Here is a 552980-nt window from a genome sequence, read left to right as displayed (position 1 = left end):
GACCACATTCCTGGGGATGTGCCCTAGGATTTATGCACCTCTGAGACTTTTTCCCAGCTCCTCACTCCTCTTCTCCAGGAAGTGGCCATTTCCCCCACCTTCCTGGTGATGTTCTTCAGAAATGAATATGGCTCTGGGGGATTTCACCTGCAGAAACTTAAAAGGGAGTCTGTGTGACCACATGGAGTTATCAACATAGAATTAAATGTTCTATTAGAATTACGGCCGTAGAACTTAATGGGACTGAGGGAGGAAACCCATATTTCACAGTAGGGGATATGTCTGCCTGGGAGCCTCATTTGTTGTTCAGTCGCTCGGTTGTGTCCAGCTCTTTGCAACCCCATGGACTGAAGCACACCAGGCTTCCCTGTCCTTCACTATCTCCAGGAGTGTGCTTAAACTCATGTCCATTGAGTCTGTGATGCCATCCAACCATCTCATCCTCTGTCGCCCCCTTCTTCTCCTGCCCTCAATCTTTCCCAGCATCAGGCTCTTTCCCAATGAGTATACTCTTTGCATCAGGTGGCCAAAGTATTAGAGCTTCAGCTTCACCATCAGTCCTTCCAATGAATAATCAGGGTTGATTTCCTTTAGGATTGACTGGATTGATCTCCTTGCTGTCCAAGGGACTCTTAAGAGTCTTCTCCAGCACCACAGTTCAAAAGCATCAATTCTTTGGCACTCAGCTGCTTTGGGCCTCATTTAACCTCATTTAATCCCTTGCAAGTCCTCTGGATAATATCTAGACCATTACCTCCTATCCCCCTAGACCTCTCCTTGAACACACAATTATTTACTAAACTGGATGACAACCTGCCAGGCTCTGCTCTCAGTATTGGGAGTCGTAGGTATCCTTGCATTCCTGATGCTTAAAGTCTACTGGATAATCACATGTTTAATTTTCTTGATTCTAATGCACCACCAATTGAAGAGTGGCCTTTTGGTGGTAGGAGGAAAGGAATAAGTGAAGAAGAAAGAAAGGAAGAAAGATAATTGATATTAAATGTATATATTTGAGATAAGTTTCAGAAACATGGAAATTTGATAAACTTTGATATTTGGCGGTAAGAGGTGCTGAAAAAATATGCCTATAGTTGCGAAAATGCAACTTATTCAGTAAGCACATCCCCAAAGTCCAGTAGATGGGGCTTCATGAAAGTAGGTGTATTATGTTGCTTGGGCTGTCATAACAAAGTACAACAAAGTGGATGGCTTAAAACGAGAGAAATGTATTGTCTCACGTGTGTTTCTGGAGGTTGGAGGTCTGAGATCAAGGTGTCTGCAGAACCACGCTCCCCCTGAAAACTAGCAGAATCCTTCCTTCACTCTTCCTAGCTTCTGTTGGTTGCTAACAATATTTGACTTTCCTTGGTTTGTAGCTGTATAACCCCAGTCTCTGCCTTGTCATCACATGGCACTCTCCCCGTGTCTGTATCTGTGACCAGCTTTCCTTCATCTTGTAAGTACACCAGTCATATTGGATTAGGGGCTTGACCTACGCCAGTAGGACTTTATATTAACTGATGATGTCTGCAGTGACCCTGTTTCCAAGTAAGGTCATATTCAGAGGTACTGCAGATTAGGATTTCAACATATCTTTTTGGGGAGCTTCCTAGGTGGCTCAATGGGTAAAGAATCTTCCTGCAATGCAGGAGGTGTGGGTTCAATTCCTGAATTGGGAAGATTCCCTGGAGGAGGGTATGGCAACCCACACCAGTATTCCTGCCTGGAGAATTGCTTAGACAAGAGGAGCCTAGCAGGCTACAGTCCATAGGGTTACAAAGAGTCAGACTCAAGTGAGCATGCATGCATATCTTTTTTGGAGAGATGGGGAACATAGTTCAGTCCCCATAACCATAGGTAGCTACTGTACTCCGTTCTTATTTTGTTTGTGATGGTAGCTCTCTGTTTCTATCTTCCCTGTTTATTTTTAAAAAATATTTATTTATTTATTTGACTGTGCTGTGTCTTTGTTGTGGCTTCTCTCTAGCTGTGGCATGTGAGCTCAGCAGTTGGGGTGCACGGGCTTAGTTGCCCAGAGGCATGTAGGACCTTAGCTTCCTGACCAGGGATCAAACCCGTGTCCCCTGCATTGGAGGGTAGATTCTTAACCACTGGACCACCAGGGAAGTCCTTCTGTCTTCTCTCTTTACATGTCTCCCTGCATGAGTGTGGGCTTTCCTGGTTGTTCAGATGGTAAAGAATCTGCCTACAATGCAGAAGACCCAGGTTTGATCCCTGGGTCAGAAAGATCCCCTGGAGAAGGAAATGGCTACTCACTCCAGTATTCTTGCCTGGAGAATCCCATGGACAGAGGAGCCTGGCAGGCTTACAGTCCACAGGGTCACAAAGAATCAGTCGCAACTGAGCAACTAACATTTTCATGCTTCATTTGCAGGAGTGTATTACAGACCTGATATCTTTTTATTTGCTATTTTGTAAAGTGCAGCTTTACCTTTAAGATTCCCATTGTATTATTTTCCTATGGCTGCTGTAAGAAGTTAGCACAAACTTGGTGCCTTGAAACCACAAATTTATTAATAGTTCCAGTCAGAAGTCCAAAATGGGCCTCATGGGGCTAAAATCACTGCTAAATAACATAGCAGTGCTGTGTTCCTTCTGGAGGCCTTGGGGTAGAATCTGTTTCCTCATCTTCTCCAGATTCTAGAGGCTTCCTGTATTCCCTGGCTCACAGCCCCTTCCTCCATCTTCAAGTGCAGCATCCCAACCTCTGCCTCCTTCATCCCATCTCCTTTTTTTCTAGCCTTTCCCCCTTCCTCTTATGGATAATCCAGACTAATCTCCACACCTCAAGATCCTTACTTAACTACATTTGCTAAATCCCTTTGCCATGTAAAGTGATATATGGACAGGTTCTGGGGATTAGGATGTGAGCATCTTGGAGGGGGGCATTACTCTGTTACCATGGGGAAAGATCCCCTGGAGAAGGGAATGGCAACCCTCCATGGTGTCCATGGGGTCACAAAGAGTTGGGACATGGCTGAAGGAACTTAGCATATTTGCATGGGGGCACCACACCCAGGATGAAAAAAAATTTTTTTTTCTACACGTACTCGAAAGATTTCTCACTGGAGAGGCAGTTCTCTCATACAAAAGATGGGATCAGAATCAGAATCAATACTTAACTAGGAGTTGGGATCAGTTCAGTTCAGTTCATTCGCTCAGTTGTGTCTGACTCTTTGTGACCCCATGGACTGCAGCACGCCAGGTTTCCCTGTCCATCACCAACTCATGGAACTTACTCAAACTCATGTCCATCGAGTCGGTGATGCCATCCAACTGTTTCATCCTCTGTCATCCCCTTCTTCTCCTGCCTTCAATCTTTCCCAGCATCAGGGTCTTTTCCAATGAGTCAGTTCTTTGCCAAAGTATTGGAGTTTCAGCTTCGGCAGCAGTCCTTCCAATGAATATTCAGGACTGATTTCCTTTAGGATGGACTGGTTGGATCTCCTTGCTGTCCGAGGGACTGTCAAGAGTCTCCTCCAACACCACAGTTCAAAAGCATCAATTCTTTGGTGCTCAGATTTCTTTATAGTCAAACTCTCACATCCATACATGACTACTGGAAAAAAAACACAGCTTTGACTGGGCCTACCTGTAATTGTTAAGGGACTGTGGATTGCGAACCAAGAATCGGGGCCTAAAGTCTAACAACAGAAAATTGCTTTCAAAATAGTAAGGCCCTCAAATGTGTAGAACATCTGGCCACCATCGCCCCTACGTTCAGCTACATCTTGTCCATTCTTTCTTTAGGCATTTTCCAACTTGACCACTTCTTTCCATCCCTATGGCTGCCCACCTGTCCACTCTCCTGTTGAGCCTCACCCGGATGACTCCAGTGTTCTCCTAACAGGTGTCTGCAGCCCCCCAGCAGGCTGAGGGGTCTTTCTTAAGCACACACTGCTCAAGTTAGCTACCTGCCAACAGTCTCCAACAGGGCTTCTTTGCGGTCTCAGGATGCTGTTCAAGCACGGCCCCCAGACTCCCACGTGATCTGGCTTCTATCCTAAGTCTTCTCTGCTGCCACTGTCCCTGCCAGCAGCTTCTCCTGCTGACCCCTATCTCCAGTCCCTCTGTCCTTCCCCATTGCTTTCTGTTCCAGACACTATTGGGCTAAACCCTTTCTCTTCAAGGATGCCTTCCTTGACCCCCAGAGAGGTTCTGCCTATCACAGCACAGACTCAGCTTGCTGTTGATTGCTCTTTTCAGTCTGTCCACCTCGCTGGGCTTTAAGCTCCATGAGGGCAAGCCTTGTCTCTAGTGCCTAGTTCAGTGCCTGACATATAGCAAACCCTCAACACACAGTCACTGAATATGAGACCAGTGAGTCCTGTCTTTGGCTAATTGTGTGACTTAGAGCAAGTTTTATTCACCCTCTAGGAACTTGAGCTGCATCATCCAGAATAGTGGGTATTGAGGTATGTTTTACATTCATCACTGGTATTTTCAGTTTTTCTCTTCATCTATCTCCCATCTATCACTCTACCTATCTCTATCTCATCTATCTCTGTCCTCTCTCTCATCTATCAATCTATCTCCATCCATCCATCACTGAGAATCACGGGTAAATGGATTGTTTGAGAGGCAGTTGTAGAAGGAAAGAATTCAGAAGTCAGAGAGACCTTGAACCTTGATTCTGCTGTTTTGTTCTGTGTGACGTTGGGGTAGGTACTTAACCTGTCTGAGCCTCACTTTACTCATCTGTAAAAGTGGTGATGCTTCTAGTACCAGCAGAGTTAAATGGAATGTGCATGTAAAAGGCAGAGCCAGAACCGAGTAGCTGCTTTAAAAATGGTAGCAATCCATATGTGCTGTGCTTAGTCGCTCAGTTGTGTCCAATTCTTTGTGAGTTCGTGGACTGCAGCCTGCCAGGCTCCTCTGTCCATGGGGATTCTCCAGGCAAGAATACTGGAGTGGGTTGCCATTCTCTCCTTCAGGGAATCTTCCCAACCCAGGGATCAAACCCAAGTCTCCTGCATTGCAGGCAGATTCTTTATCAACTGAGCTACCAGGGAAGCCCAGCAATCCATATAGCTCCTATTAAAAACATTTGACATGATAAAGTCCATTACAAATATTTTTTAGAGACCTGTTGGTGGGCCAAGCAATGTGGTTCACTTCCTGTTACGCAAAACTCCATCTCTCCATCAGTTCCCTATTCCTCAGCACTTGTTCTGTTCCGGAAACTTGGCAGGTAGTGTGTGCAGTTATTTTCAGAGGAACGAGTGGGTAAAATCGGCAGCATTTCCCCCGGAGTGTCTGTGCCCGGGGTGTATGAGTTTATGGTGCATCTGCTTTGTGTATAAAAGCCTTGTCCTCCCCCAGCACCCCCTTTTCCCTCAGAAACAGAGCAAGTGGGCACCCAGGCTCCTTCCTGTATTCCCATCGCCTACTAGGGGAGGGCTTACTGACCAGCCTGCATAGTTGGAGGTAGGGAAACATTAAGGATGGCTTTGCTTCCAGGTAAAGAGGTCACCGCTGCGGAGGGTCAGAGGCTTTGGAGAGGTTGAGAACAGAACTCAAGAGATTCTTCCAACTTGTGATGATGATGAAAATGATAATGATGATGACATTGGACACTAATAAGGTGATGCTAGTGGTGAATAACCCACCTGCCAATGCAGGAGACTTAAGAGACTCAGGTTCCATTCCTGGGTTGGGAAGATCCCCTGGAGTAGGAAATAGCAATTCACTCTAGTATTCTTGCCTAGAGAATCCCATGGAAAGAGGAGCCTGGCAGGCTACAGTCCATAGGGTCGCAAAGAGTCAGACATGCCTGAAGTGACTTAGCACAGCGCACAGCTCAGTGGGGCAGTGTGGTATCCACTCCTACTGACTCAGCTCAGGATACCTGAGTGGGATCACTGTAGCGCATCATACATGGGTGGAGGAAGGGAATGTCTTCCTTGCTGCCTTGCTCAGTGTGCAGAGGTTGCCCTGGGTCTTATGGTTGTCAGGTGCTGGGGAGGTGGTGCACTTGCAGTACCTATGCTTGGCAGGAAGGAAGACCTTGACCATGGGCAGATGCCTCTCCCATCCTAAAGCATCATCTGAGGAGGAGTGGTCAGCAGGAGAGCCTCCAGACTAGCAGAGGTTGTTGGCATCCAGGGGGGGTCTCTCTTGACCACTCTGATATTGGTCCCACTCAAAACCATGCCGGGTTCAGAGCCCCTGATATTGGATCCCCTCTCTCCTCTCTGCCTCTCCTTCCTGCCACACCCCTTTTGCCTCCACACCCTAGTCCTGCCTGCCTCCTCGTTTCTCATAATAGCCTTACCAGGTGGTGCTAGTGGTAAAGAATCCTCCTGCCAATGCAGGAGACGCAAGAGATGTGGGTTCGAGCCCTGGGTTGGGAAGATCCCCTGGAGAAGGGAATGGCAACCCAACTTCAGTATTCTTGACTGGAGAATTCCACAGACAGAGGAGCCTGGCAGGATATATAGTCCATGGGGTCACAAAGAAATGGACATGACTGAACGACTGAGCACACACACACGGCAGATCAGGAGAATCCTCTCTGACCATTAAGAGCAGAGCCCATATATTATTAGCCACAGGAAGTCAGTTTCTCTTTCCTTAAGTGCAGGGAGGTCTCAGTCTTCACAAAACACAAATCTTTTAATTTCTACTTTCTGAACTCCAGAGTTGAGCTTTTGTAATGAAACAAACAGGTCGAATCATCACCTGAAGCTTTATTCTAGTCTCTTTCTTCGTTTTGCAAGAGAGAAATCCAAGGCTCAGAGGGAGACTTAACTTGTCCAAGCTGTCAAGCGATTACTAACCAGCAGAGCCAGGATCTGAACGTTGGCAGTTGGACACCAAAGCCTTTGGTTTAATCCCTGCACTTTCCTGCTTTCTTTGTGGCCTTGGGCAAATATCAGCCTCTCTAAGCCAGTGGTTGGCCCACTGTTGTGTGGAGATAAGATTTGTCTTGCAGGGCTGTAAGAATAGCAATGGCTGTAGCAGTGATGAGGATGGTAAGGCTGACCAGTACATACTGTTGCCTACTTGCCCACTTCTAAGCATATTTTGAGCTTCCCTGATAGCTCAGCAGTAAAGAATCTGCCTGAAATGCAGCAGGCACATAAGAGACTTGGATTTGATCCCTGGGTCAGGAAGATCCCCTGGAGGAGGGCATGGCAATCCACTCCAGTATTCTTGCCTGGAGAATCTCATGAACAGAGGAGCTTGGTGGGTTACAGTCTGTAGGATCACATAGAGTTGGACATGACTGAAGTGACTTAGCATGCACACACAAGCATCTTTTATATGCTAACAACCGTCCTCTGCAAGGGAGCCCCGATTGCAGGATTATGGATGATGAATACAAAACACTTAGAACAGTGCCCAACACAATGGGCTACCTGGTGGATCTTCTTACTGTAATTATCAATAGAGACGTGACATGAAACTGGCCTTGGGTCTGAGAGTCCTCGTGAAATCATGGCCTTAACCCCAGCTCCTATGTTTCAGAAGCTTTTCGAGCATATTCTCTCCTGTTTGTCTGCTGCATTCTCCTGGCACCTTCCAACACAGGCATTCCCAGTGAGCAGTGAGACATTACCTTTCTCTTCAAAGAATTCCACTTCTTCCCTTTGGCCACCATTTCCCTCCCGGAACTGGGGAACGGAGCCTCGGTGGACAGCATGAATCTGGGGCAGGGCCAAAGGATGACTGCTTCCTGGGTGCTTCTTGACCGAAGAACCCGGAGAAACGAACCCCCGGGAGAGAAGGAGCAGCCTGTGAGTGGTCCAGCCTGTCACGCCGGGTCCCGTGGCGGGGATCAGGACAGAGCACCTGCCTCTTTCCCTGGGAGCTGCCACGGCCCCCCGTGGCGAGGTGCAGGCCCCCTTCTGCAGGGGAGAAATCTGGCGTTGGGGAGGTGGCAGCCCACTGCTCCCTGGGAGCCAGCTGGTGCATTGGGACCAGCTGCAGAACTGAGTTCTGTTCCCTCAGGCTCAGGTGGGAGGGAATCTGGGCCTCCAAAGGCGATGGGAATAATAATAGTGATGTTGACAAGGACAACGGTAACAGCAGCAGCAACAACCATTTAATGAGTGGCAGACTACTTGTCAGGCACTGTACGTTCATGGTCAGATTTAACCCGTAAAACAACCCCATAAGGTGGGCCTGCTTCCCCCGTTTTACAGATGGGGAAACAGAAGCTTACAGGGCTTAACAGACTTTGCACCGGAAATCAGACAGACACCAAGTAGCCTCAGGTTCAACAGTGACAAACTGGGGTCCTCACTGTTCAACTCCATGGGTGTAGAGGGCACAGAGCCTACCCACCGCCCCCCTCCCCCCTGCTGATATATAGCAGCTGCTAAGCGCATGAGCTCTGCTTCCTACCCCCTGGATCCAAATCAGGTTTCTCCCATTTTTTGGCTGTGTCACTCAGAGCGGTGTGTGTAGCTGAGCCTCAGTTTCCCCATTTGGAAAATGGGGCAGTAACAGTAATATTAATAACAGTGCCTCACTCGTAAATAATCATCGTGAGACTAAATGAGACCTTCCTTGCAGTTCTCGTTGTCTTGGAACATTTCCAGTTTCTCTGCCTCGACACTGTTGACATCTTGGACCAGATCATTCTTCACTGTGGGGAGCGGGGCCGTCCTGTGTGTGTAGATGTCGAGCAGCGTCTCTGGTCTCCACCCGCTAGATGCCAGCGGCGCCTTCCACTCCCAGCTGTGACAACTCACACCATCACCAGACCCTGATGGGTGTCCACAGTGCAGGGGCGGGGTGGGGGTGGAAATGCCCTCATTAGAGAATCACTGGCGTTTATTAATATACAGCTTCCCAGGTGGTGCTAGTGGTAAAGAACCCACCTGCCAATGCAGGAAACATACAGAGATGCGGGTTCGATTCTTGGGTCTGGAACATCCCCTGGAGGAGGGCATGGCAATCCACTCCAGTATTCTTGCCTGGAAAATTACACACAGAGAAGCCTGGCGGGCTACAGTCCATGGGGTCGCAAAGACACGACTGAAACAACTTAGTGCGTGTGCACACACACACACACACACACACACACATAGACCCACACATGCACACATAGACACACACATACACACACATAGACACACACATACGCACATATAGATACACACATACACACACACACATACACATACACACACACACACACTACATGATAGACATTTGGTGATTATTATTCTGACTAAACCACAGACTACTGCAAAGCTGGTCTGCTGGAGAGGTCCTTAACTATTTTCAGAGCCAAGGAAGCGGCTTCTTGAGGAAATTTGGAGTTGCTCCCTAGTTGAGAGTCTGAAGGAAAACCCAGACAAAAAGCTATGCTTTCTCTTTGATAATAATAAGCAACTTTTGCTTCCAGTTCCTTTGGGGGGCAACTATTTAAAAGTACCTGGGTCTTCTTTAGCACCATAATGACCCATGGGGACTTCCTTTAAAGTAGTTTGGGTCTCCTATCTTGTCGTTCAATTGCTATGCTAAGTCGTGTCTGACTCTTTGTGACCCCATGGACTGCAGCACACCAGGCTTCCCTGTCCTTCACCATCTCTCAGAGTTTGCTCAAACTCATGTCCATTGAGGCTATCTAACCATCTCATCCTGTCGCCCCCTTCTCCTCCTGCCCTCAATCTTTCCCAGCATCAGAGTCTTTTCCAATGAGTCGGTTCTTCGCATCAGGTGGCCAAAGTATTGGAGCTTCAGCTTCAGCATCAGTCCTCCCAATGAATATTTGGAGTTTCTTAGGATTGACTGGTTTTAGGCAGCAATAAATGGACACCTCTTATATGCCAGACTCCTGTAATTTAAAGAGGACCAGCTAATACTTAGTAGGCTGTTAAACTGTGCCAAGCACTGCTAAGTTTCCTGCGTGTGTTGTCACAGTTCATCCTGTAACACACCTATTATTATCCTCATCTTGCTGTTGAGAAAAATGAGACACAGACAAGCTAAAGCATCTTGTCTGTGATTACACAGCCAGCAAGTGACTGAACAGCAGTTTACACTCTGGTGGCTCTGCCTTCGGGGCCACCTTAATCATCTGAATTGGACAAAATGCCCTATTCTGAGGGAGCTGCCAGCCTGGAAGGGAAGCCAGACAGTGGAGCAGAGGGGCAAGGATAAAGCAAACCCAGGGTACAGTGGAGGCCTGAGGATAGAGAGAAATACCTCAGTCCCTGTGGTCCAGAGAAGCATCCTCTGACTCGCAGGCAGGGTTTCAGCCTCAGGAGGCCAGGTGGTGAGTGGGACAAAAACATTCTAGCTGCAGAGAGAGAAAGTCCAAAAGTCCCCACGTCCAGAGACATGGAATGGCATGACACGTGTGGTGAATGGCAAACGTGCTGGAGCTGAGAGTGTGAGGCAGTGGGCGTTGGCAGACGAGATGGTCCAGAGCCAGAGGGCATCGAGCGGGGGAACTAGAATATCGATGGAGCCCGTTACTCTCTGAAAAATATCTGAGATCAACTGGGTGTTCAGAAACGGCTTAAAGGAAAAGGACAACAGGGACATGTTGGTTAGATGGAAAGGAAGAAAGAAGCCAACGTTAAAAATGCTGACCAAAAAAATAGCACAGAGAGTGTTATACTGAGTCCCCAGGCATGAGTGATCTAGGTCACTGGATCAAGACTGCAGGATCACACAACTCCAGGGGGCGCCGCCACCACATCGCAGTCCATGTTGTTGGTGTCCTCTGAGTAACACTTGCACACCCACACTTTCCACACCAAAGGAGCTGTTCTGGGTACCGCCCACTATGGAAGCCACTTACCTGTGAAACGCGGCTCACGTGACTGTGAAGGTTGCGGTGTGAATTGCTTTTCATTTTAATGACCTTTTAATTAATTAAAAGTTAAATTTCATTAGTGGCTTCCATTTGGGCAGCACAGCAGCAGTCTCGCAAGGCCCTGCCTGTGTGGCTGTAACGCATGGCTTTGATTTATTTGTTTCCTGGGCAAACCACTTGCCTTTCAGAACACTGTTATTTTCCTTTCTGTCATCAGGAATGCTACAGTAAAATATGCGATGGGACAAATTAATAGGCATCTCAGAGATAATTAATGGGTTGAGTGATATAAAAAAAAGCCCAAACAAAACAACAAAATCAAACAAACAAACTCAAATGGCTGGCCATCCAGAAACACGGCACGCTTGATATCCATGGAACAAGAAGTGTTGTCTGGAAGGCATTGGTAGAGGAGGAGGTGGTGGAGGAGTGGGGATCTGTCACTTTCCACAAAGGATGACCTGCTAAGTCATGGTCTCCAGCTCAGACCAACTGCAAGCATCTGTCAACTAGGGTCGACTGTTGGAAATGAAATTAATGGCCTAATCCTTCACAATCTGTGATGTGTGCCTTTGCATCCCTTCCCACTGAAGAAGCGGGATTGCTCCTTGATGTGGGGTTTGGTCAGGTGATTCTCTTTAGACGTGTGTGATGCTGGCAGAGTACTTGCATCATGGGACTCATCATCTCGCACCTCTCTCTTCACCACGAGAAGAAGAAGTCGAATGGGCCCTCAGCTACCAGAGAGAATGAGAAGCAAGTGGGACGGACTGACTGCAGCTACCCAAGCCCAGCTTAGCCCAGAGCTACACAAGTGAACTCAGCCTGGCTCAGCCAACCTCAGACAACTCACAGGCTCTGTGAGTTAAATGAATGACTTTTGTCATATGTCACCAAGGTTTTGAAGGTGTTAGGTGACACAGTTTAACTGGTATGTGGCTGTTAATGATTTGATTTGAAATGCCCTCATTCTCCCTGAGTATTTGAAATTCCAGTATTTAAAGGTCTATATTACCATTTTCTCTACTCTTTGACACTCAGGTTCGTCTCGCTGGTATTATAAGTTAAATGTTTCTTTTTGGACTTTAAGAGCAATACACACTCATTTCTGGAAATGGTATGAGAAGAGAGTTTAAAAATTATGTGTAATATCAGCTTCTAGAGATAACCACTGTTAACATGTTGCTGTATGTCCTTTCAGATAGGCACAGAGATACATAGCTGTACATGCATATATAAACACACACACACAAATGCATGGCATAATATTATACAAAGATCTGTATTCTGCACTGTTTTATTTAGTTCAGCATTTAGATACATCAGCATTTCCCCATGTCCTTAAATACTTCCAGGAACACGATTCCTAGCAGCTGCATCTTAATATGCTATAGCGTGGCCGTATCGTATATTATTTAACCGTTCCCTACTTTGGGACATTTCGATTCTTTTCAATTTTTCACTATTACAAATGATGCTGCAACATTCATCTTTGTACATAAATCTCAGTGTTTTTCAATGATCGTTCCTTGAGGCTGTGTTCCTAGAAGTGAAATTCCTTGGTGAAAGGATCTGAACAATTTTGTAAGGAATTGCCAAGTTGTCTTCCAGAAAGGGCAATTTATAGCCCCACCAGCAGAATAGGAGAAGGGTCGGTATTTGTGATTTATAAGGGTGCATTGGAGAAATTTCAAAGCAGACAGATTGCAACTGGGAGCTCTTTGTTTATGGCTTGCACAGGGCTATCAACTGGGACTCACATGGAACCCCATTATATTGACATGGAGGGAACCCCAACACTCTTGACCCAATGGCCTCTGGCTGTGTGATTTCTGGCTGAACTTAGGTAGTACTGCTTGAGAAAGATAGATGCATCTGAATGTGTAAAGTGCAGGGCATGGGTCCAGCAAATGGCCTCTCTGGAACATCCCTATTGCCTGAGGGAAAACTCCAGCTCCTTCACTTTGTAACTTGGCCACTCTCAGTCTACTTCCTCTCTTGAAGCCCAGGTTTCCTCATCAGTAAAATGAAAGTAAAGCTGTAATTTAAACTGGCAAATCATCTAGCAAAGGGATTGATACAGAGAAGATACTTGACACATATTAGTTTTGTCCTTTTTTTTTTTTTCCCCTAAAGAGGAACCAGGACTGAGGTGAGGTGGGAAGTGGTTACAAATTCAGAGTCATTCCCAACTGGTTCTTTGACTCTTGTATATCCCAGATGAAGTTTTCACAGTGTGTGATTAAATGAAAAACAATGTATAAGCATATCTGTGTGTGTGTGTGTGTGTGTGCGCATGCACAAGCTACTCAGTCGTGTCCAACTCTTTGTGACCCTATGGACTGTAGCCCGCCAGGCTTCTCTGTCCATGGGATTTCCCAGGCAAGAATATTAGAGTGGGTTTCCATTTCCTGCTCCAGGGATCTTTCTGACCCTGGGATGGAAAGTTGAATGGAACCCACATTTCTTGTATCTTCTACATTGGCAGGTGGATTCTTTTCACTAGCGCCCCTTGGGAAGCCCCATGTATGTGTATGTGTGTATATATATATATATATATATACACACACACACACACATACACACACACACAAAAAACATATATATGTTTTGTATTTATTATTTATTTATGATTTTTTAGAGCTTAAAATCCTTTCTTAGGTGAAATATGGAATTTTTCTCTGATAATGGCAAAGTAAGTGCTGGTTGAACTGATCTTGACACAGATAACAAATTTAAGCTCTGGAGAACAATTAAAAACCGAACTGCCTGCAGGGTGAATGGTGTTGGTTAAAACCCCAATAGAAAACCTGCACCCAAAGATGCAGAGGAAGAGTTATGGACAATTGCTGTCATAGAAAAACAGTCAGAGATGGGGCGCCTCCGATCTATGGATAAATTCCACCCAAATCTCTGGCTGACTTTTGAAGCATCTTTGCACACAGCTAACCATAAGCATCCCAGATGAGGCTAAAAGAGGTGATCTGAGAACTGAGCTGCTGCCCAACTGGTAGAACTTGCAGTTTGGGTCCAACCAAGTTAATTACTTCCTAAAACAAATTTAAACAAAATCAACACTCCTTAGGGGGGAAATAGAATGCAGAGTCTCCATAACATTCAAAACTTTTAGGATACAATCCAAAAATTACTTGAAATGCACACAGATAGTAAAATGTGATCCATTCTCAAAAGAAAAGGCCATCTGTTGGAGGCTGAGTCCAAGATGACCCGGATGTTGGAAATAGCAGACAAGGATTTTTAGAGTAACTGTTGTAACTATGCTCCATGATGTAAAGGAAAATCTGCTCAGGGTAAATGAAACAATACAAAATCTCAGCTCAAAATAGAAAAGATAAGAAAGAAACAAATGGAGATTCTAGATCTAAAATAAGCAATATCCAAAATAAAACAAGCAAGCAAGGGGTTCACAGCAAGAGGTTAACAGAATAATGATGACAGAGGAAGGAGTCAGTGAGTTTTAAAATTGATCAGTAGCATTTTAAAATCTTAATTGATATACTTCCTCTTCATTTTCCATTCTTTCTCCATGCCTCTTCCACCCCCAACAGATGGATAAGCTATTACCCAGGGGGAGGGAGAAAAATATATATGGGATAGTATAAAGAAGAAATGGAGAGGGAAGTGGCAACCCATTTCTGGAGAATGGCAACAACCCATTCTTACCCGGAGAGTCCCATGGACAGAGGAGCTTGGTGGGCTACAGTCCACTGGGTTGCAAAAGAGTCAGACACGACTTAGTGACTGAACAAAGAAAATAAAGAAGAAATCTACAAGTGCTTGACTTTAATGTTCAAATGTCTCAGCTTCTAGGATAATTAAGATTCAGAAGAATTTCCAAGTGGTTGGAGTTTAAAAATCGTGCGTCTTTTCCCTAAATTGAGGGGAGGGAAGAGGAGAGAAGAGGGAAGTTAAACAGACATAATGGTGCATTCTAGATAAAGACTGGGGTAAAAAGAGATAAGGAATGTCGTTCATTGTCATTTATATGCCCCAGTTGAGAAGTGACACACATCACTCATCTCACGCTCCTTGTGTGGAGCTAGTAACATGGCCCGACTCAGCCACAAAAAGCCCAGATAGTATTACCCACCATCAGCCAGGAAGGCAGAAACTGAAAATATCTGATGGAACAGTGCTGATGGTCACCCCAGTAGGCATCTTGGGATCCAAATTTACTCCCACTGGAGGTACTATAAATACACAAATAAAAAACACATAAATCTCCTTGCTCAAGAATCTCCTGACTTTCAAATATTTTCCATCCAATCATCTTTCCCCAATACAGTCTGACTATTTCAGAAAGCTATTATCACGGGAGTAAACTAGATAATTCAAAGTGACTCAAGTTGACCTAAACTTGTTTGGGCTTTGTTTGGCTCTCTCCTTCCAAGGCGAGTGTGTTGCCTGATCTTGCCGGTCCAGAGCCATGGAGACCTGCAGTTGATCAGGGTGGCTAGCTGTTCCCTCTTTCTGTATTGTTTTCCTTCTTGGCTCATGGAAGTTTTCTCATAAGCTTCTTCCCTTATGTTAAGAGACCTTGGGAAGCAAACCCACTCTCTCCTTCATCACTTAAAGAGGCAGATGGGACAGTAATTGTAGGGACCTGTCTAGCTGGCAGGGAAAACAGCGGTGATGGAAAATCCCATCCCATCTCCCTGCTTCTTTTATCCTCTCCCATGCTTTTTTTCCCCAATGCACATTATTCTCTTGGCACATTGAATGACATATGCCTTCCGAAATGCACTAAGACTTACTGACTTTGCATAGGCTCCTAGTTTTTCTGGGAATGTCCTTCTCCCCTCTGTTCCATGTGGGCTCCCACTGACTTACTCATCAACAAAGACGGAGTGAATGCCTACTATGTGCTAGGCAGCACCCTGGGTGTTGAGGATACAACAATGAAGAAGACACAGTACTTCGCTCAGGAGCTGATAGTCTAGTGGGAAGAGCTGGACATGAAACAGAGACTATTCAGAGAGCAAGTGCTAAGAATGATGAAAACAGGATGCTTGAAGAGAGGACTGATTTGGATGACAGTGTGTCAAGAAATGAATGCTTGGCTGAGCAAGCTGAAACCTGCACTGTTTACAAAAGCCAAGATATAGAAGCAACCTAAATGTCCATCAACAGAGGAATGGACGAAGAGGTGGTACATATACACGATGGAATATTACTCAGCTATTAAAAAGAATGAAATAACACCATTTGCAGCAACATGGGTGGACCTAGAGATGGTCATACTGAGTGAGGTAAGTCAGATGGAGAAGGGAAATACCGTCTGACATCTCTCAGATGAGATGAAGGAGAAATATCACATGATATCCCTTATATAAAGAATGTAAAAAGAAATGATACAAACGAACTTATCTACAAAACAGAAACAGACTCACAGACTTAAAAAATGAACTTATGGTTGCCAGGGGGAAAGGATAGGGGAAGGGCTAGTTAGGGATATGGAGATGGACGTGAACACACTGCTGTACTTAAAATGGATAACCAACAAGATCCTACTGTTCTACTGCAGAGCACAGGGCACTCTGCTCAGTATTATGTGGCAGCCTGGGTGGGAGGGAAGCTTGGGAGCATGGATACATGTATATGTATGGTTGAGTTCCTGTGCTGTCCACTGGAGACTATCACAACATTCTTAATTGGCTATACTCCAATATAAAATAAAAAGTTTAAAATACAGTCTTCCCAGGTGGCACTAGTAGTAAGGAATTCACCTACCAATGCCCAAGATATAAGAAACACGGGTTCAATCCCTGGTTTGGGAAGATCCCTGGAGAAGGAAATGGCACCTCACTCTGGGATTCTTGCTGGGAGAATCCCATAGACAGAGGAGCCTAGCAGGCTACAGTCCATGGGGTCCCAAAGAGTTGGACATGACTGAGCATCTGAGCACATGCTGTCCAAATGCCAGTTGGAACCCCCTTGTCCCTTAAGAGCTCATGTTGTCAGTCAACAAATATTTATTGAGCATCTGCTAGGTGCTGGACTCTGTGGACACATTACTAAATAAGATAAGATCCCTGCATTCATGAGGCTTATGTTCTGGGGACAGAGAGATACTAAACAATTGATTGCATGAACCAACAGTGTAAGTTCAGAGGGTGGTAAGTGTTCTGAGGAAAGTGATACAGAACTGTGTGGTAAAGATTGTGGGGAAGGTATTAACATACACAGAATGGTAAGGAAAGACTTGAATGAGGAGGTGATAATTGAACTGAAATGAAATTAAAGTTACTTACTCCTTGGAAGAAAAGCTATGACAAACCTAGACAATGTATTAAAAAGCAGAGACATCACTTTGCCTACAAAGGTATTAACCTATGGTTTTTCCAGTAGTCATATATGGATGTGAGAGTTAGACCATAAAGAAGGCTAAGCGCTGAAGAATTGATGCTTTTGAACTATGGTGCTGGAGAAGGCTCTTGAGAGTCCCCTGGACAGCAAGGAGATCAAACCAGTCAATCCTAAAGGAAATCAACCCTGAATATTCATTGGAAGGACTGATGCTGAAGCTCTAATACTTTGGCCACTTGATGTGAAGGGCCAACTCACTGGAAAAGACCCTGATGCTGGGATAGATTGAGGACAGGAGGATAAGCGGGTGACAGAGGATGAGATGGTTGGATGGCATCATCAACTCAACTCAACTCCTTGAGCAAAGTCCTGGAGATGGTGAAGGACAGGGAATCCTGGTGTGCTTCAGGCCATGGGGTCACAAAGAGTTGGACACAACCAAGCCACTGAACAACAATGAACAACAAGCTGAGCTGAGAACTGAATGATGAGAAGCACCCAACTCTGGGAAGATCTAGGGGTTGAGAGAGTGGTATAGGCAGAGCAGTAACCAGTGCAAATGCCCTGGGGCAGTTGGCAAGATGGATCTGCCCAAGGAACAGAAATAAGGATATTACAGGGTTATGAACACCAGGATAAGAACTCTGGATTTTTTTTCCCTAAAGGCAATGGGAAGCAATCAGAGAGTTTTATACAGAGGCATGACGTGACCTGGATCAGAGACTTTATAAATTTAGATGTCAAGACCTACTTGCAGTTTCGAAGCTCATTCTGGCTGCCGGCGGGGAACTGGCAATGTGGGAGAGGGCAGACATAGAAGCAGGAGACCACATAGAAGGCTGCTGCCCTTGTCCTGCTGGGCACTGGTGGCAGCTTTCAAACTTGCCCCAAATGTCCCTGATTCCATGGCCTGAGATGGTCCAAAGCCCTCCCCATGGTTTCTCAAGGGCTTAGCTCCTGGTGGTTTCCTCCATTCCCAGCCCCTGGTCCTGCACACTGGGTTGCTGACTTGTTGAAGATGAGAGGCATCATATAACACATCATGTTGCACCTGGCCTCCCCTCCGTTCCTGGCCCGCGCCTTCATCTTCTGCTCTAGGGAACAAACACATCCCTCTTCATGGCTCCATGCAGAGCAATTTCATCCTCTTCTCTTGAAGCCTTGGCATCAGCAGTACTCATGCCCATAGGTAATCAATTTTGCCCCCGGTGATTTTATTAAGACATATTTCCAAACAAATATAGCACTGGTTTTCTTTTTTTTCAAAAGGAGTCCTGGCAAATCAAGTGTTTTCCCGTTTGTGGTTTGTCAGTCTCTCCAGTTAGGCAGAGAGCTCCTTGAGGGCAGGGGCTGAGTAAGAATAATGTTTGTGTCCTTGGTCAAGGTCTCCCAGAATCACACCCTGGGGGGAGGACTCATTGCACATGGTTTATTAGGAATGTACTCCCAGGACACAACTGACAGTAAGTGGGCGGGGAAGCAAGACTGGGCAAGGAATGTAGTCACGCGAGCATGAGTCTGGCCACAGCCGGGTCCTGGAGGGGGCTCTGGAGAGTAACTAGCATCTTAGAGTCTGACCCACCTCGAGTCAAGGGGAGATGGGCTTGTCCACTCATGCCCCCATTAGTCTTTGCAGGTGTCAACTCACAGGCATTTCCACAACTCTGAGATATGAGTGATGGAACTCCTGCAGCTCAAAGGCTCAGCCTCCGACAAAGGTTCAGCTACCGTGGAGAACAGTACAGAGGTTCCTTAAAAAACTAAAAGTAGAACTACCATATGACCCAGCAATCCCACTCGTGGGCATATACGCTGAGAAAACCATAACTCAAAAAGACACATGTACTCCAATGTTCCTTGCAGCACTATTTACAATAGCCAGGACTTGGAAACAACCTCCATGTCTGACAGATGAATGATTACAGAAGATGTGGTACAGATACACAATGGAATCTCACTCAGCCATAAAATGGAACAAAATTAGGTCATTTGCAGAGAGGTGGATGGACCTAGAGTCTGTCATACAAAGTGAAGTAAATCAGAAAGAGAAAAGCAAATATCGTGTATTAATGCATATACGGGGGATCTAGAAAAATGGTACTGATGAGCCAGTTAGTAGGGCAGGAATAGAGACACAGATGCAGAGAATGGACATGTGCACACAATTTAGGGGAAGGGGAGAGTGGGATGAATTAGGAGATAGCATTGATGTATATGTGTTAGTTGCTTAGTCGTGTCTGACTCTTTGCAACCCCATAGACTGCAGCCCACCAGGCCCCTCCATCCATGGGATTCTCCAGGCAAGAACACTGGAGTGGGTTGCCATTTCCTCCTCCAATTGATGTATATAAATGACATCATTTACATACATCATACATTTACATCTATACGTAAAATAGACAGCTAGTGGGAACGTGCTGCATAGCACAGGGACCTCAACTAGATGCTCTGTTGATGACCTACGTGGGTGGGATGGGGTGGGTGGGGAGGGAGATCCAAGAGGGAGGGGATATTTGTATACATGTAGCTGATTCGTTTCCTTGTACACCAGAAACTAACATAACACTGTAAGGCAGTTATACCAACTTAAAAAAAAATTAAAATAACTATGATCTAAAAAATAAAGGTAGTGGGAGTGAGCTGGACATGCAGAAGCTGGGGTATGAGCACAAGGAGAACTGGTAGAAGGGGTGGGCAGGGCACTGACACTGTCCACTACACTCTGTAGCTTCAGTTTCCAGAACCTGATGCAAGATGGGTGTTCCACGGTGTTTGTTGAATGAATAAGTAAATCAGTGTCTAGGATTTCAGATGGGTATGGATTGCAGTGGGTACAAGGAGATTGGAAAGTCAGGAAACTCTTGGTGAAGAAGGTTCTTCCAAGCTTCAGGGACAGGATGTGGACCAGCAGGGTTTGGAACCCCAGTGACAATGGCTGGTAAAGTTCAGATGCCATCATGATGGTTGCTGCTGCTACTGCTGCTAAGTTGCTTCAGTCGTGTCTGACTCTGTGCGACCCCACAGACAGCAGCCCACCAGGCTCCCCCATCCCTGGGATTCTCCAGGCAAGAACACTGGAGTGGGTTGCCATTTCCTTCTCCAATGCATGAAAATGAAAAGTGAAAGTGAAGTCGCTCAGTCATGTCCGACTCTTAGCGACCCCTTGGACTATGGCTCACCAGGCTCCTCCATCCATGGGATTTTTCAGGCAAGAGTACTGGAGTGGGGTGCCATCATGATGGTTAGCCATGCCCTATTCTCTGAGAATGTCTCAGTGGCAATCATTATGCTCATGTGTTGTTCTGACATTTATAACTTGCTTTTCCATTTAATTTTCTCGTTGGGTCCTTAAAACATGCCCATGATAGAGATGCTGCATTTTGGATGAGACAGCGGAGGCTCAGAGAACTCACTAAATTTCATATAGTGGAGGAGTGGCAGAACTGGGACTTGAACTTGTCCCTAGAGGTGTTGACAATGACTAGGTTCCTACGGATGCTTAAGACGATCATTTAATGAAGCTGCTCTTTGCTCTGGGGCAGTGCAGTGTGAGATAGAGTTTGCAAAATTGGTGACCCACTTGCTGAAGCTCCAATACTTTGACCACCTGATGCGAAGAACTGACTCATGAGAAAAGACCCTGATGCTGGGAAAGATTGAAGGCAAGAGGAGAAGGGGACGACAGAGGATGAGATGGTTGGATGGCATCACTGACTCAATGGACATGAGTTTGAGCAAGCTCTGGGAGTTGGTGATGGCCAGGGAAGCCTGGCGTGCTACAGTCCATGGGGTCACAAAGAGTTGGACATGACTGAGTGACTGAACTGAACTGAACTGTGCTAATTCTCTGATGTGTTTTGGGTGGCACGATGCTATGGTCTTAACCCTTTTGGTTGGGACTTGGGTGTTGTCCCCTGTAGATGGGTCACCCCATCTCCAGTCTTTAAACTTTGCACACCACTCCCTATAGCTGCACTGTCCAATAAGGTAGCCACTGGCCGCCTGTGGCTACGGAGCACTTGCTAGGTGACTAGTCCAAATTGAGACGTCCTCTTGAAAATCTGCAATTGCAAATCTGCCTCCCATTGGACTGGTACTGGACAGTGCTGGCCTAGAGTCTCCCACATCAGGCCAGCATCTTGCCTTTCTGCTGCCCGCCTGACCCTGTAGGCACATCAATTTGCAGTTCCTGCTGAACGAGAAGGAAGTATAAGCTGGAGTGAGGAGACTAGAGTTCAAGTCTGGCTCTGACACTTGCTGTGTGACATTGGGAAATCACCTCCCCTCTCAGTGCTTGGTCTCATTTCATGATGAAGACTTTGGACTTAATCTCTAACTTTCCACAGTTGAAACTTCCTCTCCCACACACCTCTGAATTTACCCTTTTGTGGTGGGATGCTGCCTGCCAGCTTTGAGCTAAGTGTTCCCTGCTGCCAGCCCCTCCTCTTGCCCTGATTCCCAGCATTCCAGCTGCTTCTGCATCTTTAGGGGGCCCGGTTTCCATCAGGGGCCTCCCTCCCCACTCCACAGGGGGTTGAATCCTGGCTCATTCCGCTTGGCTTGTTGTTTACAAAATGAGAGGTTGACCATGTTTCTCTTTTTTGGCTAATATCTGCAATTTGCCCTCATTTAACTCACATATCTCAGCTATTAGTTTGCTCACCTTCAACAATTATTGTCATGCACCCTTGGGCTCATAAACCATTGTTCCAAGTGGTGTGTCGCCATTTTAAGAACTTAATTTGTTTGTAATGTGCACATCAGCTGCATGATTTGTTTCTTGCTTGTAATTAACTTTTAAGCTGATGACATTCCCCCACCAAAACTGAAAATCAAGGTAAAGTTGGTAAGATTAATCATGTTGGCTGCATCCAAATCTTCCAACATCTTCATTGGACTCAGCAAGTTTGGGGGGAATGATATTTTTTTCCCTCCACTCCCATCTGTTACCCTGCCGATCTTGGAGCCAATCCATCCATTAGCGAGCTTGAGTGTTGGGAGTTGGAATCTAACACTCTCCAGTGTCTCCAGTGCCTGTACCAGGATAAGCAAACTTTCCCCCCAAACCCCCTTAACCCTGGAACTTGAATGCATCTCTTCCTTCCTGAGAGGGTCCCTGGACTCAAGGATGAATCATGAAACCCCTTACTAAGTTGTATAATACCTCTCCGCTTTCCCTAGTTGTGATTGCTGATTTCCATGGTCTTCTGCACTGATGTATTCAGTAATGCCTTGGATTCATAATCTGCACTGTTGGGGGCAGTGATTGGGTTGGACAGAGCCAGCTTTATTAATCTTTCCATTTAATAACATGACACCCTATCTGTGGCTCATGTGTGAAATCTAAATTCCAGGCAGCTTTCCTCTGTGACTGAGCAAATTGAGAAATTAGGCTGTACTAGATCCATGCTTCTCAAACCTTAGTGTACATGTGAGTCGCTGAGAGATCTTGCTAAAATACAGATTGTGATTTAGTAGGTCTAGAATGGGCCCTGAGCACGAGTGTGCTCAATTGTGTCTGACTCTTCGCGACCCCATGGGTGTAGCCCACCAGGCTCCTTTGTCCATGGAAATTTTCAGGAAAGAATACTAGAGTGGGTTGCCATTTCCTATTATAGGGGATCTTCCCAACCCAGGGATTGAACCTACGTCCCTTGCGTCTCCTGCAGTGACAAATGGGCCCTAAGAAACTGCATTTTAGCAAGCTCCCGCAGAAGCCAATGCTGCTAGTCTAGGACCACACTTTGAGGTGTGGGTACTAGACCGCATGCCTCACGAAGACTGGAACTGTATCACTGGCACATGAACGCTCTCAAGGATCTGCAGACTGAATGAGTGAATGAATGAATGAAGGAAGGAAGGAACTATACTCAGGAATACAGATCACACTCTACCAGATCGATCTAATTGGAATGAAATGTGTTCCTTATTCCCACACTAGCCAAAAAAAAAAAAAAGTAGTAATTTTATATATTTCCCAATTTAGGAAGGGCTAAATGTCATATGCCGATTTATCTCCTCCCTATATATGGTATTTATGTGTGTGCACACACATATGTTTGGCTTTTGGAAATGAATTTATAGTAACAGAACTGCTCTTCGCCATGCGTCTCTTTCTAAGTATAGCCTGCCTGCCTTCCTCCGAAAGGGCCAGCTTCCAGAAGAGCCCTGCAAACAGAAATCCTTGTTCCCGTTTTTAAGATTCTTCGGAGAGCTGCCTGGTTCTCCCTCTGAAACCCTGGCTTTTCCAGCGTTCTTCCAGGTCTCTCATGACATCAACGGAGGAGCTTCAATTAAGTGCTGACTCTCTGTAATCCCTCTCTCGAACCTCCTGAAGCGTCTATTATTTTTTTAGCTACTACGGATGCTTTGTTCATTTTTTTTCACGAGGCAAGGATTGTAAATCCATTTATACACACACCGAGACTATTTCTTCTGAGGCTGGAAGTCAGGATGTAGGATGGGATGAGGGTGTTCATTTAAAGAGACAGAGGGGCAGAATGCTTTAAATGCTTTTAATGCACCCGATTTTATATTTGGAATTTCGTCTTCATTTTCTTCAGGAGGTCCTCCAAAATGTTTCAGGATCCACCTGAATCTCTTCCTCCAAGACAGGCTGTGGGTTCTCCTGGATTTTCCCACCAGGCCCCTGGTTTCCTGGCTCAAGCCTTCCCCGTGGGGTACGGGAGAAAGTCAAAAGGAGGAGCCCAGAGGTTGCCATTTGCCGAAGCCTGGTAGCTATGAGGTGGTGAGGATGCTCCACAGACTCAGGCACTCTGACCCAGAGCCGGCAACCTTTCCTCTTATGCTGCACGGTCGTGCTTCTCACACTTTTGTCAAGGACTCCGTGGGGACCTTATTATTATAAAATGCAAGGCCTGGACTTCCCTCATGGCACAGTTTATAGGAATCCACTGGCTAAAGCAGGGGACACTGGTTCGACCCCTGGTCTGGGACGATCCCAACTATGCCCAAGTGCCACAGCTATAGAGTCTGAGCTCTAGAGCCCATGCTCTGCAGCAAGAGAAGCCAATGCAATGAGAGGCCCATGCACCACGACTAGAGAGGAGCCCCTGCTCGTGGTGACTAGAGAAAACCCATGGGCAGCAACAAAGACCCAGCACAACCAAAAAAAAAAAAAAGTTTAGTTACTAATTCGTGCCTGATTCTTTGCGACCCCATGGACTGTAGCCTGCCAGGCTCCTCTGCACATGGGATTTCCCAGGCAAGAACACTGGAGCGGGTTGTCATTACCTTCTCCAGGGGATCTTCCCAACCCAGGGTTGGAACCCACATCTCCTGCATTGCAGGTGGATTCTTTATTGCTGAGCCACCGGGGAAGTATACGCACACACACACACACACACACACACACACACACACACGTACACACACACACACACACACAAAATTATTTTTAAAAATGAAGGGTCTGATTTAACAGCTCTGGGGTAGGGCCTGAGAGTGTACAGTCCTAGCAAGCTCCCAGGTGATACTGATGCTGTTGATCTGTGATCCACACTCTGAGAACCACTGATCTAGCTGGTCTTATCACCCCTTGAATACACATTGAGATTTTTAAAAAAGACCACCTTGGCCCCACCCCAGAAATTCTGATTTAATTGGTTTTGGGTGCAGCAGTCTGAACATGATGAGTTTAAAAACATTCCCTGGGTGAATCTAATGTGTAGCAGAGCTGAGAACCACTGTTCCGGTGCCTTTTGTTGAGACTTCATCAGTTCCAGGACCACCCCCCAGCCCCCAAGACTCCCACCCATCTGCTCTCCTCCAGAACAGTGCAACCCCCCATGTCTGGGAGATGGGAGACCAGACTCAGGGTCTCCTCTTCACCCCCTGTCCCACCCTGGGCTGGTTGGTTGGACTGGAGGTGCTCTGGGTACCAAGGCAGAGGGGAGCAGGCAGGTGTTAGGCTAAATCTGTCCAGGTACACCACAGGGAGAGGAACAGGGGTCTCTCCTGGAGGGGCCAGGACATGCTTCCAAGCTGCTCTTTGCTGAAATGTTCAGCTGCTGAGCTGAAAATAGCTTCCTTGTTGCTGTCCAGGATGTGTCAGCAAGCCCCGGGATGCTGAGTGCCCAGGAGACAGCTGTGTGGAGACTTAGGGCGTGTCAGCCCCATCGTGGGTCTAGGTGATGAAGGTCATCTAGTCCAGCTGTTTCTTAGTGATCTGGATCTAGGAGACTCATCACAGCAGGTATCAGTTTCCTATGACCATTGTAACGAATTAACTCAAACTGAGTGGCTTACAATAAACACAAATTTATCGTACAATCCTGGAGGTCAGAAGTCTGAGTGAGTGAGTCAGCTAAAAATCAAGATGTTCTCTTTGGAACTTCAGGGGAGATTCTGTTTCCCCATCCTGTCAGATTCTAGAGGCTGCCTGCACTCCTTGGCTCACGGCCCCTGCCTGTGTCTTCAATGCTAGCAATAGCCGGTTGAGTTCTTCACACACATCATCACTCTGACCTCTTGTGCCTCCCTTTTTCCACTTTTAAGGATGCTTCTGATTAAGAAGTCCAGACTCCTCTCCCTATTTTAAGGTTAGCTAACTAACAACGTTTACTTTCATCTGAAATCTTGGTTCCCCATTGCCATGTGATAGAACACATCCTCAGGTTCTGGGGACTAGGATATAATATCTTTGGGGGGGCATGATTCTGCCTAACAGAGGTTCGGGGGTGAGTCTGAGATCCCTGTTTCCAATCTCTCACTTCAACCAGAGCAGTTCTGTTAAATGTGTTTCCATGCAAACTTTTCTTTGAAGAGAGTATTCCAAGGCTAACAGTTTTTCCACCAGAGGTCAGGTCTCTTCCTGCTCCAAACAGGATCCCTGGATCAGCAGCATGGGCATCACGTGGTAGCTTGTTAGAAATTTGGAACCTCAAGCCCCTCTCCAGAGCTGAGTCTACATTTTCACCCAGACCTCGGGCAATGTGTCTGCACACTAAAGTTAGAAAAGGCCTGGGTTAGACCCCTGTGACTGCGGCTGCTCATGGAAACAACCTAGAGAGTTTTAAATCACACTGATGCCTGATTCGTGGCCTGGGGTGTGACCTGGCCATTGGAATTTTTCAAATCTTCTGTGCTCAGTCGTGTCCTGCTCTTTGCAATCCCATGGACTATAACCTGCCAGGCTTCTCTGTCCTTGGGCTTCTCCAGACAAGAGAACTGAAGTGGGTTGCCATGCCCTTCTCCCAGGAATCTTCCCAACCCAGGGATTGAACCTGAGTCTCTTACATCTCCTGAATTGGCAGGTGGGTTTTTGTTGTTGTTGTTATTTTAACCACTAATGCCACCTGGGAAGCTCAGGGCCTGAGATTCTGCTCATCCAACTTGGGAATGATGGGCTAGACCAGCTTCCTCCTAATGCGTAAGAGGTCATCTCTTAGACAGGGAAAGTGACTTGCCCAGGGTCACTGCCCACCCAGGATCACTGCCCGGTAAGGGTCACTGCCCCTCCCAGGAGAGGACTCACACTCTTGACTTTATGGGTTGAGAATTTCTGCCCCTACTCAGAAAGCAAAAACAGGAGCAACAATATCAACGTCAATTTGAGTGGAGGATGGGAAGGGAGGAGGATCTTTTTTTTTCTTTCTGCCTATATCCTTCTTTAAGGGTTTGAATTATTTTTAATGTCAAGCATGCTGTAGTTTTAATATATATAAAACTGGTTAAGGTTGGATAAGACACAAATCAGAATGAAACCCCAGGGTTCTAATGATGATGACCATTTTTTGGAAAACCCACCATGTACTTGTACACGTTTCTTCATTCAGTCCTCACTGCGTCTTGACAGAGTGGGAGGTAATTGCCTCATTTTGCACATTTCTCGGTGACCTCTCGAGTTTTGTCAGCTAGGCACTGAAAGCCAGGAGACAGCTGACCTCTTGAATGACCTGCCATTGGCTCTTGGCTTGGCCCCTGGTACAAGGCAGGAAGTCTGGGTGTGCAGCAGCCCCCAAAAGTCTTGTCCCAATTTCCTGTCTCAGGAAGTCCTTCCAACTCATCTGTCACATGCTTTGTGGGTCACTGTTCTCTGACCATCAGCACAGGACTGGAAGTAAGATGCTGTGTGTCCTCTGCCCATCTCCTTTTTATTTTTCTTTTTCCTCTGTCTTAGTAAAGGCATCAAGAAACCACCTGCCTTTGCCTTTATTAATTTGGTTCCCAAATAGCCCCATGACACAACCATACACTATAGAAGAAACACTTGGAAATCTTGTTGTTACAAGAAGAAACACTTGGAAATGGTTGTTATTATGAACTTTTTGAAGTTCAAACCCAATGCATATCATTTACCTGCTTTATCAAATTAGTCATGAGGATGGAAAAACATGGTAAACATAATAGCTAATATTTAGTGAGGTTTAATCCTTGCCAAATTCTATCCTTTACCTGTTTGAATTCATTTAAATCTCACAAGCCCAGGAGACAGTACAATCATAGCCCCATTTTACAGATGACAATATCAAGGCTCAGAGGAAATGGGCAGATGCTAGGAAATGGCCTGGTCTGTGCTGTGCTGTGCTTAGTCACTCAGTCATGTCCAGCTCTTTGCGACCCCATGGACTGTACCCCGCCAGGCTCCTCTGGCCACGGGCAAATGTGCAGTCATGGGTTTCCTCTCCCTCCTCCCTCTGTCCTTCTCTCTTTCTTTCTCTCTCACTCCCCACCCTTGACAGCTGTCTGGTCAAATCCCAGACCTTTCCTAGAGGACACCCCGCCAGTCCTCCTCGGCTGAGGGTCCTTAACTCTGGGGGATGTCAGCCCCTCTCTCCACCTCAGTTTCTCTTCCTAGGCTCTGCCTTTCTCTCCGAGGTGCTGGGAGGATTCTCTAAATAGTTCCCTCGAGGTGCTGGAAGCACTGGGTGGAGAAACTCACTATAAATACCCAGCATTTATAATTAGTCTTCGTGGCGGCACAGTTCTGCGTGTGGGGGAGGCAAACACCTGCAGGGGCAGAAAGTCAAAACGCAGGGCCTGGGGGCTCTCGAGGGCTGGCTCCCTGGTGCCTCCTGCGCTGGAGAGAACCCGTGGGGCAAGGGCACAGTGGCAGGCCCCCCTATCCCCACCAACCCTGTCTCACTGCAACCCCAGGCAAGAACAGTGGGGCCTGCTAAGGGCACCCAGCTCCATCACGCCCTGTCTATGGGACCTCCTGCTAATTACTTTGCTGGCCTGAGACTCAGTTTCCACATCTGTAAGATGGGAATGATTATTCCTATTGGGAAGAGTTAAAGATAATGTGTATAAAGCTCCCAGCACTGGCGCATGCAGTAGGTGCTTATTGCATGTCAGATTCTTCTTGTTCCATTGTGTGCACAGCTAGGCAGACACTCTCTCATTGGCATATCAGATGGGCCTCTTCTGCTTAAAGACTTTCTGAAACTCCCCATCGGCTGCAGGGTTTCCACCATGCCTGCATCTTATCCGGATGGTCCTCCTCAGAGCTGAGATTCACTTGCTCACAGCTATACATTCCAGGAGAGTGTGTCTATCATCTTCTGCCTTCTTCCCTGAGGCCTTTTCAGATATTCCCAGAACCTGCCAGAACTTGCTCAACTATTCTGCTCAAAAGTGCAGAGTAAAGAGCAGGGGGAGCAACCATCAACCAACAGGGAATGGAGCTGGTGAATAAAAGTGCTAGCCTCCCTCCATCAGTAGGACATTTCTGGGAGACTTCCTTCTTGCCTCTCAGAAGTCCTGGCAGCATCAAGGACCCCCAGCAGTTGTCTTGATGGTGAACATGTATATGACTTTCCTTCCCAGATCTTCCCATAACCTTCTTCCTATTTCTTGAAGTCATCTCCCATATAAACCACCTGTCTCAGGCTCTGTTTTGGGAGAACCCAGTTCATGACAGCATCACATCTGAAATAAGATCCAGACTCCTCACTGTGACTGCAGAGTCCAGCGTTTTCATCATTTCTTCCTCATCTCCCATCTCCCGCCTGCTTCCAGCCTTGCCAGCCTCCTGTCTTCTTCTAACTTACCAAGCATCCCCTCTGCAGGGTCTTTGCATATGCTGTTCCCTCTGGCTGGAATGCTCTTCCCCTGGCTCTTTATCTGTGTCAGTCCTTCAGGTTTCAGATTAAGCCTCAGTCCCTGAGAGAGCACCTCCCTCTTGGCCTCATCTCCTGTAGGTTCCAACCCCTTTCATTCTCTTTCATGACAGTCTGTTTCCGTTCACACATATAGATTTGAAATAGTATATTATTCGAATATTAACTGTTACCTGTCTCCCCCCAAACTGTGGTGGTTTAGTGGCTAAGTCGTGTCCAACTCTTGCAACCCCATGGACTGTAGCCCGCCAGGCTCCTCTGTCCATGGGATTCTCCAGGCAAGAATACTAGAGTGGGTTGCCATTTCCTTCTCTAGGGGATCTTCCCAACCAAGGAATCAAACCCAGGTCTCCTGCATTGCAGGCAAATTCTTTACTGATTGAGCTACAAGGGAAGCTACCTCTCGACTATAAACCCCATTAAATAGGGACAGCCTCTGCCTAGTCCATGGACTCTATAGCATCCGGCACAGCTTTTGACACACAGGGTATAGTTAACAAATATTTATTGAATGAAGATGGGATGCAGATTGGTCAGTTCCCCCTCCATCCCAAGCTTTCTCTATCTGCCAGACGACAGGATGTCAGCAGAGGACTTTTATGGGGGGTGGCGAGGAAGCAGGAGAATACAGTCTCAATCCTTACCTCCCTTGCTCCCACTTTGCCGGCATCAGAGGATCAGTGAAAGAGACTCTCCAGTCTGGAGCAGGGCCCCAGGAGGACATATCCACGTGCTTCCTCTATGAGCAGGAGATTTCTTCCACACCTGGCTCTGTTATCCGGAGCATGCTCAGTGTGACTTCAGGGGGCTCAGGAAACATGATCTTCACCGTGGGCCTCTGTAAGGAGAGGGCCAACTCGCAGCTGGTCTGTGTGACCCTGCTTATCTCCAGAGACATCGGAACCATAGACTTGGCCAAGAAGGGATGGGATGCTATTAATCCATGATGTATAGTATGCTGTCCGAGGTCCAAAACCACCTGGAGGTGCCGTGTACCAACTCGCTGCACAGTTTACTGGAAACATGTAGATGAATGGTGTGCACCTGGTTTCAGTTATTATGCCAGTTGCTCAACCCCCTTTTGGCTGCGTGACCAGGGGGAGACAAAAACGAACAAATGTCTCGGGGAAACTTATGCCTTGGCATACCTGAGACTGAGATCTCCCACATACTGTTGGGCGGCTCGTGTTCCGGAGACCAGGCTTGTTCTGTGTGACCGAGAGGGGCCCTGAGCAACTGCTCATGGGTGTTATGGATCTTCCTAAAGTTGCTCTGTGGAGAAGGCAATGGCACCCCACTCCAGTACTCTTGCCTGGAGAATCCCATGGATGGAGGAGCCTGGTGGGCTGCAGTCCATGGGGTCGCTAAGAGTCGGACACGACTGAGCAACTTTACTTTCACTTCTCACTTTCATGCATTGGAGAAGGAAATGGCAACCCAGTCCAATGTTCTTGCCTGGAGAATCCCAGGGACGGGGGAGCCTGGTGGGCTACCGTCTATGGGGTCCCACAGAGTCGGACACAACTGAAGCGACTTAGCAGCAGCAAAGTTGCTCTGAGTTCCTTTTGCGGCATCCTTTGCCTGTAACAAAATCTTCCACGACTCCTGCCTGTCGGAGTCTTGCGAGTCCTCTCGGTGGTCCGACCCAACATGGCTGTGCAGCTTGTCTCCTATGCGCTGTGAGTGCTCAGTCGCTTCAGTCGTGTCCGATTCTTTGCGACCCCTTGGACTGTAGCCTGCCAGGCTGCTCTGTCTGTGGAATTCTCCAGGTAACAATACTGGAGTGGGTTGCCTTTTCCTCCTCCAGGGGATCGTCCCGAACCAGGGATCGAACTGGAGTCTCTTGCCTTGGCAGGTGGATTCTTTACCACTAGTGCCACCTGGGAAGCCCTTGGTTTCTGGCAGTTTCCTCTCTTAACACTGAAATTGTAGAATCCTAGATGTTTCATTTAGGGGGCCCTCGGGGCTCTGGGCTCTGGTATCCGCTTCTTATGGATGAGAAGATGGAACCATGGAGAGCCAACCTGCATCTCACAGAGGAGAAGAGAGAGCAGCGGAAACCCAGCATGAAGGTGTGAATTGCCCATTATCACTAAGCAAGTTATACTCAGAGGAAAGAAATGTTACCTATTATCTCATCATCCAGAGACAACAGTGGCTAACATTTTAATACATTACCATTTGGTCTTTTTTCCCCTTCACATATATATTTAAGCATAATTGGCATATATTGAATAAACCATTTTATGTTCTACTCTTTGCCTCAGTCTTACATTATGAACATGAGTCGACGATCGTATAAAAGACTCAATTTCTTCATTTGTAAAATGGGGATAACAATAATAATAATAATAATACCTGTACCTATATTATACGGTTGTTGTGGGGATTAAATGAGAACATGCATGTAAAAGCTTTTAGCCCAGTATGTGGTATATACTAAGCGCTCAGCAAAAATCTTTATTACAATGAAATATTTAAAATCATAAATGGCCACACAAGAGTCTATTGAGTGAGTATGTCATTATTATGTAGCTGTTCCATTATTGAACCCACAGGTAATAGTTAGGAATCAGGTAATCAAGTTAATTCTCAACTCTTTTTCTCTACACAGCACTGTATTACCTTCCATGTGTGTATGTTTGTTAGTTGCTCAGTAGTGTCTGACTCTTTGCGACCCCATGGACTGTAGTCTGCTAGGCTCCTCTGTCCATGGAATTCTCTAGGCAAAAAAACTGGAGTGGGTTGCCATTCCCTTCTCCAGGGGATCTTTCTGACCCAGGGATCGAACCTGGGTCTCCCGCATTGCGGGCAGATTCTGAGCCACCAGAAAAGCAAAATGTGAATGCAGAGGACACGGGAGCCCCTGTGTTGTTGATAATGATGATCACAGCCCTGATGAAATAAGGGGTGCCCTGAGCCACTAGACCCTCTGATGACCAGGAGACTGTCTCAGCCTGGAGGCATCTTGGAGCTTAGTGGAGAGCAAGCTCCCCAACTCCCTGTGACAGTGGGGTGGGAAGGGGTGGACCGTGCACATGCCCCACAGATGTCAGACGAAAGAGGAGACCCAGGGCCTGGGGGAGGGGTCAGCAAGGGTGTCCTGGAGCAGGTACAGCGGCGATGTCACTATAGATTCGTGTTCTACTGAAGCTCCTCTGAAAGCTCAACCTGAGACAGGGACGTGGGTACAGGTGTTTTATTTGGGAGGGGACCCGGGAGGCAGGGGAGATGGGGGTGGTGTGTCCTGGGAGGAAGGAAGCCAATAAAAGGTGTGTTAATGAATTATGGACGCCTGGTCCTTGGGGCCTCTGGGACCCTCAGAGGCGCCACTGGAATGTCCTTCAGAACTGTCTGTCCAGAACACAGGCTCGTGAGCATTGATCCATGATGGCTGATGGTTGCCTCTGGGTATAACTCCTCTGCGATTCCAGGCTGCTTCGGGTGTGGAGACACAAGAGAGTGAGCTTCTGTAGTTCTGCGGAAAGCCCCGAGACAGGAACACGGAGGGACGTGGGAGCCTGGGAGGAACGGTGTCGGGTGCATGGGATCCAGACAGGCAGCCGCCTCCGAAGCTGGGGGAGTGTCCAGGGAAGCTAGAGGGGACGAGGGATTTGCTTCAGAAACAAGGATGACATGGTGCTTCAGTGCCCTCATCCAGCAATGCCATGCCTTCCCCTACAGTCAGGAAATCCTCCCCTATGTCCGCCGTGAATCGCTCTTGCTGTGGTTTCTTCCTGTTTCCCTTTGTTTTAAGCCTAAAAGGAGATGCAGAGCAGCTGGCCGTTGTCAGATGGAAATGCTTGAAAAGATACAGATTCTTGGCAGCCGACCCCTCCAGGTTCATTTCAGGCTAGACCCGTGCCCCCAGAGGACCCCTCTCTCCTTTCCTGATGTTATATCTTTCTTAATCCACTTACACCAGATGTGAGCACCGAGCGGACTGATGATCTGCTCCATCAGGTGGTCCAGATGATAAAGTCTCCCTTTTAATGACAGCTACAGGTGACGTCAGTCATTTAATGTGAACCAGGCCCTTGAATTGGAGAAGGAAATGGCAACCCACTCCAGTGTTCTTGCCTGGAGAATCCCAGGGATGGGGGAGCCTGGTAGGCTGCCGTCCATGGGGTCACACAGAGTTGGACACGACTGAAGTGACTTAGCAGTAGCAGCAGGCCCTTGAGGCTCAGCTGGTAAAGAATCCGCCTGCAATGCGGGAGACCTGGGTTTGATCCCTGGGTTGGGAAGATCCCCTGGAGAAGGGAAAGGCTACCCATTCCAGTATTCTGGCCTGGAGAATTTCATGGACTAGAGTTGGACACGACTGAGCGACTTTCACACACACACACACACACACACACATACAGACAGGCCCTGTGTTGGGTGCTTGACTCATTTCAACTCTGAACCGCTCCTGTGCTAGGTTCTTTTAAGACCCATCGTACGGATAAGGAGACTGAGGCTCAGAGAGGTAGATGTTTCAAACATGAGGTAAAACAGGGCTTCGAGCCATTACCAAGTCATCTGCTCCCCTCCCTTCAAGCAGGTGTGTGTTCACCTCTTTGTAACACACTGTGTGCTCAGATGCTCAAGGGGGTGCCTTGGAGTTTCACTAGATATTGTCCTCTGGGGGCCCTTTGCATACCTTCCTGGTCTTGAGTAGGAAATAGCTGTTAACATTTGGGAAGATGATCATCAAAGTAACAGTAAAGTTACTGTACAGCGAGTAACACATGCCTATTAACCTCTGTACCTGTCCAGTCCCCAGTGGACAGATGAGGAGACTGAAGCTCTGGGAACTGGGGAGTTACTCAAGCCACATGGGGGTAAGAATGGGAGCCAGGTTTCAAACTCAGCTTGTTTGATTGCAAAGCCAGTGAGGTTCCACACTAGCATTTACAGGATGCCTTCTTTAGGGCTGCCATAAAGTCCACAGATAAAGGTAAGGATGCACAATTAATGACTTATTGATACTACAACACATGGCCAAATAATCTCCTGGTGCCAGTCCTTATGGACTCCTTGTAAGTGCCTGGTGGGGGAGGGATTGATAATGACTAAGGGCGCTGGGTAACTCTGACATAAGCACTGGGTGGTGGAAACGACGTTCAGGGGCCGAGGAAGCCTGCACCAAAGAGCCAGCTGGCTCCAAGCTGAGAGAGAGGGTGGGGGTGGATGGAGGGTGATGCAAACGTGTTTCCTTTACAACAAGAAACGTGCCAGTTAGCGAACACTTGGCACAGAGGACCTGAAATGATCTGGCTCCTCCGGCACTTCAGGATGGAGCACCTGGCTCTAAGACCCGACAGCTTCTCAGGGCCACACCCCCCGAAGCCTGGCTCTCAGGGCGCATGCGCACCACGCTGCAGGCGTCCCACCTCCCGGATCAGCTGAGGCTGTGAGGGGATCCCTGGTGACCTTCCCTCCATGGCTTCCCTGCCCCACCCCAGGGCTGCAGCCTCCTCCTGCTCCTTCCTCCTTCAATCTGACTAAGAGAACCCTTGAGCCCCGCCCCGCCCTCCTGCTTCTGCCAACCCCCAACCACCCCCTCTCCTCTGGAGCCCCCCAGGCCCTGAGCCGTGGCTCCATGGAGAAGCAGGTCCGTGGGCGGGGCGAGCGGGATAATTATAATCTTGGAAGATTTAAATCTCAGGCGGAGAAGCAGGAGGCAGTTCTTCCTGCCCGGTTTGGGAGCTGGGTCTGAGTCAGAAACCGTCTCCCACAGCCCAGCCCCTTTCGCGGATGATGCCACCTTGCCCTCCACCTTGGAGCCCGACCTTGAGTCAATCCATTCTTTTATGCGTGCGTTCATTCGTTTAGGAAATGCTGGTTGTGTACTCGTGTATGCCTTGCCCTGCATGGAGCCTGGGCACCCAGATTGGAAGGGGTCAGGGGCATGTGGCCTGTGTTACCAGCGTGCGGTCTCGCAGATGCCACAGTTTCCAGTGTTGCCTTCTCCATTTAGTAGCAGCAGATTTTTTTGATTGTTAAAGCCCTCCCCTGCCTTACTCTCCACATCTGAGAAATGGGTATTAGAAATATCTGCTCTATAAGGATTAAAGGAGAGAGTACCACTGAGCAGAGTGCCTGAGCATGTTAAAAGTGTGAAAGTGAAAGTCTGCTCTGTTGTGTCCGACTCTTGGTGACCCAATGGACTATACAGTCCATGGAATTCTCCCGGCCAGAACACTGGACTGGGTAGCCTTTCCCTTCTCCAGGGGATCTTCCCAACCCAGGGATTGAACCCAGGTCTTCCACATTGCGAGCAGACTCTTTACCAGATGAGCCACTGGGAAGGCCCAAGAATACTGGAGCGGGTAGCCTATCCCTTCTCCAGGGGATCTTCCCGGCTCAGGAATCAACCTGGGGTCTCCTGCACTGCAGGCAGATTCTTTACCATCTGAGCTAACAGGGACGCCCTAAAAGCATACAGAATGTTATTAATAGTTGTTGTTGCTGATATTATTTTATAATTTTTTATTAAAGAGCTGAATAACGAGTAGTTCCTATCCTGGAAAAACTCATAGTCTAGAGTAGAGACGGCAAAGAGGCTTTATGTCATCTCGCATGTCAATTCTGATGGATTGATAGAGGGTGCTTGGAATACTGTGTTAAAGATTTTGAGGATCAGTTGGCACCCATCAGAAGAAAAGAGCATGATTGATTACCAACATCTACAGCAGGTTTAAGGTGAGGGAGAGATGGCCCATGTGTCTTGTGTCAGCTATCTCTGTTACTGAGTTAGTCCTGGAGAGAAGATGGAACGGGAATGATATGGGTAGTAAGAAATTTAGAGGAGTGTACAGTGAGGCCTTCCCAGGCATTTGCAACAAATGTTGGAGGGGTCAGGGCTGCCTGAGAGCGGTTCCTGGATAGACAGTCCTGATCATCCATAAGAGATATGGATTCTTCCTACTGCCGTGTGCCAAGAGCTTTTGGTCACAATATCCAGGTTTGAGTTCTGGCTCTGGTACTCAGAGGCTATGTGGCTTTTAACAAGGATGGGATCTATTCTGAGTTTCAGCTTCCCCATCTGGAAAATGGGGAAATTGACCCACCCCCTCACCACCCTCCCTGGATTTTGTTGTTGTAGTTCAGATGCTAAGTCATGTCTGACTCTTTGCAACCCCACAGACTGCAGCATACCGTGCTTCCCTGTCCTCCACTATCTCCTGGAGTTTGTTAAAATTCATGTCTATTGGGTCGGATTTGGGTGAGGATTAAATGAGGTAATACGTGTTAAGGATTTAGAGCAGTGCTTGACACATAGTAGACACTCAAAACCCTGGTGCTTGAGCCATCAATATTTTGTCTGCCTTAAACAACTGGGTGGTAGGGAGGAGCTTTCTTTCCTTTATAATCCATTATCAGTCAAATAGTTCTACTTTAAGTGCTGGAAACAAGGATTAGTTGAAACAGTCAAATTGTTTAAAAATAGAAGATTACTAGGAAGAAGTTGAACACTTCAAACAATGGGTGCATTGTTCAAATAAATTATGGTAGGTTATACAGCATTATATAAAATATGATTCCATTTTAATGAAAAAATTCATTTCTAACCAGAAAAAGATTTGGAAATTTGAACACCATAGTTATTAGCAAGTATCCCCAAGTAGCTAGACTGTAGGTGTTGATGGAAAAGTGAATTGATAGTTGTGCTAAAGAAGAAATAGAGAATTTTATCCATGCCAACCTGAGTGTTATAACCTGGGAGAGTGGCTTTCAGAAAATTCCGGACGGTTTCCCTTGTTAGAAGTCATTATGTAAGTTTCACAGTTTATACATTTTCAAGACAAAGGACATCAAAATGATACACTGAAATTTTACATAAAATTCACCAAAGGTACATGGTCCAAATAAGCATGTTTAAAAGGAGCAGCTGGTCACCATGACCCCTTACAGGATTGGTAAAGGAATGTTACCTCCTAAGGAGTTATATTGCTGGCATGTGAAGAAAGGTAACATTGATCTTTATGGTTGAGCAGGCATTCCTGCCTTGAGAAGGTCTGGTTAATATGTAATTCAGATGCACAATGCACATTTGGAGGCCGAGTAGGGGCAGGGAGTATGCTATGCTTAAATTTTCTCATCTTGCCTCAAAACATAGATTTTATTCTATCATAGGTGTACCCATTAGAGTTCTTAATGGAGCCAACCTGGGCTACATGAGAAGAAAAGGAGCTTGTTACAAGTATGTTGGGAGCCCCAGTCCTTAGGTGAACATCTTGACTTTCAGGAGCTTGTCTGGAGCTTGAACTTGTCTGGTTGGCTTGCCCAGAGCACTGGGCAAGTTCCTGTATAGCAGGAACTTGACCCTGCAACCACTATGATTCCTGAGTGTAATTAAATCAACTCTGAACCCTGGAGTTGGCCAAAAATAGTTATCCTTGAGATAGATGGTTATTAGCCCAGAAGAATGTACAAAGTCCTTCCTGTCAACTCTTGAGTCTTACCTTCCAACGTATGGAGTCCACAGGTAGGCAGTTCCTCAATCTAGTTCACTTGGTCCTTGCTCCCTGGTGGAGAGATCGTCTAGTTAAATTTCTATGCCTTCCCAGTCTCTTTATAATCATGAAGGAACAAAGTCCTGCAGCCCTTAATCACCCCTTTAGACCTTTTCCCTCTTCTCTTTGGAATAGGACATTTGTCTTTCACACCCAATGAATATCAAGACCATCAGAGCCTTCTCCTATGATGTAGCAGTTTTCAGCAGGAGAGGATTCTGTGGAGAGGGTTTATGGGAGAAATGGCCATTGCAGGTCATGGAGGATCCGTCCTCGTGGAGGAGGAGGCTTCTGAAATGAACCTCAGAGGATAGCTATGATTTTCCAGACAGAGATGGGGTGGAGAGAGGGCAGTGCAGGCCCGAAGAGGGAAAGCATGTAATTTGGGGAAAAGAGATTTTGTTGAAAACAGCTTGGTCAACACAACTGTTGATCTTGTTTTCTGTTCTTTCAGTAATGCCCAAGCATATTGCTTGACACTCAGTAGCAATTTCATGAGCATTAGATAAAGTAATGAATGAAGGAAGTAAATCAATGACTATCCAGTCACAGAGATGAAGGACAAGAAGATATAAAGCCCAGCTGGGTCGTCATGACTTAAATTCCCGAGGTGGACTGCTGTTGACTTTGGGCAACAACATGGTTTTAATTCCCCAGCTGAGTCCTAAGTGACCGTAGCTCTTAGCAGTGGGAAGAAGAGGAGAAAGGAGAGATCCTTCTTTTGCCATATCCAAGGCCACAGTGAGAGGTCTCCCAACCGGCTAGTCTTTCTCTCTAATACTTGCTTTTATTTACTCATTTGACTGCTCTGGGTCTTAGTTACAGTGCATGGGATCTTCAATTTGTGTTGCGGCACGTGGGATCTTCAGCTGTGGCATGTGGGATCTAGTTCCCCAACCAGGGATTGAAGCCAGGCCCCCTATGTTGGGAACAGGGTGGAGTCTTAACCACTGGACCACCAAGGAAGTCCCAAGTCCTTGTCTCTTTAACAGCCTGCAGGAGGCCAGGGCCTGCTGCATAGGCCCTGGGGCAACTGACTCTTGCCTCCCTCTCCAGGTTTACCTTCCTTTGTTCTTTACCGTGAACCTTTCTGAGAAAGACAAAAGCAGCCCCTTATACCCAAGAGCTGACCTGGTATTATTGTCCTGTGGAGCAGAAATGATTGCGCAGACTACCAACACCGGACAAGGCCACACTTGGCCGTGATGGTTCTAGACCACTCTGCAGTTATGTCTTAACCACAAAAGTAACCAAACAGCCCCCATCCTGGCTAATATGAGTGACTGCTGCGTCTTCATCAGTTACAGTTGTAGCCTTCCTTCCCTGCTTTCTGGATAACATTAAGATACCCAATTATATATACAGTATTCCCCTACATACAAATGAGTTCCATTTCAAGAGCATGTTCAGTCTTCAAGTGCAATCTGTAAGTTCAACAAAGTTAGCCTAGGTACCCAGCTAACACAATCGGCTACACAGTACTGAACTGTAATAGGTTTATGATACTTTTCACACAAATAATACATAAAAACAAACAAAAAAATAAAGAAAACATTTAAAAATCTTACAGTATAGTACCTTGAAAAGTACAGTAGTCCAGTACAACAGCTGGCATACGGGGGCTGGCATCGAGTGAACAGGCACAACTGGAGGAGGGAGAGGAGCTGGGAGGCGGTAGAGCTGAAGGACCACCAGCAATAGGAGACGGAGGGCGAGCTGCAGTTTCACTCACTTCTGACGTTGATGGCACAGGTTCTGGTTCCCTGCTGGATTCAGTTCTATCTACCCTCTTGGAAAAGTGATCCAGTGAAGTCTAGGCAGTGGCTCTTTTGTCCTCATCATAGATGACACGGTAGCACCAGACTGCGTTCTGAACGGCTGCCGCAACCTTCACGCACCGTTCTACATTCAGGTCCTGTGCCTCAAAAATGAGCAGCGCCTCCTCGAATAAAGAAAATCCCCTCACCGCTTCCTGCCTCGTGAATCTCCTCGGTTCTTCTTCTTCCCCTTGTCTCTCTCCATCCTTTCTCTGGGCCTCCAATTCCATCAGGTCTTCAGCACACGTGTCTTCTGCATCAGCAGTGGGGTTCTTCACCTCTAGTGCCACCTGGGAAACCGGTGGTGACTTGCTTCTAAACAGTAGAACATGGTATAGCGCATTCTATACCATGTGCTGGTATGTTCTGCCTATTCTAACACATGTGTAAGCTTCGTGTGTTGCACAGCAGCAGTGTTGTAAAGTACACAAAAGCACAACCACTTATAGAGGCTGCATCCATGTGACAGTGTCCACCAGACACGTGACCTAAATTACATGAGTGGACATGCAAATGCACATTTGCATCTTTGAATGTTCACATCTTAAAGGTTCATCCATAAGGGACTTGCTATACCATATTCTGTTGTTTATAAGCAAGTCACCAACGGTTTCCCAGGTGGCACTAGTGGCCAATGCAGGAGACATAAGATGGGTTCGATCCCTGAGTCGGGAAGATGCCCTGGGCATGGCAGTCCACTCCATTATTCTTGCCTGGAGAATCCCCATGGACAGAGGAGCCTGTAGGTGGGCTATAGTCCATGGGATCGCAGAGTCGGACCGGGCTGTACCGACAACACACTGGTGGCTCAGTGGTAAAGAATCTGCCTGCCAATGCAGGAGACACAGGTTCGATCCCTGGGTCAGGAAGATCCCGTGGAGAAGGAAACGGCAATCCACTCCGGTATTCTTGCCTGGGAAATCCTGTGGACAGAGGAGCCTGATGGGCTACAGTCCATGGAGTTGCAAAAGAGTCTTGACTTACTAGACTAAATAACAACAACACTTTATTTAACCTTCGTTACAACCCATATCATGTGTCCATTCTACAGATGAGGAAACTGAGGCATGGAGAGTTAGTAACTCCCTTGGTTACAGAGCTGTTAAGTAGCAGGTTTAGAAATCCAACTCAGGTGGTCTGGTGGCAGGATGTGGTATTACTAGCCACATGTGTTCTATGCCATGCTGCTTCTCAATCAAAATGTTTATTTCATGTCTTTTTACCAGTCCTATTCCTATTAATATACTGTTATATTTCTCTGCCAAGCCTTTCATTAAAAAAAAAAAACCAACAGATCGTTTGTCTGGTTTATTGAATACTTTAGCTTTTACTGCCATGTTTGAAAGAAATATTTCAAAAGATTGAAACCAATAACTGTCTGAAAAGGGTGTGGGTAATTTAGCTATTTGAGAATGGATTCTCTGTATGTATGTGTCAGGTCTTTCTTCATATATTTACATAGTATATTTCTTTTCGGGACTGGTATAGCTTCCCTGTTTATCATGTCTTTCTCACTGGGCTGAGAGTGTCCTGTGTCAGTTACAATAGGCTAGGTTTTGCTGCAGTAACAAATGACTCCCAAAGTTCAGCAGCCTCCCGCTGAAAAGGCTTATTTCCTTCTCCCATTGCCTGTCCATTGTAGGTTGGCAGTGACTCTGCTCCAGGCCATCTTCACTCTGGGACCTGGCAGATGGAAGAAACTGTGTGGAACAGCGCCAGGCTCATGGCAGAGGGACAGAAAAGACATAGTGAATAATGTGTTGGCTGTTAAATCTGCTGGGAAGTGACACGTGTCAATTCCATCTGCATATGGGTGGCCAAAACCAGCCACAGAGTCATTATGGAGTTTGATAGGATGGGAATGTAAACATTTTCTTGTGCGAAATAATCCTGAATCTTTGCCAAATAGTGTTAAAATCCACTGTGTAAATCTTTTTGTTTGTTTGTTTGTTTTAAGAGCTTTCATTTATTTATTTTTTTGGCCACACTGCTTGGCACATGGGATTTTAATTCCCCAACCAGGGATCAAATGCATGCCCCCTCCGTGGAAGCATGGAGTCTTAACCACTGGACCACCAGGGAAGTCCTTCCTGTGTGTAAATCTTATACAATTAATTTTATGAAAAATATCAATACTTATAGCAGTAAAGTACTGGGTGCAGTTCCAAGTTCTTTACATAAATTAAGCCATTTAACCCTCATAACAACCCTGTGAGGAAGGGAATATTATTATTCCCATTTTACAGATGGGGAAAGTGAGTCACTGAGCAGTTAAAAGTCCCATGTCCAAGGTCGCAGAGCTGGGTGCTGCCTTCAGTACGGGGCAGGGAATTCCCTCCAGGCTGGGAGCTGAGTGGAGAACTGGGAAGGAGGCTTGAGACAGAATTTCCAGATCCAGCTGGGAAAAAACGTGGGGCTCCTTCCTCCTCTGGCTGCTTCTCAGTGATCTCCTTTTGCCCCGGGCTCCATGGGGCCCCATCACTTCCCGTGGCTCATTTTCAGCTCCCCAGCTGAAATTCTGTGCTTAGGGCCTGCTGAACCCTGTAAAAATGTCAATTAGGTTGATTTAAAAATGCTCCCAGTCTCATTAACAACAAAACTGTTAGTGTTGGTGCGGGCAGGCAGGGCTAAGAATAAATAATGTGAATATTAAAAGGTTTCTGGTGTTGTTAATTATCAATAATAAATTATGCCCCACCCCACCCTCTCTTTGGCTGCCAGCGATCCCAGGAAGAGTTATTACTAGAAGTGTGACATGTGGCTTATTCGTCCACTGTGGAGAAGAAATGCAGGCACTGAAGACTCAGGCCCCAGGAATCACAGCTCTTGTGACCTCTAGTCTGATGAATTTAAATCGTTAGCGGTCCTGCAGGATACCATACTCACAGTGTGGACCATAAGCCAGCTCTCACCCCAGGCAGGTGCCCTTTCAATGTCTGGTGAATGAATAAATGAGCTAAATTAGTTTTGAGCTCATAGTTGTACCTCTGAGCATGAGTCTGCACCCTGCTCCGTCCTGACTGTGTGAACCTGCATGAGTCACTTAACTTCTCTGTGTGTTTCTTCTGCTGTGAAATAGAGTTGATAATATTAGGAGCTACTTCACATGTCATGAAGATGAAAGCAGAGGCTGCATGTGAAAGCTCCAGGCACATAATAAGTGCTCAATGAATATTAGCCATCATCATCATCTTCAATTGTCGTCATCATCATCATTAAAAAAATTTTTTTTTGCTTATTTACTTCGTTGTATCATGCAGGATCTTTCATGGCTGTGTGTGGACTCAGTAGCTGTGGTGTGGCCCGAGTTGCTCAACCAGGGATCGAACTTACATCCCCTGCATTAGCAAGGTCGATTCTCAACCACTGGACCACCAGGGAAGTTCCTGATATCACTGTTTTAATTGTAATTTTAACTCTGTGCTGCTGCTGCTGCTAAGTCACTTCAGTTGTGTCCGACTCTGTGCGACCCCATAGACGGAAGCCCACCAGGCTCTCCTGCCCCTGGGATTCTCCAGGCAAGAACACTGGAGTGGGTTGCCATTTCCTTCTCCAATGCATGAAAGTGAAAAAGTGAAAGTGAAGTTGCTCAGTCGTGTCTGACTCTTAGCGACCCCATGGACTGCAGCCTACCAGGCTCCTCCATCCATGGGATTTTCCAGGCAAGAGTACTGGAGTGGGGTGCCAACTCTGTGCTAGAGGAACTTAAAGGTTTCTTGGTTCATCCTCTCTAAGGAATAAAAAGGATGCAGACAATAAAAATGTTTAAAAGACATTTTAACAAAAGGAAAACATGCTTATGTTAAGTTTAAAGAAGCAGACTGCAGAATTTTATATGCTTTGTTATTGCAGTGATTTTAAACACAGACAAAAATGGGGTAGAGTTACATCCAAATGTTATTGGTGATGTTTTTCTGTGTAGTGGGTCTAGGTGGTTATTTTATTTTCTTCAGTATATTTTACGTAGCTTTTAATTTTTTTTTTTACAATAAGTGTGTTCTGTTTATTATGAAAATCCCCTCACCCAACATACATAAAAATTAACTAATATTATGGACATCCATAGACCCACCACTGAGATTTACTAATTGTTAACATTTTGCCATATTTACTTAGTCTTTTTTGTTTGTTTGTTTTGGGTGAAATATTTTAAAGTTATTGACATCATGATATTTTATCCCTAAATATTTTTGTGTATCTCTAAAATATTTTCCTACCTAACCACAAAATTAGGGACAATTTTTTCATGTTGGCTAATACAGGCCTACCTTATTTCATTGCACTTCATATCATTGTGCTTTGCAGATACTGTGTTTTTTACAAACTGAAGGTTTGTGGTTACCCAAGGTCCGTCTAGTCAAGGCTATGGTTTTTCTTGTGGTCATGTATGGATGTGAGAGTTGGACTGTGAAGAAAGCTGAGCGCCGAAGAATTCCTGCTTTTGAACTGTGGTGTTGAAGAAGACTCTTGAGAGTCCCTTGGACTCCAGGGAGATCCAACCAGTCCATTCTGAAGGAGATCAGCCCTGGGAGTTCTTTGGAAGGAATGATGCTAAAGCTGAAACTCCAGTACTTTGGCCACCTCATGCGAAGAGTTGACTCATTGGAAAAGACTCTGATGCTGGGAGGGATTGGGGGCAGGAGGAGAAGGGAACCACAGAGGATGAGATGGCTGGATGGCATCATCGACTCAATGGATGTGAGTCTGAGTGAACTCCGGGAGTTGGTGATGGACAGGGAGGCCTGGCATGCTGCGATTCATCGGGTTGCAAAGAGTCGGACACGACTGAGCGACTGAACTGAACTGAGTCTAGCAAGTCTATTTTTGTTTATTTATGTTTGGCTGTGCTGGGTCTCCACTGCTGGGTGGGCTTTTCTCTAGTTGCGGAGGGCGGGAGCTACTCTCCCTGAGTTGCGGTGCCTGGGCTTCTCGTCTCCGTGGCTTCTCTTGCTGCGGAGCACAGGCTCTAGGCTCAGGCTTCACTAGTTGCAGCACGCGGGCTCAGTAATTGCAGCTCCCAGGCTCTGAGCACAGGCTCAATGATTGTGGTGCATGCACTTAGTTGCTCCAAGGCATGTGGGATCTTCCTGGATCAGGGATTGAACTTGTGTCTCCTGCTTTGGCAGGCGTATTCTTTACTACTGAGCCACCAGGGAAGCTCCAGCAAGTCTGTTGGCATCATTTCTCCAACAGTTTTTGCTCCCTGCATGTCTCTATGTCATATTGTGATAATTCTCACAATATTTCAAACTTTTTCATTATTTTCATATTTGTTATGGAGATCTTTGATGTTTCTACTATGACCCGCTGAAGGCTCAGATAATGGCTAGGGTATTTCAGCAATGAAGTAATTTCTAGTTATATGTACGTTGTTTTTTTAGACATCATGCTATTGCTCACTTAATAGATTACATTATAGTGTAAACATACCTCTTATATGTACTGGGAAAGCAAAAAATTAGAGTGACTCACTTTATTTCAATGGAACTGAACTAGCAATATCTCTGAGGTCTGCCTGTATATAATCCATATGCAAATTCTACCAATTGGTCTTCAAAAAATTTTTTAATAGATTTGCTTAAATCAGGGTCCAATTAAGGACCATACATTACATTTGGTTATCATGTCCCTTATTTCTCTGTAAATGAAGAGTAACATAGCCCGGCCTTTGTATGCATCACATTGACTTGCTGAGCCAGACCAAGTCAGTTACTCTGTTGAAGGTCCAACTTCTGTATTTGCCTTTTCTTTGTGGTTGTGCTGCTTTTTTAATGAAAACAATGTGATAAAAAAAATTACTCCCCTCTGTAGTTTCTAGCCACACTCCCAACTGTGTTGTAAGCAGTAACTCCCATGTGCCAGGCATGGTGTGTGTGTGCTGTGTGCTCAGTCGCTCAGTCATGTCCGACTCTCTGCAACCCCATGGACTGTAGCCCGCCAAGCTCCTCTGCCCATGGGATTCTCCAGGCAAGAACACTGGAGTGGGTTGCCGTTCCCTTCTCCAGGGGATCTTCCCAACCCAGGGATCGAACATGGATTTCCTGCATTGCAGGCAAATTCTTTACCATCTGAGCCACCAGGGAAGCCCCACCAAGCATGGTACTCAGCACTTTATTTATGCTATCTTATTTTTAATTATCATAATAAACACATGACACAAATACTCTTTATCAATCCCTTTATATAAATGATGAAAATGAGGCACACAAGTAAAATAACTTGCCAAGGCTCAATCGTTGAGCAGACCAGCTCTCAAGCCAGCAAGCTGAACTGCCACGCAGTATTGAAAGAACTGAAAGAGATGCTGCAAACTAAGAAGGAAGGTAGAGAGACCAGTTTTGCCTCCCCTGGGGTTGCTACATGACAACCAGCAGGCAGATTTCCCATGATGCTCAGGGGGAGGTCTGCAGGGAGGGATGGGGTAGGGTCTGCAGTGATTAAATCTGTTCTTCTTTCAGAGCTTGGAGCTGTTCTGGGCATCTCTCGGGTTTCCTTCTGCTTCCTTTTCTCCCATTCTTGGAATGGTGCTTTTCCTTTTCTGGGCTTGAGAGTCCCCAAGTCTGCTATTTATAGGCAAGGTGACATCAGACCCAGAAAGCAGCCCTCAAGGGAGCCTCCAAGCTGCCAGGGTAAAGGACTTGTGGGATTCACTAGCTATTGAATTCCTGGGTCTTCATTCATGAGCATTCTGGAAAAGGCAGGCAAAGGACACAGTACATTTTAGGAAAGAACACCGGAATGGGACGTTCACACCTAGGTCCTTAGCAAGATTTGCCTCTGTCCTGGGCAGGCTGTGTGTCTTTGTCTGTGGCATCCAGCTTCCATGAGCCCAAGTGTCCTGTATTATATGTGATTTAAATCTGCCAGTTGGATCTCCATTGTGAGGTTGTTATAAGGACTATGTGAGGGTAAGAGTGGGAGTGGGCTTCCCAGATAGCTCAGTGGGCAGAGAATCCCCCTGCAATGCAGGAGACCCGGGTTCGATCCCTGGGTCGGGAAGGAGGGCATGGCAACCCACTCCAGTATTCTTGCCTGCAGAATCCCATGGGCAATGGAGCCTGGAGGGCTAAAGTCCATAGAGTCACAGAGTCAGACACGACTGAAGCGAATGGGCGCACACACACGCACACAAGAGTGGGAGTAACTATGGAGCTATAAGAACTCCTCTTCAGTATGTCCTGCAGTTGCAAATTCATATGTGTACTTGGGATAGGTGGGTAGCATGTGGTTCCCGGGAGAGCTGTCATGTTCCAACAGGACCACATAGCCATGGCTGATTGATTAGTCAAGGCCTTGGCAGTGGATCTAGCTTCCCCAGGATGCTTGGGCTTAGGAAGGAAGGGTGGTCAGTCACTCTTTCCCATGGGTTTAGGTCCAGACTGGAAAAGAGAGCATTGACATGAATGCTTCCTCACTATGAGGAAGACAGTTCAGTGAGGAAGGTGAATACAGCGAGCAAGTGGAAGGGAGAGAGACACATGAGATCCAGGTTCCAGCTGTTCCTGGGATCTGACTGTATCCCTGAGGTTTGCCTGTTCAACTCATGTTTGGCTTCTCTGAGCCAACCATTCCTTTTTTTTTTTTTTTTTTTTTTTTTTGGTTTAATGGCTTTTGAGATTATTTCAAAGGAGAAAGCTAGAGTGTACTACAAGAGCTTGGAGACCACCTCCTAGTCTCTCCACCTCATTTTGCAGCTAACGTCCAGTGTCGTTAACCACCTTGTGAGTGGCAAAACCTACACGAGAGTCCAGGTCTCCTGAATCCCATCCCCGGGCCTCCCCCACCTCTCCAATATGCCTCTTTTCTATCTGGGCAGCGCATCATAATGGCACATGTTAAAAAACAGTAGCTCTTACTATTTACTGAGTATATACTAAGTTCTTCCCTGTACTCAGTGATTCTCATGCAATATCTCAATAGTGCATGCATGCTAAGTTGCTCCAGTTGTGTCTGACTCTTTGTGACCCCATGGACTATAGCCCACCAGGCTCCTCTGTCCTTGGGATTCTCAGGCAATAGTACTGGAGTAGGTTGCCACGCCCTCCTCCAGGGGATCTTCCCGACTCAGAGATCGAACCTGTGTCTCTTACGTCTCCTGCATTGGCAGGCGAGTTCTTTACCACTGGCAAAGCCTGGTGCAAACATATGTGTGTGCAAAAGAGGCCCAGGTTTTGCTCATCAACCCTGTGGTAGAGAAGGGAATTCTGGACGTCTCCCCACTAAAAGTGGCTTTGCCTTGTCAACAGAAGGATGCCCTGTGGTGAACAGGGATGGCTCACTAAGGTACGTTTCAGGTTCATAGAGATGACAAAGGGCAATCTGTCTCAAAGTGTCAACTTCTTCTTTTTTAAAAAGGCATTTATTTAATTATATTTTTGGTAGCACTGGTTTTTTGTTGCTGCTCGAGAGCTTTCTCTAGTTGCGGCAAGCAGGGGCTACTCATTGCAGTGACTTCTCTTGTTGCAGAGCACAAACTCTAGGCACATGGGCTTCTGTAGTTGTGGTGTGCAGGGCTAGTTGCTCCCATGCATGTGGGATCTTCCCGGACCAGGGATAGAACCTGTATCCCCTGCATTGGTAGGCGGATTCTTAACCACTGGGACCCCCAGGGAAGTCCCTCAGAGTGTCAACTTCTGATCTTCAAGAACCACTTGGGAGGCTTGTTAGAAATGCAGTGTATCAGTTATCTATTGCTGTGTAACACACTGCCCCAGATCTTAGTGGCTTAAAACAACAGATCTAGTTTGCGGAGGAATCTGCAGTGAGGGCAGGATTCGGCAGTCATGGCTTGTCTTTGCTTGGGCAGCTCAGTTTGGGGACTGGAGGATGCACTTTCAACATGACTCATGTGCCCAACTTGGCACGGTATGCTCGTTGACAGAAAATCCTGCCAGCGTCGTGGGCTGTGGGCCGTGGTTCCTCTCTGTGTCAGGCTCTCTCTTGTATATATGGGCTTCCTCACAGCATGGTGGCCGGGTTCCCAGAGAGAACATCCCAAGAGAACAAGATGGAATTACATTGCATTTTTATCTCGCCTCAGAAGTCTCTCCTGTGCTGTATTGTTGATCAAGGGAGTAAAAAAGGCTCATTTAGTTTCAATGGTTCGTAAACTCAACCTCTTGATGGGGAAGTGACAGTAGGAGGCAGAGAAAAGATGGAGAGGAGAAAGGGACAGTAGAGAGAGACTGGTGAGAGAGGGCAGGGCACGTCATATTGCAGGGCCTGAGCTGTTTTTGGCAAGTAGATCACCTTTTTAAAAAAAAATTTATCTATTTTTAATTGGAGGAAAATTGCTTTACAATATTGTGTTGGTTTCTGCCATACAGCAACATGAATCAGCTACAGGTATTCATATGTCCCCTCCCTCTGGAACCTCCCTCCCACCTCCCACCCCATCCACCCCTCCAGGTTGTCACAGAGCACCGGGTTTGAGCTCCCTGCATCGTACAGCAGATTCCCACCTGCCATCTATTTTACACACGGTCGTGTGTATGTTTCCATGCTGCTCTCTCGATCCGTCCCACCCTCTCCTTCCCGCACTGCGCCCACCAGTCTGTCGTCTACGTCTGCGTCTCCACTCCAAATGGGTTCATCAGTACCATCTTTCTAGATTCCACATATATGTGGTAATACACGATATTTGTTTTTCTCTTTCTGACTTCCTTCACTCTGTGCAATAGGCTCTAGGATCATCCAGCTCATTAGAATGGACTCAAAATGTGTTTACAGGATGAATCAAAGTACCGAGGTGGCAGGGAGCAGTGGGTGGGTCTGTTGCTGTGGGAGCCTGAGTGTTTCTGTGCTCAGTCTGGGCAGGTATGGGCGACACAGTTAAATCAACTCCAATGGGAAGCAAAGGAGAGGATTCCTCCCTGGCCAGGTGTGCCAGTGCCCTTGGTCCCAGAGGTACACTCTGCCTGAGCTGGTCCATCTCGTCAAACAGAAAGAGATTCAGCTGTCCCCGGGGGACTGCAGACACCCCCCCCCGCCCCCACCACTGACAGCAGAAACCCATCCATAGGCAGAAATCACCCTTCACTCTTTCACTAAGAGCAAAACAAAGTAAAACTCCCAACAGGCAAACAGAACAAAAACAAAACCCCCAACCCTACAGAAAACCTCACTGAAGAAAGAAACCTGGGAAGCATATATATGCATGAATGCTTAGTCGCTCTTATTCTACTCTTTGCAACCCCAGGGACTGTAGCCCACCAGGCTCCTCTGTCCAAGGGATACTCCAGGCAAAAACACTGGAGCGAGTTACCATTAGCTTCTCCAGGGATCTTCCTGACCCAGGGATCAAACCCAGGTCTCCTGCCTTAGCAGGTGGATTCTTTACCGTCTGAGCCAACAGGGAAGCCCTGGGAATTATATGTAATGCCTATTTATTGAAGACCCCACGTGTGCCATCTGCTTTACTTAATTTAATTCTCACACGACCATGGTTTCGCAGACGAGGAAAGAAACTGAGGCTCTGGCAGGCAGTGACTTGCCTGCGTGCACACACTAGAAGCAGGTGCATGCGTGTGGTTCCTGCCAGCTCCCTTGGCTCCCGGGTCCGGTTGATGAGCATCAGTCTTTTCTCCACTCCCTGTAGGCTGGGTCCTTGGGCAGCTTTGCCTAATGAAGAGAAACGTTCTTTATGCAATTTGGATCTGACCGCTCGACTTGGCGACAATTTGTTTTGTGACTTCCCAGTTAAAATGGAATTCTTTTTTTAGGAATAGTGACTCTTGGAGGGCAGAGCCAGGAATTTTAATTGGGTGAGAGGCAGCAGCGGGTGTTGGAGTGGGGAGTCTGGAAGCACCTACTCCACTCCTGATTGTGTGACCTTGGGCAGCAATACTAATGCTCATTAATAATAATACCCTCCACTTATTGATCTCTTATTATGTACCAGGTGTTGTACTGAGCAATTCATGTGCATCATCTGATTTAATCTTCTCAGCTGTCCTGGCAGGGAGGGAGGTACAAATAGCATCCCCATTTCATAGATGAGAAAACTGAGGCTTTGGACATTGTGCAAGTTGCCCAAGGCCACTCAAATAGATAGGGTTACAGCTGAGACTTGGGCCTGGGCACAGGGCTTCCAAAGCCTGTGCTTTTACTATCATGCTGTCATCATATTGACAGACGTGTGAACACAATACAAACACTGACATTTATTGAACGTCTCACATTATATACACTGCTCCAGTCACTGTATGCAATGTATCATTTAATCCCCAAAAGAACTCTGTGAAGTCAAAATTATTATCATCTCCATTTTTTCCCATGAATGAATTGCCTTCTTGTTTAGTCGCTAAGTCGTGTCCGACTCTTTGCGACCCCATGGACTGTAGCCTGCCAGGCTCCTCTGTCCATAGCATTCTCCAGGCAAGAATACTGGAGTGTGTTTTCATTTCCTTCTCCAGGGCAATCTTCTGGACTCAGGGACTGAACTCTCATCTCCTGGATTAGCAGGTGGATTCTTTATGACTGAGCCACCAGGGAAGCCCTCTCTCATGTTTCAATTCAGTTCAGTTCAGTCACTCAGTCTTGTTTGACTCTTTGCGACCCCATGGACTGCAGCATGCCAGGCCTCCCTGTCCATCACCAACTCCCAGAGTTTACTCAGACTCATGTCCATTGAGTCAGTGATGCCATCCAATCGTCTCATTCTCTGTCATCCCCTTCTCCTGCCTTCAATCTTTCTCAGCATCAGGGTCTTTTCCAGTGAGTTAGTTCTTTGTATCAGGTGGCCAACGTACTGGAGTTTCAGCTTCAGCATCAGTCCTTCCAATGAATATTCAGGACTGATTTCCTTTAGGATGGACTGGTTGGATCTCCTTTCAGTCCAAGGGACTCTCAAGAGTCTTCTCCAACACCTCAGTTCAAAAGCAGCAATTCTTCAGCTCTCAGCTTTCTTTATGGTCCAGCTCTTACATCTGTACATGACTACTGGAAAAACCGTATCTTTGACTAGACAGATCTTTGTTGGCAAAGTAATGTCTCTGCTTTTTAATATGCTGTCTAGGTTGGTCATAGCTTTTCTTCCAAGGAGCAAGCATCTTTTAATTTCATGGCTGCAGTCACCATCTGCAGTGATTTTGGAGCCCAAGAAAAGTCTCTCACTGTTTCCCCATCTATTTGCCATGAAGTGATGGGACCAGATGCCATGATTTTAGTTTTCTGAATGTTGAGTTTTAAGTCAAAAATTTCACTCTCCTCTTTCACTTTCATCAAGAGGCTCTTTAGTTCTTTGCTTTTTGCCATAAGGCAAAATCTCAGATCTGCATATCTGAGATTACTGATATTTCTCCCAGCAATCTTGATTCCAGCTTGTGCTTCATCAATCCCGGGATTTCGCATGATGTACTCTGCATACAAGTTAAATAAGCAGAGTGACAATATATAGCCTTGACATACTCCTTTCCTGATTTGGAACCAGTCTGTTGTTCCATGTCCAGTTCTAACAGTTACTATCTGACCTGCACACAGATTTCTCAGGAGGCAGGTCAGGTGGTCTGGTATTCCCATGTCTTTAAGAATTTTCCATAGTTTGTTATGATCCACACAGTCAAAAGCTTTGGCTCACACGTTTGGTGAGGGGTTTGTTCTCCTTCTGCTGCATGGATGTTTTCTAAGAGCTGTTGCTTTCAGAAAAAGGGTTAAGCCAGGCATGGGCTCCGGTCCTGTAAGGGTGAGTGCTGGCCTTTGATGAAGCCCCTCCCTTTCGCTCTCAGAGAGAAGCTGTGGGGGTGGGGGGTGTGCAGAAGAGTTTGGGGTGCGGGTGTGCTGCTGGACACATGCCTGGACAAATCACCTGTACCTTCTCCGGAGGCTGGAGGCACAGGCCGCTCCCTGGGGCTCTCCCAGCCTGGCTCCATCAGCCCGGGCTGGGCAGCCGGCCTCCTTGGCACAGCGGGCCCCAGCCTGAGGCTCCCGGGCCCCGCGTGGCTCGGTGAACTGTGCAAGGAAAGGAGGACCTGCCAGCGCGTCACCGGCCAGCTCCCCGCCGGGCACCATCTGGGACGCGCTGAGCTGGAGGGCGGGGCGGCCAACGGCAGCCTCCCCCGCCCCGCGGGCCGCACCTCCCTGAGCGCCGCCCAGGGACCGCGTCAGGACGCCCGGAGACCGAGCATCCCGGGAGACCTCTTCTCAGGTAGCCCCAGAGGGCCCCGTCCGACATGATAAACGACTGTGTGTCAGACCTCGCTGTGGCTGCCACTGTGCTGAGTGCTTCGTGTGTGTTGTCTCATTTAATTTACTCTTCCCATACTCCCATATATTATCCACATTTTATATTACTAGATGAAGCTAGACACAGAGAGTCCAGGGACCTACCCAGCGTCACACAGCTGGTAAGCTTCAAAGCCAGGGGTCAGATTGTCTTTTTTTTTTTCCTTTTCTTTTGAATTTATCCCTACCTACTGGTGGCTCAGACGGTAAAGAATCTGCTGGTGATGCGTTGTAGAGCCTCCTTTCTTTGCACAGTTTACCGAGCCACGAGGGGCCCGCGGTGCCAAGGAGGCCGGCTGCCCAGCCCAGACTGATGGAGCCAGGCTGTGTGAGCCCCGGGGAGCAGTCTGTGCCTCCAGCCTCTGGAGAAGGTGATTTGTCCAGGCATGTGTCCAGCAGCACACCCGCACCCCAAACTCTCCTACCTACAATGCAGGAGACCCGAGTTTGATTCCTGGGATCAGGAAGATCCCCTGGAGAAGGAAATGGCAACCCAGTCCAATATTCTTGCCTGGAAAATCCCATGGACACAGAAACCTGGAGGGCTACAGATCACGCAGTCAAAGAGTCTGAAAAACTGAGCGACTCACAGTTTCATTTTCACATATATTGTCTGTTCAGAACAACCTCCCCCACACCAAAACACACACACACACACCCCTACTTTAGTTGAAATTGCTCCGAGAAAATATGTAGCTCATCTGAGTTAAAACCAACCATCTCAGATGAGAAAGGTTTCTCTTTTCCATTCTTATTTTCTCTCTTTCAGTTCCATATTTCCCCCTCTCAGTTTTATTGAGAAATAATTGACATCACTGTATAAATTTAAGGTGTACAGCATGATGGTTTGATTTACATGTATTGTGAAATGATTACTACAATCGATTAACATCCATCATCTCATACAGATACAATAAAAAGAAAAAAAAAAGACTTCTCTTTGTGATGAGAACTCTTAGGATCTACTCTCTTATCACCTTTGCTGTAGCTCATCAGCAGTCACCATGTTGTACATCACAGTCTATTTATGAGAGCCTGCCTGGCTCCTGAGTCTTAGATTCTAATTTTTGCTCAGTCTCTTGAAAGTGAAAGTCACTTAGTCGTGTCTGACTCTTTGCGACCCCATGGACTCTATAGTCCATGGAATTCTCCAGGCCAGAATACTGGAGTGGGTAGCCTTTCCCTTCTCCAGGGGATCTTCCCAACTCAGAGATCAAACCCAGCTCTCCCGTATCACAGGCAGATTCTTTACCAGCTGAGCCACCAGGGAAGCCCTTACTTTTGAGCAGTTCTATCCGGTTCCCTGCTCCCTATGAGTCTTCAGCTTCTCTGGGCTGTAGGTGTTGGACTCTGTTTTCAGGCTGTGTTCATCAGAGTCGCAGAGTTCTGTTGGGGGCTATGGTGTGGGTGTGGGTGGGGTTGGGGAAGGGGTGAGGAGAAACTGAGGCTGAGCATCAGACCCCCAGCCCGAGAACTGCTTTTAACCTGAGAACAAATGCCTCTATTCACTGGTCCCTCTTGTGTGTGACAGGTGGCTTACAGGAGGGATTACGGTAAGTTTCAAGACCAGCAATTGCTGATCTGACATTCTTGTGCCCCAAAAGAGGAGGGAAATAAACCTCAGAGAGGGAAAGAGACCCGTCTAAAGAGGCCCAGCAAACTAGTGACTTGGGAGCATAATGTACTTGTTGAAAGTGCAGGTTCTGGAGCCAGACATGAATGCTTCAAGCCCTAGCTCTGCCTAAAACTGGTGGTGTCCTTGGGCAGAGTGGTTCTTGACTGCTAGACAATCCCCGTCTTACTATCCCTAAGTGCTCCAAGTGGGGTGGTTGAGGCTCCAAGTTACCTCACTAAATATGGAAGAACTCAACAACTGATTCAGCTCTTCACCCTCAACACCAACTCCTAACTCAAAGGGCCCATGGTGCCCCCATGCCTTTGGAGCTGACCATTTATGATGCGCATTCAGGGCTACTCAGGCTTCCCTGGTGGCTCAGATGGTAAAGAATATGCCTGCAATGTGGGAGACCCAGGTTTGATTCCTGGGTCAGGAAGATCCCCTGGAGAAGGGAATGGCAACCCACTCCTGTATTCTTGCCTGGAGAATCCCATGGACAGAGGGCTACAGTCCACAAGGTTGGAAAGAGCTGGACGCAACTGAGCAACTAACACACACACACGCACACACACAGGGGTACCCAAGGACTACCCTCCTTGCCCCCTCCACAAAGAAATAATTTGTAGTGACTTTCCATCTGGCAACCTCCACTGGGATTCACACCCAGCAGAGTTCATGCACAGGGAAAGGGCCGGGCTTGGGACAAGAGGACGTCATGAGAGACTGCGTGTGACCTTAGTAAGCACGTGACCTTCATTGCCTTCCCCCACATCTCCGAGCCTCTGCATCTTCATCGTCAAAGAGCGAGGCTGGAGGTTTGATGCCTTCCTTGGGCCTCTGCAGCTTCATGACTGCATGCTCCCATGAGTCCAGATGCCAGGAAATACCACCCCTCTCCCCCGGATCCAGACATTTCCCTGAGAAGTGTCCTCCCTAAGTGCAGACTCATGAATCGGACCAAGTCCTAACTGACCGAGCCTTCTTCTCTGTGCCATGAGTGATGAGACTTTTGAGTTCCCCTGGCCTTGGGAAACTGGCCTCATGTGGTCTGGGTGCAGGGCTTTCGAAGCACTGTCCTAAGGGACAGCTCTGACCCAGCCACAGCCAAGCGAGAGAGCTTGAGGTCAGGCCAGGTCTCTGCACAATGAAGTCCGAGCCCACAAGGGAAGAGTTTTCTGAAGGAGAGGACTGCCTTCCTCTGGGCACAGAAGCTGCCAGACACAGGCAAGTGTGAGATGGGGCATTGCAGCGTGGCCACGCCAGGAGCTTTGCCCTGCTCTTCCTCCTGGAGGGGGAGTTGCTGACCCGGTTGGTCAGATTTCTGAATACTCATAGAGATGTGCTTCCTAGAGGGCAGGGTGACTGGCTGATAAAAAGTGGCATGCGCTTTCTGCTTCCTTCTTGCTGCGGCCTGAGTAGTGAAAGGCTCAGGCTCCTTTCACAGGAGACGCTTGGCCATCTCTTGCCCTCTGTCCCTTCCCTTCAGCCCCACACAGTTCAGTGCCTTCACTTGATCCAGACCTTTCTGGTTGGCTAGGCAGCCTGGTGGACACCCTGCTCACATCTCCTTGGGCCACCCTGTCTACAAGATTACCTGTGAAACATTCATCCTGATGGCTTTGTGAAATGGAGTATTTCCCGCCATATTGGTAAACAGGATGCCACAGCCCTCAGGGATTCCAGCCTTCCAGGTATAAATGTCCGAGCCTGTGAAAGGAATGATTGCAATGAGCCCAGACGCTTGCATCTTCCCATACATAGACAAGCACTAAGTTCCTTAATTTGAGATAACTGGTTTTCCTTAATTACCAGTAATCTTTTGATATTCAGACTACCTGCTCCTTGCTGCAAACTTCTATATAACCTGACTCCTCGCCCGCCACTCCCCTACCCCCCCAGGCTCCCAGAAACGGTTCTTTCAGGGTCACCTGAGACGCTGTCTCTGGGGCTTGAAGTCCTAACAATTCCCAGAGAATAAACATAACTCTCAACTTTCAGGTTGCATGTATTCTCTCTCTCTCTCTCTCTTTTTTTTTTTTTTTTTTTTGGCAGTCAACAGCTTCCTGTATTTCTCTGGGCACAGGGTGGACTGGAAGGGTGGGGAGTGTAATGCCCCAGGAGTGACCTTCATCCAGTGAAAGATGTGGGAGTGGATAAATCCCCCCATTGCTTGCCATCAAGGGAGGTAATTCGGGGTTGTACTCTTCACCATCTCTCAGCCGGTCTTCAGCTAGGTTGGGACTTGGTAGTGCCCAGTTACCGCCCTGACACTGACATGTCTTTGATTGGCTTCTTTTCTTCCCTCTTCCCCTTGGGCTTCCTGGATCTCCTCCCTCCCAAATAGGCCAAGGTTCTTAGCTTCTATCTCAGGGTCTGCTTGTGATGTTGTGATTTATAATATGACATATATATTTGGTCCTTGTTTCTGGCACAGAGCTCCTAAAATCCTGGGAGTTTCCTAAGCAACTGGAGCACAAAGGTATCTTTTGTTATGTTAATGAGGTGACTTTTAAAAAGAGCCTAAGAATGGGGCTGGTTGCCTGCCAGTGGAGCCAACCACATCCTTAGAGGATTGGAAGTCAGGGCAGGGCAGAGGGCCTGGAGATTGAATTCAGTCACCAATGGGCAGTTATTTAATCAGAGTTTCCCAGGTGGCTCACCTGCCAATGAAGGAGACACAGGGTACCTGGGTTTGATCCCTGGGGCAGGAAGATCCCCTGGAGGAGGGCATGGCAACTCACTCCAGCATTCTTGCTTGGAGAATTCCATGGACAGAGGAGCCTGGCGGGCTACAGTCCATGGGGTCACAAAAAGTCAGACACAACTGAGTGACTGACCATACACACTCCTCTGTAATGAAGGTCCCATAAAATTCCAAAGGGACAGCTACTAGGTTGGTGAGCATGTGAAAGTGTGGGGAGAGCAGTGTGCCTGGAGAGGGCATAGAAACTCCATGCTTTTCCCCCAAACCTTGGCCTATATATCTTTCCATCTGGTTGTTGATTCATACCCTTAAACATTCCTTGTAATTAATGAGTAAATATACTGAGTAAACTAGTTTTTTGAGTTTTGTGAGACACTCCAGTGAATTAGCCATGCCGAAGGAGGGGGTCCTGAGAACCTCTGATGCATAGATAGTTGGTCTGAAGCACAGATAACAGCCTGGACTTGCCATTGGTGTCTAAAGAAGAGGGCAGTCTTGTGGGACTCAGCCCTTCACCTGTGGAGACTTAATTCTGTCTCCACCTAGATACTGTCAGAATTGATTTGAATTGACAGCTGATGCTCTTGGAGAGATCTACATTAAGACATATCCTTTCACAAACTTCACTGCAGTGCTGGGAGAGGCATGGTGATTTTACTCCCATTTTATTGATAAACAAACTGAAGCCTGGAGAGGTTAATGACTTTTCCCTAAATGGTAGATTGTAGGACTCCAACTCAGTATCCTTTTCTCAGTGGTACACTTTGGTGTCTTCTAGGCATCTCTGATGTAAGGGAGGATGCTGGGTTGCTTTGGGTGAAGATTGGCAAGGAATGGAGTCTTTTGCTGCTGTCTTTATTTTTATTCTCAAGACCAACAGTGGATTTGTTTAGAAAAAGACTTGCCTTTTGATTTAAGGGCTTCCCTTGTGGCTCAGCTGGGAAAGAATCTGCCTGTAATGTTGGAGACCTGGGTTCAATCCCTGGGTTGGGAAGATCCCCTGGAGAAGGGAAAAGCTACCCATTCCAGTATGCCTGGAAAATTCCATGGGGTTGCAAAGAGTCAGACATGACTGAGTGACTTTCATTTCACTTTGATTTGAACTATTGATACCTTAATGGGTTATGAGAGCAGAGAGGGATATTTAGCCTTTTGGTTAAAATAGTATGGGAGGGTTAACTAGTGCCTTGGTTGATCCCAGGGTTGAGACCTTCAAGAAACGTCACAGGATCATAGGGGCCATAAGCCAGATTTGGGCTTCCCTGGTGGCTCAGTGGTAAAGAATCCCCGTGCAATGCAGGAGATAAGGGTTCTATCTCTGGGTCAGAAAGATCCCTTGGAGAAGGAAATGGCAACCCACTCCAGTATTATTGCCTGGAGAATCCCATGGACAGAGGAACCTTGTGGGCTACAGTCCATGGGGTCGCAAAGAATCGGACATGACTGAAGAGACAGAGCATGTATGCAAGGCAGTTTGAGATCTCCTTGTCTAGTCTATGCCTTTCTTTTACAGAGAAACTGAAGTCGAAAAAGGAGAAAGTCCTTAGGGTCACTAGGTAACATGGAGATTAGGGTCTGAAAGAAAGTAAAAGAAATAAATACAGGTAATCGGAGATTGTGCTAAAATCAGGAATCTTGGCATTTGCTAAGTTATTCCGTGGCTGGGGTTATCCAGAACACCTGGAACTGAGCAAGTATGCAAAGATCTATCTAAACTTTGAGAGAACCACTTCAGGAATGGATTAGTGATGTCTGCCTTGGCACTCCAGTAAAGATAAGGTCAGGAAGGCTGGAATTGTGGATAGCTCAAGTGTTGGTACCCTCAGGCTGGAATTTGGAGGGACAGTGAAGGAAGATCACCAGTGATGAAACAAGGAAGTGGCTGATTTGGGGTTTAGGTTACCCGCTCCACCACCCCAGATTACTTTTTTGCTCTATCCTTCTTTCTCAGAATTCTATCATACCACTTTGGAATCCCCATAACCTAGTAGAATGCACACACACTTTATTTTACACAGCAGACAATTAAAGCAAGCATTCTGGATCTTGCTCCAAATTTTGCCTTTAGCATCTTGTCTCTTTAGTCCCACTTGAGTCTCTCTCTTTCCCCATATGCAAAATAAAAGTGTTGGGCCAGCTCACTAATTCTCAAAAAACATTCAAAGGAACAATAGTCCTACAGGATGGTAGCAGCTATTATATGGAATAGCTTTCCATGATTAATAGTTTTGGAATATTGCTGGACTGATAAAAAACATTTTTTAAACTGCAAGGCATCTTAGATCTTTACTAAGAACCCACCTTCAAGTTAGTCAGGTAGGCAGATTTCCCCAGGCTTATTTGGAAACAGAAAATATGTCATACGTGATAGTCTTTAAAGGTCTTTCAGCTTCAGAATGCTGTAATTTTTACCAATTTCCTTTAAGATGCATAATCAGTGATTGACTCACTTTAGATCTCTCCTGCAGATATGATATGGTGGTTGATTTTTAACCACAGTGTTTAAGTGGCTCAAAGCAAATGGCAACCCTGGGGGTCATTTCTTTAGTTGAGCATTTGAAGATAAATCAATTGAACTGAGAACAATTGAAACAATTTGTTCTTTTAAGAGCAGACTAGGTTATTTCAATTACATTAATGATGTAAATAATGTGATAAAACCAACAGGCAGAACTGACTGCAGAGGCTAGGGGGCCTTTTGGGGGGGCATACATAGCTTTTGTCAGCATAGTTACTATGAAGGTTTTCTGTCTGAACATTTCAAGTAGCAAAATCCTACTCAGCGACACCCCCAGCCCCCCACCCCCCGGCCCCAACACACACTGTTACAGTCTCCATCCACGTGTGGTGGAATTCTAGGTGCCTGACCCTCAGTGGTTCTCCACACTGGGGAGATGTGCAGGCTGGGGCAGCCTGTGTCTACCATAGAGACAGACTGTTCCTTCAGATGAAGGGCCATCTTCTTTCCCTAATCAAAAGAGGTCACACTTGTTTGATCTACCTTTCTGCAAGTCTGGTCATGAATAACTTCAAACTCTTCATATGAATAGTTTTCGCCAAGACTATTTCAGCATCAGCATTAATATAAAGGGATGAAAAGCACAGTGGGTACTAACCAGGGATTCATTAGCATCACCTATGGAATTAAAGGGCTTCCCAGATGATGCTTGTGGTAGAGAACCCACCTGCCAATGCAGGAGATGTAAAACATGTGGGTTCAATTCCTGGGTCGAGAAGATCTGCTGGAGGAGGGCATGGCAACCCATGTCAGTATTCTTACCTGGAAAATCCCTATGGACAGAGGAGCCTGGCAGCCTATAGTCCATGGGGTTGCAAAGAGTGGGACATGACTGAAGTGACTTAGCAACCTGATGCAAAGAACCGACTAACTAGAAAAGACCCTGATTCTGGGAAAGATTGAAGGCAGGAGAAGAAGGGGACAACAGAAGATGAGACGGTTGGATGACATCACCAACTCAATGGACATGAGTTTGAGTAAGCTCTGGGAGTTGGTGATGGACAGGGCAGCCCGGCATGCTGCAGTTCATGGGGTCACAAAGAGTCGGACATGACTGAGTGAATGAATTGAAACATGCTTGGCCTCACTACTGAAGATTTTGATGGTGGTGATCTAAAGTGGGGGCAGGCATTAGTATTTTAAAAAGCTCCACATATAACAACCCACCTGTCTGATAGGAGACTGGATACATGAAATGTGGTGTATTCATTCAAAGGAAAGCTACTCAGTAATAAAAAGAAAAAAATGTTGTTACATGCAGCAACATGGACATTAGGTTAAGTCAGTCACCAAATAATATATACAATGTAGAATTACCTTTTAAATGACATTTGAAAGTAAGCAAAGCTTAAAACTCAACATTCAAAAAAATGAAGATCATGGCATCTGGTCCCATCGCTTCATGGCAAATAGGTGGGGAAACAAGGGAAACAGTGACAAACTTTATTTTCTTGGACTCCAAAATCACTGCAGATGGTGACTGTGACCATGAAATTAAAATACACTTGCTCCTTGGAAGACAAGTTATGGCCAACCTAGACAGCATATCAAAAAGCAGAGACATAACTTTGCCAACAAAGGCCCGTCTAGTCAAAGCTGTGGTTTTTCCAGTAGTCATGTATGGATGTGAAGAGTTGGACTATAAAGAAAGCTGAGCACTGAAGAATTAATGCTTTTGAACTGTGGTGTTGGAGAAGACTCTTGAGAGTCCCTTGGACTGCAAGCAGATCCAACCAGTCCATCCTAAAGGAAATCAATCAATCAATGAATATTCAATATTCATTGGAAGGACTGATGTTGAAGTTGAAACTCCAATACTTTGGCCACCTGATGAGAAGAACTGACTCATTGGAAAAGACCTTGATTCTGGGAATGATTGAAGGTGGGAGGAGAAGGGGATGACAGAGGATGAGATGGTTGGATGGCATCACAGACTCTTTGGACATGAGTTTGAGCAAGCTCTGGGAGTTGGTGATGGCCAGGGAAGCCTGGTGTGCTGCAGTCCATGGGGTTGCAAAGAATCGGACATGACTGATAGACTGAACTGAACTGAATACGTTGTATAAGAAAACATAACTGGTTTCTACTAGGAAGTAGTGGCATCAATAACAAAGGGACACAAGGGCATTTTCTAGGGGTGAGGAAAATATTCTGTTCCTTGTTTTGGGTGGTGCATCTACACAGATGCCTATCACTTTGAAACTTAAACTGAATCCTTCAAAGATGCATTTTATTTTATATAATTTATGTCCCATTTCAATAGAAAAAAAGCCACACCTCTCCAAATTAGGGTCCTGTAACCTGCACTAAAGTCCAAGAAATGATCATCTCCACCTAAGAGATGGGTCCAATCCAGCTCAGCCAAGTTACAGCTTCAGGAACGGAACACTTCCCAGTTTTCTGCCTTATATCACACCACTCCACAATCTTACCCTCCAGAATTTCTCCCATCCTTTCTCTGTGGGTGATAAAACTCTGGAGAACTCAGCATACAGCCACCAACTTAATAATAAACAAATAGGTGTCCATGAGCTGTGGTTCCATTCCTGTCTCCATTTCAGTGGCCACATCTGCACTGCTGGAAGGGGTCCCTTCTCTCCCAGGTCCCCTTGTGGCTTATTGAGCACCTACTATGTGCTGGATCTTGGGGGCTCTTTTACCAAGGAGTTTCCTCATTTTCAAAATAACCCTGAGAAGTTGATTTTTTTTTTTTTTTTTACTGTCTTCCCCATTTTTCTGACTAGCAAATCGACTAAGAAGATGAATAATGGGCCTGGAGGTGGCACCAGGCCGGTTAAATGGAGAACTCAGGGTTAGAACAGTGATTGCAAAACTCCTTACACTTTAAGGTCTCCTTTCTTCCAGGGCCTGAGGGGAAAAAAGCAGTGTTGGAAGGAGTGTAAAGGGGGCAAATGTCCTAACGGCAATGCTTTTCAAGCCCAGTTACCAGAATCCAAGTCAGTCAGGCCCCACACACCCAGGAGTCCCATGCTCTCTGGCTTGACCCTGCTGGTAGCTTAGAAGTGACAGCTTCAGGACGACTTTTGTTTGGTATAACTTAGAAAACAAGAAAGAAGCAAGTGGAGGGTGTCCAGACGTGTTTAGTTTTAGGTTTGTGGCTCCCTGAGATCAGAGGAGTGGGTTCCTCTTTGGGGGTGGCGAGGTACAGAGGGAGGCATTGGAACAGATTCTGTGGCGTGTGTGTGTGTGTGTGTGCGCGCGCGCGTGTGTGTGTTGGCGCGCCTGTGCGTGGAAGGGGGATTGCTGTACCCAGCGCGAGGCACTGGGGGAGGAGGAAACGGTAGCAGAGATCTGAATAATTGATTCCTCAGCCGCACCAGACGCCTGGGAGCGGGCGGAGATCGTGGTTTCAGCACCACGGACAGCGGCGCGCCCGCCTCAGGCGCGCCCGCCTCAGGCGCCCCCGCCGCCAGCCAGCCTCCTATCCCGGCCTTACCGCCGCCGTGCGCTCCGGGAGCTGGTGGCCGCGGTGTGCGCCGCCGCCGAGGGACTGCGGGGTCTGCCTCGGCCCGCCTCCGGGGAGGGCGGCTGCGGACGGGAGACTCTCTCGCCCGCCGGAGCTCCAAACCTTTTCGGCTTTCGCGGGGGCTGCAGCGTCTCGCCGACTGAGAATAAGTCCCCAAGTTGGCGTGGGGGGCGCCCCTGCCTTCCTCCTCCTCTTCCTGCGAGGCGACCGCAGCAGAAGCACGCCTCGGGAGCCCGGTTGAGCCAGTTCTGTGAACCAGGGTGGCCGGGAGCTCTCCGGACTCCCGCCGGGAAGTGGGGAGCTGAACGCCTGGCGTGGAGCTGGCCACGCAGCTAAGGGCTTAGAGGGAGCTGCCTGTCCCCCGCGCCCGCGCCTCTCTCGGCCGGGGACCGCGGGGATCCCCGGCCACACGCGCGCGCGCGCTCCCACATCCACTCACACACACACTCGCCCTCACACATCCACCAGCCCGGAGCCGGGGCTGCGGAGACGGCTCTCGCGCGCGCTCGGAGGACCGGGGCAGCGACTGTCCGGAGTGGGGCAGGAAGCCCAGCTCGGGCTGTTGGAGGGAGGCGCCGAGGGCTTAGCCGGAGCATGGGTCCCGCTGAGCGCTGAGTCGCGGCCGCAGCCATCAGCCCTGGAGATGACCAGGGGCGGCCACTGCTGAGAACTATGTGGAGAGAGGCTGCGGTGAGTGCCGGAGCGGGACGCGGGGCCTCGGTAGCCCCTTTGGGAAGAGGACGGTGGGAGGCTTTCATAGGAGGGGCGACAGGACTGCAGGAGGGTCGTTGCGTGGGAAACATCGCACCTCCCTTGGGGGTCCGGGGCTGAGGGAGCCGGAGTCCTTCCTTCCCCCTCTCCTCCTGCCGGCACATCGCAAACTCAGCCCGCCCCCTCCCCCCACCTCAGCCCCCATTCCCTCCTCTTTGTCTCCCTACCCCCCTCCTTGCTCAGAAGCTCCTGGCCGCACTACTCCTGGCTGCCGGCGCCGGGGAGGCGGCAGGGGGTGAGAGCCGAGGTGCCTTGTTAGCTTCTCGAGGGTGGCCAACCCGGGTCTCCGGTTCTCCTGTGCGCCCCGGGAGTGAAGCTCTCTATTTCGGCCACACGGTTTTAGGAGCCGCACTGGGGGACGTCTCGGGCACGGAGCTTCAGCTTTCCAGCTCGGGCCGAGCCCCCACTGTGCGCGCAGGGGGCGGGGGTGGGGTGGGGGGGCTGTGTGAGCATTGCAGACTGCAGTCAGTTCCCCCCGTCCCTCCGCCTCCCCTCCCCCCGCCCGTGGGCTGACCCTGTCTCTCCGTCTCTTTCTCCGCCTCGGTAGAGCCCTGCTGCAGAGCCTCCGGCTGGGATAGCCGCCCCCCGTGGGGGCGATGCGGACTGCGCGGGACGGCCAGGGGAGCGCGCGGGGGCCGCAGCATGCGGGAACCCGCTAAACCCGGTGGCTGCTGAGGCGGCCGAGATGCTCGTGCGCGCAGCGCGCCCCACCGCATCCTCGACCTTCTCTGGCTACAGGTACGTCCCAACGGGAAATCTGGGCCCCGCCGGGGTTCCGGGAGAAGGAACAGTCGGCCGGAGGAAGAGCGGGAGAAGAAGGATCCGGGGAGAGGGAGCGAGAGAGAGAAAGCGGGAGAGGGCTCAGCAGGAGCGAGGCGCCGGAGGAGCACCAGGGGGCGCTGCGGCTCCGCGCTCGCGGGGCTCCGCTGAAGAGCGCCGAGGCCCGCGCGAGTTCGCCCCAACTTCCCCCCGGCGGCAGGCAGCGCCTGGCCCGAGGGGCGCGCGCCTGAGCACGCGTGCCCGACGACGCTGGTATCTGCTGGCAGGCGCGGCCGTGCACCTGGCGCGGTCCATGTGTGGGCACTGGCGGAGGACGTGTGTGGACACCGATGGCCTTGGGCCCCTCTACTGCGGGCTTGCGGAGGTGCGCAGAAATGCACGCGTGCCTGTGAGGGTGCGCGGCCCACTGCCCACGTGCACATAAGACTTGGTAACAGAATCTAAAGTGGGAAAGCCTGGGGTGGGGGGTGGGCCAGTGCTGCACAGTTCACGTCCGTCGGAGAGCTTCTAGGGAGCCAACCCACCCCACCCAGCCCCACGCACGTTCTTTGCCAGCTCCCACGCGTCGGCCCGCGGGGGGACGTGCCTCCCCTCCAGAATTCTGCATTGCACACGCGTGCGTGAGAGATTGTGTGTATGTGTGTGTCTGAGCCTGTGTGTGCCCGCGTGCGTGTAGGGGGCGGGTCCTGGGGCTGCTTCCTGGCCCCTCTGCGCAAGGTGGGGCGGACCTTAAGTTTCCTCCAGGCACCCTGGATTCTCGGGCGCACGAGCGAGCGTCCTCAATTCTATGCGCTTGGGGCGGTCCCTGCTCGAGAGGTGCGGGGTCTGCCGTGGGTGCCGAGTGGCGCCAGGTGGGTGATGAACCCCCCGTGGGTTCGCAGGGGGCGGGGTCAGTCAACTAGCCTTGCGCCGTCGCTCGGCCGCCTCCGCACGCTGGGGCTGGTAGGTAGTTTGCGCCGGGTTCGCAGGGGGCGGGGTCGGTAACTTGGACTCGCGGGGGTGGGAGAGGGGTGGGTGGAGGGTTTGCTCCGTGCGCCTACGTCAGGGGCAGTCGCCAAGTGGTCCCACTTGGGGAGTGCGGTGGGAGATGTGGGTTGAGTCGAGGAGAGAGAGGAGGCTGAATGCGAAGGTGGGTTTGAGGACAGTTACGGAGAATCAGCTCGGATTGGAGTTGTGGGCTGAGTTGCAGATGGGTCGAGGGACGTGGATGGCCAGGGGACGGGGAATGGAGTCAGAGACTCCAAGAGCTCTCCCTGGGGTGGTTTCCGTACCTGGCTCCCAGAGCAAGGGGCTGGGTGGGTAAACCCCCTCCTCTAGAACCCTCGCGCACCGCCCCGGCGCTGACTGTTCCTCTCCACCTTGCAGGGACCGTAAGTGGCGACTATGGGCAGACTGGGCTACTGGACCTTGCTGGTGCTGCCGACCCTTCTGGTCTGGCGCGGTCCGGCGCAGAGCGCGGCGGCGGAGAAGGGTCCCCCGGCGCTGAACATCGCAGTGCTGCTGGGTCACAGCCACGACGTGACGGAGCGTGAACTGCGAAACCTGTGGGGCCCCGAGCAGGCAGCCGGGCTGCCCCTGGACGTGAACGTGGTGGCGCTGCTGATGAATCGCACGGATCCCAAGAGCCTCATCACGCACGTGTGTGACCTCATGTCAGGGGCGCGCATCCACGGCCTGGTGTTCGGGGACGACACCGACCAGGAGGCAGTGGCCCAGATGCTGGATTTTATCTCCTCACAGACTTTCATTCCCATCCTGGGCATCCACGGGGGCGCATCTATGATCATGGCTGACAAGGTAAGGCCGGGAGGCGATGGGCTGTCAGGACCCCAGCGCGTGCCAGGTGTATGGCGGCCACTGCAAATTTTCGGGAGCCCCTGGCGTCCGTCTTAATCTGAAAGGGGGTTGTGGCCACCGGCCCTGGGGAGAGCCAGGTCCTGCTTCTCCAACCTGGAATCGAATGGAAACGCTTTTTGCTTTGGTTATGAAAGTGGGGGTACTCGGAGGCACCTTGGGTGTGCCAGGAAGAACTCAGTAAATGCAGAAGTAAATGGGGTGGTGGAATGCTTAGAGATGGCTGGGTGGGGCACGGAGGTGAGCCTGGGGGCAACTTGAAACAATAAGGTTTATATTCCTCCAGTATCAGCTTTACCTGATTGTGTTGTGGCAAATGTCTATCTTTTCCCCTACTAAAAGCCACGGAAACTATTTTTAAAGGATCAAACGTGGGAATATTGTGGAATAAAATGCAAAGTTTTAGGTAAAGCAGAAAAAGGCAGAAAAATGTCATGTTTCCACAGACTCTCTACAATTAGAGGAAGTGGGGGGAAGTCTGAGGAGCCCTGGCTAATGGCACACAGGTCTGTGTTTCTCCAAGAGAGTGGCTGTGAGTGGAGAGAAGGGACTGCTGACCCAGAGCATGGTGGCGCTGGGTGTTCCTACTTGTTACCTGGGTGGGACTGCCCGGGGCTCCGAGGCCCTCAGATGGAGGGGTTGGCTCCCAAGGATGGGTTTTGATAAGGGTAGTTGGAGGGTGTCCCAGTGAAGGAAAGGTGTCCAGATCTCTTGGCTTAGAGTGGGAGGGGGATCTTTCTGTGGATCACCTGGGGGTGTTGGTGTGGAGAAGAGGGGTCTGGAGATTTGAGTGAGATGTTCTGAGGGCCTGGTTTGAGAACTGTGCTGAAGTGCAGGTGGAAAAGAAGCAAGGTGAAGAATGAGAAAGAAGGGGAGGGTTGGTGTTTGTGGGTGCCCTGTGCTTCTATCTAAGCCCTGGAAGAGAAGGAGGGGGATGTCAGGAAGGGAAGTGTGAATGTACTTGTGCGCTGTGGGTGCCCCCAGCCCCAAGACCTTTTTGGAGCGTGTTCCTTAGATAGCAGGAGACATCCTAATGGAACCAGCAGACGTTTATCATAGCACTTTGCCTCTGATGCTCTCAAAGCACTTTTACATTCATCAAATCAAATACTACTTCTGCCTCAGCAATTCCCACAAGCTCCTTTGGGAACCGTATTAATTCTTTCAGGTCTCCTGGGCTGCAGCACATTCTGTTGAAATACACAACTGATGCAGTATCTTATTAAACATTCCTTTTAAATGGTTGCAACCTAGCAGAATTCCTGTGTGGTTGAGTATTTTCCCAGCCACCTCTCAGTTTTGGGGGGGGTTCCTTTCTGGGATGAAAAAAGTAGGGAACAGCTGTGTCTTGCCACTGATATGTGGCCATTGTAGAACTGGCAAAGGTCTTAGAGTCTATTAGAGCATCCTGTAACTTTCAGGTGAAGAGATTGAGGCTCAGGGCAATTAAAGACTTAGCTAAGACCACACGATACGTGATGGAACTAGATCTCTGGTTTTCTGGTCCTCTGGTTTCTGACGAATGCACAAAGGAGGAGAAGAACAGCATTTCCCAGCAGGGTTTTGAAGTGTGATTTGGGCTTTAAATATCACCACTGATTCCTTCTCCCTCCTGAAGTTTTGACGGAGCAACATGCACTTAAACAGGAGCCATATTGAAAGTGAAATTTCTGTATCGACTAGGGCCCAGCACAATCAGTGGAGAAATAACAGTAAAAGCTGAATAGGAGAAGTGTTGCCAGGTGTGGGGTCCGGACTCTTATCTGACTTACCCATCTGACTATAGGCAAAGAAGCAGGAACAGAAATGGGCTTATAGTTAGCATCCCCTTCATATGCAGTGACCCGTCCATGTCCGGCTCTGACTTACTAGACCTCTAAGAGGGTATTAGGAAGGGAGTTTTGAGAAGTCTGGAGGATATGGGTGGAAGCATCTTCTCTTGTGGAATTAAACTGCCTTATGGGGATTGGACATGAGTGTGACCCCACTTAAAGAAGAGAAAGGACCTCAGGAAAGGGCGAGAGGAAAATGAGAAAGGATGTTTTCAGAGATGTAAAGATGGAAACTGATTTAAGAGGGGGTGGAGAGGAGAGGAATAAAATGGTGCCTTGGCTCAAAAATGGTGAAAGGAGTTGGATGGTCTTCATTACTGTTGGGGCTTTCCAAGTTGGTCTTGATGGCAGGAAATCAAAGAAGCCGTGGGATAAGATTAGGGTATATGTTGGGTCCCCTATGTGGGCTGTGCAAGTGATGTTAAGAGGAGTGGGGTTGAGGAGTGGGATTTCGGGAAACCTGATTGGTTAAAGGAAAGCGCTCGTCTGGGATGTGAACAGCCCTTCCTTCCATTAGTAACACGTTGAGTTGGCTTGTGTCTTTGCCGCCTGTTTCTGTGGAGTTGCAGTCTGGCTCTGAAGAAGCAGTCATGGACATCGCTTTGTTCGGTTGGGTGTGCCCTTGGTCTTGTGGCCACGGAATCCGAGTCTCCCCAAACCACTGAGACCTCTCTGTCCCCCCTTAAGATGACATCATTTGGTAAAGCCCAGCACATACCTGTGTTGTTTGCACTTCTAAATTGGTAACATGATCCAGTCTCGGTGAATAAGAATGGCAGTTAATTTGACTATCAATTAAATTGAGCCTCTCTCCCCAGTTCTTAACCTTTTCCCCAATCTTCTGTACCCTTGGTGGGGGGTGGGGGGAGGAAAGAACAGAGCTTTGTAATAATTGAAATGTGCAAAGTGGCAGATTTTTGTGGTTTAACTTAATTTACAATGGAGATATTAATTTTTTGCTTCTATCACTGGGTGGTCTTGAAATATAATTAATTTAGAGGTGAAAATAATGCTGAACGTTGATAGAGTTCTAACCTTATCTTGGTCTGGCCATTTTGTTCCCATGCACATGAAATCCACTCTGGCTTTAGTAATAGCCCTAGTAAATCAAGCATAGACACTGGACTTTTATGTCGCTGCTCAATGTCCTCACCTCCTCCCCTTCCCCCCTTATTCCTAACTGCTCCACGGGAGGGGAAAGGCAAGGCTTACAATTTAGCTACATCCATCCATGTCAGTTACTGCGTGGGTTTTGCTTTATATATTATTTCTATATATACTTTTTAATCTCCTCTACTGGAGTGTAAGTTCCTTGAGGACAGATTTTTTTTTTTTCTCAAAGTGTTTATGTGTATATGTATATTTGAAATAATGATATTCCTCCTCCACAGACAGTTTATAAAAATAATGTCTTTTCATTACAGAGCACTTAGAAAGTGTATTAAAGTTTAAAGAAGAAAATAAAAATCTCCCTTTAAATCTTATCGCCAGGGGTAACCACTGTGGACTCTTGGATCTATTTAGTTTTAAGCTCTATGTATTTAGTTATAAGGGCTTCCCTCATAGCTCAGTTGGTAAAGAATCTGCCTGCAGTGCAGGAGACCCGGGTTCCATTCCTGGGTTGGGAAGATCCCTCGGAGAAGGAAATGGCAACCCACTCCAGTATTCTTACCTGGAGAATCCCACGGACAGAAGAGCCTGGTGGGCTACAGTCCACGGAGTCACAAGAGTCGGACACGACTTAGAAACTAAACCATTACCACTATTTAGTTATAAGTTCAGGATTATATTGTGTGTGTGTATTGTTTTGTTTATTGTACTTTGCATCCTGTGGACTTTCTTAGAAGATCCAGGGTTTTTGTTTACCCTGGAAGAATCTCAGCCAACCTTCTCTTTCTCTTGTAGTTAGTCTCTCAATAATTTCTCTGTGTATCCTAAACATTGTTTTTAAGTTCTCTGTCTCTGTGTGCTGTGTTTGTACAGCGTTTCCTCAATTCTTTATTCTAGTTAACCAGCTCTTTTCATTTGTGTCTGGTCTATTTTTTTCCCTATCTGTGGAGTCTTAAATTTCAACACTGATTCATTTTATTTCTAAGATACACAGCGGTTTTCTGCTTTTGTTTTATTGAAACAATACCTTCTCATGCCATCCTGCTTTTGTTTTATTGAAACCTCTTCTCACTTTGTGGATGTAAATCTCTTCTGTTCCTCCGAGGATTTAAAAAACACTTCTTATGAAGTCCTTCTCTGGTTGCTCTAACATCTTTTCTTCTTCCCATGTGAATTCTTCCGTTTTGTCGAGTTTGATCATTGGATATCCTCATATGTTCTCGAATTTTTGTTTGTGAACTTATTGTCAAGGCAGTTTTATGGTCTGCCCTGTAGCTATAAGCTGGTGTATTTTTTAACCAGAGCTCTTGTCAACAGCTCAGCTCAGAGCTCTTTTCCTGCTCTGTACACTCTGCGGTGCAGGCTTGGGTCCTGGTCTCCTGTAGGCACTCTCATTCTGGCCCTGTTACACATGCAGGGACGCTCTTGTGGCTGTGACTCATGGTGGATGGTGCAGGCACTTTGTCCCCATTCACGGTTAGCTGCATGGTTTGGGTCCAGTCCTGCCCCTTGTCCCCTTGGTAGATCTTGGGACCTCTGCTCCCATGGCTCATATCAGACTTACTCCCCCATGCACTTTGATTTCTCCTGAAATTGTAGAGTCTCATCTTTTGATTCATTTATTTTTAGGGAGCGCCTTCTATTTCTGTGATTCCCTTATTTTCAAGCAGCATTTTATAAATTTTGAGATATCTAAAGTTTGATCTATAAATTCTGTGTCTTAGGAGCAGAAGAGGGAGGCAGCTGAATGTGTTCTTTCTGATTTTGACCCAGTTATATTTCACAACCTGCTTTTATTTCTTTCAGACTTGATTGTGTAGTCTTGGAATTTTTCCTTATCATTAAATCGACTTCTCAAACATGATTTTAAATGGTGCAGAATGTTCTGTGTATACCACAATGATTTAAACTTTTATTCTGTTTTTTCCCACCTTTAGTAAGGTTGGTTTCTGGCCCACATGCGTGTTCTTTTGGGCACCTTGCACTGATCTTTGCTTTTTGCCTTTGTTTCTGGGTACATATATGGCGACTGAGTGAATCAAGTCACTGGTTTGGATGCCAGCTTGCTGCAGTTTCTGGAAGAACTTACCATGCTGTGGGTCAGGGTTTTCCACCCAGTGTTTGTTCCCAAATGCTGACTGATTTCATGGGTGTGTGCCAAGTCTCCTCTTCTATCTAGTGGGCAGATAATCACTAGCCATCCTGAGGATTAACAGACGTTGGGGGCTTCCATATGAAAGGCCTCTGTAGCTCTGCTGAGGAACAGCTCACCTGTAGGAGGCTGCTGCACTCGTAACCCGGCAGCTCCGAGTTTGGGTGGGAGTGATGAGCCTGCCCATTAAACTCAGAAAGCTCCTGGAAAGGGCAGACATGCACATCAGAAGGTCGACGGAGCCCACTCAGATCCTGCTGTAGAGGCATCAGGTGGTTCCTGGGAGAGTGAGTGGGGAGGCCTATTTTTAGCCTTTTCCATGAGGCACGTCAGATGCAGTCATCACTCCTCCTCACAGAAGTCATGGAGAACCACCACCCTGAGAGGCACAGTGACCTTTCCGTGGGGCCCTGGGGGTCCCTGCTCATCACCTGGACCCTTGATAGATGTGGTCTGGCGGTGTTGGGGGAGTGTTCATCTTCTCTTTGGTAGCCTCACATGGAAAATGCTTATCTAGGTAGAGTGAGGAGAAGGCAATGGCACCCCACTCCAGTACTCTTGCCTGGCAAATCCCATGGACGGAGGAACCTGGTGGGCTGCAGTCCATGGGGTTGCTAAGAGTCGGACACGACTGAGCGACTTCACTTTCACTTTTCACTTTCATGCATTGGAGAAGGAAATGGCAACCCACTCCAGTGTTCTTGCCTGGAGAATCCCAGGGACGGGGGAGCCTGGTGGGCTGCTGTCTATGGGGTCGCACAGAGTTGGACACGACTGAAGTGACTTAACAGGTAGAGTGAAGGGGAGATGGAAAGATAATGACAGAGAGAAAGAGAGTGTGGAAAATCTCGGATTTGTAACAGGGGCTTGGTGGCTTCTGATAAGGCCATCATGAAAAGGAATGGTTATAAGGTTACTAACTACTATGGTTTGTTCTACGCTGCCCCTTAATTATTTAAATTTGAATTACTTGCCAACGTTTTAAAGTTAGGCGGTATCACATTTATTATTTTTTTTTAAACCCAAATTTCATGCTTCTTTGGGAAAATCAGAAGGCCTGGTAACACTAGCCTTGCTTCTCCCCATAGTGACAGGTGGCTGGAGATGAATAATGCCCCTCTCCCCCTTAAATTGGAAAAGGAAATGGCAACCTACTCCAGTATTCTTGCCTGGAGAATCCCCATGGACAGAGGAGCCTGGCAGGCTACAGTCCATGGGGTTGCAAAGAGTTGGACATGACTGAAGCAACTGAGCACCCCCTTAAATGGGCCTGAAGCTTGTCTTGCCTTCAGACTCCATTTTGCCCACTTCACTCACTCATGTTACAGAGCTGGTCCTGAAGGCACTGGGGTTGGTGACCCCTGATATGATAAAGGAAGAAGCTGGCCTTTGTTAAGAGGGTCGCTTTCCTTCTCTCCCAGACTGCTCCTTGAGAGGTGGAACACTGGAGGTGTGCACGCAGCCACGTTGCTACGTTCACAGCTGCCACCCCTAATCCACTGTGGCATTTTATCCTTTTTGACCACAAGCCCTAAAGTCTTCTAACATGGTCCTCCAGGAAGCCACTACCAAGTTAGTTAGCTTCAGTTCGCTAACTACCAAGTTAGTGAACTTGAGTCAGAAGACCCCAGAATACCCTAGACAAACAGTCTGAGCACCTACATTCCATTTCCAAATAGCAGTGTGACTTTGAGACAGTCTCTTCAGCTTTCTCTACCTCAGTTTCTCCTTCTGTAAAATGAAAGTTTAGGGAGATAATATCTTTTAAAACCTCTTTCCAGCTCTGAAAATTTTATTGCCTTCGAGAAAAGGCTGTGAAGAAACATAACAAAATGTGAGCTGTGATTATCTTTGAGTGGTTTGTTCATGGGTGTTTTCTTTTTTTAAAAAATATCATTACAGCAAGGCTAATAAGTTGAACCTTGAATTGGATTGTCTGTGTTTAAATTCAGGTTCTGGGTGATCATGGGGAAGTTGCTTCATGTCTCTGAGCCTTAGTGTCTTCATCTTTAGGATGAGAACAGTAATAGTACCTGCTTCCTAGAGTTGTGAGATTTAAATGAGATAATAGATATAAAGTATGTAGCTTAGTGCTTGGCTCTTAATATATACTTCTTATAGGAATGTTACTGTTACTGTGTCTATATTTTGTGGTTTTTATTTTTCTCCAAAGTACATGTGTGTGCTTAGTCGCTCAGTCGTGTCTGACTCTTTGCAACCCCATGGACTGCAGCCCGCCAGGCTCCTCTGTCCTTGGGGGTTCTCCAGGCAAGAATACTGGACTGGGTTGCTAGGCCCTCCTCCAGGGGATCTTCCCAACCCAGGGATTGAACCCATTGCAGGCAGATTCTTTACCGATTAAACCACCAGGGAAGCCCGTAGTACATGTGCTTTTTAATAACCAGAAGGGTTATTATATTAAAATTATAATAATATTATAACAACCTGAAGGATAATGTGATATGAGGCTATTCCCTGGGATAAACTGGAAATGAGTCTCATAGAACTCTTAGATGGGAGAGTCCAACATGAAGCGACTCATAATTTCTGAACTGGGACAACCAGAAGCTTTCTTTGAGTTTTTAGGTTGCTATGAGCTTTATCTTAGCAAACTGAAGATTAAATGTGGCCAGTGTGAAAGTGACTGTTAGAGGTGACCTTTATGGTAAATAACTCCACCAATTGGAATACATGTTTGCACTGGGCTTAGGGCTTTGGGTCTAGACATATATGTGTGTGTGTTAGTCACTCAGTCATGTTCAACTCTTTGCAACCCCATGGACTGTAGCCCACCAGGCTCCTCTGTCCATGGAATTCTCCAGGCAAGAATACTGCAGTGGGTAGCCATTCCTTCCTCCAGGGGATGGTCCCGACCCAGGGATTGAACCTGGGTCTTCTGCATTGTGCAGGCGGATTCTTTATTATCTGAGCCACCAGGGAAGCCCGTGGACATATATAGTTTCTCATTTTCTTTCTGCCAAGGATTAAGTGTCTCTGAGACAGCCTGAGGCCACCTGGCAGCCCCAAAGATATTTGACTGAAGAATCCTTGTGATCTTATTCTTTTCCTCTTATTTTATTATTCTTTTAAGTTAATGATTGTAAATCCAGTTGGTTTAGGGAAGGGGCTTAGATTCAAGAGGGAATATAGATTTTGATGTTAATAATCTGGTTCCTTTAATTGAAATGATTTAAGATGTTAGATGATGGAAGTAAAATTCAAAATGGTCTTTCCAGATTGAAATGATGAACCCATACTACAGACTGCACTGAAGGGTTTAAGGATATACATTCTTGCAGGAAGAGGGAGATGTGACTTTCCAATTCACTTGAAATTGATTTTTGTAAGAGTCATGAACCAGTGGACTGCCTCCTGATCTGGCTCATGGATGCATTAGTATTTTATTTTACCAGCATAGTATTTTTAAATGCTTGAATTTTAATGTCTTTGGACAAGGCATTCATTTTTAGGTTCCCTACAGCCCTCCTCGCTCCCTGTTACCTCACATGTAATCAGATTCACACATTTATGTTAACTGCATGATCTCTGCAAGCATTTGAAATTGTGATCCTCAATCACAGGATTTTTGTTTATTTCCTCATTTGTTTTGCATTGACCAAGATACTCAGTGGGTCCCAAGAAGTGATAGGGTTCTTAAAAAAGTAAAGCCCACATCTCTAGAAATATAATGTTTAAATCAAGAGAGGTGATATTTCTATTATACCTTTTCTGTTGTTAGGAGTCCCTTCCACTCCAAGTCGCAGAATATTTGACCAGCATGGGCTTAAACCATTAGGACATTTGGTTTTATTGTTGAACAAGGTGCCCTAGGTCTGCTTTAGTATCCCGTAGCCCGTCGAGGGCTCAGGTCCTTTCCATTCCTCTGTCTTGCCTTCCTCAGATGCTGGTTCACCTTGGTCACAGTATGGCTGCTCTGTTTCAGCTGTCACATCTTCACCTGCCAGCGTTCATAAAAGGAAGAAAAGGGAGAGACGTGAGACTTCATTCTTGGCCCTCCCTCTATCCTTTAAATAGAGCAGACTTCCTGTTACATTTCATTGGCCAAAACTGAGTCGTATACCATCTCTTGAACGTTGCTGATTGAAATTAATAATCAAAATTTTTCTCCAAGAGTGGATAATTGCCACTGGAGCAAAATTTTCTTCATAGGAGCAGTGGCTAGTTGGTCCACCCGATGCTGTCTCCAGCAAGACTAATGCATCTGGAGACTTGACTTAGTTGTGGGGGGTAATATTTGAAGATGAATGTTGAAAAACTTCAGTATGTCCAGAGGAAGAGCCTCCAGGATTATGTAGTATCTAAATAATGTATGATGAGAGTCTCAGAATAAATATTTAGGAAAATTCAGCCTGGAGAAGATAAATCTCAGAGATGATAAGAGATATGTTCAAATACCCCATGGGCTCTTACAGGGTAGAAAGTTAAGTCTTAATTTTGTTGTTGTTGTTCTGGGGACAGAACTGAGACCAGAGGGTGAAATTATAAGGTTGTTATGAAGAATAAGCTTTGGCAATTAGGTCTCTAATAGAAGACTGTGATATTTCATAGAATAATGTGTCTGTTGGACCTGACTGAGCCCAGAGTGACTACCATCTGTCAGGGACACAACAGAGAGTCAGACTCACACTGGCAAGCTTGGACTGGGTCACCTCCGGGGTCCTTTCTAACTCCAAGACTCTGTACCTCTCAAGTTCTTGAATTTCTAAAAATCCCCACATCCTGATACTTTAGGCCCTTGGGTTTGGCTGAAAACCAACATCCTCACTTTCTGTAAGTGGGTGAGTAATTCAGTATAAATTTGCCTGGCATGGGGGAGGAATTTATGAACCCTGCATCATCACCCTAAATCCCCAGAGGACTTTACATCATTCTGAAGGGTAGGTAATATTTGAAAAGCATAAAACCTATGTATATATCAACTCACACACACACACACATAAATATGAACATAAGTAGGTCAGCTGGCATCATATTTACTAGTGGAAATGTTTTTGGCTGAGAAGTGCATCTACAGAAGACGACATTTAGAGTAATTGCCAATGATCTCAAAAAGAGAAGTTTTTTTGCAGTTCAATTAATCATCAGTACTTATTAAAGTATATTCCTGTTTGTGCGCATATTACTTTGGTAATACTTTTGTATATCCTGAAGAGACAGCCAGGCCCCTTTCTGATGTTTCAGCTAGGAGATTACCCTTTTCTGTCTGTTGTACTCCCCTGTGTTTTGGACATTTGTTTATGGCAGAAACTGCTCTGCGTACTATTCCATTGTTTATCTCTCTCTCTGTTTCCCCTCATACCTCCCAAGGAGCAAACACAGCCCGATTGCTTCCAAATGCTTTGCCTTTCCATTCAAATTTTACGACTTTGCATATGATGGAAACGGGTATGGTTTTTTTTGTAATTATTCATTTATTAGAAATAGGTATGCAGGAGCAGAGTAAAAAAAAAAAAATCCAGAAAATACAGTGCAGCAGAGAAAGAATGTTTGCTTAATTAATGCACGATGCCTGGTTCTCTCCGTGGAGGTGACCCTGTTACCTATTCAAAGAGAAAAAATGTTAATTGGGATGGTAGTTTGTTTCCCTTTGTGATTTTTGCTGAAGTTGGTATGTTACAAGGATCTTTTTCCTGTTTTAAAATCTCACGGACTTGAAAGAGGTTAATCGTTTTCCATTGGTCCCCAACTGTGTCTGTTTTTTTCCCAAGCAAAATAAAAGCTCACGCTCGAATACAAGCTGAAAATCACTGGCACCTCAAAGCTAGGCCTACCTACTCATCCAAGGGATTTAAGATCCTTCGGGGTGATCGGGGAGAGGAGGAGTCAGGATCACTTTACAGGCTAATGAGAGCTATGGGCCCTTCCCCAGAGGAATATTCAGGAGCCTACATCTGATACCATGTCAATTTCAGGGGCACACAGACCCTCTGAAACCCATTCATAGCCTCCTTGGAATTGATTTATTCTTACTGGTTTATGAATATGTTCATTCTTCACTGAGCCTGTAAAACCTGGGCCCAAATGTTCTATAGATATATCTGTGATCAAATTATTTGCTTCCTTGCTATATAGCACAGAGAGCTCAGCTCAGTGCTCTGTGATGACCTAGAGGGGTGGGATGATGGAGTGAGAGGGGGGTCCAAAAGGTGGGGGATACATATCACTGATTCACTTTGTTGCACAGCAGAAATGAATACAACATTGTAAAGCTACTATCTCCAATAAAAAGAATGCAGGTGTGTGCATGCACGCGTGCACACACACACACACGCAGAAAAAAAGTTATTTGCTTCCATGTAACTCAGAATCTAGTTGGAGGAGACGTGCAGTTAACGCCCTGAGTGATGCATCAATGATTTGGGGGCTATGAGACTAAAGAAAGGAGCACCTCTTTCAGAGGTCTGAGGGTGGGGGATAAAAGCCAGGGAGGATGCCCTAGGGTCAAAGTCAAGAACTCTGGATCCGGGAACAGGCCACCACCCACGTGCCTGCCTGTAGGTCATCATCCAGCACAGTGGCCAGAGGAGTAGCCTCAGCATGGAGGGGGCCACATCACCCCCCGCCCCAACCTGTCCCTCGAGGCTGTCAGGCTCCAGGGACGCCTTGACAGCTCCTGGATTTTCCTCTGAATGGCAGTTCTCGAAATCAAAACACTGAATTTTTTGCCGATTTCTAGTCTGTTGTCACAATGGCGGGATGTCTCCTGCTTTATCTTGTCTCTTCCATGTTAGGAAATTCTTACCAGAAGGAGTGAATGCCATTCGAGATCCCTATTGTCTTGTATGTCTATAGTCCTCGGACTGAAAAAAAAAAAAAAAACGAACACAAAACCCCTTATTTTCTAAGTGAATTGTTGTAAAGCTAAGATATTTGTGGGGCTGAGGAAGTGTCGTGTTGACTGACGAGTGGACAGAGCCACTATGGGAAGGCACTGGGAGCTGTAGAGAAGGATGTGCGCGCAGAGGCTCTAGCGCCAGCTGAGGGGCGTGGCTTCCGCCTACGGAATTCTGAAGATGGCAGGCCCGGGTGAAGACCCGAGCTTTATGGTCAGATTGCCCTTTAGTTAATTACTGTTGGTTTTCACCTTGGTTAATTGGTATTCATTTTTTCCTTCCCCTTGTTTACTCTTCTTTTTTTTTTTTTTAAATTGAAGCATAACTGAAATAACATTATGTTAGTTTCAGGTAAACGATGCAACGATTTGATATTTGTATATATTGCAAAATGAACACCGCAATAAGTCCAGTTAACATTCATCACCATGCATGCTTACAACCTATTTTTCTTGCAAGGCTGTTCCCCAAGGTGTTTTTTTTTTTTTTTTAAATTAGATAATTGCTTTACAATATTATGTTGATTTCTGCCATTCATCAACATGGATCAGCCACAGGTATACATATGTCCCCTCCCTCCTGAGCTCCCCTCCCATCTCCCACCCCATCCCACCCCTCCAGGCTGTCGCAGAGCACTGGGTTAAGCTCCCTGTGTCACGCAGCAAAGTTCCACTTGCTATCTATCTTATGTACAATAATGTATTGTTTCCATACTATTCTTTTCTCCATTTGTCCCACCCTCTCCTCCCCCCGCTGTGCCCACCGAGGTGTTTTTTTATTTGAAGTGTTGTGTTTAATAGCAACAAATATGAAGAAATTGAAATTATCAAGTAAATTTTGATATCCATAGACTGGAAAATGTAGCAGATAAAAATGCTTATAAATAAGTTGTATTGATAATTACATATGAATTACATGATACAATATACAGTAAATTAAAAGCTATATATGAAGTTACATAATCAATATGTATATTTTATATATGTGTTTATATATAAGATATAGACAAAAAGACTAGAAGGATATATATCCAACCATTAATAGTAGCTGTTTGCAGATGAGATCAAAGGTGGTTTTTATTTTCTTTATACATCTCTGAATCTCACAAATCCTCTAAAGCTGTGCATTTATTAGATTATTTTTATGTTAACTGTGGCTGTTCTTTAACAGTCCTTTACTGCTAATTGGCTTCCAGAAAGATTGGACCACTGGATATTTCTAATAGCTATGATAAAGTACCTCTGTAGTCTAACTATGGCCAGCACTTGCAACAAAAATTTTTCTAATTGACTTGGTGAAAATGTTATCTCATTGTTTTAGTTTGCATCTCTTTTATGGCATCTGCTGTGGAATATATTTAATTTAGTCACACCACACTTTTATATTCCCTGGGTGCTGTGCATCTTAACCTCTTTGATATTTCTCATTGTGTAAATGGAAAACCTCAGAAAATGATGGATCCCAGTATAAAGTACAGTGAAATAATTTGAATTTCTAAAAGAATAATAAATATTTTGAAGCCTGGCAGGGAGTTCTATGATTGTTCATTCTTAGTCACCCGGCATTGCTCAGCCAGTGTGTCTGTATCAGTGTTGTTTCAAGAATTGCTTTAACATGTAAAATTTCCCAGTGGAAAATCATCTTGTGGGACTTGACTATTAAGATTTGCCAGGAGGTGTGGGACAGAACCATGTCCTAGTTGGCTGGAGGTTGGCTCCTGCCACAGGCTTTGTGGTGAACGGTGGGGATGCAAAGGTTTGTTCTTTTCTTCAGAAAAGTGAAGGCAGGATAAGGATGTGACGGTCACTGCCCTGCCACCTGAAAGGGATATTGCCTGGATGGCAGGGACTGACCTCTGTTTCTGTGGCAGGAGTAGGTGCAGTAAAATGAATTGTAAGTGAAAGTAAGAGGGATTTAGGCTGATATTAAGAGGTGTAGGGGGAGCTTCAAAATATTTAACCACTAATAAAGCATGATCATTGTTATAAATGGTTTACGACCTTCCAAAATTCATATGTTGAAACCCAACCCCCATGTACCAGGGGGTAAAGCCTTTGGGAGGTGATTAGGTCATAAGGGTGGAACCCTTATAAAAAGAGACCTTGAAGAGTTGATGCTTGCAAAGTATGGAGAAGACTCTTGAAAGTCTCTTGGACAGCAAGGAGATCAAAGTCAGTCTTAAAGGACTACTCATTGGAAGGACTGAAGCTGAAGCCGAAGTTCCAATACTTTGGCCACCTGATGTGAATGGCTGACTCATTGGAAAAGACCCTGATGCTGGGAAAGATTGAGGGCAGGAGGAGAAGAGGGCGGCAGAGGATGAGATGGTTGGATGGCATCACTGATTCAGTGGACATGAACGTGGGCAAACTCCGGGAGATGGTGAGGGACAGGGAAGCCTGGCTGGTGCTGCAGTCCACCAGGTTGGGAAGAGTCGGACATGACTTGGCAGCTGAAGTGCAACAACAAAAGAGACTCCAGAGAGTTCCCTCGCCCCTTTCTGCCATGTGAGGACACAGTGAGAAGAGCTACTTTTTTGAACCAAGAAGCAGGTCCTCACTAGACTGTGAATCTCCTGGTGCCCTGATCTTGGACCTCCAGCCTTCAGAACTGTGAGAAAGAAATATCTGTTGTATATAAACCACTCAGTCTCTGGTTCCTTGTTATACAGCAATCCGAAGGGACTAGGACAGTCAGTGATGAGTCAGAGCACAGACCCTCTTTGTAAGATCCTGGAGCTCCCATTGTGTTGGGCACTAGTCCTTTCGTGACTGATTATGAGAAGGTGGAGGGGGGAGGTTACTGAGGTAGGGACTGAATGGCAGAGGGACTTGAAGGCCCTGAAGGTGTGGCAATTGAAACCCAGGCATTTCAGTGTCTTAATAATCAGCTCGGTTGTACCCGTTTGTATCAGCTGGCTATCACACTACAGTATTAGTGAGATCTCTCATGTCTTTCATGCCAAGGTGTGTGCAGTGGTTTTCCAGGGCAGGAAAGCAGATGGTTGTCTCCTCTGTCCTATGTCAGCCATGCCCTGAAATGGGGCTGAAAACCTTCTGGAGTTCCCTTTTCTAAAATATGGAATAGAAATGTGCTTTCTTCTTCCTCTGAGCCCAGCGCTTTCCCCTTCTCTCCTGTGAGTTAATTCTCCACCTGCATGCCACATGCATGCCCCCTCCCATGATACGAGGCAGACAAGAGTTGAAGCCAGCTTTGCTTTCACTGCCCACCTTCCACCCCCTGGCTCCTTGTCTTCCAGGGCAAGACCTTCCCATGCAACTCCTGTTTCATTGGCATTGAATGAAAGGGTCTGTTTCAGTCTCTAGTTTTGGGGGTGTGATGTGGTCACCGGCAGAAGCACAAAAATAATGTCGTAACCTGCTTGGAATACTCCAAGCCTAAATGAGCTTCGTTCAAGACCCAGCTTTCCAAAGGATGTGCCTCAGTGGGATCATATGCTTGATTTGCATGTAGAGTCTATGCTTTTCCTCCCTCCTATAGAGTGGGAAATTCTCCTTCCCCATCCTGGTGCCTGCTGCTGCTGCTGCTAAGTCGCCTCAGTCGTGTCCGACTCTGTGTGACCCCATAGACGGCAGCCCACCAGGTTTTCAAATCCTAATGGTTTCCAGGGAAGAGAGGCATGTCTCTGGCTTCACCTGAGAATAGGAGGAGCCTGGTATATCTTGGAGTTTATTGTTTGAGAGTGTCACAGGCTCAACTGTGTCCCCCTAAAAACTATGTTGAAGCCCTAGCCCTGGGGCACTCAGAATGTGACTGTGTTTGGAGATGGGGTGTTTACAGAGGTTACTAAGGTACAGTGAGGTCATACTTTAGGTTAAAATGGGTCCCAATACAATGTGACTTGTGTCGTTATAAACAGAGGAGATGAGGACACAGTCATGCACGGAAGGAAGACTGTGCGTAGATACAGGGAGAAGATGGCCATCGGCAAGGCAAGGAGCGAGGCCTCAGGAGCCAACCCTGCTGATACCTTGCTCTCAGACTTGTAGCCTCCACAACCAAGAGGCTAAATTTCTCTTAAATCACCTAGTCTATTGTTAAGCCTCCACAACCAAGAGGCTAAATTTCTCTTAAATCACTTAGTCTATTGTTAAGCACTTTGGTATGGTGGCCCTAGCAAACCAATATGGAGAGGTGGGGTTGTGCTTCAAACTTAAATCCAAGCTTTCTTAATGCTCTAATTCTCCTCCCCAACTGGGAGGGAGTTAAGATGCTCCAGCTCAGAACCCAGACCCCCATCTTCCTGAAGACTGACTTTGTTCTTCTCATGGTAATAAGGTTTCTGTTTTGGCTGATGGGCTCCTGCATTGAGGAGTTGAGTCCTCGTCTTGGAATCCTTCCTAGAACACTTCTAGGACTTCAGTGCCTCCTAAATAGTTTTACTCCAATAGCCTTAGGGAGTGTGGTAGACAGAATAATCGTCCTCCACAGATGTTCTAATGCCCGGAATCCATGATACGTTGCCTTTTAGAGCAAAAGGGACGCTGTAAGTATGATTAAGTTAAGGATCTTCGAGTGGGGATACTAACACGCTTCATTCATGCAACAGCATGATGAGGTAGGCTGCATTATCATCCCCAGTTTACAGATGAAGAAACAGGCTCATAGAGCCTTAAGGCATGTGTCTGAATTCACACAGGTGGCAAGTGGTAGGGCCAGGATTTGAACCTCGTTCTAGTTTGGCTCTTGGACAGGGCTTCCCAGCTTCAGCACCTTTGTTGTGGGGGTGGGGACAGTGTTCTGTGCACCATATAACATCTAGCGGCATCCCTGGCCTCTCCCCTGGTTCTAGTAGTGGAATCCTGAAGCCCTAGCTGTGACGAGCCAAAATGTCTCCAGATCTGCTAGACGTTGCCTGGATGAGAACCCTGGCTCTGGGTTTTGAGGTTTGCTCATGGCCCAGCACCATCTATACTGTGCTGTTCTGTTCTTAGTCGCTCAGTTCTATTCTTAGTCACTCAGTTGTGTCCGACTCTTTTGCAACCCCATGGACTGTAGCCCGCCAGGCTCCTCAGTCCATGGGATTCTCCAGGCAAGGATACTGGAGCGGGTTGCCATTTCCTCCTTCAGGGGATCTTCCCAACCCAGGGATTGAACCCTCATCTCTTGCATCTCCTGTATTGGCAGGCAGATTCTTTACCACTGAGCCACCCGGGAAGCCCCACCATACTGTAGGTGCTTAATAAGTGACATCTTCGTTACACTTTGAGCCTCGCATTTCACAAAACCTTCGAAGCTCTCAGTAGGCAAGTGTCAGTTGATGTTCCTGCCTCTTTGTCTCAGCAGCATCCAGTGGAATCTGTTCTCCTGTTTGGGGGTTGGTGTCAAGCCCGGGCAGAACTCTGTGTGCGAGGATGTTAATCCTTTCCATCGGCTTCCCTGGCAGCTGAGGAGTGCTGTGGCAGATTGAGTAAGGGCACCGAGCAGATTGCAAAAGGCACAGACACTTGTGCACATAGGCGCTTAATATCCTTTCCAGAGGGGTGATTCATGTAGCTCGCACATGGCCTTGTGGGGAGTTGTCTGAACGATTAACGTGCTTCCACCAAAGTCTTTGAAAACAGAGTTTCCCCGTCACTCTTGGACCTTGATGGGGAAAAAAAGAGTCAAGAAATTCGGGATACTTGGGTAAGAGGAAAGAGCAAGAGTAAATTAATGATAAGCTCTCTGTTAATTTGAGCATTTCTCCAAAAAACAGCGAGATCAAGTTATATCTCGTAAATGAATCTATTAACTTTTATGGTTGATTTGGGTTAGGGCAATTGGTTGGAAGAATTCATTAAAGCTGCCAAAATCTATGGTTCAGCTGCATGTAGGGATGTTTCTGTTCCCCAAGCATACCTACCTCTGCCTCTAAGCAGTGGTATCAAAACTACAAGTTGTCAGTCGCAACATGAGATCAGTTCATCCACTTTGTAGCACGTTATTGATGCTTTATTCCCTTTTATGTCTGAATAATATTGCATTGTGGATAAACACACTTTGCTTACCCCGTCATCCTCTGATGGACATTTGTGTTGTCTCCAGCTTTTGACTATTGGGAACAGTGATGCTATGAACATTTGTGCACATTTTTTTTTGTTGTTGTTGAGCACCTGTTTTCAATTCTTTTGGGTGTATGCCCCACCAGAATTCTGGGTCATATGGTAATGCCACATTTAACTGATTGACGATTGACTTTTCTTCCCCCACAGTGCTTTTCTTTACATCTTTAAAAGAAAATACATTTTAAAAGGAAATGCTATATCACTACCAAAAATAGAAACTGGTTTCCCTTGCCATAAATAGATGGCAACAGTAAACTAACATGCAAAATCACACACACACACAAACTTAAAAGGAAAATTATTAAAATAAGGAAACACAACACAGAGCTATTAAATATAACTGGGTGCTATTTTCTACTAAGGCTTAGCATATCACACTCTCTTTTAAAGGGACATTAAAAAGTGTCAAAAAGGTGTTGAAGATCTATTAGCACCAAATGGAGACTTTCTCATCAACTAATTAGAAGAACCGAAAGCAAATCAGCGCTTTATCGCACATGCTTGATTGCTGTTTGGTGCCTTGCTCGTGTAAGACAGAACCATCTCTGGCTCCACGTTGAGTCCTCTGGATCTGCCCATTCTTTAACCGCCTGATTCTGGGTGACTGCCTTCCTCTCTGTGTCACTGGGTCCCTGTCACCTTTCATTTGGACTCTGACTCCAGTCTTCCTGCCCACATGTTCACCATCAGCCACTGCTCACACCACCAAAGGGGAGCTTTGAGCATATTAATCTCCACTCTTGAAGCTTTGGTGATATCCCCAGGGCAAAATTCCTTATTTCTACTATTGCCTTTTAAGTTTCTTCTTCTTCTTTATCCAGGGTAAAGTGTAAACTCTTATCCAGGCACCCAAGAGTCCCTGCAGTCTGCTCTCTGTCTCCTCCCACTCTTTCTGTCTCCCATACTGTAGTGGACTCAAGACTCCTGCCCTTCCGTCTACATGCCCCATCGTTCTGACCCTGTCACGGCGTGCCTCACCTGTGTTGATCATCACCTTGGTTGGCGTACCTCTCAGAGTTCTTTTGAAGATCAAATAAGACATATGGAGACCCTGAAAACTTTAAAGAGAAATACAGGTGCAAAGAGAGCCCTGCCTTGTCTGATGCCCTTGAAGTTTCCATGTCAAAGTACCTTTTCGCCTCTTAGGTTAGAAGCAGTTGCCTTCCACTGCTTCTTGCGCTCTCAGTATCTTTCTTGCCACACGACAGACCGACTGGTCTCCCACGTGAATGAATTTGTTTCTCTTCTTTATCCTTGCTGTCACCCTTCTCATCTTCCCTCCCGCCCCAGCCCCTGCAGCCCTCCCCAGTGCCTGGTGGATGTAGTTTGAAACAGCAAATCCCTGTCTTAACCTGCCCAAGAGGCTGTCTTGCCATCGTAGACCGGGAATGGAAAAGCTGTCGCTGCACTGGTTCCATCAAATATATTTTCTTTCCTTGTTTCTCTTCCCCTATTAGTTGCATCTTTGAATGTTCTTCCTCTAATGGGAAGTGACAGTTTAATTGTTTGGGTTTCTTAAATTTATTTTCTGCTACACAGCTGACCACACGTGATAAGGCAGGCAGCCCTGCTTCATGCCATAATCCCCTCCCTCTTACTCTTCGCATGAGACGATTCAGCTGGAGCCATGAAGCAGCTAATTCTGTGAGTGACAAGAGTGTTGAAGATCACTGTTGGGGACCGGCGCTTCCCTGGGGAGGAAGGAGACAGGTGTGTGTAGGAACCGGAAAGCTGACAGTTCTCCTGGCCTCAAGGTTACACCATTCTTTCATTGTCCAGGGTCCCTTCCGCCACTTACAATGGATTTCTGCATGATTATTCACTGTTTTTTGAAAACTTTTGAGCCTTTGGAAATGTGATACCTTAGACATCCAACATCATAATTGTTGATGGTATCGAAGTCACCTTATTGAACAAAATAGTTGACTGAGACCACAGAAAGGAGGTACTTAACTTAAGCCATTAAGTAGATGTGGAAGATGGGGTTCACAGTGATACAAGGACTTGCTAAAGGCACCTTATTTCCTGACTCCCTGTCCATGGATCTCCTGGCCCATCAAATGGTGCTGTAGAAAGGACCTGCGAGGACATCCTTTTTCTGTGATGTGTGTGCGTGTGTGTGTGTGCGCGCACGCACTCAGTTATGTCTCTTTGAGACCCCATGGACTGTAGCCCACCAGGCTTCTCTGTCCATAGGATTTCCCAGGCAAGAATTCTGGAGTTGGTCGCCATTTCCTACTCCAGGGGATATTCCTGAACCAGGGATTGAATTGGAGTCTCTTGCATCTACCAGCATTGGTAGGCTGATTCTTTACCAACTGCACCACCTGCTAAGTCGCTTCAGTCGTGTCCAACTTTGTGTGACCCCAGAGATGGCAGCCCACGAGGCCCCTCCCGTTCCTGGGATTCTCCAGGCAAGAACACTGGAGTGGGTTGCCATTTCCTTCTCCAACTGTACCACCTGGAAAGCCATTTTCTCTATGGGGGATCCTCAATGCAGACTTCATAGCCTTCAGATGAAATGTAAAACTACTGGTCATTCAAACCCTCTTACCCTGATTTCTGACCTCTGGCCACCTTTCTAACCTCCAGCCTCCATTCTCTCCCCTCTCTTTTCAATTTCTTCTAGTTCTGCCTTCCCCAAAGAGAATTCCAAGGAATATTAGTCCCAAGAGGTTTTCCCTCCAGAGAAGAGTTTAAGCCAAAGTAAGTTTAGAAGATGTTCAGAATTAGGAAACCCTGAACACCAGGAAACCCTCGAATATTTACAACACGTTGTCCCATTTGAGGCTTTGAGAAGTCCTGCCCTGCAGACCTCTTTTAAAGTGTATTTAGTTTCCTAAATGGCTTCTATTGTGAAGCTCCCCTTTTGTTTTTTGTACAACGCTTGTCCTTGTTGGCTTGATTAAACATAACAAAAAGTACTGCTCCGGTGTTTCTGCACACCTAGCTGCTTGCCTGTGCTTCTGCTCTGCCTCTCTCTGCAACCCTTCGGGACTCATCTCAGAAGTCATCGCTCTGGGAGAACTTGCATCACTGCCCTCCCAGGAGTTAGATGCCTTTCCTGTGGCTTTTGCAGCTCCTGCATTCTGAAGCCGAGGATATGTTTTGTTGAGGATGGGAACCATTCTTTCTCACCGACCTCTATCTGTGTGTGTGTTCAGCCATTCCACAAGTACGTCTGGTGCCTCCCGTGTCCAGGCATACTTTAGAAGGCCCCAGGGACCTTCAATGACTGGAACAAGCCCCTGCCTGCAGGGGGCTTACATTCAAGGGATGGGAACAAAATATGAACTTGTGACAAATATGCAATGTTAGATTGTGGCAAGAGCTAGGATAAAAGCAGGATTAAGAGACGGCGAGTGTTGGGAGAGGCCCTTCACCATAGGGTTTTCAGAAAAGCTGAATCAGCTAGGATGGGTTTGCTTATGCTGCATAAACAATAACCCCTGTATCTTAATGGCCTGTAACAATGGGGGTTTATTTCTCATTCATGCAGCATGCCTGTCCAAGGGTCAGCTGGGAACTCCATTCCACATCCCTCCACTTGGAGAGCCAGATGGGCAGGCTCTGTGCCACGTGGAGTTTGACTGGCTGTAATGGGTAGGGGAGAAGGGGTGTGAGGAGTCAGGTACTGCCTCTTAGAGCCTTTAGCACACATTTGGTTGGCTACAGCTGACTCAAGAGCAGAGGCAGATGCTCCCCTGCCTTGTGCCTGCAGAGCGGGGAACTGGAGTGACTGATAGCATGAGTGAATACACGGAATCTCTGATAGGAGGACGCGTGAGCAGACACTTTAATGAGAGAGGAAAGGAGCCACGTGGACGCAGGGGAAGGTACTTCCGGTGGATGAGACAGCACATACAAAGACCCTTCAGCACTCAATGCAGGGTTTTGCATTGAGTAGGTTATGAGGCTGTGTTTGTTGAATGAATTCTTGAATTTCAGGCCGCTGTGCATTCGTGAGACCTTTCTATTCCAGTTGCCCAAGTGGCAGACTTAGGTGAGTGCACATTTATAAGGACCAGAACATATCTAACTAGCCCAAATAAGGGTTGTTTGATATTGGAGTCTCTCAGTTAAAGGACTTAGAATCAGTTTACTGAACTTATCTCTGGCTATATGATTTATTTTGACCTGCCCTTTGATTGAGGGTTTTTCCATCAAGGATCTTATGTTGCAGACACAAAACAAGTAGTCACTCTAACCATGTAATGTTTATATAATTCATATAAAGAATAAAACCAGTGTTTACTCATGTGTGTGCCTGATGGCTTTATCATACTTGAAATGATTGTTTTCACTGTCCTGACTCCCTGGTGCACTCCAAGAAGTCTGGGGCGTCTGTCTCCTTTACTGAGTACCCCCAGCACCTGGAATAGTTCCTGGGAAGTGATGGATGACTGGTACATCCAATACTTGTGGACTGGTTGGCCAAGGAAAGGGAAGGCTATGCATCTTTTAGAGTTCTGCGAAGAGAGTTCTGACTTCAGTGCCATTGCCTGTCAAGAAGATGAAATGGATTTAACCAGAGGAAGAGTGAGTTTATCTGGTAAAGGCAGTGGGGAACTGAACTCCCAGTCAAGAAGGATGATAAGGTAGAGAACAGTTTGCTTGAGACCACAGGGAAATGAATTAGATCAGAGCAAGCACAGGTGGGGAGGAAGAACAGGCTTGATGGATGAGTAGAATTTCAACTGTGGAGCTGGGGGAAAGATTGCCACATGGGATCCATGGCGTTTCACCATAATTTTGTCCATATTAAATGCTAACTTTGGCAAAAATAAGCAATCTGCCTGGGCTTATCCAGCCAGAGAGAACAGCATGAATAAAGATGTAGGCGGCCAAGTACATGGTGTGTATGAGGAACCATATGTAGATGGTGTGGTTGGAGCATGAGGTGTTTGCATTTAACCCTAACTCTTCTTGACTTTGATGCTAATTTGGGGCAAATAGAAATGGGACCAGCCATGTCCTTGGGTCTGCCAGGTGTTTTGATTTTCCAGTAACAGCTTGCTCAGTCCTGAGGTCCTCCCTGCTCAAACCACCATTGTCCCAGCTCCCCTGGTGTCCACTGCCAGGAGACGATGTCTGAGATGGGCTGGCTCTGGCTCACTGCAGCTCCTCGGGATGAGTGACGAGTTCAGCATCTCTGTTGGCATGATGCTAAGTCAGCAGAAGTTTCCAAGTGTGCAGGCTCAGCATTTATCTTCTCTTACTGTTGGTTTGAATGAACATCTTACCTGCAGCTGCCTTGAGAAAAACTGCAGTGTTCAGTGAGAAGGATCAGGGGTCAGTAGAGGTTGGACGGTCTTGATGACTCTTGAGTGGGATTTTTGTTTGTTTGTTTTTTAACAGGCTGGTATTTCCACCTGAAGAACCTTTAGTGCCTTGAACTCAGAGGCTTTGGGGGGAGCCTGTATGTTAATGTTCCTTGACAAGCTGAAGTTACTGGACAAACGCAAGACGGTAATGGCTGTGATAGTAATTATGATAAAGGAAGGAGGAAACTTTCAGTTGGCTCACCTGATTTCATTTTAAGGAAGCAAAAATGGAGGCTGATGATGTTGGCCAAACATCAATATCTTGCAAAAAATGCCCTGTTTTGTTATAAAGAAGAGATGCTCCAGGAAAATAGCTCTGCAGTTTTTCAACTTGAGTCCCTAGGGAGTCCCAGGGGATAGTATGTCTGTATACCTTGAAGGAACATTTGCTATTCATACCTTATCATTTCCTTTTGTGTTGTGCTTCCGTGCAAGTTGTTACCTGCAGCTAGAAGGCCCCTCCCCATCCACTGGCAAAGCCAGAAGCAGTTATTCACTTAAAAGCACCAGGCACATTCTCTGGGCAGGAAAAGAGAGGGGGGCAGCTGATAAGATTGAGAATCCAAAGGGGCAGGGTCAAGGCAGAGCCTGGAGTTAGGGGAAGAGAAACTGTTCAGGGTTTCTTGGCAGGGTTTGGGGGACATGCTTTTCAAAATCAAAAAAGCCTGTAGGACCCACTCTGCATCCTGTGTCTCAGATCTTGATCAGAGAAACACATCTAATAGATTTACCGCGATAGCAGATGGCATCAAGGACCTACTGTATAGCACAGGGAGTACATAGCACTAGTCAGTATTCTGTAATAACCTATATGAGAAAAAAATCTGAAAAAGAATGACCATATGTCCATGTATAACAATAACTTCACTGTACATCTGAAACTAACACGACATTGTGAATCAACTATACTCCAATATTTAAAAAAATGAAAAAAAGATGATGGATGGCAAGAGTGAGGACTCCCCAAAGGTATTTATGGTAGAGGTGGTTACTGTGCCACCAAGGAGATTGAACATATGTATAGTCCATGCCTCAGCTCAATGATCACTTCCTCTTGGAAGCTTTCTTTGACTTGTTGGTTCACTCAACATACAACATTCAACAGATATTTGAACGCCTACCATGTACTGGGCATGTTCAAGGCAAACAGGTGCAGTGATAAACAAGGTAGATAAAATCCCTTACTTTCTAGTGGGGATGACATAATAAAAGAATGAATCACCAATAAAATAAATACGGGTAGGCAAGGAGATACAGCAGAGTAGGTGAGAGACCCACTGGATGAGGCTGCGTGTTTGAGACAGACTGACCAGGGGAGGTCTTTCTGAGGAGGTGACGTTTGAGCGGAGCCCTGAGTTAAGTAAGGGAGTCAGCTGCTGGGGGGATGGGCAGAGGGTGACAGCAAGTGCCTGGCCCCTGGGGTAGGGGTGGGTGGGCTTGGCATGTTCAGGGAACAGACTAGGGTGGCTAGAGGAGAGCGATCAGATGGGAAGTGGGAAGAGACAGTTTCTGAGAGGTGGGCAGATGCAGCTCCCATAGGATTTGTGGGCTATGAAAAGAAGTTTGGATTTTATTCCAAAATGTGATGGGAAATTGTTGGAGGGATTTAAACAAAGAAGTGATATAACCTTATGCATGTTTAAAAAAAATTACAGAGGCTGCTGCATTGATAAAGAAGGGGATAAGAGGGCATCTGGGATGCTTCATTGCAGTAATCCAGCTGGGAGACAAGCCAGGAGAGCTTCCTGGGCTAGGAGGTGTTGGTGGAAGCTGTGAGAATGATCAGGTTTGGGATGTGCCTGGAAGGTGGACTTTTACTTTTAAAGCACTTTTACTTGCTGTGGAGCGAGAGAAAGAGAAGTCCAGAATGAGAGAGAAAGAGTGCCTCCTGGAGTTAGTTTTGATAAACTAAACTTTATCAGAAGTTTAGTTGATAAACTTTTGAATTTGGGGATAATTTTAGATTTACAGAAAAGTCTCAAAGAGAATACAGGGAATTTCAGTGCATTTTTCACCCAGTTTGCACAAACAGGTAAAACCCTAGAGTTCTAATGTGGTTAACGTGGTAGATGGAAGTTGCTATTTGTTGAGATGGGGAAGATATGGTGGTGGGAGGGAAGGATGCCTCCTCCAGCTCTGCTTGGGCCACATTAATATGTTCTTGTACATCCAAGTGAAGACAGATGTCAAGTAAGTTGGCTGGATAAGCGAATCTGGAGCTCACGGTGGGGGCCTGGGTTATCCATGCTGCTCCCTGAATTTGCGTGGCATTTAATGTCATAAGACTTGGCATGGCTGAGCTCTAATGAAACTTTATTTATAAAAACTGGGTAGTGGGCTGGATCTGGCCCACATGCTAAACGCTGCCAGGTCAGGAGGATGAGGAGGCATCAGCAAGGAGGCTGAGGGGGGCAAGCCAGCAGGGTAGAAGGAAAACCAGGTGATGTGGCACCTAGGAAGGCAGGTCAAGGAAAGGAGGCATGTGCCATGCCTGATGTTGAGTAAGATGAGGACTGAGAATTGGCCAGTGGATCTGCCAACATGGAGGGACCTTCACAAAGTTCACAGCAGTGTGGTGGTGACCACGCACCTGCCTGGAGTTAGTAGAGGAGGGGATGGTAAATGAAGAAGTGGAGGTGGCCGTTGTAGATGACTCTTGGGATCATTCTTGTTGTTAAAGGGAACAAAGAAATGGAGAATTATCTAGAGGAGCCATGGGGGTCAAATAAGAATTTTTACTTCTGCTTTTAAGGCCGGAGCTGTGCTTATGTTTCAGAGCAGATCCCTTCCTTTTGCAGCTGTTGTACTTGCGCACAATTCTATAACTGCACCTTTCGCATGGTCATTTGTTTAAAATCTGTGTCTTCTGGGAGAGCAGCATTTCTCAAGTTTGGCACACTTATATTTGGGGCTGGATATTTCTTTTCTGTAGGGGGGGGGCATCTGTATACTGTAGAATGTTTGGAAGCATCTTTGGCCTTTACTCACTAGACGTCAGTAGCATCCCTTCCCTTGGTTGGGATAACCACACGTGTCTCCAGACATGGTCATGTATCTTCCAGGAATATCATTGCTCCTAATTGAGAACCACTGACGTACAATGTGAGCTCCTAGAGGGCAGGGACCAAATGGACTCGTCTCAGTCTCTCTGGTTCCTAATACTATGCCTGGTGCAGATTAAGGGTTTAATAAGTGTTTTGTTGAGTGAGAGGTATTTTAATTATTTAATGGCAAAGTCACGTCACACCTGGATGATCCAATGGAGAGAGAGGGGAAGTGTCCAAGGAAGAGTTCAGCATGTCTGATCTTTGTGAGGGTGTCTAGGGATCGCCTTTGAGAGAGTTTTGTGGTTGTCATCATTGAGGATGACCACATACTGCTGTCACTTCTTCTTTTTAAAAAATATTTATTTATTTGGCTGGGCCAAGTCTTAGTTGTGACACTTGGGACCTTCGATCATTTTTGCTGGGCCAAGTCTTAGTTGTGACGCTCGGGACCTTTGATCATTTTTGCAGCATATGAGACCTTTAGTTGTGGCATGCGAACTCTCAGTTGCAGCATGCGGGATCTAGCTCCCTGGCCAGGAATCGAACCCAGGCCCCCTGCATTGGGAGTGTGGTGTCTCAGTCACTGGACCACCTGGGAAGTCCCACGGCTGCCATTCCTCACGCAGTCTCTGGACTGTCATGGTCTCTCCCCTCTTGCCTCCATCATCACCTTGGGAATGTCACTGTCACGTTGTTTCTCCAAAAGGAAGTGGACACCAGAAATGGGGAAGGTCTTTATCTCAAGTGTGATTATGAGCTGGACTCTTGAGCTGGACTCTAGGATTCAGGCTAGTGCCTAGAAACCCCTGGCATCACCTCCTCAGCTCCTGTCAATCATTTCTAGACAGAAACCCAAAGGTAAGAGGACTTCCGGAGTCAGAACAATAGTAACACGAATAACCCTCACTCAGAAATAGCCCTGCGAATGCACACTCTGTCGGGGAGCCTTCATTCTCCCTCTGGTTAGACACTGGCATCTGTGTGTGAGCTGCTCTCAGCAGGAGCTGCAGGTGACCAGAAATAGATTCAGGCCCCACCCCTCGCACCCTGCCCCCCACCATGCCGGCTGACGTGATGTTCACTTCCTGTGGATCTGATAAAATGTCTTGAATGGATGGAAGAGTGATATGCTTTTCTGCTCCCACCTTGTCCCTGAGATCCTTGTTTCTGTGTCTCTGTTTCGTCCCTTATTATTAACACCACCACAAGGGGTGGGCTTATTTACAATGGCTCAGTGGGTAAAGAATCCACCTACAATGCATGAGAGACACAGGAGAGGCAGGTTTGATCCCTGGGTCAGGAAGATCCATCCCCTGGAGAAGGAGGGAAATGGCAATCCACTCCAGTATTCTTGCCTGGGAAACCCCATGGACAGAGGAGCCTGGTGGGCTACAGTCCATGGGGTTGCAAAGAGTCAGACACGACTGAGCAAGTATGCAGCGACTGCAAGGGAAGGAAGTCCCAAGGTTGCAAGAGTTGAGTACTTCTCTCCCTCTTACATTTTTTTCTATTCTGCCTTCTCCTGGCTTTTGCCTTATCAGTGTATTACCTACCTGATGGGTCTACAAACTATATAACCCATCCCCTGATTTTGTAAATAAAGCTTTATTGAAACACAGTGCTCCCATTCACGTATGTACTGTCCGTGGCTGCTTTCCTGTTACATCAGCAGAGTTGAGCGGTTGTCACAGAGATCACAGGACCCTGAAGCCTAACGTATTTACCAGCGGGTCCTTTACAGAAAAGTACGCTGACTCCCTTACCTACGTTATTATTCAACCAACTGTTTCCTTAAATTGACTCAATTTTGAAGTTATTATGATTAAAATTATCAGACATACAAAGTAGAGAGAAAACGTAATGAACCCTCGTGTACCCTTAATCCAGCTTCAACTCATAGAAAATGACTCTCTGAAAACAACTTCGATCTTGTTTTCTTAATACTCTCTCCTCTTTCATATGCACCACCTCAATTATTTTAAAATGTGTTTCAGGGATTGCATCATTTTACAATAAAATTTCAGTACGTATCTTAAAAGAGATTCCATTTGTTGAACTTAAACATAATTTTGCTACCGCATTTAAAACGGTAATGAGTCTTTCACGTCATCATTTGCCCATCAATTGCTCAGTGTTTTTTAAACATAAGTACCTGCTTAGATTTCATTCCAGGCAACAATTTGAAATTATGGTTTGGAAATGTTACTTATATTTTTTTCTCATAGGCATTCGAATAACTACTGAATTATTAAAACCTTTGAAGGAAAATGTATCCATTTACCCTCACCTTGGAACACACCGTGTTAAAGAGGCCCTCGGCAAAGTTCTGACGGCTTTTCCTCCCTGTTCGCGGGAAGGGTCTTAGCGTGCCCTCATTTTACCGCACCAGCAGAGCCGGTTAGAGCCCGGAGCAAATGCCGGGGACACGCCAACCAACCATGAAATCTGAAGGAACAGCAGCTTTGTAGTCACCTTCACCAGCTCAACACAATTTATAATACAATTAAGACCGACAGATATAATTGAATAAACAGAAAATAGAATTAAGGTAATCTATCCTCAGTGTACCAAATTCCTGTAATGAGTTGCTTTCAGCAGTTGTGGAAACATATAATTACCAAACAAATTACATGTTATTTTTATCCAAGAAGCTAATTAAGTGTTCTGTGTAAATTATTATGTGGTGGCACAAGGATCCGAGTTGTATTAAGTACCTAATTGGAAAAGGGACGGGACCCGAGAATTTTACACAGGAATACGGTTGAGTGGGATCACAGGGAGGGTGCCTGATTGCAAGGCACGGGTTGTGTGAAGACGGGAGGGAGGGACCGGGAAAGTGATTGGACGCCTACGTTTTGTTGAGCTGATTGAACGTGAGCCTGCGTGGCTGAAGTAAGTCACGGCTCTTTGCCTTAAGTGAGTCCTGGATCCTTGTTATTTGTTTTTAAAAATTAATTTGTTTTAATTGGGGAATAATTGCTTTGCAATATTGTGATGGTTTTTGCCATACGTTGACATGAATCAGCCACGTGTGCACATGCGTCCCCCATCCTGAACCCCCCTCCCACCTCCCTCCCCACCCCATCCCTCTGGGTTGTCCCAGAGCACCAGCTTTGAGTGCCCTGCTTCAGGCATCGAACTTGCACTGCTCATCTATTTTATATTTTTGTTTGTTTTAAAAGCTTACTCTCCTTTCTAAACTTGAGCAGTAGAGCTCTCTTCGTTCCAGCTTCACTGGGACCCTGGGCTCTGCCTTCTTTGTAGCACTTTGCTCTCATTGCTTTGAGATTCAGTAACTTTTCCAATAGCTCCCTGTGGGACTTGTGCCCTTTTTGTTGTTGTTACTATTATTCAGTTGCTAAGTCGTGCCCGACTCTTGGCCACACCATGGGCCAAAGTGTGCCACGCTCCTCTGTTCTCTGCTATCTCCCAGAGTTTGCTCAAATTCATGTCCATTCAGTTGGTGATGGTATCTAATCATCCATCTTATCCTCTGCCACCCCCTTCTCCTTTTGCCTTTAGTCTTTCCCAGCATCAGTTGTTTTTTTTTTTTTTTTTTTTCCCAATGAATTGGCTCTTCACATTAGAAGAGGCCAAAGTATTGGAGCTTCAGCTTCAACATCAGTCCTTCCAATGAGTATTCAGCGTTGATTTCCTTTAGGATTGACTGGTTTGCTCTCCTTGCTGTCTAAGGGACTCTGAAGAGTCTTCTCCAGCACCACAGTTTGAAAGCATCAGTTCTTTGGTGTTCAGTCTTTTTGCTTTCTGGAATGTGAGGAAATGGATATTAGGGGATGTACACTGATTCTTTCCCATATCTGAGAACAAGTAGTCTAGAAGAATTCTCCAGTGGACTCGGAGCTGGACTCAGCCTCCTGAGCACATCCCTGTCGAGTGTTATAGGAGAAAAGGGTGTGCCTAGATGGAGGCAGGGGAGGAGCAGGTGGAAACTCCTCTGAACTGGAGTCATAAGATGAAATTTATCATCCCTGTCCTTCTGTTGGCGAGCTCTGTGACCTTCTCCAAGGCGTCACTCCCCTCTGAGCCCTGGTATCTCATCTGTAAAGTGTAGAAAATAGCTAGTGGTCTGTTTATCCATAGAGGTGCTTTGAGAATGACATCAGTTCAGTTCAGTTGCTCAGTCGTGTCCAACTCTTTGCGACCCCATGAATCACAGCATGCCAGGCCTCCCTGTCCATCACCAACTCCCAGAGTTCACTCAAACTCATGTCCATCGAGTTGGTGATGCCATCCAGCCATCTCATCCTCTGTCATCCCCTTTTCCTCCTGCCCCCAGTCCCTCCCAGCATCAGAGTCTTTTCCAATGAGTCAACTCTTCGCATGAGGTGGCCAAAGTACTGGAGTTTCAGCTTCAGCATCAGTCTTTCCAATGAATGCTTAGGACTGATTTCCTTTAGGATGGACTGGTTGGATCTCCTTGCAGTCCAAGGAACTCTCAAGAGTCTTCTCCAACACCACAGATCAAAAACATCAATTCTTTGATGCTCAGCTTTCTTTACAGTCCAACTCTCACATCCATACATGACTACTGGAAAAACCATAGCCTTGACTAGACGGACCTTTGTTGGCAAAGTAATGTGTCTGCTTTTGAATATGCTATCTAGGTTGGTCATAACTTTCCTTCCAAGGAGTAAGTGTCTTTTAATTTCATGGCTGCAATCACCATCTGCAGTGATTTTGGAGCGCCCCAAAATAAAGTCTGACACTGTTTCCATTGTTTTCCCATCTATTTCCCATGAACTGATGGGACCAGAGGCTCTGATCTTAGTTTTCTGAGTGTTGAGCTTTAAGCCAACTTTTTCACTCTCCTGTTCACTTTCATTAAGAGGCTTTTTAGTTCCTCTTCACTTTCTGCCATAAGGGTGGTGCCATCTGCATATCTGAGATTATTGATATTTCTCCCGGCAATCTTGATTCCAGCTTGTGCTTCTTCCGGCCCAGCGTTTCTCATGATGTACTCTGCATAGAAGTTAAATAAGCAGGGTGACAATATACAGCTTTGACGTACTCCTTTTCCTATTTGGAACCAGTCTGTTGTTCCATGTCCAGTTCTAACTGTTGCTTCCTGACCTGCATATAGGTTTCTCCAGAGGCAGCTCAGGTGGTCTGGTATTCCCATCTCTTTCAGAATTTTCCACAGTTTATTGTGATCCACACAGTCAAAGGCTTTGGCATAGTCAATAAAGCAGAAATAGATGTTTTTCTGGAACTCTCTTGCTTTTTCAGTGATCCAGCGGATGTTGGCAATTTGATCTCTGGTTCCTCTGCCTTTTCTAAAACCAGCTTGAACATCTGGAAGTTCATGGTTCATGTATTGCTGAAGCCTGGCTTGGAGAATTTTGAACATTACTTTACTAGCGTGTGAGATGAGTGCAATTGTGTGGTAGTTTGAGCATTCTTTGGCATTGCCTTTCTTTGGGATTGGAATGAAAACAGACCTTTTCCAGTCCTGTGGCCACTGCTGAGTTTTCCAAATGTGCTGGCATATTGAGTGCAGCACTTTCACAGCATCATCTTCCAGGATTTGAATTAGCTCCACTGGAATTCCATCACCTCCACTAGCTTTGTTCATAGTGATGCTTCCTAAGGCCCACTTGACTTCACATTCCAGGATGTCTGGCTCTAGGTGAGTGATCACACCATCGTGATTATCTTGGTCGTGAAGATCTTTTTTGTACAGTTCTTCTGTGTATTCTTGCCACCTCTTCTTAATATCTTCTGCTTCTGTTAGGTCCATACCATTTCTGTCCTTTATCCAGCCCATCTTTGCATGAAATGTTCCCTTGGTATCTCTAATTTTCTTGAAGAGATCTCTAGTCTTTCCCATTCTGTTGTTTTCCTCTATTTCTTTGCATTGATCGCTGAGGAAGGCTTTCTTATCTCTCCTTGCTATTCTTTGGAACTCTGCATTCAGATGCTTATATCTTTCCTTTTCTCCTTTGCCTTTTGCTTCTCTTCTTTTCACAGCTATTTGTAAGGCCTCCCCAGACAGCCATTTTGCTTTTTTGCATTTCTTTTCCATAGGGCTGGTCTTGATCCCTCTCTCCTGTACAATGTCACGAACCTCCGTCCATAGTTCATCAGGCACTCTATCGTTCAAGGTCAGGAGGGGTGGCCATGAGGAGATACCCCTCCTCCAAGGTAAGGAGCAGTGGCTGCACTTTGCTGGTGCAGCCGTGAAGAGATACCCCACATCCAAGGTAAGAGAAACCCAACTAAGATGGTAGGTGTTGCAAGAGGGTATCAGAGGGCAGACACACTGAAACCATAATCATGGAAAACTAGTCAATCTGATCACATGGACCACAGCCTTGTCTAATTCGATGAAACTAAGCCATGCTATGTGGGGCCACCCAAGATGGGTGGGTCATGGTGGAGAGGTCTGACAGAATGTGGTCCACTGGAGAAGGGAATGGCAAACTACTTCAGTATTCTTGCATTGAGAACCCCATGAGCAGTATGAAAAGGCAAAATGATAGGATACTGGAAGAGGAACTCCTCAGTTCAGTAAGTGCCCAATATGCTACTAGAGATCAGTGGAGAAATAACTCCAGAAAGAATGAAGGGATGGAGCCAAAGCAAAAACAATACCCAGCTGTGGATGTGACTGGTGATAGAAGCAAGGTCCAATGCTGTAAAGAGCAATATTGCATAGGAACCTGGAATGTCAGGTCCATGAATCAAGGCAAATTGGAAGTGGTCAAACAGGAGATGGCAAGATTGAACATCAACATTCTAGGAATCAGTGAACTAAAATGGACTGGAATGAGTGAATTTAACTCAGATGACCATTATATCTACTACTGCAGGCAGGAATCCCTTAGAAGAAATGGAGTAGCCATCATGGTCAACAAAAGAGTCCGAAATGCAGTACTTGGATGCAATCTCAAAAATGACAGAATGATCTCTGTTCGTTTCCAAGGCAAACCATTCAATATCACAGTAATCCAAGTCTATGCCCCAACCAGTAACACTGAAGAAGCTGAAGTTGTACGGTTCTATGAAGACCTACAAGACCTTTTAGAACTAACACCCAAAAAAGATGTCCTTTTCATTATAGGGGACTGGAATGCAAAAGTGGGAAGTCAAGAAACACCTGGAGTGACAGGCAAACTTGGCCTTGGAATATGGAATGAAGCAGGGCAAAGGCTCATAGAGTTTTGCCAGGAGAACACACTGGTCATAGCAAACACCCTATTCAAACAACACAAAAGAAGACTCGATATACATGGGCATCACCAGATGGTCAACACCGAAATCAGATTGATTATTCTTTGCAGCCAAAGATGGAGAAGCTCTATACAGTCAGCAAAAACAAGACTGGGAGCTGACTGTGGCTCAGGTCATGAACTCCTTATTGCCAAATTCAGACTTAAATTGAAGAAAGTAGGGAAAACCACTAGACCATTCAGATATGACCTAAATCAAATCCCTTATGATTATATAGTGGAAGTGAGAAATAGATTTAAGGAACTAGATCTGATAGATTGAGTGCCTGTGAGAATAACATACTGTAATGCAAATGAACATTATTTGTAAAGTCTAAATCTCTGCCCAAAAAGAACTGGTTTGTGGTTATTATTAACCAATGTGGGCTTCCCTGGTGGCTCAGACAATAAAGAATCTGCCTGCAAAGCAGGAGACCTGGGTTTGATCCCTGGGCTGGGAAGATCCCCTGGAGAAGGGAATGGCTATCCACTCCAGTATTCTGATGTGGAAAATCCCATGAACAGAGGAGCCTGGTGGGCTTCAATCCACAGAGTCACAGAAAGTTGGAAACTACTAACACTTTCACTTTCACTTTTTTTTTTTTCCATTAACCAAGGACAGTTCTACCAAGTCACACAAGGTGGGTGATGTAACTTTTAATACCAGGAATCGTCTTTGAATCTGACTAGATCCAAGAGTCATTGGTCTCTTCCATTTCTCAGCTTGTTTTTTTTTTTTTTCTGTGTATTAAATTCATTTTCAGAAAATAGCCTCTCATCCAATTCCCAGGGGGCCAGATGGCCACCAGAAGCTCTGGTCCTTCTCTCTTCTACCTACCTTACATGACTCAAAGAAACTGGAAAAAGTGCGGAGCTTCCTTCATGGTAGTTTCATCAAAAGTCCCAGGGCTCACCCTGATTGGACTCCTCTGGATCATGTGCCCATAACTGAGCCAATCACTGTGGCTGAGGGATGGCATGATGGAATGCTGATTGGCTGGGTCTGCCTGATTACAGTTCAAGTTCTGCCAGGGCTTTTGAAATGAATAAACAGCAGCCATGGATCCCTATTTCTCATCTACTGGACCCCCGGAGGTTACAAATAGCTGCCTGTAGATAGGTTTTTTGTTGTTGTTGTTGTTCTTGCTGGAACCTTAAAAACATTAAGATAGTTCATTGAAAAGTTTGTATCTGGAGTTTCTGCTAAAAAAAAATAAAAACAAAACTAGAAACACTAGAATTCCCTTAGGGCAACCTTTGATTTGAGCAGAAAAGTGACTGCTCCCTTTCACTGAAGCATGCCATTCCAAGTTTACTATCGTCACCACCACTCCCTAATTGTTACCCGGATCGTTTAGATCACTCACATCACCTGTCTGGGTTCTGGGGTGTTTGAATTTGCCATACCTGACACAAACCAAATCGGTGTTTTCTAAACCTCCCCCATGTTAAAAATAACCAGGGATGCTTCTTAGGTATCCCTTTGACCTCCCATAACTGTCACTTATTTTGATTCAGTAGTGTGCATGAGGCTGGATATTTGCCTTTTTTAACAAGATGCGTGTGTGCGTGCGTACTAAATCGCTTTGGGGGTGTCTGACTCTTTGTTGACCCCATGGACTGTAGCCCATCTGGCTCCTCTGTCCATGGGATTCCCCAGGCAAGAATACTGGAGTGGGTTGCCATGCTGTCCTCCAGGGGATCTTCCCCACCCAGGGATCAAACCCGACTCTTTTTTGTCTTCTGCATTGGCAGGTGACTTCTTTACCATTAGCACCACCCAGATAGCCCTTTTAACAAGGTACTCTCAGGTGATTCTGGTAAGGGCAGTTTGGAAATACTAGATTGATGTCTAAGCTTTGGAATTCAAAGTGTGGCCAATGGACCAGCAGGGTCTGTATTTCCCGGGGTATCTTGTTTGAATGGCAAATGTCAGCCCTGCCCCAGACAGACAACCAGAATCTGCGAACAATATATCAGCCTGGCTTTTGATTTGACCTCTTTTCTGTTTTCATTTTAGTAAGCTTTCTCACCTGCCCTCCTTGCCTCAGGGTTCTTCAGGACAGCCAGTGTCCCCTGCTCCTCCCTGCCTGGGAGAACGTTGCAGGGACCTGTCCCCTCGCTGGGAGATGCCCACCTCGCCCTCCCATCACTGAGAGATGACAGGGGAAGATGCTCTGCGAATCTAAAGAGAAGTCTCAGCAGCTGGAGACCTTGCTTCCTGAAAGCAAGTGGCCTGGACACCCAGGTCCACTGGCCTCAGCAGTTTCCAGGCCCCCAGGCCTGTCTCATGATCTCAGTTTTGACTAGGGCTGATCTGTTTTCTCCATCAAGTGTTCTGAGGTATTTCACACACGACTGGGCTGAGACAATTTAGCCAAGCCTGTTCTGTTCCCTTTCAGTGGTCTTGATTGAGAGGCTTTTTGTTCCCCAGTGCAAAACTTCCATGTGAACAATTCTGAAATCCAGATACTGCCAGGTCTTTGCTGATGATGGTCTTATCCCAGTACATTAATTCATTCATTCAGCAAACTGTCCTTAAGCATATTCAAAGGATTCTGATAATGATGGCATATTAGACATAATGATGATAGTTGGCATGTACTGAAAGTTTATTATGTGCTAGGCATCGTGCCAAGTACTTTAAATATCTCTTTTAATCCTCTCACTAACTCTGTGATGCTTTGGGTATTCTTAGCCCCATTTGGCAAATGAGAAGACTGAGGCTTGTCAAAGTGAAACAAAGTACCCAAACAGAATCAAAAGTCAATTTGATATATTATTCAAAGGCAGATTCTGATTGTCTGGGCTGGGATTGACATTTGCCTTTTAAACAAGATACTCTAGGAAATGCAGACTCTGCTGGATTCAAATCCAGCTCTCTGTGACTTCTGAACATGTTTTATTGACCATGGTGAGTCCAGCTAACATGAGTTAGACTTGATGAAAGGAACCCATTGTTAATGAAATGTTATCTACAGAGTCTTTAATTTGTATTATTGCTGTGAGGAATGGGCTGTGTCCATTTGCTGATGACAAAACTGAGATCTGTAAATAGATTGGTCAGCAATTGGCAGAGACCAGATTTGGGCTCTGGCTTGAAAACTGCTTTAAATCAAAGGCTCTCCCACCACCTCAGGCTGTACAGGCCACAGTCTCCAGGAGCTGGCCCCTCAGAGCAGGGAGGTCCTGTCTAGTACCTGGGAGTCTGTGACAAGTACTGTGTGTCTCTGACAGGCAGATCCCAGGCTCTGAGGATGAGACAATGACTTGGGTTGAGCTATGATGATAATCCAAGTTTGCATTGATTCGACAAGTACCTCATGCTAGGCACAAAACTCTCTCAGTTAATCTTTTCAACAATCCTCTGATTATCCCCATTTTATAGAGGAGGAAGCCAAGGGGAACGTAGTTATCTCACACAGAATAAACTAGAGGCTCTTCTGTAGGTCTTTTCTAGATAATTCTCTCTGTCCCCGGCATCTGCTTACCAGAGGCTGGGGGTGAGCTGGAGGAAAAGGAGAGATACTGATCTTTTAGTTTAGAAGATGAATACATTCTTGAGATCTGATGTGCAGAATGGTGACTGTAGTTAATGACAATGTATTATAGAATTGAAATTTGGTAAGAGAGTAAGATCGCAAGTGTTCTCAAGCCCCCCACCCCCACACAAAGAGTAACTATGTGAGATGATGGATAGAGTAATTTGTTTGATTGTGGTAATCATTTCATAATGTATATGTTTATCAAAACACCACACTGTGTGATATGTAATTTTTATTTGTCAAAAATAAAGAGACACCAATAAAAGAAAAGAAATGCCTCATTTTCCCTTCTCCCCAGCCCCTGACAACCACTCTTCTATTCTTCAATTCTATGAACTTGACTATTTTAGATTTATCATAGAAGTGGAATCATGCAGTACTTGTCCTTCTGTGACTGGCTTATTTCACTTACTGTAACACCCTCTAGGTTCAGTCATGTTGTCACATATTGCAGAATTTCCTTTTTTTTTTTTTTAGAGCTGAGTAGTATCCTGCTGTATGTATATACCACAGTTTCTTTATTCATTGATCGATAGACATTTATGTTGCTTTCATGACTTGGCTGTTGTGAATAAGCTTCAATGAGTGTAGGAGTGCCAATATCTCTAAGATCCCAATTTTCATTCTTTTGGGTAAATACCTAGAAATGCGATTGCTGAATCACATGATAGTTTTATTTTTAATTTTTAAAGAAACCTTTGGTAGCTCAGCTGGTAAAGTATCCGCCTACAGTGTAGGAGACCCCAGTTTGATTCCTGGGTTGGGAAGATCCTCTAGAGAAGGGATAGGCTACACACTCCAGTATTCTTGGGCTTCCCTAGTGGCTCAGCTGGTAAAGAATCTGCCTGCAATGTGGGAGACCTGGGTTCCATCCCTGGGTTGGGAAGATCTCCTGGAGAAGGGAACGGCTACCCACTCCAGTATTCTGGCCTAGAGAATTCCAAGGGGGTCTCAAAGAGTCAGACACAACTGAGCGACTTTCACTTTCGTTCTGTTCCATGGCGGTTGCACTCTTCTGCCTTGCCATGAATGGTAAGCAACTCTTCTAGTGCCGTCATATCCTCGCCAACACTTGTTGTCTTTCGTTTTTAGATAATCGCCATCTTGGCAGGAGTGAGGTGGTATCTCACTGTGGTTTTGACTTGCATTTCCCTGATTATTAGTGATGCTAAGCATTTTTCACATACCTGTTGGCAACTTGTATGTCTTCTTTCCAGAGAGACCTGATTTTCATCGAGCTCCTTCATTTCTGTAAGTAACTTTATCCTCTTTGAGCCTGTTTTTCCCCCTAAAATGGGACTAATACAGCTTACTTATTAGGGCTGAGTAGTGCGTACTGCTGGTGCCCGGCTATATGCCCCAGTCGTCATGTCTGTGTACCACAGGCTGTTGACTATGAATGCATGTGACTATCTGTGAGGTCTTTTCTGACTCTGGAAGCAGCTTCAACATACTTGCAGGGTGAGTGAAGGTGCTGGAAGCAGCCAGTGATGAGTGAGGAGTTGTGGGTCAACACCCTGGTCTCTTGCCTTTTAGGTGCAACAACCCTAATGCAGATATTTTATGCTGGGTTCCTGATGGATGATGGAGTTCAGTTGCCCACAGTTGCAACTTGCTTAGAAATGCACAATTTACTGTTTTCTTTTCCTTCCCTGTCTGATTTCTCTTTTTCCCTACTAGTGTTTCCTGGGATCTTTTCTCCAACAGATGACTAGAACTTTGAATCTTTGTCTCCTACTGGTTCCACTCAAAGTTGAACTCAAACTCAAAGGTTGTCATCATGATCTAATTAAATACTATATGTAAAGTGTTTAGCTCAATCACCTAGCTCAAGGTAAGTCCCGGTAAAGGACAGCTACTATCATCATAATCACCATCATCATTCTGAAGGTAGAATGCGCCCATTCTTTCAAGACATTTACTGGCAGATAAGTTCATCCAAAATTATGAAGAAAAATGTGAAAGAAAAGGTCGCTTGGAATCTGTGCCCCAAAAGTATTGAAATAGTTTCTTTTTTTAAGGAGATAGTTTGTTAATTATTAATCAATATTTTAAACCTTCAAACCTTGTCTAACAGCATGGATAACAGGTCTACAGTTTCATGAAGTACCTCTTGCATCATAATTTGGTTATTCTGAGTTATCCATTTTGATTTTCTTGGAAGAAGTACTGTTTTCATTAGCATCTAGTTGCAACTGAACCTTACCTTTGAAGTTTTTTGTTGACGTTTGAGCTTGCTTTCCTTGTGGTGGGCTGGAGAGAGAATTATTCTTGAGTTGGTGACTCAGATGGTAAAGAATCTGCCTGCAATTCCGGAGACCTGGGTTCTGTCTCTGAGTTGGGAAGATCCCCTGGAGAAGGGAATGGCTACCTACTCCAGTATTCTGGCCTGGAGAATCTCATGAACAGAGGAGCCTGGCAAACAATAGTCCACGGGGTCGCAAAGAGGTGGACACAACTGAGCGACTACGCACACGTGCGTGCATGTCTTATTGTTTTAGCCTTCATCTGTTGAAGAGGTGGGGCCTATAGGGTCTGTGCTGTGGATTATTATGCTCCAATGTTTACACTATTGGCTTCCCAGAGTAGTAAATGATGGACTTGCTAAAGCGAAGGACAACAGAGAGCCTTCAGAATCAGTGGGGTTGGGTAGACAGGAACAAGAGGGGAAAAGGGGAGAGAGATGAAAAGATGAGCCCACTTGCCTGTAAACTTTCTCATTTGACTTGTGCGTGCTCACTCTGGACCTGGGACCTAGGGGAAGGGATATTGAAATGCTTGAGAGACTATCCTGAGTGTTAGGGACATAGCATGCTATGTATTATATCATACTTGTATTATAGTCAGTTTCATGTCTCAGTTTAGCTAGGTTTCACTTGCCAGTTTTCAATCAAATGCTAATCCAAGTGGGGTTGTGAAGTTGTTTTGTAAATGTGATTAAAGTCTGTTATCAGCTGACTTTATGGGAGATTATCCTAGATAATCTGAGTGGGCTTGGTCAGTTGGTTGAAGGTCCTAAGAGTGCAGCTGAGGGACTTCCCTGGTGGTCCGGAGGTTAAGAATCCACCTTCCAATGCAGGGCACACAGGTTTGATCTCTGAGCTGGAAAGATTCCACATGCTCCGGGGCAGCTAAACCGGTGAGCCACAGCTACTGAAGTCTGTGTACCCTAGACGCATGCTCTGTAACGAGAGAGGCCGTGGCAATGAGAAGCCCACTCATTGCAACTAGAGAAAGCCCACATGCAGCAATAAAGAGTCAGTACAGCCAAAAATAAACAGATAGTGCAGCTGAGACTTCCATAAGGAGAAAGTCCACCTGAGGCTGGAGGCTTTGGCCCACGCCTAAGAATTCCAGCCTGTTCTACAGATATCAGACATGTCTAGCTATTCCCCACAGTTATGTAAGCAAAGTCCTTGTAATGAGTTTCTCAATACAGATCTCCTACTGATCTATTTCTCTGATTGAACCCTGACTTACACGGATTTTGATGCCAAGAGTGGGGTGCTGCCATAACAAATACCTACAAGAGTAGAAGTAGCCTTGGAATTGGGCAGTGGGCAAAGCTTGGAAGAATTTTGAGACATATCACAGAACAAGGTTAGACTTTCTTGAACCCATTATTAGTAGAAATATGAATTTCTACCGAACAGCTCTGCTATTGTGGACTTGGAGGAAATGATGAACATCTTAGGGAAAACATGTATCATCTTAGAGAATACCTGAATTATCACTCACTGACTGTTGGCAGAAACGTCAATGTTAAAAGTATTAGCGGGGTCAGTCAGTCAGTTCAGTCGCTCAGTCCTGTCCGACTGTGACCTCATGGACTGCAGCTCGCCAGGCTTCCCTGTCCATCACCAACTCCCGGAGCTTGCTCAAACTCATGTCCGTTGAGTCAGTGATGCCACTGCCAGTGAGGATTAGTTAAGATGGGAATGAGGAATATGTTATTAGGAACTAGAGAAAGGGAATTCTTGTCATAATGTGGCAGAAAGTTTAGCTGAATTGTTTCCAACCATTATGTGGAAATCTGAAGTTGTAAGTGGTGAGCTCAACTAATTAGCTGAGGAAATTTCCAAGCAAAATGTTGAAAGTGCAGCTTGGTTTGTTCTTTCTCCTTTAGTAAAATGTGAGAGGAAAAAAGATAGATTGAGGGAAGAATTGTTAAGTCAAAAGGATGATTTGGGAAATTCTCAGCCTATCCAAATTGTAAAAGATACTCCAAATAGGAGACTCACTCTCAGGAAAGCTGCTCTGGAGAGAAAGCCAAGGATGTGACAGGATAATCTTTTATTAGTGCCTGGAAAGAATCAAAATGTCACAGCATTTGATCATACTATGGGATCTTTAAATAGATGAGGTGTGTGACTCATGGACCCCTCAGCCATCTAAGCAGAAGCCTAGGGATAGAGAGGATTATTTAGAAACGTTCTGTGGAAGAGCCTCTTGTCTAATGAAATGAATTCCTGTGAAATACATAGTCCCACAGGTTTCTTGAAATTTCATACTCGTGGGAGCATTGGCAACTTGGACTGAAGCAAACACAGAGGATGAAACGGAAGGTCATTACACTCCCAAAATTCTACAGGCAAGAAACATACTGCTAAACTCCTAGGCTGCAAACACTCGCTACCTCTTGTGAAAAAGAAAGGCTTACTCTGAAGCCAGAGTCATGAAGCGCAGAGAATTATTTTCATGCCTTGAAACCTAATGTTTGCCTAGCTGGATTTCAGAATTCTTGGATGTGATTTTTTTTTTTCTTTCCATGATTTGTTTCCCTTTTAGATCAGGAATGGATATAACTGTGATATTCAATGCCTGTCCCACAACTGTATTTTGGGAGCAGATAATTTTTTTTAATTAATTCCTTTGGTTGTGTAGGGTCTCTGTTGGGGCATGTGATCTTCTTCGCATCATATGAGCTCTCTAGTTGTGGTGCATGGCCTCAGTTGTGGCTTAGTTCCCCAACCAGGGATCAAACCCTAGTCCCCTGCATTGCAAGACAGATTCTTAACCATTGGGCCACCAGGGAAGTCCCTTGTTTCCTAGTTTTATAAGACCACAGATGGAGACAGATTTTGCCCCTGGATGGATCATACCTGATTGAGATGATTAGGATTTGGGACTTTTGAGCTGATGAGATTTAGATGAGATTTTTGGATTTTGTGTTGAAACTGTAACAGGTTGAAGCTTTGGGAGATGCAACGACTCTACTTTGCACATGGAGCTGATGTGAATCTTTGGGGGGCAGAGAGTAGACTATGTATGCTAGGCAGAATAAAGTTCCAGCAAAGATGTTCACCTTCTAACCTCTGAAACCTGAGAATAAGTTATCTTTTGGGGCAAAGGGACTTTGTGATTAAGTTACAACTCTTCCCATCTTGAAATGGGAAGCTTATCTTGGATTATTTGAGTGGGCACCCCACTCCAGTACTCTTGCCTGGAAAGTCCCATGGACGGAGGAGTCTGGTGGGCTGCAGTCCACGGGGTTGCAAAGAGTCGGACACGACTGAGCGACTTCACTTTCACTTTTCACTTTCATGCATTGGAGAAGGAAATGGCAACCCACTCCAGTGTTCTTGCCTGGAGAATCCCAGGGACGGGGGAGCCTGGTGGGCTGCCGTCTATGGGGTCGCACAGAGTCGGACACGACTGAAGCGACTTAGCAGCAGCAGCAGCAGCAATGTAACCACAAGGGTTAGAGGGAAACAGGAGTATGAGTCAAAGAAGGAGATGTGATACTAGAAACCAGAGTTGAGGGTGATGTGGTTATGAGCCAAGGGATGTAGGCAACCTCTGGAAGTTGTAAAAGCCAACATTCTCCCCAGCCCTCAAAAGGAAGGTCTAGGAAACCCTAGATGCTGACCCATTTTAGACTTCTGATCTCCAGAACTAAGATGATACATTTACATCATTTCAAGCCACTATGTTTGTGTAACTTGTTACAGCGGCCATCAAAAACTAGGCCAGGCCTTCTACTAAACTCTTTAAATATATTATCTTTAATTTTTTTCAGCAGTTCCCCATGTTGTGACTGTGAAAACTGAGGCATTGAAAGTTCAGGTAGCTTGCTGAAAATGATACAGCTAATAAGTGGTAGGTCTGGAATTTACCACCATGTCCAGCTGGTTCCAATGTTTGTGGACTAGGTCTTGAATGATAACTGCTGAAGAACATGATGTAGACAAATGGGTAAGCTGGAAATCCAGGAATACATAGTTCAATGTCAAGCTTTACACATGGCGTGGGTGATGACCTGGTGGAAAGTGATGTAGCAGATGTTTAGGAGGTGTTATAGCAGATGGTCTCGAATCTGAGTTTGCTGCATTTACTGGTTATGTGACTGTGGGCAAGTTATTTCACCTCTCTGGACCCTAGTTTCCTCACCTATAAATAGGATCATAGTGGCATCTTTCTTATAGGGACGTGGGGTTAAAAAGAGAATAATGTGGGTGAACACTCACCATGGTGTCTTGCACAGGTTGTTGTTCAGTCGCTAAATTGTGTCCGACTCTGTGACCCCATGGACTGCAGCACACAAGGCTTCCCTGTCCTTCACTGTCTCCCAGAGTTTGCTCAAACTCATGTTCATTGAGTTGGTGATGCCGTACAACCATCTCATCTTCTGTTATCCCCTTCTCTTCCTGCCTTCATTCCTTCCCAGCATCAGGGTCTTTTCCAATGAGTTAGCTCTTTGCATCAGATGGCCAAAGAATTGGAACTTCAGCATCAGTATCAGTCCTTCCGAAGAATACTCAGGGTTGATTTCCTTGAGGATAGACTGGTTTGATATCCTTGCAGTCCAAGGGACTCTCAAGAGTCTTTTCCAGCACCACAATTCAAAAGCATCAATTCTTCAGTGCTCAGCCTTCTTTATGGTCCATCTCTCACATCTGTACATGACTACTGGAAAAATCATAGCTTGACTAGACAGACCTGTAGTAAGTGCACATAAATAAAATAACAGTAACAGTAGTAGTAACAGCAAAACATCAAAATACTAATAGCAATGATGAGTTACACTTCCTGTTATGGAACTCTAGGCAAGAGAGTATCAGGGGAAGGAACACGGGGTCCGTGGCAGGTAAGGGGTGCAAGCATGTTACAAGCAAAGAGAAGAGGAGACTCTCCCAGCCTTCGCATATGCCATGTTCCCCGTGGGGACCTCTCTTCTGCACCTCTTAAACTGGCCACTCTCTTGGGGTCCTCAATTTCTCTTTCAAAAGCCACTTCTCCCAAGAAGTCTTCCCTGATCTCGACTGAAACGGATGCTCTTCCTCTGTGGGTTTATAATGTGATGTCCTTTCCTGCTCCAGTATCTTTGTTGCCCACCTAGGAACCTGGGAACTTCCTGAGGGTAGAAGTACCCTCAGTCTCTTATTTATTGCTCTGTCCTGGGGATTTCTTTCCTTTTTTTCTTTTTTGATTGAATGAGTCACCATTCAGGATGAGACTAGAGCAGCAGACCTGAACCATGCCAGGGAGGGCTTTCTCAGCTTCCAACATCCCCATGAATTTCCCCTGAGTTTCTTTGCTTTCTTTTTGTAGCTGAGAACATCCCAGGGAGAGCTGAGGACATGGGGCCCACAGAGATGAGGCTGGTTGCCTAGCATCTCTATGGCCCTTCACCACGACAGCCCACTCTAGACACCGTTTCTGGTCTCATTAAAACCTGTTCTCCACCAGCCTCAGTGTTTAATATTTATTGATCTCCCACAGCATGCAAGCTGGTCAATAAGTGTATTCGGGAGCCTCACTCTATGCCTTCTTGATCGGCTCCAGCTGCTTCTTCCATCATCCCAGCTCTTGTAATCATGTAGTCGTGACTTAATTTTTAATCAGCACCTTTCTAACAAAGGTCCCAGCTTCAGAGATGCCGAAGCTGAAGTTCATTTCATGTGCCTCCCCACCCTTCAGGGCACTGGTTTCTAGAAAGCTGCCTCCTTCCTTCTTAGTCTTTAGTGCCCGCACCTCTTCTCAGGATTGCTGAAGGGGAGGAAGAGCCCGTGATTGGCTCTGGATTCCAGCTCCAGGTAGCTGTGCCAGTATTAACAGCATCTCTATTAGCATAATCCTTTAGACTCCCGCAGCTGTTTGCTTTCTTGGGGATCTGCCTGAGCCACGCCAGCCAGCCATTTCTGAACTTCCTTAATGAAGATAGGACAGTGGGTGGCTGGAGACAGGAAGCTGGAGGAGAAGGGGAGAGTCCCTTGGGTTATCTCCTTGTTACTCAACGTTGTTGAATTGGATCCTCAACATGCCGTCACGTGATATTTGGATGCTGGGAGGGGAGTTAAATATAGAATTCCTCCTTTTGGCATTTCGGAAGGTTTATATAATGTCCTGTTCCTTTTGACAGCAGGGAGGAAGCGGATAGGATGGTTTGGACAATGGGTCTGTGTCCAGAGCTCCATTCAAAGCAAAGGCTACTCAGCAGCCTGACCCATCTGCCTACTCAGGGCATGTTCTGGGAATTATGTTTGCAAAGATGCAGGTGTCCTTTTGAGTCTAAGGATCTGCTTAGCTCAAAAATGCTATTAATTCTATGATTCTACAAGTAGCCTTCACAAGAGTGGATGCTGAAAATAGATCAGTTGTGTGGCATGCCCTGAATTTGCCTGGGGCTGATGGTGATTTGTTGTTGTTGTTGTTCAACTCCTCTCTCAACCTGGCTTGGAAATTCGGTTGGCTTGCCACTTGGAGTCCTGGAGAACAGCATTCAAACCTTGCCTCCACCATGTCCCAGCTGTGTGGCTCTTCTGAGTCATATTTTCTCACATGTCCCCAAACCTGTGCCTCCCTCTACCTTCCCTTAGTAAATGACCCTGCTTTCTTTGTTGTTGTTGTTAAGTATTTATTTATTTTTGGCTGTGCTGGGTCTTTGTTGCTGCGTGTGGGCTTTCTCTAGTTGCAGTGCATTGGCTTCTCATTGCGGTGGCTTCTCTTGTTGCACGGTGCAGGCTCTAGGCCTGTGGACTTAGTTGCCCGGGGGTATGTGGGCTTTTCCCAAAGCAGGGATCCAACTGGTGTCCCCTACATTGCAAGGAGAATTCTTAACCCCCGGACCTCCAGGGTAGCCCAACCCCACTTTCCATTTAGCTGTTCAAACTACAAACCTAGGAGTCATCTGCGATTTCTCCCTTTCTCTTAACTTCTATGTCCAAATCATCAGCATGGGCCACCAGGCCTACCTTCAAAACAGCCATAAAATGGTTCTCCATCTCCACCGTGACTCCCTGCATGGGCCACTGTCAGAGACAACAGCAACATCTTCCTAAGTGGTCTCTGCTTCCAGCCTTGACACCCTACAGTCAGTGCATGACCTAGCTAGGTCATGGCTGAGTGATTATAACAACAAAAATAACCCCATAAATCAAATTATATTCATCTTTACTAAAACCTTCTTACAGCTTTCCATGTTACCAAGAATTAAAATCAGTTCCTTGTCATGGCCTAAAAGGCTTGTGCACATCTCCTGATCACAGACAAAACCCTGTTCTTTTCCTTGCTTCCGTCTTTCTCTTCCTGGAAAATTCTACAGCACCCACCTCAGGGCCTTTGCACATCCTGTTGCCTCGGTCAGAATTTTCTTCCCTTAGATCTTCCAGTGGTTGGCTTCCTCTCATGACTCAAGTTTTATCTCAAATGTTGCTGCCTCTCACAAGCCTTTCTTTCTTTTTCTTTTTTTAAGTTTTTTTTTTTTTTTTTAAATTTATTGCTTACTTGTTTATTTGGCTGTGCCAGTTCTTAGTGGCAGCACCTTCAATCTCCATTGTGGCATGTGGGATCTTTAGTTGTGGTATGTGGGATCTAGTTCCCTGACTACCAGGGATTGAACCTGGGCCCCCTGCATTGGGAGCATAGAATTTTAGCTAATGGACTACCAGGGAAGTCCCAAGCTTTTCTTGATCACTCAGTTCAAGTGGCCTCCATGCTCATTATTACTATATTTTCAGCTTGATTTTCTTCTGTTGTATATATATATATATATATATATATATATATATATGTTGTATGCTCAGTCATGTCCAATTCTTTGCAGCCCCACGGACTGTATGTAGCCCGCCAGTCTCCTCTTTCCGTGCAGTTCTCCAGGCAAGAATACTGGAGTGAGTTGCCATTTCCTACTCCACTTCTGTAACATATGTCTATTTAAACAGTGCGCTATGAAAGTGCTGCACTCAATATGCCAGCAAATTTGGAAAACTCAGCAGTGGCCACAGGACTGGAAAATGTCAGTTTTCATTCCAATCCCAAAGAAAGGCAATGCCAAAGAATGCTCAAACTACTGCACAGTTGCACTCATCTCACATGCTAGTAAAGTAATGCTCAAAATTCTCCAAGCCAGGCTTCAGCAATACATGAACTGTGAACTTCCTGATGTTCAAGCTGGTTTTAGAAATGGCAGAGGAACCAGAGATCAAATTGCCAACATCTGCTGGATAATGGAAAAAGCAAGAGAGTTCCAGAAAAACATCTATTTCTGCTTTATTGACTATGCCAAAGCCTTTGACTGTGTGGATCACAATAAACTGTGAAAAATTTTGAAAGAGATGGGAATCCCAGACCACCTGACCTGCCTCTTGAGAAATCTGTATGCAGGTCAGGAAGCAACAGTTAGAACTGGACATGGAACAACAGACTGGTTCCAAATAGGAAAAGGAGTACGTCAAGGCTGTATATTATCACCCTGCTTATTTAACTTCTATGCAGAGTACATCATGAGAAACGCTGGACTGGAAGAAACACAAGCTGGAATCAAGATTGCTGGGAGAAATATCAATAACCTCAGATATGCAGATGACACCACCCTTATGGCAGAAAGTGAAGAGGAACTAAAAAGCCTCTTGATGAAGGTGAAAGAGGAGAGTGGAAAAGTTGGCTTAAAGCTCAACATTCAGAAAACAAAGATCATGGCATCCAGTCCCATCACTTCATGGGAAATAGATGGGGAAACAGTGGAAACAGTTTCAGACTTTATTTTTTGGGGCTCCAAAATCACTGCAGATGGTGACTGCAGCCATGAAATTAAAAGACACTTACTCCTTGGAAGGAAAGTTATGACCAACCTAGATAGCATATTGAAAAGCAGAGACATTACTTTGCCAACAAAGGTCCATCTAGTCAAGGCTATGATTTTTCCAGTGGTCATGTATGGATGTGAGAGTTGGACTGTGAAGAAGGCTGGCACCAAAGAATTGATGCTTTTGAACTGTGCTGCTGGAGAAGACACTTGAGAGTCCCTTGGACTGCAAGGAGATCAAACCAGTCCATTCTGAAGGAGATCAGCCCTGGGATTTCTTTGGAGGGAATGATGCTAAAGCTGAAACTCCAGTACTTTGGCCACCTCATGCGAAGAGTTGACTCATTGGAAAAGACTCTGATGCTGGGAGGGATTGGGGGCAGGAGGCGAAGGGGACGACAGAGGATGAGATAGCTGGATGGCTTCACTGACTCGATGGACGTGAGTCTGCGTGAACTCCGGGAGTTGGTGATGGACAGGGAGGCCTGGCGTGCTGCGATTCATGGGGTCGTGAAGAGTTGGACACAACTGAGCGACTGAACTGAACTGAACTGAAACAGTGCTTTGTTTGTTTTGGGCTTCCCTTGTGGCTCAGATGATAAAGAATCTGCCTGCAATGCAGGAGTCCTGGGTTTGATCCATGTGTTAGGAAGATGCCCTGGAGAAGGGCATGGCAACCCACTCCAGTATTCTTGCCTGGAGAATCCCATGGACAGAGGAGCCTGGCAGGCTACAGTCCATGGGGCCACAGTGTCGGACACAGCTGAGAAACGAACACTCAGTTTATGTTTTATCTGACTCCTTCCATTGGAATTTCAGAGCAGGGAGCTTGCTAGTCTTGGTTACCCCTGTATCTTGTGAAGAGATTTGTGCACAGAGTAGGTGCTTAATAAATACTGAATGAATGGATAAAGAGTAGCCATGGAATGAACACACATACACTTACATGTGCTTTGAAACTGACATGATGAGAAATGCTGTTAGTAGCTACAAGCCAGGCTTTCCATAGATCTCCTGTTGCCTTGGGTTGCCTTGATCATATTTATGCTCCCAAGAAACTTTTCCTGCCTCATTGAATAAAGATTCTTTAACTTCTCGGCTACCTCATGGGCCTTTGCATCTGTTCTGCATCTGTTTCTTAGCAGACTAGCTTGGCACATGGTGCTTTTTAGAGACATTTAACATGTAAAGATATTTATAAAGAAGGAATTCTCTTCTATTTTTGCCTAGTCATCTGTCGGAGGGAGAGGGGTGGGAGAGCAGCAAGCAGGCAGTCATGATTCATTCTCTTGCCTGGAGAGACTGCCCGTTTCCATCCGGGAGGGCTGGAGAGGAAGGAGAAGGCTGCCTTTAATGAATGAGGTGTCCACGATGGTGGCTTTGCCAGTCTCAACATTCCATAGCCAGGTCTGTTGTTTATGCCTCATTTTTTCCAGATGAATATTTTTTTTTAATAAATATTATTTATTTATTTGGCTGCACTGGGTCTTAGTTGTAGCCCTTGAGATCTTCAGTCTTCGTTGCAGCATGCAGGATCTTTTAATTGCGGCATGTGGGATCTAGTTCCTTCTCCAGGAATCTAACCTGGGCCTCTGTATTGGGAGCGTGGAGTCGTAGCCACTGGACCACCAGGGAAGTCCCTCGAGATGAGTTGTTATTATTATAGCCACTGCCCTCCGCTTGTCCTGAAGAGTGGGACTGCAAAGCTAAGGGAGCACAGTCCACCAAGCCACCCTTGAATCTGGTACTATTGCCAAGTGTCGGGTTCCCTAAGACTACCTTTAGTGTTGGTTATTCACTAGAAACTTACAGAATTCCCTTAAGGTTATAGCTTATTGTAGTGAGGGGTACAGACTAAAAGCACCCAAGGAAAGCACACAGGGCATGGTCTGGGAAAGTTCCAAAGGTGGAAACTTCCAGGTGTCCTCTTCCCACGGAGTCATGGCCACTGCTGTTTTCCTAGCAGCAATGCAAGACAACAGCTTGCAGTCTTGGCAACTGGGGGAGCTTATCTGCTCCTTGATGCCCCAGGTACTGGGGTCTGTGGTGGACTGCCCACATGGCTGATTTCAGTCTCCAGTTGAGCTGATAAATGTAACTCAAAGCCCCCACCTTAAACCCCATTGTTAGACTATCCAGTGTGAGTCGAGGCTCCCAGGCAAACAAAACATCTTAAGGGCTCATTGAGAAGTCATGTTAAAAGACCAGCCCTCATTTTTCTTCACTGTGTAAGAGCTGAACTTGATATCCTGGTCTGGACTTTTCCAGGTAGCAATGGGGCTAACCCTTTTCTTATTCTAACACTTGAAATGATCCATTGATTCCACAAATTTATATGGATCGTGAGTCATGAGCCTGGCTCTATACTCATTGCTGGAAATACAGCAGCAAAAGGCACTGCTGTTCAAGCCTTCAAGACCTGGAGAAACAGGTAAACAGACAGTTATGTGTAATTATGCAGTTATGGTGTTAGACATAATAGTAGGGGTTCTTGATGGCTGGCTGGGTGTCTATTCCAACCTCATTGCTGGTGAAGAGGGGGTGACGGTTAAGCTGAGATTGGAAAGATGATTAGGATTGGCCAACCTGGGTGGGGTATGGGGGTGGGGAGGTGGTGTTTAGTTAGAGGAAGGTCGCCTGCAAAAGTGGGGGGATTAGAAAGCATGTGATGAGCAAGAAGAGCTCTCTGCTCTTTTGGATGCCAGAGCTGGTTCACACTGAGTGTACAGTCAGTGGACACCATCAAGGATTCCTCCAACTTGTCCCAGTGTAGTTAGGTTTCGAAATGAAGTTTCTTTGAGGGATTCTTGGCACCTGTTGCGGTCAGAAAGTCTTTTAGACAAAAGGGAATGGAGGCGGATGGAAGTGGGTGAGGGGGGTGGACAAGTGTGAGCTTTGGTGTTGAGTGACAGAGGGCATCTCCAAGTCACCGAGAGACTGTCCTTTGTGTACGGTGACCTCTGGACTTCAGGAGGCTTCCCAGGTGGCTCAGTGGTAAAGGGTCTGCCTGCCAATGCAGGAGACGAAAGTTGGATCCCTCTGCTGGGAAGATCTTCTGGAAAAGGGAATGGCACTAACTCACTCCAGTATTCTTGCCTGGAAATTCCATGGACAGAGTATCCTGGTGGGCTACAATCCATGGGGGTCCCAAAAGCATCAGACATGGCTTAGCAACTAAAAAACAGCAATAGCAGGACTACAGAGTGTGACGCAGTCTTGTCATGGCCTCTGCAGAGGCAGGAAGAGAGCAGATTGGTGCTTTAGGTTTGGCTTATAAATTGGGTAGTTTATAGACACTAAGGATTTCTGAGACATTTTGGGCATGTGAGCAGATAATTCATGGAGATTCTAGAAACCCTATTTCAAAGACAGAGAATATTTTTTGGCAGAATTAGATGGCTGCTTTGTGGTCCTTTCAGAGAGTTCAAGAAATGCAATAAAAATGGATAGAAACCAGCCACGAGGAGGGAAAAGAGTTGGCAATATTTTTCAGAGGGTTAACATCGTTCATATGAAAAGATTACTTACAAATTAAGAAATATGCAAATATGCCAAAAGAAAAACTGACCGGGAAGATGAACAAGTGGTTAGAAACCCCCTAAGAAGATGTTAAAACTCACTAATAATGCAAAGTATTAAAAATGAAATGAGCAAGACAATCAGAGGACTCAGAAGTATTAAGCGGGACTTTGAATTACTTTTTTTAAAAAATTAATTTATTTTCAGCCGTGCTGAGTCTTTGCTGCTGTGCGGGCTTTTCTGTGGTTGTGGAGAGTTGGGGCTACTCTAGTTGTGGTGTGTGGGCTTCCACTGCGGTGGCCTCGCGTTGCAGAGCACAGGCTCTAGGAGCTCCGCTTCCGTAGTGGCAGCACATGGGCTCCGGGGTTGCGGCTCCCAGGCTCTAGAGCATGGGCTCAATAGTTGTGGTGCACGGGCTTAGCTGCCCCATGGCATGCTGAATCTTTCCAGACCAGGGATCGACCCTGCATCTCCTGCATTGGCAGGTGGAATCTTTACCACTGAGGCACCAGGGAAGCCCTGAATTAACTTTTTAAGTAAGGGAAGCAAAACCACAGTTAAGGAGGCCAGACAGGGCACTTGGTAGGGCCTTCCTCAGAGCCTCCCTACTTCATTTTAGCAGGACTCCTGGGGGAGGAAAGAGAGGTCCGGGTTCCTCCCTTCTGCGATCTGGCTGCTCCCGAGTCCTTATTTTGTCCCCACCCCAGCTTCCCTGCAGGTGTGAATGTGTCAGACCTCCTCTGTTCTGAGTAGGAGAGAACTCGCTGTATCTAGTGAGCTGAGGACAGGGGAAGACTTGCCTCAAGCACCCTCCTACTACATCTCCTGCCCCCTCCTGCAAGATGCTGAGACTCCTGGCAGAGGAAGGAGGTGCCCTCCTTCTCCCTTCCTGGATTACCCGGATCATCACTGTGGTGGGTAAGGCGGCTCCCTTGCTCTCAGCCACCCAGCCTTGTGTAGACAGACTTGGCTAAGCATTTGGGGATCAGGGGACTCGGGGAGCCCTGCTTCCTTCTGGCTGCTCTTGGCGTGGGGATTATATTTTAGCTCTCTCGCTTTGCTCTTGGCTTTCAGAGTCACTGGAGGAGAATTTCTGCCGCTCCCTGTCACGTCTTGGATTTGTGTAATTGAAGGAGGCTGCCGGGGGCAATTTACGTCTGGGATTTATTTATTCTTTAGGAGTGCAGAGCTCGCCGTGGACGGACAGGCTGGTCAATAGTGTGTTTACTCAGCACTGTCTCTGGAGGTTCTGACTCCTCCTAACGAGGGTTTGCGGTGGCTTTATCCAGCGCCTCCTGGGACTTCCAGTAAAGCCGAATGTTCTCTGGCTCCTCTGCACTTTTGATGCTGAGTCCAGAAGGCTTTAAGGAATTCCTCACTTGGGGTGGTGTCCCCAGGGTCAAAGACCTTCCGTAGGAAGCAGAAGGCATTCAGAAGTCAGGTCCTGACCCGTGGTCCCAAGCTGCCTTGGGACTCAGTTTGTGCAGTGTTCAGTCTTTGGTTTTGTAGACAGATGGGTGGCACTCTCCTGTTCATTGGATCCCACAGTCTTCGGGATGCAATCCTGGATCTTTACTGCAAGATCCTGTATCCTTTGTCTGCTGCCTGCCTTTCTACCTTCATTTTCTACTGTCTCCTTTTTCTTGTTTCTAACCCCAGGACCTTGGCATCACGGTTCCCTGTGCCTAGAATGCTCTTCCTGTGCTCTGCACCTGATTGCCTCCTTCTTATCTTTCAAGACTCAATTTAAATATCTTTTCTGGGAGTGAGGCCTTCTGTGACAATCCTGTTAATTGTTCCCTTAGATGCCTTCTCTTCCGGAACTCTTTGTTTAGTCACATAGTCGTGTCCAGTTCTGTGTGACTCCATAGACTTGTAGCCACACCAGCCTTTTCTGTCCATGGGATTCTCCAGGCTAGAATACTGGAGTGGGTTGCCATTTCTTTCTCCAGGGGATCTTCCTGACCAGGGACCAAACCCGAGTCTCTTATGTCTCCTGCACTGGCAGGTGGATTTTTTACCACTGAGCCACCAGGGAAACCCGACACAGCTCTCATTAATGAATATCTGTTCGTTTATGTGGTTCTGTCTCCTCCATGAGGTGGGCACTCCTTGAAGATGGGGCCTTTGGGTCACCACTGAATGTCTAGTAGAGCCGCTGACACATGGGCCAACTTCACACACGGTGATCCACGTGGAAAAACCTCTTGCATCCAGTAATGTCAATCTCTTGTATCTGAGACCACAGAAAAGTTGTACACCCAAGCGCTGAGCCATCCTGTCCTCATTTGTCATCCTTTTCGGGTTGGCTCTGTCCTCCTGATGAGCAGAGCATCACCCAGGCTGAGTTGCCGCTTTTCTTGGTCTCCTCTCCTGCTTGTCGTTGTGAATGTGGAATTCTGATGGCAGCATCATAACAGCCTCCGTTTACTGAGTGCCTTCTGCACGAGGGGCCAGCCCTTGACATTCATTATCACTAATCCTCACGGCATCCCTGCATGGTAGGTTTTATTATCCCCTTTGACAGGTGAGTAAATACAGGCTTTCAGAGGCGAATTTGCAAACAGTGTTACCTGATTCCAAAACCCACGTTCTTTTTCCATCGTACAACACGGGTTGGCTTTGGGAACACAGCGCATGCACAGCCCTTCTCAAATAACGATGGTAGAATGAGCTGGCCAGACCTTACTTGTTAAAAAGTCTAAGCTGCTGGGTTGTGTTGTGAGGGTCAGAAACTTTCCATTTCACTTCCTGTGTCTCTGGGGACTCTCCTGGGCTTCCTCTGGCCGGGAGAGAGGTGGACCCAGGTAGGAGGAAGCCAGAGCAGCGACAGCTCATGTCTTGGATGTTTATTATGTTTATTTATTTGGATAAATATTTGGATATTATGTTGTCCTGTGTTGCTGTGTTGAGTGCCTTCCACCTATGGCTGCATTTACTCCTCACGGCAACTCTAGTTTGTGCTGTTATTTTGAGCACCGTTCTGGAGATGAGGAATCTCAGACACAAGGAAAGTTAGAAAGAGTAAATAGCAGAGGCAGGATGTAAACCCAAGTAATATGACTTCAGAGCTTAAGGGCTCAACCACCGTGTGTGTGCGTGCTCAGCCGTGTCTGACTCTTTGCTACCTGTGGACTGTAGCCCGCCAGGCTCCTCTGTCCATGGAATCTTCTAGGCAAGAATACTGGAGTGGGTTGCCATTTCCTCCTACAGAGGATCTTCCCAGATCAGGGATTGAACCTGTGTTCCCTGCATTGACAGGCGGATTCTTTACCCCTGGGCCACCTTGGAAGCCCCAACCACTGTATACCTACCAGCTAGTTAAGTAAAGCTTCCCCCGGCTGTCACTATTCAAGGTGCCGCCCTGGAACCAGCAGTTTCAGCGGCCCCTGGGACTGTGTTAGAGATACCCAACCTCAGGCCCTCACTCCAGACTGATGGGGTCAGAATCTACATTATAACAAAGTCTCCCAGTGGGAAAGCCCCAGAAGCCGTGTGGATATGAAACAAGTGTGACTTTCCTGAAGTCAGAAGCTGGAGATTAAGGGCATGTGGGTTCTTGGAGACAACCTGCGATTTCAATATCTTACAAATGATGGCATTAACGAGCCGTTGCCTCCTTCGCCAGCGGGATGAGTGATGACAAATTCATTTAGTGCCTTCAACAAAAATAAAAGCAAGTTGAGCTCGCAAAATTGATCCAGGGCTTAAAAAAAAAAAAAAAAGAAGCTGCTGCTGTCTACAGGACACAGTTGTCATAGAATTACATTGAAGTGACCAGGGAGCTGAGCTTGGGCTGAAGCTATCCAGGCTGCAGGTGGAGTTTCGGCAAGTAGCATCTCCATGGATGGGGAGGTGATGACTGCTCTAGGCCTGCTTGTGACTCACACATCTAAATGTGGTGAGGACAAAAGGGGCCTTTGATCCAAGAGAAACTGGTTCCATATCTTATTGTGTCAGGGGAAATATTTTGATTTCCTCCTTTGATTCGAAACACTGGCATTGTGAGCTATATATATGTTTAATCATCGTCACTGGACCATTATTCGGCTCTGCTTCTTTATTTCACTGGGTCCTTGTAGATACACCACCCTTAGACACCTGAATCCTTAACAGACGAGGAGAGGTTTTTTGTTTTTTGTGTTTTTTTTTTTTTTTAACTGTTTGGGATCCATAAATGCTCCAAAGGCCACAAGAAACTCACATGGACTTTACCAATGATGTATGTGGTCGTGTTCACGTCAACAGATATAGAAGGTGATTGACGTCAGGTACCTCTGAGCTGCCTCATCTTCAGAGGGAGAGGATATACTGACCATGCACCATTTATCCAGCAGGGGACTCCAAGAAGGCCAGGGCCATTTTCCTCTTTGCTGTTTCCTTTCATCTGGCCAAGCTACATTTAGCAGGTTATTCATCTAATTCTTTAAAAAAAAAAATTGTAATGCTCTTCATTTTTTCTTTTAAGGGACGAAAAGAGCCTTTTAGGAAATGAGCATCAGGAAACTAATCAAAGCAGAAACTTTCTGGGAGGAATCTGACAGCAGCATGTCTTTAATGACCTTCAAGAAGATCACATGCTCCAGGCAATTATAGGATTTGGGAGAAAATAGCTCATTCTGAATAGCCTAACCTGCAGCAGTGTTTCTGCACTTTTCAGCCATCCCCTCCCACCCCACCCCCCTCGTAGCTTCCTTACTAAGGGCCTTCTGGACAAGATTTCACTTGGATTAATACTCCTTCAGCTTTAACAAACTGCAAAGGGGACAGCTGATGCTAAAAAGGGACCTTTCCCATGGTGCCAAGGTTTCTTCTGAGTTTTTTGGCTCTGGCTATAGAAGGTGCATAATGCATTCTGACTTGGGGCCAGTTATTATTAGGGGATTTTGCCGCTTAAGCTCTTGGGTATGGGTGCAGCTGGAAAAAATAACATATTTGTCAATAGGTTACCCATTTCACAGCTTTCACTTTCATGCATTGGAGAAGGAAATGGCAACCCACTCCAGTGTTCTTGCCTGGAGAATCCCAGGGACGGGGGAGCCTGGTGGGCTGGCGTCTATGGGGTTGCACAGAGTCGGACACGACTGAAGTGACTTAGCAGCAGCAGCAGCAGCATCCAAAAGGGGCTTCTCAGGTGGAGCTAGTGGTAAAGGGTCCACCTGCCAATGCAGGAGATGTAAGAGAGGAGGGTTCCATCTCTGGGTCTGGAAGATCCCTTGGAGAAGGGAACAGCAACCCACTCCAGTATTCTTGCCTGGAGAGTCCCATGGACAGAGGAGCCTGGTGGGCTATGATCCATAGGGTCGTACAGAGTCAGACATTACTGAAGTGACTTAGCACAGCACAGCACAGCAGTGTCCAAAAGAAAGGGCACTGAATGAACACCAGCTGGACTGGACTGAGGCTGGTCTAACACGAAGGTTTTCTGAAAAGGATTTCCAGGAGCTTAGAAGTGACCTTTCTGTGTGTGCGCGTCTGTGCGTGCGTGCTAAGTTGCTTCAGTCGTGTCTGACTTTTTGCAACCCTACGGACTGTAGTCCACCAGGCTTCTCTGCTTGTGGAATTCTCAGGCAAGAATAGTGGAGTGGGTTGCCATGCCCTCCTCCAGGGAATCTTCCCCACCCAGGGATCGAGCCTGAGTGTCTCTGATGCCTCCTGAATTGGCAGGCGCGTTCCTTACCACTAGCGCCACCTGGGAAACTCTGTAACCTTTTTACTTTATTTTAATTAAACCACTTTTCCTTCTTGTTTTTAGGGCTATGTGAGATGTTAGGCACACCCTGATTCTTTCCCCCTCTTTTTGCCTGACGGCGTTTCCATTATTTGACATCTTTCCTACTGAGTAAATTCGTCAAGGCCTGTGCTATATTAAAGTGTCAAAAGTTTTAGCATTTGCTCACCCTCCTTTCCCAGGGAGAACAGGTTTCTCATCTTGTTTGCCTGTGTGCTCGGCTATGACTCACAGTTTAGAGAAACCCCCATGTTCCTCTGCAGTGAAAAAAACAGCATGACGATTTCAACTCAGGCAGAGTGGCCTGGAAACATGCGAAGTGTGGCTGGACCCAGCCCCTGACTGTGCTTGCTTTCGAAACCTCCTGCATTGATGTTATGGAAATGGATGAGCTGTGCCTTGTGTTCCTGGGTTTCTTGACAGCTGCCTGATTTCCATGGTCACAGGGGGGCCAGAACATGACACGTGGGCCCTAGCTTCTGCTGGATGCCAGCATTGTGAGCAATTCCAGGGGAGGAAGCTGTCTATGGGGTAAAGTGAGTGAAAGTCTATCAGTCATGTATGACTCTTTGTGACCCCATGGACTATATAGTCCATGGAATTCTGTCAGCCAGAATACTGGAGTGGGTAACCATAACCCTTCTCCAGGGAATCTTCCCAACCCAGGGATCGAACCCAGGACTCCCGAAAAGCCCCATTGCCTTCCCATTCACAGCTGCTGAGACAGCTTAAAAAAAAATATTCCCTGACAAGGTTGGGCAACTGTCCCCCAGGGGTGCAAGCTGACAGAAGAGGCAAAATGATCAGGTAGCCTCCTGATGCCTTGGAGGTAGTTTCATCCTTCTGGTAGCTCAGTTTAACTCCGTGGTTGTCATCACTTGGGATGAAGGACGGGAGCATATGAGAGAGGCAGTGTACCAAGGAGGCCGGTTGTCATGGTTGCCAGCTCACAGCCCCTGCGTCCTGAGGCTCCACCCCTTCTTCCTGGGCAGGGCTGTTTGACCAGGGTATTGCACTATTGAAAGTGCAGTCGATCCACAGACTGTCTGATGACTGATGACTTTTGTGACTGGGCTCGAAAAGATGACCTTGAGTGCGGGGCTGTGTATTAGAAATCAGATAGGATTTTCCAGTTAGCCTCATGGATATGGGAGCTGAAAAGGTGTCGTGAGAAGCTGACCAAATGAAGTGTGTGGGTGGGGACATTCAGGTGAAGACTCTAGAGGGAGGCAGAAATAAGAGACTATGGAGAGACAGGGGCAGAGAGAGACAGAGAGAGCATAAGAATATGAAGGCTTTCCAGTGGTAATCTATATGTGTCTTTACAATAAGCAGGTTTTTTTCTTTTTCTTGAACTAAGTGGGATAGGTCTCTTTTCTTGGTAACCCCAAATACCTGCATAGAAAGAGAGAGGAACAAAAGAGCAAGATCATGAGTGTATTTCAGACAGGAGATCTATTTTCCCGTGTGTTTAAATGTGGACTCTTTTTGGTCGGCTCACCGCCCACAAACCCACCCACCTGCATACGCACACACTCTCTCTCACTTAATGAATTTTAAAAAAGAGAGAGAGAGAGAACTTTAATCAGGAGGCAAAATGCTAAGACATACCCAGAAAATTGATGTGTCTTGAATTAGGAAACTGAGAAAATTGTCTCCTGGCAGTAGGACCCAGCAGCGTTCAGTAAGAGAAGGAGGCCTGAAAAAGTGAGAAGTGATTCACTGGAGAGGTAACCTCAGGTTACACCGGGGCTTCTCACCCTCAGTACAGTGAACATTTTGAGCAGGAAATTCTGAGTTATGGGGGCTGTACCATGTATTGTAGGAGGCTTTCAGCATCTCTGGCCTCCTCCCCAGCTGTGACAACCAAAAATGTCCCCAGGCATTGCCAAATGTCCTCTGTGGGTGAAATGGCCCCCAGCACTGGGTTAGACAAAAAGGAAAGCCTGCCTTTCTTGAACAAGTTATGTCCTTTCTGGTTAAATCTACTATTTGTGAAATGTGTAGAAGCGACAAAAATGATTTTAAGGCACAGACTCTGACCTGTATGCACTAACAGATTCCTGGAAAATATTAATGAAACCATCTTATCAAATAAAGCAGGAAAATAGTTTTCTCTTGGTTTTGAAGACCAGCAAAAATACCCATCTGTGTGGAATGGGTGAATCACATTCTAATTCAAAGTATGTAAAGATAATGGTCGATGCTGTGATAAACAAGCCCCAGAGTTTCAGTGGTTTAACACAGTGGAAGTTTGTTTCTTGTTCATGCAACAGGGTTCCTGGTTGGTGAACAGCTTTCCTCCACATGGTAATTCAGGGACCCAGGCTTCTGCCACATTGTGGCTCTTCAGTCCCCAAGATCTCACTGTCCTCTGTTTCCAATCAGCAGAAGAAAGAATAAGGAGAAGGCATATCCTCTTCTTGGGGTTCCCTGGTGGCTCAGCAATAAAGAATTCACATGCAGTGCAGGAGCCTCAGTAGACATGGGTTTGATCCCTGGATTGGGAAGATCCCCTGAGGAGGACATGGCAAACTATTCCAGTATTTTTGCCTGGAGCATCCCATAGACAGAGGAGCCTGGAAGGCTACAGTCCACAGGGTTGCAAAGAGTTCGACAAAACTGAAGCAACTTAGCATGCACATATCCTCTTCTTAGGAGTCTTAGCCTGGATATCACTTTCTTTATGCTTACTTTCCATTGAAAATTAGACTCCTGATGACTTCTGATCAGATAGAATGAATTGAAACTGGATTGCTCATCGCAACTCAAACTCTGTGACATTCTCTGGCCACAATAATTCCCCAGGAGCCTGTAGATATGGAGTGCTTTCTTCAATATGGGGAGACTTTTGCCTGCTGCTGCTGCTAAGTCACTTCAGTCGTGTCCGACTCTGTGTGACCCCAGAGACAGCAGCCCACCAGGCTCCCCCATCCCTGGGATTCTCCAGGCAAGAACACTGGAGTGGGTTGCCATTTCCTTCTCCAATGCATGAAAGTGAAAAGTGAAAGTGAAGTCACTCAGTCGTGTCTGACTCCTAGCGACCCCATGGACTGCAGACTACCAGGCTCCTCCGTCCATGGGATTTTCCAGGCAAGAGTACTGGAATGGGGTGCCATTGCCTTCTCTGGATTTTGCCTAGAGTTCTCCTATATGTGAGTGGGAGCTGGGGTGAGAATCCAGGTCTCCGTGTTCAGCAGTCTCTCTCTTTGTATCTCGTCTCTCCTCTACCAGGATTGGAGACATGGATGGTGCATAGTTCATTTCTCTATTCCCAGTACCTAGCACATGGTGGGCACGAATAAGGCATTCGGTAAATGTCTGCAGAGGGCATGAATGGATGAGCAGTATTGTTCACACCTTCAAAAGCATGCACTCAAGGAAAGTTTCACTTGTTGACTGAAAATTACCACATATGTGCTCGTAGACCTGTACCCCCAGCTCTACAGAGTTGTCAGGGCAGAATGAACTCCAAGTTCTGTATTGGGGGTGATCATACTTCCCTTTGTTAGCCAGGGATCTAGGTGTCAGATGTGGAACTCAGAAAGCTTTAAGCTAAAAATGGTTATTCATTTGATCATATAACTTAAAAAGTTCAGGGTTTTTGGTTTCCAGCAGGGCCAGGTGCAGATGCTGGACAATGTGATCTTTAATTTCTTTCTCTCGGTTTCTTGGTACTGCTTTCCTCTATGTCAGACTCATCATTTGGCAGTCTCTCTTCAAGGAATGCCAGAGATGTCACGGCGGGGCAGACATTCATCCCTCAGCTGAGCCGTCTCAGGGGAAAGTCTCCAGAAATGTCCCAGGGTGGAGTTTCATTGGCCAGTCTGGGGTCATGTGCACGTCCTTACACCAATCACCACAGCCTGCCTCTCATTGGCTGAACCAGGTCACATGTGTGCTGCAGAACAAGGGGGTCCCAGTGGGCATGGATTGAGAAGTAGAGAGGGACAGTTCTTTAAGGAAAACCTGGAAGGCATTTTCAAAAGTATGAGGATGGGGTGCTGGATGGGCAGAGACACCTGATGTCAACTTTATTTTCCATCTCTTTATATGGCTGAACTCGTACATTTTGTACCTCACACTCTTGAACGTCCTTCTGGTAGTTGTATCTGATTAACCTCTTTTAAGGCCCTTCCCTGCTGTGGCCCTTGAGCTTCTTGTGGAGGTTTCTCCCCATTCAGAAGTGGCACATACAGCTCAGGCCTGGGCCATTGGGGTGATTATGTTCCCCTGGTCTCAGTGAGTAGTCCAGGGATGGTTAAGTGACCCAGGAAAAGCTGATGAGATGAAATCAGACTTTTGCTCAAACTGGAGTGAAAGAAATCCTTTTTTTCAAAATTAACTTTTTATCATGAAAACTTCTTTCCAGCACACCCAGAAATAGAAGTAACAGTAAAATAACACTCAGAGGTAACCCTCATGTACCCACCATCCAGTTTCAGCATTTATTATTAACTCATGGACAGTAGTAGTATATTACTAGCCACAGTGAATTATTTTGGAGCGGATTCTCAACATTGTATCACTTCATCTATCTGTTTTTCATTAAGTCTCTAAAGATAAGAGCTCTTGGGGGAAAAAAGATATTTCCAACTAATAAGGAAATCTGAGAAGATGTAGGGGATAAAGTTGCTGCCGCCATCTTGCTTCCACTTAGGGGGCAGTGATTGGAGCCAATCAGATGAGGACAGAGCAGGAAGGAGGAGAGGACCTAAGTCTTGATGACACATTTTGGGTCCTGAATTCAGCTGTGCATGGAGTCAGCTTTTTTCAGTTGAGTGAGCCAGAATATCCCTTTTAACTCTGTTGGTGTCTTGCCCATGACCTCTTGGCCTACTCTGAAGGTCAGCTTCAAGCTTAGGTGGACAGTTCCCAACACAATGAAAGCTCCTCATCCCAGACATGGGTACCTCTCTGCCTAAGGGCTTTCTCTGGCCATAGGATTGTGCTTGGCTCCTGCATATGGCAGACCAGAAGTAGAAGGGCCTAAATGCATCCCATAGCCACCCTCAACCATGAGGGGCAGAAGTTGGTGGATAAATACCTTGGCTTCCTTGTGGCTCAGAGACAACACTGAGACATGTTCTCCACTGAGTGTCAGAAGGTCCCTGTGAGACTGAGTCTGAGTTGCCCCAGTATTCAGCCTCCCATTAATGTACCTGTGCTTGGCTTCCCTCCCCTTCCTGTCTTACTTACCTGTTCCATCACCTTGCTAACTGTGATCACCTCCCAACTAAAAGATGTTTTCCTGATTTCTTGTCTCTGGGTCTGCTGTAGAGAAAACCTAAATTGAGGCATCCCCCTCTCCTCCAGCCATTCTAAAAAAACCCCACAAAACAAACAAAAAACAGTGCTATGTATTTATTTCTCACCCTCAATATTTGTGTGGACCATGAAATGATGGTTACTTTTGGGAAGCTGTGTCTCCCCCCAACCCTCATACCCTAATATTCACGTAAGATGTTTCCAGTTTGAGGATCCAGTTGCAGAAGTCAGGCCTCAGGAATACCTGGTCTGCAGTGAATTTCACCTGCAGCCTAATAAAATCCAGGTGCTGTTGACATGGGCACAGCTGCTGGACTGTGTATGGCAGCTGGTCTGGATGGGCCAGCAGCCTTGCGTGATGGAGCCATCACGGGCGTGCACACGGCAGGATGCTCTGTTCATCTTTATTACGACGAATTTCTGGCATCTAAGACAAAGAAGGTGGGGAACACAAAGAAGAACACAGCCTCTGTGAGATTTTCAAGTGTCTTTCCTACTGTCTACAAATGAAAATACATAGGCAAGCAAACACTAGGTTGGTAATGAAACAAGTAGCTTCAGTAAAGAGACTTAGCGGTGTTTCTGGAGACCAGTGGTCCAGCATCTTGAACCCATAGGAAATCACAAAGTAAGCTGAGAAAAAAAAAATCTTAGATCATCCAAACAACAGTCTCAAAGTCTATGTGCTTTATATCAAAGGAAAGTCCTCTTTGACTCTCACTCAGTTCAGTTCAGTCGCTCAGTTGTGTCCGACTCTTTGCGACCCCATGAATTGCAGCACGCCAGGCCACCCTGTCCATCACCAATCTGGAGTTCACTTAAACTCATGTCCATCGAGTCAGTGATGCCATCCAGCCATCTCATCCTCTGTCGTCCCCCTCTCCTCCTGCCCCCAATCCCTCCCAGCATCAGAGTCTTTTCCAATGGGTCAACTCTCTCCATGAAGTGGCCAAAGTATTGGAGTTTCAGCTTTAGCATCATTCCTTCCAAAGAAATCCCAGGGCTGATCTCCTTCAGAATGGACTGGTTGGATCTCCTTGCAGTCCAAGGGACTCTCAAGCATCTTCTCCAACACCACAGTTCAAAAGCATCAATTCTTCGGCACTCAGCTGTCTTCTCAATCCAACTCTGACATCCATACATGACCACTGGAAAAACCATAGCCTCGACTAGACGGACCTTTGTTGGCAAAGTAATGTCTCTGCTTTTGAATATGCTATCTAGGTTGGTCATCACTTTTCTTCCAAGGAGTAAGTGTCTTTTAATTTCATGGCTGCAGTCACCATCTGCAGTGATTTCGGAGCCCCAAAAAATAAAGTCTGACACTGTTTCCCCCTCTATTTCCCATGAAGTGATGGGACACGATGCCATGATCTTCGTTTTCTGAAGGTTGAGCTTTAAGACAACTTTTTCACTCTCCTGTTTCACTTTCATCATGAGGCTTTTAGTTCCTCTTCACTTTCTGCCATAAGGGTGGTGTCATCTGCATACCTGAGGTTATTGATATTTCTCCCGGCAATCTTGATTCCAGCTTGTGCTTCCTCCAGCCCAGCGTTTCTCATGATGTACTCTGCATATAAGTTAAATAAGCAGGGTGACAATATACAGCCTTGACGTACTCCTTTTCCCATTTGGAACCAGTCTGTTGTTCCATATCCAGTTCTAACTGTTGCTTCCTGACCTGCATATAGGTTTCTCCAGAGGCAGGTCAGGTGGTCTGGGATTCCCATCCCTTTCAGAATTTTCCACAGTTTATTGTGATCCACACAGTCAAAGGCTTTGGCATGGTCAATAAAGCAGAAATAGATGTTTTTCTGGAACTCTCTTGTTTTTCCATGATCCAGTGGATGTTGGCAATTTGATCTTTGGTTCCTCTGCCTTTTCTAAAACCAGCTTGAACATCTGGAGGTTCACAGTTCACGTATTGCTGAAGCCTGGCTTGGAGAATTTTGAGCATTACTTTACTAGCATGTGAGATGAGTGCAATTGTGCGGTAGTTTGAGCATTCTTTGGCATTGCCTTTCTTTGGGATTGGAATGAAAACTGACGTTTTCCAGTCCTGTGGCCACTGCTGAGTTTTCCAAATGTGCTGGCATATTGAGTGCAGCACTTTCACAGCATCATCTTTCAGGATTTGAAATAGTTCAAGTGGAATTCCATCACCTCCACTAGCTTTGTTCGTAGTAATGCTTTCTAAGGCCCACTTGACTTCACATTCCAGGATATCTGGCTCTAGTTGAGTGATCACACCATCGTGATTATCTTGGTCATGAAGATCTTTTTTGTACAGTTCTTCTGTGTATTCTTGCCACCTCTTCTTAATATCTTCTGCTTCTGTTAGGTCCATACCATTTCTTTCCTTTATCGAGCCCATCTTGCATGAAGTGTTCCTTTGGTATCTCTAATTTTCTTGAAGAGATCTCTAGTCTTTCCCATTCTGTTGTTTTCCTCTATTTCTTTGCATTGATCACTGAGGAAGGCTTTCTTATCTCTCCTTGCTATTCTTTGGAACTCTGCATTCAGATAGCTTTCCTTTTCTCCTTTGCTTTTTGCTTCTCTTCTTTTCACAGCTATTTATAAGGCTTCCCCAGACAGCCATTTTTCTTTTCTGCATTTCTTTTCCATGGGGATGGTCTTGATCCCTGTCTCCTGTACAATGTCATGAACCTCCATCCATAGTTCATCAGGTACTCTATCTATCAGATCTAGTCCCTTAAATCTATTTCTCACTTCCACTGTATAATCATAAGGGATTTGATTTAGGTCGTACCTGAATAGTCTAGTGGTTTTCCCTACTTTCTTCAATTTCAGTCTGAATGTGGCAATAAGAGTTCATGATCTGAGCCACAGTCAGCTCCTGGTCTTGATTTTGCTGGCTGTATAGAGCTTCTCCATCTTTGGCTGCAAAGAATATAATCAATCTGATTTCGGTGTAGACCATCTGGTGATGCCCATGTGTAGAGTCTTCGCTTGTGTTGTTGGAAGAGGGTGTTTGCTATGACCAGTGCGTTCTCTTGGCAAAACTCTATTAGCCTTTGCCCTGCTTCATTCCGTATTCCAAGGCCAAATTTACCTGTTACTCAGGGCTAGATTACTCTTACTTTGCACACAATTCCAATAGAGGGTTGGAAGACCCACATTTTAAGCAGAAGGGAACATCACTAGTAGGTGCTGCAAATTCAAAAATTTAAAGGAATCAGGTGAGAACTACAAATAAATGAAAAAGGGCATGTGAACTATGATTCCTGTGGAAGTGTGGGTCAATTGCTGTCAGCTTGCCCAATTTTTCAGGAAACAACTGAAAATTGGAATTTTTACAGTGTGTATGTGTGTGTGTGTGGGGGGGGGAGAAAACCTTTTATATAAGAAATATTTAAAGAAAAAAGCTTTAAAAACAACGTGCAGGTTTGATACCTGGGGTGGGGCAGGGAGCTGACTTTGCCCCATCAAATGAAGTGTGAATTCTCTATTTTGCCGCTGCTGCTTCTTGGCTCCTTTAGTTTGTGACTCCTGTAGAGTTGTGAGCGCCAGGTCTGGATTAGGTTTTGGAAATACTTGCTGGAGGAATCAGTGGGTGTGTAGCTGTCTGCAGAGGTCACTCTTAATTTGGTTGAGTGGGCAGTGTTCTTAACTCCCCAGAACACACCAGCTGTGGACATCCTGGGTGCCAAGTGGCAGGCTCCTGGGGACTGCTGGGAACTCAGGATGCCTCTTCCTCCTCCCTTCCTGTGTTTACACAATTGGCTTTCAAAGATCATGATTCCTCTGTGGGCGACGGGCCGGCAGCCTCCGCTCTCAGCTTGGCTTGATTCAGGTCATTACATCCAGGCTGGAACCTCAGTGTCTGGAGTTCTCTAGGCTTTGCACAGCCATACCTCGTTGAGCAGATTGAAAACAACCCCTTCAAGTTGCTCTCAAGGAGCCAAGCGGTTATTGCATGGGGCTTTCCTGAGAGCATATTTCAGCATCGACTTTGCAGAGCACAGCCCCAGGAAGTCCTGGGGTGTGGTTTGATGAAGGATTGAACCAATTCTCCTTCTTAAGATGGTCTTCACTCTATAAGACTCTACTCTTCAAGGTCATGAGATGGTCTTTTAAACATTTAAAAATACTCTTTGGTATATTTATTATTTTCATCAGTTCCCAAGACTGTTATATGCCCACTGTTTTGGGAATATAGAATAAAATTAACATTGTCAATAATCCTGTCACATGTATTAAACACAGAAATGTCTGTCTCTGTCTGTTTAGTCGCTCAGTCGTGTCTGACTCTTTGCAACCTTGTCCATGGGATTTTTCAGGCAAGAATACTGGAGTGGGTTGCCATTTCTTCCTCAAAGGAATCTTCCCAACTCAGAGATCTAACCCAAGTCTCCTGTGTCTCCTGCATTGCAGGTGGATTCTTTACCAGCTGAGCCATCAGGGAAGCCAGATAAACACAAAACTATTTTTCTTTTTTGTATGTGTGCAGTGGTGTGTGTGTGTGTGTATGTATTTTCTTCTGTTCCAGCTGCTGTAACAGAATTACCATAAACTGCCTGACTTATAAACAACAAACGTTTATTTCTCTCAGTTCTGGTGACTGGGAAGTCCAGGGTCATAGCACCAGTAGATCTGGTGTCTGGTGAAGGCAAGCCTCCTCATGCATGACCCTCTATTCCCTCTGTCCTCTCATGACAGAAGGGGGAGGGATCTCTCTGGGTCTCTTTTATAAGGGCACTCATCCCATTCATGAGGGTTCTATGCCTATGACCTCATCACCTCCGAAAGGCCCCACCTCCTAATGCCATTACCTTGTTTGTTAGGTTTTCAGCTCATGAATTCTGGAAAGAGAGGAACTTTCAGTCCATAGCAATGTGTATATATATATGTATGCATATGTATGTGTTTACACATGTGTACATATGTGTATATGTGTACACACGTGTGCATTTATGCATATGTGTACACATGCACACATAAACATATACATATGTAAATGTATATTAATAATGGAAAAGCATTTAAACATGAAGTTTGTATCTGCTTTTTAATAACGTATTAACAAATTCTCTGCACGCATCATTTTTAATGCCTGCATAAGATTATATCATGATGGTCCTTATTTAACCACTTATCCAGTGTTGAATATCTTATTTTTTTTTTCATGGAAACCTTACCAGTGTAAATAACTTGGTGATAAACAGCTCTATGAACTTCCCAGGTGGCTCTAATGGTAAAGAACTCGTCTGCCAAGGCAGGAGATGTAAGAGACACAGGTTTGATCCCTGGGTTGGGAATATCTCCTGGAGAAGGGCATTGCCTGGAAAGTCTCTTGGACAGAGGATCCTGGCAGGCTACAGTCCATAGGGTGGCAAAGAGTCAGACACAACTGAAGCGACTTAGCACACACGCACGTGTGCGAACATCTCTGTGGGTTTTTCAGGTGGCTCAGTGGTAAAGAATTCATCTGCCAATACAGGAGATGCAGGTTCGATCCCTGGGTCGGGAGGATCTCCTGGAGTAGGAAATGGCAACTCACTCCATTATTCTTGCCTGGGAAATTCCATGGACAGAGGAGCCTGGTGGGCTACAATCCTTGGGCTCACGAAAGAGTCAGACATGACTGAGCAGCTAAACAACATGAAAACATCTCTGTGCATAAATCTTTGTTTCTCATTATTTTCTCATCATAGATTGCTCATTGAGAGCCCACAAGCTGGCTAATTTCTAATACATTTAATTAATTCTTGTAAAAGCTGAAGTAAGAGTACTCTTATTTCTACTTAATTGGTCAAGCCAATAAAGAGCTTTTCTTGATTTCTTCCTGGATTAAAAGGTTGAGAATAATTACTATAATATACAAACCCTCACGTATCAGGGACTCAATGCACTAGAAATTTATGTCTAATGTGGAAGCTTGAGTTCAGAGGGGAGTTTTTTGCCAAGTGGCAATTTAGAGATTTGGTTTATCTTTGGATTCTGCCATCGTCAACAGGGGGCCTCTAAGGCCACTGGAATGTCTGCATCAGGCTGTGGAAGGGGAGGGGCCTAGGAGATGTTGTACAAACCAAATGTGCCTCAGAAGAAAATGGAGTGGGCTTAGCGAGCACTTATCCAGACCCCGCTACATCATTTCCCGTAACTTCATATATCTAGTCCCTCTGCAGATCCTGTGGGTTTTGTCTTCACAATATTCCTTGATTCGTCCACCTCAGCCTACATTCATGGCATTGACCCGCTCAGTTGTGATGCATTGCCATTTGACATAGTTTTAGGTTTGATCTGCTAATATTTTGCAGGGCATTTTTACATCATGAAGATACTGGTTTATGGTTTTCTTATGATGGCTTTGTCTGGCTTTGGATTCAGGGTAATACTAGCCTCATAAAATGAGTTGGGAAGTGTTCTCTCCTCATCTGGTCTATGAAATAATTTCTGTGCTGTGTGTGATCAATCTCTCAGTCGTGTCCGATTCTTTGTGACCTGAGGGATTGTAGCTCAAGAGGCTCCTCTGTCCATGGGATTTCCCAGGCAAGAATACTGGAGTGGGTTATCATTTCCTGCTCTAGGGGATCTGCCCTACTCAGGGATTGAACCCACATCTCCTGCATTGGCAGGTGGATTCTCTACCACTGAGCCACCTGGGAAGCCCCAAATAAGTTGTACAGAATTGCTTTTTAATCTTTCTTTAAATGTTTGATAAAATTCATCAGAGAAGACATCTGGAATTGAGGTTTTCTTTATGGGAAGGTTTTAAATTATGAATTCAATTTCTTTAACGGATACTGGACTGTTCAGGTTTGTGATTTCTTCTTTCTTCTATTACTTTTGGTAATTTGTGTCTTTGATACTATGATTTACGATGAGAGATATATAACTGATTTTTCCACTTTAGGGCATAGAGCTCATAAAATCCTAGGCATTTCCTAAATGTTGAGAGTGATAAAGGTAAGTTTTCTGATGTTAATGAAGCAACTTTGGAAAGTACTTAAGAATAGGTTGGGTGCCAGTGGAGCCAACCATACGAGTTGAGGGTTGGAACTCTCTTTCTCAGCCACAGACCTCCAATAAGGGGAGAGGGGCTGGAGGTTGAACCAGTTGCCAGTGGCTACTGATGTAATCCATTTTGCCTATGTAATGAAAGTTGTATTAAAAACCCAAAGCATGGGGTTTAGACAGCTCCTGTGTGGAGAGTGGTGGGCTTGGAGAGGGCATGGAAGCTCTGGACCACTTTGCCATACGCTGCCCTGTGCATATCTTCCACCTGGCTGTCCCGCGTTATCTTCTTTGATAATCTAGTAACTGAAGGGTTTCTCTGTGTTCTATGAGCAGCTCTAGCAAATTAATGGAACCCGAGGAAGAGAGAAGGTTGTGGGCACCTCTGATTTATTAGCTAGTCAGTCAGAAGTACAGGTCACAACCTGATCATGTTCATAATATTCCTTTACTATTTTTTAATATCTGAAAGGTCTGTAGTGATGCCCTCTATTTTATTTCTGCTATTGTCTCCTCTCTTTCTTGACTACTCTGTCTAAATTTATCAGTTTCACTGATATTTTTTTCAAAGAGCCATCTTTGGGTTTTATTGTTTTTTTAATTAATTTATTTTACTTGGAGGCTAATTACAATATTGTGGTGGTTTTTGCCATACATTGACATGAATCAATGAGTCACTCTTTTATCATTTTCCAGTTAGTTCTCAGCCTACATGTCTTCTCAGGAGGATGTTTCCATGCTAGCTAAAGTGGCTTCCCCTTTCTCTTGCTCCCCATTATTTATTTTCTATTTCACCCCTACATGTAATTATTTTAGTTATTATTTGCTCATTATTTGTTTGTCATGTGCCTCCTTTGCTGTTATATAATTTTCAGATATTGGTGATCAATAATTAGTCTATCCAATATGCTAATGTGTTTTGCAGATTTCCAGGAAGGACACATATGGCAGTTTCTAATGTTGGAATAGTATTAATAATATCTATAGTGGTCAGTGGGCTTCCTGATGGCTCAGATGGTAAAGAATCTGTCTGCCAAGGCAGGAAACCCGGATTCGATCCTTGGATTGGGAAGATCCCCTGGAGAAGGGAATGTCTATCCACTCCAGTATTCTTGCATGGGAAATCCCACAGACAGAGGAGCCTGGTAGGCTGCAGTCCACAGGGTTTCAAAGAGTAGGACACAACTGAATAACTTTCACTTTCATTTTCTTCACAGTGGTTACTTGGGCAGACTCTAGAGTTGGCCAGTTTGAATTCAGGTCCCATCATTCAGTAGTTGTGTGACTCTGGACAAGTTTGTCAACCTCATTGGGCCTCAGTTTTTGTATCTGTAAAATGGAAACATAATGGTGCTTATCTTCTCTCTCAGTTAAGATGTGTAAAGTGTTCAGCACGGTGCCTAGTACCCAATAAGAGCTTAATAAATGCAAGCTGCCGTCTTTTTTGCTTCTTCTTAAAGCTCTTTGAGAAGCATCTTGCAGAATAAAATTCTATGGAGAACATTTTGAAAAACTGATTTATGCACTGGACATTTACAATTTTGACATAAATGGCATGGAATCATCTGAACCATTGCTGATAAGAGTTTGTGAGTGAGGGAGCACAGCTGAGCACCCACAGCATGCCAGCTTGGTGTGCTTTGGCGACATCATGTGATTCCCCTGACAAGCCACAGGTGTTTATCCCCAACTTATTGAATGCTGATGCCAACCCTTCCATGCTACGATGAGGGTCACAGTATCATGAATCACAAAGTCCTCTCTCAGATGAATGCTGATCCTTTCAGAAGTGAGGGCCGTACACGCAGTGGCCAGGAGTATAGGCTCTGTAATCTGGAGGCCTGGGTTTTAGTTCTGACTCTGTCACTAGCCAGCTCTGTGCTGGTGGATGGATTGGATGAGGCATGCATGAAAAGGACCCAACCTAGATCTGTCCATTGCACTTGGAGAACTCTCCTGAAACTCTAGTATTGTCCCCAAGAACATCATTTACCTTCTTCCCACAGAAGGTAAACGTTACCACGGCAGGCACTCTGTGTTTTATTCACCTATATCCTCGCCACCTAGACCAGTGTGGTCAGATAGCAGGCCCTTCAGAATACTTGTGAAACTGATTCTTCTTCTTCTTGTTTATTATATCTGTGCCTCTGACTTCAGTGCCCTGAAGCTCAGCAGGAAAACAGTATCCTCAGCCATCTAGCCCTTGGTTATCTCAGCCGGCACCTGCTCATCTCAGGTGAGCTGCTAATTTTCCTCTTAAGAATCTTCTAGACTGCCAGGATCCCCTGGGAGGGACAGGACCTTCAGATATCTTGTGAACTCCAAAAAAGCAAAAACAAAAACAGCAAATCTTGTTCATAAAAGCATGTCCACTGTTCTTCAGCCCTGGTTTGCAAATTCTAGACATGGTGGAGTGCTGCTGGCTCACCTGGGCTGGCAGGAGTGTGGACACATAGTCAGAGGGTACAGGACCCGGGCAGACTCAGCAGGACCCCGTAATACTCCCCACAGCTAATTTAATATTGGCCTACGGTGGTTTCCATACCAGAGCTGCAGGAAAGAGGTTGTCGTGTTCCCTGGGGGCTGCTTGTGTTGTTTATGCCCCTCCGTTCCCTTTGGTGCAGGCAGATCCGTCCTGTTTTTCCTTTTCCATCTTCCAGCACTAACCTATCCTGTTTTGTAGTGATGAAGCATGGGATGGAAACAGCTGAGATTTTCTACCTGGCTCTTCTCAGTGCAGAGAGAACTTTGCTCTGTGTGGTTAGGAGTGAAGTATGCAGGCTCGTAGGACTTCCCTGGTGGTTCAGTGGTAAAGAATCCGCCTGCCAATGCAGGAGACACAGTTTTGATCCTTGATCCAGGAAGATCCCCTAGAGAAGGAAAGGACAACCCACTCCAGTATTCTTGCCTGGAGAACCCCACCAACAGAGGAGCCTGGCGGGCTGTAGTCCGTGGGATTGCAAAGAGTTGGACATGACTTAATGGCTGAGCAACAATAAATGCAGGCTTGTAAACACAAAATCCCTTCAATGGGAGAGTCTGATCTCTACCTCTTGCCACCCCACACCATGCTTTCTAGCTTCTTAGGTCCCTTTAGAGGTAGAGTTTTCTGAATTTGAAGCTAGTGAAATTAAAAGACTACTCCTTGGAAGGAAAGTTATGAGCAATCTAGATAGCATATTAAAAAGCAGAGGTATTACTTTACCAACAAAGGTCCGTCTAGTCAAGGCTATGGTTTTTCCAGTGGTCATGTATGGATGTGAGAGTTGGACTGTGAAGAAAGCTGAGCGCCAAAGAATTGATGCTTTTGAACTGTGGTTTTGGAGAAGACTCTTGAGAGTCCCTTGGACTGCAAGGAGATCCAACCAGTCCATCCTAAAGGAGACTAGTCCTGGGTGTTCCGTGGAAGGATAGGTGCTGAGGCTAAAACTCCAATACTTTGGCCACCTCATGTGAAGAGTTGACTCATTGGAAAAGACCCTGGTGCTGGGAGGGATGGGGGGCAGGAGGAGAAGGGGACGACAGAGGATGAGATGGCTGATGGCATCACTGACTTGATGCACATGAGTTTGGGTGAACTCCGGGAGTTGGTCAGGGAGGCCTGGCGTGCTGTGATTCACGGGGTCGCAAAGAGTTGGACATGACTGAATGACTGAACTGAACTGAAGCTGGATTCAGATCTCCACAAGTCCATTTGTGAATGCTGTTTTTTTTTTTTTTTTTCCCAGTCCAGTTCCTTTGTCTTAGTTTTGTTACTTGAAAGTGGAAATAAAGTCATTGTCTACTTTGGGAGGTCCTGAGGAGTAAAGAGTGATGCACGCATTTAGCTGTGTTTGTTTTTTTTTTAATTAATTAATTTATTTGACTGTGTCGAGTCTTAGTTGTGGCTCTTGGGATCTTTGTCGCATCATGTGAGATCTCAAGAAAGCACAGGCTCTCTCCCTGTGGGCCCAGTTGCCCCATGTGCTTAGTCGCTCAGTTGTGTCTGACTCATTGCGACCCCATGAACTATAGCATGCTAAGCTCCTCTGTCCATGAGATTCTCCAGGCAAGAATACTGGAGTGGGTTGCCATGCACTCTTCAACGGGATCTTCCCAACCTAGGGATCGAACCCAGGTCATTCACACTGCAGGTGGATTCTTTACCATCTGAGTCACCAGGGAAGCCCACGAATACTGGAGTGGGTAGCCTATCCCTTCTCCCGGGGATCTTTCTGACCCAGGAATCGAACCGGGGTCTCCTGCATTGCAGGCGGATTCTTTACCAGCTGAGCTACCAGGGAAGTACCTGCTATCTGACCTTGGCATGTGGGATCCCAGTTTCCCAACCAGGGATGGAACCTACATCCCCTGCATTGCAAAGTGGATGCTTAACCACTGGACCACCCAGGTTTACCTGTCTTTACACAGCCTGCCTTTCCTGTCTTCCTACCCTCCCTTCACGACTCCTCCCATCTCCCACTCTGCCCTTTGCATCGCTGTTCACAAGAGTATTTTGAAGTCCTGCCTCATTCTCGTCTTCTCTCCAGAAGTGAAGGCTCTGACTTCTCAATATTTCTTGGAGTGCCCTTTTACTTTGTTAAAAGATCCCACTTCCTCTTGTACCTTCAAATCTGTTCATCCAGCAAACATCACGTGAGTACATTCTAGGTGTCAGGCTGCTTCCAGGCACCAGAAAATAGTCCTTCCGTTTGCCCTCATGAAACTTGGCATCAGCCGCAGAGCAGGAGGCTGTAGCAGTGTGCTGGTGGGTCAGCATAATGGTGTTCAGGTGCTGGTATTTAGAAGCTCTTTCTTATTTTTAAATAAAAAATTGTTTTAACAGGAAAATTTTTTTAGTTAAAAAAGGTTTTAAAAAGCTGCTAAAAAAACCACAAAAACCACTTCCATTAATTCCTTTCCCTAGGATGTTCATCAGGACTTCCAGGTGGTGCTAGTGTTAACCTGCCAACTCAGGAGATATAAGAGATATAGGTTCTATCCCTGGGTCGGGAAGATCCCCTGGGGGAGGGCATGGCAACTCACTCCAGTATTATTACCTGAAGAATCCCATGGACAGAGGAGCATGGTGGGCTACAGTCCGTAGCATCACAAAGAGTAAGAAACTACTGGAGAGACTTAGCACACACACATGCAAGATGTTCATCATCTTGCGTATTTCAGATAGGGGTGTATGCATGCCCCATTTTATCAATGCTTTCTAGAGAGCTTAGGGGGGCAAGTCTTTTTCCATACATACTTCTATCTATAATAGGTGTCAAAAATTTTAACATAGTGGCTGGCTGTTTTGCTTTACTTATTTATGTCATAAGGAATTCCTGGGTCTTCCCTGGTGGCTCAGACAGTAAAGAATCTGCCTGCAATGCAGGAGACCTGGGTCCGATCCCTGGGTTAGGAAGATCCCCTGGAGAAGGGAATGGCTACCCACTCCAGTATTCTTGCCTGGAGAATCCCATGGACAGAGGAGCCTGGTGGGCTACAGTTGCAAAGAGTTGAAAACGACCGAGCAACACACACACACACACAAGGAATTCCTGTCATTAAGACTTTATGTTTGTGCCATGTAGCAACTAGCCTATGCACCACAACTACTGAGCCTTAGCTCTGGAGCTGGTGAGCCGCACCTACTGAATGCATGTGCTCCAGCTACTGAAGCCCTCGCTTCTAAGCTCTGTGCTCTGCAGCAAGAGAAGCCACCACCACGAGAAGCCTGTGCACCACAAGGAAGGGTAGCCCCCGCTTGCTGCAACTAGAGAAAGCCCGAGCAAAGCAACAAAGACCCATCACGGCCCAAAATTTAAAAACAAATGAGTTTTTAAAAAATATATAAAAAGGATTATGTTTATAATGGCTGCCGATACTCTATCATGCAGCTTGTTTCACATGCATGAAACAAGCTCCCACTGTAATTTTCAAATGTGGTTCCCTTATGTTTGTGTATTTTTAATATCTCTATTAATGTTGGGTCAGATAGTCTGACTGCCCAGGCTAGAAACCTCTCCTGGCCCTTGATACGACCTTTAGATTTCCCCTTCTCATTTTTCTGTCTTCAGAAAGACACAGTACAAACCGTTAACTTTGGAGGTTTTTGGCAGCTTCGCTAAAGGGCGAGGCTTTTTTTCTCTGGGGAATTGGCTTCAAGCTTTAACTGCCGTGGTCAGCGTTGCTGGGTAAAGACCCTTAGGCCTTTTGTCAGAGTTTCAGAACCTTCTTACTTCTGCTGAACTCCTCCGGGCTCCCATCCATGGAAAAGGTTCGGGATGAACTCTGCCTCCTTTACAACCATGACTGCACGCTCCAGATGCAGAGCATCACTGTCTTAATCTTGGCAAAGAAGATGAAGACTTTTTTTGGCAAGTGATTAAAAGTTTATTTCAGGCTTCTTTTATTTTATGCCTCCTTATGCCCCCATTAACACTTAGCAGGTGCCTCTGTTATATCGTTTATCACATTGTGTTGCCGTTTTATCTTATTTTGACTTGCCCATCAATTTTGCTTATAAACTCTGAGCACATGAAGAATGTGGAAACCTGACCTGTTTCCCTTCCTGGCACCTACCGGAGTCCCTGCATATACAGTAGTGTCTAAAATGTTGACCTAATGGGAACCAAGAAATCATTGTATTGATTTTTAAGGCTGGGTGTTCTTTGCACTTTTCCACTCAGGACTGACTCAGTGTAGAAACTTGGCATTCTCATGCTGGTGACCCAAAGAATCCAGTTGTTGGGAAAAAAAAATATGATACCATTCCTCCCTATATTTTGGTAAAATCTCACTCATGTAAGCTCCCCAAACAAAAGAAGGCATTCAACCAAATGGAAAGCAAGTGTCAGAGGAGAGTTCATGTAAGTTACATATTTATTACTTAATCACTTCATCAGATCATTTATTCCAATAGTTATTTATTGGATTCCCGCGAACTCTGGGGACACAAAGTTGAAAAGATTTTGTTCTCATCCTTGTGCACATGGATGCGATTTCCTCACATTGGAAATCATTCATTTAGCAAATACTTATTGAGTATCATCTACTGTTTGAGGTGCTAGGGGATACCACAGTAAACAAAATAGACAAGAATATTGTCTCGTCTGCAATGGGGTTGCAGAACGGTGAAGGCATGAGTGGGACTGTCAGCCAGGCGCCTGGCAAACGAACAAAACGAAACACAAAGCCTTCAAACGAAATCCAAGGAAACGTGGTATCGTGGGTTCTCCTCCCACTCTGCCCTTTCTTCTGCTTCCTTTCTTACCCATCTTCTACCCTCTTTCTTTCTGGGGGTTGGAAGAGGATGGGGCAAGGGTTTCTTTAGGAGCTCTAATAAATGCACATCTTATTTGGTGTGATTCCTTTGACAGTCTAAAGTTGAAATATAAATAGTTCGCAGCATGTCTGAATCACTAATCAAGGTTGTGTCTGTCTCTGTACATAAGCTGGTTAAAAGGAAAAGATGAACTCAAACTCAGTTTTTGTACTACAGCAGAATCATTTTTTCTTCCAGTTGTATTGATATATAATTGAGATCTATAGCACTATGTAAGTTTAAGGTGGTTTGGTCTACATACATTGTGATAATCACATTAAGTTTAATGAACATCCATTATTTCATAATCAACCCTGAATATTCACTGGAAGGACTGATGCTGAAGCTGAAGCTCCAATACTTTGGCCACCTGATGCAAAGAGCCAACTCATTGGAAAATACACTGATGCTGGGAAAGATTGAAGGCAGGGAGAGAAGGGGGTGGCAGAGGATGAGATGGTTAGATGGCATCACTGACTCAATGGACACAAGTTTGAGCAAATTCTGGGAGATAGTGAAGGACAGGGAAGCCTGGTGTGCTGCAGTTCATGGGGTAACAAAAAGGCTGACATGACTGAGTGACCGAACAACAACAATAACGACAACAACATTAAAGGAATAGAAACATTTTTTTTTTCTTTTCTTGTGATGAGAACACTTAGGATTTACTCTCTTAATAACTTTCATTTATAACATACAGAAGTGCTAATTATATTTGTCATTATGTTATATCCTTAGTGTTTATTTATAAGTGGAAGTTTGTACATTTTCCAGGCAGAACCATTTTTGATGGAGTTCAATCACACTTTTTTCCCCGTGTCCACATCTGCCATATAGTTTAGCCATGTCTGTATTTTCTGACTCTGCATCCCTAGTTATCCTTTTATTCATCACTTGTTTTATACAGTACAAGATGCTCACCATGAGGGATATGTAGGAATGCAAGACAGATACAGTCTCAAGCTAAAGTTATAGTCTCATTGGACAAAAACACCAAATAATGAATCAGGCATCAAATTATTTAGTTATGATTGCCGAAATTGCAATGACTGGGAATGACAGGCTGCTATGAGAGGGCCCCTCAGGGTGAAGGGCAGTGCCTAAGGAATGTTTCTCTAAGGTGGTGATGTTTGAATCACTTCTGAAGGGTAATGAAGAATTAGCTAGGTGAAGGTGGGCCTGAAGGAGAGAGTAGCTGAGAAGGAGAGCATTCCAGCATGTGCAAAGGCCCTGCAGTTGGAAGGACTATGGCCTCTTTAAAGAACTGGAGAAAGGCCAGAATGATTACACACTGCAGATCCAGGAGTGGGGGTGGAGGAATGGAGTGATGGTGGTGTCAGAAGAGGCCAGGCCACGCAGAGGTGAATGGGCTACTCTGGGCAGATCCATGAAGGGTTTTATTTAGGAAATAGACATGATCAGGTTTCTCTCTCTTTTTTTTAATTTAATTTAATTTTTTAAAGTTTTGTTTATTTATTTGGCTGCGCTGGGTCTTAGTTGCGTCATGCGGGATCTCTCATGCGGCGCATGGACTCTTTAGGTGTGGCTTGCAGGCTTAGTTGCTTCATGGCACGTGGAACCTTAGCTCCCTGACAACCCTGCATTGCAAGGCAGACTCTTAACCATTGGAACACCAGGCAACTCCCCAGGTTTTTTTAAAGAGAGCTCTCTGGCTGCTGAATGGGGAATGAATTGTAGGAGGCAAAAATGGAAGGAGGAAAAAAGTTTTTCAACTTGTCATTGAACTTGTCCAGGTAAGAGGTCACAGACAGTCAGGCCAGGAGAGAAAAGAGAAGAGTAGATGGATGGAGACAAATAGTGTATCAGAGGGAGAGTGACCAGACACAGGGCTTGAGGGGAAGGGAGGTGGAAAAAGTTCTAGAATTTCAGCCTGAATGTCTGGGAGGATGGTGCTGCCGTACTGAAGGGGAGGGTTAGTCTGAAGAGGGAAAAGTGATGAGTTGTTTTTTTCCTAAACACGTTGGATTGGAGGAGGCTGCAGGTCATCGTGATGGAAATGTCAGGGCAACAACCTGGAGCTGAGTGGCAGTTGAGCTTCAGCCGGGAAGAAAGATAAGATCACCCTGGGAGGGGAAAAAAGGTGGGAGGAGAAGAGGGCTGTGGAGTGAGTCTCAAGTGATCAATAAAGGGTAAGAAGTGATTTTATCTATCATTATATGTCCGCTTCCCTGGTAGCTCAGTGGTAAAGAATCTGCCTGCAGTGCAGGAGCCACAGGAGATGCCGGTTCGATCTCTTGGTTGGGAAAATTCTCTGGAATAGGAAATGGCAACCCAGTCCAGTATTCTTGCCTGGAGAATTCCACAGACAGTGGATTCTGGCAGGCTGCAGTCTACGGGGTCCCAAAGACTCGGACACTACTGCATACATACGAACATCATTATATGCCCAGCTCTTCTCATAGGCTATAGTTTTAGAATCAGCACAGATCTGTAAACTTCATGCATAAATGAATGAATAAATGTAATAGTTTTTTCAAACTGTTTTGTATTAAGAAAACTGTAGTTTGTAATTTGCCTGGTCCCAGAAAGGGAGAAAATTCCTTTACTTCTGCCTAATATAGTATGATTTTTTAAAGCTCTTTCACAAAGGTTTATATCTTTGGCTACATTCATTCCTGGGTTCCATATTTTAAGAAGGATGTGGATAAACTGGACTTGTTAAGAGGAAGATGCCCAGAGGAGGTACAGGCAACTGGAAATTGTTCACTAAGAGTATCAATGGAAGGGTAAGTGTGTGTGTTTCTGGGAGTAGAGAAAAATAAGGAAGGGAGAGGACTTGGTAGCTTGCTGTATACAGTAATCTGGAGGGTTTCCATATTGAATGTGGAGCAAATATGTTCCAAGTTGCTCTGGAATCTAAAGAAAGAGGTAACCCAGGGGAGATAGAATCTGGCTCTGGGAAGAATAAGCAAGAACACTGGGTGGACTCAGAGTTCTTTGTCATTGGAGGGTCATCAGGCAGCATAAGCACGTGTCACAGAGAATCCAGCAGGAATTCTGGCACTAGGCTGGATGGCTGTGTTTGAACTTTCTTGTCCTTCAGATTCTGTGAGGTTATTAGGACTTCTGGCGATAGTCCATGATATAGGTAGGTACTGGGCTTCACAGGTGGACTAGTGGTAAAGAAACCACCTGCCAATGCAGGGAACCTAAGAGATTCGGGTTTGATCCCTGGGTCAGGAAGATCCCCTGGAGGAGGGATGGCAACCCACTCCAGTATTCTTGCCTGGAGAATCCCATGGACAGAGGAGCCTGGCGGTCTATGATCCATAGGGTTGCAAAGAGCTGGACATGCAGGTATTGCTTCAGCTGCCCAAATAAGCATCTCCTTATATCCTCTCCGAATTCTAGAACCATGGGCATCGAATTGTAAGAAGAAATATTCTGAGGTTAGTACCCTTGACTGTCAGGATTCTGTGCGGTCGTGATTCTCTTTGTATCTATTCTGGTCTCACGATGGCTGAAATGATTGATCACTGCCCTCCAGACACTCATGCATTCTCTGCTCTAAAAAATGTCTGCAAATTGCATCCTGATTGGTGTAAGGAGAGGCCCACCTCCATCCCCAAGCATGCTGTTTCTTTCAGCTGTGCTGATTCAGAGCCTGTGATATATTGGCTTACCTGGTTTGAGTTTTAGCTTTGTTATAACTAGATGTGTGTCTTCGGACAAGTCTACATTCTCCTGTCTTCAGTTTCATCTTTAAAAAAAAGTCTCTGTCTCTGCTGATGGTATCTATATCCTCGGAGCTGAGAGTTTATTTCCCTTTTGAGGGGCTTCCCAAGTAACACTGGTGGTAAAGAACCCACCTACCAATGCAGGAGACATAAGAGATGCTGGTTCAATCCCTGGGTCAGGAATATCCCCTGGAGGAGGGCATGGCAACCCACTCCAGTATTCTTGGACAGAGGAGCCTGTCGGGCTATGGTCCATGGGGTCGCAAAGAGTCAGACATGACTGAAGTGACTTAGCACGTACACATGCTCTTTTATGAGAGAGAACATAAGAGACATTGCCCTATATTATCTCCTCAACTAGTCTGTGAGCCTCTTGACGTCAGGGATCATCCATTCCTTTCTTTCCAGCATCCAGCACAGGGTTTGGCTCAGATTAGACAAGGAATGCTTGTTAAATGATGCTGCAACCCGGGGCATGTCTGTGGGTAGGTGAGTCTCGGACAATGAATGTCCAGGGAAAGAGTGTTTGAGGACTGTGGAGAAAGCATGATAAATGTAGTCTTTAATTCTGGAGAGACATAAGTTTGAATCCCAGCTCTGCCACTTACTACCTCTGTGACCTCCAACAAGTTACTGATCCTCTCTGAGCCTTTCTGTCCTCATTGAAAAAGAATGGGTGATCACATCACCAATGTCAGTGAATTCCTGGGATGACCAGATGAGATAATTATGTGAAAATCCTCACCCAGTGCTAGAAGCATACTGGTTGCTATTGTATTGGACTTCCCTGATAGGTCAGTTGGTAAAGAATCCACCTGCAGTGCAGGAGACCCTGGTTGGATTCCTGGATTGGGAAGATCCGCTGGAGCAGCACTAGGCTACCCACTCCAGTGTTCTTGGGCTTCCCTGGTGGCTCAGCTGGTAAAGAATCTGCCTGCAATGAGGGAGACCTGGGTTCCTTCCCTGAGTTGGGAAGATCCCCCGGAGAAGGGAAAGGCTACCCACTCCAGTATTCCGGCCTGGAGAATTCCATGGACCGTATAGTCCATGGGGTTGCAAAGAGTAGGACACGACTGAGCGACTTCCACTTTAAGATGATCACTGTGTTGTGAGTTTTTCCTGTCATCTTTGCCTTCACAATGGTGGGTTGATGTCCTTGAAACTGAGACTAGACTAAACCTTGAGTGGATTTTCCCCCAAACCTTCTAAACTGTCCCTCAAATGTAAGCAACAACAGTTCTCTCATATAGTGGTGCTGTCTCTCCAACAAAAGCTTTAAATGTTCTATTAGGGCTTGGGGGTATTTTATGTATATGTCTGTGTTTTCTTATCTCCATTTGATTTCTTTTTGCCTGAGACCCCACACTGATTTTCACGGAAAGGAGAGGTAAAGTGGACTGACATCCCTGGGCTTTTCTTGCTGGAAGATTAGGCACATGTGCTAGGTTTATAATTAGCATCCAGAAAAATGGATTGAGAGGTATCAGCCAGAAGGAGAGAAGACCTGGGTAAATCGCAGGCCCGAATGACCCCTGGGATTCTGGCCAAAACCAGGGAGCAATCTTTCCTGGAACCCCAACATCTGCTATTAATCAGAAAGTTTCCTGGTAATTTGAGTCAACTTAATTAATTAGCGCATCCTCTTTTATAGCTCTTGGAGCTTTAATCCTTTGAGACAGTGAACAGCTCTGAGTTGCTTAACTTACCTAGATGCTTCTTTTATCTGCCACTTCATGTGGTAGTTTTTAGTTCCTCTTCTCTCCAAGGTGTGCCCACTGGACCCTCCAGGGAGCAAAGGCTGATCTGGAGAGAGTCAGGAGTGGAGGTTTATAGGAGGTGGGGAGAGGGTGTGTAAATGCCTCTGAAAAATAAAATGAGAGTGGGAAGAAGCAGGATCGAGCAAGTGACAGGCTCAGACCACAATGCACAGATAGTGGAATGCCACTTTGGGCAGAAACAATGAGGCCCTGGTAACCCCACCGTGCTCAGTTACTGGCTAGGGAGTGCCTGGGGAAAGCATGGCCTCAGCTCCAAAGCTGAACCAGATCCCGAAGGCTGTAGGTGGAGGCTGACAATGAACTGCGCTCTCAGTGGCTGAACAATTTGCTCTTTCTTGAAGGCAGATTCCATGGAGTGGTACTTCCTGGAAATCAGCATGTCTGTGATGGATAAACTCAAATGATTAGGGAGCCTGGCTGAGTGCCATCAGCTGGACCGTTCAAGTCCAATCCCTCCACAAATATTAATTTACACTTTCTGGATGCTTGTCACCCTGTTTAGCACTCTACTTTGCAGCGTGGTGAATCCAGCAGGGACTATCCCTTCAAAGAACAGAAAGCCTTGCTTTAATGCTTTAATGAAATAAGAAGTGTGGACATACAACCATTTCAAGGAACATAAATGGACAAGGGTCTTATGAGCAGCGCCAAGAGGATCATCATTATAACAATAGCTGTTGTTACTGAATTCTCGACAGGACAGGTGCTCGTCATGTGTCATCTCATTTCATTAAGAGGTGTGGGCATTATTATTCCCATTTTGCAGATGAGGAAATGGAGGTCCAGAGAGGAGAAGTGACTTGGCTGACATTGTACAACCAGTAGAAACCCTTCTACTCCACTCTCCCCTCTGTGCCCAGTGTTCAGCATCTCTTGCCAGGACAACTGCAGGGTCCTCAGGTTGCTCTCCCGCATGCATCTCGCCTCCTCTCTCAAACCTGTTCTCTCCACTCAATCCTGTGGGTTCTTACAAAATACAGTCCATGTCTGTCCCCTGCTGAAACCCCTTTGCTGGCTTCCTTTGCTATAGTGGTTCGAATAAAAAATTGTCTCTGTGATCTTCGAGATACTACTTGCCTGACCTCAGTTACTTCTCCGGCCACATCTCTCGCCTGCCGGATCTCTGCTCATGGGCCTTCATAGTCCTATGGGCCTTCTTGTGGTTCCCCTCATGCTCGCTTGCTTCTTTCTGACCCAGGCCCTTTGCATCTGCTGTTCCTTCCATGGTCACTCCTTGACTAGTAAATTCTTTTCATGTGCTTGAATAGCACACTACGATTTGTGATGTTCTATTTGCTTCTTTGATTATTTGACTAGCTCCTGTCTCCAAGCTCTGTAAGGGTAGAGAATCACCCATGTGTCTTCACCACTGTCTCTCCAACTCCTCGAACAGTGTCTTATCCCACAGTAGGTGTGCAAGGACTTGGTTGAAAGAGCAGATGTTGTTCTTGTGCTGATATTTGATCTGAGAACATTCTGACTTCACTGTTGTGGGCAAGCAGAGTTCTTCTAACCTGTAGTGGGGGAGGGTCCCCAAGGCATCCTGGAGGAAGGGGCATTGCAATCAGCCTTTGAAGCAAGTTCCTGCTCTTCTATCTCTTGGCCCCAATAAAGTGAAAGTTGCTCAGTCGTGTCCCACTCTCTGCGATCCCATGGACTCTAGCCCTCCAGGCTCCTCCGTCCATGGAATTCTCCAGACAAGAATACTGGAGTGGGTAGCCGTTCCCTTCTCCAGGGAATCTTCCCAACCCCGGGATCAAACCCAGGTCTCTTGCGTTGCAGGCAGATTCTTTACTGTCTGAGTCACCGGAGAAGCCTTGGTAAACCAGCCAGCAAATCAAAACCCTGGAGATAGCAGGACTGGGTCAGCAAACAGATCTCTTCTGCTCCATCCTGCTCTTGGGAAAATGCAGCCGCAAGCAGGATCAACCTTGGGAAAGAGTACCCACTTCCACATTTCTCTGAGCCAGGGGGGCCTTGATTATCTGAGGAGGTTGGAGGGGAGGGAGAACTGCATCCCATTGCCTTTTGAGTTATTTGTCTCCCCTGGTACTGAAACTAGGCACTGGGGAGACAGGCCCCTGAATTTGGAGCTCTGGTGATTTGCATTTAATTACTGAGAATGTTCCTCTCTTTTAAAATTGTAATGCTGCTTGCAACAGTAAAAGAAGTTCCTATTGAAATGAAAACACCAAAAGCTTTAGAGTAAGTATCTTTTCTATTGAATAGGTGGAGTTGGAGCCATCTCAAAATAGGTAATTGATTTTTGTAATGGTTTTGCAATTACCTGTAATGAGGCCCTTTATAACTCTTTAAGGTCAGGGAGGAAATCTTTGGTCCAGTAGCACAAGGTATGGAGAATTTTAGAAGCCTCTTTGCTTTGATCCAGGGCTTTCCTGGTGGCTCAGACGGTAAAGAATATGCCTGTGATGCAGGAGACCCTGGTTCAGTCCCTGGGTAGGGGAGGTCCTCTGGAGAAGGGAATGTGAACCCACTCTAGTTTTCTTGCCTGGAGAATCCCATGGACAGAGAGGCCTGGAGGGCTGCAGTCTACGGGATTGCAAAGAGTCAGATACGACTGAGTGACTAACACTTGCTTTGATCCAAATTTCCATAAATGGGGGCAATTAAGAAGGAAAGGGCAGCTTGAGGATCTGAGCACACTGACCACTCATCTGTTGTCTCCAGTGGTCCCCAGGTTTGGCTCCATAGAACCCAGGATCTTCCTACAGTGGCAGACTTGGTCAGTCCCTGTCCAGGCCCTGAATTTCAGGAAAGATTTCGTGGACCAGAAGGAAGGACAGAAGTTGGCTCTGCTGGCCCCTCTCTTGGCACTGCAGTTCCAGTTTGGCTGGAGGCTGCGTCCCCTCCCTGGTCCCTCACAGATGTGATCACAGTGGGTGCAGTCTCCAAGGCACCCAGATGCTGTATGTGGTACGGGTTTCTCGGGAAGTGGCCCGAGTCCTCCTCCTCTAAGATTTCCAACTTCAAACGTCTCCTCGACAATTATTTATTTAATGTGTGTTTTTAAATCACTCCCTTTTAAATTTAAGTACATTTGTTTTAAAAAAAGCAACTTGGCATCAGAACCATAAATGGAAAACCAGTATCACTTCCCACAAATAGAAAGTAAGCGCAAAAATAAATACGACAAAGACCAAACCGTGCTTTTTTATTTCTAGCTGGAGCCTGCTGCCTGCCTAAAGGCTCTGAGCCTGAAGCCTGAACTCTGTTAAAACGGGAGATTAGCCAGTGTCGTAGAGTGTTCGGGACTCTGTGTGTGTGTGTGACGTTTTCAGGAAGGGTTGAAACAGACTTGCAAGGGAGCCACTTTTTTATCATGTGATATGATGTTATTTAATTTTGTATTCTTGTACCAACCACCTAAAAATCATCGCAGTTAACATCACTACTACAGTGTCACATGTGGGAAAGAGTTCTAGTCTTTTCTAGTAGATGCCCTTGCATTTTGTAGATTGGTTCTTTGTTTCCAGACTGAGTGGGCCTGGCATGAGAGTGATGTACGGGAGAAGTTAGTTCAAGGGTTAGTAGTGGTTGTAGCAGGACTGTGCATGGGGTGCAGACCTGTAGGGGAAGGAAAAGAGATATGGGATATTTGGCAAGGAGAGAATATAGTGGGCATGGGTTGGAATAGTAGAGGTAAAATGCACTATTTCACTGTTGTTCCTGGACTTCGTCCTTTGGGGGCCATTTAGGGAAAGTGATCTGGGTCTTGATTTAAAATTTTTCTGAGTTCCTTTTTGTCCTCTCATTGGATCTAGACCTTTTGGGCTTCCCAGGTGGCGCTAGTGGTAAAGAATTCGCCTGCAGGTGCAGGAGACACAGGAGACATGGGTTTGATCCCTGGATCAGGAATATCCCCTGGAGAAGGAAGTGACAACCCACTCCAGTTTTCTTGCCTGGAAAATGCTATGGACAGAGGAGCCTGCAGACTACAGTCCATAGGATCACAAAGAGTCAGGCACGGCTGAGTAACTGACACATTCACAAACACGACACCTTTGTTATTCAAAATGTGGTCTGCAGCTCAGCATCTACATCACCTTGGAGCTTGTTAGAAATGCAGAATCTGGGAGAAGCCCACCAAGACCCCCCGAATCATAATCTATTTTAACACTATTCATAGGTGATTTGTATCCATAGTAAAATTGACGTTGCACACTCAGGAAATATAAGAGATGCAGGTTCGATCCCTGGGTCCGGCAGATCCTCTGGAAAAGGCAATGACAACCTACTCCAGTATTCTTTCCTGGAGAAGCCTATGAACAGAGGAGACTGGCAGGCTACAGTCCATGGGGTCGCAAAGAGTCAAACACGACTGAATCGACTTAACACACACGCACATAGGTGATTTGTATCCATAGTAAAGTTGAGGTTGCACACTCAGGATCACGGCAACATTATTCACAATACTCAAGAGGTGGAAACAACCGAAGTGTCCATCTGTGGATTACCAAAATGTGGTATATACACACAATAGAGTATTATTCAGCCTTAAAAAAGGAAGGAAATGCTGTCACATGCTACAACATGGATAAACCTTAAGGACATTATTTTATGTGAAATAATCCAGACACACAAAGGCACATACTGTATGATCCCACATGTGTGAGGTATCAAAAGTCATCAGGTTCATGGAAACAGAAAGTAGAAAGGTGGTTGCCAGGGGCTGCAGGGAGGGAGAGACAGGAAGTTGTCTAATGGGTACAGTTTCCATTTTGCAAGATGAAAATGGAGATCCGCTGCAGCAATGTTAAATATACTTAGCACTACTGAATTGTACATTTAAAAATGGTTAAGATAGTACATTTTATGTTATGTGTTTTTTTAATTTTATTTTACTGAAATATAGTGGTTTTTATTTAGAATTTCATGTTAATTTCTGCTGTACAGCAAAGCAATTCAGTTATTCATATATATATATATATATATTCTTTTTTACATCCTTTTGCATTATAGCTTATCACAGGATATTGAATATCGTTCCTGTGCTCTATAGTAGGACCTTGTTGTTTATCCATCCTATACGTAATAGTTTACATCTGCTAGTCCTACCGGAGAAGGAAATGGCAACCCACTCTGGTGTTCTTGCCTGGAGAATCCCAGGGACGGAGGAGCTTGGTGGGCTGCTGTCTATGGGGCCACACAGAGTTGGACACGACTGAAGCGATGCAGCAGCAGCAGCAGCAGCAGCCCTGCACTCCCAGTCCTTCCCTACCCCAAGCCCCTCTCCCTTGGCAGCCACCTCTCTGTTCTCTCTGTCTGTGAGTCTGTTTCTGTTTTGTAGATAGGTTCATTTGTGTCACATTTTGTTATGGATTTCACATGTAAGTGATAAATGGTATTTATCGTTCTGATTTACTTCACTTAGTATGATAATCTCTAGGTCCATTCACATGGCTGCAAGTGGCATTATTTCATTCTTTTTTACGGCTCAGTAATATTCCATTGTATATATGTACCACATCTTCTTTATCCGCTCATCTGTCAATGGACTTTTTATTTTAACCACAATTAAAAATAAACTGGAAAGGGAAAGAAGAACATTATTTCACCTTAAAATAATTGAGAAGCAGTGTAGACTGTGGTTCTCAAACTTTAGTGGGCATAACAGCCCGCTTGAAGGCTTGTTAGAACACCGTTGCTGGCTTTCGTCCTCCATGGTGTCTGCTTCATTATGTCTGGATGAAACCCAAGGATTTCTGTTTCTAACAAGTTCCCGGGCAATGCTGCTGCTGCTTGGGGATGTATTGTGAGCCATTCTACACTGCACCATCCACCCTGGTGCTCACTAGCCCAGAAAATGTCAGGATGAAATTTTCCTCTAAGACCCATAGGAGTTCTCTACCCAAAGAAGCACATTAGAATCACCCAAGGGGCTTAAATAACCACAAAAAACAACTATGTGGATGCCTGGACCCCACACCTAGTGAATCTGGTTTTATCAGTCTGAAATGGGGCCTAGACCCATTATTATTATTATTATTTTTTAAACTGGGTATTTTGATGTACAAGTTACAGAGAATCACATAGCAGGTGAGTGGCAGGACTGAGCCTATGACCCTTACTTCCTGGCTCCCCGTTCTGTGCTTTTTTAAACCCCAATCCTGCTATCCTCAAGCTGTTTTGTGTGTTAGTGTCTCGTTGTTTCCGGGGTATGACTCATCCACCCCATCACAAGTGAATGTGGCAAGGGCTGTGGGGGAGATAGTGATGAAGAGCATGGCTGGCTGAGTCCCTGAGTATAATGTGCCTCCCCTCCCCTGTTCCACTTGTCACCATGCTGAGCAGAGAGCAGCCTCTCATTATGGGCTGAAGCCTGCCATCTCCAAGTTCATATGCTGAAATCCTAACCTCCAGGACTTCAGAATGTAACTGCTTTTGGAGGTAGGGCTTTTAAAGAGGTGATTAAGTTCAAATAAAAGCCATCAGAATTGGCCTTTATTTCATCTGACTGGTATCCTTGGAAGAGAGGATTAGGACACAGAGGACCGTGTGAGCACACAGCAGGCAGGCAGCCGTCTGCGAGTCAGGGAGAGAGGCCTCAGAATAAAGGAAGCTGATCGGCACACCTTGATCTCAGACTTTGAGCCTCCACGACTGTAAGGAAAGAAATTTCTATTGTTTACAGATGTAGAGAGCAAATGTATGGATCCCAAGGAGGAAAGGTAGGGGGTGGGATGGATTAGGAGTTTGGGATTGACATATATACACTACTTTAGACAATAGTAACTAATGAGAGCCTGCTGTATAGCACAGGGAACTCTGCTCAATGCTCTGTGATGACCTAAATGGGTAGGAAATCCAAGGAAGAGGGGATGTTTGTATACGCATAGCTTATTCACTTTGCTGTACAGCAGAAACTAGCACAACATTGTAAAGCAACGATACAATAATTATTATAAATAATATAATGAAAAATAAATATTAAAATATTTAATTAAATTAATTAAAACGAATAATATTAAAAATAAATATATTAACAATAAAACTTAATGAGGAAAAAGAAATTTTGGTTGTTTAGACAGCTCAGGCAAACTAACACACTCCTGAATAAAACACCGAGTTTTCAAATTATTTGACAGACATCTGGGTCTCAAATCTTGGGAACCGGGGTAGGAAGAGGAGATTTAGGTTTCCACCACCCCTCGAGCACTCGCTCACTGGGGCAGCACATCCGTCTTCCTCTGTGGCCCACACTCTCATGTGTAAAAGGAGAGAAACCGACCTAGGTGAGGTCTGTGATAGCGGGCCCCAGGACGGTCACCTCCCTGGAGTCTTGGGCCCCCTAGGAAAAAGTGTTAGTCGCTCAGTCGCGTCCAACTCTTTGCAACCCCATGGACTGTAGCCCATCAGGGTCCCCTGTCCCTGGGATTCTCCAGGGAGGAAGACTGGAGTGGGCTGCCATTTCTTCCTTCAGGGCATCTTCCTGACCCAGGGATCGAACCCACGTCTCTTGCATCTCCTGCGTTGGCAGGCAGGTTCTTTACCACCAGTGCCACCTGGGAAGCCCTCTGCTTGCAGTGGGAAGAAACTGTAACTCTTAGCTACCAGGTGGGAGGTAGCATTAAAATTTACTTCTCTTTCCCCCAAACCTTCTATTTAGTGCCTTTGAGTACAAGAGGAAGAAGGGACTCCAAGTTTATCTGCTTGATTTGCATCCTGCCTCCCTTCTGTTGACTTGCTGTGGGCTCTTGGGCAAGCCGCTTAACCTCTCTATGGATCCTCATCTATGGATCTCCAGGGAATCTTCCCCACCCAGGAATCAAAGCTGCGTCTCCTGCATCGGCAGGCAGATTCTTTACCACTGAGCCACTTGGGAAGCCCCTTCCTCGTCTCTAAAAGGGGAATAAAGAAGAATTGACCTCATAGGGTGGTGATGAGCATTAAACTAGTTAAGACACAAGCACTTAGAACAGTGCCTGGCACATCCTAAATTAGTTAATATTGAAGGCCAAATAGTTAAACATTGCCCATTTCTACTTCTTCCTTTGGAACTGGGAAGCTATTATATTCTCAGACAAAGGAGAGTTCCTTGTGCTTTGACGTTCTAGAGAAGTAAAGATACGGCAGTCTCCGTCTATTGCTGCCTCATTTCCCTGGAGGTGCGGGAGGCATTGCTGTCCCAGGTGGCTCAGGTCGGAAGGTCTCACGGGACAGTGACTTTCTGCTGAGATGCTAACTTAACTATTCAGCGCTAATGACCAATTTTCCTTGGACTGTCACAAGATTCCCTTTCTAGAATGGAAGAGATTTAAAATATATGCATGTAGATATTGTGCTGACACGATTGTACTGTTTGTATCACTTAAAAAAAAAAGAAAAACTCTTCCTAAATATTGCTGGGGCAGGATTATTCAGAGAGGTAGAACGTCTCCAACTTCAAACATCACTCCTCTAACCAAACTCTTCTACCTCTTGATTTTTCTTTTTTATTCTCTTTAAAAAAAAATTGTATATTTTTGGCTGTGTTGGGTCTGTGTTGCTGCATGGGGCCTTTCTCCAGTTGCAGAGAGCAAGGGCTACTCTCGAGCTCTGATGCTTGGGCTTCTCACTGCAATGGCTTCACTTGTGGAGCTTGGGCTCCAGGGTGTCATGGGCTTCAGTAGTTGTGACTCGTGGGCTTAGTTGGCCCCGTGGCATACAGGACCTTCCCTGCATTGGCAGGCAGACTCCCAACTACTGGACCACCAGGGAAGTCCTACCTCCTGTTGAAAGGTCTAGTTTGGTGGTACAGGAGACCACAGAGATGAGCAGACTATTGGGTGGACTGGCCAGAATTGCTTTATTTTTACGGCTTTATTGGTCCATAATTGACAAATCATATATCTACTCATAAATTCAATTATTTTTAGTGAATATACAGATTTTTACCACCATCCCCACAAGACAGTTTTCAAGTGTTTTTATCACTCCTGCAAAAATTCCCTCAAACCTGTTTGTATCAATCATCTTTTCCACTCCCAACTCCAGGCAACCATGGATCTGCCTTCTCTGTAGATTTGCTTTTTCTGGACATTTCACATAAATGAGGCCATACAATATGTGGTCTTTTGAATCTGACTTCATTCACGTAGCATAATGTTTTTGAGGTTAACCCATGTTGGAGTGTGTATCAGCGTTTCAGATCATTTCAGATCAGGCACTCAGTCGTGCCCGACTCTTTGCAACTCCATGAATCGCAGCACGCCAGGCCTCCCTGTCCATCACCAACTCCCGGAGTTCACCCAGACTCACGTCCATCGAGTCAGTGATGCCATCTAGCCATCTCATCCTCTGTCATCCCCTTCTCTTCCTGCCCCCAATCCCTCCCAGCATCAGAGTCTTTTCCAATGAGTCAACTCTTCGCATGAGGTGGCCAAAGTACTGGAGTTTCAGCTTTAGCATCATTCCTTCCAAAGAAATCCCAGGGCTGATCTCCTTCAGAATGGACTGGTTGGATCTCCTTGCAGTCCAAGAGACTCTCAAGAGTCTTCTCCAACACCACAGTTCAAAAGCATCAATTCTTCGGTGCTCAGCCTTTTTCACAGTCCAACTCACACATCCATACATGACCACAGGAAAAACCATAGCCTTGACTAGACGAACCTTTGTTGGCAAAGTAATGTCTCTGCTTTTGAATATGCTATCTAGGTTGGTCATAACTTTCCTTCCAAGGAGTAAGCGTCTTTTTATTTCATGGCCGCAGTCACCATCTGTAGTGATTTTGGAGCCCAGAAAATAAAGTCTGACACTGTTTCCACTGTTTCCCCATCTATTTCCCATGAAGTGGTGGGACCGGATGCCATGACCTTCATTTTCTGAATGTTGAGCTTTAAGCCAACTTTTTCACTCTCCACTTTACCTTTTCTATTGGCAAATACTATCCCATTGTTTGGATATACAGTGTACCATTCACAAGCTGATGGATATTTGAGTTGCTTCCAACTTTTTGTGTCATAAACACTATTCCTGTGAACATCCATGTGCAAGAATTTGTGTGGACATATATTTTACTTTTTCTTGGGTAGATACCTACAAGTAGGAGTAGTCAGACTGTCTTCCATAGTGGCTGTTACCATTTCACATTTCCATCGCAGCAATGTATGAGAATTTCAGTGTTTCTATATCCTTGCCAGTACTTTTTAAGTCATTCTAGTATGTAAGTGATATATCATTGTTCTAATTTTGATTTCTCTAATGACTAGTGATAAGCACCTTTTCATTTGCTTATTAGCCATTTGTAGGTCATATTAGTGAAATATCAATTCAGCCTTTAACTATCCTTTGAGTTATTTGTTTTAGTATAGAGTTGTAAGAGTTTTTATATATTCTTGATATATATCCTTTATCATGTAGATGATTTGAAAATATTTTCTCACAGTGGCTTATCTTTTCAGTGTATTTTGGAGTGCAAAAGCTTTTACCCATTTTCCCATCTAGGGCTCATAAAAATGGTGCTGTGTCTAAGAACTCTTTGCCTAACCAAAGGTCAGGAGATTTTTCTCTAATATGTTTTTCTAAAAGATTTATAGTTTCAGCACTTAAGTTTTGAGTTAGTATTTGTGTGTGTGTTGAGATAAGAATATGAGTTCACTTCTTTACTTATGGATTTAAAATATTCCCAGCATCATTGGTTGAAAAGACTAACCTTTCCCTGTTGAATTGTCTTGGCATGTTTATCAGAAATTAAGTGACATAAATATAAGGGATTATTTCTGATTTTTTAGTTACATTCCATTGATCTGTGTGTCTCTTCTTACTTTAATACCTCACTATTGATTACTGTAGCTTTATAATAAGTTTGAAATTGGGTAGTGTAAATCTTCCAACATTGTTATTCTATTTCAAATTTATTTTGGCTACTTCATATCCTTTGTATTTATATTTCCCCAGGACCAAATTTTAGAATAAGTTTGTCAAGTTTTACAAAAAAACCTTGCTGCTGGAATGTTGATGGAGATTTATTGAATCTAATGGTCTTCCAATCCATAAACATGGAATGTCTCTCATTTTATTTAGATTTTCTTTAATTCTTTTGGAGACTGCTTTGTGTTGTCAGGGTATAAATCTTTTGCTTCTTCTGTACATTAGTTCCTAAATATTTTATCCTTTTGATGCTAATGTATAGGGACGTCTTTTCTCTTGCTTTTAATATTTATTCATTAGTTTAGTTAGTATTTTGCGGATTCTCTAGGATTTTCCACATATATCATAGGATTATGTGACCTATGAATAAATATTTACTTCCTTTCCCACCTGGACTGGATAGCTTTAGTTAATAAACTAATTAACAAAGTCATCTGTATTTACTAAACTTCACTGACTAGAATCTCTAGCACAATATTGAATACAAATGGTAAAAGTGACACCCTTGCTTTGTTCCTGGTCTTTGGGGAAGAACATTATCTTTTACTCATGAGTGTGATGTTAGCTGGGGGTTTTTGATAGAAGCCATGTATCAGGTTGAGGATATTTCCATCTCTTTAAAACTGCAATAGCGTTTTTCACAGAAATGAAAAAAACCTAAAATTTGTATGGAACCACATTATCTAATCTGAGCCTCAAGTTTCTGCTACAGAGTAAAGGTGACTTCCTGGTGCTCCAGGGGCTCTTCCGTCTCATTGAGCCGATGGTGTTCCCTACCTACCCGTCTTTATCCGAATGCATCCCCTGCTATCTGCTTGCATCTTACTTGTCCCAGATATTGGAGACCGTTCTCCCCAGTGTCTGTGGAGGGCTGGGGTTGGGTGTGGGTAAAGTGGGGTACAGTGGTACTTGACGTGATCCCAGAGAGTCTATGGTGGCAGTTTCCATGCTGCAGCTTAGGGAACCTGCTTTAGGGTCGTAAGATGAGTTTCTCAACCTGGGCACCTCTGCCAGGGGCTCCGAGCCTCGGAGGTGTGAACTGCCGTAGGTGGGTGCGTAGTTGTGTCTGTATATACAGACATTTCCTTGCATTCCTTGTATATCCTTGCATTTCTCAAGGGAGAGGGTGGAAGTGTTCGTTAGTTCCTCAGCAAGATACGTGATGTCTCCAAACAGGGTGAGACCCTGTGATGATGATATTAGTAATAATAGGTACATTCTATTGCACACTTAGAAAATGCTAGATGTGTGTTAAGTGTATTATATAGATGAGTTCATCTAGTCCTTGTATCAGTTGGTGTTTAAGCTTTTTTATACTGCCGTAACAAGCCACCCCCAAATCTCAAAGGTTTACAAAGCAAAGGTTTATTTCTTGCTCATAGCTTATGCCAGCTTAGCTGTGGCTCTGCTTCATCTCTGAGAGGCTGAAGGAGCAGCCCCTAGCTGGGTCATGGCTAGTCTCATGGCAGAGGTAAAAGAGAAAGAGATAAAAGGGAAAAGTATAGACCATGGGACGGGTCTTAAGGTTCTTCTAGGAAGCGGCACACGTCACTTCCACTCACATTCCACTGACTCTGAGCCTCCCTTCGGTGGGGATTCCAGTTGCCCCATGGGGAGAAATCCTACAGAGAGGGGCAGGGAATACTTGAGCAATAACGTAATCCCTGGTAGCTCAGATGGTAATAAGAGTCTGTCTACAGTGCAGGAGACCTGGGTTCGATCTCTGCATTAGGAAGATCCCTTGCAGGAGGGAATGGCAACCCACTGCAGTATTCTTGCCTGGAGAATCCCATGGACAGAGGAGCCTGGTGGGCTATAGTCCATGGGGTTGCAAAGAGTCAGACACCACTGAGTGACTAAACACATAATCTACTAAAAATTCTGTAAAAACCAATAAGGTCATTGGTGGTGATTATTATTACTGTTCCTTTATTACAGGTGAAGAAACTGAGGCTCAGAGAGATTTCATTTTCCCCTAGTGCTGCATGATTGTTAAGTAGTGGATCCAGGATTTTTAAGTGGACTCAATCTGGTGCCAGAGCTTATGACTTTAAGCCCTACGTTACCCTGCACTCCAGGGCTATAGCTGCAGTGTCTTCTCTCTTCTCTCCTCCCTCTCCACCCTCAATCCCTGGCAATCCAAACATACCAACCTCTTAAACCTTCATTGCTCTCTGACAGTGCTCAAGAGAAAACCACTTCCCTCCCTGGGTTTCCATGTTTTCCTAGTCCACAGCCTTGGGATTCATTCTGGAGCGTCCAGCTAGGCATTCATTTGGCACCATTCCTGTCCGCTAAGAGCTCACCGTCCGTGCCATGTTGGGAATGTGCTGGTATTTTTAGAGCCCAGCAGTCTTGCAGCGCTCCCTGCTCCTCCCCGCGGCCCATGGATTAACCCAGGCGTGGCATATGCCCACATTTGCAGGCCTCGTCCTGGTCCACGGTCCTCTGTGGCTGTTGAGAAAACAGATTGTCCCAGGTAGATACACAGCCAGATTTTTTTCCCCCACTGCTTCCCTCCTCTTCCAAGCCGCTCCTCCCCTTTGTATGGCGTAGCTTCTCTTGGGGACCCACTGTGATTTGGCAGCTGCTCCTGAGCCAGCAAAGATGGTGGGATTTGCTCTCTTGCAGTGAAGTCTGGCCAGGAAGCTGCTGGTTCTTGCTGCAGATGTCTTACGTGTTTGCAGCTTTGCCTGTCCTCCTGGGCAGCGGGATGAGAGGGTTCAGAAGGCTCAAGAAGCAGTGATTTCTTTCAGTATCACTGTTTCTCCAAACACTTATGGCCCAGAAACTGGTGGCAGGGCCACTGTGGGGCATGGTGGCTTTGGTTTGCTTATTGTCAGAGCTCCAGGTAAGGGTTAGTTAGCAACGTTGCAATTTGTTGCAGAGCTGTTATGAATCTTCATGGGAAGGAAGGCTGGGGATTTGCATGAAATGTTACTTAGAATACCCAGAAACACTAACTCCGGTGTGATTCAGTTGAGCAAATGTTTCCTGAGCGCCTACTGTGTGCAAAGCATAGAATTTTGCTTCACGTAGAGGTTACAGCATTTCAGAACGTGCCTGGAGAGCAGATGAGCACAGCTCCCAGTATAACCCCAGATATGATATTGATAGGACATTCTCATTTTTCATTCATCTGTTCGTTTGTTCCTTCATTCTAGTGTTGTGCTTAAAAGCATTAATTTTGGAGCTGAGGGACTGAGTTTGAGTCTTTACTCTCAGCTCACTGGCTGTATGACAGGACAAGTAACTGAAATGCTCCGTAAGTCAGCTTGTTCCTTCCTAATATGGGATTAATGACAGTCCCTAACTCACAGAGTGGTATGGGTTGAATGAGTCACTATACGTAAGGCACTCAGCATGGGTCCCGGTACATAGAAGCACTGCCAAAGCGCTGGTTACTCCTCCTCCCCTCATTCATTCACCAGATATATATATATTTTTTTTCAGTTTTAATTTTTTTCCTATTTTTTTATTGGCTGCACTTGGCATGCAGGATCTTAGTTCCCTGACCAGGGATCAAAACTGACCCCCCTGCAATGGAAGCATACTGTCTTAACCACTGGACCACAAGGAAAGTCCAACAGATGTTTACTGAGTATCTGCTATGTGCCAAGGACTGACTTAGGTGCTAGTTACAGAGCAGTGAGCCAAATCCAAACCCTTTCCCTTGTAGAGCTTATGTTTCAGAGGAGGGAGACATTAATAAGGGAATAAATATATCATGTATTAGGTGGTGCTGGAGGCTTGGGAGAAAAGCACCCAAGATTCAGACTCTGGAGAAGTCAGATGTGGAGAGATTAATTCCTAATAAGCAGAGATTATGAAAACCCCCCTGGAAGAGGTAACATCTGCTGAGATAAAGATGTGGTTGCCCGAAGCATGCACACGACATCCAGTCCCCAAAGAAGATGTTGCTGGGATATTGAAATAGTCTCCTCAGAAGGCATATTTGTCATATCTCTCTCTTTTTCTTGGGCTTCCCTGGTGGCTCAGATGGTAAAGAACCTGCCTGCAATGCAGGAGACCCACGTTCGATCCCTGGGTCAGGAAGAGCCCTTGGAGAAGGGAATGACAACCCACTCTAATAGTCTTGCCTGGAGAATTCCATGGACAGAGGAGCCTGGTGAGCTACAGTCCATGGGGTTGCAAAGAGTTGGACACGACTTGCATCCTTCAAATAGAGATTCCAAGGGACGTCAGAAGCCAGGACTTGGTTCTGGTCTAAATGGCCTCGGTGTTAGCATCAGGGTTCCAGGAAGGGTTTTGTCCAACTGACATTCCAGGAGTGGACTCATTTCCTTGCTGCTGCTGCTGCTGCTAAGTCGCTTCAGTCGTGTCTGACTCTGTGCGACTCCATAGATGGCAGCCCACCAGGCTCCCCCGTCCCTGGGATTCTCCAGGCAAGAACACTGGAGTGGGTTGCCATTTCCTTCTCCAATGCATGAAAGTGAAAAGCGAAAGTGAAGTCGCTCAGTCGCGTCTGACTCTTCGCGACCCCATGGACTGCAGCCTACCAGGCTCCTCCATCCATGGTATTTTCCAGGCAAGAGTACTGGAGTAGGGTGCCACTGCCTTCTCCTTGTTTCCTTGCTAGACTGATACAAAGAGGGGCTTGCTCTATAGGAGGGATTGTACCAAGGCCCACAGGTAAGGTTCTAGGAAGAACGGCAGAGTCTTGCCTGTCTTGCATTCTGTCTGCCCACACAACTTTTGGTACTGAGTAGGTGATCAGTAAACAATAGAAATATTCACTGGGTGCTTATTACGTGTTGATGACATGTCAGTTTCTAAGCACTTGATGTGTGTTAACTTATTTAGTTTTTACAACCACAGTGCTATTTTTATCCCTGTTGAACAGATTAAAAACAACAACAACAACAACAACAACAACCTGAGCTCAGGCTATCTCTGGAGAAGGAAATGGCAGCCCACTCCAGGAATCTTGCCTGGAAAATTCCACGGACAGAGGAGCCTGGCCGGCTATAAGTCCATGGGGTTGCAAAAGAGAAACGACTTAGCGACTAAACAACAACACGCTATCTTAGGATCTCTAACACACCTTAGGAGGAATCAGAGAAGGCTCCCTGGAGGTGGTGACTTTGAAGTACGTCTTGGAAGATTAACAGTAGCCATCATTGTAAGATAAGGCAGGCAGAGAAGCAGCCCAGTGAGAGAGCAGTGTGTTTGGCGAGTCTGCAGTGAAGAATACTGGGAAGTCGTGAAAGATGAAGATGGAGAGGAGGGCAGGGCGGACCGCATGAGGGGCCTTGTAGACCTTGTTCGGTAATTTTATCTTAATGACGTTGGGTAACCATGCGCGTCATTTCTGAAAGGGAAGTGTCCCATTAGACTGGCTTCCTATAAAGGTTACCACTTAAACCCAGCAACCAGTGGTTTAGCACTTAATTAAATACTGTCTCGCAACATTTAATCCTGCCTGGAAGCAGCCAGGCACCTCTGCTCATTCTCACATGTGCTAGCACCTGTCTGGTGTCCAGGATGGTGGGAATTAACGTGGGGATTGTTGCGTCTTGCACACCTGTCAGAGATTTGCACACCCAGAACAAACTCCCGTTTGCATCATCTCTCCTCCAGTTCTCCAAATGCCAGATAGTGGGAGTTTCTTCTTGGCTGAAGTTGTTGTTTTTTTGGGGTTGAGACGCAAACGTTTCCTTTGAAAAGATTTTTTTTTTCTTTCTCATAGAGCAACTTGTTCCTCCTATGCTGCCAGAGGCCTCTTTTCCTTAGCACTTGGAAGCTTATCTAACCATGCTGTGATCAAGTCAACCCTGGGTGCCCGTGGAAGCCTTTAATTTTCAAAAAGAGAATGACAGGTAAAGGAAATGGGCCAGTTAGGTTTTGAAGTCTTTTCTGTTTTATTATTATTGAAGGAGGCCCACGTGCAGAAATGTCTAGTGCCAGCTCCTCGTTTGAGTAGCACTGACATCATTCCCACCTTGACCTCTTTAGAAATTTGTTGGTTCTTGGCTTGTATATTAGCTGTGTAATGAATTGCCCCGGATGAGTGACTAACACCTATTTATTATTTCACAGATTCTGTGGCTCAGGATTCCAGGTGAAGCTTAGCTGCATTCTTGGCTCAGGGTCTCACAAGGCCGCCATTCAGGTGTCAGCTGGGGTGGGGTCTCATCAAGTCTCAGGGTCTCTTCCTGAGATCATATGGTTATTGACAGGACTCATGTCCTTGATGGAGAAGGCAAAGGCACCCCACTCCAGTACTCTTGCCTGGAAAATCCCATGGATGGAGGAGCCTGGAAGGTGCAGTCCATGGGGTCGCTGAGGGTTGGACACGACTGAGTGACTTCACTTTCACTTTTCACTTTCATGCATTGGAGAAGGAAATGGCAACCCACTCCAGTGTTCTTGCCTGGAGAATCCCAGGGACGGGGGAGCCTGGTGGGCTGCCATCTATGGAGTCGCACAGAGTCGGACACAACTGAAGTGACTTAGCAGCATGTCCTTGAAGCTGTGGACCTCATAGAGCTTTCCTTGTTCAAAACCAGCAGTGGAGGGAGAGGTAGGGAGAGGGAGAAAGAGGCTGACTCTTTCTGTTACTTCCAGTCCCTGAGCCCAGGGAAAGCCTAAGCCCGCTTTTAGAGCTCTTACCTGATGAGGTCAGGCCCACCCAGGATAATCTTCCTTTTACTTAACTCAAAATCGACTGATTAGGGACCTCAATGACACCTGAAAACCTCTTTGCCTTTATCACATGATGTAACATAATCACAGGAGTGTTGCCCTGAGATCATACAAGGGTCTAGATCATTGGTGGTCATCTTAGAATTCTGTCTGCCATGGCTGATGAGCCAGATCCAAGAGAGAGACTCTGCTCTTCGTCCTGATCTTTGGATTCAGCCGGTGGGCTTGAGAACAGCTGTTTTCCAAAGGCCTCTTATACTTTCATTGTAAGACGGGGTGGGTGTGACTGTATGACATTTTGGATGTTTCAATTCTGGGTGAGATGGAACCACTGGATACAGGAGAAACATCTCTTGTTTGCAGAGCCAGGTGAAAGTCTCCTGTTTCTAGGTGGGCTTTGTTAGAACTGATTGCTCTGCAGCATAGAACAGACCAGCAGATTCGTAGCCCTGCGGAAAATGAAGTTTCTGGAAGTCGACACGTTCTGGAAGTGATAAACCTTAGACCTCCTGACTCCAGGCCTCTTCTTTCATTTTCTTTCTTTCTTTTTTCCCTTTTAGTTTTAATGAGATACTTGACACACAGCAATGTGTAAGTTTAAGGTGTACAGTATAATGATTTGACTTACATCCATCAGAAAGTGATTACCACCATTAGTTGACATTTGTCATCTCACAGAGATACCGAAAAAAAAAAAAGAAAAAAATTTTTTCCCTTGTGATGAGAACTTTTAGGGTTTCCTGTCTTAGCAGCTTTCCAGTATACCACCTAGTAGCGGTAGCTAGTTATTCTGCTGTCTGTTACACCCCCAGTGCATCTTTGTCTTTAGCTGGAATTTTGTACCTTTTTAACCACCTTCCTGCAGTTTCCTCCCACCTCTGGTAACCACAAATCTTATTCATTTTTCTATGACTTCAGGTTTCCTCCTTTTTTTAAGATTCCACCTATAAGTGAGATCATGTCGTATTTGTCTTTCTCTGGCTTATCTCACTGGGCGTAATGCCGTCAAGGTCCATCCACGTTGTTGCAAATGCCCAGGTTTTAGTCTGCGAGACGGCTTGAGCTTGCTATTTTCTGTCCACAGGTCTTCGCTTCCCAATCTGAGGGTCAGAGAGCCTCTGAGGTCCCTACTCGTTTTAGTATCAGTTGCACAGTCTGACTCATACATGGAACACGTGCATTTAAGAAACAGGCAGGCATGGGGAGAGATCCCTAAGCACTTTTGTCCCTCTTCCACAATAACCGGTTCCGGCTAGACGCTTTGTCTTCATGAAGGCAGAGAATCCTTCCGGGCAGAGAAGTTCTATTTGTATTTACAGCTGTCCTCAGTTGTATTTGAAAATGGAAGACTGTGTAGCTTAGGGCCCCCCTGGGTTCACGGTGCTTACTTTTCCTTAATGCCTCAATTGTACTTTTAATCAGAACAAACTTCGAGCATTAATCCTCTGTGGTTGTGCCTGCCATTTCCAGCCACTCAACACTTTTTTCATAAACAAAGTGACAGTTTGATTGAATGTGGTTTTTTAATTAACTTGCCTTCACTTGGAGCAACTTTGGGAGCATATGTAGGGAGCAGAACTTCAGAAGTGGGAGCTCAGGCTGACTTCTGAGAAACATCTCCAGGCAGTTCGAGGAGAACAAAGGAAACCAGACAAGTGGAATTAACCAGGTGCCAGGAACAGGGCGACAGCCCCGACTCCGTCCCCGCTCCCCATCCCCTATAATAAGTGTGCAAAGGCTCAGCAGTTGGTCCAGTCACCTCATGGTGAACTCAGAGCATATGAAATCTGAGAAAATTGCCCCCCAGTGGCTATTTACATGGTTGGCATTTAAACTGTTTCTGGCATGTCACTCTCTTTCACAGTTGGGACTTCGCAAAAACAAAATGAAATGAGACCACTGTTATTCTGCCTGCAGGCACAACTCAGAGTTTTATGAGCAAGGGTGGCAATACAAGATCTTCCAAGATCTTAGATGTAACGGGGGAGACAAAGAAATTCGTGGGGATGGTTCCATACGAGATGGGAAGTGACGAGTGTGCAGTCCCAGCTTGGAAGGTGGAGCTGGAGCTGGAAACTACATTACAGGCTCTTCAGAGGGCTGTTGGAATATAACAGGGGACAGTATGTCAGAGGACAGCATTTGACCTCCTTGAAGTGGGAGTTTCCATGGTGAGAGGGTCCCAGCGTTATTGTCTGGGTACCATGCAAGGCTGCAGGTGGAGGTGATGGTTTTAAGTGGCATTAGCTGAGAAGCCCGTCCCCCCCTCCGTGTTCTGGTATTCTGTGGTCTAGAGATCTACCCTGATAAATAGCTCTGCCGCGGAGAAATCCATCACATCTTCGCATGACTCATCTCGCTGTGGCAGGCATGGCGCTCGGCTTCCAAGAATAGCCTAGCCTGAGGGATCCAAGCTCGGAATCCCTTCCAACTTTCAGGGCTCTGAAGTTCGGCGCCCACAGAGGTCTGTGCTTAGGTAATGGGGGTGCAGATGGCTTGGCGTTTGCAGAGACAGCAGTTAATAACCATCTCCCTTCCACCTTTCCTTTCTGCAAAATTCCAGGAACACAAAATTCCAGGCTGGATCATGTTGCTCTTACCCAGGAAGCCTAATGCTAAGGAGGCCTGAAGGTGTACTTCAGTGGCTCAGAGGTGAGGGAGGCAGGAAGCCCACTATTCATTTATTTGTTCATTCAGCAAATATTTGCCGACCGCCTCTGGAGGGAGAACCCCAGCAAGAAGTGTAGCAGAGGGGTCTTGCCGAGGGGACTCCGACTTAAAGGCTCAGCCCTGAAAGTACCCTTCAGCACTGGATCCTGGCAGGCAGGCAGGGGAGTGACAAAAATAATTGTGGATGTTTATTGAGCACTTACTATATGCTGTGTCTCAGCACTTCCCACAAATCAACTAGATGAATCTTCCCAATCATTCCCCTGGTTAGTTTTCATTATCATCCTCACCGGTGAACAATATGGCACAGAGGGCTGCTTCCTCAAGCTCATACAAGCTGCCGGTAGCTGTGTAAGGAGCTGAACCCAGGGTTCTCTTATACGAAACACTTCATCATCACAATGCTACCAGTGACCCTCCTCCCAGAATGTGCTGAGCTCCTTCTCCCTTGTGGGCTTTGCACTTCCCTCTGCCCGAAACACGACTGATTGCCTTGGCTCTTCCTCATCCTTCAGGTGTCACCTCAACGACCAGGTCTCTACGAGGCCTGTGCTGTCAACCCAGTAAGTACTTCCCTCTTATTCTCTAGCCCAGAGCTTCATATCCTTCATGATCGTATTGTGACATGAGCACGTCTGTCTCTGTGCTTTTGGCCCTCATGCCCCTCCGCACCAATCCCCTCTAGACTTGACGCTCCCGAAGCTAAGGACCTGTGTGTCTTATTTGCCTCCATCTCTGCATCCTTAAGCAGCAACCCACTCCGGTATTCCTGTCTGGGGAATCCCATGGACGGAGGAGCCTGGCAGGCTACGGTCCATAGGATCACAAAGAATTGGACACGACTGAAGCGACCGAGCACACACAGATATACACGTGCACTGTAGCCCTAAGATGGAGCTGGGCACCCGGCAAGCCCTCCGTGGATATTTGCTGGGTGGTCAGAGGAGGGACACAGGTGCAGAGGCTCCGCAGTGCCTCCCTGTTGGAATGGATGAAGCCATGGGTTCAGGGCTGTGTACCTATTGTTATTACTGCCATTAGTGTGGCTGCTGAAGAGGAAAGACACCGGGGATACAGAACACAGAACACTCGTGCTCGCAGGGCACCCGCCACCCAAGAGCCCCTCAACGCTCGTCCCTTCCTGGGGGCTCAGTCCACGGAGCTGTGCCGGGAGGTTTCTGCACAGCAGCCCACTCCAGGATTCTTGCCTGGGAAATCCCATGGGCAGAGGAGCCTGGTGGGCTACGATCCATGGGGTCGCAAAGAGCTGGACACACGGCTGAGTGACTAAACAACAATGGAGGAGGCATCAGCTACTGGACAGTTGCCCTCGCCCGTCCCACTCCCCTCTGTAGACTGAAGAGAGCTGCACCCTGTGTACCCCGCAGCTGCTAGAGGCAGAGAAAGGGAGCAGACCCGGGCCCGGGGGGTCCCCCCATAGGGCGGCAGTCACCGAGCGGAGAGTCGAGGATGCAGGCTGCATCCTCCTCGGGCGCATCGCTGTGGCCCAGCATCCCTTCCGCCCTCACAGGACCTCCTTCTGCCCGCACCCCCCGCCCCCCATTTGCTTTGTTTCTCCTCCTCTGCTTGGCTTCACTTGCCACTAGCGCATGCTCATTCCAGAACATTCTAAGTATGTGGCCCCTGCATCTCACTTTGTTCCCATGTGAGACTGGGTGACACTGACCAACAGGGTGGTCATAAGGATTAAGTGGGGCTGCCATTGGCCCAGCACAGTTCCCCAGCACTTGACGAGTGAACCTGTGCTGTGCTGGTCCCATCCCAGTAATGACAATAAACCAAAAATATCTTACACTTAATGAAGATGATTCAGGCATTAGACTAAGCACTTTATAATTATTATTGTCATTATTATTATTACTGTTAAAATGTGCCTTTTTACAGCTTTATTGAGGCATAATTGGCATTGCAATAAACCGCACTTAAGTATTGACATATGTGTACACTGATGAAACCATCACCGAGTTTTATTCAGTTCTTACCACATCCCTAAGGAGGGCTTAAATCCCATGGACGGAGGATCCTGGTAGGCTGCAGTCCATGGGGTTGCTAGGAGTTGGACACGACTCAGCGACTTCACTTTCACTTTTCACTTTTATGCACTGGGGAAGGAAATGGCAACCCACTCCAGTATTCTTGCCTGGAGAATCCCAGGGATGGGGGAGCCTGGTGGGCTGCCGTCTATGGGGTCACACAGAGTCAGACACGACTGAAGCGACTTAGCAGCAGTAGCAGCAGCAAGGAGGGCTTCCCAGGTGGTGCTAGTGGTAAAGAACCTGCCTGCCAATCAGAAGATGTGAGAGATGTGGGTTTGATCCCTGAGTCGGGAAGATCCCCTGGAGGAGGGCATGGCAACCCACTCCAGTATTCTTGTCTGGAGAAACCCACGAACAGAGGAGCCTGGTGGGCTACAGTCCATAGAGTTGCAAAGAGTCAGACATGACTGAAGTGACTGAGCATGCGTGCAGCACATTCCTTTTTAAAGATGAGGACACAGAGGCTTAGAGACATGAATACCTTATCCTGGATCACAAGGACAGCCCAAGGCAATGCTGTCTGATCTGGGCCTGAGCCTCCAGCTCTGTGCTGCCTCCCTCTGCAGGAACGTTTCCTGGCTCCAGGATGAGGAAGCCTGGCTGTTCACGCTTGGGAGGTTTGCAACCCCATGGATTATAGCCCACCAGGCTCCTCTGTCCATGGAATTCTCCAGGCAAGAATACTATAGTGGGTTTGCCATGCCCTCCTCCAGGGGATCTTCCCAACCCAGGGATCGAACCCATGTCTTCCACATTGCAGGCAGATTCTTTACCATCGGAGCCACTGGGGAAGCCCTTGTAGAGCTAAGGAGCCAAACAACTTGAGCTGTTAACTGGTCAGCTCACCCACAGCAAAACTTTTGCTCTGCTTTGTCTACATGTGAAGCTGTATCACGGAGCTTGCTTGACAACAGGACGGGCAGCTTTGCAAGGGTAGATGGCAGCTCACCAAGATGGACAGTGTTCCTTTTTCCAGAGGGTGATCCATGATGCGTCCACAGCCTGAAGCCCATCCCCTCGACTCAGGGCTACATGGGAACGTTTTGGAAACTCTCATTGATGTTACTAGATACAGTGTCCCAGTTTCCAGAGACTCGGAATGCTGGACACGGGTGGGGGTCCCAGAAGCTGCAAAGGTGTACGACCTGGTCCCCATCCACGGTTATCTCCTGCGTGTACTTCGGGGCCTTCAAACCCTAGCTAGTTTGTGCAGGTTTTCCTTAGACTCTATGTGTTTGCTTAGACTCTTCACCACACCTTTTCTCCATCTCCTCGACCTGGCTCATCCATGGAGTCAAGATGCCTGGTTTAATGCCCTATCTGCTGCTTACCCACTGCATGATCTTGGACAAGTTACCTAATCTCCCAGCATTTCATCCACCAGGTGTGTGTGTTACATGCATTAAACAAGGCCTAGGAGGGTGCCAAGGCCAGCGCCAAGCACCCAGAGATGCTGCTGCTGTCTGTGGTGGTGGTGGTTTTTCTTATTAACATTGCCCTTTGCCTAGATTGGTAAAGAATCCACCTGCAATGCAGGAGACCCTGGTTTGATTCCTGGGTTGGGAAGATCCGCTGGGGAAGGGATAGACTACCCACTCCAGTATTCTTGGGCTTCACTTGTGGCTCAGCTGGTAAAGAATCTGCCTCCAATGTGGGAGACCTGGGTTTGATCCCTGGGTTGGGAAGATCCCTGGAGAAGGGAAGGGCTACCCACTCCATTATTCTGGCCTGGAGAATTCCTTGGACTGTATAGCCCCTGGAGTTGCAAAGAATCAGATACGACTTTCCCTTTCACTTTGCCTAGATGGTCCCTTGTCTCGAACTAACCTGTCCTTTTGTCTTCTCTTCCTCCTCCTCCATATGATCATTTTATTACTTGCCCTGCAAGGTATTACCTACTACAAAACCTTTCTGATATTGTTGCAGGAAAGGGGACCCCTTCCAGGGCCTGAGAGGGGGCTCTTGTCTAACACTTGGAAATGAACTGTCCGAGGAGATGCACGTGCTGATGAAGCGAGAGACTTTATGGGGAAGGAGCACTTGGGTGGAGAGGAGAGCAGGAGGGTCAGGGAACCCAGGAGAACTGCTCTGCCACATGGCTCACAGTCTCAGGTTTTATGATGATGGGATTCGTTTTCCGGTTGTCTCTGGCCAATCCCTCTGACTCAGGGTCCTTCCTGGTGGTGAGCCTGTTGCTTAGTCAAAATGGATTCAAGCAAGAAGGATTCCGGGAGGTTGGTAGGGCTTATGGGCTGGAGTCTCCTCTCTCTTGACCTTTCCTGAATTCTTCTGGTTGGTGGTAGCTTGTTAGTTCTGAGTTCCTTACCAGGACCTCCTGTTGTAAGATAACTCATGCAGGTGGTTACTCTCAGGCCTGGCCAGGGCAGGTGGTTTGGGTCGGTGTTTTCCCTAACAATATGACCCACCCTTTGAGTTAAGACCTCTTCTGAGGCCTAGTTATTCCTTCTGGCAACAGATATTTATTGAGTAGCTAATATGTGATGGGGAAATGAACAAAGGAGACAGAAATCCCTTCTGACATGACACTTCATTTCTTGAGTAGGAGGAGGGGAAGAGGCAGACGATACACGAGATGAATAAGTAAAATATGCTGTTTAAAAGTAGCAGGTCTGGTGGAGAAAAAGAAATCAGGGAGGAGGGCTTGGGATCTGTCCTCGTCTAAGTCTCTTGTTTCAGGATAATGCCTGATAGTTTCAAAACCATCTCAGTTTGGACAATACTGTGTTCACCTTGGAGACAAGGATTGCTAAGGATGACATTGTAGCTTTAAATCTGACGTCAAGGAAGGCTTCAGTGATGAGGTGATATCTGAATAAAGGCTGAAACAGGGGAGGGAGTGGACCATTCTTGTGCAGAGGCCCTGAGGTGGGGACGTTTGGGGCGTGTTTGAGGAAAACTGAATAGGTAAGGGGAACTTCCCTGGTGGCTCAGCGGTTAAGAGTCTGCCTGCAGAGCAGGAGACCCAGGTTCAGCCCCTGGGTTGGGAAGATCCCCTGGAGAAGGGAATGGCAACCCACTCCAGTATTCTTGCCTGGAGCATACCATAGACAGAGGAGCCTGGCGGGCTACAGTCCAAGGGGTCGCAAAGAGTCAGACATGACCTAGCGACTAAACAGCAGCAGAGAGGCAAGGACAGCTTGGGAAGGGAAGGAGCTGCTGGCAGGAAGGGGACTGGAGCCTGGCTGGCCTGTGGAGGGCCTTGCGGGATGAAGTGAGGTCTTGGCCAGGAAGTCATTGCAGGGTTTGGGGTATGTAAGGAAGGTGGACTGACTGATGCTGCTGCTGTGTTGGCTTTGTGTTGATACTGAATGGTAAGGAGGCACAAGCGGAACCGGAGACAGTCATCCAGGGGAGAGGTGACGGTGACGTGGACAGGCTGCTGGTGGTGATGGCGAGAGCGGAGAGGATTTGCTGATGGCTGGGATTCGAGGGGTGAGAGGAAGAGAAGAGTCAGAGATGCCTCCACAGGGCCTGGCCTGGAACTTCCCTGGTGGTCCAGTAGTTAAAACTCCATACTTCCAATGCAGGGGGCATGGGTTCAGGCCCTGGTCGGGTAAGTAAGATCCCACATGCTGCACCCTATGGCCAAAAATAAAACTAAAGTAATGAATAAAATATAAATTAATGGAGTGTCTGGCCTGAGCAACTGGACCCTATTGACCGAGACTAATGGTACATTTGAGATGCTCCTCAGATGTTGTATTAGTTTTCTATTGCTGCCCCAACAAATCCCCATAACCTCAGTAGCCTGAAACATCTCATTTCTTATTTTCTAGTTCTGGAGGCCAGAAGTCTGACACAGGTCTCGTTGGGCTAAAGTCAGGGTGTCAGCAGCGCTGGGTTCCTTCTGGATGCTCCAGAGAAGGGTGTGTCTGCTGCCTTTTCCAGCCTTTAGAGGTTGACCACCTCCTTTGACTCCTTCCTCTGTCTCCAAAGCCAACAACGTTGCATCTCTTTGTAGCTTTCTTTGGTGAAAAGATGTCCCCCCTCCAACCAAGCTGGGAAGGGCCCTCTGCTTGTAGGAACCCTTTGCTTGTGGTTGTATCAGGCCCATCAGAATCATCCAGGGTTAGTTTCCCATCTTACGAGCGTTAGCTTAATCAAAGCTGCAAATTCCCCTTTGCCATGTAAGGTAGGAAACTCCAGGTTCCAAGGATCAGGGCCTGTTTGGGGGGCATTCCTCTGCCAGCCAGCACAATAGATCTAGTTGGAGATGCTAGGTGGGGGGACAGTGGGGTATTCAAATCTGGATTTAGGGGAGAGTCCACAGTCCTCTCGATCCTCCAGACTTACACTTTGTGTCTGTTCAGTCCCATGGCTCTTTCTCCTCCAGACTCCAAGCTGTGTGAGGCCAGAGCCTGTGTCTTTTTCCTCTGTGTGTTTCTCAGAGCCCAACCCCGAAGAGTTCCAGATGGTCTGTGATGTGAAAATAGTTTGAAACCAAATTTAAACCAAACTCATCTCTTATTCAAGGACCATGACGTAGGTCCTTGGTCTCAGGACAGCTACTGAAGCCTCTGTTCTCCGCCTTGCCGTGCGCTGATGGCTGGCCTTGTAAGAACCGAATGTAGACTGTGGACCCCCCAAACTCCAGTTGCTGCTTTCAGGTCCCCCACCTCTGTCACTCTGGGCATGAACTCGGTACATGGTTCCAGGTTTTGGGCGGTGGATGCAGCAGATGTTGCTACACTGAACACTCACCTATGGATGGTTTTTGGGTCAAGGCCCTGTTCCGCTGGATCCCATCGTGAGTCAGTTTGCAAAGCTTAGCAGTGCCTAACTCAGCAGAGAGGGAAATAAGCGCAGGCCGCAAGGAGAGACTTCCTACCTGTGTGGTGGGGTCCTCCCGCCACTTTGCTTACTCACATCTCAGGGCTTCCCAGGTGGCTCCAGGGGCAAATAATCCACCTGCCAATGCAGGAGATGCGGGTTCTATCCCCAGGTCGGGAAAATCCCCTGGAGGAGGAAATGGTAACTTACTCCGGTATTCTTGCCTGGGAAATCACATGGACAGAGGAGCCTGGTAAACTACAGTCCATGGCATCACAGAGAGTCAGACACGACTGAGCGACTTAGCAGCACACTCACATCCCAGGTGCAGGGCCGGGAGAAAGGTCTGTTCAGTTCTGTGTTTGAACACGAGCAACCGCCTAGTGTTTTGTGCCTTCTCATGGCCAGTTCAATTACGCAGATGGGTCTCAGAATGAACTTCTTTGGAACAAAAGTGGGAAAAGGGATGGTTTCAATTTCCTCACTGTCTTTATAGGAGCCTAGGGACTTCATCTGGTTCAGAACCCAGACCCAGGACCTTAGACAGGTCATCTCTCTGGGTCTCAGTTTCCTAATCGGATTGAGTGTGATTGTGAAAATAACAGCCAACATCCTGCGTGTTTACTATGTTTCACTCTTGAGATATTACTATTTTCCTCAATATACAGAAAAGGAAACTGATGTACAGAGACGTGAAATGACTGATATAAAGCCCCCTGGGCTTTATAGGCGGAGAACAGAGGCTTCAGTGGCCATCCTGAGACCAATGTCAAGACTGAAATTTATTTTTGGCCATTTTTTTATTGAGGTAAAATACACGTAACGTAAAATTTACCATGTTAACCACTTTTTAAGTATATGTGTGCTCACTTGCTTCAGTCGTGTCCGACTCTTTGCAACTCCTTAGCTCACCAGGCTCCTCCGTCCATGGGGATTCTCCAGGCAAGAATACTGGAGTGGGTTGCTATGCCCTCTTCCAGGGGCTCTTCCTGACCTGGGGATCGAACTCACATCTACCTGCATCTCCTGCATTTCAGGCGGATTCTTTACCCACTGAGCCACCTGTGAAGCCCTTTTAAGTATATAGTTCAGTGTATTTAGGGCTTCCCTGGTGGCTCAGCTGGTAAAGAATCCGCCTGCAATGAGGGAGACCTGGGTTCGATCCCTGGGTTGGGAAGATCCCCTGGAGAAGGAAAAGGCTATCCACTCCCGTATTCTGGCCTAGAGAATCCCATGGAGCGTATAGTCCATGGGGTCACAAAGAGTGAATTTCACTTCACTTCACTTCACTTCAGTGTAATTAAGTACCTTCATCTTGCTGTACAGCCATTACCACCATCCATCCACAGAACTCTTCTGTTCTTGCAAAATGGAAACTCTGTACCCATTAGACACTAACTCCCCATGAGTCCCTCCCCCTATCCCTGGCAACTACCATTTTTAATTTCTTCTTTTTTAAAAAATCTTCCCTTTTCTCTCACACCCTAGCCTCTGGTAGCCACCACTCTACTCTCTATTGCTGTCTGTTTGCCTTTTGTTATTATTAATATTTTTTTAGATTCTACATGTAAGTGAGAGCATGAAATATGTGTCCCTCTCTGTCTGGCTTATTTCACTCAGCATAATGTCTTCCAGGTTCATCTAAGTTGTCACAAATGGCAGGACTTCCTTCTTTTTTAGGCTGAATAGTATATCATTTTTAATCCATTCATCTGTCGGTGGACATTTTGATTGCTTCCGTATCTTGGCTGTTGGGAAGGAGTGCTGAAGTGAACATGGGGTTGTGGATATCTCTGCAAGATGCTGATTTTATGAGATTTTAACCCAGGCGATCTGGCTCCAGAGCCTTGTCTTCAGCTTCTATACTATGCAGTCTCTCAGCAATAATACTTCAGAGGGCTCTTTTAAGCATGCTGCTGCTGCTGCTAAGTCACTTCAGTTGTGTCCGACTCTGTGCGACCCCATAGACAGCAGCCCACCAGGCTCCCCCGTCCCTGGGATTCTCCAGGCAAGAACACTGGAGTGGGTTGCCATTTCCTTCTCCAATGCATGAAAGTGAAAAGTGAAAGTGAAGTCACTCAGTCGTGTCCGACTCTTAGCGACCCCATGGACTGCAGCCCACCAGGCTCCTCCGTCCATGGGATTTTCCAGGCAAGAGTACTGGAGTGGGGTGCCATTGCTTTTAAGCATAAAACATGCGATTTGATATATATGTATATGCATGTGTATCAAATATACATATATATAGCTATAGCACTTAGCTCAGAAGGGAGGAATTGTTTGTTAAATGATACCTGGTTTTTTTAAAAAGTTTTAAAAAGTATTCCTAAAAATCTTCAATCAAGGCATATGTAATTTCCATGACATAAAGTATACTATTTTAAAGTTTATAATCCAATGGTTTGTAGCATATTCACCAGGGACTTCCATGGCTGTCCAGAGGTTAAGGCTTCACCTCCCAATGCAAGGGGTGTGGGTTTGATCCCTGGTCAGGGATCTAAGACCCCACATGTTGTTGTTGTTTGTTTCTAAGTTGTGTCCGACTCTTTGAGATCTCATGGACTGCAGCACACTAGGCTCCCCTGTCCTTCACTATCTCCCAGAGTTTGCTCAAATTCATGTCTGTTAAGTTGGTGAAGCTGTCCAACCATCTCATCCTCTGTTGTCCCCTTCTCCTCCTGCCTTCAATCTTTCCCAGCATCAGGGTCTTTTCCAATGAGTCGGCTCTTCACACCAAGTAGCCAAAGTATTGGAGCTTCAGCTTTGGCATCGGTCCTTCCAATGAATATTCAGGGTTGATTTCCTTTAGAATTGACTGGTTTGATCTCCTTGCAGTCCAAGGGACTCTCAAGAGTCTTCTTCAGCACTGCAATTCAAAAGCATCTCAGCCTTCTTTATGGTCCAGCTCTCACATCTGTACATTACTACTGCCTCACGTTCAAAAAAACAAAAGACAGAATCAGAAGCAATATGTTAACAAATTCCAATAAACACTTTAAAAAATGGCCCATACAGAAAAATCTTAAAAAAAGTATATTCACCATATTGTGCAACTATTCCTGCTATCTAATTCCAGACCGTTTCCAAAAACCCCACAAAGAAACTTTGTACCTATTAGCATGCACTTCCCATTCCACCACCACCCCCCCCATGCCTCTGTCTCCACCTCTGGAACTCTACTCTACTTTCTGTCTCTTGGATTTTTCTGTTCTGGAAATTTCGTACAAACGGATTCATACATTATGCAGATTTCTTTCACGCAGCGTATCTTCAAGCTCCATCTACCTTGTAGCCTGTATTACTACTTCACTCCTTTTTATGGGCTAAGAATACTCCGTTATCTGGATAGAACCCCTTTTGTTTATCTGTTCATCATATATTCGTGAGCTGATGGACAGTTGGGTTGCTTTCACCTTTTGGCTGTTGTGAATAATGCTGCTATAAACCACATGTGCAAGTTTTTGTGTGGACACAGTTTTTCATTCTTTCAGATGTATAGCTAGGAGTGGGATCTCTAGTGCCAAGTCACTTCAGTCGTGTCCGACTCCTTGCGACCCCATGGACTGTAGCCCGCCAGGCTCCTCTGTCCATGGGATTCTCCAAACAAGAATACTGGAGTGGGAGGCCATTCCCTCCTCCAGGGGATCTTCCCAACCCAGGGACCAACCCTCACGTCTCCTGCATTGCCAGGTGGGTTCCTTAACACTAGCACCACCTGGGAAGCCCAGGATTGCTAGTTCCTTTAATAATTCAGGCTCAGACAGTAAAGAATCCGCCTGCAATGCGGGAGAACTGGGTTCAATCCCTGGGTCGGGAAGATCCCCTGAAGAAGGGAACGGCTTCCCACTCCAGTACAGTATTCTTGCCTGGAGAATCCCATGGACAGAGGAGCCTGGCGGGCTCCAGTCCATGAGGCTGCAAAGAATCAGACAGGACTGAGTGACTTTCACTTTCTTTCATAATAATTCTATGTTTAGCTTTTTGAGGAACTGCCAGAAAGTTTTCCACATCAGTTGCACCATTTTATATTCACACCAGCACTGCACAAAGGTTCTTTTTTCTCCACATCCTCATGAACACGTGTTATTTCCCATTCTGTTAATTTTACCTATTCTAGTGTGTGTGAAGTGACACTGTGGTTTTGATCTGAATTTCCCTAATCACCAGTGATGTTGAATATCTTTTCAAGTGCTTAATGGCTATTCATATGTCATCCTTTGAGAGAGGTCTATTGAAGTCCTTTGCCTATTGTTTCATTGGGTTATTTGTCTTTTCATTGTTGAGTTCTAAGAGTTCTTTATATGTCCTGGAAGTATGTTAGTTGCTCACTCGTGTCTGACTCTGCGACCCCGTGGACTGTAGCCCACCAGGCTCTTCTGTCCATGGAATTCTCCAGGCAAGAATACCGGAGAGGGTTGCCATTCCCTTCTCCAGGGGATCTTCCCAATTCAGGGATCGAACATGGGTCTCCTGAATTGCAGGCAGATTCTTCACCATGTGAGTCGCTAGGGAAGCCCATGTCCTAGATAGTAGACTCTTATCAGATATAGTTTTCAAATATGTTCTTCCATTCTGTGGGTTGTCTTTTCACTTCTTAAGAGTGGTCTTTGATGCATAAAATTTTTAATTCTGATGAAGCTTGCCTAGCATCCTTGTTTATGATCCATTTCCCCCTTTAGTCCACTTTATTAATCCTCAGCCATCACAGTGGCTTAGGAATTTGTTTGTGCTGTGCTGGTTCTTTGGGTGGGGAAGAACAGACCAGTCCTCTGTACCTTGTCAGACCCCAGACTCAGGGTGAGAGAGGAGGAGAGACGAGGTCCGTCAGTCAGTCGAGGTTGGTACCCAGTGGTCACCACCACTGCCCTGGCTTCAGAATCCCTTTCCTGGACCAAACCTGCCTGACATCAGCCTGTGATGAAACAGCCCTTTGGAATCTTCAGAGGCAACAGTCTATAAATGTTTTTCCTGTCTCCCCTGGGCTTTGCCTACAAGAACCTTTCATTTCTCTCTAGGTGTCAGGAAAACTCAAGGATTATGGGGCCTTGTCCTCGAGTTTTCTCAGCCTCCACCTCTGTCTCAGCTCATTTTTCCTCTTCCTCCTCCACAGCCACCTGGTTGAAAACCAGTTGCAGTTTGTTGATGCCCAGTTCCTCAATTCTGAAGGGTCTGAAACTTCAGGGTGTGTCAGGACCACCCAGAAAGTGTGCTATTCAGCATGCAGATATCTAGGCCATTCCCCCAGGAATGCTGAATTCGAATTTCTGGAGGATGGGACCCAGGGGTGTGCACGTTTAACCAGATCCCCAGGTGATTCAGATATCGAGGATCCATAGGCCACATCTGGAGAGGTGCTGCCCTATTCTACAAGCCCTTCCACCCAAATCTGAGATCCCCATGGTTCTCAAACTTGAGTGCGTATTAGAATCACCTGGTGAAAAGCTGAACCCTCTGGACAACCAGGTCACACCATGGACCAGTCAAATCAGCATCCCTGAGCCTGGCCCAGGCATTGGTAGTATTTAAAGCGCCCTATGTGGTTCCCAGGTGCAGCTAAGATTGAGATCGAGAGGTTATATAACCGCCTGGGGCTGGAGGCTAGCACGTTGCATGTGCTGTTTCCTTTTGCTAAGCCCTCTCACCCACTCAGCAGCTGGATTCGGGCTTTATCTCTTCTCTTTCACCCATGCTGCAATCCGTTTTTATTCTCTTGCTGCAAACTGAGGGTGCAGAATTGGAAGAGGAGGAAAATGTACGCATGTCTCCGAGTTCGCTACAGCAGGGGTTGGCTGAGCACACCGGACACTGCGCAAGGCCGCTTTGCTCAGTCTCATGACGACACTACATTGCCCTGGACTTAATGAGGGAGCCACTGACGTCCCAAGCTCCCCGATAAAGGGAGCGTCACCTTCTGACCCTGAACCGTGGTACCAGAGTCTTTCTGGAGAAGGTTGTTCTACAAAGTAGTCAGGCGTGTGGGCTTTGAAGTCAGGCTGCGTGGTTTAAATTTTAGCTCCATCACTTGTGTGGGCAAACTACTGGTCCTCCCTAAGCCTCTGTTTTCTCCTCAGTGCAATGGGAATACATAAAAGTACTAAGGAATTATTTTAAGCAAATGAATGGGTAAAGAAAATGTGATGTATACACTCAGTGGGGTACTATTCAGCTTTAACAGAAGAAGGAAATTTTGCAAAATGAGACAACATGGATGAACCCGGAGGATGTTATGCTAAAAGTGAAATAAGCCAGACACAGAAGTACAAATAATGCTTGATTCCACTTACGTGAGGAATCTAAAACAGTCAGATTCTTATCATCTCAGAGTGAGAGCGTGGTTGCTGGGCACTGGAGGAGGGGAAATGGGGAGCCATTTGTCAACAGGCATAATGTTTTAATCAAACAAGAGGAGTAAGCTCTGGAAACCTGCTTGTATCCACAGTCAACAGTCCTGTATTTTGCATTTAAAAATATCTTAAGAGGGTAGATCTCAAGTGAAGTGTTCTTTCCACAATAAGATAAACATAAATAAATAAATGCGATTGAACTTTCAGAAAGGAAGACATTTGTGTGAAGGATTAAGACAGAGGACTTCTCTGGTGGTCCAGTGGTTAACACTCTGTACTTCTACTGCAAGATGCATGGATTCAATCCCTGGTCAGAGAACTAAAATCCCATATGCCTCAAGGCTCGGCCAAATAAATAAATTAAAATAACCTATTCCCAGGCTCTCTTAAAAAAAGCAGTTGGAAAAAGAATTAAGATGATCTGTGTAGGATGTTTAAAGCCCCTTGGCTGGCGTGAGCTTGTCTCCCTTCTCCTGTAGGATTCTCCTACCAAGCAGCAAGGATGACAGGAGGGCAAGTGCCTGGGACCATGCCGGCCACAGAAACGGTGGCCAGGTGCCTTGTCCCAAAGGCTTCCACGTGCACAGGCTCAGCCCCGCCCCATCCTTTTCTGCTCCAGCCCTGCCTGTGCATGCATGCCTGCTCAGTCGCTTCGGTTGTGTCTGACTCTTTGCAACCCTGTGGACTATAGCCCGCCAGGCTCCTCTGTCCATGGGGATTCTCCAGGCAAGAAGACTGGAGTGGGTTGCCATGCTCTCTTCCAGGCCGTCTCCCTGGCCCAGGGATGGAATCCATGTCTCCTGCGTCTCCTGAATCGCAGGCAGACAACTAACTGCTGAGCCACTGGGGAAGCCCTGCCTGTGCAGACCTCACCATTTGTTCTCTACACAGCACCTTCCCAGACTCCCCGCCGCTTCCTCTCTGAAGGCACAGCTGTGATCACACCCTGGAACCCCATCCCTGTCATTTCACACACTCGAAGTTTGCTCAATTTAACCTCTCCGTGGGCAGAGGGGCCTTCACGTCAAGGCACAGAAAGAGATACATGTCCATCATCTTAGTGAGACCCATGCCTCACCCGGTAAGAGATCGACTCTCCCACTTGAGTCTCTTGTTGCACTTGTAGAGTGTAGACTTTTTTTTTAAAGATTAATTTTTAGTATAGTTGATTGACAGTGTTGTGTTAATTTCTACTGTACAGCAAAGTGAATCAGCCACATGTATACTATGAAAGCGGAAGTTTAGTCGTTCAGTCACATCTGACTCTTTGTGACACCATGGACTGTAGCCCACCAGGCTCCTCTGACCATGGAATTCTCCGGGTAAGACTACTGGAATGGGTCACCATTCCCTTCTCCAGGGGATCTTCCCGACCCAGGGATCAAGCCCAGGTCTCCTGACCTGCAGGCAGATTCTTTACCATCTGAGCCACCAAGGAAGCCAGTACATATACATATATCTCCTCCCTTCTGGACTTCCTTCCCATTGAGGTCTGTATGGATAAGAAGAGTGTAGACTCTCTCCTCTTCCCCTTTGATCTTGAAAGGGTTTATATCCACATGACAGTGATATGTCCTCAAGTCCATATATTACATTGCCTTTCTACTGACATCATTCTTAGAATATTTCGAAGTTTATAATTTTCCAGCTCTGTATGATGGGACTGCAAAACATCTGACCACGCTCTCCAAGTTCTCATTCAACAGTATCCAGTGTTCAACCATGTGTGAGGTGTGGTGGTTTTATGGATGTACTACCCGAGATTTTCCCTTCTGATCAATGCCACCTGTGGCCTGGCCAGGAAAGTGCTGGATAGATGACAGTCATTGCTCCAGGAGGACGCAGAGTCCCTGTGGTCCCCAAGGCAGGACTCTCACGTAGTTGCTATGTGGATGCTAACTGCTCTCCCAAACAGAGGAGTGGGGAGAAAAAAGAAACCAGAGCAAAGGGAGCTGACTCTTTGGAGGGGAAAGTGCCCCTGAGAAAAACAGGAGAAGGAAGTGGGGATGCTTGGAACACATCTCTTCTAAAAAGCATCAGGTCCAATGGCCTGTGTAGGAGGTGGCCTGCGAGCTGGTTAACCCTACCACCCAACAATTTATAGCTGGTTCACAAAATCTCAGAGGAGTCACAGAAGTCCAGACAGGAGTATAGATAGACGGAAAAGAAGGGCTTACCTAAAATTTACTACCTGGAAAATCTGATGAATGGTGATCATGGAGCACGAAGGCGAGAAGTTCATAAATATCTCAGTGTCTTCAGGATCTCGGGCCCCTGGGTGGTGCGTGAGGTTTAGGAACAAGTCATCTCAGGCCACAGCGGTAGCATTTTTACCATAATTACAAGCAGTTGCCAGACAGGAATGTTATGGCTCACTGAGCTGCAGACTAGCATTTCTCAAACTTTCATGCGCGTACACATCATCTGGGCTCCGATTCAAGTGCAGATTCTGGTTCCACAGAGCAAAGGGGCAGCCTGAGACTCTGCATTTCTAAGAAGCTCCCGGGAGATGCTTATGCCTCTGGTGGTGGACCACATGGTGCATGGTGAGTGGTGGGGCTAGCAGAAGGCTTGTTCCCAGGTGGCCTGGTAGGGCTGCCAGCCTTTCTGGGGCTGTGTCCAGGGAAGGACTTGGGGCTCCCCCTAAGTTGATGGGGGAGAGTCAACCTTTCTGTCTGCTTCTCAGATAGAGAAGAGAAAGATCACAATCTTGAAACTTGTCATGGAGTTTAGAAAAAGGGAGGAGGCGGGTTGCAGGGTGGACAGACAGGAGGAAACCCACAGGTATTCTTTAGTATTTCTTGACTGTTTTTCCTCTGCTTCCCGCCCCCACCTGTCTCTTCCCTAGTCTTTCTCTCCTTAATAATTGCACCCACCATCCACCCAACTGCTTAAGCCAAAGACCTGGGGGCTGTCCTTGGATTTTTTCCTTCTTGGGAAAAGGCGGTTGTGTGCAGCTTGCATGGCTGCTTAAGGGAAGGCTTGGGTCTGGAATGTTTTCTTGCAAAGAGATAACGAGCCATCACAGCCTGGGTTGGATGCATCTCTTGCCTGGGTGTGTCTTTTCCTGCTCTGGGCTTGATGTGAACTGCCTTGCTCTGCTTAAGCCTGTGTGCTGTGTTAACGCCTGCCCCCACCCCCTGGGCCCCCACCGCTGCTCTATCTGTTCCTGGTGGGATGGGGTTAGGGTCCATCCACTGAAAAATGAAGTGGGGTTCATGTGGCCATAGCACTGCGTGGACCACAGGGTGCATCTCGGACCATGGGGCACCGACATACTTTGAGGGACGGGATCTGGTATGTTCTCATTTGTCTTGCTGCACACAAGCGCTGGACCCCACGAGCTTGGTGTGTGTGTGTTGTCTATTCCCACTGACCTTGAATCATGCACAGATCTCTTCCCTGGGTGTCACTTACCTGTCTTTTAACCTTGACCCTACTGCCTTACACCACCATGGAGCGGTGGACCATTCCTTTCTCGATTCCCCCATACTCAGTCTAGTGCAATTTATAATCATTCTCCTTCAAACGTGTGCCTCAAATGCTTCCTTACCTCCACTTCCACCCACCCATCTCCCCCATGGACCTCTGGATTAGCCTTCTCTCTCCCTGCTTCCACCTTCACCCCCCTCCAATCCATCCTTCCCACTGTAGCCAGGTCAGTCTTCTCTTTGAAAGCTGTCAAGAGCTTCTCGTGGCATCTCAGCCAGAGTCCACGTACCTTCTCAGGATCTGCATGGCCCTGCCTTTCTCATCCCTCTCCCCTCTGCCAGATGAGTGGCCATTCTGAACACACCCTGCGTGTTCCGAGTCTTTGCATATTCTGTTCCCTCTGCCTGGAACCAGCAACTCTTCCCCCACCTGGAGTAAACCCTCCAATTTCACCATTGCCTCCTGCCAATCACTGGGTGTCTGCTCCCCTGTCCCATCCTCAGAGAGGCCTTCCCTGACCGCCTTGGGGGTGGTGAGTCTCCAGCACCTGTGCTTTACCTTCCTGGCACTGACCAGGAGTCTGGTTTGTATATTATGGATTGCCTGCACCTCCTGCTTGGCTGTGGGCACCACTAGGGCAGGGGTCTTGCCTTTTTTCTGTGCTGCTCAATACCCATTGCCCAGATCCAGGGTCATAGCAGACACTCAATACATATTCGTTCAAGGATCGAGTAAATTAGAGACAAAATAAGCTTTGGGAACACAGAGAACAGAGAGGAGTGTGTACAAGAGGCTGACGTTCACTGAAGCACCTATTGTGTGCCTCTCATTTACTCTCGCCCACGGATGGCTATCAAATTCATCTCACAGCCCAGAGAAATGTGATTCCCCTGCTCCAGGTACACAGTAGCAAGTTTGCACCCTGCTCAAGCTTAGCCTAGGGTTTCTTGACCTTGGCCTTATGACGTTTGGGTCAAAATAATTTTTCGTTGTGTGATGGAGGGGAAGGCTGTCTTGTAGCCTTGGTGGGCATTTAGCAATACCCCTGGCCTCTACCCTCTCAATGCTAGGAGCAGCCTCCCCAACTTACGACAACCAGAATGTGTCCAGACATTGTCAACTGTTTCTTGGGGGCCAGGCCAGCCTCCACTTGAAAACCACCAGTTTAGCCTCCCCTGTGCTCCTCCACGCCTGTCCCCACCATCCCCGTCCTCTCTGAGAGCTGCTGTTTCTTGTGGACTTTCCCTAACCCCCTCTTTTCTGACACTCCTCCCTGTGTATCCCTCTGGGAATGCCTCAAACGGATGGTGAGGTTCTGCGTGTTGCAACAAACATTTGCTTTTCTGGTTTATTTAGCGTCAGCCCCAAGTTCAGACGCTTGTATCAGTGGCGTGGATGCTCACAGGCTGTCTAGAAAGTGTGCAGCATATTTTCCCCTTTGTCTACATCACACATCTGAATGTTTAGCGTGAGATAAACCAGTATGTTTATGAGGAGATAACTTGTCAAAACAGACTCGTGGCTTCACCGCTGGCACAGCCTGGCCTCCTAGCCTTTCTTCATTCAGAGACAGAGTGCGAATGTTTCTTGGGTGTTTTATGTGGATTTAAAGTAAAAATTTATTTCCTGCCTTTTTTGATGGAGAAAAAAGCCCTAAATACAAGTTCTTTTTTTTTTTTTTTAACAAAAGGGACGAAGAGAGAAAAAGGTATAGAAAAGAGGCATGTGTTCATTAGAGAAAGAATCCGAGTGAGTTCCTAGTCAAGGGATCCAGTTAGAGGTAGGGCTCCCTTTTTGGTTCATTCATCCGCCCATCCATCCCCTCATCCACCCAACCATACCTTCCATTCATCCATTTATCCACTCGTCCATCTACTCATCCACCTGCCCATCCATGCATCCATCCATCTACCCATTCACCCATCTACTCATCTATCCATCCATCAGTTCACCCACCCACCCACCCATCCATCTACCTACCCATCTACCCATCCACCCATCCATTTACCCATCTGCTCATCCACCTACCCATCCATCCATCTACCCATTCACCCATCCACTCATCTATCCATCAATTAGTTCAATCACCAACCCATCTACTAATCCACCCATCTGTCCTCCAAACGTCGTCCATCTGTCCTTGTATCCAATAGATTAGGAGCTGGATGTGTGCTGGTGCCAGGGGCTGGGTACAGATTTGTTTCCCCTCTCTAGGTGTTTTGTGGAAGATACATAAATCAACAATCATGTGACAACACTGTGTGTCAAGTGCTGGGACAGAGGGAAACACAGGGACTGGAGTAGCCAGAGGAAGACCCCTTGGTCCCGTATTGTGGAGGGCTGCTAGTCAGGGAGAGCTTCCTGGAAGGGGTGAGCCCTTCCTTCTAGCCACAGCAATGCATCTGAGTGCAGAGTTGCTCCCTTCCAGCAGGTAGCTTACAAGAGGGCAGAGGGAGAGCTGTGTGTGCTTACTTACACCCGCTGCGGGTTTCTGTAGAGCTTCCCATGTGCTCTGCCTGCTCACGGGTGGAATCATTTGGCCATCACAGCTGCCCCGTGAGATTGACACTGTTGTCAGAGGAAGCTGAGGCCCAGAGAGGTGAGGGTAGCCGTGCTTACCTTTCAGGTTGTTGTAATAATTGGGGGTAATGTATTTGAAGTTTCTGGTACCTGGTACCTGCTCTGTATTACTGTTACCCAGAGATCTCTCCTGCTAACCTAGGGATTTTTCATTGGCTTTTTCATTTTGTAACTGGTTTATTTTACCTAGCATGGTCATCCATGTTGTAGCATATGGCTGGATTTCTTTCCTTTTTAAGGCTGAATAATAACCCAGCTCTTGATGAAAGTGAAAGAGGAGAGTGAAAAAGTTGGCTTAAAGATCAACATTCAGAAAACTAATATCATGGGATGTGATCCCATCACTTCATGGCAAATAGATGGGGAAACAGTGACAAACTTTATTTTTGGGGGCTCCAAAATCACTGCAGATGGTGACTGCAGCCATGAAATTAAAAGATGCTTGCTCCTTGGAAGAAAAGCTATGACCAACTTAGGCAGCATATTAAAAAACAGAAACATTACTTTGCCAACAAAGGTCTGTCTAGTCAAAGCTCTGGCTTTTCCAGCAATCATGTATGGATGTGAGAGTTGGACTATAAAGAAAGCTGAGCACTGAAGAATGAGGCTTTTGAACTGTGGTGTCAGAGAAAACTCTTGAGAGTCCCTTGGACTGCAAGGCAATCCAACCAGTCCATCCTAAAGGAAATCAGTCCTGAATATTCATTGGAAGGACTGAAGTTGAAGCTGAAGCTCCAATACTTTAGCCCCCTGATGCAAAGAACTGACTCATTGGAAAAGACCCTGATGCTGGGAATGATTGAAGGCTGGAGGAGAAGGGGATGGCAGAGGATGAGATGGTTGGATGATATCACCAACTCAATGGACATGAGTTTGAGTTAGCTCTGGGAGTTGGTGATGAACAGGGAAGCCTGGCGTGCTGCAGTCCATGTGGTCGCAAAGTGTTAGATATGACTGAGCAACTGAACTGAACTGAGCTTTCAATGTACTATATCAGTTTGGTTTTGGTTTGGAGTGGGGTTTGAGTAAGGGATGGCTCCATCCTTCTTCCAGGTTAGCATTCTGCTTGGTGGTCAATGAGATCTTCCATAATTGTTAACACTATGAAAAACACACTACATTCTGAGCTTCGTGCTGAGTGTTTTATATCCACGCCCTCACTGAATCCTTTTAAAACCCTATAAGGCGTAGGGGCTATTATTAGCGCCTCTTTACAGATGGGGAAACTGAGATTAAGTAACTTGCCCAAGGTCACACAGGGAGCATATGACAGCAATCTAAACAGAGATAAATGCTCTCTGGAGATGGGTGACTCCTTGAGGCACCTTGGACAGATGGATTCTGATCAGCCGGAAGTAAAGAGACCTCTGTGACGTTCATATTGAATTGTCATAGATGGAGAAAGAAAACTCTGGTTTTAACAACGAGCCCTAAATAGAAAGGATAGATACTTTGAGTTGCAGGTGCGTTATTTTGGTAACAAGTTTTTTCTCATGTGGATGCTGCCATGCGGTGGGTAGCATAAGGGACATGTTTATATAATGATGTTAATAATTCTCCAAACTAATGCCAGGCAGGTGTGTTACATTAGAGTGAAGCACAGAACTCATTGCATCTATGAATTCACACTTGTACCACATATTTATTAAATTTTTACTTTGCACTAAATGCAAAGTATGAGATGCTATGTGGAGAGCCTTATGTTGTCACCAGACGTTGCTGAATTTCCATGTATTTTTTTTTTGCATGGTCTCAGCCCTTCTCTTTCAGTTAAATTATTATGGAATTTCTAATTTATGTTACCTTCTGGATGCTGTGGGTGATAGTCAAAAAGTGTAACAACTGGTTAGTTGTAGGTATTGGTCAGGTTGAATGGATGGATGCATTGACCAGCTGAATGGATGCCAATCATTGCCTGCTGGCTGGATATCAGTCATGCTCTGAGGTATTGAAGGTTTCCCCCTAGTTTAGTCCAAGGAATCAAAGAGTAATTTGTGTTTCACCAAAGTGTGTGAGATCCAAACAGAGACTGAACCAGCAAGAGTCAGAGATGAGCACGCAAAGCAAAGGTTTCCATTTGCGACTTGTGCGTGTAGTCTTCCTGGAGCAGTGACAGCAGGCACTGTTGAACAGTGTCATGACTTGATATGTTTTAGCCACAATATTAACTCATCTTGAAATTTCAAATACTGTTAGAGAAACATGCAAGTTTAAAAATGTGGTATCAAGATAAATGGGTAATAAAAAAGCAGTGTATACACACCATGGAATTTTATTCAGCCCTAGAAAAGAAGGAAATCCTGTCATTGGTGACAATACAGATGAACTTGGAGGACACCATGCTCAGTGAAGTAAACCAGTCACAGAATACTGGATGACCCCACTTATGCAAGGCACCTGAAACTGTCAGGCTCATGGAAGCAGGGAAGAGAGCCATGATTGCCAGGGGCCAAGAGGAGGGGGAAATTGGACTTGCTTAGTTGGTATAGTTTTGGTTGCATAAGACGAATTCATTCTAGAAGTCTGATGTGTAGGATTGTGCCTCTAGTCAACAACTCTGTATTATGCTAAACATTTAAGAGAGTATTAAGCAAATACTGAAACAAAACAAAACAAAGCAACATGCACACAAACCCACAAAGGGACACGAGGAAGCTTTTGCAGGCGACAGACCTGTGTGTTCCCTTGATATTGTGATAATGACATCATGAGTGTGTGCATATTTCCAAACTTATTAAATTGTATACTTTCAGTGGTGATGCGCGTGTGCTCAGTCGTGTCTGACTCTGCGACCCCATGGGCTATAGCCTGCCAGGCTCCTCTGTCTGTGGAATTCTCCAGGCAACAATACTAGAGTGCGTTACCATTTCCTACTCCAGGGGATGTTCCCGACCCAGGGATCAAACCCGAATTTCTTGTGTCTCCCGCATTGGCAGGTGGATTCTTTACTGCTGCGCCACCTGATAATGCGGTTTATTGTATGTCACTTATATCTCAGTAACCTGAGATATAAAAATGTTTAAAAATGTTTATCAAAGGGTCATGAGTGATAAAAGCTTAAGAAAGACTAATGAAAGCATGAGCAGAAGTAAGCATTGGTTCAATGTAGCTTTGGGGGCATTATGGAGCAAAACGGTTTATCTTTCTCAGATTGATTAAAAAAAAAAAAAAAAAAAAAAGATCCTCACTGAAAATGTTTGAGGATCTCTGTTTCTGGGCTTGGGGAATCAGGGAAGCTCTCAATGTCCAGAAAGTGAGCAGAGGCCAAGGCCAGTGCTGCTCTGAGGCATCAAAGCATCTTCACCCCCACCTCTGGGTGGAGATGGGGACGTGCCTGGGATGCACTCAGCTGTGTTCACAGAGTGCTTGCTGGTGCACAGTTCTGCACATTGTTGGCACTAGTGGGGGGTTGTTTGGAAAATAGGAAAGTCAGTCCCAGCTTCTCAGGGCATTTCTGTTCTGGCAGGAGAAACAAAACACTTACCAGTGAAGTCAGCTCAATTCCACAGGTATTGATTGAGTGCTGACCATGGGTAAGAAAACACTCTGCCTGAGAAGTAACTGGAGAATCACTGCAAAGTGACAGATCAGTGTGAATCGAATAAAGCAGGACAGAACAATCCTGTGCATGCTGCTGTGAGATACAAACCTGCAGAGCACTGGGCGTGCTCTGATTAGAAAAGTCTTCGAGGACGAGGTGACTGTGGCCTCATGGATACGGTGGCTACCTCCTAAGGGAACATGAAGAAAAGGCTTTTGCTCCATTACCAGCTTGGCTCTGAGCAATGCGAGAAATGAAGGTTACCATGTGCAGAGAAGTTTCTAATGTTTTCGCCACCTAATGTGGTTCTTTTTATTATGTCAGTCCCTGAGGACACTGTTTTTGGAAGGATTGTTTATACTAATCAAATGTACCTGTAACTTGAGACCCAGATCATCTTCTTTGCTTGCGATTGATTTATTCATTTAACCAATGTTTACTGGATACTGAACCAGCTGATTTAGGTTTGGTGGTTTATGACAGAAAACTCAAATGAACAACGGATTAAGTGAGACAGAATTTTATTGCACTGTCATATAAAAGAAGCCTGGCAGTGGAGCACTCAATGCCTGTAAGGTGGCTACACAATAAGGGCACAATTTTCTTCTATCCTGTTCCTTACTGGGTGGCTTCTATGTCCCCCAAGGTCACCTCATGGTTCAGGATGGCTGCTGGAGCTCCAGTCATTGTGTCTACATTTCAGATAACTGGATAGGGAAAAGGGGTGAAAGAGGCAATCAGCTGTCTTTTAAAAGAGTTCCCCAGGAGCTGCCACATATACTTTCCTACATCTCACTGGTCAAAATTTAGTTACATGGCAAAACCTAGCTGCAAGTGAGCCTGAAAAGCATAGAAATGTAAACTTTGATTGTAAGCTGAGACTTGGGATTGGAGAATAAAGAAGAACAAGAGAACAGATTTTGGGTGGGAAGCTAGTGGTTTCTGTCACAGGCACCTACTAGGAGCCGCACCCCAGACCATGTGCTAGAAGTGGTCATGTGAGATGGCAATTTGCTGTGTTTCTAGCTTGATGGTTTTTGAACTTTAGTGTATGTCAGAATCACCTGGAAGTTCTGTGGAAATAGAATTCTAGATGTCACCCATGGAATTTCTGATTCATTCGGTTTGGAGGTGGAAGGTTAAAAATTTGCATTTCTAGAACATTCTAGATACTGCTGGCATTGCTGGTCTGGGAACCACATGAATATAGTGCCTTAGGTAAAGAGGCAGCAACTCACAGCCCATGGGTCAAATTCAGTTGAGTAGTTTCCAAAGATGCCGTGAAGCCTGCAAACCGACAGTGTTTATTATCTGACCTTTTACAGAAAAGTTTACCAACCCCCGCCTTAGATAAAAGGTGATTCTAAACAATCCCTAAGGAAGTATGTAGAGAGCAGAAGTGGAAGTGTTAGTCGCTCAATCCTGTCCAACTCTTTGAGACTCTACAGACTACAGCTTCTCTGTCCATGGGATTCTCCAGGCAAGGATACTGGAGTGGGTAGCCATTCCCTTCTTCAGGGGATCTTCATGACCTAGAGATCGAACCCAAGTCTTCTGCATTGCAGGCAAATTTTTTACCACCTGAGCTACCAGGAAAGCCTATGTGTAGAGAAGTCAGTAAGTATGGGACCCAGATTCCCATCGCATCCCTACCACTAATGTCCACATGCCTTTGGGAATCAGCTTCCATTACCCTGAGACTCAAGTGCCTCACTTATATAAGGGGGCATTGAACAAATGATTTCAAAAGCACCTTCCAGCACTTCTCCGATATCAGCAGAGTTGATTTTACAGCTTCACAAAATGCCAGACGCTGGCTGAATACGTTCCATTTTGCTGCCGAGCTGCAGCCACCTTTGTTGCTGTTTGTGAAGGTGTCCCCCACTACTCTTGGAGGGAACACCTTCCTTTCTGCACCTTTGATTGACAGCTGACATTTGTCGGCTCTGACATTCATTAGTTCCTACTTTCCCCTGCCAGTTTCCACCGTGTTCTGTTCATCACCATGACTTTTTGGTGCCTCTGTGACTGCTGACCTTCTCAGAGTCAGAAAAGAGGCACTTAGAGTTTATAATGACATATAATATCAGACTACCCTTCTCTACCCCAGAGTTAGTTCACTGTGGATTTGAGAGTTTTTTTTTCAGGAGCAACAAAGGAGAAAAATCTCCTTTTTTTCCTAGAAACTTGCTGAGACTTTTTTTTTTTTTTTTTTGGCTGTGCCATATAACATGTGAGATGCAGGGTCTTAGTTCCCTGACTGGGTTCTGTGTCCTGAGCAGTGGATGTACAGAGCCTTAACCACTGGACAGCCAGGGAAGACCTAGAACAGTCTCCTTTTGATGGCACCTAGCCAACCAAAGCGAGATGCACAGTTGACTATATTTAAATGGAAATGAATGAGTGGAAAAAGTACGTCAAGGAATCTCAATTCATTTGGCTTTTTAGTAAGAATTATGGGCAGGTTTCTGCATTGTTTAGGAATTGTGTTTGTCAGTAGACGGGTCTGGAAATGAGTTGCTAAAACAGAATAGAAGTTCATTTCCTCCTGGGTTAAAGCAGCCTGGAGGTGGGTGGTTCAGGCTGGCGTGGTGGCTTCTTGGTGTCATAATAGCTCTAGGTTGCTCTGTACACTGCTCTGTTTCTAAACACATGGTTTACATCATTGAAGTTGCTTCGTTTTCCAGAAGGGCTACTGGAGCTCGGTAGCCTTTTGTCAGGACAGTGTATGAAATGTTATGTAATCATGTGCCTCTTCATTAGCTACAGGAGAAAGTCAGAAATTCTTTCTCTGTTATTCAAGACCCTCCCTGGTGGTTGCATAAGCTCCTTTCTCAACCTATTACTCACGACTGAACTGCAAACATTCTTAGAATAAATGTTTTTTTCCGTCTTGCCCATTATCTCCAAAAACTATCTTCATGCTGCCCGGGTCTTTCTATCTCCGCCAGCACCGCAAGCTGGGAAGTGAGTGCTTTCTTAAAGCTTGTGTCCTAAATGCCTTACTTGCCTTGCCCTAAGCCAAATTTGGGTGGATGCTGTAGCATCTAAGCTTGTTGCCTCTGCCAACAGTCTTCCACTATAATCCATTCTCCACTCAGCAGCCAAAGAAACCTTTTAAAACAATGTAATCAGATGCTTTTATTTCCCTGCTTAAGCCACCTCTCCGTGCTGGATTTAAAGTGCGACCCCAACCCGTCCCCCAGGTCTATGAGGTCCAGCATCATCACCTGGCAGCTACTCCCCCTTTCCTGTCCTCTTCTGCCTCTCCAGTTGTTGTCCCCACTCCAGCTGCACGAGCCGTCTTCCTGTTTCTCAGTTACCCAAGCTCCGCTCCCGTCATAGGGTCCCCGTGTTCTGAATTTTCTGCATTGTGGTTCCCTGGGCTCTTGCTTCCTCCATGGATTGTCATGCCAAGAGTACCTCTGCTCTCCCCACCAAGGTTTAACTGTACCGTATAGCTCTGAGGATTCACTACCCGGCGGGTGTCTCAGTCTGTAATTGTCATGTTATTTGCCTGCTTCTTGACTATTCCCGCCCACTAGAAGATAAGCTCACGAGGGCAGAAACCACATCTATCTTTTCATCCCAAAGTGTTCCTAGCACTTACCACATTGTCAAGCATGTCATAAGCACCTAGGATTTTTTGGAAATGAATGAGTGAATAAATGGATGAATCAGTGCATAAATACTTTAACACATAAATTTGGAGTTCCTGTCCTGGGGTCCATGGGCCCCCAGGGGGGTCTGTGAAAAGAATTCCGTGGTCTATAAACTTGAATGTAGGAAAAATTACCTATTTTTACTCACCTGTAACTGAAAATTTTATTTCCTTTCATTTTGAATGCTAGCAATGAACCACACTAATAGGAGCAGTTCTGTTTTCACTAATAAAAATCACTTGTATTTTCATATCACATTGCCATGGTTGCAGATATCTTAGAATTATTGTTTACTTTCATCAAATTACTTTGAAATGACAGTAGTTATTAAATATAGTATAAATCTTACTATTTAACACTTTAATATGAATATATATATATATCACACATTAATATAAAATATATTGCTACGATTGTATTTTGATAGAATTGGTTCCCTTCATCACTTGGCATATTTTCAGTCATTTAACAGCTGTGTTCTGGGGAGGAATCTGAAGTCTCCACCAGCCTGCCAAAGCAGTCCTTGGCACAAAAAGTCAGGATCTCTTGGGTGAATGAATGACTTCTGTACTTTTTTTTAATTGAGGACCATTCTAAATAGATAGCAATCACCAACTCAAGGAATGTGAATTTCCTTGAGCAAACTCCAGGAGATAGTGGAGGACAGGGAAGCCAGGCGTGCTGCAGTCTGTGGGGTCACAAAGAGTCAGACATGACTTAGCCACTGAACAATAACAAATTCTAGATGAAGTCCCCCGCCCCCTGCAAGCACCAGTTAGTTAAATCCTAACAACCCTTCAGAGTCTAGGTAGATCCTTCTCCAAGAAGACTTTGCAGCCTGCCCTAGGCTCCTACTGTTCTGAAAGTGTGTAGCGTTTACTCACTTTGGCAGATCCCATAGAACCCCCATCCTGCCTTAAGCCCATGTAGGGGTGAAGGTTCACTTCTTATGAGTTTGTTCTTGTTTTCCCAACTCCCGGAGGCCTTCCCAACCGTAACTGGTGTCCTGGCCCCTGCGGTGTTAGTGTCTTCTTCATAGAACCGAGTTCTTCCCTTCATGGAATTTAGCACAACTTATAAATACTAAGTCCCCTACGTATGAACCTTCAAGTTTTGAACTTTCAGAGGTGCATGTGTGTTTGCAAGTCCAGATCATGTAAACTAGTTCATGTGTGGGACATACATTGTCACGTGCATACGTCCTCTACAAGGGGTTGTGCTTTTGTGTACAATGCTGAGTACAGTTGTACAGTATCTTTATCTCAAGCCCAGCAGGACTGGAAGCAAGCATAAAAGCAACAGTGTATGACCAGTTGTCCCAGTGGGGTACCTAGGCTAACTTGGGTTGGGCTTACAAACCAATTGGACTTATCAGTGCGCTCGAAGAACAGAACTTGTTGATATGTAGGGGACTTCTTGTATTTATTTGTATGATTCTTTGTTTAATACCATATATCCATCAGGGAAGAGACTGCTCATCACCTAGTGAAGGCTTTAGAACTTTTATATTGGAAGGTGGGGCAGGGGTTCAGCACTTTTATATTGGAAGGGCCTGAGTGCCACCAATAGGTGGCGAACATAACTGGGGAACTTGCCTTGAAGCTCGGTTTTCTTTACAAGATCATTGTGTTTATTTAGCTTATATTTATACTTGGAGTCTGGTGATGTTAACGGGGATATTAGCATGCATGGGAGGCAAAACCCATGACATTTTGCTACTGTCATTGTTTCTGTTGTATACTTAGCACTCAGAACAATGTCTGGCACATAGACTGTAAATAAACCACGGATGGATGGAATGAGTGGTTAATGAGGTGGATGGGTGAAGGGGTATGGAAGGTTTACCTACAGGTTGGAGATTGGAGAGGTGGTGAGGAGTAGTTGGTAGAATGGTGTATTAGTTTCATAAGTCGGCCAAAACTTAGTACTGCAAATTTGGTGGCTTAAAACAAAATTTTATTGTTCCAGAGTTCTGGAGGGAAGGGGCTTCCCTGGTAGCTCAGCTGGTAAAGAATCTGCCTGCAGTGTGGGAGACCTGGGTTTGATTCCTGAGTTGGGAAGGTACCCTGGAGAAGGGAACGGCTACCCTCTACCAGTATTCTTGGCTGGAGAGTTCCATAGACAGAGGAGCCTGGCAGACTAGAAAATTCTTGGCAGAAGAATTCCATGGACATGGGGTCACAAAGAGTGGGACAGGACTGAGTGACTTTCACTTTCACTGTCTTTCTGGAGGGAAGTGATCCAACATCAAGGTGTTGTCAGGACTGTGTGTTTGCTAAGGCCTTAACAGGAGAGAGGATCGTTCCTTGCCTCTTCCAGCTTCTGGTGAAAGAAAGTGAAAGTGTTAGTTGCTCAGCTGTGTCCGACTCTTTGTGACCCCATGGACTGTAACCCGCCAGGTTCCTCTGTCCTCAGGCGAGAATATGGAAGCGAGTTGCCATTTCTTCCTTCAGGGGATCTTTCTGACCCAGGAATTGAACCCAAGTCTCCTTCATTGCAAGTAGATTCTTTACCATCTAAGCCACCAGGGAAGCCTGAAGAATACAGGGGTGGGTTGCCATTTCCTTCTCCAGGGGATCTTCCAGACTCAGGGATTGAACCCATGCCTGTGTCTCCTGCATTTACAGGCAGATTCTTTACCACTAGCACCATCTGGGAAGCCCCTAGCTTCTGGTGGTTGCCAGCAATTTTTGGTCTTCCTTGACCTGTAGATGCTTCATTCTAATCTCTGACGTTGTTAGGTGGCATCCTCCTGTGTCTCCTTGTCTCTATTTTCTCCTCTTATGAGGGCAGTAGTCATTGGAATGAGGCCCACTCTAATCCACTATGACCTCATCTTAACTAATTACATCTGCAAAGATTCTATTTCCAAATAAACAGGTCATATTCTGAGGTTTTAGGTGGACATGAATTTTGGTGGGGGGACACTATTCAGTGCAGTAGAGGTCATTAGTGAGTTGGAGAGATGGATGTGTGGAGCTGTAAAAGGTAATTGAGTAGGTGAATGGAGAGTTGGAAGGGAGGATCAAGGTCATTGGAAGTGTGGAAGGATGGATGGGTGGAGGGTTATTGTAAGGATGAGTGGAAAGATGTAGGATTCAGGGTGAAAAGTTAGATGGGAAGAAGGGCGAGTGGAGGGATGGATGACTGACTGGTTGGATAAATGTATGAGTGAATTAATTGGATTATAAACATCATAGTAGAATTCATTACATATGTATTTATCTTCTCTTTATTACTTAGTATGGCACTTTGCATTTAGGAAGTGCTTATTAAATATTCATTATCTGTTTTTCTCTGTACAGATCTTTTGTTCATTGGACTGACTCCTGGCAGCTCTCTTTGGCTATGAACTTGCAGGGGAAGAGAGTATATATATAAATTAACCTGATGCAACATTCAGTCTGGATCTATGTCCAGCCTGGAATGTAATTCTGGTGCTTGAAAGGACTAAGAAAGAAATAACGTGTTGGGTATAATTTTCACTGTTCAGGAATAAAAAATATATAAATACCACTATTTCATATCTTGGCATATTTAAAATCTTTAACAACATATCAGATAAATGTGCCTTCAGGCATGCACAATTGCTTTCATTTTTTTCAGATTGGAAGGGTTAATGTTGTAGTGTTGGTGATTCTGAAGTTTGGGTATTGATTTATGTTTGAAGGTTTTACTTTATTTGTCTAGGGAAGGGCTTAGTTGAATTGGAAAGCAATTGATTCTGGTGTTGTCCATTTAAGTGATAGAGTTTGCCACTGCTCTTTTAATAGGAGGTTAGCAGGTTGGTCCCAGATGGATTCACTTCATCAGATGCCAGAGATCTTCCTGATGCTTCATCTGCTCAGAGCATCCATGAGCATTGGTCTAGACATCTCTGATGAACTCAGAAGTCTCAGAGAAGTGGTCATATCATTGTGTTTGAAAACTTTTCTTTGTTCTTTAAAAGAAAAGTCTATAAATGCTAGGATATTTCAGACATACACAGAAGCAAAGAAAATAAAATAACAAACACCCATAGTACCAACCATTCAGGTTTAACAAATGTCAAGACTTTTATCATGTGTGTTTTAGAATTTTAAAATATAAATAAAGATCTCATCAAATCCTGTTGGCTTTTCCCCATTCCCTTCTCTTACTCATCAGAGGAAACCGCTAACCTGAAGCTAACAAAGGTGTTTTTCCATGCTATGCTAAGTCACTTCAGTCATGTCTGATTCTGTGCGACCCCATAGACGGCAGCCCACCAGGCTCCCCTGTTCCTGGGATTCTCCAGGCAAGAACACTGGAGTGGGTTGCCATTTCCTTCTCCAATGCACGAAAGTGAAAAGTGAAAGTGAAGTCGTTCAGTCATGCCCGACTCTTCTCGACCCCATGGATTGCAGCCTAACAGGCTCCTCTGTCCATGGGATTTTCCAAGCAAGAGTACTGGGGTGGGGTGCCATTGCCTTAAAGTGTATGGTAGTCGTGTTTTCAAGCTCTTTATAAATAATACTACATTGTATATATTCTTCTGCACTTTTTTTTTATAGTATCTTACTGAGATTCATCTATGTTTAAACATGAGCTCTGGTTTATAGCATGCATTGTACAGATGTATGCAATTTTTTTTTACCTACGTTTAAACTAAATGTTGGGTAGTCGGGTACCTTTTTTTTTTTTAAACTAGAAACAGTGAACATCTTTACATCTTAAGAGATTTTCTTAAGAATATATACCTGTAAGTAGAGTTTCTGAGTCATAGGATGTGGGCATTTTCCATACCACTAGAGACTGCCAATTTGTTCAGCAAAATGACTGAGCCAGCTTATGCTTCCATAGCCAAGAAGGAAAGACACAACTTTCTCATATTTTTTTCAAATCTTGGTATTATTAGTCTTGTTCGTTTTTGTTTATATGATAGGTGTGAAATAAAATCTTATTATTGTTTTCAGTTTTTCTTTATCTTGTTACTAGGGAAGTTGAGCATATTTTCTTGTCTGTTGTCCATTTGGGTTTTTGTTTCTACTTGGATAATAATTTTTTCTATGATTAATGTATATATTTATTTATCATATATGCTAGTTTTTTAATCTATTGTAGACTTAAAAAAAAAACCCTCATCTTTCAGTTTGTCTCCTAATTTTATGTATTGGGTCTCATAATTTAAAAGATGACAAATTTTAACACAAGAATTTATAAAACTTTTTCTTAATGGGTTTTGCTTTTTGCATCTTAAAAATATGATACTCCTTAACCCAATGGCATAAAGATAGGCCCTTTAAAATGTAAAGCTTTGCCTTTTACATTCAAATATTTATTCCACCTAGAATATGTTTTCTATGTGACATGAAATAGCAATTTAATTTTATTCTTATATGGAGAGCCAATTACTTCAGCACTGTTTGTGGAATATCTCACCATTTTCTCCCAAATTTGCAATGATTCTTCAGTGATATAATTCTTTCTGGATTCTCTGCTTTGTTCCATTGGATTGTTTATCCTCATACGTTTTTCATAATGGTTGGGTTTTTTTTTTTTTTTTTTTTTTTGCATTAATGTAGCTTTATAATACGGAGAAGGCAATGGCAACCCACTCCAGTACTCTTGCCTGGAAAATCCCATAGACGGAGGAGCCTGGTGGGCTGCAGTCCATGGGGTCGTGAAGAGTCAGACTCAACTGAGCGACTTCACTTTCACTTTTCACTTTCATGCATTGGAGAAGGAAATGGCGACCCACTCCAGTACTCTTGCCTGGAAAATCCCAGGGACGGGGGAGCCTGGTGGGCTGCCGTCTATGGGGTTGCACAGAGTCGGACATGACTGAAGCGACTTAGCAGCAGCAGCAGTTTTATAATAAGATTTGGTTTCTGAGAGGGTAAGTCCTTCAGTCTTGTTTGTTTTAATCATAATTTTCTTATGTTTTCATAGGCCTTTACCTTTAGCTATAAATTTTGCACTCAGCTTGTCATAGTCTATTAAAAATTCTATTGATTGCATTCATTATTTAAAGTGGTATTACAGTTATAGATTAATATAAAGCAAATCAGAGAAGGCAGTGGCAACCCATTCCAGTACTCTTGCCTGGAAAATCCCATGGACGGAGGAGCCTGGTAGGCTGCAGTCCATAGGGTGGCTAAGAGTCAGACTCAACTGAGCGACTTCACTTTCACTTTTCACTTTCATGCATCGGAGAAGGAAATGGCAACCCACTCCAGTGTTCTTGCCTGGAGAATCCCAGGGACAGGGGAGTCTGGTGGGCTGCTGTCTCTGGGGTCACACAGATTGGGACATGACTGAAGCGACTTAGCAGCAGCATAGAGCAAATCAACATTCGATAAGGTCTTCTTATTCATGTACATGGTATAGCCTTTTCACTTATTTGGGACATATTTTAAGCCATTTATTGAAAATTTAAAACATTTTCATAACTGTCTCACATATTTTTGACATTCTTGAAAGTGAAAGTCGCTCAGTTGTGTCTGACTCTTTGTGATCCCATGGACTATACAGTCCATGGAATTCTCCAGGCCAGAATACTGGAGTGAGTAGCCTTTCCCTTCTCCAGGGCATCTTCCCAGCCCAGGAATCGAACCCAGGTCTCCCACATTGCAGGCAGATTCTTTACCAGCTGAGCCACCAAGGGAAGCCCAAGAATATTGGAGTGGGATGCCATGCCCTCCTCTAGGGGATCTTCCCAACCCAGGAATCCAACTGGGGTCTCCAACTGAGCTATCAGAGAAGCCTCGTTGACATTCCTGAGTGCTTTATAATTTAAAAAAAAATTCAGTGGGATAGATAGCTCTGCTGCTGCTGCTGCTGCTAAGTCGCTTCAGTCGTGTCCGACTCTGTGCAACCCCATAGATAGCAGCCCACCAGGCTCCCCCGTCCCTGGAATTCTCCAGGCAAGAACACTGGAGTGGGTTGCTATTTCCTTCTCCAATGCATGAAAGTGAAAAGTGAAAGTGAAGTTGCTCAGTTGTGTCTGACTCCTAGCGACCCCATGGACTGCAGCCTACCAGGCTCCTCCATCCATGGGATTTTCCAGGCAAGAGTACTGGAGTGGGGTGCCATCGCCTTCTACGATAGATAGCTCTAGCCATAGATAAAACATTTTCTACTTGATACTTACTTGTGTGGAGGGACATTATTGTTTTCAGCATATTGATGTCGTTTTAAAAATATTCTGAATTTATTATTCTCATTATTTACCTATATATGATCCTAGATATTTTCATAAGGCAATCATATTGTCTGTGAATGTTAATAAATATTTTCTTATCTTTCTAATGCTCTTATTTTTAAAATAATCTTCCTTGACTTATTACACAGACAAGATTGCCATTTCAGTGCAAAGCAGAAGTAAACTATAAGGACTTTATATGCATCATCTAATTTAATCCTCACTGCTGTCCTATGGGGTGTGTCCATTTTACAGGTGGGATAAATGAGACTTGGACTGATTATGTGAAGAGCCCAAGATTGCCCAAATAATAAGTAGGCTTTTTAACTCAGGAAGCCTACCTTCTAACTACTATGTAACACTGCTTAAAAAAAAAAGCTTTATTTATAAACTCAAAATGGATTAACAATCTAAATGTAAGACCAGAAACTATAAAACTCCTAGAGGAAAACATAGGCAGAACTCTCTCTGACATAAATGACAGCAAGATCCTGTATGACCCACCTCCCAGAGTAATGGAAATAAAAGCAAAAATAAACAAATGGGACCTAATTAAAATTAAAAGCTTTTGCACAAAGAAAGAGACTATAAGCAAGGTGAAAAACAGCCTTCAGAATGGGAGAAAATAAGAGCATACAAAGCAACTGACAAAGAATTAATCTCCAAAATATACAAGCAGCTCATGCAGCTCAATACCAGAAAAATAAATGACCCAATCAAAAAATGGGCCAAAGAACTAAATAGACATTTCTCCAAAAAAGACATACACATGGCTAACAAACATGAAAAGATGCTCAATATCACTCATTATCAGAGAAATGCAAATCAAAACCACAACGAGGTACCATTTCACGCTGGTCAGAATGGCTGCTATCAAAAAGTCTACAAACAGTAAATGCTGGAGAGGGTACGGAGAAAAAGGAACTCTCTTACTCTGTTGGTGGAAATGCAAACTAGTACAGCCACTGTGGAGAACAGTGTGGAGAGATTCCTTAAAAAACTGGAAATAGAACTGCCTTATGATCCAGCAATCCCACTGCTGGGCATACACACTGAGGAAACCAGAATTGAAAGAGACACGTGTACCCCAGTGTTCATCACAGGAATGTTTATAATAGCCAGGATATGGAAGCAACCTAGATGTCCATCAGCAGACGAATGGATAAGAAAGCTGTGGTACATATACACAATGGAGTATTACTCAGCTATTAAAATGAACGCATTTGAGTCAGTTCTTATGAGGTGGATGAAACTGGAGCCTATTATACAGAGTGAAGTAAGTCAGAAAAAAAAACACCAACACAGTAAATTAACACATATGTATGGAATTTAGGAAGATGGTAACGACGACCCTATATGCCAGACAGCAAAAAAGACACAAATGTAAAGAACAGACTTTTGGACTCTGTGGGAGAAGGCGAGGGTGGGATGATTTGAGAGAATAGCATTGAAACATGTATATTACTGTATGTGAAATCGATGACCAGTCCAAGTTCGATGCATGAAGCAGGGCACTCAAAGCTGGTGCACTGGGACAACCCTGAGGGATGGGATGGGGAGGGAGGTGGGAGGGGGGTTGGGGATGGGGTGGGGGGTCACATGTACACCCGTGGCTGATTCGTGTCAATATATGGCAAAACCCACCACAGTATTGTAAAGTAATTAGCCTCCAATTAAAATAAATAAATTTTTAAAAAGCTAAATTTAAGTGTAATTTATAAATAAAACTGTACATATTTAATGCATACAATTTGATGAGTTTAGAACTATGGCATACAACTGTGAAATCACTACCACAATCAAGGTAATAAATATACCCATCACCTCCAAAAGTATCCCTGTGCCTCCCTTTTTTATGTGCAGCATTCCCTTATAATCTTCTCTTTGGTACCCTTGGTACCCTAACCCTGAGCAGCAGGCTGACCCCAGAGGTAAGAGCTCAAGCCATCGTGGCGAAGAGGGTTAGGAGATCTTGGGTTATTTCCATGTCACAGAGCCAAGGCCTTTTGTCATTTGACCACTTTGGACTCAGTTTCCTCCTCAGTTACCAAACGTGTAAGAAAATCCTTGCCCTTTGCACTTGAGTCTCAGCTCTGCCTGCAGAACTGGTCTGTGGCTCTTCATCCCCACTGCCAGCTGCCCTTCACTCTGCTGCCATCGGTGCCCACCTGACTGCCACCCGGTTTCCTTGCTTTCTTCTCTCTGCTCATCTCAAATTCATTCTCCACCCCTGCTGGAGGGAACACAAAGCTTTTCTCAGACAGTTTCATGAAGGGACTCTGTAATCAGGCCCCTCATCTCTCCACTCCTGTGTTCAGAGGTTGCTATATAAGCATTTTGGGTTTCTTTAGAATTCTCTGTGATGCAAAGACTAGCATAACATACAGGCAAACAGGTGAACTGGAAAGAGCTTAGATGAAAACATCGTTTGTCTTCTAAGAACTGAGGTTGAGCTTTATACCTGGAACTCTTTGAGGGGACCTCTTGCTCCCCCACTTCCTGGTCCTGATCATTTACAAGGGCTCCTTAACTATAGGAGGAACAGTTTAGATGAGGCGAAGAGGTCTAATTGTGGCTCCATGTTCTCCCCAGGCCAGCCCAACTTAATGGAAGTTTTGACCTCTTAAAATTCTCCATGAACTTGTTGCTTTGTCTCCTCCAAAGGCATCAGCAACTCTGTTCTGTTTGTGACTTACAGTCCATAGGAGAGATGAGACATAGCAGGAGGAATCTGGGCCTTAGACATACATTCAGGCCCCAATCCCCATTCTTCTCTTACTACTTGTCTGATTCTGAGCAAATTAAGTTAAAATGGGACGTCCTTATAGGATTTTTGTGAATATTGAACAAATTGACACATGCAAAATGACTAGAGAGTCTGATATGCAGTGGATGTTCAATCAATATACAGTAACTTTCGTTTTAGCCTGACATTTAGAGTCCTGTGGATCAAACAACCTCATCACTGATATCCTCTGCTGCTGCTTCTGCTGCTAAATTGCTTCAGTCATGTCCAACTCTGTGTGACCCCATAGACGGTAGCCCATGAGGCTCCCCCATCCCTGGGATTCCCAGGCAAGAACACTGGAGTGGGTTGCCATTTCCTTCTCCAATGCATGAAAGTGAAAAGTGAAAGTGAAGTCGCTGAGTCTTGTCTGACTCTTAGCGACCCCATGGACTGCGGCCCACCTGGCTCCTCCGTCCATGAGATTTTCCAGGCAAGAGTACTGGAGTGGGGTGCCACTGCCTTCTCCGCTACTCATCTACAGAAACCACCTGTCTCAGTCCATCTGATTTTCTTGAATCTGAGCTTCCTTGAATTTGGAAAGTTCTGGGTGAAGTGCCTCCACTCCACCTGTCCCTGTCTAACTCTTTCTCCAAGCATGGCCCTGGACCTGCATCAGAATTACCTGTGGGATTGTTCAACATGCAGACTCTCAGCTTTCACCCAAACTCACTGTCTGATTTTACTGGGAGTGGGACCCAATGTCTGCATTTAATAGAGGCTCCCAGGCAGAGATTTGCTGCCTTGACAAATCCATCTTTATGTTTAGCATGTGACCCACGTCTTCCAAGAGGTCTTCCCCACAAGCCGGCCCTGGGTGAGCTTGCCCTCCCTCCAACTGTGAAATAGTCTGTGTCTTTGTCCACTCCTCTCCCAGGTGAGCCAGTGTTATTCCTGTCCCCTCGGGCAGACGGGAGCCCCTTGCTGACAAGGCTGGTGTCTCATTTGTAACTTGACTCTTCCCGTTGGAAGCTCACAGTAGACAGTAAGTAGAACTTAGCAAGAGCATGGCAGGGAGCCCAGGCTTGATCCTTATCCAGGATCAAATTCCAGCTCTGGCTCAACCTCCTGTCTGATTACTGAAGTTTATTTTTGTTGAGAAATAATGAATATGACATTTTTTTTGGTAAGTTTAATGTATACAGGCTGTTTATTTGCTACCTTATATATTAGAATATGGTTATTACTGTGATATGAGCTAACACTTCTGTTGCCTCATGTAATTATCATTTCTTTTCTGTGGTGGGAACAATAAGATCTAGTCTCTTAGCAACTTAGAAGTTTATAATACAGTATTATTGTCTGTGGACTTTCCTGGTGGCTTAGTGATAAAGAACCCGCCTGCCAATGCAGGAGATGCAGGTTTGATCCCTGGGTCAGGAAGATCCCCTGGAGGGGAAAATGGCAGTATTCTTGCCTGGAGAATCCCATGGACAGGGGAGCCTGGTGGGCTACAATCCACAGGGTGACAGAAGAGTCATACACGACCTGGGGACTAAACAACAACAGCAACAACATTGGTGTCCATAATCATATGCTGTGCGTTAAATCTCCAGGACTTATTTGTCTACTGGTTCCAAGTTTGTATCCTTAAACAACATCTCCCCAATTTCCACCCTCCTCTGGCTTCTGGTAATCACAATTCTATTGTTTTTATAGTTTGACTTTTTTAGATTGCACATATAAATGATATACAGTATTTGTCTTTCACTGACTGACTGAGTGGCCTCACTTATTATCATGCCCTCAGGGTCTATCCAGGCTTCTCTGGTAGCTCAGCTGGTAAAGAATGCAGGAGACCCTGGTTTGATTCCTGGGTTGGGAAGTTCTCCTGGAGAAGGGCATGGCAATCCACTCCAGTATTCTTTCCTGGAGAATCTCCATGGACAGAGGAGCCTGGTGGGCTACAGTCCATGGGGTCACAAAGAGTCGGACATGACTGAGTGACTAAGTACAGCACAGCAAAGTCTATCCATGTTGCAGCAAATGGCAGGGTTTCCTTTTTCTCATGGCTGAATAGTAGTCCCCTGTATGGATAAACCACATTCTGTGTAGCCATTTCTCTGCTGATGGACACAGCTTGTTTCTGTATCTTGGCTATTGTAAATAACGCTGTAATAAGCATGGGAGTGCAAGTATCTCTTCAATACCTTGTTTTCATTTCCTTTGGATAGAAACCCAGAATTGAGATTGCTGGGTGATATAGTAATTTTTTTATTTTTCTGTTTTTAATTTTTTGAGGAGCCTCCATAGTGATTTCCATAGTGGATCCTTAGTCTCGTCTTTAAAGTTGTGTTAGCTTTGTCCACCTCTCAGGTCTTGTGTGCCAAGTCGCTTCAGTTGTGTCCATCTGGGTCTTTGTGACCCTATAGACTATAGCCCACCAGGCTCTGTCCATGGGATTCTCTAGGCAAGAATACTGGAGTGGGTTGCCATGCCTTCCTCCAGGGGATCTTCCCAACCCAGGGACTGAACCCACATCTCTCGTGTCTCCTGCGTTGGCAGGTGGGTTCTTTACCACTAGCGCCTCCTGGGAAGCCCCTCGCAGGTCTGGAGGGGAAGATTAAATGTAATAGGCTCTTTGAAAAGTAGTTTCCTTTTCTCCACTATTCCGAACGGGGAATACATCTGTCATTAGGATTATTTCTGTGTTGTTTTCCTCCACAGTAAGATTTAATAGCCTCACGAATTTCCTGACAACATTGTTTTTGGTGTGCATGATGTTGTCTTCCGGCCTCAATTCTTGTCCTTTGGGGACTTCTCTTTTCAGGCCATTATGATTCTGCAGTTTTCCTACTGAAGTCATCAGTAAAACAGGTAGCTTGGGATCTCTCAGCGCAAATGAAAGAGGTTTTTGGAGTTTGTTTTTCTTTTTTTTTTTTTTTAACATTTGACGGTGATCTGAGAAATGAAACTGCATCATTATGAGGTTCCCACTGGTGCAAATGCAGTCTTTATAAATGCCAATCTAATCATGACACCCCTCTGTGACAAGCGTTGTTGACAGGTTTTGGGAAACAAAAACCTTAGAGGTTAGAGTGGAGAAAGAAAAAGCCTTTATGGATTAAGATATATTAAGCCACTTAGAGTATCAGCTCAAGGGGGATAGACTGTTGCTTGCCCATTTCCAGGGAATGCTCATGTCTGCATGGCCCAGTGCTGGGGTATGTCAGCATCTGGGGACACTGATAGCTGTCTGTCTGTTACCCAGGACAGAGGGACTATTCGGCAGACACAGATCTATCCAGGTACATTTCTTAAGTGTTAATTCAAATTCAGAAAATCAATGAGTTTGCAAGAAACACATTCACACATATCCGAATGAAGTCTGGTATTGTGCTTGGGACAGGTGGGAGAAGCTTCCTTCTTGCTGTTGTTGACTGTGTTTGGAACTGGTGGACCACTTGAATGGATTCCATTTCATGGCAGAAGTGGTAAAAAATCCACCTGCCAATTCAGGAGACACAAGAGACGTGGGTTCAATCCCTGGGTTGGGAAGATCCCCTGGAGTAGGAAATGGCAACCCACTCCAGTATTTTTTGCCTGGAAAATTCCATGGACAGAGAAACCTGGTGGGTGACAGTCCAGGGGGTTGCAAAAAGTCAGACACGACTGAGCACACACTCATACACATAGTTGCTTTACAATGTTATGTTAATTTCTGCTGTATAGCAAAGTGAATCTGCTCTACATATACACATATCCCCTCTTTTTTTGGAGTTCTGTCTCATTTAGGTCACCACAGAGCCCTGAGAAGGGCTTTCTGAGTTATACAGTGAAAAGTCTCTTAGTCCCGTCTGACTCTTTGTGCTCCCATGGACTGTAGCCCGCCAGGCTCGTCTGTCCGTGAAATTCTCCAGGCCAGATTACTTGAGTGGGTAGCTGTTCCCTTCTCCAGAGGGTCTTCCCGACACAGAGATCGAACCCAGTTCTCTCCTGCATTGCTGGCAGGTTCTTTACCGTCAGGGAAGCCTGAGCTATTCAGTAGGTTCTCATTAATCGTCTGTTTTATACATGATGCCTATAGTGTATGTATGTGAATCCCATTCTCCCAGTTCATCCTATCATCTCCCCTTTTCTCCCATGGTGTCCATATGTTTGTTCTCTATGAAATGTATTCCTGCAAGGAAATTCTAGGAATCAATGCAGAATCCGTGCCTGATAATTATCCTTACCAAGGAATGAGGCAGCTGGGCTATTTATACTCCCATGCCTATTAGTCATCAGTTAAAGGCTGTTCCAGGGTGCAGTATGCTTGGTGGATCGGCTCCAGGCAACAAGGGGGTCAACATCTGCAGACTTGCTCTCCCACAAAGATGCAGGTGTTGCTTATTGGAAGTCACATGGGTCTTACTGAAATGGTAAGGAGATCTGAGGGCATTTCAGTGCAGAACCAATAGCGTCTGTATCAGCTATGGGACTCGAGTCTATAAAACCATGGAACAAAGTGAGGAAAGCTACTATGAGTTCAGAGCAGTGGTTCTTCCCGTCATCTTCCAAGGACAATGTCTGGAGATATTTTTGGTTGTCACAACCAGGTTGTGTACACTGTAGATGTTGCTACCAGTAGCTAGCATGTAGGGCCTGAGGATACTGCAAAATATCCTACAATGCACAGGAGAGTCCCCACAGCAAAGAATTATCTGGTTCAAAATATCGGTGGGTACGGAGATTGAGAAGCCTAGCGTAGGGCAGAAGGATTTATTCCTGAGCTTCATGGAGGAGGGTAGACACCTGGACAGAATGGAGGGCCCATCAATACGGGGAATGGGTGGGGGTGCTCATGGCAGTTAGCTGGGCCACAGGGATGATCTACTGCAGAGGGGCTTTGCACATTTTTTATGACTGACTTCATTGGAGGCACGTGCAGCTCTTTCCTACAAAATGTCTCTGGATGCCTCTGCCAGACAGTGCTGTGGCCTGAACGGGCCATTGGTCTGACCCAGTCTGGCATTTCTTATCTCCATCAGGCTAGCTGCCAAACCCTGAGGATAGGACGTCACCTCTGGCAGGAGATCTAGTCAGGATGAATTGATGGTGAAGCTGTGTCCCACTTTGAACCTTTCTCTTCTGCAGCCTGAGCTGTACAGACCAGTTTCCAAGAGGCCTGAGATGAAGCCTGTGATGCTCAACAGTATGAACTAGCCAGAGACCCCTGGTGAACATAGGGGAAAGGAGAACATTTTGAGTGGAAGGAAACAATAATTTTCTGGGAGAGGGTATCTATATTATTGTTATTACTATTATAGGTTGTCTGCATTTTTTAAAATGCCACTTTGTCATATTGAACTCCCAGGATACATCTTCATAGGCCATACCTTATCAGAAATCCTGGAGTCAGGTCTGCAGCCTTACACTGCAAGTCACCAAGGAAAGCTTTGGCCACTTGACAAGGAGCTGTTGCCAACTTGAAGAAGACTAGGACATCAACTAATGGTCCCAAACAATGTTTTTCAAAAGTTATTTTTGTACCATTTTCTGCCAGGTGATTATGTATAGTAAATGTTTAATTCAAGAGCAATTTCTTTGCATTGCTCAATAATTCATTGGCAGTTGATTGGGGAATGGGTTACCCAAGTAATGCTTAACTAAACAGATGACAGTTGTCACACATATAGGTACAAATATTTAAATGCTTGCTTTGATGTTAGAGACAGTGGTGAAAAGGATCCATTCCTTGCTCTCGGAAACTCACAGTCCAAAAGAGAAGACAGTTTCAAACACACTGTTGCACTGTAGTGTGCCAAGAACTGTGATAACCATTACAGGAACACAGTAGACATTGGGTGCCATTTGAATTGTAAATGTGTTTATCCATTGCCTCGGGGTTTATTGAGCTTCTACTAATTCCAGCCATTGGTACTTGGGGAGTTGAAAGTATGTGTTTTTACATATCTGATTCTCAAAGAGATTTTCAAGAGCAGATAATCATAAAGCAATAAATTTCTTGTTTTATTAAAGATATGTGCAGAAAGATATATACTTCATTGTGTTCTGAAGCAGAGTGACTTAATTTAGGGGTTGGGAGATATTGTTAAGAAAGACTGAGCAAAGGCATGAGGAAAGAAGAGGTATAAAAGAGGGCAGGCAGGTCAAATTTATCAATGCAGCAAAAAACAATATAGACATGATTGCAAAGATATTATTGCAGCCCTTCTGTTGACCAGACAATCTGAAACTGTATGTTAGGGACTCACGTTATGCCTACTATTTTGATATCTAGATTCAGGAGCTGTACCAGAGAAGAATTTGGCATCAGAATTTGATCTTAATAAGCAGACAGTGGGGCTGGTAGGGGCAGGTTAGGATGCTTGAATCAATTTGAAAACCCTTAGCACTAACCTGTGTGGTTCCGGTTGTCATTGCAGTGGGGGTTCAGAGCAGGGAGCCTACACTGAGGGCTAGATGGTTGCAGAAGCATTTCCTGCTGAGATAATTGAAGGTTGGTGGTGCCTTTGTAGAGTATTGAGAAATAACAGCTTCTACAGTGAGAAGTGGAAAATCACATCAAGACCTGTCCAGCCTGGGAAGGCTGCACGGCAGAGGGCGACGTTTGGCTCTATCCAAAGCTGAGGAGTTAGCATTTAAGGTTTGGACTTGCTGTTGCTGTAGTCCAGACCGCCTTCCTGAATGAATCTGGGGGGGGGAGGTGCTATCTCAGCATGACATTTTCCTTATCAATGTGATGTGTTTGAAAGAATGTGAACTTAAGAGTTCAACAGTCATATACTGAATCCAAGCTGTGTCTCTCATTAGCTGTGTGACCTGGGACAATCTATTCAACCACTTTGAGTTTCAATTTCTGCGTCTTTAAAAGAGGGATGATAAGGACTTCCCTGGTGGTCCAGTGTTTGAGACTTTGCTTTCCAGTACAGGGAGTGTGGGTTTAATCCCTAATCAGGGAGCTAAGACCCCCACATGTCTTGTGGCCAAAAAACCAAAACTTTAAAGAGAAGGAATACTATAACAAATTCAATAAAGATTTTTAAAATGGCCCACATCAAAAAAATCTTAAAAAAATAAGGATGATAATATCTGAATTGTTGGACCCGGAGAGATTAGAAATCATCTGTAGGAAGTGGCATAGATAGTGCCTGATGTAAAATACAGGATGCCCATTAAATGTAACCCTTTGAATGAGCTGGGATGTGTTTAGCTACAGGTAAGAGAACTTTGACTCAAAATAGCTTATACAATGGAGGAGTTTATTATTTCGCATGACCAGAAACCCTGAAGTAGATCAGGCTTTGGGACCGGTAGATTCAGTGCTTCTGTGTCATCATCAAGAACACAACTTTTGGGGACTTCCTTCACTGTCCAACAGTTAAGACTCCATGTGCCCAGTGCAGAGGGCATGAGTTCAATTCCTGGTTAGGGAACTAAGATTCCACATGCTGCAAGTCTTGGCCTAAAAAAAAAAACCCACAAAACAAATTAAAAAGGAACACAGGTTCTTACTTTCTCTACCCTACTGTCCTTGCAGCTGCCTTCACTCATAGACTGGTTCCAAAATGTTTGGGGTATCATATCTAGGCAAACTGCCTTGTAGCACAAGAGAGACTTTGTCTTCCTTACGGTCCCCTTAGGAGTGAGTAAGTAAGCCTTCCTCAGAACCCACGTCTCCCTTAGCAGCTTCCTCTCACTGTACTGCTTTCCAGGATTGGTTCAAATTCCTGAACCATGTGCTGATGGAATGTATTAGTCAGCTATTGGTGCATAATAAATTATCCCCAGACTTAGCGGTTTGAAAACACACACCTTTTTCTCACAGATTCTGTGGGTCAGGAATTCAGGAGCAACTTAGTTGGCAGATTCTAGTTTACGGTCTTTCATGTGGCCATAGTTGAGTAAAGGCTGGACTGAGGCTGGAAGAGCTGTGGCCAAGATGGCTGTGGGCAGGAGGCTTCATTTATTCTCTTTGAGAACTTCTCCATGGGGCTACTTGAATGTTCCTGCCAGCCGATGCTTCCAGACTGAGTGATCCAAGACAGAGAGGTGGAAGCCACAATGGTTTTGTTGATTTCATCTCAGAAACCACCAACTATCACTTCTGCCTTATTCCATTCATTGCAAGCGAACCACTGAGGGCACCGGAGGGAATCAGGCCCCACCTTTTGAAAGGGGGAGACATGTATAAAAAAATTGTGGACTCATTTAAAAACTACCGATTGAGTGATGCAGCAGAAATGCCGTATTGTCTGAGAACAGTTTTCTCAGGTCGGTGTGGAGTGCATGATGGGGAACCAACCACAGGTTTGCCATGCTGTTACCGTAACTGACATAAACTGAGGAGCACCCGCTGAGTGCATCTCAGTCTTCTGGGTGCTGAGAGGCCCACGCGGATGAGTTAGATGTGGACCCTGGTAATTACGGTAGAGAGGGAGTATAAGCTGTGTTGGAGATGACATTACAATACAGAATGCTAAATGGGCCCCAGGAGAGGGACAAAGTGCTGGAAGGTGGGCGTAGATCACAGGTGGAAATGGTTTACTTCCATTGCACACTCACAGAGAGACTTCATGGAAGAGATGGGGTTTGAACTGGGCTCCATGGAAAAGGTTAGATTTATTCATTCAGAGATGGGGATTGGGCTTGGGAAGAACACGAGCATACCAAAGGTGTCAGCTAGCATTAATTGAATACCTATATGTACCACACAGCTTCCCAGGTGGCTCAGTGGCAAAGAATCCACCTGCCAATGCAGGAGCTGCATGAGACACGGGTTTGATCCCTGGGCTGGGAACATCCCCTGGAGGAGCTCACTCCAGTATTCTTGCTTGGGGTTAACCATCTGTCCATAGGTTTAACAGAGGAGCCTGGTGGGCTATAATCCACAGGGTCACAAAGAGTCGGACACGACTGAGCTACAGAGTGTGAGCTCGACATACCACACACTGTGTATATGCATATATATATATATATATATGAAAAGTGAAAGTGTGAGTCGCTCAGTCATGTCTGACTCTTTGTGACCCCATGGACTGTGGCCTGCCAGGCTCCCCAGTCCATGGAATTCTCCAGGCAAGAATACTGGAGTGGCAACTTCTCCAGAGTATCGTCCCAACCCAGGAATTGAACCTGGGTCTCCTGTATTGCAGGTGGATCCTTTATCTTCTGAGCTACCAAGGAATCCTGTGCATATATATATATATGTGTGAATATATATGTATGTATATACTTATACCTCCTTATAGCACTCCTAGGAGGCAGACAGTATTATCTCCATTTTACAGATGAAGAAACAAGCTCAGTGACTTTCCTGGTGGTCCAGTGGCTAAAGACTCTGCAATTCCAATGCAGGGAGTCTGGGTTCCATCCCCAGTGGTCAGGGAACTAGAACCCACATGCTGTGCAATCAAGAGTCTGCCTGCCACAACTAAGAGCTGGTGCAGCCAAATAAATAAAGAAATAAAAATAGACATTTAAAAAAGTGATCTCCCAGAGGACTTGTAGCTAGTAAGAGGCCCCACCCAGATGCTTGCCTAAGGGATACTCCTGTTTCAAAGCACTTGGGGGACAGTGTCTTGCCTTAAGAAACCTGGTTAGCTTGTTCAAAGCTATATGATAATGTAGCTTTAGGGAGTAGGTACAGCAGAGTGAGTAATCTCTTTACAAAAGAATTTGTCATTTTATTGAACCTTTACTGAAGCTTCTCCCTAATTATCAAGCCCACACCCCATCCAGTACATTGAAAATATGATTCAAAATTTATTAAGATTAACTTTGCATACCTCTCCTCCTGGAATTCCTACTCCGCATCATACCTTTTGTAGGCTGGGATGTTGGAATAATTAGCTTATATAAAAGAATCGCTTGTAACACTGGGATGGTCTCGCAGAGGAAGCGAGGTCTTGAAAATTAAATTCACTTTTTTTTTTTACTATAAAGGTGATAAGTTTTATTAAAGTAAAAAAAAGTAATTATTGTTAATTAACACCTGGAACTCCACCCACTCAGATAATCACTGTGTATGGGAAGTGAGTCAACCGTGGTTACTTTGTCAAGACAGTTTAGTGTCAGGAGGAGGCTGGGAAGGGCTTACAGGAAGCACAGAGAAAACTCCCCTCCCCAACCTGAGACACAGGGAAAGTTAAGGTTGAGATCACTCTTGTCTCTGGAGCACCGTGGGACCTCCCAGCCCTCTCCCCAACATCTGCATCTCAGTCTCCAGAATGGCTCTTTAAGGGTCACAGGCAGATGTAAGAAGAATTAGAGGCACTAATGTATGTATGAGTGGAAAAAGGTGGCTTAAAACTCAACATTCAGAAAAATAAGATCATGGCATCTGGTCCCATCACTTCATGGCAAATAGATGGGGAAACAGTGATAAACTTTATCTTCTGGGGGCTCCAAAATCACTGCAGATGGTGACTGCAGCCATGAAATTAAAAGACGCTTCCTCCTTGGAAGAAAAGTTATGACCAACCTAGACAGCATATTAAAAAGCAGAGACATTACTTTACCAACAAAGGTCTGTCTAGTCAAAGCTATGGTTTTTCCAGTAGTCATGTATGGATGTGAGAGTTGGACTATAAAGAAAGCTGAGCACTGAAGAATGGATGCTTTTAAACTGTGGTGTTGGAGAAGACTCTTGAGAGTCCCTTGGACTGCAAGGAGATCCAACAAGTCCATCATAAAGGAAATCAGCCCTGAATATTCATTGGAAGGACTGATGCTGAAGCTGAAACTCCAATACTTTGGCCACCTGATGCGAAGAACTGAGTCATTGGAAAAGACCCTGATGCTGGGAATGATTGAAGGCTGGAGGAGAAGGGGACGACTGAGGATGAGATGGTTGGATGGCATCACCGACTCAATGGACATGAGTTTGAGTAGGTTCTGGGAGTTGGTGATGGACAGGGAAGCCAAGAGTCAGACATGACTGACTGAACTGAACTGGTATGAGTGTGTGTGTCATGGTTTGCTGGTGTTTTGTGTTTATATATGTGTAATGTGTGTGGTGTGAATGTGTGTATTTGTGTGCATGTCTGTGTATTTGCAAGTCAGTGAGTTTGTGTGTGAGCTGTGTGAAGGGTTGTGTGTTTGTGTGTGGAGTGTGAGACATACAGTTTGTCTGAGGTATGTGTGTCTGTATGTGTAGTGGGGATGTGTGTAGTGGGGATGTATGAGTCTGTGAGTTTGTGTATGAGGCGTGTGTAGGGTTTGTGTGTGGAGTGTGAGATGTTTGCCCTCGGTGTGTGTGTGTATGTGTATTTGGTATGTGTGTGATGTAAATGGGTATGTGTGGGTATGTGTGGGTATGTGTGGGTATGTGTGCTGTGAGTGGGTAGGGTTGTGAGTATGTATGTGTGTGGAGTGTGGAGAAAGGACTTCTGTCTCCTTCAGCCCAAATCCTTCACAGCTGAGAGAGGGGACAGATTTCTGCCTGGTGCCCTTGGGAGGGACAGTCTGCGCCCAAGGGCAGAGGAGCCTGGAGCTGCCCCCGGGCCGACCCCGCCCTTCTTCCGGAGCTGCCCCGCCCCCTCCCTCCAGGCTCCTCCCTCCGCTGCGCTTGGTATTGGGTGCAGCACTGCTCTGTAGGTGGCAGCGTTGTAAGCCTGGTTCCCATCCATGCGATTAGCTTTAGCAAACGTTTTTAAGACTTAAGCTTCTTGGAGGAAAAGAAAAAAAAAAAAAAAAAAGCACCTTTATCTTTAAAAGAGAACTCTGCGACTTTGGTTTTAACAAAACGACATTAACCTGAGACCCAGGGGATAGAGAGCCGGTTTGGTACCCGGCTGGGGTGCGAGTCATATATACTGCTTCCACGCTTCTACATTCTTACTCGCCTTTGAGTGGTGTGCATGAGAAAGGCTGAGAAAACACGCTGGACACAGAGAAACCTCTTTAAATCCGGGCACCAGGGGGCAGGACCACCCTCCTTCTTTCTCTTTTCCACTCGCTTGCCTTTTCAGCCGCTCGATCCACAATGGGAGCCCTATTCCTTAGGCAGGCCCCGCGCTAGCACCCCAGGCACATAATAGGAGCAGACGTGGTCCTGGCTAACAGGAGGAAGACCAAAGGAAACGCACAATGAACCTGCACGGTGAGAGATGTGGTTAAAAGTGGGACATGGCGGGCTGGAGAGCTTCCTGGAGGAGGTGGCTCTGCGCTGAGTTTTAAAGAGCCAGTTGGAATTATCTGGGCATGGGTACATTTGGCAATATCTAGGAAGATCCTCCGGGGCTTCCCAGGTGGTACTAGTGGTAAAGAACCTCCCTGCCAGTGCAGGAGACACTGATTCAATCTGTAAACTGGAAAGATCTCCTGGAGAGGGAGATGGCTACCCACTCCAGTATTCTTGCCTGGAGAACCCCACGGACAGAGCAGGCTGGCGGGCTACAGTCCATGGGGTTGCAAAGAGTTGGACATGACTGAAGCGACTTAGCATGCACGCCCAGGAAGACTTTTGGTTGTCAAAACTGGAGGTGCGGAGGAGTTGCTACTAACATCTAGAGGGCAGAGGCCAGGGAGGCTGCTGATAGCCCCGCAGTGTACAGACAGCGGCGCACGAGGCAGGATTATCCGTACCCCGAACGCCAGTGGTGCCGTGGTCCAGGCGAGCAAGAAGCAGGACATTCCAGGGAGCGTGATGGGGCCCAAGAGAAGCTGAAGGACGCTGCACTTGCCTGGAAGGACTGCCAGGTAGGGGGTGAGCTTAGAAACAGGAGTCGAGACGCTGTCACATGCAGAATATTGAAGACCCTCGAATGCCTGCTAAGGAGTTTAGATCAGGAGGGCCCTTAAAGCGGTTTAAGCTGGGGATGCCATGGTGAGATAAGCTTTTTAGAAAGACTGTGCTGTCTGCTGAGAGGCAGATGAGATGGAAGGGGGCAGGGCTGGGCCTGTGGGGGGCAGGGAGTGGGTGCTGTTAACGCAGCCAGTGGAGAGGCCATCAGCGCGCGTCCATGGAAGGGCTTCGAATCCTGTTAGTTAACTCAGTGCAGTGGAATGTGGTTATATAACAGGGTCGCTTTTATATTTCATGAAGAAAAGCATTGGTGAGATGGGTAGCCAGTGTTTCTCCTGGCTACTGGTGCCCTTTCATTTAAATTGCCAGTCAGGTCAGCACGTTGCATAATGACATGAGCAATCCACTTTTGCTCACACGAGCAGAATTCTCCAGGAGCCCAGATTCTGATGCTCGGACTGGGGACGAGGGATGTCTGTGAGCTGATGTGTCGTCAAGGCAAGTGAGTTGTTTTTCTCCACAGTGTGGATCCTCCAGGGATCAGAGGTATTTTTTTCACCTGACAAGGTGTTATGAGCCTAACTGTGTCCCCCTCCCAACTCTATGGAGAGTTCCTTAACCCCCTCCTTAACCCCCAGGACCTCGGAATGTGACCTCATAAGGAGACAGCATCTTTACAGAAGTGATCAAGTTCAAACGGGGTCATCAGGATGGACCCTAATCCAAAATGACTGGTGTTCTTATAAAAAGGGGAAACTTGGAGACAGAGTCAGATTCATACACAGAGAAGATAATGAGGAGACACATATAATTTTTTAAAAGTAGTACAAACTAATATTTTTGTTCCTGTTGTCGTTTAGTCACTAAGTCATGTCTGACTCTGTTGCGACCTTCTGGACCGCAGCCCACCAGGCTCCTCTGTCCATTGGATTTTCCAGGCAAGAATCTTGGAGTGGGTTGCCCTTTCTTCTCCCAGGGGATCTTTCTAGTCCAGGGATTGAACCCATGTCTCCTGCATCTCCTGCATTGGCAGGCAGATTCTTTACGGAGCCACCTGGCAAGCCCACTAATACTTTTATTATGGCATGAATGGGAGAGTGTCATCTATAAGCCAAGGGACACCTGAGGCTACCAGAAGCTAGGAGAGAGGTGTGAAGAAATTTTTTTTTTGTCCTAGCTCTCAGAAGGAACCTGCCTACACGGTGACTTTGGGGCTATTCACCTCTAGAGCTCTGAGAGAATGAATTCCTATTGTTTAAGCCACTCGGTCTATGGTCCTTTGCCACATCAGTCCTACCAATTAATACAGTCAGAGTAAACAGGATGATTAAAAAGGGGGAGGTCCTCGTGTATTTCAGAGAGACCCCTTGATCTCAGTAACACAGGGGTTACTGTGTTACTGAGGGGTTATTAGCGGGTGATTTAACAACCCTCAGTCACCATTTGCACCTGAAGCAGGAGGCAGAAAGAAAATCAAATTCCACAGAAATATGTTAATTGTCTAGTGCAGTCATTCTCCAAGTGTGGTCCCCAGACCAGCAGCATCAGCATCATCTGGCAATACAAACTCTTGGGCTTCTACGCAGAGAACCGCCCTCCCCGCCAAATCAGAAACCCTCTGGTGGTGTTGATGGACACTCATATTTGAGAGCCACTGGCTTAGATGTGGAAGACAGCGGAGAAGTCAGGGCATGCTGCATGGTGGAGACAGCACCCGAGATGGGCCTTGAAGCATGGGTGAGCCTTCAGCAGGGAGGGACATTTCAGATGGAGCAGAGGCAGGGAGGGATGGAAGCCTGAGGCTTATTTAAGGGAAATGGAGCAATCCGGTTTACCCAGAGGGTAGAGTATGTGTTGGAAGAGGAGTGGGAGAAAAAGTAAGTACAGACACACAGTGGGAAGTGAGGATGAAGCCAAAGATGTTCTGTTGTGAGGGATTTGAAAGCCAGGATGAGTTTATGCCTAACGGGGAGACCTGGCAGGAGTTTCAGGACAGTTACTATAGATGATGCATCCATGTGTGATTTGTATGCGTGACACTCAAATTGGCTGAACCTGGTAGGATGCTCTCAGCCAACAAATCACTGAACACTCAATAGTGTTTCTCAAAATCTGGGCTGCACACTGGTGCTTCTTGAGATGCCAGAGGGGTCACACCAACACCAGGTTAAATTGACTGAATCACAGTCCCCCTTTGTACTTCTTCTCCGGCTTTCCAGATTATGTCAAGGTAAAGTCTTAGCTGGAGGTATCATTTCTCCAGCTCTAGCTTTTCTCCATTTTTAACAAAATGTCATAGGACTCTGGTTGAAGATTTTCATCAGACTCCTGTTACTACTAGAATTCACCAGCATTATTTTGTAATTCATTTGTGTTTACATTTGTAGCTGACTTTATGTCATGATGAATGATACTGTTTTTACACTTATAGTGCTACAAATAAAATTGTATTTCAAAATAAATTGATTTAAGTGGAGACTAACTTAATTTGCTAATAACATAGGTGGCTTGCAGATAAGGCAAAAATCCCAAAGGTGATTTTGGAATGATGGAAGCTGGGAAAACACCAGTGTAGAATATGCAAAGAAAAGTGCAAGTATTGAAGAAGGGCCTTGTTGTATGTGAGGAGGGTGAGTTTCCAATGTAGGGATCTTAGGCCCGAATTGGTTTATTCCTCATGAGAACCACTGACAATTTTTTTAGAGTAAACGTGATGTAGTATTAGCTGTACATACGTGCATTTGTGTGTCTGGATGTACATTCATGTATGTCTGTCTCTACACAAATATGTGTAAATGTCTCTCTTTGTATTTATACATCTGTATATCTTTCTATATTTATTGATACATGATTGCATGTGTCTACATAAGTCTGTTATATAGTATACATGTATATATACATACATTTGTGTCTGTGTATATATGCACATCTGGATGTGTAACTATACATGTGTAAATGCATGCATATATATGTGCCTATGTACATATATACATATAAAAAATATGTGTGTATATACATATGGTAGGGGCTTCGCTGATGACTCAGAGGTAAAGAATCTGCTGCCAATGCAGGAGATGAAGGTTCAATCCCTAGGCTGGGAAGAGCCCCTCGAGAAGGAAATGGCAACCCACTTTGGTATTCTTGTCCAGGAAATCCCATGGACAGAGGAGCCTGGTGGGCTGTAGTCCATGGGGTCGCAAAAGAGTTGGACACAACTTAGCAACTAGACAACAGGAACAACATGCATATGGGGAGGGGGGGACCTGCTGGGGGCACCTTGAATTTGAAGCTCTTTAAGAATGCCAAGGGCAACAAACCTCCTCTACAGATATTCTAGTTTTCTCTCACGTGAAGCTATTAAAAGGCAAGTGACTCCTTTATGTCCTGACCTTGCCCATTAGCCAGCAAGTTATGATTCTTCTCCCCACTACATCTGAGCCAGTTTTGCCTCAAGTTGCTAAGCTCCCCTGATTGCAAGTGCCACCTGAAAGCAGAGAGTGATGGGCAGTTGTCTCTGGGAGCAACATGATTTGGTCAGATAGAGTGTGGATCTGCCTGCCCTTTACTCAGCTAATCTTGGCTCCCACGGCTGCCTGGCTTCGGAGGACATCCATCTATGCCAGGGTTCTGGCCCGTCCTGAGAGTTCTTCTAGCACATGTTTCTGGTTGGTTGTTGGGCCTGGGGCAAAAGGAAAAAATTTTAAAAAGAGGCAGAGGGGGGGCCCATCTGCCTCTGTCTCCTCTTTGCTCAGTGACCCGGTGAGGTAGGAGGAGGAAGGTGCCTCCCGCCTGCCTTTCTCATGGTTGGCCGCTGGGCTGGACAGCCTGCAAGAAGCGCCCATCTCAGTGGGCAGTGAGCAAGCGTGGATTCTGTGCAGCAAGGCTGCATCAGGAGGAAGGCAGTGAAGAGGCAAAGGCAGATTGTGTGGGGTCTTCAAGGCCACGCTGAGAATTCAGGTTTTATTCAGAGAGTGAGACAGGAGGCCATTGGAGGCTTGAGAGCTGGGAAGTAACGGGAACTGAGTGGCAGAAGGAATTGCTGTTGTTCAGACAGTGAATCATGTCTGACTCTGAATCCATGGACTGCAGCGCACCAGGCTTCCCTGTCCTTCACTGTCTCCTGGAGTTTGCTCAAACTCATGTCCATTGAGTCCGTGATGCTATCTAATCATCTCGTCCTCTGTTGTCCCCTTCTCCTCTTGCCCTCAGTATTTCCCAGTATCAGGGTCTTTTCTAAATGAGTCAGTTCTTCACATCAGGTGGCCAAAGTAGTGGAGCTCCAGCTTCAACATCAGTCCTTCCAATGAAGATTCAGGGTTGATTTCCTTTAGGATTGACTGGTTTGATCTCCTTGCTGTCCAAGGGACTCTCAAGAGTCTTTTCCAGCACCACAGTTTGAAAGCATCAATTCTTTGATGCTCAGCCTTCTCTTTATGGTCCAGCTCTCACATACATTCATGACTACTGGAAAAAGCATAACTTTGACTATATGGACCTCTGTCGACAGTGATGTCTCTGCTTTTTAATATGCTGTCTAGGTTTGTCATAGCTTTCCTGTCAAGGAGCAGAAGGAATATTTTTCTCTAATTCCAGGTACCCAAACCACCTTCCCAAGTTCAGATGTCTCCTCGGCCTCATGAATGTTAGCGTATTTTTATGTCGGCAGCCACTGTAGCAGAACCCACCCCAGAGCAGAGCATGAGACAGAAAACCAAAGAGGCGGACTCCACGCTTCCAAGATTCCATGTGTCCCAAGGTGTGGCCAAAATAAAGAAATAAAATTAAATTAATTAAATAAAACCAAAAAGGCTGACTCCATGCTTACAGTGCATGGGAGTGTACTTTTGATTCCCTGGTCTGGGAACTAAGATGCCGTGTGCCCTGAAGTGTGGCCAGAATAAATAAATAAAACCAAAGAGGCTTTACTTAAGAAAAGAAATTGGTGACAAACTATAAACATGTTTACCATCTTTCCCACGAGACTGTAGGTACCTTGACAGCAGCAAGTGTGTTTTGCTCATGGCTATGACTCTTGAAGCTTAAACAGTATCTGAGATTGTAGATGTCAATGACAGCTTGCTGGGTTAATAGATGATCACCCTGCACCTAGTTTCCAAGTAATGTCTCTTGGCCTGAGAGCAGAAATTCAGCCAGGAAAGAGGAGGGGGAGGGCTTGAAGGAAGAGAAAGGTGGGAGAGGCCCTTTAGGAATTCATCAATGGAAAAGCCCAAAGGAAAACACATCGTGTGCTTACGATAGATTGCAGGTAGAAAGTAATCCATGACCAAAACCTTTCTTTCTAAAAAGGCCAGGTCCTGTGTAGGACTTCTCAGGATGCCTGGATTTCCAGGTGCCAGCTCAGTCACCTACCGGAGGAGAAAGTGCAGGCAGGAGACTGGAACTAATACCTTCTGGGTTTCACGCTCGGCTCCCCGTGGCTATGGCGGGGTCTGAGCAGGGCAGCGCTGGAGAGAGCAGCGGCCACACCCCTTCAGTGCCTCCCAAGGAGGCAGCATCTCTGCTGTGAAGATGCTGCTAATGCAGCCACATCAGCGTCTGGAGCAGAGAAGGGGGATGGAAACCCAGGATGCATGTGTCTGTCACATTTTCTGCCAGAACTGACAGTAATATTGAGTGACAAGTGAAACCCCATTGTACAGTATTTAATGGTTAAAAAAATTTCACCCAAGAGTGTGAAGATGTGGAAGGTGTCTGGAATGGTTTCCTCGTGTCCGGCATAGCACCTTGCCTGCCATCGGTTTCCACCACCAGCAGTAAACTCCCAGGACCCTGCAGCCTCCATGGAATTTCTGTTTTCACTGACTGCGTTATGCAAAAAGCCATTGCATGAACAAGGCAGGCCCCCTTTTAATCACAGCTGAGGTTAGACATACGCTTCATCCCCCCAAATAAATGTTGGGGCATTAACTTTTAAGTGCTACATCGGGTTTATCTATTTAATGTTTTATTCAGCATTTCTGTCCTCTTTTCAAAATGCTGTTTTTCATTTGACTCTACAAGATGGCAGCCTTTGGGAAGAAGTGCGATTAGGCTGGGAAATGTCCCCTTTGGGGACTCCCCCTTCTGATTTTCCACCGACAGTGAAGCCTGAGGCCTGGATTCATGGCCCGCTCAGGCTTCAGGGAAGGAAGATGGGGTTGGGCCTGGGAGATCCCTTCCTGTGTGTACAGTCATGGATGATCAGGAGACCGGTGAGGACTGTTCGTGATAGCTCCTCTCCTCTCCTCAACGTTACTTGATTAACATTAGCTACCATGACAGATAACTCAACCGCCCTCAGTTTCAACGGGTTTGCCAAACTACAGCTGAGGGCCAAGTCTGGCTGTCTGTTTTATTTGTAAATAAAGTTTTATTGGGAACACAGCTACAATCATTTGTTTACAGATTGCCAAAGGAAGCTTTCATGCTGCAAAGGGAGTTGGGTCGCTGTGACAGAAACTGTATGGACTGTAAACCTGAACACATTTGCTGCCTAGCTCTTTATATAAAAAAGTTTGCTGATCTCTGACTTCCTAGTAAAGCTCATTTCTCACTCATGCAATGGTCTAGTGCAGGTCAGTAAGCAGTTTTTTTTTCTGGGGCAATGAAAGACCCAGTTCCTACCATCTGTGGCCCTGTCCTTCTCCAGAGTTTTCCAAGGTCAGCCAGGGGAGGCAGAGGTGGGAAGGTGGGGAGGAGACTTCTCACCTCTTAAAAAATGCTGGCTTGTGTCCTATTGGTTAGAACTAGTCATGTGGCCACACCCAACAAGGGATGCTGGGAAATGTAGTCTCTGGCTAGGCAGCTTCCTCCCATAGTGACCACACCCCACACTATTTACCTAAAGGGGAGCACACATTTTGGACAGCTAGCCATCATCTCTTTTCCCTCTATGCTGAATCTATCTTTGAATCATCATTCTGCCACTTACTGACTATGAAACTTTGAGGAGTTCAATTAAAGACCCAGAATGTGGATGCCTCAATCTTCTCATCTCTGAAGTGGGTATAACAACAGTGCCTACCTCGCAAAGTTGTTGTGAAGAGTGAGTGATACTGTGTGCTATCGTCCATAGAACGTGTGGCATGGGGCATTTAGAGAACAAGTGCCAGTCACCAGTGATGACGATGGCTTTCCAGCAACTCCACAGAAAAACAGAAAGCCAGCAACATCCTCTAGTCATAGTCCTGAACCCCCTGGTCTTCTGTTGGGGGAGCTGAGTGTATGTGAAAAGGGATGCTTTCCAGATCCAGAGAGATGTGTCCAGGCCAAGGCCGTGGGGACAGACAGAAGGTGGAAAGGGCCCTCTCATCAAGACACAGAATGCCTGGGAGGAAGGAGAAGAAAGCAAGCAGAGAGCCTGGTTCACGGGTGCAGCAGCATCTCTGGCTCTGTCCTTTACAGGAGACAGCATCCCTGGCTTGTCTGAATGGGAAGACACAGAGGCACTGGGCCAGCCTCTCTGGAACTTAAATACTTCCAGTAACATCCCACAAGAGCCCCTCCTGCCTCACCAGGTACCCCTTTCGCCACAGAAGACAAAACATTCTACTTATACTCAGAGCAACTGGTTGGTGGTAAGGATTTATCATTCTACTTCACAAATGGCAAGATGGAATCACTGGCAGACACGCCAGCCTCACACAGCTGGTCAGTGCAGACCAAGCCAGGCTCCTACCCTGCTCTTGGGATCATAGAGGTTGTGACCAAGACAAGCCAAGACAAACATTCCTTGGAGAGGAAGCCCATTACACTTCTACCATTGATATTCAAATACTGGTGTTCTTGCCAGCTAAACTGCTAAACTGTTCTGTGAGGTCTTAGACAAGCCCCTTCTCCCTGTGTCCCAGTTTTCTCATCTGTGATACGTTCAACTTCTTTTTAAGGCCCCTTACACCTTCATGCATATGTCTTGGGTTGAGGGGAAACTATTAATGACTCATTCTTTCATGCAACAAATAATATTTGAGAGACTTCTATAGGCTGTGAATGCTGTGGATATACAGCAGCCAAAAAAACAGGCCAAACCTTGCGTCTTCTTTGTGGCAATGATGTAGTGTGTGTGTGAAGCGGGGAGACAAAGTATGAAACATGTCAGTTGGTGATAAGCACTAGGGAAAAAATGGAGCAGGGAAGGGCAAAAGAAGGGTCAGGGTAGTGGTGCGATGGGGATTCAGTTTTAACTAGAGCCATCAGAGGGCTTTGCTGAGAAGGAGCCATTTGAGAACAGACAGAGCCTGTAGGAGAGGGTGTAATTCCTGCCAGAAACTTCAGGAAGAGCTTCCATAAGTGAGGGAATGGCATGTTCAAAGGCCTGGAGGTTCCTCCAGCTGATACAAAGAATCTGAAAGCACCTGCTTTCATGGTTTACCTTTTTTTTTTTTTTTTTGGTGGGGGGAGGGAAGAGAAAGAAAAGTAGGTGTGGTTCTTGTTTGACCTGCCTCTAATTGAGTAGAGCTGGTGATTTTCCCTGGGGTCGAGGTTTAAGAGCTGTCACGGCCCCTGTCTGCTGAGGGTGCTCTGCTCTCCGCGTTCTCTGTAGCTCCTCCTGGCTTGCCTGTGCGGCTGAGAGGAGCATCTCCAGGTTCTTCGGTTGATGGAAAGGGAGAGTCAGAGATTGGTCCTAATGCTCTTTTTGGATCAGGGGACAAAGTGATCTGAAGATTGAATTTAGGAAGGACTTTTTTTTTTCCTTTTTCTTCCCCAAACCTTTTGTGTATGTTGGGTACATTGCATGGACTTCCCTGATGGCTCAGCAGTAAAGAATCCACCTGTAATGCAGGAGAATTTGGGTTCAATCCCTGGGTTAGGAAGATCCCCTGAAGAAAGAATTGGCAATGCACTCCAGTGTTCTTGCCTGAGAAATCCCATGGACAGAGGAGCCTGGTGGGCTACAGTCCATGGGGTCATAAAAGAGTCAGACATGACTAAGCGACTAAGCACACACTTTGCATCAACCACACTGAAATGCAGAGAAAAAGAGACTCCACCCAAATAACAATAATAAATAACAATAGCAATAGCTTCCTGTCCATGGTGGACAGTGCCTTGAGGATTTTATTTTTTGACATTTTGTCACTTCTGTCATGCCGATGAGGTGCAGAAAGCTGAAGTGATTCGCCCCACATCATTCACGTAGTGAGAACCTAGGTCTGGATTTGAACCCTGCTCTCAATCGCTAAGCAGTCGTGAATCTTGCCACCAAGCGGGAGGATTCTGAAGGTCTTCTTTGCTTCCTCCTGCCTTTGTGTGTTTTTTCCTATGGTGAGCATACAGAGCTTCTATAACCAGGAAGAAGGTTGGACTGAAAACAGAGAAAATGTGGAGCCAGACAGTGTCATGTGAGTCGGAGAGCCTGCCGGGCTTGACTCCAGGACTTGGCTGCCAGCTTGCTTTGCCTCACTTGCTTAAGCCACTTGCCCACCTTTCTCCTCTGGAGGAAACTTCCACTGCCTCGGATACATAACGTCATTGCAACTCTGTCCAAAGCTTTGTGTGGAAGTCTCCAGGGTTTGCAGCAAAATTCCTCTGAAGCATGGGGGAAGCTGTATCTTCCCCCATGAACCTTGGCATCCCCTCACCTGCCTCTCACACAGGGGACACACTCGGGGCAGGGTGGCTCTGATCAATGCCCTTGGGTGGACCCTTCCCAAGACGCTGCTCTTGCGCGTTTGTTTTCCCTCCCGGGGCAAATTGTTTTCCTGGAGTCAAATTAGAAGGTTCGCTGGCCTCCTTACTTTAACACATTCCAGGAGTCCTGCTGCTTCCCCAATCTGGCAAGTTTGAGACACAACACCTTTCTTTAAACTCTGGAGTCATGAGTTTCCTATAAACATGAAAGTGTTATGATTCAGCTGCGGTTGAAAAAGCCACTAACAGTTGCTTTTCCTTCTTAGCCTGTCTAACCTCTCTGTGTGTCTCTCAGTTTCCTCCTCTGCTCTTGCCCCTTCTCTCCATCTCCTTCCATTCTCTCTCTATTCCTTTCTTCTATTCATTCCGTCTTCCTCCCCTCTGATCCTTCTCCAGCCACGTCCCTCAGCCACCCCAGCCTCTCTCCGCTTCAACCATCTCATTCACTCTTGGATCATTTTGTGGGAGACTGTGCTTGAATTAAAAGCTCATTTCATTTCTTCAAAGAATGAGCAACCAACCAACAACCAAATAGCTATTCTGTGTCCATAGGTGGTCTCTCAAGTCACTCAGCTTCCTTGACACAAAATCCTTGCTGAGCCGGGGGAGAGCTTTTGTGCCTGCCTTCAGCGAGCGAGGAGTCAGGGGTTATGCTTGAACATGGGTCTTTCCGCCCGTGCTTAGTACTCTCGTCTGGATATCACTCTGACTCTGTGGCTTCAGTGGGACTGCAGAATGAGAGTCTGAAAGCCAGGCCCACCGTGGGCTATTGTGTCGTTTCCAACAGGCAACACGAGGCAGAGACGAGGCAGTAAGGACATGGGCTGTCTGAGTCTGAAGCATATCTTTGTCTAGAACTCTGTATGGCATCGATAAAGTCTTCATAAGACTCTAGCATGAGCCACAAATCTGATGAATGGGCAGGTATCTGATGGGAATCTGATGGGCTTAATGTGAGCCCTTGTCTGTCCTGGAGAGAATCTGGATGCCGTGGTAGTTGAGGGCAAGTCTTTGGGTTCAAATTCTGGCCCTGATGACCATCCATCTAACCTTGGATGAGTCATTTAATCTCTCTGGGCCCTAACTCGCTCTTCTGAACAATGGACACCATGACAGCTTCACATGTAATGTGCAAAGTTCCTGGCATAGAGCCCATGTTTAATAAACATTTCTCATCAGTCTTTTCACTGTTTGGGGATCTCATTTTCTTTGTAAGTAAAATGTTACCAGTACCCACCTCCCAGGGCTGTTGGAAGATTAACTGAGACACCATATGTTGATGACTTCTTTGGAGGGCCTATGGAAATGAGTGGGTCTGTTATCACTCATATTATTTCTGTCTGCAGGTACAACTAGCCAGACAAGAATGCCCATTTATATCCAATACACTGAAAACTTTCATCTCATAAGAAGTCATTGAACCAGGACATAGGGAAATACCAGAATGCTCTTTCTGGACCTTTAATTCTGCCATACCTATTTCTTTCATCAATAGGTATTGAGAAGTTCTCAGTTCTCACCATCAGTTGCAATAGTAGAAAAATAGACTCATGTTGGTGTTCAGATCCTGGTCTGCCGCCTGACTGGTTTTAAGATTTGTGCCATATTTCTAAGTAAATCTCAGCCTAAGTTTCTCATCTATAAAGCTGTAATCATAATACTGACTTTGAAGAGTCGTTGTGAAAACCGTACTTGTCTGCACCCAGATATATACAAGACACAAGTACTATAGAAAATCACCAGTAGATCATGTGGTGTCTGTCCAAAATATTCTATTTGGCTTCTTCTGGTGCTTATAGAGCCAGTGCCTTCGTTGGCTCAATTATTCCTGATTTGGAAATACCTCATTCTCGAGCTTTGAAATGCAACTGGAATACCAGGAGCAGCTGGTGGTCATCATTTTGTTTGTTTACGAATTGGTATATGGTTAGCCTGGGAGAACTCAGTTGGAATCTACCTCCTCAGCCTCTGCAGCGGATTGCTGCGGTGAGAATCCTGGCTTCTCCTCTTACCGGCTGCTGAGATGTTGGGCCAGCCTTTTGGATTTCACTTTCCTTTTCTCTAAAATGGGTTTAATAATAGATCTACCCTTAGAGGGTGATCCAGAGGGGCTTCTAGGAGGGCAGAGCCTACATATAATAGGTGCTCAGTATTGTTTTAATGAGTGTATGCACTTGCCTTTTGGAGTACCTCCTCCACAAGATTAAGCTCGGTGAGGGCTGGCTCCATCACCTATGACAGTGCCTGCAATATGGTAGGTGTTCAGTAAATATGTGTTGAATGGATCCATGCTGGATCCATCTGTTGATGTCATCCGTCTTTCAGTGCCTAATGTACCTGAGAGCCGGGAAGGCACAGGTTTCTTAGAGGACCCAACTCTGGTCTCCCTTCTCCCACCCACTCAGTGTCTGGTCCCCAAAGTCCTTGGGAATGCTTCTCTGGGGGTTCTGGCAACCACCTGCCCCTTGGAAGGACTTCTCCCAGAGCCGGATCCATTGAATCTCAGCCAACGAAGACTGCTTAGTTGTTAACGAGTCTGAAGCTGCTTGGTGAGCAGTTTAGCACGGTGCTCAGAGGTAAGAGGGAGAAGCCCACGGGATGCAGTGGCATCGTGCACATTATGTACGGTTTCCATAAAGGCTCTTCAAAGTCAGTATTATGATTTACAGCTTTATAGATGAGAAACTAAGGCTGAGATTTGCTCAGAAAAGTTTCACGGATCTTAAAACCAGGTTTCAGAAGTGCAGGGGCCTGACCGAGACCCTGCACAACTCAGTGACGTGTCCAGACTCGGCACCTGTGGTCCTCTGTGCTGGGGCTGGCATGGATAGGATCCCTACTACACCTGGCAGGAGAGTATCAAGGATCATGATGGTGATTATTATGAGAGGACAATAATGCTATTCACTGAATGCTTAATAGGGGCCAAGCACTTTGCATGGTGCTTTATATGTACTTAATTTTATTTCATCCTTACAACATCATGGGTTACACTGTAATTATTTACCCTCATTTTGCAACTGAGTATTGAAATACTTAATTAATTGGCCTTATCTCAAATAACTAGTGAGCACATTTGATCTCTTGCCTCCAGAGTCCACGTTCTCCTTGGCTGTTCAGAAACTCAGTAGTTAAAACTCTAATTTTATATTATCGAGCATCCACTGTGTGCCCCATGCATTAACCTCCTACGTTGTACTGTAATCATAATATGCAGACCTTCAGTTTTATATTTATTGGTTTACCTACACCATGGAAGGTGTTTTCTACATAATAGGTTTCTGGACTTGCTGGAAAAATAGTGCAGGGCGGGTATGAGAATTCCCATTTTCCAGATGAGGAAACTGAACCCAAAGAGCTACAGTGAGCATGGAGGTGCATGCAGGGAATGAAGGATAGAGGCCAGGTCTTGATGGACAGTCACCTGACTTCAAGGTTGGTCCTGCTTCCCTACACCAGCGCTTCTAAAAACAACAGTGATGATGGGATCCACTTCTTAAAAATTGAGTTTTTATTGTCAGATACTTTTCTAAAATACAATAAAAAATGATTACTGGACAAATGATCTTACATTTGGACATTGCAGCAGTGCCAAATTGCTGAAAGTGTGTCTAGACACTGAACTCTCAGTTTCTGTTGCTGTTGTCCTGAAACCATAACAACCAGGTCCATGGACCGCACTCTGAGTCGCTAACATTCCTTGAGACGCACACACTGCTTCTCCACTACATCCTCTTTCTCTTGCCCTGCATCTCCCACCTCTGCACATACATTGCATCACCAGACAGTGAAATTCACTCAGTCGTGTCCGACTCTTTGCAAGTCGGGCTGTAGCCCACCAGGCTCCTCTGTCCATGGAATTCTCCAGGCCAGAATACTGGAGTGGGTTGCTGTTCCCTTCTCCAGGGATCAAACTCAGGTCTCCTGCATTGAAGGTAGGTTCTTTTACCATCTGAGCCACCAGGGAAGCCCACATAACCAGAAGGTTGTCTCTATTAATTGTCCTGAGATGGAGCCTGAGCATCTGAATTTCCAAAATGTACCCTACATGGTGCTCATGTGTAGCCAAGGTTGAGTGTCTGTGTCCATTATTTCACTTGCAACTGTCCTTTAAAGGATTCAAGTGGGATGATGTTCCTTATCTTTGTCGTTTCTTACTGATGGAGAGCTGAAGGTCAGAGAGACGGGGTTCACCACGGAGCCAGATCTAGTTTGCAGTCCTAGCTCAGGGCTCTTGCTGCTCTTCTGGTACCCTAGAGAAAGTCCCTGCCTTTCTACAAGACCCTGGAACCCCTCTGCTCAAGGCCTAATTAGTGGAAGTCCTCAGGCACTCCCTAGCTGGATGGTGAGGAAGGGAAAGGAATGAGGAAGTTGGTACCTGGGCAGGAAGGGAAGCTCAGAGCAGCTCCTGGAGGCTGAAGCTGCATCCGAAATTGCAGGGACCTGTATGTGTGCATCTTCAGTGACTGACAGAGAAGCAGGGCTTGGACCAACCAGCCTCCTGAGGGCTTTGTGATTCCAGCGATACTGAGCTCAGTGGCCTGACTGGCACGAGTCTGCTTCTCTCTTTTCCTCTTTATTTACAACACTACCATGAACCTGTAGAAAAATACAGAGAGCTGTTTTACAACACCAGCCAGCCTATCTCCTAAGACTGAATGTTTACCCGAGCTTCTGGCCCAAAGTGGAGTCTATTAAAAAGTTGACCAAGATTAGAGACTAAATGTTCAGAACCAGCTACCCCTGGGGAAACGTGCTTTCAGATCAAGAGTCCAGAGCTTCAGGAGCTTTTCATTTCTGCAGGATAATTTCTCCTTCAGCCTGGAAGTCACTGTGGGGTGAATCCAGGAGCCACCACTTCTGATGTCTGTGGTTCTGAATCCTTTCTGACCTGTGGGCTGAAGCTGTGATTGTTGTTCATTTGCTCAGTTGTGTCGACTCTTTGCAGCCCCAAGGACTGCAGCACACCAGGCTTCCTTGTCCTTCACTATCTCCTGGAGTTTGCTCAGACTCATGTCCATTGAATTAGTGATGCTAACCATCTCATCCTCTGTCGTCCTCTTTTCCTCCTGCCCTCAATCTTTCCCAGCATCAGGGTCTTTTCCAATGAAAAGACCAATGGAAAAGACCTTTGGAAAAGAGCTTTTCCAATGAAAAGCTCTTCAAGTCAGGTGGCCAAAGAATTAGAGTTTCAGCTTCAGCATCAGTCCTTCCAATGAATATTCAGGACTGATTTCCTTGAGGATTGACTGGTTGGATCTCCTTGCAGTCCAAGGGACTCTCAAGAATCTTTTCCAACACCACAGTCAAAAGCATCAATTCTTTGGCGCTCAGCTTTCTTTATGGTCCAATGCTCATATCCATACATGACTACTGGATAAACCATGGCCTTGACTAGACGGACCTTTGTTGGCAAAGTAATGTCTCTGCTTTTTAATATGCTGTTTAGGTTTGTCATAGCTTTCCTTCTGAGGAGCAAGCGTCTTTTAATTTCATGGCTGCAGTCACCATCCATGGTGATTTTCGAGCCCAAGAAAATAAAATTTGTCACTTCTTTCATTTTTTTACCATCTCCCCAGGAGCCACCACTCCTGATGCCTGTGGTTCTGAATCTTTTCTGACCTGGGCTGAAGCTAACCTGGCTACAATCTCAGAAAAAACATTTGCTGAACAAATGAGTAGCAAAAAAGGAAATTGGGGCATGGGGTGGGGGTGGTTTAATCCACTTGAGAGCAAACTGTTTTCATGCTTTGGGTGGATAAATTGTTTATATGCAAATAATGCTAATTAGAAATGCCTTTTATCTTTACATTAAAGTGTGCCCACGGATGTCTGCTTAGAAATACTATTTTCGCTTTCCTCTTTGAAATGCCTTGGAGAGTTTGCCATTTTCTCTCTGCCATCCTTTTGACAATACCTACCATTTATTGTGCTCCTGCCGCATGCCAGACTGTGATGGATGCTTTACATGCATGATCTAATTCTAATCCTTACAACCTAATAATAACAATAATCACGTCAGCAATGATTATAAAACGATAACAAACAATAACTCTCATGCATTGAACACTTGTCACATGCCAGGCATTGTGCTGAATGCTTGCTTTAACTGCACCATCTCATTTTATTCTTACACCTGCCACGCAGGAAAGGACTGTTTGTCTGCCCATTTTACCAGTAACGAATCAGCAGTGGGAGTGATTCCCCGCTTCTTTTATTGTTGGGGCAACTGAGACACAGATCTGGCAGTTTGTTCAAGATCACAAGCTGAAATTGGGATCTGAGTTTCTCAGAGATCCCTGTTTCCCTGAACTTGTCAGAAAATGGATCATCTCACTGTTGGACATCTCAGTTGTGTCTGACCCTTTTGTGACCACATAGACTGTATAGACCGCCAGGCTCCTCTATCCATGGGACCTTCCAGGCAAGAATACTGAAGTGGGTTGCAATTTCCTCCTCCAAGGGATCTTCCTCACCCAGGGATCAAACCCACATCTCCCATATTGGCAGGCAAATTCTTTACCACTGAGCCACCAGGGAGGCCCTTCATCTCATTGAAAGTGAAAGTTGCTCAGTCGTGTCCAACTCTTTGCGACCCCATGGACTATACAGTTCATGGAATTCTCCAGGCCAGAATAATGGAGTTGGGAAGCCTTTCCCTTCTCCAGGGGATCTTCCCAACCCAGGGATCAAACCCAGATCTCCAGCATTGCAGGCAAATTCTTTACCAGCTGAGCCACCAGGGAAGCCCAAGATTACTGGAGTGGGTAGCCTATCCCTTCTCCAGGGGATCTTCCCAACCCAGGAATCAAACCGGGTCTCCTGCATTGCAGGCAGATTCTCTACCAACTGAGCTATCGGGGAAGCCCAGCTTTAGGGCATCATCTCATTGGGTCTTGTTAAAAACATATTTTCTTAAAGTTGTTTTCTTGGGGCTTAGAGGGATTTGGGGGAAACCCAGCAAATTTGGAAAACTCAGCAGTGGCCACAGGACTGGAAAGGTCAGTTTTAATTCCAATCCCAAAGAAAGACAATGCCAAAGAATGCTCAAACTACTGCACAGTTGCACTCATCTCACACGCTAGTAAAGTAATGCTCAAAATTCTCCAAGCCAGGCTTCAGCAATACATGAACCGTGAACTTCCTGATGTTCAAGCTGGTTTTAGAAAAGGCAGAGGAACCGGAGATCAAATTGCCGATATCCGCTGGATCATGGAAAAAGCAAGAGAGTTCCAGAAAAACATCTATTTCTGCTTTATTGACTATGCCAAAGCCTTTGACTGGGTAGATCACAATAAACTGTGGAAAATTCTGAAAGAGATGGGAATACCAGACCACCTGACCTGCCTCTTGAGAAATCTGTATGCAGGTCAGGAAGCAACAGTTAGAACTGGACATGGAACAACAGACTGGTTCCAAATAGGAAAAGGAGTACGTCAAGGCTGTATAGTCACCCTGCTTATTTAACTTATATGCAGAGTACATCATGAGAAACGCTGGACTGGAAGAAACACAAGCTGGAATCAAGATTGCCGGGAGAAATATCAATAACCTCAGATATGCAGATGACACCACCCTTATGGCAGAAAGTGAAGAGGAACTAAAAAGCCCCTTGATGAAAGTGAAAGTGGAGAGTGAAAAATTTGGCTTAAAGCTCAACATTCAGAAAACGAAGATCATGGACTCTGGTCCCATCAGTTCATGGGAAATAGATGGGGAAACAGTGGAAACAGTGTCAGACTTTCTTTTTTTGGGCTCCAAAATCACTGCAGATGGTGACTGCAGCCATGAAATTAAAAGACGCTTACTCCTTGGAAGGAAAGTTATGACCAACCTAGATAGCATATTCAAAAGCAGAGACATTACTTTGCCAACAAAGTTTTGTCTAATCAAGGCTATGGTTTTTCCAGTGGTCATGTATGGATGTGAGAGTTGGACTGTGAAGAAGGCTGAGCACCGAAGAATTGATGCCTTTGAACTGTGGTGTCAGAGAAGACTCTTGAGAGTCCCTTGGACTGCAAGGAGATCTAACCAGTCCATTCTGAAGGAGATCAGCCCTGGGATTACTTTGGAAGGAATGATGCTAAAGCTGAAACTCCAGTACTTTGGCCACCTCATGCGAAGAGTTGACTCATTGGAAAAGACTCTGATGCTGGAGGGATTGGGGGCAGGAGGAGAAGGGGACGACAGAGGATGAGATGGCTGGATGGCATCACTGACTCAATGGACGTGAGTCTGGGTGAACTCCGGGAGTTGGTGATGGACAGGGAGGCCTGGCGTGCTGCGATTCATGGGGTTGCAAAGAGTCGGACACGACTGAGCGACTGAAATGAACTGAACTGAACTGATCTGAGCCATGGTTTAGTCCACAATCATTGAATGCAACCCCAGCCTGTGCTGAGATGGAACGTTTAGAGCTGTATCCCTGGGTTTATTATCAGAATGTCCAAAATGTGGACTGCCTCTGAGTCTGGGATCTGGGCAGTCAGAGCAGCCTTGCGATGAGAAGCGAATTTCCTTCCCGCTCACCTTCACAGTACAGCGTGAGGCTGAGTGTGCTGCATCAGGTTGAAGGTGGGGACAGGCCAGCTAAGGACAGTGACCTCCTTGGTCGAGATCCCCACATGCAGCCTCAGCGCTAGCTGGATCGGAGGCCCCCCGCCCTTCTGTGCAAGCGTCTCCCAGGTGGGCAGCCTGAATAGCCTCCAGGACCTCTCGCCTGTTTGCATGCAGGTCTGGCTGCAGAGTGGAGTTGAGGCCTGGACCACACGGTGCAGGACGTGTAGGTGAGCTGTCCTCCAGGGGCTGGAAGGCATGTCAGCTGTGATGGGGCTGCTCCCCGCGTGCCTCCTTCTGGCACTACCTCCCAAAACCCACCTCTTCCTAGTAAACACCAGCCTCCCTTTTTCTCCTCTTGATCGGAATTCTTATAACACCCACCAATGTTTCACTTATCAGGTATTTATCGTCTCCCATTTTGGTTTTGTATTTGAAGTGGCCCACATGTTTTGCTTTGCCTCTCAAGCTGGACTAAGTGCCTCCTGATCAAGCCTCCTTTTAATAATTCTTCTCTTTAAAATTGTGATCTTAACCCTTTTCTCTAGTTATAAACATGGCATATATTCATAAAAAATTTGAAAGAATGCCTCAGAGTCAAGACTCGGTGACCTAATGAAGCAATGGCTTTGGGAACAGAATTCAAGGAGGGGGGTGCCAAAAACTGATATCAAGATAGATGCTGCTTTAATGCAATACTTAGAAGGACAGAAATTAATGTACAGAATTCTATGATGAACAAAGTATTGAACTTTTAAATAAAAAGAGAATCTGACAGGAGTAGGACTCGGTATCAACCAGGTGGATCAGACAAGTGCAGGGTCACACCCTGTCTTTATTTCAAATTCTGGTATTTCTTTCATCATGGATTTTTCTTGCATTTATTTTGATTTGTAAAAGTGTGGCATTCAACTCTTCTCTTTATTGCTGAGTCTTTTGACACCTTCTTAAATTCTGTACCCAAAGCAAACATCTCATTCACTTTGCCCAGGTCCCAGCCCTGATAATAATTAATGACCAATGTTTATTGAGCACTCACTGGGTTCCAGGCTTGTTCTCATGCTTTTTAAAAAATGTAATTTTTAATTTAATTTTAAAATTTAATTTATTTTAATTGTATAATATTGTATTTGTTTCTATCAAACATCAACATGAATCAGCCATAGGTTTCCCTATGTTGTCTCCCACTTGAACATCTCCCCATCCCACCCCTCTAGGTTATTACTGAGCCCCGGTTTGAGTTCCCTGAGTCATAAAGCAATTTCCTTACTGGTTGTCTACTTTACATATGACAATGTAATTTTAAAAATTTATTTATTTGGCTGTGCCAGGTCTTAGTTGGGACACGTGGGGTCTTCAGTCTTTGTTGTGGCATGTGGGTTCTTTAGTTGGGGCATGTGGGATTTAGTTCCCTGACCAGGGATTGAACCTGGATCCCCTGCTTTGGGAGTGAGGAGTCTTAACCACTGGACCACCAGGGAAGTCCCTGGTTTTCATGCCTTTTATGTGTACAGTCCACACAGCAACCTCATGAACTAGGAATTGATATTGTTCACATTTCTCAGAGTGGTTTTCATAACTTTCTACTAATGCAGCTTGAATGAGGCCAAACCAAGATGCTGAGCTAGGCTGTTTGGCTCTAGACCAGCCACTGGGGTGACCACACTGTGCAGAAGTAATTTCCAGTCCTGCCTTCCGTCATCGTCTTCCCCGGGTAGCCTTCTCTGACCGCCAGACTCATCAGCTGCCCCATGACGGCACTGTCACAGCGTTATTTACTTGTCTGTCTTCCTCCCCAGCCTCTTAAAAATAGCCATTTCTTCATCTTCCCATGGTTATCTTGTGGCCTATAGGGGGGAGGTTCACCCTCTGCTTTGGGCTCATGATGGGCTCTGGACTCAACCTCATTTGCCCCATTGAAATACCTCAGAGAGAACAGAAAGAGGCATCTTACCTCTTCGTTGATAAACACAGCTATTCCCAGCTTTTGTGTTCATCCATCATGGCCCATTAAGCAGCAATGGCTTGGGGCTATTTTCCATTATGACTGATGACATTTGAAAAATCAGCAAAGAAGGTGTGGAGGCTCCATCCTGCCCGGCCTGTGTGAGGAACAGTGGTGGGGTCAGGGGCAGTTCTGGTCCAGTTAGAGATGCAGAAGCCCCCACTGCCCCTTGCAAGGGAGCAACATCGTCACTGAAAGTGGGAGAGGAACTATTGCAACCCTGCAACCAACTAAACACCCAGCCTCTCAGTTATCCGTTCGTCTCAGAGTCACTATGCCAGACACTTTGGCCGCAGCAGGGATCGGGGAAGACAGGGCTCGCTGCCTTCATCAGGCGCATGATTTGTTGAGCGCCATCTGCGTTGTACACAGAAATGGGTTTATGGTTGTGTTGTAGAAACCAGTACTCGAGAAGCCAAGCACCACACTCGGAGAATCAGAGAACTCAGGTTTATTATGCCAGCGGGCCCAGAGGAGTTAACTCTCCAAGCTCTGAGCCCTGAACAAAGGGGTTACAGTTTTTATACACAGACAGGCATGATTAAGCAGGTTTGCAGGGGCTGGGCGATTGCAAAGAGCAGGAGAAGGGTGTGTGAGATAAGCTCCAGTTCCTAGTATTGAGAGTCCCCACTTTCTGAGACCTACATGATCTAGACTTTGCAAGGAGCAAGGTGAGTTTCAGAGGCAGAAGGAGCAGGAGGTTATATAACAATTTTAACTTTTCCTCTTCAGTTGGAGCGCAGCGGCAGCCCCTTACAAACACTGGGTACAGCGTCCTGTGCTTCCCGGTGTGGAAAGTGGGGGTCTGAACCTGACCTGTCCACACTGTGTACTGAGGGTTGCCTAGGGTGAGGGAGGGAACACTCACTGTTCAGTTGAGAATTGAGCAACTTTCTAATATCCAAGGTGCCTTTCTAATATCCAAGGTGCCTGTTCCCTACCCCAACATAGGCTGGGTTGCTGCTGCTGCTGCTAAGTCGCTTCAGTCATGTCCCTATGACCCTCGCCAGCTTCCTTTGCTCAGGGCAAGCCCTCCGTGTTACTGAATGAGGGTCTGCCATCCGTCCGTGGGAACGGCAAACGTTCGGATAGGACTGAGCGACTAACTCTACTGCCTGGGGTGCTCATTTCCTGGACCGACCACGAGCTTTCTCAGAGCAGAGACTGATTTGTTTTCCCTCCTGTCCCTGCAGTTGCTGTGGGCCTGGTAAATAGTACCTGCTCAGCAAACGTTTATTGAAGGAGTGTGGTGAATGGATGATTGAGCAGCTGAAAACGCTTGGGAGCAAGCTTGTGCTGCAATGTTAAGTGCATGCAAATTAATCTAGTGCAAACTGCCTATGTAAGGGCAAAGCAGCTTTCCAAATATAAGTATTCTCAAAATCTGAAGTGCTTTCAGAATCAGCAGGAAGTCTTTTTTTTTGCTTAAGTAAGCTAGTCATTGTGTCGCTATCAATTTGAAGTAAGTCATCTTAGAAGCAGTCTCTGGTGGTGTGCCACAGGTCCCTGTACTTGGGTTTGTTTGATAAACACTGTGGGTCTTTCGGGTCTGTGGCTTCCTCTCCATCTTTCCTCCTGTTTTATAAGACTCCAATTATTTCTCATTTGGGCCATCATAACAACCTTCTAAATGCCCTCTTACCCTTCTATCTGTCCGTCTTCACATAGACACTAGAAAAAAAAAAACAAAGTTTTTTTCTGAAATGCAAATGTCATGTTCCTATTAATAAGCCATTCCTTGTGGATAAAATCCATGTCACTTCACCTCCTGCCTAAGTCCCTCCATTCATAGCTTTCCAGGCTTGTCTCTCTTCACTTTCACCTGTGTTTCAACCACTTAAAATACTTGTCACTTCCTGAGACACCTCCATGCTTTTGTAAGGCTTTTCCATTTGTCTGGGGCTCCTGTTCCATTCTCACCTGTTAACCCCCGCCGTTCCCACAGAACCCAGCTTTTTCTAATAATAGCACTTAGTTACACGGCCATCTATTTATGTCTCTGTCCCTCTTACTTGGTTGTGAGCATTCTGAAGTCGGGGTCATGCTTTCTTCATCTATTTATCTTCAGCTGCCCTTTGGGTTCGGCTCATAGTAGCCGCTCAGGCTGTGTTTGTTGACTGAATGAAGATCCAAGGTTTTCTTAACCAGTCAGTAAATGGCAAAGCTAGGAGGAAGGAACGCAGAAAGGTGAGTGAAATCAAGCTTCAAATATGGGTCACTGAACTGGAATGTGGAATAAAGTTGTCACTCAAGTGACACAAGTATTGAAGTCTGGCATTTCATTTACAGAATTTATTCTGCAAGTGCCTGGTTGAAAGGTGGTGTTATTCATCCATGAAAAAAAAAGACCAGACGATGTTAGTAGGGTGAAATTTCCATTTGTGTTAGTAATAAGGCAGAATAATGACAAGTGAGATGCTCCCACACATTCACCGACCTACCCATCTATTAGCTAGACTAGGTGCCAGGGAGGGTGGTGAGCAATCACAGATTTAGGCCCTATTCCCACGAAGTTTATAGTCTAGTGGAGGTCACAGACATTAAACAGCCAGCCGTGGGAACGGTGTCTACTTATGGAGAGAGTGTTATAAAGGAAAAGGACACTCACTGGAGGAGTTTGATCCAGTTTTGTAGCTGGTCAGGGAGGGCTTCTTTTCTTTTGAAAATATATTTATTTATTTATTTATTTTTGGCTGTGCTGGGTCTTCGTTGCTGCAGGCGGGCTTTCTCTAGTTATGGTGAATCGGAGCTACTCATCGTTGCTGTGTGTGGGCTTCTCATTGCCGTGGCTCCTCTTGTTGCAGCGCACGGGCTCTAGGCACATGGGCTTCAGTGGTTGTGGCTCCCACTCTAGGGCACAGGCTCAGTAGTTACGGTGCAGGGGCTTCATTGCCCCTCAGCATGTGGGATCTTCCCAGACCAGGGATCGAACCTGTGTCCCCTGCATTGACAGTTGGATTCTTAACCACTGAGCCACCAGGGAAGCCCAGGAAGGTCTTCTTTGAGGAAGACTTAAGAGCTGAGTAGAAGTTGACTCAAGAGCTTGATGATTTCCAGGAAGGGAGAGGAGGTTGGAGGGAGTGAAATGTCAAACTACAAAGAGGTCACTTGGAGTGATTTCCTCTTTGCTGGAGAAAATGTCTTTACCTGGGAAAAGATTAAATAATTTTAAGCATAGTTTATATTATCTGCCTTTGAGAAGATACAGAACTGAAGTTACCATGGTTTGCTGTCCTTGGTCCTGAAGCAGGGGTATGCGGGTTGATGCCAGTCACTTCATTTAAGAAGGGCATGAGAAAATTCAGAATGTGATCAGAGAGGACTGTGATTCCAGGAAAGGTCTCAGGAAGAATGGCAGAGGCCACGTGAAAGCAGTCATCAAACATCTAAAGGACTCTTCTGTGGGAGAGAGGCAGCAGAACTTCTGAAAAATCAAAGCTCTTGGGTATGAGGATGACGCTTGTGAAAATGGTCAGCTCCCATCATGTGACATGTTTAGGCAGAAGCAGGATGGCCCTTCCCTGTGATAACACAAAGAGAATACTTTCATGGAAGTAGAGAAGAGGTTGAAGAGGCAGCCTGTGAGCTGAATCCAGCCCACAGTTATGCTCTGGGCCTCAGAGTGTTAAAAAATCAAATCAATTCTCAGTGAACTAGACTTGAGCTGCCTTTGACAAGGCAGAAGAGCTGGCAAATTCCAGAACTGCAACAGCTGTTTGCAACTGATACTTGGGTGTATTGGTTTCCTATTTTTCTAACAAATTACCATCCAGTTAGTGGCTTGAAGGGCTTCCCAGGTGGCTCAGTAGGTAAAGAGCCAATGCAGGAGATTTGGGTTCGCTCCCTGGGTTGGGAAGATCCCCTGGAAAAGGAAATGGCAACTCACTCCAGTATTCTTGCCTAGAGAATCCCATGGACAGAGGGGTCTGGTGGGCTACAATCCAAAGGGTAACCCAAAGAATGATTCAGTGGTAAAGAATCTGCTCCCACTTCAGGAGACACAGGTTCAATCCCTGCTCTGGGAAGATCCCACAGGCCACAGAGCAACAAAGCTTGTGTGCCACAACTATTGAGCCTGTTTTTTAGAGCCTGGGAGTTGCAACCACTGAGCCTGTGCACCCTAGAGGCCATGCTCCCTAAAAAGAGAAGCCAATGCAAAGAGAAACCCAAGTACCACAGGACGAGTAGCCCCCGCTCACCTTACCGCAATTAGAGAAAGCCCATGTGCAGCAATGAAGACCCAGCACAGCCAAAAATAAATGAATAAATTTAAAAAATTAGATAAAGAAAAGATCCTTACCTTAATCACATCTGCAAAGTACCCTTTGCCATGTATGGCAACATATTCACAAGTTCCAAGGATTAGGGTGTGAACCTAATTGTTTGGGGACCGTTATTCTGCCCACCCCCATGGCCACCCTTTTAGAGTCTACTGAATGGGCTTTATGTAGTTTGTCTAACTGTCTCTTCACTGTAGATATTTGCATGTGTGACACCTGAATTAAAAGGTTTGGCCAGTTGACTAGTTGGCCTACAATTATTCTGTAACTAGAAATGAGTTTAGCATATGAATGAGGGTTAGCTCTATTAATGAAAGCTTTCTTTCTTGGGGGACCAGAACCAAGAGAAAAGGAGGTGAGGGAGAATTTGAAAGGTTTTTTTTAAAAGTATCAATTGCATTGCTTGCACGATGTCACATAATCAGTTCATTTCAACTTATTACCGAGCGTGCACTTTCTTCCTTACAGGACTAGAAAATATGGAAGACAAAGCATAAAATGGAAATCTCTTTCATTTCTTTCCCACTCAGGGAAACATTTCAGAACGCAGGTGCTCAAGAATGACGTGATTACAGGAATGACTTTGAATGTGCTGTAATTTACCAAAAAGCCAAAATCATTTACAAATGCCGCCGTTTGAACTGGGATTCTGATAAACTGGTGGCATCACGCCTCATAGCTGACCACTTGGTCCACTGGGAGGCAGGATCTCTTATCTGTGATCGGGTCTCTGGCCTTCAGGAAAATAAGTGTTACAGTGAAGCTCAGAGCAGTGTATAGCCTTGTGTGTGGTTGAATACTTATGCGCATGGTCCAGACAGTGGGTGCTAAGTGGCTCTGGATGACATCATGGTGAGCCAGCTCTGAAGGATGCTTGGTGGATATCACCCCATCAGATAGCAGGTTCCTGCCCTCTGGTTCTGCAGTTAAGAGCAGGAAGAAGAAACCAACTCAGGGTAACTTACATTAAAAAATATTTCAATGGTAGGTTTCAGGGATGCTCTGGAGAAGCATGTCTCTGCCAGAACAGGAAAAAGGGTCTCTCTGGGGACCTAGGAAGCAGGGCCTGATGGGCAGTTACCTCAGCACACAGCCCAAGGTGAATCAGCTCTGACCATGTGTCTTTCCCCTGGAAATTCAAATGATTGGAGGGAATTAATTTGATTGGTTAATCTGGATCTCACTTTGACTGGAGAGGGCAGGTAATGATGCCCAAAGGAAAATCTGAAGTTGCTACTCGCAGAAGAAGGAATGGTTAGTGAAGTCAGCTGTATTGTTTTACCTGAAATAATTATCACAGTCATCGTTGTTGTTGTTCAGTCGCTAAGTCGTGTTTGACTCGGTGACCCCATGGACTGCATCACACCAGGCTCCTCTGTCTTCCACTGTCTCCTGCGGTTTGTTCAGATTCATGTCGATTGAGTCAGTGGTGCTGTCAAACTTTCTCATTCTCTGCTGCCCTCTTCTCCTTTTGCCTTCAATCAGGGTCTTTTGCAATGAGATGGCTCTTTGCATCAGATGGCCAAAGTATTGAAGCTTCGGTTTCAGCAACTCTCCTTCCAGTGAATATTCAGGGTTGATGTCCTTTAGGATTGACTGGTTTGATCTCATTGCAGTTTAAAGGAATCTCAAGAGTCTTCTCCAGCACCACAATTTGAAAGCCTCAATTCTTCAATGCTCATCCTTCCTTATGGTCCACCTCTCACATCCATACATGGCTAATGGAAAACCTTAGCTTTGACCCCATGGACAGTATCATAGTTGAGGTCCAGGTGATTCCATAGGTCCCCTGGAATCTTGCTAAGTACTTAAGGTGAGAGCTGTACATGAGCTGAACCAACTTGGTTGAGTCCATTTTCCTTTCTGGGATTCAGTTTCTCCTCTTAAAACAGATGGGGGAGGCTTAGAGCATCTCTAAGTTCCCTCTCACCTCCAAATCTAGGATTCTATCTAGCGTAAGTCCCCGGGCAAATAACTTTAGCAGTGATTAAGTTAGTTTAACATTTACCTGCAATTAATGATAGGAAGCATCTTCAAAGCAAAGGCACACATATTTCTCTACAGTCCTAACTGATTCATGAATCAGAAAAAGTGGGGAGAGGGATGTGGGCATCTCCCTAGTTGCTTGTGGAGGTGGTAGCTGCCAAGGGAGAGTGTGGTACTGATGGTTGGGTGCACTGGTCATGAAGAGGTGGGGTGGGTACCATGGAAACACTGCTACAGTGATAACCCAGCAGACTGAAACTTTAGCACATGGGGTCTGCCATGATTTCTCAACTCCAGATTCCTGAGGGAGATGATGCTCATGGATGATGATATAAATGCTGCCCCCTGCAGTTGTGCAAAGTGGCAGTCCTGGATGAGAGATCAGCACAGTGTAAACACACATCATCCCTGGGGACCAAGGTTAGACCTCTAGAGAGGCACGATAAGACCCTTTACCACTTAGGTGCCTGAGGTTCAAGGTCTGCCCTTGCACTGAGTCATCACTTGCTAATACTGCATATCCATGGTCTTCATGGATGGATAATAATGATGGGAAGCATTGGACTTCCCTGGTGGTCCAGTGGTTAAGACGCTGTGCTTCTAATGCAGGGGCCACAGGTTCACTCCCTAGTGGGGTAGCTAAGATCCCACATGCTGTGTGGTGTGGCCAAAAAAAAGGGGGGGCAGGTGAAGCATTTATCAAGAACCTACTAAGTGCTAGAAACTGTGTTAAATGCTCCCTATACATGAGCACATTTAATTTTACAATAATTTTCAGAGGTAGGCACTGTTGTTAATCTTCTTAAGACTGAACACTCTCTTGCCACTGGAACAAGCTCCAATCTTGAAAGTTCTGGAGGACTCATAAAAATACAGATGTGTGAATTGCCCTCTGTGGGACTTATTCTTGCCCAAGTGCATAGGGTAATAAACAACTAGATAATTAATAAAATAAGGACACTCACCTTAAGGTAGGCATTGTCTTATCTGCCTGGAGGATGGGGACACTCTCATCAGGGTGCCCAAGGGCACAAAGCTAGGATGTAGGAGCAGGAATTCGAACTGAGTTCAAAATTATATGTGTGCTCAGAGGGGACACTCAGAGAGTGCAGGGGACTGGGCCTGGGTCTGGCCCTAAGAAAGTGGCCGCTCCACGCCAGGCCAGCATCGTTAGAAAGCTCAGGTCCAGCCTCTGTGTGCTGGCTGTCTCTTGCTCATCTCTGTCCCATATGATCTCTCCCTGTGGGGTTTGCCTCTGGCCATGTGACCTGGCTCCTCTGTTCTGTGCTGGAATGATACAGTAATGTTCATTTCCCACAGGAAAGATGAGGTTGGCAGGCTTTGCTCATTTGAGAGAGACAGTGAGAACATGGAGGGTAGAGACAGGAAGTGAGTGGCCTTTTGCAATCTATGCTTTATCAGTGAATTGAGTGCAGGTAAAACACGACTGAGTGACTAAGTACAGCACAAGAAAGACCCACGAGAATCACAGGTTGGTTTAGTCGTTAAGTTGTGTCTGATACTTGCAACCCCATGGACTGTAGCCTGCCAGGCTCCTCTGCCCATGGGATTCTCCAGGTAAGAATAGGGAGTGGGTTGTCATTGCCTTCTCCAGGGGATCTTCCTGACCTAGCAATTGAACCCAGGTCTCCTGCATGGCAGGCAGATTCTTTACCGACTGAGCTTCCCAGGTGAGGGAAGCCCCACCTGGGGCAGGTATGCTGGTAAATTGAGGCACAGATTCCACTGCACCCCATCCCATCCAGGTCTCTCCCCAGTTACTACTGGCCTCTCCTGATCCGTGTCTAGGTATTGCTCTGTCCTTGGGGATTGAGTTGACTCTAAATAAAAGGCCACTTATGGCTTTGGGTTGAGCATACTTTTGAGCAAACCCCCTACAGAATGCCATTCTCACTGTCTACCTCAGCATTAAAAAAAAAATCCACCTCCTCTTTGCTTTTAATCCACACTCCATCCTTAATCTACCTTTTGCCTCTCTCAGTGTACCAACTCTATTATGCTCTTATGGTTATATATTTTAAAATATTTGTTTTGAATAAGCAGTACATGCATGTGGTAAAAAAAAAAATTAATCAGCCCACCATGGATAGAGCAAACATTCTCCTCCGTAATCTCCCTTCCTGAGGGAACCACTGGCTGTGTCTGTATTAAGTTAGACCGCGTGAAATTACCTTGTTTAGAGGTTACAATGGCTGCATATTGGCAATTTCACGTGCTTCAGCCAAACTCAAGCATTAATGTGGGACCTATATCTTATCACGACCTGGTATATAACCTGTTTTCACGTGTACTGTCTGTGTTTCTCCATTATCTTGCAAACGCCATGGTGCTGGTACTCGTTTGGTTCACTGCTGCATCCCACGTCCCTGGTACAGAAAGTGTTCTCAACAATAAATGAATATACCACTCACTCTCTTTTCACAAATGGTGGCCATCTCCATATACTGTTGTGCGTCTTGTCTTCCTCACTCAACACTGTGTATTTCAAACTGTTCTTTGTAAGTACACTTGCCCCTTGAACAAAGCCAGAGTTAGGGGTGCTGACCCGCATGCAGTCGAAAACCTGAGTGTTGCTCTCTCTGCCTCAAAAGCGAAGGCGTTGATAAATGATTCACCCAAGGGCAGGAATCTGAGACAGACTGGGTAGAATCAGGACTCAAACCCTAGGTCTTTAGTTCCCACTAATTGAGAGTCCCTTGGATTGCAAGGAGATACGACCAGTCCACTCTAAAGAAGATCAGTCCTGGGTGTTCTTTGGAAGGACTGATGCTAAAGCTGAAACTCCAATACTTTGGCCACCTCATGCGAAGAGTTGACTCATTGGAAAAGACTCGGATGCTGGGAGGGATTGGGGGCAGGAGGAGAAGGGGATGACAGAGGATGAGATGGCTGGATGGCATCACCGACTCGATGGACGTGAGTCTGAGTGAACTCCGGGAGTTGGTGATGGACAGGGAGGCCTGGCGTACTGCAATTCATGGGGTTGCAAAGAGTCGGACACGACTGAGTGACTGAACTGAACTGAATTGAAGTTGTGTTACTATCTTAAGTAGATTGTTGTTGTTTAGTTGCTCAATCATGTCCAGCTCTTTTGCGACCCCGTGGACTATAGCCCACCAGGCTGCTTGTCCATGGGATTTGCCAGGACAGAGTACTGGAATGGTTTTCCATTTCCTTATTCAGGGAATTTTCCTGACCCAGGATCGGAACCTGCGTCTCATGCCTTGTCAGGCTGCTGAGCTGCCAGGGAAGCCCTGTTCTGAGTAGATGTTGCCTGATTGTTTCCTTGGATGCCTAGAGAGAAATCACCATTCTCATGGGCCTGGGGTTTGATCTTTTGGTTGTTACTGCTGCAAACAACACACGCACCTTCTTGGCTCCCACGAGAATGCGGGGGAGGTGGTGGTGGCTACACACTGTTCACACTTCTAGAATTCTGTCTTACTAACCCCGTGGTCACCAGTAGTCCGTTCCTTGTGTGCTAACCTGTTCCATTTGTATTAGAAGACGGATTTCTCAGAATGACACAGCCAAATTTGTTCTGTTGGAAGCTGCCATAGGATGCTAGTTGGGGCAGAGCTGCAGCAAGGCCAGGAGACATCAAAACTTGGGAAGGGGGTCATGGCTATGAAATCACAGTCTCTCTTAGGAGCGAGAGCTGTCAGGGTGCAAGACAGCAGTTTTCCTCCATGGACTGCAGCCCCTGCCTCCTCTCTAGAGTTATTATGACCTGGCTCCAATCTTTTTGCCTTCAGCTCCCTTTCAGAGTGCCTGCTGTATGCCAGATGCTTCTGCCCGAGATCCAGTTGAACTTTCTAAGAATCCAAGGACACTAGCTGCATTTCAGAGAGGATATAACAGAGGCTCAAAGAGATAGACTGACTTGGAGAATAAGCGTTTTAAAAATGTGATATCACCACATACCAGTCAGAATGCATGCATGCATACCTGCTAAGTCACTTCAGTTATGTCCAACTCTTTCTGACCCCGTGGACTATAGCCTGCCAAGGCTCCACTGTCCATGGGATTCTCCAGTCAAGAATACTGGAATGGGTTGCCATGTCCTCCTCCAGGGGATCTCCCCGACCCAGGGATTGAACCCGCATCTCCTGTACTACAGGTGGATTCTTTACTGTCGAGCTCCTGGGGAAGCCAGTCACAATCGCCATCATCAAAGAATCTACAAATAATAAATGCTGGAGAAGCTGTGGAGTAAAGGGAGTCCTCTTTCACTGTTGGTGGGAATGTAAACTGATACATCCACTGTGGAGAACAGTATGGAGATTCATTAAAAAAAAATGGAATAAAACTACCATATGACCCAATAGTCTCACCGCAGGGCATATACCCTGAGGAAACCATAATAGAAAAGGACACATGTACCCCAATGTTCATAGCAGGACTATTTATAATAACTAAGGTATGGAAGCAACCTAGATGTCCATGGATACAGAAATTGTGGTACATATATACAATGGAATATTACTCAGCTGTAAGAAGGAACAAGTCTGAGTCAGTTCTAGTGAGGTGGACGAACCTAGAGCTTGTTATACAGAGTGAAGTCAAAGAGAGAAAAGCAAATATCATATATTAACATGTATATATGGAATCTAGAAAAAAGGTACTGATGAATTTATTTGCAGGGAAGGAATGGGAATGTAGATATAAAGAATGGACTTGTGGACACTGTGGGAGAAGGAGAGAGTGGGACAAACAGAGAAAGCAGCCTTGACATATGTACACTGCAGTGTGTAAAATAGATAGCCGGTAAGAAGTTGCTATATAACACAGGGAGCCCAGCCTGGTGCTCTGGGATGACTACCAGAGGGGGGATGCGGGGAGGGGAGGGCTCAAAAGGGAGATGATATATGTGTGATTATGGCTGACTTGCCTTGTTGTACAGCAGAAACCGATACAGTATTGTAAAGCAATTTTCCTCCAATTAAAAAATAAAATAAAAAAATGTAAATAAGACTTCCAGTTTAAGACCTTCTAACTGAAAGCCTACTCATAATTCTCACCCAGCCTCTGCCAATAATTCCGATTCAACGTTACTCCTCATCTCTTCTTCTCACATCTTGATCCAGGAACCATAAGCTTCTATTTGCCCTTTAAATGTACAGGCTCCTTCCTACCCCCGGGCCTTGGTGTTTCTACTTCCCTGTGCTGAGAACATTCAGCCCCTAAGTGACAAGCAGTTGGTCTCTTCCGGTCGCAGTGGGGATGTCACCTCTTCAGGATGCCACATCTTTCTCGTCTCTTGCTTTCATCACACTCCCTCTCGTGGCCCTGTTTTTTTTTTTTTTTTTTTTCCCTTGCACACAGATCTTCCCACAATCTGAAAATATGGTTTTTGTTGTTCACATGTTTTATTTATTGATATGGCCTTTGGGGTTGCTTTTTTAAAAAGTGTGTTGTAGGGAGAATGGATATGTGTATATGTATGGCTGAGCCTCTTTGCTGTCCACCCGAAACTATCACAACATTATTGGTCAGCTATATTCCGATACAAAATAAAAAGTTAAAAAAATTAATAAAAATTGTGTTTTCAGATCTGGGTAAAATGCTTGTTTGTAATTCCGTTCCAATTTTGACCTTGCTAGGAGGATGTGACCTCTCTGGCTGCAGTTGGGATTGGTGTCCAAGGTTCCTGGGACCATTTTACTTAGATTGATCAACGAGACTGGTTAAACTGCATTGGGGGGTGGGGCTTGTGTTCTCTCATATAAAAGAGGTAATTATTCCAACTCTCATCCCTGCATAGATCTTCACTGAAGGAAAACAGTTATTGGTTGATGCTGGCCAAAGCTGTAAGATGAGGTTCAAAGCTACCCTTTAAGAACTTATGGTTTTAAAAATAATTAGGTTTGTGTAGGTGTGTGTACTGGAGAAGGAAATGGCAACCCACTCTAGTATTCTTGCCTGAAGAATCCCAGGGACAGAGGAGCCTGGTGGGCTGCCGTCTATGTGGTCATACAGAGTCGGACACTACTGAAGTGATTTAGCAGCAGCAGCAGGTGTGTGTATGTAGGTGTGCACAGGCAAAAGAAATAAATTCTATATGAATATGACCATACCATGCCACTGAGTGAGACCCTCCCCCTTTTGTCTTCAGGTTCGAAACTCAAAAGCACTGAGTGGAACTTAACGATAGAGTTTGCAAGGTGTCAAGTCATAGGTTGCCTAAGTCTTGACTTAACAGTTTTCAAGACATTTGGCCTGCGTGGTGTTCTGACTTAGCCTCCAACATTCTAAAACCCAGAAATATTACATCAAATTCTGGGTTTTTGGCTTATCTTGAAAGTTTTAACACTCTGCTGATGCTGCCTTTGAAACAGCAGTAATGAAACAGGTGTAAATAGTGGCTTCTTTGTCTAGAAAGGGCCCGCGCCCGCAAGGTTGCCTGCGCCTTTCTCATCTGGACCGCTTCACTCACTCGTGTCACATCCTTGGCCCCGTCAGCATTTGATTTTGTGACTTCCATTCTGAAATTTCTCATCCATTTCCCTTTAGCACGGGAAATAGCAAGTAATATGAGTAATAAAAGATGATATATTCATCTTTGTTTGTTAATTGGTGTAATTGCCCAAGTTTACCAATACAAATAGCAGATGTGTGTGTGTGAGAGAGAGAGAGGGAAGGTGAGGAATCAACATTTAAGATTACAGTGGCTCAGAATAGCAGTAGCTTTTGTTATCTGATCTTCCTTGCTACTTTAAGCATCAATATTTATTTAAAATAAGCTCTGAGTATGTACGTATGGCTGAGTCCTTTTGCTGTTCAGCTGAAACTATCGTAATGGCTCAGTTGGTAGAGAATCTGCCTGCAATGTAAGAGACCTGGGTTCAATCCCTGGGTTGGGAAGATCCCCTGGAGAAGGAAAGACAACCCACTCCAGTAATCTTGCCTGGGGAATCCCATGTACAGAGGAGCCTGGCAGGCTACAGTCCATGGGGTCACACGAGTTGGACACGACTTAGTGACTAAACTATCACCACCAACGTTGTTAATTGGCTATACCCCAATATGAAATAAAAAGTTTAAAAAACTAAAATAAGTGCTGACAAAGAAGTCATTACTTGAAATGATTACTTTAAGAGATGCATGGTGCTGGTTGTGATTTTTTTTCAGATGATTATTTTCATTGGTTAATGCTTGTAATCTACATATTGGGCAGTGCCCCTTTTGGTCCAGTCTCAGAATTGTGTCAAATTCAGAGAAATACAGTTGAAAGTGAAAGCGTTAGTCACTCAGTTGCATCTGACTCTGCAACCCATGGACTGTAGCCCACCAAATTCCTCTGTCCACGGAATTTTCCAGGCAAGAATACTGGAGTGTGTTGCCATTTCCTTCTCCAGGGGATCTTCCCGATCCAGGGATTGAACCCGTGTCTCCTGCATTGCAGGCAGTTTCTTTACCATTTGAGCCACCAAAGAAGTCCATAGGCTGGATATAAACTGCTAAGATGTCCATGTCATAATGCCTGGACTCTGTAAATATGTGAATATGTTACCTTATATGGCAAAAGGGACTTCGCACATTGACTAAACCGAGGATCTTTAGATAGAAAGATTATCCTGGATTATTCATATGGACTCAATGATATAGTCACAAATATTCTTATGAGGAAGACAGAGGGAGATTGTACTAGAGGAGATGTTGAAGTCATTAGATGGCTGAAGAAAAATGCTATGCCATGGCCACGCTTCTCCCTTGAAGATGGAGTAAGAGGCCATGAGCCAAGAAATGCAGGGACTGCAGCTCTAGGAGCCAGAGAAGGCCAGGGACTGGATTTCCCTCCCCCCAGAGCCTCCGGAGAGATTATACCCCTGCTGACACCTTAATTTCAGCTCAGGACTTTGCCTGAGGACTTGCCTTAGGACTTCTGACATCCAACTGTAAGTGAATAGATACGTGTTATTTTAAGCCATAAAGTCTGTGGTAATTTGTTACAGTGGCTAGCAGAAACTAATACATCCCAGAACCGGTCTCTTGCTTTGCGGCTGGTGGGTGACAGTGAGACAGCATGCACAGGGAACCAGGAAAGGAAGCCACCTTCTTTCCCCATCCCATGATTTCTTCCCAGGAAAGACAAGGGAAAATGGATGAGAGGAGGCAGTGGAGCTGTGTGACTATGTGATCTGTTATCCACAATGACTTGACCAAAATCAATGCAAGAACTGACAAGTCAGTAGAACTAAGAGTCTTTCTCAAGTATTGATCCCTTTTTTAAAATAACTCATATTCCTAATTCATTAGAACTTCCTTGGTAGCTCAGATGGTAAAGAGTCTGCCTGCAATGCAGGAGGTGAGGGTTCAATCCCTGAGTCGGGAAGATCCCCTGGAGAAGGAAATAGGAACCCACTCCAGTATTCTTGCCTGGGAAATCCCAGAGAGAGAGAAACCTGGTGGGCTAAAATCCTGGGGGTCGCAAAGAATTGGACATGACTTAACGATTAAACAACAACGACTAATTCATTACTCAGTTTCTTCGCTATAATGACCTCATTCATTGCTGCATAAGCCCACCTAAACCATCCGCTAGACTTTCCTCTGACATGGGCTTACCTAGACTACATATGGCTCTGCCTCTAATGACTGTGTGCTTCATTTGCATGGGTTTTACTTATTCTGATGTCATTAGTATAAAGTAGGAGTCTCATTGCCAAGCAACCAGAAGTGGGAGCTTGTATGATTTCAGCCTTGTCCAAGGACTCAGATCTGCTTGGTACATTCCCACTGTCTTCTTGGTTCTCCTGTCTTCCTTTGCCAAAATAATGTAAACCATTCCATGGTCATTCCTGTTCATTCTTCCTCTTTTTGTTAATGGTTGAGAAAGTCTATATACAGTCTTTCCTGAGTTCCCTAACTTAGTTCTATAATTTCTTATAGCTAATGCTGATGTCTTTTCCTTTTCCCGTGTAACTGGATTTCCTATCTGAAATCCCTCTGTGATAATTATTACCATCCACACCTTCCACAGAGTTACCTGGTGGCTCAGACAGTAAAGAATCTGCCTACAATGCGGGAGACCTAGCTTCAATCCCTGGGTCAGGAAGACCCCCCTAGAGAGGAGAATGGCAACCCACTCCAGTCTTCTTGCCTGGAGAATCCCATGGACAGAGGAGCCTGGTGGTCTACTGTTCTTGGGGTCGCACAGAGTCAGACACGACTGAACGACTAACACTTTCACTCTTTCCACCTTCCACGTGGGCTTTTCTCTTTCTTCCACTCTACTCCTGACCACTCCATGCTTCCTCATCATTGAAATTAGAAGCCAGAATCTCTGTTTTTGTCTTTTTTTCTTTTTAAGTTTAATTTTTCTTTTATATTAGAATGGATTTACAGTGTTGTGTCTGTTTCAATGTACCGCAATGTGATTCAGTTATATTTGTACATATATCTGTTCTTGTGTGGATTCTAGTCCCACACAGGCATTACAGAGTGCTGAGTAGATGTCCCTGTGTTAGACAGTAGGTCCTTGCTGATTCACTTTTCATATTTATTACTGGGTATACGTTAAGATCAGCCTTCTAATTTGTGCCACCCACTCCATCTTTTATTTTTGGTGACCATAATTTTGTTTTCTAAGTACTTGAGTCTGTTTTTGCTGTGAAAATGAGTTCACTTGCATTGTTTTTTAGATTCTACCCATAAGTGATATCCTAGGCTCTTTGTTGTTCTCTGTCTGACTTCCTTCACTCAGTATGATCATCTCCAAGTCCATCCATTTTGCTGGAAAAAGGCGTTTTTTTATGGCTGAGCAATACTGCATTGTATGTATGTATGTGTGTGTGTATATATATATATTTGTAAGACACCTTTAACCATTTATCTGACGGTGCACATTTTGGCTGCTTCCGCACCTTGGCTACAGTAAAGCGTGCTGCAGTGAACACTGAGGTGCCTGTGTCTTTGGGGTTCATCTCCGCATGAAGGCCCACAGCAGCACTGCTGGACCATGCAGTAGCTGTCTGTTCAGTTGTCTCAGGAACCTCCAGCTGTCCTCCAGTCTGGCTGTTACCACTTTGCATTCCCCAGAGCAGTGTAGGGGGGTTCCTTTTTCTCCATCCCCTCTCTGGCATTGATTGTTTCTAGACTTTCGGATGATGTTTGCCCTGCATCTTGACTGGACCACTCAAAAATGGATGGAAGATCAGGGACTCCATATTCTCTGTACAGAAAGACAGAGGAAGGCCTCCAGGAAATGAGGTCCTCATTTTACTTGACTGCTTTATATTGTCTTTCCGCTTAAATGGGCACCAAGAGCTGTTCGGAGTCCTAATGTCTGTAATTATTAGTCTCTGCAGCTAGTCACACTCACTCAGTAGCAATATGCCAGATATTTCTGGTAGTTAATGCATAAAAGTTTATTTACACTACATTTTTACATTTTATTTATATTTTACATTTTATTTACAGAATGTTGGTGAATTTTGACATAAATAAAAGGCCTTCCAGGGTTATGTAGGGAAATTACCTTTCTCAGAGAGGCCATAAGATGGGGGGTCCATTAGGAAATTGTAGTTCACAAATGGATTCTCTTTGACCTTCATGAAATCTTAAATGTGAGTGAGTTTGCAACTTTTAAAATAGGAATACTTCACACAAAATCTGATTTCTGGATTATCTTGAAATATGGAAAGAGTTAACAGCATTGTTTTGTTTCTTATGGCCATAGAGAGCTAGAGTCAAATAGTTGCTTATCTTGGGGACGACATGGCAACTTTGATTCATCTAGGTCTGGTATTTGTTTTATTTTATTAATATTTATTTATTTGACTGTGCTGGACCTTTGTTGCAGCATGTGGGGTGTTTTTGGTTGTGGTATGTGGGATCTAGACCTAGTTCACGACCAGGGATGGAACCTGGGACCCCTGCATTGGAAGCGTGGAGTCTTAACCACTGGAGCACCAGGGAAGTCCCCTGCTCTGGTGTTTAAATCAACATTGTGCATGCTCAGTCTCTTCAGTCATGTCCTGCTCTTTGTGACCCCATGGACTGTAGCCCACCAGGCCCCTCTGTCCACGGGATTCTCCAGGCAAGAACACTGGAGTGGATTGCCATTTCCTCCTCCTGGGGATCTTCCAGACCCAGGGATCCAACCCACATCTCCTGCGTTGCAGGTGGATTCTTTACTGCTGGGTCACTGGGGAAGCCCTTAAATCAACCCTACTTTGCTCAGTTTTGTTAACTGCCTGATTTCTGGTAGGCATCTGAGTTTACAACTTCTCTCATGGAGTTCCAGACTCGCAAGAAGAAGGTGACATATAGATGGCTATACCTCCCTCATCTGCCTGATCTGGGAATGTCTCTTTGCTATGTCTTGACACTGGTTATTTGGTCTCCAGAAATGAAATGTTCATTGCCTTCCCATGTAACTATTCCTTCTGTAATCAGTTCTCCCTGCAAGAAAAGTTCTTCCGTAGACTGAAGGAATGTTTTCATTTTAGTCTTCCCACCCCTTGGTTGGAGTTGTACTTGGGGTGCATCCATTTGGATTATTCTGCCCCACCCCCAAAACTTGGTTTCCACTGCATTCCCAAGGGCTTGACCCACTAAAGGCTGTCAGTTCAACGTTTGTCCTGTGCTGCTTGTAATGCTCCGGGGACCCTGGTACCTCCTCTTCTAGTGATTCTCTTTATCTGGTTATTTTATGTCATTGGAAAGCTCATCTGAAACGTGATGCCATCTGAGAGATTGCTCAAGGCTTGCTTGGGAAGACCCAAAGGAAAGGATATTAATTTTATAGTGATAATGATGTTGATAACAATGTTGATCATAGTAGCTACCTTTTACTGGAAAACTGCTGCCAGGGTAAACCACATGCCAGGATACATGATAAATAAGCATGGTTATATCTACTACCTAATTAAAGGTAATCCTAATCCTAATTAAAGGCTGCCTAATTAAAGGTAGGAATTATCCTAGATTATAGATGAGTAAACTGAGGCTCAGAGAAGTTAAATATATTCTCAAAGCCATTGAGGTGGACATTGTATTGTCTCCCTGAAATTCATTCCTCTGTCTTTTGGTAATTGCAAGAGTTTTTCTCTGGATTTCCACTCCTGCCTCATGCGGGTCTTGTTCTTTGGGAAGACAGGCCCTATAAATTAGGCTTATATCAATCAGCACCAATTCCCTTTCACTGGCCACAGTAATGGTTTGTTGGTAAGTAGGAGCACAGTTAAGACCAATGGGACTGGAGACTGTTTGGTTGGGGGAGCTTCTGAGAACCTTCTGAAGAGACTCTCTTCGTATTACCCAGGACACAGAAGAGCATGCATGTTGCTCTTGGAATGCTTGATGTGTTCCTGTCTTGTGTCCAAAGGATGGTTTTAACAGGGAATGCAGACCAAAATGGTAGAAAGAACAAAATCCTGATGGTATCACTGGTCCAACAACTTAAAGGTATCCTGAAGTCATCTTTGTCACTGGTCATTCTAGTCACATGAGCTGGTAATGTTTTCTTTTTAATTTTTTTTTAATTTAAATTTAATTTTTATTTTAAAATTAATTTTGTTGAATTATAGTTGGTTTACAATGTTGTGTTAATTTCTGCTGTACAGCAAAGTGATTCATATATATATTATATATAATATATATATATATATACTCTTTCATATTCTTCCCATTATGACTTATCACAGGATATCAAATATAGTTCTCTGTGCTATACAGTAGACTTTGTTTATCCATTCCATATACAATAGTTCGCATCTGCTGCTGCTGCTAAGTCACTTCAGTCATGTGCGACTCTGTGTGAGTTGCCATAGATGGCAACCCACCAGGCTCCTCCGTCCATGGGATTTTCCAGGCAAGAGTACTGGAGTGGGGTGCCATTGCCTTCTCCATCGCATCTGCTAATTCCAGATAATATCTTCTTTATTGTTTAAGATGGTTTGAAATTTCTGTCACTTGCAACCAGGTTAATCCTAACTGGTGGATATACTCAGTTACTAAGTAATGAGGTCATGATTCAAACCCAGGACTTTCTGGTTCCAAAATCCATGCCATTTCTACTCTTCTGAGCTTGGTTTAGACAGACCTTCTTTTGATAGAAGCACAGAATCTCAGAGCTGGAAGAGAGAGACCTATGAGACTGTAACACTCATCTGATCTTACAGACAAGGAAATTGAGGCCAAGAAAGGAAAAGTAACTTGTCCAAGTAAGGTGAAGTTCAAAACTGAGGGGGGCTGACCCCAGGGCACTGCTTTTCACATCACAGCAACTCTATTCCCGTTTCTGTTAAATGGATTTTTCTCTCAAGGATTCAGATCCCTTGCCAACAGATCGTGGATCAGTGGGTGATGGGACAAACTTCCTGGGGTCAGCAGGGGCCAGGCGGTCATGTGTGAAGTCTGCTTTTTATGTCGCCACTAAGACTAGGATCAAAGCAACAGGGATGGAAAGCTGACAATACCCAGTACTGCATCCATTCCTAGAGAAGGAGAGAGAAGGGAGTGAGTGAGGACAGTAGGGAAGAGAAAGAGGAGAACAAGGAGAGAAAAAGAGGAAAAAGGTGCTCGTGAGATGCTGTCCAAAGCAAAGGAAGCATGACGGATAAAGGAGAATAACCTTTGCCTTTCTCCTCCCTCAATACAATGAAATCTGTAGATCAGATTGGCCGCTGTACCCAGAATGCTGCTTCTCTCTTCCATGCATTTAGCTATTCCATGCCAAAGTAGCTTCAAGGACTTCAGGGCCACATGATAAAGTTTTAGAACATAACTTAGCTCTTGATACTTCAAACAAGCAGCTCATGGGTGAAAAAGGAAAGAGATGTTGTAAGTAATTTTATTTTATTTTTTTTTCCTTTTTTCTTTTTTTTCTTCTTTTTTTATTTTTTTAATTTTATTTTATTTTTAAACTTTACATAATTGTATTAGTTTTGCCAAATATCAAAATGAATCCATAAGTAATTTTAGAGGAATTCTAAGAAAAGGATATAGGACTTTTACTCTCTCTCTCTTGAGCCACGGACGCTTCTCATTTTCCTTTTAAAGGACAAGATGTTGTCTTTTTCTGTACTAGTAGGAGTAGCAAAAAAGAAGTAGCAGGTAACATTTGAGTCTCACCACACATGGCTGGCAGAAGAATGACTTTCCAAAGATGTCCATATCCTAGTCCTCAGAATCTGTACACGTGTTACCACACTTGGCAAAAGAAACTTGGAAGATGTGATTGAGGATCTTAGGGACGTCTCTGGCAGTTCAGTGGTTAGGACTTCGCCGTTCAATGCAGGGGTTGCAGATTTGATCCCTGGTCGGGGAGCATCGATCCCTGGAGCAATGATCCCACATGCCTCGTGGCCAAAAAGTTAACACATAAAACACAAGCAATATTGTAGCAAATCCAATAAAGACTTTAAACGTGTTCTGCATCAAAAAATAAAAAAAAAAGAATTAAGCATCTTAAGGTGGAAAAATGATCCTGGATTCTTCAGGGGGACCCAGTGTCATCAAAAGGTCCTCAGAAGTGAAGGAAGGAGGTGGCAGGGTCAGAGACAGAGGAGATGTGACAGTAGAAGCAGAAGGGGCAGAGGGCAGAGTATTGAGATTGTCAGCAGAGGAAAGACCCAAAGAATGTGGTCAACCCTAGAAGTTGGAGACGATCAAGGAAATTATTTCCCCTAGAGCATCCAGATTGGAGAAGGCAATGGCACCCCACCCAGTACTCTTGCCTGGAAAATCCCATGGACGGAGGAGTCTGGTGGGCTGCAGTCCATGGGGTTGCTACAAGTCAGACACGACTGAGCAACTTCCCTTCCACTTTTCACTTTCATGCATTGGAGGAGGAAATGGCAACCCACTCCAGTGTTCTTGCCTAGAGAATCCCAGGGACAGGGGAGCCTGGTGGGCTGCCATCTATCGGGTCGCACAGAGTCAGACATGACTGAAGCAACTTAGCAGCAGCAGCAGCAGCAGCAGAGCATCCTGATGAGCACAGCCCTATGGACACTTTGATTTTAGCACAGTGAAGCCCAGTTAGAACCTATGGCTTCCACAATTGTAGGGTGATAAACGTGTGTTGTCTTAAGCCACTAACCTTGCGATAGTTTGTTACAGCACCAAGTGGAAGGTGATACATCTTGTGACGGAACTTGCACTCATTGTATTGCATGCATTCTTGCTTAATTTTGATCAGCGCTTCATTAGGGTGCTTCCCCAGTGACTCAGACAGGAAAGAATCTGCCTGCAACGCAGGAGACCTGGATTCCATCCCTGGGTCGGGAAGATCCCCTGGAGAAGGAAATGGCAACCCACTCCAGTATTCTTGCCTGAAGAATCCCACGGACAGAGGACCCTGACAGGCTACAGTCCATGGGGTCGCAAAGAGTTGGAGATGACTGAGCAACAAACACTTTCACTTCCTTCACTGTATGTAAAGTTGATAAAATATTGCTCTGCGAGCTAAGTTAATTATACGTAGGGTCACTGCATTAATTAAGCGGTTGGGTCAGCCTCTGAACCCAGGGGTCTGATACCCGCACCTAGATCCTTGACTGTTGCTCTCTGCTGCCTCCCTGATTGGACTGGGAAGTCATAGACATAAAAATATCCTTCCTGGCCCTGGGAAGCTGTCTTAAGTGTAAAGATCTGAGTCGTCCTGAGGGAAGTACTCCGCTTGTCTAATAGGAGTTGCGATGCCCTGGAATCTCTATCTTTGGTTGTTCTGTGGATGTAGTGCTTCCACTGGCTTTGACCTGACTGCAAGGATAAGAATTCCAGGAATCCTTATGCCCACCCTCCCCACCTCCCCTCTCCCCCCACCCCCCAGCATATTTATGCTCCTCATGTGGCCATCCAGAAAGCCAGCCCTGAGTGGCAGGACGGGAGAAGCCATGCATGTCATTGGAACTGATACATCACCTGAATTTTGGGTGGGAGTTGGGGGAGCATTGGCGACTATGGTCAGAACCATTTGTAGAATTGGAGAGGAAGGTCGGAAGAGGTTCCCCACAATCCTGAAAAGGAAATAGAGCTTTGAGAGGGCAGGAGGGGAGCAAAAGAGAGAGGAGGAGGAGAGAGAAAGAGAGGAGGGAGACACAGATACTGAAATAAATTGAGGATGAGACATAGAAAGAGGTAGACTACACAGAGAACAGAAGTAAGATTTTACAGGGCCATTTGCTGATCTTTAAAACACAGAATCTGTGATTTAACAAGTTTACATTTGTTTTAGGTCAGTAAAATACCCATGATAACAATTTTTCAAGACACTAAGTACATTTACAACACCACTATCTAGTTCCAGAACTTTTTTTATCACCCAAATGGAAACCCCATACTTATCAAGCAGACACTCAACATTCCCCTCTCCCCCAGCCCCTGTGCGTGCTTAGTCACTTCAGTTGCGTCTGACTCTTTTGCAACCCTGTGGACTGTAGCTGCCAGGCTTCTCAGTCCATGGGACTTCCCAGGCAAGAATACTGGGGTGGGTTGCCATGCCCTCCTCCAGGGGATCTTCCCGACCCAGGGATGGAACCCTTGGCTCCTGCACTGCAGGCAGATTCTTTACCATGGAGTCACCGGGGAAGCCCCACCCCACCCCCAGCCCCGAGCAGCCATCAGTCTGCATTCTGTCTGTGTGGGTTTACCCATTCTGGACATTTCACAAATGGAATCACTCAATACTGTGGATGGCTTCCTTAGCATGTTTTCAAGGTTCATCCAGAGTGTGGCGTGTAGCGATGGCAACAAAAATAACCAGACATGGACTAAATGTTGATTGTAGGTCTATGACTCATCTGTACCATGGGAAAAAAGAATTTGATAGAATGAAATGGAATCTTAAACTGATACCACTGTCTTCCTGGTCTCTAAGACATTGTTTTGCATGAAAGCAGCAAGTTATGGAACAAAAACCCTATTCGATTATTTAGGTAGAAAGTTATGAGAGAGGTTGATACAATTCTCTATATAAATATAGGCTCACAATGCACAGGCAAAGGCTTGGAACCCGGCAAATTTATCACACGACAGCGGTTGCTGTGGGATTAGGGGTGATGCTCAAGGGATCAAGAGGTCAAGGTCAAGATATCAGTGTTTAGATTTGCCAAAGGAGACTATGTTCATATACTGAATGAGTACACACGAGTGACTGGAATTGAGAGAAAGCAAGAAAAAGCGTGAAAGAGACCAGCGATGCTGAGGAACAGGCACGGAGAGCAGCTCGCAGCGAGGCAGAGAGGCCCTGGGGTGGAATTCAGTGAAATTGTTCATCACACCATGACTCTGCCCTTTGGAGCGTTCCTTAGGGCGTGCGTGGGGTGTGTTGAACGTTGTGAGCTTTCAGTTTCTGGCTTTGCCCCACTGTGATAAACTGAATTTAATTACAGCATCTCAAACACTGGTGATTATTGGTTTGTGCCAGTGTTAGAAAGTCTTAGAGGCCAGTTCCGGCCGAACCTGCTGTGTTAAGTCTTACTCCGCAGTCAGTATTTCGATTTTAGAGGAAAGTTTTCTGAGCTGAAGTTTTTCTTCCTTTGTTGTCAGGATGATAAATTCCAAAGATGGTGATGATAAAAAAAAATCGTGATTTGCTTAAAAGAATGCAAGAACATAGCTTAAGGAATTGCGTAAAAGATTGGTGTCTTTTGCTTAAAACTTCATGTGTGTATGTTGTGTGTGTGTGTGTGTGTGTGTGTTGCTTCGGTTGTGTCCGACTCTTTGTGACCCTGTGGACTGTACCCCACCAGGCTCCTCTGTCCATGGAATTTCCCAGGCAGGAATACTGGAGTGGGTTGTCATTTCCTTCTCCAGGGGATCTTCTCAATCCAGGGATTGAACCTGGGTCTCCTGCTTTGCAGGCAGATTCTTTACCATCTGAGCCACTGTTTGAAACTTCATAGCAGTTGGCCATTCAGTGTGTGAGTAATAATTTTATGATGTTAAAAATAACCTCGTGGAGGAATTAGATAAGAAAAAAATAAGCAGTATTGTCTTCCTTGTTAAGAACTGTGAGTTCTGCTTTGGGATCCCCACCCCTATTCCTTTATCCATTCTTACCAATCAAAAAAGAATTATGATTATTTTTATTGATGTACAATTGAATATTGTATTTGTTTCAAGTGTATGGCAAAATGATTCAGTGATACATGTGTATATATATCGGAGAAGACAATGGCACCCCACTCCAGTACTCTTGCCTGGAAAACCCCATGGACAGAAGAGCCTGGTGGGCTGCAGTCCATGGGGCCGCTAAGAGTCGGACACGACTGAGCGACTTCAGTTTCACTTTTCACTTTTATGCATTGGAGAAGGAAATGGCAACCCACTCCAGTGTTCTTGCCTGGAGAATCCCAGGGACGGGGGAGCCTGGTGGGCTGCCATCTATGGGGTCGCACAGAGTCAGACACGACTGAAGTGACTTAGCAGCAGCAGCAGCAACATGTATATATATGTATATTTCAGATTATTTTCAATTATAAGTTATAATAAGATATTGAATATAATTCCCTGTTACAGTAAATCCTTGTTGCTTATCTATTTATGTATTGTACTTTGTATCTGTTAATCCCATACTTTTAATTTATTCCTCCCCCCACCTCTTTCCCCTTTGGTAACAATAAGTTTTTTTTCCCCCTATATCTGTGAGTCTGTTTCTATTTTGTATACAGATTCATTTGTATTAATCTTTAGGCTCCATATGTGATATCATATAATATTTGTCTTTCTCTGCTTCACTTACTTTACTCACTATGATATTCTCTAGGTCTATTCATCAGAATTATTTAATGAGTGGTTACTATGAACCAAATGCTAGGGAATTAAAGAATACTCATGGCCTGTTTTCATGGATGGAGTTTATATTGCACTTGGGGAGTCAGATACTCAACAACCACCACAATTATGTATGTGTGAGGACAGATGCTGACAAGGGGTTTCTGCATAGACAAGTGAATTTGGAAAATTACTTCCAGGTGTGCCCACCAAGATCTGCTCAGGGACTGATCACCTGGGAAAACATGTCTAGTTGCATTTCTGCACTCTGGCCTCAGGCAATTAGTTTTCTCTCTTAATGAGTATGGTAATGGGTAGGAGCAGGTCTTCTAGAGTTCAGTTTGCATTTAGTTGAACTCAATTTCCTTGTGTGCCTGAATCTGAAAGAATCGTTAGTTGGGAGAGCCCAGGGAGGTTGCTTCATGGCAGTGGAAGCAGAAGTGCTTTTACCTGGTGCAACGTTGCAGAAGAGGCCGAGGCTTGCCCCTTCTGCACCCGAGTCATCAAGGCAGAAAGAAGCGAATGATGATGTAACTGTTGGAGAGGACCCTCCGTCTTGCAATCACTCTGCCATTTTCTTGGTCATCTTGCTTCTTAACCCTTCCTGGCATCCCTGTCTTCCATCTGTTTATTGCTTTATTTCCACATTCGTTTCTCCTTTTTTCCTTTCCAAACCCTCCTTTTTCATTCCGTTTCCTCCCTTGTCTCCTCCCACTTACACCTTGCTCTCTTTGGGTCCCTCCTACTAGCCTATTGGGTTTCCACCTTCGTCTGTTATTTCACCTCTTCGTTCTCTCTTGTTCAATGTGCTTCCAACTTCCCTTGATTCTTTTATTTCTCTCCCTCCCTACAAGTCCCTTCCCCATTATATCTTAGATTCACAAGAATTCTACACACATCACTCCCTTATCCCTCTGGCGTGACAATTAGGGTCGTAGGGACCACTTACCCCTTGCACTGAAAAGGCATTCTGAGGATATAGGATTGGGAGACCCACTGAGACTGGGGTATGTAAAATGCGAGAATTAGTAACTTTATAATCACAGTGTATGTCGTGTGTATGTGTGTGTGCCTGTATGTTGGAGATGGGGAGATGAGGCGAAGGGAAGTGTTGATATCAGATGACCAACATCTTGGGTGCATTTACCTTTGGGGAGATTTCAGCCTGGGTCAGACTGGTTTGAAGCCCTGCTTCATTTGCTTACATCATTGTAAGTCTTTCCCTCCTTGAATTGGTACCAATGTGTCTGCAAAGAGTGAGATTTCCTCATGCTATCTCAGCCAAAACAACGTTAACGAAATTCTAGTCTTCCTTGAACCTCCTGAAAGGTGAAAACCTGCAAAGTCTTCTTAAAATCCTAGTTCTTCATTTCCCCTCCGTGAACCTGCTTAAAAATTTCTTGTCTTTGGTTTGTTCCCCAAACTCTATCACCTACATCAGCTTAGCTTTACTTTTCCCTTGTCCCGTCCTCCACCCTCCCCAAGTCTTCACATGCCCGGTTTTGTTCTTGCCATTTGGATCCTCAGAGTGGCCTTGTCTGACCTTCTGTAACATGGTAAAAGATACCTTGGAGGATTTGCCAAAAACAGAGGACACTCTTCCCAGGCTGCTGCTAAGTCACTTCAGTCGTGTCCGACTCTGCGCAACCCCATAGATGGCAGCCCACCAGGCTCCCCTGTCCCTGGGATTCTCATGCACTTAAGTCTAGTAGTTTTCATTTTCTCCAATTTCGGGACATTTCTCAGCTCCCCTGAAGCCCATCTCTCTGGACCTTTGGGCATCTGTTCTGCCATCTCAGTCCCCTCCCTCATTACACCCTAGCACATCAGCTTGCGTTTATTTGCTCCTTATAAAGCTAGCTGAAATTAGGCTGTTTTCTTGCTTATTTGTGGTCATCAACCTCTTGACCAAGAACACCTCCATTACCATAGCAACTGGAAGCAATGGGAAACATTTTCAGAAAAAGGCAATCCAATGACATGAAGACGTCAAGCCTAGAATGTTGCTTAATGTTTTTTCATGCTGTGGTAATGCAGGTACCCGTGGCCTGAAACTTCATAGAGAAAAACTCTCAGTTATAGCTGGTGGTTTCCATTTGTACATGAATCCTTCGCTGTCTATGGTCTTCTCTTCTATTTGCTCTGTCTCTTTTTGATAGAAATCAATAGTTCCCTCATCTCACCCCTGCATTTAGAAAAGGGAATTGACTCTGCAGTCTGCCCACTCCTTTGACGAACAAAGATTAGCATCTGGGGGAGGTCAATCCTTGGGACAGAACTTAGTTAAGAGGATGTTTTCTTCCTAATTGATTGGATCCTGTTGCTGAGACCGTCTCATTCCCCCTTTCACCTGGGGATGCGAAGGGCTCCACCATCTCCGGAACACTGACATTTTGCTTGATTGCCTGGAAGAGAAGGAGATAGAAAGCTTGGACACAGGTGGTATGAGAACGGGTAACCCAAGTCACCTCTTCAAATCATGGAAAGAAACTCTCCAGGAGCAGATAAATGGGTTTTGTAGCGAGACAAGTGCAAGACCCTCTTCAGCAGTTTGCCTTGGGAATTGGAAGAAAATGAATCTTGTCGTTGAAGATGGAGAGTTTTCGTTTTTTTAGGTGGGGAAGGGGGAATTCTACAGCATTACCCTCATTGCTGAGCATTTGTGTCAAAGACATGAGATAATAGCATGCAGGGTGGTATTTCATGTGATGAATGTCTTCTTCTCTTGCCCCGGAATGTTCAAGAATAAGTATGCATCTGCAATTCCTGTAAGAGAGCAAATGGCTCTTCAAAAGTGAGTTGACATGGGCATACAGCAAAACACAGAGAGATTGCAACAGTGATAGAATAAAGGGATAAAGTAGCTGATTAAATAGTTAATCCCACTGGGGATTGTAAGGGCTCCCCAGGTGGCGCTAGTGGTAAAGAACCCGCCTGCCAATAAGATACAAGAAGTGCCAGGTTTGATCCTAGGGTTGGGAAGATCCCCTGGAGGAGGACATGGCAACCCACTCCAGTATTCTTGCCTGGAGAAGTCCATAGACAGAGGAGCCTGGCAGGCTACGGTCCATAAGGAAGCAAAGAGTTAGACACAACTGAAGCGACTTAGCAGAGCCCACACAGGGGATTGTAAGTAGAAAAAATATGGGAGACCCCTGCAAGTTAATAATCACTTAAAAAAGCAGGTTTGCTTAGCAACAAAACCATGCAATGTAAGCTTGAGCCATGCCCCCAAACAATAAAACCATGGTGGCATGAGACCCACATGCTGCCCAGTGAGCTCAGTAAATTAGTGATCCCTAGGACATGCTCTGCACAAATAAAGACAATAATTTATGGGAAGGTGCTCATTGTACAGAGACCAGAAATAATTTTTACAGCCCTGGCTTGACCATGTAGGGACCAAAAAAAAAACACCTCTGCCCAACCTGGAGGAGGAGCTCATGGTGGATGCATGCCATCTACTCAAGAGTGAAGAAGAAAGTTGTTTTTTTCCCCACTCCACACTTCCTTTGATGGTAAAGCTGTAGCCCACTAACTTCTCAGGGCGTGGCACCCTCTCTCCCACCTGCTTGTAAGTCTCACCAGCGTCTGACTCTAATAAATCACTTCTTATCAATCACTTTGCCTCTTGTTGAATTCTTTCTGTGCTGAGACATGAAGGACTGGAGCTCTTTGGAGCTGAAAGTGTTAGTGAGCACCAGGACTGAACCTTTTCCTTCCACAAGCATCTTACACTCACTTGTGATACACCTTGCCATTTCTTGCCCCTGTTAACTTGGTACCTGGGGTCTTTACCAGGGGGTGAGGGTGGAGATAGGGCAGATTTAGGCTTTGGTTTTAGTTCTCCCTTTTGACAGGGTGAGTGGGCACCTTTGGGGATGTCACCCAATTACTCTGTGTCTTTGTTTCCCCACCTTTGATACAGGATGGAGGCGTATCTCATGCACAGGAGAAATTTGAAATGCAAGAGTCTCAATTCCTAAGGAAAACAGAATTGTTTGTTTAAACTATGAGAGTTTATCGCCATTACTTACTGAAGGAAATTGCAGTGTTGCACACAAGATTGAAAGGCGACGGGGCCTGAGAATGGCTCCTGGTGCATGTCTTGTCATGTACTCTAGCCTCTCTGTCTCAGATTTGTCCTGTATCAACATCTCCCTGTGAACTGCATTTCACATGCTTGCTTTGATTCCTCTTCGGCCTGATTTATTAGCCCTGGTTGATGCCAAGCGAACCTCTGTATGCAATCAAGAACCATTTATAACCTGCCTTGTCAGCAAATATCCAGAATGTTATTCACCAGAAATGAGTTAGTTGGTCCTGTTCTCTGCCCCTGGTTGAAGAGGTGAAAACAGGGCAAATTATTTTAGCCACAGATGCCATCTCCTTAACTTCAGGAACTGAGAAATATATTGGCCTGTTTCTTACCTTTGATGGCTCAAAGAAATAGGACACAAATAGTTTGCAGTTAACTGGTAGAGTGCAGCTGGCCCTTTTTCTGCTGAGCAAATAGAATAGCTCATCCCTATTGCATCTTCACGTGGGAACATAAACTCCCAGAGCTTCCAGACAGATAAATCCTTGTCTTCACTTCTTCCAGCTTTCTTTCTAAGCTATCTTATCATCTGAGAGGCCTCCACATTACGAACCATGATTGAAATTGGAAACCGCGTCCTTTATTTTACCGAATGGACCATTTAGTAATTCAGAGCTAGACTTTGGGGTCAGATGACCAAGATTCAATTGTTTTTCCATCTTGGGGACATTGTTTCCTCTTTGAGTCCTGTCTTCCTAATCTGCAAACTGAGGTAATAGCATCTGATATTAGATTGTTGGGCGCATTAAATCTGATAACTCTAGTAATATGCTGACCACAGTGCCTCATTAAGAAATGCCAGGCGTTTGCTTTTTTTCCTATTTTCTTTTTAATGAGAACATTGGCATATTATAAATATCAGGTCATTTGTTAAAACAGGAAAGCTGTATTATTCAAAGGCTAACTTACAAGCTCTGCTAGCCAAAACTTCTCTTATACTTGACCTTTATGAGAAAGAGGCATGTTAAAAGAAGTACCTGAAGTATTTTTCAAAATTCTCCTTCTAGGCAGAATCTAGGATCATAATTCATTTTTACCCTATAATTTTGGTCCCTGGGCAAAGATTATTGATGTTCAGGGTGACAATACCAAAATCCTGCCAGGGTCAGCTTCACATATCAAGATTCAACACTCACCAAGATTTCATCTCCTTATTAAGGCAGAGAAATGGACCAATGTATTAAGCTTTCAACATTGACTTGAAGGGAACATAAGGATTAATTATAGGATGAACACTATTAGCTAGGTAGGTCTATTGATTGCACCTTTCTTCCTTCTCATCTTTCTAACTGAAAACGTTGGATTCTTGGGGAGCTTGGGCTACATTATATCAAAAGTAGGAGTACCAGGGGACTCTGTGGTATTACATAAAGTGTTCTTTGTCCTTGTTAAAAATGTGTGTGTGTGAGAGAGAAGGGGGTGGGTACTTAGAGGAGAACCATTAGGGGCAGTGGGGCTTCACTTGTGGCTCAGCGGTAAAGAAGCCACCTGTCAATGCAGGAGATGCAGGTTCAATCCCTGGGTTGGGAAGATCCCCTGGAGAAGGAAATGGCAAATGGAAAATCCCGCTTGCCTGGAAAATCCCATGGACAGAGGAGCCTGGTGGGCTATAGTCCATGAGGTTGAGAAAACGAGTCAGACACGACTTAGTGACTGAGGAGGAGGAGTAGCTAGACTTGGAGGGGGCTGGAAGAAGGTTTCAAGTGATGTTCTGTATCTCGATTTGGGAAGTGGTTACATGGGTGTGGTCAGATCATAAAAAAATTGAGTGGTATTCCATAATGATTCATTCACTGTTCTTATGTATTAAAATTTTACAAAAATGTGTCTGTGAGACATGCATGCCTACAAACACATATTTATAACAAGGTCCTCGTTCTTCCCATGTCCAGGGGAGACACAATCCCATATCTTGGTGTCTCCTTCCTTCCATGTTGGTTATTGCCGCTGACATCAGATGTGATTTTGGCCTGTATGTCTATTTGAACCAGGTATTCTTCTATTGCCTCTATTAGATGGTAGGTTGGTGTAGTGGGAATCATGTGGACTTTGGAAGCAGAGAAATTAGGGTTTGAGAAGAGAAACCAGGGTCTTGGGTTTACTTTTCTACAAGCCTCAGATTTCTTGTCTGCAAAATGGTTTCTATAAAGATTAGAGATGATTCAGGTAGATCATTCTGAGTATTAGCATTGCACTTTTTGGATTCATCTCTTGGGCAGACACAATTCCTTGCCCCTAGTCTGGAAAGATGCTGATTTCTGTAGAGTAGCTTTTCTGATAGTCAAGAAACTGACTCATGCCTGAGGATTTCTCCCTTCTGGAGTGGGTATATCTATCCAACCTAGATCTGAGTTCACTGGGATTTTCCTAGAAGTGTTTAAGACCATTACTTCTGGACTGGGCAAGCAGAGGGAGCGGTTCTCATGTAAGTGAGAAATTCTCTTTCTTTGCTTTTATTTAAGCTGGATGTGTACACCTTAAGTGTCTAGTCATTTGCTTCTATTTGGGGTCATTGGTTTTATTTTCTCAGTTTAGCTCAAGGCAGAGGTGACTAGATATTTTTAGCATGCCACATTTTCAACATGGGTGGGCATATTTGTTTACTTTTCTTTGTAGTCATTTATTTTTACTGCATTTGGATTGGGCGTAAAGTAGCCTTTATCAAGTGGATGCTATTCTTAGTGAAGAGGTGGAATTCCATAGGGGCATCTAGTGGTAGACAAAACGATGTTATTTTAGTTGCTTTTTTACTTCTCCTTCAGTTTCTGAATTACAGATGGACGTGAATAGGCTATGATATGCAACCACATAATTAATGTTTTTAAAAAAGAAAGAAGTAGCCCAAGTTTGGGTCATCTTTGTTGATCAGTCACCAGAATCAGTTTAGAGAGCTCTGGGACAAGCCATGGCTCTTTTGTCTTAATTAGTAACCTGTTTAAATTTTTTAATTTAAAAGTCACTCAGTCGTTTCCAACTCCTTGTGACCCCATGGACTATATAGTTCATGGACTTCTCCAGGCCAGAATACTGGAGTGGGTAGCCTTTCCCTTCTCCACAGGATCTTCCCAACCCGGGAATTGAACCGGGGTCTCCTGCAGTAACCTGTGGCAGGCAGCAAACTACATGCCCAGTGAAGACTTGAGTCCCTAATACGATGTCTATAAGTGGGTCCATGGAACACTTATACCAATGACACCATATATGCTGGTTCGAAATCCAGATTCCTGGGTACCATATCCAGAGATTCTGATATAGTGAGGCTGGAGTGGAACTCCTTTACATGCCTTTAAAAAACTGCGTTGTATGCTCAGTCGCTTAGTCATGTCCAACTCTTTGTGTCCCCATTGACTGTAGCCCACCAGGTTCTTCTGTTTATGGACTTCTCCAGGCAAGAATACTGGAGTGGGTTGCCATTTCCTTCTCCAGGGGATCTTCCCAACCCAGGGATTGAACCAGCATCTCCCGTGTCTCTTGCATTGGCAGGTGAATTCTTTTACGACTCCTGAGACTCCTGGAAAGCCAGGTGATTCTGATGGTCACCAAATTACTGAATTACTGCCTCCTGCATTCTAAGGGTTTGGAGGATGGAAAATCCCTTTGTGAGGTGGTAGGCATTCTGGGAGAGGGAGAGTGATATCTAGATCTTGAAAGCTGACAAAACATTGACAAAATTAGCATATTTTATTTCTGAAGAAGTCTTTTGGTTATTATAATAAGTGCATGTTGTTTAAAATAGAAGGAACTATGAAATTTAATAGAAAAAGCACTTGTAATACCATCACTACTGTAATATTTTGATATAGTTTTCAATGTTTATTCTTTATTTGAAGTATCTTTTGAGATAATCCTGTGCTTATTTGTGTTTGCTTTTGGTAACCCAATATTATAGCTTAAGCATTCCCCTTGTTATTACAGCCTCTCAATACACTCTTCTCTCCTTGATCATAGAATTCCTTTTTTATTTGGTGTAGAACATTCTATCAGGTGTATTTCCTTTCCTATCAGTGTATCTTGGTACACAGGCAGGAAGGACAGTGGTGATGATGGTTTCTGCTTTCAAAGGAAGATGAATTCTGCTATTTTCCCTTCAGAGTTGTTATTCTAGCCAATTGATTAAGAATCCTCCATTTGCTAGAATCAAGATGACTGTGATTACCTATGGGTTTGGCCAGATAATAACCTCATACCCATGTATCTTCCTTTTAAAACACTGACAAATCATCACTTCTGATCATGAAGACAGATAGGAACCAGAAGTATACATTGAAGTTTCTTCCCATCCCATACAGAAAGCCATGTAGAAATGAACATGTGAATTAGCTGTCCCCATAGCAGGAAGTTGCGGTAACACCATTTGGTTTATTCTTATTGATGGCAAGGGAATTGATCCCTCCCATGTAACTGAGGAGCATTCTCAGAGCTGGGCAAACCAGGCAACTTCTGTCAATAATTGAATTTTAGGCAGAACCTCAGAGAGAGTCAGGCTGCTCTTTAGAGTGTGTGTGCATGTACCTGGATCATATGTACATGTGAAGGAAGGTGCACGTACTGGTGTGTGTGTGTGTGTGTATGTGTGTGTGTGTGCATGTATCTGGAGCATATGTACATGTGAGGGAAGGTGCATGAACTGGTGTGTGTGTGTGTGTGTGTGTGTGTGTGTGTGTATTTGTAGGTGAAAGAGTGTCACAGCAAGAATAAGCCTATCCAGAAATCCAGGTGCTCCTTGGCTTGTGGAAGCATCACTTGAGGTGTCTCCTCCTTCATCTTCACATGATGCTCTCCCTGTGTGTGTGTGTCTGTTTCCAAGCATCTTTTCATAAGAACGTAGCCATATTGGATTAGGGTCCCCTAATGACCTCACTTTAACTTGATCACCTCTGTAAATACCCTGTCTCCAAGTACACTCACATTCTGAAGGCAATAGGGATTAGGACTAAACACATAGATTCTGGGGGTGTGGTGGGGGACACAGGTCAACCTTTAGCAGATATTGTTTAAAAATAACCCTCAAAATATAAAGATAAATCTTCCTACATGGGAAAATATGCACTGAATAATGATACTGAAAAATAAGACAATTACATAGTGAAAGAGTCTTTACCTGCCTATCTATCTATATAATCTGTCTATCTGGGGCTTCCCTGGTAGCTCAGAGTTAAAGAATCTGCCTAGAATGCAGAAGACATAGATTTGATCCCTGGGTCAGGAAGATCCCATGGAGAAGGGCACAGCAACCCACTCCAGTATTCTTGCCTGGAGAATCCCATGAACAGAGGAGACTGGCAGGCTACAGTCTGTGGGGTCGCAAAGAGTTGGACATGACTGAAGCGACTGAGCACACGTGTGTGCATTCTATCTAAACACACATACATACACATATGTATGTATAATACAAGGGTTGGCTATGAAGGGAATAGAAGCTAGATGTCTTTGACTATATACTATTTTTATAGATTTGATTTTAGAGACATTTTGGTATTTTATCTCATTATGAAAAATGAAATTAAAAAGCAACTCCTAAGTTCTAAAAGGAAAGTAAAACAAGTAAATCTAATTTTTGCAATAACCACACAGAAAGGAGCTATTCCAAGGGACTTTATTTTATTTATTTATTCATTTTTGGCTGTGCTGGGCCTCGCTGTGAGGGCTTTTTCTCTAGTTGCAGTGAGCAGGGCTACTCCCTGGTTGTGGAACATGGATTTCTCACTGCGTTGTGGAGCACCAGCTCTAGGCGCACGGGCTGAAGTAGTTGCGGCATGTGGGCTCACTAGCAGTCGCTCCGGGGCTCTGGAGCACTGCACTCAGTAGTTGTAGCACGCGGGCTTAGTTGCTCCACAGCATGTGGGATCTTCCTGGACCAGACATCAAAGTGGTGTCCCGTGCATTGACTGGAAGATTCCCAACCACTAGACCACCAGGGAAGCCCACAAGTGTCTTTAAAACAGAACTTTGTATATTCCAGGTAGAATGCATCCTTAAGGACAAAAGGAATAGCAAGAAATCTTGTTTTCAGTATTTTCAGGAATAATATTAATAATATTGTTTTATTTTGAGGCTTGTACATGTATAGTGCGGGATAAAGAAAATTAGTAATTATGTCGATGACATGGAGAATGAGTCTTTTGCCCTAAGAGAAAGAAGAGATCTGTGAGATCGAATCCTGAACTTAAATTAAGAGTATTGGGATGAATGTATGATGTATTTTAACTTAAAATATCTGTACATGTACTCTAGGATAGTAGCCAACTTAGTAGCAATATGCACCTCTAGAATCAGATCTTGGTTTATAAATACTGTTTGGCTCTGAGAGAAACCACTGGAAAACTGGCTCTTTCACAGTGTGGGGCTGATCCTTCCAAGAGCATCATTTCAGAGTAGAGAACAAAGCAGTTGCAAAGACTGCAGGTCAAAAAGCCCAGAAGCCAACCTGAAGTCCCTATTGGCCAGGAATGGAACAACTTGAGCATTAATAAGTATGTGTGTGTTAAGTCACTTCAGTCGTGTCTGACTCTTTGAGACCCTGTGGACGGTAGCTGCCAGGCTCCGCTGTCCATGGGATTCCCCAGGCAAGAATACTGGAATGGGTTGCCATGCCCTCTTCCAGGGGATCTTCCCGACCCAGGGATCAAACCCGTGTCTGTTGTGTCTCCTACTTTGGCAGTCGGGTTCTTTACCATTAGCACCACTGGAGAAACCCATCAATAAGTATACTAACTGCAATATCAGATTTCGCTTTCTATGTGGGTGTGTATGTGTGTGCATATAAACAGGTACATGCATATATGTATATCAAATGTATTCTTTACGTATAGAGGAATTTATAGTTCCCATGTGTCTGAGTACATTTCTTCATTCAGGGAGTATTTATTGACTGCTTAGATGGCTGACCCTGCACTGGATGAGGCTGTATTGTGACACACATACACAGGTGAAAAACAAATCGTAGATTTTGAAAAGTACTCTGGAGGAAGGAAAAAACAGAAAACCACGGTAAAAACGAATGGACAAAGACTGTCCTGTAGAAAAGGAAGATGTCTCAGTGTGGGTGACATGTAAGCTGAAATCTGAAGGATGAAAAGAAGCCAGTAAGGATGGACGAGTCAGGGGAAAAGCATTCCAGGTTGAAGGAACAGCCAGTGCAAAGATGCTGAGATGTAGTGACAGTGAAGTAGCTCAGTTGTGTCCGGCTCTTTGCGGCCCCGTGTGCTGCAGCCCACCAGGCTCCTCTGTCCATGGGATTCTCCAGGCAGGAGTACTGGAGTGGGTTGCCATTGCCTTCTCCAGGGGATCTTCCCAACCCAGAAATCGAACCCAGGTCTCTCGCATTGCAGGCAGACGCTTTACCATCTGAGCCACCAGGGAAGTCCTAATGGTGGCAGAGATCACTATTATTGTTGACAGACAGATCAACTATTGTCAGGGTGCAGAGGCAGAAAGGTGAGGTGCTGAACACAAAGAACGAGGGAGGATTTGGGGTGAAGGAAATAGACGTAAATATTTTCTGTTACGACTGCTGTCATGATACTGTATGAATTTGTCAAACTTTATGAAACTGTGTGCCTAAAGTTGGTAAGTCTGTCCATGGGATTCTCCAGGCAAGAATACGGGAGTGGGTTGCCACAATCTTCTCCAGGGGATCTTCCCAACCCAGGGATCAAACGTGCATCTCTTATGTCTCCTGCATTGGTAGGCGAGTTCTCTACCACTAGTTCCCCCTGGGAAGCCACTGTATATAAAGTATATCATAATAAAGCTGATGAAAGAAAAAAAAAATCAAAGAAGAAAAAAACAAAAACACAAACAAAGATCCTGAGGCCAGAAAAAGCTGATCATGGTCTGGAAACTGTCGAGGTCTGTTGTGATTGGCGAACAGTAAGTGAGAAGGAGAGAGGCCCAAGATATTTGATCTAATTTGGTTTTCAGAGTAGCCATGTGGACTGTCCTTATTGGTCCTCTCATTTCATAGATGGGAGGAGCAAAGCAGTCCTCTGGTGTCATTACCAGTAAGTCACAGAACAGGCTCTCAGATCCTTTTTATAAGACTGGTCCTTCCCCAGGCAAATAAACTAAAACCTGTCATAGTCTCCTCTTGCCTCACTCTTCTCACAACCAGAGAGGTCCGTTTACGCCGTGCACAGCAGGACCACAGGGAGGGACTGGGTTTGAAAAGAAAGGCGAGATCCCACATGCTCCTCAAGCTGACATCAGGGTTTCTTCACAGGTTTTGCTGTAGGAGTAGGAAATGTGGGTACAACTTTTTAATGTCTTACAAGCATCTGTGGGTACATAGCAGAATTTGCTGTCACATCCATCTGCTGCTCTCCCTCTGTCTCGCTGAGTAACCTGCCATTTGAGGCGGGGAACTAGAGCCGCATCGTGTCATCAAAGCAAAGATGAAGACATCCCCGGTTCCGGTGCGGCATTGGCTCAGCAGCTCGGAGTAGGAAGCAACTTGCTTTCATCCTCTGAGAGACGCCTACCGCTGATTGCCCCGTCTTCTCTTCTCCGAAGAGAAAAGTAATGAAAAGCCTTCTGGGGTATGTTCCTATTGCTCACAATTGTTTTCATGGTGAGCTTGACCCGGGTCGCTGAGTGGGAGAAATCTGAGGTTGACACTGAGTATAGACCTTTTCTGTAGGAGGAGAAAGAGAAGGACAGGGAGGAGGGGAAGACAACCTGTGGAGCACTTCACATACTCATGATGACCATTACAAAAGCCCAGCCAGGCTAGGAGTTATAATCACCTTTCTACAGATAAGCTCAATGTAGCTAAGAAAGGTTAGGAGACCTGCCCAAGTTCCCACAGACAAGAAGAAGCTGAACCAGGCCCACGCAGCTCCATTCCCTGAAACACACAGTTTCTCCATGGATGCTCTGAAATGTGAGCAGCTGGTGCTTTACGGATACTGTAGCATCTTAGCGTCCTAGAAACGTAGCATCTAAGAAACGGAGCATCCAGTTGTTTCATGTTGCACAGAAGAGGCTCAGGAAGGTGAAGAATGTGTCCAAACTCCCCCAGCTAAGAAGCAGCAGAGCCTGGATCCAAGTTCTAACTCCAAGTCCACTGCTTTCTTCTCAAACCATCGCTGCCTTGTTCTTGCCGGAGCTCTTTTTTCCTTAATTACTGTGGTCAAGGTCCAGGGTCAGCATAATTGAGAATGTCCTTGTTTTGTGAATTAGAAAGGATTTTCAGTTTACTTAGAGTTGGGATTGAGGTTAAGAGAGGAGTATATTCACCAAAGTCTACTTCCCTAGGGAAAGCCAATAGACTGAACTCCAGTGTGTGTGTGTGTGTGTGTGCACGCGTGCGTGTGCTCGCTCATTTAATGAGGGGCAGAGGGGGGACTGGGCACATTTGCATATGTGCTACTGTTAGGGGAAAAAAATTCTGCTGTATTCTTTCCAGTTTCTTCTGGTTGGTCTGAAGATCAAATGACATGAGACACATTAACAAGAGAAAACCAAATTTACTTACTTTTGTACGGGGAAGGGTAGCGGGCTCCATAAGAATAAAGGACCTAGTTAGGTAGTTGAGGCTTATGTGTTATTTGAGAGAGGAAAAGGGTAGGGGTTTGGGACTTCAAAGTGGAGGAATGCAATTTACAGGAAGATCCAAAAGAATCAATGTTTGGGAAACAAATGTTTGCTGGGCCATCTGGAGACACAGAAAGTACTTTGATCAAACTGGCCTTCAGGGATATATATCCATATAGCGGATTCACTTTGCTGTGTAGCAGAAACTAACATGATATTGTAAAGCAACTATACTCCAATAAACATTTTTTTAAAAACACTATATGTGAAAATGATAGTTTAAACTTTGAAAGAACACAAAGATATAAATGCTTAAGAAACTCGCCTTTCTGTGTTCCATTGACATTTGAAATCTTTCCTCCTTTTGTGTTTATTTAGATTTGGTTTTGGCATAAATTTGAATTCCCTTTTGTATCTAGTATACAATTTTTAAAAGTTAAAAAAATAATGGTCTCGTTAGATTCTGCCTGTCTGCTACACCGAGTTCATAAACTGTCATACACCAAGTATGTGGTTATCTGTGATGATAATTCTTTCTGGAACTGGTCCTCTATCTAAATCCTTTTAGCAGTTAGAAAGTAGAAATGTTGGTCACTGAGTTGTGTCAAATTCTTTGCAATCCCATGGACTGTAGCCCGCTGGACTCCTCTGTCCATGGGATTCTGCAGGCAGATTCTTTACCATCTGAGCCACCAAGAAAGTGCCAAAGTGTTAGTCGCTCAGTCATGTCCAACTCTTTGCAACCCCATGGACCGTAGCCCACCAGGCTCCTCTGTCCATGGAATTCTCCAGGCAAGAATACTGGAGTAGGCAGCAGGTGCCATTCCCTTCTCCAGGGGATCTTCCTGACCCACCGTTCTAACCCGGGTCTCCTGCATTGTAGGCAGCTTCTTTACCATTTAAGCCACCACAGAAGCCCCTGCAAGGCAGTTAGGGTGAAGGTCAAACGTTCTTCCTGAGTCTTTGGAGCTTGATTGTTTTAGCTGGAAGCAATTTGCATGCCGAAGGGGCACATATTGAGGTGGCAAATTCTGCTTAGCTAGGCTAGTTAAAATTCACTGACAGAGCTGCCTAAAAATGTGCTTGAGATCTGCCTTCAACTCAGCCCTGCAGTGGGCAGTGTCCTATATTCTGAGCACCTAAATGTGCACACAGCCTGTGTACCTGCGCCAGGACACAGAAGGGGCTTCGTGCATTACCTGGCAGATGGTCTGCAATGCTGTCTCCTGCAGTTTGCTCAAATCCATGTCCATGTTGGCGATGCTATCTCACTGTCTCATCCTCTGCCTCCCCTTCTTTTGCCTTCAGTCTTTCCCAGCATCAGGGTTTTTCCAATGAGCAAATAACATACCCAGGGCTCAAATCCACATCTGTTTAACTTTTGAAACTGGGGTCTTGCAGGCCAGCTTCACACTGAATGGGGACCATGTAACCAATTGGTCGATTAGGGATTAGTCACTGTGATCAATTAAGGAATGCAGAAAGTTAACTTCTTAGCTGTTGGAAGCAGAGGCGAAATTGGACAAAGTTCATTCACAACAGTGAGCGGAGCCTAGGCAAGACAAACTGTTTTGTATTCCACGACTGTGGCAGCCTTTCCCTGATAACACATGGATTCCGAGATCTCATTCCTCACCCAGTGTGGTGCCAGGCTGGCCAACTGATGGATAGTGGCTTTCCTCCCAGGGGTGAATTTACAAGGCACGCCAGCTGAGCCACTTCAGAGGACCTGCATCCTTTCCGAGGCTCCTGCAGGGTGGGCGTGGGGGCGCCTGCCTGCAATTCCATTACTGGGATTGACGCGCTCCCTCCTGGTTTTCTGTAACTCTCGCTGATGACGTGAGTCTTGTTGGACAAACAGACGTGGCTCTGAATATTCCCGGGTGCTGACTGCTCCCAGCACACTGGTCTGGGTCTTAATTTATAAAGGTGACTGACAGACGACATGAGGATGCTGGTGCCATTGAAAGAAAGCTTTCATGTTACTCATGGTTCCCTTGAAACAAGAGACAGAGCAGGTCCAACAGAGGACAGCCACCGGGTTTGGGTCAGGAAGCAGAAGCTGGGAGGAGCAAAAAGCATAAGGCAGATGATTTATTGGGGTTTCCAAGGAAAGGCAGAACAGGGTAAAACAGTTTGGGCTTAGCTAATTTGAATAATTTCAGCGGGCTCTAAACTATAGGGATGGTGTGCAGCTGCCTGGCACCTGGTCCTTGGATGATTCTGGTAAAGGAATATTGCCTCTGGGGGTTTATGGGCCCAAGAGAGGTTGTGTGGTTCTGGACTGGTTTGTTTGCATCAAACAAACCAAGTTTGATGTTCCCGAGTCCTTGCCATATCTAAGAATTGGATACTACCAGAAGGTGCAATCGCTCCCATAAAAAGTCAGAAAGGCTTTTTAAGATACCAAAACATCATAATACCCAGAAAATTTAATATATGTATAATATATACACCCGGGCTTTCCAGGTGGCATGGTAGTAAAGAATCTGCCTGCCAAGGCAGGAGACCCAAGAGATGCATGCAGGTTGGATCCCTGGGTTGGGAAAATCCCATGGAGGAGGAAATGGCAACTCACTGCAGTATTCTTGTCTGGGAAATCCTATGGATGGAGGAGCCTGGCGGGCTGCAATCCATGGGGTCCCGAAGAGTCAGGCACGACTGAGCGACTGAGCACTCACACATACACACCTAACTCTCTGAATTGGTTTGGGATTTTGGACCTTTGGGTTCTAGCAAAGAATCAGAAGATGAGTGGGTCTGCAGTCCCTTCTTTTGCGACACGAGACCAGTTAGACTCCTCCTTTGCATATGTGAGAGCTGGGTTGCATCAGTGTTTCCCAGGATTCAGGATGCGACAGGTGAATGAGATGGTTTGGCCTCAGCCTGAGAGAATGTGGACTCACAGAGCAGGCATGCACCAAGGCTGGGATTTCAGAATATGGTTTGTTTTATTTTTGTGGTGATAATTTATGTAAGTGACATATGCTAGCTATAAAATCTCCCTTAAAAAAGCTTAATTACATTTTTGAAATTTATTTATTTTTAATTGAAGGCTTAATTACATTTTAAAAGTTGAGTTGATTTATAGGCAAATAAGTAACCGCAAGTATCTGTTATTGAAGAGAAACTGTGATTATGGAGGTATCTGTTTCTCCCTTTAGTACTATCATATATTTGGGGATTCTACTATTAAGTGCATACATGTTCATGAATGTTCTATCTTCCTGATGAATTGACCCTTTTATCATTATGAAATGTCCCTGTGGTAAATACTCTTTTGTCTTGAAGTCTGTTTTATCTGATGCTATTACAGATGCTCCAGCCTCCTAATGCTTACTGGCCGTATGGTATGTCTTTCTCCATTAACTTACTTTCAATTTGTCTGCATCTTTATATTTAAAGTGCATCTCTTAAAGAGAGCAAATAGTTGGTCTTGCTCTTTTTAATCCATTCTGATAATCTTTGCGTTTTAGTCCAGTCCTGATAAATGTGATTATGGATGTGTGTAGATTAGGTATATCGTTTTATTGTCCTTTGCTTTCTATTCTTCTCTCTTATGTATTGGTTTTCTTTTTTTAAATTAATTTTTATTGGAGTATAGTTGCTTTATGTGGGCTTCCCAGGTGGCTCCGTGCTAAAGAATCCACCTGCCAATGCAGGAGACATGGGTTCAGTCCCAGGGTCTGGGAGACCCCCTGGAGGAGGAAATGGCACCCCACTCCAGTCTTCTTGCCTGGGAAAGCCCATGGACAGAGGAGCGGGGGGCTACAGTCAGTGGGGTTGCAAAGAGTCTCGTACGACTTAGTGACTAAACAACAACAGATAGCTGTTTTACAGTGTTATGTTAGTTTCTGCTGTACAGCAAAGTCAATCAGCCCATCCTTATACACATACATGCGCCCTTTTGGTCTTCCATCCTGCTCAGGTCACCATAGTGCATTAAGCAGAGTTCTCTGTGCTGTGCAGTAGGTTCTCATTAGTTATCTATTATCTATTGTTGCTGTAACAAATGACCACAGACTTCAGGGTTGCAAGACTGAAGTTTGCATTTCCTTACTGTCTCTGGGTTGGGGTTTGGTTCCCAGCAACGGCTGGTCCTTCCCTCTCAGCCTTAGACTATGACTCTCTGACTCCTCTGCCACCCCTCTCCGATTTCAGCCAGAGAAAGTTCTTTGATTTTAAGGATATGTGATACACTGGGCTCAGTGGGTTCCTCCCCTATTTTAATGTCCTTAACTACTTCTGCAATCTTTTTATTTTTTTAATGTAAAGACATATTCATAGGATCTAGAGATTAGAGCACAGGTATCTATCTTTGGGGAGCATTCTGCCTGCCATAACTACCTTAAAAATATTTTTGGATATTTTAGAATTCAATTTTAACTTACTTATTGGTTTCAGCTTGCCTTTTTAAAGTGCTTGCCTTGGGAATTACATGAAACATCCTTAGCTTTTCACAAGTTATGTAGGTTTAATATTGTACCATTTCACATAAAATGTAGAATCATTTCACTGGATATGCCCATTTACCATCCTTCAGCATTCTTTAGGCTGTGGTGTGATATCCACTGAATCTACATTCATTAAAACTGCAGGAGACAATGTAAGAATTCTTGCTTCAAACAGTCACATGCATATGTATTTTTTAAATTAAGAGGGAAAATAATCTTTTATGCTTATCCAGATGTTTACCATTTCAATTTATCATTTCTAATGCTCTTTATTTGCTCCTGAAAGAATCTGGGTTTCCCTCTGATATTATTTCCCTTCAGTGTGAAGAACTTCCTTCAGTATTTCTTGAAGTACTGGTCTATTGGCAATGAATTCTCTTTGTTTTCTTTTATTTGAAAAGTCTTTAACTTGCTTTCATTCTTTATTTTTCAAAACCCAGGACTCATTTTTATTTATTTTAAAAATTTTATTGGAGTATAATTGATTTAGAATGTTGCATTTGTTTCTGCTGTATAGCAAAGTGGATCAGTTATACATTATAGATATATCCACTCTTTTTACTTATTAATACTTTCATTCTCCAGAGGCCTTTTCTCCCAATACAGAATTCAGGAATTTTCTTTTGGCACTTTGAGGATGTTATTCCACAGTGTCCTGGACTTTATCAACTGTAGTTTGTTAAGCCTGTGAATCATCGTTTTGTGTCCATAATGTATCTTTTTTTCCCGCTAATTTCAAGATTTTGTCTTCCAATTTTCATTAGTTTGACTATGATGTATCTCGCTTGGTGTTCTTCATATATATTCTGTCTAGGGTTTGCTGAGCTTTTTGAATTGTAAATTTAGGTCTTTTGCCAAATTTGGGAAGTTTTTAGCCATCATTCTTCAATATTTTTTCTATCTCATTTCTTTCTCTTTCAGAGACTTGACTTTGCTAATTTTTTAAGTGTCTTTCTGTCATAGTGAGTCATTTCTTTCACTTGAAATTGTTTGACTCTTTCTTACGTCATCTGCGTTCTCGTTTTAAGTTCACCAGTAAATTCTTTATTTCAGGTACTCTCTTCTGACTGCACAGTCACAGGGCCAACTTGATCCAAGAGAAGGAGAAAGGACCCATCTGGCAGTGGGGAGGATGGCAAGAGATGTGGAGCCACCTTGAATTCATCCCCCTTGGTCCCGCCTGCCCCCTCTATCTTTACCACCCTGCCGTTTGTTCATGCCCTCAGCATCTCGTTGTAGGACCCCTGAAATAGCTTCTAACTTGTCCCCTCCCTTCTCAAATTTCCCTTCAGTCTTGCCTCTCTCAAATACCTACCTACTCAACCCCTTGACTTCTTGAGAAAGTCTTCCTCTCTCTCCCAGAAGGAATGACCTTTCCATGTGCTCACTTGGCCGTGTCTGACTCTCTGCCACCCCATGGACTGTAGCCTGCCAGGCTCCTCTGTCCGTGGGATTTCTGAAGCAAAAATTCTGGAGTGGGTTGCCATTTCCTTCTCCAGGGGATCTTCCTGACCCAGGGATGGAACCCCCGGCTCCTGCATTGGCAGGCGTCTTCTTTACCAATGAGCTACCTAGAAAGCTGACCTTTCCATGTCCACACTTAGTATTTACCACTTTGTCCTGCAATGATAAGGTCTGTTTGTCTTCCTCACCAACTAGTCTCAGCTTCCTAGGGGAAGGGAACATATTTGATAACATCCGTTTTTTCTCCCAACAAGAGCTCAGTGGCTGTGATCTCTCTGTGCAGGCTGGAGACCTTGATTGCTTTATCATGTCCCCAGAGTCTAGCCTCATGCCTGGCTCATCAGAGATGCTTAATAAATATTTCTTGAACTGGAAAGATTTAAGAATAAAAAATTCACACAGTCAGTTAAGGCAAAACCACAACTGGATTCCAGATTTGTTTTCCTCTCAATTAATTCTTTCTAGGCCTCTCCAGCAGCTGAGTGAGACTCAGTCATCCTCAAGGCTTCTTTTCCTTAGAATATTCAGCTTATATATTTTATCCACATATCTCAAGAGCACTTTCTTTCATGTTTTAAAACATAAACCAAGTTTAGCAGGGTGAAAAGAGTTGAGGATTTTTCCGCATTGGTCTCTGCTCCAGCCTCTCTAATGAGCGATGCACCAAGCACTGCTATAGGTCCTGGTTTAAGACTTGGAAAGAATCCATCCAAACTCCAGGACCAGGAAGCATTTTGTGTATGACATACTTGTTGCTTTGGACCATGAACATTATAGGTTCATTTCTTCTGGAATTGTGTGCTAGAGGAGAGAAAAGACTTAAGTGATTGACCTGGGGGCCCAGGAGGTTGCATCCTGAAGACTGAACTCAAAGTACTCACCCAGACTGTGAACTTCCTTTTCTGTATCAACTCTTCTGTTGCTTGACAGAGAACAAGAGCTCAATGGATGTCTTTGATATTAAAGTCGTCTCCACCTAAAGCAATGACTCTCAAACTTTAATCTGCATAACAATCACCTGTAGAGCTTGTTAAAACACTGATTCTGGGCCTTGCTTCAGAGATTCTTGTTCAGTAGCAACTGCACATTGAAATGATAATGTTTTGGATCTATTGGGTTGAATAAGATACATTATTAAAATTGATTCTACATGTTTGTAAGGTAAGATATGAAATTACATATGTGGCATGCATTGAATTTTTAAAATATTTGTTTATGTTGTTGCTGTTCAGTCACTCAGTCGTGTCCACCTCTGAGACGTGCAGCACGCCAGACTTTCCTGTCCTTCACCATCTCCCGGAGTTTGCCCAAACTTATGTCCGTTGAGTCGGTGATGCCATCCAACCATCTCATCCTCGGTCGTTCACTTCTCTTCCTGCCTTCAATCTTTCCCAGCATCAGGGTATTTTGTAATGAGTCAGCTCTTCACATCAGGTGGCCAAAGTGTTGGAGCTTCAGCATCAGCCCTTCCAATGAGTATTCAGGATTGATTTCCTTTAGGATTGACAGGTCTGATCTCCTTGCAGTCCAAGGTGCTCTCAAGAGTCTTATCCAGCACCACAGTTCAAAAGCATCAATTCTTGGGCGCACAGCCTTCTTTATGGTCCAGCTCTCACATCCATACATGACTACTGGAAAAACCATAGCTTTGACTATACGGATCTTTGTTGACAAAGTAATGCCTCTGCTTTTTAATATACTTTTAGGTTTGTCATAGCTTTTCTTTTGTTTATAAATTACTGTTTGTAAATTATTTGTAAATACATTTATATAAATAAATATTTTAAAATAAGTTTATTTATTTAAATAAATGAATAAAATAAATGTCTTTTATATTAAAAAAAATATATAAAACAGTAGCTCTTACTTGTGGCATGTAGGATCCAGTTCCCTGACCAGGGATTGTACCCAGGCCCTCTGCATTGGGAGCATGAAGTCTTAGTCACTGACCCACCAGGGAAGTCTCTGCATATTTTGTTGGCCAGTGCTGCCTAGAACAGTTTCCATGGAGGGATGAGGACTAAGACCAGCTGATAGCTGAGGAGTGAGCAGGAGGTGAGGGTGTAGACCTGGAGAGTGGATGGCTCTTTGGGCAAGAGGGAGGGTGAGCAGTCCCATTGGCCAATGTGGATTGCTTGCTCTTTGGCAGAAAAAGGGAAGGTGAGTGATGGCATTGTTATCTAGAAGACGAATCAGTGTCTCCAAGGAAGGGTGTATTTTCAGGAAGAGAGAGACTTGGACATGTTTGAGGCCAAATGTGAAAGAGTCAACAGAGAAGAATAGGTGGTAGCTAAGGAGAGAAGAAAGAACAAAGCAAGTTGAGGATTAGGGAGACTGTCCTTACAGCTGGGTGGAGGGGAGGGAAGAACTCATCTTTGTCTGTAACCCCTCTGAGCCTTATTCTCTTAAAAACTGGGGGCAAGGATCATGTTGTAATGGTAATGCTTCCCCACAAGGCTGTTCTGGGGTGTAAATGAGATAGTAGATGGGGGATCAACTTGGTAGGTGATGGAACACCATATAAGCGGGGGTCTCCAACCTCCGGGATCCAATGCCTGATGATCTGAGGTGGAGCTGATGTAATAATAACAGAAATAAAGTGCACAATAAATGTAACACACTTGAATCATCCCCAAACCATTGCCCTTTCTCTGGTCTGTGGAAAATTTGTCTTCCACCAACCGGTCTCTAGTACCAAGAAGGCTGGGGACCGCTGAAAATACTCTAGCCACAGTCACCTTCTTTCCAACAGTTTGCTGCCTTGGACTTCTAATACACTCACAGTTTATATTCTTTATTGCCAGAGTGTTGCAGGAAGAATTCAGTCCAAATTTCCAAATGTGGAACCTTCTCTACCCAGAATCCACTGCTAACATGCGCAATGGGAGTGATTTCTGAACAGTGAGAGCCATTGGGTAACCCTTGTGCAGTGGTTCACAAAGTGTGTTCCCTGGACCAGCAAAAATCAGCGTCTCTTGGGGAAATGCCTAGAAAGTGGGCATTCTCAGCTCTACTGAATCAGAAACTCTGGGGGCAGGCCCTGACAACCTATATTTTAACAAGCCTTTTGGGTGATTCTGGTTCAATCTAAATGTTTAGAACACTGCCCTAGTGAAGTCAAGTCACTATCCTTTCAGTGCAAGGATCCTCAAACTTTGGGAAACTGGTTAAAATTCAGATTCTGGGCCTATGAAACTGCATAGAAAAGGTCCCAGGATTATTCAGATGAGCCACCGTAATATATTGTAAAGTAGGGGTCAGTGAACATTTTCTGTAAAAGGCCAGAAAATAAATATCTCAGGCTTGGCCGACAAAGAGGCCGCCTGCTTGGCTCTTGTAGCAGAAAAACAGCCACAGGCCATGCTTTAAGGAAAGAGTGTGGCTGTGTTTCTGGGGCCAAATGACATGGGATGCATGGTGGGTTTGGCCAGTGAGCCATTCCAGCTTCACCCTTGGTTTGTGATACAGGTTGTTTTATCTTCCCATCCATCATTCTCTTTCATTTCACTCATTCATTCATCCATTCGCTCTTTAATACTTCTTACTAGATCTGAGCTTCCCAGGTGGCACTCTTGGTAGAGAACTTGCCTGCCAATGCGGGAGATATAAGGGAGATGTGGGTTCGATCTCTGGGATTGTGAAGACCCCCTGGAGGAGGATGTGGCAACCCACTCCGGTATTCTTGCCTGGAGAATCCCATGGACAGCTCATTGGGTCGCAGAGAGTCAGCCACGACTGAAACAACTTAGCTCAGCACAGCCCTAGATCCTGACTGTGGGCCAGACACTTACGTAGGCATGGGAGACTGACACTGATTTTTTGGAGAGGTTCTTGCTGTCAAGGAGATGGCAGTCTCACCCAGTGTGTGGGTGGTTGCCGGGGGTGGGGGGGGGAGGGGGATGTTAAACTGTATCAAAATCTATTGCAATGTCTGGTTAAAATGGGGGAGAACGTTTACTAGCCCTCCAAAGAACTTGTATTCCATAGCCGAGCCCAGTATACTCTGTGTTCAATTTTCTGGCTTCCTAGCTACCCAAGTGTTAATATAGTTGGGCCAACCTTTGGGAAACCTTTTTGATTCCACCCCACCAGTTCCCAGGAGTTCTCTGCAAGTGATTTACAGAACACTCATCACCCACCACCGGTTAGGAGCCAGACTAGACCAGCTGGTTGATACGGTGCAGAGGGTTAGGAGAGGGATCTGTTGTAGCTGTTGGTATGGAGATGCTGATACACCAGGCAGTGTTTGTTCTGCCAGCCTACGAGGATGCAACAGATAGTGTTTATGAGAAAGTTTTTCTTAGGAACTTTTGTCCAAATGGGAACTCTAGATGTGTGTATCTTTTGGAGCAGTTCCTTAAGACCTGAGCATCCTCAGGATTTACAACAGATTGGTGTGCCTCCTGGTCCCAGAGGCTCTGGCATTTTCTTCTCAGACTCCTTTGAATCTGCTGTAATAATAACGATAGTAATATCTTAGTATGTAACCATTCCCAGGCACCTATTGTACAAGCCAGGCATGGTGCCAAGTACCAGTGTGTATGGTGGGCAGAAAATTGGCTCAGCAAAGATGCCCATGTCTTAACATCTGTGAATATGTTACTTTAATGGCAAAAGGAACTTGGCAGTTGTGAATCAGGGTAAGGACCTTGAGATGGAGAGATTATTCTGGATTATGCAGATAGGCTCAATTTAAACACATGAATCTTTAAAAGCGGGGGAGCTTTCCCAGCTGTGGTCAAATGTGAAGACAGAAGAATCATCAGAGAGATGGTAGCCTGCTGGTTTGAAGGTGGAGGAAGGAGCCGTGAGGCAAGGAATGCAAAAAGCCTCTAGAAGCTTAGAAATTGGAAAAGGGAGGGATTTTCTCCTGGAGCCTCCAGAAAAGAATGCAGCCCTGCCAGCACTTTGAGTTTAGTTCCGTGAGACTCTTTTTTGGGCTTCCCTGGTGGCTCAGATGGTAAAGAATCTGCCTGCAATGCAAAAGACCTAGGTTTGATCCCTGAGTTGGGAAGATCCCCTGAAGATCTTCCCACTCTAGTATTCTTGCCTGGGGAATTCCATGGACAGAGGAGCCTGGTGGGCTATATTATAGTCCACGCGCTTGCAAAGAGTCTGCCACGACTGAGCGATGAACACTTGCAGACTCTTTTTTTCGACCCTGACTTTCAAAACTCTAAGCATAATAAACTTGTATCATTTAAGCCGCCAAGTTTGTGGTAATTCATTAAAGCACCAAGAGAAAGTTAATATACCATGATCTCGTTAAATCCTCAAAAGAACCCTTTTTGTTTAACTACTAAGAATTCCCTGGAGAAGGAAATGGCAGCCTACTTCAACAGTCTTGCCTGGAGAATCCCATGGCCAGAGGAGCCTGGAGGGCTACAGTCCATAGCGTCGCCCAGAGTCAGACATGACTGAAGCAGCTTAGCACACACGCGTGCAATAAACACAGAGATGGAGAGTTAACAGACATGTAGTAGTTGTTTAAGAGCCTTTTTATTTTTTCAACAGTACTTTACAGAGGTATAATTTACATGTAATATAATGCAAAAATCTTACATGTATGCTCAATGAATTTTTTAATTTAATTTTTTATTTTTCAATTTATTTTTAATTGGAGAATAATTGCTTTACAATGTTGTGCTAGCTTCTGCCAGGCAACAATGTGAATAAGCTATAAGTATACATGTATCCCCTCCCTCCTGAGCTTCCCTCCTACTCCCCATATCACCCCTCTAGGTTATCACGCAGCGCTGAGCTGAGTGCTATATAGCAGCTCCTCGATAGCTGTCTCTTTTCCACATGGTTGTGTGTATATGTCAAGGCCACTCTCTCAGTTTGTCCTACCCTCTCCTTTCCCCACTACACTCAGTGATTTTTCACATGTGTTTCTGTGAAATCACCACACAGGATCAAGATGTGGAACACTTCCAGTGCCCCAGAAATTCCACTTTTGCTCCCTGCCCATCAACCCCAACATAACTTCTACTCTGAATTCAATCACCGTAGATTAGCTTTGACTGTTCTTGAACTTTCTATAAAATTTCTGCTCTGTTACATTGTTATAAGAGGGATTACATAGTTGTGTGTTCTTCTATGGCTAGCTTCTTTCACTTAGCATAATGTTTTTGAGATTCATCCGTAATGTTGAGAATAGAAAGCTCTTTACCACTGCGGTTCACCCGTGCCTCTCGTATCATCAGATGAGTTCCCAGCCTGGAGGGTGGACCTCCAATGGATGACACTTCCTTTTTGGCATCTGAATGGTTCCTGGTGATTCGGGTTTGGAATGTCTTCCTCATGGGCTACAGCTTCAGTGAGAAAGTGGTTCTTGTTACTGAGTAGAGACTTAATGCAGGACCATGAATAAATGCATACATGACAAGTGTTTCTCCACCTAAAATCTGTTGGGGGGTTACTATGATAGCAAGCACTATAGAGCTGAGCATTTTGCGTTCACTCTCTCATGTAAACAACAACAATGACTTACTTGAATGGTATATATTATTATCCCTAGTATATAAAGCCTAAAATTGAGACCAAGCCATAATGAGCCCAAGCCACACAGTTAAAAAGTGACACATTGGTTGATTCCAACAAATATTAATACAGTCCCCTCATCTGTCTGGACTATATTTTAAGTTAACTGATTTTTCCTTTATAAAGTAAACACAGAAGTTAACTATAGAAAATTTGAGAAATACAGAAAATCTAATGGAAGAAAAAATAATGGTATTAATGTGCCACCACCCCAGGACAATCACTATTAATATGTTGCTGCATATTGTCTTCTTGCATTATTTTCTATGTAGAATGTATTATTTGTTGGTTTAATAAGCTATGATTGCCGTTGTTGTTGTTCAGTCACTAAGTTGTGTCTAACTCTTTGTAACCCCATGGACTCCAGCATACCAAGCTCCCCTGTCCTTCACTATCTCCCAGAGTTTGCTCCCATTCATGTCCATTGAGTCAGTGATGTTATCTAACCATCTCACTGTCTGTTGCCCCCCTCTCCTCCTGCCTTCAATCTTTCCTAGCATCAGGGTCTTTTCCAAGGAGTCCGCTCTTAGCATCAGGTGGCCAAAGTATTGAAGTTCAGCCTTAGCATCAGTCCTTCCAGTGAAGATTCAGGGTTGATTTCCTTTAGGATTGACTGGTTTGACCATGGTACACCTACAAAATTATACCTTACTTTTTCATGTACCTTTTTTTCTGGGTTGTGTAAACTCAGTGGTTGTGATGATTGCATTCAGTTGATGTTTATGGATTACTTGCTGTGTGACATTATTTGTTGAGCCCCTCCTTTGTGTGGGGTACTCTGAGGCTTGTGTTCCTTACTTGTAGGATTGGCTGTCTTCTATTTGAGCCAAGTTAGTTGGGTCCCAACCAGAAAGTCACACCGTCTCCCCCTTAGAGCATTGACATTGCTGGGTGATGTGCCTTTAATGGATGACTCCTAGGTTTGCGGCTGCTTTTCTAATTAATAAAAGAAGAAAACCACAAGAACAGCATCCGTGTTTCCCTGCAGCCTCCCAGGGCTCCATGCTTTTAGCACAGCAGGAATTCTGTGTAACAAATTGGAGCAGGGACTTCTGGGATACATCGTCCCAGGTGAGGAGTTCAGATCTCACACGCTAAGAGCGCTGGTTGCATACTTAAATACCAAAGAGGCTTGCTCTGCAAATAGATTGAAGGAATTCCAGAACCTGAGTGCCACAACTTGATTTTCAGAATTAGCCAGAAGCTGCAAGCCTGTTAAGAGCTCTTACTGGGGCATGTGCAGGGCGTGAGGAATTGAAATAGGAGGAGATGCAGTGTCAGGTAATTCCACCCTAGATTCAGGATGAGAGCTGGGGGCATGGATCAGGGATGGGCAAATGAAGCTAGCCTGTGTATCTCCTGGGAGGTTGGACAAGATGTTTTCTAGAGGGCTGCGAATTATTTGAAGCAGATTTCAGAGCACTGCAGCAGATGAATGCAAATCCAGCCTATTTCTCTGGTCCAGATGGTTACTTATCCTTGGGATACTCAAAATCAAACATTTGAATGGAAACAGCACTTACAGGGTGGAATAGAGCCAGACTGCACTGCTCCTAGCAGTGTTTCAGCAGCTTAGAAAGATAGTTATGCATGCTGAGGGCACAGGTTGAACATTTGTCTGTATGAACATAAATTAGCACTGATTCTTTCCTCTTTATATCTTTTCAATACCAACTCCTCTATGTTCATTCATTCATTCAGCAAAATCTGTTTAAAGTTTTCTGTATGTCCACGCAGGTGATACAACAGTGAGCAAGGCCATTCCTGGGTGGATTTGGTGGTCTGTTGTGGGAGGGGAGGTTACACTTTAGATATTCACTGAGTACCTACTATATGAGGCTGGGGAAGAGATGGTATTATGAGCTATTCAAGTTTTAGGTTCTGCCCTCACATAGCTTGAAATGTGACACAAAAGTTAAGATATGCAACTGATACCTGAGACATAGCAAATATTCTTCCTCCAATGCACTGTAATTCTCCATAATTCATTTTGGCAAAATACTTACATCCTATAGGTCTGTCCTAGGGCCAATTTGAGGACCAGGTGACTGAGAATCTGCTTTAAAAACAGATTCCTGTGCCACAGCTCAGGCAGTGATGCTAGAGGGTGGGAAGATTTGGGAGAATGGCATTGAAACATGTAAAATATCATGTATGAAACGAGTTGCCAGTCCAGGTTCGATGCACGATACTGGATGCTTGGGGCTAGTGCACTGGGACGACCCAGAGGGATGGTATGGGGAGGGAGGAGGGAGGAGGGTTCAGGATGGGGAACACATGTATACCTGTAGCAGATTCATTTTGATATTTGGCAAAACTAATACAATTATGTAAAGTTTAAAAATAAAATAAAATTAAAAAAAAAAAAAGAGCTCAGCCCTACCAAAAAAAAAAAAAAAAAAAAAAATCTATGGGAATAAGACCCTGAAGACCATGAGTAAATGCATGGAGGCAGAGGGCTGGATTTGTGTGTTTGTGTGTGCATGTGGTCTTTGATAGGCGTGATGGATCATCAATAATTAGTTTGGCAACTTGCCTTCTAGTTTGCCAACAAAAATAGGTTTAGAAGCCCAACATGGCCCAGTTTGGCAAAGGTAAGCCATGGCCCTGTGGCAAGCCAACTTGCAGACAAGATGGGTTTGGTAGTGAGTTCAGGGTGGACTGGATGCCATAGAATGGCAATTACAGTAACAACTAAATGTATTGGGAGTTCACTGAATGCCGGGTGCTTTTACATCATCACCACCTTTAATCCTCTTAGTCTTTTATGCAGATGGTTATCCTTTATGCAGTTGTTATCCTCACTACCAGAGGAAATCAAGGCACGACAGAGGTTAAGCAACTTGCCCAAAGTCACCCAGCTTGGAGTTGCAGAGTTGGAATCCTAATGTAGTTTATTATCGTCCTTCCTTCCCAATAAAGCTGAGAGGAAAGACTAGACAAGAAGCTCGCATCATCAGTATGAAAAAATGAGCCAACCTGGCCTTTGGGGAGGACCTTCATTTCCTTGGCAGATGTTGGTCGTGAGAGTGACCCATGTCACACTCTGGAACCCAAGAATGTGGTTGCTGGCCCCTCCAGGAAGAGCCTCAGGTGATAGTCTCTGGCATAGCTCTGCAGGCAGTTCTCAGATGAGGTTCAAAGAGGCCCAGCAACTACCTCTCTGAGCCACCTAGCCCTTCAGAGTTGCCATGGGTCATCTTTGGGTTGTTAAATCATCCAGTTAAGGAGTCGGGGTTGCCCCCTCCCTTGCCCCCTTCCCTGTTGTTGAGAATTCTGGTCCCATCTCTTGGTATGACATGATTGTATCATTCTAGTAATCTCCTTTCTTCTAGGAACTATTCTCAGGATTTTTATTTGCCTCATTTCTGCTATTCTGGCTGCCCAGTTTAAGCAGAGTGCAGCTGTGGGTTGCAATTTTGTTCCTGATAACGTCTCAAGAGGTGATTTGGGGTTTCACAAGTGGAGGCGTGAAAAAGAAGGTTCCTTATAGGAGACCACAGTGTCTGGAACCAAATGCTAAGGCATGCTTTTAGAAGTAAAAGACCTTCTTCCTCCTTGGGTGCCCCATGGGGCAAGTGGTGGCCTTGTCATGTGGCAAAGCAACCCCGGGTTTGCAGTTCAATCCTGGATCCACCATTTGTGAGCTGACCCTGAGCAGTCCCTTTAACTCAGCTCCCCCAGGAGTAAAACAAGGGTTTAGTGCCAGGTCGTGCTGGTCCCCTGAGCTTAGAACAGGCCAAGGCAGGGAACAGACAGGGCCAGAGTGACAAGCCAGGGGTATTCCCAGGGTGGAGAAAGTTAAGAGCGCTTTGTGATCACAGAGAAGCAGAGGAGCGCTAATAAGGTAATTAACACCTTTCCTCTGATGAGCAGCCAGGGAATTATTGAAAGAGATTAAATAGAAACTGTGAAAAGATCCCTGGGTAACTGAGAAGTAAGAGAACGGTAATATCCTGTTATCTATGCATAAAGGAATAAATATATGTTTTATAAGCAGAGAAGGGGTCTTTGTCACCCTTGTTCAGATGTCTTCTTTTCAGACCTTCACACTTGCTTTCTACCATGGAGCATTTGCACCTGAAGCTCCCTCTTCATGAGAGGCACTCTTTGTTCTACTCTTCATTTGTATTTGTTTTGTTTTGACCACACCCCAAGGCATGCAGGATCAAAGTTCCCGGAGCAGGGATTGAACCTTTGTCTCCTGCAATGGAAGTGAGGGTTCTTTACCACTGGACTGCCAGGGAAGTCTCTCTTCTCCTCTTTGCTTAGGTCACTTGTACTCCTGCATCCCTTCCTCAGGGATATCTCTGACCATCTAGATTGTTCAGTTCCTTCATTGTGGCTTCCTAAAGCACCATAAACTTTCCCTTCAAATCTCAAATGTCAGCAGCAATTTTATATTCACGTAACAGTTTGATTTCTGCTTGTCTCCCACCTGGACCATAAGCTCTATAGGTGTAGGTTCCTTGGCTGTTTTTATTCACCATTGGATCCCCATTCTTCAGCAAGGTGCATGGCACAGAGATGAATAAACAGTAGGATGAATGAATGAAAGATATACTTGGCATCGGGTCCTTTGTACAGTTCTAGAAAGTTGGTAAAGCTGGAGTTATTTGTCATTCCCATGAAGAAACCGAAGATCAGTGAAATAAAGGGACTTTACCAAAACACACACCCTAGAAACCAGAACTCGTATAGAACCCTTGAGAATCTGAAACTTGATTCATCTTGGCTTTAAGTATGGGTATCATGTCGCTTATTGCTAAAAGTAGTTTTAAAAATTCAGAAAGTAAAATGAGCAAAAATCAATAACAACAAAAAAACGAAAGACAGACAACAAAGGACCGTGGATTCTGCCCCAGTTCCTCACTTCAGCGTCAGCCACGTTTGAAGAATGCCCACCTGTTGCACTTAACTTGCCTGGCACACACCTCTGCATTCACCTTATTCCAACCCCTGGAAATAGTTCTGTATCTTGATCACTAGTGGGAGCGAGGAAACCTTCAGCCTTCCTAGGATGACACGGACAACGTTAGGGAAAGATGTGGGAACCACGGTGGGAACGAGCACTTCGTGCCTGTCTGAGACTTGTCGGCATGATGCCCAAGCCGCCTGGCATCGCTGCCCAAAGGTCATGCAGCCTACTAAGCTTCCTGGCTTGTTGAAGTTGGAGGTAGAGATGGAATCTGAATCAGAAGCATCTTCCTTAGTTCTGTGTGACCCAGGGACCTAATTCACATGGACACACGCGGGCAAGACCCCTAATCCCATTCAAAAGAAGCCAGTAAACCAAAGCACACGGTTAGGACATGTCATCACAGGTGTCAGCTCCTTGCAGATGGACAATTCCGGAATCTTAAACTCCAGCCCCGACCTCTTTCTTGTCTTCAGACCTGCGTATCCCAGTGCCTGTTAGGCTCCCCTACACAGAAGCTCACGAACAGCCCATCGTAGCTGCATCCTGTGTGTGTTTCCTGCTTCTCCTCCCAGCACCTGCTCCCCCACCTTGCTCACTCATTCATTCAACAAACGTTTACTGAGCCACTGCTCTGTCTTAGGAACAGCGCTAGGTGGCAGGGATACACCTGGGAGGAAGAAAGCAAGGGTCCCCCCCGTTCTCCATCTTTATAAGTGACATGCCATCCACCGGGCCAGCCTCCTCAAGTCCTCCTTCTCCTCCACACCCCCAACCTGCCAGTCCAATCAGTTGGTTGCCAAATGCAGTAGAATCTGTCTCCTAAACATCTCTTGAATCTTTGTCCTCCTTTTTTATCTCCATTGCCACCATCCAAGTTTGGGTCTTTCCCTCTTTTTCTGGGATTGCATCTGTGGCTGCTTAACGTGCTCTTTCTGCCTCGATTCTTGCCCCCTCCCACCCCAAGCTGTTCTTCAAGCTTTAGCTAGGGTGGTCCTTTCAGAAGACAAAAATCTGATCGTGTCATATCTCTGCTAAAAATCCTTCAGTGGATTCTTCTTATCAGCTGTAAAGAAAAAGGCCAGTCCAGAGTGAAGAACTGAGGACCCCCATTCATCAGCATGATGGGGGTCTATTACCAAGTATGGCTTCCTCTCTGGGCGAGTCGAGGAAGCCAATAGCCCCCCACCCTCCATCCCCAATTTTCTCATGTATAAAATGGGAAGGAAGAGAGCTGTCTTCTGATTTCTCGTGGTTTCCACAGAGGTTGCAGTAAGTATGGAATACACGGGGGTGAAGGGTACTGATGGGGACTGGAAGGCCAGTGGGCGATGTGTGCTAGGGCTCCTCCTGCCTCTGGCACCCAGAAGCCGGAGTCTCTTATATGTTCAGTGACCCTGAAGAGGACACACCTCCCTAAGCCTACTGAGCCCGCACCAAGTGTATCTGTAGCGGGGAAGCCCTGGGACTGAGCAGACATACAAATGGATCATCATCAATTTTGTTTTTCTCCTTTCAGATAGCAATCTGGAACCCTTTTCAGAGGCTGACATTCAATTTTCCCTTTTATGTCACTTCTCCAGAAAACATTCAAACCATCAATTTTTCTGTTAAAATCTCTCCCTCGTCACCCCTCCCTTTTTATGTCCCTAATTCCTTTTGTGCTTGGAGTTCAAATGTGGTGATGAACTCCGGTCCCAATTAATTCATCCCCTTTTTATTTTGAGCTTCAAGTGGATCTTGGCTTAGCCCTTGTCAGAGGGAACAAACAAATGTTCACTTTTTGTTGTGTGCCCATACACAAACGAGCTGGGAGAATTGAGCGTTGCCCTGGGAAAGGGGCCACTGGGATTCTGTGTTCGGTCCATGGGTCTCCAAGGCCATGAGAGATGGATAAGTCTGATGCTCTTCAGATGCCTAGTGCTGCATACGTTCCAGGAAGCTCTGTATTCTGTTCGTGTCACAGGGAAGTGATTAGTAAGCAGGGAATTATGCCCAACTAAATGGGGCAGGTGCGCGTGTGGTGCCAAGGCTCATGAGTCATGTCTGACTCTTTGCGACCCCATGGGCTGTAGCCCTCCAGGTCCCTCTGTCCATGGGACTCTCCAGGCAAGAAAATGGAGCAGGTAGGGATTCTAAATCAGTTGGCATCAGTTCAGGACTCATCCTCGCGCTGTAGAAGCATCACTCATAGAAGAGGCAGCCAGCCCTGTGCTGAGAAGGGGCGATCTTTAGGCAATATTTGAATATATGCCTCAGGAGCCTGCCTTGGGCTGAGGAAAGAATGCAAAAGTGACGAAGAGGAGGGCACACGTTGCTGGCGGTGGAGAGCGAGGGCTTTGGAATCCAACAGAATTCAAATGAACTCACTTTGACATTAATACTGCCAACTCCACGGGCTTGTGCTAATGATTAAATCAGATAATGCGGGATAAGGGACTAGCTTGGAATGAATAACCGGTAGCTAGCCTCCACGTGTGGGTCAGGCGCTATGCTGGCTGCTCTGCGTGCCTGACCTCATCTAGTCCACCAGGGAGATGGCGATTGCTTTTCCTGTCTCACAGCAGAGGATGCGGAGGCTTACCGATGCTGAGTCGGAGTTTCGGGGCCCCAGAGCTGGTCGGCTGCAGAACAGAGGTTTGAATTCAGATGTGTCTCCCGCCCCAAACCTGTGTGCCATCCACCGCAGTGGGTCACCATCACCACCTGAGATTCTGCCAGGTCTGTACCTGTGCAGAGCAGTTACACCGTCCTGCTTGAGTGTGTTAAAGAACGGGAAGAACCAAGCTAGCTTGGCAGCCCTGTTGAGAGAAGGATGTCATCACAGCCTCTCAAATATACATTCTGTGAGGTCAGGGGTGACTGGTGACCACGAGGCTGCTGGAGAACCTCAGATACCCAGGGAGAGCAGGAACACTTGGATGGTCACCTGTGCCCTTCTGGACTCCCCGGAGGTCCTTTCTTTCAGCTGGGCCAGCACCTCAAGTGACTGTGAGGTCTGAGGACCCCCTATCACACCAGCTGAAAGACTGAAGGGACCTAGAAGAAGCAGCCAGCCTCAGCTGCTGGCCCCGCTTGCTTACTTTATTTATTTGTATCGCTATTTTTTAAATTGTGATAAAATACAGGTAGCTTAGGATTTAAATGCACATTAAAATGCACAGTTCTGTGACACCTACCCAGCGTTATACGACCACTATCCAACCACTATCCACTTCCAGAACCTTCGTCACCCATCAGCAGCCCCTCTCTCCCGTCCCCAGCTCCTGGCAACTGCTCACCTTGCTCTCTGTGTGTGGATTTCCCAGCTGTGGACGAGCCGCATAAATGGAGCCAGACAGCAGGTGGTCCTTGACTCCTGGCTTCTTTTGCTGAAGTTCTGTGATGGCAGTGCGGGGGGTGCACAGAACAGGGGAGTTGGGAGTGAGATTGGCATTGGGAAAGGAAAGGCTGTGTTCCTGGGTTTGGATACAGGGGCTTAGTTGTCATTTTGTCTGGATCTGTTTGGTTCCTGAGTTCTGCCAAGCAAGTAGCTGGTGTGCAGACATGGAACACCAGCCCAATCCCTGCGTGCCCCTGCTACCCTGTTTGCTTTCTGCCTTCGGATCATGAGAGTTTGGATAGCAGAGGCTTGATTCCTGTGCTCCAGACACTCAGATTTGTTTCCCAGCTCCCTCGTCTCACACCCCCACGCCCACAGCACCCACTTAACCCCCATCTCCCAACTCCGTGGACACGCCCATGACTCAACCACTCTTTCTCACTGAATGTTCTTTCATTCCTTTCCTTTCTCTTACACTTTCATTCACTCATTCCCTGTCTCACCCACACCCCTTCCATCCATTCATTCATTCGCTCTCTTTCCCACAACCCCCTTCATTCATTCCTTCCTTCCCACTCTCGCCCACACCCCACTTCATTCAGTCACTCTCTTACCCACAGCCCCCTTCATTCATTCCTTCCTTCCTTCCCACTCTCACCCACACCCCACTTCATCCATTCATTCTTTCATTCTCTCTTTTACCCACAACTTCCTTCCTCCTTTCTTTCCTACCTTCCTTCCTTCCCTCCTTCCCTCCCTCCCTCCCTTACTTACACCTTCAGCTAACGTGTTGTGTTGTTAGCCCCACCAGGTACAAGAGCTGGCCTGGGTGCTGCTCTGCAGAGAGGAATTTACATTAATCTAGTTGCATGGAAGCAGATATGTACATTAGACAGTCTGAATATCTGGTGATGAGATCAAGAGTCGAGACCTGGACCGCATGTTCTGGGAGCTCACGGGGGTGGAGGAGGAGGAGGGGAGTGAGGAGGCAGCAGTGGCCGGCTCTGTGGCCATGGGTGGCACACCTGTCCCTGTTCCACAGTTCACAGGGCACATCACCACACCACAGGTGGCTGGGCATCCCGCCAGGGAAGCAGAGCCCCACTGGGTCCATTTTACAGATGGTAACAGAGAGGCTCAGAGGGATTCAGCCACCCACTCTCATGTGAGACCAGCAGGGCTAGCCTGTGGGGGTGGGGAGGTGGCTGACTTCCCAGAGAAGTCACGCCCGCACTGGCAGGTGGGTGTGGGCACTGCCTGGGTGATGGCAACTTCGCTGTACTCCCCTGGCTTTGGGTGGCCTCACGCTCCCGGGAGGGGGCGGTTCCTTGGGGCAGGCCCCTCTGCCTCCTTCCCTCCAGTGCAGTTAAGTTCTGACTCACAGCCTCTCCCTGCAAGCACTTTGTCGGATAAGATGATGGAAGCGACAAGCTGTGACATGTGGCTGTCTCAGCCAGGAGGCTGATGGAAACACACAGGGGCCAGGAAGTCAGACAACTGACGCCCTCCCCTCCCTTCCCTGGAAGACAGAGTCTGCCCAGCATCACAGCTGAAGGCTCCTGTGCGGTCAGCCTGGAGGTCTGAACCTCTGTTCTGCCAGACACTGGGCGACCTTGGGCATGGGGCCAGCGGCCGCAGGGTTGCTGCTCAAAGCTTAGTCTGCTGACCAGCAGCATCAGTGCCACCTGGGAGCTTGTTAGCAATGCCCGAGTCCACACCCACAGAGTGAGTCTGCAGCGAAATAAGAGCCCCCCATGGTTCCAATGCTCATTAAAATAAAGAAGCATATTTCTCTATATCCTCAACTTCCTGCACTGTTAAATGGGAACAGAAATACGTTTCCTGAAAGGTTAGTGTGACAATTAAATGCTCTTAGACCTCTCTGCTTGGCTGAGGAGGTCACCCTGATTTGCCCAGCACTTAAGGGGCTCCAGGGACGCAGGCCTTGCCATCTGAACACTGGGATGAGTTGTCACCTGTGCTCAGCTGGTGCCTGGCACACAGTAAGAGCTCCTTTGAAGTGATGGTGTCATGTTAGGACATTTAGGAAGCATGTAGAGGGGAGCCCCAAGGGAACTGTCTGTATTTTCATTAATGCTGCGCTGGTGGGTTGGAGTGTTTTGGGCTTCATTGTTGTCATTGTGGTTCATTCTTTCCTGATGAGCAGCCACGGTGTTCCCAGCTCTCATTAATCAAGCTCTCGGTACGTGCCGAGAACTGTTTGTGTATCATCTCATCACCACAACCTCGAAAGCAGGGACTGAAATTCCCTCCCTTTTAAAAATGAGAAAATGCAGCCTCCAAGAGAAGACGGATGTTGCCCAAGACCCTGACATTAGCAAGACGGAGAGCTGAGACTTGAACCCTCCGTCTATTTGGCATCAGCGGCTGTGCCAGATAGCTTCCCCAAACACCCAGACTCCCAAATGGAGAAGCGATTTCCCCCAAAGGCTTGGGTTCCAGAGCTGTTCATGGATATTTCTTAGGGAACATCAGGGCATTTTGAAGAAGACGTTTCTACTAAAATGTTTACCGCCAGAGCCTACCCCTTCCAAGTATCATAGGAAAGCCTGGGATTCTCCTTTTTCCAAAATAAAACTGCCTACTTCAGTGCCCCGGCAGCCCCTCTGTGTGTGACAGCCAGAGATGGGAACTTGATGAATGGGACCTGTTTGCTTTTCCTCCTTGCTGAAACAGTTTAATGACAAGTGATTATTATTGGTGGCAACTTGTCACGTCTTTCCTCTGGGTCACGACAGCGCGGCTGTCAGACTGACTGAGAGGAAGCCAAGCTCAGTGGCATGTGAAAGAAAAACAAAACAAAATACCCCCCATAATCAAGAAAGGATGAAGAGCTCATGCAAGGAAGAGAGATATATGTGGAGAGAGGCGGCTGCCCCTGGGGGAAGAAGCAAGGATCAGAAAAGGGAAGGATGGCAAAGGGACATGCTCTACTCTGTAGCCCAGATTCTTCTGATCCAAGTTCGGAAGACGAGTGAAGAATGAGCCATGCTATTCTCCATTTTTTTCCCTTCCCTAAAGTGATCAGGAATCTTTGGTTGCCAGTGACAGAAAAGCTAATTCAAATTGGCTTAAGTGAAATGAAGTCACTAATTGGTGATTAACTGGGACATACAAGGACAACATCCTAATTCTTTCATCTTCTCTTACCTAGAGAGACAGTGACATTGTTAACTGTGACATCTGCTTTGGGTATTAAGGAGAATACTACAATTAAAAGACCAGAATAGCGTAACTATTGTTCAGACGTCCAAGGAAATAATTAGCTGACACTATGGGTGTAGCTCAGCTGGTAAAGAATCTGCCTGCAATGCAGGGGACCCTGGTTTGATTCCTGGGTTGGAAAGATTCCCCTGGAGGAGGGCATGGCAGCTCACTCCAGTATTCTTGCCTGGAGAATCCCCATGGACAGAGGAGCCTGGTGGGCTACAGTCCATGTGGTCACAAAGAGTTGGACACAACTGAGCAACTAAGCACAACACAGTGACAAGGCTTCAGGGCTGGCTTGAACAAGGTGCTCAACAGGACTTGGTAACTCCAAGTCGCCCATCTCCATCTTGTCCTAACCCTAATTTTTTCCTTTGACTCTGATGACTTCCTTCTCAAAATACTGTGTCTTGGATGTGGCAGGATGGTTGCCAGAAATTCTGGCTGAATGTACTTACAGGTTTAAGTCTAATAGTAAGAGAAGCTCTTTCTAATCACTCTCCCACAAATCCCAAGAGTCACCCTGATTATACTGCTTAGGATGTGTTCCTACCCCTGAATTAATTGCTGGCCCTAAGGGAATTGGGTGGGCCAATTGGTTTGACTGAGAAAGGGGAAATGATGGCTCCCTGTGGAAATTCACAATGACCAGTAAAGGAGAAGAGATGCTCAGTGGTCTGAATGGCAAATACCCATGATGTGGCTCAGGGAGGCTTGTGCTTCTTTAAGAAAAGGAATGTGAAATAACAATGGCTTTAGGTGCACAGAGAAAGGTCAGTAGCCCAGTTACACTTGGGACCTCCAAAAAAAGATGCTCTCGTTATCAGCTCTTTAGAGACCTAACTCAGTAATCTGATCAGGTAGAATTTCCCTCTGGCTTTCTCTGTGAGAATGGGTAGACCTAGCCTCAGACAATCTATAATCGCTAACAACCCTGTTTGGAAGGCTTGAGTCAGATGGTCACCCGCAGGTTGACAGAGCACCAGATGAAGCCAGCTTGGGCCTTCGCTGCGTCCTTGCATAGAAATAAAGGCCTGAATCTCAGCAGGTGTCTGTTCTTGGCCAGCCTTGCTAATGATCTGGAGAGCAGGACTGGTTTAAGAGTGAGGATGTGGTTCTGAGGAACTTGGGGGATGCTGGACTGCCCTGAGCTAATTGCAGCTGGAAGCAAGGCATACATCTCTCCATGCCTCTGTGAAGTCTCTCCTCTGGCACTGTGGTATCTGTTAGAGGGAGGGCTTGACTCCGGATGGTGAACTGGGATGAGCTCTGAAAGGCCCCAGCAGACGTGGTTGTCCTTGCCACACTATTCAAGGTTAGGGCACCAGGTGACTGAACAATGTAGCAAACAGTTACATGGCTTCCTGCATCTTCAAGGGATGCTCCCCTCTTGGCACAGGTTGGAATTCCAAAGAGAAACATGGGGCTGGCTCACATGAAATGCCAACATCCCCAAAGTTCCAGATCCTCTCCCAAGCTAGGAGATACTACTGGTGCCTTTAGTAGAGGAATTCTTTGGAATAAAATGGACCTAGGAATTAAATCCAGCCCCCTTGCCATGATCTTCAGAGCTCTCACTGTATCACGTGGGCTCTGCTGCCTGTCCTAACTTTTCTCACCAACCTCTCCTTGGTGGATTCAACTGCAACTGTTCTGATCTTCCTTCTGTTCCCTGACCTTCCAGGCCTTTTCTTACCTTTGTACATGTGGCTCCTTCTGCTTGGAAGGCTCTCCTTACCCCCAGCCCACTCCACAGCTTTGCCTGGCTGACAACTCCTCTTTCATTTTCTTTCGACCTGCTCCAGGGTAACAGACCAGATGATCAAAAAAGGCACTCCCCCTCTCCTCCCTGAACTGCTGCCTCATCTGATTTCCTTCTTCCTTGTCTATCTCCTCCCATGTGCTGTGCTTAGTTGCTCAGTCATGTCCGACTCTTTGCAACCCCCCAAAGGACTGTAGCCTGTCAGGCTCCTCTGTCCATGGGGATTCTCCAGGCAAGAATACTATAGTGATTTGTCATGCCCTCCTCCAGGGGATCTTCCCATCCCAGGGATCAAACCCAGGTCTCCTGCATTGCAGGCAGAGTCTTTAGCAACCAAGCTACCAGGGAAGCCCATCTCCTCCCATAAGAATGTAAAGTTCATAAGAGTGGGGATCTTTGCTTTGGAAGCCTCCTTCCCTTGATTCCCTTCCCTAGAACAATGCTGGCCACTAGTGGGAGTTTGTTAATAGTCACCCACCGAATGAATGAGAGGCGATTCTAGATGAACGTCTCTTCCTAGAGTAGTAGACCCGGCAGCTTCACTCAAGTACATAAAGCACTAGTTCTCCTTCCATCTCTGCTCCCTTTCAGCCTTGCACGCTCAGAACATTACTCCCCGTTTCATTCCCAGAGTCGTGACCCAGTACCAAGCAAGGGTTTGATGAGGACTCAGAAGGGCGTGGGCTCCTGTCCTTGAGAATTCTAGTCTGAAGGACAGGCGAGATGCGTGCTTCTCAGCACCCAGGCAACCACACAGAGGGCTGAGGGGTGGGCTGGAAAGATCATGGTGCTGGAAACTCAGAAGGGGGGGGGGGTAGGGATATGTAGGAAGCGGGGCAGTAAGGAGGCCATGGTGGACCTGAGATGAGGCTTCATGGTCAAGGTTACCATCTGTCCACCTCTACTAACTCCAAGTCGACTTGACTGAGCCCCTCCAATGTGCCAAGCGCTTTATGCACTTTGTTGTTCGGTCGCTAAGTGGTGTCTGCCTCTTTGCGACTCCATGGACTACAGCATGCCAGGCTCCTCTGTCTTGCACCATCTCCCGCAGTTTGCTCACATTTGTGTCCATTGAGTCGACAATGCCATCCAGCCGTCTCATCCTCTGCCACCCCCTTCTCCTTTACCTCTTAAAATACACACAGCAACCCTTTATGGTGGTGACTATTATTACCATTCCCATTTTTCAGATGGGGAAATCGAGACTTAGGTTAAAAAAAAAACAAAACACCTCACTTCCAGTAAGAAGCAGATGGCAGGCAGGCTGTCAGCAAAGCTGTGTGCCTGCTACATGTGCCCCTTTCCTTGTGGGCTCTCTCTGCAGGAAACACTTCACTTGATAACATCGTAACACAGCAGAGAGATGCTGAGTGAGGAGGCAAGAGACCCTGCCCTGCCTGTGTCTGTCCCTGTTGTCCCACTGGTTTATGCGAGGTTTGTCACAAATCATCCAAGATTCTGGAACCCCCATTTCCTCACCTTGAAAATAGGGAAGTTGGACTTGGCAGTACCAAGTCTTCCTGTCCATCAACTTTGTTCGTTGATTGTCCAGTTGCTAAGTCGTGTCTGACTCTTTGTGACCTCATGGACAGCAGCACGCCAGGCTTTCCTGTCCTTCACCATCTCTCAGAGTTTGCTCAAACTCATGTCCATTGAGTCAGTGATGCCATCCAGCCATCTCATCCTCTGCCGCCCCCCTTTCCTTTTGCCTCCAATCTTTCCCAGCATCAGGGTCTTTTCCTATGAGTTGGCTCTTTGCATCAGGTGGCCAAAGGATTAGCATATTTAGGGGTAAATATATATCCTAGGATTCCTCTAGGTGAGATGCTGATTCAGTGGAGATGGGATGGAGCCTGGAAATCTGAAGGTATAAAACCTTATCCCAGGTGAGCAGATACATAACTATAGGGTTGGATGCTGAAGGCTTGGGTTAGTGTTTTCAATCTCGGCTGCACATTAGACTTACCCAAGGGAATTAGATATAGTCTGAACCCCATCCCAGACCAAATGATTTGGCATCTTTTGGGGTGGGACTGGTAGGGGTGGGAGAGCATCAGCTTTGAAGATTTTGAGCCTCTTAAAATGTGGTTAGTGACTGAGAAACCAAATATTTTATTGTACTTCATATTTTAAGAATCAGTGGAAATAGTCATGTGTGGTCAGTACATACTAAGTTGCTTCAGTTGTGTCTGAGTCTTTGCTACTCTGTGGACCATAGCCCACCAGGCTTCTCTGTCCAGGGGATCCTCCAGGCTGGAATACTGGAATGAGCTGCCTTTTCCTCCTCCAGGGGACTTCCCAACCCAGGGATTGAACCTGCATCTCTTATATCTCCTGCATCAGCAGACAGGTTCTTTATAGTAGCGCCACCTGGGAAGCCCGTGGTCAGTAGGTGCTCTATTGGAAAGCCAGGCCAGAAGACAGTTGAAGGCTTAGTCGCTTTGTGTGGCCCCTTCCTTGCCCCACCCCAAGTCACAGTGCTCTTCTTCGTAGTTATCTTGCCCAACACCCATCCTTCCTGCTTTAGTCTGAGAGGCTAGTGCACAGATTCAAGTGTTCCTCTCCTGGTCTCTGAATCAAAATTCTTCAGCTACCTTGGACACAGCTACCCAAGCTGGGAACCCAACAGTCACTAGAAACTTAAGACTAAGCTTCTAATTTGAAGAGAGGAGAGGAAAGAGCTGAGAAAGGTTTTGTTAGGTTATTTTTGACAAATGCTGGTGGACTGGCTCCTGACAAAAGGAAAATGGGAGATAGAGCAAAAATCTTAAAATGGTCCACTGAGGTTGCTTGGAGTGGAATTCTGTGTCTGTGGGGAATGGGGCTGGTGTGTTTTGGGGACATGATGGACCAGGGAATGTATGAAGACTTCCTTTGGGTTTCTTTACAAGCACTCATTACTTAGCTTAGTTAGCTCTCTCAGTAATTCAGCTTATCATGTGTTCATGGAGTCCTGACCTCTCACAGGTACTGATGGAGATCCTGAGTCCCAAACACTTGAGTCCAGACTGTGATGGGGTTGGTGTGTGTTTCCACTTTATCCTGAAGGCTGTTGGAGCTGCTGAAAAATGTAAAGAGGAGGGCCCTGTGGTCCAGCTTGAACTTTAGAGAGACAGATCCAGCAGCAGTGTGGAGGGTGGGCAGGGGAAGGGGGAGATCGCGGTAGGCACTCCAGACAAGAGGCTCCTTCTGTATAGTTAGAGAGAGAACTGCCAGTCTGAACAGGAGCAGGTGCGACAGGGAAAAGAAAATGAAATAAAACCATTGGGTGATAAAGATGATGTGGATGTAGCTTGGCTTGAGAAGTGTGAAGTGAAGTGAAGTGAAGTCGTTCAGTCGTGTCCGACTCTTTGTGACCCCATGGACTGTAGCCTACCAGGCTCCTCCGTCCATGGAATTTTCCAGGCAAGAGTACTGGAGTGGGTTGCCATTTGAGAAGTGTGAACTACAGCCATAAATGAGGGAACAACCTGTCTGTGTCTTCTGAGAGGAGCCAAGTGAGGGACGGAACACAGATCACAGAATGGTCCAATGGGTGGAGGCTGCCTGGAGTGGAATATCGTGTTTGTGGGTGGTGGAGCTGGTGTGCTTTGGGGAAACGGCCCCTGCGTGTGACTTCCCCGCTCAGTTCCGCTCTCCTGCATACCCTGATTGGCACCTGAAGTGAGGTCATTGCTACTGGCTGCCCATTTCTGAGGGATTTTCTTTTTGCAGTTGGATGCCTCAAGAAAGTTTAGTGGTGGCATTCACCACACACACACACACACACACACACCTGCCTTTGTCCTGTTCTGCATATCTGAGATCAGTGTTTCCTGGTAGCTAAGCAACCAGATTTTGGATTTGGATCCCCTAGCCTTGAATCCCGGAGAAAGCAATGGCACCCCACTCCATTACTCTTGCCTGGAAAATCCCATGGATGGAGGGCCTGGTGGGCTGTAGTCCAGGGGGTCGCTAAGAGTCAGACACGACTGAGCGACTTCACTTTCACTTTTCACTTTCATACATTGGAGAAGGAAATGGCAACCCACTCCAGTGTTCTTGCCTGGAGAATCCCAGAGATGGGGGAGCCTCGTGGGCGGCAGTCTATGGGGTCGCACAGAGTCAGACATGACTGAAGCGACTTAGCAGCAGCCTTGAATCCTGCCTCTGCCATGTACTGGTTGTGTGGGTTTGGGCAAGTTACATTCTCTGAGCCAGTGTTTTTAACCTTTAAAAATAATACTTCCTACTATGTGTCACATTGTATTATATATAGAGGGGCTTCCCAGGTGACTCAGCAGTAAAGAACCCACCTGCCAATTCAGGAGACACAGGTTTGATCCCTCAGTTAAGATCCCCTGGAGAAGGAAATGGCAACCCACTCCAGTATTCTTGCCTGGAGAATCCCATGGACAGAGGAGCCTGGCGGGCTATAGTCCATGGGGTCGCAAAAGAGTCAGACGTGACTTAGCGACTACACAAGAACAACTGCATATAGAATAAATATTGGTTGTGGTGATGACCTTGATGACGGTGGTGACGAAGGTGTGGATGGATGGATGGTACTGCTGAAGAAGGTGGTGATGGCGGTGATATTGATGATGATGATGGAGGAGGTAGTGGACAGATGATGCGAGGAATAGAGATCCTCTAGTGAAACAGATCCAGCTTACATGTATGTGAGCATTCTATTCATCTGAATCCTCAGGCTCCTCAAGCTTGACATTTCTACTTTTCCTCTCATCCATTAAAAATGAAATAAAATATGCTTACTAGCTCAGTTGATACACAACAAGAGGAGCAGAAAGTACATCAGGGCTTAGCCAGGCGGAAAGCAAATTCCCAAGGAGTCCTTCAAGATCTTTGTTGGGTCTTTTGCAAGATTATGCTTTTTTGTTTTGGTGCCCACATGGCAGGCAGAGGAAAATAAGCTATGGAAATGGGTTCAGGGTTAACAACAGCAGCCAGTTCTCTCTTGCTTCCTGGGGATGAGTTTCCTGCTCATTTATTTTTCTCACCAAATATTTACTGGGCCCCTACTGTGTGTCGGACATGGCGCTAGGCTTTGAAGATACTAACGGGAGCAATGCTCACCCTGCTGCTGAGAGAAGGTAGAGGAAAAACAAATATGTCAGCTTTGCCGTTCATATACTCAGGTCACAGAAATTCAGTTTCAGGTAGACTGGCATGGAGCATGAACACTGGTATTTTTTTTTTTAAACTCTCCAAGTGATTCTCTTGTGCAGCCAGCAGTGAAAGCCACTGGTGTGTGTAAAGAAACACTGGATGACATCTTGCAATAAGTGAGCTGTTGTCAGCGTGGGGCCATGTGGATTTTAGGGAAATCATTTACCCTTCTTCCTGTGTCTTTATGAGAAATGCCATCCACGAGGGTTATAACCACTGGCAGCACTGAATAGTTAGAATCAAAGAGATAATGGCGTGAGTGTCCTTTATAGCCTCTAAATGGGTACGTGTAATGAAAGTTGGTTTTAGACTCTATTAAACATCAGACCTTGATCCCCATGGAGTCAGGTCTCACCCTGGGAACTCAGCGAGGTCTGGAACATTCTAGAATGACAGTCACGGCAGGACTGGAACGCAGAGGAGAAAGCAGACACCCATAATCCCACACTTCCCTGCCCCTCGACTCTGTGTTTGAAATGGTTTGTTCTGCTTCTGCGGAGCCATGAGCTTGGGGAGGGAACCGCTTTTGCTCCAGAACCGAAGTGGGTGTCTGAAATCTGTTCCTCTCCCCCGGCGGCATGCTGCCGAGGGAGCCGGTGCCAGCGTTGGTCAGACTGATCTGTGGGGCCCGAAAGGGGCATGCTGAGTGATAGTGGGAGGAGGGATGTGCAGAGGGGTCAGCCTTTGCTGTCCAGGTGGGAATCAGAAAGAACATGCAGCGGGGGCCTTGAAACAAAGGACCATTTAGCACACCCATCAGATGCTAGGTCCCGGGCGTGTGGCCAGACTCCCCCATCACCTCCTGCCTGTCCATAGAACCACCTTTGAAAATCCCAAAGCTAAACATGAGCCTTGTCAGTACCTCGTTGTGCAATTATGCTTTTTAAAAAAATTATTTAATTTAATTGGAGGATAATTACTTTAAAATATTGTGATGGTTTTTGCCATACATCAGTATGAATCGGCCACAGGTACACACGTGTGCTCTCTCCCTCGGGAACCCCCCTCCCACCTCCCTCCCCACCCCATCCGTCCAGGTTGTCACAGAGCCCTGGCTTGGGGTGCCCTGCATCATACATCAAACTCACACTGGTTATCTATTTTAATCTGGTCATGTAGATGTTTCAATGCTATGCTCTCAAATCATCCCATCTTCTTCTCCCACTGAGTCCGAAAGTCTGTTCTTTACATCTGTGTCTCCTTTTGCAAATAACTTCTGGCTTTCATCCCTCCAGAGGTATACAGTGCCTTTGGTCCGCCGTGGTTTTGGAAGTTTAAGTTTCAGACGCCAATGGAAATGGCAGTGGTGCCTGAGGTCCATAAAGGACGTTAGCCACGGTTTCTCTCCAAAGCGTCATTCATCTCTTCCTTCTCTTCGTGCAGCCCCTTGGGCTCAGGATGAACGGGCTGGATGATCGGTTTTGGATGGAGGAGGGAACGCAAAACCAGCATGTCAGTAGACCTGGAGATAGCATTTTTACTTAGAATAAGGATCTGACCCACTTAGGTTTCAGGCAGTGTCCATGTGGTCTATCAGGAGTAGGGGTCCCCAGTCTCTGGAATCTAAATGCCTGATGGTCTGAGGTGGAGCTGACGTAATAATAATAGAAATACAGTGCATAATAAATGTAATGCACTTGAATCATCCCCAAATCATGCCCACTGTCCTTAGTCCATGGGGAAATTGTCTTCCACGAAACTGGTTCCTGGTGCCAAAAGGGTTGGGGACCACTGGGAGAACAGAGGATGAGGAGGGGAGCCCCTGAACCATGGGGCTCAGACATGGATTAAATGAGCCTTTTACTCCTGCTGGTTCATCTTATCCTCACAGCAGCCCTGTGGGATGGTGCTCACAATGACCATTTCATAGGCAAAGAAACTCAGATCCAGGAAATTTAGGTAGTTACCCATGGGCGCATGGCTAGTTGGGCTTCCCCCGTGGCTCAGCGAGTAAAGAATCCACCTGCTGGTGCAGGACATGTGGGTTCGATCCCTGGGTCTGGAAGATCCCCTGGAGAAGGAAATGCCAACCCACTCCAGTATTCTTGCCTGGAAAATGTCATGGACAGAGGAGCCAAGTGGGCTACAGTCCAAAGGATCACAACTGATGACTGGCCACATGGCAGTTAATGCAGAGCCAGGACTTGAACTCAGGTCTGATAGACCCCAGAGCCCGTGCTATTTCAACTATAAAGTTTGACTGGTGTGCATGAAGGGGTAGAGGAGAGGGTCTAAATTGAATGTAATAGGTCTACGGGAGCCATCGATGACTACAGAGGAGAGGAGAGGTGTATGTTACAGCAGTGTTTTAGAAATTTCAACCGGGCAGCCATGAACAAGGCAAATTGTTGAGCTGCTCAAGTCAGGAGTGAATTACCAGGATTTCTCTGGTGGTCCAGTGGTTGGAAATCCACCTTGCAATGCAGAGACATGTGTTTGGTCCTCAGTCAGGGCACTAAGATCCCACATGTCCAACTCTCTGTGGTCCCATGGACTGTAGCCCGCCAGGCTCCTCCAACCATGGAATTTCCAGGGCAAGCTTACTGGAGTGAGTTTCCATTTCCTTCTCCAGGAGAGCCTTCCGACCCATGATGCTCGAGAGTCACACCAAGTGCAGGCTTGGATACTGAATTCTCCCCTTTCACGCTGTGTCTAAATCAAGGACATTTCTCTTAGGCTGCATTCACACATCTGTCCCCTCACGCACTCCCTCACTCTCCATTTACTGATGGGTCATGTGCCAGGGCTTCTGCCAGGTTTTGGGGACACGGATGAGGAGAGCAATCTCTGCCCTTAAGCAGTTTGCAACCTTGTTGAGGCATGATTTAAAGTGATTAGTCAATCCAAGAATATTGGATTTCTCCAAAAGCTACTGTAGGGAAAAAGATAATTATCCAAAGTCTTTAAATCTGTTACCCAATTTAATTGATTTAATTAGGTAAAATTCATAGAACTGTAATGTTGAAAGGGACCCAGAAGGTATTTATTTCTGTTTTTTCTCTCTGCCTTCAGGCCACGCTGCCCTCAATTTATCCCCCCAAACACCATGCACTTTAGGAAAAGGGGGATATTTCTAAGAACTGTAGCTTTTAGCCTTTTTGGATAAAATTTTCTATTCAGTGAGCATCCTCAGGGAAAATTATGCAGACTTATTGAAAGACTTGACATGCATAGCTACAAAGTATTGCTCTGAAGACATGAATGGAATCATCTACTCACGACACACACATGCACACATGCATGAAGTGGAATTGCCATATTCGTACAACTGAGGATGTGTTACACATACATGGTAAATACAGAATGCAAAATGCAAGCATGGCTACAATATGATAAGTGAAAGCAAAGTCGCTCAGTCGTGTCTGACTCTTTGAGACCCGTGGACTGTAGCCCACCAAGCTCCTCTGTCCATGGGATTCTCCAGGCAAGAATACTGGAGTGGGTTGCCATTTCCTTCTCCTCTAAAAATTCTTTCAGTTCCCAGAAAGAAAAAATGCATCTCAACAATTGTCAGACCCTGTTTTGCTATAATACAGATTGATACTTTCTGTTTAGTCGTCATTTTCACACCATGCCAGTGGGTCCATGACATGGTTTAAGCACCTACTTTATGCACATCTTCAGTGATCCCAGTGGTGGTATTTTGGGAGGAGGGCAGGAAGTTGAACCAAAACCTGAGTTTGGGTGCTGACTCGCCATGGAGTATCCTGAGGCTCATTTGCCACTGCCAACACTTGTTGTCGTCATTCAGTCGCTCAGTCCTGTCCGACTCTTTGGACCCCATGGACTGCAGCACTCCAGGCTTCCCTGTCCTTCACCATCTCTCGGAATTTGCTCAAACTCATGTCCATTGAGTCGGTGATGCCATACAACCATCTCATCCTCTGTTGCCCCCTTCTCCTCCTGCCCTCAATCTTTCCCAGCATCAGGGTCTTTTCCAGTGAGTTGGCTTTTCAAATCAGATAGTCAAAGTATTTGGAGCTTCAGCATCCAGACCTTCCAATCACAGTACCAGCCTCACAGGATCATCACAGAAATCTGACGAGTTAAGGGTTTGGAAATGGCACAAATGTGTGCATCACTTGTTCTTTATCTAAATGGATATTTGCTCTCATGATCAGGGTCATGACTTGGGGAGATGTTAGGACTATGAGGGACCCTTTAACCCAACACAAGTAACCATGTCACTTTCCAGGGTAAGCATTCAGGCACTCACCCTTATGCTCAGAATAAGATCTAACACGGCTCCTGAGGCTGTATGTGATAGGGTTTCTGCCAAGCTATTCAACATCATCTCATCCCCCTACATCACAGGCCATCACCCATTTATCTCCAGCTCCTGAAACAGTCAAGATGTATCCCCAGGGCTCCTCTGACTACACTGTCCACGGGCTTCCCTCTTTTGAAACTTCAATGTCTCCTTATGCCTCTCTTAGCAATCAGTTCATTGAAGTTACTCTTCCTCACTTTTATTCCATGTCTATGAAGGCAGAGACCATGTGTGTCAAGCGCAAACATGCTGTTGCCATGTAATTAGGTGATCAGCAAATATTTATTGATTGAACAGAGAGATGTCCACCTGGTGTTTATCACAGTCCATATTTCACGGGAATCTAAAGTTCAAGTGACTGAAACCTTGCTCAGATTAGTTTAAGTGTGGCTTACATAACCAGCAGGTCTATATTAATTGGCTCCAGACATGACGGACTCCAGGTGCTCCAAGTCTGTCATCACAAAGCTCCCCCCATCTCCTGATGTTGTTTTACTTCTACCAGCTTCATTTTCCAGTCCTGAGTCTGGGGGTCAGGCAGTGTTTGGGGACCCAAAGGGTTGGTGGTGTGATGAACTGGTAGACAGTGAAGCTGGCAAATTCACAGATGTCCTTCACTGTTACAGGCTCTGGGCTCCAAATTCAGGGACCTCCTTCATCTCTGCGTTTCCAGTATCTATTCCAGAGCTTGGCCTATAGTCGGTGAACAGGAATGTTTGCGAATGAACAGGCATGTGATTTCCCATCACTTCTAGGAAGGAGCTACGAAGACAGATGGTCATATGTAAGCTGCCTTCTGCCTCATCTGCTGTTTTGCTTTCTTTTCACCCCTTGGCAGGATCCGACGTCTACCTTCTTCCAATTTGGAGCGTCCATCCAGCAGCAAGCCACGGTCATGCTGAAGATCATGCAGGATTACGACTGGCATGTCTTCTCCCTGGTGACCACCATCTTCCCTGGCTACAGGGACTTCATCAGCTTCATCAAGACCACGGTGGACAACAGCTTTGTGGGCTGGGACATGCAGAACGTGATCACGTTGGACACGTCCTTCGAGGACGCAAAGACGCAAGTCCAGCTGAAGAAGATCCACTCTTCCGTCATCTTGCTCTACTGTTCCAAAGACGAGGCTGTTCTCATCCTGAGCGAGGCCCGCTCCCTCGGCCTCACTGGGTACGATTTCTTCTGGATTGTCCCCAGCTTGGTCTCCGGGAACACGGAGCTCATCCCCAAAGAGTTTCCATCGGGACTCATTTCCGTCTCCTACGACGACTGGGACTACAGCCTGGAGGCGAGGGTGCGAGATGGGCTGGGCATCCTGACCACGGCCGCGTCTTCCATGTTGGACAAGTTCTCCTACATCCCCGAGGCCAAGGCCAGCTGCTACGGGCAGACGGAGAAGCCGGAGGCCCCCCTGCACACGCTGCACCAGTAAGAGGGGCTCTTTGCTTGTCCCCCAAAGTGGGACCAGAGTTTTGCCGTGGTTGTTTGTTTCAGTACTAACAGTCATACACGCTCATTGCTGAACTGTGCAGATAGTAGAGAATGTTGTATGTCCGCCAGTGGGATCTGTTGGCTTGTTTGTTCGTTCTCCTCTCCCCTCTTCCTCTCTTCTCATGTCCTTTTATTTTTAAGTAACAGCATCCTTCCTTGGTTTTCTGCAACTTGCTTTTTTAACTCAACAATATACCTTGGAAACCTACGCTTGAGATCTATATATCTGCCTATCTATCTATCCACTGTCTATAGTTATATCTTAAGTATGAATGTGTTTATATGTGTGTATCAGTGTGTATGTCCACACGTGTACATAAACATGTGAATATATGTAGATGTATGTATTGACTGAGTGACTACAGTCACTCTTTGTGTCTGTTCTTTGTGTCTGACTCTGTGACCCCATGGACTGTACAGGCCCCTCTGTCCATGGGATTCTCCAGGCAAGAATACTGGAGTGGGTAGCCATTCCCTTCTCCAGGGGATCTTCCCCACCCGGGGCTTGAACCCGGGTCTCCTGTATTGCAGGCAGATTCTTTACCATCTGAGCCATCAAGGAAACCCAGATGTATGTAACCATACATATGAATTCATACATGTGCAGATGCATGTGAACAGATCTATATGGGTATGCATGTGTATATGTAAATATATAGGTATAGGAATATTTACGTTTCTTGTAACCTACATACTGCATTCCTCAATAGGGCTATCCCATGGTTTATTTATCCAGTCTTCATAATAATAGAAATTTATGTTGTTTCAGATTTTTTCCATTAGAAACTAAACTTCAGTGATGATCATCCTGACCTGACTCTTCATATACATGTATGAGTATCTTTCTAGAGTTGTTTCTAAGAGTTAGACTTTTGGGGTCATGGAACATGTGCATTTTAAATTTTAAGTGTCTATTGTCAAATTGTCCCACCCAGTAACTGTATAACTTATGTTCACTCTAGCAGCGTGTGAAATCACTCATCTTCCCACGTCCTCACCAGCATGTTACTGTTTGGGGAAAGTGCCCACACTGGCCCTCCTGGTCTTGGAGTTTGTATGTGAGTTTCTTCCCTTCGTACGTCCTAAGCATTTTTGTAAGTTGTTGGAAATCTTGGCAAGCATCACTTTTAAAGCTGCACTGTATTCCATCATGTGGCTGTGTCATAATTTAGTTAACTACTCCCATCTTCGTAGACATTTAAGTTAAATTTTATGTTTCTGAGAAGCATTGTTTATCTTTGCAGGCTGTCGTTATGGCTCAGCTGTTAAGATTTGGAAGGATCACTCCTACGCTCATTGTGCTTGTTTTTGCCTGATGTTGACTGATTTAATCCATGCTCATTTCTTAGACAATGAGCAGGATAGCACTGTGATGAAGGGACTGGGCTATGGAGTTAGACTTGTTGGCTTTCGATTCTTGTCGTATCCACTTTCCATGTAACTCGGACAGTCATTTTACCTTTCTGGGCCTCCATTGTTCATTGCAAAGTGGTAATAATAACACTACTTTCTAGGCGGTGATTCTCACACTTCAACGTGCATCAGAGTCACAGGGCGGGCTTGTTAAAACAAGACGCTCTCAGAGTGTCTAGTTTCTGATGGAAAAAATCTGACACAGCGTAAACTTCTATTATTGTGAAGATTGGATAAATAAAGCATGGGATAGCCCTATTGAGGGCCCCGTGCTCAGAGTGTCTAACTCAGTAGCTCTGGACTAGGTGCCAAGAATTTGCAGTTCCAGCAAGTTCCTGGTGATGCTGATGTTGTCGATCTGGAGAACATGCCTTGAGAACCAATGTTCTAGGGGTTGTCATGAGTATTACATGAGGTGATGCATGAAAAGTGCTGCTTAGCACAAATGCTGAGCGCCTGGCAATTACTTAATGATTGTCAGAGTGAGCAGTGAAATTGTTTTGGTCATTAGAAATTACAGTCCACAGATCCCGTGAGTTTATTACCCAAAGAATAACACATCTCTCTAAAATGTCTCAGGCTTCCCTGGTGGTTCAGATGGTAAAGAATCTGCCTGAAATGTGGGAGATCCAGGTTTGATCCCTGGGTCAGGAAGATCCCTTGGAGATGGAAATCGCTACCTACTCCAGTATTCTTGCCTATAGAATTCCATGGACCAAAGAGCCTGGCAGGCTACACAGTCCATGGGATTGCAAAGAGTCAGGCTCAATGGAGAGAGTAACACTAAAATGTCTCTGGAAGGTTTTAGGACTTTAAATCTGCTACAGTCCAGAGATAACTTCTGGTCTGGGGCTAGATGTGCGCGTGTGTGTGTGTGTGATGGTTTAAAGATTTTACCTGAAATTGACATTTACCTGAAAAGCAAACTCTTGGGTTAAGAAATCATGGTCCTTTGAAGTTTTCCCTTCCCCTATCTTCTTTCCCTCTTTAACGATCTTGCTTCTACATTGCTACTTTCAGCATTTTAAATAATTGCCCAGGTATCAGGAAGGAACTCAGATAAATTGGTGTGAAGCATAGGAGCATGTTACAGAGTCAGGATTGCTGCTAGCCCAAGACAAGGGCTGCGCTAATGAATTCTTACTTTCCATCATAAGTGCCCTGCAGCTGGAATATTTGTATGATTCTGATGAAAACATAACTCAATTGTAGGGCAATTGAAATGTAACATATACAGGAAAAGGAATTTGAGAAGGATAATTGGCAAGACAGTCAAATACTCTCTCCAGTGACCACCCTGAATTCCATTCCTTAAAAAAAAAAATCCTACTGCTCTGAAATGCTGGCCTGCTATTTCCAGGAGTCATGCTTTGAATGCAGCAATGTTGTAGGTGGTATTTCAGCCCCTGAGAAGTAATGCATTTAGTGCAGTGAGCCGTCATCCACAGACTGGTGTTTAATAAAACATCTCTCTACCCGAGGAGTGCCAGAGGGTTCAGTTCACGTGCAGCGCTCAGGCAAATGTTTGGGGTCCTCGTTACACTTCCTGACTAGCCCAGCATTTATTAAACCTATCCCAGAAAGAGTGGGACCTTTCCAGGCAAGGCAAGGACTAGCAGCTGGAGAGAGTCCCAAGAAGGTGGTTTTAGGGAAGGGGTTAAGGGCACTATATTTCTGTCTTCCATCCATCACTCCTTCTATCCAGAGAACCATGTGTTAGCCTCCAGAATCATACATGAATTAGCATACAGCTTAAAGAATGTACAGTCTGATGAAGGTGGAGAAATTTGTCTAAAGACAGCCTCAGGTAACAAGTTAAAGTGGAAGTGTTAGTCACTCAGTTGTGTCCAACTCTTTGCAACCCCATGGACTGTAGCCTGCCAGGCTCCTCTGTCCATGGGATTCTCCAGGCAAGACTACTAGAGTGGGTAGCCATTCCCTTCTCCAAGGGACCTTCCCCATCCAGGGTTGGAACCTGAGTCTCCTACATTGCAAGCAGACTCTACCATCTGAGCCACCAAGCCCAGGGTTAGGTAACATGGACTCTTTTTTTTTTTTTTTTTTTGTTTTTTTAAAGGCGAGAACAGTATCAAAAAGTAGAGTCTGATGAAACACCTACCCCCATACTCGAGCCAGAGAAGGAAGTGAACATGTCATATCTGTTTCAAGTGTTTAAAAGAAATAACACAGTACTGATCAGGTAGAAGTCCTGCTTATACCTTTCTCCCTTTCTCGCCATGGGAGAGAAAAACAGAAAAACACCAGAATGAATCTGGCATGTAACCAAATCCATGCCCATGTTTTGAAATTTTGATGTAGACGTATGTACGACCTTAGACCCAATGTATGTGTGCACTCAGTTGCTCAGTCATGTCCGACTCTTTGCGACCCCATGGACTGGAGCCTGCCAGGCTCCTCTTGTCCATGGAATTTTTCAGACAAGAATACTGGAGTGGGTTTCCATTTCCTCCTCCAGGGAATCTTCCTAACCCAGGGATTGAACTTGTATCTCCTGCATTGGCAAGTAGATTCTTTACCACGAGCACCACCTGGGAAGCCTTAGACCTGATGGATAGCTCTTTTTAATATATATAAGTGGTATCTGATACGTTGGAATTTCCTTTACCTCCACCTTATGGCTCAAGCATGGTCTGTGAGGACACATAGAATTCTAGCATATTCATCTTTGTTGCTTTTTTTGTATTCTGTTTTATGTGTTCCATCTTTAAGTTAATCATCCCCCTTTGATGGACATTTGGGTTGTTGACAGTAAGGAATCTTCAGTCTGGGTAACAGAGAACACGGGCTTCCCTGGTGGCTCAGACAGTAAAGAATCCGCCTGCAATTCAGGAGACCTGGGTTTGATCCCTGGGTTGGGAAGATCCTGTGGAGAAGGGAATTGCTGGAGAATCCCATGGACAGAGGAGCCTGGCAGGACTACAGTCCATGGGGCCGTAAAGAGTCGGACACAACTGAGTGACTTTCACTTTTAGCAGAGAACACATGTGTCTGCATCCTGATTCAGACCCATCACCGTGTTCAGTGCAAGCCCATGACTCCAGATTTAGGAGTTCTCACTTCGGGCTTTGAAAGTTAAATTTTCAACTAGAGGAAAAAAGCTTAGTTTGCAAAGCAACTGTAAACAAATAGCTCTCAACACTACCACTCCTTAGTGAGGAGAAGGCAAACTAGCTTCTGAAGAGGTTCAGGTAAAGTCATCCATGATGGTTTCATGGTGAGGTGCTGAGGGACTGGGGGTCCTGCTTTGACTGGTTGAGCTGGACACCTTGGGTCTAATCAGGCACGTCTTCTGGTGGCCCTCACGGACATTGCTGGTGGTCTGACGCACAGAGTTTGGGTCGTTAGGATACTGTGCAGTTGTTCACTGCTGACGGTGCTGGCCCAGGTATAGAAGACTGCTTGCTGGGTTAATGACCCCACTGTGGACCTGTGTCTGTTCTGGTTTCAGGAAAAAAATAGTGGGGAAAAGGGGAACTGTTCCTGATGTTTAATATTCCTGGTTTTAGAGATGGCACTTGGAAAAGAACAGTCAGCATTTTCCAAAGTTCAAAAATAGCTCCGCCATGTTACGTAACCTGCACCTTGCTGCTGCAAAGTTGCTAAACATCTGTTCCTTCGCCAAGCACAGAGCACATTGCTGGCAACTCCTGGAACTATGAAGGTAAACCGTTACCTGTTTCATGGGCACAGAACCTAGGCTGCTCTGTCCTGTCCTGTCCCGAGAATGTCTCTGGTTTGCTAGTGGGTGGGGCCCCGGGAAAGGGCACGAGATCACAGTTAAGAGTGTGGGCGCCGGAGCCAGGCTGCCTGTGTATGGATCTCTGATCTGAACTCTCCTGGATCAGAGACTCTGAGCAGGTCGCTCGATTCCTCCAAGTCTGCTCCCTCAGATGTAACACGGGGATAAGAAAAGTTTTGTTTCTTAACCTAGAGCCTGGCATATGGAAAGCGATCTGTAAATGGTTCTGTGTGTGTGTGGGCTCAGTTGTGTCCAACTCTTTGTGACCCCATGGACTGTAGCCCGTCAGGCTCCTCTGTCCTTGGGATTCTCCAGGCAAGAATACTGGAGTGGGTTGCCATTTCCCACTCCCGGGATAAAAGATTACTACTATTGATTCAGTGTGTGCACATTTGTGTGTTTCCTCATCCATTTCGGAGGGGACACATTTTACATTTATTGAGGAGGAGGTCATAGAAGGGAGATGGAGGGTGTTTTTAAGACCTGAGTGCTCTTGCCAGAGGATTACCTTGGGAGGAATGCTGTGAAGAACACCACTAGTGGGAAGAAGGGTAGTGTGGAGGAGAGAAAAATTCATGAGAAGGATAATTGCCAGCTTGGTTTTGAATTAGCCACATATTTACCAAGTATTAGTTACTAAGTGCTCTGAAAGTGAAAGTGAAGTCGCTCAGTCGTGTCCGACTCTTTGCGACCCCGTGGACTGTAGCCCACCAGGCTCCTCCATCCATGGGATTTTCCAGGCAAGAATACTGGAGTGGGTTGCCATTTCCTTCTCCAGGGGATCTTCCTGACCCAGGGATCAAACCCAGGTCTCCTGCATTGCAGGCAGACACTTTTAACCTCTGAGCCACCAGGGAAGCCTAAGTGCTCTGAACTCAGGTTTTTAAAAAAAAAAGCCTCTGTGTGTGTGCGAGGTGGTGGGGGGAGTCATTTCTTTGTATTGTAGTAGAATTAAATGAAAGTATATATGTAAAGCACTCATCATTGTGCCTGGCATGTAGTAGTAGTCGTTATTCAGTCGCTAAGTCATGCCTGACCCTTTGTGACACCATAGACTGTAGCCCCTCAGGCTCCTGTGTCCATGGGATTTCCCAGGCAAGCATAAAGAGTGGTTGCCATTTCCTGCTCCAGGGGATCATTCTGACCCAGGGATAGAACCTGCATCTCCTGCATTGGCAGGCAGATTCTTTTACCACTGAGCTACCAGGGAAGCCCCATATGTAGGTGGTACTTCACAAATAACTGTAAAGTCATTGTTGTCTTCTTCTTATGACAATGATGATCATTGTTATTACTTTAACTTTTGCTTATTATACTGCAAGCTGTACACAGACAGGAAAGAGAGAAATGGAGGTATATTTCAATCTCGTTTCTTGCCCATCGAGTTATGCCTCTGTGTCCTAGGGCTCCCATTTCAGTTAGGGGAGGAGGATGTGGAGACGTTACTACACTGAAAGTCAAATAGAACTGCTCAGGTAGATCTATAGCTCAAACCAAGGCAACAAAAAATCTTCTCTTGGGCGAGTTATGAATTAGTATTGAAGGGAAGTTATTTGGCTTTAATTAATGATACTTGGCTTGACCACTTATGTGTTTTTCATTGACTTCCTGATTTATGAAGTCCAGTTTCTGCTTTAAGAAGCAACAAGATTGTAAATTATCACCCTGACAGGAAGGGAAATGGAAGAAAGATATATAAGGGAGAGTGAGTTTAACTCATATCCAAGTTACATTTGATACTTTTTCCAATCTTCCTTTCTAAAATAACCATAGGAAAAGCTGCTGGTTTAATGACCCATTAAGAGACTGAGCTGAACCTGGTTGGCATATTTTTATTTGATAATCAGAATTATCACTGTTGGTTTCTTTTTTAAATGCCAATAAAGGAGCCTGCTCAGTTAATTCTCTGAGCTTGACCGGAGTTATAACTTCCCTGGGCGAATGTGATAACTCTCTGCAAATATTTATCTGTGGGATCACTGTATGCTCAACAAACATTTCTGGCAGTGACACCAGGCACCCAGGAGACCAGACCATCCTCTGGGCCTGTGCTGTAAATCTGACTGGGAGTCTGGATTCAGGGATGGGGAAAAAAGCTGAGCCTCAAAGAGATATGCAGTGAGAGAATCCTGCAGCCATGTGCCAAATTGAGAACCCAAAGCATATTCCACAAGGCTATGTGACTTTGCAGGCTTCCCAGATAGCGCTAGTAGTAAAGAACCTGCCTGCCAATGCAGCAGACATAAGAGATGCAGGTTCGATCCATGGGTCAGGAAGATCCCCTGAAGGAGGGCATGGCAACCCACTCCACTATTCTTACCTGGAGAATCCCATGGACAGAGGAGCCTGGTGGGCTGCAGTCCACAGGGTAGCAAAGAGAAGGATGTGACTGAAGCGGCTTAGCACACACAGACACATGACTTTGTGGAATGTGGTTCTGGATAGTGTTTTGTTCAAACCATTTCCTGGACTCAGAGAAGGTTGTCCCTGGCAAGTTACTTAACATCTTTGAGCCTCCATTTCCCTGAGTATATACAGAGATGATTCCAACCACAGAGGATTAAGGTAACATTTAAATCCATGTAATATATTTAGCCAAGCACCTAGGATGGAGTTGGCACCATGCAGATGTTAATTTTCCTCCTTCTCCAGGGCCAAATGCACAGCTTGATCTAACACCTCTTGTGGCCTGATGGACCCACAGGAGATGGGCTGTGCCCCCTGGGCATTCAGTCAGAGAGCGAAGTCAACAGCCTCTCTTCAGCATCATCTGTTTGTGGCATCTCTCCTGGAACATGGCCCTCTCTGTTTTCTGGCTGGAAGTCAAGAGTGCCGTATGCCAGCCCTGCAGTGCAAGTCAATCATTTCCAATTGGCATCCAATGAATAGCTCAACAAATGGTGGAAGCCTGATGCTGGCAGCTAGAAAGGATCAGAAATCGTCCGTAACTTTACCTTGAGGGAAAGGTGGTTTGAAATGTTTTGGGGTCACACATAAAGCATAAATATTGTTCAAATTTGCCTTATATCAGATGCAAATTTTTAGATTCTGGAACCAGGCTGCCAACACAATATATATATATTGATCTTTTTCCTCCAAGGTTGAATACTAGGGAAGGTTTCGTTTTGAAACTTGTTAATTTGGTGACGTATACTAATGATTTGCTGCAGCTCTCTTCTGTGAAAAGATAATGCAAAGAAAAGCACCATCTTCAATACTCTGGTGCCTGATGACAGAGAGTATGTTGGGGGCAAGGGGTCTTGATGTGTAAGCACAGGGACCAGTTATGAGACCGTAACGTGAATCTCTGTAAGTCTGTGGGTTCAGAGACAAGTGGGTGGGGTTATGCCTGTTTTGGAAGTAAAATTAACAAAACATGATGGATGACTATGAAGTGGTAGAAGAGCTACAATATTATTTTTTCACTTGTACCGCTGAATAGATGGCGGTACCTTTTACAAAATTGGAGAAGAAATAAGTTGGGGGAGAGTGAGCCAGGAATGGCATCTAATTTCAAACACGTTCAGTTGAACATACCTTGGAGACATCCAGATGGCAATCTCAAGCAGGCAATTGGAGAGACAAGTCTGAGTTCAGGCTGTAAATACAACACAGAGGTTTTGAGCTTACTGACGGCGGTTAAAGCCCCAGAATTGGGTGACATCACCTAGGGGGAAGTGAAGACTCAGAGGTGGGAGCAGGTTCCAACATTAATTGGTAAATCATCCCCTAAGGAAGGAGAACCCTGGAGAAAACAAATTGAGCTGTGAATTCCAGCTGCCGTCCACCTTTGGAGACTCTATTTCCAGCCTTGATTTTGTTGTGTAGCCTGGTGGGTGTCTGTATACTGCTGCTGCTGCTAAGTTGCATCAGTCGTGTCCGACTCTGTGCGACCCCATAGATGGCAGCCCACCAGGCTCCCCCGTCCCTGGAATTCTCCAGGCAAGAACACTGGAGTGGGGTGCCATTGTATCTGCTATATGCTTTGTTGTTGTTCAGTCATTCAGTCATGTCCAACTCTTAGACATGGCTATAGGAGCCACAGACCTTCCAAAGATCTATAGTCTATAGCCATTTCTAGTCTACCTGGGCTCAGCACAACCTGGAGGGTTAAATAATCATACCAATAGTTTTGGCTTCCCAGGTGGCACTAGTGGTAAAGAACTCACCTGCCAATGCAGGAGACATAAGAGACTCCAGTTTGATCCCTGGGTGGGGAAGATCCCCTGGAGGAGGGCATGGCAACCCACTCTAGTATTCTTGCCTAGAGGATCCCATGGACAGAGGAGCCTGGCAGGCTACAGTCCATGGGGTCGCAAAGAGTTGGACACGACTGAAGCGACTTAGCACGCGCACACACACACCAATAGTTTTAATCGATACATGGAAGAAGTAAAATTTATCTCATAATGAACTGCCTGGGAGATCATCATAGCAGGAAATGCTTTCAGTTAAAGGGAACCAGGACTGGACTAGGCTGGAACCATGACACAGATGGTGGGCCAAGCTTTTGGATCCGGAGCAATGAGGAGGTCACACTCAGGAAGAGGCTGGGAAAAACCTCTGCTTTTGTTTCATTCTTGACATGATCTGGAAAACATCCGATGCCACACAAAACGAGTTAAAAATCCTGTCCACCACCAGGGAGGAGCATATGGTGCAGTGTGAAGGGCCAGTCCATTTATAAGCTGTTCTTTGCTTTCTTTCCTGGAGGGGTGTCTGTCTCTGCACCTCCTCCTGGTATGTAGGGCAGAAGCCCACCCAGTCACTCCTTCCAGGTGGGAGCTAGACAGCCAGAACAGACCTCTCCCCCTGTCCTCTGCCTCCCCCTTCTATTGCCTCCGTGTGGACGCTGCCTGCCTGCAGGTGTGACTGAGCTCCCGTGCAGACTCTTGGTACCTCCAAGTGTGGCATGGATCCCAGGGATGAAGGAGTCACTGTCAGCTTGGTGATGCTCGCTAGCTTCTGTGTGGGTGGGGAGGCCAGCCACATTTCCTCACAGGCCCCAAAGTTTGGTGAATGAACTGGCTGATCTGCTTATGGTCTGGTGTTCTCTCGGCCAGATCCCCGTAGCCAGTTCTTACAGGTTTGCTTTGTCTGATTAAATTCTATTGAAACACAGGAATAAACATATATCACGCAGTTTCCTACATGGTTGGAGGACCCCTCTCCTGAGACTCAAGCTCATTTCCTTTTCATGCCATCCCTATTATAAAAGAACTCCTTCACAGTTTTATTAATACATTGCTATATGTTGAGGGGGGAGAAAAGGGGAACTTCAAGTTTCATTAAGTTACATTATGGAGGCATATATATATTTATTGAAATAGAGTTGATTTATGATGTGTTAGGGGCTTCCCATGTGGCTCAGCTGATAAAGAACCTGCCTACAATGCAGGAGACCTGGGTTTGATTCCTGGGTTGGGAAGATCCCCTGGAGAAGGGAAAGGCTACCCACTCCAGTATTCCGGCCTGGAGAATGCCATGGACTGTATAGTCCATGGGGTCACAATGAGTTGGACATGACTGAGCAACTTTCACTTTCACTATGATGTATTAATTTCTGGTGTATAGCACAGTGATTCAGTTATATGTATATATTCCTTTCAGATTCCTTTCCATTATAGGCTATTACAAGATGTTGAATATAGTTTCCTGTGCTATGCAATAGGACCTTTTTGTTCAATCTGCAGCAACATGGAAAGACCCAGAGATTACCACACTAAGTGATATAAATGAGGCAGAGAAAGATAAATATGATATCAAATGTAAAATCTAAAAAGGTGATACAAAGTGAGACCCACAAGCATAGAAAACAAACTTATGGTTACTAAAGGTGACGTGGGGAGGCGTAAGGTGGAAGCATATATATTTTAAAATCAGATATAATGGAAATGTTGAAATACTCTAATGATAAAACCTCTCATGTATTCAGTGCCTCCTATGTGCCAGTCACTTTAAATGCATTATCTTTAATCCGTAGGTGTGACCAGTCACTTCAAATACATTATCTTTAATCCTTAGGTGTGAGCTAGGATGCTTTTGCAGCATTAGTTATGTGATTAGTTATGTGATTGAGTTATTTGATTAGAATCCCAGAGACAGGATGGACTTCAGGTGCAGAATGGTCAAGGTTCTGGTTCTTTCCCCTATGATCTCCTGACTGCTCTTTGAGGTGTATAGTCCTTGATCTCAGACTGCCTCCTTCATGACCTTAAGTTTGCTGTCAGAAGCACCTTGGATGACTTCCTTGTTCATGACTGCATTAGGTCTTGTGGCCACCTTTAATAGCCATTTTCAAAATGCTGTATACTGACCAGGTTAATTCTGGACTGCTGACCCAGTCCCTGAGAGGTCAAATAGGATTCAGTTCAGTCACTCAGTCATGTCTGACTCTTTGTGACCCCATGGACTGCAGCACGCCAGGCTTCTTTGTCCATCACAAACTCCTGGAACTTGCTCAAACTCATGTCCATTGAGTTAGTGAAGCCATCCAACCATCTTATCCTCTGTCATCCCCTTCTCCTGCCTTCAATCTTTCCCAGCATCAGGGTCCTTTCCAACGAGTCAGTTCTTCACATCAGGTGGCCAAAGTACTGGAGCTTCAACTTCAGCATCAGTCCTTCCAATGAATATTCAGGACTGATTTCCTTTAGGATGGACTTGTTGGATCTCCTAGTAGTCCAAGGGACTCTCAAGAGTCTTCTCCAACACCACAGTTCAAAAGCATCCATTCTTCAGTGCTCAGCTTTCTTTATGGTCCAACTCTCACATCCATACATGACTACTGGAAAAACCATACCTTTGACTAGATGGACCTTTGTCGGCCTAGTGATGTCTCTGCTTTTTAATATGCTGTCTAGGTTTGTCATAGCTTTTCTTCCAAGGAGTATGCGTCTTTTAATTTCATGGGTGCAGTCACCATCTGCAGGGATTTTGGAGCCCCCAAAAATAAAGTCTCTCACTGTTTCCATTGTTTCCCCATCTATTTGCCATAAAGTAATGAGACTAGATGCCATGATCTTAGTTTTTTGAAAGTTGAGTTTTAAGCCACTTTTTCACTCTCCTTTTTCACTTTCATCAAGAGGCTCTTTAGTTCTTCTTCATTTAGGTCACACCAAACCAGACCTACTCTTAGAACTAAGATAGGGTAAGCTTCCATTCCTGCAAGTTCCATGGATTCTTACAGGAAACATGAAGTCTCAACAAATGTGATTTCTCATTGAAAAAGACTGATGTAGGGAAAGATTGAGGGCAGAAGGAGAAGGGCGTAACAGAAGATGAGGGGGTTGCATGGCATCACTGACTCAATGGACATGTGTTTGAGCAAACTCCAGGAGATGGTGAAGGACCCGGGAAGCCTGGCATCTTGCAGTCTTTGCAGTCACAAAGAGTTGGACACAACTTAGTGACTGAACAACAGCAACATTTAAGAATGAGGAAAAGGCAAACGGATGTTGGATAGATTACCAGCTGGTCAATTATAAATCATAACTCATATTACAGATAAGGAAACAGGGGATCAGATAAGTTATGGTCCCCAGAGACCAAGGTCACATAGTTAATATGAAATGAAGTCAAAATTCAAATCTATTTTTTTTCTTATCTGAACTCCATTTTACTCCTTTATTTTTTATTTTTTGGCATGGCATGTGGGATCTTAGTTCCTTGACCAGGGATCGAACCTGCACCCCCTGCATTGGAAGCATAGAGTCTTAACCACTGGACCACCAGAGAAGTCTGTGGCTACTACTTTAAAAGGTTGCAAATTAACTTGAAGTTGTGCTATTTCTTTTTTGACTTGAATGTCTTTACTCTTTTCAAAAGTTGAATAAATCCCAACATTTTAAACCTGTAAGACTTCACAAAAAAATTATATTTTTAGCTAGTCTTGAAAACTATGAAAAGCTGATAATGATAATCCCACATTCCTATCTGGAAGTCTTAAAAGTTGGGGCTTTAGATGTTGGGCTTCCAAACCATTCACTCTTCAGGGAGAAGCTGGAATCTGCTTTCTTGACTGTGTATTACTGTGCTGTGGGTGGAGTATATGACAAGAGAGTATCTCAGCCTTTTGTACCCATTTGGATGTGGAGTGGGTATTTTCTTATTCGGGCTTCCCAGGTGGTGCTAGTGGTAAAGAAGCCGCCTGCCAATGCAGGAGACATAAGAAATGCGAGTTCAATCCCTGGGTCAGGTAGATCCCCTGGAGGAGGGCATGGCAACTCACTCCAATATTCTTGCCTGGAGAAAACCATGGACAGAGGGGCCTGGTGGGCTGTAGTCCACGTGGTCACAAAGAGTTGGACATGACTGAAGCAACTTAGCACACACGCATTTTCTTATTCACTTGATGTATAGGAGTTGCTCAGCTGGTTTCTGGATTTCTTTCAGAAAGAATTGCTACATAACTGTAGACTTAAAGTATCCATGGGTGAAAGTGTTTCAAGAAAGCCGCCACCCTCTTGTACCAGAACCTTCTTCTTATTTGGAGATGGTAAACTGGACACAAGATCTGACCTTTAGATCAAGAAGGGCCTGCCCAATTCATCTTAGGCCCCACCTGGACTACTTATTCATATCACCTCCATAGTTTCTTTAAGTGTTTTATTTTATCATAAGATATCATATATTTATTTTATTAATTTTTATCATAATCATCATTATTTATAAACATTGCCAAACAAGACCTTGAGGAACCTTAAGACTGGCAGATATTCAAATGAGTGATGATAAAAAGTTTGCAGTTCTAATGAGGTGGATGAAACTGGAGCCTATTATACAGAGTGAAGTAAGCCAGAAAGAAAAACACCAATACAGTATACTAACGCATATATATGGAATTTAGAAAGATGGTAACAATAACCCTGTGTACGAGACAGCAAAAGAGACACTGATGTATAGAAGTCTTATGGACTCTGTGGGAGAGGGAGAGGGTGGGAAGATTTGGGAGAATGGCATTGAAACATGTAAAATATCATGTATGAAATGAGTTGCCAGTCCAGGTTCGATGCACGATACTGGATGCTTGGGGCTGGTGCACTGGGACGACCCAGAGGGATGGAATGGGGAGGGAGGAGGGAGGAGGGTTCAGGATGGGGAACACATGTAAACCTGTGGCGGATTCATTTTGATATTTGGCAAATCTAATACAGTTATGTAAAGTTTAAAAATAAAATAAAATTAAAAAACAAAAAAAAAACAAAAAAAAAAAAATAAATAAATAAATAAAATGAAAGTATAAAAAGAAAGCATAGACAACAAGGTGAGTGACACAGAAATAACACAAAAACAAGACTCACAGAAGAAGCTGACTAGTGCACATCAAAATGAAAAACTATACAGCAAAGACACTATAAACAGAAACGTTCAAATGCTGGATGGGAGAAACTATTTGTCACCTGTATGATCAATACTCCTGATACATTAAAAGCTGAGATATATTGATAAGCAAAATATAAAAATGAGCAAAAGGTATGCAATACAAATAATGACTAAGCCTACAAAAAAATGCTCAGTGTTACTCTAGTTTGGGAGATTAAAAACAACAACAACAACAACAATAAGATGAGACTTTTTACAAGGAAAAAAAAGCAAATTATGGCTTTTTACTTTTTAGTATAATATTTTTTCAAGAAAGGAAGGAAGAAAGGTCCAATCTATAGGCATAAATATATTTTGAAGGATAAGGATACTGAGGAAATACTGAACCAAAAGACAAGAGATTTGATTTTTCTGTTCATGTATCTTTGCAGTGTTTTACTTATACTGATGAGGACATTACTTTTGTGATTTAAAAAAGTCCAACAATGAAGCATTGTCTTAAAATTAACTGTTTAAATGAATTAGGACAAATAAAGAGTCAAGAAAAATTTCTAGACTCTGGTCTGGCCAATTGATCCACTATGTTGTAACTTTCGTTGACATAAAGACATTTTCAGTGACAATAAATAAACATTTCCACATAATAAAAAAAAAAAAAAAAAAAAAAAAAAAAAGTTTTCAACTCCAATACTCATGCCTGGAAAATCCCATGGACAGAGGGACCTGGCAGGTACAGTCCTTGGGGTTGCCAAAAAAAAAAAAAAGTTTTCATATCTCACTTAGAAGAATCACCTCTGGTACTAAGTGGTCATTTTATATGGCCGTAGGTCATAAACCTACTTCTCTGTTCAACTTACAGGTGAGAATTTGAGTTGTTTCTGCCAAGTGGCTTTCCCAAGACTAGAACTTACTGAATTATCCAAGGAGAGTTCCACTCATCTGATGGGACCAATTTGTAGATGTTCCTCTAAAACTTGAAGAAAATATTTTTCTGGTAGGGGTGTGGGGTAGGTTTCCTGCTCTTCTACAATCTGCTGAAATTTGTCAAATAAACAGCAAACGAGGGAATCTGATGGAACTCATGCCAGTTCTTAAGGATCATTGCTGAAAATATCAGTTTATTATCTAAATCTCGTAAAGTCTATGGTTCGAACCTGATTTTTCTTCTTTATGGCTCAGATTCATAAAATATATGATTAGTTGTAACAAATTATTTTCAACTGGTGTTACAACATTAAAATTATAAATTACTTCTCTAGGCTTTATTACAGATGAGGAAAGTGAGGCTTGGAAGACTCAGGGTTCATTTTTTCACTATTGAGAGGCTGGCTTAATGGCAAGGACATGCTGAGCCTGAATTTTCTTTCTCTCAGACCCAGATGTGTTGCTCCAAAGAATCAGTCGTCTTTCCTTACAGGTCCTTTATGATTAATAATAGTCATGTGCTGGTAATGATGATGGTAATGATGGTTATGATGATGATGATCGTGGTGATGATGATGGTGGTGATGATGATGGTGATGGTGATGATATGGTGATGATGGTGATGATGGTTATGATGGTGGTTATGATGATGATGATTGTGGTGATGATGGTGGTGGTGGTAATGATGGTGATGGTGATGATATGGTGATGATGGTTATGATGGTGGTTATGATGATGATCGTGGTGATGATGGTGGTGGTGATAATGATGGTGGTGGTGATGGGGTGATGGTGGTTATGATGGTGGTGATAATGATGGTGATGGTGATGATATGCTGCTGATGATGGTGGTGACCATGAACTCCAGGGACCTTGTCCGTTATATCTGCATGCCCCAGTACTCAGCATACTGCAGACACTTAAATATGTGTTGAATGAGTGAATCATGCAATTGTAATACAGTGCTTGACCGGATCTAAGGATTTTTACATACATTATCCTATCTTATTCTCACAACAACTCTGTGAAATAAGTGGTATTATTATTTCCATTTGTGTGTGAGAAAAAAAAATCTCAGAGAGAAGAATGGCTTTTCCAGGGTCACTTAATAGTAGAATCAGGATCAAGATTGCCTCTTTGACTTCAGCATCGAATCCTCTGATTCTCTGGCCTCTCAGGGTAAGAAGACATCCTGGGTGTGTTTTCATGAGGCCGTAGAGGTCTTCCAGTGCCCTCAAGCTCATTCAAAGATTCTCCCATTGTGTATAGGAGTCATTTTGCTTGTCTTGCTGCTGCATCGCTTCAGTCGTGTCCGACTCTGTGCGACCCCATAGATGGCAGCCCACCAGGCTCCTCCGTCCCTGGGAGTCTCCAGGCAAGAACACTGGAGTGGGTTGCCATTTCCTCCTCCAATGCATGAAAGTGAAAAGTGAAAGTGAAGTCGCTCAGTCGTCCCCGACTCTGCAGCCCACCAGGCTCCTCCGTCCATGGATTTTCCAGGCGAGAGTACTGGAGTGGGGTGCCATTGCCTTCTCCGTTGCTTGTCTTAGAGGTTAGTTTATCACAAAAATGCAATGTATGGGATTTCATTTTGTAAACCACAAAACCTTCCTGAAAATGTTAATAACATCCTCACCATCAATATCAGTTATTATTGTTGTCATTATCGTAGAGACTGATGTTTGGCATTGCCAAGAATAAAGCAAGTGGAGAACAAAGGGAAGAAGCTAATCTTTCGTGGGAGAATTTTTATGAGAATAAGTCAAAAGCTCAGTTGCAGAGTAATCAATTCCCTTTAAATTAGTTCTAGAATGAGTCCCTTCAGAATTTGTGCCTCCCTGAGGAATGCCAGTAAATATTAATTGGAAGCAAAGAATTGAGCAAAGACGTCATCAAGGAAGTCTCAGTAATTCTGACTAGGCAGAAAGAAGGAAGTAAAAGGTAGAAAGGAAGAGGGAAGCCAGTATTTAATTTTGACACTGGGTGCATGCCAGGTCATAATGGGGTTGTCTGCCTTGATTTTAAAAGTGTTCTATTCACATATATTCAGGAATGCTAAACTATTGGCAAACTCAGTATAGGGAGGAAGCCATCATCCATACCTCTAAACCATTTACAGATCTTGAGTTTAATAAATCTTCTGCTTTCAAAACAGAGCATTTCTTAAATAAGACTCTGAGCTCTGAACACAGGACTGGGAGAAAGTGTTTGTTTTCAGCTGGCTAAGTGAAAACCAAACAAAACAAACAGAATAAAAACAGTCCCCTGACATCTGTTACCCATATTCATCTATTGATTGCCTGGATCTCATTCTTCCATTTGTTCATTCATTCATTCATGCATACATGTATTTGTTTTCATCCATGTATTGTCTCACGTAGTCAACACGTAGCATGTGTCTGATAGGCTTTGCTGGTGGCTCAGATGGTAATCGGAGGAGGCGATGGCACCCCACTCCAGTACTCTTGCCTGGAAAATCCCATGGATGGAGGAGCCTGGTAGGCTGCAGTCCATGGGGTCGCTAAGAGTTGGACCTGACTGAGCATCTTCACTTTCACTTTTCACTTTCATGCATTGGAGAAGGAAATGGCAACCCACTCCAGTGTTCTTGCCTGGAGAGTTCCAGGGGTGGTGGAGCCTGGTGGGCTGCCGTCTATGGGGTCACACAGAGTCAGACACGACTGAAGTGACTTAGCAGCAGCAGTAGCAGCAGATGGTAATGAATCTGCCTACAGTGGGGGAGACTCGGGTTTGATCCCTGGGTCAGGAAGATCCCCTGAAGAAGGGAATGGCTACCCACTCCAGTATTCTCACCTGGAGAATTCCATGGACAGAGGAGCCTGGCAGGCTACAGTTCATGGGGTCACAAAGAGTTGGACACAACCGAGTGACTAACACTTTTTCATGTGTCTTATACCCATAGTATGTGTCACATACCCACTATAGGTATGAGATGTGTGCAGTGATGAACCAAACAGACAAGGACTCCCCACCTAAACCTCCTGTTCTAGAGAGGACACCAAAAATAAGTAAATAGACACATAATGTCAAGTCAGTGTTGACATGAGATGGGAAGAAAATTGGGCAAACCAAGCTCCATAAGAGCTTAAAGGCCATGGTGAAGGTTTGGGATTTCTTTTAAAAGTTATGGGAAACCATTGGAGAGTTTTAGCAGGGGAGTGAGATAGATGGCTACAGAGAACCCTGAACTTGCACAGGGTATTTCTGGAGCCTCATTTGCTTTTTCTTTGTCCTGTGCCATTTCATTTCCTATTGGAAACAAGCTTTGCTTAGTGTGGAACATAAGGTTCCATTTTTCTCCTTCCCCATTATGTAGGCTGTGGTTGATGGGCCCAATTTGGCCACAGCTATTTAAAAATAATCCCATCCATCTCGCTATAGCAATTGGTTCAGGAATGAACATGTGATCTAAATTGGTCTAACAGAGAGAAGTTCAGGACTATTTGATATATGGCAAGTGTGCAGATGTAAGGCCTGGAATTTCTGCTGCTGGTTTTTTGTTTGTTTGTTTTACTATGGAAGAAATCAGGTAGAGGATAATGATAACTCACACATAGGCCAGAACAAGAGAAGTGGAGTACAGAGAACAAGCCAGAGAATGATCAAACTATGCCTGAAGTTCATTCTATCATCAGTATTTTCAGATATTAATCACCAGACTTCCTTAGTGGTTTAAGTTGGTTCAAGTTGGTTTCTGCTGCTGCTGCTGCTGCTAAGTTGCTTCAGTCATGTCCAACTCTGTGCGACCCCATAGACGGAAGCCCACCAGGCTCCCCCATCCCTGGGATTCTCCAGGCAAGAACACTGGAGTGGGTTGCCATTTCCTTCTCCAATGCACGAAAGTGAAAAGTGAAAGGGAAGTCGCTCAGTTGTGTCTGACTCTTAGCGACCCCATGGATTGCAGCCCACCAGGCTCCTCCAACCATGGGATTTTCCAGGCAAGAGTACTGGAGTAGGGTGCCATTGACTTCTCCGTGGTTTCTGCTAATTACAACCAAAAGAACTTTGATAAATATTCATATTTGGCAGCTAATGTGTAATATTATGCTAAATAGTTGATGTATCATGTCCTTTAATGCGGTTGCCTTTAATAAAGCTGAATTTGAACAACCAGGAGATATTATAATTAAAAATCTTAGATTGTTTTACCGAGACAACTGTGACTCTACTTCCAGGCAGAAAACTCCTTAATGGGCATAATCTGTGCTTTGTTATGGCACCCACTCCAGTATTCTTGCCTGGAAAATCCCATAGACAGAGGAGCCTGGCAGGCTACAGTTTTTGGGGTCACAAAGAGTCAGACAGGACTGAGCAACTGAGCACATAATGTTTGTAGCCTTTGGAGGATTCCAACCTAATAAATCCCACAGACCTTGAAATCAAATTCTAGCTTTTTCTGCCACTCATTAGCCGTGGAACATTGAGCAGGTAACTAAAGTACATCTGGATCTCATTTTTGTCATCTGTAACATGGAGATGATGCTCCTTCCCATGCAGAGTGGGGAGTTTTTGAGAATTATACAAGGCATGGAAAGCACTGGGCTCAATGTCTGATACATGCTAAGTGACCTATGCATGTTAGTCCTTGTACAATAATATAATGCTCAGAATGACCAAGAAAAAAGTGTAACAAAAATGCCACCTAGATGGCAGGGTTGCTCTGCATATATTAATTAAGTGAGTTTCATTATTCTAACTCCCTGGGGCTTTTGAAAGAAAAATAGACTTTTAAAAATTTAGAAAGGCATTCTCATTAACTAAGAGAGTGGGGAGGAGCAGTCCGTAGGGAGTAAATGAGAAGGAGGAAGTGGTGAAATTGTGGAGTGGAATACGTTAGTATTGATGCTAACTTGCTCCTAAACAGTAAATAGACAAAGAAAACCACATAACCATGTTTTTTCCAGAGGATTTTTTTCAGTGTTAAGAAGAGCTTGAGTTCTACATAAGAATCAAATGTCACCATACTGTATGTAATCTAAGACTCCAACAATTGTAAAAATAATCTTTATTCCAAAAATGATATAATGTACAAATTGGGCATCTGAAAATTGATCCAGAAGAGTAACAGTGCCTCCCACGCCCAGTGCTCTAAGTACTTAAAAAGTAATCAATATCTTCATTTTATATATGAGAAAATTGAGATTCAGGAAATTTAAGTGACCTTTTCAGAGTCATACCATTAATTGCCAAGAGTCACCGTTGCATTCATTCATTCACTGGAAGAGTTTATCTAGGGTTCGGTGTCAGCCCTGCACGGGATGCGCCAGTGAATACAAGAGTATGCCCAGTCTTCAGGAGGTTGCAGTCTACTAGGGAGTGCAGACAACAATGAGAAGGGAGTCAAATAAAGAAAATCATTACACATCTCTGTGGCTGCTGAGGAAAGACAGGAGGCACTGAGATTCAGAGCATCAAGGCTGGGAACTGCACTTCTCTATGCAGCATGCAGAGAGAATGCCACTTCATGGAGGATGAAGGACTAGACGTGCAGAGAACCAGGGGAAGCCATGCCGGGCAAAGGGAACAGAGCTTGAAAAGTCCCTGAGACGGGAAAGACTTTGGTGTTCATATGGAAATGAGAAAACAGATGTTATCCTGGTGGGCCTCAGTTTCATATCTTTCTGACCACTAGGTCACACCCTTTTGAAGAAAGGGGCCATCATTGAGTGTTCAAAGGGTGAGAAAGGCCATGGAGCAGTGGTTGTCCAAAGCGGGGTGGTCACTGCCTCACATCAGCGACTTAATCCTCCAGAAGAGAAGTCCTCTGGGATATCATCTAACTAACCCTGTCCTTGTCCTGTTAAAGCTGGAGGAGATATTTGAAGGTTTCCATATGAGGCATGTGGGGGAGTGGCCTACATGAAATTGCCAAAGGGAGGCTGATGGAACAAGAGCTGGCGGTGGACAGTGCTTGTTGACCTGAGCCATCCCCTGTCAGCGCTGGCTCCCCCTGGAGCACGAGGTGCCTGCTAATCCCACACAGCGGAAGGCATGTGGCTCTTATCTTGCCATGGCCCCAGCTGTTCAAGTTGTGCCTCTTCATCCTGAATGGCTTCACCTTAGAACCTTCTTTTCCACCAGGAGGTGTTGAAAATAAGGAAGAATGAGAAGACCTCAATTCACAAATGTCTGCAAAGTCAAGGTGTAGGAGAATCTCCCACTCTTAGCCTCTCGGCCTGCATGAGAAGCTAGATGACACTTTGATGTAACGTACTCTTGGACTTCCCTGGTGGCTCAGATGGTGAAAATCCACCTGCAATGCAGGAGAACCCAGTTCAATTCCTGGGTGGGGAAGATCCACTGGAGAAGGGATAGGCTACCCACTCCAGTACTCTTTGACTTCCCTGGTGGCTCAGTGGTGAAGAATCCACCTGCAATGCGGGAGATCCAGGTTCAATCCCTGGGTCAGGAAGATTCTCCTGGAGATGGGAATGGCAACCCACTCCAGTGTTCTTGCCTGGAGAATTCCATGGACAGAGGAACCTGGCGGGCAACAGTCCACGGGGTCGCAATGAGTCAGGCACAACTGAGCAACTATCAGCTTCACTTTCACTTGCACCCTTTGACTTTTCCCAGGGACTAGCCATGAAGCTTGGGCTCTGTGGGAGGCTCTGTGGCTAACAGGACCATCATTTGGTATGGTTCCCCTTCCACATAACAGCATGATGGATAGTTATTATTGATACAATAGTATTGTATAGAGCTTTTTGGATTCAAATACAGAATGGCCTTGAATCCTCATAATGACCCTGAGTCAAGTGAGATTATTCTCCTTTAAGACATAAAGATAATAATGTTCATAGAGGTGATATGATATAGTCAAATCACACAAAGATATTGACTCAATGCTTAGGCCTCCAGCCTCAGAAGATAAAGGTTGCTGAAGGTTGGGAGACGTGATATTCTATGTGTCTCTCAAGAATCTCAGGGAGGAAGTGAAGAATTGAATAATAACTAGTTCAACAATCATAAACATCCATCACGTGCCTGGGGCTTGCCTGGCACATTGTGCTCCATTCTTTCCATTTATCAATCAATTGAACCCTCACGACAACTCCATGAAGTAGGCTCTACCGTTGTCTCCATTTAGCAGATGAGGAAGGTGAGGCTCAAAGAGGTGAAGTAACCACTTACCCTGGTTTAGCTAACCAGCAAGTTTCACCAAGAAAGAGTTCACAAACCCTAACAGTTTGACTCCAAATCCAGTGTTTGTCATCCCCACTTAACTTGCATTATGTAGGAGTCACACTCGTTCACTGCATTGAACACACTTCTAATTGTGACTCTCCTCTCTTACTCTTGGTTAAAAAAAAAAAAAGAAATAAGAAGTTTTAGGAACAGGATACCATTATATTCTTACCACATAGGCATAGGGAAGCAAATAATTGGAGCACTTGCTTTGATAATAAATAATCAGACTGCAGAGCTGCCGGCCTAGTAGAAACACACGTTCGTGTGTATTTTCTATTTTATCAGAATGTTTGGATGGTTGCCTGGGTCCATGCCATTCTTCTTAAGGCAGGGGTTTGCTGTCATTAAGGGCAGTAGACTCAATTCCAGCTTCCCAATTTTGATGTGTTCCTTAACCGGTCAATTCCTATTTTCCTGACTTGTGCTTTGCTGTTAGCTTCAGCATCTTCCACTGGCCTTATTAAGAATTTTGCATAGTCAATAGGATGCAAATAAATGGAAACATATGCACCTCCCTGCATGTGGGAAGCGTCACTGTTGGCCGTCCTGCCGCTTAGCTGCCTTTGCTGTGTGATGCTCTAGCTTCCGATTGAGGCTTCGCATCTTTGGGGGCTGCTCTGACTGCTACTGACACATCCAGATGATGGAGCTAATCCGACACTGGTGGCAAGTTCAGTTCACTGACTCCTCCCTCAGTTTGGATCTGAAAGGCCCTTCTGGGTCGCTTTGTGCATCTTCGTGAACCTAACTTCTATGCCACTGTGATCATATGCACTGGAGCTGGTTCCTGAACTTGGACTTGGGGAGAATGTTCCACTGTGCTTTACCACGGTGGGAACTGGGGCAGCCCATGCTGTTCAGAAGCCAGATCTGATATCCAAGGCAGGTGCAGACCTGTCAGCCACACAGCTGGTTGAGTTAGCTCTAGCAGACAGGGTTGGACATTCCTGGTGGTGGCAGGCTGTCCATTTGCCAAATGGTACCCCTGTCGGGCTGGCTTAGGTCTGCCTCTCTTGTTGGTGCATCTGCTGGGTTTGGCTGCCAACATGTTGGAAACTGGCAGTTCTCTAAAGTTTTACTGCCTTTCTAGGTGTTTCTGTCAAGAAGAGAAATACTTAAACTTGCCATTTAAAAAAAATAATTTATTTTTTATTGAATGATAATTGCTTTACAGAATTTTGCTATTTTCTGTCAAACCACAACATGAATCAGTCACAGGTGTATATATATCCCCTCCCTTTTGAAACTCCCTCCCATCTCCCTCCCCATCCTACCCCCAAATTTGCCGTTTGTTAATGATGACTTGGCATTTTTGATTCCTGGCTCTACTTCCATGGGAAGAAATTAGCCTCTCATTTTATGTTAATGTCAGAAGTGCGTTATCTTTTGGACTAAGAATGACTTTCTACTTTTCTTATAAATCATAGGTTCTCAGGAGCCACTGTTCTAAATTCTTTCCAAACACTTGGTTCCACTGCCCCCCAAAGAATGGATTTTTGTAATTTTTTCCCTTTTTCTTTTTCTTTTGAAAATCAGCCGCAAGTAGAAAGAACCCCAATGGATGAAATGCAATAGCCCTCCCAGAGAAGAGATGGAGGCAGTGTTTACTCAGACTTCAAGCCTGCACCGATGTGATCTGCCTTCCATATGCTTGGCAGGCTTTGAGGACTGAGATGGGAAATGCAAACGTAACTTCTTAGTTAAAGGCAAAGCTTTAAAACAGGTGGGAGGGGGGACTTGTTCATCAAATAGCTCTTACCAAAGGGCTGTTTTTTTATGAGTGAAGTGCAAGTGAAGCGTAAAATAGAGCTGCTTTCCGGGATATGAGACCCAATTTCTGAAACATGCGAACACTCTCTCAATTGATTGTATTAGCTGCTTCATTGCAAATCGGCTGGGGTATGAAATTCAGTGACTTACATTCAGCACCCAGCACTGTGCCTGGCATGTGTCGAACCCCCAGTTGAATATCATCAACAAGGATTCCTATGTAAAGGGGAAACATAAAGACACTGGGTTTGATGACTTCTTTGACATGAAATACAGGTTTGCCTACCTTGTTGTAGATGAATGCCTGTCAGTCAATCTTTACATAAGTGTTCCTGGAATAAGATTTCATTCTGATCATATTCTGAAAATCCCACATTCTGTCTGGGGAAAAGCCAGAAGAATCTACAGGTGTGCTTTGGAATGGAAAGAGTATTCATATCTAATATACATGAGCAATGGCTAGAGAATCCCACAGAAGGGACTTCCAAGAGAGATACAGTACTTGTCTTCAGAGTTTTAAAGTTTTGTGGTCTCCTTTGCTTACAGTGGGGAGGTAGAGCCAGCAGGTTGAAGTTTCAAGGAAATAATTCTGGCTCTGTGGAAGGAAGACTTTGCTAAACTCTTAGAGCTGTCAGTGAAAGGGACCCTCCTAGGAAGTGGGGAGATGGCACTAGACAGTGACTGGCACCTCCCAAGAGATGGGCAGCTGTCTGTCAGGAAGGGGTTCTGCGGTGTGTGCTGGGGTCAAGTGTGGAGGGAGGCAGTTCTATCAGTTTAGATAAATAACCTTAAAACCCTTCTATGTGGAGACTGTTTGGGTCCGTTGATTTCTTTGCCTTAGAATCTTCCATCCACTTGTGCTGAAGAGCACAGCCACTGCTGCCCTCTAGATGTGGAGTTCAGTAGCCTTGGTCCTTGGCTCAGATCCTCCCCTTAACTGTGCCTCTTAAAACCTAGACAGCGTATTAAAAAGCAGAGATATAACTTTACCAACAAAGATCCATCTAGTCAAAGCTATGGTTTTTCCAGTAGTCATGTATGGATGTGAGAGGTAGACCATAAAGAAAACTGAGCATGCTTTTGAACTGTGGTGTTGGAGAAGACTCTTGAGATTCCCCTTGAACTGCAAGGAGATCAGGCCATCCTAAAGGAAATCAGTTCTGAATATTCATTGGAAGGACTGATGCTGAAGCTAAAACTCCAATACTTTGGCCATCTGATGCTAAGAACCGACTCATTGGAAAAGACCCTGATGCTGGGAAAGATTGAAGGCAGGAGGAGAAGGGGATGACAGAGGATGAGATGGTTGGATGGCATCACCAACTCAATGGAGATGAGTTTGAGTAAACTCTGGAAGTTGGTGATGGACAAGGAAGCCTGGCATGCTGCAGTCTATGGGACCACAGAGTTGGACATGGCTAAGTGACTGAACTGAAGTGAACTGAATGGCTCAGATAGTAAAGAATCTGCTTGCAATGCAGGAGACCAGGGTTTGATCCCTGGGTCAGGAAGATTCCCTGGAGAATGGAATGGCAACCCACTGTTTCTTATGAATGTATTCTTATCTGGAGAATTCAATGGACAGAAGAGCCTGGCGAGCTGCAGTCCATGGGGTCATAGTGAGTCAGACACAACTGAGCAACTCACAATTTCACTTTTCACATACCAGTGATAACTAATGTTTATTCTTCAGTTATTATGTTCCAGGATCTGCATAAAGTGATTTCTGTGTATTGTTCTTTTAATACAGCAGCCGTATGTGATGAGTATTTTAATTGAGATATAATTGATATATATTAGCTTCAGGTGTACAACGAAATGATCTGATATTGTATATATTGCAAAATGATCATCATAATAAGTCTAGTTAAGATCCATCACCATACATAGTGATGAGAATGCTTAGGTTTATGTCTTAGCAACTTTCAGATAGCACATTATTAACTATAATCACCATGCTATACATCACATTTGCCTGACTTATTTGTTTGATAACTGGAAATCTGTAATTTTGACCCCCCTTCATCCATTTTGCCCCACTCCCCACCCCCTGCCTTGACAATGACCAATCTGTTCTCTGTAATCTATGGGCTTGGTTTTTGTTTTTTTAGATGCCATATGTAAAGTGAGGTCATATGGTATTTGTCTTTGTCTGACTTAATTCACTTAGCACAATGCTCTCAAGGTCCATCCATTTTTTTCACCAGTGGAAGAGTTTTCTTTTTTATGACTGATTAATATTCCACTGTGTGTGTGTCACATTTTTTAATCCACACATCTGTAGATGAATTGTTGTTGTTGTTCATTCGCTAAGTCATGTCCGACTGTGCGTGACCCCATCAACTGCAGCATGCCAGGCTCCCCTGTCCTTCACTATCTCCTGGAGTTTGCTCAAACTCATGTGCATTGAGTCGGTGATGCCATCCAGCCATCTCACTTTCTGTCATCTCCTTTTCCTCTTGCCCTCAATCTTTCCCAGCCTCAGATGGGTACTGAGGTTGTTTCTGTCTTGGCTGTTGTGAATGATGCTGCAGTGAACGCGAGAGTGAAGATACCCCATTCCAGATCCTCTTTCCTTAGAATTTAACCTGGAAGTGGGATTACTGTTGAACCACTTCACATTCCCACAAAGAATGTGAATTCCCAAGGTTCCCCTTTCTCCACGTTCTTGCCAACAGTTGTTATCGCTTGTCTTTTTATCTTTTTGATAAGAACCATTCTAAAAGGTATGAGGTGATGTCTCACTGTGGTTTTGATTTACATTTCCCTGATGATTAGTGGTGTTGAGCATCTTTGCATGTACCTGTTGACTATCTTCTTTGGAAAAATATCTATTCAAGTCCTTTGCTCATTTAAAAACCAGATTATTAGTCTTTGCCCTGTTGAGCTGTGTGAATTTCTTGTATTTTTTCTATCAGATCAGATCAGTCGCTCAGTCGTGTCTGACTCTTTGCAACCCCATGAATCGCAGCACACCAGGCCTCCCTGTCCATCACCAACTCCCGGAGTTCACTCAGACTCATGTCCATCGAGTCAGTGATGCCATCCAGCCATCTCATCCTCTGTTGTCCCCTTCTCCTCTTGCCCCCAATCCCTCCCAGCATCAGAGTCTTTTCCAATGAGTCAACTCTTCGAATGAGGTGGCCAAAGTACTGGAGTTTCAGCTTTAGCATCATTCCTTCCAAAGAAATCCCAGGGCTGATCTCCTTCAGAATGGACTGGTTGGATCTCCTTGCAGTCCAAGGGACTCTCAAGAGTCTTCTCTGACACCACAGTTCAAAAGCATCAATTCTTCTGTGCTCAGCCTTCTTCACAGTCCAACTCTCACATCCATACATGACCACAGGAAAAACCATAGCCCTGACTAGACGAACCTTTGTTGGCAAAGTAATGTGTCTGGTTTTGAATATGCTATCTAGGTTGGTCATAACTTTCCTTCCAAGGAGTAAGTGTCTTTTAATTTCATGGGTGCAGTCACTATCTGCAGTGATTTTGGAGCCCAGAAAAATAAAGTCTGACCCTGTTTCCACTGTTTCCCCATCTATTTCCCATGAAGTGATGGGACTGGATGCCATGATCTTCGTTTTCTGAATGTTGAGCTTTAAGCCAACTTTGTCACTCTCCACTTTCACTTTCATCAAGAGGCTTTTGAGTTCCTCTTCACTTTCTGCCATAAGGGTGGTGTCATCTGCATATCTGAGGTTATTGAGATTTCTCCTGGCAATCTTGATTCCAGCTTGTGTTTCTTCCAGTCCAGCGTTTCTCATGATGTACTCTGCATATAAGTTAAATAAACAGGGTGACAATATTCAGCCTTGACGAACTCCTTTTCCTATTTGGGACCAGTTTGTTGTTCCATGTCCAGTTCTAACTGTTGCTTCCTGACCTGCATACAGGTTTCTCAAGAGGCAGATCAGGTGGTCTGGTATTCCCATCTCTTTCAGAATTTTCCACAGTTTATTGTGATCCACACAGTCAAAGGCTTTGGCATAGTCAATAAAGCAGAAATAGATGTTTTTCTGGAACTCTCTTGCTTTTTCCATGATCCAGCAGATGTTGGCAATTTGATTCTGGTTCCTCTGCCTTTTCTAAAACCAGCTTGAACATCAGGAAGTTCATGGTTCACGTATTGCTGAAGCCTGGCTTGGAGAATTTTAAGCATTACCTTACTAGTGTGTGAGATGAGTGCAATTGTGCGGGAGTTTGAGCATTCTTTGGCATTGCCTTTCTTTGGGATTGGAATGAAAACTGACCTTTTCCAGTCCTGTGGCCACTGCTGAGTTTTCCAAATGTGCTGGCATATTGAGTGCAGCACTTTCACAGCATCATCTTTCAGGACCTGGAACAGCTCAACTGGAATTCCATCACCTCCACTAGCTTTGTTCGTAGTAATGCTTTCTAAGGCCCACTTGACTTCACATTCTTATATGGTATATAGTTTTCAAAGATTTTTCTCCCTTTCCTTAGGTTATCTCTTATTTTTTTTAAATTTTTTGCTGTGAAGAAGCTTTTTGTTTGATGTAGTGCCACTTGTTTATTTGGGCTTCCCTGGTAGCTCAGTTGGTAAGGAATCCACCTGCAATGTGGGAGACGCCATTCTGATTCCTAGATCGGGACGATCCCCTGGAGAAGGATAGGCTACCCACTCCAGTGTTCTTGCCTGGAGAATCCCATGAACGCAGGAGCCCGGCGGGCTGCAGTCCATGGAGTTGCATAGAGTCAGATGTGACTGAGCGAGTAAGCACAGCACCTGTTTACTCTTGGGCCCTTTGTGTCTAGGCTGACCTTTCTATCAGAGAGGTCATAGAAATGATTCTTGGAGAGAAGTTTAGATCAAAAAAACTCTGGGATCCCTGATAAACCTCATATCCCATGGTGTTTTGAGTCTTTATTGAATTCATTACAATATTTTTTTCCGTTCTGTTTTGGCCCCTTGACCACAAGGCATGTGGGATCTTAGGTCCCTGAATAGGGACAGAACCCGCACCCCCTGCATTGGAAGGCAAAGTGTTAACCACTGGACCACCAGGGTAGTCCCTCTTTGTTATTTTTTAAAAATGGGTTTTTAAAATAATATTAAAATACATATAAAATTTATATAATATAGCATACAATTTATATTTATAAAATTTATATAACATATAACATAAAATTGATCATCTTAACCATTTTAAACTATATAATTCGGCACTGATAAGTACATTCAAAGTGTTTTCAGACATCATGACTCTCTAGTACCAGATAGTGATTCCACAGATCAGTAGTTCCTGTCTTTTGCATTACCCCAGACAATTGCTCTCCTAGTTATGTACCCCTAAAGAATTTAAAACAATATTAAAAAAAAAATTTTACCTGAACGTTCATAGCATTAGTACTCACAGTAACCAAAAGGTGTGAACAAATGTCCATCAATAGAGGGATGGATAAGCTTAATATTTATGTCCATACAATGGAATATTATTCAGCCAGAAAGGAATGAATACTGATGAAAGCTACATCAAGGATGAACCTTAAAGACAGGATGCTAAGAGAAAGAAGCCAGACATGGAAAGGTCACACACTGTATGATTCCATTTATATGAATATGTTTATTACCTTTTTCATATCTCTAAGCCCTCTGTGATATTTTTCACATAGTACTTCTTATTCACATCGATTTGCTTTTTTAGAGATAAAATGTCACTGCAGTTTCTGCCTAAGCAATGATATCTATGAAATAAGGGGTCTGAGGTGCTAGTTCCACTTTCAAATATATATTAAAATAAACAAATTTGATTCTACAAATAAAGTCATCCTATGCACTTATCAAAATGCATCTGTGTGCCACCTGAAGTGTACACTTAGGGCGTTTGGGAAAACAGCCTCCTGGTTTCTCTTAGCCATCAATTCGTTCCTCAATGATTCACACGGCTTCCAGACTCGAGCTGTCCAACACTGGCAGATGCGGGCTGCATGTGGCTATTTAAATTTAAGCTAATTAAAATAAAGTAAAACGGAAAATTCAGTTCCCCAGTCACACTGTCCACATTTCAAGCGCTCAGTAGTGCCAGGTGACGAGCAGCTGCAGCCACGCACATCACAGATGTATGAATTTCCATCCTGGGGGGAAGGTCTATTGGGCACAGCAGGTCCAGAACTGGCTTTCATTCTTCCTGTTATCCCAGGGAGGCACCCCATCTCACGGGTCCTGTGGGTAGGTCAGTGTCTCACTCAGCACCCTTGCTTCCCACCACTTGTTCCTGGCTGACCATTCATCCCCTGGCCAGGTCTGAAATTGACCTACTTTTCCGATGTCACCAGGGAAGGCGTGGTGCCAAGGCACAGCATGGGGCCCCTTCCTGCTTCCTGTGCACCAGCTCCGGAGTCCGTCCATCTTCTTTTTTCTTTTTCTTTACATTGGAGTATAGAAGTTTCTGCTGTGTGACAAAGTGAATCAGCTCTATGTATGCATATATCACCTTTTTAAAAGATTTCCTTCCCACTGAGGTCATCACGGAGCATTGAGTAGAGTTCCCTGTGCTACTGTGGGTTCTCTTTTTACCTCTCTCTCTTCCTCCCACACCGCCCTTTCCAGCTTTCCTGAAGAGCCCTGCTCTGCTTCAAACTCCATTTCATTTTATTATTCAAGTGGGAGAGAACACCCCCTCCTTTTCCCAGGCTTCTCTGTCCACTCTCTTATTTCTCTGCCTTTCTCTACCTTCCCCATGCCTTTTCTTCTCTCTAACTTCTCTTCCTTCATTTTCCCCTTCCTACTCTTAGGTTTCCTCTTCTTCTTTTTACTCTCCCCACAATCATCTCCCTGGGGTTGTAAAATGAATCCTTTAAAACAATATGGAAAACGAATAGGAAGAGGAGCTATAGAAAGAAAGAGCTGTATTCTATTATTTATAGGAAAAAACAAAAAAAACCCAGCCACCGTTGAAACAGCAATTCTTCTTTGCTCTTTAGGAGGTAAATACATGATTTTCTTCCCCACCAAGAAAGTGATGTAGCATTTACGGATGAAAATATGACTATCGGGGCAGGACAGGACTGTGGAGATGAGTTTACCAGGGGGCACATTTCCACACCAGAAATTCATGGCAAGATGTGAAACATTATTACTGCTGGATTTACACAGGGCTGTCAAGTTTCATTATGAGATGAGGCAGCCTTTAGACCGCTATTTAGGCCAGGACGTATTTAACTCTGTCCTGATGGGCGTGAGGTGTCACCCAGCTCACCGGGACATTCTCTGTGCTACTGAGGGCTCCAGCTCTGGCCAGATGAAAACCTGGTCCTGTTCAGTCAGCAAATGGTCACTGATCACCTACCATACTCTGCAGACTGTGCTCAGGGTGCACGGCGTGCAGCAGCGACTCAGACAGGGCCCCTGGTCCCCAGGAATTTACCCTCCAGCCAAGGATGGATGGATGGATGTGGAATGTGCACAGTAGGATGATGCATATGTATGTGGAAAGCTCTGCAAACACCAAGGTGGAGAAGGGAGCTGCGGAGGAAGTGATGGGAGTTCTGAGGAGGGTGTAGGGGACCCTCCTACAGAATCAGTGAACATTTTGAGAAGAGGTGAACTCTGTGCTGTTTTTTTGGAGGGGTCTGAATATGTGAATCTTTGTACTCATTGAGACTTTTATGAATTTAAATGATAGAAAACCAATTCTCATTAAGCTCAGAAAAAATAGAATAGGAATTTCTCTCACATTCCAGTGATTAAGACTCTATGCTTCCAATGCAGAGGGCACGGGTTCAATCCCTGGTCAGAGAACTGGATCCTGCATGCAGTGCAGAATGACCAAAAATTTTTTTAAATAAATGAATTTACTTATTAAATTTATTCATAAATAAATATATAGATTAATTTTATTCCTAAATAATTGATTTAAAATAAATTTAATGAATATTAATTAATAAAATACATATAATTGATTAAAATTTATTAATTCAAATTAATTTTTTTATAAAATAAAATAAATTTAATTAAACAAGATGAATTGGTCTTTTCAACTGGAAAGAATATGGGGTGTATGTCTTACCTGCCAAATCTTGATCTAGGCTCAAATGATGTCTTCAGATCTCTGTCAGTCTGTCTCTTTCGCTCTCATTCTTCTCCTCTTTCTCTCTCCTTTTTCTCTGTTATGGCTCACTATTTCATCCCAATAAGATGGGGAAGAGCATCATTTAAATAGGTATGGGTTCACATACTTTTGTCACTGTATCTCCTTAAGTCAAAAGGGTGGATATTTTCTCTAGTTTCAACAGAAAATTCCCAGAGAAAGATTCTGATTGGATGAGCTTGAGTCACGTGCCAATCCCTGACCCAATCACTGTGGCCAGAGATACTCTTATTGGTCAGGTAGGGGAAGAGATATTATCAAGAAACAGCCAGAAATAACAGTTTTTACTGTTTTCTCAGTAAAAGAAAATGTAGGAATAATAACCAAGGAGTGGAAATTCACAAGGACACCACCAGTCATTTGAGTCTGCTCCAAAGCAGGGTTGGTAAAGAACAGTTTTTGGGAAGGAAGGTTGAAAGCTAAAGTTGACTAAGGAGCGTGCATTTTAGTTTTGGACATTAGGGAGCCATTTCAAGCTTTTATGCAGAGGTACATATAACAGAAACTGAAATTTCAGAGCATTCATCTGGCAGGTAGGCTTACTATGAGTGCAAGGGATGATATACAGGGAGTCAGGAGACCAAGTAAGATCTTTCAATAGCCCAGGTAGGAGCAGAATATTTATTTAAAGTGTTTAAGTAATAAGTAACAGAAATTAATTCTGACTAGCTTAATTTACTGGAGAAGGCAATGGCAACCCACTCCAGGCCCCTTGCCTGGGAACTCCCATGGGTGGAGGAGCCTGGTAGGCTGCAGTCCATGGGGTCGTGAAGAGTCAGACACAACTGAGCAACTTCACTTTCACTTTTCACTTTCATGCATTGGAGAAGGAAATGGCAACCCACTCCAGCGTTCTTGCCTGCAGAATCCCAGGGACGGAGGAGCCTGGTAGGCTGCCGTCTATGGGGTCACACGGAGTCGGACATGACTGAAGTGACTTAGCAGCAGCAGCTTAATTTAAACAAAATAAGATAATGAATGATCGAAAATCTATTGGGGATCCATTGGGACTTTACTGGAGTTTCTTGAAAAATCAAGGTAAATGTTGAGAAGCCAAGGTTTGGAAAGGTCAGGAGGTGAGCCTACATTTACTGATGAAACAAAGTTACTATCACCTTGGACCAGATTGAAAAATTTCTGGTCTCTGTCTCAGCTATAAATTTTCAGATTCCTAGGTGAGAGGATCTGAGGGTTCCAGCTTGGATCAGGTGCACAACCCTCTCCCACCAGATCTATTTTTTTATGGTCAAAGGAGAGGAGAAGAATAAATGTTCTGGTGTATATAGTGGTGGGGGCGGGGGTTAGTGTTTTTCAAAATAAGGGGGCTCTTTGTGTGTCGGTAAGCCACCCTCCAAAGGATGCAATCTTGTGAGCTGTACTGGCATAGAAGGAAGCAGGGTTTTTGCTAGAGGAAGGAATATGAATATTCATAAGTTTACATTTAGAACAGAGAGTTCAAATGAATGGTTAGTAGATTGCTATATTTCATTTATAATATTATTTTTAAAATAATTTGTTGAATGCCTTTAGCTGGGATTTTCACCATTCTCAATAATCTTGCATCTAGTCCATTTTAGTCCTTGATGTTACCTATCCAATTTTATATACCTGGAAAGCATGAGAGTTTCCCCGCCCCCCCACCCCGGCAAATAATTGCTTTACAATGCTATGCTACTTTCTGCTGTACAAGAACATGAATCAGCTATGTGTATACATATATCCTCTCTCAACTCCCCTACCCCTCTAGGTCATCACAGAGCACCAAGTCAAGCTCCCCTGCTATACCTTATGTTCTTACTAGCTATCTATTTTACACATGGTAGTGTATATATGTTGATGGAAAGCATGAGAATTTTTTAGTCTTTCAGAGAACTTAACTTGGTGTTTTCACTGAAAAAAAAAAAGCAAGTAGAAATGGAATAATGGAAGAATAATCAGTATTCTGAGAGATTAGATCCCCTGTTAATGTTCCTACAGCATCAGGTACTTTAGTTGCGGGTATATTACCATTTATTGGAATTATTGTATACTACCTGCTTTTTCACTAAACTCTTAAGTAACTTCATGGGAAGGACCACATGTTTTTTACTTACTATTTTATCTCCTGCATGTTGCTGGCATATAGTGGTTACTCAATATTTGTTTAAATTGACTATGTATTTGATAAATGAATTTGAAACCTTTCTATAGACGTGCTTTAGAGGTGTTGCTTACCGGACCAAACTCTCAATTTTTGATCCATAACTTGAGGTCCTGGTTTTAGCACTGAATGGCCCCTCTCCCAGGAAATCTCTCAGTTCTGGGAAAACTGGCATAGTTGTTGATACCATTTATGAACAACAAACGGTTTACGTCATACCATTTATGAACAACAAACATCTACGGTGACCTAAACGGTTACGTGTAAGTCAATCCTACCTCTTAGCCCCACCACCATGAAACTTCTCATTAACTTTGTGTAATTGCTTTGCACTGAATGTTTGCATTCTCCCAAAATTCACATGCTGAAGTTATGATGAACTCCAGTGTGATGTTATTTTGAGGTGGAGCTTTTGGGAAGAAATTCGGGTTAGATGAGGTAGTGAGGGTGGGGCCCTCATGATGGAATTAGTGTCCTGAAAAAAGAGGAGGAGACAAGAGATCCAACTCTTGGGCCATGTGAAGACACCACAAAGTAGTATGTAAACTGGGAAGAGGATCCTCATCAGGACCTGTATCTGTCCGGGCTTGACTTTGAACTTGCAGTCTCCAGAGCCATGAGAAATAAGTGCTTGTGGTTTGAGGCACCCAGTGTATGGTGTTACAGCAGTGTGAGCAGACTAAGACAGCAGTGGTTTCCCCATTGACACAGGAGTGAGGGGAAACTCACTCCTGGGAGCTGGATGATTTGCTTGAAGGTACAGCATCAATCATGGTGGATTTAAAAACTCAACTGCAGCTTGCAAATCCCTAATCTGCTCTTCCCTCTACATGACAATGTTCCTAGAGTTCAAAGTACTGAGTTATGAACTCTTGTCCTCAAGGACTTTGTAGCCCAAAGATAAAGTTGTGCACGTGATGAGTAACACGGGGGCCCTTTTTGCATCACATTTATCACAGATTTATGTTTTATTTTCACAGTTCTTCTGGCAGATGGTAGTATCGGGTTGTATTAGTCAGGGTTCTCCAGAGAAACAGAACTAGCAAGATATTTATATAGAGAAAGACATTTACTACGAGAGATGGGCTCACAAGATGATGGAGGCTCAGAAGCCCCACAATCTGACCCCACCGTTCTCCTCTGCCTTTGTTACCTCATCGACTTTTCCTTCCCTCATTAATATGTACTGAGCAGCTTCTCCATGCCAGCCACTGTTCCGGGTTCTGGAAGGAGGATACAGCAGAGAACAAAAGAGAAAATTCCCCTCTTCTCACGGGGCCTAGGTTCTAGGATGGGGGATACCCAGAGATTCTTGGATAAATTCACACTTTGAATTGATCCATTCTGCATATTTGGGGAAGATGAGGAGTCATTGTGCATGTACATCTGCCTGTTTGAGATCCTGAATAATCTGACAGCAGAGACACAGGTGATCTAGGAAGCTTATAGAAACTGCTTGTCACGTGGCCTACTTTTGTCTGGCTCTCTTGGAATAGATGCTCATGGCAAGGACTGGATCCACTGACCCCGTGCCAGTGAGTTCCAAATGCTTAGATGAGGCAGAGTCATGAGGGGTTCATGGTGACATATTCAGTACTATTTTGATAGTGTTGCAAAATACTATCCAGAATTTCAAGAACTTCCACATCCTCCACCAGGTTCCTGAAAGAACTACACATATAAGGAGCAAGAGATCCCGAGAACAGCTTTATTAATGGACCTTCAGTCTTCCAATAACTCCTGATAAAGTAGAGTTAGAGTATACATATTAGATCCTAAGTATTGGAGCTTCAGCTTCAGTACCAGTCCTTCCAGTGAACATTCAGGGTTGACTTCCTTTAGGATTTACTGCTTTGATCTTCTAGCAGAAGCTCCAGTACTTTGGCCACCTGATGCGAAGACCCGACTCTTTGGAAGAGACCCTGATGCTAGAGAAGATGGAAGGTAAAAGGAGAAGCGGGTGTCAGAGGATGAGATGGTTAGCATCACCGACTCAACGGACATGAATGGAGCAAACTCCAGGAGATAGTGGAGGACAGAGGAGCCTGGTTGTGCTGCAGTCCATGGGGTCACAAAGAGTTGGGCAGCCCTAAGCGATTGAACAACGTTAGATCCTACGCCATAGATCCTGTTCCCACTGCAGACTTTTAGCCAGATGGGTCAGGAATGTTGTGTCATGACGGGATGAATAGAATAGTCACACTTATAGAGAAAGCTTTACCCTAACTTACTCCCTGTTTTAGACTTTGAAGTTATATTCAAAAGACAGTAGGTGGGGCATGTCCTCAAAAATCACCTTTGGCTCAGGTATGTTCACCAAGCAGAGACAGGAAGCCCAAGAGATATGAAGGGCAGGCTGACATCTGGGTCAGCATCCTTGCACCATAGTCCAGTCCAGGGGTACCTGGAGCTCTGAGCAATCAGATTAGCCTGGGGTAGGGACCTGGAGGGTTCATTGCCTCCCTTCAGAAACCGGGATTAGCAGCCCAGATGATCCTCCAGCATCTCAGAGAAGGCCCTTTAATTTCAAAATTTAGAAGGAGAGAAGATAATTATGTGAAACCATGACAACTACTGCTACCCCCGCTGTCATCATTTACCAGACACCATTATGTGCCAAACACTCTGCTGGTCACATTACATACCTTCTCTCGTTAAATTTCATCTAATGTAAGCCCTGTGATTACACGGAGATGTGGCCATTATAATTTCACTTTTACAGAAGAGGAAATGGATGCTCTGAGAATTTAGGAGACTTACCTGGGATTGGAAGCCACAGAACTGCATTCTAAGCCCGAGCTTTCTGATTCCCAAACTAAGCAGTCGTCTTGCAGAATTGCCTCTCTACAGTTGCACAGAAAATAAACATTGAATGAACACGATCTCAGTGGCCTATGGCCACTCGTTCATTTGTTCCTTTATTCAACAAATACGATTACGCTTGTACTGCAAGGCACTCTAAAGTGTTTTAGAATTTCAGTGATCAAAAGAAATATCCTTGCCTTTTTGGAGCTTGCCACTCCTGTTCTAATTTTTTAAAAATTAGTATTGCTTAGCTGACAATTTGGAGAAGGCAATGGCACTCCTCTCCAGTACTCTTGCCTGGAAAATCCCATGGACGGAGGAGCCTGGTAGGCTGCAGTCCATGGGGTCGCTAGGAGTCGGACACGACTGAACGACTTCACTTTCTCTTTTCACTGTCATGTATTGGAGAAGGAAATGGCAACCCACTCCAGTGTTCTTGCCTGGAGAATCCCAGAGATGGGGGAGCCTGGTGGGCTGCCGTCTTTGGGGTCGCACAGAGTCGGACACGACTGAAGCGACTTAGCAGTAGCAGGAGCTGACAATTAACATTAATATGTTGTTTTTTTTCTTTTGTAATTTGGCCACAATGGAATTTGAGAAAGAGTAAATACTCATTCTCTTTTTTTAACCCAGTTTTTTATTTTATTCTTTTTTTTTTTTTTTTTTTTTTGCTTTTTCATAATGCTGTCATTTCAGAGCCCGTTTTGAATGCCTTGCTGGCCTGGATTATGCAGATCTGTGTGTTGGAGTTATTATATTTCAGTCCTGACATTTAAGTTTCGGCTCTGTGGTCATGCCTTTGGTAATCATTCAAGGGAAACCGGAAACCACCAATGAGTATATGAGACTGAGCATGGGGCAAAGAGGAAAGTACACTCATCAAGAGCCTCGCTGAAAGGAGACAGTGTGAGGATGTATTTGGGGAAGATGTGGGGCAGGAGTTGGGAATTAAAAGTGATAAAAGCTCCATAACTTTGCTCTAAAGATAGGATTCATGCCCATAAGGGAAGGGTTAATGGAGGATAAGAAGGTGCTGAGAAAGGCATCCAAGTGGAAGGGATTTCAAACCACCAGGAGGACGTTGGAAAGAGCCACAACATTTTGTAAAAATGAGAGTGTCTTGAGAACTGAAAAAAGGTTAAAGAAAACAGTGACTCTGTTTTCCAAAACATGTAAATTAGCTGACAAATGAAAAAAATGGTGACACCCAAAGCAGTCTGAGTAGGCATTTAAGGGATAGTGTGAGTCAGGGAAAGGCCTGGGGAACAAGGGAAATAGCAAAGCAGATGGAAAATTAACTGAAAATTGAGACACACTGAATGGGTTATGGTGGCATTTATGAAACTGTAAGGAATTAAAGTCTGAAGGGAAATAGTGAATAATAAATATGTCTAGAGAACATTGCAAACAATCAGATTTGGGAAGTTAAAGGAGAGTTACGAGGCAAAAGAGAGAAAATAGAAATCTGGAGGAAGGAGACATTTTAAGTAATAGTTAAAAGCTTATGCAGCACATATTTGGATGGCTTATTTTTTCTTTCTTTCTTTTTTTTTTTAAATTGGCCTTTTCAGGTGGTACTAGTGGTAAAGAACTTGCCTGTTAATGTAGGAGACATAAGAGACTCGGGTTAGACCCCTGGGTCAGGAAGATCCCCTGGAGGAGGAAATGGCAACCCACTCCAGTATTCTTGCCTGGAGAATCCCATGGATAGAGGACCTTGGTGGGCTACAGTCCGTGGGGTCACAAAGAGTTGGACACGATGCAGACCATATATGGATGACTTTTTTTTTTCTTTCTTTCTTTTTATTGGGGTATAATTGCTTTACAATGTTGTGTTAGTTTCTGCTGGACAAAGATGTGAATCAACTGTAAGTGTACATATGTCCCCTCCGTCTTGGACCTCCTTCCTGCCCAGCCACCCCCATCCCACCCTCTCGGTCATCACAGAGCACCGAGCTGAGCGCCCTGTGCTGGACAGAAGCTCCCCACCAGCTATCTGTTTTTCACGTGGTAGTGTATATATGTTAACCCGTCTCCCACTCCATCCCACCCTCTCCTTCCCCCGCTGGAGTCTGTTCTCTACATCTGTGTCTCTACTCCTGCCCTGGAAATATGTTCGTCTGTACCATTTTTCTAGATTCCACATATATGCCTTAATATGTGGATGGACCAAGAATCTGTCATACAGGGTGAAGTAAGTCAGAAAGAGAAAAGCAGATATCGTATGGTTGGCTTTTGACAAAAAGAAAGCACTCTGGCAATGAGGGAATGGAATGGTAGCAATAAGCATGGCTTTACAGGGACTAACAAGGCTGTGTTTGGGGCAGTGTGTTAGGAAATATGTCAGAGTAGAAAACTGTTTTACAAAATGCATGGAAGCTTTATGTAAAGGCTTAGCAACATCTGTGTACAAGAAATTGGACTGGATGTTTTCATAAACTATTGCTAATCCCACTCACAAAACCTGGAAGTTAGGGATCTGTTAGGTTAAACCACACAAAGCCATCACGGTTAGTTCATATGGTTTAACCTGATCCCTTTTTACAAAGAATGAAATTGGAAGCTCAGAGAATTTTAAATGTACAACCCTAAGAGACAAAGCTGGGGAGCAGCAGAGGCAGGGTTTGATCCCAGCAGTTGCTAGATAGCAATTCATTCTTTTGTTCATTCTGCACCTGTTTGTCTTAGCACCTCCTATGAGCCAGGCGCTCTGTTCAGCACTAGCAATAAAATACAAAACAAGGCAGGAGAGGTCCCTGCCTTCATGATGGATCTGCTGGTTAAGAAAACAAGGCAAAACACCAAAGACAGTCCTGAATAGCTGTCCGATAGAAATATAATGTAAGCCATTTATCATCTTAAATTATCTGGTAGCACTTAGAATAAGTAAAAAGAAGATGAAATTAATTTTAATGATGTATCTTATTGCAATCAACGTGTCTAAAGTATTGCAACATGAAATCAATATAAATTTATTCATGAGATTTTACACTTTTCTTTTTTTCATACAAAGTCTTCCAAATCCAGTTTCATCATGCCCTTTTGGCACATTTCTATTCACACTAACCACATTTCAAATGCTCCATAGCCACCTGTAGTTGGTGACTGCTGTTTAAAGCAGATCTTGATAAGATCTTGAAAGATCCTGAAAGAACTTGATAATTCTGACCCAATTTTTTTTGGTGGTGATAATGTAGGAAAAACAGTCCACCATGTTTTTCCATGTTATTTCTGACCTATATACGCCAACCATTCATAGGGCACAAAATACAAGGGACAGAAATGTTTCTTTCACCTGAGACTTCAGCTTCATACGCCTGAGGCTGTAGGTACCAAAGGAAACTTGGATGTATGTGCATCACATAATTTACATATTTTCTGTTACTGATTAAAAACAGCTTGGTACTTCACAATCAACGGACAAAAATAATACAAAAATGAATCCTCTGCAAGCCACCAGAGCCTTCCCCACATCCACATTTTGCCAGCATGCCCTCGTGTGTTTATTGCTGACGGAAATATCGAGGATGTAATTCGAAGCTTAGCAGCAGCCAGAATTTCTGATACTTTATCTGGTCACTAAAAGTTTGTAATCAATTTTCGAGAGATAAAACAGTGATAAGATTTTACTGTTTAATACAAGTGCCCAGCAGGTGTTAATGGGGACCAAGCAGTGGGGTGTAGAATGGTTTTTCCCTGGGTAAAGAATTTTTCTCTAGAGTAAGTTTAAGTGGGAAGAAAGCCTGCAGAAATATGGATTGTCCTTCCTAGAAATTGGATGGTGGAATTGAAGGTAATAGGTACTTGTTCCCTGCCAACTTCATAATGAAATTACTGTTGAGCAAAAGAAATTCTGTTAGAGGGCTTTTTTTTCTCCCAAGGGACAGAAGACTCTTAATAGGAAGAAAGCTAGAAAGAAAGGAAGGAAGGTAGAGAATATAAACACTGAGTATATGAACTCATTGGCCCAGAATATTGAATCTTAAAGGAACACAGAACAGTTGGAGTTATCAGAATTTCCTTACAGTTGTTTCCATATAATCTGAAGAAGAGAAATGACATCTAAATAATGTCCCTGCTAATTCCATCTGATTTCACTACAAAATGGGAGGCAAGGGAAAGAGTGGGGGGAACAGAAGTGGGGAATGAAAAAAGAGAGAGATTTAAGTACATTCAACTGGCAAATCGGAAGAAGAGCAGGTGCTCAACAGGGCATGCCAGCTCCTAGATTAAAGCAGTGACAGGGACATCCATTCACACAGCATAACCCTGTGAATGGCTCTCCTCTGGGCCAGGTGTCCAAGTCAAACCCAAAGGATTCGTCCGCTGGTCCGCCTTTTCCAAACATATAATGAGCCGGGTATTTCCAAAGCTCTTGTGGATGGACTAAATTTCTCAGTTTCACTTACATTTGGGGCATTAGGTAGACTGAACCTGAGCTCTAGTTACCTCAAGTTATTGTACAATCAAAACTTGGCTTGAGAGCTTATTGGATTACATTTAAAACAAGCAAAACCCCTCAGTGAATCAGCTGGCCTAACTGTGAGTTTTAGACTGCAGATACGGAGTGACTTGGTGAGGGATTTTTTTTTGCCAGCCCAGATAAAGTCCACTGGTGGGCTTTGTCTGTAGTTTTTATGCTGAAACTCCATGGGCAGTGTCCCATCGTGATGTTTCATGGGTCTACGCCCTTGGCTTTGCAGTTTCCTATGTGCAGTGAGTCACTCCTCCCCTCAAAACCTTCCATGATCCTCACGTCCTTCTGATCAAAATCCAGATGCTTAAGGCCCCTATGATCTGGCTTCAGAGATGCTCTGTGGATGCATCCCACTGCCTGTTGTTCTTACTAAGCTATTTCCTACATCCCATAGCACATGTCACTTCCTTTGCTGACTCTCTTTTGTTGAAGATGACTCCTCTGCTCCGAATATTCTTCCCCACCTCTTGTCAACCCCTTTGCTCCTGAAGATTCCCCTGGAAGCCCTCCCTATGTCACGGAGCTCACACTAGGGACCTTCCCTCTACGTTCTCACGACTTCTCCTATTTACAGAGCACCAGGACACGAGTGGCCTTCTACGTGCTAGCAACATTTGCGTGTCTATGTCACTGAATTGTGAGAATGGAAGGGGTGGGATGCACACTGTGTTTTCTGTTTCTGTATTTATAGGACTCGCTGTAAGGCCTGGCACATAATAGACATCCAGTAAATAGTTGTTGAATCCATAAATTATCTTCCTAGGAAATGATCAGATGTACCAAATAGGATAGTGATTGCTCTTTGCCTCTTCCAGAATAGCAGTGTTTGATTTTTTTTTCTGTGTTTAAACAAAGAGTATCTTTGTTAAAAATAAAAAGTATTTGCAGAAAATTTCAAGAGTACAAAGATAACACAAAAGAAAATAGAAAGTACCTGGAATCTTTCCATGCATAGACAAACCCTATTTTTATCTTCTTTTCTGCTTGTTTAACAGTACGTAGTGAGAATTATCTTCATGCCATTAACTTTTCTTGAAAAACATGATTTTTTAAGGACTCAAAGAGGCCATTGAATGGATACACAGAAATGTTCTTTGCCTTTCCCCCACTTTCTTCACCTTAGAGACCTGATTCTTTCCCCAGAGGACAAGTCAGGTCTTGTGTGCTGTGGCTGCCCGGGGGCAGACATGTGATCAATCAGGCCAGTCACATGGAATTGTTGTTATATTCTAGTCCTCTTCCTTAGTATTTTACTTCTTTAGCTGCTTTTGTTGTTAAGGGAATATAAAGCAAGAAAATGCTCCAGCTTTGAGATACCCTGCCTTTCTGGAGGTGTTTGATTGCTTTTAACCACCATACTGCATTTGCTGACTATCTGCTAAGTGCTACGTTTTCTGGACATCTTTAACAGCGTCACAGTTTTCTCAAGCTGAAAAGGAAATGTGAATCCCTGAGAACCTTCCCTCCCAAATCCTGTCTTGTTTCATGTCAGCACTGAGCCTGGCTACAGGCAAGTGGTTTTGAGAAGGGAGGGTTGGAGATGGAGTATTGTGAGACAGACAAGCATCCCTTGTGATAAAGATAACTGATGGATGTTGTACAGGGCAGACACTGAAGACCCATTCATGATGCTTCTCTCCTCCACCCTCACATCTAACCTGTCCCTAAATACCTGCTAAAAACTTCTCCACTTGATCCTGTGTGTTGGGGCTCCTGCTCTTCCTTCTCCTCCTCTTTTGGGGTCAAAGCCAGCATCATCTCTAACCTGGATTAATAAGAGCACTGTAACCAGTCCCCCATACTCACTGTGGTCCTCTGCAAGCCTGTTCTCTACACAACCTTCAAGTCTGATTATATCACTGGTTAAAATCTTCAATGTCCTTCTATTGTTTTAAAGCAAAGACAGGACTCCCTAAATGGCCTGAAAAGCTTTGCACTGTCTGCCCCATTCACATTCTCACCCACACCACAGCCCACAGCCCCTTGGCTCTCTCTGCTCCAGCCGCACTGGTTTGCACTCAGGCCTTGGTAAGCACTACCACAGGACCTTTGCCCATGCTGCCCCCTTTGCTTGAGTGTGCTTGTGTCTTTTCTTATCTAGTTAATGCTGCCTCATCCTTCAGGTCAGGCTGCACTTCCTTATAGAAGCCTGGCCTGACCCCCATTTCACTTTCACGGAGCACATACACCCCCACCCCTGCCATCCTGACACTTGTCATCTGTTGTTGTTGAGTCACAAAGTCATGTCTGAATCTTTGCGGCCCCATGGTCTGTAGCCCACCAGGCTCCTCTGTCCATGGGATTTCCCAGGCGAAAATACTAGAGTGGGTTGCCATTTCCTTCTTCAGGGGATCTTCCTGACTCGGGGATCAAACCTACATGTCCTGCATTGCAGATAGAGTCTTTACCACTGAGCCACCTGGGAAGCCCAACACTTGTCATATATCTGTAATTAACCAATTAATACCTGTCCTCTCTCTTAGACTATAAGCTTCTGGAGAGCAGGATCATGTCTATTTTCTTGTTTATCCCCAGTCAACTAGCTGATTACTGGCATGTAGCAAATATTTAATAAATATTAGGTGAACAAATAATGAATTAATGGGATATCATTTCTTTGATGTTGTATACCATGTGGCTTGTGAGCAAGCAGTTTCCTTTAGAGTAGTTTATTAAAACATGCTTTCAGATCCTCTTGTTAGAAGATCATTGAACAAAGGTCTGTAGTCTGACAGGACAAAAATGTTCCAACTCATCTGTTAATTGCAACCAGTTACGGGAGTCTGGGAGTGATTACAGGCTCATGGAAAAGAGTGCATGGAGATGAGCAGAGCCTGCACAGGTACTGATGCTTCCACAGGTAGAGGCTGCTGGCAATGAGTTTACACCTTCTCAGCGTTACACGGATGGTGGCGTCCGCTCATTTGTCTGAAACCTCTTAGATTTTTCCCTAAACATTTGTCTTTCTCTCTTCCTTTCTCCAGATTCATGGTCAATGTGACGTGGGATGGCAAAGACTTGTCCTTCACCGAGGAAGGCTACCAGGTGCATCCCAGACTCGTGGTCATCGTGCTGAACAAGGACCGTGAGTGGGAAAAGGTGAGCATCCTTCCATGTGCCAAATACAGGGGAGGCAGGAGGGGATGGGCAGAAGCGGGCTCAAACTCCTCCTTTCCCCAAAGCATTTCCCCCTGAGCGGCTGCAGATGCCATCTCAGGGCCCCGCTGGGAACAAGACAGACAGATACTGTCAGGCGTGATGGAGGTGCTTTCCCTGGGTGGACTCAGGCTGTTGTGTGTTGCTTTCTGCATTGGGTTCACAGATCTGAGTAGGGAGCATCCTGGAAGGACTTGGAATAATTTAAAAGTCAGTGAAGTTTGGTTCACATCATTACAGTAGCAAGTACTGACTCTATGGCAGTGATCACACCGGTTTGTCTAAGCCTCATAACTTGGTATCATAGTCACACATTTGGCCCTTGAGTGAACCCCCTATATCTTCATTTGTTTGGTCTTTTGCTTTGAGTCCAGTCAATTCCAAAACTTAAATGTATCCATTCTTCAAGTCATGGGTTGGAGACGGATGTTCTGTTTCTTGTAAAGCACATTTTCCAGCACATGTATGTTAACTATTAAGAAATATAAAAACTCAGTGTACAGGAAAAGCTTATCTGACATACCACACAAGCTGTGTCCTGAGTCAGAGAGGAGAGACTTCACAGGGAGATGGAGATGATCCTGTGAGTATAGTGGCAACATCTGGCCCAGCGACATTCTTCCTCCCCCATAACCAACTCTCAGCTCTCAGTTCAGTTCAGTTCAGTTCAGTCGCTCAGTCGTGTCTGACTCTTTGCAACCCCATGAATCACAGCATGCCAGACCTCCCTGCCATCACCAACTTCCAGAGTTCACTCAAACTCACGTCCATCGAGTAGGTGATGCCATCCAGCCATCTCATCCTTTGTCGTCCCCTTCTCCTCCTGCCCCCAATCCCTCCCAGAATCAGGGTCTTTTCCAATGAGTCAACTCTCCCCATGAAGTGGCCAAAGTATTGGAGTTTCAGCTTCAGCATCACTCCTTCCAGTGAACATCCAGGACTGATCTCCTTTAGGATGGACTGGTTGGATCTCCTTGCAGTCCAAGGGACTCTCAAGAGTCTCCTCCAACACCACAGTTCAAAAGCATCAATTCCTCAGTGCTCAGCTTTCTTCACAGTCCAACTCTCACATCCATACATGACCACTGGAAAAACCATAGCCTTGACTAGACAGACCTTTGTTGGCAACATAATATCTCTGCTTTTCAATATACTATATAGGTTGGTCATAACTTTCCTTCCAAGGAGTAAGCGTCTTTTAATTTCATGGCTGCAATCACCATCTGCAGTGATTTTGGAGCCCCCCCAAAAGAAAGTCTGACATTGTTTCCACTGTTTCCCCATCTATTTTCCATGAAGTGATGGGACCAGATGCTGTGATCTTAGTTTTCTGGATGTTGAGCTTTAAGCCAACTTTTTCACTCTCCACTTTCACTTTCATCAAGAGGCTTTTAGTTCCTCTTCACTTTCTGTCATAAGGGTGGTGTCATCTGCATATCTGAGGTTATTGATATTTCTCCTGGCAATCTTGATTTCAGCTTGTGCTTCTTCCAGCCCAGCGTTTCTCATGATGTACTCTGCATATAAGTTAAATAAGCAGGGTGACAATATACAGCCTTGACATACACCTTTTCCTATTTGGAACCAGTCTGTTGTTCCATGTCCAGTTCTAACTGTTGCTTCCTGACCTGCATATAGGTTTCTCCAGAGGCAGGTCAGATGGTCTGGTATTCCCATCTCTTTCAGAATTTTCCACAGTTTGTTGTGATCCACACAGTCAAAGGCTTTGGCATAGTCAATAAAGCAGAAACAGATGTTTTTCTGGAACTCTCTTGCTTTTTTGATGATCCAGCAGATGTAGGCAATTTGATCTCTGGTTCCTCTGCCTTTTCTAAAACCAGCTGGAACATCTGGAAGTTCACGGTTCACATATTGCTGAAGCCTGGCTTGGGGAATTTTGAGCGTTACTTTACTAGCATGTAAGATGAGTGCAATTGTGTGGTAGTTTGAGCATTCTTTGGCATTGTCTTTCTTTGGGATTGGAATGAAAACTGACCTTTTCCAGTCCTGTGGCCACTGCTGAGTTTTCCAAATGTGCTGGCAGATTGAGTGCAGCACTTTCACAGCATCACCTTTCAGGATTTGAAATAGCTCCACTGGAATTCCATCACCTCCATTAGCTTTGTTCGTAGTGATGCTTTCTAAGGCCCACTTGACTTCACATTCCAGGATGTCTGGCTCTTGATGAGTGATCACACCATCATGATTATCTGGGTTGTGAAGATCTTTTCTGCACAGTTCTTCTGTGTATTCTTGCCACCTCTTAATATCATCTGCTTCTGTTAGGTCCCTACCATTTCTGTCCTTTATTGAGCCCATCTTTGCATGAAATGTTCCCTTATTATCTCTAATTTTCTTGAAAAGATCTCTAGTCTTTCCCATTCTGTTGTTTTCCTCCATTTCTTTGCATTAATTGCTGAGGAAGGCTTTCTTATCTCTCCTTGCTATTCTTTGGAACTCTGCATCCAGATGCTTATATCTTTCCTTTTCTCCTTTGCTTTTCACTTCTCTTCTTTTCACAGCTATTTGTAAGGCCTCCTCAGACAGCCATTTTGCTTTTTGGCCTTTCTTTTCCATGGGGATGGTCTTGATCCCTGTCTCCTATACAATGTCATGAACCTCCATCCATAGTTCATCAGGCACTCTGTCTATCAGATCTAGTCCCTTAAATCTATTTCTCACTTCCACTGTATAATCATAAGGGATATAATTTAGGTCATACCTGAATGGTCTAGTGGTTTTCCCTACTTTCTTCAATTTAAGTCTGAATTTGGCAGTAAGGAGTTCATGATCTGAGCCAAATTAGTCATCACAATATCGCGTGGAAAGCAGAATAAAAGATAATGAAAAGGAAAAAGGGTTATATTGTTATCACATCTTTTTGGACAAGCAGTGCCACGTCTCTGAACCACTTTAGCAGCCCCAGATTTGTCTTCACTTGGCACATCAGACCTAGGGGTAGGAAGACATGGGATATAGTGTGGAAGTCATATTATACTTTACTAGGATCAGAAAACAAGACTGTGCACACAGAAGCATTGCCTTTGGGGTAGGGGGCCAGTGAGAGATTCCTGCTAGGGGATGATGAAGAGGAAGTTTCAGAGTTTGTTCTGCTACATCCAGTAGCTACAAAGCTCACATTCCTTCCAGTGCACTTGAAACAGTGACCACAGCCGACTATATGCTGGAGCCTAAAATAAGTCTATTTAAAAGGATTAAAATATGCCCAGTGCGTTCTTTGACCATAGCAGCATTGAAATAAAAATTAATGATAAGAAGATATGCAGGAGACACAGGTCCGATTCTTGGGTCGGGAAGACCGCCTGAAGAAAGAAATGGCAAGTCGCTCTAGTACTCTTGCCTGGGTGATCCCATGGACAGAGGAGCCTGGTGGCCTACAGCACATGGAGTCACAAAAGAGTTGGACATGACTTAGCAACTAAACCACAGCAGTGAAAGCACAGCATATCAAAATTTGAAGAATAATGTTGGTGACTTGCTAATAGGGAAATCCATAGGTTTCAATGCTTATAATTTTATAAAAAGGAAATTGTAAAGTCAATGATTTAAGCTTCTACATTAAGGCACTAGGTAAAAAATAGAGCAAACGAAACCCAAATGAAGTAGAGGAAGAATATGATAAGCATAAAAATCAACAAAGTAGAACATAAAGTATAAAGAAAATCAACAAAGCCAATAGACAATCTGAATAGTTCCTGAGAAACTTGATTCAAAAGTAAAACCCTTCCCATTAAAAAAAAAAAAAAACTTGAGGCCTAAATGGCTTCACTGGAAATTCTATCTATCAAATATTTTAAAAAGAAATAATGCAAATCTACACAGAGATTTTCAGTATTTTAGTAATCATAGTTCAGCAATATATTGGAAAAGGAAACTACATTATGGATAAGTGGGGTTTATTCTAGGAATGCAAAATTGGTTTAACATCAAAAAATAAATCAATATAATTTGCCATATTGACATAATAAGGAGAAAATTATATAATCATCTCAATAGATGCAGACAAAGCATTTGACAAAATCCAATATCCATTTTTTTTTTTTTTACTGGAATATAATTGCTTTAGAATGCTGTGTTGGTTTCTTTGTACAACATCATGGACCAGCCATATGTGTACATATATCCCTTCCTCAGGAGCCTCCCTCCCACCCCCTCATCCCACCCCTCTAGGTCATCAGCGGGCCCCAAGCTGAGCTCCCTCTGCTGTACTTCCCACTAGCTATCTGTGTTACACGTGGTCGTGTATGTACCAATATCCATTCTTGACAAACAAGGACCATTCCTCAATCTGATAAAAGTTATCTATGGAAATTCTATAGCTAATATCTTGTATAATGATGAGATAATGAAAATAGGTTCATAAATATATATTAGAATGATTTTTGATGAATAATTATAACAATGGGAGAAAGGAAAGCCTTTTCAATAAGTGCTGCTAGGTCAACTGGATAGTCTTAGTGAGGGAAAAAAAAATGCAAAACAAACAGAAAGCAACCTTGACTCAGTTCATACTATACACAAAACCTTAAAAACAGACTTAAATGTAAAATTTCTATAAGAAAAAATTAGGAGGATATTTTTGAGCTATAAGAAAGCATACTGTAAAAGTAATAAACTGAACTCCATCAAAATTTAAATCTTTTGCCCATGTATAGACACTGTTAGAAAATGAAAAAGTCAAGCCACACATTCAGAAAAAAAAAATTTTTTTTAATTATCTGAATAAAAGGACTCATATCCAGAATATATAAAGAACTCCTATAAATCAATAATAAAAAGAAAATAAAAAAAGAAAATCAACACAATTAAAATGGGAGATTGACTTAGGAATTTTACCCAAAAATTTAGTCAAATGGCCATTAAATACATGAAAACATGCTTACTATCCGTGATAGTCAGAAACATGCAAATTAAAACCACCGTGAGCTACCACTTCATCCCCCTGCTTGGCTAAAATAAAAAGGACCAACAGCACCAAGTGTTGTTAAGAACATGTGGCGGTTTGGTCACTCAGTCGTGTCTGACTCTTTGTGACCCCATGGACTGAAGCCCACCAGGCTCCTCTGTCCATGGGGATTCTCCAGCCAAGAATCCTGGAGTGGGTTGCCGTGCACTCCTCCAGGGGATCTTCCCAACCAGGTATTAAACCCAGGTCTCTTGCATTGCCGGTGGATTCTTTACCATCTGAGCCACCAGGGAAGCCCTTATGATCCAGCAATTTCACTCCAGCAATTCACTCCAGCAACTCACTTTAGTGTTTTTGCCTGGAGAATTCCACGGACAGAGGAGCCTGGTGGGATACAGTCCATGGGGTCACAAAGAGCTGGACATGACTGAGTGACTAACAGTATGATCCAGCACTCCTAGGTATGATCCAGCAATTCCACTCCTAGGTATTTACTGCAAAGGCATGTAAACATATACCCCAAAAGTAATATTTGTGAAAGACATTCATAATAGCAAAACATCAGGAAGAAATCAAAGATTCATCAACAAGGATATAGGTAAATACATTATATATACATATTCATAAAATGGATTGAAAATGAAAGTTGCTCAGTCCATGGAATTCTCCAGGCCATAATACTCGAGTGGGTAGCCTTTCCCATCTCCAGGGAATCTTCCCAACCCAGGGATCAAACCCAGGTCTCCCACACTGCAGGCGGATTCTTTACCAGCTGAGCCACAAGGGAAGCCCAAGAATACTGGAGTGGATACCCTATCCCTTCTCCAGCAGATCTTCCTGACCCAGGAATTGAACCAGAGTCTCCTGCATTGCAGGCAGATTCTTTACCAACCGAGCTGTCAGGGAAACCCATAAAGTGGATTGCTACACTTGAATAAGTTGTGAGCTTGTAATACCCACAACAATGTGGATGAATTGCAGAAGCATTATGTTGAACAAAAGAAACCAGACACAGAAGATACTGTATGTCATCTTCCATTTGTATGAAGTTCAAGGAGAGACAACACTAGTCTGTGGGGTCACATATCAGAATGATGCCTGGAGGAGGGCATGGCAACCCACTTCAGGATTCTTGCCTGGAGAATCCCATGGACCGAGGAGCCTGGTGGGCTATAGTCCATAGGATCACTCAGAGTCAGACACAACTGAAGCGAATTAGCTTGCACACATGAGAATGATGGTTGCTTTTGTGGAGGAGAAAATTAATAGGAAAAATGCACAGGGAACTTTCTAGTGTTATGACAATATTCCCTGTCGCGAACATTTGTCAAAATCCATCAAGCCACCACAAAAGATTTGATTATTTTACTGCATGCCATTGTATCTTAATTAAAAGATATGTTTTGAAGCCATTCAAACTGAGATACCCTGTACGATTAATTACCAACGTTTACTGAATTTTCATACTTAGCTCCATGACATGAGTACTATTGATGATAACAATAACCATTGTTAATTGAACACTTGCACGATATTTCCTTTAGGTGGTACACCCAAGCTCTGAGTGACAACTTGCTTTGTTCATCCCTTCCACAAATGTTTATTCAGGGCCTGGTATGTGCCAGGTGCCATTCTTGGTGCTTGGAATCTGTCAGTGAACAGAAGAGACAAAAAAGCAATTTCTGATTCACTGAACTTAGATTCTGGTGTATGTGGAGAGGGATGGGGTGGGGCTTTGTGCATTTTGGTGATGCTTCAGGAAAGCGTCGGGTTCTGTCCCCAGGAGTTAGCTCCACTCTTCCCTCTGATGTACCCTGTAGCCCACCTTCCTAAGTGGCGCACATCTCCATGTCTGAGCTGGTTCCTTTATGCATCTGAGAGCTTGAACATGCTTTTTATTTTTCTTTCCTGTAATGCTTTCCTGTATCCTCACTTTCTTTTATTCATCCCTCAAATTCTGCCTTCTCTTTTCTCTTGCTAATGGGAGGTAGAGAACTCAAGCCTGTTTGTCTGCCTTTGGTGGTTACACTTGGGGGTTATTTTTCCACCTTTTGAAGTTACACAATCAGAGGATCTCTCTTGGAGCTGTAAAATCATTCTCGTTGGTCAGATTTCACCAGTCCTGGGTCAGGCTCGGCTCACACCTGTGAATTCTCCTTGCTGCCTTTGGACCTGGCTCGTTTGCCAGGAAGCGTGTTTACAAGGGAGGTCACTGCAGTGCAGTTGATAACACTGCATAAAAGAAGGCTGCCCTTGATAGACTCCATTTCCATCTACAGAAAAAAATACCTTTTTAATAGTTTGCATGTCCTCCTTCAAATTTCTATTGAAATACAGCACTTTCCCCCAAAAAAAGGCAGCTCAGGGAATTGCTGCTGAGTCGAGCTTAGAATGTACAAATGCTTCCTGTAGTTGCTCTGTTCTCTTGGTGCTCAGGGGATCCAGTGCTTCAGAAATAGCTCCTTGTGCTTCTGTCTTGAAGAAAGAGGAAGCCAATGGAGCAGGTAAATACCCATCATGTTATCCTGCAAGCCGCCCCCCCCCCACCCCCCAGCAGCATAATCTGATAAGGCAGGTCAGCAGAGGGGAAGGCATGCGGAAAGGGGGAGCTGTTAGTCTGGGACTCAGGAGATTTCTTTTCATCTCCGAGATCATCCAGTAGCGTCCCTGGAAGCAGCAGCGTGTAATGAGGGTGTCTTGGAAAGCATGACAAGCCCTTAGAGGGACACTGTCTTTCTGCTGGGCCTTGTATGCAGCAGGTGCAGACGGTTCCAATGCCATGCACAGCCTGCTTGTGTTCAGCAGCCACGGAGCTCAGGGGTGAGCAGGCTTCCCTCCAGCTCACTGGAACCTCCACGCCCTTTGCTTCTCTCCTCCTTTCCAGTGGCTTTGCTCTGCATTGGAACATAATCAGTCCAAGCCTTCCCAGTGGTTGTTCAGTCGCTCAGTTGTGTCCGACTCTGTGACCCCATAGACTGCAGCATGCCAGGCTTCCCTGTCCTTCACTAGCTCCTGGAGTTTCCTCAAGCTCCTGTTTATTGAGTCGGTGATGCCATCCCACCAATCTCGTCCTCTGTGGTCCCCTTCTCCTCCTGCTCTCAATCTCTCGTAGCATCAGGGTCTTTTCCAACGAGTTGGTTCTTCACATCAGGTGGCCAAAGTATTGGAGCCCAGAGGTGCTTGAAAATAATATCCTGGATACAAGCCAATTGGCAGCCTGGGCCAATACAGTCAGTACCCTCTGTGGGCCAACTTGGTGGCCAACATTTCATCTGCACTGGGGCGGGGCACAAAGATAGGTAGGAAACCATCCCCTCTCCCCAAGTAGCTCATGACTGAGCCATCTCTAGGGAGAGAGCGGTGGACTTGACTTGGTTAGTTGGGGAAGTCTTCTTGAGGGTGGGGACATTGAGTAATAGATTAGATTTCTCCACATTGAATCACTTTCTTAGGAACTACTTGAAAAAACCCTTTGGAAATAATTCCGTTTACCATTTTAGGGTTATACCAGATTTAAAATGAAAACATGTGTGCATACCAATGTAACATACATACAGACAAGCTTTGTGTGTGTGTATACTCCATTCGTGTATGACTCTTTGCGACCCCACAGACTATAGTCCACCAGGCTTCTCTGTCCATGGGATTTCTCAGGCAAGAATACTGAAATGGGTAGCCATTCCCTTCTTCAGGGCATCTTCCTGACCCAGAGATCAAACCCTGGTCTCCTGCACTGAAGGCAGATTCTTTACCATCTGAGCCACCAGGGAAGCTAATTGAGGACAATAGAGATGCCCCAGAAGACAGAAGGGAGACCCATGATTACCTCTTCTTAAACTGAGGGTCCCTCTCCCATCTCTCACGCATCCACTGCCCCCTTTAATCTGACCACTCTGTTTGCATTCTTTTTGGTGCCCTTGGTCTCAGCTGCTTTCCTCACTGTGATGACTCCCAGGTCCTTGTCTCCAGCCCAGATCTCCTGGTCTACCAGACTTGCCACCCGGACACCCTAACATGGACAGCCCATAGCCCTCCAACTTTTATCTTGTTCAAAACCAAAGTCATCATCTTCCTCTCCCAAATATGGTTATTCTCCTAGGTCCCATCACAGAAAGCTTCCTTCTTATCCTCCTAAGATCTCCCAAGCCCTTATATTTGCTTGTCACCTGCTCATTCTCTGTCTCAGATCCTATCTATTTGAACATTTCCCTCTTTTTGCCAAGGACACCCCTTCTGGATAATCCAAAGTGAGTTGAGTCCTTTCCACTTTGTACTAACCTATATAGTAGCCCCTAAGAGTGTTAACAGCTTACATTGTAATTGTTTGCTCGCACATTCATCTTTGCCTGGACTGTGAGCTCCACCAGGGAAAGGTCTGTTCCCTCCACGTGTTTCTTCAGTTGGACCACAAGGCACTGTTTCAGTGCCTACAAGGGCGTCTCTACAATCTGCTGAGAATGCCGACTTCAGCCAGTATTTGCTAAGATCTACTCTATATCAAGAACTGTGCTGAGCAGTTTGTATCCATGATCTCATTTAGTCATTTCAACACCTCATCTATAGTAGGTATTCTTTCTCTTGCCTCATAAATGGAAATTCAGGTTCAGGGAGGCCAGGGACTAGGTTCAAATCCTGCGTGTGATGGAAGCAGGATGTGAATGGAGGCTGCCTGACCGCACAGGCTGCGTTCCTAATACTTACATCATACTCAATAATGGGTAGTGGGAAGGGATATTTTAGAGGGGAAATGAAGGGAGTTCCTCCCATCCGTAGAGTGACACCACCTCCTTATTCTCACTGGAGGCAGCAGGTTCCACTCAAACCCAGCCAGCCGGAACCTGGGGTATCAGCATTTATCACATCTCACAGGTGCTCTGTCTTTTTCATTCTACTGAAGTCCCACCTTCCAATCTGGCTCCTTGAAGTAGGGAATTGTACCCTGCTTCTGAATCTCATGCATAACAAAGCAGATGACAGTTAAAGAATTCCTAGTACAGATATGATAAAGGAGATCTTAGGAAAAGCTAAGATTCATCCCCTGTTCTGGCTGTGGCATATCATTGTATTACCAGCTCCATCGAGGCTGTCACCCACAATGATGTATACACGGGGTGCAGTTCTTTCATGATGGGATCGCTAATTATAAAAAGTTGTAACTCCCTCCCTTCTAAATCATTCTATTTCAACTACCCCTCCATCACTTTCCCATCACATTTAACATAGATGGCTGTGTGAGTCTCATGATTCACATGCAGATTTCTAATATGTGTGTTTGCTTGTGTGTGTCTGTGTGCATGCAGTATCAATTACCTGCCAAAAGGTTCATCCTGCTAAAAGACGGAAGCATTTATGCAGACATTATGCTTGGCATCTGCACACACATACTCCAGTGATTATGTTGAAGAAATCATGGAGGAAAATTGTAATTGAGAAGACATCAGTAAGTGACAATCGATAGAGCAATTGTGCGAATTGTTAAAACTGAAGTGCATTGTTTACATATCCTACAAGAGGCCAGAAATACATTATGCCTTCTCCTATGTGCTCGCTTTGCTTAGAAAAACTGGTGGCGCATTGATGAAGCCGTGAATTCTGGCTCTGACAAGCATTGAAGGAATACTGTTTGTCTTCAGGGTTTTCCTTTGCCATTCTATCTCTGGCACTCAGTAGCTGAGACTCGGTAACTATTTGTAGAATGGACACAAGAATGAAGGAACTTTCTCATGATCCTTTCCAAATGGGGAACATCTTTTAATATGGTCAATTTACAAGTGTGGTACTGTTATTATTTTGGTTATTTTTTATATTTCTATGTTACTTCTGTGTTGTTATTGCATCTCAAGCTCTTCGACAGAACACCCAAAGATGACTGAATAAAATCCCATGGGCTAGCCATAGCAGAGTCACGGTGGAAAAGATGTCAAAATATTAGCACTGCCTCAAACCTACGGAAGAATCATTTCTGATTCTGCTTTGTCATAAGTTCCCCTAGCAATGCCCATTAAAGATGTAGAACTACTGCTTTAGGACATGAATTTACTCTTTGTCATCCTGAAAAAAAAGTGGTTTGATCTAGATCATCCTGGTTATCAAGGCTTCCTGCTTCTTAGCCTTTGTATGTCTTTCTTCTTTTGGAATACATGCTTAGTAGCAGTGGTGCAGGAGAAAAGGAAATAAGAAAAATGGTGTCTTGTTGCACCGAGAGTAATCTCTGCTGAGTGGGGCAGTAACAATGCCAAGTAAAATGTTGTTTATGGATGTAGTACAGTTCTTGTCACCTGGTGTGTCTTCCATAAATATTCAGTTATTAAGTGACTGATTTTTTTTCAGTTAAAAGCATTCCCCTTAAATAGAGATGGTTGAATTTGGAGTATATAAACCTTATTTAGTCACACATTCATTCCATCAAACAAAATTTCCTGAGTACCTACTATGTGCAAGTCTCTGTTGAGGGATGCAGTGGGACATAGACCAGCCTTAGAGGATCATAGGGCACGAGGAGATGCTCGTAACTACAGGACAATATGAAACATACCACAGAAGATGCTCTAATCTAAAAGTCCGTGGTGTTTAGAGAAGGGATCTGTTATGTGTAGGCAAGAGGGTCAAGGGCATCCATAGAGAGGGCTTCTCATTTGAACAAGGTCTCAAATTAGACCTTCTGGACACGTATAAGGAGGCTCTTCCATGAAGAAGGACCATCAAAAGCCAAAGTCCAGAGGCAAGGATGCTCAAGGCTCCTTTGAGGAAGAGTTCAGTGAGTTTGAAGCATTCTGCCTTGTATGGCAGGATTCTAAGAATGACTCCCCATGACCCTCACTCTTCTGTAATCCTCTCTTCTTGGAAAGCGAATATGATGAGACATGCCTTCTGTGATTGTTATGTTAGATAGCAAAAGAAGTTTTTCATTTGATTCTGAGTTCATCAAAAGGACTGTTAGCGGGGTGAGCCTAACCTAATCACATAAGCCTTTTAAAAGTAGAGTTTTCTGATACTAATAGCAGGAGAAGTCAGAGAGATTTGAGCCCAAGAATGAATGGTCTGACTGCTGGATTTGAGGATTGAGGGGGCCACATGACAGGGAATGCAAGTGACCACTAGGAGCTGAGTTTAGACTCTGGCCAACAGCCAGCAAGGAAACAAGAACTTCAGTCCTACAACCTCTAGGAACTGAACTCTGCCAATGACTTGAGTGAGTCTGGAAGTGCATTCTTCCCAGATCCTGCAACTATGAGCCCAACTGGCTCACAGATTGGTTTTGTCCCCATGAGATCCCGAGCAGAGAACCCAGCTGAGCCTGGCTGAACTTCTGACCTACAGGACTGTGAGGTAATAAAGGGGCATTGTCTCAAGTGGCTATGTTTGAGGTAATCTGTTACATGACAATAGAAAATGAATACAGATTGTTCAACAGAAAGTATGGGAATGAAGGGCCATGCTGGAATTTGAATTATAGGCTGTGGGGTTTTATTTTGGCGAGTCATCTTGGGAGTATTGTTGAGGAGCCAAATGGGATAACAGCATAAAAATAATAATAGTAATAGCTAATACTTGTTCAGTACCGATGATATACCATGCAGGGTGCTAAGCATTCAAATATATTAACTTATCTAATCCTCAAATAAACACAGTGATGCAGGTGCTACTGTTCTCTTTTACATATGTAAGGGATAAGCGTTAGTTGCTCAGTTGTGTCTGACTCTTTGCGACCTCATAGACTGGAGCCTGCCAGGCTCCTCCATCCATGGGATCTTCCAGGCAAGAATACTGGAGTGGGTTGCCATTTCCTTCTCCACGGGATCTTCCCGACCCAGGAATCGAACCCCGGGTCTCTGCATTTCAGGCAGACTCTTTACCATCTGAGCCACCAGGGAAGCCCCATGTAGGGGATAAGACCCTGAGAAATTCAGGAACTTGCTCGAGATGACAGAGCTAGTAAGCTGCAAAGCCAGGATGTGAACCCCACAGCCTGCTCCTTTAGACATAAACTAAACTACTTCTTTAAAAATGAAGCGGTGATTGGCATGAGTCTTTGGGAAACTTTCTAAGGGGCTGTGTAAGTAGCTCAGGTTAAAGGGAATGTGGGTGTGAGCAGGAGCACTGGCAGTGGCATCTGAGAAATTTCAGGAACAGAACTGAAAGTACATGGCATTGACTGGCTGATTTGCTGAGAGGTTCATGAAAGAGAGAAGTCAGTCAGATTAAAATAAATTCTTTTTAGGCATGGGTCTGGGCTTTGGCATTTCTGGACTAAGCATTTCCAGAAGAAATTTGTCATGCAAGTGACATGACATGAACCTGTAAGTGACATGGTTCATCTCTCCTTCTCCCCCTCTTTCCCTTTCTCTGTATTCCCTTTATTCTCCAAAAATCCACAGCTAAGGTTAAGTGCCCTTTTGTAAGATGGCTTTTGTAATATCACTACCTTAGCAGAAGCTGTGTGAAATTTCATTTGTTTCCTTATATAATGATCATTAAGTTTCTCAAATGATGTGAGCCCCTGAGAGGGAAAGTTTAGCCATTACAGAAGATTTAAAAATATCCTCTGACTTCCCTAGAGTCATACACAGTGACTCTTTAAAATACCTACATGGTTTATAGTGCATTAGGTCACAGTGGGGAGAGGACAGTAGGTGTCTAGCAAATTAACACATCAAAGTGAAGTGAGTGATGTCATCTTCTTGTGTGCATATGTGTGTTTCTGTCTTGTGTGGTTAATTTTTCTTTCTTTCTCTTTCTGCAGTTGTAACATAAGTCCAACTCCAAAAAGCACAGGGATTGAACTATGCTTTTCTGCAAGGCAAAATTCTGCTAATAGTTTTCTAGATATCTAAAAATTTTTTAAAAAGTAGTTCATAGAAAAGACATCTCTAGGGGAACATGCATTGATGAGAATGTTAAAAAAGATGATTGATGATGATGGTCATGATAATGATGGTGCTCTTAATTGATGCGAGGATCAAGGAGACAGCAGCTGCCATTAGTTTGAGCGCCTGTTATTTGCCAGACACCGCGCAGAGTGTTTTCAATGCCTTATTTCACTTAAATATCACGACATCCTCTGCATTTTTTCTCATATGTAAAAGGAAGGTGATAATAGTACTTACCTCAAAGAGTTGTTGGGAAAGTTAAACAAAATAATATGTCAAGTACTTCAAACACTGACTGGCACATAGTAAAGTGAAAGTCACTCAGTCGTGTCTGACTCTTTGCAACTCCATGGACTGTAGCCCTCCAGGCTCCTCTGTCCATGGGGTTCTCGAGGCAAGAATACTGGAGTGGGTATCTGTTCCCTTCTCCAGGAGATCTTCCCAACCCAGGGATTGAACCCAGGTCTTCTGCATTGCAGGCAGCAGATTCTTTACCATCTGAACCACCAGGGAAGCCCATAGTAGGTGATCAGTAAATGCCAGCTCCAGTTATTGTTTTTGTTCAGTCACCAAGTTGTGTGTTACTCTTTGAGACCCCATGGACTGCAGCACGCCAGGCTTCCCTGTCCCTCACCATCTTCCGAAGTTTGCCCAAGGTCATACCCATTGAATCGGTGATACCATCCAACCATCTCAACCTCTATCTCCCTCTTCTCCTTCTGCCTTCAGTCTTTCCCAACATCAGGGTCTGTTCCAGTGAGTCAGCTGTTCACATCAGGTGGCCAGCGTATTTCCAAAGAATATTCAGTGTTGATTTCCTTTAAGACTGACTGGTTTGATCTCCTTGCTTTCCAAGTTATCATTAGAGCTTCACTGTATAGGAGAGAAATTGATAGCTGCATGGGATGAATGAGTTGCCCAAGGTCATATAGTAGTGAAGGCAGAACTTGAACCTAGGCAGTATTCTAATAGAGCTAGAATTAACCAGCATGTCATCTGCAGTAGCCATCTCTACCCAATTCACAAACACAGCTTGATAAGGAAGCTGTTTGAGGGTGATGGGGCATTTTTAAGCTGACAGATGATATAAATGTAAGACAAAAGCCATACCCTTGATCATTTGCCATCAATTATGAAAATGAGTGAATAGATTATTGAAATGATCTCAGATGAGTAAATTATTCAAACAGCCTCTCAGTCAGAAGTATTTCTAGACACTCCTGTACAGACAGATAAAAACCATTTTTATTTTCGGACTGGGTCATTGACTCATCTGTGTTGTAGGTGAATGCAAAGCCCTGAGATCCTGTCATAGAGGGGAAAGAGATGGATGGAGGGTGGAAAGAAGAGAGAGAACAAGAGAATGGACACCAGGCTTTAGTCAAAACTGCAGAGCATAGAATAGACTTCCTCCTTTATTTGGGGAAAGTTTTTTTTTTTAAACTATGTTCCCTGAAATGCTAAGTTCTTTCAGAGTACTGCAAGGGCCTCTGAGTGGATTGGGGTTAATGAGACAGAATACAGCTTTAAGCAGAGATGGTAAGGCTTTATCTGTTTGCTCTATTGGTGCTCCAAGAGAACTTTCATTTGGGGAAAAGATGGACTATTTCTAAAATAAGTTTGTAAACATAAGGAGATTCACTTTAGTCATCTTCTGAATATAATGCAGATAAATAATAAGCATTTCCTGAGCACCTATTACAAGCTGAACCTTACGACATTGGCTTTATATTTACCCTTCTACTTGAGCAACAATGATAATCCTATGAATTATTCTGTAACTGTTGAGTAGGGAAGATTTGGAGATATTTGGTGGCTTTTTTTTCAGTAGCTGAGAAAATATTCAAATTTAGGTCTTGTGGGTCTCCTAGTCTGGTGCTCATTCAGATACTTGACACAGTTTCTAGGATTAATGATGGGAATTTTCATAAAGGACCTAGCGGCTCTTGTCAGTATTATCTGCCTTGGAAGTTGAGTGGAAGGAAGGCATGAGAGTTTCTTTAAGCAGACTCAAATCTTACTCCTTTGTTGTTTTTGTTGTTCAGTCACTCAGTCGTGTCCGATTCTTTGCGGCCCCATGGACTGCAGCATGCCAAGTTCTTCTGCCTTTCCCTATCTCCTAGAGTTCGCTCAAATTCATGTCCATCGAGTCGGTGATGCCATCCAACCACCTCATCCTCTGTCACCCCCTTCTCCTTTTGCCTTCAGTCTTTCCCAGCATCAGGGTCTTTTCCAATGAGTGGGCTGTTCGCATCAGGTGGCCAAAGTACTGAAGCTTCTGCTTTAGCATCAGTCCTTCCAATGAATATCAGGGTTGTTTTCCTTTAGGATTGACTGGTTTGATATCTTGCAGTACAAGGGACTCTCAAGAGACATTAATTATTAACAGTGTCTGATATGATTGAACTATATGTCTATTTATCTGTCCACCCAGCCAATCATCTAGTGACCAGTCACCTAATAAACCATCCATTTGTCCATCCATTCATCCATCCATCAACCCATCTGACCAACCATCTTTCATCCATCCATCTGGTCAACCACTCTCAAACCCACCACTTACCAACTGCTGATCTGTTTACCTTGTACCTACTCTGTACCAGGCCAGTGGCAGGTGTAGATGAAGCCAAAATGAATAATACAATATCCCTGCCCTCAAGAAACTCACAGTCTAGCTGGAGAAACAGAGAAATGAACTTTCAGTTACAGCATAGGTGAGTGCTAACAGTAGAAGTAAGCCCAGGGCACTGCAGGACATCTGCCCAGCCTCGGTGTTAAGAGGGGGATGAGAAGAAGCTTCCTTGAAAGAGCTAACACGTGTCATGAGCCCTAAAGGATGAAGAAGCCTTATCCGAAGGGTGAGAGTCATTTGATGCATTTTATTAACTGAATCACCAGCATTCGAGGCTCCTCATTTTTTCTTGATTTCACAATTTATCCAATTAGCTAGCTGTCCCTGGATGGCTTCCCACCCACCTACAGCTACCAGACCTCCATGATTTGTTGTCTGGACCCGCTGTCTACTTTCTGAGCAGTGTGTCTGTCATTTTTGTTATCTCCCCCATTTGCACAGTGATGGTGCAGACAGGAATGACATTTGTCTGTAAGAAAAGAGGCAGAACAGTGAAGTGTACACCCCAGCAATCTGCTTCTGGCTACAAGTGGCTGTGTCAGGCTGCCTTCTGTAGCCGCACTTTGGTTTTCTCATCTGTGTTACTGGCAGCACTTTCCACAATGCTGTTTTTCTTGGCTTTGGAGCCTGGGTTGGACCAGAGAGAGAGGCAGATAAAGACTGAATATTCCTAGGGTAGCTCTCAAAACTGTGGAAGACTTACTGTGCTTGCTTACTCTCTGAAGACAAGAAAATTGGCTATCTGATACCTTGAGATCTTCCCCCACATTTTATAAAATAATCAATAATAAAGAAAACAAAGAACGCATGTTCTCATTAATTATCTATTTTATACCTAGTATTAATAGTATATATATGTCAGTCCCAATCTCCCAATTTCTCCCATGCCCTCCTTTCCCCTTTGGAATCCATAAGTTTGTTCTCTATTTCTGCTTTGCAAATAAGACCATCTATACCATCTTTTCTAGATTCCACATATATACATTAATATATGATATTTGTTTTTCTCTTTCTGACTTCACTGTATAAGACACACTCAAGACTTTCTTCATCTATGTTATCAGTTATTCTTGTCTATAAAATAAATGTCTGCTTATAGATGAATTAAAAATATAATTTCTGTGTCCTAGTGATAGCTTGTGTGTGTGTGTTGGACTCAGTCATGTCCGACTCTTTGGCACCTCATGGATGTAGCCCACCAGACTCCACTGTCCATAGAATTCTCCAGGCGAGAATACTGGCATGAGTTGTCATTTCCTACTGCAGGTTGTCTTCCCACCCAGGAATCGAACCCACGTCACTTGCATCTCCTGCACTGGCAGGTGGATTCTTTACCACTGTCACCACCTGGGAGGGCCTTATATCCATTACTTTGACCCCACTTTAATAGATATTCAACATGAGTACTATCATCCCTTCCCCAGTTTACATATAAAGCAAATGAGGCTCTGAAAGAATTGATGACTTGCTCAAGGTTACAGAGTCAGTAAATGGCAACTTCTAGCTTGCAGCTCAGGTCAGTCAGATGATAAAGTCCATTTTATTTTGATGACACTGGATGGTAGATGGGGTTATTTGTGCAGTGATAGTGAAGGTTGGCATTGCTATAATCACGGACACCTACCTTGGAGCCCCATCCATGCCTGCTTTCAGTGTGTGCACGATGGTCTGTTAGAGGTATGAGATTTTCCACTGAACCAGGCATCTCTTCCTCAACTTAGCCCATAACATTCCACTGAGCTGTGTGCACATCTGCCATGTAATCAGTCTCTTGCATCTTTGTGCAATACCAGTTGACATTCTTCTGCAAATCTAAAGCTATCAGTCACCCTCCACTCTTGCAATGTGCTGCATATTCATCCCTTATTACTCCATCATACATTTATTATTGGTAGCCATTGTCGTTTGAAAATATTTTTAAAAACTCATTGAAATCATATCTATGCTGTGGGCTTAGTCACTCAGTCATGTCCAACTCTTTGAGACCCCATGAACTGTAGCCCACCAGGCTCCTCTCTGTCCATGGGATTTCCCAGACAAGAATACTGGAGTCGGTTGCCATGCCCTCCTCCAGGGGATCTTCCCATGCCTGGGATCGAACCCAGATCTCCAGCATTGCAGGTGTTACTGTCGGAGCCACCAGGGAAGCCATCATATCTATAGAGTTCCTGGAGTCTGTTTCCCTTCCATTTGAGTTGTAATTCTGCAAATTAGAAAGAAAGACAAAAGGGACCTGTTTGAGGAGGAAGGGGATAGGGGTAGAACCATCTTGATTTCTCTGCTTGTGCACATAAAGCCTCCACTAGGAATGCACATGAGGGAAAAAAACACTGAAGTTGAGAAAAGACAAGAGTCAACTCTTACTCACTTGGAGGAAGTTTTACAATGACTTGAGGAAACCAATGTCCCCTTGATCATATTATGTTTAACTTTAAAGTTGAAAGAGACAATCTGAGTTGTCTCTGATTCTTCATATCTTTTTTCATCATAATGGCCTCTATGTGTGCAGCAAATTATAGCTGATGGCATATCTTTTTTCTTTCCACAATTAAAGTGTGTTTGAAGCATAGGCAGTTATGTGGTAGAAAAGGAGGCCAAGAATCTGATTTGGACAGAGATCCTAACACCCACCCTACTTAGAGGAAAAGCAGAAACATTTACCTCATTTTAGAGGTGGCAATGGCAACCCATTCCAGTACTCTTGCCTGGAAAATCCCATGGATGGAGGAGCCTGGTAGGCTGCAGTCCATGGGGTCTCAAAGAGTCGGACACGACAGAGTGACTTCACTTTCACTTTTCACTTTCATGCATTGGAGAAGGAAATGGCAATCCATTCTAGTGTTCTTGCCTGGAGAATCCCAGGGATGGCAGAGCCTGATGGACTGCTGTCTATGGGGTCGCACAGAGTCGGACACGACTGAAGTGACTTAGCAGCAGCAGCAACAAAGGTAAAAGCAGAGAAGCAGATGTTGAGACAGGGTAAGATGCTTGATCAGGTTTCCTTGGCAGGAACTATACACATCTCTGTCCACAGAAATATTTGAGTTGGTGCCTTGAATCCACATAGGATTTAGGTTTCATTATCAAAATGACACCCTGACCTTTGCATTCAGAAATTGTCATCTCATAGAAAATGGATGAGGATTCAGAAATGTAGGACACCCATCCAGTTATTCTATAAAATCAATCAGGACAGAAGTTGGAGACAAAGATGTGTCTAATCCAGAGCCCAAATCCTGAATCCATGTCCAAAGGTGAGGGAGTGAGTGGTCCAGGCAGGCAAAGCGAGGTCAGCACCACGGTCAGTAGACAAGGCCTGATGCCCCGGTTGAGCCTAGCACTGGTTGGTAGCTGAGATATTTAGGAGAGTGGAGTATTTGATCAACTTTATAGGAGCTGGTAGGATTCCCTGGTGGCTCAGTGATAAAGAATCTGCCAGCCAGTGCAGAAGACGCAGGTTTGATCTCTGGGTTGGGAAGATCCCCGGAGAAGAAAATGGCAACCCACTCCAGTGTTCTTGCCTCGAGGACCCCATGGAGCCTGGTGGGCTACAGTTCATGGGATCACAAAGAGTTGGACACAGCTTAGCAACTAAACAACAATAAAAAGGAGCTGATAGTTGTGAGACTCAAATCAACGCTGAAAAGTTGTCATTCCTTGTATTTCTCAGATTGATCAGTTTCTCCATCAGTAAAATGGAGCCAATGGTAATACCCACCTCCTGGGGTTTCTGTGAGGATATTAATGCTACCATTTATTAAATGCTTCTTGCATGTCCAAAAGAGCTTTAAGTATAAGATCTTTCTTAATTCACACAAAACCTAATGAGATGGGTACTATTGTCATCCTATTCTATAAATGAGAAAACTAAATAATACAGCAGACAGGTAATATCCAAGAATCTGAACTGAGTTTTGCCCCTCTCCCATTTGTCTGATTCTGAAACCCATGCTTTGACCACTAAGCTCTATTGTCTTCCTCAATTGAATTCTAAAACGCGGGGACGTCACCCAGTGCTGCCGGAGGTCGAGGATGCAAGTGAGAAAAGCACACAGTTTGTTTTTCTGACATGATTTCAGATAATGAAAGCACAGAGCCTCACTATTTCTGAGCAGTGGCTATGCCACAGGCCCTGAGCCAAACATATTGCATACATTATCACAATTTATGTTCACCAGAACCCTAAATGGTAGCTTTCATAATGATTTTTATTTTACAGATGAGAAAATTGAGGCCAGAGAAGTGAATTAATTGCAGCATGGTCACCCAGCCACTTCATAACTTGAGAGATTATAAATAATGTATGTGAAACAGCCAGCAAAGGGCTTGGTACACAGTGGAAAGAGTTTAACAAATGGGAATTATTATGCAAAGTGCAATATGGATTCTCTAATGACAATTACCAAGTTTGGGGTTTTTTTAATGCATTTTGAGTGGGTTTCTGAAAACCTATTGCTGGTATTCTCTTTTCTCAAAGGAGCTGGGCTCCGAGTTCAAAGGTGAACATACTAAAGAATTACTGTCCCTTTGTTTTCTGTTTGAGTCCCACACAAGGAGTTGAATACTAAAACGCAGACCATTAAGCAGGTCCTGGGCTAGCAGTCAGAAAACTGTCTCTAGTTCTTTCATGCATCTGCTATCCTTTTCTGCCCCATGTTACTTGAATGATCACTAGTTTATGGCTCTGAAAAATTGTAACAATATCTCCTCTACCTTCACATGACTGCAATGAAGGTCAGATGAAATGAGATAATAAATAGCGACTTGTAACCCACAAAGAGCTATATAAATTCTGGGGATTTTATATTGTTAACCTCGCAGTAACATTCACCACTTTGGCCAGGATGATTGTTCCAAGTATGTCTTGGAAATTTATCTGAAATTTCCATTTTATATGTCTTTTCTTTTTCATCCCAACACAGCTTCCTCACCAGCTGAAAATTCAAAAGTACATTCATAAGGTTGTATTTTAGGGCATAAGGATCCAAGAAGGCTTGTGTTACATTTATAGTTACAAAATTAATGGTATGCATTAATTCTGCAGAACCTCAAACCAGCAAATGGAATTAAAAATAATTGTCAGGCCTCTGGATTTATTGCTAGAGCTAAAATAACACTGGGCTGCTTTTGGCAGGAACTTCTCTGTGCACAGAATTATATTAATAGGCAATATCAGTTCTATCTATACTAGAGTAGGTGAAGAACGTATCTGTTTCCCTTTGGGTGAAAAAAGAAAGTGCATTTCCAAAGGGTTATCTTGGTATAGAACACCTGGGCTTGGAGTTTTGGTAAAATTAGTGTCTTGCTCTCTCCTATTCTGAAGATACAGTCTGTGCCCTACATTTAGGGGTTAACTTCAAGAGTACCTGCACATTGTAGACGGGAGGGAACTAACCTTGACTGAATACCTACTATGGGCCAGGCTGGGAGTTTCCCATAAGGAACTCATGTAATTCTCACAAGAGCCCTGTGTATACTGAAACACCCGGCACTGGTTGAGCAGCAGTGGCCAAGTGGCGCACAGAGTCATAAATGTTCTGTAGGCCTGGTTTTATTTAATTTTCACAACAGTCATATGATACAATTACTCCTAGCATACCCACTTTACAGAGGAGGAAACTAAGGCCCAGGAAGTAAGCAAGTAAACACAGCCAAGGGCGCACAGCTAGTGAGCATAATAGCTGGTATATGCAGGCTCAAGTTCAGCCAAGTCCGAAATCCACATCATTTTCAGTACATATGACCAGAAGAAGCCGAATAAGGTTGACAAGTTATTACAGGAGGATCATTGTTATGGTGGGCATGTTGGGATATTGATTTATTCAGTTGTCTACTTAATTAACAGTTACGTATCTACTCTGTAAGGGGCCCCGGACTGGGTGTAAGGGATACCAAGGCAACAGGACACAGTGCCCACACTCAGTGGGTCTGCTGGGCAGACAGGTGAGTGTGCAGGTACTTATAACCCTTTCTGAAATAAGCAAGGTGGTCACCTGGCCAGTTTTCTGGGGTCGTCAGGGTCTGCTTCCCAGAAGAGCTGTTCTCTAAGTTGAGTTATGAAGGGCAAGTCGAACGGTGCCAGGCAGAGTGTCAGAAAGAGCATTGTGTGTGTGTGTGTGTGTGTGTGTGTGTGTGTGCAGCGTGAGGAGCATGTGTGGATACCTGTCTCTGAGACAGGAGCTTGATGTACTTGGAAGCCTCGGATTAGTTCTATGGGATTCAGCAGTCCATGTGTGGGATCTGGCCATCAGAAAGGAGGCTGGCATGAATGCAGAGAACAAGAGATGTGTGGGGATGAGCTGGGTCATTTGGGGCACGGTCAGATATGTTCATATGTTCACTTGATTTCAAGTGTAGAGAAAAACCATCCAAAGGCTTTAAGGGAGAGACTGGATTGGTCATATATGCAGGGATATTTGGAGTGATGGCTTGGGTTGCAGTTGGGAGGAGAGGCTGGAAGGAGTGCTGTCTGGGCAGGGCGGGGAGGCAGTCTGGAGACGGTAAAGGAAACCAGAGAGAGGCGAAGACCAAGACTGAGTGGTGGTCTGACTTAGGAAAGAAGTGGACAAGGGGAAAATATTCAAATATTAGAACTATCAAGGCTTGGCAATTGATTTAACATAAATGGAGGTGGAGGGAGAGGGGTGAATTAAGGACTGTTTCCAGGGTTGAGATTTCAAGAACTCATGTTTGGCACATGGGAGAAAATATTGTGCTTTTTTAAAAAAGTAATAAAATAAAATCACTGAAGGTAAGATGATGGGTTCTGCTCTGACTCTATTAATAGAGTCTGAGCTCTCCTGGAGGCTGTGAAGAGGAGCTGGTGAAAGACAGCCATGTCTGAGAAAGGTCAACATAGAGATGATACCTGAAGAGTGAGTAAGAGATGCCTGAACATGAGGTCTGAGGGCAGGAGGGAGGGGCAGGGAGTGTGAAATGTGTGGAGAGAAAGAGGGCCTTGGATTTTGGCAGTGCTGGGGAAGTCAAAGAGGTGGGAACTCACCCAGAAAGGGGAAGATCATGACTGTCTAGGATAGGGGACTCAAGGACAATGGGAGTGACTTTCAACGTCAAGTGGATGCACCTGTTGGCTTTCGTGATGAGCGAGTCACTGGCAACCTTGATGAGGCCTGTTTCAGAGGAGAGATTGGTGCAGGAGTGTGTCCAGGTCACAGCTGATGGGATTAGTAGGAAAGAGTTCCCTGTCATCAGTGAAGGAGGGGTGAAGGATGACAGGTGTGCAGAGACAGGTAAGCTTGTGGGGTTCATGGGTCATCCATAGACTGTGAAATCAGAGGCAGATTCATCAGCTGGGAGTGAGGATGGAGCTGGCAGAGTTACGGTCCCTCGTGGGCAGGTGTGAAGGTTTGAAATAGTTCCCAGAGAATGGAAGATAGCCAGTCAGGAAAAGGGAAAAGAACTGCTGGTCAGAGAGGGAATCCTTACATTCAAAAGGGTCTCTGCAGTTATGTGATGTTCTCCACCTCTGTATTTTGATTTACAGAATGATTTACAGAGGGGGAAGTGGCCGGATTGACTGAATTGCTGAAAGGTGGTGCTGGGCAGGTGTGACAGGAAGACAAAGTGGGGCATGATAGCTGTGGAAGTGGCAGAACATCTATTGATGTGGTAGATGAAGAGGTCTGCGTTGGAATGGGGAGGAGGTGAAGGCTCGAGTGAGTGGATCAATGGACAGAAAAGAGAGGACCCTGGGACCATGGCCAAGTGATGCTGGAAAAGAGGCATGAGAACAGCAGCATGAGAGCACTGTGGGTTTATCTAAATTGAGGATCATCGAAGTCAAGCATTTCTAAGTGAATTTCCCCTCGTGGGAATGAGTGGCTAAAATGCACTGGAGGTGGCCGGTGGAGAAGAGGTCAATAAACTGACCTCTAATTTTATCCAGATAGTCTAGCAAATAAGAACATATTTATGAAGCAAAAGGTGCAATCATTTGAAAAGAGGACAATGCTGAAAGATGTGGAAAGCGATAAATACCAGCCACACATGTGTGAAATCACCCCTACTATCTCCGGTGCTAAGTCATCAAGGGATTCCCAAGGCCAATTGCCATTTTGAACTCAAAAGCAACCAGATTGCAGTTTGCATGTAGCAATTTCAGCCCAGTACCCAGGGGCTTTCTATAATCTTATCCCACTGTATCCCTTTATTCCTCTTTCTCTCTCATCCCCTTTGTACACTGTGCGTTTCATCCCATTGGGGCAGCTTCCTAGTCCACAAACATGTCCCTTAAGCTCCCTTGCTATGCTTCTGTCCACACTCTTCATTCAACCGAGAAGTCTTGTCTCTCCATGCTGATTGTCCAACTGCTCTGCCAGCTCTTCAGCCTCTCTCAATTGCTGCTCCTTTTGCGGCGTCTCCCCTCCCTCTTCAGATCTGCCCTTCCATTTCCGATGCTCCCCGCTGTGTTTGTTTCACCTTTGTCATTTTCTCTTGTAGTTTATAACTAATTCTGAGAGCACTGTATTGCATTGTGTTTTCCCTATTAGTAGGCAGGTCACTTACAGACAGAAACTTAGATCAGGGCTTGGTAAACACTTTATGCAAAAGACAGCTAGTAAATATTTTAGGCTTGGTGGGCCATGCTGTATGTATGGCAAGAACTCAAATTCTGCTGATTTAGTGGGAAAGCAACCATAAACGGTGTATAGGAAAAATGAACTTGGCCGTGCTCCAATCAGACTTTATTTATGGACATGGAAATTTAGATCTCATATCATTTTCATGTCACAGAATATTATTCTTTCCATTGTTTTCGACCATTTAAAAATATAAGATCCATCCTTAGCTCACAGGCTGTACAAAAACTACTGGCCCTGGGGTCTGAGTTTGCCGACCTCCAGCTCAGAGTCTACTTACTGCAGTATCACCAATGCTAAGACAGTGTGTGGTACATGCTGCTGCTGCTGCTAAGTCACTTCAGTCATGTCCGACTCTGTGTGACCCCATAGACGGCAGCCCACCAGGCTCCCCTGTCCCTGGGATTCTCCAGGCAAGAACACTGGAGTGGGTTGCCATTTCCTTCTCCAATGCATGAAAGTGAAGAGTGAAAGTGAAGTCATGTCTGACTCTTAGCGACCCCATGGACTGCAGCCTACCAGGCTCCTCCGTCCATGGGATTTTCCAGGCAAGAGTACTGGAGTGGGGTGCCATTGCCTTCTCCAGTGTGGTACATAGTAAGCTCTTAATAAACATTTACTGAGTGAATTAACCAATGGATCAATGTCATCCAACCTTAAATGACCGAAAACCTAGAGAACAGCTTTGCATGTTGGTTGTGAACACTCAGAATCATCAAGCAACTTGGGGTTCTTTCTACCTTTGGCTACAATGTGTGTGTGAATCTGAAAAGTTTGTATTTCATTAGCATGACACAGCTCAGAAGTATCATCATTGAACTTGAATTTGAGTCTTCTGACTTCAAGTCTAGGGTTCTTTTGAACTATGAGTTTGCCAGTAGGATTCGATAAGGAATGCCACTAGCTCCTGGATGGTCACCGAGATTCTCATTTCATCCAAGTAACTGTGCCAGATTCTGGCATTGTTAATTAGTGTCCAAATTGGGGATAATTGGTTTGGATGAAATGGGACTGATAGTAGAGGGCTACTGAGGCTCAGTTTACTGAATAGAGCGAGTCTTATCTGGTCCATCCCGAGGGGATCCTCATCTCCCTCGCCGCCTTCTAATAATCATGTTTTTAACAGTGGGCAAAGCTGTGGTTAAGCTTATTACTGTTTCCTCACCATTAAATCTTCTGTTGGCTTTAGTATTTCAAAGGATCCTCTCTCTGGAATACTTTAGGGTTCAGAAAAGCCTGGAGCAAAGTAGTTTGGGGCCAGAGCTGCACTAAGAAAAACGATTGTGAAAATACCATCTTATTTAAGGTGAATTGAAATTCTCATCTGTGTGCATTTCATCATAGGATGGCTTTCGTTAGCATCTTTGTAATAACCAGTAGGGCCTCAGGCACCAACCCCTGGCTCGCCCTTTCGTTTAGAAGGAGGAAGATGTCCATCTCAAAGACTTAAATTTATTATCTTGCCCCAGATATGAAAGAACCAGTACCCGTCAGGGACCTGACACCAAGTGTTCCAAACCCGTCAACTTTTACAAGCCAAGAACTTTTCACGGGCGAGGGGATGAAATGCTTTGCCACTGATCGATACCCCCAGGTCTTATAACCTTATTTTAAAACTCTGCAGACACTGTCAATGAGGTTAACTTTGAATGTTCAGGCTGAGATCCAAATGGAATTGGCTTCTTTACATAATGCTGAGTGAGGAAAACCATGAGTCTTTGGCCTGTCTTATCCCTTAAGTCAGGTTTGATGCATTAAGGTCTCTTGCTTCCTCAGTCTGCAATTTAATTACCTGGAACTTATCTCCTTTTCGGGCTTCCCGGGTGGCTCAGCGGTAAAGAATCTGCCTGCAATGCAGGAGACCCAAGTTCAGTCCCTGGGTTGGAAAGATTCCCTGGAGGAGGAAATGGCAAGCCACTCCACTATTCTTGCCTGAAGAACCCCATGGACAGAGGAGCCTGGCTGGCTATAGTCCAGGGGGTCGCAAAGAGTTGGGCACTACTGAGAAACTTTCACTTTATCTCCTTTTAGAAGCTATTAAACACAAGGCCCCCCCACCCTTTTTTTTTAAACCACTTTGTGAGGTTTTCATGGGGGAAAAAAAAAAAAGTCCAAGAGTAAGAGGAGGAGTCATGTTTGTATTCATATCCAGACTAGTCATAATTTTCAGGTTGGTGAGAATGACTTGCGAATCCCAAGGAATGCAGGGTCCTCTAAGCTATCAGCCCAGTTTTGAAGGGCTCCTAACACCTCCTGGGCTTGCCTGGTGGCTCAGATGGTAAAGACTCTTCCTGCAATGCAGGAGACCCCTCTTCAATCTCTGGGTCAGGAAGATACCCTGGAGGAGAAAATGGCAACCTACTCTAGTATTCTTCCCTGGAGAATCCCATGGACAGAGGAGACTGGTGGGTTACAGTCCATGGGGTTGCAAAGAGTCGGACATGATTGAGCAACTAACACTGTTCACTTTCTAACACCTCCTAACTCTTACTGGCGACTCTGCCAGGGAAACCAAGAGCTGCTAAATATCCTTCAAGTAAATATTCAAAGAAGAGCTATTTACTCTGCCAGACTGCAAATGGCATTTCATTTATCTTACAAGTAGAAACTACACTGATCTTTGAAATTTACCCAGAAGTACATTAGAAGGTCAACAGAAAAACCTTTTCCATGCTTCCAAATTGTCTTTGCAAAGGTGTCAAATAATATCCGTGGTTATCACGGCTGCTATAATAGAAGACTGATCTTGGGCCAAGTCTTGTCCGATACTGGGTGTTTGTTTTCCCCAACTCCACATTCTGCGATTGTCCCATTTTCCTTCACATCTCCTTCTAAACTGTTTTTGCAGACCTAGAGTCATACAGAGTGACTCTTTTAAATACCTACGTGGTATACAGGGCGTTAGGTCACAGTGGGGAGAAGACAATGGAGCTGGTGTGTCAGAGGTATGTTCCAGGGTGGAACTCAAGGTCCTTAGAAGAATTGAGCCACAGGAACACTGAGGAAATCGGGACCGTGAAAGAACCACGTGGCAGCCACCCCTGGCTGTTGTCTCCTTTCCTCCTGTATTTCTCGGGAAAAGAACACCTTGCCCCTCTCTAAAGGGTACAGGCCACGCATGTGGGGAGGCTGAGCTCAGGCGTCCCAGCTCCCCAGGGTATCGCTGCCTGCAGTGAGGTCTTTCCATTTCATCCACAGAATGTCCCCTCTTTCCCTTTGTTTGCCTTAACATCTCCCAGACCAGATCTGATGGCACCCTGGGGAGTGTCGAACAGCGGTGATGGCCTAGGTGCTCGCGTCTGATGGCCTGAGCTTAGCCTCCGAGTGCTCTCACGGGCTTTTTTGATCTTGGGTGAGTCACATCAGCTCCCAGTTTCCCAGTCTGTAAAATGAAGGTACTGACGGCCTTTTCCATACAGGGTTGTGAGGGTAAAATGAGAAAGTCCATGTTAGGGTGATCACCATGCCTCAAGACATACCAGTTATTATACTTTTAAATTATTTAGTAATTATTATTACAGCCTGTTGGAGGGCTGGCTGATACAGAAGTTTCACAATGAAGGACTCCCAGGAGAGGATTCAAAAATTTAATTAGTATTAATAATTGTGAGAGAGGCCTTCTTTTTAATTTTTGCTGGTTTTTCAAATCTCTAATGTTAAGTCATTCCAAGGTGAACCCAAAGAAGAGAAAGAAAACACTCGTAACTGTTTAGTTAAAGACCAGGACACATCCCTCTTTAAAAGCATGCGGGAGTCTAGAAAGATTGTACTGATGAACCTATTTGCAGGACAGCAGTGCAGATGCAGACATAGAGAGCAGACTCATGGGCACAGTGGAGGAAGGAGAGAGAGGGATGGATTGAGAGAGTAGCCTGGGAAACATATACACCACCACATGTAAAATAGATAGCCAGTGGGAATTTGCTGTATGAGGCAGGGAGCTCAACCCAGGCCTCTGTGACAACCTAGAGGGGTGGAGGGGGTGGGAGGTGGGAGGGAGGTTGTAGAGGGAGGGGACATCTGTATACCTATGGTTGATTCATGTTGAGGTATGGCAGAAACCAATATTGTAAAGCAATTATCTTCCAATTAAAAATAAATGAATTTTACTGATTCATGTCAATGGATGGCAAAAAGCACCCCAATATTATAAAGTAATTATTATTCAATTAAAATAAACTAATAAAAATACACAAATTAAAAAAAAAAAAAGTAAAACAAAGAAGTAGAATTTATCTTCATCCCCAGGAAGCTGGGAACAGGCCCTTTGGAGAACTGAAGATAATAAATGGAATTCTGAAGAATATGGAGCCTCCTCGTTCCAGAGACCTTTAAATGTGAGGTTTAACCAGCCTTGAGCTCTTCTCGTGTTGGCTGAACCTCAGGAGGAGAATGGAAGCAGCAAGTCGGCAGGTTGTTCATGGAAATCACAGCGATCAAAACACGTTTTGAATTACCAGTTCAGTGCTAAGTCCTAAGACAGCTGACGCTGTTTTCCTTAAAGATATTAGATTATCCTGAGAACAGTTGTTATAGGAGAAAAAAAAATCAACTGCTCCAATGTGAGCTGTATAACAATTAAGCAATTCTGAAATTTCAACTGAGAGGAATTTAATTAAGGCTCTAATAGCTGATTAAACTCAATTTAGATCTGCTGGCAGTTGCTACTGGTGACATAAGAAACCCAGGAAGACAGACTTTCTCCTTTTCTCTATGCTGTATTTAATCCTGCCGGTAGTCACAGGTATGATCCTTTAGGGGCTTCTCACAGTGTGGCCCTAGGATCACCTAGAACAGAATGACCTGGGATCCTGGTTAAAAAGTTAGGTTCCTGGGCCTCCCTCATCCCACATCTACTGATGCAGAGACTCCAGAGATCTACGAGTGTGCATTCATTCATTCATTCATTTTAATTGAAGTATGATTAATTTACAATACTGTATTAGTTTCAGGTATGCAGCAGAGTGATTCAGTTACACATACATATATATGTATATTTTCAGATTCTTTTCCATTATAGATTATTATGGGATATTGAATATAGTTCCCTGGGCTACACAGTAAATCCTTGTTGTTTATTTTATATGAAACAGTGTGTATCTGTTAATCCCATACTCCTAATTTATCCCTCCTCCCTCCTTCTCCTTGGAGTTTGCATTCTTTTCAATTTAAATTTTTATTTTATATTAGAGTATGGTTGATTTGCTGTGTTGTGTTAGTTTCGGGTATATAGCACCATGATTCAGTTTTGTATATATGTATATATATATTCTTTTTCAGATTCTTTTCCCATAGAGGTTATTAATATTAAGTGGAGTTCCCTGTGTTGTAAGTAAGTTCTTGATTTTGGTGTCTTTAATTAGTTTTTATTGGAGTGTAGTTGCTTTATAATGTTGTACTAGTTTCTGCTGTACAGCAAAGTGAATCAGCTCTACATACACATGTATCCCCTCTCTTTTGGATTTCCTTGCCATTTAGGTCACCACAGAGCACTGAGTGAAACTCTATGCTGCACAGTAGGTCCTCATTAGTGATTTAGTTTATACATAGTAGTGTATATTGGAGAAGGAAATGGCAACCTGCCGAGGTCCAGCCCCGGCTGATCCAGGGTATTCGAAGGAGAGACGGCTAGGCGACCTATTCAAATGTTAATTAGAGATAATAAAGAGTAATAGAATGAGGATAGCTCAGTAGGAAAATTCAGTGGCGAAAAGAAGCTGAGTGGCTTGGTTTACGCGGAAAATCAATATAACCCGTGACACCAGGTTAGCTCTGACCACGGAGGCCGCAGGCGCCCTCTCGAATAGCGGAAGGTGCCCCACCTTAGACACCTTCTCGAGTGGGTCTTAGAAGCCCAGGCAAATAAATGGTCGCAGAGGACATCCGCGCTCCAGATGGACACTCAGCTGGAAGTTAAAGGGAAGAATGACATGGGGAGACCAAGCGTTGGTGAGCAAGGCCCATAGCTTTATTTTCAACAGGGGCTTTTATACCCTAAGTTACACATAGAGGATAATAGGGGATGCAAAATCAGCAGTCTTTGATGCTTATCAAAAACCAGGGTTTCTTTCCTGCAGATTTATCGTATACAAATGGTTTAGGTGATTTACATCATCTTCTGGCCAGAGGCCTATTAACATTTTATGACTCTTGACAAGGACTTATCAACAAAGACTTATTTTCTCTAAGAGTAATTATTTTAAGGTTTGGCGCCATCTTCCGAAGATAAGATTACGTTCCTATAGGGTGGATGTGTAATGGGTTTACAAAGGAAAGAATTTACTACCTTAAGGGTCTAAAGTTACTAACACCAAGGCCACTACTTATTTTTTCTACATACCAACTATATTAATTAATGCACATTCAAGGATACAATTCAGGGGATGTGAAAACTTGGCAACAAACATTGGCTCATCAATGAAATCTTTTACTAGTTTTATTCTGACAGTTTCTAATTCTCTGAGAGGCTCTAAGCTATTTGAATATCTTAAGCTTCCCGTGCCTCTGGAGGCTGGGAGACTGTAAACAATCGTATGCATAGCTGTAGGTGTCCGGGTAAACTTGTCAGGCGAGTTAGAGAGCCATCTGAGGGGTTTGGATTTAAACACTCCTAATTGCCCAGGAACTTTATTAATTGGAGCTGTAAGTTAACTCTTTGACAGAGAGAGCGAGATGGTGGTGGGGGACAGCCCCCAGTAAAGTCAGAGGTGAGAGCACAAAGCAATAAAGTAGGCAGACTCTGGTTTTTGGGGGGTAGATGCTCGAGAATATCCGGGGGCACTCCCGAGGCTCGATCCCGCCTTTGCGTATGCCGAGCCTCCTTCCTCATGACCTTTGTCACGAGTGGAATGTCTCTCGCAGGCTCCCGGCAGCAACCCACTCCAGTGTTCTTGCCTGGAGAATCCCAGGGACGGGGGAGCCTGGTGGGCTGCCGTCTATGGGGCCCCACAGAGTCAGACACGACTGAAGTGGCTTAGTAGCAGTAGCAGCAGTGTATATATAGAGTCTGCATTCTTAATCAGCCCCCAAGGAGAGGTTCTTATTCCTGCTAAAGTTTGGTAATCCGACAACCTTTAGTAATTGCATTTAAGACCATGAATTCCAAGGAGGCAGGTGCTTTACTTCAGCACCTGAAAAGCAGTTCTTAGTCTCACTCTGCCAGTGGCTGTCTGAGGCCCCATGACACAGGACAAAGTAGGTTTGGTCCACACCTGCTTTTCAGCAGTTTCCTTGTAGAAGCTGGTTTGACTGTAGGGTGCAGTGGAAAGCTGGGGTCCAATGTGACATCTAGTTTCACAGACTCCTGCTGTCTTGAAGGAACCTTAGACTGAATCGATTCACAAACAAACGGCTAGACTCAAATGCAAACTACTCCAAATACAACGTATTGCAACTTGGTATCAGGTCACAGTCGTGGCTCAGACATCTTTGCTGTGAAGTTTCCAGATCAGTCAAATTCAGGTCTGCTTTTGGTTTCAAGCAGCAGCCAAAGACACAGAATTACTCATGCATAACCATGCTATCACCCACTCTAGTACTCTTGCCTGGAAAATCCCATGGATAGAGGAGCCTAGTGGGCTGCAGTCCATGGGGTCTCGAAGAGTTGGACACGACTGAGCGACCTCACTTTCACTTTTCACTTTCATGTATTGGAGAAGGAAATGGAAACCCTCTCCAGTGTTCTTGCCTGGAGAATCCCAGGGATGGGGGAGCCTGGTGGGCTGCCGTCTATGGGTTCCCACAGAGTCAGATACGACTGAAGCGACTTAGCAGCAGCAGCAGCAGCAACTATGCTATCAGCTCACTTGTGTGTTAGATTTGCATGGGAGTGACGGTAATTGATGATACTGTTTATGCTAAATACGGACATTAAATCATTTTAAATACCCTCACGGACATTAATCTTATATCCTTTGAAAGACTTTATATTTCAGGTGGAGAGAAATTGGCCTCCTGTTTGCTCTGTTTTTCTCCTTAAATTCATCTTCCTGAAGAGTTAACTCCTCACATTTTCACCAGCTTGGGAGTAAATCACTGCTTATTACCCAGAGTGAAATGTCTTCTGATGTTTTTGCACATGTGAAGTGTTAGCTTTAAGGCTTCTTCTCCCACCTGGTTATGAAATCACCCAGTGAGTTCACTGGGGCCACTCAAGCTGGAGCCCAGGCAATGTGAACTCTGCTTTCATCATCGGTTTTAATAAATTTCTTCTCAGATTTTTAATTTTGCAATCCTTATTGTCTTCCCTCCAAGGAGAGGATCTGAGTAAACAGGCAAGTTTCCTCTTTTAACTTTGAATTCTAAGTAAAAATTGATGCTGTGCTACAGTCTGAATCGAGTTCAGTTCAGCAAATATTTATTGAACCAGCCTGTGGTGAACACTGTACTATAGCTGATGTAGGTCAGGAGGCATGAAAGTCTGGTTGGGCCAGATATTCTATAATTCAGGGCAAACTGAGCCCTCGCTCCCCACCTGCAAGCAGTCATACAGTTGGTCTCTAAGTTGTATTGATTCCACCAATTTGGGGTCCTGACAGTTCATGCCAGCCCCCCACCACCACTTAGATATGGCTCTATACCAGGTTTCTCCAGGTTACCTGCCTCCTGACCTGTCACTCTGTTCAGAATCTTCTAGGCACAACCCCTTTCTCTGCACTGCCTTGAAAAGAAGTGTCCTAATACATCAGACTGATTTTATTCCTCCCCCGGTTAAAAGTCTTTCTACAGTACTCATCTCCTTCCCGCTACACTCTTCTCTCACCCTGAGAACAAAGGTGGAACTCCAGAGCAAGCCATGCACCAAGTCTACTGCTCTGGCTCATGGCTGGAAGTCACTTCCTGTAGGAGCATCTTTGGTTTCCTTGCAGAGCAAGATGTACTCTGCTCCAGTGACATCCTGTGCCCACCCCAGCATGGGAGTTATTGCATTCATGATCTCATGTTATCTCGTGAGGTCCAGGGTGCTCCAACTCCTCTTCTCAACAGACAGGAAAGTCTGAGGACAAGAACCAGGTCTGGATTAGTCTCAGCTGCAGCCCCAGAGCCTCCTGCAGGGCCTGCCATAGTGTAAAGCCCTGGATGCACACGTACTGAGCTTATGAATGAACACGAGAGAGAATTCAAGGGAAAAAAAATGTTCAAAAATGCACTCTGGCTGGAGAACTAGGCTGTAGGGGAGCAGTGGTGTTTAAGCTGGAAGTGGAAAGAATGGACAGGATTTCAAGTCAGTGGAGATGATAAGGAGAGGGATTTCAGGCAGAAGAGGTAGTGGAGGCAAAAAAGGGGCATGAGTGTCATTTAGGGTGTGTACGGTGAGAAGTTAAAAGTGTACGCATCATTGTGGCTTAGTGTTGTATGTGAGAGTGGAGGTGTGTGTCAGATATGTGTGTGTGTGTTATACAGGTATGTGGAGGTGAGTTGTATATGTGTGCATAGCAAATTCAAGTAGGTATGAGTGTAGCTGTATGCATAGATGTATAAGTATACAATATGTGTGAAGTGTATGATATGTCGGAGAAGGCGATAGCACCCCATTCCAGTACTCTTGCCTGGAAAATCCCACGGACGGAGGAGCCTGGTAGGCTGCAGTCCATGGGGTCTCGAAGAGTCGGACATGACTGAGCGACTTCACTTTCACTTTTCACTTTCATGCATTGGAGAAGGAAATGGCAACCCACTCCAGTGTTCTTGCCTGGAGAATCCCAGGGATGGGGGAGCCTGGTGGGCTGCTGTCTATGGGGTCACACAGAGTTGGACACAACTGAAGTGACTTAGCAGCAGCAGCAGAGTATCTGTGTTTGAAGATGTATACATTTTAGTGTGAGGGTATGTATAGAGTGTGAGGTCTTGCCTCGTAGCTCAGTTGGTAAAGAATCCACATGCAATGCAGGAATCTACCTGCAATGCAGGAGACCCGGGTTCATTTCCTGGGTCTGGAAGATCCTCTGGAGAAGGAAATGGCAACCCACTTCAATATTCTTGCCTGGAAAGTTCCATGGACAGAGGAGCCTGGCGGGCTACAGTGCATGGGGTCGCAAAGAGTCAGACATGACTTAGCAGCTAAACCACCACCATGAAAGAGAGATGGAAAAAGTGATAGAGAGAGTACTGGGGTTGATGGGATCTATATTGTGGGGTCCATTAACATAAGAGGAACCTGGATTTGATTCTGTGGGCAGTATGTGTCATGGAAGGGTTTGAGTAGAGATAGATCTATGATTTTGGTGTTTAGGCATACGTTTTTAGGGGTGGTTTGGGAGAGACCAGTTGTGAGGTGATTTTAATTGTCTCTTGTAAGCATTTCATTGAAAATGAATGAAATGATTCATTGAAAAAGACCCTGATGCTGGGAAAGGTGGAGGGCAGGAGGAGAAGGGGTGACAGAGGATGAGATGGTTGGATGGCATCACTGACTCAATGGACATGAGTTTGAGCAAGCTCTGGGAGAGTGAAGGACAGGGAAGCCTGGTGTGCTGCAGTCCAAGGGGTCACAAAGAATTGAACAGGATTTAGTGACCGAACAACAAAAAGCATTTAATGAGTAGATCCGATACAGTCAGTCAGACCTCTTTGAAAGGAGAGGCATGAATATCTATTAACCTCATTTCTTCCAGCCTTTTGCAGCCTCTGTGACACATCCATGGATTTACCCAGATATGAAGGGATGAATACTAATTTATGACAGTTTCTTGAGATGAAATTATCTTTTCTCTGAAAAAATCTTGGCTGAACATCTTGATAAGTAATCACTGCCCTTTCACTAAACAGCTCCTATTAGGAGCTGAAGAGCAATTAGGTTTCTAAAAGCACAGCATTTAAATTTTATTAATAAGAATGGATAAAAAAATCATTGCAAAGTTAATTTTCCCTTTCTATACTTCTTTTAACAAGAACACTTTTCTCCATTAAAGGTTAATTATTTTTCTTTGTCCTCAAAACTTCAGTTTATTTGCAGAAAACATTTAGTTTATCACCAAAATTCAGTTTATTTTGAAGGTAAAGATTTTTTTTTTCCTTCTCCCATACAACCTATTTGGGTTAATTTGGGACTGTTTTCAAGTAGAAAAAAAAAATTCATTATAGAAATAAAAATCTGCCCACACCTTTTTCTTGTGTATATGGTGTTTATAAGAATTAAAACAGTGCTAAGAATGAAAAGTGAAAACGTTAGTCTCTCAGTCATGTCTGACTCATTGCGACCCCATGGACTGTAACCTGCCAGGCTCCTTTCCTTTGTCAGTGGAATTCTCCAGTAAGAATACTTAATGGGTAGCCATTCCCTTCTTGAGGGGATTTTCCCAACCCAGGGATTGAACTCAGGTCTCCCACATTGCAGGCAGATTCTTTACCATCTGAGCCACCAGGGAAGCCCCAAGTGCTAAGAATAGTGCTTATTAATCTCTGGACCTAGATATTATCATACTAAATGAAGTAAATCAGAGAAAGACAAACACCCTATCACTCATGTGCAATCTAAAAAGAAAATGATACAAATGAACTTATTTACAAAGCAGAAATAGACTCACAGACATAGGAAAGAAATTTACCAAAGAGGAAAGGCAAGAAATTAGGAGTTTGGGATTAACCAATAAAAACTACTGTGATCTAACATTACAGACAAGTGTGGTATGTTCATTCATTCCATCACCTGCTGCTAAGTCACTTCAGTCATGTCCGACTCTGTGCAACCCCATAGACGGCAGCCCACCAGGCTCCCCCATCCCTAGGATTCTCCAGGCAAGAACACTGGAGTGGGTTGCCATTTCCTTCTCCAATGCATGAAAGTGAAAAGTGAAAGTGAAGTCTCTCAGTCATGTCCGACTCTTCGAGACCCCATGGACTGCAGCCTACCAGGCTCCTCCATCCATGGGATTTTCCAGGCAAGAATACCGGATTGGGTTGCCATTTCCTTCTCCAATGCATGAAAGTGAAAAGTGAAAGTGAAGTCGCTCAGTCATGTCCGACTCTTCGCGACCCCATGGACTGCAGCCTGCCAGGCTCCTCTCTGTCCATGGGATTTTCCAGGCAAGAGTACTGGAGTGGGGTGCCATCGCCTTCACATTCCATCACCAGCTATCCCTTAAGTCCTTCTTTGTGCCAGGCCCTGAGTTAGAAGCTGTAGACATAAAAACCAATTAATATGCATATATATATATATATATATATATATATATATATATAATATATTGGGTTGGCCAAAATGTTTCTAATGTTTTTTATACCTTCTTATGGAGAAACCAGAACAAACCTTTTGGCCAACCCAATATATATACATATCCCTGCTAGAATGACGTGTCATTCATCTAATGAATGAAACATAGGCACAAACATATAGATTGTGAAGGTATAATATTGTTAGGCAAATGGAAATTTAGATGTTTCAATCAAATTAAGGATTTGTAAATGAAATGTTATGATGTCTGGGATTTCCTTCAGTATTATATGGGAGGAGTGGCTGGGAGTATAAATGAGACAGGATTAGCCATGAGTTGGTCATGAATGAAGCTAGATAGATCCATTCTACTATTTTACTTTTGTATGAGTTAAAATTTTTCCATCATAAAAAAAAGAAAAAAAAATGAATGAAGTAAAGAGCTTCCAGTTTTAGGCAGATTATGTTTGGACACATATTCATCATGATTTCTGCATTTCTTTCTCTGTTCCAGATAACAGACTAGATTAACTCTCAGGGTAAATCTCAACTCCTTAACAGGACCTACAGGGCTTCGCATCATCTGGCCCCTGCCTGCCTGGAGTGGCCCCCCCATCCCTTCATCCTTTCATCTTGGATTTCCAATCTCAGCTTAAGTGCCACCTCCTTGGGGAAGCCTTCTGGGATTTCTTTCTCCCTCTTTCCAATCTTAGACCCATATTTTATTTTTTTCCTCCTAGTTTGCATGTATATATTCTTGTGTGATTATTTGACTCATGTGTGTCTTCCTAATGAGCCTAAAAATTCAATGCAAGTAAAAATATTGCTGTTTGCACTACAGTATCCTCGGTGCCTAGAACAGTGCTTGGCACCTAGAAGCCACTCAGTAAATATTTACGGAGTAAATGAATCTCTATTAAACCTGTCTACAAACCCCAGACTCAGTTACAGCCCTTTGTAAATAGGAATATAGGAGGGGAAAGTGAAGGCTGTCTGTTTCTCCCCTATCTGCTAGAAAAAATCTTAGAGTTGAGATTTTTGGTGTTTGGAACAGGAGCCCATCAGACTCCGAGAAGGAGGTGCAAGCTCTCAGGATCCAGGGCAATGTTGACACAGCAGCTTCAGCTCCGGATCAAGTTTTCCACCCACTGCACATTTCCACCCTCTTTGGCTGACCCATGGGTGCTTACTTAGATGTGTTGGGAACGAAGGAAGGAACTTAGAGAAGATCTCAGAAGTTACTGCACTCTGGGGACTCATAAACCTTTGTAGCCTATCTCTCCGTGAGTCAGCCTTGGGCTGGAACTTTTGCCTGCCTCCCACGGTGTAGAGTATGTGATGTGGTCAGTGACGTCACCGAAGATTCTGCTACAGGCTTTGCCTCTACTTGTGTTACCTTGGGATTTTAGGTGGAGAAGGAAATGGCAACCTACTCCAGTATTCTTGCCTGGAGAATCCCATGGACGGAGGAGCCTGGTGGGCTACAGTCCATGGGGTTGCAAAGAGTTGGACACGACCGAACGACTTCACTCACACTTAACTGGGATTTTAGGAGTTGTCTCTGCAAGGAAGAGAGGATCTTGGAGCCATAACATAATTACTGCAGATCAATTACTAGGAGCACTAGTGGGAAAATGCCTTTGGATTCAGACGATTCCATGGTATAGCTCTGGTTCCACCACTTAAAAAGCTGTGCAAGTTTAGGCAGGTTGCATAACCTCTCTGTGCTTCAGTTCCCTGAACTGTGGTGTTGGAGTAATAATCTTTATCATATGGGATTTGTGGGGATTAAACAAAGTGTAATATTGGCATATTTCCTTAGCACATAGAAGTGCTCAGAAGTGACATTGTTTTAATTATAGCATCAAATGCTATGGGGGAGCTGGGAGCAATGTTCTATATTACCAGGGAACACGGGAATGCCTTTGCAAATTAAGTCATATTTGAGCTATATTTTACATGCTAACTTCCCAGGTGGTGCTAGTGGTAAAGAACCTGCCTGCTAATGCAGGGGATGTAAGAGACACGGGTTCAATCCCTGGGTCAGGAAGGTTCCCTGAAGGAGGGCATGGCAACCCACTCCAGTATTCTTGCCTGGAGAATCCCATGGACAGAGAAGCCTATAGTCCATAGCGTCACAAAGAGTCAGCAGCAACTTAGCACAACCACAAAAATAACATAATAGTATCTGCCATGTATGTTACATGCTAAATAAATTCTGTGCTAAGCGCTTCTTGTGTATTTTTGGCTCATTCTAATCTCACTATAGTTCTGAAAGCATATGCTGTGTCCATCCACATTCTACAGGCAAAGCAAAGTTCAGAAAGGTTAAGCCACTTTCCCAAGGCTGCTTAGCTAATGGTTGAAGCCAGGATCAGCATTTAGTTTGTTTGACTCCAAAAGCCATTGTCTTGGCCACTGAACTACCCAGTCTCTTCAAAGTTATGTTTGAGTTTTCTAAGAGAGATGGAAAAGAAAGGGATGGATGTAGCATATTCCAAAAGGAAGAGCCTGAATATCTCTTCATCTATTTGCATGTTTATTATTGTTGGCTTGGAAGGCAGGGGAGTGATCAGTTTTATCCCTCATTGTTCTCAGGCACATGCCAGCACCTAGCCAGCATTCAATAAATCTGTGTTGAATGAATGACGGATTTGATGGGCTTCATTTTCTCTCTATCCTGTGTTACACATCACGGCATGAGGCAATGAATGTGTTTATTTGTCCAAATAACTCTACCGCCTTCCGTAACTTAAAAAGGAAGGTGTTTGTGAAGCTGGGCAGTTTTGTAATTGGCCACGTGGCACGTTTCTTGACAAACAGCAAACATTTTCCAGTCCAGATACTGAAGTCATCTCTGAGAACAGACTGATTGCCTTCTCTCCCGACACCCCGTCCCCTCTCCTGGTGTCCAGCGTGTCTGAATTCTCTTTAAGGGCCTGAGATTCATTTCTGGTAACACTTACATTCCAGGAGGAGAGGTGAGAGGGTCACGTCAACAGAGACAAGCCCGGACTCTTGGCACTTAGCTCTTCATACGAGTTATTTTTCCTTGAGGTTGATGCTACAAATAAAGCGCTGACCTGCGGTGTCAAGCAGTTGCATGTGGGAGCAGGAGTAGGAAGGAGAAAGTGCGAAGCTGGGGGCAGCTTTCCCCCGTGTGTATGCGAAGAGTGCCAATAAGCTGTCAAATAAAATTAAGGTTCAAAACATACAGCCTTCAATTTGATTCCGCTAAGATGCCGGCTGCTGCAGGGAGGGAACACAATCGATTCTGTTTTGACAGGTCTCGGTGTTCGCTAAGCAGCAAAAGTCTCCACTCTGTGCCTGATTGATAAAAGCTCACCTGATTTGCAACTTAAATAGAACCCCGTCTGAGCTTGAAGGGAGGCTCTCATCCTCCCACCAGACCTCCGTCCCTTTTGCTCTTGGACTTCCTCTTCCTTTTCCTCTTTCTCTCTTTCTTAGCACTTTTTAAATTTCTCTCCCTCTCACTGTCTCTCTTCTATACTTACAGGAAGAGTTTACACAGTCCCTAATACCTGCCAGGCATCGGGCTGTAGGCTTTTCTCAAAATGGCTTGTTTCATTCCCATGATATCCTTATAAAGTAGGTGGAATTGTGTCTATTTACAGATGAGAAAACAGATGTTTATTGTGATTAAGAGCCTGCCTGGGGTTGTACAGCTAGCAACTGGCAAGAGTTGGGGATTTAAGTCCAGACCTCTCTAACTCGAAAAGTCCCTGCTTTTTTCTTTTTTCTTTTGGGCTATTTTTGGCCATGCTGGGTCTTCTCTGCTGTGCGGGCTTTTCTCTAGGTGCAGCAAGTGGGACCTACTCTTTGGTTGCAGTGCTCGGGCTTCTCATTGCCGTGGCTTTTCTTGTTGCTGAAAATCCGAGGTACACAAAGCTTCCATAGTTGCAGCTCCCAGTCCCTAGAGCACAGGCTTAGTAGCTGTGGCACACGGGCTTGGTTGCTCCATGGTATGTGGGATCGTCCCGGATCAGGGATGGAACCCATCCATGTCTCCCACCCTGGCCTGCAGATTCTTGACCACTGGACCACCAGGGAAGCCTGTTTGCTGTTTTCATGACATCAGTGGTCCTGAGCACTGAAGGGACATTACAGTCAGCTGGGGAGCTCTAACAGCATCTGTACTTAGTCTCCACCCCCGTATTTACTCAGTCTGGGGAGAGTCCAGGGCATGGGGGTTGCTTTCCCCTTTATCCCCATCTCTGTTAGCGTACAACAGATGAGAGTGTTGGGGTAGGTAAGGGAAAAGCCCAGAGGATGGTGGACTTCTTCTCCCATGCCTCTTCTCGGGGAGGACTCCTCCTTCGAGAAGCCGGTGGTGCAGGAAAGCACAAGTGTGTCTCTGTCTTTTTGCCGCAGGTGGGCAAGTGGGAGAACCAGACCTTGAGCCTGAGGCACGCTGTGTGGCCGAGGTACAAGTCCTTCTCCGACTGTGAGCCAGACGACAACCATCTGAGCATCGTCACCCTCGAGGAGGCCCCCTTTGTCATCGTGGAAGACATTGACCCGCTGACCGAGACGTGTGTGAGGAACACCGTACCGTGCCGGAAGTTTGTCAAGATCAAGTGAGTCTGGGGGTATGGTGGGTTGAACGTGCCCAATCGTGCCCAATCCTTTACAATAGCCTGAATCACTGATAACAACAATATCTCTTGTCGTGTCTGACTCTTTGCAACCCCACAGATAGCTGAGAAAGGAAGAGAAGCGAAAAGCAAGGGAGAAGGGGAAAGATATACCCAACTGAATGCAGAGTCCCTAAGAATAGCAAGGAGAGATAAGAAAGCCTTCCTACGTGAACAGTGCAAAGAAACAGAGGAAAACAACAGAATGGGGAAAACTAGAGATCTCTTCAAGAAAATTAGAGATACCAAGAGAACAATATCTCTAAAATAATAATGAAATGTAATATAAAACATACTCTATTATGATAGATATATATAAGAATAGATTCTTTTAAAAGACTAGAACTACACCAGCTGGTTTGCATTCATTTCATTCCAACAACAGTAATATGGGGTGTGTGGTTTTGCCCATTTTAAACACCATAAAAGCTGAGTTTACTGGAAGACTAAGAAGCACATTCAAAGCCGCTCAGCTAGTAAATGAGAGAGACAGGACTCAAGCACTGGGCCATCTGACTCCACTGCCATATTCTTAACCATATGGTGAATCAACCCTCCCCTTCAGTCCTTCCTAAAATAATTATTTCTTTTGTACTTTTCTGGTTGCTCCCTCCCCCAAACCATACCTTCCACTTCCTTCCACCTCCTTTCTAGTTTCCAGATCTACACTCCTCAGTATTTTCAAAACTTCTCTCCATATTGGGGTCAACATCTCCCTTCCAAGTGACTTTCTGATGTGAACCAGGTAGAACTGATCTCCTGGAGGTCTCCTTGGTCATCAGCAGCAAAGCCAGAGAAGTTGTTTCTTCTTTTATTATGACTGAAGAGAAACTGACAATTAAGTCAGAGCCTCTGGCAAAGGGCTCTCCCTAATCTATAAACCCTTTGGAGACTTGTAAAGTTTCATGGCCGAGTCCAAGACGCTGATTATAGTCTTTGTAATGCAAACATAAACACAAATACCACCCTGGTGGGGAATTCACAAAAGGATAAAGCCTGTAATTGGATGGAAATCTATTTTTTCTGAGCATTTTGTGATTGCCTTCTTTCGCCTGGAAAATTCTTGCTTGTCCTTCACGTCTTAGGCACTTCCTCCCCAGGTTGGGTTAGTTCTCTGTACTTCCACAGTACTGCCTCTGTCTCTGTCTCTTAATTCACTCAGGCTGCTGTGATGAATTACCACGAGGGGGTGGCTTAAATAACAGCCTCACAGTTCTGGAGGCTGGAAAGTCCACGCTCAAGGTGCCCGCAGGTCTGGTGTGTGATGGGGACTCTCTTGTTTGCACGTGGCTGTCTTCTTACCCGCTTCTTCTTATCAGGGCACTGCTTCCATTTATGAAGGTTCTACCCTCATGACCTAATTACCTCCCCAAAGTCCCACCTTCAGATATCATCACAGTGGGGATCAGGGCTTCAATATATGAATTTGAGGGGAGCATAAACATTCAGTCTGTAGCCCTCTCGTTTATCTGTCTCGTGTGTTTTTGTGGCTTAAAGTGTGTCCATATTTTCCCCGAGTATTAGCTTCTCTGGTGACTCAGACAGTAATGAATCTGCCTGCAATGCAGGAGACCTGGGTTCGATCTCTGGGTCAGGAAGATCCCCTCGAGCAGGGAATGACAACCCACTCCAGTATTGCCTAGAGAATTCCATGGACAGAGGAAGCTAAAGTCCATGGGGTCGCAAAAGAGATGGACATGACTGAGCAACTGTTACTTTCCCTGTCATTAGCTGTCTAAATATAGGGAACGTGGCGATTAATCTATGTCCTCAGGGACAAGCACAGAATGTGACACAATGTTGGTGACGCTTGAACTGAGGAGTGAATGGATACTTTTCCTCCCACCTGCCAAATTCCAGCCTCAGTTATTATTATACGAGATGCAAGTCCCCATGGCTCAGTGCTTTGGATAAAGATAATTTTTTACAAATATGATTGCCAAATGTACGATGAAGGTGCATTTTGGTTTGGAGAAATTTTTATCAATGAGTAACCTTTCTGGGGCTGAAATTCTGAACGGATTATTCAGTAAGTAATCATCGGCTTTTTTTGGAGTCATCAGCCTCTTCAGGGTTGAAATTCTGAATAGATTAGTCAATAAATAAATACTCATGAAGCATAGTTTCTGTGTTAGTCACAGTGCTGGGCATGGGAGATGCATCCATAAATAAGGAAGAATCTTGGAGTCAAGGCCTGCACAAGTGTTAAAAAAAAAAAAACCAACTCAGCCAATAAGGAAACAGAGCAGCTCTACATTAGGATAAACCCTGTGAAAGATCTGAGTAAGGTCCCCATCAGAGAGTAACTTGAGGTATGTGGGGCTCCTTTAGCTCACACAGGTAAGACTTACGGTGACATATAAGGGAGGAGGAGCCAAGCATGTGATGAACAAGGGGAGAGCCACCCAGGTAGAGGAACAGGTGCAAAAGGCCTCGAGGGAAGAAAGAGATTGGCAAGTTTGGGAAACAGAAGGAAGCCTAGCACAGTACTTGGAAGTGATGAGCTTAGGATAGGGGGTGGGGGGAATGATATTGGATCACCCCAAAAGTTCGTTAGAGTGTTTCCATGGAAAAAACCCAAAGGAACCCAATAGAAGGGATTATGTGGGAAAGTTGACAAAGGAGGTTTTGACTTCGGTGGGTGTTCTTTGAGCAGATGGCCAGATGAACTGGGTCTTTGAACTTGTCCAGATGAAGAAAGCAGAGTAGCTGACACGAAGCAAAGAGTCTAACCCCACTGGGGCACCTCCTTTATGATAACAATATCTCGTCTGCTTCAGTAAGGCCAATCAGGCCGGGCCTCTTATGCTTCACACTCAATCATTGCAGTTTAAAGTCTTTAAAATCAGAAGCCTTGGAGCTGAAAACAGTAGATCACCAAGTCCTGAGACGCATGGTCTGGAGGAAATGAGCCTACAGATATATTACTGTCTTTAAAAGAATCGACTTTTCAACTGAACAGTATAAACCGACTAACTGGTTCAGATTCACATTTTGTGGCGGTGTGGAAGGTGGTGGCTTGCAGTTTTCCTTTTCCCACTTGGTGACATGAGAAGCTTGCTGTGCCTCTAGGTGTCTTTGATTTGCCTGAACGCAATAGAAAATAACTAGGATCCATTAATCCCACTGTAACACAGATTAGATCAACTGCATTTCCTAAAGATAACATCTTTGAGGCAGGGTGATTGGTTCCATTGAGAACTCCCATTAGACAACATGATGGTGTTCATTTTTCTTGGTGATACTCTTTCAGGGAAAGCCCTTTGTCTATCACTTCTGGTAAATGGTGGGAATCTTGAGGACACAGATCAGTCTTCTAAAAAATCAGGTAGTAGGAAATGAGCTGAGAAAACAGACTTTTCTTCTAATCTGCTTTAGTTGAGTGTTAAGACACAAATAGAAAATTGAGGAACAGCTATCTAATTTGATATGTAGGGATAAATGGCTATTTGTTGTTGCTCAGGAGCTTAGTTGTGTCTGACTCTTTGCAACATGCTAGGCTTTCCTATCCTTCACCAGCTCTCAGAGCTTGCCTAAATTCATGTCCATTGAGTCGGTGGTGCCATCCAAGCCATCTCATCCTCTGTCGTCCCCTTCTCCTCCTGCCTTCATTCTTTCCCAGCATCAGGGCCTTTTTCAGTGAGTCAGCTCTTCACATTGGGCCAGTATTGGAGCTTCAGCTTCAGCCTCAGTCCTTCCACTGAATATTCAAGATTGATTTCCTTTAGGATGGACTGGTTTGATCTCCTTGCAGTCCAGGGGAAACTCAAGAGTCTTCTCCAACACCACAGTTCAAAAGCATCAATTCTTTGGCATTCAGCCTTCTTTATGGTCCAATTCTCACATCCATACATGACTACTGGAAAAACCATAGCTTTGACTAGGCACTTTTGTCAGCAAAATAATGTCTCCGCTTTTTAATATGCTGTCTAGGTTTGTCATAGCTTTTCTTCCAAGGAGCAAGCATCTTTTAATTTCATGGCTGCAGTCACCATTTGCAGTGGTTTTGGAGCCCAAGAAAATTAAGTCTCTTGCTGTTTCCATTGTTTCCCCATCTATTTGCCATAAAGTGATGGGACCAGATGCCATGATCTTAGTTTTTTGAATGTTGAGTTTTAAGCCACTTTTTTTTTTAATTTTATTTTATTTTTAAACTTTACATAACTGTATTAGTTTTGCCAAATATCAAAATGAAATTAAGCCACTTTTTCACTCTCCTCTTTCACTTTCATCAAGAGGCTGTTAAGTTCCTCTTCATTTTCTGCCATAAGGGTGGTGTCATCTGCATATCTGAGGTTGATATTTCTCCCGCCAATCTTGATTCCAGCTTGTGCTTCATCCAGCCCAGCATTTCGCGTGATGTAGTTTACATATGTTAAATAATCAGGGTGACAATATACAGCCTTAACATACTCCTTTCCCAGTTTGGAACCAGTCCATTTTTCCATGTTTGGCTCTAACTGTCACTTCTTGACCTGCATACAGGTTTCTCAGGAGGCAGGTAAGGTGGTCTGGTATTCCTATCTCTTTAAGAATTTTCCACAGTTTGTTGTGATCGACACAGTCAAAGGCTTTAGCGCAGTCAGTGAATCAGAAGTTTTTTTGGAACTCTCTTGCTTTTTTGTGATCCAGTGTATGTTGGCAATCTGATCTCTGGTTCCTCTGCCTTTTCTAAATCCAGGTTGGACATCTGGAAGTTCTTGGTTCACATACTATTGAAGCTTGGCTTGTAGAATTTTGAACATTACTTTGCTAGCATGTGAGATGAGTGCAATTGTGTGGTCGTTTGAACATTCTTTGGTATTGCCCTTCTTTGGGTTTAGAATGAAAACTGGTCTTTTCCAGTTCTGTGGCCACTGCTGAGTTTTCCAAATTTGCTGGCTTATTGAGTGCAGCACTTTCACAGCATCATCTTTTAGGATTTGAAATGGCTCAGCTGGAATTCCATCACCTCCACTAGCTTTGTTCATAGTGATACTTCCTAAGGCCCACTTGACTGCACTCCAGGATGTCTGGCTCTAGGTGAGTGATCACACCATCATGGTTATCCAGGTCATTAAGATCTTCTTTGTATAGTTTTATGTATTCTTGCCACCTCTTCTTAATATCTTCTGCTTCTGTTAGGTCCATACTGTCTCTGTCCTTTATTGTGCCCATCTTTGCATGAAATGTTCCCTTGGTATCTCTAATTTTCTTAAAGAGTTCTCTAGTTTTTCCCATTCTATTGTTTTCCTCTATTTCTTTGCATTGATCACTGAGGAAGGCTTTCTTATCTCTCCTTGCTATTCTTTGGAACTGCATTCAGATGGATATATCTTTCTATTAAATGGCTATACTGCCAGTTAATCCCCTAAACTGTCAAATTGTTGGTGAGAAGAGAGGGAATGTATTTTCAATCACTTATGTGAGAGGTACTTTAGATACTTTAATTTTTTCAACTATTATGCAAGGTAGGTATCAGCTTTCTCCATGTACGAGTATGTAAATCAAAGTCTGTGAATGAAGAGACCCGTCTGAATTTCCATGCTTGTTAAGGGCAGACCCAGGATTTGAAATTCTGACTTGCAAGGCACATCCACTGGCCACACTGGGAAATGGTAGAGCCGAGAACTGGTGATTTATTGGATCCGTCTCCCTGTATGTTTTGATGAGTCTCCCTGTCTTCTGGGTAATGGAGGAGAACAGAGATTCTCAGACGTCCGTGTCGTTGTCACGCCGCCTCCACATACACCCAAGGTCTGTGATAGAACCAGTGCAGGTCCCCAGTGTGGTCTGTGTTCACATCATTTCCATGTGAAATCCAACTAGTGCAACTTTCTGCTTGTCTTTTTCACTCCACGTCCCCAGGATCTCGTTCCATGTCTTTACACAGAGTAGCTACTCAGGGGTGCTTGTGGGGTGAAAATACATCAGTGACCACTGGCATCTAGAATGCACTAAGTGTTAGGGAACTTAGGGAATAATTAGCTTAGAGGCTGACTGAGGTTCCCAGTGAGGTCAAAGAAGCAGTGAGGCCCCTATATGGCTGTGACCCTGAACCTTAAACCTTAACTCCTGTCCAGATTGTCCCAGGTAAAGGAAAAGACTGTAACAGAATAAGGGAAGAAGCAGAGAATGAAGGGGATACAGATGAAAAGAGGTGCTAAAGAGGCACTGATGCACAGCCTATAGTGGCCAAAGAGAAAAATAGAGAATTTGATATGGGCATGTTTTTCAAAGAGCCATAGATACCAAGAAGAAAATCATATTTGGACATGCCATTAATTGAATGTACATGCTTCTGTATTTATGGCAGTCGCAACTCCAGCTTGACCCTTTCTGCTCTGAGAAATCAGTGGGGAGAGGAAAGGTCCCTACTTCCTGTTGTATTACAGAATTAAGTCCCCAACCGTCTGTCATCTGTAAATATATGCGATGTGGCCTCCCCCAGCCCCCAGGCTGAGGGCAGCAGGGCCCGAGCAGGTTGTCCAGCCTCAAGGCTGGAGAGTGAGGTCTCTGTGTGGTCCTGGCTGGCAGATGCAAGTCAGTTGAGCAGAACTCAAAAACAGGATGAGAAGGGGCAGTGGTGAAGAGAGCAATTTAGGATAGGTGATCTGTGACCCTGAGATAAAGAAATAACTGGGGTGGGGGGAAGGTTTTATTCTGCAACTCACTTCCATTATTCAAAGTTAGATTGTCAAATATATCCTTATTCTTGGATATAGATGTATACCAATAGTGCTTAATATGTGCGTGTGGTTAGCCAATTATGTATATGGTATATACTCACTCCAGACAATTTGGGAGGGGGGGAACTAAAAATATGAAAAAAGAAAGACATGTCTTACCATTCAAAAATAGCTCTGCTTCCTATTTCATTGTTTTTCCATCCAACTACATCATAAGCTCATTTGTTTTTATATCGCTTTGACTATTCTGTATGTATCACTGTGTAACCTACTTTTATCATGTGATATGGAAACATAAGTATTTTCCTATTACGCTGTTAGAATTCTGTAAACATCATTTCAGTGCTTCGGCAATAGTTCATTTTAGTACTTGGATGTGCCAGCAATGGAATATTCAGGCAGCGTGTATCCCGTGATACGCATGTGTCAGCGTCAGGGCGTCCTGCGAATGCAACGCCCCAGAGCAAGGTGGAACCAAGTGCATTGCCCAGAGAGGTCTTGATCTTCCCACATGACTTGTTTAAATAGTTTTTTATTATCAACTCGGAAGACCTCAGTTTCCTCCCCTTTTAAAAGCATTTCTGGTTTTTCTGTGGGTGTCCTTTGAGTAAGACTTGGTCAAGTAAATAAAGCACAGTAGCTGGTACGAAGCAACGAGTGTAACCTGGGTAGGTTTCGATAGGTTTTAAGACAGCAATGCCTTCTGTATTTTAATAGCGCTTTTTCCTGATGAAGGGCATTGCTATTTAATAATGTCACCGTTTACCCTTCCCGCCATGTAGGGAAAATGTTATGAGCCTTCATTTGACATAGGACTCAATCAAGAAACATTAAGTCGATAGGCTCGGGCACAGAGTAGACCCCAGGTCTCCTGATTCTTAGCTGAGAATTCCTAGTTTTCTTCAGCAAGGGAAGTGCCTTTCCTAAGGAAGTAAGGCACCCCTTTCTCTCCCCTTTGGTTGCTAACCTCTATCTTTAGTGAAAGAATAAGGCAAAACTCTCCTTGCTCTGATAATTTCATGTCTTCCTCTCCTCCATTTTCCAGTTTTTTTTTTTTTAATAATTCAGTTTAGATCAGATGACTAAACTGATCTAAAGAGGTTTGATGTCTTACAAGCTTTAAAAAATAAGAGGTAGTAATTCTCATCTGTATAATGGGGATCTGAATACTACCTAATTAAGAGAAACGTCATGAAGATTAATCCAAGAATTATAAAGCATTTATCACAGTGCCTAGCAAACAATAAATGCTCAATAAACATTACGTGTTGTCACAATTACTGTCATCATTAAGAACACTTTCTACTTTTGCTGTCATAAACCTACTGCTCGTCCTTGGAAAAGCCACTTCCTCATTTTAAGCCTCAATTTCCCATGTGAAAAACAGCAGAACAGTGAGGATAATGACCGTGAACACATTTTCCACTACTCATCCTCTACCATCCTGGGATTTTCTCTACAGCAATTCGACCAATGAAGGCATGAACGTTAAAAAATGCTGCAAGGGGTTCTGCATCGATATCCTCAAGAAGCTTTCCAGAACGGTGAAGTTCACCTATGACCTTTACCTGGTGACCAACGGGAAGCACGGCAAAAAAGTGAACAACGTGTGGAACGGGATGATTGGGGAGGTAAGCCATCTTTTCATCCCCTGGGCCCTCAGGGATGGTGGGAAGGATAGGTAAAGATGGTTCTTTTTTTTGGCCTTCCGTCCAGGTGGTCTACCATCGGGCGGTCATGGCCGTCGGCTCACTCACCATCAACGAGGAACGTTCCGAAGTGGTGGATTTCTCTGTGCCCTTCGTGGAGACAGGAATCAGCGTCATGGTTTCCAGAAGTAACGGCACCGTCTCACCTTCTGCTTTTCTAGGTATGTGAACTTCGTGGCCACGGTTGCCTTCCTGTGAGGAGTCACAGCTCTTCCGTCTCATTTGCTCAAATGGCAGGACCAGTTAGGACCTTGTTCAGTTCCATTTAACCACATGAGCACATTGAAAGCGTCTTGCATTTGAATTATCCCAATTTTACCCCAGTTAACATCTTTCATTTATCTTTAACTTGGAAATAGCCGCTAAAAATACAATCACATATTCAGATACTGCCCTTGATAATCTAGAATATAGATTAGGAGATATATTGCTTAGAGCCTTGAAAGCATTTAAAAAATAAACCTGTCGGCCCACAGTTAATTTAAGTCAGCTCATAAACTTTTATTTAGCAGCCACATACCCATCCTCCATCCCTCATTAGAATGACAGTCATTTATTTACTGGATGTGAGAGTAAAAATAATGATGACTGTGTGATGATTTATACCAGGACTCCAACAAACAAAACAGAAGCAGTCTGAAGAGGATATACCATTTTAAAATTAATGGAATCATATTTTAAATGTGACTATCCTTTAAGCTGAATGGCTTATAAGGGAGGAAATTCTTCTTACTCTCCTTTTAACTACCTCATAAATTTATGTTTTTACATTAAAGGTTTGTACTTTTTAAACCAAGGTAGTTCCAATTTTTTTTTATCATCTAGTTTTCTTTAGCACCTATGCATTCGGTAGCCTGGTTGGTGTAGATGAAGCTGCATGGGACATAGCCAAGCATTTTAAATTTTTTCTTTAAAGGAAATCATTGTGCTGAATGTTTTGTCATCATAAATAGGTTTTGAGAGTGGCTGTCTTAAAGATCATAGGGTTCAGATTAACTTCCCCTTGGCATTCCCATATAACATTCCAAATTTGGCAAGGTTGAGACAAACACTGATGCCCTAGAAGAAAACTGCATGAGAAAGGGAAAACAGAGTAGGGTCAAGTGGGCTTCCCCAGTGACTCACACAGTAAAGAATCCACCTGAAAGGCAGGAGACCTGGGTTCGATCCCTGGGTTGAGAAGATTCTCTGGAGAAGGGCATGGCTACCCACTCCAGTTTTCTTGCCTGGAGAATTCCATGGACAGAGGAGCCTGGGGGGCTACAGTCCCTAGGGTCACAAAGAGTCGGACACTAACACTTCCACTTCACTTTCTAAGGTTAAGTGAATTTCTTACATTTTTTTCCAATAAAAAAAAGAAAAGCTTTATTAGAGAACTGAAATGCAGGCTAGGACCAATTTGTGGACACTAGCCCCAAGCCCCTTGTCTTACCCTTCCACTGTCTTTATTGATATGTGGTATTAGCATCTGTGCTTATTCTCTCGAGTGAAATACTGACTAACAGGATTTTGGATACTGCCTGACTCACAGACACATACGGATTTACTGTTTTCAATTTTGATAATCCATTTAAACTGTTGAAATCCTTACCACTCACTGGATTTGATTTTTCACTCATCTCAGTTTTTGTAACCTTTGTTGGAGTAACATGGACCTTGACAAATACACACCTCATTAGATTCCTTTTGGGCCTGTGTCTGATATGGATCAGACAGTAAAGAATCTGCCTGCAAGGCAGGAAGCATGAGTTTGATCCCTGGGTTGGGAAGGTCCCTGGAGAAGGGAATGGCAACCCACTCCGGTATTCTTGCCTGGAGAATTCCATGGACAGAGGAGTCTGGTGGGCTACAGTCCATGGTATCACAAAGGGTTGAACATGACTGAGCGACTAACACTTTTTCACTTTCTGATATGGCTAGTGATGCCCGTATCTTAATAAAGGAGCCTCACTGTATCATGAAAAATACTAGTCACTGACATCGACGACATGAGCAGACTGTTCGTAGTTACCAGATATACTCTCACATTAGTCACCCCTAATCATTTTCTCACTACTCCTGTTGGATCCTTTAATGGAAATCTTTGGCCCTAGAGGTTAAGAAAGGGTTGGAGGAAGGGATTTCATGAAAGAAATGGAAAGAGATCGTTTCTTATCACAAACTATCCACTCATCTCCTTAATGAACTACAGAGAAATTTTGATCCACTTCAATCAAAGAGGGAAAAAAAATATATCAACTGACTTGTCTTTTAAATATGGGTCACTGATATTGAATCTGGCCTCAACCCAGTTTCCCTAGATTTTTATCTTTACCTGCATTAGTAGAACATTTCCATAAAAGTCAAGTATTTTTGCTCAACTTAAATAAACCTCTTTTCCACCCCACTCTTCCTACTGCACCTTAAAAGATAAAATAAATTGTAAGCAGAGGAATCTGTTTTCAATGCTGTTTTTACACAGTAGGCTTAATATTCTTCCTAGTCACCAAATTGCATCCCTATTCGATTGACTTGCACCCCCTCATTTACGGTCATTATCTGTAGGTTTTGAAAGTCATAATGAACCATGCTAAGCTACATTTTTCCATTCACTGGCTCAGTCATCTGGAAGAGCCAAACATTCGCAATCTGATTGCATTGCTCTTCATTACTTCCTATTCTCTTTCCTCCGAAAACTCCATTAACTCACATCGGAAACACTTGTAGGTAATGCCTCTGAGCTTTTGTGTGAAAATGTAACCAGTGACTCTTCAAGGACAAAGATGACATCTCTCGCAGTGTTTCCATTCAGTTAGCTCTAAAGACTTTCCAAGAAGGTTAGCATCTTCGATCCACAGACATACTGAGCTGGAGTCTCTTCTGGATTAAAGTTCCTTCACAGACAGATGTTGAGTCTGTTTTAAGCCAGTAGAGAGTGTAATCCAGAGCTATCTCAAAATATTTCTGGGTCACATCATAGACCTGACAGATGGCAGCTCATGACTGCTCTGTGTGCTCAGCCACTCAGTCAAGTCCGACTCTCTGTGGCCCCATGGGCTGTAGCCGCCAGGCTCCTCTGCCCATGGCATTCTCCAGGCAAGAATACTGGAGTGGGTTGCCTACACCAGGGATTAAGGATCAAACCCACGTCTCTTGCATCTCCTGCATTAGCAGGCGGATTCTTTACCACTAGTGCCACCTGGGAAGCCCCACCATTGTTCTGATTTGCTTTGTTGTGGTGTGTGAGTGTGTGTGTGTGGTGTCTGGAAATAGCCATCCTCGTGGGTACCTGAAACCAGAATTCTACAGCAGAATCTGTCATGCTCACTAGTCAAGTGACAGATGTCATCACTTTGAAGTGAGAAAACATCTGGGATAAGCTGTTTGATCATTTTCCATCTGATTTTCTGAACAGTTAGTGATTGGGACATATCAGGTGCCCAGTGAAGTTCACTGCAGTCTTTCAGATTCTGCCCTGTGTGTACAAGAATTCAGGGAGAATTTCCCCTAATATTTTTAATAATGTCCTCATTACCCTTAGAGAAAAGGAGTTATCAGATTAATAAGTATGCATGTTTTAAACTGAGCTTCCCTGGTGGCTGAGTGGGAAAGAATGTGCCTGTAATGCAGGAGGTGAGGGTTCAATCCCTGGGCCAGGAAGATCCCCTGGAGAAAGAAATGGAAACCCACTACAGTATTCTTGCCCAGAGAATCCCATGGACAGAGGAACCTGGCGGGCTACAGCCCATGGAGTCCCAAAGAGTTGGACATGACTTAGTGACTCAGCACATGCACGGTTATGTAATGAAGGTTCAATAAAAATCCAAAGGGACAGCTACTAGGTTGCTGAGCATGTGAAAGTATGGGGAGAGCAGTGTGCCTGGAGAGGGCATAGAAACTCCATGCTCTTTCCCCAAAGCTTGTCCTTTATATCTTTCCATCTGGCTGTTGATTCATACCTTTTAACATTCTTTGTGATTAATGGGTAAATATACTGAGTAAACTAGTTTCTTGAGTTTTGTGAGACGCTCCAGTGAGTTTTGTGAGACGTCTTAGTGAATAAACACCAACGTTTTAAACTAGTATTCCTTTTTCAGGACCCTGGACAGCACCTCACCCCACCCACCACCACCAATTCTGGCTTTAACCATGGAACCAAGCAGCTATTCCATTTAATTTGTTATGTGTATACAGTGTTCAAGGGCTTCCCTGATGGCTCAGTGGTAAAGAATCTTCCTGCAATACAGAAGATTCAGGTTTGATCTCTGGGTCAGGAAAATCCCCTAGAAGAGGGCATGGTTCCCCACTCCAGTATTCTTGCCTGGAAAATCCCATGGAGAGAGGAGCCTGGCAGGCTACAGCCCATGGGGTCACACAGAGTCGGGGACAACTGAAGCAACTGAATATACACAGTGCAAAACACACCACCAAATACTTTACATGTATATGCTCCTTTACTCATTACAATGATTCTGCTCTGGTAACACACTATGCCATTAGCACATCCAGCTTGGAGAATTACTTTAACATCTCTATTCTTGAATATTAAGTAATTTTTAACCTCCTAATTTTCCATTTATGTCTCTTCCTTTTTGAATAAACCTCATTACCAAATTGCTATGATTTCAGGGACATGATGTTATTTGTACTCAAGTTAAAAATAAAATAAATTTCAGTTACAGTCTTATTAATTTCTTTGAGCTCATTTTGTATATTTAAGTCAAGTAAGTTATGTTTGTACCTATTGCTTCTTAACATATTTGCGCTATCAAACTGCATTACAAATTATCCCTTCAGGTTTTGAAATTATTCAATATAGTCAAAGCTTCAGACATATTAACTTTTTATTATATATTATAAGCTCATTACATTGGAATTTGTGATGACCTGTGTTAAGTAATCACAGACTTTAATAAAATGGTGGCCTGCTCTCAGCCTAGTTCTTTATTATTATTACAAGCTTCATCAGAAAAAAAATTCAAAAATAATAAAATGTCTATTATTCCAGAGGTATTACTGTGCTTTTTATATTTTATTCTTAGAAAATATTTGCTCATGATGAAAAAATTCTAAGTTCCTTGGTGTCCAAGGGCAGTTTTTCTCCAAATGCGATCAGGTGGAGCTATGTTCATTTAAAAAATGTTATTCTCAGTTGATTTTCTAGCAAATCTATGTCATACATGGATAAAATGGCTCCATTCAGCTCAGTTTCATATTCTTGATCAGTTTTAATAAAAACATTAATTTATTTTACATAATATCTCCTACCTTTCTAAAGTGATCTGAGATTTAGAACCCTGTGTCTCGCCCTATCCTTCTGAGACACCCACACGAAAATGAACTGATGAAAACTATTTTTAGGGGAAATAACCATCCATCCATCTACTACCTCATTGCCTCTATCTTTAAGTGATGCGTTCTCATTGAATTATCGTGTGACTGTAATATCCTCAAATGACTTTTCAATTGCATTGAATCCCATTACCAACCTCAACAAGATTTTTGAATTGTAGAGATCTCATCTGTCTGAAGCAGAAGGTAAAAGGAAGAGAGTAATAGCAGAGGGGGCAGACTATGACTTTCTAATATTCTTGTCACGCCCATAATTTTATAACCTTTTCTTGCAGGTTATAATTCTCCCTTTACTTCTGGGATTCCCCACACATCATCCCTCCAGCGTGTTAAGATAAAAATGAAAATAAAACTCCTGCTGGTTTGCAGAAGCGTTATGGTTGACTATTCGAGTCTAGCCTTGTTTCTCTTTAACTTTGGTTCCCTGGATGATGCTATAATTACCTATGACCCTATGGCCTCTTTATTTGCATTTTAACTTTCTCCCTTGGTTTTATCATTCTATTTTGTTTTTATTATCCTTGACCTGGTTTTTAAAATGTCATATGCTCTTCTCTATTTTTATCCTATTGTTTACAGTCTTATAAAATACCCCAAGTATTTTGTAGAGTAGAGAATGATTTAAATGTATGAATAAGTGATGACAAGGGCTTCCCAGGTGTCTCAGTGGTAAAGAATCTGCCTGCCAATGCAGGAGATGCAGGTTCAATCCCTTGGTCAGGAAGATCCCCTGAAGGAGGAAATGACAACCCACTCCAGCATTCTTGCCTGGAGAATCCCATGGATAGAGGAGCCTAGTGGGCTACAGCCCATGGGGTCACCAAGCCTCAAGCAGGACACAATGACAACTTCTTTTGAAAGATAAAATTCATACCAGAGTGGGTTTCTCAGTGAATCTGAAAATGGACCTCTAGGCTTCCTGCTTGCCCAGGTTGTGAGGAGGAGTAACTGATCACGTCTCCATCCCTCTGGCCTCTTTTATCTGCAGAACCATTCAGCGCCTCCGTCTGGGTGATGATGTTTGTGATGCTGCTCATTGTCTCAGCCATAGCTGTCTTCGTCTTTGAATACTTCAGTCCTGTTGGATACAACAGAAACCTAGCCAAAGGGAAAGGTGAGCCTGCCTTCATATGCATGATTCAAAGTTGATGCCATTTAATTGACTTTCAGTGAAGATTTCAGATTTAGAACACATGATCCTACACTGCCTTGCTATACCATCATATTAATGATGCTGTGTCATTAATTCTACGTGCAATGCCATCCAGGTATGGGTTAGTCCCTTCAACTGAAAAGAAGGACAAGACTTAAAACATGAGACATTTTTAAGCTTGCTATAATGTGGAGTCAGTAGTTGTTAGGTAAATACTGCTGGTATTTGTTGAGAAAGCTTATTTGAAGCAGTTTTTTCTGGCAATTAGCTTTCAAAATGTGCATCAAAAGAAATGTTAAAACCACTATTGAATCTCAACTTCAGTCTATGCAAAGAAAATGGTTTTATAGAATCTGGGTTAAGAACATTCTCTAAACTTCTGAATTGTGCTCACATTCGTTTGATGATAAATATAATGATAAAATGGTGATTTTCCCTGGTTACATTTTCCTCTTGAAAATGCCTGACTTTAGTGCATAAGTACTTGATAAAGTGGCAATCAGTAAGCAGAAAATTGAATTGGGATGCATTCATTGGCTATAATTTATTAAGAGGCTCGCACCTGAGCCTTATGCATAAACACATCACACAATTTTGAGTGAATTTTTCTCAATGCACAACACATTCTAAGTAAATGGTATCAGAAGGATGCCAAGACCAAATCTGTTTCCTGAAAAATGACCTTAGATGATGGAAGATAGCAGATCTTCAAGGTACAGTTATTAAAAAACAAGGCACTTTGCCATATGTTCTTTCCACTAGGAAGATTCAGTGTTGAAAACAGCCAACAGGTCATGAGGATCTTTCGGGAACTCAGTTTTATTGAAGTCCTCCCCTTCTTAACCATTGAAGAGTGGTAATTACCACATAAATCAGCTCCCATCAACCAAACAGAGTAAAAATGCTCTAAATAATCATGTTGTATTTAAGTGGGAGAGTTGCCAGTCTTTCACTTAAACAGGTAATGTAATTAACCTAGTAAGAAGCTTTCCAACAGACTGGGTCCTGAGGCAGTTTTCTATGGGTGATAATATTACAGGAGAGTAGATGTTTATGTTTGCAAAATCAGTTTGTGTTGTGTGTGAATTCATGCATTTATTTGATGATTATTTATTGAGTGCCCAGTACTGGAGCAGGAGGGTAATGTGATAAATTGGATAGAGAGTTCCTGACCCTTGGAGAACTGATAATTTAGTTGTGGAGATAATATGTCAACTGCATACATGAATAATCACAGATTGTAGTAAATTTCAAGAGGACGGGGGAAAAATTATGGGATTTGAGCACATCTTAAATGTGATGATCAAGAAGGACAGAGCTTCAGGAAGGGATGATGCTTGAGTTGAGACCTGAAGGATGAGGATTCCAACCTATGGAAAACTGAGGGAAAAGCCTTCTATGCAGGCTTTATAAAGTCTTATATCTTAGCAGATACAAAGTCTTTGGCACAGGATCAATCTTGACCTGCCCAAGAAACAGAAAAGACCTAAGTGAGGTAGACAGTGGTATAAGACAAAGTCAGTGGTAAGCATTTCAGACTTTCTTCAAAATACAGTGGCAGGGAAAAGGCAGAATACATACCTGTATAGTGCAGAAAGGTCAGTTTCTATCCATCAAAGTTATTATCTGTCAATATAAGCTGCCCAGTTCATGGGGTCACAGAGTCGGACACAACTGAGCGAGTGAAGAACAACATTCTATCGAGATGATGTAGAAAGAGGGAGACTAGTTAAGGAAGGTGCTGTAGGTTTCCAAGAGAAAGAATTACAGTGGTTTGGACTTGGACAGAGATGATGGAGATGGAGGTGAACGGACACGTTTGACATGTATTTTGGAAGATGTTAATAAAAAACTACCCAAAGGTACAATACATGTACATGTACAATACATTCTCCTTTGGCCAGAGCACACACTGTTGTGAAGGAAGGAATCTAGCGTGCAAATTCCCCAGCCCTTCCATCACCTGGAGGCTTTTTGGTTTCTGCTCATCCACATGTAGAAACTCTCAGGAAATGACAGCTACTTATTTCCTTGCACAAAATAGTTTTGTTACATTTCAGTCCTTTGGGGGGTGGGGGGGGGCGGGAATTATATGATTCAGGAACAGGCTACTTAATCAGGAATTCCTAAATGTCTCAGACAGATACCCTGCAACTGATTCCCAAATAGATATCACTTCTGATCAACAGGCAACCCTAATAAAATTAAGTAGTTCATGGAGTTGACTGGATCGACTCTAATTATTTTTTGCAAAGAGTTCTCAGCCTCTTGGGTATAAGCCCAGAAGCTCATAAAATGAGGCAAAGAGAAAGCACAGAGCTTGAGGTTGAGGATAATAGAATTAGTTGCCTTCTCTTTAATGTGCTGTATATGGATATTGTAAGTATTGCTGTAGCCCGAGTTTGCCCTCCATGTACAGAAAGCCTGCTTCCTAGTTAGGCTCTCTGCCCAGAACTTCATAGCTTCCATCAATCTGGATTCACTTCTGCCTCTTATTTATTGCCCACTCCACGTGCATCGCCAACTGAAGTCTAAGTAGATCATTTTTTCATATCTTCATTTACTTAAATGACATAAAAATTAACCTTCTGTTAAAGGAAGACTCTTTTCCCCCATGAAATGAGGGCATAAATTGAGTTTTTTTTCTCCCTTGCACAAAAACAGCTTGAAAGCTCTAACATGTGTGTTTTACAGCCTGCATATTCTCCTCCCCAATAAATTCTGGCATATTGTTCTGCCTCTTTAGTTAAGTCTGTTGCAAGGAACACTTAAGAATCTTAAGAATACGCAGAGGGAGAAGAAGTGCTGTGATATCAGAGTTCATTTTCAATGACCCTGCAACCAAATATCTCCCATCTGTGAAGCGTTAGGAGAATTAAGCGCTATTGTTCGGTTCCGTAATGTCTCCATTTGGAGAGCATTTTAGTTTGGTTTAATTTCTACATTGTGCACATCTTACATCTGAGTTTGAACAGGAGCCATTGCTAGGGACAATCAGATTAGAATATCAAACATCAGTCCCTCTGAATTGCATGGTTCTTATACAATATCACAACACATGCATACCGAATCAGCCCATAGGCACATGTTTTTTTGGTAAGGCCATCCGTGTACCCACCAAAAGGAAGTCAAATTAAATCCACATTTAAAACAGGTCATAACACTACTTCTAATTCAAGCCTGAATTTTCATAACCATTTTCTCTTTCTTCTTTCCTTCCTCCCTCCCTCTATTCCTTCATTCTTTCCTCCTTCCTTTGTAAATTTCTTTCTTCCCTTCCTCCTTCCTTCCTTTCTTTCTTTCTTCTTCCCTTCCTTCTTCTCTCCCTCCTCTACCTCCCTCCCTTCCTCTGTCTGTCTTCCTTTCTTTCCTTTTCTTTTAAGAAATGTGGCAAAAAGTCAGCAATACAGAAATGTGGGAAGAACGCTAATTTTTAGAGAAAAAAGAACTTGTGGTTGTGGTCCTGGGACAGTGATGAGATACACTTGTCTTCTGACAGCCTTCAGGGTTGCTGGGGCCAGTGCATGCTCCCAAGTGTGTGTTTGGAGGACACGCTGAGAATGTCCTTCCTGTCATTTGCAGCACCCCATGGGCCTTCTTTTACAATTGGAAAAGCTATTTGGCTCCTCTGGGGCCTGGTGTTCAACAACTCCGTGCCTGTCCAGAATCCTAAAGGGACCACCAGCAAGATCATGGTGTCCGTGTGGGCCTTCTTCGCCGTCATCTTCCTGGCCAGCTACACAGCCAACCTGGCTGCCTTCATGATCCAGGAGGAGTTTGTGGACCAAGTGACTGGCCTCAGTGACAAAAAGGTAAGGTCACTTTGCTTTCGTCTCTGCCTGAGGAGTTGATCTTAAGTGTTCCCCGCTCAGAGGATGTTTTCCAGTGAGTTTTCCAAGAGCCAACTAAGGGCAGGAGGAGAGGGGGGCTACTAGGGATGAGATGGTTGGATGGCATCACCGACTCAGTGGACCTGAGCTTGAGGAAACTTCGGGAGATGGTGAAGGACAGGGAAGCCTGGCATGCTGCAGTCCATGGGGTCGCAAAGAGTTGGACACGACTGAGCGACTGAACAACAGAGGAAGTAAATCAGGCTCCCACCACCCAAATCATCAACTCAAAAGCACAAACCTAGGGAGATTTTCTTTTCTTCTTAACTCCATTGGGCATATTTTGAAAGTTTTCAGGAACAGAAGCTTAAGCTTAGCTCTCCTAAGTCTTAAAAAGTCCAGATCTAATTTGGGAATGTAGTTTCCCCCAGTATCACCCCTCATATGTACATGATTGTGTTCATGATCGTTTCTGACCTCTGTGACTCATGTCACAGCTTAGGGCAGAGGCTTCCCTGGTAGCTCAGATGGTAAAGTGTCTGCCTGCAATGTGAGAGACCTGGGTTTGATCCCTGAATCAGGAAGATCCCCTGGAGAAGGAAATGGCAGCCCACTCCAGTACTCTTGCCTGGAAACTTCCATGGACGGAGAAGCCTGGTGGGCTACAGTCCATGGGATCGCAAAGAGTCGGATACGACTGAGCAACTTCACTCTCTTGTCGTGGAGAGGACGATGGTGAGGAAAATCCATTAACCTTGGACCAGGAGAATCTTGGGCGAAGCTCTCAGCTATAGGTACCTCCCAGTTTTGTGACTTTATATGAGTCTTTCATGCTCCTTGCCTTGGATTCTTCATTTCTGCCTTGAAAACAAAAGTCCTCTCTGAGCCCTGCACACGTGCTCAGTCGTGTCTGACTCTTTGTGACCTCACTGTTGCTTGGTGAGGGACAGGCTGTTGCCTGGTGAGGACAGACAGGCTTCTCTGTCCATGGGATTCTCCAGGCAAGAATACTGGAACAGGTAGCCATTTATTCCTCCAGGGGATCTTCCTGGCTCAGGGATCAAACCCAAGTCTCCGGCACTGGCAGGCAGATTCTTTACTGCTGAGCAACCAGCAAAGCCCTTCTCTGAGCCCTGCCCGGATACGAAACTGACACCTCCTTTTCACCACGTAACCAATCAGCCCATCGCCAGCACTCCTGACTCACCTGAAATTTCTTCAAGGGATGCAAAAGGAATACAGGGCTGATTTTTCACTTCCCACCAGTTCCGTTTACTCAGACACAGCTCCAGGCCTCCCTTGCGTGTGTCTGTGCTGCCCACCACCAGGGAGACAGGAATGTTAACACCTGCTCTCTCCGTTCCCCAGTGCCATGTAACGAGGGCTGTGGGGAGTGAGTAGCTACTCAGAAATGCACAGGGAGGAAGAAAGGAGGTAAACTGGATACGTCCTTCTATTGAAATTTTAGTCTCAGGAAGCAGACCCTGACTTGCTAAGCTCAGCAGTGTGGGGACTTGCTGCGTTGCAAAGATTTTCTGTCTTGTGTGTGAGTATAATTTGTCTCTTTATAAAATCTCACTATCATGTCTTGTTGGCATAAGGCTACATATATCCTTTCAGCATTCATCAGCAGACCGCTGAATAGAAAATCAGCCCATGAAGAGCCTTTAACAGCTTATCCGTGACTTACAGGGTGGTTGAACGAAGTGCAGAGAGGCCTGTCATCAGAGAGATGGTGGGGGGCGGGGGTGCTGGGGTGAGTCACCTTCACAGAGGCACCATCACCCTCGGGAGTCGCTGGCCTTTCTGATGGCTCCCCGTCAGAAATGCCTCTTGAGTGGGTGCCACTGTCCTCATCGTGGTGACAACACCCTGCGCTAAGCTGGCCATCCCCATGTGTCCCCTCCCTCTTGCTTGCGGAGGCCCCCTCTCTGTCCCCTAGGCATCCAAGTGTGTTTCCACCACAGTGCCCTTGCACTTCTCAGGTCCTCTGCCTGGAATGTTCTTCCCCCTTTATTCTCATGGACGACTCCTCCTGGACTTCCAGGTTTTAGGGGAACTACCACCTCTTGGGAGAATCTTCCTGGTCACTGTGGTCAACTTGGCAGCCTGGGCTTGTGCTCCTGTGAAACTTAAATTCCGGTAGGAAGAAATAAACAGCACCTGAGTAAATGTAACGGACAAGGAAATTCCAGGCAGGAGTAAGTGCTGTAAAGGAGAGAATAGTGATGAGATTAAAATAGACTTGGGGGAAGCGGATGGCAGGGTTCTGTGGCACTGAGTGGATGCCCAACGCATGCTTGCTAACTGAGTGAGAAAGGCATGGTATGTTGGGCCTGCAGGCACCCACCTGGGGCTCCTTGGATCCCTTTCCCGACTCTGTGCCCAGCCTCACCTTTGCTGATGAAGGCTCAGGGACCTTCAGAGAGCAATTATCTTGCAGCAGCAAAACAGTGGATGCCTGGATATTATTGTTGTTGTTCAATCGCTAAGTCATGTCTGACTCCTTGTGGCCCCACGGACTGTAGCACACCAGGGTTCCCTGTCCTTCACCATCTCCTGGAATTTGCTCAAACTCATGTCCATCGGGTCTGTGATGCCATCCAAGCATCTCTTCCTCTATCACCCCCTTCTCCTCTTGTCCTCAATCTTTCCCAGCATCAGGGACTTTTCCAGTGAGTTGGCTCTTCATATCAGGTGGCCAAAGTATCAGAGCTTTAACATTAGCATCAGTCCTTCCAGTAAATATTCAGGGTTGATTTCCTTTAGGATTGACTGGTTTGATCTCCTTGCAGTCTGATGGACTCTCAAGAGTCTTCTCCAGCACCACAGTTAGAAAGCATCGACCTTCCTGTAACCAATGACTAACCAGGGTGAGAGTACAAAAGCCAGCTGTTCTGTTGCTTCTGGGAAAACTCCAAGGTGCAGTTTACTCTCGAGCTCCCTGTGGGTTCAGGCTGATGTTAAGACTTTGTCCATAGTCACACCCTTGCCTGGCTTCCTCCCCTTCCCTAACCTCCTTCCCCCATATCCTTCCTGATTTCTCCCAGAGCCCTTCCTTCATAAATCACATTCACTCAATTCCTTGGCTCACCTTAAGTGTATCTGGGGGCAGCAGAGAAAGCCATCTACTTGGAGTCAAGAAAGTTGGGTTTCCTTTCCTCTCTGCCATGTACCAGCTTTGTGATGCCTTTATTGTTGTGTAACCTTGCTGTACCTGCTAGCTCCTCTCTGAACATTTGGGAGTCATAGTTGCTGTGAGGATAAAAGGAAGCTGCCAGTGAGAATGTTCCCTGTAGCCAATGAAATCTTCTACAGATCCAATTACATCATATATGGGAGCAAATGTATAGTTCCTAGAATAAGTGACCAGAGGAATGAACATTGGAAGCAGTGGGAAACCATGTTCTGGATGAGAAGATTTTTCAAGAAAGTATTAATAATCTGTAGGGACTTCTTTGGACTTCCCTGGTGGCTCAGTAGTGGAGCTGAAGGAGATGTAGTTTTGATCCCTAGGTCAGGAAGATCCCCTGGAGAAGGGAATGGCAACCCGCTCCAGTGTTCTTGCCTGGAGAATCCCATGGACAGAGGAGCCTGGTGGGCTGCAGTCCATGGGGTTGCAAAAAGTGGGACATGCAGGGACTGCGTGGTGGTCCAGTGGCTAAGATTCTGTGCTCCCAGTGCAGGGGGCCCGGGTTCAATCCCTGGTCAGGAAGCTGGATCCCACATGCAACTAAGACCTGGCACAAAGTAAACTAAAGAAACACTTTTTTAAAACAGAAAGTAGTTGGCAGCATAGTTTACTTTCTGATGCTATTTTCAACAGCAAGGAGAAAAAAAAAGTCCCTTGCTACCTAGTTTTAGGTCTAATAACATGACTGCTTGTGGGAAAACTAATTAGAACCACTAATAATTCCACTGACCTTCTCTGACTTGGAAACACCTAGTAACAGATACTGTATCCTCATGAGACAGGGCTCAGCTTCCATGCTCAGAGCATTAGCAGCAAGCGGATAGCTCTTTTAATTAAATGTTTGATACAATTAAATAAACAGCAAAATTCCTGGAGTAAATAAGCTAAGTGCTCCCAGAAGATTAATGGCAAATACACCAAGAAAGTCTGCAAAATAAAAATCTATATTGAATCAATTTATTTTAATACCGTATGCAAGTGTATTTATTTTTTGTTTGTTTTAATCATGAGTATCTATGTAACAACTCAGGTTTATAATACTTTTCAGCCATTTGCAGCATTAGTGCTTGCTGTTGGAGCCCGTGGTGTGCTCAGATGACCTTGGGGTTAAATTATACATAGAGGAATTCATTCCCCTCGAAATTATAAAAGAAGTTGGAATGTTGGTGGCGACCCTCTACAAAATGTTGGGTGTTACCGTGGTTACTGAAATCTGTCTCTGGGAGACAGATTGCTGTAGTGGAAAAAGCAACACCATAGGGGTCAAACGAATCTAGGTTCAAATCCTGGCCAACAGTAGTTGTATGGCCTTCAGAGTGTCTGTCTCTCCATGGCCTAATTTCCTGATAGAGGGGTTTAATACTGTTCTGGCAAGGTTGATATGAGGATTAGGGATAATCCTCACACCTTGCCTGGCACATGGCAGGTAATCCTGTTATAAATGTTCTTTCTTCCCTCGCCTCTCCACTCCTCCAGCCCCTCTCTGCTGCCTCTCCCCGCTTCTTCTCCTCCCCCTCCTCTTGACCATCACCATTGCCTGATTCGAACCATCCCTCCTTTCTGGGGTCTGGAATGTTATTGCACCGACAGCGATAGAGGGAGTTCGGGGACTGTACCTTGTGGATGAGCCCATGAATGTGTTCTCATGGACTCATGCTGGGTGAGCCTCGTTCACCACCCTCATTGGCTGAATGGAGGCCTCTGAGCCTCTCCTCCCTCTTAAGGGCCGGGGCAGTTTGATGCTACATCTGGAAGCATGGGGCTTCCCAGGTGGCTCAGTGGTAAAGAATCCTCCAGTGCAGGAGACACAGAGACACAGGTTCGCTCCCTGGATTGGGAAGATGCTCTGAAATAGGAAATAGCAACCCACTCCAGTATTCTTGTCTGAGAAATCCAATGGACAGAGGAACCTGGCAGGCTACAGTCCAAAGGGTCGCAAAGGGTCAGACACGACTGAAGCAACTTAGCATGAACACACGTGATCTTATTGATGGAGGAGACCTCTGCACCACCCCTTCCTGGGCTGGAGCCCACATTTGTTTCTTCTGCACTCTCAAGGAAGAAAGTTACCTTGGAAATCCATTCCTGTAAGAAACACATAGAGAGTACATCATGGGAAAAGCAGGGCTGGATGAAGCACAAGCTGGAATCAAGACTGCCAGGAGAAATATCAACAACCTCAGATATACAGATGATACCACCCTTATGGAAGAAAGAGAAGAACTAAAGAGTCTCTTGATAAAAGTGAAAAAGGAGAGTGAAAAAGTTGCCTTAAAGCTCAACATTCAAAAAACTAAGATCATGGCATCCAGTACCATCACTTCATGGCAAATAGACGGGGAAACAATGGAAACAGTGACAGACTTTATTTTGGGGGGCTCCAAAATCACTTCAGATGGTGAATGCAGCCATGAAATTAAAAGACACTTGCTCCTTGGAAGAAAAGTTATGACCAACCTAGACAGCATATTAAAAAGCAGAGACATTACTTTGCTGACAAAGGTCCATCTAGTCAAAGCTATGGTTTTTCCAGTAGTCATGTATGGGTGTGAGAGATGGACTATGAAGAAAGCTGAGCACCAAAGAATTGGTGCTTTTGAACTGTGGTGTTGGAGAAGACTCTTTAGAGTCCCTTGAACTGCAAGGAGATCCAACCAGTCAATCCTAAAGGAAATCAGTCCTGAATATTCATTGGAAGGACTGATGCTGAAGCCGAAAACTCCAATACTTTGGCCACCTGATGTGAAGAACTGACTCATTGGTAAAGACCCTGATGCTGGGGAATTTTGAAGGCAGGAGGAGAAGGGAACAACAGAGGATGAGATGGTTGGATGGCATCGCCGACTCGATGGACGTGAGTTTGAGCAAGCTCCAGGAGTTGGTGATGGACAGGGAAGCCTGGTGTGCTGCAGTCCATGGTGTTGCAAAGAGTCAGACACAAATGAGGGATGGACCTGAACTGAAGAAACACAGAGGGTGCCCTTAACACTAGGCCCTGGGCTTCCTGCAAGCGTCGTCCTTGCCCCTAGCTATTTGTCACACTGTAGGTTAGGACGCTTTAGGGAGTCGTGACATTAATTTACAGATGGTGGCCATTAAAAATGTAGTTCACCATGGCTGACATTAGAGGATAATCCCAGGTAGAAAGCGTGCTGTGATGTGGTATGTGTCTGTGTGTGTGCAGGGCAGAGATGGAAGATGTGTCATGAGTCATGCTTTTAAAAGTTTGACAGCCTTTAGTTGAACAGGAAAAGGTTCCTCCATCTGGGTGCCAGGCTGAGTTTAGAGTGGGTGATGGTACAGTCAAGGCCAGAGAAGTGTAGAAATTCATCCCCGAGGCGGACTCCCTCTCTCTATTGTTCTGCAAACCAAAGGCAAAGAAGGAAAGGATCTCAAAGAGCTGCGTGCCTCCTCAGCTACAGATGGTGAGTGAAGGGGAAGGCAGTTAGGCAAACAGGCCATCGATGTCTCAGGAGATTGGGAGTGGCTGCTACAAGGCCTAGATTTATGAGCAGAGCCACTGCCTTTGTGCCCCCGAGCAGACAGCTGCCATGCCATTGCGCTGGGGTAGCGCCTCCCCCTCCGAGGTGATGGGTTGTGACGCCGCTTGCCTGAGTAAGTGCAAAGAGCATTCTGTTGTCTGCACACACACTCCCAACGCAAGGCTCCCAGCAGGAGGATCTCATTTGGACAATGTATGGCCCCTTCCCCCCAATCCAGTTACGGCTGCTTATTAGGCAGCAGCATACCTAATTTAAGGGGGACAATCTGTAGCTGGAAATTTTAATTAACAGTGAAATGAAGTGTGAGTCTGGAAAAAGGAATAATGGTTTCCACGGGCCTCATCCTGGGGTAAACTTGGACGCTTCCTTAGGCAGCTCTCAGTTCCGTGGAAGAGGTGCTGGCCTGGGACTCTGAGAGACCTCTGGACCCCAGTGCTGGTGCTGCCAGAGGTTCACTGGCTGTCCTTCCCTCTGGGTTTCAAGGTCCTCACCTCTAAAAGAGGAGAGATCACTAGTGAGGGTCCCGGAGGATTGATAGAGTTCAGACCTTAGGGCTGCTTACAAGGAGTGTAATCTTAAGAACACTTTGGTCACCTGATGTGAAGAGCCAACTCACTGGAAAAGACACTGATGCTGGGAAAGATTGGGGGCAGGAGGAGAAGGGAACGACAGAGGATGAGATGGTTGGATGGCATCACGGACTCAATGGACCTGTGTTTGAGCAAACTCTGGGAAATGGTGAAGGACAGGGAAGCCTGGTGTGCTGCAGTCCATGGGGTCACAAAGAGTCAGACATGACTTAGTGACTGAGCAGCAACAACAATCTTAAGAAGGTCATGTAACCTCTGTGAGCCTTGGTTTCCTCATCTGTGAAACCAAGCCTCGAAGGTTAGTTTTCTGGCAGAGTTGTTTTAGGGCTTCCCTAGTGGGTCAGGTAAATAATCTGCCTGTCAATGTAGGAGACCTGAGTTCGATCCCTGGGTCAAGAAAATCCCCTGGAGAAGGGAATGGCAACCCACTCCAGTATTCTTGCCTGGGGAATTCCATGGACAGAGGAGCCTGTCAGGCTGCAGTCCATGTGGTCTCAGAGAGTCAGACAAGACTGAGCGACTGACACACACACAGGGTTGTTGTATTAAATGAGCCAATATTTGTTAACATTCTTGGCACATTGCTGGCCCCAGCCGAGTCCTCAAGAAGTGTTAAGTCATATTATCATCACTTTCTGGTTCCAGAATTCCATATTTCATAGAAAAATGAGGTCCAGGTTACATTTTTTTTCCCCAGGATGATGGTAGAAATGAAAAGTAAGAGTTTTATTTTTTTAATTTATTTAAAAATTTGTTTTTAATTGGAAGATAATTGCTTTATAATGTTGTGTTGATTCCTGCCTTGCAACAAGACGAATCAGCTGTGATTATATATATAGATCCCCTCTCTTTTGAGCCTCCTTCCTACCCCCTCATCCCACCCCTCTATGTCATCACAGAGCCCCAGGCTGGCGCCCTGTGTTATACAGCAGCTTCCCACTACCACTAGCTATGAACAGTTTTATTTTGTGAGTGCTTCTTCTGTTCTAGACACTATTCTTATTACTTGACAAACACTGTAATTTTAAATCTTCCCATTGACCCCAAGCGGAGAAGGCAATGGCACCCCACTCCAGTACTCTTGCCTGGAAAATCCCATGGATGGAGGAGCCTGGTAGGCTGCAATCCATGGGGTCGTGAAGAGTCGGACACGACTGAGCGACTTCACTTTGACTTTTCACTTTCATGCATTGGAGAAGGAAATGGCAACCCACTCCAGTGTTCTTGCCTGGAGAATCCCAGGGACGGGGGAGCCTGGTGGGCTGCCGTCTCTGGGGTCGCATAGAGTCGGACACAACTGAAGCGACTTAGCAGCAGCAGCATTGACCCCAAGAGGGAAGTACTGATGAGTTTCCTACTCTGCCGACAGGAAATAAGTGGAAACAGTGGGAAGGGAAGTGACTTCACTAAGACTCCACAGTCTGTAAGGGACTGATTTTGGAACCTGTAAAGCTGAGCTCACACTTAATAACCATTGCCTTGTGCTGTCTCTAGATTTTAACTGTATTTCCAGGACTTAGACCCAGTCTTCTGGACGCCTAATCTGATTAGATTACCCCAAACACTGAAGATGTGAGCAGATGTCAGAGAGGAAGAAAACCTTTCTCTCTCCTTCTGGATTCTTCTGCCTGGTCTTAGAATTAAATTAACGTGAGGCAGACCAACAGGAGAAACTCTAATTTAATTTTGAATGTGCAGGAACCCCCTCCCACCCCCCGCCGCCTTACATGAGAGGTTCAGAGACAGAAAGATAAAATCAGGAAGGTGTGCCATCCCAAGCTAAAGAGTAGAGTAGGAGCCTGGGGCTGTAGAAGGAGGTGGGTGATTCACAGGATGATGAGAAGAGCAGATGTTCAGTAATTAAATGTTTGCCTGTCATAGGTCATAAAATGTTATTTCTGATAATCATTCTTCTTATGGGCAAGGCCCCCAGTTTAAATTCTTTAAGGGAAGGGGGAAAAGTTTCTCTTGAGCCCATGGGATCTTGAATGCCTTCAGCTCAAAATAATTCACATGCCAAATTGGCGTATCTGGGGGAGGGATAAATTAGGAGCTTGGGATTAGCAGATACAAACTACTGTATATAAAACATAAACAGCAAGTCCTACTGTATAGCCCAGGGAACTGTGTTCAACATCTTGTAATAAACTATAATGGAAAAGAATATGTATATATGACTGAATCACTTTGCTGTATACCAGAAGCTCACACAATATTGTAAATCAACTCCAGTTCAATAAAAAAAAAATTTTTTTTAAAGAATGGAAAAATTCAGGACCAGACAGCTTCGCTGGTAAATTTTACCAGTTTAAAGAAGAATTAACACCAATCCTTCTCAAACTCTTCAGAAAAATAGAGAGTAAGGGAACACTTCCTAACTTATTCTATGAAGCCAGTATTTTTCCTTGATAATAAAGTAAACAAAGATATCACAAGGGAAAAAAAATGATGGGCCAATGTCTTGTTGCTTTGGGTCTTCCCAGGTGGCTCAGTGGTAAAAAAAAACCTGCCTGCAGGAGGTTAAATGCCTGAGATGGCGAGACATGGGTTTGATCCCTGGTTTGGGAAGATCCCCTGGAGTGGGAAATGGCACCCCACTCTAGTATTCTTGCCTGATAAATTCCATGGGCAGAGGAGCCTGGCAAGCTACAGTCCATGGGGTCACAAAGAGTCAGACAGGACTGAGCACAAGCTCATCGTTGCCTTATAATGTTGTGTTAGTTTTTCCTGCACAGCAGAGTGAATCCCCTCTTCCCGGGATTTCTTTCCCATTTAGGTCACCACAGAGCATGGAGCAGAGTTCCCTGTGCTCTACAGTAGGTTCTCATTAGTCATCTGTTTCATACATAGTACTGTATATATGTCAATCCCAATCCATCCCACCCTCCTCATCCTCCCCTGGTGTCCGTACATTTGTTCTCTACATCTTTTTAAAATATTGATGCAAAAATGCTCACCAAGATACTAGCAACCCAAATCAAGCAGGAGCATATAAAAAGAATAAGATGTCATGACCAAATGAGATTTATCCCAAGAATGTGTAGGTGATTAAACATATGAAAATAAGTTGATGTAACACACAACATAAATAGAGTGAAAAAAATAACCACATGATCAAAGTGGGACATCTTGGGGAGGACTGTTCTGAACAGACAATCTCAGTCAGTCAGGGAAGATGAGGGGAGCATGGACAGCGAGCCATTACAGAGGCTCAGGAGCCGTACTGGACATGGGTATGTCTGGGAAACTAATGGCTAGTATGGAATCCAGCTCAAGAAACCTTCATGGAGCCTGGCATTGTGCCTGGGATGGGTTGCTGTTGTTTTAGTTGCTAACTTGTGCCAGACTCTTTTGTAACTCCATGGACTGTAGCCTCCAGGATCATCTGTCCATGGGATTTCCCAGGCAAGAATACTGGAATGTGTTGACATTTCTTTCTCCAGGGGGTTTTCCCAACCCAGGGACCGAATCTGTGTCTCCGCCATTGATAGGCAGATTCTTTACCACTGAGCCACCAGAGAAGCCCCTGGCATGTGTTAGGCCCTTGATAAGTACTGCCTGCTGCATGCATGAATAAATGAATGAATGAATGATGGCTAGAGAATGAGTAAATGATAACATAGAATCATTGTAAGGGAAGAAAAATGACTGTCCCTCTACCCTTCTAGGTTCTTGGTTGAGACCTCCACTCCCCATAAAAAAAAAAAAAAAAGAGATTAACGGGAGAAAAACATGTATACCTCCCATGTATATGGGAGATACCCAAGAAAACTGAGGAACTCCCTAAAATAGCCCAAACCACCAGCTTAAATTTTATCTTCAGCTGAAGTCGTAAGAAAGATGCGGTGAGGATTGGGGATGTGTGGCAGGGGGGAAGGAAGGTTCTAGGAGGTGACCAAGAAAAGCAAGTAAGCAAGGGTACGGTCATGATGCAGATTTCAGTCACTGCCTTCTCCACTGATAAGAGTTTTAGAGATTTAGTCATTGTCCTCTTCCAGGTTACAGAGAGGAAGACATCCTTATAAATGTAAGATTTTTGCTTCTTCCAAAAAGGTTAACTTGGACTCAGTTTTCAGTTTCTCCTGTGTCTGCTCTATCTTAAAAAAAAAATAACCAGCCCCCCAAAAATCCATATGCCAGAGAGGCATATTTGGGGATGGCAAATTCTGCTCCCCTTCATCATCTTCTGTTGGAATGTATTGGAAGGAATTGTAAATGGAGTCCAAGGATGGAAGTGATTGATGAGGATCTCAGAAAATGTCGCTGTAAAACTGATGAATGAGCTAATGTCATACATTAACTCCAGCTCAACTAGCATTTCCCGGCTTCTCCCTGTGTCCCTACCACTAGGCCAGTCTCTCTAAAATGCCATCCAACAGGCATCTATTGCACACCCAGCCGGGCCCTATGCTGGGCTCCAGGGAACAGTGGGGAACAAGTCAGACTCTGTTTCTGACTTCCTGGAGCTCCCAGACAACTGGAAGGTGTGATTAAGCAGAAAGAAAGCACAGAAATGAATGGGTTTCTTCTGTCCTGCGCTGACATGTGCCGATGTTTGACTCCTGACACAAGGCAGAGGATGGCTGACTCTTCTTTCTCCTCCTGCTCTCTCTCTCTCTGTCTCTCTGCAGTTTCAGAGACCTCACGACTATTCCCCGCCCTTTCGATTTGGCACGGTGCCCAACGGCAGTACGGAGAGAAACATCCGGAACAACTACCCCTACATGCACCAGTACATGACCAAATTTAACCAGAAGGGAGTCGAGGACGCCTTGGTTAGCTTGAAAACAGGGTAAGGATGGTTTTTCTTTTGCTCTGCAGGCCTGCCCTTCCACGCGCCTTACAGACAATGTCTGCGCGCCTTGGTGCTTGTCTGTTTCCCCATTGTAATTTCTCAAGAGCTGGAGGTCAAGGAGGCCCCCCGCTGAGGGCTGTTTTTTGTTAATCTGATGAGAATCCAAGCCTTCCTTCTGAGTTGTGTTAAGCAAAAAGCAAATCCAGGACACTTTGAAATGCAGAGAACCAGTGGGATCTCTTAAACTGATAAAGAAGTCGGCCCAACTCAGTGGGATTATTTTAGCCATAGGAAGATCTAAGGAGATGGAATTTATATAAAGTGGTTAAAACAAAGTGCTATCAATTTTTATCTGATTTTAGGTAGGGGTTTATGAGGTGTAGCCTTCTGTAGAAGAGTGTCACATTGAGGAAGGAGAAAGGAAATATGGAGAGAAAAGCAGTGAGAACTCAGTCTCTCTAGAGGAACAGTGAACATTCTCATCTACCTGTTGGCATGGTGGAAGTTAGCAGATGTGAAATAACTGAGGCTGTAAACAGAAGACCTGTTTTATGACCTCAGACAATTAATCAATCACCCTCAGTCTCATATGTGAAGTGGGAATAATGATAAGACCTAATTCTTAGGGGTTTTATGAGGATTAAGAGGAAATTTACTGTAAAGCATTTCAGATAGTGCCTGGCACTGAAACGGGACCTAACTGCTAGTGTTATTTGGTGTAAAGGTTGAATTCTATTCTGTGGACTCTTCAACTTTTTGAAAACTCAGTGATGTGTGAAATGTGTTTTTGAAAGGGTTCCATTAAAAATAATTTTGTTTTAAATGGTGGGATTGTTTAAAGAGGAAATTTTTGCTTATCCAGAAAATTAACTTACATGTACCCTCTCAGCTGTCAGGAATTCTGACAAGTAAAACGGGCTGCAGTGTATTCTCCTTGCAGATTAACACACAGCCTCTTTCCCTTGGCTTTTCTGCCAGGCATTGAGAAGGTCTTGCTGCTTCTTTTTTTCCGGTGGGGCGGAGGGACCCCTCTGCATCATGCCCGGATCTCTGCATCATTTCCAGGAGCTGAGGCCAATGGCATTTTGTCTTGCAGTCTCCTTAGGATCTCTTGGTATCTCAACAGGGGCTGGGAGAGCATTTATTTAGAAGTCGAGCCTGTTACTTATCCAAAACTCATTCACACACTGCTCATGACTTTTTAAAAACTTACTGAAAGGCAAAACAAAAATTCAGAAAACGTACAAGTGTTAAATATGCAGCTCAATGACTTTGTCCAACTGACCTAACCACCCAGATCCTTCAGCTGTCCTATCTCCCACCTCCTCTCCCTCCTCCAGTTGGTAACTTTTCTTGCCTGTTCACTTGATGCCAGCCCCTGTATGCCAGCTGTTGCCCCAGACTACAGTACTTTTCAAGGCGCTGTCCTGTAAGATTAGAAATGTTTTCTTTATTTTTTGTGCTTGTTTGTTTTTTATGCATTATTTGCACGAAAAGTATTATAAACCTATTACAGTACAGTACTATATAGCCAAGTGAGTTAGCTGGGGACTAAGCTAACTTTGCTGGACTTACAAACAAATTGTATTTAATGAACTCGCTCTTGGAATGGAACTTGTTCCTATGTAGGGGACTTACTGTACTGTCTTCCATCTACCATCCTCACTTCTAAAACCATAGGTTCTTTTGCCCTGTTATTCTAACATATAACGAAATCACGTTTTCTTTTTGGATTGCCCTTTTTATGGCTCACCATTCTGTTAGCGGGGTCACTGCATGTCTTTCTGGTTCTTTCAGTCTCGTTGCTACGCAGAATGTTTGGTGTGGGGATGCACCACAACGCGCACATCTCTTCTAACCGCGATGGACGTGGGGTGGTGTTCCACGTGGGGCTATTGTGAGTCAAGCTCCTTAGGGCTTTTTCCTACACATCTTTTGTTGCACAGGCGAATACATTTTCCTTGTTATATACCTAAGAGTGGAATTGCCAAACTATAGAGTGTGGGATGTTCACTTTCGGTAGATATCAGAAAAGACAGATTTTTGATGACTTTCCAGCTTAGCCACAGGCGTGAGTTTTTATTTGTTTCCACTGTGGTATTTTCATCAATATATACTGTTATTCTGAACAGACCATGAGGATAAATGTGAGGACAATAGTTAGGAACAATGGTTGAAGGCTGACTGGTCTCTTCATCTATCTGTCACCCAGAGGACAAAATAGGTTTTTTTTCTTTTTTTCAATTCTTTTTAATAATACAAACAAAAAAGAGTAGAGATATACAAACCATCCCTGGCCATAAATTGTACGAATTGTTCTCGGGAAGCCATATAATGATTATAACATCCATCTTAGCAAACTTGGGCAGATGGTGGGTTTATTCTACGTTCAATCTCCAGAGAGGAGAATGCATGACATTGTTACTTTAAACGCAGAAACTAGAGCTAAAGGGGTGTGTCTTTTTTTTTTTTAAAGAAATAACCACACACACTGTTACAGGTGAGGGCACTCCTCCTTATACTTGGAGATTCTGTCTCAGTGGAGTTGATGTTAGGGCAAATCACTTATATGTTTAACAGGCTTCTCAGATAATTATTTAAATCAAATTTTGAATAGATAGTTCATTTACACAATTCAAAAATAAAAAATTAAACAGTGGAGAGCCCTCCTTTCACACTGTGCCTTTTTTACCTAGGACCCTCTGCGCATGCGTGCTAAGTTGCTTTAGTCGTGTGACTCTTTGCGACCCCATGGACTGTAACCCACCAGGCTCCTCTGTCCATGGGATTCCCCAGGCAAGAATACTGGAGTGGGTTACAATTTCCTCCTCCACGGGATCTTCCTGACCCATGGATCAAACCCACGTCTCCTACATCTCCTGCATTGGCAGGCATGTTCTTTACCGCTATACCGTCACCTGGGAAGCCCCAGTACCCTACGAAGTAATCACCTTTACTGCTTTTCCTGTGTATCCTTCCAGATCTTTCTCTATCAAAGCATAAACAGCTGCAGAGATTTTTTTTTATTTTACAGATTTATAGTCTTTTTCATTGTGTGAGTGTACCATATGGTATTTCATCAGTCCCCTACTGATGGATATTTAGGATATCATTTTTTGTTTTTGTTGCAAACAATACTGCAGTGAATATTCTTACATGTGCGTCACATCCATTGTAGGAGAAATTTCTTGGATTGCTGGGTAAAAGACTACACACAGAGCTGTGATTTTGACAAACATTGACAAATTTCCCTCCCAAGGAAATTCACCTTTACCCCCTGCTGTATAAACGTACCTGTCTCCCCAAAGTCTTTGTCAACACAGCGCGTCATCAGTCTTTGAAAATTTTGCAAAGATAATAGGTAAAACATGTGCCAACATTTAATTTTGCACTTTTTATTATCCGTAATTTTTTTTTTGCCAAATGTAATTAAAAGCCTTCTGCAACTACTTTTTTGAAAGCATTCATTATTTTTTTCTCTTGTTTTGATGATCTTTTCTTATTAATTTATCTGTTAGAGAAATGAGCCCTTTATTTGTGGTGTGATTACAAATGTTTGTCCCAGTTTTCTGTTGTTGTTACTTTATCTTTTGAGCTTGCAGATAATTTTTTTTTCCTGTGGAGATTTATATTTTATATAGTCACACTCATCAGTCTTTTTTTTTTTTTCATCACTGATTTTGAGTGGTAATTCAAAACTCCTTTTCACTCAGATATAAAATAGTTTTATCCTCTTCTATTTTGGTTGCATTTTTAATATTTGGAATTTTTCTTGGTCTAAAGTATGAGACGGCCTTCCCTGGCGGCTCAGATGGTAAACATACTACCTGCAATGCAGGAGACCTGGGTTCAATCCCTGGGTCAGGAAGATCCCCTGGAGAAGGGAGGTGGGCATCCACTCTAGTATTCTTTCCTGGAGAATTCCATGGACAGAGGAGCCTGGCAGGCTGCAGTCCATGGGGTCGCAAAGATGACTCCAACTGCTCAAATGATTATGAGAACTGAATTTGAGAACTGCCATCACCAGACTGCACCAAGGTCTGACAGCCTCTGTGTTGATCATGTCTGCTCATCCCATCATGAGACTTCTGTCTTTCAGGTGTCCACTTCACCACACTGAGTTGCCTTTTCCCTTTCCCATCCCATTTTATTTTTAAATTTTTCATTTTGAAATACATTACTTTAAAATCAGATCAGATCAGATCAGTCGCTCAGTCGTGTCTGACTCTTTGCGACCCCATGAATCGCAGTGCGCCAGGCCTCCCTGTCCATCACCAACTCCCGGAGTTCACTGAGACTCATGTCCATCGAGTCAGTGATGCCATCCAGCCATCTCATCCTCTGTCAGGAACTGTATTATGAAATTATTTTATAAGAGTAAATATCATGAGGATATACAGTTTAAGGAATAATAAACTCATTTAATAATAATAATAAAATAAACCCCAGCTTTGAAAAAATAGACATTCCCTTCCTTCACTATGTATAGCATCTCTAGAAGTTTCTCTTCTCAGAAGGTACAGGGAGGTACCCTACGTGCTTCTGGATTGTTGGATTTCAAGATATTCCCTTTATGCTACCCCCAGTATGCTAAAATCCAGTGAGGCTTGGCTTAGAAAACCCAGAGCAAGTAGCTCAGCTGTTGGGTCCCACCCCTCCACTCACAAGTCTCAGTGACATCTGTGCTTTAGTGATTATAAGTACATATACAGCAGGGTCAATGAAACGGGGAGGCTCCTTTATGAATTGTAACTTACTAGAAGAGTCTGAAACACAAGAGGGACTTTGGATTATGGTTAAACAAGAGTCCCAGCTCAGTCTGAGTCTGGGCTCTATCGTTAGCTAGCTGTGACCTTGGACAAGTCATGTCACCTCCCTGAGCCTCAGTTTCCCCATCTAAAGAGTAAAAGGGCTGGATTCTTCAGTCTCTGAAACAATTCTGAGATTCTTTTACTTGTGTCAGCACTTGACTACTTCTTTAGCACTTTCCAAAATGCAAAATCCAGACAAACCACAATTATAAACGGCTGTCAGTTTTGCAGAAAGGATTTAGAATAACTCTCCACAGCTGGGTGTCTCCAACCCTGGCCAGGGAACCAACTCTACCTAAATCAAATGTGTGTCTGTGTTAGTCGCTCAGTCGTGTCCGACTCTTTGCAATCCCATGGACTGTAGCCCACGAGGCTCCTCTGTCCATGGACTTCTCCAGGCAGGAATACTGGAGTGGGTTGCCATTTGCCTTCTCCAGGGGATCTTCCCAACCCAGGGATCGAATCCGGATCTCTTGCATTGCAGGCACATTCTTTACTGACTGAGCCACCAGGGAGGCCCACCTGAATCGAATGGTTACTTGTAAAAATGCAAGGTTTTGGACTCAACACAAGACCTTCTCTTTAGTGGTCGAGATTTTGGATTTGCATTTAACAAGCATCCTGCTGCTCCAAGGTGATTTGGATACAAGGTAAAATCTGAGAACTACTGTTCTCAAGTTCAATAAATACATTATGCACATGAAGAGTAGGCCAGCCAATATAAACATGTAGCTTGTCTTCAGAATCCAGAATCACTTTAACAGTCTTGGGGCACAGAAACTTGAAACTAAGTTGTTGTGTCATTTGAAACTAAGGTTTTTAAAGTGTCATGGTTTATTGAAATTTATAATAAATGGAGATAAAACATCCCAGAAAATATCAAGTAAATCAGTGAGAAAATAGGGTTGATCTACAAACATTGATGAGCTTCCTGGTAGCTCAGACGGTAAAGCGTCTGCCTACAATGCAGGAGACCTGGGTTCGGTCCCTGGGGCAGGAAGATCTCCTGGAGACGGCAATGGCAACCCACTCCAGTACTCTTTCCTGGAAAATCCCATGGACCAAGGAGCCTGGTAGGCTACAGTCCATGGGGTCGCAAAGAGTCAGACACGACTGAGCGACTTCACTTCACTTCACTTCACAAACATTGACAGATGGGGTTTTCAGGAACAGCTCTGTTCTGACATGTGGCGGTCTCCTGAACCAAAGGTGGATGAGCATTTCATGACCTTGGGTTTCCAGGCCAACTGGGTCTGAATCAGTTGTTGTTGTTTAATCACTAAGTCGTGTCCAACTCTTTTGTGACCCCGTAGACTGTAGCCCGCCAGGCTCCTCTATCCTTGGAACTCTCCAGGCAAGAATACTGGAATGGGTTGCCATTTTCTCCTCTGGGATCTTCCCAACCCACACCCATGTTTCCTGCATTGGCAGGCAAATTCTTTACTCCTGAGCCACCTGGAAAGCCCACCTGAATCAGTAGGGATGCTAATAAAAATGTGAATTCCTGAGCCCCGCTAAGCCAACAGAACCTGAGTCTTTGGAATTTGGAGATTCAAATTCCGATCTGCATTCGAATTCCAGATCCCGTGCTTGGGAATCTGCATGCTTTAACAAGTCCTTCAGGTGACTCTGGTGTACAGTAATCAAATGTGCGGCCCGTGTGCTTTAGAAGAGGGAACTGAAGCTGAAATGAGTAGAGACAGATTTAGATTTATAAACGCTCAGTCATCAGAAGCCAATGTTCTCCAAGCGGTTTTGGCAAGTAGGCAAAACTGCAAGCATAGCACTTACGCCAGATTTAAATTAAACAATCTACGTTCTTACGACTCTGAGGAGCCTAATATTTGAAGACACAGTGGGATGGTTTATGTGTTCTTATCTTAACTGACTTTCATGTCCAATTATGCGTATATAAATTTATGGAGAAGTCCCAGTTTCCTTTAGAAGCATCAGTCAGGCCTCCTCCCCAGTCCTTTTGCTGATTTCATTTCCAGTCCGACAGTGTTGGGAAGCAGACACGCATCTTTTGGCTTCTCTTACATTGAGTAGTTTGGAAGAAGAATTGGAAAGGCCCAAACCGTGCTCAGTGATGTGTCCGTATACTAAAAGGCGCAGGGTGGCCACATCTCTTTGCAGGTGTCAGCAGCGTTTTCATAGGACAGGTGAACATTGCCTCCCTGTGCTAGGGCCAGCTCCTCCAAGCCTGTGGGGGTCGGGAGCCCCTGTTTTTATTGGCACTGCTGGTGACTCAGATACACACAGTCCCTGGGCTTTGCAAGGTTAATTCATTGAGTACTGAGAACTGCTGTTCTGTCTGGAGTGGACAGGACTGAGAGGAGGAAGGGTTCAGAAAGAACAGAGGCATGGAGGAATACACGTTTAGGTTTGGGAGAGGTAAGCTGAAAGTGCCTTTGGGACAACATCATGGTATTTCATCTTTGCATTGATTGAAACCTAGCCATCTGTGAGATGCAGCTCCAAGTACTTCACGTGCAGAATCTCGTTTCATCCTCAGAAGATGCCAGTGAGCTGGGTACCATTACTACCATTACTCAGAGGTACTATTTTTCCTCTGAGCTGGGCACTATTATTGCTATGAGCTGGTACTCTTACTGCTATGAGCTGAGTACTATTATTCCTATGAGCTGGGTACTTAAAGAGATGAAGAACCTAAGGCTCTACAAGGTTAACGAATTACCCAACAGGCTAGTTAACTAAGTACTTCACACTGTAGAGTTATTTACTGTAGGAGTTAGGCTTGCTTCCCAACTTGTCAATGCCAGCGAGGCAATTGGATATATGAGATTAGAGTTCAAAGGAAAATTGAAGACCAAAGTTCTGTATTATATTATTGTGGAGGAAGAAATGTGCCTCCTTTCTAGATTCTTGTGGCTAATCTAAGAATTAAATTGACATGAGACAGATTAACAGGAGAAAGTCAAACGGAAGTTTAATAACATGTAAACCCTGATGCTGGGAAAGATTGAGGGTGGGAGGAGAAGGGGACGACAGAGGATGAGATGGTTGGATGGCATCATTGACTCAATGGACATGAGTTTGAGTAAACTCTAGGAGTTGGTGATGGACAGGGAGGTCTGACATGCCGTGGTCCATGGGGTTGCAAAGAGTCAGACACAACTGAGTGACTGAACTGAACTGAACTGAAACCTTGGAGAGACCTAGGAAAACTGAGTAACTCACCAAAATGGCCAAAGACTCACCTTAAATACCATTTTCAACTAAAGACTAAAGAAGGTGTTGAGGGTAGTGGTTTGAAACTTCAAAGGGTAGGAAGGCAATTGCCATGGAGAGGAAAAAGCAAATGTTTGATAAATAAATGTTTGCTGGGCCAGCAGAATCAATGGAGTACACTCTCACCTCTAGGCCCAGCCTTGAATTTCCCTGACCACACTTGGCCCAGGTCCTCTGCAGACGTCTCTGCTGATGGCTATAATCTGGGGACAGGTCCTCCATCTTCCTTTTAGGCAGTTAGGAGGAACGTCAAAGTTTCTTCCTGAGTCTTTTGGGCCTTGATTGTTTCAGCTTGAAATGATCTACATGCCAAAGAGATGTTTTGGAGTGGTAAATTTTGCTCCCCTACAATATGTATTGTAAGTAGAATACTGGAGAAGACTCTTGAGAGTCCCTTGGACAGCAAGGAGATCAAACCAGTCAGTCCTAGAGGAAATCAGCCCTGAATATTCACTGGAAGAACTCATGCTGAAGCTGAAGCTCCAATACTTTGGCCACCAGATACTAAGAGTAGATTCACTGGAAAAGACCCTGATGCTGGGAAGGATTGAGGGCAGGAGGAGTGGGGGCAACAGCGGATGAGATGGTTGGGTGGCATCATCGACTTAATGGACATGAACTTGGGCAAACTCCCAGAGATGGTGAGAGACGGGGAGGCCTGGCATGCTGCAGCCCATGGGGTCACAAAGAGTCCAATGCAACTTAGTGACTGAATAACAGCAACAACACAATATGTATATGTACATATATTTAATATGATGTATAATATGCAGATACTATATAACATATATATGTCAGCTGGCAATCTGAGAGTTGATAAGGTCCCAGCATCCTCCTTTCCATCTCAGAAGAAACTGGTCCAGGGATGCTCAAATTGCCAGAGCAAAAGTAGACCAGGAAGGCATGAGTATCCTCAGTGATGCTGAGTTGCCATGCAGAGTGAGTTCTTTCAAGGGTGTCATCTGAGCACATTTTATTAGCTATATTTTACCAGTCAAGCAGAATCCCACTCAGAGGGTTCCTTTCCAGCTGCTGAGTTTGAAAACAGGCATAGATCTCAGGGTTTGGTGAGCTGTTCTCCTAAATGAAATAGCACAGTCTCCAGAGAAAATCGGATCGACAGTGACCTGGTTTCTGAGGTCCACCCCCACACGGCAAATAAAGCTCAAAAATAATTGCTACCACATCAGAGAGTTAGCAATTTTACCCTTAATAAAAACTCAAGAAAGCAGAGAAATCTTTTTTGTTCTTGAAATTATTTCTTGTTAAACTCAATTAAAACTATATTAAGGGATGTTCATAACCACCCATAAAGTATTAAAAATTTTTTAAATGAGGGAAGAGTTGAATAAAATGGGTTCTGAATTCTGTAAATTCAGAGAAGAGAAAGAGGCAGAAAGGAGACTGAAATGAAATACATCAAACATTATGAGAGATATTGTAGTTGATGAAGATTGTGGGCTTTTTATCCTCTTTTACTTAACACATTTTTCTGCAACAAAAGTGTTACTTGTAGTAAGAAGGAAACAGTGTTTTTCTGAACATAATTCTTCAGTTCTTCTTATATTTCCTTCAGGCATTTGTCCACATGTTCATAGTTTACACACACTGAACTGGTGTCCTTGCAAACCTGTTTGGCTTTTCTCAGTTAAATCTATACAGTTTTGTTGGACAATTATCACATTTAATGAGAAGGTGCTATTTCACTGAGTTAGAAAAAGATTAATTAATTTAACTTTTACTGCTGTGTGTTTTCATCATACGCTGTCTGGCACTGGAGGGCCCTCCAAGAAGACAGTTATTTCAGAAAGCTGGCTGATGCTGTTACTGTACCAGTTTGTTCAAACTGTCATCCTACATCATGTCTCCGACTTCTGTGCTGTGAACAACATTGTTTTTCTTTGCTGTAAGGTGCTTTTATCTTTTGGACAACAAGTCCTGTAATTCCTCATAGTGGTCGTTTTGCTCGGGCTTCTACATAACTCAGAGCTTAATTTATGATCTTCCATTAGCAACTGCAGAGAGCTTATGGCGTGAATATCTGCTTTCTGACTTTCCCTAAGGCCTTACCTGCTTTTCCATCTCAGAATTCAGTTCACTCAAATTGCTTTCTCCATATGCTGAAAACTTCTTCTACTGCAGTTTGAATAACCTGCGTGAATTGTTTTGGAAACCAAATGAGGTATTTCCAACTAAAGGATATTATTTACCTGTGTGCCAGGTACTGTTCTGAGTGCATTGCCTGAAGTGTCTTATTTAAACCCTGGGAGGCAACAATGATCACGATTTGCATTTACAATCGAGGAAGTAGGCACCGGGAAGGTTAAAGAGCTTGTCTGCGGTCACACTTGCTCCAGAGCCCATGGTTTGAGTCATGACTTAAAACACTAAATATGAACATTTCTAGAACAGTGCACAATTAGCCTTTTTCTGATTTCTCACTGTTATAAAAACCCAGAACTAATTTTGTCCATGCTTTAAAATGTCTCTTCCTCTCTTTGAAAGTATTAGTGCTGCTTTTAAAATGGTCAATATTTCTCCTTCCATTGAAATGGAGAAAAGAAATGAGATCACAGAGAAAAGCCAACTGAGCAAAGGATGCGTTCCTTATATTGGGAGCCACGTGGTTAGGAAATTCTTCCTGGGGTGACTGAATGAGCAGGAGCTTCCTGGCAGATTCCATCTTGTCTCCTTAGGGATCACCTCTCCTGATTGGTCGCCAAACTCACACAGTTGAGTTGCCAGACTCAAACTTCAGATATGACATCTCATTTCACCCTCATTCAACTCTGCCAAACAGGAGTTCTCTCCATTTTACGGAAGGTGAAACTGAGGCTCAAGGAGCAGAAGCAACTTGTCCAAAAGTTAAGTGAGTGACAGAGCTGGCCCTCAGACTCAGCCCAGCATCTCTTTCTATCCTTGATGTCTACCTCTCTGCTTGTCCCGACAAGTGAACGATTCCGGGAAATGTTGGCACTTTTGTCATGAGGTATGAGGTCTAGGACCAGAGAAGCTGATGCTCCTGCCCATCAGAGGCTCAGATTTGGAAAATCTCAGTAGTGTGCCTTGTCTCTCTCTACTGTGAAAATTGTGAGCCAGCTCCCACTGACCTGGCGCTAAAATGGTCCCCATGTTGACGTATCATTCCTGCGTGTCCTCTTGCTCTTTCTGGCAGGAGTGGGAGGATGTGTGAGTTTTCCAGCTGCCAGGTTAGCTCTTAGCACAGGTCGGAAGATGCTGTCCACACCCCATGGTGAGTGCCTGGGGCCCAGAGAGTGGCCTTTGCCCTCCTTCCATTGAGAGAAATGCAGGTTGAGGAGCAATAGAAACTCCAGCACCACTCCTCGGGTTTCCCTGCGGTGCCAGTTCCCTAGCACTGCCATAATAAATAACCACACACTTGGAGGCCTGAAACAACAGAAATATAATCTCTTCCAGCTCTTGAGTCCGCAAGTCTAAAAGCCAAGCGTCAGCAAGGCCACACTCCCTCCAAAGACCCTGGGGGAGAATTGTCCTTGTCTCTTCTCATTTCTGGCGGCTCTTGGCTTGGGCAGCATCATTCAGATCTCTGTTTCTGTCTCCATGTGACCTGGTTCCTCCGTGTGACCTCCATGTGTCTGCTCTTTTTACGAGGGATGCTTCTAAGTCATCAGATTTAGGGCCCACCTAAACCCAGGATAGGCTTCCCTGGTGGCTTAGACGGTAAAGCGTCTGCCTACAATGTGGGAGACCCAGGTTCGATCCCTGGATCGGGAAGATCCTCTGGAGAAGGCAATGGCACCCCACTCCAGTACTCTTGCCTGGAAAATCTCATGGATGGAGGAGCCTGGTAGGCTACAGTCTATGGGGTTGCAAAGAGTCGGACATGACAGAGCGACTTCACTTTCACTTAAACCCAGAATGATTTTGTCTGGAGAGCCTTAACTAATTACATCTGCAAAGGCCCAGCTTCCCAATAAGATTGCATTCTGAGGTTCTGATGGATGTGAATTTTAGGGAGGGACACTATTCAACCCACCACACTCACCTGGGCACCACTGTGGTTTTCCCAACAGCATCCTCTGACAGGTGTCTGACGTGAGCACTGCCACAGAAGGCTCTCGCCTGGGGTCTGGGGTCTGCGGGGGAGGCCTCCATCCAGTATGTGCTTGGGAGTGTCACCCCGATGATGCTCAGTGGACAAGGATGCAATACAGGTTCTTGCATGTAAACTACCCCACCCCTGAGTGATGCGATCATTGTGATGGCTAGTTTCCATCCCTGCTCCCTCATCTCAGATGCTTAGTTGTTCTCTCTCTGTGCCAGATGCTCTTATAAGCACTTACCTATAATTCTTCATTTAATTTCACAGCTGCCTCATGAGGGTTGACATATCCGGCATCTACACTGGGTACACAGAGAGACGATCGTCAGGCATGGGAGGGGGAGAAATTTTTCCCGACTCTTCTAGTTTTTTCCTGGCTGGTCGAAGAATTAAATTGACATGAGACAGGTTAGCAGGAGAAAGTCAAACAAAATTTTAATAATGTGTACGTGGGAGAGACCCAGAAGAACTGGCTAACTCACCCAAAGGGCCCAGGCCTCACCTTAAATACCATCCTCAGCAAAGACAAAAGAGGATGTTGGAGGTGGGCGGGTTGGGGCTTCCCAGGAGAGGAAGGCAAATGACATGGAGATGGAAAAGCAGATGTTTGGTGAATAAATTTCCCGGGCCATGGAGACTGTGAGACACACGGATCTTTAACCCCCGTTCTGTCTCCCCAAACAGAGTAAACCCATGTTCTTTGCAGACAGCTCTGGTGGTAGCTCTGTTCTGGGAACAAACCCTTCATCTAAATTCTTCAGGCAGTTAAGGAGGAGGTAAAAAGAAACATTTCCTGAGTCTCTTGTTTCTTAAAAATAATCAGCCTAACTTAGTCCTCATGCCAAAGAGACACCATTTGGGATGGCAAATTTGGCTCCCCTGCACTGCATGTGGGCTTCCCAAGTGGCTTAGAGGTAAAGACTCCGCCTTCAGTGCAGGAGACGCAGGTTCAATCCCTGGGTCGGGAAGATTGCCTGGAGAAGGACATGGCAACCCACTCTTAAATTTTTAAGGAAATTTAAACAACCTGTCTGAGCCTTTTTCCCACATCTTCCAAATCCTGGAGGAAATAGCTACCCACTCCAGTATTCTTGCCTGGGAAATCCCATGGACAGGGGAGCCTGGCAAGCTACAGTCCATAGGGTCGCAGAGAGTCGGACACGACTGAGTGAATGAGCATATATGCACACACTGCCATGAGCAGCTTAAGTCTCTTGCTGGTGAGCTTCAGAGATGGGATTTGAAGTGGGTCTACCATTTCTGCTGTTAATCACTATGCTCTATCACTTCTCACAAAATAAGATATTCTTGCTGGTAAAAAATGCAGATAAATAAGCATCCATTTGACTGTGTCCTAATTCCAAATCACCCCAACTCCCTGCAGGTAAGCAGCGTGCTCTCTTTGATATACATGCCATTTCTCCCAGACCTTTGTCAGATGCATTTGCAAATATTTATGTGTTCACATATAATTATAAAATTTTATTCTGTGGGGTGCTTTCAAACTCTATGAAGTAAGGCACAGTTTGGTTTTTCAATAATAATGTGTTTTGAAGTGCCTTCCATGTCCATAGGTGTCTTTTGCCTTCATTCTCTTCGATGGCTGGAAAGAATTCCATGGTTTGCATATAGCACAGTTTATTATATTAGTTCCCTCTGGGGGGCTCTTGGTAATATGGTCATGTTAAAATCCATGATGAGGTGTCTGTGTGCTTCGGCAAGTCATTCTCTAGGAATGATCTCAAGAAGTATGATTTCTGGGTCAGAGTATTTATACTTTCTAGAAAAGGTTAGTCTTATTCAGCTGATTGATTGACTTATTTATTTTCTGAATGACCCCATAATTCAGAGCATCAACCTTGAGTTGAGAAATACCTAGCTTCATTTTCTTACTCTGCTAATTACCAGCTGTGTGACTTCTGGAAATTTAAATAACCTCTCTGAACCTATTTCCCACATCTTCCAAATCCTGGAGGAAATAGCTACCCACTCCAGTATTCTTGCCTGGAATATCCCATGGGCAGAGGTACCTGGTGGGCTACAGTCTATGGAATCACAAAGAGTCAGACAGGATTGAACACACACATTCAGAACTCCTTTGAGGATTGAATGAATTGACTTAGGGAAAATTCCCGGCACTGTATCAGACACATAATAGGGTTTCATTGATTCTTTCCCCAGTCTCTCACTGTCATATATTTTCTGGCCTTTGAGAGTCCCTGTCTTTCAGTCCTGGTATGTGACAAGTTCAGCAGGATCACCGTCTCTACCAGGAGTGTGTGGTGATGCTTAAGAGCCAAGCATCCTGGATTCGAATTCCCTCTCTGCTGACGGTCAGCTGTGGGACTTTAGACAAGCTAATTAACTTCCTAGACCTCAGGGTTTTTGTTTATAAAATAATGCTAACTATGATTCATTCACCTGGGAACCATAACTTAGGAACTTGCACTTAGAACTGCTGTAAGGATTCAATGAGACAGGCAGACAGAGAGCAGTGTTTGGCACACAGCAAACATTCAGGAAACGTCTGTAACAGAAAGCATTCTTTGTAATATGAGCGTTTTAAATAATGCGCTGTGCACCATGGAACTTTTGCAGTAGTTGAGTTACTCTGATCCCAACCCTTGAAGAATATCTACTAAGAAACTCCATAAAAGATTGACATGTCGGCAGGAATCAATACTTTTCCTGGGTCAGAGCATGAGCAGTAGCGTGAAGAAAGAATAGCATTTGCATAGCGCTTTATAATCCCTCAAGCAAATTTACCTCCATTCCTTCCTTCAATCAGAGTACAACCACTGGAAGAGATTGTTTTCCTTCTGGTCAGACGGGGAAGTCAAGGCTTAGGTCTGAGCACAGACTCACCCAACGCCCCACAGCGGCGCTTCTCTGACTCCATACCCAACTCGAGGACAGGTGCTCTGATTCGGGAAGCTGGTGACAGCCTTGCCCTGAAGGCACATTGCTTTGGCAGGTGGTAGACGGGTCTGGAAGCTCTGATGCTGTGGGACACCCAGGGCAGAGACCTCCTCTGGGCTTTGGTTTTCTCTCTTGAAAAATCAAAAGGTAGCAGTACATGATCTAGCAACATCTTGGATAATGTTAGTTTGTTAAATTCAGCAGTAATGAAGAAGGGGGGTTTGCTGTGTCATGTTAACCTTGTCCTGTTTTTGAGGTTGTTAGTAGGCAAACTGTTTGCCCTGTTTCCTTTCCGCTGTTTCTCCCTTTCTCCACCCTCTCTCCCTCCTTCGAGAAGACTCTTGAGAGTCCCTTGGACTGCAAGGAGATCCAACCAGTCCATCCTAAAAGAGATCAGTCCTGAGTGTTCATTGGAAGGACTGATGTTGAAGCTGAAACTCTAATACTTTGGCCACCTGATGCGAAGAGCTGATTCATTTGAAAAGACCCTGATGCTGGGAAAGATTGAGGGAGGGAGAAGAAGGGGACAACAGAGGATGAGATGGTTGGATGGCATCTTTGACTCAGTGGAGATGAGTTTGAGTCAACTCCAGGAGTTGGTGATGGACAGGGAGGTCTGGCATGCCGTAGTCCGTGGGGTCTCAAAGAGTCAGACACGACTGAGCGACTGAACTGAACTGAACTCCCTCCTCCTCTTTCTCCCCTCCTCCTTTCCTTCCCTCCTGGTTTGCTCCCTTCCTTCTTCTTTCTCTCTCTTTCCCCTCTCATGACCTCCCTTTCTCCCTCACTCTCATCTCTGAGTCTCTTCTTGTAAGTCTGTCTCCCTCTTTGCACTCTCTCCCTCTCTGCCTTAACCACTTTCTCCTCCTCCGTCTCTCTCCCTCTCTCTTTGCTGTTCTTTCCTGTCTTCTTCTCTCCGTCTTCCCATTTTCCTTGGTGCCTGCTTCCATATGTATTTTTCCCCTCCCTTGTTTTCTCCCTCCTTCTCTGCCTCTCTCTGTCTTAATCTTACAATACTGCTCAGAATGTTCTCAGTTAAAAAATAAATAGTCACCATCCGTGTTTTTTACCCAATTCACAGTGAATATTACTGGAAGAATTAATCAACACAAATTAAACTGACAGCAGCAAAAAGCACACAGGGTGAAATTTGTTATTGACTGCAAATCCATAAATGACTCAAATCTTCTTGGCCAATTTTGCCTCTCTGTGCAATTTTGACCCAGGAGAATTGGACTTGATGGCCACCATCCCCATTAGAGAAAGCTCAAGATGGCAGAAGTTATAAATTAGTAAAATTTGTTACGGTCCAAACACTGATAAATTAATCAAATCCTTGTAAAATTGCAACACAAAGGAGTTGATCCCAGTGAAAATAGTTTCCAAAAAAAAAAAATTGGAAATAATTCAACTATGCTACACGAGGCATTGATCTAGGAATTAAATTAGCTTAATGGAGTTTGCTCTGAAAAATGCTACCTTAGTGAAAAGGCATCAGGGTTGGTATAATTCTGACTTCAAAGTTTGTACACATAACCTTCAAAATGTGACTCTGGGTCATTTTCCAAAAATCTATTTCAGACCATCCCATGCTGATGGCAGGTACAGTCTCTGTATGTATGGAGTGTCCCTTGCCCAAGCAGATACTTCCAAAGGCTGTCATGTATCAAGGGTACCTCTTCTTGGGCCCGTGAATGTGCCTCACCCACCGGTAGTGCTGAGTCTGGATGCTTTGATGGTGATCTGCACACCATGGCTTCTCTGCTCACTGATGTCACCCCTGCCCCAGCCATCCCCTGGATTTGTACCAGGAGACACAATTTCCAAAACACCTTCACTCCCATTTTCTTCCATCCAGTATCCAAGGAAATCAACCCTGCATATTCATTGGAAGGACTGATGCTGAAGCTCCAATACTTTGGTCTCCTGATGCAAAGAGCTGACTCATTGGAAAAGACCTTGATGCTGGGAAAGATTGAGGGGAGGAGGAGAAGGGGACACCAGAGGATGAGATGGTTGGATGGCATCATCGACTCAATGGACATGAGTTTGAGCAAACTTGGGGAGATGGTGAAGGACAGGGAGGCCTGGCGTGCTATGGTCCATGGGGTCATAAAGATTTATACACAACTGAGCAACTAAACAAGAACTATCCAGTCCCATGAAAGAGCTGCTATTACCCTATCTTACAGATGAGAAAACCAAAGCTCAGAGAGGTCCCATGACCGGCTCTCATCCGTAGCGCTGGCCGAGGTACACCTGAACCCCCTCCACTGTCCCACATTCTTCCTGCTGACCTGCCTGAACTGCTGACTGCCATGCTCCTCTTCCTAACAAGGCTTTGATGAGCACCCCCACCCTAAAATACAACCAGCTATCATCCAAGAGATGCTCAGGTCTCACTAACGCTTTGCACCAGACCTCCAAAACATACACACACACAACACACATACACACACGTTTTGGTTCCATTAATTCATCAGAACAAGTCAGTTGTCTAAGTTAAAGACTTTTTGAATGTTAATGAATGAATAATTAACTTTAACTATATAATTAGCCTTTAAATGTGCTGAGACCCCCCAGAGAGCCTCTGAAAACATGCACAAGGAGATGATGAGCTAAAACCGGAAACTTTTGATGAGGAAATGTCAAGCCCCTTGACGATACAAGCCCCTTTCCCCAAAGGAGCCATGCGGTGACTGGAGGCCACAGTCTCCGCCTTTGCAAGGGGAAGTCTGCTTGGCCGGCAGACAGTCTTAGGGCAAGGAGTGAACATTCAGACCATCGTACAGCTACAAGAGAGACCCGCTGAAGTAACAGGGTCAGATCTACACACTGGAGAAAGCCGCAGCCACTCCGCAAAGCTATCAAAAATGCAGCAGGAAGCTGCTGGGTGAAAGTAGCATGGGACACACGTGAGAGTCCTCCTTTGCTCTTTGCAGATTTGCAGAGAGGAGGTCTTATTTCCCTCTCTCGTTCGGAATCACTGTCCTTTTTAATCATTTGCTTTCCTTGAGGACGGCAGGTGATGGGGAGAGGATGACAGCACCCATGCGGCCTCGGTGATGCCTGGTGGGGGGTGGGGATGTCACACAGCCAGCACCGCACAGCATGACTTTTCAGGCGCTGGTTGTGTTCCAGCCCTTGCACTGGTGAGCCGAGGTGTCGGTTCATTTGTCACAAATGTTTGGAGAAGAGCTCACCCTTCTGTAGGGAGCAGAGGTGGGCCTGGCAGGCACTCTGTCCCCATCATGGTTCTCAGATGGGATCTGTGAGCCTCCCCCGCCCCTAAGTGGGAGAAGCACTGAGCCAGTGACAGCCGTGTGGATCGGCAGGAGCTGGGATGGCAGGGCTGTAGACATCTCCACTTTAAAAGCAGGAGATGAGAGGCTTCCCTGGTAGCTCAGTGGTAAAGAATCTGCCTGCCAACGCAGGAGACACAGGTTTGATCCCTTGTCCGGGAAGATCCCATGTGCTGCGGAACAACTAAGCCTGCTCAACTACTGAGCCCGCGCTCTAGAGTTGGGAACCACAACTTCTGAGCCCACGTGCGGCAACTGCTGAAAGCCACATGCCCTGGCGCCTGTGCTCTGCAACGAGAGAAGCCACTGCAATGAGAAGCCCGTGCACCGCAGCAAAGCGTAGCTCCTGCTCACCGGAACTAGAGCAAAGCCTGCGCAGCAACAAAGACCCACCACAAAAATAAGTAAATGAGTACATTAAGAAATGAAAAAAAAAAGCAAGAGAAGAAAACACCAAGCAGGAAAACATCACCGGCTCCTCCCTGTGAGGCCTGAGGTTTCCAGCCACGGCTCTGAGTTCTGAGGGGTTCTTCGTGCAGTGCCCGCGTCTAATGTCCATGTTGTTTCATCCCCAGAGCTGCCAGTTACCACACTGCAGCCTAACATGCCTTTCTCTCACCCACCATCGCAGTGCCAATCCCCCCAGCGCTTTTGGTCTCAGTTGGGCTTCTCTTTCTGACGCTCCACCCTCAACAAGAAGCTATGGCTATCCATGCCTAAATGACTCCCAAACAAGTAGGGTTAAGATGTGTTGAGGGCAAGAGATGTCTCCTCTGGAGGTGACACCAGACCACACATGGCTGAGCATCTCCTGGGAAAGAGACAGACGAAACTGAACAAGCCACCAGATCTTTTAAAACCCCGATGGCTCTGATCTGATCCTTTCCCTTTTTTCATCACGGTGGGCCTCACGTCGAGCTGTAACCCCAGGCTGAATTTCATAAGTAAGAGGCAGAGCTACTTCTGTTTACTCCACGGTCTGTGGATAACATGGTCCCGGTGGTTATGTCTGTGGCCTTTGTCGTCACGCTGTGTTAAGCCCAAGTGCCGTCTGACACTTACATAAGCTGGCCTGCCATGTCCCTCACTTTACCTCTCAGGGCCTCCGTTTCCTCGTTCCACAGGGATGGCAGGCGTGCATCCAACTTTACTCCGTTAGAAGAAGTAAGTGAAACAAGATAATGTCTATAAAGTATTCAGGACCGGGTTTGTCCCGCACAATGCATGAATGTTGTAAGCCCCTCTGCTGGAAAATCTGAATGCAGAGGGATCCATCAGTGCGGGCCCTGCATACACATCTCCTTACATAACCTCCCTTTATTCCCAGTGGCCCTCGGAGGGCAGCTCGCGTCTGCCCCGCTTTACAGGGAGAAGAAGGAGGCTGAGAAACACAGGGGCCTTGTTCAAAGGCTTTGACCACAAAGCCCTAGTTGGAGGACGTCAGCGAGTTTTACATCTTTTCTTTTTAACAATGGGAACATTTTCCTTCAGTGGGAAGGAGATCAAAGGCACAGGTCTCTGAGTCGGAGCCAGGAGAGGCAGGGCCCCGCCTCCCCCACCCACTGGGAGCCACTTCTGAAGCCCCCAACCTCGTGTGGCCATTTATACTGGAATATGATTTAATGAAAAGAAATAAAATGGACACCTCGGGTCCTCAGTTGCACTAACTACATGTGAAGTGCTCGATAGCCATAGCACAGGTATGGCATCTTTCCATCACTGTAGAAAGTTCTGGACAGTGCTGCTATAACAGTGTGCGTGCAGTAAGTCCCCTACGTACAACTGAGTTCCATTCCGAGAGTGCGTTCGTAAGTCCAATTTGTTCCTGAGTCCAACAGAGTTAGCTTAGGCACCCAACTAACACAGTCAACTATATTGTACTGTACAATAATAGGTTTATATTACATTCATGCAAATAACACATTAAAAAACAGGCACAAAAAATAGAGAAAGCATTTTTAATGTTACAGTACAGTACCTTGAAAAGTACAGTAGTTCAGTACAACAGGGCTGGCATACAGGGGCTGGCATGGAGCGAACAGGCAAGAAGAGTCGCTGACTGGAGGGGAGAAAGGAGGTGAGAGATGGGGAAGCTGAAGGATATTCAGCAAGAGGAGATGGAGGGTAAGCCGTGATTTCACTCGCGCTTAACATTGATGGAATGCATATTAGCATCTTTGAAAGTTCGTAACTTGAAGGTTCCTTTGTAGGGAACTTCCTGTACAAAGTTTGGAAATACTGCTGGTGAGCTTCAGGCAGGCTTTCATTGTTGTTCAGTCACTAAGCTGTGTCCCACTCTTTGTGACCCCGTGGACTGCAGCATGCCAGGTCTCCCTGTCCCTCACCATCCCCCATAGTTCACCCAAGTTCATGTCCATTGAGTCGGTGATGCCATCCAACCATCTCATCTTCTGCTCCCCCTTTCTCCTCCTGCCTTCATTCTTTCCCAGCATCGGAGTCTTTTCCAATGAGTCAGCTCTTCCCATCAGGTGTCCAAAATATTGGAGGTTCAGCTTCAGCATCAGTCCTTCTGGTGAATATTCAGGGTTGATTTCCCTTAGAACTGACTGGTTTGATCTCCTTGCTGTCCAGGGGACTCTCAGGTTTTCTCCAGCACTACAATTCCTTAGCCTCTCGCAATCTCATCTGCTCATAAACAACACAAGAAAATAAAATAAATAATAATAATAAATCTCCGTACTGGGCATTTATGAGGCCCCACTGGGACAATGCATGTAAAATAACTGTGCACTTTTTTCGAGCGTTGTACAAACAATGGCCATGTCTGTCGGGGGTACTGTGTAAGCCCTCAGATGTTGTTGAACATGCAGGTATCTGTGACCAATGCACTTAGACTCCAGCTCTCTAGAATCCTACATGAGGGACAGAAATCAAAGTCATGTAGCCCTGTGGCTTCCTTCACCTGTTGTCCTCACTTTGGTTCTGACGTGGCCCTGAGACCACAGAGAGTCTTCCTGGCCATACCCCTCTAAGGGTACCGGTGCCAGTCCACCCAGAGGTGCCCACGTGTGATCACTTTGCTCAGAATTAACTGTGTCTTTTGCAGGTGTCCTCCCTCTGACTTGATGATATCTTGCTTTTGCAAGCTTCGTTTTCCAAGTAAACTTCCCCTTTTTCTTTGCGCTTATCCAGCTGTTTTTTGCTCAGCTCAAGACTTGTCATGAAATATGGTAATGATTTGCAGAAATCTGTGCCTCTCCGTAAAATACAAATTTAAACTGCTCTTGGACAGCTCTCATACGGGGGCCAGGTACAGATTTAATTTCCATTCCAGAAATGTATCAGCATGTGGTGGGTTAGTAGGATGGGGAGGACTTTCACCCCGTGAATACCAACAAATGGCCTTAATATGAATACCCTTGTACACACCTAGGCATTTATTTGTGTTTGCTTTTTGAGGAATTGAGGTCAGAGAGATGGGTGAGTCTTAGAAAGTTTCAATAAAACCCAGGTTCTTAGCATCCCCATGGCAACATAAAGCGTTGGAGTTGCAAGCATTCCACCTTCATTAAGATGACACATGCCATCCGTTTGTCCCAAAGACCCCAGGACACATGTTATCCTAAGTCTCAGTTTCCCTATTCAGAGTGACAGAGATGACTCAGGCTTCAGAATTGTAGAATTCCACAGTTCCACAATGTCAACCTCATCTCACAGATGACAAACCAGCAGTGCAAAAGAAGGAAGTGACTTTCCTGAAGTGATCCTTTCATCCAAATGTAGACAAAGAACATGGATCCCTTCCACCTGTTCCTCCATGGCTCCTGTCACATGCCCTCCTGCCATCATGCACAAATCAACCTTTAACAACTACACCCCCCACCCCCACAACGTCCATGGGTCTCAGAGAAACCTGTATGCAGGTCAAGAAGCAACAGTTAGAACTGGACATGAAACAATAGACTGGCTCAAAATTGGGAAATGAGTACATCATTGTTGGATGTACTGGGTTGGATGAAGGACAAGCTGGAATCAAGATTGCCAGGAGAAATATCAATAACTTCAGATACACAGATGACACCACCCTTATGATAGAAAGTAAAGAGGAACTAAAGAGCCTCTTGATAAAGGTGAAAGAGGAGAGTGAAAAAGTTGGCTTAAATCTCAACTTTCAAAAAACTAAGATCATGGCACCTGGTTCCATCAATTCATGGCAAATATATGGGGAAACAGAGGCAGAGTTTATTTTCTTGGGCTCCAAAATCACTGCAGATGGTGACTGCAGCCATGAAATTAAAAGACACATGCTCCTTGGAAGAAAAGCCATGACAAAACTAGACAGAATATTAAAAAGCAGAGACATTACTTTTCTGACAAAGGTCCATATAGTCAAAGCTATGGTTTTCCCAGTAGTCATGTGTGGATGTGAGAGTTGGACTGTATGGTCCATGTTCTGGACCATAAAGAAGGCTGAGCAGTGAAGAATTGATGCTTTCAAACTGTGGTGTTGGTGAACTCTTGAGAGTGAGTCCCTTGGACTGCAAGGAGATCAAACCAGTCAATCCTAAAGGAAATCCACCCTGAATATTCATTGGAAGGACTGATCCTGAAGCTGAAGCTCCAATACTCTGGCCACCTGATGGGAGAAGCCAACTCATTAGAAAAGACTCTGATGCTGGGAAAGATTGAGGGCAGGAGGAGAAGGGGGAAACAGACAATGAGATGTTTGAATGACATCATTGGCTCAATGGACATGAGTTTGAGCAAACTCTGGAAGATGGTGGACAGGGAAGCCTGGCGTGCTGCAGTCCATGGGGTCACAGAGTCGGACACGACTGAGCGACCGAACCACAGTAGCATGGCTGGCTCTCCAGAAAGGCTGTTTCCTCTTGGCTTGTCAGTTGTGTTCATCATCACCATTGACAAAACCCAGTTTTTCCCACTCTTCCACTTGGATCATCTGATGCCCTTTTAATAGTCTCAGAGAATAAAGCTGAGTCGCCAACCCTACAGCCCTGAGATGAAAGCTTCAGAGTCTGTTGGCGAGACACGTCCTGTAGTTTGGCCCCATCTCTAGCCATTAAAGAAACAAAAAAATTAAAATGAAGAACATAGCTGTAAACCTTCCAAATAGTTTTGTTCCCACAGGGAGCCCTTCAGCAGTTGTCTCTGGAAGGATGCAGCATTTTACATGCTCTCGCTGCCACTTTCATTTTTCTTTGCTTCACTGTTTTATGTCTTCTTGTTAAGGAGAGAAGGGCAGTAAAGCTGAAAAAGTGTCAGGAAGTTGAGCACTCCTCAACTGACTTTTCTTATTACTTTAGAGTTTATACTTCTGTCTCTGTTTTCAAGGGTGATTGATCATTTTAGCCTTCTTTTTTTTTTTTTAACTTTACAATATTGTATTGGTTTTGCCATATATCAACATGAATCTGCCTTCTTAAATAACCTAAAAAATAGGAAGCAACATACATGCCCACTAATAGGTATGTAGCTCATGAATTAGGCACAGCCATGTCTTTGAACCCCTTCATGAATCACAGCCTTGTCATGGTGAAGGGGCTTGTGTAACTCAAAGAAGCCATAAGCCATGCCATGAAGGGCCACCCAAGATGGATGGGTCACAGTGAAGTTCAGTTCAGTTCAGTCGCTCAGTCTTGTCCGACTCTTTGCGACCCTATGGACCATACATAGCACTCTGAGTCTCCCTGTCTATCACCAACTCCCAGAGTTCACCCAAACTCATGTCCATTGAGTCAGTGATGCCATCCAACCATCTCATCCTCTGTTGTCCCCTTCTCCTCCTGCCTTCAATCTTTCCCAGCATCAGGGTTTTTTCAAATGAGTCAGTTCTTCGCATCAGGTGGTCAAAGTATTGGAGTTTCAGCTTCAACATCAGTCCTTCTGCTGTGAAGAGTTCTGATAAAATGTGGTCCACAACAAAATCTAGACAGGGTATTGAAATGCAGAGACATCACTTGGCCAACAAAGGTCCACGTGGTCAAAGCTATGGTTTTTCCAGTAGTCATGTACAGATGTGAGAGTTGGTCCATAAAGAGGGCTGGATACCAAAGAATTGATGCTTTTGAATTGTGGTGTTGGAGAAGAACCTTGAGTGTCCTTGGACAGCAAGGCGATCAAACCAGTCCATCCTAAAGGAAATCAACCCTGAATATTCATTGGAAGGGCTGATGCTGAAGCTCCAATACTCTGGCCACCTGATGCAAAGAGCCGACTCATTGGAAAAGACCCTGATGCTGGGAAAGATCAAAGGCAAAAGAAGAGGCCGGCAGAGGATGAGATGGTTAGATAACACTGAGTCCATAGACTCAATGGACGTAAATTTGAGCAATCTGCGGGAGACAGTGGAGGACAGAGGAGCCTGGTGTGCTGCAGTCCGTAGGGTCAGAAAGAGCCGTACTCGACTTAGCAACTAAACAGCAGCAACGATATCTTTGAGAGGGTTACTGGATGCTTGCCTTTTGGAGGGTGCTGACCGGGAGAGACGAACAGAACTTTTGAGATGATGGTGATGTTGTTTTCTTTCTTGATCTGTGTGATGATTTCAAGGATGTACACGTATGTAAAAATTTATCTAGCACTTTATGTCATATAAGTTATACCTCAATAAAAATAAATGTACCAAAAAATTAAAAAGAGTGCTCTGTTTACTGACATAGAAGCACATTCACTATGTGTGGGATGAAATAAGAAAAGAAAGCCATCGGGAAGATGGTTTGCATGGCATCATTATATTTTGGAGACTGAAACAGTGTTGGCAAACTAATGTCCCGTGGGCCAGGCTATTTCGTGTAAATAACCTTTTATTGGGACAGAGTTGAGCTCCTTCATTTATGTGTTATCAATGGCTGCTCTCATACTATGCATAATTTCCTAGGATTTTGATAACAAAGCATCACAAACTGAGAAGCTTAGCAATAGGAAGCAATAGGAATTTTTTTTGTCTCGTATTTCTGGAGGCTGGAAGGACAAGATCAAGGTTGTCCATAGGGCTGTGGCCCCTCTGAAGACACCAGAAGGGTCTTCTGGCCCCTGGTGGTTCCTAGGCTTGTGGCAGCATAATTCCCACCTTCCCTTGACAGTCTCCCTGTGAGCACGTCTGCATCCAGATTCCTTCTTTTTACTTTTGAAAAACTTTTTATTTTCTACTGGGGTCTAACCGATTAATGATATTGTAATAGTTTCAGGTGGATAGCCAGGGACTCAGCCATACGTATACATATATCTATTCTCCCCTGGGTGTTCATTGGAAGGACTGATGCTGAAGCTGAAACTCCAGTACTTTGGCCACCTCATGCAAAGAGTTGACTCATTGGAAAAGCCCCTGATGCTGGGAGGGGTTGGGGGCAGGAGGAGAAGGGGACGACAGAGGATGAGATGGCTGGATGGCATCACCGACTCGATGGACATGAGTTTGAGTGAACTCCGGGAGTTGGTGATGGACAGGGAGGCCTGGTGTGCCGCGATTCATGGGGTCACAAAGAGTCAGACACAACTGAGCGACTTAACTGACTGAACTGATTCTCCCCTGCTGGCTCAGATGGTAAAGAATCCACCCTCAATGCAGGGTTCAGATCCCTACATTGGGAGGAGCCCCTGGAGAAGGGAATGAGAACCCACTCCAGTGTTCTTTCCTGGGAAATCCTGTGGACAGAGGAGCCTGGTGGGCTACAGTCCATGGGGTTGCAAAAAGTCCAACACAACTGAACCTCTGACACACATTCTTCCCCAAACTCCCCTCCCATCCAGGCTGCCACGTAACATCGAGCAGAGTTCCCTGTGCTATACTGTAGGTCCTTGTTGGCTATTCACTTAAAATAGAGCAGTGTGTACATACACATTCCAAACTCCCTGACTATCCCTTTTCCCCATTCTTCCCCCTGGCAACATAAGTTCGTTCTCTCCAAATTCCTTCTTTTTATCAGGACACCAGTGGTATTGGGTTAGGAGCCCACCTTGCTCCAGTATGACCTCGCCTTAATTAATCACATCTGCAATGACCCCATCTCCAAATAAGCTCATATTCAGAGATACTGAGGCTTAGGACTTCAACATATGAATTTTGAGAAAGCACAATTCAGCCTATAACATGCCACAGCAGGAGAGTTGAGTAGTTGCATCAGAGACTAAGCCTAAACTATTTATTATAGTGTCTTTACAAAAGAAGTTACCAGCCCCTGTTTTCAAAGATGTGTGTATGTGTGTGTGTATGTACAAATGCATACAAAATTCGGAAGTTTGTTCGCAAATACATTAACAGAGGTTGCCTCTGAGTTACAGAATTATAGGCAATTTTAACTGTACTCTTAATATTTTCTACATTATTTGGGCTTCTAAAAATTATGATATAATAATATTTGTAATACAAATGAATAGTAAACATATCTCTTTGGACAGGAAAGGACATCATTCCTGTTTAGTCGCTCTGCTTCCTACACGCAGCCATCAAATCTCCTGTCCGTTAATGGTTTGTTTCCAATGCAAACCTCTCTAAATAGGCCACCATTCTACACTGTTGGGAGTGCTGATGGCAAACACTTAGCAACCAGCGAAATCAACTGTTTACTCACTTGGGCATAAGGATTCTTCATGTCTTTATTTAGCTGCCTCTTGTAACTCAGGGAGAAAAGGTTTTGGCTTTTATCTCCTCATTAAAAATAGATCCTTTTCTGATGACAGGACGGAGCAGTGATGAGTCATCTCCTGGGTGATAGGGAAGTGTGTGATGCTGGATCAGGCCTTGGGAGATGGGCCCCAAGATGGTACCTCACCATCGCCTTGACTCCCTGGCTTCTTGTCGTTGCAGGAAACTGGACGCTTTCATCTACGACGCTGCCGTCTTGAATTACAAGGCTGGGAGGGACGAAGGCTGCAAGCTGGTGACCATTGGGAGTGGGTACATCTTTGCTACCACTGGTTACGGGATCGCCCTCCAGAAGGGTTCGCCGTGGAAGAGGCAGATTGACCTGGCCCTGCTCCAGTTTGTGGGTGATGGTAAGACTCTGGTTGACTTCCCCTACTTCCAGGGGACTGGAGACCCTCACACTCTCTGCTTCCTAACTGGCTTTCCAGTGGATCTTTGGGTAATGACTTAACTCATTGTAAGTATTTACTGAGTGCTGACCACATGGTATCATGGTTCTTTAGGTTGCTTATAATGGAAACCAATTACAGACAGCTAAGTCAATTAAAAGGAGTTTATTTTAAGGATGCAGAAGTGTCTATCTCAGTGAATTTAGGAAAGAGTTGAGCAAATAGGTTCAGAGGGAAAAACAGGAACCAGGGCAGGCCTGGGGCCTCAGCAGCAGTAATTCATGGGTCCTCTCTCTGAAGGAGTGCTTCTCAGTGTGGGGCAGGGATTTCATCCCCTGGGGGATATTTGGCTGCGTCTGGAGATATTTTTGATTGTCATGACAAGGAGGTTATTTGATATCAGCATTTGGTGGGTAGAGGCCAGGGGTGAGGGTGCTGGCATCTTTCAATGCCCAGGACAGCCCCCCCCCTGCCCCCCACCCCCCGCAAAAAAAAAATCTCAAAACACAGAATTATCTGACCCCAAGCATACAGTAAAGAATCTGCCTGCAACACAGGGGACCCAGGTTCAATCCCTGGGTCGGGAAGATCCCCTGGAGGAGGACATGGCGACCCACTCCATTCTTCTTGCCTGGAGAGTCCCATGGACAGAGGAGCCTGGTGAACTATAGTCCATGGGGTCACAAAGGGTTGGACACAACTGAGCAGCTTTGACTTTCACATGTTTATAGTATCAGGGTTAAGGGGGAAAGCTCTGCTCTAGAGCACTTGTTGTTCAGTTGCTAAGTCTCTGAACACAGTCATGCTCAGTGTCCAAATCTTTGAGACCCCCTGCACAGCACACCAGGCTCCTCTGTCCATCACTATTTCTAGAGCAGTGACATCACACAACTAGGCTGTAATAAGTCCCAGTCTCTATTTTCCAAATTCTAAACTTCAAATTCCAGAGGAAGGATTCCTGATCAATTTTGGGTCAAAGGCTCTTTCCTGGACCCCTCAGGAGTGAGTAAAAGGTAGGGTTATGTTGTCTTAACACGACAGCGCCTACTGTTTTCCTATGGGGAGATGAAGGAGAGGTGATCGCTATACAGGGAAGAGTTAGCAGAAACCCCATGGGTTTCCACTACAATCCACCCCTTGGCTGCCTATCCTGAAAAAAGACCATTTCCACCCTCATGGGCTTGCAGTCTAATGGAATGAGGGTGTTTCTGGAGCTTCCAGCTAACTGGACTGACTCTCTCCAGCAGCATTTCCTTCTGTGCATCTCTACTTTTAGTTGGGGATTTCAACATAGCCCATTGCTCCAGGACATGGTTTTAGAATCCTGTTCTGGCTCAAATGGCATGTTGGAGCCCTTGGATTTGCCACCACTGAGATAGGAAAAGCAAAAGCAGCAGAGATGGCAGGTGAACCCTAGAAACGAGTAAGTATGAGTAGGAAACGAAAGTTCAGGGCATAGGTCAGAAGCTGCATTCAAGAATGGGTGGAGGCTATATTTGGAGATGGTTCCAGAAAATACAGGGCTTCCCAGGTGGCACTAGAAATAAAGAACCCGCCTGTCAATGAGGGCGATATAAGAACCTTGGGTTTGATCCCTGGGTCAGGAAGATCCCCTGGAGTGGGAGATGGCAACCTACTCCAGTATTCTTGCCTGGAGAATCCCATGCACAGAGGAGCCTGGTGGGCTACAATCCATAGGATCACAAAGAGTCGGACACAACTGAAGCGACTGAGCATGCACACTTGCCAAAACATGCTGCTCTTGTCCAGGGCTGGGGAGGACGGTCTGTCCACCACTGTGGCCAAACACAGTGTTGAAAGAGGCAGAGGTTTGTGTGTATGGTTGGTGTAAACTTGAGCAAAAGGCATAATGCCTTACACCCTCTACTCCCAGATTTAAACCTTAGGTTCTCAGTGTCATCAAGAAACCTAAATGTGGTATATTTAACTCCCAAATGAGAGCATCTGAATCTTTGAATTCTCTCTAGGTCATTGATACCTTTCTCTCAGATCAACACCCATGTTCTCTGCTGTGTCTTAGTGACTTGTAGCTGTGTTGCCCAGCTATTGCTGTGACATCTTGGAAGAACATGACACTTGGCATTTATTTTGCTCGTGGGAGCACAGGTGGAGTGGGAAAGCTTGCCTTGGGCCATGGTGGCTCCACCTCCTGCTGCTGCAAGCCCAGGGATCATCTCTGTGGTCTTTGTTCCATCATGTTTATTCTGGGTCTCAGGCTGAAAGGGCAGCAGCTAGCTGGGAGAAGTTCTTTTCCTGGCTGTGTTGGAGGCACAGGAGAAAACACCCACCTGCACGGGCACATTTCAAGTCTCAGCTTTCTTTTTTTAATTTTTTTCTTTTATATGGGAGTATAGTTGCAGAACCTGCCTGCAGCGCAGGAGCCGCTGGAGATATGGGTTCTATCCCTGGGTCGGGAAGATCCCCTGGAAGAGGGCATGGCAACCCATTCCAGTATTCATGGGCTTCCTTGGTGTCTCAGAAGGTAAAGAATCTGCCTACAACGCAGGAGATCTAGGTTTGATCTTTGGGTTGGGAAGATCTGGAGGAGGGAATGGCTACTCACTCCAGGATTCTGGCCTGCAGAATCCCATGGACAGAGGAGCCTGGAGGGCTACAGTCCATGGGGTCATAAAGAGTCGGACACGACTAAAGCGACTGAGCGCAGCACGGCATGTAGTTGGACCAGCAGTGCTCTGTTAATTTCAAGTGTATAGCAGAGTGATTCAGTTCTACAGATACATGTGTCTATTCTTTTTTGAATTCTTTTCCCATTTAGGTTGTTACATAATATTGATTGGACTTCCCTGGTGGCTCAGAATCTGCCTGCAATGTGAGGAGACCCCAGATCGGTCCCTGAGTTGGGAAGATCCCCTGGAGAAGGGAATGGCAACCAGCTCCAGTATTCTTGCCTGGAGAGTTCCATGGACAGAGGAGCCTGGGGGGCTATAGTTCTTGGTGTTGCCAAGAGTCAGAGATGACTGAGCAACTAAGACTTTCTTTCATAATATTGAGCAGAGTTCCCTGTGCTATACAATAGGTCCTTGTTGGCTAGCTTTGTCCCATTCACATCTGCTAACACCCTTCTGTCTGAAGCAAGTCCTATGGCCAAGCCCAGAGTATACTCTGGAGCACAGGTGCCAACCTCTGGGGTCTAATGATGATCTGAGGTGGATCTGATGTAATCATAATAGAAATAAAATGCGCAATAGATTTAATGTGCTTGAGTTATCCCGAAACCATTTCCCACCCCCCATCCATAGAAAGATTGTCTTCTGTGAAATCGGTCCCTGGTGCCAAAAAGGTTGGGACCGCTACTCTGGAGTATGCTCGGCCTTGTAAAGAGGAGTTTTGGAGTCAGACGACAGGCGTGTATACACAGGGGAGTGAAGCATCCGTCTGCCACGGTGGTCACCTAAGCACCTCCCCGTGGTGTGAACTACCCCGCTGACGAGGGTCTCGTTTCCAGCAGTAAAAACCACAGAATCTTGAACATAACAAGTAACTGGTCATTGAAGTACTGGATGAATACATACACACACAGATGAATGGTTAGTGTCAGGATGTATTTCATTTGACAGGAAACTTTTAAATATGATGGGTAGCTGTCAAATCTGTTGGTTCTAACTCTACACCTACCTACCACTGCTGTAACTTCTGTGGCATCTTTTATGAAATAGCAACATATTTGGGGAATAGGATATGCCAATCACCACACCGGATGTGTTACATATGTTCTTTAATTGAATATTCATCACAACTTTATAAAGTTAAATATTGCCTATGATCATTTTACGGAGAATGAAACAGCAGCTCAGCGGGTTTATCAGTCCCTTAGTGAGTAAGTGGCGAAGCCCCTACTTTAAGGGGACTTACTGTTGATGAGGGTCAATCATTTCAGACTTTTGTTTCATTAATTCTCCAGAATGCCTATTAAAGTTTGCTTATTAGATGCTTGAGATGTATGGATCCCTGGGTGTGTACACATGTATGTGTGTGCTCTTGCGCACTCAATCGTATCTGACTCTTTGTAACCCCAAGGACTGTAGCCCACCAGGCTCCTCTGTCCATGGGATTTCCCAGGCAAGAATGCTGGAGTAGGTTGCCATTTCCTACTCCAAGGGATCTTCCAGACCCAGGGATCAAACCAGCATCTCCTGCCCGGGCAGACAGGGTCTTTACCACTAGCACCATCTGGGAAGCCAATAGACCCTTGAAGAAGAAGTAATTTAGTGTATGTTGGATGATATCTATTGTCCCATTTCCAAATGCTTCTGTGAAAAGGTTAATTTTTTTTTAGCCTCAGTTTATTCATCTGCAATTGAATACAGAAATATTTACCAGATAAGGTTGTCATGAAGATAAAGTGAAAAGTTATATTTAAACAGCCACCTGGAAATAGAAATGATTCAGTAAATGCCACCATCACCACCACCATCATCATCATTGTCCCCCTCCCCTTCCTCCTCTCTTCCTCCCCTCCCCCAACCCCCGCATTATTGTTGTCCATCCACAGCTCAAGGATTCAAAAAACCATTTTTAATGTCGTATTGGTGATAATATGGTCAAGTTAGCATCATGCATTGGAGAAGGAAATAGCAACCCACTCCAGTGTTCTTGCCTGGAGAATCCCAGGGACGGGGGAGCCTGGTGGGCTGCCGTCTAAGGGGTTGCACAGAGTCGGACACGACTGACGCGACTTAGCAGCAGCAGCAGCAACATCATGGAAATGCCGTTCTGAACAGAAACCTCCCCTCTGTGGCAAATAAAAAAAACAGTAGAGGCATCCAGATAAACCAGAGAGGTGTTCCCTGTTTTAACAGAGTGTCTAGATTCTTAGAGGCATTTTCTGTCCCAGTTCAGGGCTTTCCTGGTCAGACTGTCTGGACTGGGGGATGTGTCTTCACAGCTTCATCTTCAGAGACCATCTGGAGGCCAAGCCATGGGAGAGAAAATGACGTGGCTCCAGGGGGCGTCTTGAGATAATCTTCCCGGAAAGCCACGTCCAATTCTGAATGTCTCTCTAGGAGTAAATACATGAATTAACACAGCTGCATAAATATTTCACTTATCTTATGCAGCTTCGGCAGGATTAATTATACTCCAAAATTAGACCTGGAAAGAGCACAGTGCTGAGCGGTCCCTAATTATTATTCATCCCCTGGAATGGAGTGTTTATCTCTTGTTATAGAGTAGCTTCAGTGGACGATTACGAGTCTAATGAGTGTCAAAAGTATAAAAAATTTTCCTAATGAGCTGTGTAAATATAACCTTTTGAGTAAAGTGTTTGGGTATTGGGGGAACCTCTTATGTGAAGCCTACCAAGCATTTCCCTAGGAAAGGGCCTGCCAGTCTCCTGTAAGAGATACACAGGGTCCCAGTAAGAACTTACCCTCCTTTTCCTGTCTGACTGTTGTGTCCTTTCTGAAATAGTGGCGTGCACCTGCATGGGTGCAGGCATGCTAGGTTGCTTTGGCCGTGTCCGACTCTGTGCGACCCCACAGACTGTAGCCTGCCAGGCTCCTCTGCCTATGGGATTCTCCAGGCAAAAGTGCTAGAATGGGTGGCCATGCCCTTCTCCAGGAGATCTTCCTGACCCAGGGACCAAACCCACGTCTCTTATGTCTCCTGCATTGGCAGGTGGGTTCTTTACCACTAGCGCCACCTGGGGGTTCACCTGGGGACACTCAAAGATACTTTTCAGCATCGATCATCCATACCCATTGTTTACTGATAAACACACGTTCCTAGGCACTGAGGTTCCAAGAAGGAATCCTTCCTTCAAGGAGCTTACCATCCAGTTGGTTGGCAATGTGTGGAATTAAAATGTCTAATTAATAAATAAATAAACATCCTGTTTTGAAAAAAAATGAACATATTTGTAATAATTCATGTATATATGTTAATATATACTATATATTCATGTTTATATATGTATGGGCTCAGCCGCTCAGTTGTGTGAAACTCTTTGTGACCCTATGAACTGTAGCCCACAGGCTCCTCTATCCATGGAATTTTCCAGGCAAGAATACTGGAGCAGGTTGCCATTTCCTACTCCAGGGAATCATCCGAACCCAGCGATCGAACTGGCATCTCTTGGGTCTCCTGCATTGGCAGGTGGATTCTTTTCCACTTCCACCACCTGGGAAGCCTACACGCACACACACACACACACACACACACATACACACACACACACACGTTGGTGTCTTGAGTAGATGAGAGAGTGGTCGAGGAGAAATATGAGATATATCTTATTTTTTAGTAGTGGAATGAAAATACAGAATAAGTCATAAAGAAAACAAGTAAGATTTAGACAGAGATTAGGATGGGCCAGAGTTGCCAAAGCCCCATTCATTAGCTTATCCAGCAGCCAACAAATAGCTGCTGGGTCCCTGGTATCATCCCGGTACCTAAGAGGTGACAGGTAACAGAGAACGTAAATAATGAGTAAGTCTGGGCCCTAAAAAAATGGCATTTCTGGCTTCAAAGGAGAGGTTGGACAGAAAGTCTCTTAGGCCCTATCAGTCTCATGGATTTTGTAATATTTATGTGATTCTGGGATTTGAAGAGACAGAAGAAAATCATAAGAGGTTAAAGGCCCTTTTGATGGATAGAAGCCAGCAAGAAGATATCAAGGAGAACAAGTTGATATTGTAACGTTATTCAGAAACAGGTGGTGTTGAGAAAATAGAAGGAAACCAAGATTTTGAGCCTATACTCAATGGTCCACTACCATGCTAAGTGCATCACAAATGATCTTTATAATTCTTTGTACAATGTTCTGGAGTAGATCTCATTACCTACATTTTGCACAGCAGGAAAATGAGTCTCATTTAGGTTATGTGAGCTATAGCAAGGGGCTTCCCTGGTAGCACTAGTGGTAAAGAACATGCCTGATAGTGCAGGAGACATAAGAGACATGGGTTCGATCCCTGGGTCAGAAAGATTCCCTGGAGCAGAGCATGGCAACCCACTCCAGTGTTCTTGCCTGGAGACTCCCATGGACAGAGGAGCCTGGAGGGCTATGGTCCATAGGGTCGCAAAGCGCTGGACATGACTGAAGCAACTTAGCCTGCACACACACATGAGTTGTAGCAGAGCTTCTCAAACTTGCACCTAATCAGGACTCACCTGGTGATCTGTTTAAAATTCAGGCTCTGTTCCAGTCGATCTGGGGAGCCTGAGAGTCTGCACTTCTAACAAGCTCCAGGTGATGCTGCTGATGCTGGTCTGTGGACCACACCCTGCATAGATTTTTTGTTAAGAGGTAAAAATTGAACCAGGTTTGCCTGATTCCAGCTCTGATCATCTTTCCATTCAACTAGGTTTCTGGAGAAGTCTTACGAGTGGCCAGATCACTTTAGCTACAAGTCATATATTTAGCTTTGAAAAGCATTTAATCTTCCTCTTGTATCTTGCTCAGTCTTCATGGTTGTTGGTTTCTTTTTAAACTCAGAAAAGCATTACTTCTCCCTGGTGTCTAGTTTAAGTTCACTAAACAAATAAAATGAAATATATGTATTTATCAAATATTTTTATAAAATTTATAAGGTATATCCCATTGCACTTACATTAGATATATAAAGATATTATCTATAAATATTTGAAAGATATGACACATACATATGTATTCATCTTGTATTCTAAGGTGACCAGCTCAACCCATTTTGCTGGGACTCTCATGGTTTTAAAACTAGCTGGTGACTCCATGCATGCTCAGTCACTTCAGTCGTGTCCAACTCTGTAAGACCATACAAGAGACTGTAGCCCACCAGGCTCCTTGGTCCATGGGATTCTCCAGGCCAGAATTCTGGAGTGGGTTTCCATGCCCTCCTACTTCAGGGGATCTTCCTGACGTAGGGATAGAACCTGCATCTCTTAAATCTGCCTGCGCTGTCAGGTGGGTTCTTTATCACTAGTGCCACCTGGGAAGCCCCAGTTGTATCTTATTTGGATGTACATAGTAGATTCATCTCCAGTACTCTTGCCTGGAAAATCTCAGGGACGGAGGAGCCTGGTGGGCTTTAGTCCATGGGGTTGCCAAGAGTTGAACACGACTGAGCGACTTCACTCTCACTTTTCACTTTCGTGCATTGGAGAAGGAAATGGCAACCCACTCCAGTGTTCTTGCGTGGAGAATCCCAGGGATGGTGGAGCCTGGTGGGCTGCCGTCTATGGGTCGCACAGAGTTGGACATGACTGAAGCGACTCAGCAGCAGCAGATTCATAGATGGAGTATTCGCCAGAGCCCATCTGTATCACTTCAGTTGGATTGGTTCCCTTTGTCCCTTTGGTACTGCAACTTTGTAAGCAGTCGTTTTGAAGACTCATCCAGTTTTTAACAAATCAGATGGGACCACACATCTGTTCTAGTATTACTAATGAACCTTGCTGCAGTCGACTCTAGAGCTTCGGGAAGCACCATTTCTGGATAAGGTGCTCGCAGTTCTGGGAAGGGGGGAGTGCTGGGGGCCGACAGTGGAGAAGCCCACTCCCTGCTTCCGAGTGGCTCATTGTTAACGTTCCTGATCCCTTTATTTGTTGGTAGCTCTTGCACTTAATGCGCAGGATGGCTTTTGATGGCGAGGGACCCCATGCAGCCAGCCAGACTCGAGTGTGTTTGTGTGATTACAGAAGTCGTTTGTGTATCTAATTAGGACTCTCATAAATTGCTCTGAGCCATGGAACGGGTTGCTAATGTCCTGAGCACTGTCCTCATCAAGCTTCCCAGCTTAATATCTTTGGGCCAACATGTGAGTCTCAGGGAGACCTGGACACCCCCACCACTTTGGTGGTGAGCATCACCCATACATCCCTGCATGGCTTTGCAGCCCATCTTAGGGCTGGCTTAAGCCATGAAGGTACAGCCATGTGGGTGGAAGAGATCGCTGCAGGCCACCTCACTGCTAAATATTCTCCGTACTCATCTTCCTATAGTATCTGCAATTGCATCATTTGGATTTTTTTTTCCAGAAGCATGGATTCTTTTATGCAACCCTCCCGCTTTAAATTCTCCCATCTCCTGAATTCATTTACTGGTCTGATATCTGACCCATCCTTCAGCCACACACCCCTCTGTGAAGGTTTTCTTAAAGACTGCAGCTCTGGATATGCTGACAAACTAGAACCCCCTTTGTTGCTGCTGTGTAGTCACATATGTGACTCTTCATGACCCCATGGACTGCAGCCTGCCAGGCTCCTCTGCCCATGGGATTTCCCAGGCAAGAAGACTAGAGTGGGATGCCATTTCCTTCTCCAGAGAATCTTCCCAATCCAGGAATCAAATCCGGGTCTCCTGAGCGTCTCCTGCATTGCAGGCACCTTCTTTTATCACTGAGCCACCCGGAAAGCCTTTAGCTCCATGAAACTCCTTTCGTGGAGAAAGGAAACTCCTTTAGCTCCTTGCTTATAGCATTGGTGTGCCATTTCACTAAGTGACACGGGTGAAGGGCTGTGACGGAAGGTTCTGTAACTCCTAGCTGCATGGCCAGTCTTTCTCTGAGTTCCCGTTTCCTCAATTAAGTGTGAAAACAAATGGGCTTCCCTGGTGGCTCGGTGAAAAAAGAATCCACCTAATGGGCTTTCCTGGTGGCTCGGTGGAAAAAGAATCCACCTGCCAATATAGGACATGCAGGTTCAGTCCCTGAGTCAGGAAGATCCCCTGGAGAAGAAAATGACAACCCACTCCGATATTGCCTGGAAAGTTCCATATGTAGAGAAGCTTGGCAGGCTATGTGTCCAGGGGGTCACAAAGATTTGGACACAGCTAAACACACACACACACACACACTGTTCTCTATAAGGGCTGCACGAATTTATATTCCCACCAACATAGGCCACGCACTCATGTCCAGTCTATTGCCCTTTCCTCTCCCCTAGGATTCATTCCTGAGCTTTGCACATAGTGGATACTCAAGTAAAACTTCTTGGATGAATGAATAAATGAATGCGTGGATTTGAAAATACCATAGATATACTTTTGTGAGGCTTACTTCATTCATCAAATACCTTCTCTGATGAAGTTCAGTTCAGGATGTTGTTTTCTTTGGGATGAACATCAGGTGTCTCTAGGCAAGAGACACAGAGAGGAAATCACTGAACCACTGTCCAGGAGGACAGTCTTCCCAAGCCTCTGACCCACGTTTTCACTGCCACGCAGGCAAGTTTTCCTGTTATCTAATTTGTGTGCTCTAGTAGTCAAATACATCTGCTCTGTTCTTTTTAACGCACTTTTCTGGGATGGATATAATCAGCAAGATTATATTTTAGAACTGGAGTGGATCGTAAATCCTGAGTGAGTCTGTGGTTTGTGATCAAGGAGGTAAATAGAGAAAGAACGTTACTGTCTATTTTTGAAAATCCAGTTTTATTGAAACGCAGCCACATCCATTCATTCAGGTATTATCTGTGGCTGTTTCCCCTACCACAGCAGAGTCACACTGTTGCAACAGAAGTTGTAGAATCTGCACAACCCCAAATATTTATTGTTGGGCCATTTGTCAGGAAAGTATGATGACCCTGGCCTCAGACTGTCTGGAGGAAGACAAGGGAGGCAGAGAAGACTTGATATTTTAGGTTGTCCAGTTCTTCTAAGGAAAGGGAAAAGATCCAGATGAAGAAAGGAAGAAAGAAGGGGCAGATAGGAAAGAGGGACAGGGATATATGAGGGGGAGATGGATGGAAGAAGAAATGGGGAGAGAGGAGGAGAGAACAAGGGGTGCAGCAAGGCAGAAGGGGAGAGGAAGGATCAGAGAGAGAGGTGTGCTCGGGGGACTAGTCAGGTAACATGCCTCCTGCATCCACAGCGCAGCCTGGCCTGGTCAACTGAGCAGTTACGGACATTGCAGATAATGCTGAACAAGCCCAGGAGCCATCCACTTCCCCTCTGGGCTCCATGGTGGAGCCGGGCACAGACCCCCGGCTGACTCACTCCTGCCTGGGAGAAGTCTAATCTGTCTCCCGCGGGCCTTCCCTGCCAGCAGCTCTTCGTGACATAGGTCCCGGTGTCCTCAGATGACTCAGCAACACCCTATGTCAACCAGCAGCCTCGGTCCGTTTAAAGAGATAGAAGCCAAAATGAGGATGGCCCGTTTGGTGAGGGGAGGCTATGAGGAGCTACTTGCAGGGAGAAGAGACAGTTATCCACGTGTCGAAAGGGAAGTCATTCAAAGCTAGCATCATTAGTGTTATTTTTATCGAAGTTTTTAACAACAGGTAACATTCACAGAGGGGCAACTGTGGATCATAAGACAATCCGTCTTTATATGTATTAATTTCATGCAGTTCTCACGGTTATTAAATGCCATGAATTATGACTATAAGTGTCTGCCTACAGATGAGAAAACTGAGTCACAGAAAGTTTGAGTCATGTGTCAAGCTATAGTAAGTGGCTGATCCAACCTGGGCAAGTAGGCTCTAGGGTCTTCATTTGAACCATTATGCAACATCGTGTCTCCTTTATCTGCTGTTATCCTCCCAGACATCTCATTCGGCAAGCGTTCCCATCTAAGAAGGAGCTGCTGACCTATGTGATTTAAAAGCATGGAAGTCAGTAGCCGGGCTTCCCAGGTGGCTCAGTGGTTAAAGAATCTGCCTGCGATGCAGGAGATGCAGGTTTGATCCCTGGGTCAGGAAGATCCCCTGGAGGAGGACATGGCAACCCACTCCAGTATTCTCCCCTGGAGAATTCCACAGACAGAGGAGCCTGGCGGGCTACAGTCCATGGGGTCCCAAAGAGTCTGACAGGACTGAGCGAGCAAGCATGCACACAGGTCAGTAGCCAGCCTCTGTTCCTTCCTCTTTCACTGAAGGATAAGTTGCCTGCAGGTGATACTGGACTAAATAACTTGGCAACAGAGCTTGAGGGTGGGAGAGAAAGTGACCTCCGTTTTTTCCATCTTTCCAAGGGGAAGGAGACTTGTCCATGCCCTGGGCCCCGGCACCATGGGAACAGGCTCAGCCTAATTTTTGAGATCATTCAACCCTGGCAGTTTGGGGAAAACTCAAGACCCAAAAGCAAGAGATGAGAAGGAATGAAACAAGGACAGAATGTAATTAAGAGGAGTCAGATGTTTGGCCCCGATACAGGCTTGCCAAGCAGCCTCTCCAGGTTCACAAAGACCGACTTGCTTGCTGGAATTGCTTGTTCCCCACAGAGCTCCTTGGAGCTGCATAATCCCCAGCATTTCAGGAAGTTATTGTTCCTTGTTAAACGTATTTTAATCAAATTGAGACTTCAAAGGCGGAAATCACAGTTTAGGCTAAGCAAAGCCACTCTGTAAATGACAAACTCCGTAATCAAGTGAGCAGGGGCTGGGTGCCGTTAACAAAACCCCTCAACTTATTCACACATTTGCCCATTCATTCATTCTCCCTGTAGACATCCATCCAACAAAGAATAACTGAGCAGCTTCTAAGAGCCAGGTGGTGGGACGTAAAAATGAGGAAAGCTTTTGCCATCTTGCCATCGACAGTTACCTTACTTTGAAAGACACTTTGGGTACTTCTGTGTTCATCAGACTCAGGGAGATGTTGAAAGCAGGCTTTCCTGGGGGCGCAGACAGTAAAGAATCTGCCTGCAATGTGGCAGACCCAGGTTCAGTCCCTGGGTTGGGAAGATCCTCTGGAGAAGGAAATGGCAACCCACTCCAGTATTCTTCCCCGGAGAACCCCCATGGACAGAGGTGCCTGGAGGGCTACAGTCCATGGGGTCACAAAGAGTCAGACATGACTGAGCAACTAAGCACATACAATTTTTCTAGATCCCACATATATGCGTTAATATACACTATTTGTTTTTCTGAGTTACTTCACTCTGTATGGCAGTCTCTAGGTCCATCCATGTCTCTACTAATGACTCAATTTCACTCCTTTTTAAGAACCACTCTTTTTTAAAAAAATTTATTTATTTATTTTAATTTATTTTAATTGGAGGCTAATTACTTAAGAACCACTCTTTAGAATAACAATATTTAGCATGTAGAAGCCTCTTATTCTTTGCTTGGCAAGTACTGGTTATCAATGTCAGTAGCCAACAGATCCCACCCATTTGGAGTCTGTGAAATTGGATGTTGGCTCTTATGTTTTATTCATCCTCCTTCTCTCAAAGCTTTTAGTTAGGCTTCTATCTCTAGAAACCTTGATGATTGTGCAAACCCGAGAAAGAAGTGGTGTGGAACTTGTAAGTGTCAGCCTGCGCACTGACCACAAAAAGGAGATACTGGGTTAGACTGTGAGCAGAAGTAGTCATTCAGAAAGGAATAAAATAGATATGAAAGTGTCTGTTGCTTCTAAAGATTTCATTTTCATGTATTGACCATAATAACCAAGTTAAAAATAAATCAGGCAAGACTGAAAGACCCACATTTAGCAGAAAATGAGTCAGTGTTTCTATTGATTAAATTGTATCTGGAACCAAGTTTGGATGTGATGGTTATCCTGACTCCTTAAATGTGCAGATGCGGTCTCATTGGAACCCACTAGGGACATGTGGCCAGAGACCATTACTGACAGATTGACTGAATCTGATTTTTTCTTATGGATGCCATGAATGCTCCTCATTCTATGTGGGTGACTTTTACATGCATCCAAACCTCACGTACACGCAGAGTACCAGCTTGAATGGTATATACCAAGCTTAGTTCAGTCACTCAGTCATGTCTGACTCTTAGAAACCCCATAGACTGCAGCACGCCAAGCTTTCCTGTCCATCACCAACTCCCGGAGCTTGCTCAAACTCATGTCCATCGAGTTGGTTGATGCCATCCAACCATCTCATCCTCTGTCATCCCCTTCTCCTCCTGCCTTCAATCTTTCCCAGCATCAGGGTGTTTTCCAGGGCGTTGGCTCTTTGCATCAGGTGGCCAAAGTATTGGAGCCTCAACTTCAGCATCAGCCCTTCCAGTGAATATTCAGGACTGATTTCCTTTAGGATTGACTGGTTTGATCTCCTTGTGGTCCAAGGGACTCTCAAGAGTCTTCTCCAACACACAGTTCAAAAGCATCATCCAAAGGGAGTGATGATTAACAACCATTTTGATGCCTCAGCCACTAAGTCACTTTGAGTCTCCTATGATCTAAAAACTGAGTCCAGGGAAAACTACTCATTTGGAAATGAAATATTTTCAAAGGAAGAAATGTGCTGATCCTAAGCATAGATTAGCAATAAAGGGCTTAACTGCTTCTTCACTGGCCTGTGACCAGATGGTACCATAAAAATTAGACTTGTTTATCTCCCTCCTAATTTTAACTGGAGACATATTTGGAATAATAATGGAATGGTACTTACTGAAGAAATAGATAAAATCTGTAAATATCCTAGAGAACCATCAATTCTCCCTTTCTGTTAGAGCTCTGAGGGTTTTCATCTGCGTGAGTTCACAGTGAATTTCTCAATAGGTCTCTTGAGATCCGGAGTTGCAGTCTTTAGTACCAGTCTGACACCAGTATTAGAACAAGGTCAGCGGTGCCAAATTTGTGCCTGACAAGCAGTGAATCCCTCAAACCAGGGAGAGTCAAATGTCGAGAGAGCCATCAGAGGTGAAATAAGACATGATGAATGGTTTGCTGTTAAGTCAAACATCGATGTTGCAGAAACTTAGGTAGGATTTATGGGATGGTTAAACAGTAGCCTCAGATCTCTCTGAGTCTACATTTTTAAAAACATTTTGACTTGGAAAAGGAATATAATATACATATAAAATCACCCCAACCTACATAATCTGATCCTCACCATTATTTTAATTTTTGCATAAAATGTCATAGTCATTATTAAACATAATTCATTACATGGTTTTTCTAACGTTAAACATTTCTTTTTCTTTTTTCTTTACTAGTGTAGATAATGCTGGAATGAATGTCTTTCTGCCCATTTTTTTCTCTTTTGTTTATTTGTAACAAGCTCTTAGATGTAGAATTTGAAGCATTAATAGCTATAAATATCTCTAATATTCTTAATTCTGTAGTCTCATATTAGTGCCCAAAAGGTTTGTTCCCACTGAAAAGTGTTTCCAGTTAAGAATCAATGGGTCAATTTTATGATTATCTAGTAACATTGAGTGTTATCATTTATTTTAATATTTTAGAAGGTGTTGCTGCTGCTGCTAAGTCACTTCAGTCATGTCCGACTCTATGTGACCCCATAGACGGCAGCCCACCAGGCTCCCCTGTCCCTGGGATTCTCCAGGCAAGAATACTGGAGTGGGTTGCCATTTCCTTCTCCAATGCGTGAAAGTGAAGTCACTCAATCGTGTCCAACTCTTAGTGACCCCATGGACTGCAGCCTACCAGGCTCCTCTGCCCATGGGATTTTCCAGGCAAGAGTACTGGAGTAGGGTGCCATGTTGCCTTAATTTGAATTCCTTAAAATACTGGTAAAAATGGGAAAAAAAAAGTGAGCTGTCTTTTCGTCTTTTGAGAATATCTATTTTTACATACAAATTTTAATGGACATTTTGTATATCCTAATCATTTACTATAATGTTAGTGGTACCGTCTCACACAAAACGTCATAAATTTAGCAGCTAGAGGTACAGTTAAGAACAAAGGCTTTGGGTTCAAATATAATAACTGATCTTTACCAGCTCTATGACCTTGGGAAATTCACTTACCCTTTTTAAGTGTCAGTTTCCTCTTCTTTCAATTGGGGATTGTAATACACCAACCTTACCAACTTAAATAGTCTAATTGGTGTATACCCATCAAGCAGTAGGTACCCAATAAGTATCATAGATGATAACAGTGGTCAAATCGGGCTTTATTCTTGTTCATACTTATACATATAAATGATTTTAATCATTTTATTTCCTTTTTTGATTGCTTAAATCAGGATCCTGCAAATCATGGCCCTCATTGGCCCATTGTCTGTCTTTGTAAATAAAGTTTTATTGGAATACATCCCACCCATTCACGCACTGTGTGTTTTTACAGCTGCTTTAGAGCTGCAAGGGCAGAGGTGAGTAGTTGTGACAGAGACCATATGGCTCATAAAGCTGAAAATATTTACTAATTAGCCCTTTACAGGAACAGATTGTTGACCTCTGGCTTAAATTATAAAAGGAAAGTATGTTCTTATAAAACAATTCCAACAATATGGAAGAATTTAACATAACTCGTGCCCCTTCATCCATTAAGATATTTTTCTTTGTAAAAAAAAACAAGTTCATATTTCTTTATAAATGAATTTTTTTCCTCTTTAAAAAATCTGCTTCTTTTCACTTTCTAGTTATTCCCTCTCTTGACCCCCAAAGTGGAAAAATGCCTTAGACCTCTCCTATGCCACTCTGGTTTTTTTTTTCCTTCTGTGGACTGTACTATAAAGTCAACCCTGGTATCCGTGAGGAATTCCTTCCAGGATCCCTGTTGGATACCAAAATCCACAGATGCTCAAATCCCTTATATAAAATGGGGTAGTATTTGCATATAACCTATGCATATTCTCCCATAGACTTTAAATCATCTCTAGGTTACTTTTAATACCTAATACAATGTAAATGCTATGTTAATAGTTGTAAATACAATGTAAATGCTATGTAAATAGTTGCGGGTGCACTCCACATCCAAGGTTTTCATTTTGGAACTTTTTTGAATTTTTTTCTGAAAAAATTTTCCATCTGTGGTTGGTTGAATCCATAAATACGGAACCCACAAATACAGAGGGCGGACTGTACCTTCACTGTATTGCCGCATCTCAGTGCCCCATTATTTTTTATATGATTGTTCTAGATTGTGATCTCGAACATGACCAGCACCCCCAGAAAGCTCCCTCATGGCCTCTTCCAGCCAATGTCTCCCCCAGAGGTAACCACCATTCTGCCCCCCATGATCATGGGTAGGTTTTGCCTTCTTTTGAACTTCAAATAGATTGTGTAGTCATGCAACATATATTCATTTGTGTCTTTTGTGACATGGATCCATTTTACTGCCTGTACTAATAGCTTACTGTTTTTTCATTGAAAAAGTGAAAGTGTTAGTCACTCAGTCAGGTCTAATTCTTTGAGACACCCTGGACTGTAGCCCACCAGGCTCCTCTGTCCATAGAATTCTCCTGGCAAGAATACTGTAATGGGTAGCCATTCCCTTCTCCAGGGGATCTTCCCGACCCAGGGATCAAACCTGGGTCTCCTTCACTGGGGCAGATTCTTTACCATCTGAGCCACCAGGGAAACCTGTTTTTTCATTATTGCATGGTATTCCATTGTACAGATTTACTGCAATTTATTTATATACTTGCTATCGATGGACATTTGTGTTATTTCTCATTTTTTGTCTGCTTTGAACACCCTTGCACACATATGTTTGGTGCATGTCAGCACTTAATTGTTGAGAAATAACCAAGAAATAAGATTGCTTGACCATAGGGTGTACATATACTCCAGCAGATATTTCCAAAGTTTTCAGAGAAAAAGTACAACCAGTTTACATTCTCACCAGCAGTGCATGCATCTCCTCTAATTTCTTTTTTGTTGTTCTCTAATTTTCCTAATTTAAATTTGGTTTATATTGGTGTATAAGAGACGTGGGTCCGATCCCTGAATCGGGAAGATCCCCTGGAGGAGGGCATGGCAGTATTCTTGCCTGGAGAATCCTATGGACAGAGGAGGCTGGCTGGCTGTAGTCCATAGCGTCGGTCACATAGGGTCGCACGGTCAGATGCGACTGAAGTGACTTAACACACACACATGCATAGTTGATTTACAATGTTGTGTTGGTTTCAGGTGTATGACAAAGTGGCTCAGTTATACATATACTGATTCTTTTTCAGATTCTTTTCCCATATAGGTTATTATAGAATGTTGACTAGAGCTCCCTGTGCTATACCATAGGTCCTTGTTGAGTATCTATTTGACATTTAGTTATGTGTCTGTGTTAATCCCAGCCTCCTGGTTTATCTGCCCCTGTCCTCTGCATGCTCTGTTACTGTCTAGGTGAATAGGGCTGCGTAACTGAACTATCGTTACGTTCCTCAAGGGCTGTGTGGTTGGAGTCTGTTGGATGATCACAGCCAACAGTGGAGAGAGCCAGAGTCCTTTCCCAGCTTCTTTATCTCGGCCCTGGTTGCGCTGTTGGCAGAATGGGGAGAGAGGACCCTCACGTCTGCCCCTCTTGCTCTCAGGCTGGACTCTGAACCTGACTACTCCTCACCCCACACACTCTCCCAGGCATGCCCGGCCGTGGGCCCACCCCTATCTGGCACTTCAGGCTTGGGATGCGGCCGAGGAAGCCAGAGGAGTGCTAAGCTCCTAACAGGGAGAGGAGGCTGCCGTCATCAATGTGGGTGGGCACGGCCCAGCCTCCGCATCACCCCTCGCCACTCTCCACAGAAAGAGAAGCTGTGTCTTCTCCTTCTTTAGTTGTGAATAGCTCTGTCTGCGGGCACAGGATCCTCCCTCTAAAGGCCCCATTTCTCCCCTTCTTGTCTTCTCTTTCCTCTTTCTTCCCTCTCTGCTCCCCCATTTTCTCTCCTCTTTTCTTTCCTTTTCCCTCTCTCCTTCTCTTTCTCCTTCAACCCACAACTGAGTCCGAGCACCCCCCCACCCAAGATCTCTGCAATGTCCTGAACGTTGGGAAATGCAGGTCAAATGGACAATGGGTGTGATCTCTTTGCTTCAGGGATCAGGATTTTATAGGCTCAGATAGCTCATTGACAACACTTCAATAAAACAGGGATGCAAAGGGAATGATGTCATATTACTTGCCGAAAGAGAGAAGATATTTCTTGGCACGGGTTGTGGGATTATTGCTATTTTTTTCTTTTTTTTCTTGCATTCGTAGACTTTTAAAACATAAGGATCTCTCTGTGATATTCAGAAGTCCTCACACACTTACACAGTGAGTCACAGGCTTTAAAGAACTATTGATTGAGGAAATGCGCAGTGTCAAAAAGATCCTGTGAATCCATTTATGCCTACAAATGCCTACTCCTTTTAATTCATAACAATTTGACCATCTATTTGTGTGTGAGGCAAACTGGTGAAGCTGACTCCAGAAGAGCTTGGTACACATAGGATTTCCTGGACTTCTTGCAATTTTTCTGCTGTCTTACTCCCCAGATTTATATCTCACCAACTCCACCGGCTAATAGAAAATTGTGATCATCTATACTGTTTGACGCTTGATGGAGCTGCCCAGTCCTCTCTCTTCTTTTTCCTTTTTTGTCTTTGAAGACACAGGTTGGGCACCTGTGCACATAAAATTCCCCAGCTCCCAACTTGCACACTTGATCAGGTGGCCTATGAAATCCCAGCCAGATGGCGACAGGCAGCTATGAATTCTGCAAAACTCGAGCTCCATCCGCAGAGCAGAGACCTCAGTTGGAAGGTGGTAGTGAAACATTTATGCCAAAGACAGCCCATCTCTGTCTCTAACTGGGTACATTTAAGCCTAGCCCTATTTTTATTTTGGTTTTGTGACTTCTCAGCATTATACAGAAATGGAATATTCTGACATTTAAATAAGGGAGATTTATCTTCCAAATTCAGTCTATTTGTGTTCAGAATCTTGTACTATTCCTCTCCTTCCCCCAATGGTACTTTTTTTTCCTCTCCAGCAAAATTGTTCAGTTTGGAGATCATGGGTACAGAAGTCCTAGGCTCTGGAATGCCATTATTTCCAGATCCAAGGTCATCTAAATTTCGATCAGATGAGTGTGGAATTATAAAGCCAAGGCCCCAGGGTCAGTGATCAGATGGTCTGGCTGCTCTCACTCTGTTCCAAAGCCACAGACCACCTCCCAGCTTGGACCAGCAGCTTCCTTCAAGGGCAACTGGTGAGGAGAGTACTTGGTCTCAACACTGCAGCCCCCACCCCCCAAGCCTTCTTCATCCCCTGAACCACAGTTCAGAGCTCATAGAGGCTGAATCCATTCTCATTGAGGACATGAGCCTGCTGATGAGGATGCCCTAGATTTTCTACAAAGAAAGATGTTCTTTTGCCATTTCCAATTCCATTTGGGCTTCTGAGAAAGCCAAAGTGCCTGGTCCCTGGGCAAGACATGAAACAAGATGGAAACAGGGTCAGTTTCCCTCTCGGTGTTCACAGCAAACCCTCACTGGATCGACAGCAGCATCACCCCTGATGTCTCTAAGCTGTAGATGGAAGCTGTTTCTCTGCAGGGGACCACTGGACACCGTCGCTGCGATCTTTGATTGAAAATGACTTGCCCCAAGAGTCAGCCTTGACTTCTGGGTTTCAGAAACTATTCCTGAGCCCTCCACCTGAGATTCCTTCCTCTCCCTGGCTCGAGCTGATCCTCAGATCAGAACACAAGCTGCTGTAGGAAAGGAGCCTTGTGTCATCTACAGTGAACAGTTTCATGAACCACCTACTATGTGCCAGGCCCTGTGCCAGGGACTAGAGACACAGGAAGAAGAAGACAAGATTTCCACCCTGAATAAACTCATCTCCCAATGGGGAGAACTTAGAAGCAAGTGGCAGTTATATTCCAGTGGCAGTTCTCTATTGACGAGATATCCAGGATGTCATGGAAGGAGAACCCATAGTCTCATATTCATATCCCTGTGCATTCAGGGTAGGCTTCCTGGAGATGGAGACCTCTGAGCTGGATCCCTAAGACAGGCACTGCCACGTGTTCAGCAGCATACCGTGCAGCTGGTAGATCCAAAGCACATTGTTAGGGGTAGTGGTGATACTGAAGACAGTTTACAATGAATCCTCATCAGCAATTTCTTGCAGGTGGGCATCTCCCAGTCACTACATAGCCTGGGAGCAGGAGAGTTTAGTCTGCATGGACTGCCTGCCCCTGAAACCAGGGCAGGACTCTAACAGTGTTATATCACTGGGATAGAATTTACTGGTGACCTTCCTATAGTGCACGCTATAGCCCTATTGTCCAAATTTGCTCAGATGGTAAAGAATCCGCCTGCAATGTGGGAGACCTGGGTTCGATCCCTGAGTTGGGAAGATCCCCTGGAGAAGGGTGTGGCAACCCACTCCAGTATTCTTGCCTGGAGAATCCCCATGGACAGAGAAGCCTGGCGGGCTACAATCCATGGGGTTGCAAAGAGTTGGACACGACTGAGCGACTGAGCACAGTACAACACACACCTGTAACAGCCAATCTTATATGTGGTTCCTGATCATATATGTGGTTTCTGACCCATGTTGCAAAAACATAGGCAGCAAGTGAGGAATCTTGGGTCCACCAAGCGTACAGCTGGTCTCATCCAGTGACCCCACTGTTCCCAGGACAGCCCAAACTCCTTACCCATCTGGCTCCTGCTTTCAAGTGCCTCCTTTGATGGCTTCTTTCTCCCTGCCAATTTTGAACTGTTCTCTGATTTCAAAACATGCCATGTTTCTCGCTGCCTCCAGCCCTATGCAAATTCAATCATCTCATTTTGCCATAATTACTGGTTTACATGACTGTCTCTCCCACAGGACTCAGAGCCGGTAGAGGCCAAAGACTGTGTTATTTGTCTCTGTGAGAATACAGAGATACTGACCTCGTGCTAAGTGCTTTAGAAATGTCCTTTTTTTCCAGTGGCCAAACGAGTGAGTGAATGAATGAGTGAGGGAGTAAGACACGACCCGGTGAGGTCCTCAGAGGCCCCCAAAGCATTCGCTTCCTTGACTGGAAAGAAACAGAATATCAGACCCAAAACTAAAACCACATGCTGTTTCTTTCTGCGCCATCACTGCCTAGGGTCAGGTGCTTTGGCCAGAAACCAAGGGGAAAAAAAATATGTAGATGTGTGCCTGCAAGGGTATATGTGTGGGCTGGTATTAGAAGATGTACTTCCGCAAATTCTCAGGCCCTAGACAGAGCCTAAAGGGTACAGGTTCAAAATGGACTTGTTAGAACCGACCTCAGGGGAGAAATGCCAAGGATGCCTGAAGGCGAGTCACGTTGCCTGCTGTGAAATCCTTTCCCGAAGCAATCCCCTTAGCACTCAGACAGCTTCGCAGGATAGAATGGAATCTAATCTGAAAGGCAGCCGCAGTCCCTCTGGAAGCTCAGAGAATGAGTCTGAGGACAGAGAAGGAACTGATTTCTCTGACGCTGGACACAGCAGGTTCTTGCTGGAGGGCTTAGGCTTCCCTCTGGACGTGTATCTGGGAATCATGCCATTGTTGTAGCTGTTCAGTGGCTCAGTCGTGTCTGACTCTTTGTGACCCCATGGACTGCAGCACGCCAGGCTTCCCTGTCCTTCACTATCTCCTGGAGTTTGCTCAAACTCATGTCCATTGACCAGGTGATGCCGTCTAACCATCTCATCCTCTGTCATCCCCTTCTCCTGCCTTCAATCTTTCCCAGCATCAGGGTCTTTTCCAATGAGTTGGCTCTTCACATCAGGTGGCCAAAGTATTGGAGCTTCAGCATCAATCCTTCCAATGAATATTCTGAGTTGATTTCCTTTAGGATTGACTAGTTTGATCTCCTTGCTATCCAAGGGACTCTCAAGAGTCTTGGAATCAAAAACTCCAGAATTGGAAGGGCCCAGGGAGTGTTACGGAGAAGGCAATGGCACCCCACTCCAGTACTCTTGCCTGGAAAATCCCATGAACAGAGGAGCCTGGTGCGCTGCAGTCCATGGGGTCGCTAGGAGTCAGACATGACTGAGCGACTTCACTTTCACTTTTCACTGTCATGCATTGAAGAAGGAAATGGCAACCCACTCCAGTGTTCTTGCCTGGAGAATCCCAGGGACGGCGGGGCCTGGTGGGCTGCCATCTATGGGGTCACACAGAATTGGACATGACTGAAGTGACTTAGCACCAGCAGCAGCAGCAGGGAGCGTTATGTGATCCACCCCACCCACCAGCTCCCTGGCTTCAGGCAGGAAATAACAGTATCTCCAGCGATGTGTTGATGTTGTTCAGTTGCTCAGTCATGTCCTGCTGTTTGTGACCCCATGAACTGCAGCATGCCAGGCCTCCCTGTCCCTCACTATCTCCCATAGTTTGCTCAAATTTACGTCCATTGAGTCACCGATGCTAACCATCTCATCCTCTGCTGCCCCTTTGCCTTCAGTCTTTCCCAGCATCGGGTTATAGGTACTGAGTAATCAAGGTGTGCCACGCACCGCATGCACATATCCTCGCTTAATTCCAGTAGAACTCCTACAGGTAAATACTGTTGTGCTGCATTTGGTAGATGCCAGAACTGCATCTCAGAGAGACTGAGCACGTCCCTTAACCTCTTTGTGCTTCATCTGTAAAATGGGTGTGATCCTGGCCCCAGCCACATTACGTGGCTATGCGGCTACCTGGGTTAATTTGCAAAAACCTTAGTATATGCCCTGAAACAGAACAGAATTTATGTTACTTTGTTAACTGAAAGACTAGAAAAATAGATCAGTGAATGGATGAGTGGATGGGTAGATAAGCAGAGTAGTAGATCCAAGATCAATTGGGTAGTGAGTGTTGAAGACGAATTGATCATAGGCAGTCTGACCCTTGCTCTACCTCCTGTAACTGTCTAGACCTTTCAGGGTGATTCAACACATTCCCTAAACACTTCAGGGAAGGGGGATCCCTTTTGTAGCCTATTCTAGGTATTTTCTACCTGAAGCATTCTTTCTTGTGATTTGCTGGAAGGTGTCTACTTGAATTTTCATCTAATTCTCTTTTGCAAAGCTGAAACCCCTGGCTTCAACTTTGTGAGGGGATGGATAATGTTTGTGTGAGGCCTCACTGTCTACGTCCTTTCTGTCCCTTTCGTCTGACCAGCCCTGTACACTTCACATAGCCTCTTGCAACAGCATCATCTAAGAAGAAGATGGAAGAGGGTCTCAGATGCCACACAGTGCAGCTCAATTGTTCTCCCGTGGTCCCTTTTAGATTTTGCATCTTTATGGCTCCTGCCTTTTGAAGCCCTATCACTCTGCCTTTTAACTAGCAACTGTGGGAGAAAGCTGGAAGAGAGAAAGGGAGAGGAAAGAAAGAGAGAAAGGGAGGAGGAAAGAAAGAAGGAAGGAAGAAGAGAAAGGGAAAAAGCTGTGATGTCCTGCTCTGTGATCAGGACGTCACAGCCTTCCTTAGGGTGGCACAGAACTCAGAGTCCGACAGAGGATGCACGTGGCTGGCAGTGCCGTCTCCCCTGAAGACAGATATAGCAAGAACGTTGAAACAGGCATGACCTCCATGCCTGCAGAGGCGTTTTCAAGAGCACATGAGCCTCCCATCTTTGGAGGTAGAAACAGAGAGGGAAAGAGAGAGCTTTCCATGTCATGGAGTTGGGAGCTGTGCTGTCCAGTGGGGAGAGGATTTCAAGTGTTGCCCTGGCTGCAAACCCAAAGCTCTGCAACCTCCCTCTGCCACCAGGAGCTGTTAGCTTTTGTCTTCCAGCAAGAATAAGTCTGCTTCAGAAAAGGCATTTAATTGCCTCATTGGCCAGCTCCACATCCTAAGATCACACTGACAAAGATTGGGGCCTCTTTGTAATGGGCCGAACTGACTCGGACTGAGTGACACAGGCTGCTTCCTTATAGGGGAAAGAAAATTACATTTGGGCTTATCCCTAGCAGAGGACGTATTCTCCAGCCTTTTACTCTCAAGCCCACTCCCTTTTGCTGTGTATTTCCTTTCTTTAAGTAAGTGTTCATTGCTTAGTCATGTCCGACTCTTCCTCTCTTTATGTGGCAGAAAAGCTCACCCAACAGATCTGACCATTTTTTTTTTCTTGCAATGCTGCCCAATTGAAGCCTGGAGATGGAAAGAGACAGAAAATATGGATGCAATGCTTACTACCTGCTGCAGGCGTGAGAAATAATCAAAATCATAAAACATTGTTCCTGATCTCCCTCAAGGAGATGACAATATTTGAGTAAATTAAAAACAAAATTAGAAAGTACTTGAACTACAGTTCAGCGCACTAGTAGAAAAGGCCACGAGGCAGGAAATGAATGGCTGGAGAATGACTGGAACAAGTTGTAACTGGTGTTGAGAAATGTGTGTTTGCCCCCCTTTCGGGAGGTGGGTCTGGTTTACCAAGTTGACCTATTTCAAAGAGAGGTGTTTGAGCAAAAGGCAGAGGGAAAATCTTTATATTTACATCCTGAAAGGAATCAAAATGATGTTCCTTCTACTGAGACTGACCCTGTTACAGACATTCTGTCTCTCTTTGTGTGTGTGCTAAGTCCCTTCAGTTGTGTCCGACTCTTTGCGACCCAATGGACTGTAGCCCACCAGGCTCTTCTGTCCATGGAGTTCTCCAGGCAAGAATACTGGAGTGGGTTGCCATGCCCTCATCCAGGGGATCTTCCTGGCCCAGGGATCGAACCTGCATCTCTCATGTTTACTGCATTGGCAGGCAGGTTCTTTACCAAGAGTGCCACTGGGAAGCCCCTGTCTCTCTCTGAAAGTGAAAAGTAAGTGAAAGTGAAAGTCACTCAGTCATGTCTGACTCTGCGACCCCATGGACTGTACAGTCCATGGAATTCTCCAGGCCAGAGTACTTGAGTGGGTAGCCTTTCCCTTCTCCAGGGGATCTTCCCAACCCAGGAATCAATCCCAGGTCTCCTGCATTGCAGGTGGATTCTTTACCAGCTGAGCCACCAGGGAAGCCCAAGAATACTGGAGTGGGTAGCCTATCCCTTCTCCAGCAGATCTTCCCAAACCAGGAATCAAACTGGGGTCTCCTGCATTGCAGGCAGATTCTTAGTTCTTCCCTGAGCTATAATGGAAGCCTTGGGACAATACCAAAAGGAAGATATGCTGGGAATTTGACAAAATGTAATGAAAAGACCCATTTCTGAGTCCTCACAAACTCCAGCGGAAGGGAGAAAGTCAACAATGCAGTATTTTTGGAAGGATGGCATTGGTGTTTTGGGGAGAGGAGGGAGCCACCAGGTAAATCTTGAAGCATACAGCAGGCAGTGAATTTGGACGAGTCAATGGTGGCGCTGGGTGGACGGTGAGGTCATATTGCTGACTGTCCCATGACATTTGCTCACATAGTACTGGAGACTGTTAGAGAGAAAGACTTTAAATCATGGTATCCCTTCCCACTGCTTCCTGCATCACCGATCAACCAGGACCCTTCCTTGTGAGTGAAGAATTTACAATACAATATTTATTTGTACTTCCTATTTTTCTCCCATAAACATGTATGCTTTTAAAAAATCATGATTACAGAATTTATGGGGCTTCCCTGATGGCTCAGACAACAAAGAATCTGCCTGCAATGCAGGAGACACAGGTTACGACCCTGGGTCGGGAAGATTCGCCTTGAGAAGGACCCACTCCAGTATTCCTGGAGAATTCCGTGGACAGAGGAGCCCGGTGGGCTACAGTCCATGGGTCAGACATGACTGAGCGACTAACACTTTCACTTTCACAAAAGTTATACATGCATATATGGTAGTGGTACAATGGAAACTTGACTGATGTGGGACCCCTTCATGCTACAAACTACATAAAAATGCAGCGTTATAGGCACGTACGTACACACACATATGCAAGCCCACAATGCACAACCAATGCCAAAATGAAGAGAAATCCTTTAGTGCCAGAAACAGAGGGGAATGGGAATCCTCATGGTATATTTCAGCTGCGGTGCCGACAGGGAGACAGGCAAGAGGGATGGACCCTGGGGCTTTAACATCCACAGGGAGGCCCTGAACTGTGCAAGGAGATGATACCACGGCTTCAACCTGAGACTGTCAAGGAGTCTGTGAAAAGGAGACTAGAAAAAACAGTGCATCATAGCAAAGGAAGTACAAGGAGCTTAACATCTGTTTGAAGCTGAGAGATTAAAACTCAAATTAGTATGGAGGTTTAAATGTATTTTAAATGGTGGAGTAATATGGTCAGATTTATTTCACACAAAGATGTAGAGGTAAACGTATGGACGCCAAGTGGGGAAAGGGAAGGGTGGATGAATTAGGAGATGGGGATTGACAATTGACATGTATATACTATTGATACTAATGGGATTGACACATATATACTATTGATACTAATGGGATTGACACGTATATACTATTGATACTATGTACTGTTAGTGTTCAGTTGCTAAGTCGTGTCCAACTCTTTGCGACCCCATGGACTGTAACACTCTAGGCTTCCCTGTCCTTCACCGTCTCCCGGAGTTTGCTCAAACTCATGTCCATTGAGTCAGTAATACCATCCAACCAACTCATCTTCTATCATCCCCTTCTCCTCCTGCCCTCAATGTTTCCCAGCATCAGGAAAATAGATAACTGATGAGAGCCTACTGTCTAGCTTAGGGAACTCTCCTCAGTACTCTGTGATGACCTAAATGGGAAGAAAATCTAAGGAAGAGGGGATATATGTATACATGTGGCTGATTCACGTTGCTGTGCAGCAGAAACAAACACAGCTTTGTAAAGCAACTATACTCCAATAAAAGTTAAAAACTGGTGCATTGAAAGCCCCTGGAACCATGGCAGGAGCAAACCCAGAGCCCCTCCGTAAGGCCTTGTCTGTAACCCAGGTTGCTTGGGAGCCCCATGGGGTTTAGGGAGAGAACAGCTCTGCTGAAGATGCACTCATAATCAAAAGTTACAAATGCCGCAAGGAAGTAATCCACCATGAGTCAGCACGCATGGCAAACAGAACAGAACCCTGAGAACTCAGATGGCAGGGGGAGGGGGATATGAGGCTGAGAATAATCTGAAAGACTATAGGTTTGAAATTCCAAAATGTATAAAAGTTTTCAAAGTCGTAACTGAAGAGTAGGGCATTAGGACAAAAGGAACAGGTAAAATTTTAAAAGAACCAAATGAATGTCACAATTAAAATAGATTAAAAATGAAAACATAAAGTCAAATATTACCAATGAAGGAATAAATGAACTGGAAAATAGATCTGTGGGAATCAGATAAACGCAAGACAGAACAATGAAGGAATGAAAAGCATGAAAACAAAGTTAACAACCTAGAGGATAGAATGAGAATGTCTAGAATGTTTTTAAACAGAATTTAAAAGTAGCTGATTAGGATCTTTTTAAGGAGCCATGTGGCATGTAAGATCTTAGTTCCCTGCCCTCGGATTGAACCCATGTCCCCTGCATTGGGAGCATGGAGTCCCAAAGACAGGACAACCAGGGAAGTCCCCATCTAGAGTATTTTAAACAAAATTTTCTGAAGATAAGATTATCATGTTAAGGATTTGCAAAGGACTTTCAAATTAAGGATTTGCAAATTAAAACAATGTGATACACACCTTATTGGAATGGTCAAAATCCAAAAGAAAATCAGTGCTGGTGAGGATGCATTATATGAACAGGAGCCTCATTCATTGCTGGTGGGAGTGTGAAATGGTACAGTCATTTTGAAAGACTGTTTGGCAGATTCCAAGAAGGCTAGATATAGTCTTACGATATAGTCACTGATAATGCCCTTAGGTATTTACCCAAATGAGTTGAAAACTTATATCCTCATAGAAACTTAAACATGAATGTTTATGTTTCTTTCATAAATGTCCAAGCTTGGAAACAACCAAGATATCCCTCAGTGCATGCATGTGTGGTCAGTCGCTTCAGTCGTGCCCGACTCTTTGCAACCCCATGCACTGTAGCCCACCAGTCTCCTCTGTTCATGAGACTTTCCAGGCAAGAATACTAGAGTGGGTTGCCATTCCCTTCTCCAGGGGACCTTCCTCACCCAGGGATTCAACCGGCATCTCCTGGGTCTCCCGCATTGCAGGTGGATTCTTCAACCACTGAGCCACCTGGGAAGCCCCATATCCTTCAGTAGTTGAATGGATCAGATCAGATCAGATCAGATCAGTCACTCAGTCATGTCTGACTCTTTGCGACCCCATCAATCGCAGCACGCCAGGCCTCCCTGTCCATCACCAACTCCCGGAGTTCACTGAGACTCACGTCCATCGAGTCAGTGATGCCAATGGATAAACAAACTATATGTCCATGCAGTAGAATATGGCTTAGAGATAAAAAGAAGAGGTCTATAAACCCAGGGAAAGATATGGAGGAACTTTCAATGCATCTTGTTAAGAGAAAGAAGCTTGTCTGAAAAGGCTGCACAGTATATGGTTCCAACTATATGATGTTCTGGAAAAGGCGAAACTATAGAGACAGAAGATCAGTGGTTCCCAGGGGGTGGGATGAGGGGTGATGGGGAATGAACAGTTGGATCACAGAGGATGTTTAAGGCAGTGAAACTATTCTGCATGATACTGTCCTGGTGGATACATGATGTTAAGTGTTGGCAAAACCCAGAGAATTGTACAGCACAGAGATTGAACCCTAATATAAACTATGTGAAGTGAAGTGAAGTGAAAGTTACTCGGTAGTGTCCGACTCTTTGTGACCCCATGGAATAGTCCATGGAGTTCTCCAGGCCAGAATACTGGAGTGGGTAGCCGTTCCCATCTCCTGGGGATCGTCCCAACCCAGGGATTGAACCCAGGTCTCCCACTTTGCAGGTGGATTCTTTACCAGCTGAGCCAACCAGGGGAGCCCAGAAATACTGAAGTGGGTAGCCTTTCCCTTCTCCAGGGGATCTTCCCAAACCAAGAATCGAACCGGGTCTCTTGAATTGCAGGCAGATTCTTTACCAGCTGCTGAGCTACCAGGGTATGCAAACTAGTACAGCCACTATGGAGAACAGTGTGGAGATTCCTTAAAAAACTGGAAATAGAACTGCCTTATGATCCAACAATCCCACTGCTGGGCATACACACTGAGGAAACCAGAAGGGAAAGAGACACGTGTACCCCAATGTTCATCGCAGCACTGTTTATAATAGCCAGGACATGGAAGCAACCTACATGTCCATCAACAGATGAATGGATAAGAAAGCTGTGGTACATATACACAATGGAGTACTACTCAACCATTAAAAAGAATACATTTGAATCAGTTCTAATGAGGTGGATGAAACTGGAGCCTATTATACAGAGTGAAGTAAGCCAGAAAGAAAAACACCAATACAGTATACTAACACATATATATGGAATTTAGAAAGATGGTAACAATAACCCTGTGTACGAGACAGCAAAAGAGACACTGATGTATAGATCAGTCTTATGGACTCTGTGGGAGAGGGAGAGGGTGGGGAGATTTGGGAGAATGGCATTGAAACATGTATAATATCACGTATGAAACGAGTCGCCAGTCCAGGTTTGATGCACGATACTGGATGCTTAGGGCTGGTGCACTGGGACGACCCAGAGGGAGGGTATGGGGAGGGAGGAAGGAGGAGGATTCAGGATGGGGAACACAGGTATACCTGTGGTGGATTCATTTCGATATTTGGCAAAACTAATACAATATTGTAAAGTGTAAAAATAAAATAAAAATTTTTAAAAAAGAGTAAAAAAATAAATAAATAAACTATGGACTTTAGTCCATGATAATGTATTTGGCTCATAAGTTATAAAAATATATCACATCAATGCCAGATGTTAATAGGGGAAACCAAGAGGAATGGGAAGAGGGACTGTATGGGGATTCCACTTTCTGCTCAGTTTTTCTCTAAATTTAAAACTTTCTAAAAAATAAAGTCTGTTAATTTTTTAAAAGATGGGGAAAGTTAATAGTCAAAGCAATGATGGGTGAAATGCTTCCGAAATTAAAGTTATGAGTCATCAGATTGAAGAATCACAGAGTCTGGAGCAGAACAAATAAAACATATCCACACCTAGATTCCACACACAGACAGAATGAAATTCTCAAAAGCGATTAGAGAGAAAATATAGATTGCATAGAAAGTAATGATAAATACATGATGAGCTGACCTCTCAACAATTACCATCTAGGTCAGAAGGACACTTAATAACATCTCCAAAAGGTCTAAGAAAAATAAGCGGCACCTTCGGTTTCTATATTCAGGCAAGTGTTTCAACAGTGAGAACAAACAGAAAGCAATATATACACATTTCATAAAACTTAAAGACAGCAGTGTGAAGGCAATAATTATGATTAATCTCTTCAAAGAAAGTCAGACATTTTGAGCATTTCTTTATTTTTCTCTGCAAGTGTTTTTTTTTTTTATTGAAGCATAGTTAATTTACAATGTTATATTAAAGTGTACAATATAATGATTCAATATTTTTATAGATTATGCTCCACTTAAAGCTATTACAAAATAATGGCTACATTCCCCTGTGCTGTACAATATATCCTTGTTGTGGACCTATTTTATACATAGTCATTTGTATTTCTTAATCCTATACGTCTGTCTTTTATATCTTAGAGATCACATGTATATAAAATATTAGTCCTACTCTTCACTTATCATTCTAGGCATCTTTTTTGATTTTCACTGTTTTTGAAGGATAACTTTTAAAGGCCTGAATCATAGTCTAAGCACCATGGTTTAGTGAATTGCTAGACAGTTAGTATAATTACTAGACATTTAGACCAGAGAATTTCCTTCTAAATGGCAACCGGATAAAATACACATAAAAGAGAGACAAAATAATGCTTTTTTTTTTTTCCCATTGAAAACCCCACCTGCTTTTTCAGTTGCCTGCCAAAGTGGGGAAGTATGTAGTTTGCAAGGGGCCGTTTAGAAGCGATTGAGTTGTTTCTTTGCAAGGAACACTCTGTGCCCTAAGTACATTGCTTGAGGTGACTTTTGGGAATAATCTTTGATGCTCTAAACAAAGAAATGACTGGTGTATACTTCCTGTACAAACGTGTACCAGGCTCTGTGCTGGGTGCTTCCTGGACAACAACCCTTGCAGGCTACTATTTAGGAGAACTTACCAGGAGCCAGGCACTACATTTAAGAATTTTGCATATGTGCGCTCCTTTGATCTTCCCTAGAACCGGAGGGAGTATGCACTATTTTTCCACCCGTTTCACGGACAGGATCACTGTGGCTCTGAGGTAACACAGCCAGTCAGTGATGGAGTCATGACAAGAATGCAAGTCTTCCCACGGCCGCCTACTGCCAGCTTATCCCATGTCCTGTTCTAGGCTTGGGTGGGTGTTGGGGGTGAGGATACAGACAAGCAGGGTGCTGTGTGCGTAGTCACTCAGTCGTGTCTGACTCTTTGCAACCCCATGGACTGTAGCCCACCAGTCTCCTCCGTACATGGGATTCTCCAGGCAAGAATACTGGAGTGGGTTTTGCCATGCCCTCCCCCAGGGGATCTTCCCAATCCAGGGATTGAACCCAGGTTTCCTGCATTGCAGGTGGATTCTTTACTGTCTGAGCCACCAGGGAAGCCCAAAGCAGGGTGGGAAGAACATTATAATAATGACCAAAAAAAGAGAGAGAGATTCAGGGACTACGCCAAATTCTCTCTAGACAGGATCTCAGTTCATCCTCCTACAACGATGTTACATAGGTGTTGCCATCCTTATCTTCAGCTGACCAGGGAGTGAATGCAGGGCTCAGTCCCTCCTCTTGAGGTTGTGCAGCTGTAAGTCATACGTGTCTGCCGCAAGCTCAGGGGTGTCTGCCCCGTGGCGCGGGCCCTGCTCCTCACTGCCTGTGGCTCTTGTCTTCCGTCCAGGGGAGATGGAGGAGCTGGAGACGCTGTGGCTCACGGGGATCTGCCACAACGAGAAGAACGAGGTGATGAGCAGCCAGCTGGACATTGACAACATGGCGGGCGTGTTCTACATGCTGGCGGCCGCCATGGCGCTCAGCCTCATCACCTTCATCTGGGAGCATCTCTTCTACTGGAAGCTGCGCTTCTGCTTCACCGGCGTCTGCTCCGACCGGCCAGGCCTGCTCTTCTCCATCAGCAGGGTCAGTATCCCCGATGGCTTCTTCTCTCTGCAGCAGGCAGGTCCAGAAAAGCACGGGGGCACCCAGAGTGCTTTGGGACCCCTGGGCAGGGGTTGGGGGGTCTGCACACCCTCCCCTCACTCACCAACCCTTCTCGGATGTGTGGAAAGGGCACTGGGTTCTGTGTTCATGAGCCAGACGACCGTGCAACCAGAAATGGAAGGTGAATGAATAAGGCAGGCCGGGCCTGAGAAAAATAGCACAAATGGAATGAAAAATAGCAGCTGAGCCTGGGTGTCAAGGAGAGAGAGCAATGGAGACTGTGGTAAAATATGACAGAGTGTGGCAAACCCAAAGGAGATGATCATTCTCTGCTCTTGCTGAGGATGGTCTTAGCGGAAGGCAAGGCCAATTTTCAGTTTTTATAGGAGAAAATGGCCATCTGATTATACAGGAAAACTTGCAATTTTTATTTAAAATTTTTTGGTTGTGCTGTGAGCCAGGCAGGATCTTATTTCCCCAACCAGGGATCAAACCCGTGCCCCCTGCAACAGAAGAGGGGAATCTTTACCACTGGATGACCAGGGATGTCCCTCAATTTTTAAATGCTAGGAACTAATTCCATTGAAAACTAGAAAAAACACCAAAACACATGGGCTAAGCACAGCCAGTCAGCGGCCTCCCTGACGAGCACCCGAATATGCTCTAGGATGTTATTAAAATTCCTGTGCAGCATGCTACAACATTTGCATGCCTTCAATGAGAGCACATGTGACCAAGCAGAATCACGACGCAACGCCACGTGTGTACACAGATAACAAACCACAAGAACACATTTGATGCGACAGAGCCTGAAATGAAACAGAGGCTTGAAGAACCACGAAAAAACGCACACACTTCAAACAGAAAACAAAATACACGTTCAGCCCGACGTAAACAGCAGCACAGAGTACTCCTGCCGTAGTCAGTGCACTCATGTGCAAGCCGCAGAAATCTCCTTTCGTGCTGCACAGCATGGTGCGTGTGTGTGGCCATCCACAGGTACATGGTGAGATGCATTCATCACACTGACGGTCGTGGAAAGTGCTTCTGTCTGGGGGACACATTTATTTCCCAGGCACCATGGAAGGACTTTATACTCTTCCTCTCATTTAACCTACAAACCACTTCTATGAGGTCGGTACTGATATGGTCCTAGAGTTGGGGAAACTCACAGTTATAAGGTTAGGAGGAATTACCCAACACCGCTCAGCCTTGCCTGAGCCAGGATCTGACTCTAGGTGGTGTAGTAACAGCCTGAGCCCACAGTCTTACACAAGCATCAGACATCAAATACAAGCGAGATAAGAGATTTGATGCAAATCATACCACACACATATATATGCACACAACTGAACGGCATTTACCTGTTCAACACAAGCTAGTCGCATACTTGCATCAGATAAAAGCATATACATGTGTCGTTTACTGATCTTCCAGCACAGGATAGGGGCTTCCCTGGTGGCTCAGATGGTAAAGAACCTGCCTGCCATGTAGGAGACCCAGGTTCAATTCTTGGGTCAGGAAGATCCCCTGGAGAAGGAAATGGCAACCCACTCCAGTATTCTTGCCTGGAGAATGCCATGGACAGAGGAGCCTGGTGGGCTACCTTCCATGGGGTCGCAGAGTTAGACGCAACTGACACAAACACTTTCACTTTACACACATACATATTGTTCACTGATCTTCCAACGCAGTATAATATTATCTATCTATCTGATAATCAATGTCATCTGTCTGTCCGTCCATCCATCCATCTATCCATCCATTCATTCATTTATTCATCCATCTATTTATCTATTTCTCCCATTTACTCACCTTGGAATTTGTTTTACTCTGAAAGAATTGAACAAATTAAGGTTTGAAACATGGTGAAAAATATGTAGTTAGAAGCATCTAGTTTTAGATGCTAATGTTTACTGGGAAAACAATCGTTTAAAGAGGAATTTATGTGTTCCTGGGGTTTGGTGGTTTTAAGAGATCCAGAAGGTACACACAGGCTTAGTCAGGAGGATTTATTTTCTCCATTCAGTGGCAACTAAACTTGAGTTCTATGCAAATACATATTTCCTAATTAGCTTGATGGCATCTAAACACACAGATTGTTTAAAAATAACAATGTGCATGCATGTAGCTAGGTATTAAGCCAACTTGAAGCTAATTCTCTCTGCCAATTACTGCAGGCTTTCCATATCTAAATGATTCTGGGATTGCCATGAGCAAATGCACACAATTGCCTTTACTTGTAAATTCTGCTTGATTTTGAAAGAGCGCTCCTTCTGTCCAAGATACCATTAAGGAAGCCAAGTGAGGACTGTTATTCTGAGAAATGAACTAAACCCCTCACTCCTCCCGTTCCCAAGCCTCTTGAGGGACAGGCATGAAGGGGGAACTCAATGCAGCATTGCTGTGTTGTGTCTTTGACAAGCCAGGACCTGAACTTCCATCTCCCCCTCCCTAGTGGAGAGAGGACCCCATGTCCCACGGGACACAAACCTGAGATGCCTGCCCTTTTGCAATGGCCAAGGGCAGAGGCCAGAACTCAGAGAGTCATTTATTTTACATTAGAACCAAGCTTCTCCCATAGCTGTGACTTTTGTCCATTATGACTTACAAAAAAGGCATCCTCTCTTCTGTGGGATGCTTTTAACTTTTGTTTCCTCTCCAAAACACTGTCCCTTTCATTATAAAAAAAAATATTCACTGTCATCAGCAAAGAGAACCACTACGGTTGTCTCCTGAGATGTGAGGAATGGGAGACATGGCAAAGCCAGAGACAAAGGAGGTGGAAAGCATGATATCCTTCCAGAGAGCTCAGAGGAGAGCTTGAGGCAGCTTCTGGCTGGCCTGCAGTGGGGACGACAGAATAGAAGTGATAAACCATCTTAGCCAGGGCTTCCCAGGTGGCTCAGTGATAAAGAATCCATCTGCCAATGCAGGAGGTGCAGGAGATGGAGGTTCGATCCCTGGGCCAGGAAGATGCTCTGGAGGAGCAAATGGCAACCCACTGTAGTATTCTTGCCTGGAGAATTCCATGGACAGAGGAGCCTCGTGTGGCTACAGTTCATGGGGTCACAAAAGAATCAGACACAACTTAGCAAATAACAATAGTCTTGGGCCATTCCAGCTGCTCTAACAAATTACCACATGCTGGGTGCCTCATCAACAATAAAAACGTGACACTCAGTTCTGGAAGCTGGAAATCCTAGATCAGGGTGTCAGCATGGTGGGGTGAGGGCCCTCTTCTCTGTTGTAGATGTCCCCTTGTGTTGAAGGAATGAAGGGGCTCTGTGAGTCTCTTATAAGAAGTGCTCCTTCCAAAGGCTCCACCTTGGATCTCATGACCTAAGCACCCACCTACTATTAATACATCACCTTTGGGAGCTGGGATCTCAATACATGAATTGGAAGGTTAGGGGGACACAAATAAACAGAAGATACCATAAACTTTAGGCATCAGGCCCAGATGCCAAGGAACCAAGGAGGACAGTCGTGCTCAGGCCTCACTGAGAATGTTCTGAGAGGTCAGGGTCCTCTGGGAGTTGGAGGATGGACAGAGCCAGTTGTCTGGAACAGCATGTTGAGTCTGCAGTGCTCCCTTCATCTGAACCCATCGTGGGGCCGAGAGGGCATATCATTTACACAAGCCATAAAAGGTAGCTGGAGTCTGTGAATACTAGAGAGGAGGAAAGGAAGACCTCTGCAGGGAAGAAAGAAACCCCAGCCTTCCAAGGTAGGGTTTGGGCAGCGTATAGAATCAGAAAGCCATGATGACTTTCCAGAGCTAATGTGCAGTAGTAAAGGGTAGCACCCATTTCCTACGGCTCTGATCACGGGCCCACTGTGTGAGAGGACAGAGGGGAGGGGTGACAAGCAGGAGGGGCACAACGGGGATGATAGAGCAGCTCACCCACTCGCATTCACAGAGCCCTGTCCACGTGAGGTGCTCTGCTTGCATTGTCAGATCTTGCCCTGACATCCACCATAAAGAGTATGATTCCCATTTTACAGATGTGGGTCTTGAGGCTCAAAAAGATGTAGTGACTTAGCTAAGGTCACAGAGCTAATAACGAATGACGCTGGGGCTCGTTTCCAGTGGGCTTCTGGCCTCTGACTCTTCCCACCCTTCTGTAATACACACTCCCACCTCCCCATCAGCCCATCTAGAAGATGAGTCAACTCAGTTGGAGAACCCCCACCAACCCAACCTGGGGTACAGGCCCCCATCATGTTGACTCCTTTCTGAGGCTTTGCCAGCCAGATCTGCACCTGGGAACTGCCTTAGCTGTGTCATATGAGCCCCAGGGGAAACCAGGGATGAGAAAAAGCAGTCAGCCACCACCCTCCCAGCTCTTGAAACATTGCTCAGCTCCCCAGCCGCTTCTGAGGGCCTCCTGCAAATACGGAGACAACGAGCTCATCTCGGCAGGCGGGAGCACGCCACTCTGATGGGGGAGGTTGGAGTCAGGTTCTCAAAATCTCTAAAAGGGAGACAGAAGCTCATTAAAATAAAATTGCAAAGTTAGAAAAACATGTAAAAGCTAATGTTCTCACAGTGCTAACAACAGGCAGAAAAGGCTCTGATCTTGGCTGATTCAGACATGTAGGAGACACAGTGATTTTCACCCAATATAGCAGAGTCCCTCTAGGTTAGCGTATGAGACTATTACATCACCGAATTGGTCAGGGAAAGCTTAAGTTAGCATAAAAGATTCAAAAGCCCTGCTCTATGTGAAATACACATTTGTACATTTTGACATCCAGCAGCCTCAGAAACAAAAAGGAGACGCTGCCTCCTGGCAGGGAAAGAGACCACTCAGGGCCTAGAGAAGGAGACGAGAGGCAAGGCTGCAGGAAGGTGAGAAGGGCCGTCACCTTGTCCTGGGCAGCCTTTATCCTGCAGCCTGGGGTGGAGAGGTCGGACGAAGAGATGCTCAAACACACAACTGTAGGCTTTGCTGTTTACTCTTGACGCAGTGGAGACTGTCTCTAGAAAACAGGAAAGATGCAGGAGGGCAAACAGTGGTGGCTGTCACAGTTACATGAGCATCCCTATGGGTTCTGAGCGTCCCTACCATGGGGATCAATGGGCCGCTGTCATCAGAGTCCACACTTCTCACACATCCTTCCCACGAGTTTACCCCAGAGTCAGCAGCAGCTTCCGCATCCCTTTCACAACCCCCTTCTTGGGCCAGACCCCTGTCAGTCTCGGGAGAACCAGGTCAAATGCTAAAGCCTGGACCTGATTGTTCCGTTTAGGTGGTTGTTGTTATTCAGTCGCTAAGTCGTGTCTGACTCTTGCCCCGCAGACTCTTCTGTCCATGGATTTCTCAGTCAAGAATACTGGAGTGGGTTGCCATTTCCTACTCCAGGGGATAGATCTTCCCAACCCAGGGATCAAACCTACATCTCCTGCGTTGCAGGCAGATTCTTACTACTGCGCCACCTGGGAAGCCCAGTTGTATGAGGATTCGAGGATATTTTTTCCTCAAATTCCATGTATGACTATTGGCAAAAGTGTCAGATAATCTTGATAATCTAAGTCAGATAATCAGAGAGAGAGACAAGGGAAGTCTGATGCTCTGCCACTGGTCTCATACACTTAAGAACATTATGAAGATTCAGATTGCATTTCACTGTTTCTCCAGGGCGCCTATGTCTCTCCTTTGCAGATAGAGTTCAGGTGTGACACGGATTCGTGTCCCCAATGCTGCTAATGGTGTTTTCCATTCCTCCCCACAGGGCATCTACAGCTGCATTCACGGAGTGCACATTGAAGAAAAGAAGAAGTCTCCGGACTTCAACCTGACTGGATCCCAGAGCAACATGTTAAAACTCCTTCGATCCGCCAAAAACATCTCCAACTTGTCCAACATGAACTCCTCAAGGATGGATTCCCCCAAGAGAGCTGCAGACTTCATCCAACGAGGCTCCCTCATCATGGACGTGGTTTCAGATAAGGGCAACCTGGTCTACTCAGACAACCGGTCCTTCCAGGGGAAAGACAGCATCTTCGGGGACAACATGAACGAACTCCAGACCTTCGTGGCCAACAGGCACAAGGATAACCTCAACAACTATGTGTTCCAGGGACAGCATCCTCTGACTCTCAATGAGTCCAACCCCAATACAGTGGAGGTGGCCGTCAGCACGGAGTCCAAAGGGAATTCCAGGCCCCGGCAGCTTTGGAAGAAATCGATGGAGTCAATCCGCCAAGACTCCCTGACCCAGAACCCCATCTCCCAGAGGGACGAGGGGACCATGGAGAACAGGACCCACTCCCTGAAGAGTCCTCGGTACCTTCCTGAAGAGGTAGCCCACTCCGATGTCTCTGAAACGTCGAGCCGGGCTGCGTGCCACCGGGAGCCTGACAACAATAAGAACCACAAGGCCAAAGACAACTTCAAGAGGTCCATGGCCTCCAAGTACCCCAAGGACTGCAGCGAGGCGGAGCGCTCCTATCTGAAGACCAAAACGAGCTCCCCCAGGGACAAGATCTACACCATCGATGGCGAAAAGGAGCCCAGTTTCCACCTCGACCCACCCTCGTTCACGGAAAGTATGGCCCTCCCCGAGAACGTGGACTTCCCTGACACCTACCAGGAGCGCAGCGAGAGCTTCCGCAAGGGGGATTCCACACTGCCCCTTAACCGGAATGCCCTGCATGAGGAGGATGTGCTCCCCAACAATGAGCCGTACAAACTCTACTCCAAGCACTTCAGCCTGAAAGACAAGAGCTCCCCGCACAGCGAGGGCAGCGATCGGTACCGCCAGAACTCCACGCACTGCCGGAGCTGCCTGTCCAACCTGCCCACCTACGCGGGCCACTTCACCGTGCGGTCACCCTTCAAGTGCGACGCCTGCCTGCGGATGGGGAACCTCTACGACATCGACGAGGACCAGATGCTTCAGGAGACGGGGAACCCCGCCGCCCAGGAGGAGGTCTACCAGCAGGACTGGGCCCCGAACAGCGCCCTCCAACTCCAAAAGAATAAGCTGAGGATCAGCCGGCAGCACTCCTACGATAACATCCTCGACAAACCCAGGGAGGTGGACCCTAGCAGGCCCTCCCGGAGCATCAGCCTCAAGGACCGCGAGCGGCTCCTGGAGGGAAACCTGTACGGGAGTCTCTTTAGCGTCCCCTCCAGCAAACTCGCGGGGAACAAGGGTTCCCTTTTCCCCCAGGGCCTGGAGGTCGGCAAGCGGAGCAAGTCCCTCTTGCCGGACCACACCTCTGAGAACCCTTTCCTCCACTCCTACGGGGATGACCAACGCTTAGTGATCGGGAGGTGCCCCTCGGACCCTTACAAACACTCGCTGCCGTCCCAGGCTGCGAACGACGGCTATCTCCGCTCGTCCTTGAGGTCGACGGCGTCATACTGTTCCAGGGACAGTAGAGGCCATAGCGACGTGTATATTTCAGAGCATGTTATGCCTTATGCTGCAAATAAGAATAATATGTACTCTGCCCCCAGGGTTTTAAACTCCTGCAGCAATAGACGTGTGTACAAGAAAATGCCTAGTATCGAATCTGATGTTTAAAACCTTCCATTAATGTTTATATTTATAGGGAAACATACCTAATGGCCAATGTCCGGACGGGTAAATGGTGGATGCCCCAGTAGTGCCCTGACCAGAGGAAGAGGATTTAGGAAGGTATTTTTCAGTTGGTTCTTTTGCACATGGCTCCAAGCCGTAGTCTTCCACTCAAGGAATCTTATGAGGTGTGTGCTGAGCACGCCAGAGCCCAGATAGGTGAGTCCTTAACCAAAAACCAATCCACACCAGGGCGAGTCTCCTGGATGTGCCTGCCAGGTATGTCGCAATAACGACGCATCGGATGCCAGTGGTCATGTGACGATTTCCTCTATTCCAAATTCCATTAAGACCAGCCCACCCTGTAATTTCCTCATCAGAAATGCCTCACGGTTTCTCTGATACAGAATAAGCAATATGGTATGTGTAAACCTGTCACAAAATAAAACAAGAATGCATCCACACTGGAGCAAGACGGAGTGTGCCAGAGATTAGGAAGTTCGGCTCTCTAAGCGGTTCAGCTTTATTGTTCTGCCTCCCATGATGGCCCCGGCCCAACCCCAGAACTCCAGGCTCCCCCAGAGGATAGCAAACGCGCATGTTCGTGGTTCACTGTGCTAGCTTCCTCGTAGTCCATTTCCAAGACACATGGAGTGAAAGGCCCAGGAGGACCCTCAGGCAGAGAGTGACAGGAGTCTCTTTGGATGTCCATTTGTGTATTTCACAGACACTGTCTCACCCTTGGCTTCGGTGGTCTTGCTCAGAGCTGCACAGACTCACACATGTGTCTTCAATACCATTAAGTGTGGATCTTCCGTCTATGACGCAGCAGCCCTTGTAGTTGATCCCGAAGACTCCTGTGTACGTAAGTTTGCATTTCCCCCTCCTCTGGTGATGACTCAGGGTTGTATAGTATCTGTTACTCTCCCCCTCCCTCCAGGAACCTTCACTTGTTCAGTGCCCCGAATCGCCGCGGTGACGTTTAATTAAGTGTGTGTTGCTGTTCCCAGCATGGTGAGTGTGGGGGCACGTGCCAGCGGCCACATGTGTGCTGTGATCTCTAAGAAGTAAAATGCCATCTGTCTTGCTAAAGGCCAGTGTGGCTGTAGGGCGATCTTCCTTAACCCATTCTGAAATTCTGCCTGGCACGTGTCCCCGCTCCAACCTCCTTAAATCAACAGCCTTCAAAACAGGAGAGACACTATCAAGTATCTACCCTGAGCATCCTCCCAATTGTGGATAATCTTTAGTGGGACGAGTGATTCCTCTCTTCTGAAATAGTCGCTCTGTTGAAGGCCAACTGCCTCACCAGCACCAACAGAACTCGCAAAATTCCTGAAGGTATTTGTCATTTCCGAGCCACTTCCATCATTCCCTTCTCACTTGCCTCAAACCTGTGCAAAAATGATAGGAAATGATACTCATTTTTATCCATTGTGGGGCAAGGCTGGGGAATCTTGACCCATGAAAAGATCTCATCACACCACCCTGTGCATTCAGTATGAATGCAAATCATACTGCAAATGACAACCAAGTTGTTATATTACGACACTTCACCAAAACAATTTTCTAGTTTAAAAATTAAACACGATTAAACACGATAAAAACCACAAACAACATTCATTACATATTTTATACAGTTCAAATCTAGTAATTAGCGTGTTTTAAATACATGAATGTCCCTGAGATGTTTGGGCTAAGTAGCCACCTGATTTGCATAGTCCCTGGATCTGTGTTGGTGTCCTGTTACAGAAGCCCTAGGCTAATGCAAACTAGCTGTACCATTCCCTGGTTTCCTCCTGCCTTTTGCCCTGGGCTCTTGGAGGAGGGGGCAGAATGACAGCTTGAAAAGTTAACCCGTGTCTTAGAATCCGGCTGTGTTCTGTCTTGTAGGCAGTGATTTCCTGTGAGTGGGCAGGTGCCGGGAATAATTCTCTTAGAGCTTGAGGATTCATTGAATGGCTCCATCTTTGAGATAGGACACCTGATCTACCATATTCCTATAATGATGAAAAGTGGTTGCTGAGAAGTTCAGGGTCCGTGGGAGAAAGGCAGAGGGAGCCAGTGAAAGTCTTTGAGATGGACAGGCAGAAGGGGCTGATAAGGTACCAAAGATTAATGCACTTGAATGTTGCATTTTATTGTTTGGATGTTGCAACTTTGCTTCTCCAGCAAGGGAGAAGCCTAGATTAAAGAACTCGGAATAGCCCCCCAGTCTCTACTCTCACGCACACCTATGATCGTATCATCTTTTACCATGTTCTGCTTTTGCCCTTCCGCTGCTTTTCAGACCTGTACACCCCAGCCAGGATCACTTCCATTTCCTCACAAGAGTATCATGTCTTGACACAAAATGAATTGACGTCTTCCCAGAAGATAACTGTGGTATATCACCAATCTAAAGAGGCTATCTGTCTTTCTCCAGTGTCTCCTCAAAACCAAGGAGCTGCCAAAGGTGGCAGAGATCTCCAGGGAGAGTAAGAATTACACTTGGAATGACCCCATAGATCAAAAAGCCTTCTTCTAATAACAACATTAGTTCTGCTGTTAACCCCATACCTCTCTGGGTATAGAAACTAAATATATGGCTTTGGGAAGAATCGACAGCAATGTAGCCAAAAAAAGAGAAAAAGTATACCCTTCCTCTAATAGCGAAAGGGTTTTTTAAAAAAGAAATAGCTAGAATTGGATGCTATGTAGTAAATACATCATTTCCTTCCTCCATAGATTCACTGACACCTAATAGTGATGATCCCAAACATAAGACAACCGACCATTGATTGATGGTCATTTTCCAACTGAAAGATAGTGATGTCAGGCTATTAGAAGGCCAGCCAAGTCTTTCAGTTCTTTGGGGAAAGAGTAGCAGGAGTATAACATCCAGAGGTAAATCACACCTTCAGGACAGGAGGTGATAAGAATTACAGGGGATGCCCTGAACTATGGGTCCATTACAGAAGATTCCTCAGACACACCTCAGCTCTGAGTCCTTAGATTTGTTGATGCCGAGGATCCAGGATCTCTGACCTCAAAGGCGTGCCTGAGTTTCGTCTGACTCAAAGTCGGAGCCGGTGTCCGTCGTGATGCTACATTAACTCTTAATGGTTTTCTCCACTTGAGAAAGGACCCAGATAGGTTATAGTGCACACATGCAACCAACTTAAAATGTTCTGTGTAAGAGGAGAGTCTTCTGGGATGCAGGGTCTACTCTGGGCAACCTTTGGGTTTCTGGAAAATTGTTTCCATTATCCTTACATCTGCAGGTTCCTAGGCCATCCCAGGTTTTAGTGCTCTGTATGGCGAGATGTCAGTGGGTCTGCCTTTTTGCCAGTGAGGCTTCCACGAGAGGCGTGGGATTACAATCGTCCTACTCATTACACTTGTGTCCTTTGCAAATCGCATTGCATTCTTTTAGCCGGCACTGTCTCGTGGACTGTACCTGGTTTTCTCTTCCCTTTTTCGTTAAGGTGCCTGAGAAGCGTTCGTACTTAGGTTTTCCGACAAAAGCACTAACATTCATCCTTTGCAGCAAACTCAGTCAAATCAATTCACACTTATTTTCAGGGGAGAAAAAATAAAATTACACCTTGTTTACAAATGAAATAGTTTCACTTAAATGGGACTCCAGCCAAGGCAGTTAATTAGTCAAAGGACTCACGGCAGCCGTGCGTTCATACATTGTTTATTCTATTTGATATGTCTACCCCTGATGTGTATTTAATATTCTGCATCTTTCTCAGGAAATGACAAATGCCCCAAATTCTTTGCAAATGGAATTGCTAATGAAAAATAAAAGAAAAAGTTGGTGTTAATTAAATGGTGATTAAAAATTTATCTCCTTTAAACCTAAAAAAGTCTAGCCTTAATAATCAGTTGTCATATAAATCAATACCTTGCACTGAAATCCTTTGTGGGATTTAAGAGCTAAATAAGTACTAAGTTGAGAAACCTAAATATCTTTCAGAAGAGCTGAATATATTCGTTAACTTTATGCAAACCCTATACTGTTTCTTCGTGTAGAGCTGTTGTTTATGAATTCTTCAAAGGGGAACATGAATTGCTTCTGAAATGGTGCCTGTTTGCATGAAGCGCAGCTAGAAGAGACATAATCGGGCTTCCAGGGGAAAACCAACAACAAAAAAACTCCCCGGAACTTAATAGGTGAAAGCTAGACTCAGTGGTTGGTATTTAATATGAGTTCAAGGCAATTTGCATTCCAAAAGCAGTGTTTATTTTCCCTTGAGACAAAATAAGACCTTTCCAGATACCCCATCTTCTCTTGGTAAACAGTGTCGGAAGTGTTTAATGAAGGGTTACCTGGAGTTTTGACTTGAAAAGTTCCCCCAGTATGCAGTTGCCCTTTCTCATTCAGCCCCTTTACATTGTTGTATGTTCCTATCTAATTGTATCAGATGAGGTCAGCTTGGCCCTTGATGGAGATCGGAGATGTCCAAATGCACTTATCCTGTGAATATCAATGCTCGGGTACACATGTATATAATATACATGCTTGTTTTCTATAATTTACACGTACGTGTATTATCCAAATAAAGTTGTATATAATGTAAAGTTTATGTTAAAATTTAAAAGATGATAAGGATATGAACACATGGAAAACCCATTCTGGTTATTGATGGGATGATACTTCTGTGAAGAGGGCACTATTTTTTTTTTTTAATAATCTCAGTTCTAGGGAGGATAACAGAACCCAAGTGGCATTTGTGTGTTGGAGTTCTTGGCCCCTTATATAAAAAATATCTGGGGTTAGGGGTGCGGGATGCAGTCTGCTCACTGTTTCTCTAGAAGACAGTGCTGATTCGGACATGCACCTGATTTCTGCAAACCTGCTGAAGGGCGCATTTCCTGTTTAAATGCCTTCTCTTCTTTGCCCACCCACACTCTTTCTGTGCCCTTAAATACTCAGTATAGTATCAGCTAACAGTGTCTGCCCACAAGGGTCCTAAAAAAACAGAACTTATAGAACTGCACCAAGATTTGGGGCAAGGAGAAAGGAGATGGGAAAATTAAGAGAAAATGAAGTTGCAAAGGGGCAGTATTCATCTGTTTAAGACTGTCAGGTTGACAGTGTCAGAGTCAGGTCTAGAACCCAAGACTTCCTGGTCCAAGTCCTAGCTTGGTTCCCCTTTCCAGGCTATCTCATCCCTAGGTTTCTCTCAAGAGTGTTCCCCTGGACACCTCTAGGATCAGTGCTGGAAAACCTCACAGAACTGACCTGGCTGTCTTTGCCTCTTGCCTTATACAGACCCATGCACCTTTCTTTGAATTTGGTTTTCCTTTAAGCTCTCCCAAAACCCCTTGCCTCGGAGTCCTGGAGAAGAGAAACCTCTTTCCAGGGACTTATTCCCTGGGAAGAGTGGATAACGGGATATAGTTTAAAATCTCAAACCAAAGATGAAAACTGGCAGTAATCGTTGAGGTTATAGTGTTACATTTCTCGTTAGCCAAGGATGAACAAAGGACCTTGATTAGCTGATGGAAGCTGACTAAGTATCCACTCTCCTTTTAGGGCCAATTTGGGATGGAGGAGAGGCAAAGGGAATAGAAAGTACAGTCTCTTCCCATAAGCACCCTCTAGAACTTCAGTGCCCAAGGATGAAAGACAAGCGAGAACACAGACCAAATGAAAAAACTGGAAATTATGGTTTTCATCAGGAGATAAAAATGTATGTGATTCCATGATCAAACAAAACAGGTAATCCCTTCCCTAGACTTACTTCCAAGTAACTTTGGAGAATATAGTTGTTCCTGGAGATACCCGTCCACGACAGCACTCAGGACACCTGGGAGCATTGATCAGGAAAACAGACTCGCTCTTCTCTGATTTTGCACAGGCAGGCTTGGATCTGGGTCCTCTCAGTTCTCCAGTCCTTGCCGCATCATGCCTCCTTCCACCTCTGCTTTATGACATGTGCTTTAAGAAAAGGTTGGTGCGGGGGGGAATCCTCAAAGGATTGGGAAATAGACCATGATGTAAAAAAGCTTTTGTGTTTGGTTTGGTTTTTGACTTGTGAAGAGTACTTTGGATAGTTCAGGGTAAAAAATGTATCAGGGAGGAAAGTAGAGAGAATTCCTGTGGAGTCCCAAGTGCCTCTGTGTTGTGGTTAGCCAAAAAGAATGCGTCAGGTGCCTGGAAAGAAAAGGGGACAATGAGACAGCAAAAGGATTTAAGGCGTATTTCAGAAAGATGGTGGGGTGGAGAAGGGGCTTATTTTTCTCTCTGTTCATCCTGTTCTTGTGCATTTCTGAAACACTGGGGTCTCCGTTCATCCCAAGAACGTGCCTTGGTTCAGCACCTGAATTTGGAAATATCAAAATGTATCTACATTGCATGTAGACTGTATTCTGGGTACGTCCTAGAATGCAATCCTCAAAATAGCCTGGGGATCTAAGTAGGATTGCTCTCCTTTTACAGATAAGAAAACTGATTCAGGTTGGTTTCAGCCTCATTCAGCCACAAGAATCTGCTAATAAATGTGTATTATTAGGCATAGTCTTGAAGTGCCTGATCTCCTCCGGGGGAGGGGGTCAGAATAGAAGTCTGGAAAAGAGATATGTTGTTTTGAGGTCCCCGGGGCTCTGTCTTGAGTTTCCGCCTCTGTGGTGAGGAAGGTGATGAGTGTCTGTTTTGGGGTGTGTTGAGAACTCCCAGGATCCCACCTCTGTTCATTGGCCCCTCCTGAGACTTGCGCTATCTGTGTCTCTCCCCTGTATGCTTGCACTCAGCACTTACTTTTTTGGTTCCTGGGGAGTTATTTTCTCTACTTAGCATGTGCCTAATATTAAATATCCCCTTCCTAATATCTCTTCTTTTTCTTAGTAGACATCAGGGATAATTCCATTAACATATGCAAATAATATGCTCTCACATGTGTGCGGGCACACATGCCCATGCGTGCGCGCGCGCACACACACACACACACACACACTGCCTTGTGGCCCCATTAAAGCCTTCCTACGCATGGCAGCCCATTTTCAGAAAGAGGATACTGCTTGCAAGTGACTGTCCCTTCTGTTGATTGTCTTTGCCAAGCAGACAGAACAGAGTTTGCAGGTGTGACAGGGAATAAGAAATAGAGTTTGTGCATAAATGACCAGGAGCTTTGGTAATCAGTATGGCTGAGGGCCAGCTATTAAGATTTTTCCCCCTGGTCACTGACTTTAAGATAACTGTTGAACCACTGCAATGCTTGTTTGGTTTGTCTCATTAAAGAATGTCGCACCAGAATATTCCCACCAGGCTTTCTAGGAGTCTGAAAAGATGTAGGGCATAATGCATTGTGTAGGCAATGACCCATGAAGCCTTTCTTGAACCCCCTCTCCCATGTTCTAAGCCATACCCCTCTCTCCTGGCATGTATATTTACTGCGAGGTGGGGCACAGTAGAACCATTTTATAGAAAAGCAAACTGAGTGAGGTTTGATGGAATGTCTATCTGGGGGATTCTGTGATTCAGTCCCTCTAGAGGGTCAATTAACCTAAGGTTAAATGACCTTAACCTAAGGTTGTCCTAGTCCCTGAGAAATTCTCTAGCCCTTTACATATTTCAAGCTGGCAGTAAAAAGTCTCTGAAGACAGAAAGGTTATTGTTACTTAATAGTTATTTGAGATCCTGTTGTTGCGTCTACAAATGTATGACAACATTCTCCCAGGGATGCTGAGCTTTGCATAAACTAGAACACTTAAAAGAACAATTTGGCCAGTGGTATCTCTTCACTGGGGCTGTATTTCAAAGCACACAACTCTCTAGGGAGCAGGAACCAAATTGTTGAAAAATGGAGTCATTTCTCAGATTAACTTCCTCCAATAAGGTGTCAGCAGTATGTAGAAACAAACAAGACAAAACCAAGATCATCACTTGTAAATCCCTCTTATACACCACATTCGTGAAACAATGAGTTTGCATCCTGGCAATTCTGAGAACATTCCTCATTAGCCATAGCCCTAGGTCATAACCTCCTCCAGTTAATTCTCTCTCACACCTTTGGGAAGGATTTAAGTTGAGCCTTCAAAAGGATATTAATATAACACGTAGCCAATACCACAGCTGCCTTTTAAATTAATAAGGTTAATTGTTCTCCAGCAAACGTAAGTTTGTCTTTGGCATTTTAAATGCTTCTCATTGATCTGACATTTTGCTGTTTCAAGCTTTTAAAAGGGCTCAAATCAAAGACTATTGATAGCTGAGCAAATGGTGAAGGTCCAGAAATATAAAAAAACATTGTTGGCTTTTCCATGAAGAACAGTCATAAGCTTTTGAATTCGATTGAGGTTTCTACATTAGCCATCTAAGATTTATGGAATTATTTCTGTTCTCAGTTAAGCTAATTCGAATAAATGAACTGTATTGACTTTTTAAACCTATTTTATTTTTTTAGAAAATCTTTAGTTTATTAGGTCTGTAGACACAGTTCTGGGGCCATGACCATTAAGTAAATGTTCCTGGGCAGAAATTTATTAATAAGATTCAGATGACTATTTGGGGTCATATTCAGTTGATCGTCTTTGAAAATCTTGATGGATTTGGGAAGATGAATATAGAACTCCTGACATTTATGTTTCTTAAATTTTTTCCCCTGGGAAAGAATGTCAATTGTTTATTTTTTTCAAATAAGAGATAAGCTTAGAATAATATTTTCATAGAAAATTCAGTAAACTACTCAAAAAACTAATTACATGGCTAGATATGGCTTAGATGCCTTCCAAGCCTGAGGGTCCCCAAAGATTTCTTTTATCAGTTGTTTTTAACTCTGAATCTTAATCTTATTCATTCCCTTGCTAAAACAAGTTTAAAAGCATACACTTTCCAAATTATTTAGTGGGGATAAATTAATGTAGTTTATCACAATAGAATGTCTGTGTGTATGTTTACGTATAGTCTATATATTTCAAGCTAGATAATCAGAAAGAATTAGGTGAGTTAATTGGTGGCTTGAATAAAAAGATCATAAACATCTTAAATAATGGCCTTCTCAGACAGAAAAAGAGGGTAAACTATCCATCTTTCACTTGTGTTCTAAGACTCACTTAATAATACACAAGTTGGTCATTACCCACAAGAAAGAAATTTAATTAAGTGGCTTGAAAGGTCCATGTCTGAGTTCACTTTTAACGCAACATGGATAGGATTACACATCTGTATGCAGAGGGTTTCCATTCACAGCTGCATTCAAACACAGTCGAAAACTCACATCAGAACTGGCTCGATCTCTGGTTTGGTGGAGCCCAAAGCAAGCTGTGTTCTCTACTCACTGGTCTTCATTCAGGAATAAGATGTTGACTTACCAACCGCAACCGTTTATATCTGTCATGTTTTAATCCACTGCATGAGGAAGTGCTAATAACTGTATTAAATATTTCCAAGCATAGCTACAAAATTACACGTTTGCTTAACACCTTTCTATGATAGAGGAAGTATATCCTATGGTTGTCTCCTTGTAATATGTCTTTTATTTTTGTTCAACGTGTTATCAACTGTTTTAAGGAATGGGGTTTGAAATGTGTGTGCAAACTGGTATGTACATAACTCCTGAGGCAACAAAAGTGCCCAGTCATATGCTGTAAAAATGTAAATACAGGAAAATTTCATTTTTCTAATAAAGATAATTTCTGCCAATTGATATGAAAAATGAGAAACGGAGTTGTGGTCTTTGTTCTTGTTGTTCCTGCTGCAGTTGTGGGCATCGGGAACGTTTCATATGGGCTTCGTATTTGTAGAAATGGGGAATCGTTTGACTTGCCCCTCTGTGCATTGGAGGAGTGGTGAGGGGGGCGTGGAACTGGGAAGAACCCAAGACTTGGCTTCAGGATTTTAGCAGCGAGCTTGGCCACTGTCCTTCACCTGGATCTCATCTTGCTGTGCAGTTTCCACACTCACAGTCTTGACTCGGATCACACTGAACGTCACCGAGGCCTGTGACTTATGATTCTGGGGGAAAAAAACAAACAAATAAACCATGGTTAAAGCCCTCCTCTTCTTTTCGTATCCCAGGCAACAGCTGACCGCAAAGAACCACCCTTCTCCATACGCCTTCGATATGACTCACAGATGCCTGCTTGCTTCTCCACTCCAAGGCCAAACGCAGACCCTTCAAATTCCCAGTCTTTTCCTCATAAATGATCAGCTGACCTTCTTGTTCCCAATGATCAATCGAAACAAAACTGCTTTTTGACCTGCCAGAGCCAGCTCCCCGCCTCCTCCTGGGAATGAACTGGCCTCAGATTCTCAGATGTACTTCTGTCCAGTCCCCCTCTCTCCCTCATCTCATTCCCCCACATCCTGTTCTTTCCAGTTCTGTTTACCACCGCCTACAAAAGAAACACTTTTACCTAATGCGTGAGACACTTGCAGATCTTATAGTCACAGCATTCTCCCCATTCCAATAGTCGTCCCCCTATTGCAAGAGTTCCTTTCTTTTCCTTGAAATAATTCTTCTCAATCAAGTCTCTCCTGACTAAAGCTAGATTTAATTTTCATTTGACAACTCCCAGCTCTAGATCAAATGACATTTCTAAAACCAAAAGCTGACTGTGTTCACTTCACTGCTCCTGTACTTCAAATCTTCAGCTTGAAACAAAGAATCCACAGGTAAAGCCCGAATTCCACAGCCCAGCACAGAGTCTTCCCAGTCCCCACCAAACCCCTTCCCACCACGTGCCTTAGGCTATATCTGCAACTAAAGTCTTTTCTGCTCCTCTCCAAAGCCACCACGAGCTCTGGGGGTTCCTTGCCTTCGCTCATGCTCTTCTTTCCTCCTGAGATGCTGGTCTCCTGCTCATCTCCTTGTCAACTCTTAATCCTCCTTCAAATTGTATCTTCAACAGAAGCCTCTCCTTAGTCTTCCCAAGCTCCCCCCAGCAGCAGAAAGAACAGTTGATTTCTCCATGATTCAGCCCCTTGTACACACATCTATCAAATGATTTAGCAGGCTTTGCTAAACTTTTTGGAAAAGACCCTGTTGCTGAGAAAGATTGAAGGGAGGGGAAGAAGGGGATGATAGAGGTTGAGATGGTTGGATGGCATCACCAACTCGATGGACATGAGTTTGAGCAAACTGTGGAAGTTGGTGAAGGACAAGGAAGCCTGATGTGCTGCAGTCCATGGGGTCACAAAGAGTCGGACATGACTTGGTGACTGAACAACAACAACTAAAATTTGGGGGCTTCTTGGGTGGCACTAGTGGTAAAGAATCCACCTGCCAGTGCAGGAGATGCAAGAGACATGCATTCAATCCCTGAGTCGGAAAGATTCCCTGGAGAAGGAATGGTAACCCACTCCAGTATTCTTGCCTGGAGAATCCTATGGACAGAGGAGCCTGGTGGGCTACAGTTCATGGGGTTGCAAGGAGTGAGACACAACTGAGCGAACACACAAACACACTGAACTTTTTAAAGTGTGCTATCTCTCCAGTGTTCTTGCCTGGAGAATCCCAGGGATGGGGGAGCCTCGTGGGCTGCCGTCTATGGGGTCACACAGAATTGGACACAACTGAAGTGACTTAGCAGCAGCAGCAGCAGCAGCATCTGTCCTTAGAATGTACGATTTTCCAGGGCTTTTCAGTTCTAGATGAAAATATATAGTTTTTCATCTTTGAATCCTAGCACCCAGCCCAGCGTCTGACATAGATTGGGCCTTTTCAGATGGGTAGGAGAAGAGCTAATTGGAAGAGTGGGTGGCTGATGGTTGGGTGAGTGGCTGGATGGGCATATAGATGGAGTGCCTTGGAACCTGTTCTTGGTTTACTGTGCTCTCTACCTTACCTACTTTGACTATAAATACCACTGATTAGTCCCACATCTTTGTATTTGTGTGGCCTCCCCTATAAATTCTAGACTTACATATCCATATCTGTATTGTGTAACTCCACCTAGAGATCTTAAAGATATCCAAATGCCAAAATATCTGAAAAAGCATATTGGACCATCCCCTTTCCCCACATAGAATTCTTATCCTCCCCCAGTGTTCTCCATCTCAGAAAACAGCTCTGCTACTGACTTGGAGTCTCAAGCTAAATACTTCCTGGTCATCCTTCACTCTTCCTCCTGACCCCACCCCCCACTCCTTACTCCATCCACCAGCTCTGTCTGTGTGACTTTTAAAATGCACTCAGGATCCATCTGCTTCTCATCACTTTTACCACGTCACCCTCCCATTTATGCAAATGCAACTGCTTTTTAACCTGTGTACCTGCTTTCTGTCTTGCCTCCTTGCCTCCATTCTCCAGATGGAAGACACGAATTACATCACATCCCTCACCGGGTCTCAAGTCTTTAGTACCTTCTCATTGCAGTCAGAATAAAATCAAAATTCTTCCCCATTCTAACTCCATGTCCCAAACTCTTTTTTTGAAAATTATGCATTTGTCATTTTTCATTATTTTGGGCTGCACTGGGTCTTTGTTGTCGGCACACGGGCGTTCTCTAGTTGTGGCGAGCGGGAGCTCCTCCCTGGTTGTGGTGTGCAGGCTTCTCATTGTTGGGGGCACAGGCCCTGGGGTGCAGGAGTCAGTAGTTGTGCTTCCTGGGCTCCAGAACACAGGCTCAGTAGTTGGCCTTAGTTACTCCATGTCATGTGGGATCTTCTCAGACCAGGGATCAAACCTGTGTCCCTTTCATTGGCAGGCAGATTCTGAGCCACTGGACCACCAGAGAAGCCCCCAAACTCTTACACTGTAGTACACACTCCAAGAAGAAAAAAGACAAATGTTTCCCTTTGCTTTTGCCTTATTCCCTGTTTTTGGAGTCTAGGGACTCCAAAGCCTTTTCTCTTTTTTTGGATCAGCCAACGATGGGCCATTTCCAACACATTTTCCATTTCCAACGCATTTTCCATTAACTGAAGTGGCGCTAAATACCCTCGCTGCTATGAAACTAATCAGCAATTTGTGAGATGCCTTTACATCCATGTAGCCCCATTTGGGGTCATAATTATTTCCTAATTAGGAGGCAATTTATACTTGGGACTTGGGACATTTGCTTTTGCCAGTGACGTGGCTATCCAGAATGGTTCAGTTCTTTTTTTTTTTCCTCCCCCAAGATTCTGCTGGCTAAAGCCAGATGACCAGACAGCCAAGCAAACTTAATTAACAGACAGTTCTGTTCCTGTGGGAGGGAAAAATCTCTCACTTTCCAGTCAAATGTGCTATCATTCTGAGAACAAAACCAAATATATTTCTTTTGGAAGACCTTGTAATCTTCTGCTAGAAATGGAGTGGGGGGAGAGGAGGAAATCAGTCATCTTTTTTCCAAGAGTTTTGATGCAGTTTATTAAAGTTCTTTCAACTAACCCATCTGTGTAAAAATCTCTTTTTAAATCTTTAAAACACTCCATTGTAGCAGGGATTATAATACCCATTTTACATATTCGGAAACCAAGGTTCAGAGAGTTGAAGTGACTTCCCGAAGACTATACAACCAGGTCATTGTGAAGCTGGGGCCAGAGGTGAGCACATGTCAACTGAACCTTACATCCCATGATATTTTCATCTCTACTTAGTGTTCACCATTACTTAGATTCCAGTAATCACAGAGTCCTGTGAGACAGGAACTGCCTCTCTGTCCCTGATGACTTACGTATTGTAAATGGCCAGTAAATGTTTTTAAATAAACAAGAAACAGAAAGAAGAACCAGGAAGTCTCAGTTCTTGGCCACATGTTTGCTGTGTGACTTTTGTCTTTTCACTTCACCTCTCTGATTCTTCAGCAGAAGGCAATGGCACCCCACTCCAGTATTCTTGCCTGGAAAATCCCATGGACAGAGGAGCCTGGTCGGCTGCAGTCCATGGGGTTGCTAAGAGTTGGACATGACTGAACGACTTCCCTTTCACTTTTCACTTTCATGCCATTGGAGAAGGAAATGGCAACCCACTCCAGTGTTCTTGCCTGGAGAATCCCAGGGACGGGGGAGCCTGGTGGGCTGCTGTCTATGGGGTCGCACAGAGTTGGACATGACTGAAGCAACTTAGCAGCAGCAGCAGCTCTGATTCTTCTCATAGTCTTCTCGTGCATATCTGTGAAATGAGGATTTTCAGCTCCAACTTTGCCCTCTTCCTAGGCATGTGCAGAGGCATTGTCAACTCTAGCATACAAAAGATAACCCCTTCAGTATTTTCTTTAGTTCCAAAACTTTGGAGTTGTATTCCAGGTATCTCCAAAGAAAAACAACTTCCAGTGACCATATGGCTTCTTTTATGGGGATCGAGGGTATCTTTCCCTGGAGGTGAGAATGGTCCAAGAATTAGAGGTCATAGATTAGGACTTTCCACTAAGGAAGCAGAAAAGTGGCCACTGGCTTTGTTTCTGAGCTCTCCGCGGTACTGAAATCTCCAAAGATTTATGTGCCCAGTCTTCGCTACTCTCCTTAGACAACAGAAAGACAAGAGGTTCACATTTTTGTTTCTGGAAACTTCAAGAAGCTAAAATTTCCAAGTTTGTGTATGCAAAGCCTGGTGCACTATAGTTTAGCAAAAACTTACATTCAGCTTGCACGCTGGCAGGAGCCAGGAGGAGACTGTGCTATGACTTTCCATTTGAAAGTCTGTATTTCCCTTGAAGAAGTGTCCAGCTCTCTCCTGCTTCCCACCACCCGCTGACATGCCAGGGTGTTTTGGAAGTTTTCTCTTTCTTTCTCTTGCCTTTCTCTCACTTTGTCTTTGTTCCTGCCCGAGGAAGAAACAGCAGCCTTGTTCTTCTTAACTCAGCGGTACTGCAGGCAGCCCTGCATTCTTAAGTAGAGCATCCTCCTCTTCCATTTCTTCCTAAGCAGGTAAGACATGCCAGTGCCCAGTTCAGAGGCTGGGCCCCTGGAGCTAGTGGCATCACATGTGCTCAACAATTTTGTTACTTTCCATTGCTTGCAGCCTTTCATCAAAACAGGAGCCAAGGAATTAAAAAAAAAAATGTGCAACATAAGATAGAAGGAAGGAGTCATTCCCTTCTTCCCCAGATCCCACTCTGTGTCCCCATCACCAAACACAATGAGAAAAACACACAGACCTCTTGCTGTGTTTCAAGAAGGTGACTCATTACCTGTGGCCTCCCTGGTACACTCAGACTAATCTAAAGAAGCCAGGGTCCAAGCTGGCTTACCAAACCATAGCATATTTGAACGGACTTCAAGATGGACAGACGTCATCAGAATAGGAAATGTGGAGAGACAAGCCCATCTCAGTGCAGTCAACATGCATGGGAGGCTTCAAATCCAGAGCATCCCAAAGTCACAATCATGGGTTAAACCATAAACCAAATTCTACATCTTTCCCAATCCCCTCCCACCATCTTAACCACTCATATTCCATCATAAGCTGCAAGGGAAAGATATTTACAGGAAGTGTGAGCATTGGTATTGCCTTCAGCAGTTTTCAATGTTGGCCATAAGGGATAAAGCTCAGCGTCACAAAGCCCACAATGATTCATCAAAGATAAGTAAAAATAATAACACAGATACACATTCTCAGCTGCCTCTTGCATATCTTGAAAGCATCCCAAACTCAAGATTGTCAAAACCAAATGCATCCTCCTCCCCTCGCCCCCACCTGCACTTGCTTCCCTTCTAGAGTTTTCTATCTCAGAGCAGAGCACCATCAGCTCCCACTCACTAGGCCAAAATCATGACAGTCTTTTGACTCCTCTCTCTTCCCCCCTTCCTCCAGTTTTGGTTAATCTCCCTGTCTATATCCTCCCACATGCCTCCTGCTCCCACTGTCTGATTTCCATCTCTCATCTTCTCCTACATGAATTATGGTGACAGTCTAATAACTGGTCTCCCTACCTCCAATACTGACCCACCTTTAATTCTTTCTCTATATACCTGCCACTGGAATTGTTCTAAAATTTAATTCTGGGCATGTCATCCCCAACTGAAAGTCTTTTAATAACTCCCCATCACCAAATCATGGAAAGACCAAGACTGTTGGCATGTCTGTCATGGAGTTTCCTGGTTGGTTCTGTATTTTTTAATATTTGCTTAATTAGTTAATTGGATGCATTGGGTCTTAGTTGCAGCTCACAGGATCTTGGCTGCATCGTGTAGGATCTTTCTTTGTGGCACACAGACTCTGGAATTGTGGCACGCAGGCTCAGCAGTCACAGCACATGGGCTCTCTAGTTGAAGCACATGGCTTTAGTTGCTCCAAGGCACGTAGGTCTTAGTCTCCACCAGGGATAGAACCCATGTCTCTTGCACTGCAAGGCTGATTCTTAACCACTGGACCACCAGGGATCTCCCAGAACCTTCTGGTCTGTTCTTGCTGACACAAATTCTCTAACCTTAATTCCCAGTACTTCCTTGCACACAGACACTGATCCAGCCAAAACAAACTTTGTCCTTAAAAAATACTGTTTCCACTTCTTCATGAATATTCTTTAACCATCTGGCAAATGCATAATTATCTTTCACCTCCCAGCTCATGTCAACCCCATGAATCTTTTCTCAGTTCCCCCAGAGTTAGCAGCACTGTCTTCTGGACTCCCATGGATTTTTGGACATTTCTCCATTGCAGCATGTTATTGGTCCCTTTGTCTGACTACTTCCTCCTACTGTGAGGTTTTCCTTGAAGATAATTGTCTGTGATCCCACAGGCACATGTAAAAATGTTAACCATCAGGAAGATGCAAATCAAAACCACAACGAGGTGTCATCCTCCACACCTGTTAGAATGGATATCATCAAAAAGACAAGAAATAGCAAGTGTTGGCCAGGATGTGGAGAAAAGGGAACCCTGGTTCATCCTTTGTTGGTAGGAATGTAAATTGGTACAGCCACTATTGAAAGCAGCATGGCGGTGCCTCAAAAAAACTGAAAATAGAAATATGATCCAACAGTTACACATCCGAGTGTATATATCCAAAGAAATTGAACTCGGGACCTTGAAGAGATATCTGGATCCCACATTCACAACAGAATTCACAATAACCAAAATATAGAAAGCAACTTAAATATCTGTCAATTAATGAATGGATAAAGAAAATGTGATATACATACATGTGTGTGTGTGTGTGTGTGTGTGTATATGCAGTGGAATATTATTCAGCCTTAAAAAGGAAGGAGATCTTGCCAATTGTGACAACATGGATGGACCCAGAAGACATTATGTTAAGTGAAATAGGCCTGACAGAAAGACAAAAACTGTATGTTCTCACTTGTATATGAATCTAAAATAGTCAAACTCGTAGAAGCAGAGAATAGAATGTTGACTCCCAGTGGTAGCAGTGGGTTTGAGAGAGGAGACTGGAAGCACGTTGGTCAAAGGATATGAAGTCTCAGTTATAAATACATTCTGAGATCTAATTTACACTTAGAAACTATAGCTAACGACACTGCATTGGATACTTGAAATTTTCCAAGAGAATAGATTTTTAAAATTAATTAATTTATTTTGGCTGTGCCAGATGTTAGTTGCAGCACATGGGATCTTCACTGCAGGATTCAGGATCTAGCTCCTGGACCAGGGATCGAACCCAGACCCCCTGCATTGGGAGTGAGGAGTCTTAATTACTGGACCACCAAGGAAGTCCCCGCAAGAGGACAGACCTTATGCTAAGTGTTCTTATAATAACAGTAGGGGCAGAAGGCAACTTTGGGAGGTGATGGATGTCTACAGCCTTGACCATGATGATGGTTTCACAGGTATGAGCTTATCCCCAAACTCATCGAGTTGTGTACCTTAAACATACACAGCCCTTTACACGTCAATCCTACATCAATAAAGTGTTTTTTTTTTAAGATAACAAACTGTATGAGGCACAGGAAAAGAACTGAACTAGAGATAACTTGGAAGTCACCAAGATATAGATCATAATTGAAACTGTGGATGTGAAAGATTGTCAAATGTTAGTCCCACATAATGCACATGTGTAAGCCCAAGGGGTGATCATATAGGATAGGGCTTAAGACAGTGATGTTTGGAGGTAGACCAGCCTCCAATGTTTACTGCCATTATGACCTTGAACACAGTAATGAATCTTTCTAAGACAGTTGATCTGTGAAAATGAGAATAATTATATTACTACTTTTTAGGCTTAAGAAATTAGAGATAATGCAGTTAATGAAATGCCTATCACAATGGGAACACTCTAAAATGTTAACTATTTTTAATTATTTATCCATATTTCAAATTATTAAAGACCTTCCTTTTTGCTCTGTCCCATATCATTTAGAAGATAAGTCTATAAACTTGTTAGTCTCTGGGTCTCTCCCTAGGTTATTTGAAACTAAGTCTCTTTTATTACATATTGTAGAGTCTTAAAAGTTGATTACTTTCATTTTCCAATACAAATTTTCCTCCTTTTTTGTATAAAGCACAGAACGCTAACCCAAGTTTTGCCTATGGTCATACCCTAATGACAGACTCTCTGATAGTGCTTTGAACTAGCTAAGTTTCCATACCAGGTCTGTCCATATCCTGAGTTGATTCAAGAAATTCCTTTTGGCTTCTTTTTGTTCTGCTATAGGAGATTATTTTTTCCCCTGTATAATGTTGTTTTACTTTTCCAGTTGAGGCTGTTATGTGACGTGCTAGACTTTTAGATGGCGTGTCATTGTTCAGGATTGGTTGAAATAGTTGTTCTCTTTCTTTTCATAACTTAACCTTGGGAAGTTTGGTCGAATGAACATTGTGAAATAAAGTTTGAAATAGCATTGGTAACTTCAAAAACAAACAAAAAACTGGCTGTGGATAAGACCACTTGAGAGAGTATGTTGCTTTTATACTATGTTACCTTCCTGATTCAGGGGCGTTGACAAGCTAAATGAAGGGAGACTTGGAGGGAGAAAGCAGTCATTTGTTTTCATGCTTGGAAGGTCAGGGTAGTGCCTATATGTTTTTTATCTGACTCATTTCATTGGGGAAGGGTCTCTGGCTGACCTGCCCAGCCATCCCTTGGGTCCCCCTTCAGCTTCTCCAATTTCGAATCCAGGTGTGTGCTGAGTTCCAAGGCTGTGTCAAAGATGTCAGCTTCTCCAGCAGGACTCTACCTTGTCAAGGGGGAAGGCAGTGAGAACTAACACAGGTTCTGTTCTCTCATTGTGAGTTCTAGGCTCGTTCTCATGGGTTCCACTTTGCCCTTGTTCTTCCTCTCTCCTTGTACGTCTATCTGCCCTTCCTGGTGACCTTCCCTGGGGTCTTCAAGCTTCACCAGCAGACACGGAGACAAGACCTTACAGACACTGTTTACTCAGCTTCCACAATTGCCTAAGGTCAAACCTATCATCTGTCTCCATATCTATCTATTATCTATCTTTATCATAGTCAAAGCTATGGTTTTTCCAGTAGTCATGTGTGGATGTGAGAGTTGGACTATAAAGAAAACTGAGCACCGAAGAATTGATGCTTTTGAACTGTGGTGCTGGAGAAGACTCTTGAGAGTCCCTTGGACTGCAAGGAGATCCAACCAGTCCATCCTAAAGATCAGTCCTGGGTGTTCATTGGAAGGACTGATGTTGAAGCTGAAACTCTAATACTTTGGCCACCTGATGTGAAGAGCTTACTCATTGGAAAAGACCCTGATGCTGGGAAAGATTGAAAGCAAAGGAAAAGGGAGCAGCAGGGGATGAGATGGTTAGATAGCATCACCAACTCAATGGACAAGAGTCTGAACAAATTTCTGGAGACAGGGAAGGACAAGGAAGCCTGGTGTGCTGCAGTTCATGGGGTTGAAGAGTCAGACACAATTTAGCAAATGAACACAACACACTATCATCTATTATCTCTATCTATCATCTATCTATTACCTCTCTATCTCCTCATGGCTTTTATCTGGTTGGTCTCTGACTACTACCTAATTTTGTATCAACAGTGGGAATGAAAACCACATCACTTATCTATTGTCACAAAACCAATGGCCCCCAAACTTAATAGCGTCAAACACATACTACCTCAAAGTGGGTCAGGGATTTAAAAATCAGCTTGCTGCTGCTAAGTCACTTCAGTCGTGTCCAACTCTATGCAATCCCATAGATGGCAGCCCATCAGGCTCCGCCGTCCCTGGGATTCTCCAGGCAAGAACACCGGAGTGGGTTGCCCTTTCCTTCTCCAATGCATGAAAGTGAAAAGTGAAAGTGAAGTTGCTCAGTCGTGTCCGACTCTTAGTGACCCCACGGACTGCAGCCTACCAGCCTCCTCTGTCCATGGGATTTTCCAGGCAAGAGTACTGGAGTGGGGTGCCATTGCCTTCTCCAAAAAATCAGCTTAGCTGGGTGCCTTTGACTCAGAGTCTCTTGTGAAGTTGCAGTCAAGGTGGTGACTCGGGGTTCCATCATCTGAAGGCTTGCCTGGGGCTGAGGAGCTCCTCCAAGCTCACTCACATGATTGCTGGGGGAGTCCTCATTTCCTCAACATGTGAGTCTCTCCACAGGGGTGCTGGAGTGCTTACAACATGATATCTGACTTGTCTGGGGAGAGTGAGTGATGAGAGGGAGAGAGACAGAGAGACCTACCCAGAGAGACAGACAGAGAGACAGAGACAGAGAGAGAAATCTACTATAAAACAGTCTCATGAGTGAACCACCAGCCTGTCCATTATAGTCTATGGGAAGGAAATGAGTCACTAAGTTCAACCCACGCTCAAGAGGAGCAGATTAAGCTTCACCTCTTAAAGGGAGTATCAAAGAATTTTTGGCCATATTTTAAAACCGCTGTGTGTGTGTGTGTGTGTGTGTAGAGAGAGAGAGAGAGAGAGCTGAGCACAGGAGAAGGCCAAGTATGTCTGACTTCATTTATCCAAAGTGTTCCAACTATTTTTCTGTCTCTCATCTTTTGCTGCACATGAGCAAATCTTGCATCCATCCAAGCCCTGGAAATGAAAATTTCAGTATCAGTTATAGCCCTCCAGTCAAGAAGTTTGGAACTGTTCATTGCCAGGAGATCTCTTCTAAACCTATAACTGCACACTAGCATTGTGTTAAATTGTATGGTTAAAAACTGAGTGGAATTGAACCCCAGTAGATGTCATGTTTGTCAAATGAATAGATTACATCAAATCCCTGCTCATTTTTCCTAATATTCATTTATTAGATATTTACTGAGCATGTATTATGTGCAAGGCCCTACTAAACTGTGAGACTGACTAAGTTGAATAGAATATCCCTATCTTAGAGGGGCTCTCATTTGGCTGAATGTCAATTAAGCCCTCTTATGAGGCCTCAAGAGTTCTTGAGGGTGAATTTGCCTTAAGCTCTTAAGGCATCCTTCATCCTTCACAGGGATGACTTCCTGAGATTCTGAATCAGTGTCTTAATGGGGGAAGGGCAGGTGTTCCTGGGGTTCACACCTGGGCCAGTGTTAGGGTGTCTTCCCCTAGGGGCAGCCACAAGCTGGGCTTCTCAGGGGCAGATGGAGTTGGGGGGAGGAGGCTGCCCAAGGTGAGACGCTGCAGAAAGTCAAGGGATGGGTCAGAGTGAGTGTCTCGTCAGCCCTTGTGACATCCTTGAGGACTGAGTCAAAGGGAAGGTGACGGACACAAGCCCCAGCTCCTCCTCCTGCCTTACTCGCTGGCTATTTTTGGAACAGGTGCCCTAGATTTAGTCCACGTCACAACAAAAGTTGTCACTTTAGAGCAGGTGGGGGCGGTAGAATCAGATTTTCAGCTTACAGGGCCAACAGAGGTTGTGTAACTCAGTGTGATTGAGCAGACGGTTCATGGGTTGTTTCTATAAGTGGTCGTCTAGCCTAGATTTGCATGCCTCCTGTGATGGACAGCTCACCACTTCCTGAAGTTGCTCCTTGCACTGTGGGTCAGCTCTACCTATCTGAATGAGCTATCTGAATGGCCCCATGGAGACAAGCCAGTTTCTTATCTCTATTTGCTGTCATCTTGTTGTCTGGATTCATCTCAACTAAGTGCAATTCCCTTTCCGTTTTGGATTTTTTTTTTTTAAGATTTATTTACTTAATGTCTGCACTGGGTCTTCCTCTTGGTGCATGGACTCTTCGTTGCTGCACACAGGCTTTCTCTAGTTACAATGAGCGGGACAGTTGTGTTGCACGGGCTTCTCATTGTCGTGGCTTCTCTTGTTGCAGAGCATGGACTTTAGGGCACGTGAACTCAGAAGCTGCAGCATGCAGACTTAATTGCTCTGCAGCATGTGGCATCTTAGTTCCTGGACCAGGGATTGAACCCATGTCCCTTGCACTGGCAGGCAGATTCTTAACCACTGAACCACCAGAAAGTGAAAAGTGAAAGTGAAAGTCGCTCAGTCCTGTCCAACTCTTTCTGACCCCATTGACCATACAGTCCATGGAATTCTCCAGGCCAGAATACTGAAGTGTATAGCCATTCCCTTCTCCAGAGTATCTTCCCAACTCAGGATCCAACCCAGTTCTCCTGTATTGCAGGTGGATTCTTTACCAGCTGAGCCACCAGGGAAGCCCAAGGATACTGGAGTGGGTAGCCTTTCCCTTCTCCAAGGGATCTTCCCAACCCAGGATCGAACCCAGGTCTCCCACATTACAGGCAGATTCTTTACCAGCTGAACTATCAGATAAGCCCTAATTCCTTTTCAGTAATAACAATAAAGATAATAATAATGGTAATAAAATCTTACCTGTCTGGAGGACTACGTGTCAGACCCAGATCTGTGCTTTGCCTGCACTCTATTGCTCATTCCTAGAATAACCCTAGGAAGTAGGTAGTAGTATTATCCCCATTTCACAGATGGGGAATCTGTATCAGGAAATAAATATCAAGTTCCACCAAGTTTTTTTTTATTTTCAAAGCTACATATCCTCCCATTTGATCAGCTCTTCATCTTTTGTCTTGAGAGACAAGACAGTATAGTGGGCAAGCGTAACTGCTTGAGTCAGGCTGACCCAAATTGCAACGTCTCGTCTGTCACTTACAAGATGCACCACCTTCACCGAGTCACTTAAATATCTGAGCTGCCGTCTGCTTATCAACAGGGTTATCATATTAGAAGGTCAGGAGGAGATTTGCAGGCTGTACGTGTGATGTGCTTGACACAAAACAAACACAAGGACAACTCTATATGTTTCCCTTCAGTGCCCTGGTTGCCATCACGACATGGTGGGGGGTCTGCCAACTCCTGTTTGTATGACAGGTAGGTTGCAAATGTCATTGCCCAGGTGTCGCCTGGGGGCACAACCTGAGAGTATATGAGTGTTGGGGTGGCTGTGTCACATGAGTGATTCATACAGTATTCCCAGTTGACTCGGACCCCTCTACATGTTCTGCTCAGAAGTAACACCTCCATCACGTTCTGGAACAGTGGCTATTAGGGGCCCAGCTGCAAGAACTGATCTTATCCCAGTTAGTCTACAACCTGTTGAGTCACTCTGGAGCCCAAACTGTGACCAAATGTCTCCCTCTTCCTTGACCTTCAAACCCAGTTTCAGGTATGGTGAACCACTCTCTATGCCCTGGATCTGACAGGGACACATTGAATCCTCCTCCTCTCTCACCCACGGCACCACCTAATCACAAAGTCCCAGCCCTTTCACCTCCTAAGGATTTTTTTTTTTGGAATCCGTCAGCTTTGCTCCCCTCTGGTCCAGGCTCCGTCATCTCATCTCATCTCATCCCCATCTCATCTCAGCACGATGGAATTCTCTCAGCATCCATCTCCCTACTACTTCTTTGGCTGCCTTTCAACCTGTGGAGGCCACGCGTGCTGCAGTCCATGGGGTCGCTAAGTCAGACCTGACTTCACGACTGAACAACAATAACCTGTGCTTCATGAAACAGCCCGAGTGAACTTTTAATAAATGCAGATCATGTGACCTCCCCATTTAAAACTGCTTCATGGATACCCATGGCTCTTCTGGTAAGAATCAAAGCCTCTCCTGTGGTCTTGAGGCCATTCCTGGTCCACCTACACCTTTCTCTCTGGTTGCGCACCCAGCTCCCTGAGCTCTAGGTCCACTCAGCTGTGTTCAGTCCTGAGCACCCTCTGTCCTCCTAGCAGAAAAGGGATCCTGGGTGGGCCATCCCCTGCCTCTTCCCTCTGTCCAGTTAAAACCAACACAACCTTCAGACCTCAGCATGGGTAAGAGCACGGACTCTGAGCCAGCTGCCTGGTACAGCTCTGCATTTGTGGCTGTGTGGCCTTGGGCAAACCAATCAACCTTTCTGAATCTCAGTTTCCTCATCTCTAAAATGGAAAAGACCCTGATGCTGGGAAAGATACAGGGCAAGAGGAGAAGGGGGTGACAGACAATGAGATGGTTCGGTAGCATCACGGACTCAATGGACATGAATTTGAGCAAACTCTGGAGATGGTGAAGGACAGGGAAGCCTGGCGTGCTACCATCCATGGGGTTGCAAAGAGCTGGACAAGACTTAGCAACTGAACAACAACCAAATGGACACACTAGTAGCAATATAAAATAGAGCTGCTCTGAGACTGCCACACAAAACACAATAAGAAAGCTCAGCGCCTTGGCTTGTAGAAATGCTGTAAGAGCACTAATCATTATTATTACATAATAACAATTATGATTATTCAGGAGAGTTTCCTCCAAGCCCTCAGTCTAGGTCAGGGACCCAGGGTGTGTGTGTGTGTGTGTGTGTGTTAGGGACTCTCTACTTCCTCAATGTAGAAGTGATGTCAATTGTAATTTTGCACTTATCCATATTTTGGCAATTATCTGCATTACATCACCCCCCCCCCCACCTAAGTTGTAAGTTCCATGAAGGCAGACTCTTGAGTCTCCTTTTACTCATTTTGGTGTCTGGCCCAGTTCATGGCACTCCTAGGAGTTCAGTCAGCATTTTTGAACATGTGAATGTGCATTGCTGAACACAGCAAGCATGTCTTCAGGGTGATCAGGTTCTTTCATCCCTCCACGCACGCCCACCCCAGGATACATTCCTTCAGTCAGTCCCAAGTCTCCCTGGAGGTTTGGTCACTAGTTTTCCATCACATATTCCATGTTATGGGTGAAGAAAAAGCAATGCCAGCCTTGCAAACAGGGGAGACTAAGATTCAAATCCCAGATCAGACGCATGTCTCTTTGGATCTCCAGAACCATCTTCCGACCTCATTTTTGTTTTGTTTTGTTTTTTAATTGAAGGAAAATTGGTTCACAGTGTTATGTTGGTTTCTGCAATACAATAACATGAATCAGCCATAGTTATACATGTCCCCTTCCTCTTGAGTGCCCCTCCCACTGCCCCCCATCCCCGTCTAGGTCATCACAGAGCTCCAGGCTGAGCTCTCTGTGTTTCGCGGCAGCTTCCTGCCAGCCGTCTGGTTTACACATGGAAGTGCCTATATGTCAATGCTACGCTCTCAATCCGTCCCACCCTCTCCTTTCCCTGCTGAGTTCACAAGCCTGTTCCCAATAAGCAATGGAGTCTGCATCTCGATCCTTTCCCTTCAAATAGGTTGATCAGTACCATTTTTCTAGATTCCATATATATGTGTTAATAGACGATAATCTTTTTTGTCTTTCTGACTCACTCTGTGTAATGGCTCTAGGTTCATCCACCTCACTACAACTGATTCACATTCATTCTTTTCATGACTGAGTAATAGCCCATTGTATATATGTACCACATCTTCTTTATCCATTTCTCTAGGTTGCTTCCGTGTCCTGACTATTGTAAATAGTGTTGCAATGCCTCAAACCTGTTTGAGCTTCAGTTTGAGTAAGTTGGGATAAAAGGGCAAGAAGGAAAGGTAATGTTAGCATCTGCCTTAAAAAATAAGAGGATCACTAAATAAGGATGGTAAAAATGGACATTTATGGAGCTATCACCACATTACCACTAATGGCTTTAATTTTTTACACAATTGTCCCATTTAATCCTCACAACCTAACTCTGAGGCAGGTGGTATTGTGTTTCCCAGGCTGCAGATGAGTACATGGAAACCCAAAGTCGTTCGTATCTTGCTCACGGTCACGTGAGCAATGGAAAAAACAAACAAACAAACAAAGTTGAGCCTAATCTATGTGGATCCAGAGCCTGAGGTCTTTATCCCCTTCCCTTTGGCCTCATGCGCAGTTTTAAGAAATGCCTGGTGCAAGTCTCTTAGTGGAAGGATGTTGGTTAAAGATTGAGGGATGTTGGAGGTGAGGAAGACTTTCGGGAGGAGGCGTGGCCAGCCCTATTCTGCACAGACACACCATTCTCCATTCATTCTCCTCTGTCTCCTGCAGCCGCGCCCCCAACACCCACTGACATCACCTCCAGATTATCTACTGACATCATTGACTACCCAATGAACATCAGGGTCTAATCCAAAGGAAGGTTTTCTAAGAATAACTTACATTTTCTGCACACGACTGGGTAATATTGTTCCCCATCTACCCTGGCTAATCAGAATTCTCACTGATTTGAAAGCAAATATAATAACAATAAGAACACCACTTATTAGCATGCAGCTTAGAAAGTGGCTCATCCTGAATAGTCTATTTTTTTTTTCCACTTGAGAAGTTTGGAGATTGTTCAGATGAGCCAGCTATTACTCGGAGGCAGGAAAGTGGAGGAATATCGGAAATCAAAGAAACCCCACAGAGAGTTATCAGTGATCTGCCTTTTGCTGCTGGGAGTTTGGAAGGAGATTAGGAACGCATGTGGCATGAATCAAGGAGTTGCAGAGTTGGGGACAGAAGCTGGGAAGTGGGTGGGGGAGGGTGTCGGAGAAGAACCAGCCCCCAAGCCTTTTATCATTTGTGAGCCTTTATGACATACCCAGGGTATTAACACATATCATTTCTAATGCTCATAACATTCTCCTATTTTGTGGATAAGGGAAATGGGGTTAAGAGAGGTGGGGGTAACTAGCACAAAATTTCAAAGATTGTAAAGGACAGAGGCAGAATTCAAATAGCTTTGTCACCCAGTTCATCATCCATGGTGTGTGTGTGTATGTATGTATGTGTGTGTGTGTAATTACAGAGCCCATGAGGCTCAATCTCCTTTCCTCAGTGTATTCTTTCTCCCTGTATTCTAAGTCCCCGGTCAGTCTCCTGGCATTCAGCACAGGCTGTAGGCTGGCAACCCTCAAATTCATATTTCTGGTCTAGATCTCCCTCGAGAACTTCAGACTTGTAATTTTTTTTTGCCTACTTGACATTTCCATTTGGATGTCTAACTGTAATCTGAGACTTAACACTCCCCAGACTAAAATCTTCATCTCGTCCTAAAGTGTTTCATTCGTCCTGCAGCCCTCCCCACCACAGAGGTTGGAGGCACAGCCCGTCAAGCCCAAAGCAGAAAGCAGAGAGCCCTTCTCTGACCTGGTTCCCTCAGCCACCACCCCACGCACCCACCCTACAGCCCCACCCTGCCTCCTTCCCTCCGTCCACCTCTCTCCATTTCTACCTCCACCACTGCAAGACCAGTGGTCTCTCTGCGTCCACCCTTGCCTTCATCCTTAATCTATTTCCTACTCATCCCTTGGAATGAAGTCCACCTCCATCAATGACCTTTAAGGCACAATGTGATTCAAACTCTGCCTGAATTGTATACCACTTTTCTTTTCTCAAAAATATTGATTTGGCTGTGCTGGGTCTTAGTTGTGGCACATGAGATCTTTGATCTTCCTGTGGCACACAAGATCTTTAGTTGTGCCTATGGAATCTAGTTCTCTGGCCAGGGATCAAACCCGGGCCCCCTGCGCTGGGAGCTCGGAGCCTTAGCCACTGAACTACCAAGGAAGTCCCTATATACCTCTTTTCTTCTCTGTACTCCAGACATGTGGCCATCCATCAGCTTTCTGAATACATTGGCCTTCTTTATGCATTGGACCCTTCACAACTGGCACTGAATAGTCTAAGATTCCTCTCCTACTTCCTCCACTGTCTCTTATTCACTCTCTAGATCGCAAGGTAAATGTCCTCTTCTCAGAAAGACTCCCCCAAAGCACCCAATCTGCAGTATGCAAGGCATTTTCCATTTGCCATCTGTTTTAACCATTGTTTCTTTTTGCTCATTGCGTCTTCATCAATTATGATTCTTTACAACAACTCAATATAGTAGGCATATTTTTCACTTCTTTTCTGAGAAAACCAAGATATGGGGCAGTGGTGTCCAGGATCATAGAGCCAAGAACTTATGGAACCAGAGCTTGAGCCCAGATCATCCTGACTATAGAACCAATACCCTATTCACCGCCCTGTGCTGTCTGCCCAGCCCAACACTCGGGTGTGCGATAGGCGTTCAACTAACTTATTGCTCTGTTTTTTCCTCTGGTTCCTCATTCTGTGAGTGGCAGCTTAACTGAATTACCAGCCTTCTCTGCTCTGTTCATTTCTCCTGTGCTAGTAAAAGGAAAAAGCAAAAAGAAAAGATAAACAAGCAAACAGACAAAACCTGCAACTCTTCAACTCTCAGCTTTTTCATAATGGGTGCTTACAGGGAGCACTGTTCCTTTATTTACTAAACAGTTCTGAGCTCTTTGTCTGGGCTCTTTCACTTTGATTGTTGCTGTGTTTTCAAATGTGTTTCCCTGCAGGATCGTGGACAGAGCCATCTGGTCTCCATTCCTTTACCGCATAGCAATGTTTAATGTGGAACCTTCTCGACAAAGGTCCTCATGCTCTGAGTGCCTGAAGTCTAGTTGGGAAGACTGACAAGCAGACAACTACTACACAGTACGGTAGGTGCTGCTGGGCTTCCCAGGTGGCTCAGAGATAAAGAATCTGCCTGCCAGTGCAGGAGACATGGGTTCGATCCCTGGGTCAGGAAGATTCCTGGAGAATGAAATGGCAACCCGCTCGTGTTCTTGCCTGGGAAATCCCATAGAAAGAGGAGCCTAGCAGGCTACAGTCTGTGGGGTTGCAAAGAGTTGGACACGACTAAGCATCTCGGAGAAGGCAATGGCACCCCACTCCAGTACTCTTGCCTGGAAAGTCCCATGGACAGAGGAGCCTGGTGGGCTGCAGTCCATGGGGTCACTAAGAGTCGGACACAACTGAACGACTTCACTTTCACTTTCATACATTGGAGGAGGAAGTGGCAACCCACTCCAGTGTTCTTGCCTGGAGAATCCCAGGGATGGAGGAGCCTGGTGGGCTGCCATCTATGGGGTTGCACAGAGTCGGACACGACTGAAGCGACTTAGCAGTAGCAAGCTTCTAAACAGCAGCAGCAGCATGGTAGTGCTGCCTGACCCCAAACACAGCTCACCAAAGATATTCAATCAATGGTAAAGCTGTTCTGTCTTCATCTGATACCCAGTTTTTGAATGCCAGTCTGACCAGCCAAGATAATGAATGATAAGACTCATTTTGAGTTTTTCCAAGGCCAAAAATCTCAGGACACAAACACCCGAAGGACAATTTCTGATCACAGAGGAAGAGAGAGGATCTTGCTTCCAGGTTCTAAGGGTTTCTCTTTTAATCATGAACCTAACCCCTCCCTTCTCCTTCTTCCTGTCCTCCCTCCATTTCCCCCTTCCCCTTTATTTCTTCCTTCCTTTCTTCCTTCTTTTCATTGATGTTTATTGAATATCTTTGAGTCAAACATCACATAAGGCTTGGGAACCTTTATGATGAATGAGAAGAGCTCCTGGTCTAATGGAAAAGACCCAAACAATCTCACTAACTGACCTCCAATTGCAAAGTGAGGTAAAACTTCTGAAGGAAAGAACGTGGTTATCAAATAGGGCACAGCAAAGCAACATGATCTAGGCTAGGAGGTCAGGAAAGTCATCTGTGATTACATAAAGACTGAGCAGGAGTTAACTAGATGAAGAAGGTGAAGCAGGCCATTTGGACATGGAGAAGAGCCTGTGCAAAGCCCTTCTAGAAAAATGGAGTGTGGCATGTCCAATGAAGGGGAAGAAGAACTTGTGGCTGGAACGTATAACTGCTCTGCATTGGCCACCCTGGCCCACAGTGCATGCATTCGGATGTGCAAAGGACTCTGTTCGGTGGAACACACCAGAAAACACTTCTATGGTGATGATAAAAGTATAAGAATGGTAAGTAAAATGGTCCCAGTGAATAAATAGCCCTGTCGACATTCATAAACCGGAACTGATATGGAATCCCCATCTCTGCCCATCTGGCCATTCCAAACATCCTACAGGGAAAGGAAAATTGATGCATTGGCAGAGTTGCCTGAAATGAGGGTTTTGAGCACTACCTACCTCTAGATGACATACAATGATGCAGACAAGATGTGGTCACAGTCAGTTCTGTCGCTCAGTCATGTCCGATTCTTTGCGACCCATGAATCACAGCACACCAGGCCTCCCTGTACATCACCAACTCCCAGAGTTCACTCAAACTCACGTCCATCGAGTCGGTGATGCCATCCAGCCATCTCATCCTTTGTCGTCCCCTTCTCCTCCTGCCCCCAATCCTTCCCAGCATCAGGGTCTTTTCCAATGAGTCAACACTTCGCATGAGGTGGCCAAAGTTCTGGAGTTTCAGCTTTAGCATCATTCCTTCCAAAGCAATCCCAGGGCTGATCTCCTTCAGAATGGACTGGTTGGATCTCCTTGCAGTCCAAGGGACTCTCAAGAGTCTTCTCCAACACCACAGTTCAAAAGCATCAATTCTTCGGCGCTCAGCCTTCTTCACAGTCCAACTCTCACATCCATACATGACCACAGGAAAAATCATAGCCTTGACTAGACGAAACTTTGTTGGCAAAGTAATGTCTCTGCTTTTGAATATGCTATCTAGGTTGGTCATAACCTTCCTTCCAAGGAGTAAGTGTCTTTTAATTTCATGGCTGCAGTCACCATCTGCAGTGGTTTTGGAGCCCAAGAAAATAAAGTCAGCCACTGTTTCCACTGTTTCCCCGTCTATTTCCCATGAAGTGATGGGACCGGATGCCATGATCTTAGTTTTCTGAATGTTGAGCTTTAAGCCAACTTTTTCACTCTCCTCTTTCACTTTCAACAAGAGGCTTTTTAGTTCCTCTTCACTTTCTGCCATAAGGGTGGTGTCATCTGCATATCTGAGGTTATTGATATTTCTCCTGGCAATCTTGATTCCAGCTTGTGCTTCTTCCAGCCCAGGGTTTCTCATGATGTACTCTGCACAGAAGTTAAATAAGCAGGGTGACAACATACAGCCTTGATGTGTAAGAAATGCCACTTGGCCCAAAGTTTATGTATTGTCTCTCTCCCCAGACAGAACCTGGGGACTAACCATCACTGAGCAACTCATAGGGCCCAGATGTGAATTCAGTCCTTGTGCCTCCTGTTTTTTGTTCTTTTGGCTATGGCACAGATCAGCTCCCTCTGGAGAAATCCAGAAACCACTAGAGAGACTCCTGTATGTGGGGTAACTGAGAAAATTCTTCAAAATGGATAGGAAAATCTGAGATATAATCTCACCCCTAGCTCAACACCATACAACCGGATTGTTATTGTTGTCAGTCACTAAGTTGTGTCTGACTCTTTGGGACCCCATGAACTGCAGCATGCCAGGATCCTCTGTCCTCTGCTATCTCCCAGAGTTTGCTCAGATTCATGTCCATTGAGCTGGTGATGCTCTCTAACCATCTCATCCTCTGCCACCCTCTTCTCCTTTTGCCTTCAATCTTTTCCAGCATCAGGGTCTTTTCCAATGAGACGGCTCTTCGCATTAGGTGGCCAAAGTCTTGGAGCTTCAGCTTCAAGCATCAGTCCTTCCAATGAATATTCAGGGTTCATTTCCTTTAGGATTGATTGGTTTAATCTCCTTGCAGTCTAGGAGACTCTCAAGAGTCTTCTCCAGCACCACAGTTCAAAAGCATTAATTCTTCAGCATTCAGCCTTCTTTATGGCCCAACTCTGACATCTGTACAACCAAGTGAAGTGAAGTTGCTCAGTCATGTCCAACTCTTTGTGACCCCATGGACTGTAGCCTACCAGGCTCCTCCATCCATGGGCTTTTCCAGGCAAGAGTTCTGGAGTGGGTTGCCATTTCCTTCTCCAGGGGATCTTCCCAACCGAGGGATCGAACCTGGGTCTCCTGTATTGCAGGCAGATGCTTTACCTTCTGAGCCACCAGGGAAGCCATGCAGCCAGGAGGGGATCTCTAATTGCCAACTTGTCACTGAGAATCAAAGGGTTAGGACATCAACTCTTTTAGCTATTCCCCAAGGGACTGGCTCCCAACTCACATATCTCTGGAGGCTACTGGTCCAGCAATTGCTGACGCCCTGGGATCACAGAGAACAAAGTTGAGGTTTTAAATATGGCACCAAGCATTTCCTGTGACTCCCTCCCCACTGCTCACTCCCACGGTAAAGCTTATGGACACTATATTGCCAGGGGTGCCTGTTTAAATACAAATTTCTGGCTCCATCCATAGGTACTGAATCAGAATCTCTAATTAAGAGCTTATTTGAGTGAAGAATAAAAAAGCGTATTGAAGGCTCTCCCAACTGAGGCACATGGATCTTAGAACTTGCCCCTGTTTCTGAACTTTTCCCCTTTCACTCACCAGGATTCTGTGCCTAAATCAGGTTCTGGCAGATGAGCCATCCTGGAACACAGGAGAGGGAGTTTTAATGAGGGACGTCCTCTGGCTTTACCTTCATTGTTGGAAACCTTCAGAAACATCAGAAATGGGGTCCAGCAAGGCAATGGAAATGCTCTTAACCTGCAGGCAGAGCCCCATCTGCAGAGGCAGATGAGGTTGAACAGTTAACCCACCTGGTTGGGCTCAGGGAGTAATTTCCCTTTCACATTTGAGGCTGAATCTTTGAGAGGCTCAGTGGTGGAGCAGAAAGTCATGCCTGAGTCCTATTTCCAGCTTCTCCATTTCCTATGTGTGTAATCCCGACAGTTAGTTAACCAACCTGAGCCTCAGTTTCCTCATGTGTAAAACGAAGATGACTACCAGCTTCAGGACGGTGGTGAGGATGAAGGAAAATAACACAGGAAAGTACCCATCACAGCAACTAAGCAGGTGGGTACTTCATAATTACTGCTGTTTGTCTTTTAAAAATAACATCATTATTTGAATACTTACTAGACACCCACTCCAGTGTTCTTGCCTGGAGAACCCCAGGGATGGGGGAGCCTGGTAGGCTGCTGTCTATGGGGTCGCACAGAGTCGGACATGACTGAAGCGACTTAGCAGCAGCAGCAGACAACAAGCAGGCATATTGCCAAATATATATATATATATATTATAATATGTTTATAATATATACATATATTATTTATAGTTATACCATAAAATACATAATGAATAAAAATACATATGTATGATAACTATAATATTATATACTTGTTTATATATAGACAAATATATATTTGTCAGAGAATTTTTCTGATTGGGCAATTCAAACTTACCATTGCATGGAAATTGGAAACCTACATCTTAAATAATGATCCTTTCTTCTTAGGTTACTATCTTTTGAGGAAAGTCCTTTAAATAGGTATATAGTCACCGCAAAACATGCTTTACTACTTTCACAAATGTGTTGACAAAGTGGAGATTTTAGAGGACTTTTCTCCTGTTCTACCCTGGGAACCGAAGACAGTATTGACAACTAGCCTAATTAGGTCACTAAAGAACAGGCTTCGTGAACTGTTAGATATTGTGATGTGTAGGTGTGTATGTGTGCTTAGCCATTCAGTTATGTCCAACTCTTTGCAACCCCATGTACTGTAGCCTGCCAGACTCCTCTGTCCACGAAATCTTCAAGGCAAGAATATTGGAATGGGTTGCCATTTCATTCACATATATATATATATATATATATATATATATCAGAGAGCGTAATACCTTCATGGGTAAGGCTTCAATATTCACATTTTACACATAAGAAAATTGAAGTCAGAGAGGTTTGGTAACTTGCTCATGGTCACACAGCAAGTAAAGAGCAGAGCAGGGATCCAGGTGTTTGCAGTCAGTATTCTTGCTCTTAACTGAGGAGGATATGCTACCTTTCTCTTAGGGTAGAGTTCAGAGAAGAAGATAGTAACTGTCATTCTGGAGTGATGGTCCCGATACTGCCTGGCTTTACACTAGGTGTCTTGTGTATTAAAGAGAGTAACCCCCCATGTCCCAAGCAGCTGCCGTGCCCTGATGCCCTGCTGTGCTGGCCAGATGCTTGCTGGTTACATATTGTTGACATATTGTTCTCAAACCTAGCTTCATGATAGTATCATATGGGGGACTTGAAAAAATATCTATCCTGGCCCCAGTCAAACCCAGATTCACGGGGTGGGATCCAGACATCAGTTTGTTTAAAGCTCCCCAGTGGATGTCAAGGGTATTCCATGTTAAGGCTTGTTTAGGGTTTTCTATCTTGGCCCTCCAAGGTTTCCCCGATGGCTCAGCAGGTAAAGAATCCACCTGCAATACAGAAGACACAGATTCAGATTCAATCCCTGGGTCAAGAAGATTCCCTGGAGAAGGAAATGACAACCCACTCCAGTATTCTTGCCTGGAGAATCCCATGGACAGAGGAGTCTGGCAGACTAAGCATGCATTCTCTTTACCTTCCAACAAATCCCAGCTCAGATATGACAGTGCAGGAAGCTCCTTAGCTTTTTAATTTATTTTAATTTATTTTTTAAAGATACTATCCCATGTTCATTTATTTTTAGTTATTTATTTTTTTACATTTTATTTTAGGCTGCACTGCACAGCATGTAGGATCTTAGTTCCCGGCCCAGGGATTGAACCCCCAGCCCCTGCATTAGAAGTGCAGAGTCTTAACCACTGGACCACCAGGGAAGTCCTTCCTTAACCTTTTTAAAATGACTTCTTGAAAATTAGTTTATGGGATGTCTAGGGATGCCTTTAGGATTTAGGATGACCCTGGGTCATCACAGAAATAGAAAGAAAGGCCCAATTTCCATTTTCTCAACTAATCTCAAGTGTGGATCTTCAGGGCAGATTGGCTGTACTGAGATTCCCCAAGACTGTGGGTGTGGGGTGAAACTGCATTGATTTGGGGGTCAGACAGTCCCAGATACTGGCTGTGTGGGCCTGGGCAAGGTACGTCACCACTTACAGCCTTGATTCCTTCTTTTAGAAAATGCAGCTCATAATATGATTATACAGTGGAAGTGAGAAATAGATTCAAGGGACTAGATCTGATAGGCAGAGTGCCTGATGAACTATGGACGGAGGTCCATGACATTGTACAGGAGACAGGGATCAAGACCATCCCCATGGAAAAGAAATGCAAAAAAGCAAAATGGCTGTCTGAGGAGGCCTTACAAATAGCTCTGAAAAGAAGAGAAGCGAAAAGAAAGGAGAAAAGGAAAGATATCTGAATGCAGAGTTCCAAAGCCTTCCTCAGTGATCAATGCAAAGAAATAGAGGAAAACAACAGAATGGGAAAGACTAGAGATCTCTTCAAGAAAATTAGAGACACCAAGGGAACATTTTATGCAAAGATGGGCTCAATAAAGGACAGAAATGGTATGGACCTAACAGAAGCAGAAGATATTAAGAAGAGATGGCAAGAATACACAGAAGAATTGTACAAAAAAGAGCTTCACAACCCAGATAATCACGATGGTGTGATCACTCAACTAGAGCCAGATATCCTGGAATGTGAAGTCAAGTGGGCCTTAGAAAGCATCACTACGAACAAAGCTAGTGGAGGTGATGGAATTCCAGTTGAGCTGTTTCAAATCCTGAAAGATGATGCTGTGAAAGTGCTGCACTCAATCTGCCAGCACATTTGGAAAACTCAGCAGTGGCCACAGGACTGGAAAAGGTCAGTTTTCATTCCAATCCCAAAGAAAGGCAATGCCAAAGAATGCTCAAACCACCGCACAATTGCATTCATCTCACACGCTAGTAAAGTAATGCTCAAAATTCTCCAAGCCAGGCTTCAGCAATATGTGAACCGTGAACTTGCAGATGTTCAAGCTGGTTTCAGAAAAGGCAGAGGAGCCAGAGATCAAGTTGCCAACATCCGCTGGATCATGGAAAAAGCAAAAGAGTTCCCGAAAAACTTCTATTTCTGCTTTATTGACTATGCCAAAGCCTTTGACTGTGTGGATCACAATGAACTGTGGAAAATTCTGAAAGAGGTGGGAATACCAGACCATCTGACCTGCCTCTTGAGAAACCTGTATGCAGGTCAGGAAGCAACAGTTAGAACTGGACATGGAACAACAGACTGGTTCCAAATAGGAAAAGGAGTATGTCAAGGCTGTATATTGTCACCCTGCTTATTTAACTTATACACAGAGTACATCATGAGAAACACTGGGCTGGAAGAAACACAAGCTGGAATCAAGATTGCCGGCAGAAATATCAATAACCTCAGATATGCAGATGACACCACCCTTATGGCAGAAAGTGAGAGGAACTAAAAAGCCTCTTGTTGAAAGTGAAAGAGGAGAGTGACAAAGTTGGCTTAAAGCTCAACATTCAGAAAACGAAGATCATGGCATCTGGTCCCATCACTTCATCGGAAATAGATGGGGAAACAGTGAAAATAGTGTCAGACTTTATTTTCGGGGGCTCCAAAGTCACTGCAGATGGTGATTGCAACCATGAAGTTAAAAGATGCTTCCTCCTTGGAAGGAAAGTTATGACCAACCTAGATAGCATATTGAAAAGCAGAAATATTACTTTGCCAACAAAGGTCCATCTAGTCAAGGCTATGGTTTTCCCAGTGGTCATGTATGGATGTGAGAGTTGGACTGTGAAGAAAGCTGAGTGCCAAAGAATTGATGCTTTTGAACTGTGGTGTTAGAGAAGACTCCTTGGACTGCAAGGAGATCCAACCAGTCCATTCTGAAGGAGATCAGTCCTGGGTGTTCTTTGGAAGGAATGATGCTAAAGCTGAAACTCCAATACTTTGGCCACCTCATGTGAAGAGTTGACTCATTGGAAAAGACCTTGATGCTGGGAGGGACTGGGGGAAGGAGGAGAAGGGGACAACAGAGGATGAGATGGCTGGATGGCATCACCAACTCGATAGACATGAGTTTGAGTGAACTCCGGGAGTTGATGCTGGACAGGGAGGCCTGGCGTGCTGCGATTCATGGGGTCGCAAAGAGTCAGACACAACTGAGCGACTGAACTGAACTGAATTGAATGGGTTCTTGGTTAAAATGTAGAGATTAGAGACCGTGTTCAGAAAAAGTAGACTGGACGGTGCCTGCCACATAACAAGCGGTCAATAAACAGGAATCATGAGTAGTAACAGTCGTCATTTATTAAACAGAGATACAGGTGAGGAATAAAAATTGTAGGTCAGAACAAGTGTCATTAGTTTCTTATGGTTCAGCCCCATCCACTGGGCTTCATATGGATTAAGATGTTCAGTCATAACAATGGCCTTTTATTATCCCATTTCATTAGGGAGTACACTGAGTTCTAGTGAGGCTAAGAAATTTCCCAGGGTCACACTAGTAAATAGCAGTGTCTACCTGCAAGTCATCTCCCAGAAATCCCCACGGTGATTCATTCTCCTCCTTCAGGTTTTAGCTGAGTCATTCCGCAGAAGGGACTTCCCTGAGCCCTCCCCTACAACCCTCTCCCACCCCTCTGTCACCCACGCAGCTTTGTTTTCTTCACATCACTCATCACCCTCTGCTATGTTCTTGCTCATATATTCATTCTCTTCCTCAACTTGACTTGAAACTCTATGAAAACAAGGATCCTATCTCAGTAACCACTAGAGACCCAACACCTAACCCAGTGCCCAGCACACGTAGATATATAAAAAATGCTTGTGAAATGAATGATCAAAGGAACAAGACAATCTGATTCATTTCTTAGCTGATGTATATTATATCACCATTTTAGCATGATTATTCATAACCAAGGTCTTATCACTTCAAGATTTGATGCTTAACTAATTGCCTTCTAGATACAACAGAGCTTAAACCTAGAAGGAAGAAGTTGGAGGAGATAATCTGCCCTCCCTAGTGTGGGATCTGTCTTCCTGACCCCTCGATCAAGCACATAATCACAAATATGCACACGGATGCAGACACATCCTCCATAGCTCACGTTGCTTTTGCTCCAGAGTCGGGGTTGGGGGACTTGGTCATAAACTCCCAGGCAGAAAACCATGGCGACCATCCTCTGGTTCTAATAAATGTTTGATGAGTCAGTGTCGTGAATGACTATAGCCAAATTGAGTCTGATCACATTCATTTTTAAAAGGCCATGTTTCAGCCACATCATTTGATAGGATTAATTGCTCTGGAGGTTATTCTCAGCATCGTTCCACACAGGTGAAATGTTTCGGGTGGTGATCAGGAGTGCTGGACAGGCACGCTGCTAGGGGGTGAAGTGGGAGGGGACCAGTCTCTCCAGCAGCCTGTCCTGTGCTTTATGTCAGGGAACCCTGCAAAAATCACAAATGATAACCTGGCCAAGTGTTTTCCAGCGTCCTCAGGTATCTTTCTCTCCACAGGCTGGGATCCTTGAATCTCTAGCTTCAAGTTTTCTGGATAGAGATTTACAGTAATGAAAAGATCATTGCCTTTATTTTTAAAATTTTATCAAAGTGTAGTTGATCTATAAGACTGTATTAATTTCTGCAGCACAGCCAAGTGACTCAGCTAACTATCTATCCATCTGTCTATCTACATATTCCTTTCCATTATGGCTTATCACAGCCTATTGAATATAGCTCCCTGTACTATGCAGGACCTTGCTATTTACCCATTCTATACATACAAGTTTGCATCTGCGAATCCCAAACTCTCAGACCCTCCCTCTCCCACCCCACTGCCCCCTGGCAACCACAGTCTGTTCTCTCCGTCTGTGAGTCTGTTTCTGTTCTGTAGATAGGTTCATTTGTGTTGTGTTTTAGATTTCCGCATATAAATGATATTATATGGTATCTGTCTTTCTCTTTCTGACTTACTTTGGCTAGTATAATTATCTCTAGGTCCATCTATGTTGCTGCAAGTGGTATTATTTCACTCCTTTTATATCTGGGTAGTATTCCATAGTATTTATGTACCACATCTTCTTTATTCATTCATCTGTTGATAGACATTTAGCTTGCTTCCATGTCTTAGCTAATGTGAATAGTGCTCCTGTGAACACAGGAGTACATGTATTTTTTTGAATTGCAGTTTTGTTTGGGTATATGCCTAGGAGCGGAATTGCTGGATCATATGGCAATTCTATTTTTAATTTTTTGAGGAACTTCCATACTGTTCTCCATAGTGGCTGCAACAAGTTACATTCCCACCAACAGTGTAAGAAGATTCCCTTTTCTTTACACTCTCTCCAACATTTATTACTTATAGACTTTTTCATGATGACCCTTTTGACCAGTGTTCAGTGGTGCTGTGTCATGTTGTAGTTTTGATTTGTATTTTCTAATAATTAGTGAAGATGAGCATCTTTTCATGTGCCAATTGTCCATCTGTGTCTTTTTTTAAAGTTAATTTATTTATTATAATTGGAGGCTTATTACCTTACAATATTGTGGTGATTTTTGCCATACATTGACATGAATCAGCCATGGGTATATGTCTTTTTTAAAGAAATGTCTGTTTAGGTCTTCTGCCCATTTTTTAATTGCATTCTTTTTTGTCATTGTTGTTACTAAATTGTATGAGCCGTTAGTGTATTTTGCAAATTAAGCCCCTGTTGAAGACCATTATCTTGAGTCAGACCTTTGAGTCTGAATCTTGGTTCTGCTTCTTGCTGTCTGTGTGACTTTGGAGAAATTGCTCAACTTCTCTGAGTTCTGAGTATCAGTCTTTAGCGGGAAAAAGTGTCCTTGTAGTCCTTCCAGAGAATCTAGGCTCAGATGTCATAGATGTCACTTCCAGAGCCCTGAACCTACATACTATCAGAAAAGCCCAGGTTCTGTGAGTCTAAGAATAAGTAGTCCTATAAGAATGGTCCTAACCATTATGTGGGCTACAAATGAAGTTTTATTCTTTATTTTCTTTTCTGGGATACTTATGCAACACTGTAATATATCTTCCACTGAAAATTAGTTAGAAACATGGTTTTTAAGGAAGAAAATAAAACCACCTAAAATCCAACCAACTACCACTAATATGTTAGCATATTTCCTACTTGATATTTTTCTGTGAAGATATAAAGAGAAAATATTGCTTTAAGATCTAGCCATGAATTTCTTTTAGTGTCTGAAATAATGCATTGGAGAGCCATTTGGGGTAGAAGATGAGCTTGTGGCTATTGGTGTGTTTCAGGGAGAGAGAGAGAGATGCCCCTTGTGTACATTGCTCTTCTCTTGAGGGGGAGGGCTAAAGAACCAAAAAAGAGAGGAGTGAGGGGCCACCAACACTGTGTGAGGCTCTGTGCTGTGCTGTGCTTAGGTTAGTGGAAATTTGGGAGAAAAAATGGACATGTGGATGAAGAGGAATCCATATTACTCACTTTCAAATTGTTAGTTTCATGGTATGCATTCCCCACATCTCCTGCCTTGGCAGGCAGATTCTTTACCATTGAGCCACCAGGGAAGCCCAAAGGAAGGTTAGGGTTCTGGAAGGCATGGAGAACTGAGGCTAGGCAAGCAGAAACCACGGTGTCTGTTTCTGCCCTAGTTCCATGGATTGATTTTGTTCCCTTTCATTAAAGTTCAAAAGCCATTCTCTCCCTCCTCCCCAAGACCCATGCCTCTTTCTGGATTCCTTTTTATGCAGATTCCTAAGAAAACAGACTCCCAACCACCAGCAGCAAAGAATGAGTGCAATTCGAACATCAGGTCCAGATGTTTACCCCATCACCTGGCTGCGAGCATAGACCCGGGTGTTCATCTCTCACAAGAGAGGGACCTCAGCCCTCTCATAACTGGAAAAAGGGGTGGAGAAAGGGCAGGAGGCTCAGATTGCATGGGGAGGGTCATCACTTCTTAGTTGGAAGGAAAACCTTGGCAAGGGAGGATCAATCCATGGAAGCTTTGCTGTTGCCATGGAAGCTGCTGGTATCTGTACTCTGGGAGCTCTTGCTGTTGTTCAGTCACTCAGTTGTGCCCAACTCTTTGTGACCTTATGGACTATAGCCTACCAGGTTTCCCTGTCCTTCACTACCTCTGAGAGTTTGCTCAAACTCATGTCCATTGATTTGATGATGCCTTCCAACCATCTCATCCTCTGTCACCTTCTTCTCTTCCTGGAATCTCTGGCTATAGTTAATTGAAATCAGAGAGCAGGAGAAGGAGAAGACACAGAAGATCCCAGAATTTTTTGCAGACTCTGACTCAGGAGCAGATGAAGTTAATCGCTTTCTCTAGGACTTTCAACCAATCAGGCAAGGATGATGCTGCCGATGTGCGTGTGTGGGTGCTAAGTTGCTTCAGTCGTGTTTGGCTCTTTGAGAACCTAAGTTGCTTCAGTTCATGTCTGACTCTTTGTGACACAGTGGACTGTAGCCCACCAGGCTTCTCAGTCCATGGGACTTCCCAGGCAAGAATCTGGAATGGGTTGCTATGCCCTCATCCAGGGGATCTTCCTGACCCAGAGATCAAGCCCATGCCCCCCCCACTCCAGCTCCTGCATTGCAGGCTGATTCTTTACCTCTGAGCCACCAGGGAAGCCTGCTACTGCCCACGGGGACTGGTAAAGGGAAGTAGTGTGCCCATTGATGATGTAGTGTTCTCACGCTTGAGCTCTGGAATTTTTTTTTGTTTGCAATTTCTACTTAAAAAAAAAAAAGATTTATTTATTTATTTTTTGCTGGGCTGGGTCTTTGTTGTGTGTGCAGGCTTTCTCTAGTTGCCATGAACAGAGGCTACTCTTCGTGGCAGTACACAAGCTTTTCATTGTGGTGGCTTCTCTTTTTGCAGAGTGTAGACTCTAGAACACAGGCTCAATACCTGTGACATACAGGTTTAGTTACTCTGAGGCATGTGGGATCTTCCTGGACCAGGGATAGAACCTGTGTCCCCTGCACTGGCAGGCAGATTCTTAACCACTGAGCCATCAGGGAAGTCCTGTGGTTTCTTCATCTACAACACACATGTATGCTAGATTGAGTTCAAAAGTGTCTCCAAGTCTTCACCACTCCTGGCATCCATAACTTTGCAATATGGCCTTGAAGTTTCTCTGATCAAGAGGGGAAGGTCTGCTTCTCCACCCCCACCCACACACAGCAACAAAAATAAAAAAATAAATAAATCTTTTCTTTTAAAAAAGTAGAAATTGATTGGTTGAAAGTCCATAAAGTTCATAAATATGGTCTGGCCCCAGCATTCTCTTTAGTCACTAGGGTGTGGTGGGATTAACTCTGCTGGTTCCCAGCTGAGGTCTCAGGATGTCTTGTGTGTTCCACTCTTGTTCTTGAAAACTTACCAGGTGCCATGTGAACAAGGCCAAGCCAGCTTGCTGAATGATGGATGACGTGTGGCCCACTCACCCTCCACCCCAGCCAACAACCAGGCATATGAGCGAGGTTATCCTAGATCTGCCAGCCCCAGCCAACTGGTCAACCAACCATAGACTCAGACCAGTCGAGATCACTCAAATGTTTTAAGGTATTAATACAAGATGATGGGGATCTGAGAAATGAGTGGAAAGAGAGAGACTTAGATGACTAAGGGAACAAAGTGAAACAGTTTCTTCTTCACACCCCACATCTTAGTTTGAGCCTCACATCTGAAAGTTGAGGCTTGATATCCCAACAAGGCTTAGCCTATCCATCAAAACAATCAATATTCCAAATTGGCATCCACCCACCCACAGACTTTAACTTTCCTGAATAATGCCCTGTTTTATGTTAGCCCAAGAATGGAAATCTGTATCCTTTCCAGCCCCAATGACTGAATGTCTTAAAAAATAGGTATATATTTAGGATTTCCAAAAGAGATAATGAGCAATTGCTAATAATTATTTGAAGCCATTAGAGTTGGACCCAGCACAATTAATGCTACTGTTGAATTTTGATAATACCATAAAGATAATTTAAGCTCGGTGCAAGAACGGATGCCAAGACACGCTCAACAATTGAACGGAATTTTCAAACATACAGATGTAATCTTTTCAAGTGGAGTGAATTCAAGTGTTTTGAATTGCAGCACAATGATGGTCTCTTGTACATTTCCTAGAATATTCAGAGTTGAGAGGCAGATGTTTCCAGAGAAAGGACAAGCTCAGAAGAATCTGGCTTGATTCCTCAGGAGCTGGATGGGGTGCCAACATGTCGCCTAATTCAGACCAAAACAATGGCAGCTCTTTGAGTCAATTGAGTCATGATTTCTGTATTCATTTCCTGGGCTGCCCTAACAAGTTACCACAATTATGATGCCCTAAAACAACAGAAATGTAGGTAAGAAACAAAGTCAAGGTGTCAGTAGGCTTGGTTTCCTCGGGAGGCTCTGAAGGAGAATCTGTTGCAGGCTTCTCTCCTGGCTTCTAGTAGCTCCTGCCAGTCCTTGGCATTCTTTGGCTTCTGTAGTTTTCCTATAAGTTATCCTACTGGTAGTCATAGAGCAGAGATCTAGTCTATTTTCCATCACCCAAGGACAGGGAATCTTCTAGGTTTCTCCATGGTTGCAAAACTAAGGTGCCTAATGACAAATGTTCATATTCTTTTCCCCCTTTCTGAAATGCCATCATCAGGCAGGGTTTATTCTTACCTCGTGGCCTCAAGAAGGCTGCTACAATTCCAGACATCACATACAGGCAATGCAGCCCATGGTCAGAAAAGAGGTCATAAATGTCTTTCTGTCTTTCTTTTCCATGGACTCCTCTTTCCCATAGTCTACCCCCAGTCCACGTAGACTTCAAGACTCACTGGCCAGGTTTACATGTGTGCAGAGATAAATACAACACGGCTAGACACTGATTCCTCAGGAATAGGAAAGTCAATAAATAAAGATTCCTAAGTAGCCGAAAAAAAACCCCTGGATTTGGAGACCACAGCGTGTGGGGTTCATATCCCAGCCCTGGCTCCTTATCCACTGTGTAGTTCTGGCAGCTTCGCAGGCTGAAGCTTCTTCTCTGTAAATTGGATAAACAGCTCTTCTAGTCTTAGCTCCCTTTATCACTTTCTCATGTCTGAGAAGCCAGAACCCATAAAACCACAGTCTTCCTTTGGCACCTTCGATTTTTCTCTCCAACAAGCTGCTCAGAGGTGCCAGGGGAAACCAATTATTAAAGAGAATTATGTCCCAGGCAGTCTAAGCATGTGCTAATTTTCTGGTTATAAGCTGGAAAACAATTTCAACCAGATGGAGGTGCCCTGCCCTTGACGCTGGCCACCAAATTGTTGCCATTTTACTTCTCTGGAGGAGGCTGTGTTATGATATCAGAGAGAAAACAAGGGCTCTTTTCTACCCTTTACTCCAAATCCGCTCTGGCTTAAAGGCCTTCAAGATTTCCAAGTGCTGAGAAACAACAACGGCAAACAGCAACAACTTTCTGGGTGTGTGGCTGTGTCCTCCGTCGCTCAGTTGTGTCCGACTCTTTGCGACCTTGTGGACTGAGGCCAAGTCCGTGGTTGACTGGATGATGCTAAAAATATCTTTTCTAGCTCTAAGAACCCAAGAAAGGAGTGCAAACTCTTTTCCTGGCAGTAGACATACAAGCATGACAGTCACCCGGCTTCACTTGACAATCCCAACCCACCGTCACGTGTGAGGTCCACGTCAGTTCCCCACTTCATTAGAACTGGTTGCCCTTCTTTATTGAGACATCTCTGTAACATCATAGCTTTAGAAAGCAAACTGCCTAGAGAGTTTCTTTCCTATGGAGATGGGGCCATAAGGTATATAGAGTTTCTGTTCTCTTCCAGGGGCCTGGGAGTGGTTGGTTACCAAGGGTATTGGATGGCCCCAGCCTGCTCCTTTGGGGCTTCCCAGGTGGTACTAGTGGCAAAGAACCCACCTGCCAATGCAGGAGCCATAAGAAACGCAGGTTCGATCCCTGAGTGGGGAGGGCATGGCTACCCAGCTCCAGTATTCTTACCTGGAGAATTCCATGGACAGAGGAGCCTGGTGGGCTCCAGGCCACGGGATTGCAAAGCGTGGGACATGACTGAAGGGACTTAGCACACGTGCATACAGCCTGCCCCCTTGGTCTCTTTCGTTTCTGGGGAGTTGCTGGTAGCATCACAAGCACTTGGCAAAGGAGACTTTCTCAAGAGAGAAAAGCAGTGTTCGTTACACAGATTGCTCCCAAGGCAGGAGAGTGGCAGGAGACTTTGGGGGCATTTCTGAGCTGTGAATGCTGAGTGATGAAGAGGCTGTGGAATTAACCAGAAGAGGAGCATGGGGGTTGAATTACTGGTAACTTTTGGGTTTTCTCCTGGCCCAGGTGATCCTGGGTAGCCTGCCCTGCCCTGTTAAGGGACACAGAAATTCCAGTGTGGAGAGAAAAAGCAAAGCTCCTTTCAGAAGCTGTGTGTCCACTGGCCAGAGCTTCTCCTGACCTAGCTCTCCCTGGCTCTGAAGAGTGTCAGTGGAAACTTCTGAACCACAGGGCTCTTCCGATTTGCACCCACTGCACCTTAGTCTCCAGTCCTCAGCGGGCTGCTCACTTCCCACACCTGACTCTGTTCCTTGACTTCTGTCTTTGCCCCTGGTTCCTCATGGCCACCAGCATAATCCCACCTTCAGCACCTGCAGCCAGGTCACAGCATTGCCTTCTGTCCCGTCTCTTGTGCGTGCTAAGTCGCTTCAGTTGTGTCCGACTCTGTGCAACCCTACAGACTGGAGCCTGCCAGGATCCTCTGTCCATGGGATTCTCCAGGCAAGAACACTAGAGTGGGTTGCTGTGCCCTCTTCCAGGGGATCTTTCCAACCCAGGGATCGAACCCGAGCCTCTTATGTCTCCTGTATTGGCAGATGAGTTCTTTACCATGCGTGCCACCTGGGAAGCCCAGCCGGTTGCTTAGTTTTATTCTATTTATTTCTCCTATGTGTCTCCTTCCTCTGATCTAGTCTTTCTGAGTTAAAGTTCTGCCATACCCCAAGTAGTTCCCGCCATCAGAAGTTAACTAAGAAAGCACTCCCTGGCCAAAGTTCCTCTTGTCCCTTGACAATTCCCTCCACCCCACCCCTTCCCATCCTCAGGAAGACATGGGTCAGCTTTCTGTCTTTATAGGTTGGCTTGCATTTTCCAGGATATTAGATCAACAGTATCATACAATGTATGCTCTTTTTTTTTGTCTGACTTCTTTCACTTGGCATATTTATTTTTGAGATTCATCATTGTTGTTGAAGATATCAAAAGTTCATTATCTTTATTTTTAAAAGGAAATATTTATTTATTGATCTGGCTGCACTAGGTTTTAGTTGTGGCATGTGGGATCTTCCCTGGTGGCTCAGAAGGTAAAGAATCTTCTTGCAAGGCAGGAGACCTGGGTTTGATCCCTGGATCAGGAAGATTCCCCTAGAGGAGGGCATGGCAACCCACTCCAGTATTCTTGCCTGGAGAATCCCAAGAACAGAGGAGCCTGGTGGGCTACATACAGTCCATGGGATCACAGAGTCAGATATGATGGAAGTGACCAACACTTTCATACTCATGCAGAATCTAGTTTCCTGACCAGGGATCAAACCCCAGACCCCTGCATTGGGAGCTCAGAGCCTTAGCCACTGGACCACCAGAGACGTGCCAAAAGTTTATTACCTTTTATTATCACACAGCATTGCATCATATGTGTTTATCCAGTCACTTCCACTCACTCCACAACCCCAGCTGGATGTTTCTGCTTCGGGTCTGTTGCATATGAAGCTGTTATGAACATGTGTCTACAAGTCTTTGGATAACAATTTTATTTCTTTTCAATAAATACTGAGATGTGGAATGGCTGGGTCAAATGGTAGTTTATTATCTTTGACCAGATCTTGAATAATTGGATACTGTGTTATAGAAAAGGATGATACCTGTGAACTTCTATATATAGTTGTGGATGCCTACAGGTACTTATTATGGAACCAAAAGACACATTCTTTTCTCTCTCTTCTTCTTGTTGTTCAGCTACTAAGTCATATCAGACTATTTACGACCCCATGAACTACAGCATGCCAGGCTCCCCTGCCCTCCACTGTCTCCCAGAGTTTGTTCAAATTCATGTCCATTGAATCAGTGATGCCATCCAACCATTTCATCCTCTGTTGCCCTCTTCTCTCTTATCCTTCCCTCAACCCCACAGATTTCTGCCTTGCTGGCTTCTTGCCTTTGAAACCAGTTAGGAAGGAAGAATCCAGCTTTTCTTCACATCTCAAAATATTGTGTGTACTTGGAGCCACTCTCTAATGACTATCCCTTCATGATCCCAGGGTAACTTTATAAGAGACCATGTTGGTTTCCAAAAGATGGGACAGGCTTACTGAATATTTATCCTGTTACAGGAGTTAGAAAGGAAACTATGCATTCGTCTTGTAAGCATCTTTGAATTTCACCACCTTTTCCAGGCAACAGATATTAATGGGTCAGTAACAGTTCTGGGGAGAAGCCGATGGCACCCCACTCCAGTACTCTTGCCTGGAAAATCCCATGGATGGAGGAGCCTGGTAGGCTTCAGTCCATGGGGTCACAAAGAGCCAGACATGACTGAGTGACTTCACTTTTACTTTTCACTTTCATGCACTGGAGAAGGAAATGGCAACCCACTCCAGTGTTCTTGCCTGGAGAATCCCAGGGACGGCAGAGCTTGGTGGGCTGCCATCTACGGGGTCGCACAGAGTCGGACACGACTGAAGTGACTTAGCAGTAGCAGCAATAGTTCTGGAGCCAGACCACCTAGATTTGAATTCAGGTCATTCTCTAGATCAGGGACTTAGTGCAAGTTACTTAACTTTCTTTGTCTCAGTTTCCTCATCTGCAAAAAGCAGACCATGGGCTCCTTCTGAAGGTTAAAGGTGAAAGCATCGTGCCTGCCATGTTCTAAGTTCCCTAGAAATGTATCTGTTATCGTTAATATCCAGTTTCCTTCCAGCCTCAGTTCTCATCACTATGGCAACTTATGTAACAAAAGGGATCCCAGGTGACCTCTGATCCTTCCAAAGTTTACAACACCACCATGCCATTCATCCATCTGCTTTGAAGATGCCTTGTTAGTCTGTAAGTTTCATAATCAATGACCCTAAGCACCTATCTCAAGAGAAATGGAAATAAAAGAGGTATTTTAAAGCAATTAGTTGGGACCATAGACACACCCAAAGAAATAAAACCAAAATTCATTATGTTAGTTTATGGGCATTCATGGCCATTTTCCTTAAGATGATTTTAAATATCTACCAGAATTTTGGTCAGTAGGAGGGGAAATTACATGAAAAAAAAAATCAAGACTTTCTCTCATACCAATCCTGTTTTGCTAACATTGAACCTTGATACAAATAATGTTCTATCCAGGTAACCCTGACTTATTAATATTCTTCAGCATGCAGTCACCTCTGGGAACTTCATCATGTTCAATGATACTGTGAGGTGTTGGAAATATCCAGGGCTGAGTGGGCTGGCTTTTAGGAATAATGAGCTTTTTGAGGTCCATCTGCTTTTTGAGGTTTTTCTGTGTCCTCCACAGTGGGGCTGTCAATTGCCCCTTCTATCTGCTTCCTTGAGCTTCTTCTCATCTCCTTCTTTGGTTGCTTGCAAAGTATGATGTAATTTACCTCCAACTCAGACCTCAGGGGCTAGAGTTTGCTTTGAGCTATATTGATGACCTCATTTGGGATGCTCTATCATATTTTGATATCAAGGTTGCTGGTTCAATCTCTACTCCTTACTAGGGGTTTGAATAATCAAGGTTGGTGTAAGAGTAGCTGCTGGTATATGAGTACCGTGTTATATTTGTATAACAAAGGGGAGCGAATTTATTTCATTTGAGATTCTCCTAAGAAAGGGAAACGTTACAGTTAGTCCCAGAGAGGCATTTCCAATGCAGGAATGGGATGGATGACTTTAGCTCTCTCGATGGTCTAGTCAAAGAGCAGTGAGATGCTGTGGAATGAGTTGGGGTTTACAGCCAGACAGAACCAGATTCCAATTTCAGCATAAGCTACCCAGCAACAGAATGGGGAGGCTAGTCCCTTGTCCCCAGAATTTGGGGTCTAGAGGTTTATGGATGTCAAGCGTTTGGCACTCAGGAAGCTGGGACGCCTTCATCTCCATCCACTCTCCTGAGGTCGTTTCCCTCAGCTGTGCAGTGGAGGGACAGAGCTCAGACATCCTAGAAGCAGACCCCACAAGAGCAGGATCCAGTCTGGTTCGCAGAGCCTGGCCCTGCTACAACGAGGATGTTTCATAAATAAATGGTAAATGATTGAAGAGTACCAGGTTCTAGGATCAGGCTGAGATGGTGATGGGCATTCCTGGTACTTATGGGAGTACATGAGAAAAAGATTTTTTAAGCTGTTTCAGTCCTAATTAAGGTTGTACTTGATTGAAATTCACAGCCCACTATTCCTACTTCCCCTTTGCAGGTTCCTTGCAAATGCACGTCTCGTTCCTGTTCTTGACAGCTCTGTGTTTGGCTAAAATGGGTTCAGCCCAGCCTCCCTCTGCCTCTAACCTGGGTAATTAACTTTGGTCCAAGCTGCAGCTCATTACCTCCCGGCAGGTGTTAACTGAAGCAGAGCTGACCTCTCAGGAGTTCATTAGTCAGATGCCAGAGGTAGAACGTGGACTCAGATCGCCAGGGCCTCCATGACAGCACTGTGGACCAGAAGTCTCTCTGTTGGAGTGCTTCTACATCAGCATGTTTAAAGAATAAAATAGCGATGACCTGTCATGTCTTGGATATTCTCCCTGTAGGATGCCTTCTTGCCAAACTTTACTTTGGCTCGACGCCATCTGCTTGCATTTAGGAACCAGCTGAGAAATAACCTGTAAACTGTTCTGTGTTTGCTTAAAGGCTGGTATTGACAGCTACATTCATTCGTTAATACAGGGCCCTCCCTCTGAGCAGCCCTCCGAGAAATTCTTTCTGCTTTTCAGTACGAGAGACAGTTATACTTTTCCAGGGCAGCTGATGGTGGAGAAGTGCCATGAGAGACCAGACCTGGATGTGAATTTCATCTTTACCACTTTCTTTTTTTTTAATATTTTAAAAAATATTTATTTTTATTTATTTGTCTGCACTCGGTCTTAGGTGCATCATGTGGGATCTTGAGTTGTAACCTGCAAACTCTTAATTTCACCATGTGGGATCTAGTTCCCCGACCAGGGATTGAACCTGGGTTTTTTGCATTGGGATCACAGAGTCTTAGCCACTGGACCACCAGAAAAGTCCCCATTCTTACCACTTTCTAACTCCCAGCTCTAAGCTGAGCATCTCTTTCATTTTAAAACTCAGAAGATAATACTTGGCTTGCATTTTGTTGTGAGGATTAGATGAGGTCATTCCTGTAGAAGCCTCATACTCATTTGTACTTGCTTGATGGCCATCACCACTGTTTGCTTCTATGTATAGGCATGAAGCTCTAATTGTCTTTGCCTCCTCTAGATGCTAGGAGGTACAGAAGCAAATTTGTGGCCAATCTCCAGCAAACCTCTAGGATTCCTTGGTATATAGATTTTGTGTAACAAATCTTGCTCCTGGTTTTCCCTCCCTTTATTCTTTATCTTGTTGGGGTGTTTTCTGTTTGGACATTTTAATTAACTGGGGCTTCCCTGGTAGCTCAGCTGGTAAAGAATTCGCCTGCAATGCAGGAGACCCTGATTCGATTCCTGGGTTGGGAAGATCCCCTGGAGAAGGAATAGACTACCCACTCCAGTATTATGGGCATCCCTGGTGGCTCAGATGGTAAAGAATCTGCCTGCAATGTGGAAGACCTAGGTTCAATCCCTGGGTTGGGAAGATATTTTAATTAATTGTTTATAATTTATTCTACTTGAAATATTGTATATATCTTTCATACCTGACTCAAATACTGTTTGGGACAAGCTGGGATATAAACATTCTAATACAAAATTAAAGAAAGAAAGGAAAAAGACTGGCAACCTTTGGCATTCAGTTCTAATTGGTCAATTTTTAAAATATGAAAAAAATCAGTACAGAAGCTATCAAGAAAATGATTAGTGTCCACTCTAAATATGGAAGTTATAGTTTTGAAATGAACCCTTTATCAGATATATGATTTGCATTCATATTGGCCTGGTCCTTCCTAGGTATCTATAAAAATGATCAAACAATATAGGCTGTGGCTCAGTGGGTAAAGAATCTACCTGCAATGCAGGAGACACAGGCGACTTGGGTTCAATCCCTGGGATGGGAAGATCCCCTGGAGAAGAAAATGGCAACCACTCCAGTATTCTTGCCTGAAAATTCCCATGAACAGAGGAGGCTGGCGGACTGCAGTCCATAGGGTCTCTAAGAGTTGGATATGACTGAGCAACTAAGAACACAATGAGAGAAATGCAACTTCATGACCAGAGTGATGGTTAAAAGTAGGCGTATAAGTCAAGTTAAGTCAATAAGAATCAGTGAGAATCTGCCTTAAAACTTTCTCTGGAATTATTAAGAAAGGCATGCTATCTTTGTGATTGGGCTTCCCCAGTGGCTCAGATGGTAAGGAATCTGCCTGCAATGCATGAGACATGGGTTCAATCTCTGGGGCAGGAAGATCCTCTGGAGAAGGGAATGGCAACCCACACCAGTATTCTTGCCTGGAGAATTCTATGGACAGAGGACCCTGGTGGGCTACAGTCCCTGGGGTTGCAAACAACTAACACTTTCACTTTCATCTTGCTGATAAGGTTGTTAAAGAGCTAGGGTGGGAGTCGGGAGCTGCTGGTGACCATCCCCCATAATATGCAGATAGTTGTCTTGAGAATAAAGCCAACAGAGAGAAAAGTCTGTAGAAATAGATCCTGATGTTGCTGAGCACCTTGATGGAGCCATGCCTGAAACCAGTAAAACTCCTAGAATTTGAAGAGACCTAAGATAATACATTTTTTTATTGTTATTAGGCTTTTTTTTTAATTAAATTATTTATTTTAATTGGAGGGTAATTACTTTGCAATATTGTCCTGGTTTTTGCTGTACATCAACATAAATCAGCCATAGCTATACATGTGTCCCCCTCCACAACCTGAACCCCCCTCCCACCTCCCTCCCCACCCCATACATTTTTGTTCCACTTTTTAACTTAATTTGAGTTGGTTTCTAACACCACCAACCAAAAGAATCCAACCTGAGGCAGTCTCCTGATTTTATTTTAGGGCTCTATCCTTTGCCTTTGTGATTTAAAAACTCATTAACAGTTGAAGACTTCAGAACCCCATTCTGTTCTGTAATAACATTAGCGCTTTCCATTCATAGTTCCTTAGTCATCTTTGTCACTCTTTTCTCTGTAGCCTGAATATAATAGGACTTTTTTGACACCAGATGAAAAGGTATCAAGTCACTAAGCTATTCCAGTGGGTCAGGAAGATGCTTGGGTGAATTAAACGTTTTCTCCTAAAACTGACTGATATTTATCAGATCCTTTGGCCCCAAAAGGAGCCAAACTGCTGGCCTGATGCCTTCCAGAGGCAAAGGGCATAGAATTAGCTGAGTCCTTCTCTGGGTCTCAGCTGCCAGGTACAGGTCCCTCATTTTCACAAGTACAGAATGGATTGTTTTTTCCTTAAGTATGTTCACTGCATTTGGCATGAGTAGCTTCAGTTCCTTCTCTTTCACGAAATGGTTATCTGCAAAATTGGAGTGACGGGTCAGGATTCTAAGGCAGCTGTGTTTTCAAAGGATAAGGCAGAAAGCCAGAGAAGGTGGTGATCCCCCTCACAAATCACTGTGAAAGAACAAAGGCTTAGAAAGCAATGAATTGTCTTAGGTTTTTATTGTTTTATTGAACAAAATTGTATTGGGACTTGATGATCCAATTCCAGCTTTAAAGGGCTGCCATCAATCACCATTATCTGAGAAAGGAGAGCATAAGCTTTATGCTTGCAGGTAATAAAATGATTATATGATATCAGCACATGCTGGGAGAAAAATGGGCCCTAGCACAAGCACAAACTGGGCTCACATTCTGCTTATGGTAATCACCAGCTGTATGCTCTCAAGGAATTTATTTAACTTACGGAAGCCCTCCTAGAAGGAGATAATATGTATTTCATGTTATTTGGACAAATCTTTAAAGTAAGAACAGGGTTTCAAATTTGAATCATTCTGACTTTAATGAATAAGCCCATAGCCATTTCTAGTGTGTAAGACTATTGCCTTGCTCTAAAAATAGGCAGACTCTTTCAGTTCCAGGTAAGATGGGGTAAGCACACAGTACCCTGCCTCTCTGGCTAAACAGAGTGGTAAAGCCCTGGCATAATGTAAGAACCAGGTTTTGAGAACTCTGAAAAGCAAAAAGTAGCCAGCAGATTGGAGGACAGACTATATATTTCAAAGTACCACTGAGTCATCCATAAATTTAGCGTTTTTCTCCTCTGGAGTTGCTTAGCTTGGAGTCAAACCAAGATGTGAGCATTAGTGAAGACAGAGAGAACTCCAGGAGCAGTCCTTTAAGCTGGGTTCTAGGGACATTTCTACGGCTTCCCTTGTAGTTCAGATAGTAAAGAATCTGCCTGCAATGCAGGAGACTGTGCTCGATCCCTGGGCTAGGAAGATCCCCTGGAGAAGGGAATGGTTACCCACTCCAGCATTCTTGCCTGGAGAATCCCATGGACAGAGGAGCTTGGCAGGCTACAGTTCATGGGGTTGCAAAGAGTCGGACACGACTAAGCACACACACACGAAAAAGATGTTAAAGCATCCATGGCAAAAATGTTCTCTTAGGCACACATTCTTGAAATGAATGAAACAATTTAAAGTTTCAACAAAGAAACAAAAGATATTGAAAAGAATCAAATGGAAATTTTAGAACTGAAAAAATATGGTAATAAAAACAGACAAGCTCAGTAGAAGGAGGCAATAGCAGAATGAAAATAAGGAAGGTCAGTCAGTGAACTTTGAGACAGATCAGTTGAAATTATCCAATCTGAACAAGAAAAAGAAAGATTTAAAAAAAACACAGTCTCAGAGACAATACTGAAAAGTTAATATTCAAGTCATAAAGAATGAAAGAAAGAGTATGGAGTGGAAAAATATATTTAAAATAATAAGTGTTGAAAACTTAGCCCCCACACACATAAATGTACCCAAGCTTGGTGAACCTCAAAAAGAATAAAACTTCATAGACAGATACCATGGTCAAACTTCAGAAAATTAAAGACAAAGAAAAATCTTGAATGCGGTCAAAGGAGAAAAAGTGTATTATTTATAAGGGAAC

General features: G+C 44.9%; 1 protein-coding gene and 3 long non-coding RNA genes across 5 annotated transcripts; 2 read left to right on the top strand and 2 right to left on the bottom strand.

The window, feature by feature from the left end:
* Positions 1 to 65673: 65673 nt before the first annotated feature.
* On the top strand, positions 65674 to 502763 carry GRIN2A (glutamate ionotropic receptor NMDA type subunit 2A). Its single transcript, XM_055561516.1, has 13 exons — positions 65674 to 65760; positions 65997 to 66428; positions 313000 to 313592; positions 358578 to 358692; positions 400322 to 400527; positions 408715 to 408883; positions 408969 to 409122; positions 415281 to 415406; positions 419028 to 419257; positions 431193 to 431353; positions 458513 to 458700; positions 491173 to 491411; positions 497172 to 502763. The coding sequence occupies exons 2-13, from the start codon at positions 66015 to 66017 to the stop codon at positions 498969 to 498971; spliced, it is 4395 nt and encodes a 1464-aa protein (XP_055417491.1). The 5' UTR covers positions 65674 to 65760; positions 65997 to 66014; the 3' UTR covers positions 498972 to 502763.
* Positions 129272 to 133529, bottom strand: LOC129637393 (uncharacterized). Its single transcript, XR_008707452.1, has 2 exons — positions 132605 to 133529; positions 129272 to 129617 (listed from the first exon to the last, which is right to left on the bottom strand). It is a non-coding gene; the product is annotated as an uncharacterized LOC129637393 (long non-coding RNA).
* Positions 265069 to 268876, bottom strand: LOC129637394 (uncharacterized). 2 transcript variants are annotated; one of them, XR_008707453.1, is made up of 3 exons: positions 267436 to 268876; positions 266043 to 266164; positions 265069 to 265803 (listed from the first exon to the last, which is right to left on the bottom strand). It is a non-coding gene; the product is annotated as an uncharacterized LOC129637394 (long non-coding RNA). The 2 variants fall into 2 exon arrangements; XR_008707454.1 differs by having other exon boundaries at positions 266827 to 267443.
* Positions 266236 to 267505, top strand: LOC129637395 (uncharacterized). The gene is made up of 2 exons (XR_008707455.1): positions 266236 to 266527; positions 267327 to 267505. It is a non-coding gene; the product is annotated as an uncharacterized LOC129637395 (long non-coding RNA).
* Positions 502764 to 552980: the final 50217 nt, after the last annotated feature.

The sequence above is a fragment of the Bubalus kerabau genome, chromosome 23, assembly GCF_029407905.1.
Source record: "Bubalus kerabau isolate K-KA32 ecotype Philippines breed swamp buffalo chromosome 23, PCC_UOA_SB_1v2, whole genome shotgun sequence".
Lineage (NCBI taxonomy): Eukaryota > Metazoa > Chordata > Mammalia > Artiodactyla > Bovidae > Bubalus > Bubalus kerabau.
Note: the sequence above shows the minus strand (reverse complement) of the source record. Positions and strands in the feature narration are given on the sequence as shown.

What these genes read in the sequence shown, in the direction of transcription:
- GRIN2A (XM_055561516.1), top strand. Translation starts at nt 66,015, where the DNA reads ATGGGCAGACTGGGCTACTGGACCTTGCTGGTGCTGCCGACCCTTCTG. An exon ending in CCCCTGCACACGCTGCACCA is followed by an intron (nt 313,593 to 358,577) that starts GTAAGAGGGGCT and finishes TCCTTTCTCCAG; the next exon opens with ATTCATGGTCAATGTGACGT. An exon ending in AAACCTAGCCAAAGGGAAAG is followed by an intron (nt 415,407 to 419,027) that starts GTGAGCCTGCCT and finishes TGTCATTTGCAG; the next exon opens with CACCCCATGGGCCTTCTTTT.